The sequence below is a fragment of the Hippocampus bargibanti genome, linkage group LG16 (assembly GCF_051943395.1).
Source record: "Hippocampus bargibanti isolate YZ-2025 linkage group LG16, ASM5194339v1, whole genome shotgun sequence".
Lineage (NCBI taxonomy): Eukaryota > Metazoa > Chordata > Actinopteri > Syngnathiformes > Syngnathidae > Hippocampus > Hippocampus bargibanti.
The window spans coordinates 14,177,079-14,725,135 of record NC_142749.1 but is presented as its reverse complement, the minus strand read 5'-3'; the positions used below and the strand labels follow the sequence as shown (position 1 = coordinate 14,725,135).

Genomic DNA, 548,057 nt, shown 5'->3' with positions numbered 1-548,057 from the left:
GACAGCAAAAATAACTTTATTTATTAAATAGCGGAGGAGTCTGTGATTTTTTTTTGTTTTTGTTTGTTTGTTTGTTTGTTTGTGGGACATTCATTACGTGCGCTTCATTTACCTGTCTGGCCGCCTTATCTCCGCAACACAGCTCCAGAGCCGTAACACTGGATCTACGTCGAGGAAATGGAATTTAATGGTGTTTATTTCAGCATCTTAATCTGGCCATCTTTATTCTCCCTCATACCACTTGCACCCTCTACAACACACACACACACACACACACACACACTGAGTTTTATTTGCTCTTGTTTCGGGTTTACCGCATGTATGCACAGTGCATTAAAGGTTCAAGTGCGCGCGCTTAATTATACAGTGTTGGCAGCTGTGCCTTCTCTTAAAACAAACACACACACACATTACACGGCAGACCTTCATTAATATTCCATTGTTGTTCACTCTGTGTCCCCAAATGTATGTGTGTTTATTTGTGTATATGTGTGTGAGACAGTTGCATGATTTTTGTGTTCGCAGCTGTATTTGAGCGAGCAAATAAATCACCTGCGGCCTATAGAATTAACAGACATGACCCCCCCCCCCCCCTTTCGCAATGATGCCTCTGGCATCGCCACCCTCAGCACTATTTTGCTTTGTGTGGACATGTGGTGGCAGAGGGACGCAGGTGGCCATGCCCAGGGGGGCGCACAAGGGTCCAGTGCCCATGTGATGCCGTTCCACCTCACTGTGCTCCGGTACCCTTCCTCATCTGCTGCTGGATTTAGTCTAAAAAAAAAAAAATTCCAGCCAGCAGATGAATGAATGAATGGAGAAATAAATGAACAAATACATAAATACATCCATAAATAATGCCGTGATCAATAAATAAACTGAACAATCAATAAATAAACTGATAAATAAATACAATTTATTAATCTATTATTATAAATAAGTAGATTGATACATAAATGAATATCTAAATACAGCAATAAATAAATAAATAAATACATAAATAAATACATAAATAAATACATAAATACATAAATAAATACATACATAAATACAGTGATCAATAAATAAAATGATCAATAAAGTGATCAATAAACATTTGATAAATAAATACAATTTATTATTGTATTATTATAAATAAGTAGATTAATAGATACATGAATACATAAATACATCAATAGATCAATAATGAAATAAATAATAATAAATACATAAATCAATAAATAAATACATAAATAGGTAGAGATAAATAAATACAATGTTTTGTTATATTATTATAAATAAATAGATTGATAGATAAATTAATACATAAATACATCGATAGATACATAACTAAAAAAATAAATAAATACATAGATTCATAGATAAATAAATAGGTAAAGAGATAAATATATACAATGATAGATACATAGATGAATGAGTAAATGAACAAATAAATAAATAAATACATTGATCAATAAAAAAAATGATCAATAAATGAATAGACTGATAAATAAATAGATTGATAAATAAATGAATACATAAATTCATAGCTAGATAAAAAATACATACATACATACAGAGATAAATAAAAAATACATAAATAAATAAATACATGAATATGTGAATAAGTACATAAATAAGTGAATAAATACATATTACGTGAATAAATACATAACTAAGTGAATAAATACATAAATAAATATATAAATAAATACACAAATACATAAATAAATACATAAATACAGGAATAAATGCATAAATAAACACAGAAATACATACATAAATACATAAATAAATACATACATAAATAAGTGAATAAATATATAAATAAATGCATAAATACATAAATACATGAATAAATACATAAATATAGGAATAAATGGATAAATAAACACAGAAATACATAAATAAATACACACAAGTGAATAAATATATAAATAAATGCTATAAATAAATAAATACTCAAACACACACACACATAAACACACGAACACACACACACGAACACATAAATAAATAAATACATGAAAAAATAAATAAATATTTTTTGTCAATCATGTGTTAGCATTGACCAAATGAAATGAAGATGAGCCGTTGACCCACGCCTTGAGCATCCCATGAATCAGAATCAGAATCATCTTTATTGCCAAGTATGTAGAACACACAAGGAATTTGTCTCCGGTCGAATATGCGGCACTAGTATCATCATGGGAAAAAAATGGAGGCACTGTACAGTTCTATTTGGTTACTGTTTGAATGTGATTTATTTATTGTTATTCTTTTTTTTTTAATAAATAAACAACGTTCTACATATCTACCACATCTACGGCCATCGTCTCTCCGGAACATTCCCTCTCGTCGTTAGAATCCTAACCCGCTTCCCCTTTGCATTTTTCACTGATCTGGAATTTCTATCAGGTATCTTCACCAAAAAGAAAGCGAAAAATTAGCTGTAAACAAAGCGTTGAAGCGTCGCTGTCTGGCGTATTAGCATCCCGCTCGCTTCCCTACCAATCCGACGGCCTAATTAAAGGCGGCTGAATGCCAGCCGCATTGTTATTCCGCCGGCGTGGCGCGCGACCACCGGGCTCGTTGATGGATGGCCATCTCTTCCTCCGCCGTCGCCGCCTTCTCGGCCCCCTCGGCGTACAGCAGGAGGCGCTGATAACTTCATGCCGACAAATAAGGACTGTCACATTTATTGATCCTCAACATACAAGCCCCCCCACCCCCCTCACCTCCATCCCTCACCCTCCCGTCACATTACAGGCATTCTTTTGAACGCGTTGTCTCCCCGTGACAAAGTGCGGCGAGGCCCGAATGTGATCAGCATTTAAAGTGCGTCTTTCGTGCGCCCGTGGACGCGCAAAAAGGCGTACAATAAGGACTTAAATAAAGAAACACGGCGAGGTGCGGAGGGGGTGAAATTGTCTCTTAGCGGCTAGCATAACGAGAACTGCAATTTATTCGGCGGCACGTCATCGCTCGGACAGGCAGATAATGAAGTGGGGGTGGGGGAGGGGGGTCAGCAATGACGGCTTGAACCCGCGGCGTCGGAGCGAAAAACATTCGTAAATAGCCGCGTGACTTGACTGGAGAATGTGGTTGGAAAAGTCTACACAGCCCTGTTCAAATGCCTTGTTTTTTGTGTTATAATCATAAATTAGAGAAATCATTGCATGATATTTTTGAACATTATGATGCCTTAAGTCACAGGTGTCAAAGTCAAGGCCCGCGGGCCAAATCCGGCCCGCCACATTATTTTTTTTCGGCCCGCGAAAGCAAATCAAACTTGTTAAATTTCATGATGATTGCTAAAATCTGAACCAAAATTTCATATTTTTGGATGTCAACCACAATAAAAGTCATTATTCTTGACTTCAGATTTGAAAACGAGTTATTCATTAATTTGCTGTGTGCTCTATATGTAATATTTGAAGGGATTTAAACATTCTAATGGGTTCCCCAAATTCATAACGGCCCTCGAGAGGAAACCATAACTAACATACCCGCGGCAAAAAATGACTTTGACACCCCTGCCTTAAGAAGTACAAGTCGCAAGTATCATTTAAAAAATGGACAAAATCCGACTTCAGAAGACAGTTAGGACAGCGGGAAAAATCATTGGCACCACCCTACCGACTCTTGAGGACTTGCACACTGCAAAAATTAAGAAAAGAGCGTCCTTCTGGACCCTCTGCACCCTGCTCACCACTTTTTCCAGTGACTCCCAGGTGCTACCGATCTATGCACGCCAAATCCAGCAGATGGCTTTAACCAGTACAAGTCGCGAGTATAAGTACAAAATCCGACTTCAATGCATAGTTAAGATGGCGGAAAAACCTCATTCAATAACTCTTGAGGACTTGTACATTGCAAAAATCAAGAAAAGAGCGCGGAAAATCCAACTACACCCTCCGCACCCTGCTCACCACCTTTTCCAGCGACTCCCCTAAAGCAGGTGCTACCAATCCATGCGCACCAAATCCAGCAGACATTTAAACCGCTTTAACCAGTCGCGAGTATAAATTAAAAAAAACTGGACAAAATCTGACTTCAAAACCCTCCGCACCCTGCCCACCACCTTTTCCAGCAACTCCCCTCAAGCAGGCGATCCATGCGCACCAAATCCAACAGATATTTAAAAAGCGTCTTCCTCCTAGCCATTAACTCTTTAAACAGTAACCTATCTAAACTGTAGCTTAGCATCTATACAATTAGCCCTGAAAGCAAATCATATCATGATGCAACTCGCAATACATATTTCAATGTTCCCATTTAATAATAACAAAATCATTAACTGGAGATGGCCATTTTCCAATTAAGTGTTTTTGTTTGTCAAGTGAAACTGTTTTAGTGTGATTGTTTTTTGAATAATATTATTATGACAAGACGTGAAAGCTACCTAGCTTGAAAGCAACCCTCCGAGAAGGGACATCGTGTATTTAGCGTCCTTTTAAAAATGGTTCAAAATGTTGCCGGGCAGCACCAAATGTTCTTCCCTGCCATTGCATCACGGTTGGAATTATATTGAATAAAAAAAGTTTCTGACTGAGGAAGTAACGTGTCGAACTTTTCCGCGTTACAGCCGGGGACCACCCGTACGAGTGCGAGTTCTGCGGGAGCTGCTTCCGCGACGAGAGCACCTTGAAGGGCCACAAACGCATCCACACGGGGGAGAAGCCCTACGAATGTAACGGCTGCGGCAAGAAGTTTAGCCTCAAGCACCAACTGGAGACTCACTACCGCGTGCACACAGGTAAACATTTGCATTGTAGCCCAATTGCTAGCTTGTAATAGCAAATTTGCATAGTAGCCCGATTGCTAGCATGTAATAGCAAATCAACCATAAGTAGAGGACAAGCTAACATCCGTTGATAAGCTCATAAAATCCTTCCCCTGTATTAGGGTTTTAATTTCAAATGACATTTAATGAAATGCTAACATGCTAGCAAACGTGGTGCTAACATTTAGCAAGATAGCATCCCCGATAGCGAAAACATTCTTTACTTCATGACTTGCATTCCAATACTATTTCAAATGAAAATCGAATATTTCCGTAGTACCGGTTGGTGTGCTAACACACGGCATGTTCCAATATTGTTTCAAAATGATTAAATGCTAGCTTTTAGCATGCGAAGTAGCATGCCAATGGCTGTTTATAATACTTGTCTCACTTCATAGACAGTGATACCTTGGCTTACAAACACTTTAGCTAACGAACTTTTCGCCTTACGAACGTTAAATTCGCGAGCAAGAGCCTCAAGCACCAGCTGGAGACTCACTACCGCGTGCACACAGGTAAACATTTGCATTGTAGCCCGAATGCTAGCTTGTAATAGCTAATCAACCATAAGTAGAGGACAAGCTAACGTCCGTTGATTCAATCTTAAAATCCTTCCCTGTACAGTATTTGGGTCATAATTTCAAATGACGTTTAATGAAATGCTAACATGCTAGCAAACGTGGTGCTAACATTTAGCAAGATAGCATCCCCAATAGCGAAAACATTCTTTACTTCATGACTTGCATTCCAATACTATTTCAAATGAAAATCGAATATTTCCGTAGTACCGGTTGGTGTGCTAACACACGGCATGTTCCAATATTGTTTCAAAATGATTAAATGCTAGCTTTTAGCATGCGAAGTAGCATGCCAATGGCTGTTTATAATACTTGTCTCACTTCATAGACAGTGATACCTTGGCTTACAAACACTTTAGCTAACGAACTTTTCGCCTTACGAACGTTAAATTCGCGAGCAAGAGCCTCAAGCACCAGCTGGAGACTCACTACCGCGTGCACACAGGTAAACATTTGCATTGTAGCCCGAATGCTAGCTTGTAATAGCTAATCAACCATAAGTAGAGGACAAGCTAACGTCCGTTGATTGAATCTTAAAATCCTTCCCTGTACAGTATTTGGGTCATAATTTCAAATGACGTTTAATGAAATGCTAACATGCTAGCAAACGTGGTGCTAACATTTAGCAAGATAGCATCCCCAATAGCGAAAACATTCTTTACTTCATGACTTCCATTCCAATACTATTTCAAATGAAAATCGAATATTTCCGTAGTACCGGTTGGTGTGCTAACACACGGCATGTTCCAATATTGTTTCAAAATGATTACATGCTAGCTCTTAGCATGCGAAATAGCATGCCAATGGCTGTTTATAATACTTGTCTCACTTCATATACAGTGATAACTTGGCTTATAAACACTTTAGCTAACGAACCTTTCGCCTTTACGAATGTTAAATTTGCGAGAATATAATCTTGGCATACGAACTATTTTTCGGGAAACACACGGAGCGCCACAATGAGTGATGTGTCGTTCGCGAAGGAGCCGGTTCTTGGAGCTCCTGAAATGGCTTTTTTTCCCCTCTATTCCCAACCCCCAGTCTTCGGTTAAAGCCGCACGTGATTGGACAGCAGGACACATGCAGAAGTGAGCGTGGGGGGTCGTTACAGAAACTGAAACACGCACACACACAAATGAAAGGGAGACAAAGCTTGAAACAAAAAATAAACAAAGGTGAAAAAGAAAACAAAAGTGAAATGGTGAGAAAATGGATAGAAAACAAATTTTGACTCGTTTCAACTTTATTGATAGTTCAAAGGCAAAGTGTAGACTGCAAGGTTAATATATCCCATCAATCAGAAGAGAACATACAAGCTATTAATGAAGTTTTTAGTGTGTCTGCGTGCATCTGTTGCTGTTCCAATATCACAACTTCTAAGATGTACAACCCAGAGCTCCTTGAGACACTTTATGCAAAAAGCTATCCATTCCATCAAGCCATTGACGACCATTACATAGGTAAATAAAACAACTTTATAATACAGTTCTTTAATTACAATACCATATAACATTTATTATACGTAAAATAAGGTATATTGTGTGTAGTTTTAACGCTGATTTAGTTGAAAATTATGTTTTATGGAGACCTGGAAATGGATTATTCGCATTTTAATGGTTTCCTATGGGAAATTAATGTTTGGAATGCACACTTTTTGTCTTACACACACTTTCTGGGAACCAATTAAATTTGTGAGCCAAGATATCACTGTGTATAAATATATAAACTTATTTTCAATTTGAATTGTTTTCATTTGAATGCATTTGGATGTGATTAGACGGTGCATGTGTCCCTCGTGTTGAGTGGAAATGAACTTTTCTGGTAATGCGTGCATCCTTACACACACCGTGGCACTATACATACACACACAAACACACACACACATTTTCTCTCTCACTCTCTCACTCTCACACACACATAGCAGATGCATATCTTTGTTGGCGCGCTACAGTAAATGAATGTCTCCAAAGCCTGCTTATTGATCGCCGTATATTTAGAACCCCATAAAGATGTTGACATGGTGATAAGCTAGCAACCGCCAAGAAAAGGAACACCAGGCTAAGACGGATCGGGAAGCCCACCGGGACACTATTGCTTTCTCGTCCACATTTAGACATAATAATAATAATAATAATAATAATAATAATAATAATAATAATAATAATAATAATACATTTCATTTTTTTAAGCGCCTTTCAAAACTCTCAAGGTCACTTGGGAGCTGCTTCCGCGACGAGAGCACCTTGAAGGGCCACAAACGCATCCACACGGGGGAGAAGCCCTACGAATGTAACGGCTGCGGCAAGAAGTTTAGCCTCAAGCACCAACTGGAGACTCACTACCGCGTGCACACAGGTAAACATTTGCATTGTAGCCCGATTGCTAGCTTGTAATAGCAAATTTGCATAGTAGCCCGATTGCTAGCATGTAATAGCAAATCAACCATAAGTAGAGGACAAGCTAACATCCGTTGATAAGCTCATAAAATCCTTCCCCTGTATTAGGGTTTTAATTTCAAATGACATTTAATGAAATGCTAACATGCTAGCAAACGTGGTGCTAACATTTAGCAAGATAGCATCCCCAATAGCGAAAACATTCTTTACTTCATGACTTGCATTCCAATACTATTTCAAATGAAAATCGAATATTTCCGTAGTACCGGTTGGTGTGCTAACACACGGCATGTTCCAGTATTGTTTCAAAATGATTAAATGCTAGCTTTTAGCATGCGAAGTAGCATGCCAATGGCTGTTTATAATACGTGTCTCACTTCATATACAGTGATACCTTGGCTTACAAACACTTTAGCTAACGAACTTTTCGCCTTACGAACGTTAAATTCGCGAGTAAGAGCCTCAAGCACCAGCTGGAGACTCACTACCGCGTGCACACAGGTAAACATTTGCATTGTAGCTCGTTTGCTAGCTTGTAATAGCAAATCAACCATAAGTAGAGGACAAGCTAACGTCCGTTGATTGGATCTTTAAATCCTTCCCTGTACAGTATTTGGGTCATAATTTCAAATGACGTTTAATGAAATGCTAACATGCTAGCAAACGTGGTGCTAACATTTAGCAAGATAGCATCCCCAATAGCGAAAACATTCTTTACTTCATGACTTGCATTCCAATACTATTTCAAATGAAAATCGAATATTTCCGTAGTACCGGTTGGTGTGCTAACACACGGCATGTTCCAGTATTGTTTCAAAATGATTAAATGCTAGCTTTTAGCATGCGAAGTAGCATGCCAATGGCTGTTTATAATACTTGTCTCACTTCATATACAGTGATAACTTGGCTTATAAACACTTTAGCTAACGAACTTTTTGCCTTACGAACGTTAAATTCGCAAGCAAGAAGTTTAGCCTCAAGCACCAGCTGGAGACTCACTACCGCGTGCACACAGGTAAACATTTGCATTGTAGCTCGATTGCTAGCTTGTAATAGCAAATCAACCATAAGTAGAGGACAAGCTAACGTCCGTTGATTGGATCTTAAAATCCTTCCCTGTACAGTATTTGGGTCATAATTTCAAATGACGTTTAATGAAATGCTAACATGCTAGCAAACGTGGTGCTAACATTTAGCAAGATAGCATCCCCAATAGCGAAAACATTCTTTACTTCATGACTTGCATTCCAATACTTTTTCAAATGAAAATCGAATACTTCCGTAGTACCGGTTGGTGTGCCAACACATTTATTTGCTAAGCGCCTTTTAATAGATATCGAATAGCTAGCTAGCTAGCTTGATAGATACCTAATAGATAGCCAGCCAACCAGCCAGCTAATAGATATCGAATAGATAGCCAGCTCGCTGGATGGATAGCCAACAGATCATTTTGTGTGGCATTTGTCGCTCTGCCCCTTAGTGACCAGCGCCGGTACTGTCGACCCCGGATTGAGAACCCCCTTGCTCTATTTCATACGCGGCCATCTCCCTTTCACGAAGGCCAGCATTAAACCACGCTATCATGTCAGCCTGTCCAATAATTGCCCCCCCTCTTCCACACACACATCCGACTCCATTTTTTGTGAGGGGGCAACTAAGCGTATTGGGGGTCGACGGCAGATAACGAGAGCAAAGCGACAAGCTCACCGTCAAAGGCCACCCTCGCATAAAAGGCAACCGCTTGATGAATCATCGACAACTTCCCACCCGCAGCCTCGTTGCCCCCCACCCTCCGCACACGCCGATGGCGGATCAATACCCCCATGAGGGGAGGGCGAGTTGGGTATTTGCAATTCATTATGAGCCGCTTATGTGAGGCCACCTTGTTTACAGTGCAGTTATCGATATCGGCGTCCGTCGGGCGACGGCGATTGGCTTTCTCGCTGCGGCCAAGGTCACGTCGGGGGTTTGCGGGGGCCACGTCTGGAAGATGGCGACAACACCCTCAACCCCATCCCCGCCTCCTTCCCTTAAATGCCACGAGTTAACGATCGCCATTTAACTCATTCACTGCCAAACGTGCACAAATGTGTCCACTCCTGTGCCAGGGTTTTTGTCATTGTCACTCATATTCCAGGACCCACATATATTAAGTTTTAGGACTACATAAACAAACATTCAATGCAGCGTAAGAAACCTCAGACACTCTTCTTTCTTCAGAAAAAATGTGTTAATTCCTAAGTTATATGGGTCTGGAGTTATGTGAGTTTGAAATGGGGCAGCTATACAAAATAAAATACATTACATATTGATTGATATAGCGCTTTAACAGTTGAAGCTGTAACCAAGTGCTAACATGGACAAAAGGCAAATGCTGCTCCCTCGTGGAAGGGGAAAAATCAGGGCCAGAGGTCTGACCAGTGCTTTATCGGTTTGTGTTTTATAGCTATCTATCTCATCATGAGATGAGATGAGCTATCTATCTATTAGCTATCTGGCTAGCTAGCTATTAGCTATATGGCTAGTTAGCTAGCTATCTCTTGGCTATCTAGCTAGCTATTTAGCTAGTTATCTATTGGCTATCTAGCTAGCTAGCTATCTATTGGCTATATTGGCTATCTAGCTAGCTTTCCATCTATTTGTGTTATTCCGGGGTTGAGTGAACACTGGCTCGTGTGGCTATACCGCTGCTCACCCACAGAAAAACTTATCCTGTGACTGTAAAGTGACGTCGAGAGCTTTGAAAGGCGCTTATAAATGACATTTATTATTATTATTATTATTATTATTATTATTTGGTTGTAGAGTTATCTGCATCGGATTTACAGAGTGCTATAACAACAGCTAAACCTGAGAGTAGGGACCTATCATAGCTGTGTCCGGCGCCACCAGGTCTGGACATTAGGGATATATAAATGGGGCCGATACGACCAGTCAGACTTTAGTTCGCTGACGAAGCCTCTTGGATAGGAGGCGAAACGTCCGAAACCTTCACTTTTGTACAGATGACGGCTGAAGAAACCTTCTCATCGATGGACCACTCCTGTACGACTGAGAGCTTACACAGACCAACAACAGCTAAAGCAGAAACAAAGCGCTAACATGGAAAAAAAATGGAAGGGAAAAAAAAATTGACAGAGACCACGGTCAGCGCTTTATCGGCACCCAAACAACAAAAAACAAAACCCGAACAAATTCAGGAATGTCGCTTTCCGTGATATTTTTAAATTTCCGAATAAATTCATGAATGGCAGTGTATGAGTTCAGAAAGGTAGCACATCTCCAAAGCTAGCAAAAATAGCAAATAATACCGCCATTTTATATTAGTTATCGTTAGTTACATTGAATCATCCCCACGACGACGCTAGCATCTGCCTCGCTAACGCAATTCGCATCATTAACGCAATTAGGACAGTAATTTGCTGTGGCGACCCCTTGAAGGGAAACGGCGAAAAGAAAAGAAGAAGCACAATTAGCATCATTAGCGTAATTAGCATCATTATCCCAGTTTGCGTGCATTGTCACAAACTAACCATAGAAGCAACCTGTTAATCCCCACTAAATATGACTACTGAACTTTTTGACCCTTACCTTTCACCAAACCCCTTCAGGTGAGAAGCCATTTGAGTGTAAGCTGTGCCACCAGCGATCCAGGGACTACTCGGCCATGATCAAGCACCTGCGCACCCACAATGGCGCCTCCCCTTACCAATGCACCATCTGCCTGGAGTACTGCCCCAGTCTGTCGGCCATGCAAAAGCACATGAAGGGCCACAAGCCCGAAGACATCCCTCCGGACTGGCGCATCGAGAAGACCTACCTGTACCTCTGCTACGTCTAAGAGCCACGGGAGGTATTGTAGGGGGGGGGGGGGGGGTGCGGAGAATGTAGTTTAAAGCGTTAATGTGAGGATTATGACAGAAGGGGGATAGTATATCTTACGTTCTGTGCAAAAGAAGGGTCCTCCTGGGAAAAGACTCCTGGAAAGACTCGCAGAGACGCAGAGTCTCTACGGTTTGTTCGGAATCACCGGGTCATTCCCGCACACGTGCATTTTGTTACTGTGTTGTTGTCATCGTCGATTTTATTTTCATTTCAGGTCGCCTGGTGATGCAAATAAACAAATTGCAGGGAAAGCGTTGCTGCTACTAGCGTTGACAGATTCTCAAGGGGCTATCGGACAGTTTAAAATCACAAACGCAGTCTTTCTCGGTCTGGTTAGCGAAACTCAGAGTCTTTCTCGGTCTGGTTAGCGATTCTTAAAATCGTCGCATCACTCAAAATAAAACGCGATCATGTGATCATGTGTCAAAAATATCGTTATGAAGTTGCGTACTTGGTTCATAAACCACCTCACTGGTTCCTAAAGAACCAGAAAGAAATATTTTCCCATCCCAATAATAAATGGTTGTCCTACTGGCAGAAAAACCACCACATTTTGAAGTGCTACGTGGCTAACACTTTGAGGTGCTACGTGGCCCACATTTTGAAGTGCTACGTGGCTAACACTTTAATACCCCAGATTTATTTTGTAAATCTCTCTAAAGATTCTGTGATTTATCCACAAAGAGATTGCTAGAAATCTGTTCAATTGCGTTCTTCGTTGGCATGCTAACGAAACGTCTTCGTGGCTAACACTTCTAGGTTCTACGTGGCTAACGCTTTGATACCCCAAATTTATTTTGTAAATCTGTATAAAGATTCTGTGATTTATCCACGAAGAGATTGCTAGAAATCTGTTCACTCACGTTCTTTGTTAGCATGCTAACGAAACGTCTTCGTGGCTAAAACTTCTAGGTTCTACGTGGCTAACGCTTTGATACCCCAAATTTATTTTGTAAATCTGTATAAAGATTCTGTGATTTATCCACGAAGAGATTGCTAGAAATCTGTTCAATCACGTTCTTTGTTAGCATGCTAACGAAACGTCTTCGTGGCTAACACTTCTAGGTTCTACGTGGCTAATGCTTTGATACCCAAAATTTATATTGTAAATCTGTAGGAAGATGCTTTGATTTATCCACGAAGAGATTACTACAAATCTGTTCAATTGCGTTCTTCGTTAGCATGCTAACGAAACGTCTTCATGGCTAACACTTTGAGGTTCTACGTGGCTAACGCTTTGATACCCCAAATTAATTTTGTTAATCTGTGTAAAGATTTTTTGATTTATCCACGAAGAGATTGCCAGAAATCTGTTCAGTCATCGTTCTTTGTTAGCATGCTAACAAAACGTCTTCGTGGCTAACACTTCTACGTTCTATGTGGCTAACGCTTTGATACCCCAAATTTATATTGTAAATCTGTATTAAGATGCTTTGATTTATCCACTAAGAGATTACTACAAATCTGTTCAATTGCGTTCTTCGTTAGCATGCTAACGAAACGTCTTCATGGCTAACACTTTGAGATTCTACGTGGCTAACGCTTTGATACCCCAAATTAATTTTGTTAATCTGTGTAAAGATTTTTTGATTTATCCACGAAGAGATTGCCAGAAATCTGTTCAGTCATCATTCTTTGTTAGCATGCTAATGAAACGTCTTCATGGCTAACACGTTGAGGTACTACGTGGCAAACGCTTTGATACCCCAAATTTATTTTGTAAATCTGTATAAACAATCTTTGATTTATCCACGAAGAGATTGCTAGAAATCTGTTCAGTCATCGTTCTTTATTAGCATGCTAACGAAACGTCTTGGTGGAGCTAGCAAAAATGGCACTTATAGCAGAACATTTTCTGGATTTTGATTATGTCAGATTTTGAATGAAAATCTGAGATGTTGATGCAAATTTTACCAAAAGTGCCCGTTCAAAATCAACATCCGCTGAACCGGCGGCCATTACCGGTACAATTTGTACACTTAGCGCCATTTTATGGCTACGTCAGACATTTTGTCGTAGAGATTCATGAATTTTCATGAGAATCCTAAATTTGGACGATTCCTTTACCAAATTCCGTCCTGTGTAAAACTTGATCAAATACTTGAATATCGATATGTCATTTTTTTTTTTTTTTGCGATATTTTGTTGGATAGCCCCTGAGAATTGTCAATCGAGCCGATCGGAATATGCAGTAAATGTTAAAACAGGAGTGCGAAAAGTTGGAGGGAGGAGGGATGTATTTTTTTTAGGGGGGGGGCAGGGATATCGTGCTGCTTTTTTTTTTTTTTTTTTTGTCGTCCTCTCATTGGTCTTCCTGGTCCAGGTTTGTCCAAAGGCTGATTTCTATTTTTTTTTTTTTTTTTTTTTTTTACCGCTCCGCATGATCATCAATCTATCAATGTATCAACGCAACTACGACGACAGTCTCTGTTTGATATCAAGTCAAGCTTTATATTCACATTAATCACAGCAATACACCGCCGCAATCCGCGTATAATCTTGTTCATCTCACACAAACCACAAAAAAAAACAAGAACTAAAAAAAGAAAGAAAATGATGGACTTGGGGAAAGAAAAATGGCTGCTCTCGGAGGAAAATGGAGGACGAGAGGGGGGGGGGGGTGAGAATTGACCGACTGACCGGCGCTCTCTCTCTCTCTCAACATGTGAATGTGAAAAGACTTCCACTCCCCCCCCCCAAAAAAATGGCGACCACCCGGCAATGAACGAGCATCACTGGGAATGTGGATTGGACTGCTTGAGTGAGTGACAGATAGGCCACGACCAATCAGATCGATGGATTAATAGACTCTTACCTTGTGGTTTCATCTCCTTGTTTTCATATCATACTTGAATTACCTCATTTTGTGACCTCATGTTTCACCCCCCCCCCCCCCCCCCCCCCCCCCGACCCCGCCACGAATGTTTTGTTAGCGTCGTGAGTCGGTGAAAAAAAAAACACATTGCACAGTGTGATGAAGCGATGTGGATGTGGCCGCAGATGTGGGTGTGGACACACGCTTTGGAAATGTACCGCGGCAGCCATGATGTTTATTTTGTTCGTGCGTGGTACCAAACTTGGTATTATTGATATTAATCACGCTTTGTTAAAGAGTCCGCAGGTTGTTTTTTTTTTGTGTTGTTTGTTATCAAAAGCTACCTCGTTGAGTTCATGTTTTGGCAAAAGCACATTTTTTTTTGTTGACGTCTTGTTCATCATTGCTACTTCATCTCACGCTTGTTTTTTTTTTTCTCCTCAAATTATGATTTTGATTGACAGTATCTCCTCAAGTAGTGGCCTGTTCTCAAATGTATGTAATGTGCATTGATTTTTTTTGCCACCCCATAATGCTTTTTTTTTAACCCAGTTCTCAGATTTAATATTTTTTTTCTCTCATAACACTTTTTCAACATACTCGATCTTTGTTTATTTGTATTTTTTTTCCTGTAATCCATTTTATTCATGTTTTTTTTCATTTGATATAAACTTCTGCTTGTTGTCATTTTTCCTTCAGCAGTTTTGTTTGTTGTTCAGCCATTTTGTTTTTTGTTTGTTTAGTCACTTTTTTGTCACTTTTCAGTCATTTTTCCCCCCAATCTTCCACTTTTTTTACACGTCATTCTCAGTTTTTAATTGACGTGATTTTTAGCTCCTTTGTGTGTGTTTTTTGTTTGTTTGTTTGTTTTTCAACCCCCCTTTCAACGCCAATGGAAATTCCTAAATAAGGTAGCGACGGCCATTTTTAGGTTTTCATATTTGGACTCAATCCGTACTACATATCAGATTTCCCCAAAATATAACATTTTCAACGTACTCGATCTTTGTTTATTTTTATTTTTGTACTCTAATCCATCTTATCCATGCTTTTTTTATTTTATTTTTTTTTCATCTGATATAAACTGCTGCTTGTTGTCATTTTTCGTCCAGCCATTTTGTTTTTTTGTTCAGCAATTTTGTTTTCTGTTGGTATAGTCACACAATTGACTTGATCCATTTTCCCCCCGAATCGCCCACTTTTTTTACACGTCATTCTCAGTTTTTAATTGACGTGATTTGACGTGCTCCTTTGTGTGTTTTTTTTTGTATTTTATTTTCATACCCCCCTTCCAGTCCCAATGGAAATTCCTATATAAGGTAGCGACGGCCATTTTTAGGTTATCACAGTTGGACTCAATCTGTACTACATATCAGATTTCCCCAAAATATAACATTTTCAATGTACTCGATCTTTGTTTATTTTAATTTTTTTTCTCTAATCCATCTTATTTATGCTTTTTTAATCTTTTTTTATAAATCTGATATATACTGCTTCTTGTTCTCATTTTTTTGTTCGGCCATTTTGTTTTTTGTTCAGCCATTTTTTTTTTGTTTAGTCACTTTCTAGTCACTTTTTTAGTAATTTTTCCCCCAAATGTGCCACTTTTTTTACACGTCATTCTCGTGATTTTTAGCTCCTTTGTGTGTTTTTGTTGTTGTTGTTTTTCTACCCTCCCACCTTGCACTTCCAATGGAATTTCCTCTATAACGTAGCGACGGCCATTTGCAGGTTTTCACAGTTGGACTCAATCCGTACTACATATCAGATTTCCCCAAAATATAACCGTTTTTCAATGTACTCGATCTTTGTTTACTTTTTTATGTTTTTTTTTTCTAATCCATCGTCACCTTTTTTTTAATCTGATAAACTGCTGCTTGTTGTCATTTTTCGTTCAGCCATTTTGTTTTTTGGTCAGCCATTTTGTTTTTTGTTTGTTAAGTCACGTTTTAGTCGTTTTTTCTCCGAATCTCCCACTTTTTTTACACTTCATTCTCACTTTTTAATTGATGTGATTCTTAGATCCTTTGTGTGTTTTTTTTTTGGTTTTTGTTCATTTACCCCCCTCCCCTTTCACCCCCATGGAAATTCCGATATAAGGTCGCGGCGGCCATTTGCAGGTTTTCACAGTTGGACTCAATCCATACTACATATCAGATTTCCCCAAAATATGCTTTTTTAATCTTTTTTTATAAATCTGATATATACTGCTTCTTGTTCTCATTTTTTTGTTCGGCCATTTTGTTTTTTGTTCAGCCATTTTTTTTTTGTTTAGTCACTTTCTAGTCACTTTTTTAGTAATTTTTCCCCCAAATGTGCCACTTTTTTTACACGTCATTCTCAGTTTTTAATTGACGTGATTTTTAGCTCCTTTGTGTGTTTTTTTGTTGTTGTTGTTTTTCTACCCTCCCACCTTGCACTTCCAATGGAATTTCCTCTATAACGTAGCGACGGCCATTTGCAGGTTTTCACAGTTGGACTCAATCCGTACTACATATCAGATTTCCCCAAAATATAACCGTTTTTCAATGTACTCGATCTTTGTTTACTTTTTTATGTTTTTTTTTTTCTAATCCATCGTCACCTTTTTTTTAATCTGATAAACTGCTGCTTGTTGTCATTTTTCGTTCAGCCATTTTGTTTTTTGGTCAGCCATTTTGTTTTTTGTTTGTTTGTGCCATCTCTCACCTGCAGTTAAGTCACCAAATGCCCCCCCTCCTCCCCCCCATTTAGCCGTGGCAACTACATGAGGAAATTCAGTCATTTGAAAACAGTTTAAAAAAAACTCATCATAATAATCATGGTAACATTGCCTAAGCAGCCATTTTGGAATAAGGGGAAAAAAAGAACAGTCAAGAAAGAAATATTGAAATACAAAATTTTGAAGCCTTAATTAAGCGCAGAAGGAGGAGGAAGATAAGAAGAAAGCACTATTGCTTCCTACCTGCCCCCGGGGTTAAAAAATAAAAACAAAAATATTAACGTAGACACTTGAACATATGTGAATAGACTCGTAGTTTTGTAATGTGGATCAAAAGGTGCTGGAGGTCTTTTTGGGGGATTTTTTTTTTTTTTTTTTGCAGTGTGCGATGGACAATTGGACGATTAGTAATCATCATTTGGGAAAAAAATGTAAAAAAAATCCTGAAATGAGAACCAATGGAGGCGATTTGATATTGGGGGGAAAAAAATGTGATATTTTTGTATTGCGTGTCAGTCCTGTTCCTTTTTTTTTGTGGAGAGTTTGAGCCAGGCACCGTTTTTTAATTTTTTTATTTTTGTCTCCTCGTTGTATTTTTTTGCCTTGCTCCACTTTGATATTGTGCAAACATAGTAATAATAATAACAATAATAAGTGTTGCTTTCTGGATGTCAATTGCATTGTAAGGTGAAGGACGAAAATTCTTACCGCCATTTTTTTTTATATATATGTGAAAGGAAAAAAAATCACTCGCCATCCAATCAATCAAACTTGACCATGATCGTGTTATTTTTTTATTATTATTTCTTTTTGTACTTGAAAAGAGTAAAACAGAAGGGATGTCACGTCCCTTAACACTGTGAGCTGAGTGGTTTGAGGATTTTTTTCTTTCTTTTTTTGTTGTAACCACACCACCACCACCACCACCACCAAAAATACAGCCAAACAATCCCATAAATCTCACATTACCCACAATGCAACACTTCCCCCGCCGTCGTCATCCTCTGAATGTTTTCTACTTTTTCTGTGCGTGTGACCGAGTATGTAGCTTTGCGTGTGTGTGCGTACTATAGTGGAAAAATGCACTAAATCATATACAAAAACTTTTATTCTATGCCACTGTTTTTTTTTCTATGTTGCAAAAAGATATAACTCTATAGACACGTTGACATCGATATCGTTCTTCCCTCAGTGTTCCTCTCCCATGTTTTTCCCCTGTACTCTTGGTGTGCCTAAACAGAAATTGTTGACAAAAAAACGTGCTGTTTCTGTATTTTCGGATGATTTTTTTTTTTTTTTTTTTGCAGAAAAAAATGTTTGCCAGCAGCCACGGGATGTCATGAAATATTTGTTTCGTTTTTTGTTCACATTCAGAATTCGAGGGCTCTTAATGCTATTGATTGAATAGCTTTTCATGACTTTTTTTGTTGTCGTCAGCAACAGGTTTGCTGGCACTTGAGGAAAATTCAGCAAAAAAATGAATAAAAACGCTGCATTTATTTATGACACCATTTTTTGATGGCCCTTAATGCAGTTTTTGTCGACAGTGGTGCGTTGAGATACAAGCCGATGACATTTTTCCTTCGTCGATCTCCTTGTTTGTATTTACTGCCCCCTGGTGGCCACTGAAGCCACTGAAATGAAACAAAATGTTATTGAAAGATGACATTGCGATATATTTTAAAAGTAAACGTTATTTTCCTTTTATTTTTCCTTTTTTTGGGGGTGTATGGCTTGAATCGATTCTTGTAATGCCATTAATTTGAAAAGCAAACGCTAAATTGATCTACTTGTGTTTTGAGTAAAATTGTATCTCAAGGTATCATTTTTTTCCCCCCTTCGGGATGAGGCGTTCAAGGGCGTGTGGGTTTTTTAGAAAAAAGGCCTTCATGGCATCCCAGGAGCGGGCACTTGTACATGTGTGTGCGTGTGTTTTTGATGTGGTGTTTTTCTCGCCATTTCACACTCATGTGCCATCGAAGTTTTCAGAATAAAACATTTGATTAATGAGAAGAAAAAAAGGAAAAGAAAGTACCAAGTTATTTTTTTATATTAGCACTGAGGACCAAGAAATTTGCGCCGTTTGGACCAAGCATAACATTTTTTTTTTACATTCTGTTTTTTTTGTGCTGCTTTTCACCTCCATTTTGTTTTGGTGGCAGCACAGAAGTCGATTTCTATGATGACAAAATTTCAAGACAATAATAGTGTTTTTTTTTTTTTGCTTTTTTGTTATGTAATAATAATGATGATGATAATGGTGATGATTTGAATTGTTAGTTTTTTGTCTACCTCAGCACCTAAAACTTAGCCTAATCTTAGAAGGTGCCCAATTATTATTTTCCAATTCATTTTTGGTTCTCTTACGTTCATTGTAATTTTTTTGTTCTTATTGAAATTTGCATTAGAGCTTTGCAAAAAAAAATAATAACAATTGAAAAAGGTCCTTTGTCTTTTCCAGCGACAATGTGTGATTTTTTTTTTTTTTTTTTTTCACCACATAACTCCCCTCTATGAGAACATTTTCAGATGTCTTGGCACTGTCTGTTCATTTTTTGGGGGTTTATTTCATGTAAAATCAGACACAACTCTTTGTAACATTTCAGTGTTCTCTGATGGAGTGTGGACAAAAAAAATAATGAAATAAAAAAAGGATTTAATGCTGCAGGTCCTTCCATGTTGTCACTAAAGTCGTCAATGTTGTGCCTTTTTGATCGTGGAAAGATTTTTTTTTGTTTGTTTGTTTCGGGGTTTTACATCCTATTAACAGTATCTTGTCTTTTTGTAGTGGATTGATTCTGTTTGTTTTATTATTATTTATGGGTTTCATTATCAAAAAAAATCGATTGTACACACAGGAAATAAACAATGGACTTTATGTCAGTTGTTCTCGGACTCTCACTGGGCTCACTGTTTCCTTGATTTTACAATAACTGTTTAATGGGAATGATCTGAACGATCATTCCCATGAATCAGGATCACGGTAGTAAAATCTTTTTTTCTTATTTTTTTATGACCAACTCGGGTGTAGTTTGTTGAGAACAATTGGAGCGATATCAGATTTTTTTTTTTAATTTAAAAATAAATAAGTAGTGAATGAATGGATAAAACAATTTATGAATACATAAATACATACATTAATAAATAGATAATAATGATAATATAGATAATAATAATAATAATAATAATAATAATAATAATAATAATAATAATTACAATAGTGATAGTGGTAATGGTAATAGTAATAGTAATAGTAATAGTAATAGTAATAGTAATCAATTTCATTTCTAAGCACCTTTCAAAAAGCTCACGGTCACATAAATACATAAATATATAAATACATAGATACATAGATAAATAGATAAATAATTAGATGAATAAATAGATAAATAAATAGATAAAATAAATAGGTAAATACATAAATAAATATATAGATTGTTAGATGAATGAGTTTTGAAAGGCGCTTGGAAATTAAATGTATTATGTATTATTATTATTATTATTATTATTATTATTATTATTATTATTATTATTATTATTATTATTATTATTATTATTATTATTAATAATAATAATAATAATAATAAATTCTAAATAAATGAATTGATAAATAGTTAAATAAATAGATGAATAAATAGAAAAAGAAATGAATAAATAGGTAAACACAAATAAATAAATATAGATTGTTTGATAAATGATTTTTGATAGGCGCTTAGAAATTAAATGTATTATTATTATTAGAAATAAATAAATAGATAAATAAATGGATAAAATAAATAAAGAATTACATAAATAAATACATACATACATAAAAGGGAACAATAAATGCATACAAAATATGTAGATAAATAAATAAACAAATACATTAAACTAAATAAACAAATAAATAGATACACAAATAAACAAATAGATAAATAAATATATACATACATAAAAGAGAACATAACTAAATGCATACAAAAATATGTAGATAAATAAACAAACAAATAAATAAATACATAAAACTAAATAAACAAATACATATATACACAAATAACTAAATACATACATACATACACAAATAAATAAATAAATAAATAAATCTTAGTGTGATCAGTGTTCAAAAAGTGGCTCTAAATTTTACACAGGTTGGTGACCCCTGAGTTCGAGTCTTTAAATCTCCCTTGTCAAAAATATGGAAGTGCATGGCCCGGCTGGTCCATTCGTCTTTTGTCAAATAGTAACATCTTGATTGTGCTTTTGGAGTTGTATTACAAAGTGCCCGCTATGCGTTGTGTTTTGGGCGTTTTGAAATGTAGTAGGGCAAAAGTTGCTTGTGTAATGTGTTCACTGCTTGTACTTTGATGTTATTGTAGCTGATGAGGAAGGAAGGACCAAAGAGGCCACTGGAGTCTGCGTCATTCAACGTCTTGATGTCAGCCATCACCGCTGGCCTGGTGTCTTGACCTTTGACCCGCATTGTCAGGGTAAATGTTCCGTTTGTTTATATTACCCATTTTCCTGGTGTAATCTGTTCCAATATTTTTATTTTTAATCTGCATGCATCTTTTTTCTATTATTTTAAAACACTGCCTGTGTGTGTGTCTCTAACAAATGCGACATGCTTTTGTCAAATTACTACCAAGAATATAAAAATTATAGAGCACTTAACTTCACCTCTTGTCACGCTAAGATAGCCTGTAATAGGGGCCGGCTCCATGTTTCATGCACATGAGTGACTTTATTCACCATCTCGTACACCACTGGGTGAGGCTGACGTTTGTTACCATGACAACCAGAAGCCGGTGTCTGAGCCTTGCAGCTTGAATCACTTCCACTTGCAGGTGCATAGCCCGAAGGGTCACGGATGACAAGAAACTGCTAATCCTCCTAATGACTATAAAAGTACACTGGCGCTTTGATTTACGAGTTTAATTTATTGTATGTCCAAGCTCATAACTCAGTGTACATATGGAGGAAATATATATTTTTTTCCGTTTTAATTAATTTAATGTTTTGTTTTTATGGGTGGTGTTATGTAGAAAATTAGCGCTTTCTTGAATAAAAACAAACAATGTCCGCTTTTATGACTAGAACACGTGCCATGTTGTCCCTGGTGTAATGACTACAAAGCAAAATGAATTTAATTCATTTAAAGACATATAGACAAAATAATTTCCAGCATTTTGAAATTATTCACGGCCAGTGTCTTGTTCACTTTTGAAAGGCTTCGATGTAGTAGTGCACAGCGCCGCTCTCTGGCTTGGTGGTAAAATTGCAGCATGTTCAGAAAACGCACAAACGGTCTTTTTTGAATGGATTTACATGATAAAAGCATTTAATTCATCACGCAGTAATTTAGATGTCGATAATATATCGGTTTAGACATAATTACGATGTATGCTGGAAGATAGATTTTGTAATTATATGGTGCAAAATCACATAATCAAACACAGTATACGTTATCTATTAATATCAATACATTTAATTTATAAACACCTTTCAAAACTTTCCAGGTAACTTGTTACTGTAATATTTTGTGTTTTTAAAGTTTGAGCAGTAGCAAAACAAATACATAATTGTGATTATATACAGCACTGTGTAAGTCGCATCACATATTTGCAATGGCGTGGTTTCGTAAAGACATTTTATAAAAAAGGTAAGATGGATTTTTTTTACCCCAATGTTTCAAATTTACACCGGAAAAAAAACTAAGCAATAAGATACAGGTATTTTTTCTGTTCTTCTTTATAATCTCCTAAAGAGCAACCCATTTCAATCGATATACGTATGTATTATGAAGACTAGAATGCCTTATTTCTGTGGACCTCCCAAAGATGGCCGAAAATATGGCACATCATTAATGGGACTCGCTAAATCTGAAATAAATTTCAGCTTTATTTGGGGTAAACCCATCTGGCTATTTAAAAAAAAAATCACACTGACTCACGACCCGTTAGGTTACCAGGCAAGTGTTTTCAAACTTTAACAACCTGCTGTGAAATTCTCCGTTTCCCACAGAACTACCAAAATGGCGTCGGCCTCAGGCCACCTGCCACACAGACCACAGCGTGCCCAGCGTAATACTGTAAGCCACCACGGCGACCACGTAGACCCTGAAGAGCAACACGTCCAGAACATAGCCCACTTGGAGCCATTCCTTAGCCACTTCGTTACAGAGGTCCCGTTTCTCCAAGAAGTTCCGAATCGCTGTCACCTCTTGGAGGATGTTGCTCACGACGGGTGGTGGCGATGGGTCCCTCGCCGGGGGCAGGCCTCGTCCCAGCAGGGTGGCCTCCATTTCATGCTGCCGGCCGATCTCACAGGTGTGATGGAGCGTACATTGGACTGGGAGTGGGGAGACATATTGATCGTGTCTGAAAACATGCGTTTTGCCGTCAACAAATACAATGCAACTAGCGAAAAGCTAGTTAGCGAAACGTTTTGCTAATGCTAACCCAGGTGCTAGTGATGGGAATTCCGTCTCTTTTTAGAGAGCCGGTTTTTTTTTGGCTCGGCTCACTAAAAAAAGACCCGGCTCTCTTGGCTCCCAAATGACTCCTCATTTTTTTGTTGTTGCTTAAATTAATTAACTACTAAAATCATGTAAAATTATGTGAAAAACGAATTACTCATGTAAAAAACACGCTATATCATATATTTTTATTTATATGGCTTGATTTATACGTGCACAGAGAGCATCCACTAACTTTCACTTTCCATGGTTACTCTGGTCTGATGATCTGCTGTCTCTAATTTGCTTTTCATGTTAATGCTATCATACCAACTAGTAAAATATATAAACGTTGAATAATAATATGTGCATAATGTGATCACATTTATCCACCTGTCTACCCTACCCCCCACTTCCTCACTACTGCATGTGTCTGTAATTCTCCCCTAACTCCTCTACCACGGATATCGACCAATCACGTGTGGCTTTAACCGAAGACTGGGGGCGGGGAATAGAGGACAAAAAGTCGGCTCCCATTTCATAGAAAATTGTTTTATGGGGACCTGGGAACTTATTATTGTCATTTTAATGGTTTCCTATGGGAAATAAATGTTTGGAAGACACACTTTTAATCTTGCACACACTTTCTGGTAACCAATCAAGTTTGTAAACTGAGGAATAACTGTATATGGACAAAATCTACTGAATCTGTCTGTGATTCAGATATTTATGCTAACCAAGGTACGTACTAAACGAGGATTTTTTTTTTTCTTGTAGAGCAAAGTGAATCATCAAAACGCTCACCAGCTCCATAATTGTTATCTTCTTTGTAGTCAGCCATATCGGAGGTCTGCGAGGAGAGTCTGGAGCACAAACGGTGTTTCTTGTGGATGCAGAAGAGATCCGGCGCTCTCTCCAGAACCAGGTACCTCAACCAGTGAGGTACAGGTCGCTGCAAGTCCTGCTTGTGGACCAGACGGACGATCAACACCGTTTCCGTCAGGCTGATTACCAACAGGGCCATGCAAACTACGAAATAGACTCCTACGGCAGAAGCGAGATGAGATTGCATCAGTGAAATTGATGCCATCGAATAAAACAGGCCTTCCTTATAATCACCGATGAGCGGCGTTCCAATGGCGGTGGCGGGAAGAGTGTCGGAGACAATGATGAGGAAGACGGAGTATCCTAACAGTAATGTGATCTTGAAAGAAACTCTCTCGCCGCTATCAGGTGGAAGATAGAAGCCGACGATGTCCATCACCATGAGGAAGATACTGGGCAGCAACAGGTTGACCGTGTAGAATAATGGCCGACGACGGATAACCACCTGTCGATGTTTTTTAAAGGTATTTATTTCAATAAGCACCTTGTTTCTATTTCTACCGTTTCGTGTATATACAGACCGCGGAGGTCATCCAAAATGGCCCAGGAGCCATTTTGTAGCCGCCATTTTGGATGACTATTTTGGTTACAAAATGGCAGAGGAGCCATTTTGTAGCCGCCATTTTGGATGACTATTTTGGTTACAAAATGGCCGAGGGGCCATTTTGTAGCCACCATTTCGGATTTTTTTATCAACACCCTGTATCATAATTTAAAATTAACATTTGACACAAGACACACACCCTTATAATTTCAATACGGCAATTCTGGAGATGCTCAGAATCTATTTACAATACAATACAATACAATACATATTGATTTATATACCACTTTAACAACAGCAGAGGCTGTAACAATGCTTAACATGGACAGCATATTTACATATTTATAATAATAATAATACATTTCATTTATAAGCGCCTTTCAAAACTCTCAAGGTCGCTTTACAGTCACATGATCATGTTTTTTACTATGGGTGAGCAGCGGCAGCCACACACTCAACCCGGAATAACTCAAATAGATAGAAAGCTAGCTAGCTAATATCTAGTTAATAGATAGATAGCCAATTAAATAGCTAGCCAAATAGATAGCCAATAGCTAGCTAGCTAGATAGCCAGATAGATAGCTACACAACACACACGCACACACAGTAAAAATAATAATATACTGAAAAGGTACACCCACATGAAACTTCATCTCGGCGTAGTAGTCGTCATCGTCCACGCTAAAGATTTTGTAGTTGGACAGGATATGAAGTAGTTCCCATTCGCCTTTGTTCATGAAGACGCTCTTGTCCTCCCTCAGCTCCTCGGGACTGCGCATCAACGTGATGTTGATGTCATCAACTGCCGATCGAACACAATGTCAGGAGCAGCGTAAAACCGCCGTAGCAACGACCCCCCCCACGACCCTTTTAGCGAGGCCTCGGCTTTCTGAGCACACAACTCGGCAGGGGGTCGGACCCAAGGTCCGTTTCAGGAATGGTGAGTTACCCGGGAGTTTTCAATTGAGCTTATTTGGAGAATTGGAATTTGCGGTGGCACACACCCAAAAATGGCGCTTTGGAATTACAGCTTATTATAAGTTCACAATCGAGCATGTATGTATTGTATTGTATACAGCCGGCCCCATTTCAAGCTCAGATAACTCCAGACCCATATAATTTAGGAATTAACTCTTTTTTTCTGATTAAAGAAGAGAGTCTAAAGTTTCTAACGCTGTATTCAATGTTTATGTAGTCCTAAAACTTACTATTCTATGGGTCCTGCAATTTGTGTGAAAATGACAAAAACCCTGGCACTGGAGTGGACACATTTTTGCAGTGAATGAATTAATGGTAGAATCCCTACCCATTTTTTTTATGGCTAAAATCTTTTATCAAATGACAAAGTTGAAATTGAGTGGTCATACTTGTATGGAGCCAGCTCTGGAAGGTCAAGCTGCATTTTTGGACGTCGAATGGGAAATTGTAGATGTTGAGCGTACAGGCGGTGACCACTTGGATTGGTTTGTAATTGCGCACCAGTCCGTCGTGGGTCACGTAGACGTACGGTATGTCTGGAGACTTCCCCACGTCGACGCTGTGTTGACAACAGAAGAAGATCTTTTTGTTGTTGACATGTCCATAAAAGACGACAAATAGTTTCCATTAGCCTTACAACTCATTGATGAGGATATCCGGCACCCAAACGTTGGCAGTCGGTAGAGAAATTTGTTTCACTTCGTCAAAGTCTTCGGGATTCCACACCAAGAATTCATCCGTCCATGACTAGAAGGTTCCAGAATGAGAATAGCTTAATGGAACCACTACACAACATTCAATGACAGTTATAGCACTGACAAATAGATTGACTTAATATGTAATTAATTACCTGTCTGTACCATACATAAGTTGTCAAAACTTGGTTCTTCTCATCCTTTTGAGTTGTAAAAGAAAATGAAAAACAAATATGTATTTCAATTCTTTTTACACGAATCGGGTATTCAATTTAACCCATTAACTGCCATTCCCGGATTTCTTTGGGAATTGAAAATATGACGTGGCGCGCCATTCCCGAATTAGTTCAGTTTTTGTTTTTTGTTTTTCTTACTTGGGTGCCGGTAAAGCGCTTGGCAATGTTTTTCCCTCCCATGAGGGGGTAGCATTTGCACTTTTTTACATTTTAAGCTGTTGTTAAATCGCTATATAAATCAATATACTGTAAATGTATTATATTGTATTTTGCACATCTGCCCCCATTTCAAGCTCAGATAACCCAGACCCATATAACTTAGAAATTAACTCTTTTTTTCCTCATGATTTTTTTACATTTTAAGCTGTTGTTAAATCGCTATATAAATCAATATACTGTAAATGTATTATATTGTATTTTGCACATCTGCCCCCATTTCAAGCTCAGATAACCCAGACCCATGTAATTTAGGAATTAACTTTTTTTTTCCTCATGAAAGATGAGAATATACGGTTTTTGCGCTATATTAAAAGTTTATGTAGTCCTCAAACTCAATATTCTGTTGGTCCTGCAATTTGAGTGAAAATGACAATTAACCCTGGCACATTTTTTGCACATCGTCTGGCAGTGAATGAGTTAATAATGAAAGCATCCGGTTGTATTCCAAAGCATTTGGTGATGGATTCCATGTATCCTCACCACGTTGAGGATGGAGTAAACCATCAAGTCGATGGCCACCAGGGTGGACGTCCGCCAGTCTTTCACTGGTCGCACTCCTTTCTTGTAGCCCGTGCTTAAAAACTCGGAAAGTCGTACCAAAGTGGCGTTGGCAAATCGGCCTGTGCTGCTGCTACCTAGTTTCCTCACTGATTGTTTTTTTTTTTTTTTTTTTTTTTTTTTTGGGGGGGGGGGGCGACAGGGGATAAAAATAATTGTATGAATAATAATAATAATAATCATACATTTCATTTATTTATTTCAAAACTCTCAATGACACTTTACAGTGACTGGATATTTTCTCTGCGGGTGAGCAGCGACAGCCACACAGTTTATTCAAAAGACTACAATAGATAATTATTCAGCCAACTCAAATCATAGCAACCTTGCTGATGTTTACCATTTTTTTTTTCGTCCAATATTGATTAGTTGACCATAAACGATGTAAACAAACACATATAAGAATAATAAAAAAAGATGATATGTACCTGCGCAGGTTTTTATCGTCCCCTGAATAACAACCAAGAAGACCAACGGCGTCCAGGCTGACGTGGGTCTCATGGTGACCGTTCACCTTCTTCCAGCGTCGCCCGACGAGCAAGAGTGAAGAACGAACGTCTGGCGAGAGGACACTCCCATCCGCAACACTGGCACGGTAAGCAAAAACAAAGCTGGAAAAAAAGCGGGTAAGGTTATGCGTGCGTGTGTGTGTGTGTGTGTGTGTGACCAGATTGGGTGTCAAGACAGTTAATTGAGTTACGGCGCTTTCTCGTTTATGTGGGACCGAATCCAAAATGCTAACCAAGGAAATTGGCGACGCGCCGCCTGCGCGCTGCCTCGAAATGACCATTGTCCAGAAATGTACAGTGATACCTTGGCTTACGAACTTAATTGGTTCCCAGAAGGAGTGTGTAAGACGAAAAGTGTGTACCCCAAAAATGAATTTCCCATAGGAAACCATTAAAATGATAATAATCCGTTCCCATGGCCCCCCCCCATAAAACATAATTTTCTACTTTCTAAATTTCTAAGCCTTAAAACTTCACAAAATATACCTTATTTTATGTGTAATAAATGTGCTATGGTATTATAATTAAAGAAATAAACTGTACTATATAATAAAGTCGTTTTATTTACCTTTGTGATGGTCGTTGATGGCTTGATGGAATGGAGTGGTCGGTTTCATCAGCATTAAACACTTGATGAGGAACGTAGCCTTCTTTTTTCACCATTTTGAGGAATGATCCCTTGTAGGTGCTTTCTCTGCGATAATTGTATCTAGTTCCTCAACAATTGTTCTGTTTAGCTGGGTTGATAGCTTTTTGCATCAAGTGTACAGAAGGCTTGTGCGGATTGTTTGTGGAGCCTGATTAATGGGATATTTTAACCTTGCAGTCTACACTCTGTACTCTCAAAGTTAAAACTCTCTGACTGTCGTCTGCCTGTCTCTTTAATGTTTGCCATTAAAGGTGGTGCCATTTTCTTGTTAGAAGAACGGGCTCGTTCGCGAACGACAAATCACTCATTGAAGCAGCGCTGTGTATGAAAAAAGTTTGTATGCCAAGGTAAAGTTCATATGCCAAGGTTACATTTTCATAAATGTAAAGTTTGTACATCGAAAAGTTCATAAGCCAAGGGGTTCGTAAACCGAGGTTTCACTGTACATACATTAAGCCAGTGAGAGATTAATTAGTTTCATAAATTCATAATTTCAACCCATCTAATCTGCATTGATTTAAAATCAATGACCTCACACAGACATACTTTGAGACCGGCTCCGGAATCATCATGTAACCCGATCCACTTTCAGATGAGATGAGTGCGAAAATTGCATTAATATAGACCCTTCCACTGGTGGCTTCTTTCTACGGTGCACTTTTCATATTCGCATTCAGACTATTAGGGAAGCCACTGGGGAGTAGAGACGCAGCAGTCGCCGAGCTCCGAATGGGTTTTATTGATCTGTTTTGTGACGGCGGGGATGAAAGTAGCAAACGCGCGATCAGAGCGCCGCTCTGTTTAATCCCCACCTCTCTCCCTAGTGTCGTCTCATTATGTCGTATCACTAATTACATTTCCAACTGTTGGGAAATCATTATTTTTGCCCCTCGGTTTTCCGCGCTTTGTTGTTGAATTTCGCCGAAGAGTACAAGGAAACACAATTAGCAAATTGACAATGACAGTCATGTTTTATTTGCTAAACACAAAAATAGTCCGATACTCATGCAGGTTATAAGCTAGTTTGACGATCTTACGTGGAGAACAAAATGAAGCAAATGTTCCAGATGATTCTGTTCTTTACACTTATTGCGATAAGTAGACATTAACTCATTCACCGCCAGACGATGTGCAAAAATGTGGCCACTCCAGTGCCAGGGTTTTTGTCATTGTCACTCAAATTGCAGGACCCACAGAATATTGAGTTTTAGGAACACATAAACATTTAATACAGCATAAGACACCTTAGAGATTTTCTTTCATAAAAAAAAAATAGTTAATTCCTAAATTATATGGGTCTGGAGTTATATGAGCTTAAAATTAGGGCGGCTGTCCAAAATACAATGCAACAGTTATATGGGTCTGGAGTAATATTAGATTAGATGAGCCTTTATTTGTCTGACAGTGGATTTACATTTCACAGCAGCAAAGTTATGGAAGGAAGAGGAATGGAAAGGAAGAAGTAGAAAAACAAAATACAGGAACTGCTGTGAAGGCAGCCACTCACGCGGCGCCATCTTGAAGTAAAAAAAGACTACTGTCACACAAAGGACACAGACAGTCATTCAATCTTAAACACTTTCTGCACAATCTTTGTCACATGAAGCAGTTCTAGATGAAAGAGGAGAGGATCAAAGCCTCCTTTTCACCAGTGGATCAGGAACATCATGGTGGAATGTGCACATCTGCTACAAGCTCAGTTTTGAAAGCAAACACGAAGCTGTAGCATCCATTGACGAAAAGAATGTTTTACATCTCATGTCCCATGTAAATTCGCTTCAATTCCAAGCAGCGACAGTTCCTAAAACGCTTTAAAAACAGCTGAAGCTTGAACAAAGTGCTAAAATGGAAAAAAAGGGAAATGTTGCCCTTTTTTGGAAGGGAAAAAACATTGCCAGAGGCCAAGGCCAGCGCTTTATCGGCGCCCCTCGCAAAAAAAAAAAAAAAAAAAACAAATTCGGAAATGGCGTTCGACGTCATGCTTTTCAATTCCCGACTAGATTCGGGAATGGCAGTGAATGAGTTAAAAAAAAATCTGGATTTGGACTTTTTATTATTATTTATTATTCCAAACGCTATATCGAAGTCGGATATTTTTGTAGCATGAAGAATCTCACACAAATAGCAAACGACAAGAGTGTTACGGAACAGCAAAGGCAACCCAGTGTGTCATCAGGCGAAGCTCCAGCTGGCCCAGAACAACACCAGCGTCCCGGCATACACAACCAGAACAATCAGGTAGAGGCGGAAGAGGAAGCAGTCGAGCTTTGAGCAGAGTGCCAACCATTCAGCCTGAGCCGCAGACTCCGAATCCTCCTGGGAAAAGGCCAGACGGATGGAAACCAGCTCCCTCAGGAGCCACTCCAGGCTGGAAGGATTTTCCCGAATACCGATCAGCGATTCCGGGTCATCTTCCGGTGAAGCCTCGAACTCGAAATCTAGGAAGCGAATCAAAGTGGAGCAACCCCCAGCTTGTATTTTAAACAAGCCACAAAATTCAACCTGGAAATCTTTTCCCTCAAAATTACCTTCAGAATGGTTGAGGGTTCTTGTGGAGGTCACGGTGCTCTCCGACGGACCGTACTTGTCCAACAGGCAGGCCGAAACGGACATTTCCCGGACCTCCTTTTTGCTGTGGTGAAGCAGTTTGACCACCAAGATGGACTTGATCAGGCTGAGCATGAGTAGCGCCATACACACCACGAAGAACACACCTTTTATCATGATCAGATTTTTTTTTTAACGTTAGGTTAGTGCGATAAACAACTTAGAAAGCACAAAGTACTGTACCGTATTTTCTGGAATATAAGGCGCACCTTCAACGAATAACATTTAAAAACATTTTCCATGCATAAGGTGCACCGCATTATAAAGGCGCACCTTCAACGAATGGGATATTTGAAAACTGTTTCCATACATAAGGCATTATAGGGCGAACCTTCAATGAATGACATATTTTAAAACATTTTACATACATAAGGCGCACCGCATTATAAGGCGCACCTTCAACAAATGACAAAATTAAAAACCTTTTCCATACACGAGGCACACCGCATTATAAGGTGTACCTTCAATGAATGACATACAGTAAAGTCTCGTTATATCGATATCGGATATATCGATAGTCCCGGTTATATCGATACTATTTCTATGCACGCACGGAGAAAATTACATGCAAACAGGGTCGGATATATCGATAGTCCCGGTTATATCGGTATTTTTTCGGACTCCCTTGAATATCGATATAACGAGACTTTACTGTATTTAAAAAAAATCCATACATAAGGTGCACCGCATTATAAGGCGCACCTTCAATGAATGACATATTTTAAAACCTTTTCCATACATCAGGTGCACCGCATTATAAGCCGCGCTTTAAATGAATGACTATTATTATTATTATTATTATTATTATTATTATTATAGGTCCGCCTTATGCTGCAGAAAATACGGTAATCATTTTCCTACCTATGAGCGGGGTCGTCACGGCAGTGGCGGGCAGCTCGTCCGTCAGGTTGACTCTGAAGAGGGTGTAACCCAGCAGCGTACTGATTTTGAAGCCGATGCGGGTGCCGCTGCTTACGGGAAGGTAGAAGCTCATCACATCCACGATCATGAGGAAGATGCTAGGGATGAGAAGGCCAACCACGTACAGCAGAGGGCGCCGTCGGATCAACATCTGAAACCAAAGAAGAAGTCGTCTTATCCGGGGGATTTTTTTGACGGCGCCCGTGACACTTATTAGAGCCACGAAAAGTGACATGAAAGGTTTTTTTTGGTGCAAGTAAATGTTTTTTTTTTGTCCGCTAATGGCCGCCATAGCGGGGAAAAACATTGTGCGAGGCTGTTTGAGTGACGGCACCACGCGTTAAGATGTCAATCGCTCATTTGGAAACCGCGCTTCACTCATTCACTGCCATTCACGAATTTATTCGGGAATTGAAAATATGACGTAAAGCGCCTTTATCAAATTAGGTTTTTTTTCTTGCTTGGGTGCCAATAACGTGCTGGCCAGACCTCTGGCAACGTTTTTCCCTTCCATGAGGGGGCAGCATTTGCCTTTTGTTACAGCTTCAGCTGTTGTTAAAATGCGATATCAATCAATATGTATTATTTTGTACAGCCTCCCCCATTTCAAGCTCAGATAACTCCAGACCCATATAAATTAGGAATTTGACATTTTTTTTCTATGTTAGCGCTTTGTTCCAGCTTCAGCTGTCGTTAAAGCGCTGTATAAACCAATATGTATTTGTATTTTGGACAGCCGCCCTCATTTCAGGCTCATATAACTCCAGTCCCATCTAATTTAGGAATTAACTCTTTTTTTCCAATGAAAGAAGAGAGTCTAAGGTTTCTTATGCTGCATTGAATGTTTATGTAGTTCTAAAACTCAATATTCTGTGGGTCCTGGAATTTGAGTGACAATGACAAAAGCCCTGGCACTGGAGTGGACACATTTTTGCACGTTTCTGGCAGTGAATGAGTTAAAATGCTTCAACGTTGATTCAGCGTTTGACCAGCTTCGCTCCACCCCATTTTTAATCGACACGATGTTTCAACAAAACATATTTTAGATGCAATGATATGGAGAAAAAAAAGTCTTTTTAAAAAAAAAGCGGATTTATTGACTCAAATTTGATCTTATTTAATGAAAGATCCATCAAGCACCAATCTGTAATGTGATCCATTGGAGCTGTGCAGTGTCGCATGCTAAATGTGTTTAATGGAAAGGTCATGCAGCAATACCATCATTTTAATGATGATACTGTATCAAAATGGATGACTTGTTTTTTTGAAGTTCTGTATTAAATGCTCAGTGATCCATGAAGTCCGCCTTCATCAAACAGCCCTGGGCTCCTTTTGAGCAGCATGAATAGCAACCATCCCAGCCGTTCCACCTGCAAAAGGGCTATGGGGCCATTTGCCTCCCCGCTAACAAGACGTCCATTGATCAGTCAGCCACTGAGACAGTCTCATTATGGTCATTCGCCCTTTCCCTGTCTATCAGAGCCTCTCTTCTTCTCGCCAGCCACAAAACAACCCGAGCCTCATCATTTAGCATTTAGCGCGTTCGACCTATCGTACTTGTCCAACAGGCAGGCCGAAACGGACATTTCCCGGACCTCCTTTTTGCTGTGGTGAAGCAGTTTGACCACCAGGATGGACTTGATCAGGCTGAGCATGAGTAGCGCCATACACACCACGAAGAACACACCTTTTATTATGATCAGATTTTTTTTAAACGTTAGGTTAGTGCGATAAACAACTTAGAAAGCACAAAGTACTGTACCGCATTTTCTGGAATATAAGGCGCACCTTCAACGAATAACACTTAAAAACATTTTCCATGCATAAGGTGCACCGCATTATAAGGCGCACCTTCAACGAATGAGATATTTGAAAACTGTTTCCATACATAAGGCATTATAGGGCGAACCTTCAATGAATGACATATTTTAAAACATTTTACATACATAAGGCGCACCGCATTATAAGGCACACCTTCAACAAATGACACAATTAAAAACCTTTTCCATACACGAGGCACACCGCATTATAAGGTGTACCTTCAATGAATGACATACAGTAAAGTCTCGTTATATCGATATCGGATATATCGATAGTCCCGGTTATATCGATACTATTTCTATGCACGCACGGAGAAAATTACATGCAAACAGGGTCGGATATATCGATAGTCCCGGTTATATCGGTATTTTTTCGGACTCCCTTGAATATCGATATAACGAGACTTTACTGTATTTAAAAAAAATCCATACATAAGGTGCACCGCATTATAAGGCGCACCTTCAATGAATGACATATTTTAAAACCTTTTCCATACATCAGGTGCACCGCATTATAAGCCGCGCTTTAAATGAATGACTATTATTATTATTATTATTATTATTATTATAGGTCCGCCTTATGCTGCAGAAAATACGGTAATCATTTTCCTACCTATGAGCGGGGTCGTCACGGCAGTGGCGGGCAGCTCGTCCGTCAGGTTGACTCTGAAGAGGGTGTAACCCAGCAGCGTACTGATTTTGAAGCCGATGCGGGTGCCGCTGCTTACGGGAAGGTAGAAGCTCATCACATCCACGATCATGAGGAAGATGCTAGGGATGAGAAGGCCAACCACGTACAGCAGAGGGCGCCGTCGGATCAACATCTGAAACCAAAGAAGAAGTCGTCTTATCCGGGGGATTTTTTTGACGGCGCCCGTGACACTTATTAGAGCCACGAAAAGTGACATGAAAGGTTTTTTTTGGTGCAAGTAAATGTTTTTTTTTTTTGTCCGCTAATGGCCGCCATAGCGGGGAAAAACATTGTGCGAGGCTGTTTGAGTGACGGCACCACGCGTTAAGATGTCAATCGCTCATTTGGAAACCGCGCTTCACTCATTCACTGCCATTCACGAATTTATTCGGGAATTGAAAATATGACGTAAAGCGCCTTTATCAAATTAGGTTTTTTTTCTTGCTTGGGTGCCAATAACGTGCTGGCCAGACCTCTGGCAACGTTTTTCCCCTTCCATGAGGGGGCAGCATTTGCCTTTTGTTACAGCTTCAGCTGTTGTTAAAATGCGATATCAATCAATATGTATTATTTTGTACAGCCTCCCCCATTTCAAGCTCAGATAACTCCAGACCCATATAAATTAGGAATTTGACATTTTTTTTCTATGTTAGCGCTTTGTTCCAGCTTCAGCTGTCGTTAAAGCGCTGTATAAACCAATATGTATTTGTATTTTGGACAGCTGCCCTCATTTCAGGCTCATATAACTCCAGTCCCATCTAATTTAGGAATTAACTCTTTTTTTCCAATGAAAGAAGAGAGTCTAAGGTTTCTTATGCTGCATTGAATGTTTATGTAGTTCTAAAACTCAATATTCTGTGGGTCCTGGAATTTGAGTGAAAATGACAAAAGCCCTGGCACTGGAGTGGACACATTTTTGCACGTTTCTGGCAGTGAATGAGTTAAAATGCTTCAACGTTGATTCATCGTTTGAACAGCTTCGCTCCACCCCATTTTTAATCGACACGATGTTTCAACAAAACATATTTTAGATGCAATGATATGAAAAAAAAAGTCTTTTTAAAAAAAAGCGGATTTATTGACTCAAATTTGATCTTATTTAATAAAAGATCCATCAAGCACCAATCTGTAATGTGATCCATCGGAGCTGTGCAGTGTCGCATGCTAAATGTGTTTAATGGAAAGGTCATGCAGCAATACCATCATTTAATGATGATACTGTATCAAAATGGATGACTTTTTTTTTTTTTTTTTTTTGAAGTTCTGTATTAAAAGCTCAGTGATCCATGAAGTCCGCCTTCATCAAACAGCCCTGGGCTCCTTTTGAGCAGCATGAATAGCAACCATCCCAGCCGTTCCACCTGCAAAAGGGCTATGGGGCCATTTGCCTCCCCGCTAACAAGACGTCCATTGATCAGTCAGCCACTGAGACAGTCTCATTATGGTCATTCGCCCTTTCCCTGTCTATCAGAGCCTCTCTTCTTCTCGCCAGCCACAAAACAACCCGAGCCTCATCATTTAGCATTTAGCGCGTTCGACCTATCCATGAAGTTCGCAGCCACTCGTTTTACACTTTAACGGTTCTTCCACCATCCTGACACCTCATAAGCATTAGAAGAGATTTAAAACAATCATTTCAAACTTGACGTACGTTGAAACAGACGTGGGCGTAGTCTGCGTCATCCTGCCGGAGGCGCCAGTAGCGCGACGGAATGGATAGTAGTTCCCACTCGCCGTCATTCATGAACTCCCTCTGGTCGTTAGCGATGGCCTCTGCGCTACGCCATAGAGCCAAGTCGATTTCTTTCACTAAAGAAGAAGAAGAAGAGGCAATGGACGGTGAAGATGAAATAGTGGACAATAGACTATTATTCAAACACTGGAAAAAAATAATTGTAATAAATAATTTAAAAAATAATAATTCCCGAAGAAAGTTGGCTTTCACGCAAGTTACTTATTTCCACCAACCATTTCAACAAAATCGAAAAAAATGTGTGACTTTACATCGGTGATTGCAATATAGCAATACCGACGCCCGCATCACAAGCCTGCTCTCGACTTATTGCCATCATACTAATTCATTAACTGCCAGACGATGTGCAGAAATGTGTCCACTGCAGTGCCAGGGTTTTTGTCATTTTCACTCAAATTGCTCGACCCACAGAATACTGCGTTTTAGGACTACATAAACATTTAATACAGCGTTAAAAATCTTAGACTCTCTTCTTTCATAGAAAAAATAGAAAAAAAAACAGTTAATTCCTAAGTTATATGGATCTGGAGTTATCAAAGCTTGAAATGGGGGCGGATGTAGAAATTACAATCTATACATATTGTTTGATATAGCGCTTTAACAACAGCTAAAGCTGTAACAAAGCACTAACATGGACAAAAGTTAAATACTGCCCTCTTGTGGACCGGAAAAAACATGGCCAGAGGTCTGACCAGCGCTTTATCGGTTTATTTTGAGCTTTCAGTATTTTGTTGTAGAGTTATCTGCATTGAAAGTGGGAAAGGCTGTACAAAAGGTAAGTGCTGCTCCTTCGTGGAAGGGAAAAAACATGGCCAGAGGTCTGACCAGCGCTTTATCGGTTTATTTCGAGCTTACAGTATTTAGTTGTAGAGTTCGGAGAGACCGAGAGGAAGACCGAAGAGGAGGTTTATGGATGTGGTCAAAGAGGACATGAAGGTAGCTGGTGTGAGAGAAGAGGATGCACAAAACCGGGATAGATGGACGACATTGATTCGCTGAGGGGAAAAGCCGAAAGGAAAAGAAGAAAGGAGTATTTAGTTGTAGAGTTATCTGCATTGAAAGTGGGGGCGGCTGTACAAAAGGTAAAAGCTGCCCTCTCATGGAAGGGAAAAAATATTGCCAGAGGTCTGAGCAGCGCTTTATCAGCAACCCCGCAAGAAAAAACAAAACCCGAACAAATTTGGGAATGGCGTTCCACGTCACACTTCAGTTCCCGAATAAATTCGGGAATGGCACCGAATGAGTTAACATTTCCTCTGGATTTCGGACGACTTTAGCTCAGGTGCCTTAAAGGGAAAGAACGCCCACCTGAGTGGAGCCAACTTCGGAAGGTGAGGCTGCAGTTCTGCTTATCAAAAGGAAAGGCGTACATTTCTAGGCTGCAGGCCAAGGCCACCTGCATGGGCCGATAGTTCTTCACGCAACCCGACGAGTTGACGTAGACGTACGGGATGGCCGGCGACCTCCCCTCATCCACGCTGGATTGAAAGCCGGAAAAGAAGCTAGGTGAGAGGCTAACGCTAGGCCAAATGGTCATTTCATAATGCCGTACAGGGATTGGGATTGACGTACAATTCATTGACGATAATATCAGGTACCCAGATGGCGTCAGATGACAGTGAAATCTCATTGATGCCATCGAATTGCTCCGGGTCCCAAACCAGAAACTCGTCGGTCCATATCTAAAGAAACCACGATGAGAATTGAACTAAACACTCTCATTTATTTTACAGTACAGTGATACCTCGGTTTACGAACCCCTTGGCTTACGAACTTTTCGGTTTACGAATGTTACATGTATGAAAATTTTACCTTGGCATACAAACTATTTTTGGGATACACACGGAGCTGCCACAATGAGTGATGTGTCATTCGTGAACATGCCCGTTCTCGTAACAAGAAAATTCGGTTAAAGCCACATGATTGGTCAAGAACGCAGCAGTGAGGGGGTGGGGGGTTAAACAACTGGCAGACGACAGAGAGAGAGAGTGAGAAACACACACACACACGAAAGGGAGACGACAGAGCTTGAAACAAAAAAAACAAAAGTGAAAAAAAACAAAAGTTAAATGGTGAGAAGATAGATAGAAAACAGTGACATTTGGACTCGTTTCAACTTTGATAGTTCAAAAGCAGATTGTAGACTGGAAGGTTAAAATATCCCATCAATCACGCTCCACAAATAACCCGCACAAGCCATCTGTGCACTTGATACAAAGTTATCAACCCAGCTAAACAGAACACAATTAATGAGGAAAAAGGTCATTCCTCAAGATGGTGAAAGAAGAAGGTTACGTTCCGCATCAAGTGTTTAATGCTGATGAAACCGGCCACTCCATTCCATCAAGCCATCGACCATCACAAAGGTCAATAAAACCACTTTATTATACTGTACAGTTTATTTATTTCATTATAATACCATAGCACATTTATTATACATAAAATAAGGTATATTTTGTGTAGTTGTAAGGCTTCGAAAAGTAGAAATTTATGTTTTATGGGGACCTGGGAACGGATTATTCTCATTTTAATGGTTTCCTATGTGAAATTATTTTTTGGGATACACACTTTCCGCCTTACACACTCTGTCTGGGAACCAATTAAGTTCTTAAGCCAAGGTATCAGTGTACTTGAAGTTCTGAGCCTTACCTGTCTGTACCAAATACTTGTGGTAATACTCTGGGTTTTTGAATCCTAAAACAGAGGCATAACATTTTTTGAAGAAGACACTGGACAATTTGAAAGACAAATGCCTCTGAAATCACAACTTAGCTCGTCGTCTACATGGGATCGACCAGTGTGGACAATCACGTCTTGACATGCTTGGAAAAACTTCATATTTACCACGTCAAGGACCGACTGCAATATAAAGTCCACAAAGACGGTGGTGGCGCTGCTCCAGTTGCGAACGGGACGAACTCCGCAGTCATATTTCCTCAGTAACGTTCTTGTCAGCTGATTCAGCGCCGATCTTTTCGGCTTCTCCGGAACACTTTCAGCCAGGTGGCCTACAAGGTACATGAATGAATTACACTGTAATATTCCAGTTAAAATAATAATACATTACATTTTAAGCGCCTTTCAAAGCTCTCAAGGACACTTTACAGTCACAGACAAGCATAGGTACTATAATAAATACAATACAATCACAAATAGAATGCAATAAATAAAATACAATTTACATAGAAACAAGAGAGAGAGCTACACAGAAAATGCAATATAATAATGCAAAATAGCAGCTACTAAGTAGTGTATTTTAATAGCTAGAATCATAATAATAAATTAAAAAAAATAGAATCTTACCTGACAACAATAGAAACCAAATGACAGCCATCCAGCTGAAATTCTTCATTTTCTGTCTTTTTTTTCACCCTTTTTTAAAAAAAAAATACACCCGTATCCTCTCTTACGTCAAATAGGAGCTTCGGTGATACGGAGTGAAGAGCCACAACACAGACCGGGCTACTGTTGCCATTTTTTTTTTTTTTTTTACTTACGTTGATATTGATCTTCACTGAAGCGAGTAAGCTGATACCCTCCATTGAAAGATGGAACGCATGGAAAAGCTCCTCTGAGGTTCCATCACAGATGATCACAAACATGAAGTGAATAAAAATGTGTTTCTTGGGTTTTTTGCTTTGTTTTTTAGTGATATTATTAAAACCAGAGTATACTTGTTACATTACTCGACAAAACTAAATTAGGATGCATTGTACTATTATTATTATTGTATCTATTAGCTAGATAGCTAGCTTTCTATCTATTTGAGTTACTTCCGTTTTGAGTGAACGCTGGCGCGTGTGGCTGCCGCTGCTCACCCGCAGAAAAAATATCCTGTGACTGTAAAGTGTCCTTGAGAGTTTTTAAAGGCGCTTATAAATGAAATGTATTATTATTACTATATCTATTAGCTAGCTAGCTAGCTAGCTAGCTTTCTATCTATTTGGATTACTTCCGGCTTGAGTGAACGCTGGCGCGTGTGGCTTCCGCTGCTCACCTGCAGAAAAAATATCCTGTGACTGGAGAGTTTTGTAAGTCGCTTATAAATGAAATGTATTCTTATTCTCATTCTTCTTTTTTTTTATTATTATTATTATTGTTATTATTATTATTATTATTATTATTATTATATACGTAGTTGTATTTTTTATAAATCGTTAAAAACAGGAAAAATCTTCGTGGGCGGTGCCCAACAACAACGATCAATCACGGCGACGTCGTCTCGGGGGCGCGCACGTCGCACGCTGTCTAGCCGAGCACGCGCGCGCTGCTCTGAGCTCTCTGCGTTCGACAGATGGCCTAGCAGTGACACCGCTCTCTCGGGGAGGCCGAAATTTTGAAAACGGGAAGAAATTTATTTTTCGTTTTGCAATGCGAGCCGAAGAGAGCGAAAATGGAGAAAACTCAGCCAACTCGGTGAGCGCAAAAAAAAGACGACGGGGAGTGTAATTAACACGAGTGACATGTTAGCACGAAAGCCCCTAACAAACTAACAACATTGTTAAAAGTACGACGTGGTTTCAAGTAGACGTTCATTTCATTAAGTTACTGCATTTTCCACCTATTTTAGTGATTGAATGTAGTAAATTTAACAAGAAAGCTAATCATTTTCCAGTTAAATCCATCTAACTTGTCCAGAAATTAACCAACGAATGACACCCCCCCCCCCCCCGAAGAAAAACATTGAATGAGGTATCAAACAATATTTTTTGAAAAACATTTGTAAATTTATTTGGCTGTGTATGTGTGCGTAGACGGGGGGAAGAGTCACCGTGGCCCCCTAACAAACTAAGAACATTGTTAAAAGTACGACGTGGTTTCAAGTAGACGTTCATTTCATTAAGTTACTGCATTTTCCACCTATTTTAGTGATTGAATAGTAAATTTAACAAGAAAGCTAATCATTTTCCAGTTAAATCCATCTAACTTGTCCAGAAATTAACCAACGAATGACCGCCCCCCCCCAAAAAAAAAACAAACAAACATTGAATGAGGTCTCTAACAATATTTTTGTAAAACATTTGTACATTTATTTGGCTGTGTGTGTCTATGTGAGCGTAGACAGGGAGGCAAAAGAGTCACAGTGGCTTTGTGATGGGAGTCCGCAGGCATGCCGAGCTGAATGATAAACAGAAGCCTGTCCTGTCCATGTCAGCATCTTAAAATAGAGGCTAACCAAGTGGGTCTCAAATATACCTTGGATGCCATATAAGTCTGGGCCCCCTGCACTTTGCTTTCTGTGTGTGTGTGAGAGAGAGAGAGAGAGATACATCCACCTGCTGTTGTAGCGACAATCTTTATATAGCACATTTCACTCAACGGGCTCTCGTTCATATTTAAATGCTTTATGTATCCACAAGGTGAAAATACGCCTGACAGTTTGTTTGTACTCTTTCACATGCAAAGTAATGTCAGTATTTGGATGAAGTTCCTTTTAAACATGTCATCAGCGATAAGGAATGACTGAAGTCATGGGTCCGAATCTGTTTCCTCCACTTTATCGACGCGTCATCTGACACTTGGGACAAAGACTTGATTCAGTCACCGTCTTGGCTATGACAATGACAGGTTGGCATTTTGGGCATTTGTTGTTTGGATTTGCCTCTATTAGTCTCGCGAGTGGAGAAATTTACATTTCAAAACAGAAAATAATAACATAGTATGACAACACAAAGACACAGAGAGTCATTCATTCTTCAGCACTTTCTGCAACCTACTTGTTACATGAAGCAGTTCTGGCTGAAAGAGGAGAGGATCAAAGCATTTTTACACCAGTGGATCTGGGACATCATGGTGGAATGAAACGAAAACATGCTTTCGTCTGTTTGTGTGGGACAGCCAAAAGACACCTGGAGGAGAAATCCATTGTTATTTTGAATCATTTGCTACGTTGCCATTTTACGTGTGTTAATAAGTACATGATGGCTGTACACAAAAGTATTTTGAGGTGACTTTGTTGCACACAGTTTGGGTTGTCTCTTAACCTGCCAAGAACACCTGACAAAATATATTATGATTTGATAAAAATATGATTTTTACACTTCATACGTTCTACGTCCGACTCAAGTCCATCTATTGCTTTGTTCAATCAGCAGACTGAGATACTGATCAACCAGCTGAGGGAGATCAGCGGCATCCAGGATCCACAGATTCTCTGCAGAGCGTTAAAAGTAAGACAAAAGAACATTTTATGTAGTCTTTCGTGTTTTTTTTTAACTCATTCACTGCCGTTCCTGAATGTATTCGGGAATTGAAAAGCATGACGTGGAGCGCCATTCCCGATTTTTTTCGGGTTCTGTTTTTTTTTTCGGGGTGCGATATAGCGCTGGTCAGACCTCTGGCAATGTTTTTCCCTCCCACGAGGGGGCAGCATTTGCCTTTTGTTACAACTTCAGCTGTTGTTGAAGCGCTATATAAATCAATATGTATGTATTGTATTGATTTTGAACAGCCGCCCCATTTCAAGGTCATATAACTCCAGACCTGTATAATTTAGGAATTAACTCTTTTTTTTTCTAATTAAAGAAGACAGTCTAAGGTTTCTTACATTGCATTTAATGTTTATGTAGTCCTAAAACGCAATATTCTGTGAGTCCTGGAATTGAAGTGACAATGCCAAAAACCCTGGCACTGAAGTGGACACTTTTTTGCACAGCGAATGAGTTAATATGAATCTATGTGCCCTTTTATCTATTCCTGCTTTATATCCCTGCTCTCATGAAGGCCAGTCGAGGTGACATCGGAAATGCTGTCGGACTGCTGACAAGTCTGCATGTGGAGGCACAGAATGCTGGAGAACCACAAAAATCTGGAATTCCCGTGGAGGGTCAGAAGGGTACAAATAATGAAACTTTTACTATATTTTAGTTTGGATCTATTATTTTATTTCTCCACAAATCGATTACTTGTGACTATTGTCATATTCCATTGTGAATCCCGCGAAATGAAGACAAACTGCCAAATATTGATTCAGAAGGTTTTCTCTTTTCAGCCGCACAAGATGAGCTCCAAACGGCTATCGAACTGAGCTTGCAGGAGTCCCACAAGGTCCAGGAGGAGGAGAGAGAATTCCATCGGTATCATCTTTTTTGCTTTCCAGACACTTTTTTTTGTTTATTCACCCAAAATACTGTCTCTTAGCTACGGAAGAGCATTAGGGCCAGGTTGAAATGTATATTTTTGGGAGATGGGGTATTATTCTGAAAAAATAAAGTCACACATTTGCTGGATTCAAACTCGCAAATTTGCTAGATTTAAAGTCATAAATTTGCTAGATTCAAAGTCACAAATTTGCTAGATTTACCGGATCCGTCAGCTACGAAAGAGCATTACGCTGCTAACCCACCGCACGACTGAATGATGTATCTCAAACTCCAAAAGTTTTATTTTTTTCACGTTTAAGTCTAGCAAATTTGTGACTTTAAGTCAAGCAAATATGCGAGTTTGAATCTAGCAAATTTGTGACTTTAAATCTAACAAATTTGTGACTTCAAATCTAGCAAATTTGTTACTTTAATTCGAGCAAATTTGTGACTTTAAATCTAGCAAATTTGCGAGTTTCAATCTAGCAAATTTGTGACTTTAAATCTAGCAAATTTGTGACTTTAAATCTAGTAAATTTGTGACTTTAAATCTAGCAGGTTTGTGACTTTAAATCGGGCAAATTTGTGACTCAATCTAGCAAATTTGCGAGTTTGAATCTAGCAAATTTGTGACTTTAAATCTAGCAAATTTGTAACCTTAAATCTAGCAAATTTGTGACTTTAAATCGAGCAAATTTATGACTTTTAATCTAGCAGGTTTGTGACTTTAAATCGAGCAAATTTGTGACTTTAAATCTAGCAAATTTGCGAGTTTGAATCTAGCAAATTTCTGACTTTAAATCGAGCAAATTTGTAACCTTGAATCTAGCAAATTTGTGACTTTAAATCGAGCAAATTTGTGACTTTAAATTTAGCAAATTTGTGAGTTTGAATCTAGCAAATTTGTGACTTTAAATCGAGCAAATTTGCAAGTTTGAATCTAGCGAATTCGTGACTTTAAATCTAGCAAATTTGTGACTTTAAATGTGTATGTAAATGTGACTTCTCAGAATAATACCCCATCTCTAATAAAATATATTTCAACCTGGCCCTAATACTCTTCCGTACTTAGCCCTCTACTGTGAAGCTTAGCGATTTTATTTACAGAGGATAGGATAACAAAACACCTTTCTGTGACTAGCATGATTAAAACAGTTTGTACAACTAGCGTAACATATCGTACCAAAAACAAACTACAAATCGACAAGCTCTGGAATTGCCAAGCGCAACTCTTACGTGAAGTCGCTCCACCTGTCAATCGTAACGGCTGTGCCGATGCCTCGTCAGGGCACTGGAAGCGAGCGCCGAGGAGAACTCGGCAAGGAGCAAAAGGAAGAGATGCGAAGCGGTCCAGAGTGACATGAGCAACCCCGCCGATTGGATCCGCAAGGACGACTGGCCCGTCGGCATTCGCAACGTGGGCAACACTTGCTGGTTTAGCGCCGTCATTCAGGTGAGGCGTCGACGCTTGCTTGCGTGTTCTCAATTTATTCGGGAATTGAAAAAAATTGAAAAATGAAGTAGAGTGCCATTCCCGAATTTGTTCGGGTTTTGTTTTTTTTGCTGGAATGCCAATAAAGCGCTGGTCAGACCTCTGGTGATATTTTTCCCTTCCACCAGGGGCAGCATGTGCCTTTTTTTTCCATGTTAGCGCTTTGTTACAGCTTCAGCTGTTGTTAAATCGCTATATAAATCTATATGTATGTATTGGATCTTATTTTGGACATATAATTTAGGATTTAACTGTTTTTTTCTGAGAAAAGAAGAGAGTTTAAGGTTTTTAATGCTGTATTTAATGTTTATCTAGTCCCAAAACTCACCATTTAGTGAGTCCTGCAATTTGAGTGAAAATGACAAAAACCCTGGCACTGGAGTGGACGCATTTTTCACATTGTCTGGCAGTGAATGAGTCAAATTATTTTATCAAATTATTATGTTTTTATCAAAGTAGTAATGGTTGTATGATCTGATTATTCATATCTAAACGACAATGTTATGCTCCACTTTTTTTTTTTTATTGTCATCGGAGCAAATGTTGTATATTCAACAGCGGTAAGTAAATATAATCTTCCAAATGAAATTATGCTCTCAAATTCAAGGCAAAGTGACCACGTGAGTCACTCTTAAACTTTGGTTATTCCCCGGCGGCTACCGGTGAATGTAACGATGAGATCAGGCTCCATTGGATTTCCCACTCAAATGTTATCAGGAGACACGTTAAGTGCTCAATTATCGTGAGATATAACACTAATTGTTCCTTTGCGGGAAACGCACATGGAGAGCTCAAAGGACTTCTGATGTGGAAAGTGGAATCCTAAACGTTGTTTGTAATATGTTGTAACATTCGCTGAGTCGTTTTATCAACAGAAAATAATCAACAGGTAACGCCTTTTCAATGAGAGCTGGGTTTTTGCTTGGAAAAGGTAACAAACGCGCCAAAATTACTAATCCTCATATACGTCTTTTGTTACAGTCGCTGTTCCACCTGCCCGTCTTTAAAAGACTCGTACTCGACTACCGTTTGTCAGAGCAAATCCTGGAAAGGTGTAAAAGCCACGCCGTGAGTATTTTCAGAATCGTCGTCCGAGACAGACTTTTCATAGGGTGACATGCAAATTTGCTCTGATAGGACAAGAGGAACATCGCCTTCATGCAGGAGTTGCGCTGCCTTTTCGCCCTCATGGTGGGCTCAACACGCCGGTTCGTCGACCCCTGCGCTGCCGTGGAGCTTCTGCGAGAGGCTTTTCGTACCAGCGAAGCGCAACAGGTACAAGAAATAACACGAATGTTACTTAACATGAAAATGATGCCGTGCCAATATATTTTTTTTTTTCATCATTTTCAGGATGTGAGCGAGTTCTCCCATAAACTGCTCGACTGGTTAGAAGACGCCTTTGAATTGGCCGCCAATGACGAGTAAGTCCAATCCAGAAAAACATAAACTCTTATATGTATTCCTTTTTTTTTTTTTATTTAAATTTGAAAAACATTGCCAGATGTCCAAAAATACATGTTCCCATTTATACTTCATCTAGAACTGCTTCATGTCACAAAGAGGGTACATCAAGTGCTGAAGAATGAATGACTCTCTCTGTATGTGTCTTGTCATGTTATTTGCTACAGTATTTAGTTTTTTGTTTTTTTTTTTTACTTCAAAATGGCGCTGTGAGAGTGGCTGCCTATCCAGCAGCTCCTGTATTTTATTTTCTACTTCTTTCTTTCCTTTCCTCTTCCTTTTATAAATTTGCTGCTGTGCAAATGTATATTTCTCCACTGCCAGACGAATAAAGGTACATCAAATCCAATCTATTTTGCTTTCAGCAGCGCAACAGACAAACAAAACAACCCCATGGTTCAACTTTTCTATGGCACTTTTGTCACCGAGAGGAAGCACGAGGGTAAGCGCAAGTTTCAACCGTCATGTTGCGACCGATGTGGATAACTAATAAGTACGTTGTGTGTGTTTTAGGTAAAGTTTTATGTAACATAGAGCAGTTCGGCCAGTACCCTTTGCAAGTGAACGGTTTCAACAACCTGGACGAATGCTTAGAAGGTGCCATGGTGGAAAGGGAGATCGAGTCGCTCCATGCAGAACATAGCGCGCCATCTGGTCGAGAGGTCTGTAACCTCAAGATGTTATCATCCAAAATAAGGTCTTACTAAATAAATTGATTTTTTTTTTTTTTTTGCAGAGATGGTTCAAAAAATTGCCACCCGTACTGACCTTTGAACTGTCCAGATTTGAGTTCAACACACAGCTCGGCCGTCCCGAAAAGATACATAAGAAATTGGAGTTTCCACAAATTATCTACATGGACAGGTGACCGCTTTTAAAATGCAAAAAAATACATAGATATCGTATTTTCCGGTGTATAAGGCGCACTAAAAAGCTATAATTTTCTTCAAAAGATGACCTTGCGCTTTATACGTAGATGCTCCTTATATGTGAAGTAACTTTTATATACAGTGAGACCTCAACTTACGAACTTAATTGGTTCCCATACAGTGTGTATGGCGAAAAGTGTGTATCTCAAAAAAAGATTTCCCATAGGAAACCATTAAAATAGGAATAATCCGTTCCCGGGTTTCCATAAAATATACATTTCAACTAAATAAGCCTTAAAACTACACACAACATACCTTATTCTATGTATAATAAATGTGCTATTGTATTGTAATGAAAGAAATACACTGCATTGTATCATAAAGTCACTTTATTTACATTTGTGATGGTTATTTATGGCTTGATGAAATGGCGTTGGAGGTCGAAGGTCAAAGGCAATTGCTGTTTGGAAAAAGAGGCGCATTACAGGACGACTGTAATTAAAGAAATAAAATGTGCTGTAAAATAAAGTTTTATTGACCTTTTTGATGGTCGTTGATGGCTTATGGAAGGAGAGTCACCTTCCATAAGGACTGTTGGTAACTTAACCTCTGGTGCTGTTCGGTCATGTGCTTCCGCCGAAGATCACTCCGCCAGCCGTGGTGGGTGTGTATTATGAAAATAGTGCTTATTATAAGGTTTAATTTTCATAAATTTGACGTTTGTAAGACAAAAAGTTTGTGAGTTGAGGTGTTTGTAAGTTGAGGTCTCACTGTATTATATATTATATTTGGAGAACTTTTTTTCAGTCATTTAGGGTGAGCTTTATAGTCCGTTGCACCTTACACATGGAAAATCTTGCATCATTCATTGGGGGTGCGCCTCATACTCTAAATATGGTCGTCATATCCATCTGCACGAGACCGACGACAAAAAAAAAAGATAATGTACACTCTGGAGCTATGATTTGCTCAACATTTATGTGACAGATATCTTCACAAAAACCTGACGTGTACACACGAGAGGAGAGGAGAAGTGAAAAAACTGAGAGAGCAGCTCGCAACTCTTCAACAAAAACTGGAATGGTACAGTCGAGATCCTCATATTCAATCTTCTCTCACTCCATGTGACGAGAGCACTAATTGCCACCACTTTGCATATCTCGACAGCTATAAAAACTACGGCTCGGGACCCAACAAGTACCCTTTGGCTGACATGCTGCAGTTTGTGTTGGAGTTTAGCTCCACCAAGCACTCCGCCGTTTCCCCTGCTGAAGTTGCCCGACCGCTTTCTACTTCACATGCTTGTCCTTGCTCCCCACTCAATGACAACGCCAGCCAAGAGGACAGGTATGCATCTACTCTGCAAAAAAAAAAAAAGTTTGAAAACTGAAACGGCACTATCCATTATAATTAGTGTAAAATATTTTAATCCGTTCCAAGTTTAGAAAACTATTTTTAAGAAGCACTTTTTTGACTATTTTACAGTATAAACTGTATACACGCGCAAATGCAGAAATATTTTATGAAAAAAGACCCTAGCATTGGTCCTGAAGGGTCTGATTTTAAAACAAGCAAAGGGTGGTTTGAAAAGTCAGTGTGCCCTGCGATGTCCCCCAACTACTGCCCAAAGACAGAAAACCGAGGTATCACTGTATTAACATGGTGCTAAAAAGCAAAGTAGAAAATGAATAATTGCTTGGATTATTCATTACCCAGTCAATCAAACGATGCAGAGGAGACAGAGGGGCTAATGTCCAGCTGCCAGCGCACCCCCATATACAAGCCCTTCACCCAGCACCGACACTCTATCGACTGCTCACCCCACCCGGCCCCCCACAGCATCACCGAAGAGGAGCTGCACTTTGTTATGGGCTGCCTCCAGCGATGGAGGACGGAAGTGGAGAGCGACATCAATGGTAAAGGGGGAGGGGGGGGGGGGTTTTCGCGCTTAATATTGTAATTGGAGAGTTGGACGTAAATCCCTCCTTGCCGGTGTTGTTTTGTTGCCGCAGAATTAAAGGCCAACATTGAGAAACTCAATCAGACGCTGGAGGGGGTGTACTCGGACAACAGCCTCTGCCAGGTAACATTTCCTTGAGTCCCTCGGTCACACATCGCTGTGCAATGTGCACATGGCCCACGTGACTATCAAGTATTCATTTAGAAATGAGGAAAATTGATCTCTGGTACAATGTCCCCAGTGAGAAGAAAATTATTGAGACATTTTTCAATTTACTGTCATAAAAACAAACAAAAAAAAGTCATATTTCTCATATATTTGCAGATTTTGTTGACTGAACCGTTTACCTTCATTGTCATGCTTTTTCAACTATCTTTGGTGAGAATGACGACTAAATTGTGACTTTGTCATACGAGGTCAACTATAGTCTTGGAAATTTGCAGTTGACTTCTTCCGAAGTTCCAAATGGATTTTTGTGAACATTTGGACACTATTGCGATAGAAATTATAATATAATAAATACATTATCTGGAACTGGCTTGGAATTGAAGCGGATTCGCGTGGGACAGGAGATTTGAGACTATCTCTGTTCGTCAATAAATGCTACAGCTTTGTGTTGCTTTTCAACATTTAGCTTGTAGCAGACGTGCACATTGCACCATGACGTCCCTGATCCACTGGTGAAAAGGACGGTTTGATCCTGTCCTCTTTCATCTTGAACTGCTTCAAAAAAGAAAGAGGGTGCAGAAAATGCTTAAAATTGAACGACTGTCTTTTGTGTTGTGTCACATTATTTTAGTATTTGTTTTTACGTCAAGATGGCGTCGCGAGAGTGGCTGCCTTTACAGCAGCTCCTGTGTTTTATGTTTCTACTTCTTCCTTTTCTTTCCTCTTCCTTTCATCACTTTGCTGCTGTGAAATGTAAATGTAAATTTCACCACTGCAAGACTAATACAGGCTAGGCTAATCCAATCCATTCAAAAATTATAAAAAACAATTTAAAAAATACAATTATATATAATCTTGTTCTTATCGCGTGTTTCTTTTTTGTAAAATTACGATTTATTCTTTCATTAACTTGTAAAAATGGTAACTGTGTTCTGGATATTTTAATGTTATTTATTTTATTTGTATTTATTCATTTTAATCAATTTTTATAGTCATATTTCAACTGTTATTTTGCGATGAATCTGTATCAAACAAAGCCTCTATTTTAAAGGATGCTATCATCTAATTCCTGCTATTGACATATGTTCTTGTTATGTCCTCCTAGGCACCCTACAGACTTCACGCCGTGCTGGTCCACGAGGGCCAGGCCTCGGCGGGCCACTATTGGGCGTACATTTACGACCACGCCAAGCGACGCTGGATGAAATACAATGACATCAATATCACCGAGTCCTCCTGGGAGGAGCTGGAGCGCGACTCTTTTGGCGGAATGACCAACGCCAGCGCCTACTGTCTGATGTACATCGATGACAGGCTACCACGTCTTATTACCGGTACTGTGTGGCAACATGAGTTCTTTTTTTTCTGTTTTGAGGGACAATAGAAAATGGTCAAATGGATAAAAATTATCAAAATAAAAGCCCAAGATTACATCTCTTCCATTCAGAACACACAGATGACGAGACCGGTCAAGTTCTACACGGCATGGACTCGCTGCCACCTGTCCTGAGACGTTACGTGCACCAAGACAACCGCTGGTTCCAGCAGGAGCTCAGCGAGTGGGAGGAGCAACTTCGCCAAGCGGCGGCGGCGCCTCAGTGCGAGTCCGTGCTTTCGCCCGCCGAGCCACCCGACGCCGCCTCCGAGCACGATCCTCCTCAGCCTTCAGTTCCCGTCGAGCCTCCATCGCCGCTGCCCCAGCAGACTGAGGAGCTAACCAGAGTGGCTGCTGCTTCACTTCTACAAGCGGAAGCCCAGAATGAACCCGAGTCTGACGCTGCAGGCCCAATTGAAGGTTTTTTTTTCCTTACTCATTGGAGTTTTAAAATGGTTGTTATAGCATAAAATAAACCTCACAGTTTCAACAAAGAATATCCAGTGATACCTCGGTTTACGAACCCCTTGGCTTACGAACTTTTCGGTTTACGAACGTTAAATTTATGAACATTTTACCTTGGCATACAAACTATTTTTCGGGATACACACGGAGCGCCACAATGAGTGATGTGTCATTTGCCAACGAGCCCGTTCTCCTAACAAGAAAATAGCAGCCGATTGTTTTTGTCCTCTAATCCCCACCCCTCAGTATTCGGTCAAAGCTACGTGATTGGTCAAGAACGCAGCAGTGTGAGGGGGGGGGGATTAAACATCAAAGAGACAGGCAGACGACAAAGTGGAGAAAATGGATAGAAAACAGTGAAATTTGGACTCGTTTCAACTTTGATAGTTCAAAGGACGACTGTAGACTGCAAGGCTAAAATTCCCATCAATCAGGCTCCTCAAAGAACCCGCACAAGCCATCTGTACACTTGATGCAAAAAGCTATTAACCCAGCGGTTTCCTATGGGAAATTAATTATTGGGATACACACTTTTCGCCTTAAACGCTGTCTGGGAACCAATTAAGTTCGTAAGCCAAGGTATCACTGTAATTGTCTCTTTCTTGACCCTCCTTAAAGAATCCGATGTAGCAGCCCTGCCTCAGAATTCCGACTGCCCGACAGATGACGGCCAGCCCGACAACAGCGACACCCTGGGATCCGACCAGAGCACTGACACCGCCACGGCTGAGAAGGAACCTCAAAGTCAGGTGGGTTAAGCCCCGTGAAAGCACCTGTTTGGTCCCCTCCTACATCCTCCCTTGCTGATTTGTCAAATATGGGTCATACGTTCCTGGCCGCAGTGTCCCATTACACTACTTGACCTACTAATGCAGATCCGGTCTGTGCTACTGACGCACTTACTGGAACCACTTGATGAGTTTGACAGCTTTGTGATAAAATAGACATGACTTTCTATTTATGGCAAATGACTGACGTGCGTGTTGACAGTCAACCCATTCTACAAAGAAGTGATTACATTTTCTCGATTGACTGAATCATGGTCCTATTTGTTCGCTCTTTGCCAGACGCCTCCTCCCGACGTCGCCCTGGGCGGTAACCCATCGCCATCAGAACTCTCTTTGAAAAAAGAAGACGCAAATGTGAAGGAGGAGCAAGGCGAGGAAGTCGAAAAAACGGCTGACGGTGACACCGAGGTCTCCTCGGAGGAAGCGGATCGGGGGAGCGAGGAGCAGCGGGAGCAACAGGTTCCCATCAGACGCCGACGGGCCGAGAATGAAGTGTCTGAGGTGGAGATCCCCAATGTGGGCAGGATCATGGTGAGGGCAGATGCTGATGGATACAATGAAGAGGTAATTTCCCCTCCCCGATAATAATTTAACTAACTCATTCTCTGCCGGACGATGTGCAAAAATGTATCCACTCCAGTGCCAGGGTTTTTGTCATTGTCACTCAAATTCCAAGACCCACAGAATATTGAATTTTAGGACTGCATACATACACATTCAATGCAGCATACAGAACTTTAGACGCTCTTTCATCAAAAAAGTGTTAATTCCTAACTTACATGGGGCTGGCGTTATCTGACTTTGAAATGGGGGCGGCTGTACACAATACAATACAATACATTGATTTATATAGCGCTTTAACAACAGCTGAAGCTGGAACAAAGTGCTAACATGGACAAAAGGCAAATGCTGCCCCCCTCCTGGAAGATAAAAAAAACATTGCCAGAGGTCTGACCAGCACTTTACCCACACCCCCACCAGATGATGTTGACCCCAGCCATGCAGGGTATCATTCTCGCCATCGCAAAGGCCAGACGAGCGTTCGACGCCGAGGGCCCTGAAGCTGGACTCATCAAGGTTGGACTTTTTTGATCCTTGAAGACATATCTTTTCAAACCGGATTTCAAAATCAAAATACCTCCTCCAGGCCTTCCACGAGGAGTATTCCCGGTTATACGAGCTCTCCCAGGAGGAGACCACGCCGCGCGAGGACGCCCGCCTGCAACACGCTTTGGTTTACTTTTTCCAAAACAAAGCACCTAAACGCGTCATCGAGAGGACGCTGCTCAAGCAATTCACGGATCGCAACCTCAGCTTCGATGAGAGGTGACATGAGACTTGTTTTTGGTCTTTTCCATCCACATAGTTGGCATTTTTTGTACTTTTTAAAATTCTACTTAATTAACATCAGATGTTACTATTATTATTAAATATAACTCATGTAGGATTTATTACAGTAATCCCGTGCTACTTTGCAGTTCGATTATCAAGTCCCTTGATGCATTGCAGATTTTTTTAACCTAAAAAAAGGCCACAAAAGGCAGCAACAGTAAGTAATGTGAAGTGTCCTTGAAAGTTTTGAAAGGCACTTACAAATGAAATTTATTATTATTATTATTATTATTATTGTAAAACTACAGTGGGTTACAGAGAACAACATACAGCAGTCATTAGATTTACTGTTATATATATTTTTTTTATTCCTCCATTTTGAGGCATTACTGTCCTCTAAATGCCTTCTGCAGGACTCAACGCTTTCTGAAACTTAACTTATCCAGTAGTGTACGTGTAAATATTATACTGTATATACTGTATTTTCATAGTGGACTGTTTACGTCACAGGTGTCAAAGTCAAGGCCCGCGGGCCAAATCCGGCCCGCCACATCATTTCTTTCGGCCCACGAAAGCAAATCAAACTAGTTAAATTCAATGATGATTGCTAAAATCTGAGCCAAAATTTTATATTTTTGGATGTCAACCACAATAAAAGTCATTATTCTTGACTTCAGATTTGAAAACGAGTTATTCATTAATTTGCTGTGTGCTCTATATGTAATATTTGAAGGGATTTAAACATTCTAAAGGATCCAATCCAATTCATAACGGCCCTCGAGAGGAAACCATAACTACAATGTGGCCCACGGCAAAAAATGACGTTGACACCCCTGGTTTACGTCATTGCATTAGGATTTTTGTACTATATTACAAACATTAACTGTGCTTCTTTATGCATGTCCTGTACTGTGCTCCACTAAATTTGGCCTTATAAATAGTATTTTGTACTCATACACATGTAAATTCACCAGTACATGTTGGGTTCGCGACATCGCGATTTTTCGCCCATTGCAGGTCGTCCAGGTCTGCATTAATCACGATAAACGAGGGATTACTGTATAGCAAAAACATTCACCACCTGAACTCAATGCAAAATGTATATAAATACTGCCATCTAGTGTTCATATTTATAACTAGCCAAACTTGGCTCCTGTGTCTCTTGTACCATTTCCCCATCCCAAAGTTGTAATTTACTTTGAAGTAGTCATTAAAAAAATAAGTATTATAAAATCATTTTATCCACTGACTCCGTTTTTTCCTGCAGAGCCATCAGCATCATGCAAGAAGCCCGAGCCAAGCTGCGCCTCATCAAGCCAGAAGACATGGACATGGATGAGTACATGGTACTTTTAATGTAGCTTATCTCTGCTAGCAAATTTCTTTCATTGAATTTCAGGAAGTAACATTGTTTCGTCTATGGAATTAAGAGTGGGGGTGGGTTTCAAATTTGGACACAAATATTAATAGATGATGAATAAATAATGCTAGTGAATAGAACCCATTTTGTCCTATGTCGTTACACAGCAGTGGCACGACGACTACAGAACGTTCCAGACAGTTTTTGTCTATCTGCTGACCGGATTGGAACATTACCAGCATGGCAAGTAAGTGTTTCCACATCATTGCCACAGTACTTTTTAGAATGTGTGTCTTTTTCTTTGTTTTTTTTGGGTTGGATGTACCTTTATTCATCTCGCAGCAAAGTTATGAAAGGAAGAGGAAAGGAAAGAAAGAAGTAGAAAAAGAAAAAACAGGAGCTACTGGAAAGGCAGCCACTCTCGCAGAGCCATCTTGAAGTAAAAAAAAAGTGTCCTTGAAAGCTTTGAAAGGCGCTTAAAATAAAATGTATTATTATTTAAAAAAAAAACATTAAAAAACTAAATAACAAATAATATGACAACACAAAGACAAGTTTATTTATCGATCAATTTGTTTTTACATCCAAGGATGCGGGAGGCTCTGACCTACCTCGCTCACGCCTACGACGCCAACGCCGCCCTATTAACTAGGGGTGAAAAACGCGGCGTGGACACGTCTCTGATTGCACTTTACCGAAGAAAGTGTCTCACGGTGAGCGACGCTGCATTTGTGGTTGCTCATTCCTCTCATTTGTTTGCATTTTGGAATATGGAGACAGGAAGTTGATGACAATATCTAATAGAGGTTCTCAATCAACCCCCCCCCATCCCGCAGACCCTGAACGAAAGCGCGACGCGGCTCTTCGCCAGCGGCGAAGAGAGCAAAGTCGAGGAAGGTGTGGCCATCATGGACGAAGTGGTCATCCCTTGCCTGCATCTGATGAGCCGGGAGACGCCGCCGTCGCAGGAGGACCGCGACACCATGGAGAACATTCGCAGTCAGTGGTGCTGCTGTCTGGGACAGGACATGGACGGTAATGATGTCTTAAGCGCCATTTTTGAAAACTCCTACACTGCCAAACGATGTGCAAAAATGTGTCCACTGCAGTGCCAGGGTTTTTGTCATTTTCACTTAAATTGCAGGACCCATAGAATATTGAGTTTCAGGACGACATAAACATTCAATTCCGCTTTAGAAATTTTAGACTCTCTTCTTTCATCAGAAAAAAAGTTAATTCTTAAGTTATATGGGACTGTAGTTATCTGAGCTTGAAATGGGGGCGGCTGTAGAAAATACAATACATACATATTGATGTATATATTGCTTAAACAGCTGAAGTAGTAACAAAGCACTGAAATGGACATTAGGCAAATGCTGCCCCCTCGTGGAAGGGAAAAACATTGCTAGAGGTCTCATATACAACCATGACTACTTTGATAAAAAATAATAATAATTTGATGAATAATTAAATTAAATAATCTGACTCATTCACTGCCAGACAATGTGCAAAAATGTGTCCACTCCAGTGCCAGGGTTTTTGTCATTTTCACTTAAATTCCAGGATCCACAGAATATTGAGTTTTGGGACTATATAAACAGTCAATACAGCATAAGAAACCTTAGTCCATCAGTAAAACAAGAGTTAATTCCTAAATTATATATCTTGAGTTATCTCAGCCTGAAATGGGGGCGGCTGTCCAACATACAATGCAATACATACATATAGGTTTATATAGCGCTTTAACAACAGCTGAAGCTGGAACAAAGCGCTAACATGGACAAAAAGGAAATGCTCCCACATCGTGGAAGGGAAAAACATTGCGAGAGGTCTGACCAGCACTTTATCGGCACCGAATGAGTTAAGCATTGAACACGCACAGCAATAATCGAGAGTACAAAATGGATTCCAGACAATTGTGTAAAGTTATGTTCAGCTACACGTTCTTTTATCTGCTAACAAATCTCCTTTTTCTACGCAGATTCGCTGCAGATGAAACTGGGCGAATTCCTACCACGGGTTCTGGACTGTTCGGCCGAAACGGTGGTCCTCAAAGACCCCCCTAAAGTCCACGTGAACCAAGCCCACGACCTATGCAGCCGCTTGGCTGCCGTCATGGAGTCCATCCACAACGCCACCGTGGTCGCTGTCAAATAACGTCTCTAAAATTGACTTTGAATCCTCGCAAAATGGCCGACAGACTGCCGGGTTGAGATTTGTGTGTCATTTCCTGTGAAATGCGTCGCTAGCCGTGGATGCATGAGGCAGGTTTACTTAGCAAGCAGCCATTTTGTCATGAAAAAAAAAAAGCACACGAGCGGGGTGGAGAAAGAAAACTTGATTGATTATCTTAGAAAAATGATTTTTGATTCGCCGTGTCTTGAGGCGCTGAATCACTTGTCAATTTTCCTGATTAATCGATGAAGGAAAGGTAGTTAAGCACAAGGTGTTCCTTTTAACTCATTCACTGTCATATGATGTGCAAAAATTTGTCTACTCCAGTGCCAGGGTTTTTGTCATTGTCACTCAAATTGCAGGACCCACATAATATTGAGTTTTAGGACTACATAAACATTCAATTAGGCATAAGAAACCTTACACTCTCTTTTTCATCTGAAGAAAATAGTTAATTCCTAAGTAATATGGGTCTGTAGTTATTTGAACTTGAAATGGGGGCGTCTGTAAAAAATACAATACATACCTATTGATTTATATAGCACTTTAACAACAGCTGAAGCTGTAGCAAAGCGCTAACATGAACTAAAAGGCAAATGCTGCCCCCTCGTGGGAGATAAAAACATTGCCAGAGGTCTGACCAGCGCTTTATTGAATGGCAGTGAATGAGTTAAGAACTCCGGGAAGTGACACGTCAGCGGGATTACGTGGACGCGCGACAGCAACACATTTGTACTTGGGCAAATCTTGCTGATCTGCATTTTGTTTTTCTAAATACATATTTTGTACTTTTACTTTGAAACAGACTGGTAGGTCACATGATGTCGTTGAAATTCTGAAAGTCAACAGAGCTCCTGTGAGATGTGATTAGAGAAAAAGTGCAATCGAGTAATTGGTAAGAGACCCACTTATTTAACTTTTTGGGGCAAACAGTGAGCGAAACGATGGATGTGAAAAAGTTCAATATGTTGGGCCATGACTGTGAGATGAAAGTTTCACCATTTGGGGTACGTCACTCTTCTCAAATAAGATTTTGAAATCCATTTCATATGCCACTCATACCATCATTGCCTTTTGGCTTCTCCTCAATGTTCGAAATGGTGTGTTCTCTGCTTTGCAAATAATTTCACACAAGGCTCTTTAGATATAACTGATTGAAAAAGTCTACACACCCTTCTTCAAAAACACAAGCTATGAGGGGAAAATAAAGAAAAAGACCATGATAAATAATTTCTCAACTTTTTTTCTTCTATCATTGAGACCTATATAACAATTTGGACCCAAAAATGAAGTGAAAGAGTGTTTTTTTTTCCTTCAAAAGAATGTAAAAAAACATCTGAGGTAATGTGGTTGCACACCCTCTTGTAATTTTGGATGTGGTTCTTCAGAATCACATTTCAACCTGTTAAATTTAAAGGACAACCAACGTCTCCGGACAGGTTGTGTCCATAATTTGTAAAATGGCTTCAAAAGACTTCTACTGAGCGTATTTTACAAATATTCCACCGCATATAGCTATATTTTACATTTTAAGACTCGTGCTGAATATTCCGGAAGTCTTGTTTTTGAGTTAGTGACGGGTCCGTACGTGACGTCACTGAAGGAACGCCCCTGACCGAAAAAAAGGACACATTGTAGCAGTCCTTCCATCACGTCAATGCTTGTTTGGTCTGAAAACCTCGTGTTGCACCAGAAAGAGCCAGGAGAGGGTGTCCAAGCTCCGTGTAAGGAATTTATCAGCCTGTGGAAAGGGCTGATTCATTCCTCACAGCTCGGTGGCCATTTTCTTGCCTTTTTTTGGGTGAGACATTTCCCACCAATGTTGCCTCAAAATGGCACGGAATAAATTCTTTAATCGATTGCAAACATGTATGCTTTCCTCTTCAGAACTATTTGAATCATATTCATAACTGGATGTGTAACAAGAAAGCATATTCTCCGAATCTGAAGCCATTGTTTGGATTCTCCAGCAATGCAAGGCGGGACTTTCTGAAAATGCCCAATTCGCAACTCAATTTTTTGCAGATTTGGGACACTTTAACTCATTTTTATTGGTGTTTTGCATTTGAATAAAAATAGCATATTGCGTGTTTTGGGTATTTTGGATGTTATAAAACGTTTTTCTGATGTCAGTTAGGAAACAAAAAAGTGACGGCGGTTGTCCTTTAAGTTTATATGCAGCTGCAACCATTAACAGCATCTTTTATTAACCCCTCAAAATCTCCAGGCTGCTTTTCCGAACATTTAATGATCTCTTTATTTCTTTATTTAATCTTGCCATCCATCAGAAGCCTGAAGCTTCTCTACTCGGATTTATGATGATGTGTTATTTGTTTAAAAAAGAGGAAATGGGGGGGGGGGGGTTCAGTACAAACATGACAGTGGCAGCTGTCCAAAATACAGCCCATCATTGGAGCGACGCAGATTGGGGGATTTTGGGAGGCATCTCTCACCAAAAAAAAAAACCATCCAAAGCCATAAATAGAGATTTTTCATAAATAACAGATGACAGGAGATGCAGTGCCGTAACAGTTACGAGCTAAGCAGTGGACAGAATTCCCATATACAGGCAGTCGAGATGACACTGACGAGATTCCAACCTTTGACCGAAACCGAAGATGCTGACAGCTCGGTCTGGATTAAAGTGCAAGGATATGATCCAATATGAATGTATAATACGATCCAAGGATTAACATACATGTCAACCTTGCCTAATAGCTGGCCTTATTAATGATTATGAACCGTAGCCACACGCTAGTTTTCAACGCGATTGCGATGCTAGCTTGTCAAGTCGACTTTGATGTGTGATTTTTGGTGCTGAGAGACAGTCTATTTGCTCTCTATTAGCTAGCTATATATATATATATATTTGCTATCTGAGTGACAGACGTTCAAAACTAAATTGACTAGGTGACATTTTGAAAAGTATTCAGCTGTGTTTATTCCATTTTAAGTTTAAAATATGACAACGAATGCGCTAGAGCAACGTAACCAAACTAACCAAACGGCGCGTCACAATTACATCAGTGACACTCTGATGAAGGTGGAAGTACACGCTGAAACGTATCAACTAAGTGGCTAACTATCTAGCTATCGATCTGTTGGCTATATACTCGCTGGCTAGCTAGCTTTCTATCTACTTACTTCCGGGTTGAGTGAACGCTGGTGCGTGTGGCTGCCGCTGCTCACCCACAGAAAAGCTTATCCTGTGACTGTAAAGTCACCTTGAGAGTTTTGAAAGGCGCTTATAAATGAAATGTATTATTATTATTATTATTTATTATTATTATTATTATTTATCTTCCTTTCGGCTTTTCCCATTATTATTATTTATCAGTGACGTGCGGTGAGGTTCATGGCTGGTGAGGCACTGACATCATCAATGACGTCACCGCTCGTCTCTACTTAGTAATTGAATGGTAAATGTGAAAATTCAGCGATTTTGAAAAAAATCCTAAAACGGTGAAGTTAAATGGACAAGAACTTTAAAGTACAAATCACTAAATACTTCTAACTGTTTAATTTATTTTTTCATTTGATATTTCCATGACAGCTTTCCATGATGACAGGTGAGGCACTGCCTCACCTGCCTCCACTGACTGCACGTCACTGTTATTTATTTATTTATTATTATTATTATTATTATTATTATTATTATTAGTAGTAGTAGTAGTAGTAGTAGTAGTATCCCCGTATAAAAGTTGTAGTCCTCCGTACATTATTTGAAATAATAAAGAACGTCTAAAATATGGGGAAAACGTATATGTTCTCGAGTAGTTGGTCAAAAAAAAATACCAGAGCTCTGCTTTTACTTTGAAGGTCCGTCCATACGGAAATTTCACTTACGATGCGCTTCGATGAAAACTGAACCAAACCTGTTGTATCAATAGAGTAATTGTAGTCTTCTCGTGAGTTATTTGAAGAAAATTGACCTATATACAACATTTTCCCTGTTCGAAATCAAATAAGACTCGGGAATGATTCCACTCGAGATGCTTCGTCGTGGCGGAAGTAAAACAATTCGAAATGAAACCCGGAAGTTGTTATCGCTTCTTACGTTTACACACGGAGGAGTGTTTTGTCTCCGTCTGCGCCGTGGAAGTCAATCCCTTTTTCCTGCTGTGCCGCTCATCATAATTCCGCCTTGACGCATAGGTGAGTCTCCCAAAAAATAACACATTTTACTGTCTAATAAATTCGATCGTAAACACGCTAGCTATGTAACTTTGCTAGCTAGCCAAAAAGTCTTCGAGAATCATTCTAGTTTTGAATGGCTATGAAGCAAAACCTTGGCCAAAAAAACTGATGCAATGCATGTTTGTTTTCTTCGATACTTTTCTGAGCAGATTAACAATACATATTAGTAAAAAAAGCAGGCGTTAGCAAAAGTGTGAGCATAGCACACTTGGTCGAGTTGTAAATATCCGCCGGTTTTCTGAAAAGTGCACCGAATGGCTTAAAACTTCCACAACTACGACATTTTTGATCGTTTTAACATTAAGCAAGCACATATTTTTTCCCCACGGCCTATTAATAGTTTCAGAAAACGACCAACAAATAGTATTTAATCATCTCAATCCTACAAAACGCGGAAAATGTTCGACGTTTGCGTTCTTGGCGTGTGTTTTTTAACTCGAATATTAAATTAGTAGAGCGAGCTTACATACCTGTAGAATAGGATGTTTATTTAGTTTGATGCATTTTTATTACAAATGTTTCGTGTGTTGACAACAGTGGTTTTGATCGGATTTCAAAACAGTTTTTTTTCGCCATTTGTTTTAATTGAAATGCGGGTTTCACTTCTTCCGGCAATTGTATAACCCGAATTTCTCGCTCTCTCGGGAACTGCACTGACGTAATAGTTCAGTCGTAATTACAGTTAATATTTGTACGGAAAATACTTCTAAGTATGCGTTAAATTGTGATCAGTGTTATATTTAACTCTTAAGGTAAATGCATTTGCACATAAGCTTTGGGAACTGTTTGACTTGTATTTCCTCAAAAATCTAAATGAGTCATTATTTACCTCGTTTTCCCCACCATGTCTAAGCAGATTTTTAATATTCATGTCTGGTCTTAATCTTAATTTGGCTTACTTAAAAATAAACTAAAAAAGTTACATATAATTTTTAGGAATAAGGCCTCAGTCTTTTTTTACCGTTACTCGAAACTATGCCATTGAACTCATTGATACAGTGGAAACTCTTTCGTGGAACAAAAGTGTAAACCTCAAAAGTCTTTAGACGTTCAGGGAAACACGGCCAGAAAAGCTGAACTTTATTTAATCTTCAATTAATGTGAATCTTGTGCTGACTCGTACGAATGTGATTATATTGTGCTAAACGCAGTTCTACTCAAATGTGATTCTGTTGCTTCAACAATTTCCCAATGAAGCAGTATGAGCAGAGAGCTCAACGTGCCCACGGGCTCGCCAGCCCAGGGCATGTCAGAGCGGACCCCGGACGGCGGTAGCGGCAGCGGCATGGACTACCGGGACTGGGTACGGCGCAGCTACTTGGAACTGGTTAGTTCCAACCACCATTCGGTGCAGGCCCTCTCCTGGAGGAAGCTGTACCTGAGCAGGGCCAAGCTGAAGGCCTCCAGCAGGACTTCAGCGCTGCTATCTGGATTCGCGATGGTCAGTGTACTACAATTTTAGTTTGTGATTGGTTAGCATTGAGCTACATGAACCCTTGTCAGGAAGATCTTTCTGTGGAAACACATTATTTGTTTTGCGTTTTTGGGGGGATTTTTTTTTTCCCTAAAAAAAGTTCCACGAAACGGTTGTGAACTGAATTGAATCTGCAACAAACTGACCATACTATGGCTAGTATCTCCAAAAAAAATCATACAATCCATATTGATTTATATAGCACATTAACAACAGCTGAAGCTGTAATAAAGCACTTAACATGGACAACTATCATATGCAGGAAATAAAGCAGTATAGCTCCTGTATTTTGTTTTTCTACTTCTTTCTTTCCTTTCATAACTTTAAAATTGTGAATTGTACATTTCTCCACTGCGAGACTAATAAAGGCTAATTGAATCCAATCCAAAATATCAATTTCCCAATGTGAGACTAACAAAGGCTAATAATAATAATGCATTTAATTTATAAGCACTTTTCAAAACTCTCAAGGTCACTTTACAGTCACAGGATAGGTTTTTCTCTGGGTGAGCAGCAGCAGCCACACGAGCCAGCATTCACTCAACCCGGAAGTAACTCAAATAGAATAGTAAGACAAATACCTTTAGATAGAAAACTAGCAAGCCAATGTATAGCTAATTGCTAGCCAACTAGATAGCTAGTCAGATAGCAATTTTACGGTATTAACAATACTACTACTAATATTAATTATTATAATTATTATTATGATTATTATTATTATTAACAATAATAGTATTATTAGTAATACTACTTATATTAATAATAATAATGATAATATAATATTGTATTCTTTTTCTTAGTTTAAAAGCAATACTACTACTGTACTAACATTAACAATAATAATAATATAGTATTCTTATTAGTAGTATTGTTGTTATTATTCGTATAGGCAAAGTGTTTTAATACCTTGTTTAAAATCGATTTTGTTCAAATCTCGTCCTCTCACGGATAAAAATTCTCCCATTTCTTCCCCACGTTATTGAAAATGTGTTTTTGTGTGTTTTGCGTTGCAAGGTGGCAATGGTGGAAGTACAGCTGGAGATGCAGTACAGTTACCCACGCGTACTCCTGGTGGCGTTCAGCGTGTGCACCACGGTCCTGGTGGCCGTGCACCTGTTCGCGTTGCTCATCAGCACGTGCATCCTACCCAACGTGGAAGCGGTCAGCAACATCCACAACCTCAACTCGGTCAGCGAGTCGCCGCACGAGCGCATGCACTACTACATCGAGCTGGCGTGGGGATTCTCCACAGCGCTGGGCATCTTGCTTTTTTTAACCGAGGTGGTGCTACTCTGCTGGATCAAGTTCCTGCCCGTAGACTCTGGAGGTGCCGCCGCCGCCACGACGACAACGCCCACGGTGACGCGGGATAGCGGCTGGCTGGCGGCGTTGGCGTCCACCATCATCATGGTGCCTGTCGGCGTCATCTTTGTGGTGTTCACCGTCCATTTTTACCGCTCGCTGGTGCGCCACAAGACGGAGCGTCATCACCAGGAGATCGAGGAGCTCCATAAAATCAAGGTGCAGCTAGACGGCCACGAGAGGGCGCTGCAGGTCGTGTGACCGGACTGCTTATGAAACATCGCTCACCAAGGTTCACCTCTAGGTTCTTATTATTTATTCAAAAAGGTCAATTTACTGTTCGATTCTGCGCTTTTTTTTTTTTTTTTTTTTGCTCCAAGGCGTCCATTTTGTGCATTTATTCAATATCCTTGATATCCACCTTCGGCGATGTCCTCATAGTCTAGCGGAATCGTCGCATCTCCAAAATTGTCCTCTATTCCCCACCCCCAGTATTCGGTTAAAGCCACGTGATTGGTCAAGAACGCAGCAGTGAGGAGAGGTGGTTTAAACATTAAAGAGAAAGGCAGACGACAGAGAGAAAGAGAGTGATAAAATGGAGAGAAAACAATGAAATTTGGACCCATTTCAACTTTGATAGTTCAAAAGCAGAGTTTAGACTGGAAGGTTAAAATATCCCATCAATCAGGCTCCACAAATAACCCACACAAGTCATCTGTACACTTGATGCAAAAAGCTATTAACCCAGCCAAACAGATCACAATTGATGAACTAGATACAATTATCACAGAGAAAGCACCTACAAGGGATCATTCTTCAAGATGGTGCAAGAAGAAGGTTACGTTCCTCATCAAGTGTTTAATGCTGAGGAAACCGGACACTCCATTCCATCAAGTCATTAACGACCATCACAAAGGTAAATAAAATGACTTTGTACAGGACAGTTTATTTCTTTAATCATAATACTATAGCACATTTATTATACATTAAATAAGGTATATTTTGTCTAGTTTTAAGGCTTAAAAAATTAAAAAGTAGAAAATTATGTTTTATGGGGACCTGGGAACGGATTGTTCTCATTTTAATGGTTTCCTATGGGAAATTATTTTTTGGGATACACACTTTTCGCCTTACACACTCTGTCTGGGAACCAATTAAGTTCGTAAGCCAAGGTCCCACTGTATATGTTGTGTCATTATAAGGCTTAGAAAATTAGAAAGTAGAAAAATATGTTTTATGAGGACCTCGGAACGGATTATTCTCATTTTAATGGTTTCCTATGGGAAATTAATTTTTGGGATACACAGTTTCCGCCTTACACACTCTGTCTGGGAACCAATTAAGTTCGTAAGCCAAGGTATCACTGTATTATATATATATATGAGAAACTTTTATCATTCAATGAAAGTGCACCTTATACTCTGGTGCGCCTTATACTAGTAACATCCGACTTACGACCATCTCGACTTACGGCCACCCATACTTACGACCATGAACTCCAGACCCTGCAATCGACCGTGTGATGGCACCAGTCGGGGGGAGTTTGCGGGTCATTTAGCCTCCGATTCTCTATTCAACCTTTTGAATGGATTTCAACTTACGACCATTTTAATTTACGACCCTTTGGTCGGAACGGAACTCGGTCGTAAGTCGGACATTACTTGTATATGGAAAAAGTTTGAAAATACACCATTGAAAGTGCGCCTTATACTCCGGTGCGCCTCGTACACTGGTAAATACATTATTTATCAGGAAATGTAAAACCAAAATCCATATTGCTTTATTTCAATCGGTATTATACTTTCTAGTGCTGTGATAGTGTTGTCACCTCAAAATTCTGTTATGCCAATCAATCCACTCCAAATTTATGGTTTTTATTGCTGTTTTTGTGCTTTTTTAGTAACATAATGCGCCTTAACGGTTGAATGTTCAACAGCCTAAAAATAACAACCAAAGTGGGAGTGGGTGGGGGTGACAGACCACCGGTGTTGACATGTCCGGGGGTGTGATATGAAATTGAAATTAAATGCGCAAGTGGCGTTACATTGTCAGGTCCATGTACTTGTATACTGCAAAATCACAGCACGGATAATAATGTGTACATTTCTGCCCTCCTCCCTAGAAAATTGCTCATATTGAAAATTCACAGAATTCTGCAACCTGTCCCAGCACGGCAAGTTCTTCAACCCAAGATAATGTAAGATTTCAATGTTTGAAGCATTTATTTTTGTAACTTTCAATCAATGAGTGGAAAGCAGCTTGAGTTTCTGTTACAACTGTTCTCGTCTCCTGAGAAGCGTTTGTTACTACCAGTACATGGACCTTTAGCTCATTATCAAACAAATGAATGTTTAGACATCTTCTTTATCTGCGCAGCGAGTCATGAGGCGATTGCATTTTTTTTAATGCCGTGTTGTCGTTAAGCCTTTTTGTTGCCGTCCAATGAAAAACACGAATGTCCATTTGGTGATTTTCAACCAAGGGGGTTTAAAGGGGTTGGGAGGGGGGGGGGGGGGTCAATTCTTTGCATTCATATTCTTTTTATAAGAAAAACAAAAATGATTTTTCCTTGTGATTGAAAAATGGATCTGTGTTTTTCAGTGGACGGCATTTTTTTGTTGTTATATGCACTCGGGGGCCATGTCATTAGGAACACCGCTTTCACATAATAATAATAATAACACATTTCATTTACAAGTGCCTTTCGAAACTCTCAAGGTCACTTTACAGTCACAGGATCAGTTTTTCTGTGGGTGAGCAGTGGCAGCCACATGCACCAGCGTTCACTCAACCGGGAATAACTAAAATAGATCAAGTTACCTAGCTAGCTAATAGATAACTAGGTAGCTAGTGAGACAGCTAATCGATAGCAAATAGATAGATAGATAGCTAAGTAGCCAGCAACGGTGACCCCGTTCAACCGGGAATAACTCAAATAGATCAAGTCAGCTAGCTCGCTAATGGAAAACTAATAGATAGCTAGCTAGCTAGTTAGCTAATAGATAGCACATACGTACATCAATGGTCGCAATTAAATGGTGTTTTTTCCCCCACACATCTTGAAAACTATTGATGTACAATCACAATCTGTTACATTTTTTTCCCCGCTGTATTCAATTCCAAGCCTCAACTTCAAAATGGTTACCCAAGTACCATTTTGATTCAGTTGTGCTGGTGTTCCCAATGAAATTGCCTGCTTGTGTGAATGAAAATGTTACATTTTTTTCTCCGATGTTATTTAGATGTAAATGCTACCAAAGTCAAACAGGTTCATTGTCGCCACTCAATGTGATGTCAATATGGCCTGCGTGATGATTTAACTGTCAGTCTTAAGCCAGATTTGGTCAGCTATAATAATAATAATACATTTCATTTATAAGCACCTTTCAAAACCCTCAAGCTCACTTTATAGTCACAGGATAAGTTTTTCTGTGGGTAAGCAGCGGCAGCCACACGTGCTAGCGTTCCCTCAACCCAGAACTAACTCAAATAGATAGCTATCTAGCCAGCCAGATATCTAATATGTAGCTAGCTAGCTAGATAGCTACCGAGCCAGCTAAATAGCTAATAAATAGCAAATAAAGTGCTAGCTAGGTAGCCTTAAGCCCCACGTCCTTTTTGCACCATTGCGTTTGTCGTTGAAAATTCTAACGCATTCTAAAGCTACTTTAAATTGGCAAAAAAAAATTCCATTTGTTCCAATGTAGATTTCAAAAACAAACTGGGTGTAGAAAGGCGTGCTATCTTTCTTGCTAGCATTAAAGCCTCTTGGGCTATCTTAAAAACAGCTAAAACGTTAACCTCCTTTGGTGTGAATTGCGCACCCACTTGATTAGCGCGAATAATAGCTAATGACAAAGATCGCACAGATTACAGTCGTGCTTGGCTACAAAAAAATGGTAATGGTTGATACAGACTTCCTTCACTAAAAGAAGCAATGAAGATTACAAATTAAGACTTTATTCGCTCACTACAATGACACCAACTTTTTTTTGCATAACTTAGAATGCGGGAAACTTACTTTCCGAAGCTAAATAAGACCAATCTGAACTTCAGAATTTGTTACGAAGATTCCAGATCATGATTCTAGCTTTTTAGCTAGCTAGTTTCTTAACTTTCTTAAATGTCTTAAGTTACCCTAGAAGCACTTTTCCGTCTAATAAATCACTGATTTCCTGTTAACACTTTCCTATCTTAAAATGACACCAAATTCCTTAGCTACTGCAAAAGACGTCACCTAAGAAGTTAACTTAACCAGTAGTTAGTTAGCACTAACCAGTAGTTAGTGCGCTAAAACAGAGACAACCGTATGCTAACACAGTATGCTAAACAGTAACGGCGATGAAAATAAAACGACCCGGGTAGTTGTCGAGTGAGTTTGTCACCACCGTGAGGTAGGCAGCGGTACTACAAGTCAGCGCACTATCTTTTAAGGCCCTTGGCTGCTAGCTCGGTTGCTAAAAAGGTTCGACGAACTCGTCCCCGACCCAACCTGCTCAACTTAATTCACGTCTCTTAACCAAAATATTACCAAATAAAACGGCCTCATCCTCCATTTTGTGCTGCGCCTTTTGTTCTCGTTAAATGTAAAAAAATCGGTCGAACGCCGCAATATCTTCTATGCTAATATTGAACACAGTTAGCTTTGTTAAACTCCAATTTTCCCATTCTCTTTAACTCATTAAAAATATTTCACAAATTATAAAAAACAATGTATAGTAAGGCGTTTTAAGCCGAAAAAAGAGCCATCAACAGAAGTTGTTTCTTGCCAGAAAAAAATGACAGTATTCATTGGTCCAAACAATGAAAAGTTTTAATGTCGAGAACAACACTATAGGTCATAAGTCATTAAAATTGTAACTAAAATAGTCTCCTGCCAAGTTTAGTTGTCACGGTGAATACTTAATTTTTAGAGGGACACGATGTACTCAAAAAATAATAATCATAGACTCGTATTACAAAACAAATGCACCTCGAAACCTTTTTTGTCAGCTGTTTCTTCTTGTCGGCAGAGGGCGCTCTATCCTCAATTTCAATTGACTTGACATATCACTCACTTGGTTTCTAACTGCGTATTTACACACAATAATTTGAAAACTTAAATCCAGCAGTTTAAAATCAAAGTGGTATTTCTCCCCCAAAAAGGTTAATGAAACAATGTTGACAAATAGGAGCCGCCATATTTTGCTGCAAAAAAGTAAAAATAATCAACGTCAAATGAAAATGTGAAATGTAAATTTCTCCACTGCGAGACTAATAAAGGCATATCCAATCCAATCCAAATTGTCCACCAGCAACAGCGCACTTTAAAGTCCAGTTGCCGCTAGTCTGTCTGATGGATTGTAATGTAACAAGAAAATCATGAAAGAAGCACAATTTAAATCCAAACAAAATGACAAAAATCCAAAAATAGTTGTGCGGTTATGCTACGCTAACATAGCAAAAAGTTAAAGTACAGTACTGAAAGCGATAAAGGCAACAAAGTGAGGAACGTTGCAGTGAAAAAAAAGGCAAAAAAGTTGTCCTAACCATCTCCCAAAATTGACCGTTTTCTAACTTTCATTTATTTGGCAACTAACTTGTTCCTTCATCTTTCTTCCTGGAGTGTCTTCATTATTAGTAACTTATTTTTATTTATTTATAGCCATCATGCACAGTTTGTCCCGAAAAACAAATCCCCCAAAAAGGGTACCCGGGGTGGGGGGGGGGAGGGTGAAGTCCTCAATTTGTGAGCTAACATAGCTTATAATCCATTTTAGGCAAAAAGTACAGAAATGTGAAGCTGCCAATGTGGATTAAAAATATTTGGACTGGCAAATACTTTCAAGTGTACTCGTATATTCAAACCTACTTACAAATACGTCCATATGTATTGGAGGTTGAGTGCTACAAACGTAGCATTTCCATATTATGCTACATGGGTTGACATTTTATTTTCTTTCAAGCACAATGTGGGACAAAAGCTAAAAATACACTAGTCAATATCCTATGGCATTATGGGAAAATGCTTTGTAGCATTTAGCTTAAAAGTATGTTGTATAGTATAGTATAGTATAGTATAGTATAGTATAGTATAGTATATTATAGTATAATACAGTATAGTATAGTATATTATATTATATTATACAACACTAATGTTTTTGTGAGTTCGTTCAAATGTATTTAAATACTGACTCGCTAGTATGTCCGTGTATATTTGCCAGTCGAAATATATTTGCTCCACATTGGCAGTTCCGAACTTCTGTTAAAAAAAACAGAAATGGCAAAAAATAAAGAAAGCAAAGAATTGAGGAAGTGGTGAAAGGAGGCGGAGTCACACTCGGAAGCTTTCAGCTTTGCCGTCGATGTGGCGCAGACGCAGGTAGATGTCAGTGCCGATGCCCTGCATCGACTGGATGGAAAGGGAGCCCCCGAGGTATTCGGCGTAGGCCCGTGACGTCGGCAGCCCGAAACCGAACCTAAAGTCCAACAAAAAAGTAAGTGGTTTTTAGCTTTGAAAAAAAGACCATGTATAGTAAGGCGTTTTTGGCCGAAAAAAAAACACCATTTATAGTAAGGTGTTTTTGACCAAAAAAAAACGACCATTTATATATAGTAAGGCATTTTTGCCGAAAAAAAACCCCACCATTTATAGTAAGGCGTTTTTGGCCGAAAAAAACTACCATGTTTACTAAGGCGTTTTTGGCCGAAAAAACGACCATGTATAGTAAGGCGTTTTTTGCCCAGAAAAAGACCATGTATAGTAAGGCGTTTTTAGCCGAAAAAAGGACCATGTATAATAAGGCGTTTTCAGCTGAAAAAAAAGGACCATGTATAATAAGGCGTTCTTAGCCGAAAAAAACGACCATGTATAGTAAGGCGTTTTTAGCCGAAAAATACGACCATGTATATATAGTAAGGCGTTTTTAGCCGAAAAAAACGACCATGTATAGTAAGCCGTTTTTAGCCTAAAAAACGACAGTGTATAGTAAGGCGTTTTTAGCCCAAAAAACGACCATGTATAGTAAGGCGTTTTTAGCCGAAAAAACGGCCATGTATAGTAAGGCGTTTTTGGGCGAAAAAACGACCATGTATAGTAAGGTGTTTTTAGCCTAAAAAAACGACCATGTATAGTAAGGCGTTTTTAGCCTAAAAAACGACCATTTATAGTAAGGCGTTTTTAGCCGAAAAAAACGACCATGTATAGTCAGGCGTTTTTAGCCGAAAAAACGACCATGTATAATAAGGCGTTTTTAGTCGAAAAAACGACCATGTATAGTAAGGCGTTTTCAGCTGAAAAAAACGACCATTTATAGTAAGGCGTTTTTAGCCGAAAAAAAAAAACGACCATGTATAGTAAGGCGTTTTTAGCCGAAAAAAACGACCATGTATAGTAAGGTGTTTTTAGCCGAAAAAAACGACCATGTATAGTAAGGCGTTTTCAGCTGAAAAAACGACCATGTATAATAAGGCATTTTTGGCCGAAAAAACGACCATGTATAGTAAGGCGTTTTTGGGCGAAAAAACGACCATGTATAGTAAGGCGTTTTTGGGCAAAAAAAGGACCATGTATAGTAAGGCGTTTTTAGCCGAAAAAAACGACCATGTATAGTAAGGCGTTTTTGGGCGAAAAAAGGACCATGTATAGTAAGGCGTTTTTGGCCGAAAAAAACGCCCATGTATAGTAAGGCATTTTTTGCCGAAAGAACGACCATGTATAATAAGGCGGTTTTGGCCGAAAAAAACGACCATGTATAGTAATGCGTTTTCAGCTGAAAAAACGACCATGTATAATAAGGCATTTTTGGCCGAAAAAACGACCATGTATAGTAAGGCGTTTTTGGGCGAAAAAAGGACCATGTATAGTAAGGCGTTTTTAGCCGAAAAAAAACGACCATGTATAATAAGGCGTTTTTAGTCGAAAAAACGACCATGTATAGTAAGGCGTTTTCAGCTGAAAAAACGACCATGTATAATAAGGCATTTTTGGCCGAAAAAACGACCATGTATAGTAAGGCGTTTTTAGCCGAAAAAAAACGACCATGTATAATAAGGCGTTTTTACTCGAAAAACGACCATGTATAGTAAGGCGTTTTCAGCTGAAAAAAACGACCATGTATAGTAAGGCGTTTTTGGGCGAAAAAAGGACCATGTATAGTAAGGCGTTTTTAGCCGAAAAAAGGACCATGTATAGTAAGGCGTTTTTAGCCGAAAAAAACGACCATGTATAGTAAGGCATTTTTTGCCGAAAGAACGACCATGTATAATAAGGCGGTTTTGGCCGAAAAAAACGACCATTTATAGTAAGGCGTTTTTTTGCCGAAAGAACGACCATGTATAATAAGGCGTTTTTGTCCGAAAAAAAACGACCATTTATAGTAAGGCGTTTTTTTGCCAAAAGAACGACCATGTATAATAAGGCGTTTTTGGCCGAAAAAACGACCATGTATAGTAAGGCGTTTTTGGGCGAAAAAACGACCATGTATAGTAAGGCGTTTTTGGGCGAAAAAACGACCATGTATAGTAAGGCGTTTTGGGCCGAAAAAACGACCATTTATAGTAAGGCGTTTTTAGCCGAAAAAAACCACCATGTATAGTCAGGCGTTTTTAGCCGAAAAAACGACCATGTATAGTAAGGCGTTTTTAGCCTAAAAAACGACCATGTATAGTAAGGCGTTTTCAGCTGAAAAAAACCACCATGTATAGTAAGGCGTTTTTAGCCGAAAAAAACGACCATGTATAATAAGGCGTTTTTAGTCGAAAAAACGACCATGTATAGTAAGGCGTTTTCAGCTGAAAAAAACGACCATTTATAGTAAGGCGTTTTTAGCCGGAAAAAAAAAACGACCATGTATAGTAAGGCGTTTTTAGCCGAAAAAAACGACCATGTATAGTAAGGTGTTTTTAGCCGAAAAAAACGACCATGTATAGTAAGGCGTTTTCAGCTGAAAAAACGACCATGTATAATAAGGCATTTTTGGCCGAAAAAACGACCATGTATAGTAAGGCGTTTTTGGGCAAAAAAAGGACCATGTATAGTAAGGCGTTTTTAGCCAAAAAAAACGACCATGTATAGTAAGGCGTTTTTGGGCGAAAAAAGGACCATGTATAGTAAGGCGTTTTTAGCCGAAAAAAACGACCATGTATAGTAAGGCATTTTTTGCCGAAAGAACGACCATGTATAATAAGGCGGTTTTGGCCGAAAAAAACGACCATTTATAGTAAGGCGTTTTTTTGCCGAAAGAACGACCATGTATAATAAGGCGTTTTTGGCCGAAAAAAAACGACCATTTATAGTAAGGCGTTTTTTTGCCAAAAGAACGACCATGTATAATAAGGCGTTTTTGGGCGAAAAAACGACCATGTATAGTAAAGCGTTTTTGGGCGAAAAAACGACCATGTATAGTAAGGCGTTTTTGGGCGAAAAAAGGACCATGTATAGTAAGGCGTTTTTAGCCGAAAAAAACGACCATGTATAGTAAGGCGTTTTTGGCCGAAAAAACGACCATGTATAGTAAAGCGTTTTTAGCCGAAAAAAAAACGACCATGTATAATAAGGCGTTTTTAGTCGAAAAAACGACCATGTATAGTAAGGCGTTTTCAGCTGAAAAAACGACCATGTATAATAAGGCGTTTTTGGGCGAAAAAAGGACCATGTATAGTAAGGCGTTTTTAGCCGAAAAAAACGACCATGTATAGTAATGCGTTTTCAGCTGAAAAAACGACCATGTATAATAAGGCATTTTTGGCCGAAAAAACGACCATGTATAGTAAGGCGTTTTTGGGCGAAAAAAGGACCATGTATAGTAAGGCGTTTTTAGCCGAAAAAAAAACGACCATGTATAATAAGGCGTTTTTAGTCGAAAAAAACGACCATGTATAGTAAGGCATTTTCAGCTGAAAAAAACGACCATGTATAATAAGGCATTTTTGGCCGAAAAAACGACCATGTATAGTAAGGCGTTTTTAGCCGAAAAAAAACGACCATGTATAATAAGGCGTTTTTACTCGAAAAAACGACCATGTATAGTAAGGCGTTTTCAGCTGAAAAAAACGACCATGTATAGTAAGGCGTTTTTGGGCGAAAAAAGGACCATGTATAGTAAGGCGTTTTTAGCCGAAAAAAGGACCATGTATAGTAAGGCGTTTTTAGCCGAAAAAAACGACCATGTATAGTAAGGCGTTTTTTGCCGAAAGAACGACCATGTATAATAAGGCGGTTTTGGCCGAAAAAAACGACCATTTATAGTAAGGCGTTTTTTTGCCGAAAGAACGACCATGTATAATAAGGCGTTTTTGTCCGAAAAAAACCGACCATTTATAGTAAGGCGTTTTTTTGCCAAAAGAACGACCATGTATAATAAGGCGTTTTTGGCCGAAAAAACGACCATGTATAGTAAGCCGTTTTTGGGCGAAAAAACGACCATGTATAGTAAGGCGTTTTTGGGCGAAAAAAGGACCATGTATAGTAAGCCGTTTTTAGCCGAAAAAAAACGACCATGTATAGTAAGGCGTTTTTGGGCGAAAAAACGACCATGTATAGTAAGGCGTTTTTGGGCGAAAAAACGACCATGTATAGTAAGGCGTTTTTGGGCGAAAAAAACGACCATGTATAGTAAGGCGTTTTTAGCCGAAAAAAACGACCATGTATAGTAAGGCATTTTTTGCCGAAAGAACGACCATGTATAATAAGGCGTTTTTGGCCGAAAAAAACGACCATTTATAGTAAGGCGTTTTTTTTGCCAAAAGAACGACCATGTATAATAAGGCGTTTTTGGCCGAAAAAACGACCATGTATAACAAGGCGTTTTTGGCCGAAAAAAGGACCATGTATAATAAGGCGTTTTTGGCCGAAAAAACGACCATGTATAATAAGGCGTTTTTAGCCGAAAAAAACGACCATGTATAGTAAAGCGTTTTTGGGCGAAAAAACGACCATGTATAGTAAGGCGTTTTTGGGCGAAAAAAACGACCATGTATAGTAAGGCGTTTTTGGGCGAAAAAACGACCATGTATAATAAGGCGTTTTTGGCCGAAAAAAACGACAATGTATAGTAAGGCGTTTTTAGCCGAAAAAAACGACCATGTATAGTAAGGCGTTTTTGGGCGAAAAAACGACCATGTATAGTAAGGCGTTTTTGGCCGAAAAAAGGACCATGTATAATAAGGCGTTTTTAGCCGAAAAAAAAAACGACCATGTATAGTAAGGCGTTTTTGGCCGAAAAAACGACCATGTAGTAAGGCGTTTTTAGCCGAAAAAAACGACCATGTATATTAAGGCGTTTTTAGCCGAAAAAAACGACCATGTATAGTAAGGCGTTTTTGGCCGAAAAAACAACCATGTATAGTAAGGCGTTTTTAGCCGAAAAAAAAACCGACCATGTATAGTAAGGCGTTTTTGGGCGAAAAAACGACCATGTATAGTAAGGCGTTTTTGGGCGAAAAAAGGACCATGTATAGTAAGGCGTTTTTAGCCGAAAAAAAACGACCATGTATAGGAAGGCATTTTTTGCCGAAAGAACGACCATGTATAATAAGGCGTTTTTGGCCGAAAAAAACGACCATTTATAGTAAGGCGTTTTTTTTGCCAAAAGAACGACCATGTATAATAAGGCGTTTTTGGCCGAAAAAACGACCATGTATAACAAGGCGTTTTTGGCCGAAAAAACGACCATGTATAGTAAGGCGTTTTTGGGCGAAAAAAGGACCATGTATAGTAAGGCGTTTTTGGGCGAAAAAAGGACCATGTATAGTAAGGCGTTTTTAGCCGAAAAAAACGACCATGTATAGTAAGGCGTTTTTGGCCGAAAAAACGACCATGTATAGTAAGGCGTTTTTAGCCGAAAAAAAACGACCATGTATAATAAGGCGTTTTTAGTCGAAAAAACCACCATGTATAGTAAGGCGTTTTCAGCTGAAAAAAACGACCATGTATAGTAAGGCGTTTTTGGGCGAAAAAAGGACCATGTATAGTAAGGCGTTTTTAGCCGAAAAAAACGACCATGTATAGTAAGGCGTTTTTAGCCTAAAAAAACGACCATGTATATTAAGGCGTTTTTAGCCGAAAAAAACGACCATGTATAGTAAGGCGTTTTTGGCCGAAAAAACAACCATGTATAGTAAGGCGTTTTTAGCCGAAAAAAAAACGACCATGTATAGTAAGGCGTTTTTAGCCGAAAAAAACGACCATGTATAGTAAGGCGTTTTTAGCCGAAAAAAACGACCATGTATAGTAAGGCGTTTTCAGCTGAAAAAACGACCATGTATAATAAGGCATTTTTGGCCGAAAAAACGACCATGTATAGTAAGGCGTTTTTGGGCGAAAAAAGGACCATGTATAGTAAGGCGTTTTTAGCCGAAAAAAACGACCATGTATAGTAAGGCATTTTTTGCCGAAAGAACGACCATGTATAATAAGGCGTTTTTGGCCGAAAAAAACGACCATTTATAGTAAGCCGTTTTTTTTGCCAAAAGAACGACCATGTATAATAAGGCGTTTTTGGCCGAAAAAACGACCATGTATAACAAGGCGTTTTTGGCCGAAAAAACGACCATGTATAGTAAGGCGTTTTTGGGCGAAAAAACGACCATGTATAGTAAGGCGTTTTTGGGCGAAAAAAGGACCATGTATAGTAAGGCGTTTTTGGGCGAAAAAAGGACCATGTATAGTAAGGCGTTTTTAGCCGAAAAAAACGACCATGTATAGTAAGGCGTTTTTGACCGAAAAAAACGACCATGTATAGTAAGGCGTTTTTAGCCGAAAAAAACGACCATGTATAGTAAGGCGTTTTCAGCTGAAAAAACGACCATGTATAATAAGGCATTTTTGGCCGAAAAAACGACCATGTATAGTAAGGCGTTTTTGGGCGAAAAAAGGACCATGTATAGTAAGGCGTTTTTAGCCGAAAAAAAAACGACCATGTATAATAAGGCGTTTTTAGTCGAAAAAACGACCATGTATAGTAAGGCGTTTTCAGCTGAAAAAACGACCATGTATAATAAGGCATTTTTGGCCGAAAAAAACGACCATGTATAGTAAGGCGTTTTTTAGCCGAAAAAAAACGACCATGTATAATAAGGCGTTTTTAGTCGAAAAAACGACCATGTATAGTAAGGCGCTTTCAGCTGAAAAAAACGACCATGTATAGTAAGGCGTTTTTGGGCGAAAAAAGGACCATGTATAGTAAGGCGTTTTTAGCCGAAAAAAACGACCATGTATAGTAAGGCGTTTTTAGCCTAAAAAAACGACCATTTATAGTAAGGCGTTTTTAGCCGAAAAAAAAAACGACCATGTATAGTAAGGCGTTTTTAGCCGAAAAAAACGACCATGTATAGTAAGGCGTTTTTAGCCTAAAAAAACGACCATTTATAGTAAGGCGTTTTTGGGCGAAAAAAGGACCATGTATAGTAAGGCGTTTTTAGACGAAAAAAACGACCATGTATAGTAATGCGTTTTCAGCTGAAAAAACGACCATGTATAATAAGGCATTTTTGGCCGAAAAAACGACCATGTATAGTAAGGCGTTTTTAGCCGAAAAAAAACGACCATGTATAATAAGGCGTTTTTAGTCGAAAAAACGACCATGTATAGTAAGGCGTTTTCAGCTGAAAAAAACGACCATGTATAGTAAGGCGTTTTTGGGCGAAAAAAGGACCATGTATAGTAAGGCGTTTTTAGCCGAAAAAAACGACCATGTATAGTAAGGCGTTTTTAGCCTAAAAAAACGACCATTTATAGTAAGGCGTTTTTTTGCCGAAAAAACGACCATGTATAAACGACCATGTATAGTAAGGCGTTTTTTTGCCGAAAAAAACGACCATGTATAATAAGGCGTTTTTGGCCGAAAAATAAGGCGACCATGTATAGTAAGGCGTTTTTAGCCGAAAAAAACGACCATGTATAGTAAGGCGTTTTTAGCCGAAAAAACGACCATGTATAGTAAGGCGTTTTTAGCCTAAAAAAACGACCATTTATAGTAAGGCGTTTTTTTGCCGAAAGAACGACCATGTATAGTAAGGCGTTTTTGGGCGAAAAAAGGACCATGTATAGCAAGGCGTTTTTGGGCGAAAAAACGACCATGTATAGTAAGGCGTTTTTGGGCGAAAAAAGGACCATGTATAGTAAGGCGTTTTTACCCGAAAAAAAACGACCATGTATAGTAAGGCGTTTTTGGGCGAAAAAACGACCATGTATAGTAAGGCGTTTTTGGGCGAAAAAACAACCATGTATCGTAAGGCGTTTTTAGCAGAAAAAAACGACCATGTATAATAAGGCGTTTTTGGCCAAAAAAACAACCATGTATAGTAAGGCATTTAACCTTCTCCTTACATTGAGTTTTTCAGAAGCGTCACTTACCCATGCATTGGTCCTGACTGGTTGCCGCTATTGGTGATGTTGTTGAAGAAATTGTTCAAGCGAGGGTCCTGCGCGCTCTCCTCGGCCGTGCTGAAGTGGTAATCCATCACCTTGTCGATGATCCTGTGCGGGATGCCGCCGCCGCGGTCCGAAATCCTGCAGACAGGGAAAAAAAATTGGATTTTTTTGAAAAAGTTGAAAAAGTCGTTGTTTTTTTTTTTAAACCGCAAGTGGCAACTGACCTGATGACAAAGTCGGTGTCGTTATTGGCAATGGTGACCACCACGTCTGGGACGTTGTAAGGTGTGTCCAAGTGGCTCTCCATGGTGGCCCTGATGACCATTTTTTTTTAATAAACAGGTAACATTCGAGTTACGACCGGGTTCCGTTTCGACAGAATGGTTGTAAGTCAAACGGTCGTAAGTCGAAATCCATTCAAAATGGCTGACGGGACGTTTACAAAACAGGATAGTACATGATGTCAATCTGTTGTTTTAACATTTTCTATTGAATATTATTATATAACACACTGTTTACAGTTCATTTATAAATGTTATTACTTTTAGTGTCATTTTTATCATTTTATATTTCATATTATCGATTTTTATTACTGTATAACTGTACGTGTAAAGTATACAAAACTGTTTACTGTACAGTTCATTTATAATAATACATTTAATTTCTCAGCGCCTTTCAAAACTCTCAAGGACCCTTTACAGTCACGGTATGAGAATTTTTTTTGTGCAGGTGAGCAGCGGCAGCCATTCGCGCCAACGTTCACTCTACCCGGAAGTAACACAGCAACAAAATTATGAAAGGAAGAAGAAAGGAAAGAAAGAGGTAGAAAAACAAAATACGGGAGCTGTTCTCATAAATGTTATACTTTTAGTGTCATTTTTATCATTTTATATTTCATATTATCGATTTTTATTACTGTTGAACGCGCAGTTGAAAAATCGCTCTCCCTGCTAACGGCCAGACGAGGTGGCCCGACATACACGCTCGGACTCAGGCAGATGCCGAAAGAAAAAAAAGCAGTGTACAGTAATACAGGAGATGTTGTTGTCTGCGCTGTATAACTACTGTATTGAGTGTAGTAACGCAGTATTGTGCTGTACGAGTGTATGACATGCTGGCTGGCCAAAATTGTAATACGCGTTTCCGGCTGCAGGTGTACAATTTAAATCAAATAAATAAATAAATAAACAATGTGGTTGTAACTCGGATGTTACCTGTATATACAAGTAACATCCGACTTACGACCAGCTCAACTTACGACCACCCGTACTTACGACCATGACCCCCCCCATACCCTATTTTTACATTTTTTAACACTACGCTTGGCACCGCAACGCGCTAGCAGGCCAGCGACACGTCGGATAATTTTAGCCAGCCAGCATCTCACGCTCGCACAGCAATCGACCGCGTGATGGCACCAAAGGGGGTTTGCGCGTCATTTAGCCTCCGAGTCTCTATTCAACATTTTGAATGGATTTCGACTTACAACCATTTTGACTTACGACCGTTTGGTCGGAACGGAACTCGGTCATATAGATATTTGTTTTTTTATATGATCATATTTTTGTGCGTATACCTCATTGCGTTCTTGAGCAGCTCGGGCAGGATGTAATCGAGCGGCAGCGGGATGAAGGGGAAGCGCGCCGCCACGTGGCCGTTGATACGAACTCTGGGGGAGTTGCCGTATTGATGCTCGCAAAGACGCCTGCGTGCGCACACGCGATAAAACGATACAGGGATTAGATAACCCCTCGAAAATTTATGAACAGCTGGAGTTGACCCAAAACACACTTTGAGCTGTCAATCAAAAAGGAGCGCCATCGTCGCTCACCTGGCAAAGTCCACCCACTTCTCGATGATCTTCTTGGGGGATAAACGTCTGCAGATGATGCCCACGAAGTCGGCCTGCGAGCACAATGTCATAAAAATGAGAGCGTTTGGAGATAAACGATCGCAGTCATGGAAGAACGAAGGAAATCGTACGTTATCTTCGTGTAAGGCGAGGTGATGCGTGGCCAACATTCGGATTCCTAGACGAGAGCACAGCGTGGTGTCCAGGAAACTGCGGAGTATAGTTTCATCCTGAGAAGAAAAAAAGGTTTCAAAATAAAAGTACATTAAATGAACAATAGCGGTACTAATAATGGTGGTTTTACTTGAATGTGCTTGCGACATTCCCGGAATCCCTGAGCCAACATGGTGACGACGTCCTTGTGGTCATCCAGCAGCTGCTGCACCAGTTTGCAGAAGTGAGCTTCCACGTCTTGATCTTTGATCTGTCAACATTTTAAGATTAAAAAGTCATATTTTTTTTTTGCAGCGGGTGCTGTTGTAGGTACTGTTTCCTCTCGACGGGGGGGGGTCGTTATGAATTTGGGTGTTTAATTCATTCACTGCCATTCATGAATGTATTCGGGAATTGAAAATATAGAGCGCCATTCCTTAATTTAGTCTGGTTTTGTTGTTTCACGCTTGGGTGTCGATAAAGCGCTGGCCATAGCCTCTGGCAATGTTTATTTTTATTCCACAAGGGGGGCAGCCTTTCCCTTTTTCTTAATATTAGCATTTAGTTCCAGCTTAAATTGTTGTTAAAGCGCTCTATAAACCAATATGTATGCATTGAATAGTATTTTGGACAGCCACCCTCATTTCAAGCTCATAGAACTCCAGATCCAAATAATTTAGGAATTAACTCTTTTTTTGTTCTGATGAAGGAAGAGAGTTGAAGGTTTCTAGCGCTGCATTGAATGTTTATGTAGTCCACAGGTGTCAAAGTCAAGGCCCGGGGGCCAAATCCGGCCCGCCACATAATTTTTTTCGGCCCGCGAAGGCAAATCAAACTTGTGAAATTCCATCATACTTGCTAAAATCCGAACCAAAATGTCATATTTTCGGATGTAAACCACAATAAGTCATTTTTCTTGACTTCAGATTTGAAAACTAGTTATTAATTATTTTATTCAGCATTCTGTATGTAATATGTGGCGGGGATTAAACATTCTAATGGCTTCCCCAAATTCATAATGGCCCTCGGGAGGAAACCATATCTACAATGTGGCCCGCGGCAAAAAAACGACTTTGACACCCCTGATGTAGTCCAAAAACATAATATTCTGTGGATCCTTCAATTTGAGTGAAAATGACAATGACATGACGGGCCGAATAAAATGATGTGGGACGCCAGATTTGGCCCCTGGGCCTTCACTTTGACACCCGTGTTTTTAGATCATTTATCAGAATCTACAAAAATTACAATACAAAATCCCTCTGCGTATATTTTCTTCCTAAACATATGTGAACAATAAAATCACCCTTTTTTTTGCCACGGCTGCTGCGTTGAATATTTGGCAACTCATGGATAAAATACGTCAAAGCAGACGCGGACGTCATCCAATCACTACGAATCATTTCGACAAATGCCAATCACTTCTCGTAAGCCTGCGAGGAACTTGAACTTGAAGTGACCTCGTCGGCGTTTGCATTTACACTGTATGCGTGCGTGTGTGCGTGTGTGTGTGTGTGTGTGCACGTAACATTACTTACAGGGGGAAAATCGCTGAGCATGTGGTACGCTCTGATGTAGAGTTCATGCTGGGAAAAAAAAGAGAAAGAAAAGTATATGTGGGATTCGCACGTGACCAAACGTGACAGCAGTTCCCTCCTTTAACCAACACCACAATGTGAATCATATTTGGATCGCTGAGTCACGTGTTGGCATCACAAAGTTGCTTGGGTGGGCGTGGCTGCGGAAGGAGTGTATTGTGGGGTGGGGGCATGGGGGGAGTGGAGAATGTGGGGGAAAGTTCATCTGAGGGAAGAGAAGAAGAAAAAAAAAGAGGCCACGCCGTCGCTTACGAAAGCAAAAACATGTTGTTCCCCTGGAGGAGCCCTGCTTGAAAAGAGAAAATGATTACCGTATTTTCTGGTGTAAAAGTGTTCTTGAGAGTTTTGAAAGGCACTTATAAATGAAATGTATTATGATTATGATTATTATAATAATAATTATTATTATTTCTCGCATTTTTGTTTTTCTACTTCTTTCTTTCCTTTCCTATTCCTTTCATTTTTATTCTTCTTCTATTGTTTTTATATTTTTTATATTTATTTTTATTATTAATTACTTTTACTATTATTTTTACTATTACTATTATTTTTACTATTACTATTATTATTCCTATTATTATTATTATTGTTATTGTTATTTTCATTATTTATTATTATTTTACTATTAGTATTATTATTATGATTACCATTATTATTATTACTATTATTACTATTATTATTTTTATTATTTATTATTTTATTATTAGTATTATTATTATTAGTATTATTATTATTATTACTATTATTATTATTATTTTTTTTTTACTATTACTATTATTCCTATTATTATTGTTATTTTCATTATTTATTATTATTTTATTATTAGTATTATTATTATGATTACCATTATTATTATTATTATTATTATTATTAAGGTGCATCGGAGTATAAGGCGCACCCCACCCATAATTAATGGTGTATGTTCAAACATTTTTCCATCTATAAAAAAAGGGTTCCAAATGTAATACATAAATATACAAAAAAATTCTCCACTGTGAGACTAATAAAGGCAAATCCAATACAATCCAAACATTATACATACATAATAAAAATTATAATAATAAAAATAATTATAATAAAAATAATAAAAATCAAGGTGTTTGGGTGCGTCTTCTACACCAGAAAATACGGTACGTTTGTTTTTGTAACGGTTTGTAGTTTAAAATAGAGGGTGTAAAAATAGGCCGTGACATTTGAATTGGTGACGAAAGACTTTGGGTTTCGGGTTGGTGTTCAAGGGGGATCGGGTTTAGGGCTGGGTTCATGTTCCGAAGGATCGTGATTTTTTTTTTGTTGTTGTTGTTGTTCCCTTACCACTTGCAGGATGGTGGGATTACATCCGATGATGAAGGGAAGGCTGCGGAAACCCTTGATGCGGTGGGCGATGCGCACGGGGAGCTCCTTGTGTAGGTACTTGGCGCTGCTCTGGGGAAGAAAAATAAAATAACATTAATTCATAATTCTAAAAAAAAATAATCACTAAATAACTAGAAGACCCCCCCCCCCCCCATGATTTTTGTGTATTTACCAGGATGTGGTGTCCATCTGGCGACTTGCCGGCGTATAGCAAAGTGGCTAAGGTAAGTCGCACAGAGGCCTGGAAGGTCAAATCAGGATCAATAAATTGCTATGATGTCAATCAATCACATAGACAGATTTGTCATTGATCAAATATTTCAATGAATACTATTATTTTTACTGTTCTTTTTTTCAAAATATGATGTAACTCATTCACTGCTAATTCCTGAATTTATTCTGGAATTGAAAAGCCTGACGTGTAGCGCCATTCGCGAATTTGTTCGGGTTTTTCTTGTGGGAGGGTGCCGATAAAGCGCTGGTCAGACCTCTGTCAATGTTTTTCCCTCCCACAAGGGGATGGGATTTACCTTTTTTTTTTTTTACAGCCGCCCCTACTTTCAATGTAGATTACACTACAACCAAGAAGGCAATTGGTTGTTCTTGCAGGCGGGCGAAGGACTGATAAAGCACTGATCAGACCTCTGGTAATGTTTTTCCCTTCCACGAGGGGGCAACATTTGCCTTGTGTCCATGTTAGCACTTTGTTACGCTTGTGAAATCGCTATATCAATCAATATGGATGTATAATAATAATAATAATAATAATAATAATAATAATAATACATAAACAATTTAAAATAAATAAAATGATAAATAAAAAATTGATAACAAATAGTAAATAATAACAATAAAAATAAAATAATAATAATAATAAAAATACTTTTCATTTACAAGCGCATTTCAAAACTCTCAAGGACACACACTTTATTGTATTTTGTACATCCACCCCCATTTCAAGCTCAGATAACTCCAGACCCATATAACTCAGGAATTAACTCTTTTTTTCTGACGAAAGAAGAGAGTTTAACATTTCTTCCACTGCATTGAATGTTCATGTAATCCGAATAAATAATATTCTGTGGGTCCTGCAATTAGAGTGAAAATGACAACAACCCTGGCACTGCAGTGGACACATTTTTGCACATCGTCTGGCAGTGAATGAGTTCATAAAAGTTGCAAAAACAAAACTGGGTTGCGTGTGGGGTTGATTAAATTACTATTTAAAAAAAAAAGACACATTTAAAGGGGATGACAAGAAGGCAGTTGTTGATTTATGCACATCTGGAAATTCTGGCACCAGTGAAGAAGACATAAAAGCACCCTCTTTTTTTACAGATTTGTTTTTCTTTTTCTCGTCTCACGTGCGTCCTCGAGTCATGCAGGCAGGCGACGCTGAGACAAAACAACAGCTTGGAAAGTGTACACAATTGAAACGCACCAAAAAGTCGGACAATCAAGGCCTTTTTTTTGTATAACATTTAACATGGGGGCTTTAAAAAGTGACATATTAAGCTTTACTTGAACATTGACCTTGTGTGTTGCTAAGTAGGGCAAAAATAGTGATATTTGGCAGATAATTCCTTTTGTTCCCTTTATTTATTCAATCCTTTTATTGAAAGAGGGAGGAGGCTTTTGTCCATTATTCCTTGGAGGAAAAAAAATAAGTCTGCCATGTTGTGCACTGGCCAAAGCAATAAAAGTCTTATTTTGACACCATTCTCGTGTCATGGAAGCCATGTTGTTGCCATTTTGGAGCATCATTGAGTCAAAGAACTATGTCGCAGTTAATTAGGGACATTCCGAAATGCTGCTTTATTGTGAACCTTTTGAGTCAGGGTCAAGCACTTTACAGTTTTCACTAATCCGAAAGTTTGGAATGAGAATGCAGCTGGAAACGTGGTGAAAAAGTTGTTTTTGATTGTAACAAAATATGAGCATCAAAAACAAAGGTTGAGGAAGTACAAATACAGCCTGCTGCGTTCAGGGCCTTTGAGCAAAAATCGGTCACGCTGAGAACAACCCATGCTGTCATCGTGCTATATCATTTGACAAACATATATTTCATAAAAGAAGTACATTGGTCAACAAAAACAATTTTAAAAAAAGAAATAGACGTCAAATAAAACATATTGAACGGAAAAGTCAGCGGTTAGATGAGAAAAGCCGAGCGTGTGAACTGTTACGTTAGCATCATCGGTTGAATCAATGCCATTATTAAAAACAAAGATGACTTTAGTCGGTGATAACAAAAGTGAACGTTTAGATATGTTAATTATTTTTAAATATGTGTTAGTCGGGGATTACATGGCGGCTTGAGGTAAACTAAAGAAGGTCATTAAAAATATGGATGTCAGTGAACGCAGCTGACTACCAGCTAACAGTTAGCGTCGCTCGTAGCGTGCTTTGCGACGTAAACATCCATAACGCCACGCTCACCTTCTCCGCGGAGATGTCAATGGCCGACTGGTTGTAAAACGACGTCACCGTCTTGGAGCGTTCCCGTGCCAGTTCGGAGAAGCCCTGCAGGGAGGAGGACGTGGACCTCAGGCGGCGGCCGACCGCGTTTGACATCCACAGCGGCGCTAATTGTACGAGTGGCGCTGGTAGTAGTGATGCTATCGGGGACCCGGACGCGAGGAAGAGGCTGCCCAGCCTCGGCCTCGCCCGGCCGGCTGTACCACTCAACATTTCCGCGGCGACTCCCAGGCGGCCCTATTCCCGTTCGGAGGAGTGTACGTGATGGAAAGTTCGGCCAGACTTATTATGAGGCCATCGGGGCCACGGTGCACAAAGGCACGTACGGGTTGCGTACTGTACCGAACGTGAACTTGCGTAAGGAAGACGAGAATTGGCCTTTGAGTAAGCTTGAGGAACGCAGAAGGTGGGGAGAGATTTGCCAGGCGACAGCGGAGCCAATCAGGACATTGAAGGGCGGGGCTTGAATCCCCACGCATGCTTAAGAAAAACAAAATGGAGGTGCTTCTAAACATTTCGCAGCACAGGACTATTTTAATACACTCGCATATATTAAACAGCTATTCAGATATAGTATAAAAGGAAAAAAATAAACATTGACATTAAATATATTAGCAAAGTGTAAATAGGCAGAAGGTAGGGCGGGATTTGCCAGGCGACAGCGGAGCCAATCAGGATATTGAGGGGCGTGGCTTGAGTCCCCACGCATGCTCACGAAAAACAAAGAGATGCTCGTAAACATTTCCCAGCTAAACTATTTTAACACAGCTATGCAGATAATAACAATAATAAATTAAATTTATCAGCACATTTCAAAACTCTAGATGTTGTACAAAGGGGTAGGGGAATAATTTATTTGCAATCATGAACAAGCAAGGGCATTTTAAGAAATGGACACGCACACAGGCACAGTATTTATTAAAATCTTTAATATTCATCATTGCAATTGTCCCCGTTGTGGGACGAATAAAGGTTTTCTGATTCGGATGACTTTTCTCATCCTTGCACAGTGATGAAATTGTCATGACAGTATGATCATTTCCTGAATATACACTGCATATCCTACATGATTTAAATATTTCAAAAAGCATCTCATAGTCATATTACGAAAACAAATAAAAATATATATATAATACAAAAAAATAAAAAAATAAAATGTGTAATTACTTGCGGTGATGATATGCAAGTTTGCATAAGGTAGTACTAGCTACTAACGTTACACCACATGATGTCACCAGTGACCCAAAAAAACATGGAGTACTCTTACTGGACATTTCAAGTAGTATTAATAGCTTGTATTAAAGGACAACCGACGTCTCCGGACAAGTTGTGTCCATAATTTGTAAAATGGCTTCAAATGACTTCTACTGAGCGTATTTTACAAAGATCCCACCGCATATAGCTATAGTTTACGTTTTAAGAATCGCGCTGAATATTCAGGAAGTCTTGTTTTTGAGTTGGTGACAAGCCCGTACGTGACGTCACTAAAGGAACGCCCCTGACCGAAAAAAAAAAGACACATTGTAGCAGTCCTTCCATCACATCAATGTATTTTGCTGTATTTGTTTGGTCTGAAAACCTCGTGTTACACCAAAAAGCCGCCAGAAGAGGGCGACTAAGCTCCATGGAAGGAATTTATCAGCTTGTGGAAACGGGCTGATTAATTCCTTACACGGAGCATTGTCGCCATTTTCTGCCTCTTTTTTTGGTGATCCATTTCCCCCCCAATGTTGCCTCAAAATGGCACGGAATAAATTCTTTAATCGATTGCAAACATGTATGCTTTCCTCTTCAGAACTATTTGAATCATATTCATAACTGGATGTGGAAGCAGAAAGCATATTCTCCGAATCTGAAGCCATTGTTTGGATTCTCCAGCAATGCAAGACATCTTGGCGTGACGTCACGAACTGGGAGCGGGCGGGACTTTCTGAAAATGCCCAATTCGCAACTCAATTTTTTTTGCAGATTTTGGACATTTTAAGTCATTTTAATTGGTATTTTGCATTTGACTAAAAATATCATACTGCGTGTTTTGGGTATTTTAGATGCTATAAAACGTTTTTCTGATGTCAGTTAGGAAACAAAAAAGTGACGTCGGTTGTCCTTTAAATTGCTCATGGCGCCCTCTTCCACACCATCACCATGTTCTTGTCACTAAGAGCCACCAGGTATTGAAGACCGGGGTCCATGGCCACGCTGTTAATGGACGGGCCCTCCACTTGGCCGAGACCCTTGCGGACGATGGCGGGCCACTGGAGCACCTGGACGGAACGAACGATGCGTGAACGCGATCCCCGCGAGGGCCGTTTGATTCGTTCTTACCTCAGTGGGTTCGATGGGCTTCCCCATTTTGAAGTTGGCCTCATGGAGGTTGTTGACATGGTACGTCCATAAGTTGCCTTTGTCGTCACCGCACGCTATGTAGGATTGAGCTAATGGCAGACAGGGAAGTTATGTCGATGATGTAATACTCATGTGTATGCATTGCCTATAGTCATGTACGGTAATTGTAATAAGTCAATGTGTAAACTGACTTGGGGCGGTAACAAATACAGTGAGGTATCACTGTATTTGCTTACGAACTTAATTGGTTCCCAGAAAGTGTGTGTAAGGTGAAAAGTGTGTATTCCAAACATTAATTTCCCATAGCAAACCATTAAAATGAGAATAATCCGTTCCCAGGTTCCCATAAAACATAATTTTCTACTAAATAAGCTTTAAAACTACAAAAAAATATACCTCATTTTATGTATAATAAATGGCTATTGTATTGTAAATAAAGAAATAAACTGTACTGCATAATAAAGTCGTTTTATTTACCTTTGTGATGGTAGTTGTCAATGGATGACGAACTTCCTGGTTACCTACTGATGATATCCGAGTTGCTGTGCTTTCTCGGCGATAATACCCTCACTGACAATGTCCCCTGCTAGCTTCTTTTCGTTAATCAAAATCAATAGATGTTTTTCAACCTCTTCTTTTGCCTGACACCGTTGCTTGGACAACACAGAAACATCCTTAGCCACACGTAGCGATGGTCGACTTAGCGTACTCGTTCTGGCATGCCAAGTCACACAAACGCGCACCTCGTTCGTGTTTCACGATGATCACCTTCTTCTGCTCGACCGTAATTTTCTTTTGTGTCCTCTTCGGCTGAACACTAGCTTGTGGTGGGGTCTTTTTCGGTCCCATAATAGCAAAAGTACTCCACTCGATAGCAAACCACGTCTGCACTCAAAGGGGGTGTGGAAAACTAGTCCGCTAGCCACCATGGCACTCCGTGTGGTTGGGTTCTTTTTCCCGAAAACTAGTTCGTATGCCAAGATTATACTCTCGCAAATGTAATGTTTGTAAGGTGAAAAGTTCGTAAACTGAGATATCACTGTACTAAACAAACCAGATGATGACATAAACAGGAATCAGAAAAAAAAAAAATCAATATTTTTGATTGATTTTTATATTATTTATTATTTTTCCTATCTTACCGGGACACGTGTTGAGCGCCAGGTAAGGAATTTCCGTGCGGGTCCAACGCAGCTCGGCGAGTACGACGGCGCGCACGCAGCAGTTCTTGTTGGGCCGCTGAGCTCGCGTCCGACTCCAGCGCCACAAGTAGATGCAGTCGTGTAGGACGTTCTTGGAGGCTGACCACAAAGATGATTGACATGTAGCACGTTAGCATGACATATACGTTCATATTAACTCATTCGCTGCCATTCATGAATTTATTTGAGAATTGAAAAGCGTGACGTGGAGAGAATTTGTTCAGGTTTTGGTTTTTCTCACGAGGTGTCGAAAAAGCGCTGGTCAGACCTCTGGTAATGTTTTTCCCTTCCATGAGGGGGGAGTATTTGCCTTTTGTCCATGTTAGCGCTTTGTTCCAGCTTCAGCTGTATTTTTGGACATCTGCCCCCATTTCAAGCGCAGATAACTCCAGAACCATATAACTTAGTAATTAACTATTTTATTTCTGATGAAAGAAGCGATGCTAAGGTTTCTTATGCTGAATTGAATGTTGATGTAGTAATAATAATAATAACAATAATAATAATAATAATAATAATAATAATACATTTGATTTATCAGTGCATTTCAAAACTCTCAAGGTCACTTTACGGTCACAGGATAAGCTTTTTTCTGTGGGTGAGCAGCGGTACCCATACGCGCCAGCGTTCACTCAACCCGGAAGTAACTCAAATAGAATAATAGAAATAGAAAGCTAGCTCGCTAGCTAATAGATACAGTCAGTGATAGATAGCTACCTAGCCAGCTAGCTAAATCTACCTATCTAACTTATCCTGTGACTATAAAGTGACCTTGAGAGTTTTGAAATGCACTGATAAATGAAATGTATTATTGTTGTTATTATTAGCTATCTATTAGCTAGCTACCTTTCTATCTATTTGAGTTACTTCCGGGTTGGGTGAATGCTGGCGTGTGTGGTTGCCGCTGCTCACGCACTGAAAAACTGATCCTGTGACTGTAAAGTGACATTGGGAGTTGTGAAAGTAACTCAAATGGATAGAAAGCTTGCTAGCTAAGAGATAGCTAATGATAATAATGATAATAATAATAATAATAATAATAATAATTTCATTTACAAGCGCTCTTCAAAACTCTCAAGGTCACTTTTTAGTCACAGGATAAGTTTTTCTGTGGGTGAGCAGCGGCAGCCACATGCACCAGCGTTCACTCAACCGGGAATAACTCAAATAGATAGCTATCTAGCCAGCCAGATATCTAATATGTAGCTAGCTAGCTAGATAGCTACCGAGCCAGCTAAATAGCTAATAAATAGCAAATAAAGTGCTAGCTAAGTAGCCTTAAGCCCCACCTCCTTTTTGCACCATTGCGTTTGTCGTTGAAAATTGAAGTTTTTTTGCCATTCTAAAGCTACTTTAAATTGGCAAAAAAACTTCAATTTGTTCCAATGTAGATTTCAAAAACAAACTGGGTGTAGAAAGGCGTGCTATCTTTCTTGCTAGCATTAAAGCCTCTTGGGCTATCTTAAAAAGCCATTAGCTAGAAGCTAGCGAGCTAGATAGTTAGCGATACAGTCAATCCAAAATGTCAAATTTTAAATTGAAAAGTTAAACAATATTCTATGGGTCCTGGAATTCGAGTGACAATGACAAAAACCCTGGCACTGCAGTGGACAATTTTTTTAATGCACATTGTCTGGCAGCGAATGAGTTAATAACACCCACAATGTGGCTAACGAGTGCCCACTCACCCACGATATCATCGGCGAGGAAACCGAGGCCGTCCACCGTGTGGTAATTGAGCTCTTTGTCTTCCTTCTCGTACACGGGAAACGTTATCTCCGCTTCTTTGGACCTTCAGAAGTCAAGTAGATGCTAACGCCGTTTGGGCTGAGCACTGAGGGACTTTATAATTTTAACACTGACCTCTTGGTGGCGCTTTTGGGCGCAAGCTTGATGTTGTAGAAGTGGAGGCCATCGTCGCACGCCGCCAGGAGGTGCGCGTCGGGCTTGCTAGGCGGTAGGCAGATGTGCAGCGGCGTGGAGCTGCTCTCCAACATCAGCAACTGCCTGGAAGTGATTGAGATTGACATATTTTAACAATAATACAGGGTGACCCAAAAAGATGTGTACCCATGAACATTTATATTGTGGCTTTGATTAAAAAGCTATTGATTTCAAATTACAACCACATATTATTTAGTTTATGGTAGACAATTCACCAGAGTTTCAGCTATTTGCGTGCAACGAAATGGTGGACATTTGGAACACAACTTGGGAAAGCTGTAAATTGACTAAAAATTGACAAAAATAGCTGAAACTCTGGTGAACGGTCTTCCATAAACTGAAGAATATGTGGTTGTAATTTGAAATCAATAGCTTTTTAATCAAAGCCACAATTGATATTTTCATGGGTACGCATCTTTTTGGGTCACCCTGTAATAATAATAATCATCATAATAATCATCATCATCATAGTGGTGATCATAATAATAATAATACTAATAATAAAATAATAGTAATAATAATAATAAATAATAACAATAATGATAATAATAATAGGAATAATAATAGTAATAATAAAAATAATAGTAAAAGTAATAATTGTAATAATAATAAAAATAATCCTAATAATAATAATAGTAATAATACTTGTAATAATAGTAATAGTAATGATAGTAATGATAATAATAATAATAGTAATAATAATAAAAGTAATCATAATAATAATCATAGTAATAATACTAGTAATAACAATAGTAATAATACTAGTAATAATAATAGTAAAAATAATAATAGTAATAATAGTAATAATAATAATCATCATTGGATTGGATTTGCCTTTATTAGTCTCACAGTGGAGAAATTTACATTTCACAGCAGCAAAGTGATGAAAGGAATGAAACTATTATTATTATTATTATTATTATGACTATTATTATTATTATTAATAGTCATAATAATAATAATAATAATAATAATAATAATAGTCATTATAGTCATAATAGTAAAAGTCATAATAATCGTCATAATAATAATAATAGTAAAAGTAATAATAGTAATAATAATAAAAGTAATCATAATAATAAATAGTAATAATACTAGTAATAACAATAGTAATAATACTAGTAATAATACTAGTAATAATAGTAATAGTAAAAATAATAATAATAATAAAAATAATAATAGTAATAAAAATAATAGTAATAATAACAATAGTCATAATAATAATAATAGTCATAATAATAGTAATAATAATAGTCATAATAATAATGATAATAATAATAATAATAATTCACTAATTCAATAATCACTCACACAACTTTAAAGTTGTACTTGCTGTCGATCCCACCGATGTCCCACAGCACAATCTTGTTGTCGTAACATCCCGCTAAGAGAAAAAAAAAATCATCTTTAGATCCGCCACTTGCCAATCTTTTATTTTGTTGACATCTTACTGAAAAGGAAGTTGCCCTGTCGGTGATTGAAGCGCAGGACAGACAACGTCTTGCGGCTTGCCCGGAACTCGCCGTAGGCGACGTTGCAGCGGGGGTGGATTAGCTTGACCAAGCCTCTCTTTCCGCCCGCCGCCAGGATGCTGCAGGGTTGTGCTGAGGCTCCGCCCCCTCGGGACATCAGTACCGTGGACCAGGCCAGCGAGAAGAACTCCTGTGGGGATCAATTAGCGTGAGAAATCGGGGACAGGAAATTAACTCATTCACTGCCATTCCCAAATGTGTTCAGGTTTTAGTTTTTCTTGCGAGGGGTGCAGGTAAAGCGCTGGTCAGACCTCTGGCAATGTGTTTCCCTTCCACAAGGGGGTAGCAATTGCGTTTTTATCCATGTTAGCGCTTTGTTACAGCTTCAGCTGTTGTTAAAACGCTATATAAATCAATATGTATTGTACTGTATTTAGTACAGCCGCCCCCATTTCAAACTCAGATAACCCCAGATTTAGGAATTAACTATTTTTTTCTGATGAAAGAAGAGAGTGTAATTCTTCATTAACATTCTTAATATTTTTAGTACATGCATTTCCGAGCTGCTATATAAATCAATATTTATTTTATTTTGTACAGCCGCCCCTCTTTCAAGCTCAGATAACTCCAGACCCATACAACTTGGGAATTAACTTTTTTTTTCTGATAATAGCAGAGATTCTGGGGTTTCTTACTCTCCATTGATTGCTTATGTAGTCCTAAAAGTCAATATTCTTTGGGTCCTGCAATTAGAGTGAAAATGACAAAAACCCTGGCACCGGAGTGGAGACATTTTTGCACATCGTCTGGCAGTGAATGAGTTAATTAAAAAATATAATGAAATGAATATGTGATAAAAATCAAGTTGCATGCAACATTTTATAAACATGACATCTAATTTTACTTTTTTGTGGTAATCTTTTTCATGTAAATTATTATTATTATTATATGATATTATATTCTTATTATTATATTTTTTTTTCACATAAGATAATTTTTTAATACAGGCTTTTTTATGGACAGTGACACCCGTTCATTTATTATTTATTTTCCTTTTTTTTTTTTTCAAAATTCACCAAATTCTAAAGTAACACAGACCTACCGATAATATAAATATTATTTTTTTTAAATACATTTCCTGGAATTTGTACATAAACAAATAGGGTGACTAAAAAAAAAGCATCCTTCCTTAGCCTGAGGTATGATTCTAGTAACTAGGTAAACAATGTAAATACAAAATAAATTATAAAAAAAAAAAAAAACACATATGTGCTGAAACAAACCTCCCCAATCACTTGATACTTCTTCATCACCGTTCCAGTCTCACAATGGATCACACACAGAGAATCTCCGCCGCAGGTCGCAACCAATTGACCGCCTGTCCGAAAACACACACGTCCGTCAATCGCCGCACTACAATACAAATCGGACAAACGGGAATCGTTACCGGAGACGTTGAGCGGCGGCTGAAAAGCGCAGGCCCAAAGCTGAGTGGAGAAATCTTCCGAATTGTCCTGTTTGCTGTGACACTGCAGGACGTGAAGAGGCTGCAGGCGCACCGGCTGCACAAATGTTAACATACACCACCAGTGAGGAACTTTACAATACAATACAACACAATACAAAGAAAGGCACTTATAAATGAAATGTATTATTATTATTACAATACAATACAATACAATGAAAGGCACTTATAAATGAAATGTATTATTATTATTACAATACAATACAATGAAAGGCACTTATAAATGAAATGTATTATTATTAATACAATACAAATTGATTTATATAGTGCGTTAACAACAGATGAAGCATTAACAAACCGATAAACATGGACAACAGTAGATGCATACGTGCCAACTTTTGAAACAGGCCCTGGTCGGTCATATATATCTTAATATATTAAATATGCTACGCAAAAGCTAAAGAAAAAGTGCAATGAGCACTGTGTTTATTATATGTTCCAATTTATAGATATATAGTCGGTCAGGGGGTCAAGCTAAACTATTTTTCACATTACGGCTACTTAAAATGAGGCTAAAAACACCATCCAAATATTGATCAATGTCAAACATATTTATATACATATATAATAATAATAATAATAATAATAATAATACATTTCATTTATAAGCACCTTTCAAAACTCAAGGTCACCTTACAGTCACAAGATAAGCCAGCCAGCGTTCACTCAACCCGGAAGTAACTCAAATAGATAGAAAGCTAGCTAGCTAATGGATAGCCAGCTAGCTTGCCAGCTAGATAGCTTTATATAAGTAATAGATAGCTAGCTAAATAGCTAACCAGATAGCTAATATATAGCAATTAGGTAACCAGCTAGGTAGCTAGCTAGTAGTATTGGATTGGAGTATTTCCATTCTTTTATGCCACCATTTTGAATGCATATGTAGGTTAGATGAGCATATTTGAAGTGACTAAAAACTGAAAATGATATGAAGTTATTATTATTATTCCTATGCGTTGACGAAAATAGCTAGCAACAAACTTAAATTACAAACTAGCGTCATTTCCACCTTTTCTTGAGCGAAGCATCACTCCTGGAAATGCTTAGTAGTATTCCTAGCGATAACGACTGTAGTTTTCTTTAAGATATTGCATTTTTTGTTGCTTTTTTTCCTCAAAAAACAATGCTAAAAACAACGCTAACTGTTGACTCTCGATTCCAGGAGTGACCGAGAGCACGCGCATGCGGAATTCATCGAAAGGAAGCTAACAGCTAGCACTGTGCCGATCGCTTGTTCTAAATTTAGATGCAGATACATAGCGATCTTGGGTATTTACTACTTTGACCATTTTTGACTTTTTTTTATTGGAAATTGTAATATTCATAAATAAACCGTAATGAAAATCATACTCATTGTGGCAAAACTGGAGTAGTTGGCAGGCATGTAAACGTGACTGAAAGCAGGCTAAAAAAAATAAAAAAATAATAGTAAATAATTGAATACCTGCGTCTTGTTGATGCTCTTCAACAAATCATCACTCGCCTCCTTCCGTCCACCTTTCGCGGCTCTTCTCGACGGCGTCATTTTCTTGTCACCAGCATCTTTCTTGGCGGAGGAACGTGTGGGTGTGGAGGAATTTCGAGCTCTCGTGGCAGGTTTCACGGGAACGTCGTCGGCGGGAGGGTGATTTTTCTTCGGGCTGGGCTTCAGTTTCTCAGGGAGGTTCTCCACCTCCGCCGAGGAGGGCGTGAGCGGTTCGCAACGGGTCTTCTTACGAGGGGACAGTCGCAAGTTTGTCAACGGTTGGATTTGCTTTCTTTTCAAGGGGGTTTGGACCTGCTGGATGATAAGAACAAAGCATCAATGAGAAGTGTGGTGATTTTAAAATGCAATACAATACAATACAATACATGCTAATGTATATCGCGCTTTCACAACCGTTGCAGCTGTAAAGTGCTTCACATAATAGTCAACACAAAGCAAAATTATAAACACAACAGGAACATAAAAACATGGGACTGTTGTGCAATCTTAATGACTTTCTTCATGTACTCTATGACGTTTGAGTACAAGACAAACACTGTTATTTATTACATGAAGCATAATAATAATAAGAGTTTGGGAGCAGAGCGGCTGAAAGCTCTGCACCCCATCGTGGTGAGACGGACAGAGGGCATACACAGGTGGAGGAAGGATGAGGATCTGAGATTTGAAGAAAGAGAAGAGGATGAAAGCCTCCTCCTCCTCCAGAGACGTCATGTTTGAATGTGCACATGTGCTACAAGCTATTACAAGCTAATATGGTTTTATTTATAGTGCGTTTACAAAACAGGGAGAAAAAAAGTCATAAGAACCTCAACCGACTCACTGTACTTTTGTCATACATTGATTTTGTTGGACGTTTCCTCCTGTGGTTCCGTGAGGGAGCGTAAATACTCCCTGGCCATGATTTCAACCTAAGAGAAACACAATAAAAAAACATGAAGTCACAGTTCCTAGAAGAAGAGGAGGCCAAAAAGTATTCCTAAGAATTGCTTTCATGTCACAGCTTCATAAACAAAACACGACTTCGCCTTCTAGTGACGAACTGCAGTATAACACAGGAAACCGCTCAATACAGTGATCCCTCGCTACTTCACGGATTTTTTTTTTCAGGGAAAAAAAAACCCGTTCTGAATTTAAAAAATGCAGGATGACTTAATGGTTTGTACTTTTTTACATTTGTCATCATGACTTACCTTCCACTTTGTGAAACTACTGACCGAACTTGGTCCATATTTCACCTCCTTCTGTGCTCTGTTTACAAAGTCCACCTCCAAGTCGGCCATGTTGTCCACTGTGGCAGGATCTGGGAGGCTGTAGCTCCTTTCCCACAAGGCAATGATCTAAGAGATAGTTTGTCAGTGGACTTCTTGAATTGGACATACGCTCGGGTCGACAAGAGACCACATTTCCTTACCCTGGTCCTCAGGTTCTCCGTAAACACAAAACGGACGTAGTTGGCGGTGCTGGTGATGTCTTTGCTGTTGTAGCTCCGTAAATTGGGCAGCAATGTTATGAGCTTGTAATTATCACTCACCTGTGATAGACAACATTATTAAAGTCAAAGAAACAGTCATGAAAATGAGTAATGGGTTGAATTCAACATCTCACGCACACTAGTCTGGCATTAACAATTATTTTCTTCTCTTACGGTGATATAAAGATTGTCCTCCATCTTGACCTCTTCCAGGCTGCACAGAGACGCCATAGAAGTGAGGTCCTCCATTTGGTTATCGCTGAGGTCCAGGAAGCGCAGCTTGGGTAGCTCCAGGTTTTTAGGGAATTCTTGTAGTCTGTTTCCAGACAGATCCCAGCGTTCCAGGGATTGAAGACGGGACAGCAGTTGGACCGGCAAGTCTGAACAGTTCAGTCCGAGCTTGGAGAGCCTACAAAAGGGTTCAAATGTGTACGTTTTGGTAGGAATATGGGTGGAAACGCTGCCAATAAAATCTTACAATATGCTTACCTCAGCGTCTTGATTTCTTCGAGTTTCTTGGTTTTTGGAGAGCCTTTCTCCAATAGAGTCTTCTCTGTTATTATTACCATTATTTGTGTAGTAAAGGAGCACGGAAACCACTTAAAAGACGAGGTCAAATAAACAACAATTTCTTGGTTGGATCTGTGATGAAGGAGCCGTAATCACACCTTAATAATAATTTGACCCGGTTAAAATATTAAAAGGTAAACATATACAGTACACGGATTTTGAGGCACGTTGAGTCACGAACCCCGGAAAACAACAGAAACTTTCCCGGGGTACGATGACGTACTTCCTGTAGCCGCATGTTCAAAAGGAAGTAGTTGAATTTGAAAACTTTATTGACTTACAAGCGTAGCAATATGAACTAAACTCGATTATAAGTATCTTAAATATATAATTAAACACGTCATTTTACGGGTAAAGATGTAAATATGTTACTCAAATATACGTATTAATAATATTCAATTGGTGACGTCGAGTGTCGTAGTCTTACTGTTCGGCAACCCACCTCAACCACCCACTAGATGGCAGTAGTTATCTTCGTTTAAAACGACAGACTCATAACATCCAACAGAAGAAGATGAAGGTACAATGACGCTTCCTGCTCGCGTTGTTGAATCTTGTGCTTGCAAAGGTGTCCGGCGCTGTCTTTTCTGTGAGAAGTTTAAAGAAAATCATTTTCCAGAAGAGAAGGTAAACTGTACTGGTAGTACATTTTCATTAATTGATGTATTTTGTAGTAGCGCAGAAACAAATCATCCGTATTTTGCGAACTACGGGTGCCTTCGCCGAACAATTCGAATAAGATCGTGTTATTACTGATTTATTAAAAACGCGAATGATGTTTCTTGTAAGTCATTCGATGTGTTTAATAATGTAATAAGAATAATACGATCTTCCCAATTTTAAATTCGTAGGCAAACGTTTTGTTGAAGGTGTCTTTTGCAATTATAATACATATAGTGTACAGTATACAATTTCCAGCCTAAGAACTGTGTCCATGTCGATATAGATCATACATATTTACTCGTATAACCCTGAGACAAAGCTCGCTGTATGCAAAGATGGCAACCCCCCATCATTTCCCTTTCCCGGAGTCTTCTTGTGGGAGGACTTCTTATCAGAGGAGGAGGAAAAGGAGCTTATCAGCAGCATGGACAAAGACATCTGGAATCTGTCCCAATCAGGTCGAAAAAAACAGGTAAAGACAATGCTGTCAATCATGATCGGTATGATAGTTAAATTGTAATTGTGTTCTTACAGGATTTTGGCCCAAAAGTGAACTTCAAGAAGAAGAAAGTACGTCCAGGAAATTTCAGTGGACTTCCTGCATTGAGTGAAAAACTAGTGCTGCGAATGCAACAAGAAAAAAGTCTTGAAAGTTTCCAGCCTGTGGAGCAATGCAATCTGGACTACCACCCACAGCGCGGCTCCGCTATTGACCCTCACCTGGATGACTCCTGGCTGTGGGGGGAGCGCCTGGTTACTGTCAACATGCTGTCGGAAACGACGCTGACCATGTCGTTGGAACAGGGTTTCCAGCAGCTTGGACTTTTGGGTGAAGTAAACGTCGCTGTGCCACTCCCGCGCAGGTCTTTAGTCGTTTTGTACGGAGAGGCGCGGCATCGCTGGAAACATGGAATTCTTCGCAAGGACGTTCAGGAGCGTAGAGTTTGCAGCACCTATAGGGAGCTCTCGGCTGAGTTCCTCCCCGGTGGGGAGCATGTTGAGCTGGGAGCTCATCTACTCGAAATCGCTGCTAGTTTCAACGGTGCTCCTATTTAGATCTTCCAGATGTCGGTCCTGATTTGTTTTTTTTTCATGTCATTATTCTCTACAAACACCACCAGATAAGGGACACAAATATTATAAAGAATTCAGCACTGATGAAAATTTTGTGCAAGTACAATTACTTATACAGTGATACCTCGTTTTTCGACCATAATCCGTTTCAGAAACCTGTTCGAAAACCGATTTGTTCAAAAACCGAAACAGCACTTTCCATTAAAATCAATGTAAAAAATCTTAATCCGTTCAAAGTCTAGAAAACAACTTTTTAAGTTTCATCGCAAAAAAAACAGATAAAAACTTAATAATAGAGCAGGCCATGTGTAAAATTCTATAAAAACAAACTTATTTTCACCAATTTTCTTTCTGCCACGGGGCGTGTTGGCACCTATCTCGGCTGTCTTTGAGCAAACACAGGGCACACTAACTTTTCAAACCATCCTCTACTTGCTTTAAAATCATACAATTCAGGAGATCTTAACCAAATACAGTAAAGTCTCGTTATATCGATATCGGATATATCGATAGTCCCGGTTATATCGATACTATTTCTATGCACGCACAGAAAAAATTACATGCAAACAGGGTCGGATATATCGATAGTCCCGGTTATATCGATATTTTTTCGGACTCCCTTGAATATCGATATAACGAGATTTTACTGTATGTCTGCATTTTCGCAAAAATAAAATAACAATATTAATGCGTCGGTCACAATGAGGAAGATGTGACGTATAAGGAAGCGGAGGGTAGTCGAGTGATGCATTCAGATGCACTCAGTTTGGTTGAGAACCAAATTTCGGTTGTATACCGGGGCGTAAAAAATATGACATTTTTGTTTGAAAACCGAATGGGATGAGAACAGAGACGTTCAAAAACCGAGGTTTGACTGTATATTTTGCCGCATTGTGAACATTACATGATATTTTAACATAACAGCAGTTCTCAAAGAATAAACTTAGGGTCATGAAATGGCATTTGTTTTTTTTTTTTACCTTGACACCAAACTTCTGTTTGATATCGTGACTTCCGCATTTTGCTAGTTCTTTCAACTTTTCAACCAGCTACGCCTTTTCTATCTCTATCTGTGTATTAATGTGACTTTTCATATACTATTACAAGAAGTAGTAACAAAGCATGCTTTTTTTCTGCGATAGTATATCTTGCATTGATGCACAACCTATCCATCATTATTAAAACCAGACATTATAAGCTCCACAGTGGTAATATTTCGCCTGTTGCATTACCCCCCCCCCCCCCCCCAAGCAAATATTTTGAATAGTACTTTGGGTTTCTTTATTAACTAATTTCCCCAAATCATCTTTCATTGTCTCATATGTATCCTAATTTCCCAACTTTATGTTCAAAATATGTGTGATTTTTTTTTTTTACAAATTGATTTTTTTGTGGCATAAGAGGTTATAAGTAATGGATTAAAAATGTTCTTTCAATCCTTAACACGTTGAGTAATGACTATTTTTACACCGTTATACAAACTACTTCACTCACTATTCGGAACCTCAAACGTAAATTGAGTACCGTATTTTCCGGTGTATATGGCGCAGCCTCAATGAATAATAATCCATTTAATTTCCAAGCACCTTTCAAAACTTTCAAGGACACTTTACAGTCACAGGATATTTTTTCTGCGGGTGAGCAGCGGCACCCACATGCGCCAGCATTTACTCAACCCGGAAGTTCTTTCATTAGAATAAATAAACAAACCTATAAATATATATATAAACAAATACATACATAAATACATAACGCAATATAAACAAAAAATAAATACATAAACAAACAAATAAATATGGCGTCTTTTCAAACTTTTTTCCATATATAAGGTGCACCGGAGTACAGTATAAAGTGCACCTTCAAGGAATGAAAAAGGTTTTCCAAATATAATATGTAAATATATATATATATATATATATATATATATATATATATATATATATATATATATATATATATATATATATATATATATACCTGTCAACATTGGCTAATAGCTGTCCTTATAAATGATTACAATTTGCGTATTAAAGTTGTAGTACGCTGTACATTATTTGAAATGATAAAATCAGAATCAGAATCAGAATCATCTTTATTGCCAAGTATGTAGAGCACACAAGGAATTTGTTTCCGGTAGAACTATAAAACTATAAAACTATACTATAAATCTATAAAACTATAAAAGAACTATAAGGTGTACTGCATATTAGGCGCAGGGTCATCTTTTGAAGAAAATTAAGGCTTTTGGGTGCGCCTTATACACCGGAAAATATGATAGCAGTGTCAACTCGACACTTATTTTATTTTGAAGGTGTCAGGCGGATATCCGCGTTTGGTGTGGCTTCGCTGGCTGACTTGACATCGGCTGTAAACTGTGAAGCGACCGCTCTTGGTCTCAACCTGCTTGTTGATCGCCCCGTGCGGCCGATTAACACACCGCCGGTTTATTATTAGCTCGGCTGGCACCGCGGGGACGCTTTTGACTCGACGCGAGAAGTCGTCGTACAGCGACCGACACCGCCTCGCGGCGGCGTTTGGGTCGAGTTTGGATCGCCGAGTCTTTTTCACTAACCCCCCCTTCCTCCTCTTTCCAATGTAGCTCGGTTAGCTAGCAGCGTCGCGATCACATCGTTTCCACAGCGCCTTTTTTTCTTCCCCTTTCTTTGTGTTCTCTCGCCCTCCTCCCCCTCTTCTCCACAAGCTTGCCGGATAACCATCGCGTACCGAGTACCGTAATTGTGGGAAAAAAAAAGATTGAGGATCCATCCCGAGGCTGTCAAGCGGGCTCACCCCCCCCCCCTCCTCCACCTACCCCGGTGACCGAGCGAATTAATGGCCGGAAATCCGAGGAGGGGCGCGGGTCTCATCGGCTTGATGAAGGACGCCTTTCAGCCCCACCAGCAGCCCATGCAGCCCCACCAACCCGCCGTGGTGGACAAGAAAATGGTGGAGAAATGCTGGAAGCTCATGGATAAGGTATCGTTTTTTATCGGTTAAAATACCAGCTTCGCTTTTTTTTTTACTGTCACTACCCTCTTTGGGTGTTCTGAAATGGAACGATGGTACTGATGAAACCACACAATCCAACAATCTCACATTGACTACCACCGCCCTTGAGTTTGAATCGAGTACTTCAAAAAATAGTATGAATGAGGTTATAAACAAGGCTTATTACACTTCAATAATTTTTGGTAAAAAAAGGAGAAATACGTTTTACCCCCTCTTACCCAAAATCAGTGGGCATTTGTCTCTCGATGAAGTACAAAATGGATACAATACAATTATGCCAATATTGATTGATATAGCTCTGTAACAACAGCAGAAGCTGTAATAAAGCGCTTAACATGGACAACTATCATGAAAACAGGAAAATAAAGCAGTCACAAAGATAGTAGAAAGCACCAGGGAGTAAAACTAAAATCAAGCTGAGTCAAATGCTAAAGAGTACATAGATTGAGGTTTTATAACAAACATCTCCGGTGAATGTATAAATGAAATGTATAATAAATACTAGCTAGCTATCGATTTGCTATCTATTCGGTATCTAACTAGCTAGCTGGCTCCCTAGCTAGCTAGCTATTTGCTATCTATTCGTTGAAACGGGCAGTTTATTGGGCCATATCAGAAGGTTAAATTAATTGTAACTATTGCCCACCGGTTTTTAATAAGCAGACGACCTACTTTGAAATACCGCTGCCCATGATTCATATCAAGAAAGCATCATGATGGATTACGGAGGGTTTTACAAGAGGCCGCTGATTTAACCGAATACAATGGTGGCTCAATGCAGGACTTTAGTTTGGTTCCGTTTCTACGCTTGGAACACAAAACGCTCCCAAAAGAATCACCAAATATATTTTGTAACGTTATTTTACGTATGAAAAAATCTCATACTTGGCTAGAAAAGCATAAAACAATCACATCAAAAGTATAGAATGAATAATAGTAGTATAATAGACAAAATGTTCCTAATGCAAAAAAAGTGTCACCAAATACCTCAGTAAACTTTTGGTCATTTTTCACAGAGGATAAAGAACATATGCCTGTCTATGTTGTTATTCCATTTGTACGTGTGTTGCTTATAAGGGTGTAACGACCCTAATATTGAGGCTAGTAGAATTAGCCGATCTACGGTGTTTTGCATTATGTGTTAGCATTAAGCTAGTAAGATTTTTGTAGTTGGGAATGGATTGGATTAGCCTTTATTATTTGCCTTTATTGTAAAGTGTCCTTGAGAGCTTTGAAAGGTGATTAGAATGTAATGTATTATCATTATTATTATTATTATGGTATTATTGTTTTTTAATTAATTTATTATTATTAGTCTCGCAGTGGAGAAATTTACATTTCACAGCACAAAAGTGATGAAAGAGGAAAGGAAAGGAAGAAGTAGAAAAACAAACTACATGAGCAACTGTAAACGTATCCACGCTCGCGACGCCATCTTGAAGTACGTATAAAAAAACTACAGTAAATATGTGACACAACACAAAAGACACAGACAGCCATTCAATCTTAAACACTATCTGCACCCTCTTTGTTGTATGAAGCAGTTCTAGATGAAAGAGAGCATCAAAGTGTCCTTTTCACCAGTGGATTAAGGACATCATGGTGAAATGTGCACGTTTGCTACAAGCTAAATGTTGAAAGCAAACACTGAACGCTGTAGCATCCATTGACAAAAAGAGATTGTCTCACATCTTTTGTCCCACGTAAATCCGCTTCAATTCCAAGCAGCGGCCAGTTCCACATCCGCATCGGCGCTTTGCATCCATGTAGCCGCAGACTGTCCAAGACTGTCTCTTGTTTTCTGCTAAGCTAAAGTTGTTTGCCGTCACTTCACTGAGCGCTAGGTATTCCCCCCCCCCCCGTCGATTGCAGGTGGTGCGCTTGTGCCAGAACCCCAAAGTGGCATTGAAAAACAGTCCACCGTACATCCTGGACCTGCTGCCGGACACCTACCAGCACCTGCGCACCATCCTGTCACGCTACGAAAGCCGTATGGACATGCTGGGCGAGAACGAGTACTTCCGGGTGGTCATGGATAACCTGACCAATAAGACGAAGCAGACCATGAGCTTGTTCAAGGAGGCAAAGGAGAGGATGTACGAGGAGAACTCGCAGCCCAGGTTAGCGTCGACATCTTGTTTTATGGCAACCATAGCTCATATGACATTTCACACGTCAATCAAACACGGTTTTGGGTTACAAAAGATGTATTATGAAGATGCAAATTTCAATGAACAAAAAAGGGATATGTGCCTGAAGCATATTTTTGTCAGATATTAATTTGCATATTCCGGTTTTCAAGATGACAGTTTGGTCCAACTTTATGAATCATTGCTCTTTATCTTAGTTGATTATTTATTATAATTTTCCCCCCAAAATAAAAAATAACAGAAACAATATATGGGGAATTATTTGTGATTGATGCACGTGTATTTATAACTCATTCACTGCCAGACAACGTGCAAAAATGTGTCCATTCCAGTGACAGGGCTTTTGTCATTTTCACTCAAATTGCAGGACCCACAGAATATTGAGTTTTAGGACTACATAAACATTCAATGGAGCGTAAGAAACCTTAGAATCTCTTGCTTTTATCAGAAAAAAAAGAGTTAATTCCTCAGTTGTATGGATCTGGAGTTATCTGAGTTTGAAATGGGGGCGGCTGTACAATATACAATACGTATTGCTTTATTTAGCAGCTCGCAAATGTGTAAACTAAAAATGTTAAGAATGTTAATGAAGAATTACACTCTCTTCTTTCATCAGAAAAAAAAGAGTTAATTCCTAAGTAATATGGATCTGGAGTTATCGGAGTTTGAAATGGGGGCGGCTGTACAATGTCCAATACAATATACAGGTAACATCCGACGTCCGACCCGCTCGACTTACGACCACCTGTACTTACGACCATGACCTCCAGACCCTATTTTTTTTTTATTTTAATTCGACGCCTGGCACCGCAACGCGCTAGCAGGCCGGCAACGCATAGAACAATTTTGGCCAGGCAGCCAGCCAGCATCTCACTCTCGCACAGCAATCGACCGTGTGATGGCACCGGAGAGAGAGAGGGGGGGGGGGGGTTGCGTGTCATCTAGCCTCCGATCTTCTATTCAAAATTTTGAATGGATTTCGACTTACGACCATTTCGACATACGACCGTTTGTTCGGAACGGAACTCGGTCGTAAGTCGGATGTTACCTGTATACACATTGATTTATATAGCGCCGTAACAAAGCGCTAACATGGACAAAAGGCAAATGCTGCCCGCTCGTGGGAGGGGAAAAAACATAGCCAGATGTCTGACCACCGCTTTATTGGAACCCTCTCGCACAAAAAAAAAAAAAAATTGGGAATGGCGCTCCACATTACACTTTTTTCAATACCCGGATAAATTCAGGAATGGTGGTAAATGAGTTAATGACAACAAAAAATCATTGTGAGTTGCAATTCATCGAGTGGCAGCAAAAAGAGCATCCGTTTTCAGATAAAGATCTATAATTAGCACGTCCACTTCCCCTTTTTTTCCCCATCGAAATGATTACAGAGCGAAAGTCGGTCCTTCTTCCTCATGAGCCACCGTCGTGTTGTTTTGAGAGCACGTCACCGAGTCAATCTTTGCCCCCCCCCCCCCAAATCCACCCCCACAGGCGAAACCTCACCAAGCTGTCACTCATCTTCAGTCACATGCTCGCCGAACTCAAAGCCATCTTCCCCAACGGCTTGTTCCAAGGGGACAACTTCCGCATCACCAAAGCCGACGCCGCCGAGTTTTGGAGGCGCTCCTTCGGGGACAAGTGAGTTTGCGTTTAGAAAAAAAACCCATCATGTCGTCCATGTTGGAAGGACTCTGATCATGGCCGCCCTCGCAGGACCATCGTGCCGTGGAGGACGTTTCGTCAGGCGCTTCACGAGTTCCATCCGATCAGTTCGGGCCTGGAGGCCATGGCGCTCAAATCCACCATCGACCTCACCTGCAACGACTACATCTCCGTTTTTGAGTTTGACATCTTCACAAGGCTCTTCCAGGTTAGCATAGCCGCTTTGAAGGCCAACTAGCATTCCATCTCTCGAAAATGTTGAGGGTTCATGTGACTCACACTCATTCCTATAGCCGTGGTCATCTCTATTGCGCAACTGGAACAGCCTCGCCGTCACACACCCGGGCTACATGGCCTTCCTGACGTATGATGAGGTCAAAGCGCGCCTGCACAGGTTCATTCACAAGCCCGGCAGGTAATTTTCAAATAAGTCTTATTTTTTCTGTGTATATTAACTACTTCATTGCCAGACGATGTGCAAAAATGTGTCCACTCCAGTGCCAGGGTTGTTGTCATTGTCACTTGAATTCCAGGAACCACAGAATATTGAGTTTTAGGACTACGTAAACATTCAATACAGCATAAGAAACTTTCGACTCTCTTCTTTCATCAGAAAAAAATGAGTTCATTAGTTAATTCCTAAGTTATATGGATCTGGAGTTATCTGAGCTTGAAATGGGGGCAGCTGTACAAAATACAATACATATTGATTAATATAGCGCTTTAACAACAGCTGAACTTGTAACAAAGCACTAACATTGACAAAAGGTGAATTCTGCCCCCTCGTGGAAGGGAAAAACATTGCCAGAGTTCTGACCGGCGCTTTATCTGCACCCTCCGCAGGAAAAACCAAAACCGAACCAAAAACTGAATTTATTCTGGAATTGAACTGTGACTTATTCCCAATTGTTTTCTTACAGGGGTGCTGATAAAGCACTGGTCAGACCTCTGGCAGTGTTTTTCCCTTCCACGAGGAGGCAGCATTAGCCTTTTGTCCCTGTTAGCGCTTTGTTACCGCTTCAGCTGTTGCTAAAGCGCTATATAAACCAATATGCATGTATTGCATTGTATTTTGTACATCTGCCCCCATTTCAAGCTCAGATAACTCCTTATAACTTAGGAATTAACTCTTTTTTTCCTGGTGAAAGAAGATAATTTAAGGTTTATATAGTCCTAAAAGTCAATATTCTGTGGGTCCTGCAATTTGAGTGAAAATGACAAAAACCCTGGCACTGGAGTGGACATATTTTTGCACATCGTCTGGCGGTGAATGAGTTAATATGGAAATATCAATACATTTAGTTTTTAAATCAAGTAAAAAGTGTCAACTGCCCCTTCAGCTACATCTTCAGGCTAAGTTGCACGCGACTGGGCCAGTGGGCCATCGGCTACGTGACGGCGGACGGCAACATCCTGCAAACCATCCCTCATAACAAGCCTCTTTTCCAAGCGCTCATCGACGGCTACAGAGAGGGATTGTGAGTCGGGTTGCGCCATTTTGATTTTTGAAATACTTTAACATTTATGAATTAATTGTGAAAAGTCCAAAACAGTCACACACACACACAATGTCAACCAGGCGTGAATATGTGGCTACAAAATCCCGTTTGTGTATTTTCTAGCTACCTCTTCCCAGATGGCCGTGCGCAGAACCCGGACCTAACGGGCCTGTGTGAACCATCTCCGCAAGACCACATTAAAGTGACCCAGGTGGGTTCCTCTTGTCAGCGAAGCTCTCGCGGGTGTTCCCCAGGGGTCATTGCGCGGTCTCTGTTTTTTTTTTTTTTGTTGCAGGAGCAATACGAGTTATACTGCGAGATGGGCTCCACGTTCCAGCTGTGCAAAATCTGCGCCGAGAACGACAAGGACGTCAAGATCGAGCCGTGCCGACACCTCATGTGCACTTCCTGTCTGACCGCCTGGCAGGTGAGTGACCCAGTCCTGAAAATGACCCCTGACCCCGTTCTCAACAAACCGCATTTGTGTGACATCAGGATTCAGAGGGTCAGGGTTGCCCCTTCTGCCGCTGTGAGATTAAAGGCACCGAGCCTATCGTGGTGGACCCCTTCCACCCCAAAGCCGGCGGGGGGGCTTTCGCCGGCTTCCAGGGGGGAGCCAGCCGAGCCGAGGCGGCCGCTAACGACGAGGACGACGACGAGCGTCTGGAGGACCAGAACCTCGTCATGAGCAGGCTGGCCTGCAGCAAGGTAGGTTCGATTCCGCGGTAACGCAATATGGCCGCCATATGTGACGCTACGTTTAAAGGGGAGGTTAACATTTTTAAAAAGTAGTCCTCCTCTGACATCTTGGCACTATGATGAAGTACCGTATTTTCTGCACTATAAGGCGCACCTATTTTTTTTTTTTTTGTTGCAAAAGCTGACCATGCGCCTCATAACGCGGTGCGCCTTATGTATGGAAAACGTTTTCATATGTCATTCATTGAAGGTGACCCTTATAATGCGGTGCATTGCTTTGGAAGAAAATCAAGGCTTTTAGGTGTGCCTTATACATTGGAAAATACGGTAATTTTACACAGAAAGGAGCACTTTTCCAATAGATGGCCAATTTGAAACCTCTTTTTTTTTCTGGGTTGTATTTGTAAAAACACACACATGGGAATGAAATCCGCGGACATGTTTTTGTCTAGGTGGAACGCCCGCCATCTCCCGTGTCCCAGCTGCCTCCCGTCCCGCCCCGGCTGGACCTCCTACAGCAAAGACCCTCCAACTCACACGGCCAGCTGGTCCAAGGAGCCTGCGCTAAGGTCTTGTACAAGTCCACCCAAAGAAAAACCACTTTTGGACGACAGAAACCACTCATTTAAATTTAAAAACAGCCTCCCTTGTTTTTTTTTTTTTTTTTTGACCGCAAACAGATGGGGGCCACACACAGGGACAAGCCCCTCCCACTGCCCCCGGCACTCCGGGAACTACCGCCTCCGCCTCCCCCGGAGCGTCCTTCCCTGGTGACGGCGGATTCCAGGCTGCAGAGGAGACCCCTCCCCTCGACGCCCGACACGCCCGCTTGGGCCGCCAACTATATGGTGCCGAGGCCCGCTTGCAAGGCTAACGCAGCGCCCGTCACGTCTCAAGGAGGCGGAGCTGAGGGGGGAAAAAGCAACATGGCTACCAATGCTATCTACTGCCTGGCCGCCAGGTATGACAAATCAGAGGGGGTGTCTAAAAAGGGTCTTCAGTGAATGACTGTGACCTTTTTTTGGGGGGTCAGGTCGCTGCCAACGTCGGCCGTTTCCAGCAGGGAGACGTTGCCCACCGACTGCGAAGAAAACGAGTACATGAGCCCAACCTCCCTGCCGGCATCCGGCGCCCCGTGGATCATCACCGGCTCTCTGGTGCCTCCGCCTCCGCCCAGTCAAGCCAACCACAATGACGTCAGGTGATTTTTTTTTTAGTAGCCACAAGATGGCGCCAAAATTCTGGTTACGTTGTCATTTTGTTTGGGGGGGGTTGGTGTTACTCATTCACTGCCAGATGATGTGCAAAAATGTGTCCACTCCAGTGCCAGGGTTTTTGTCATTGTCACTTAAATTCCAGGACCCACAGAGTCAGTCAATACAGTGTTAAAAATCTTTTATCAGGAAAAAAAAGAGTTAATTCCTAAGTTATACGGGTCTAGAGTTATATGAGCTTGAAATGAATGCGGCTGTACACAATACAATACAATACATATTGGTTTATATAGCGCTTTAACAACAGCTGAAGCTAGAGCAAAGTGCGAACATGGAAAAAGGGAAATGCTGACACCCATGCATGAAAAAAACAAAAGACGAACAAATTCGGGTATGAAGCTTTAAATTCCCGAATGGCAGTGAATGAGTTAATAGTAATTGTTAAAATACAATATTTGATAATTCAGCATAAGAAACCTCAGTCTCTCTTCTTTCAAAAAAAAAAAGAGTTAATTCCTAAGTTATATGGGTCTGGAGTTATCCGAGATTGAAATGGGGACGGCTGGACAAAATACAATACATACATATTGATTTTATATAGCGCTTTCACAACAGCAAAAGCTTAACAAAGCGCTAACATGGACAAAAGGGAAATGCTGCCCTTTGTGGAAAGGAAAAACATTGCCAGAGGTCTGACCAGCGCGTTACCGGTATCCAAGCAAGACATCTTTTTGTGACTTACTTTTTTTTGTGACATACTTTTTTGTGACTTTTTTTGTGATGTACCTTTTTTTGTGACTTACTTTTTTTGTGATTCACTTTTTTGTGACATACTTTTTTTGTGACTTACTTTTTTTGTGATTCACTTTTTTGTGACATACTTTTTTATTTACTTTTTTTGTGATTCACTTTTTTTTATTTACTTTTTTGTGATTAACTTTTTTGTGATTAACTTTTTTTGTGACATTTTTTGTGATTGACTTTTTTTGTGGTTTACTTGCGCTTCCAGCGGTGAAAGCCTCGACGTGGATTCGGCAGACCCTCAAGTGTACGAGGCAATGTGTAACATCCAGGCGCAGGCCGCCGCCTCGGAGACCCTCGATCACGGTACGCCTTTCCCCCGTTCGATGCTACTTTACACCCGAATCCACATCCTGTGTTGAGGAGACATGGTTTTAAGTTCCAGTGTGGTTGACTTCATGCGTCAGTAGAGGGAAGTCGCTGGAAAAGGTGGTGGGCAGGGTGCGGAGGGTCCAAGTAGGATTTTTTTTTTTTAGTTAATGCACACGGATTTTATTATGTATCATTTTACTTATGGTTTTATTGTTATGTGCTTTGTTTTATTGTTCTTATTGTAAAGTGTCCTTGGGTGTTTTGAAAGGCGCTTGAAATAAAATGTATTATTTATTTGTATTTTGACACGCGTGTGCGTGCCTGGGTACTTTTCAGAGCGTCCTCAACACTCCTCCTCGGCGGTCTACCAAGCCAAGTCCACAGAAGGCCCCTTCGAGGACACTTACGAGTACGACTGCCCTCGGCCGATGGCCCCCCCGGCGCCTGCCCGGCGGGTTCTGGCGGACGCCAACGGGCCTTCTAAAGCCTTCAGCAATCTCAGCATCGACGGAGCCGTGGAAGCCGGTATGTGACGCTACAAGCGCGTGTCCGTTTTGTTGAATTCCCCTTTTGATTTGGTCATCTTAGCAATGAGATAGCATCAAATTCACTTTTATTTTGTATTTATAGGTTTTCCTCAGCTAGTTTGGGCGGGGTTGTGTCGTCACATTCGCTTTTACATCCTGTTTCTAGTTTTTTTTTCCTGTAAAGTGGTTGCTTAGCAACAATGAAATTAAATACGCTTGCTGTTCACGATGTGCCACGGCATAGCACGGCACTAACCATAGCATCACATTTACTTGCACTTCCTGTTTCATTTTCATGGTTCAGCATCACGCTAACCATAGCATCGCTTTCACTTTCACTTCCTGTTTCATTTTCATGGTTTAGCGTCGCGCTAACCATAGCATCACATTCACTTTCACTTCCTTGTTTCCTTTTCGCAGCCTAGCATTGCGCTAACCATAGCATCACATTCACTTTCACTTCCTTGTTTCCTTTTCGCAGCCTAGCATTGCGCTAACCATAGCATCACGTTCACTTTCACTTCCTTGTTTCCTTTTTGCAGCCTAGCATTGCGCTAACCATAGCATCACATTCACTTCCTGTTTCCTTTTCACGGTCTCGCATTGCGCTAACCAGAGCATCATATTCACTTCCCGTTTCCTTTTCACGGCCTAGCATCGCGCTAACCCTGGCATCACATTCACTTTCACTTCCTGTTTCCTCCCCTCAGGTTTGTACGCAGCCGGCGCAGAACCCGAACGCCCACCTAAACCCCTCCCACGGCGCGCCAATTCGGACCGGCGTGCTCGCCCGCTGACCCGCGAGCCCCCTTCAGCTTTACCGGAGCAGCCCCCCCGGCCCTCCTCCTCGCACACGCCGCCGCCGCCGCCCCCTTCGGCCGGCGGGGTGCTAAGCGGTGAGATTGAGTGCCTGATGTCTCAAGGCTATTCCATCCAGGACATCCAGAAGGCGCTGTTGATCGCCAGGAATAACCTGGAGACGGCCAAGAACATCCTCCGAGAGTTTGTGTCCGTCCCCTCGGCCGCGCACATCGCCACATAGTCCCGCCGCGACCTCCCCAAAGCCTGCCTCGTGCCATCGTCGCGCTGTCAGTTGCCTCCGAAACTTTCCACGCTTTTATCCCACAAGGAAAACTCCATAAAGCCTTCAAATGTTTCTTAAAGCGTACGTCGTAACTACCCAAGGGACCACACGTCGACTCAATGTGACCCCCCTCCCCGCCCTCCGCTAGCTGCTTGTGTCGTATCATTTTTAGCGTGGCCACGTGCAGTCACAATAATACTCATAATGATGTCGTATGAACAGTTTGACCATCGAGATAGGCTGTTGGGAGCTAAATCGTAGCAAATTGTATTTGTTTGAGCACTCCAGTTCGGCAGGCAAGCATCGCATGTCGTTGACTATTACCTCCTTGAATAGCTTTTTAGCTGATTCACTGCCAGACGATGTGCAAAAAATGTGTCCACTCCAGTGCCAGGGTTTTTGTCATTGTCACTCGAAATCCAGGACCCACAAAATCATTAGTTTTAGGACGACATAAAATGAAGAAAATAGTTAATTCCTAAGTAATATGGGTCTGTAGTTATTTGAACTTGAAATGGGGGCATCTGTAAAAAATACAAAACATACCTATTGATTTAAATAGCGCTTTAACAACAGCTGAAGCTAGACAAAAGCGCTAACATGGACATCTGATGTTGTATTAGCTATCCATTAGCTAGCTGTTAGATGGCTGTTAGCTATCTGGCTATCTATTAGCTATTTATTAGCTAGCTGGCTAGCTATTAGCTGGCTATCTATTAGCTATTTATTAGCTATCCATTAACTAGCTTTCTATCTATTTGAGTTACTTCCGGGTTGAGTGAACGCTGGCGCATGTTGCTGCCGCTGCTCACCCACAGGAAAGGTTTTTCCTGTGACTGTAAAGTGACCTTGAGAGTTTTGAAAGGCGCTTAGAAATGAAATGTGTTATTAAAAGGTAAATGCAAAAAACATTGCCATGGCTATCGCTTTATCGGCACCCAAGCATGAAAAAAAACAAAACCCGAACAAATTCGGAAATTGCGCTGCACATCACGTTTTTAATTGACGAAAACATTCCTCAATGGCAGTGAATGAGTTAAAAACAAAAATACCATTCGGGTTCACATTTTTTAAACCATCTAGTTTATTTCGTGTCATTTCCATTTATTCCGCAACCTTTTTAGGCATCTTTTTTTTTTTTGTTCTTGACATTGAATTCTACTTCCTGTTTTATATGTACCGCAGCTAGTTGAGGCTGTAACTTAACGGCGTCACATTCACTACCTGTTTTCTATATTTTTTTTTTTCGACAAGAAATTTGAGCATCGGAACTACTTTTACCTCCTGCTTCCGTTTATTCTTCTTCAAACAACATCTCCTTTTTCTATTTGTTTTCCGCAGCCCGTTTTAAGCACCAATAGCATCTACGGTGATACCTCGGTTTACGAACCCTTTGGCTTACGAACTTTTCGGTTTACGAACGTTAAATTTATGAACATTTTACCTCGGCATACGAACTATTTTTCGGGATACACACGGAGCTGCCACAATGAGTGATGTGTCGTTCGCAAACGAGCCCGTTCTCCTAAAAGAAAATGGCAACCGGCTTATTTTGGTCCTCTATATTCCACGCCCCCAGTCGTCGGTTAAAGCCATGTGATTGGTCAAGAACGCAGCAGTGAGGGGAGGTGGTTTAAACATTAAAGAGACAGGCAGACGAAAGTGAGAGAGTTTCAACTTTGATAGTTCAAAGGCAGAGTGTAGACTGCAAGGTTAAAATTCCCATCAATCAAGCTCCACAAATAACCCGCACAAGCCATCTGTGCCCTGGATGCAAAAAGCTATCAACCCAGCTAAACAGAACACGATTGATGAGGAACTAGGTAAAATTATCGCAGAGAAAGCACCTACAAGGGATCATTCCTCAAGATGGCTATGTTCCTTATCAAGTGTTTAATGCTGATGAAACCGGCCTCTCCATTCCATCAAACCATCAACGACCATCACAAAGATAAATAAAACGACTTTATTATAAAGTACCGTTTATTTCTTTAATTATAATACCACAGCACATTTATTACACATAAAATAAGGTATATTTTTGTGGAGTTTTAAGGCTTAGAAAATTAGAAAATTATGTTTTATGGGGACCTGGGAACGGATTATTCTCATTTTAATTGTTTCCTATGGGAAATTAATATTTGGGATACACACTTATCACCTTACACACTGTCTGGGAACCAATTAAGTTCGTAAGCCAAGGTATTACTGTACTTCCATTTTTTTGCACCATTTTTTCCCTACGACCCAGTTCAGCATCAATTTTCATTTACTTCCTGTTTCTACTCGTTCCGCAACCCTTTCAGGCAACGATGATAGCATCACAAGCACTTTTACTTCGTGTTTGCGCATCCCTAATTGCACACGTTTGTCATTTCGCCTCGTTCCGTTTCTGACTTTTAAAAAGCGCCAACAATAACCGAGACCGAAAGAAGAACAAACATATTCCAGTCTGGATGAGGAGTGTTTTAACGTCGGTTTTACTTCGAATGGCTTACGTCAGATGTCTTGTTAAGTAACGTCTGTTTTTGTGCCTTTTGGCAGGTTGGCTCGCCATTTTTGGAAGACTTTCTTCCTGGATTAGTCACAGATGGTATGAATATGAAAAAAAAGAGATTAAAACTCCATTACTTAAATGCTAATACTAAAGAATTGTTGTCATGATGTAACGTTATGTGTTAGCTAGCACGTTGACTTAAGGTTATGAAATGTCACGTTTAAAGGCCTTAAGGAGGACTTTTTAAAGTGGTACTTTTTTTTGTTTGGGTGGGGGGGAAACTCCACTCGAGGGACTTTGCATGACTGAGGATAAACTCAGCGCTTTATCTTCCGTCTTGAAATTTTTACGTGCCTGTCTCTCCCGCACACTCTCATTCGATTGGCCATCTCAAACGAGTTTCATTTCCAAGACAAAGTTGAAATATGTCTTTTCACTCGCCTTTTGTTTTTTGTCTTGACAACTCGCCTACTAAAATGTTTGTTGCTGCTTTGTCGCCGTATACATGTAAATATGATTTATTTATTGTCTTTTTAATATCCTCGGCGTTTGTTGCGTTGCCATTTTTTTCATGCCCAAGCCATTAAGATTTTTAATTAAACAGTATTTTCTTTAAAATATTGCTTGTGTGAGTATTTTATCGATAATAGTTTTTCTTTGCTTTATATCAGTACTACGGTTACAAATATTACAGCGCAAGTATATTAGAATTAGCGCATATTGCTACATGATCTGCGCCACATAGGCGCACCTTCAACGAGTGACATTTAAAAACATTTTCCATACATAAGGCGCAATGGATTATGAGGCCTTTTGAAAAAGATCTTTTAGGTGCGCCTTTTGTGCAGAAAATACGGTACTTCCCTGACACCTTTAATCTCCTAAATATATATATATATATTTAAAAAAAAAAGTTACCTGCTCCTTTGTGCCATTTTTGTCTCCATTGACTGCCTTGAGGAGCATCGTGTCCTCACTGTTGGCGTTGGCGTTGTTCTTCATTTCCACCACAATGTCATCTTTGGTGGTTTTCTCTTTGGAGCTGGTGGAGGGAAGAACGTGAGAACATTTTAGATGCGTGCTAGCGAAGGCCAAGACTTAAAAGACAACCGACACCATTTTTTTTTGTTTCCTAACTGACATCAGAAAAAACGTTTTATAGCATCTAAAATACCCAAAACACACAGTCTGATATTTTTAGTCAAATGCAAAACACCAATGAAAATGACTTAAAGTGTCCCAAAACACACACAATGAGCTCGGAACTGACATATGATGTACTTCTGTTAAAATAGTTAAATAAATACATTTACTTCAACAGCAAATGTAAAACGCTTTATTTTCCTTCAGAGGTTTTAACTTTCGTCGTCTGCCATTTTGTCTTACCGATATCGAGCTATAATCATTTGCATTTGTTTCGGGCTTTTCCGTGATACGCCGGAAACCACCGAAACAGATAATCGTACATTCATTTACCCATGGTGCATTGCAGTATTTACATTGATCGACAGAAATAAAAACGAGTCGTACTCAGTGTAAATCTCGATTATTGCCACAAGGGGGAAGCAGACACATTGTCAATCGTGAGCTAGCCCGAACGTCATGGTTGTAGTATTTATTTATTTTCATTCCGACAAAAAAATATCATTTATTATTATTATGATGATTATTATTATTAAAAGGTAAATGCAAAAAAACATTGCCAAAAGCGTGTTGGGCCAACATTTTCACCGTTCTAATCCTTGGTTGTAAAGCGGGTTTGACATGCATGAGCTGCTACAGCTGCAAAGCATAATATAAACACAAAGTCAGCCATTAAAATTAGAAGCTGGAATAATGAAGTTAAAAAAAGAACGTTGTGAGGTTCATTAGCCAAGAACTCGTTGTTTCGACTAATAATATACAACGAGGTTCCTGCTAATCATGAGCCTCACTTTTTACAATGAACACAAGCAATTGGTTGACTTTCAAGATGCTCTCGTTTCATTTTTTTAGCCTCTTTGTGAAATAATGTCAAGTGAATTTACATAATAAAATCTTCATTAATTGTGCACAGCATTGGTTATATTGGGAACTGTTTTGCTGTTAACAGTCGTGTTATTTTCTGGAGACGCTTTCTACTCTTAACAGTCCCTTGCGTTATCAGTGTGTTGCAACGTTATTTTCTCCCTTATTATATACTCTTACGCTCCCTTGCATTATTATTGTATCATCGTTATTTTTTTATATTTTGTTTTATGTACAATTGTAGGTTTTTTTTCCACACGAATTGGTCTGTCAGATGTTAGCACTAAGCTAGTCAGCATTTTTTTTTTTATCTCCCGGGAATGTACGACTATTTCTACATTAAAATACCAACACATTTGTCCTAAATTATGCATAATATGAACATGTTTGAGTTTAATTCAACTTACATGACTTGTTTTTTGAACTTTAGCTCAGCTAAACTGAGCGGCGTCCTCGTTTGGTGAGCATCCAAACACCTGCGGCGTGTACACCTCCCGAATGATGCGTTCTGGAACAACTCGGAAATGCGTCAACTAAAAATGTTATATATCGATCACTTTTCAACACCGTTTAACCTCAAGAGGATCCAGTTTCAGAGGAATAGCTAGAAAGTGTCAGTTTAAATATTTAAAGTCAAATTCTGGTATTAATTAACACATTCACTGCCAGACATTGTGCAAACACGTGTCCACTCCAGTGCCAGAGTTTTTGTCATTGTCACTCGACTTCCAGGAGCCACAGTATATTGAGTTTTAGGACTACGTAAACATTCAATGCAGCGGAAGAAACCGTACTCTCTTCTTTCATCAGAAAAAAAAACCAGTTAATTCCTAAATTATATGGGTCTGCAGTTATATGAGCTTGAAATGGGGGCAGCTGTACAAAATACAATACATATTGGTTTACATAGCGTGTTAACAGCTGAAGTTGTAACAAAGCGCCAACATGGACAAAAGGCAAATGCTGCCCTCTCGTGAAAGGGAAAAATACTGCCAGAGGTCAGACCAGCGCTGTATCGACACCCCCGCAAGAAAAACCAAAACCCGATCAAGTTCGAGAATGGCGCTCTACGTCATATTTTCAATTCCTGAATAAATTTGTGAATTCCACAAAATACAATGCAATACATACATAATGGTTCATATAGTGCTTTAACAAAAAATAACATGGAAAAAAGGGAAATGCTGCCCCGTTGTGGAAGGGAAAAACATCGCCAGAGGTCTCGCCAGCGCTTTATCGACACCCAAGCAAGAAAAGAACAAAGCCTGAACAAACCTGGGAATGGCGTCAAATTTTCAATTCCCGAATACATTCGTGAATGGCAGTGAATGAGTTAAAATGGCTGCTGAACTAAAAGAAATGTATAAACATATTGAAAAAACGTTTTTATTTGGCATTTTCTTGCAAAAACATTATTAAAAAAACACAAGCGTCTAAGAATCCCACCGTACTTAAATTACACACTTTTTTTGTAGAGGGAAATACAAAAAAACAAAATATGAACAATATTTCCCCGGTGTGTAGTTATACGGAACCCAGCAGAACATGACATCATCGCGTGTCAGTGAAAAGAAATGAATCAAAATATATATTAAAAAAAAAAAGACAATTCAAAAAAACGGGCCCAGCGGGGGGCGCCAATGTGCCTGCTTCAAACTGAAATCTCTTCAAAATCATGAAAGTAATACAATAAAAAAAAAAGCACGCTTGTGAACAATATTTTTAACACGCAAAACGGGTGGAACACAACACAAGGATCATACATACAAACATATTCAGTGTACTCCGCAGAAATCTCCAAAATAAAACAAAAACCGGGCCAAAATGGATCGCTAACCTCTTTTGAAACCCAACCGGCTAGCGTCAGTCCACTGGCATATTTACAAACGGTCCGAAAAAAAGAAGAAACGGGTTTGACAGCAGTGTGAAACGAGTGTGTGTGTGTATGTGTGTGTGTGTATTTTGTGTGTGAAGATCTTAAATAACAAAAAATATATATAATATGTACACTCAGATTGGTGAAGCGATGATGAAACATAGGACAAACGATGGATGAACTTTTAGAAAATGAAAAACATTCATTCGAACGATTTTGTGTGAGTGTTTCTGTGTGTGTGTGTGTGTGTGTGTGTGTGTTGTGTGTGTGTGTGTGTGTGCGTGTGTAAATACTGAAAAGTATGTTGTTGGGAATGTGTGATTAGAGTCCCTGCTGGTCTCAGATCAGCTCCTCCATTGCTGATTCTTGCATACCTTCACTGGATGAACACAACACAGTGACGTTAATAGCGTGTAAACATGCCAGAGATTTTGTATTTTTGTAATGTAAAAAAAAAAAAAACAATTCTTGTTGAATTAGTACCTTCTTCTCATAAATTTGACTCCGGTAACAAACAGATTTATTATTTTGGGAATATTGCTACCTTTGGCAATTTTTTTTTTTTGCAATGAGATTTTCCCCATAAATCTACAATTTGATTCCCCGCAGGTCATATTACATAACATTTCTAACTCATTCACTGTCAGATTAGGTGCAAAAATGTGTCCACTCCAGTGCCAGGGTTTTTGTCATTTTCACTCAAATTCCAGGACCCACAGAATATTAAGGTTTAAGATGACATCAACGTTCAATGTAGCGTAAGAAACCATAGATTGTCTTCTTTCATCAGAAAAAAAAGTGTTAATTCCTAAATTATATGGGTCTGGAGTTATCTGAGATTGAAATGGGGGTTGCTGTACAAAATACGATACATATTGGTTTCATCTAGCTGGCTATCTAGCTAGCTAACTTGCTATCTAGCTGGCTACCTAGCTAGCTATCTATTAGCTATCTAGCTAGCTAGCTGGCTATCTATATCAGCTATCTAGCTCGCTATCCATTAGCTATCTATTAGCTAGCTAGCTAGTTTTCTATCTATCTGAGTTATACCGGGTTGAGTTAATAATAATAATAATAATAATAATAATAATAATAATAATAATAATAATAATAATAATATTAATAATAATAATAATAATTATTATTATTATTATTATTATTATTATATAGCACTATAACAGCTGAAGCAGTAACAAAGTGCTAACATGGACAAAAGGCAAATGCCGCCCCGCCAAGGAAGGGAGAAACATTGCCAGAGGTCTGACCAGCGCGTTATCAGCACCACCGCAAGAAAAACTAAAACCCGAATAAATTTGGGAATGGCGGCAAATGAGTTCAAGTATCCGTTTTCCGAAATCTTCATAGTTGTATCTTTATCTCGTCTAAATTAGAAAAGTACTGTATTTTCTGGAATATAAGGCGCACCTTCAATGAATGACATATTTAAAAATGTTTTCCATACATAAGGTGCACCGCCTTATAAGGCGCAGGGTCAGCTTTTGAAAACATCTTTTCTTTGAGGTGAGCCTTACAGTGCAGAAAATACGGTAGTTACCTGACAACTTTCATCTCCTAAAAATATATATATATTAAAAAATAAAACGTTACCTGCTCCATTGTGCCATTTTTGTCTCCATTGACTGCCTTGAGGAGCACCGTGTCCTCACTCTTGGCGTTGGCGTTGTTCTTCATCTCCACCACAATGTCATCTTTGGTGGTTTTCTCTTTGGAGCTGGTGGAGGGAAGAACGTGAGAACATTTTAGAAGCGTGCTCGCGAAGGCCAAGACTTTAAAGGACAACCGACACCATTTTTTTTTTTTTTTTGAAAAACGTTTTATAGCATCGAAAATACCCAAAACACACAGGCTGATATATTTAGTTCAATGCAAAACACCAATAAAAATCACTTAAAGTGTGCCAAAACTGCTACAAAATTAGCTCGGAACTAGCGGGTGAGCAGCGGCAGCCACGCGCGCCAGCGTTCACTCAACCCGGAAGTAACTCAAATAGATAAAAAGCTAGTTAGCTAGCTGATAGATAGCTAATAGATAGCAAATATCTAGCTAGCTAGGTAGCTAGCTATATAGCTCGCTAGATAGCTGGATAAATAGATATATATATTTTTTTCTAGAACATTCCTCCTTCAAGTATAATATTTCCCAAACTTTATTGAGCTATTTGAGCTAATCAATGTTGTATTGATGAGATTTGAGATACACCTTTATTCATCTCGCATTGGAGAAATTGTCAATTTTATCATGAAGTATATTGGACAATGATTTTCCTTCTAATTTCGCCATCAACACGGATCAACATGAAGTTTTCAGCCCAAACAAAGTACCCAAAATGCATTGTGTGTCGCTTTCTCGGTCAGGGGCGTTCCCTCCGTGACGTCACGTCAGGAATGGTCACCAACTCAAAAACAAGACTTCCTGAATATTCAACGCGAGTCTTAAAATGTAAAATATAGCCATACGCGGTGGAATCTTTGTAAAATACGCTCAGTTGAAGTCATTTGAAGTGATATTACAAATTATGGAAGCAACTTGTCCGGAAGTGTCGGTTGTCCTTTAAGAGCTACTTACATGTCCTGCTTCCCCGAGCGACCGCACGGGATCTTGCCCTTCTTGTGGAGGAAGTAAAGCACGCTGCCCAAGATGGCCAGCAGCAGCAGACACAGAATGATGACCACAATGATCACGCCGCTGCCTTCTACTACACAAATACACACACACACACACACACACACACACACACACACACACACACACACACACACACACACACACACACACACACACACACACAAACACACACACACACAAGAAACCACATACATATAATCACTATTTTGTTTCTCAACTCAATTGTGTTTATAGAGAAACTTAAAAAAAAAAGAATAACACATTTCAATGGTAGCTTTTGTTGTCAACAAAAATATTTTAACTAAGGATGGGCATGTCACTTTATTTTGGTGATTAAAATTGTATTTTTCCCCCTTCCTAATAATAATAATAATCATTATACATTTCATTCATAATTTTATTATCTATTGTAACACATTTACTGAACAATTTTACTGATCATTGACTAATTTTCATTCCGATCCCCAGTTTGGACACAAATGCAAAATAAATAGAACAGTAAAAATAAACAGAACAGAAATAGTGACCGCCGCAATCTCCTTTCTTGCCTAGGCGGTGCTGATGAAGCGCTGGTCAGACCTCTGGCAATGTTTGTTCTCTAACACGAGGGGGCAGCATTTGCCTTTTGTGTTCATGTTAGCGCTTTGTTACAGCTTCAGCTGTTGTTAAAGCGCTATATAAATCAATGTGTATTGTATTTTGTACAGCCGCCCCCATTTCAAGCCCAGTTAACTCCAGATCCATATAACTTAGGAATTAACTTTTTTTCTGATGAAAAAAGAAAGTTTAAGTTTTTTTTTACGCTGCATCGAATTTTTATGTAGTCCTAAAACATAATACTCTGTGGGTCCTGCAATTTGAGTGAAAATGACAAAAACCCTGGCACTGGAGTGGACACATTTTGTGCACATCGTCTGGCAGTGAATGAGTTAATGAATAACTCATTTTCAAATTTGTAGTAAAAACACAATGAATTACTGTGGTTTACATGGCGCAATTTAAAATTTTAGTTCGGACTTTAGCAAGCATCGTAGTATTTTAGAAGTTTGATTTGCTTTCATGGGCCGAATAGAATGATGTGGCGGGCCGGATTTGGCCCCCAGTCCACATGTTCACATTTTTGCGCATCGTCTGGCAGTGAATGAATTGTGCTATTTGTTGTCTCAGCATTTAAAACATATATTTTGACAGAAAATCCATAATCCAATTTGGCGATTTAAATGGCAATCAAATCTCTTCTTGTATTAGAATGAAGCGATTGGAAAAAGACAAACGTGACAGAATGTTTTTTTTGGGTGCGAATCGACCACATGCTGCTTCATGAGCTCCCGTAATTACTGAGGATTTTTACTCAGTCATTCAAAAGGTGCTGTGAAGTTGCGCCTACGCAAAAAAAAGAGAATATTTAATCAGCCTGCAGGCCATCCGAAAGGCTCAGAGAGTCCCAGAGAGAGAGATCATCAATAAAGCATGGAGGAGGTTCCTCAAAGCCTTTCTTTCGCTGTCAAACGAAACGAGGAGGAAAAGGAGGAGGCGGCGGAGGAGGACCATGAAATGAGCAAGCAGAACGAGCAAGCAGTACGACCATCTTACCGGGATAGAAGGGAGCGCTGGAGGTGACCAAGGGAACTGCGAAAAAGTAGAACAACACGCTTTTTTTGGTGTGTTTTTAAACACGCTACACTTCACACCAACAATGTTACTTTCTGCTGCCTTTTTACTCAAAAGGAGTAAAAAAAATGACTTTGTTGTCAAGCAACTCGGTTGAAGTGAATTGAGGAGATTCGATTCGCCATTTCGTGGGGGCTTTGGTGGCAAGGAACTATGTGGAGGTGAGTGGAGGAGTTTTATTTCAAGACGAGAAGTGGTTTGCTTCCATCTTGTGGTATCAATAGGTAAGGATTAAATTTAAAAATAATTTAATTTAAAAAATGTTAATTTACGTTTGACTTTGGAGATTCAATTGTGTTTATTAACTCGTTCGCTGCCATTCCCGAATGTATTTGGGTTTTTGGTCTATCTTGCAGGGGGTGCCGATAAAGCGCTGGTCAGACCTCTGGGAATGTTTTTTGTCTTCCACGAAGGGGGCAGAATTTGCCTTTTGTCCATGTTGGCGCTTTGTTACAGCTTAAGCTTAACAAACTTAAAGCGCTATATAACAAAAATTAAAATATATAAACAAATAATAAAATATATTAATATATAAATCAATGTGTCTGTATTGTATTGTATTTTGTACAACTGCCCCCATTTCAAGCTCAGATAACTCCGGAGCCATACAACTTAGGAATTAACTGTTTTTTTTCCTGATGAAAGAAGAAAATCTAAGGTTTCTAACGCTGTATTGAATGTTTATGTCATCCTAAAACTCAATATTCTGTGGGTCCTGAAATTCGAGTGACAATGACAAAAACCCTGGCACTGGAGTGGACACGTGTTTGCACATCATCTGGCAGTGAATGAGTTAAAGGTTAAATTTTGCATGGATTCAAATTCAGCATGGCTAGCATTAAAATGTAAAATTAAATCGTCAAGGCTGAATATGGATACTCGGATTAGGTGTACGTGAATCAATGCAATATCGGTGACAAAAAAGTGAGACTCGCTTACTAGCTTTGATGCTAAAAGCTCGGACGTCAATTCCAAGGTCGTTGGAGGTGTTACACATGGCGCTAATGTCCGAAAGGACGGCGACGGACACCACGCTATGGGTCACGTGGTCGCCGGATTTGGTGAAGACCTCATGCCAGTTCTACGGAGAGAAACCGGACGTTGGTCAAGAGAAGTCAGTCGGGGGTGACGAAATGATAGTCATCGCACATCACTCCGTCTAGTCACCTGGCTAGCGTCAAAGATCCACGCGATGCTAGGCGCCGGGTGGCCGTGTGCCTCGCAGCTCAGGTTGACCATTTTCCCAACTGGTTCCTCCAGATGCACCTCTTGCTCTTCGCCCACCAGCTGAGGACCACCTGTGTACACACACAAATACGCAGACAGACAACCGCAATGATACACAAGTATGTAGCACGGTAGCCATTTTTTTCTCCCAGTGGTGTGTTTGAGATAACTGACCGTTGACGACGATATGGACGGAGCCGCTGGTGTGCAGGGCGGGCAGGGCGGGGACGGTCACCTCGCACACGTACTCGCCCGCCGTTTCGTAGTTGGCGTCCTGCAAGTGGAGTGTGTTTCCTACACCCACTATCTTACTGTCCTGTACACACACAGTGCAGTAGGGTTTCAGCAATGCAGGTCAAACTAGTTTATATTCTCGTAAAATTGCCCACTGGCCATTATTGGACTTCTGGGATATAGTTGAGTCTATAAAACGCCTGCGGTGACCATCTTGAAATATGCTGAAGTCCAAGATGGCGCCCGAGGAGCCCTTTTGTTGTTGTTTTTGTGTGGATAGGGATTGTTTTTCAGTATTTTTTGGCCACAACATTCATCAAGGAGGAGAGCCTACTGAGCGGTTGCGCCTTAACGGCAGCACGAATATGCCAGCACTGTTTTTGATTTGGGAGGAATGACAGTGCCATTTGACTGTCATCGCTGGACAACTCGGGGCCATTTTTGCGCAGAGTAATGGGCAGCATTTTCACAGCCCCGCTTTGTTCAGTGGAAAGGGTGGGTGGAACTGTCGCGGCTTGGAATTGAAGCGGATTTGTTATTATTATTATTAGCTATTTGGCTAGCTACATAGCTATCTAGCTCGCTGGCTAGCTATTTAGCTCGTTGGCTATTGGCTATCCATTAGCTAGCTGGCTAGCTTTCTATCTATTTGAGTTACTTCTGTGCTGAGTGAACGCTGGTGCGTTATTTACGTGGGACAGGAGATGTGAGACTGTCAATGGAGGCTACAGCTTTGTGTTTGCTGCCAGCATTTAGCTTGTAGCAGACGTACACATTTCACCGTAAATGTCCTTGATCCACTGGTGAAAAGGACGTTCTGATCCTCTCCTCTTTCATCAAGAATTGCTTCATACGACAAAGAGGGTGCAGAAAGTGCTTAAGATTGACTGTCTGTGTCTTTTGTCTTGTGTCACAGTATTTGTTATTTAGTATTTGTTGTTGGTGTTCTGACTTCAAGATGGCGCCGCGAGAGTGGCTGCCTTTACATCAGCTCCTGTATTTTGTTTTTTTTACTTCTTCCTTTCTTTTCCTCTTACTTCCATCACTGCTGTGAAATGTAAATTTCTCCATCCAATGTAGATCGACTAACCTTGTACCAGACCGTCGACGTCTTCAGGGAGGACAAAGCGTTGCACGATGCGGTCAAATCTTCCCCTTTTAACATGGCCTCAGATTCTTGGGGGACCACCACAGCGGGATCCAGGTCTGAACACAGTACACACACACCCAACAGGACAAGGTTCCCATTGAAACCCTTCTTTTGTATAATGCGCTAACAAACCGCCGCTGTATGCGGTCTGTGTGATTAATGCTAATGAGTTCTGAGTACATATTATGCTAACGTTGTCGCACGGACGGTGTCCTCACAGTGCACATTGAGCTCCATCTCTCCTTTGACATCGTCGTGCGAGGTACCGTCCCGAGGTCGACAACGGTAGAGGCCGCGGTCGCCGCGTGACACCGACTGCAGCATCAAGACGTTGCCGCGACTATCCAGGTCCTCGTCCGCGCCGGATTCCTGTCGCAAACATGTCGAAATGTTGAAAAACAAAATGGATGGAAGATATTGCATCTTCATGGTCTGTGTAGGCTCTCAGTCGTACAGGAGTGGTCTATTGATGAAAATGTTTCTTCAGTCGGCATCTGCACTTTATGGAAGGTGTCGGATGTTTCGCTCCTCATCCAAAGAGCTTCGTCAGCTAACTAAGGTTGTGCTGGTAACTCTGGCCCTATATATATACCTAATGGACAGAGGTGGCCGTGCCAGGGACCTATCAGAGCGGAGATCTGGCACAGCCACCTCTGTCCATTAGAGATATATATAGAGCCAGAGTTACCAGCACAACTGTAGTTAGCTGACGAAGCTTTTCGGATGAGGAGCGAAACATCCGACCCCTTTAAAGAAGTACAGATGACGGCTGAAGAAACCTTTTCATTGATGTGTCATTTTTTTCAGCATAGCTGACATCAAAATTGTGCTTTGAATAGGAATTAAACTACTTCCTGTTTTGTTCACACTGCAAGTCACAATGACCTAATTGGCAAAGCAAACGCAACATTTTTGTGTTTGACATGGGAACCGGCTCCTGTCAGCGTCTTACAACCCAGACTGGATGGACAGGGTCAAATCTGTCAAGGCCTCCGCGGACCTTTCCGTGTTCACGGGGGGTTGGTAGCAGCTCTGCATATGAAAAACATTCCCGGCGCGTCTTTTTGCATGTCACCCCTATCTCGGGGGGACTTTTTTTTTTTTATGGCAGATAGAAGAGCTTCTATTCTTACTCGCGCCCTGCTGAAGATGAAGGTCGGCGTGGGGTTGCCATCGCCCTGGCAACGCAGCTCCACAGTATCCCCCTCCTTGATCAAACCCTCAGGCGACTCCCTCCACAGCTCCACCATGGTGGCTGGGTCTATGCACACACACGCACGCACGCACGCACACACACACACACACACACACACACACACACACACACACACACACACACACACACACACACACACACACACACACACACACACACACACACACACACACTCTGTCAAGTTAAACAGTCTTACTCAGCGTGCTTGTAAATTGCCATTAACAAGATCATTTCCACAGGGTTGCCAGCACAGACTGTTCGATTGTCTTACTGTTCCAGAAACAATGGACAAACAAAAAAGCTAAAATGGCTTTTTAAATGCGAGGGACAGAATACTTGGCAACACCCTGATGGTAGCAGAAAAGTGTTGCAATGGCACTTTGAGTGACAGGTTGCTTTTGGCGGGGTAGTCACATTTTAGCTAGCATGATACAATTGACCAAGTTATGGCTTGTACATTGAAAAATTCATCAGCTCAGGCAATCATCGACTATATAAAAAGTGTGTTTGTTGCGCAATGTCCGCGGCAGACTTACAGTGAACGGTGACGCCGACGCTGACGGACTCGACGGTTCTGATGGCGCCCGGCACGAAGAAGCTAACCTCGCAGGAGAAGTTAGCATCCTTGTCCTCCTTGAGCACCTGGTACTCTAGCGTACTGCGTACCGAATACAAGCCGCTTGACTCCACCGTGTCGCCGAACCACACGTTCACACCTGCAAGAGCAAAGTCAACATTTCCGCCTTATGAATTAATTTTTATTTTTTTACTTAGGCTGCATAGCATGCTAACTTCAAGACCATTGCGGGCTTATTTATTTATTTAATTATTCATTCATCTATGTATGTATGTTTGTTTGTATATTTAATTTGTTTATTTGCTTTTAATTTCTTTCTTTTTTTATTTCTTTTTATTTATTTAATTTCTTTGTTTCTTTAATAATTTATTTATTCATTTTTTGCCAACTATTGTTTTTTTAAACATTTTATAAATCAAACAAATCAAATGTATTTATTAATGTGTTTGTTTGTTTATTGTTTCTATTTGCTTTTAATTTATTTTTTGTTTCTGTATAATTTGTAATTTATTTTTTTCATGTTTAAAAAACATTTTATAAATCAAACAAATCCAATGTATTTATTTATATATTTACATATTTATTCATCATCATTTTATGTTTTTGTTTATTTTGTCTGTTAATTTGGTTTTATTTTTTCATGTGTTTATTTTATATTTTTTTATTTAATTTTCCCAACTTTTGGATTGGATTGGATTTATTAGTGTTTTTTAATATTTTATAAAATCAAACAAATTAAACGTATTTATTGGCGTGCATTTATTCATTTAATTATTTAATTATTTATTGTGTTTGTTTGTTTGTTTGTTTATTTGCTTTTATTTTTTTGTTTATTTATTTCCTTTTATTCATTTTTGCCAACTATTGTTTTTGAAAAAAACATTTTATCAAACAAACAAATCAATCAGCGCTCATTGTTCAAGCCTATTTGTGCTATGTGACATCATCATTCACTGCTGGGTCAACAAGATAATAACCCAGGTCGATCAAATAATTGTCATATTAAATACTTTCAAAGATTACGTACGATACATTCCAAATCTCAGACATGGGGAATGTTCCTAACTTACGTCCCGCTGAAGACACCAGTGGCATGTTGTTCCTGTACCAGGTGATGTTGGATTTGGGAAAACCGTTCCGGGCCTCACATGTGGCCACCTTAAAAGCAGAGACACGGTGACAAGTATGTCAGGATATACGTAGCATCGAGGTGGCTAACCTCATAAAGCTGGTGATTTACCTTAGAGGGCATCTCATTGGTCACGGATATTCCTGCTTGGACACCCTTGATGACCGGAGCTTCCGGAGGAGCTGGAACAAATTCATTTAGCTATTTTACTGAGCCCCCAATAAATATCAGCTGTTTTTAACTTGTCTCTGTACTCACCAAACACGTTGAGGTGAGTCTTGCTCTCGGTGGTGCCGGCGGACAGGCCGTTCACCTGGCAGATGAACTCGCGTTGGTCAGAAAGCTGTACTTCCTGGATGGTCAGTTGAGTCCCGTGGTGGTCTGAAGTGACCCGGATGCGACCGCTGTACTCCGTATTGTCGTCCACGATGTGGTTGTCGTTATCGGCGTAGTAGATGCGAATACGTGAACTGCTCAGTTGGTCCTTCTATGGACGAAATTTTGATATGTTACAACAACATGGAAAACAGCAACAAAAATAAATAGGGGTGAATTAATTGCATTGGTTTGATCAAGGGTGTCAAACTCATTTTTTTGCCGTGGGCCCTATTGTGGTAACGGTTTCCTCTCAGGGGCCATTATGAATTTTCATCCACTCCACATATTACCATATTTTCGGTGTACAAGGTGCACCCAAAAGCATGATATGCAGGTGCGCCATATATGTGAAGTAATACTGAGCCACAACAGGTCAGCAGCCACCGACTCCATTTCCCCCTGTAGAAGTTAGCGCCTTAAAATGTGGTGTGCCTTGTTTACAAAAAAAAAATCTATATTTATATATTATATTTGGAAAACCTTTTTTCATTCATTGAAGATGTGCCTTATATATGGAATAAGTAACATTCATTGGGGGTGTGCCTTATACTTTGACGTGACTTATACACCGGATAATATGGTATAATGTGGTGTGCCTTATATTTTGACAACTTTATATATTTATATATTATATTTGGAAAACTTTTTTCATTCATTGAATGTGTGCCTTATAATCCGGTGCGCCTTATATATAATAAGTTTGAAAATACCCCATTCATTGGGGGTGTGCTTTATACACCGGAAAATATGGTATAATGTGGTGTGCCTTATATTTGTACATTTTTTGTATATTCATGTATTATATTTGGAAAACTTTTTTCATTCATTGAAGATGCGCCTTATAGTCCGCTACGCCTCATATATGGAAAAAGTTTTAAAATCCACCATTCATTGGGTGTGTGCCTTATACCCTGTAAAATATGGAATAATATGTGGTTGCCTTATATTTGGAAAACTTTTGTATATTTATGTATTATATTTGGAAAACGTTTTTCATTCATTGAAGATGCGCCTTATAGTCCGGTACGCCTCATATATGGAAAATGTTTGAAAATACACCATTCATTGGGGGTGCGCCATATACTCTAGTGCACCTTACACACCGGAAAATAAATATGGTATAATGTGGTGTACCTTATGTTTGAAAAACATTTGTACATTTATATCTTATACAGTGAAACCTCGATTTACGAACCCCTTGGCTTATGAACTTTCCGGTTTACGAATGTTACATTTATGAAAATTTTACCTTGGCATACAAACTATTTTTGGGGATACACACAGAGCTGCCACAATGAGTGATGTGTCGTTCGCGAATAGTTTATTTCTTTAATCATAATACCATAGCACATTTATTCTACATAAAATAAGGTATATTTTGTGTAGTTTTAAGTCTTAGAAAATTAGAAAGTAGAAAATTATGTTTTATGGGGACCTGGGAACGGATTATACTCATTTTAATGGTTTCCTATGGGAAATTAATTTTTGGGATACACACTTTTCGCCTGACACACTCTGTCTGGGGGGGGGGGAAGCCAAGGTCCCACTGTATTTGGATTTTTTTTTTCTTTATTGATTGAAGGTGCATCTTATAGTCCGGTGCGCCTTATATATGGAATAAATTTGAAAATACACCATTCATTGGGGGTGAGACTTATACTACAATGCGCCTTATACATTGGAAATTACGGTACATATAAAGCGCACAACAAATTAATGAAAAACTAGTTTTCAAATTTGATGTAAAAAATAATCACTGTTATTGTGGGACAATGGGACAATTTGAAATGGAATTTGATTTGCTTTCGCGGGCCGATTAAAATGATGTGATGGGCCAGATTTGGCCCCCGGGCCTTGACTTTGATACCTGTGGGTTAGATGGATACACCATTTCTAAAGAGGACTTTGTAAAACTGCAGTCAGTCCAGTCTGGTTTGGATTTGCTCATTACAGTCTTGGGTGCAAGTGAAGAGATGAGTGTAATCCTTCTCACACAGTTGAATGGTCGCACATAGACGACAACTTGTGCTGTTCCCGGCGTACGACTCACCACAAACCACTGGATCATGACAAATCCGGGAACGTTGTTGTCTTCAGTGAAATTATACTGGCAAGGGATTTCGGCCGAGTCGCCCAAATACACCTCGACGCTGTCATGCATCGTCACCTCCACTTTGGCCAACGCTGAAAAACACACAACAAAAAAGTACAATGATCAAATGTAGACGTTGAATTGCTCATTTGTACGCTAACCTGAAAACGAGATGATTTTTTTTTTGGGCATGAAACAGACAAGACAGAAGCGGACGAAAGAAAGGGCTTCTTGTCCACATGGTATTTATATTTTTTTTAACTCGTTTGCTTCCGCCTGGCTGACTGACACATCTTGGCTTCAAATGCAGTTTCCCGGACATCACGGTGGGGAATTTAGGCAAAAGAAGCAACTCGTCTGGCTGACACCTGACTGTTGAATCCCGAGCCAAGTTGTTCTCCAGTCATGTTGGATTTGGCTGCTTTTATTTCACACACAGTGAAAAAGAAAACATTTTGGCTCCATATTCTGTTGAATCTGGCTCACAGGAATGATGCGGGATATTGGAGGACACTTTGCGATCCTATTACACGTCACATCTAACTCTTTAATTTCCATTTTTCATTTCCCTCAATGTGCCTGGATTATTTTTTTTTTCCATCGCTACATTTATTTGTTTCATAGTTGGAAGCACAGATAGACGAGTAAAAATATTCACAAGAATCTGAACCGGAAATGTACCTCCATTTAACGATAATCCATCATTCCAAACACTTCCTATAAAATTAACCTAATTAAAATAAAATAAACATTTTTTTCATATTATTTTGATTTAAAAAAATGTTTGATTTAAAACCTATTTTAACGATAATCTAGAGTATAAAATGACTTCAAACACTTTCTATAAAATTAATCTAAAATTTAAATTAAAATAATATTAATTACAAATATTTTTTTTAAATATTATTGTGATTTATGATTCAAAAAAATATTTTGAACGATAATCCAGAGTATGACATCATTCCAAACACTTCCTACAAAATTAATGTAATTTAAAAAGATTTTTTTATTAAAAACATGTTTTTATTTAAAAAAAAATTGGGGGGGATATTTTTTTAATTAAAAAATATTTTTAACCATAATCCAGAGTACAACATCATTTCAATCACTTTCTACATAATTAACTTGATTAAAAAATATATACATATATTTTTTTAAATATTTTTTATGGAAAACATATGTTTTATTTAAACAAATAAATTTAGCGCTAATCCAGAGTATAACATAATTCCCTTCCTTTCCTATAACATAATTACACTTCCTACAAATTAACCTAATAACAAATATTTTTAAGTTTTTTTTATTTAAACAAAATAGTTTTTTGATTTAAAATATTTTTTTTGATTTCCAAAAATATTTTAGATAAAAAAATACTCAGAAATGCATAAAGTGTCCTTGAGAGGTTTGAAAGGCGCTTATAAATGAAATGTATTATTATTATTATTATTATTATTATTATTATTATTATTATTATTATTATTGTTATTATTATTATTATTATTATTGTGATTATTATTATTATTATTATTATTATATTATTATTATTATTATGACACAATGACGTCCACTAACAATCCAAGGTTAGCCGACCTCTTCCCCGACAAAGAAAGCTTGTCCCTTCGTCCAATTGTGTCACTCCAATATACTTCCTTGACACCGATTCCTGTTTAAAAATGTCTTTGGCAACATCTTAAAGGAATCACCGCAAATAAAACCAACTTATGAATCTCTATTATTGAGTTATATTGTCATCTTTGTATTGAGCAATTAAATTTGAGAAGTGAGATATTTCTGCAGGTCACATAATGTATACCTGGGCCTGATTACAGTTTTTTTCATTGTATGAAACTTTTAATAATTGTAAAATATTAATATTGTGCAGAGAAAATATTACAGGCAGTCCCTCTCTGTGTTTTCAGCCTTTGCTAATAAACCAGACCAAGCATGAAAGGAGCTTTAAGACGCCCGTCCGTCCCCTTTCAGCAGACTGCACCACCCTCCCCCCCATCACCAAGTCATTTTTCCCTTCCTGGCTCCACACCAATCCTTGTACACTCCCTTTTTTTCTCCCTCCTTTACTTGGTCCGGCCAGTGCTCAGCCAACCATATCTCAAGACGACGGGTGAGCCATTGTTCCTCCACCTGGGTGAACCACACCCCCCATAATGCCCCCGCCTCTCTCTCTCACACACACACACACACACACACACACTCTTGCACAAACTGCAGTTCTAAATGTGACAATCAGTTCATAGTGCGTTAAAGTTGTTGTTTTGTGAGACCAAAAAAAATAATTACAAGGTGCCTTTGAGGAACTGATTACACATTTCGCGGGGTAAACTACGTCACAGAAGTCATTATAAAAAATGTTGCTCTTTGGGGCCGTGTCGCTAAAACTTTTGGGCTAATCCGATTAGCGCCAAGGGGGTAGCCGGGGGGATTTGGCTTCCAGAGCCAACCTGGGTCTGGTTCTGGTCGATTCCTGTTGTGATTCCTTTGTGTGGCAGCACGAATATACATGAGAGATGATCTGTGGACCCTGACGACCAAAAGTCCCGCCAGTGCATGTGTGTGTGTGTGTGTGTGTTTGTCTGCATTCTTTATATGCCTTGTCTGAGGCCAAACTGACCCCCCTCCCCAAAAAAAGATTATTTGAATGCGCTGACAGGATCGGGCCTGCACTGGGACCGCTTATCACTGCAAAAGATAACCCACGCCGCCAAATGCACAATGCAGCCTCTCATGGGTGATATTTAAGGGACCCGCAGGTGAAAAGTCCAACATTAAGATCTCTTGAGCTAGATTGCTGGTTTTTGTTTGTTGCAAAATGTCTGTGTGCAAAAGTAAATTATTATTATTATTATTATTATTATTATTAATACTAATAATAATCATCATCATAATAATAATACATTTCATTTATCAGCGCCTTTTAAAATTCTCAAGGGCACTTTACAGCCACAGGATCAGTTTTTCTGTGGGTGAGCAGCGACAGCCACATGCGCTAGCGTCCACTCAACCGGGAATAATAATAATAATAATAATAATAATAATAATCATCATCATCATCAACAACATAATAATAATAATCATCAACAAAAACAACAACAACAACAACATAATAATAATAATAATAATAATAATCAACAACAACAACATAATAATAATAATAATAATAATAATCAACAACAACAACATAATAATAATAATAATAATACATTTCATTTTTAAGCGCCTTTCAAAACTCTCAAGGTCACTTCACGGTCACATATTAGATTAGATGAACCTTAATTTGTTTCACAGTGGAGAAATTTACATTGCACATCAGCAAAAACAAAATATAGGAGGTGCTGTAAAGGCAGCCACTCTCACGGCGCCATCTTGAAGTCAAATATAAATATATAAATAGAATAACAAATAATGTGACACAACATAAAAGACACAAGCAGTCTTCAATCTTAAGCACTTTCTGCACAATCGTTGCATGAAGCAGTTTTCGATGAAAGAGGAGAGGATCAAAGCCTCCGTTTCACCAGTGGATCAAGGACGTCACGGTGGAATGTGCACGTCTGTTGCTACAAGCTAAGTTGTCAAAGCAAACACAAAGCTGTAGCATCCATTTACAAAAAGAGATTGTCTCACATCTCCTGGCCCACGTGAATCCGCTTCAATTCCGAGCCGCGACAGTTTATTTTGTTTCTCTGTAATGCTTCAAAATAACTCAAAAGCAGTGACGAATGAATAAGGTCCCACATTGCCAAATAATGTGTGGCTTGTACAATCAAGCTCCAAAATAAACGGGATGGAAATAACTGGCTTTGTCAAGAGCTACTTAAAGGAAACGTCTGTACGCACACGGTGGCTCATTGATGCAGACAATTTCCTGGGATGCTAACCAAAACGGTCACCATTATTGCCTTCCCGGTTTGATTAAGGCTGGCAGCTTAGGCCTGCGGTTGATCTGCACCCCTTGCCACCGATAAGAGGACCGAAACACCTCAGACCTAAGGTCCTCCTAATCCTTCACGTGGCTGGCGAGCCATGAAATGAGCCTAGACAGTTGTGAGATAATAAACATTTCCCGTAATAACCGGTTTCCAAGCTCCCGGTATAAGCAGAGCGCCGACGCGTCACGTCTCTGTCGCGTTCTAAGTTTAGCATCTTTTTAAAACCTTCCTCTTTGTCTTTCCGGCAAGAGGGCAACTGGGTCGAAGTGGGGTCACGAGATGGAAAGGAAAGAGAATTTTGGAGGAGGAGGGTGGGGGGTGGACAAAAACTATGTAAAAAATACAAACGACGCTCTAGCGCCTGAAGTTCACTCTGTAGTAATTAACTCATTCACTGCCAGACACAGAAAAATGTGTCGACTCCAGTGCCAGGGTTGTTGTCATTTTCACTCGAATTCCAGGACCCACAGAATATTGAGTTTTGGGACTAGATAAACATTCAACACAGCGTTAAAAACCTTACACTATCTTCTTTTACAAAAAAAAAAAAAAGAGTTAATTCTTAAATTATAGGAGTCTGGAGTTATCTGAGCTTGAAATGAGGGTGGCTGTATAAAATACAATACATACATATTGATATATATAGCGCTTTAACAACAGCGAAAATTGGAACAAAGCACTAACATGGACAAAAGGCAAATGCTGACCACTCGTGGAAGGGAAAACACATTGCCAGAGGTCCAACCAGTGCTTTATCGGCACCCCCGCGAGAGAACTAACGAAAAAGTGAATTCCTAAGTTTTATGGGTCTGGAGTTATCTGAGCTTGAAATGGGGGCGGCTGAACACAATACAATACATACACATTGGTTTATATAGCGCTTTAACAACAGCTAAAGCTGGAACACAGCGCTAAAATGAAAAAAAGGGGGAATGATGCCCCCTTGTGGAATATAAAAACATTGCCAGAGGCCATGGCGAGCGCTTTATCGGCACCCAAGCATGACAAAACAAAACCCGAAAAAATTCGGGAATGGCGCCCTACGTCACATTTTCAATTCAATTCCCGAACAAATTCAAGAATGGCAGTGAATGAGTTAAAAAACACTTTGGTTGATTTCTCTTCAAACATGGCACATATTCTCGCTTTTGCTGCAATTTCTTCACACGTTCAGGACATATGAGAGCTAGCAAAAAAAAAGAAGTGCGCCTGAAAAGCAAGAGGAATTTCTTTATGCCCAGGGCCGGTGTGCTGTTGAACACCTGGTGGACAAAGTGCGCTGTGTGACATCAAAGAAAGGACACACACACACACACACACACACACACACACACACACACACACACACACACACACACACACACACACAAAGAGGAGAGAGACGAGGGGTCCTTGTTATATAGCGAAGGGGGTACGGGCTTTTGGGAATGACAATGTGGGACATATCTCTTCGCAGTCTGTTCTCGTGGCAGCCGTGAGCGAGTTCATTTTTCTTTATTCCTCCGCAGAAGAGAGAGAGAGATAAGGAAGTGTGAGAAATCTCCTCAAAGGAAGTTTTATTGTATGCAATCATCTTGATTGCAACAACCCTGGAAAATGCTGATTGAAGTTCAGGGGGGGTAAAATGTTTGATCATGGAGAATGGTTTCTTTTGAAAGATTGATTTTTAGTCTTATTTTGACAGTTTCCTTTGGTAGGTTGTAATTATCCATTTGTTGTAGGAAGTTATAATTATGTGTTGAAGGAAAATTTGTTATTCCACACCAATTCATTCCTTTTGCTGAATCAGATACCATACATTTATACCATTGTATATACCAACTATACCAAAGGTGTCAAAGTCAAGGCCCCCGGGCCAAATCCGGCCCGCCACATCATTTTTTTTTCGGCCCGCGAAAGCAAATCAAACTTGTTAAATTTCATGATGATTGCTAAAATCTGAGCCAAAATTTCATATTTTTGGATGTCAACCACAATAAAAGTCATTACTGTTGACTTCAGATTTGAAAACGAGTTATTCATTAATTTGCTGTGTGCTCTATATGTAATATTTGAAGGGATTTAAACATTCTAATGGGTTCCCCAAATTCATAACGGCCCTCGAGAGGAAACCATAACTTCAATGTGGCCCGCGGCAAAAAATGACTTTGACACCCCTGAACTATACCATACCATACATTTTGAATGATATATTTTTAAATAGTGATGCACTAAATGCATTTTTTTCTTTCTCAATCCCATGCTACAACTGACTTTTCAGCATATCAATACCCAAAACGTAAACACAGCCCGAAATTCCACCCCCCCAATTTCACGTCATACTAAAAGTTCACTGGCTTTTGAGGAATGGTAAATTATTCCCGTTCCCTGGCAAACTTCTCAGGCAACTCCATAAATTTTTGAACATGGCACCCGGTGGGCGAGACTTCATTAAAGGGGAGAAATGCGGATGTTTTATTTATGCTTGCATCTGATCTGTTGCCATCAATGGACCCGCCCGCCATCCGTCGCGCTGGGGTTCAAGCGTGAGGTTGGCTCTGTAGATGCAGGTTGGCTAATTAAAGGTCAACGGGCGAAACATAGACTAACTAGCAGGGTGGGGGTGGGTGCCAGTGCGAGGGAAAGGGGGTCCATTTGGGGTATTTTGGCAATCGATAGACTGAAAACAAATTGGAAAGCCTGCAGTCAAACTCACTCACCAGCACCCACTTTGTGGTAAAAAAAAGTAGTTAGCTAGGGGGGATTATTTATTTATTTATTTATTTGTGTATTTATTTATTTATGTATGTATATATGTATGTATATGTATATGTGTATTTATGTATTCATATCTACGTGTTTATGAATTTCTTTATTCATCCATGTATGTATATACAGTAAAGTCTCGTTATAGCGATATCGGATATATCGATAGTCCCAGTTATATCGATACTATTTCTATGCACGCACGGAGAAAATTATATGCAAACAGGGTCGGATATATCGATAGTCCCGGTTATATCGATATTTTTTTCGGACTCCCTTGAATATCGATATAACGAGACTTTACTGTATTTAAGAATTTATATCTATTTTTTTCTTTATTCGTGTCTTTGTTTATGTATTTATTCATTTATTCATCTATGTATGTATATATTTATTTATTCATATATATTTGTTTGTTTATTTATTTATTTGTTTATTTATGTGTTTATATATTGATGTGTTTTTATGTATTATTGTATGATATTTATTTATTTATCTATGTATTTATTTATTTATTTATTTATTTATGTACGTTTCTGTATGGATTTTTATGGATATTATTTCACTTTGTTTCTTTATTATCTATTAATGTATGATTTTTCATTGTATTTTGTTTATGTATTTATGTGTTTATGTATTTATTTATGTGTTTATGTATGGATTTTTTTGGGGGGGATTATTTCATTACGTTTATGTAATTATCTCTTTACGTCTGTGTAAGCTCTCAGTCGTACAGGAGTGGTCCATCGATGAGAAGGTTTCTTCAGCCGTCATCTGTACAAAGGCTGTACCAGGTCTGGACATTAGGGATATATAAATGGGGCCGATACGACCAGTCAGACTTTAGTTCGCTGACGAAGCCTCTTGGATAGGAGGCGAAACGTCCGAAACCTTCACCTTTGTACAGATGACGGCTGAAGAAACCTTCTCATCAATTATCTCTTTATTTAATCAGATTTATTCATGTGTTTATTTGTGTATTTATTAATGTTTATGTGCTGCTTTATTATTTTGTTGCATTTATTTATTATTATTTATGTATTTATTTATGTATGTATGTATGTATGTATGTATGTATGTATTTATTTATTGATTTATTTCTGTATGTATTTATTTGTGTATGTATTTATTTATTTATTTATTTATGTACTTATTTTTTATTTGAGGTGAGAGAAGAAGAAGCACAAAACAGGGTTAGATGGAAGAGACTGATTCGCTCTGGTGACTCCGGAAGGGAAAAGCCGAAAGGAAATGAATGTGTTTATTCATTGATTTTTATTTATTGATTGACGAAAAATGACGAAAGAGCCAAACAAGTGTGTCAAGCCGAAGAGATCGCGTCAGTTTCGACACTATTTGATAAAAGAAATGAAAGACGTGAAGCTATGAGGCTCCAGGCTGTTATTGTAAGCTTATCGCAGGACTCTTGTGCAATCAAAACGGTGACGACAGCACGCTGACTTTCGCCAACAAAGAACTTATTTATGCGATGGTCACCATCGCAAGATTGAATATCCTTGCAACATACGTTTCGAGTCATTCCGCTTTCACCCTCAGCCATTCGAAGGGTCGTCAATCAAAATGAATAGCATTTCAGACTATTTATCTATGCTACTCCATGTAGCATTCCGACTGGAGTTGAAAGTCTCTGTCAAGTGTGAATGAATGTCTGAAATCGGGCTGGGGCGAACCAATCTTTTTAATCGATTACTCCATCAATTACAGGCATAATTTAAAGCCGCATCTAACCTCGGGGATCGTTTTTCTTTCTTTATTTCCTCACCGTCAGATGAGTCCCCGATGGAACGTGTGAGTTTGCAACATAAAGTCTGCGACGTAAACAAACTGTGGTTAGTTATAGCTTCGAGGTGCAAATCTTTTGTCTCGATCAATTTCGGTGTCTTAGCTCACTTCGCCGACTTCAATTTTAAATTTGGGCTTTTACACCTGTTCAAACAAAGAGGGTAGAAAAAAAAACTAGAATATGATTAAAACGGCCCGCTCTGTGCGATATATAAAAACAAATCATCGCAATTTAGAAAACAAACCGAATATCTTCAATGGGGAATTAACATGTCATTTTAATTACCAAGTGTACTCATTACAGACAACCATCTGTTTCCATTGTGTCCATTTCCCGCCCGTGATGCTGCTGTGCCTGTTTGTATCCACACATTAGCATCGATACCGTTTTCCAACAATAGCCCTAGCTCATGTACTCCCATCCACCAGACGTGAGGGCCGAACGCACTACGCCTAATTCATCGGGATCAAAATGGCAAAACCCCACCGCAGTATCCCGCTGAGAACCTTAATACTCTCAAAGAGAATAGCCGAGCGATCAGGTGCACTGCTGTGATAATGAGGGTAGAGAGGCTACTCACGACGCCCAGGCCAGCGCCCCTCTTCAAGACCCCTAAGACACATACATGATTCAAAAAGGACAATTGGCACCAGAGGACCTTGACCAGGCATCAGTGGACCATTGTGATCGCGACATATCAGTCGCTATCAAGCTCTGAAAAATCTTCTGACAAGTCTACAGAATGTTCTTTTACAAGTTAAATGAAAATAATACGGGATGAGTGTGTATACGATCCCTACAAGAAACTGAAAGGGTGTATTCGATTGGCCTTTTGACTGCGCCGTTTTGTCTAGTTGGCCGCTAAATCGTTCCTTCTGTGAGATTTGAAGACAAATGCAAGATGGACAGGCAGTAGTGGGGGCAGGGACGCCCGCAGAGTAAGGCGGGGATGAAAACAAAGCACATGGTGGGCTTGTCGCGAGCGGAGGATTGCAGATGTTCTAAAACACTGCAAAGTCATTTTGAACACTTTGAGACAGAGGGGATTTTTACGACTCTGGAAACTGGTGGCAATTGTCTTGAATCATCCGACTGATTGTTTTTATTTTTATTTTTTGTTGTCATTTCTTCCCAATAAACTGACTTGTGGCTACTGTTGCAAATCATCAGGATCAGAATCATCTTGATTGGCCAAGTATGTAAAACATACAAGGAATTTGTCTCTGATAGAACATGCTAACTAGTATCATCATAAAAAAGACATGACAAATAAGTATGGATGACACTAATAAAGGCTAATCTAATCTAATCAAAATCTTTAATCTAAATGGATTGTCTCTCAGGAACAACTGTGAGACAATGTGGTAAGTATCAAGCAGACAGTGGTTCAAGTGAGTAGAGACCTGGAGCTACAATGATTATAACAGGACAAACAGTTATATTTCAGTTACTGTTTAGAGAGTTAATGGCGACGGGGGAAGAAGCCGCTTAAATGTCTGCTGGATTTGGTGCGCATCGATCGGTAGCGCCTGCCTCAGGGGAGTTGTTGGCAAAGGTGGTTCAGAGGGTCAAGTAAGATTTTCCGCGCTCTTGTCTTGATTCTTGCAGTGTGCAAGTCCTTGAGAGTGCCATGTCACTTTACTCACACCACCTGCTGATCTAAAACCGACACGTATTGACACAACAAACTGGCCATTCTGTTTTCCGTGAAACGCAGTGGCAGTGAGGTTGACCGCAAGGGGTATTTACGTTGAAGTAGTAAATGCTGCAATGTGTATTTTTTCTTTATATGACGATCTTTGTGGAGATATCGTCATACGATACTCCCCATTGTCAAGACTAGCCCGAGACAAACATCCACTGGTTGTTTAATATGCTCGCCGTGGGCTATGTGCCAAGACCTTGAGCCCGGGCTTGTGGTTATGACTGGTTTCCCAGTAGTCTGGTGGCACTGCGTCCCGCTGGGACGTAGAGGATGGGGGGCAGGGCAGGGGGGTGGTACACTTTAACGCAGGGCAGCTGGAAACAATGGGAATGTTGCCCCTAATTCCCATTGAGGGTGTTTGTGAGGAGGAGGTTGGAGGGGGAGTCGGCGGGGGCGCTCCAGCAACACCTGTGGACAGCCCATTTGTCAAGTGATTTGTGGGAAGGAGTGCAAGGAACAGTGGGAAGAGCGGAAGGAGTGCTGGTGATGCTTGCGGGAGGCAGGGTATCATGGGGGGGTGAACTTAGTAGAGCACGAGACCACCCACATGCTTATTTCTCATTCATGAACACCTGTATTGTTTTTTTATGAATAAGATAAAAGAATAATGTTACACAGAATGAGAGGGATGGTTGTCATACAAACTAATTATGCATTATCCCTGAATTCAGCTTCGCCCCCCCCCAAAATACGAAGCAATTGAGTGTCACAACACCTTTGCCCCAAAAGTGAGACATATTATTTGAGTACAGGTGACCCCGACGTGATTTGAACACGCAACCTTCTGATCTGGAGTCAGACGCGCTACCGTTGCGCCACGGAGTCACACGTGCTTGCTTCAGAGTATTGCGGGAAAACGATATCAATAGACATGCCAGAAAACAGGTGATGCCTAAAAGCAAAGCAAACTATGGAGCGGAAATCCTCCAGTCCTTTCTTAAAATCTTTAAACAGTGTCTAATGAGAGGGTCGAGAAGAGCAGAGGAGGGAGGATTTGACACGTTAGCGTCTCTTTATCTTCTCCGCCTTTTTGAAACATCAAGTTCAAAGATGCAGAGAGGGCACCTTGATCTGTCAATGAAGACGACGGCCTCGGGAATCCACTCGGTGACTCCAGAGTATCCGCGGTGGACTTGGTTTTGTGACGAGAACAGCGTTATTCAGTCGGATGGTGTTAACGGAAGTAAACATGTTTGTTCCTCATGCTCCTTTCGGGCCCGCTTAAGTCAATTACATTGACGCTCTCGATTTAATGAAAGGACGGCTGATCGCATTCAATTACGACACTTTCTCAAGCTGCCTGTCTTAATGGAACTGAGTTTCGAAGCCAAGTTCTGAGCTAAAAAAAAGGCAACAGGGATCAATTAGTGGTGTAGATTCCCAGAAACCGTCAAATAGATGAAAAGCTAGCTCATTGAGCTAGCACCTCTGTATCAGCTGGAATGCTAATTGTCGTTTAACAAAAGGTAAAAGTGTATTTAGGATTGTGCTGTATGCTATTGTTCATTTTATTTATTTTTTTGATAGCAACAAGCTAGGAACTAAAAGAGCTTCATGACGTTACTCGCATGACAAATTAGCATTTTAGCGATGATCTACTGAACAGTGAGGAAGTGAAGCTAACCGGTGAATGAGGAAAAGTTAACTCCTTGTCTATTTGGGTCAACCCTGAGTAGTTTTTTTGAGGTGAAGCTATTTGAAAGGAAACGGTGAGGACAGCATGACTATTTCGTATTAGAGAGCAATTTTACAGACGGGACGCCATTTTCTCACCATGTAGAATCCTTTTCATTTCTCAAAACCACTTTCATTTTCAGCAAGCATAGAATAGCTGAATTACATCACAGGCCTGGAAGTTGGAAACTTCGCAGAAGCCACTTTGACCAGTCAGGGAGTAAATGATCCTGATTACTGTTGTAACTGATATTTTAAATCCGGCTCTATTTTGACAACTTAACTAAGAGTATTTGCAGCCAACATTGTTTGGCCCTTTTGTCGACTGCATGTCGTACCACATAACGACAAAACTATCGACAATAATATGACGCTAATGACACTCCGGGTCTTTAAACAAGCAATTGTCTTTAAAGATTTCAATCCTGACTGTAGCAGTGTTCCGGATCTCCGCTGGGCAGCAGATGCCAACTTGGTTGGAGACCAAGGAAGCCCATGGCGTCATGAGTCCTCCAGCTCTTCAGGGGACCTTGCGGAGTCAGAGTCAGGCTTACTCCCTGTCAGCATTTTTCTTGCTATTATTTGGACGTGGGATTCTAAAAAATATTTCCATATGTTGTTTTTAAATCCAGTTGAATGTGTTTTTCCATTTCAGCAGTTAGCTGTATTGGGTTAAATCATAAGAAGAATATATTGACTCCTGACTCTGCAGCGCCTCATTACTTATTAAAAGTAGCTCTGGATGGGGTCAGTTTGCTGAATATAAATGCTTATGATGAGGACGTATGCTGCAACTTAAACACTTGGTTGCTCAAGACTAAAGAACTTTATCATGTCTGTGATGTCCGTCTTCTTTTTGAGACCATGTCACCCGACTAATCACAGACTATGGCACATTTTAGACATAGGCCAAGCTGAGTTTTAGTTTGTCCTCTTCATTCTTCAATCAAGTGGGAGGAGAGAGACACCCCCCAACACCCTGAAGGTAGATTCCGAAAGCTAAACTCGAGCCACGGAGGTGGATCACATTCCGGCTTTCATCCGTTTTCAAAAGTCATTGGCCGTGTCCGGCAGGCGCTAAATTACCCGAAAAGTCCTGTCGCCTGACGAAATCCTGATTGTGACACACCAGTGGAGTGTGGGATTCTTATCTGAGAACAAAGCCTGCTATCCTGTTCCTTCTCAAGATGGCGAGACTACTCCCAATTTGTTCGTCTTTTCCCAGTAATGGGAATCAAACCATGACCCGCTATCTACTGCCTTGGAATGGTTTTAGAAACTGTCACAGAGGTCAGGCTCAATAGACAATCCAGGACAAAGAAGGGTGGTTGCCTTAAAAAAAAAAAAAAAAAAAAATGTGAAACATTTAATTAAAACAATAAAAAAGGTCTAATTCAATCATCTGGATTCTTCATTTAGTTTTGAGATCCTCAACAGGTAGATTCTGGTGTTGATTAAGACCGAGATGGTCTTCTAGACAGATCCAGAAAAAAAATCAATGTAACCAATCCTGACATAGCAAGGACATCTTTTGCAGTACTTTTCAGTCAGACATAGTTCTTTGGCAGTTTTTTTGTGTGGTAAAAATATACTCTCATGACATCTGGTACAAATTAAGTTCCCTCACGGCAATTTAGGTTTAAACTTCAAATATGTATGACTTTAGTGGCGTTCGGATTTAGCATTTTGCCATCTGCGCCAGCTGGATCGAGTGAAATTGCATCACGTGATTTTCAAACTGCAACTTCAATACAAACACTGGATGGAATTAAAAATTTAGAATAAACCCAAATTAAAGTTTAATCCCATCAATCGGGAATATTTACTGGCTGTCATGGACCTGAGTGACGGTTGCGTTCAAGTCATAAAATTACCGTGATTTAAAACCGTGACAAGAGACAGACAGTCTGCAGATATTGTAAATCAACAGTTGCCGATGAGATTCCTCTATTTATTTTTGTGTTTTTTTTTCTTCCTCTCTTTAGGATAGTGCTCCGGAGAGACACTTAAAGAGATTAGCCCTCTAGGGAATTTGCCAAACAAATACCGTGAAACTGATAACCCAACTGACGAGAGAGACAAAAAGAAAAGGGCCTTCACAATGAATCAGCCACAGGGGGTTGAGGAAGGGGGTAGTAACACTTCAAAACTTGATAGGTGACATAAATTTGACCGCGATAGTCGTGCCTATGGGGTAAGCGAAACATTTTGAAAGCCGCTAACATATGAACTTGTCGGCGATCTTCTTCTGAGAGTTTGCTTAGCATTGAGACGGCAACAGGAGCTCATTAAGAATGTAAACCAATAGATGGCTTTGCCGTTTACAGTAATGATGGGATTAATCAGCAGGGGTGAAAACAGTCAGCCTGCGATAACGTATGTGGCGTTCGTAGTGTAGCGCAGCTCATTAGCACAATAGGAAAACACTTTGGTTAGCCTCGGGGTTGGTATGAATATTCATGCGCACATGTAGGATCATGTGCACAGCGATGTCTTTCTGACTTCAAAGTCGGCGTTCTAGCTGGCGTCATTTTTAATTTGACAACAGATGCCGAGGACGAAGCGATGACGGGCGGGCGTTTGGCGCCGTGCCAGGAAATGTAAACTTTGGGAGAAACTTTTTAGAGGAGATTATTGATTGATTATGTAAACAGAAAATGGATGACACATTCGTAATACAGTAAAGTCTCGTTATATCGATATTCTCGGGAGTCGGAAAAAATATCGATATAACCGGAATATTGATATATCCGTTCCTGCGCCATGTAAATTTTCTCCTTGCGTTCATAGAAATAGTATCGTAATAAGCAGTACTATCAATATAACCAATATCGATATAACGAGACTTTACTGTATTGAAATGTGCTACTTTTGGGATTCAGTCGTAAGACTCAACGAACCACGAGTGCCACCTTCCCGAATTTATTCGGGAATTGAAAAGCTTGATGTAGAGTGGGTTTTCGGGTTTTGTTTTTTCTTGCAGAGGGATGCCGTTAGCACTTTGGTACAACTTCAGCCGTTGTTAAAGCGCGATATAAATCCATATGTATGTATTATATTTTGGACAGTCAGTCACCCTCATTTCAAGCTCAGAAAACAGACACATATAACTTAGGAATGAACTTTTTTCAGATGAAAGAAGAGTGTCTAATGTTTCTTATGCTTAATCGAATATTTATGTAGTCCTAAAATGTAATATTCTGTGGGTCCTGCAATTTGAGTAAAAAAATTAATGGCTCCGCTGTGCGCTTTCCCCTGAACAGTCACAGTAAATGTTTGACTTCCTATTTTGTGACTTAAATCACCGGCACTCGATACATCGTGCTGCAACTCAATCCCAGTAAAGCTGAATAGTACATAAATATATATATTTTTACAAGCCGCTTCACAGTCTCCGGCCGGGTTCATACTGGTCACTTTTCACTGTTTGACACTCACGCGGGGAACAAAAGCTAGCGGACGACTCGGCATTCCTCGGAACAATGATGACGTCCGAAGGGGATGCCTTGAGCAAATAAAACGGAGACGGGTCGGTGGCATCGGCTTTGTCCCGAAAAGAAACATGCCTCATATACATTACAAGTGAGCCGACTTCAAGATATAAGTGCAACTCTGACATAATGCGACCAGGGGGTCACATTTCACACTTTTGGAGGCCCTCAGGATTTAGGAGGGAATGTGTTCTTTTCCAGCCAACTGGAGCGACGGGAGTTCATCACGGCTTGTTTTTACAGAAAGTCTCAACTCAGCAGCAACTGAGGTTGACGATTGGTTTTGTGGTGGCTGACTCCCGGTAAAAAAAATTGCTGCGGTATACAGACGCTCCCCTACTTACGAACATTCAAGTTACGAACAACTGTACATATGACATTAGGGATATATCTATAGGGACGATACTACCAGTAAGACTTTAGTTCGCTGAAGAAGCATCTTGGATAAGAAGCGAAACGTCTGACACCTTCAAAAAAGTACAGATGACGGCTGAAGAAACCTTTTCATTGATGGACCACTCCTGTACGACTGAGAGCTTACACATACGTAACTGTACATATGTACATTTTTGTAGTAACACATGTCGTACTTACTGTCTGCAGTTGTACATGTACATATCTTTATAGAGCATATATTTTATTACATTTTTATTTTTTAGTACAAACCAATACAGGTTACTTATACAAGCCTAAAACATACTTATATAAACCTTAAACATGCATTCCCTAAAAATATAGCACTGAATCAACTTACGAACGAATTCAACTTACGAATGACCATTTGGAACATATCTCGTTTGTAAGTTGGGGAGCGTCTGTATTTGTCTTTGCAAAGTCTATTGTTAAAAAAGGGGGCTCTCTGTTACTTGGATTATTTAGGTAGAAATGGCACTACCAGACCATGTGCTTTTGTCCACTCCAGCGCCAGGGTTTTTGTCATTTTCACTCAAATTGCAGGACCCACAGAATATTGACTTTTAGGAGTATATAAACATTCAATGCAGCGTAGAAAATCTTATATTCTCTTCTTTCATCTGAAATAAATAGTTAATTCCTAAATTTTAGTGGTCTGGAGTTATATGAGCTGGAAATGAGGGTGGTTGTCCAAAATACAATGCGATATATAAATATTGGTTTATATAGCGCTTTCACAACAGCTGAAGCTGGAACAAAGCGCTAACATGGAATAAAGGTAAATGCTGCCACCTTGTGGAAGGGAAAAACATTGCTAGAGATCTGGCCAGCGCTTTATCGGCACCCAAGAAAGAAATCACAAAAACGGAAGTAATGCAGAATTGGCGCCATATGTCATATTTTCAATTCCTGAATAAATTTGTGAATGGCGGTCAATGAGCTAACCAACAAGTCACCAGAACTGAATTCAGTAGAATTTGATCCATGTTTTTGAACAGTTACAATGTAAACTAGGTGATGTATTATTATTTTTTTATTTAATGTACAAAACCAATGTTCCACTCTGTGTTTTTTTGTATTCATCTACTGGCTGACTAACAACCTAACCCAATCGACAATTAAGGTACCTTAGCTATGAAAATTGGCATTTGATAGGAGTAAAAATACTGCTCAGTTAGATTCAGCATCTCGGGGTAATTAACAAACGCCTTTCACGCCAGTCCAACACCAAGGTTTTTTTTTTGGGCAGAAGGGAACAATGGCAAGGCAATGACAAAATGTATTTGATTCCAACCAACAGCTATCCTACATTCATCAAGTTTCTTCCAACTTTAAGCCACACGCTTCTCTTTCTTCCATGTTGCTTGATGTTATCATCAAGCCTTGGGAGCTAAGTAAACATTCCCAGGCTCATCGACTGCACCAGGAAAGCCAAAGAATCCCAGAAAAAAAGAGCATGGCAAAAAGGAGGGGCATGGGAGAGGTGTGCGAAGACATAGAGGATTTGGGGAGTGGTGGTAGTAGGGATGGGGGGTTAGGAGGGATCAGAAAAGGCGGGAATGTCCCACACTATTGTGGTGTCCAGTTTCTGTGCAACATGAGGAGTGTACCTCATACGACAGTGGAGGCGTCAGATGTGCGCAGCTGCCGGTTAATCTCTGTTTGCTGGCTAGGGAGGAGAGGCGGGAGAGGCCTCTTAATGAAGGAGGCATTTTTTTTTTTGGGGGGGGGGGGGGGGGTTGTCTGTCAGTCTGACATTGGAGGGACTGTATGCCAAGAATTGGATGGCAGCCCAAGAGAGTGCCATGTGTCCCACAGATGGGCCGCGTCCAAATATGAAGGGACGTCACGCGCAGATGGCCACTTTTGCCGATGACGAGTTGAGCGATAGCCTGGCGCATGCCGAAATGCATCACATGAGAGTCAGTTCGATCTTGAATTGAGCGGAGATTGCGTAAAGAGGACAAAGAAAGCCAAATTGGACTTAAAGCCACTTAAAAATGCATATTTTTTGTTTATATCATAGATTGCCATATTTTCCATTGTATAAGGTGCACCGGACTATAAGGCGCAGTCCTAATGAATGGTGTATTTCCAAACTTTTAGGCACACCGGAGTATAAGGCGCACCTTGATCAATGAATGAAAAAAAATCCAAATATAATACATAAATATATACGTTTTCCAAATATAAGGCACACCACACTATACCGTATTTCCGGTGTATAAGTAAGTGTAAGGCACGCACCCCTAATGAATGGTGTATTTCAAACGTTTTCGATAAATTAGGCGCACCGGAGTATAAGGTGCACTTTTAATGAATGAAAAGAGATATCTAAATATAATATATAAACATGTACAGTGAGACCTCAACTTACGAACTTAATTGGTTCCCAGACAGAGTGTGTAAGGCGAAAAGTGTGTATTTAAAAAAAAAATCCCATAGGAAACCATTAAAATGGGAATAATCTGTTCCCGGGTTTCCATAAAATATACTTCTCAACTAAATAAGCCTTAAAACTACACACAACATACCTTATTCTATGTATAATAAATGTGCTATTGTATTGTAATGAAAGAAATACACTGCATTGTATCATAAAGTCCCTTTATTTACATTTGTGATGGTCATTTATGGCTTGATGGAATGGCATTGGAGGTTGAAGGTCAAAGGGAATTGCTGTTTGGAAAGAAAGGCGCATTACATGAGGACTGTGATTAAAGAAATACACTGTGCTGTAAAATAGTTTTATTTACCGTTTTGATGGTCGTTGATGGCTTATGGAAGGAGAGTCACTTTCCATAAGTACTGTTGGTAACTTAACCTCTGGTGTGCTTCCGCCGAAGATCACTCCGCCACCCGTGGTGGGTGTGTATTATGAAAATAGTGCTTATTATGAGGTTTAATTTTCATAAATTTGACGTTTGTAAGACGAAAAGTTTGTAAGTTAAGGTGTTTGTAAGTTGAGGTCTCACTTTATATGTTTTCTGTATAAGGCACATCACATTATACCGTATTTTCTGGTGTATAAGGCACACCGGAGTGTAAGGTGCACCATCAATGAATGGTGTATTTTCAAACTTGTTTAATATATAAGGTGCACCGGAATATAAGGCGCACCTAGATGAATGAAAAAAAAAAGTTTCTAAATATAATATATAATACAGAAATATACATAAGTTTGCCAAATAGAATGCCCACCGCATTATAAGGCGCTACATTAGTAGACTTACGCACGACTTCTACAGGGTGAAATGGAGTCGGTGGCTGATGACGGTCGTTGTCAGACCTATTGTGGCTCAATATGACTTCACATATAAGGCGCAACTGCGTATAAGGCGCACGGTGCGCCTTATACACCGGAAAATACGGTAAATGAACGACAGTAATAATTGCTACTCTTCCTAGAAGTGTTTTGTTTCGATTTTTAATCCAACATGACAATCTGAACTTTATAATCATGTCGTTTGTATCTGGGTCACTGTGCAACGGTTCTTTGTGTCTCCAATGCTGTTTTGTTTATGTTCCTTTTTTTTGTGTTCTCTGATATATGTTGCTGCTTTTTTTTTTTTTAAAGATGAAGCGCTGCCATGTCATCTCGCCCGGACAGACTGTCTGTCATCACGACTAGTGAGTAAGAGTAAGTTGATCTTAAAACTATAAACAAGCATCATGGCGAATATTTGCCTGAGGCTCGATGCTTTGGCGAAAACTAAGGGAGCTGAGGAAAATACACACAAACCGCAATTTGCCTGACACTTCTGAGCAAACGATTCAAACCGCCAAATCCAGAAAAAGGCCCAACGGGCAAAAAAAAAAAAAAAAACATGAGTCGCCTCATCGAAGGCAGAGTTTGCTATCTCAAACTCCCAAAACAGGTCTTATCTTCTCAAGGGCAAATCGTATGGATTTTTTACCACCGTTTTTCCAAAATGCTACGTTTAGAATAAAGGACTTGCAAAGGAACAACGTTCCGGGTGCTTCCGTGGTAACGAGGAGGGAGTCGATACGGGAGCTACAGGGAGAGAATTTCCCTTCCGGAAGGCGTAGGATCAAACTACACCGGCAGTTGCTGTTGGATATGAAATCCCGCTCATCCATTGAGGAAGAGCGCACCCACCATTCCCGTTATACACACAAAAAGTCTTTGAAAAATAAGATCATTTCAAGCGAACCACTACAAGATGGTGCTGAATGAAGAAAAACACAATAAATACACCAAATTTTGGTGTACAGTGATACCTCAGCTCAAAAACTTAATTGGTTCCCAGAAAGTGTATGTAAGGCGAAAAGTTCGTCTGCCAAATATTTATTTCTCAAAAGAAACCATTGAAAATGAGAATAATCCGTTCCCAGGTCGCCATGAAACATAATTTTCTACTAAATAAGCCTTAAAACGACACAAAATCTACCTTATTTTATATATAATAAATGTGCTGTTGTATTGTAATTAAAGAAATAAACTAACTACTAAACTTACTAAAGTCATTTTATTTACCTCTGTGAAGTTAGTTGTCAATGGATGACAAACTTCCTGGTTGCCTCTTAATGATATCCGAGTTGCTGTGCTTTCTCGGAGATAATATCCTCACTCACACTGTCCCCTGCTAGCTTATTTTTGTTAATCCAAATCAGCAGAAGTTTTTCAACCTCTTCTATTGCTTGAGACCGTTGCTTAGACAACACAGAAACACCCTTAGCCACACGCTGCAATGGTCGTCTTGGCATACTGGTCTCTCTCTCTCTCTCTTGGCAGTCCATCGAAGTCGAGGATGACGTCGCTTCCATTGCTTTGTGGGGTATTGGACAGTGGTTATTGGCGCTGGCGGCGATGCCACTGTAGGTGACTATGAAGCCCGATTCTGGAGCCACAAATCCTGCCACATTCAGGACATGTGAGGCCAGGACCGGGCTGGCGAGGCGGTACTGAAGCAGCACAAAGGTGTCTTTGCTCGTGCCGCACGATCCTCCTCTGGGTGCGCTTGTCTTCAAGTTGTGTCACCCCTTCGTGGCATAAGGAGCGCCACAGTGGCCTGTTCGCTGCAGCAGACTCCAGATCGCTGGGCTTGATGTTGCAGTTCTTTAGAGTCTGTTTAAGCTGGTCTTTGTATCGCAGCTTAGGACCACCAGGGTTCCTCTTCGCTGACAAGAGTTGTCCATAAAGCACCTGTCGAGGCAAGCGGCAGCTAGGCATCCGGATGACATGTCCAACCCACCGAAGTTGCCTCTTTGCCAGTATGGCCTCGATACTGGTGGAGGCAGTGCGTTGAAGGATGTCGGTGTGTGGAACACGATCCTGCCAGGTGATGCCAAGGATTCGTTGGAGGCACCTGATGTGGAATGCATCAAGGCGTCTCACATGGCGTCGATAGACGGTCCAGGCTTCTGCGCCATATAGCAGCGTGGACACACACACTGCTTGGTAGACTGCGACTTTTGTTGGAGTTCTTAAGTGGTTGTTTTCGAACACACGAGTACGCAATCTGCCAAAAGCTTTGGAGGCTTGATGGATGCGGGCCTGGACGTCATCATCAATTAGACAGGAGGGTGTTAGAATGCTGCCGAGGTAGCTGAATTGTTGGACAACCTTGAGGGGTGTGCCACTGAGGGTGAACGCTGGGGTTGGAGAACTCTCTTTTGCCATGACCTCCGTTTTGGTTACATTGATCACGAGACCGAGTGATCGGTAGACGGAGGACATGGTATCAAGGGCATTTTGCATGGCAGCTGGGCTGTGGGCCAGCAGAGCACAATCATCTGCATACTGTAGCTCGTGGATGCCGCTGATCAGGGTCTTGGTCTTGGCCTGTAGGCGTCTGATGTTAAACAGGTTACCATCCAGGCGGAATTGGATTTGTACGCCGCCACCTTCCTGGATGGACTTATGGAAGAGGAGCGTAGCTGCCATCAGGAACAGGTTGAATATAGCAGGGGCCAGTACACAGCCCTGCTTCACCCCGACTTCCACAGGGAACGGGGAAGATTGCTGGCCACCAACAAGTACAGTTGCTTGCATGCCGCTGTGGAACTGTTTTAGGATGCCAAGAAATTTGGAGGGGACGCCAAATTTCTGCAGTATGGTCCAGAGAATGTCACGGTTAACTGTGTCAAATGCCTTTGTAAGGTCAATGAAGGTGATATAGAGGTCCTTATTTTGTTCCTTGCATTTCTCCTGAACTTGGCGCGCAGCGAAGATCATGTCCAGAGTGCTTCGATCCTTCCTGAAGCCGCATTGTGTCTCTGGGAGGATGTCTTCGGTAATGTGCGATGTAAGACGGAACAGCATTACTTTTGCAAGAATCTTGCCAGCAACAGAAAGTAGGGAGATGCCACGGCTGTTGCCACAGACTGACTTGTCCCCCTTCCTTTTGTAAATGGTGACAATGTTGCTGTCTTTCCATTCCTGAGGAAGTGTCCCGTTTTGCCAGATGTTGCAGATGAGGTGGTAAAGCTTCCGTGTCAGGAGATAACCGCCGCTCTTGAAGACCTCAGCTGGAAGTCCATCAGGGCCAGGGCTTTTGTTGTTTTTAAGGCTCCGGATTGCAGAGAGGACCTCTGTGAACTGAGGAGGTTCATCAAGGGAGGGAACTGTTGGAAGCTCTGGGAGGGAGTCAAGGACAGATGTGTCTGAAGGGTTTACTTGGTTGAGCAGGGAGTCAAAGTGCTCTGCCCAGCGCTCAAGTATTAGCTGTTTGTCCTTCAGTAGTACAGAACCATCTGCAGATTTAACTGGGACAATGTGTTGTCTTCGTGGGCCGTGCAGGGATTTTACAGCATCATAGAAGGCGTGTGTGTTGTTGTTGTCTGCATGCCTCTGGATTTCTTGGGCCTTGCTGAGCCACCACTTGTTCTCCATCATCCTCAGCTGTTTCTGTGTTTCACCACGGATGGCCTTGTAGTGAGAGAGGAGAAGTGGAGAATGAGGGTTGGAGAGAAGTGTGGTATGGGCTTTGCGCTTGGCTTCCAGAAGCTCCTGTATGGCAGCTGAGCTGTTATCGAACCAGTCTTGATGACGTTTCTGAGTGAAGCCGATGGTCTCAGAGGCAGCTTGATGAATTGTTGTCCTCAATTTTTTCCACCTGCTTTCAACATCAAGGTCACCGTTACTGGTGTCGTTGTCCAGGCTGGCAAGTCCCTCTGCCAGCTTGTGGCGGTAGCTGGCTGCACATTCTGGGGACTCCAGGGCCCTGGTGTTAAGACGCCTTTGGGGCTGCTGTTTCTTATGAGGAGGTCGAATTCTCAGCTTGAGCCTGGACTTGATCAGTCGATGATCAGTCCAGCATTCAGCCCCACGCATGGCCCGCGTGATGCAGACATCATTTTGGTCTCGTTGCCTTGTGATGATGTAGTCCAGTAAGTGCCAATGTTTGGACCTGGGGTGCATCCATGATGTGATGTATTTCTTTTTCAGCTGAAAGATGGTGTTAGTTACAATCAACTGATGCTCAGAGCACAGAGTGAGGAGTCGGAGGCCATTGCTGTTTATTTTCCCCGTCCCGTGCCTTCCGATTACTTGTTTCCAGAGCCTGGCATCAGTACCTACTCGGGCATTGAAGTCACCCATCAGAACAAGTTTATCAGAGGCAGGGATTTTGGATATGGTAGCATCCAGGGACTCGTAGAAGGCATCTTTGGTGTTATCGTCAGCATCCAAGGTGGGAGCATAGGCGCTGATTAAAGTTGCGAAGCGACCTTTTACCAGGGGAATACGCCAGGTCATAAGCCGTTCACTGATGCCTTGGGGGGACTCGGGGATGTTACTGAGTAAGCTGCTTTTCACAGCAAAGCCAACTCCATGGAGTCTTCGCTCATTCTCTGGGAGACCCTTCCAGAAGAAGGTGTAACCTTCACCAACTTCTGTGAGTGAATCCTCGCCTGAGAACCGAGTCTCACTGAGTGCGCCAATATCGATGTTGTACCTCCTTAGCTCATGTGCGATGAGGGCAGTTCGTCTTCGAGGTCTCTCCATCCCGTCTCGAGCATCGAGGAGGGTGCGAACATTCCAGGAAGCCAGGTTCATAGTCATGGGTTTGATTATATTTCGTTTTCGACCGCAGAGGGGGGATGCCTTGGTGGCTGCGGTGGGCCACCCAGGTGTGGTGGAACAAGCAATGTTTAGGTCACCTTTTCTAGACCCTTCCCCTATAAGGGGTGAGCAGTGCGGACCCTGAACAGGGCTGCTCAGACGCACAGGATGCTGCCGAAGGATAATGTTGCTCCATCCCATCTTCGCAACGACCATCAATCCTGTACCGCCGCTGTGTAGGATTCAAGCTAGAAGCTTCCAGTCACATCCATGACCTGCCCCCGTCACTTTATCCTATCGCCAGTGGACTTATATGGTGGAAGCTGAAACCTGCGCTACTAGTGGATTTAGTGTGAGGGACGGGGCGCGCAATTCCTTCCCCCACATACTTGGCCGCACTCACTGTATTCCAGTGGCAAGAGTGAAGACTCGAGACGACCTTCAGGTGAGTGCGGTTGCAAGGGGCTGCCGGTGGTCCGATCTGTTGGACTCCGCCTACGCCTACCCCTGGGTGCGGATTTGGGATCACTCTTTGTCTGGCCTCTACCCTCCGACCTGTTCGGCTTGGGTGACCCTGCCAGGAGTACAAGACTCCAGCCGACATAGCTCTCGGGGTCACGGAGACGCGCAAAGTGCCTCACCACGTTAAGGTGGTGATCCCAGTCGAGGCACGGCATACTGGTACTGGGACGCTAAGTCACAAAAACGCACACCTCGTTTGTGTTTTTCGATGATCTTCTTCTGCTTGACCATAATTTTCTTTTGTATCTTCTTCGGCTTAACACTAGCCTGTGGAGGGGTCTTTTTCGGTCCCATAAGAGCAAAAATACTCCACTGGATAACAAACCATGTCTGCACTCAAATAAAGGGGTGAAAAAACTAGTCCGCCAGCCACCGTGGCACTGTTCGACCATGCGGTTTGGTGTTCATCCGTCGAAAACTAGTCCACCAGCCACCGTGGCGCTGTGTGGCTTGGTTCGTCTACTGAAAACTAGTTCGTATGCCAAGATTATATGCTCGTGAATTTAATGTTCGTAAGGTGAAAAGTTTGTGAGCTAAAGCGTTCGTAAACTGAGGTATCACTGTATCTTGCTGTTTTCAGCATCCAATTTAGCATCGTTACATCATGACAACCATCACTTACAGTTTAGAGCAGGGGTGTCAAAGTCATTTTTTGCCGCGGGCCACATTGTAGTTATGGTTTCCTCTCGAGGGCCGTTATGAATTTGGGGAAGCCATTAGAATGTTTAAATCCCTTCAAATATTACATATAGAGCACACAGAAAATTAATGAATAACTCGTTTTCAAATCTGAAGTCAAGTATAATGACTTTTATTGTGGTTGACATCCAAAAATATGAAATTTTGGCTCAGATTTTAGCAATCATCATGGAATTTAACAAGTTTGATTTGCTTTCGCGGGCCGAAAAAAATGATGTGGCGGGCCGGATTTGGCCCGCGGGCCTTGACTTTGACACCTGTAGTTTAGAGTGTTTTAGCAGCAACGCAATTTCTACTTTGAGCGTCAACCATCAACGTAACTCATCAGAAAAAAATCCATTGAAAAGTCGAATTTATGTACACGTATTTGAGTGACATATAAGATTCAGCTGTATTACACCTTTGTCTCGGCATCGCCGCGGTGCACTCTCTTTAATGAAAACAATGCGGCGGCGCATTAAGATCGCATGGCTGTCAGTCGCGGCTATCACTCAGGCGAACGGCACTAATCCCGGCGAACAACTGCGGCTAACAGCTGCACACTTCCTGCGTCGCCTCCCACACGAGCGCGGCGGCGCTACCGAGGCATCTTCGGGCACTCAGCCCAGTATGCCAAGACGTATGTAAGTAAGGCGCAGAGGAGTGGGGGTCACGGAGAGATCAGCCAATATTTAGACCGGGATGATTTACTCAGAGGAATAAAAGAGTCAGCGATATTCTTTTTTTTTTTTGCTGCTTAAATTGATTTGATATACCGCATAAAATATAATAAAAAACGTAATTCAAGTAAGTGGCTATTTCCATCTGTACTGAAATGACTTGCAGTTAACTCATTTGCTGCCATTACCGGAATTTATTCGGGAATTGAAAAGCATGACGTGGAGCAGCATTCCCGAATTTCTTCGGGTTTTAGTTGTTCTGATAGAGAGCTGGTCAGACCTCTGGCAATGTTTTACCCTTCCAAGAGGGGGCAGCATTTGCCTTTTGTCAATGTTAGTGCTTTGTTCCAACTTTCGCTGTTGTTAAAGCGCTATATATATCAATATGTATGTATTGTATTTTATACAGCCACCCCCATTTCAAACTCAGATAACTCTAGATCTATATAACTTGGGAATTAACTCTTGTTTCTGATGAAAGAAGAGATTGTAAGGTTTCTTACACTGAATTGAATGTTGGATGGATTGGATTAGCCTTTAGTAATCTCACATTTATGTAGTTTGACAACTCAATAGTCTGTGGGTCCTACAATTTGAGTGAAAAATGACAAAAATCCTGGCACTGGAGTGGTAACATTTTTGCACATCTTCTGGCGGTGAATGAGTTAAGCACAAGATATCCATCAAGGCTGGAACAATTCTAAAATGTCATTTTTTTATGATTTAAAAATTAGAGGTTCCGCAGGCAGATGGTATATATATCATTTCAAAATTGGCGTAAAAAAAAGTCTTAAAGTGTCATATTTCACGGTTTATTGCTCCACTAGGCCCGGACGCACCTGGACAGTAACGACCAAACATAAAAAAAAAAGAATGTATTTGGATCATCACCAAAATCAGGCTTCGGTTTATGACGGTATTGATGTACGAGGTTACGGACAATATGTCTTGAACTAGCTTGTGCGGCAGTGCGAGAATACATTATTTCGTGGCACGGGAAGGTGCACACAATCAATCACTGGACCTACTGTTTTTAATGGTGACGTCACGTTTTGGAAAAAAGTCAAGGTCATCAATCAGAATGGTAAACGCTGTCGACCTCCACTATGGTCGAACAGATAACAGATAGTGAAACTTACTTAGCATGCTACTTCCTGGTTCGTGGAGGGTAACGTAGGACAATGAACTAGCTGGCGCTGTGGCAAGTCAGTTCCTACTGACAATTTTTAGTGGATTACATTTATGGCTCGCCATTTTACTTTTGTCCAAATTGGATTGGAGACTGCCTTTATGTGTCTCGCAGTGGATAAATTAACAGTACACAGCAGCAAAGTTATGAAGGGAAGAAGAAAGGAAAGGAAAGAAAGAAGTAGAAAAAACAAAATACAGGAGCTGCTGGAAAGGAAGCCACTCTAGCGGTGTCATCTTGAAGTCAAAAGAACATTAAATAACAAATACAGTACTCGGTTTAGGAACCCCTTAGTTTACGAACTTTTCGGTTTACGAACGTTACATTTATGAAAATTTTACCTTGACATACGAACTTTACCCTGGAATACAAACTTTTTTCGTACACGGAGCTGCCTCAATGAGTGATGTGTCGTTCGCGAACGAGCCCGTTCATCTAACAACAAAATGGCAGCCGACTGTTGTTGTCCTCTATTCCCCGCCCCTAGTCTTCGGGTAAAGCCAAGTGATTGGTCAAGAACGCAGCAGTGCAGGGAGGTGGTTTAAGCATTAAAGAGACAGGCAGACGACAGTGAGAGATTTTTTTAACTTTGATAGTTCAAAGGCATAGTGCAGACTGCAAGGTTAAAAGATCCCATCAATCAGGCTCCACAAACAACCCGCACAAAAAGCTGATGCAAAAAGCTATCAAGCCAGCTAAACAGAAAACAATTGATGAAGAACTAGATAAAATTATCACAGAGAAAGCACCTACAAGGGATCATTCCTCAAGATGGTAAAAGAAGAAGGCTACGTTCCTCATCAAGTGTTTAATGCTGATGAAACCGGCTACTCCATTCCGTCAAGCCATCAACGACCATCACAAAGGTAAATAAAACGACTTTATTATACAGTACAGTTTATTTCTTTAATTATGATACCATAGCACATTTATTATACTTAAATAAGGTATATCTTGTGTAGTTTTAAGGCTTAGAAAATATGAAAGTAGAAAATTATGTTTTATGGGGACCTGGGAACGGATTATTCCCATTTTAATGATTTCCTATGGGAAATTAATTTTTGGGATACACACTTTTCGCCTTACACACTCTGTCTGGAAACCAATTAAGTTCGTAAGCCAAGGTATCACTGTAATAATAAACAGACAGTATTGACAGTAATTGTAATTTGACTTTACGACTTCATTAGCATTTCTTAGCGATAAGACGATGGGCACATTCCGACTTCAATATTTGGTTTTTGTTACCAGCGACGGCCATTTTGCCTCGTACTCCTGCCACTTGCTGTCGAGTAAAAATTACATCACAGTGCCTAAATGACATCACAGTGCCTAAGGTCTGAGTGAATAAGCAAGTTGGCCATGTGACATTCAACAAGCTGCGATGTTAAAAATCAAGCCATCGCTGTAAATTCAGGAAAAAACAAACCAAACAAACCTTAAATTAGCACGGGCCCTTCCGAACTTACTTACTTAGCTTCTTATGTATGCCGCTACATGTTTCGGCTCATAAAAACACTGCACTCTCAGAGTCCATACGTCCAACAACTGCGACGGTGTGCAGCTGTCTCCCATATTTTAACTTGAAGGATGTCGCTGAGTTCAGAGGCATCCGAGGAAGCATGATTGAAGTCCGTTTTTTTGCGGCGACTGTGTTTTGTAAATGTCACCGTGAAAGCTATGCTACTGATTTAATGAACAAAATCCACGCTGGTCAGACAACATGGCTATCATGCTAATGAACGCTGGCCCGTGGAATCAATACAGGTTAGCATTAAGGTACTTTACTTGAATTGTCATACCTGCCGTGGTTTTGAAAAAAAAAAATGCTCCTGTGGGCAGAAATTGTATTTAGCTAAGTGCTCCCCAAGACCCCATTAGCGTGACGTCTCCACTTTTGACAAGAGCCTGTTTCAGGGGGCTTCTACATCAGCAACCGTGGAGGCTAATCCCAAAACAGACGGCTTTAGTCGGTCTCCGAAGGAGGTAGAAGGGAAGACGAGGATTAGGTTGTGGTAAACCTAATTAAGACAAGGCTGATAGAGTCAAAAACAGGGATTTAGGGAGAGAAATAAGGATAAGGTGAGTGTTGACCCATTGCAAGGGGACCTCCACTAGCGCGTTTATTTGTTTGTGTTCAGTAAAGACGTCTGTCTTTAACAGACATTTACTTAAAATTCTGCGACGCACGAGTCAAGGAGATAAAGTCATCACATCGCCATATGATAAGGAATCACTACTGTCCAAAACAATAAGCTCGGGAATGATACTCCATCTTTGATTTTTTTTTTTCAAATATCACATCAAATAACATGTGTTGTTGGCCGGTCTGCGGCTAAATGAATACATGGCTTGAGGAGCCGACGATGAGAAGAAAAAAGCGCAGATGCGTATGTGAAACTGCGGGTCGCAGCTTGGAATTGAAGTGGATTTACGTGGGACAGGAGATGTGAGACAATCTGTAAATATGTAATTAAGTAAATAAGTCACTAAGTAAATATTATTTTTTTTTGCAAAAAGTTTTTTTAGTAAAGTTTTTCATTGTAAAATAAGGCAGAGGATAAAGAATGTATGCACAGATGGATTATTTATTTATGTAGTTATTTATTTATTCATCCATTCATTCATTCATTTCTTTGTTTATTTATTCATTTACTTATTTATTTATTTATTTATCTATTTATTTATCTATTTATCCATTTATTAATTTATTTTATTGATTTATTTTTTATTTATTTGTTTATGTATTTATTTGTATTGCTTGAATGTTTTTATTCAAGCAAACTTAGCTTGTAGCAAACGTGTGCACATTTTCAGCATGACGTCCTTGATCCACTGGTTGAAAGGACGCTTTGATCCTCTTTCATCTATAACTACTTTATACAACAAAGAGGCTACAGAAAGTGCTTAACATTGAATAACTGTCTGTCTTTCATGTTGTCACATTATCTGTTACTTTCTTTTTGTTTTTGTTGTTTTGACTTCAAGATGGCGCCGCTAGAGTGGCTGACTTTACAGCAGCTCCTGGATTTTGTTTTTCTACTTATTCTTTTTCTTTTCTCTTCGTTTCATGGCTTTGATGCTGTGAAATAGGAATTTCTCCAATGTGAGACAAATAAAGGTTATCTCATCTGGTCATCATGAGTCAATGATCCTCAAGGTGTGGGATGTGAAAAAACTGTACACTTCTGTTATATTTAACTTTTTGCATTTAAGCTTGGAGAACGGTTCCTTATTACACTTGTCATGACCAAGGCGCTCACAAGAAATGCAAAAATTACATAAAAATCATCTTTTGCGAGGTACATTTACGGTAGGATTCCAACATTCTTGCTGTTGAATGACAGTCTGTCTGTTGTATTTGCTTCCTGACAAAAAAACAGCAGAGATTTCACCCCCCCTCCCCCAATCGGATGGATAATAGCCATTAATCGTCGTTAATAGCATTATTCAATAAATGCACTTGAACCCACATTTAATGAGATGTAACCGCTGATCGTAAGCACAAAAAAAAGCCAGACATGAGTCTTTAGTGAGTCCAAGGGAATATTTTGGCAGTTTGTTGTTCACCAAGAACCAAAATACTACACCATTGAGGCTCTAATGAGACAAGGGAATGCTACTTTAATTCAAATTACACATCACACGTGTTTAACGTCTTGCAAAGTGGATAGTTTGGATTAACTACCTGTAGTTCTACTACAACACAATAATAGGCTGCTGGATTTTTTTCGATGGGGGGGTATATGTTTACCCTGTGGGCAAGGATGTGGTCTTTTACAACATAAGAACCACGTGTGATTTTTAACGTGTTGGCAATAATTCGCAGTTTGGACATCAGGGAAAAAAATGTACGAATAAATAATGCTGTACTCAAACGACTCCATTTTAGGCTTAAACACCGTGTTTGCAATACGTTGTTTTAAGCAATAGTTAACAGTAATAAAAACACGTTATAACAAATCGAAATTATTGACATTGAGGCAATATTCACGAAGGAGGCGAAAAAGTGGCATAACTAGATTATATTAACTCAACGACAGACTTTAGCGACGTATACAAAATAATGTTAAATTCACCAGGTGATAACGTGAAGCACGAATCTCCATGCTAGTTAAACGTCTTTGCTCGTAAATTGGGATCGTAATAATATACATTATTGTGATTATTCATTAAATTATTGGTAACGTTTGAAAAAAATACGAGATGATGGTGGTCCAAGTTGCGTATTAGCAGGCTAATTGACATTGTATCAAGTGCGTAAAATTTCAACCACGCTTTGATCCCATTTGCAAAAAAAGCAAGACTTTCTGTTGTGTTAAAAGTTAATAAATATACATAGACCCGTTTTATAAAGTGCGTATATCGTGAAAATACATCGTGAATTATCTTTCAAATGAATTGTGCTATCGTGGGGCTGACGGGACGCCAACAAGTTACAATATAAAACAGCGTCCTTTGAAAATCGACTCATCAAAGTACTCATCAAAGTACACTTCAAACACACGCGTTGAACATCCAAAGAAGTCAAAAGTTGCTTTCAACTCACCATTCCAGAAGTTTAGAAAGAGAAAAAGGCAGAAAATCGCTCCTCGTTGCCGGAGAGTCATGTCGTCCGTCGATGCTCGCTGTATCCCAGCTAGTCAGAACTAAATCAAGTGCGAAGGAGAGCGAGAACAAGTTCTTAGATTGGAGCCCCAAAAGAAGATGCAAGCCGGTGAGGAGGCTAGACGAGAACTGAGAGGGAGGAGGAGCAGGAGGAGGAGACCACGAAGGTGACGAAGACACGCGTGGGGGGAAAAAAAGGAGAGAGGAAGGAGGGACACAAGAGAAAAAAAAAACAATAGGATACAAGTGAAGGAGTTAAGGACACGAGTTAAAGGACAACCGACACCTGCGGACAAGTTGTGTCCATAATTTGTAAAATCACTTCAAATGACTTCTACTGAGCGTATTTTACAAAGATTCCACGGCATAGAGCTATATTTTACATTTTAAGACTGAATATAACATAACACGATGATGAATCGTTGTGTGTTGCACAAAAAGTACTATTTGATACTAGTTGACACAAATTCCCAACAAACAAATCAGCCCATTTCTACCGGAGCTTGGGCGCCATCTTGTGCATTTTCTGGGACGCTACATTGGAGTCCTGACGGCTCAAATTGATACGGGAGGACTTCTTTAATCGATTGTAAACATTTATGCTTTCCTCTTCATAACTACAGTAAAGTCTCGTTATATCGATATCGGATATATCGATAGTCCCGGTTATATCGATACTATTTCTATGCACGCACGGAAAAAAATTACATGCAAACAGGGTCGGATATATCGATAGTCCCGGTTATATCGATATTTTTTCGGACTCCCTTGAATATCGATATAACGAGACTTTACTGTATTTGAATCATATTCATAACTGGAGGAGTAACAAGAAAGCATCTTCTCCGAATGTGAAGCCATTGTTTTGATGCTTTGATCCTCTCTTTCATCTAGAACTGCTTCATGTCATCACAAAGAGGGTACAGCACGTCCTGAAGAATGAATGACTCTCTGTGTCTTTGTGTTGGGTTGGATTGGATTGGATTTCCCTTTATTAGTCTCGCAGTGGAGAAATTTACATTTCACAGCAGCAAAGTTATGAAAGAAATGAAAGTAGAAAAGCAAAACACAGGAGCTGCTGGAAAGGCAGTGTTGTGTATGTGTCATATTATTTTATTTTATTTTCATTTTTATTGGCATTTTCATGTTTATTATGTTTGTTAAAGTCAAGTGCCTTGCATGCTGGGTCCGAGAAGACAGTAATTTAATCTGTGCTGTATGTCATGCATATTAGCATATTTGACAATAAAGCTGACAATAAAGACGTCCTGGCGTGACGTCACGAACAAGGGGGCGGGACCTTCTGAAACTCGTCAGTAGTTTTGGACACTAAATCATTTTTATTGGTGTTTTGCATTTGACTAAAAATATCAGCCGGCGTGTTTTGGGTATTTTAGATGCTATAAAACGATTTTCTGATGTCAGTTAGGAAACAAAAAAAATGGTGTCGGTTGTCCTTTAAGCACTTTCTGTACCCTCTTTGTTCCATGAAGCAGTCCTAGATTGAAAGAGGAGAGGATCAAAGAAAATATTGAAGTAAAGTAAAGAATATATATAAAGTGGATGAGAGAAGGAGGCAACATTTTTAGGGGAGACAAGTGAAATATGACATTGTGGAAGGAGACTAACGGAGTGGAGACAAGCCAAGGCCACAAAATTGAGACCAGATTGAAGTAAAGGAGGGAAATAATGAGGATCGCAGCCTCGTGGTTAGCCCTTGGGTGGGCTTTTTTGGGGTACGCGCGTGCATGTCACAACCCTCTTATCATGTCTTAATTTACCACCTCATCAAAATCCTCAAGGTCCAATTCCTTATCACAAAACCGCACCTAATCACATGCTCTTCGGAATGGTTTATTATTCCGAATTTGTATTCTGATTAATGTTTTTTTTTTTTAATCAAAATACAATTATAAATGTAAGCTGAAATGAATGAATTAAGAATATAAAATCAGGCCATAAATTGTTAAAAGCCATTCCTGTTTAACATTTGGGCGCAAAAGTGGGATTAAGTACAAACCAATTTTATTCATTGAGTAGCACTGGGTTTCAAATGTAATTAAGATATAAAAACAATTCTCCCCCCCCAAATGCAATTTACAAATATATTAAAATGTATCCATGCATTAAAAAATATAGAATTAAATATTGTAACATCATGAAAGAAATAATTGATGTTTATATAATCTCATATTATGACCTGGGCGTGTCTCATTGCTCCAGGCAAAAAAAAACAAAATGTCTCCTTTGAAGTCATGGCTTCTAAATAATGGATTGCTTCCATTTTTTTTGCATTTCAGAGCCCCCCCCCAAAAAAAAATTAAATAAGTGAATAAAATAAAAATAAAAATAAATGAGAATCTGTTGTGGCTTTCTTCAGACAAGACAAAAACTACACATCATGTTTAAATTGTAAAAACAATGTGATAATGCTGAATCTGATGCATAATAATACATTTTATTTTTAAGCGCCTTTCAAAACTCTCAAGGACACTTTACAGTCACGTGATGATAACTTTTTTAAAACTAAATAAAGAATATTACAGTGATACCTTGGCTTACGAACTTAATTGGTTCCCAGACTGTGTGTAAGGTGAAAAGTTTGTATCCCAAAAATTAATTTCCCATAGGAAACCATTAAAATGAGAATAATCCATTCCCAGGTCCCCATAAAACATAATGTTCTACTTTCTAATTTTCTAAGCCTTAAAACTACACAAAATATTCATTATTTTATGTATAATAAATAGTGCTATGGTATTATAATTAAATAAATAAACTGTACTATATAATAAAGTGGTTTTATTGACCTTTGTGATGTTTGTTGATGGCTTGATGGAATATAGTGTCCGGTTTCATCAGCATTAAACACTTGATGAGGAACGTACCCTTCTTCTTTCACCATCTTGAGGAATGATCCCTTGTAGGTGCTTTCTCTGTGATAATTGTATCTAGTTCCTCATCAATTGTGTTATATTTTGTTGATAGCTTTTTGCATCAAGTGTACAGATGGCTTGTGCGGGTTATTTGTGGAGCTTGATTGATGGGAATTTTAACCTTGCAGTCTACACTCTGCCTTTGACCTATCAAAGTTGAAACGAGTCCAAATTTCACTGTTTTCTATCCATTTTATCACTCTCTCTCTGTCGTCTGCCTGTCTGTTTAATGTTTAAACCACCCTCCCGTCACTGCTGCGTTCTTGACCAATCACGTGGCTTTAACAGAAGACTGGGGGTGGGGAATAGAGGACAAAAACAGTCGGTTGCCATTTGGTTGTTAGGAGAACGGGCTCGTTCACGAACGACACATCACTCATCGAGGCAGCTCCGTGTACGAAAAAAGTTTGTATTCCAGGGTAAAGTTCGTATGCCAAGGTAAAATGTTCATAAATGTAACGTTCGTAAAACAAAAAGTTCGTAAGCCAAGGGGTTCGTAAACTGAGGTATCACTGTATCTGGGCTCTTATTCTGCCAATAATAAAAAAAATAATAATAATTTGGCTAATAATTTAGCAGTGCCGTTGCATGTGGGATAGGAAAGCGACAGTCCTCCATGCACTTTTCAGCTAAGCAGCTAATTTTGCAAAATAATCAAAGTAGAACTATATTTGAGGTAAAAAGGAAGACAAACTAAGAAATATGTGATTGCAAAAAAAAAAAAAACAGCTGTCACAGTGAAGCATCCAGGGGGGTGGGAGGGTGTGCCCCTCCCCCCACGCCCCAAAACCACACCCAGCTGTCCTGTCGCCCTCACACAAGCCCCTTCAGCTGTTGCAACCGTGAAACATTTACGGCTTTGTGGCTCCGTTCTCTAAAAGCCATGTCATTTCCTTTTGTTGTTCGCCGGCGGGGTTTTTGATGATGCGCAGGTTGTCACGGGGAACACACAATGTCAATCAAAGAAATCAAGTTTTCAATTTGCCCGGTGGCATTTTGAGATGGAAATAAATGGTTTGAGGGCTGAGCAATCAGTAGGTTTCTCCATGGCAAAAGCCTTCTAAAATTCCAATTACAGGGCAAGTGGGCAGTGCCCCAACATAATGAATGTTTATAAAACACTGTTACAAATCCTACAATAGCGAGGAACATTCTGCATTGGAGGAGGATTATATATTAAAAAAAATATTAATTTAGCATGTGGTGTGTTATTTTGCAAGCCAGAGGTAAACTGCATTGGCTAATATTGCAGTATTATTAGTCTCGCAGTAGAGAAATTTACATTGTGTGGCTGCCGCTGCTCACTCAAAGAAAAACTTATCACGTGACTGTAAAGTGACCTTGAGAGTTTTGAAAGGCGCTCATAAATGAAATGTATTATTATTATTATTATTATTATTTTTTTTTTTTTTTTTCACATAAGCAAAGTGATGAAATGAAGATGAAAGGAATGAAAGAAGTAGAAAAACAAAATACAGAAGCTGCTGGAAAGGCAGCCACTCCCGCGGCGCCATCTTGAAGTCAAAACAATAAAAAAACTAAATAACAAATAATGTGACATAGCACAAAAGACGCAGACAGTCAATCCTAGTAAGCTATCTATTTGCTATCTGGCTGGCTGGCTAGCTATCTATTAACTAAAGTATATAGTTATCTGGCTAGCTGGCTGGCTATGAAGCTAGCTATATATTAGTTATCTATTATCTAGCTAGCTAGCTTTCAATCTATTTGAGTGACTTCCGGGTTGACTGTTTGCCGCTGCTCACCCAAAGAAAAACCTATCCCGTGACTGTAAAGTGACCTTGAGAGTTTTGAAAGGCGCTGATAAATGAAATGTATTATATATACATGTATATTGTTGGTGCATTCAAAATACCTCAACGCAGCTCTGCTTACCACGTAAATTTGACATATAGTGTGAGAACTTGATTTATGTGTGCTTTATATAGTTTGTTTCTTCTTTTTTTCCGATGTCCTAGCTATTCATTGAGCATTTATATTTGAGTTATTCCGGGTTGAGTGAACGCTGGCGCATGTGGCTGCCATTGCTCACCCACACAAAAACTGATCCTGTGACTGTAAAGTGATTTTGAGAGTTTTGAAAGGTGCTTATAAATACAATGTATTATTATTATTATTATTATTATTATTATTAAGCACTTTCTGCACCCTCTGTGTTGTATAAAGATAAAAGAGGAGAGGATCAAAGCGTCCTTTTCACTAGTGTATCAGGGACATGACATGATAAAATGTGCACGTCGTCTACAAGCTAAATGTTGAAAGCAAACATGACGCTGTAGCATCGATTTACGAGAAGAAGTACGAGAAATCTCACGTACTGTAAATCCGCTTCAATTCTAAGCCGCGACAGTTCCACATACGCAATACATTAGTTCCGGTACGTGTTCAAACAAGACCGACTGTCATGATCTGGTTGGCGACCAACGGGGGGCGCTGTCGGCCCCGCCTACACCTCACAGGTGATGGTCGTCCCGATCAGATTGGCGACCAGCGGGTAGCGACGTCAGCCCTGCCTGCAGCCTCGCAGGTGTTGGTCGTTTAATCATTGACACTTAAAAGGACACCCGGCACGACCATCCGGGGCCGGTTCATTGTTTGTTTGCTGCTTGGTTGCTGCATGCATTGTGTATTGTATGTGTTTGTTTAACCTTGGCAGACTTTTACTTTTGGTCTTCTTTTGCTACTTTGTATTTTTTCCGTTCAGATGATTTTGATGTTTTACATTTTGTTCCCGCTGACTTTAATTCAATACAATTTGTCAAAAAACCTCCTGCTCCCTCCGGCCTGCTTTTTGGGATCCACACCCGCCATCACCACCTCGCAAAAACGTGACACCGACGACATTCTGTTTTCTTGCCTTATATTAATTTTTGCCTTAGACAAACCATTTAAGATAAATTAGTTATTATTGGAATGGATTATGTAAACGGTTAGTCAAGTAGCTATGCGGGGATTAATGAGTAACTAAATAGGTGAGCAGATCACCAGTCTGCAAAATGTTTATTTTTTTGCACATGGACTTGATCATGAGTTGGTATGCGGATGCGGCATGAGCGACCGGGAAGGCTTACACAAGAGCGGGAGCTACTTAATTCCCGTGGTTTTACATTCCCTTGCCAAGTGGTCCACAAACCGGGGCCAGCAGCGTAATAGCGCATGTTGCACCTCATCATGGAGGGGACTATTTGCTTTGGACAAGAGTCAAATTCTCTCTCCCCCTCACACTGAAATCTATTTGCAGGCGGCTCATAAACGAGTTTTTCATCTACGGACACACGTGCATACTTCTTTTGTTTTGGCAACAGTAGAAACCTCCCACTCTTTGTCCTTTTTTTCCAAACAGAGGCCTAAAATATATATATATATATATATATATATATATATATATATATATATATATATATATATATATATATATATATATATATATATATATATATATATATATAGTAATACGTTGGCTTACGAACTTAATTGGGTCCTAGACAGAGTGTGTAAGGCGAAAAGTGTGTATCCCAAAAATTAATTTCCCATAGGAAACCATTAAAATGAGAATAATCCGTTCCCAGGTCCCCATAAAACATAATTTTCTAATTTGTAAGCCTTAAAACTACACAACATATACCTTATTTTATGTATAATAAATGTGATATGGTATTATAATTAAAGAAATAAACTGTACTGTATAATAAAGTCGTTTTATTGACCTTACTAAAGGTCGTTGATGGCTTGATGGAATGGAGTGGCCGGTTTCATCAGCATTAAACACTTGATGAGGAACGTAACCTTCTTCTTTCACCATCTTGAGGAATGATCCCTGGGCGGTGCTTTCCCTGCGATAATTTTATCTAGTTCTTCACCAATTGTGTTCTGTTTAGTTGGGTTGATAGTTTTTTGCATCAAGTGTACAAATGGCTTGTGCGGGTTGTTTGTGGAGCCTGATTGATGGGATATTTTAACCTTGCAGTCTACACTCTGCCTTTGAACTATCAAAGTTGAAACTCTCTCACTGTCGTCTGCCTGTCTATTTAATGTTTAAACCACCCCCTACCCTCACTGCTACGTTCTTGACCAATCATGTGGCTTTACCCGAAGGCTGGGGGCGGGAAATTGATGAAAAATTTGGTTGTTCGAAGAACGGGCTCGTTCGCGAACGACACATCACTCGTTGAGGCAGCTCCGTGGACAAAAAAAGTTTGTATGCCAAGGCAAAATTCGTCTGCCAAGGTAAATTTTTCATAAATGTAACGTTCGTAAACCAAAAAGTTCGTAAACCAAAAAGTTCGTAAACCAAAAAGTTCATAAACCAAAAAGTTCGTAAACTGAAAAGTTCGTAAGCCAAGGGGTTCGTAAACCGAGGTATCACCGTATTCTTCTTTTCCTTTCGGCTTAATGTTTGGAATACACACTTTTCGCCTTACACACACTTTCTGGGAACCAATTAAGTTCGTAAGCCAAGGTATCACTGTGACTGTGTGTACCGGATACAAATTCTACATGTGTGTTTTACATACTTGGCCAATGAAGATAATTCTGATTTAAATGGTTCGCATACTTTTTAATCTGGCGGCATTGGGACATATCATTCAAAGTGTCAGGGTGTGCTTGTTTCAGGAGTAAAAATCCAGATGCACGTCTCTCTCTTTCTCTCTGAATATCCTCTGCTAGCCCGAGTCTGTTTTTCATCAAAAAGCGAGTGAAAGGACTTTAAAAAAACATCATTGAACTTGGCAGGGGGAAGAAAAAAAAATCCTCAACCTCATGCAAAGTTCTACTCCCGTTTCCACCCTGAGGGGGGAATAAATATGAGCGCGCTCTTGCCAAATCATTCAATTTTTAAAGCAAGTCAAACTTCTTTGTTCGCTTCTGGTTTATTTTTCATTTTTTTTTTTTGTCGCTCTGTTGCCGACGGGGACTGAAGTCAGGGTGTTCAGTTTGACTATTAGATTTTTTTTAAATTGTAATAATAATAATACATTTCATTTCTAAGCGCCTTTCCAAACTCTCAAGGTCACTTTTCAGTCACAGCATCAGTTTTTCTGTGGGCGAGCAGCAGCAGCCACATGCGCCAGCGTTCAATCAACCCGGAAGTAACTCAAATAGATAGAAAACTAGCTAGAGGAAGTAACTCAAATAGATAGAAACTAGCTAGCTAATAGATAACTAATATATAGCTAGCCAGCTAATTCATAGCCAATAGATAGCCAGCCAATAGCTGTTTTGTCAACCTAAAATGGGCAGATATGTCATACAAAATAATAATATGATATATTAACTCATTCACTGCCATTCACAAATGTATTCGGGAATTCAAAATATGACGAAAAACGCGATTCTCGATTTTGTTCAGGCTTTGTTTTTTCATGCTTGGGGTGCCGATCAAGCACTGTCTATGGCCTCTGGCATTTTTTTTTCTCCTCCACAAGGGGGCAGGATTTCCCTTTTTACCATGTTAGCGCTTTGTTCCAGCTTCAGCTGGTGTTAAAGCGCTATATAAATCAACATGTATATATTGTATTTTGTACAGCCACCCCCATTTCAAGCTCACATAACTTCAGACCATTATAATTTAGGAATTAACTCTTTTTTTTCTGATGAAAGAAGATAGTCTAAGTTTTCTTACGCTACATTGAATGTTTATGTAGTCCTAAAACTCAATATTCTGTGGGTTCTGCAATTTGAGTGAAAATGACAAAAACCCTGGCACTGGAGTGGACATATTTTTGCTTATGTCTGGCAGTGAATGAGTTAATGATAATTATCGTGGTTTATCGTGCTTTCTACTATCTTTGTGACTGCTTTATTTCCTGTATATGATAGCTGTTCATGTTAATCGTTGTTCTGTTAAAGCGCTACATAAACCAATATGTATGTATTGCATTGTATTTTAGACAGCCGCCCTAATTTCAAGCTTATATAACTCCAGACCCATATAATTTAGAAATTATCTATATTTTTCTGATGAAATAAGAGAGTCTTGGGTTTCTAACCCTGTATTGAATGTTTATGTAGTCCTAAAACTCAATATTCTGGGGGTTCTGGAATTGTTGTTAAAGCGCTATATAAATCAATATGTATTGTATTGATATTTCATGGACAACAAAATTAATGTTAATCTTTGTAAACATTGTTTTTTTAAGGATGGCGGCCATGCTTGCGCAGCACACGCAGCGGTCACAGAGATCGCGGGGCCAGAGCGCTTCACTGCGGGGGTGCCAGACCAAGTCAAGGTTGTGAATTGTCAGAAGGAAATGAGAGCAAAGGAGCGGCAAACAGCCTGACAATTAAAGGAGATTTATGTCCGTAATATCCAAAAGTGAATTACGTTAAACGGCGAAAAATGCCCACTGGCTCTAAGGTAAGACGGAGGAGTGAATAGCTCAATATTATTAAGTCACTTTTATTGTTTTAGTTCTGGAACATGATCGCACAAAGACAATCATATGGAAGAGATTTACCTTCTTTATATGTGTTGTATCCATACGTGTCTCCAAATTAAATTTCCAGGTCATTTCTACATTTGGGGCAAGCGGGTCGGTGTCTCGACGGATGCAGCAGATCACACTAAGATAAAAGGGATAAAAAGAAATAATGTGAAATATTTACAGCATAAAAAGATGACAATATCTTTTTTTTGCCGTTAATGAGGACCAGGCCCATCTGCGATAGATGAAAAGTCGAGTTATATAATATTTACTTGGAAAAACATAGCAATACATAGTATTGCTATGTTTGACTGTAAGTAGTGAGAGATCACCATGGAGCACAGGTGTCAAAGTCAAGGCCCGCGAGCCAAATCCGGCCCGCCAGGTCATTTTTTTCGGCCCACGAAAGCAAATCAAACTTGTTAAATTCCATGATGATTGCTAAAATCTGAGCCAAAATTTCATATTTTTGGATGTCAACCACAATAAAAGTCATTATTCTTGACTTCAGATTTGAAAACGAGTTATTCATTAATTTGCTGTGTGCTCTATATGTAATATTTGAAGGGATTTAAACATTTTAATGGGTTCCCCAAATTCATAACGGCCCTCGATAGGAAACCATAACTACAATGTGGCCCACGGCAAAAAATGACTTTGACACCCCTGGCATAGAGCAATGGATGGCCATTTTTTTAAATAGCTTTTCTATTTATCCTAGCACAGTTACGAACTTTCACCGAATGTCTGCAAGAGACAACGTGTACCGCCACGACTGCAATTGGGCGAGAAAGAAACCCCAACGGAAGGCCAATAAACCCCTATAATTTGAGTGACTACCCCAGGTGAGGTCACCGCAGTGAGGTCACCGCAGCCTCGGCACTCAATCATCACATCACATCACATTAAGACTTGTGTTGTTCCCAGATGGTGTTCACAGTGCGCAAGTAAGACGTTTGGAAACAGGTGAAAGGCACCTTTTATTTCAGAGAAATTTCACACCGTTTATCACCAATCCCAGTTCGCGTCAAACTAAACATCAAACAAAGAGAAAAACACATCTTGTATCCAGCTAGCTAGCTATTCGCTTGCTATCTACCAAGCTGGGAATCAATTTGCTATCCATTTGCTATCTATTTGCTATCTACCTAGCTGGCTATCTATTTGCTATCCATTTCCTATCTATTTGCTATCTAGCTAGCTGCCTAGCTGGCTATCTATTTGCGATCTATTAGATAGCTAGCTAGCTGGCTATCTATTTGCTATCTAGCTAGCTACTTAGCTGGCTATCCATTTGCTATCTGCAAATTTCCCCATTGTGGGACGAATAAAGGTTTTCTGATTCTGATATCTATTCACTATATACCTAGCTGCCTATCTATTTGCTATCCATTTGCTATCTATTAGCTATATGGCTATCTAGGTAGTTAGCTAACTGTCTAGCTTGCTATCTATTAGCTAGCTACCTAGCTGGCGATCTATTGGCTGTCCATTTGCTATCAATTTACTATCTAGCTAGCTACCTAGCTGGCTATCCATTAGCTCTCTGCAAATTTCCCAATTGTGGGACGAATAAAGGTTTTCCGATTCTGATAGCTATTCGCTATCTACCTAGCTGCCTATCTACTTGCTTTCGCTATCTATTAGCTATATGACTATCAGCTATGTGACTATCTAGCTAGTATCTATGAGCTAGCTAGCTAGTTTTCTATCTATTTGAGTTACTTCCGGGTTGAGTGAACGCTGGCGCATGTGGCCGCCGCTGCTCACGCGCAGAAAAACTGATTCTGTGACTGTAAAGTGACCTTGAGTTTTGAAAGGCGCTTAGAAATGAAATGGATTATTATTATGATGGAGCCGAACATTTTCCGATGAAGTTCCACTAGCTTAAATCTAGCGCGCAATGTATAACGAATGAAAATAAAACTCGAGGAGACGTTAAAATGTTCTGATTATTTTGCAGGGTTATAAGATATGACAGCGAGGACCCCAGTTTGAGCGCTGATGGACTGAAGGCCAGACTGAGAGAGGCAGCGCGGCCATTAAAAGCCGGTCCGGTGGTAACCAGGGGAGACCGGTGCTTTGCAACAATGGCCGCAGTGAAGACGACAACAATGAGCCTTTAGGGAGTAAATGCAAAAAAAAAAAAAAAAGACGAACAGTGAAACAGAAAGAAATAAATGCGTGTGATATTTTTAAAGCTGTCACACAGCACTTTTGTGCTTCGGCATTGCATTCAGACCGCTTACTGAGAGCTTTCTGCATCCATCAGTGGAAAAAGAAGAAGTGCTTAACTCGTTCAATGCCAGACGTGCAAAAATGTGTCCACTCCAGTGCCAGGGTTTGTGTCATTTTTCACTCAAATTGCAGGACCCACAGACTATTGCGGTTTAGGATTATATTAATATTCAGTACAGTGTTAGAAACCCTAGACTCTCTTGCGTCATCAGAAATAGTTAATTCCTAAATTATATGGATGTGGAGTTATATGAGCTTGAAATGAGGGCGGCTGTCCAAAATACAATGCAATACATACATATTGGTTTCTATAGCGCTTTAACAACAGTTGAAGCTGTAACAAAGCGCTTAATATGGACAACTATCATACAGGCAATAAATTAGTCACAAAGATAGTAGAAAGCACAATACACCATAACAATTAACTCATTCACTGCCAGACATGTGCAAAAATGTGTCCGCTCCGGTGCCAGGGTTTTTGTCATTTTCATTTGAATTCCAGGACCCACATAATAATAATATAATAATAATAATAATAATAATAATAATAATAATAAACTCAAATATATAGAATATTGAATTTTAGGACTACATAAACATTCAAAGCAGCGTAAGAAACCGTAGACTATCTTCTCTCATCAGAAAAAAAGGGTTAATTCCTAAATTATATGGGTCTGGAGTTATATGAGCTTGAAATGGGGGTGGCTTTACAAAATACAATACATACATATTGGTTTATATAGCGCTTTAACAACAGCTGAAGCTGGAACAAAGCGTCTAACATGGAAAAAAATGGAAATGCTGCCCCCTTATGGAAAAGAAAAACATTGCCAAAGGCCATGGCCAGCACTTTATCGGTACCCAAGCATAACAAAAAAATGGGAATGGTGCTCTATTTGATATTTTCAATTCCCGAATAAATTTGTGAATGGCAGTGAATGAGTTCATGTGGTCCATTTTTTCAGGTTACACGCCGTTTTGTGTACATATAAGAAAAACCCTTGACAATTTGGCATTGATTTTTCCAGGTCGTGGTAAGAACACCCCTCATCTTGATGAAAGAAGCCAATCGTGAAAAGGAACCTTTATTTTTTTTATCCAGAGTAATTGAAGAATCGTACCTAAATTGGGAACCAAAAGGCTTGTGTGCTCTGAAAATAAATCCGTTCATGTTTTAGCAATCTTCAAGCCTGGATAAATGCAGATGGTCATGTGGTTTTGAATTCAATAGAGAATGATGTCAAGCAGGGCCCGGCGTGTTCAAGCCACAAAACTCAATCTCCAGTCCACGATCGACCATTGAGTGCACCTGATACACGGCTAGCTGTGCGCGACGGGGGTCTACCATGCATTTAGTCGGGTTTGTATGCGGGTGGACGTGAGGCCAAAAAATATTTTGTGATTAATTTTCTCAGGGCTCGGAGAGATCGGCCATCTGGTCTATAAGAAGTCGCTGTGTCCATGTGTGTGTGTGCATGTGTGTGGGAGTGGACTTACTCAATCAAGCACTTTGTTGTCTACTTGTTCATCCGACACCTCCTAAGGGCCCAACGCACCTGAAATGTGGGTCAAGGACTGTCGGAGACAATGGATGAATATTTGTATTTGAATGTTTATATTGAACATTTGGATTGATTGATTGATACATACATACATACATACATACATACATACATACATACATACATACACACACACACACACACACACACACACACACACACACACACACACACACACACACATACATACATACATACATACATACATACATACATACATACATACATACAGTAAAGTCTCGTTATATCGATATTCAAGGGAGTCCGAAAAAATATCGATATAACCGGGACTATCGATATATCCGACCCTGTTTGCATGTAATTTTCTCCGTGCGTGCATAGAAATAGTATCGATATAACCGGGACTATCGATATATCCGATATCGATATAACGAGACTTTACTGTACATACATACATAGATACATACATACATACATACATACATACATACATACATACATACATACATACATACATACCATACCATTCTTGTCTGAATTTGGTTGCTGCTGCTATGGCAACCAGCAGTGCGCAATCAGCATGGTGAATAGTCAGGGGGTCGCTCAGAGCTCAGTTAGGTGGTAGTTCTCAGGTAGGTACTGTCCTGCTGGGGCCTATCGCCTTTAAAATAAAGATGAATTCTCTTTTTTCCTGCACTCGGCGGGGGCCTTGAAGGTTTCAGTCTCATTAGACAAGTGGATGCAATCAAAAAACCCCATCACCACATTCTTATTAATTATGGATATTTCATTGTGTTGTCCCCACCGTTCACATGGCATGCTGCTGTGGGACTTCATTTGCTAATGAGAGAGGGGAAGTTATGGGGGGAAGTGGGGGGGCATTCATAGCATTAACACTTGTTTTCGAGAGGGACTCATTTGACTGAAGCATTTATATAAAACGGATGAATGAATTATGACACCAATCAACTTTGATTGGCATCATTTGAAGAAAATTAGGGCAAAGGTATGAGTCAAGACTCATACATATACATATATATATATATACATACATACACACACACAGTGATACCTCGGCTTACGAATGCTTTAGCTAACGAAATTACTAATATTAAATTCACAAGTATATAATATTGGCATACGAACTAGTTTTCGGGAAACACATGGAGCGCCACCATAGCTGGCGGACTAGTTATCGGCGGAAGAACATCAAACTACATGGTCGAACAGCACCACCATTATATATTAGACATATATTATAAACATATATAATACACATATTGTTTCTTTCCTTATAATTGTCATTTCAATTGTGACGTGTAAATGAAATGTATTGCTAGTATTAGTCATCTCTTGGCTAGCTAACTAGCTTTCTATCTATTTGAGTTATTTCCGGGGTTGAGTGAACGCTGGCGCGTGTGGCTGTCGCTGCTCTACCCATTGCAAAACTTATCCTGTGACTGTAAAGTGACCTTGAGAGTTTTGAAAGGCGCTTATAAATGACATGTATTATTATTATTATATACACATACACTGCACCCAAAAGTCTTGAAGGATACAACTGTGCAATACGGCTTTGATTTATTTTATGGGATGTCCCAAGACTTTTTGTGCACATCGCGCACGGCTTACGATCCTCATTCTTAATCAAAGATTCCCCTCTCAGCCCTTCTGGGCTACAATTCTTCCTACTTCTCTTTTAATCATCCCTCTGATATAAGCTTATCACCTCCCATAGGAAATGAGCACGTGTCTGACCTGCTGAAGATAACAAGCCTCCCCAGTGGACGAGCTGTCCAGGCCGCAAAGGAGTGAGTGGCTCCTTATCTGTGTCCAGCAGGGAGGCCAGTTAGCTTGAAGGTAGAGGTGTGAAAAAGGTACCAGTACCATGTTTGGGGAAAAAAATAAAATATTGTGTGGAAGGGTGCTGCTGCTTTGTCAAATGTCCCTTCAGCCCAAACACAATGACAAAGTTCATAAGGTCACAGTTGTCAAATACGTACAGTAAAGTCTCGTTATATCGATATTCAAGGGAGTCCGAAAAAATATCGATATAACCGGGACTATCGATATATCAGACCCTGTTTGCATGTAATTTTCTCCGTGCGTGCATAGAAATAGTATCGATATAACCGGGACTATCGATATATCCGATATCGATATAACGAGACTTTACTGTATTTATATGTTAGGGTATATTTGTCGTATTCACTTGCTTTGAAAACCCGCAGAAACTAATTTGCTGCAATGCGGGTGACACCCTGCGCGTCGTTTGAGGGCGTTATCGTCCCAAAAACCCCTTTCTATCCATGATTGGGTTTTTTTTTTCAGTCAAAAAGGAAACGAAGAAGATTTACCTAGCTATCCAGCTATGTAGCTAGCTTCTGGCCAGCTAGCTATTTGCTATTTAGCTCCCTGGCAGGCTATCTAGCTAGCTATGTTTTAGCTATATAGCTATCTAGCTAGCTTTCTATCTATTTGAGTTACTTCCGGGTTGAGTGAACAACCGGAAGGTGGTGCCTGTGGCTGCCGCTGCTCACGCGCAGAAAAACGTATCCTGTGACTGTAAAGTGACCTTGAGAGTTTTGAAAGGTGCTTATAAATGAAATTATTATTATTATTTTATTATTATTATTATTACTGTACTGAAGTATTTTTATGTCAAAGAACTATGCTGTAGTGAGTTGAGGTGCTTCATTTAGATTATGGTAATTATATGCACCATTTTGTGGCATATTGTGGCCAATTACCTATGATTTACGTTGCTTCACTTTAACAAAAATACTACTTACCGGTATGTTAGCATTAGTTGAGGCACTTCATTGAGACAGTACCAGTAACTATGTTGATGTTTTGTGAGGAACCCATTACACCCATCTAGTAGAAAAGAGGGTGTCAATTACTTGTGGATATTCATGATATATCACACATAAAAAACTGAAAAAGGCTTTTATAAATGACTATCTAGCTGGCTAGCTATTAGCTATCTATTGGCTTGCTAGCTAGCTTTCTATCTATTTGTCTGAGTATTCTATTTGAGTTACTTCCGGGTTGAGTGGAGCGTGTGGCTGCCGCTGCTCACCCTTAGAAACATTTATCCTGTGACTGTAAAGTGACTTTGAGAGTTTTGAAAGGCGCTTGTAAATGAAATTTATTATTATTATTATCATTATTATTATTTATACCACCACAAGAGGAAGACAGATTATTTCATACACACGAATTCTTATGCAGCAACTAAAAGTTACTTGCAACTATGACATCATTTGCCCAGTCAAATTGTGGTGTAATGTTTATTTTCCAGGGAGTAAATAATAGCTTAGCATATTGACCTACATATGGGATTGTTTACAAAATTAAGGTGAACAATTCTTGGGCTAAAAAAGCCGTTTTGGTAGCCCCCTCCTCCTCCTCATCCCTTACATAGTTTGTCCTTGGGCTTCTCGTTCCCCTTCTAGACTTTAATGAGGAACATGAAAGAGGAGCAGACTGGCACAAGAGAATCCCCCCTTCACCAACCTCACCCTCCAGCCCTCACGGATACACCCCCTCCACGCTCTCCCTCCTTCTACAGAAGTTCCGCGGCAGCAAATTGGGGGTGTAAAGCTGCTTTTCATTTTAAACTTTCAGCTGCACTTTGCCTGTGATCTTATGGCGCCCCTTTTTCTCGCCTTCTTTCATGTCTTGGCATCAAGAAAAATTTTAAATCATAAACCGGAGGACGAAGTTGCGCGGTCGTATAAGAAGATCACTAGCGTGACATTATACATATGAATGTGTGCCCGACTTGTTAAAAATAAAACTTGCCCAGGGCAAATGGTTGAGAATGAAAGAATTGCATTGGAAAGCATTCCAATTGAATTTAATAGGTGAATAAATGTTTTATTTATTTATTTTTTTAGGGGGGCTAATAATGATAACAAACAAAATTACAATTTGGATCAATTGTGATTCAATGATGCCAAATTGTGAAGCTGCGTCCCGATGCCGCCCTCTTTTGGTCAATTTAGCGAACTGCATTTTATTACACACTACGACTTGCCCCCTAAAAACCACACAACAGTATGTAATTCAGTGCAAGCTGCATTTTTACAGGAGTGCATTTAATCATCAGATACGGGACCGTGCACATGTTTTTTGTGACGTACTGTATACCGATGAATCACATGATAATTAAGTACACTTGGGTAACAATTCTCCGATAACCCACGACCTCAGAGCGTCAGTCACTGAGTGACAACGCAAGGAGAGCGGATAAGCGTAACAGTAAAATGGAGGTACAAACGCTAAAGTCCTATAAGGACTTGGGCTTGTCTTGGTTCATCATGTACTTGTGGTAGACCACCCCCAGCGTGGTGAAGAAGTTGCCGAGAAACAGAGTCATGTAAGAGCAGCAGCACATCGCCACCTCGAGCACAAAAAAAAAGCAAATATTAGTTTGGAATTGGATTTCAATCGATTGCTTTTTGAAGTTGAACATATTAGGTGACACACCTGCCACTCTTTGCACTCTGGTAGCTGGAACATCTTGAAGAGTGTGATGCCATTGTACAGCTGCCAGAACTGTGACGACGAGGAATGTTATTAGGTGTCTGATTTACGCTGCATTGTATGTTTATGTAGCCCTTAAAACGCAATATTGTGTGGGTTCTGCAATTTGAGTGAAAAAGACACAAACCTGGGCACTGGAGTGGACATACTTTTGCACATCGTCTGGCAGTGAATGAGTTAAGAAAGCTTTGGAAATTCAACTCACTTGACCAAAGAACAAAAATGGCAGCAGGAAGGTGAGTCCCCTCCACATCCATGACTGGAAACCCTCTGAAGAAATGCGAACAGAGGGAAAAGAAATATTTTTGGGTGGGCCGGACAATACAGTACAGTGATACCTTGGCTTACGAACTTAATTGGTTCCCAGACAGAGTGTGTAAGGTGAAAAGTGTGTATCCCAAAAATTAATTTCCCATAGGAAACCATTAAAATGAGAATAATCTGTTCCCAGGTCCCCATAAAACATAACTTTCTAATTTTCTAAGCCTTAAAACTACACGAAATAAACCTTATTTTATGTATAATAAATGTGCTATGGTATTATAATTAAATTAATAAACTGTACCGTATAATAAAGTCGTTTTATTTACCTTTGTGATGGTCGTTGATGGCTTGATGGAATGGAGTGGCCGGTTTCCTCAGCATTAAACACTTGATGAGGAAAGTAACCTTCTTCTTTCACCATCTTGAGGAATGATCCCTTGTAGGTGCTTTCTTTGTGATAATTCTATCTAGTTCCTCGTGACTTATGTTCTGTTTAGCTGGGTTGATAGCTTTTTGCATCAAGTGTACAGATGGCTTGTGCAGGTTATTTGTGGAGCCTGATTGATGGGATATTTTAACCTTCCAGTGTACACTCTGCTTTTGAACTAATGTTTAAACCACCTCCCCTCACTGCTGCGTTCTTGACCAATCACGTGGCTTTAACCGAAGACTGGGGGCGGGGAATAGAGGATAAAAACAGTTGGCTGCCATTTTGTTGTTAGAAGAACGGGCTCGTTAGCGAACGACACATCACTGATTGAGGGAGCTCCGTGTATGAAAAAAAACGAGTATGCCAAGGTAAATTTTTCATAAATTTAACATTCGTAAACCGAAAAGTATGTAAGCCAAAGGGTTCGTAAACAGAGGTATCACTGTACTACGAATTACAATTGGGTCCAAATATCTAAAACTAACCAACAGTGAGATCCATGTTGTGTCGTTCTCCGAGGGCTCGTAATCTGTACAGGCAGCCACTCTGGTAGTAATACTGTAAAAACTGGACAAAACCTACAGAGTGGAAAGAAAAATAATTACAGTAAAGTCTCGTTATATCGATATCGGATATATCGATAGTCCCGGTTATATCGATACTATTTCTATGCACGCACGGAGAAAATTACATGCAAACAGGGTCGGATATATCGATAGTCCCGGTTATATCGATATTTTTTCGGACTCCCTTGAATATCGATATAACGAGACTTTACTGTATATAGTAGTGTAGTGTAAAGGTTCAAATCAAGTAGTTTATGACTGGTGCTGGTTTACTTTGGTAAAAGCAGTAGGAGAGGAACTGGTTCCGAAACATTTGGTACAGAGCGCCCTCGGGCCTGTGAGCAGAAATAAAAATGTAAAAAGGTGGATAGAGGAAGGGGGGTTGACTTGAGTGGAGAGAATTGAGCAAAGCCTCTCACCAAGTGAGCATGACTCCTGACAGGAAGGTGGACACGTAGTGATGAAACACCCACCAGCCTCGTATCCTGAAAGCGGATGACAGTGAGGCTGAGAATGGCTATTTTTCGCAATAAAAAAAAAAAATGACAGCATAAGACAAATGAAGATAAAACCCGATTAGAACAAATTAATTTGATTAGAAATTAATCAGAGGCTTTTTAACAGATTTATTTAAAAATGACATTTTCTGTGTTCGTATGAGCATAGATAAATTCTTAAAAAAAAATCTAAAAAATAAAATATACAGTATCAAATAGGTTCAAAGGGAGTATATAATGAACAATAATTTAATTATACACACTTAACAAAAATGTGGCTAGAAACAACATTAAATCATTTGAACATTAATTTATTTGTGTTCATATGAACACGGTCGGTCGGTGTAAATAGGTTAACTCATTCACTGCCAGACGATGTGCAAAAATGTGTCCCCTGCAATGCCAGGGTTTTTGTCATTTTCACTCAAATTCCAGGACAGACAGAATATTAAGTTTTAGGACTACATAAACATCCAATGCAAATCAATGCAAAACCTGAGGTTTGGGTTTTTGTCTTTTGCACTCAAATTCCAGGACCCACAAAATATTGAGTTTTAAGACTACATAAACATTCAATGCAGCGTAAGTCAGAAACCTTAGAGTCTCTTCTTTAGTCAGAAAAAAAAAAAAAAGTTAATTTGTAAATTATATGGGTCTGGAGTTATATGAGCTTGAAATGGGGGGCAATCCATATACATATTGGTTTATAAAGCGCTTTAACAACAGCTGAAGCTGGAACAAAGCGCTAACTTAGAAAGAATGGAAATGATGCCCCCTTGTGGAAAAAAAAAACATTGCCAGAGGCCATGGCCAGCACTTTATCGGCACCCAAGCATGAAAAAACAAAACCTGAACAAATTTGCGAATGGCACTTTATGTCTTATGATTACATTATATGGGTCTGGAGTTATCTGAACTTAAAATGGGGGTGGCTGTACAAAAGGCAAATACTGCCCCCTTGTGGGAGGGAAAAACATTGCCAGAGGTCTGACCAGTGCTTTATTGGCTGAAATTCTGGAATGGCAGAGAATTAATTCATTTTAATACTTTTCCACCTGGAATATGACCTATAACTTGTCCCACTCAATCAAATTACAATTTATTTCAATATTTTAAGGGGGTAGGTGCCATATTTCCTGGAATATAAGGCACACCTTCAATGAATGATATTTTTAAACTGTTTTCCATACATAAGGTGCACCGTATTATGAGGTGCATGGTCATTTATTGAAAAAAAAAAAAAAAAATAGGTAAGCTTTATAGTGCAGAAAATACGGTAAATATTGAAGAACTAAAATAATGTGTTGTGAAAATAAAAAAATAAGTTACACAAGCTACTAATTCACTACATATACAAAGTACATTAGAAGTCATGTATTAGTCACTGATGTTGTGAACGTGAATCTAAATATTTTAGCCGATCATGCACCTGGAGCCGTTATTGATGAGAATGCTCTCACGAATAGTGAGCGTGCAGTAGTACCACACCAGGAGGAAGTTGAAAAGGGCATCCAATGCTCTATGAGAGGAGGAAAATTTTAAATTGGAGGTATTGCTAACCCATACACTAAATTAGTTTTACATCATTGTATGACTTACCTGTAGCTGAATAAAAAGCGACATGTGAAGGAAAAGAGGAAGAGGATGACAGTGAGAATGAGCTTAAATTTCTCATATTCGTCCTTGTAGGCAAATCTGTAAGGCAGGGAAGAGGTTGAAGACTGGTCATTTAGCTGTAAGATGATCACCGTGTCGACAGGTAAATACAATGGAAGGGACTTACTTTGACTGTTTATTGAGGAGTGTAACATTGACATTTCCTAAAACAAGAGTCAGGTATAGCCTATAAGGGGGAAACATAGTAATCACAATAAAAAAACATTGATTTGGATTTACCAAATAAAAATAATACTGACTGACAACCCAAAACACATTATAAAGGGAAACCAAACCCGTTTTTCTTTGGCAGAAAAGCTTCCATCTCAGTAAAGGCATCGGCTCGCTCGCCGATTGCCACCTGGATATCAGCGATGGAGTCCATTTGCTCCAGACTTAACTTTTGCTCTAGGTGGTTAACCTTGCATCTGAAAGTTGGAAAATTCTCTGTGAGACCCCACAACACATTGTTGACGTGTAAGTGTGTTTAGGTGCTAAAAAAATAGGTGATAAACCTACTGTTCAAGCGATGAGGATAGCTCCTTCAGCTTCTTCCGATGACGTGAAATGGCAGACGTGCAGCTATTCTGCAATTTGGTGACTTCCTCAAGCTTCACTTTGTACAGACGATGTGTATCCTGAAGCACAAGAGCAAAGGGAGCATGATTGCCTTTGTAAAGGTAGACTTTCATCCATCCATTCTCTATACCACTTGTTAGCGTGTAGAAAATTGCAATTGAGTAACAGGTCACGGTAAGATATTTTCATATAACACTTCCAACGATATATATATATATATATATATATATATATATATATATATATATATATATATATATATATATATATATATATATATATATAACCTACGTATATGTGTTTTACTTAATATATTTGTGTTTTGTTCAGTGATTTCGACACAAGTATATTCGGGTGATCTGTGTAAAACGTAGCGTGTAGCTAGCTACGTTAAAATGTGACAACTATAGGTTTGTTCAAACTTTTGAACTCTTGTTTTATGTAGTTTATTGCTACTTAACACGTAGCCTCAAGGTAAAAAACTGCTCCTAAAGAAACAGACATGTTTAAACACAAGGAACACAACACCGCCTCCAAGCTAACCCCGGGCTCCCTCTGTTGTCGCCTGACGACAGTACAAAGCGTACAACGAACGGATGGTGAAAAGAACTCACCTGAATTTGTTGATAGTGTTTCTCTAAATCTCCCCACTCGCGAAAACATTCCGATACGCCGGTCGGACTGAACATTTCGGGTCCGACTGAAGGATAGAGGGACGCGTGGACTGTGGAAACTAGTGTGGGGAACGGAAGTTGTCAAAGTGAGCAACAGTTGCTGTCTGTTGTCAAGTAACACATTCCTAAAAAGTAGTTTCCGGTATTTTTTCAAAATTATATAGACTGCATATTGATGAGAAGGTTTCTTCAGCCGTCATCTGTACAAAAGTGAAGGTTTCGGACGTTTCGCCTCCTATCCAAGAGGCTTCGTCAGCGAACTAAAGTCTGACTGGTCGTATCGGCCCCATTTATATATCCCTAATGTCCAGACCTGGTGGCGCCGGACACAGCTATGATAGGTCCCTACTCTCAGAAATGATTGACTGTCTCCAAAAGTTAGAGAAAGGAAAACATATAGACAAACAGATGTATTTTAGATTATACCCGGGACAGGCCACGCCATGTATCTATGGCCTGCCAAAAATACATAAAGAAGGGTTCCCCCTCCGACCCATTGTTTGTAGCATTGACTCCTCTACATACAATGTAGCCAAATATTTAAAAACTATTTTAGCTCCGTTGGTTGGTAACACAGAATACCACGTAGAGAACACCACAGGGTTTGTAGAGAGGATCAAAGACCTCATATTGGAACCTGAGGAAACTTTGGCATCATACGATGTGACTTCTCTCTTTACATCTGTCCCAACCCCAGCAGCAGTCTCAGTGGTGAGGACGAGGCTGCTGGCGGATGTTTCTCTGCATGAAAGAACCAAACTGAAACCGGATCACATCTGCCAATTATTAGAAATCTGCCTTAATACTACGTATTTTCAATTTCGGGAAAAATTTTATAAACAAATCCATGGTTGTGCTATGGGCTCACCAGTTTCACCCATAGTGGCTAATCTTTACATGGAAGAGATGGAGAAACAGGCCCTCACATCCTTCCCAGGGACAAAACCTAGACACTGGTTTAGATATGTGGACGATACTTTTGTCATAATTAAGAAACAAGAAATTCAATCCTTCACAGATCATCTCAACTCTGTAGACTTCAACATTAAATTTACTCGTGAGGACATTCAAGAGAACCAACTAGCCTTCTTGGATTGTAAAGTAATTATAAAAGAGGACAGAGCGCTAAAAACAGAAGTCTTTAGGAAGGCTACGCACACTGACCAATACTTACTTTTTGACTCTAACCACCCTTTACAACATAAACTAGGAGTTATCAGAACCCTCCAGCATAGGGCTAAACTAATACCAACTAGCACTGAAGGTAGAGAAAAGGAGTCAAAACATATCAGGAGAGCACTCACTAACTGTGGGTACCCTCAGTGGTCATTCAACAAATGTCAGAAAGAAAGAATAGCGAACGAAACCAATAATTCTCAAGATTCTAAAAGGAGAGGAGTAGCAGTACCGTACATTGCAGGAGTTTCTGAAAAATTACAAAGAGTCCTTTGGCAACATAAAATTCCTACTTATTTCAAACCGATAAACACGTTAAGGCAAAAATTAGTGCATCCAAAAGATAGGCTACCAAATGAAAAACAAAGTAATGTAGTTTATTCCATACATTGTAAGAATGAAAATTGTAAAGAGCAGTACATTGGGGAGACTCAACAAATTCTCAAAAAAAGACTTTATCAACATCGCAGGGATAATACTAGTGGACCCCAATCGGCAGTACATTTGCACCTAAAAGCTACTAACCACTCATTTGACGACAATGAGGTTAAAATCTTAGCGAAAGAACATAGATGGTTTGAAAGGGGGGTAAAAGAGGCGATTCTTATAAAACAACAAAATCCTTCATTAAACCGGTCTGGTGGGGTGAGGTTCAATTTGGATCGTTCATACAATAGCCTGCTCAGGCAAAACAGGTTAGGCAACTTTCGCAATGCTGATGAGGGTCGTTATGCTGATGAGGTGATACCGGGGGGAGTGGGTGTAATAGGCCAATCGTTAGTCAGGAATGTAGGAACAATCAGTGGGGCCACAGGGGGGGGTCCCGCGCCTCCCCCAACCTGAGAGTAGGGACCTATCATAGCTGTGTCCGGCGCCACCAGGTCATACGACCAGTCAGACTTTAGTTCGCTGACGAAGCCTCTTGGAAAAAAAATCTAGTTTCTCTTATATTAAAATAGTTAATATCGTAATTATTAGGCCCATCACGCTAATACATGTACGAACTAGAGTCGTACTCAACTGTCTACGATAGTCTAACTTAAAAAAATGGACGAACTTCCGTTTGTTGTAAAAATTAAAGGTCACGTGACACTGTCAAATTCGCCCTCGAGTGACGTCAGGAATTGAGTAATGCTAATGTAGCCTGCTAGCAAATGTACTCGATCAAAGTCATGTTTCATATCAAAAGTTGAATATTTACAAGTAGTAAAACTGAAAATTTGAGACATTAGTCACAATATCACGAAATTACGTTTTAAATTCCATATCAAAATCGTAGTGAAATAAATGTGATTGAAACAGACAGTATTTTGCATGATAGCAACAGTTTATTATCTACAAGTGAGCATTTGTATTATTACAAAAATAACGGTGAAAAAAATACTTTTGCGGAAAGGGTTTATTCTAAAATAAAAAGCATATATCTCTATCTAAATTATGCTATACTTTCAGTTGGTTGGAGCGGGCAGTAGCTCGCGTAAGAGAATCAACATAATTCATGTAGCTGGGAGGATGCTCTGGTTCCAAAGTAGATACAGTGCTGCTGATAGAATAGACACCTGGGGAAAGATCCTGCAAAAATAAAAGAAATAAAGAGAATGGTTTAATTGTTAGGCAAACAATCAAACAAACATTCGACATTATCTATAATTTACGTTTTGGTCCAGGACGTAAAGTGAGGTCTCGGTTTTCTTCCCATTGCACTGTGCCATATCTGAAACATTATCAACTACAGTAGGGGAACAAAATACATTTTGAAATATTCAGATTTTATTTCAAATGTGAGATAATGAAAATAAAACAAAAAAAAAGACAACTAATATTGTTGCATCCATATTTTCACATTATAACTTCATACCTGTGTCACAAGTCGATCTGCTTTGGTTATAAAACCTGGAAAAAGACTTTCTTGTTGGCCGCTTTGGTCTAAACATAAATAAATATTACTTGCATCACAACATTGATTGATATAATATCAGGGATTTTTTTTTGAAACATACTTTTTGGAAGGTGACCAACAGGCGCACACTGTTACCAAGGTGATAAGGAGGAAGATGCCACCAGTGGAGAGGATGATATAGATGGAACTTCTTTCTATTCAAGTACAGTGAGACCTTGGCTTACAAATTTAATTGGTTCCCAGAGTGTGTAAGGCGAAAAGTGTGTATCCCAAAAACATTTTTCCCATAGGAAACCATTAAAATGAGAATAATCCGTTCCCAGGTCTCCATCATATAATTTTTGTACAAGTACCTTAGAGCTGGGTGATGAACTGATTTTATCAATGAATTTGGCTATTTGTCACAATGTTATAATTATTATACAATATATAGTAGTTCTAAGTATAACAATACTCAAAGGCATGTTTTTGTCCTGTGTGAAATGTCAATAAAAACCGAATACTCACTGTACACGCTCAACCTGATGGGTAAGCTGGTTACAGCGCTGACAGGGTTTACGACCACACAGCTGTAGACGTCATCATCCGCCATGATGATGCGAGTGATGGTGAGGAGCTTGTGGTCAGATGACATCTGCAATCTGCTGTCGTTGCCTAGCGCTTCGCCACCTTTCATCCATTTGTATGTGGCCCGAGTACCTGCCTCATGGGAGCAGTTGAGGACCACGTTTTCGCTGCGCTCCAGCACTGATGATGATTCCATGTGGATGTAAGCACTGGACAGGGGCTCTGTGTACATACATGCATATAATGCATACCAATTATAATTAAATAAAAAATAAAAAATAAATTAAAAAAAAATAATAAAAAAGAATAAAAAATAAAATAAAAAAAAAAAATAAAAATAAAAAGATGAAACATGAGATTAAAATTTAAAATTTAAAAATGTAAAATTTAAAATTTAAAAATTAAAAATTTTACATTTAAAATGGGATATGGAATAAGGGATAAGGGATAAAAAATAAAAAATAATAACAAACAAATAACAAATAATAATAATAATAATAATAACAATTTATGACCATCTTTCATGACAGTGGGCCTCCTACCATCCACAGTGAGTGTGACACTCCCCTCGCCTATGAATGAATCATCCGTGATGGAGATCTCCACATAATACGTCCCCTCGTCCGAAAACCTTAAATTGTGCATGAGCAGGGATCCATTCTGGAAAATCAGAATACGGTCCCGGTACTCGGGCCTCAGGGTCCCTACGATGTCGGTTCCGATGGACTGCACGACGGTGGATAGCTTCTCCCGGTGGAGCTGCCACTTGATGACGGGAAGGTCGGTGCTGAAGCTGACATAGTCAACTGAGAGGAGGGCTTCACCTCCAAGCGTGCCTCGGATGAGAGAACTGGGAAGCGTCATGTTAACTGCTAGCACCACACCTGCAGAGACATAAATCAGGCTTTAGTGGTGACTGAACAGGCTTTGGTGGTGAAAGACTTTTTGCAGAGCAGCTCTGCGCCGCCATGGTAACGTCAAGTCAAAGTGTGTAGGATGCATTGGCCAGCATCCGTAAATAAAAGTGCCCATTGTTTCACTATTGGCAGGCACTCGGAGCTATACAGCTGCCAGGCTCCGCTATGCTATTCTAGCTTTTGGAGAAACAGAGCTGCTCAGTGACTTTGCAGCTTGGAACAATGGCAGGGCAGTGAGTGAAGGCCGGACACAAGTACACACACGCACACACACACACGCAGAAAAAAAGAACTTCCTCTCAAGAAAAACTAATGTCACACAAAATTGACAGACCAGCAAACACTCTCACATACAAATAGAAAAGTGTAAGCGATGGTCTTGTCCAAAAACAAACCCATATCACTTCCATGACGCCATTATATTTTGTAGTATTGTAACTAAAATCCTGCATAAATTATATGCATAATTATAATACATTTAACTTCAATGCTTTTATCGTATGTGTAATATTATTTTGCAATAAGACAATTAACGAAAAATAAAATGGAACCATAATCCAAAACATGCAATGACGACAAATAAAATTGTATAATCAGGTTTAGATAATTCTCATTGAGATAATATGAAAACAAAGTTGAATGAATAATTTATGTGACGCGTGGATATATCTTGCAATTCTAAATTTCATACTGCTCACTACTAATCGCCCACAGCATTTTTTTTCTTCTGATCAAGCACAACAATACAAAAATATTGGATATTACACAGCCTGTGGTAGCATTTTTTTCTCGTTTCAAGTTTAGATAAAGAACAAAAATATTACTAACGTGTGTGAAATGAATCCAGACAGGACAGAAATAGAATCCATATGTTGATTTTGAGTCTGGAGACAGGTTCTACCACGGTCATCAACTTCATGTTGACTATCCGACTCAGTTTTCCCCAGTCCACTTCCGGATATGACGTCAGGCGCTTTTTTTTCCAGCCGTAAATAAATTACATACTTCTGTAACAATGTCAATGCTCAGGCACAATACAAGAACATTCAATTTTCGTTCATATATATTATACAGCCTGTAGTTGAGACAGAACTAAAATATAACCACCCCCGGATATGACGTCACGTCGCATATTTTTTAAACTACTGTAAATAAATTAACATTTCTGTAATGATTTAAATGCGTTGATAATGAAGAAAACCGCATTTAGGTAAGTTGAGTCATTAAAACAACTCATAATTATGTAAAATATGAGGAAAAATTGAGCTCTGCATCAGACACAAATGAGGATGGCTTCGTAATTAATTTAAACGAGCCCTGGCAGCGTGTTGATGACATCACACCATAAACGTCACCTGGACTCACGTCGAACTAACGCCGCTCTTGCGAAATCGGCGTTCGAAAGGTGTACAAAACGCGACCGGAGCTCAACTCCAAAGTCCGCCATGCACACACAAAAGTCACTCAACTAAAGAATGCAAGTGTCCACGCGTGACGCCAAATGCGCATCTTCGAGAGGCATACAGGTCTGCCTGAACGGCAGGGGTGGGAGGGTGTGCAAGATCACCCCCCCAAATTACCCCCCGCGCCCCCCAGCGGCAAAAAAATAATGGTGACTGTTGTTTTTGCTTTATGCATATTAAAAAAACATGCATTTGTTTGTCTATTCATTTTTACCACGATTGGGCCCCCTCATGAGATGAATTCTGGTCACAAAAAATGCCCTTTGTTTGCAAAGCTGAGGAAGCTAATGACAAAAGGTAAGTAAATGTCAAGTACAACTTCATTCTAAGACTTATGCAACAATTTAAATGTGAAAAAATGTGCATACATACACTTTTCCGCCACCCTTTTTGAATCAAAGTACACTCTTTACAGAAAAATGTCACACCATACCTCAAAAAAATAGTTAATTAGAACTCAAAAGGAATTTGTTGTACAGTCTGAATTGCAAGTGGTGGATGGAACAGTGTATTAAAGGACAACCGACGCCTCCGGACATGCTGTGTCCATAATTTGTAAAATCACTTCAAATGACTTCTACTGAGCGTATTTTACAAAGATTCCACCGCATATAGCTATAGTTTACGTTTTAAGACTTGCGCTGAATATTCAGGAAGTCTTGTTTTCAAGTTGGTGACGATTCCTGACGTGACATCACGTCAGGAACGCAGCTGACCGAGAAAGTGACACACGCAATGCATTTTGGGTACTTTGTTTGGTCTAAAAACATCATGTTGATGACAAAATTAGAAGGAAAACATAAATAATGTGATGGTGAATCGTTGTGTGTTGCACCAAGACTACTATTTGATACTAGTGGACACAAATTCCCAGCAGACAAATGAGCCAATTTCCAACGGAACTTGGGCGCCATTTTGTGCATTTTTGGAGTCCAGACACCTCAAAATGATCTGATAGGACTTCTTTAATCGATTGCAAACATTTATGCCTTCCTCTTCAGAACTATTTGAATCATATTCATAACTGGATAAGTAACAAGAAAGCATCTTTTCCGAATCTGAAGGCATTGTTTTGATTCTCGAGCAAGGCAAGACGTCCTGGCGTGACATCACGAACAAGGGGGCGGGACCTTCTGAAACTCGGCATCTCAGGGGTCATTTTGAAGTAGTTTTGGGACACCTTAACTCATTTTTATTGGTGTTTTGCATTTGACTAAAAATATCAGCCTGCGTGTTTTGGGTATTTTGGATGCTATAAAACGTTTTCTGATGTCAGTTAGGAAACAAAAATATGGTGTCGGTTGTCCTTTAAATACATCAGAGAAATTTAAATGAAACCAGATCATTACACACAAAAAAAAATCCTGTGACTGTAAAGTGTCCTTGAGAGTTTTGAAAGGCGCTTAGAAATTAACTTTTATTATTACGCAGGTCACATCTTGTAAATAACATCGGACATTTAATTTGTTAAAATCACCATATTATTGTAAAATACATCACTTTCATCAAGTGTCATTAAGTGGCCAAAGATTGTTGTATGACTAGCCAACAAAAAATCCAATATTGTCTTCAAAGTACCGACGGATTGCAGAACGCGGCTAAGCCATCAGGCCCCAAAGGCAGACCATGGAAGCAATAGTATAAAAATGAGGTCCAGTCCCGACAGGACACGCTGCCTTAGGGCAGGCCGGGTGCTCCTTTGTGAAACCTCACACAGCCATGAGGCAGATGCTCGAGCCCCGGGAGCAAAGAGGAAAGTGGAGGAGGATGCTACGAGTCCAGCCAGGAAAAAGAGGAAAGGTGAGCTTCCAGAGGACAAGGAGCCCTCCGGCAATTCCGGAGACAATGGTGGGTGCATCTGCTCCAACCTTTAACTTCATGAAGTGCAGCTCTCAAATATTTCTTGAGAACGGGAATAATGTAGAGTATGTTATTATCTTGTAGCAGGCTTACAAAGTTCTCAAGTAGGAGACTTCCCTGCGATCGATGGAGAGGAACCAAGCGTCCACCCGAAGATGATGAAAACTAGTGATGACGACGTCTCGGGAGTTTGTTGGGGTTGGTCTAACTTTTTGAATTTCAGAAAAAAAGTTTGGTAGGTTGAAAAAAAAAAGATTAACTCATTCACTGCCATTCCCGAATTTTTGGGGGGTGTTGATAAAGCGCTGGTCAGACCTCTGGCAATGTTTTCCCCTTCCACAAGGGGGCAGGATTTGCTGTTTGTCCATTTTAGCGCGATGTTACATCTTCAGCTGTTAAAAGGCTATATAAATTATGTATGTATTGTATTTTGTACAGTGGCCCCCATTTCAAGCTCAGATAACTCCATATCCATATAATAGGGATGTGACAACATTTTTCAATAATTCATCACAGATTTTTTAATACCATATTAAAGTACATTTAAATAGATTTCAAATGATGTAAAGATTATTGCTCTATCAATCAGAAAATCAGAAAACCTTTATCCGTCCCACAATGGGGAAATTTGCAGTCCACATCAGCAATTTGAAAGGGGATGGGGTGGGAGGGTTAAAAGATAGAAAAACAAGATATTCTAAGCATAGTAAAATAAAAATGTCAACTGTATACTATGACAAATAATAAGGAAATAATGAAATTTTTAATTTTCAAAATATGAAGGGATTTTCTGCCTGTTCTTACACAGTTAAAACAATGAAAATATGTGACCAAGTTCTTTATTATTGGCTGTCACTGAAGACTAGGAAAGAAAATTGCAAGCTCTAGAAATATATATGCTAATTCTTCTTTTTGCTTGAAACTTGGCTGTTATGGAGAAAAATATATATTCTACCACTTCTATGAGTTATAAAATACAACTTACTCACCTTTATGAACTGTAGTGTTAGCAAAAAGAGCGTAAACTTCAATCCATTTTTTCCCCTGTTTCTCGTTGTCGTATTCTGAAATTTCAATAACCAGCATGGAGGGGAAACATGTAATACGTCACCATAAGCTGCATAGCTTGGAAAATTCGACGAAAAACAATTACGTACTATACAAAAATGCAATCATACGACTGCGAGTACAGAGTGTGCTCGGTTCATTGGACAGAAACAATCGCGGTGGAATATAGATCACTAGCGTACCTACATATAACTTCGGAATTAACTTTTTTTTTTTTGATGAAAGAAGACACTAAGGTTTCTTACGCTGCGTTGAATGTTGAGGTAGTCTTAAAACTTAATATTCTGTGGGTCGTGGAATTTGAGTAAAAATGACAAAAACCCTGGCACTGCAGTGGACACATCTTTGCACATCATGTGGCAGTGAATGAGTTAATGAGGACTTAGGTTGACTAATGAACATGACAAGATAAGAGGAAAACATACCATATGGCGACTGAATAGATGGAGGTATGATAAGACAGATGTTCATGGAATGGACAGATGATTGTTTAAATCAATATGTATTGTATTGTATTGTCATCATTTTCTAGTTTAGTTGTGTTCACCCATAGCCCCATGCTAACCGTGAACACAAGAAAAGTCTCTTTGCGTTGCCGTTTATAGCTCAACTGGAGCTGAAATACGCGCAAGAGAGACTGCTAGCCATAGGAGGCTGTGGATCCGTCTTTGCCGGCTATCGCAAAATAGACAATTTCCCAGTGAGTATTACACATGTGAGTATTACACAGTGGCGGGCCGTGGATTTCATCGCTAGGCCTTCAGTAGTGCTATGTCTGAATCAATACAGACAAGTCGACTAGAGGGTACAATTAGCCAGGAAATAACTGACCGACCTTAATGATGTCCATTTTTTTTCTTGAAAAGTCCGTCTTGATAATGGCTCACAGTAAATCTCCAACCAAATCCATTTCTTCTCGTTCAGCCGTTGTGGGTAGACAAAACTGCTATTAAATAAACACTCTATTAGTAGTGGCTTGTAATCAGAGCAGTTTTTGCAAACTATGATTGGCTAATCACTTTGCAAAAACTGACGACCTTCAAGAAGGCATCGGTCCCCATTTTGGGTCGCCAACTCGGACTCTGATTGGTCTGAGCAACAGTTTGAGCGACATTTGATTGGACATGGCCTGCAGAACTGATTCCAAAGGTGTCCCGGTCGATTTCTGACCCTGGTAACAAATGATGGCTGAAATGTGATTGGTTAAAAGCTTAAATACGAAAACACATCTGGATGAAGCGCAAAAGGGGGGAAAGCAATGAAACGAAGCTAATAGAAGCCAGTAGAGAAGGCTTTGCAGGCCTTGACGGTCCGCCACTGGTATTACATACGCGCAAACCACGCATATAAGCATTGAAGACATCTACAGTACGTTGAGACTGCATTGACTTCAGTTTTTACTTTTGTAGGTGGCCATCAAGCACATCCCAAAAGACAATAATATAACTCTACCGGTAAGAAAAAAACTTTGCAGAACTGTTAATGTGGATCAATACTGTACTCACCTTGTTTCAGAAGAATAAGGACAGGATCAATATGTCATCGGAGGTGGCTGTTATGAAGAAGCTTGCCAAAGATTTGCCTGAGGGACGCTCGCCTTACGTCACTCTACTGGACTGGTATGACCTGGGACAGAAGCTCATTCTGGTCATGGAGAGACCCGTTCCTGCTGAAGATCTGACTGAATACATTAGCAAGAAAGGAGGGTGTCTTGACGAGAGCGAGGCTAAGGTACACTAGAGGAGGAAGGCTATGAGAAAACCTACATCAAACTCAGGACAATGTTTTTATTTCACAGATCATCCTGAAACAGTTGCTAGATGTGGCTCAGAAACTTCAAGAGAAGCACATCTTCCATCGTGACATCAAGACCGAAAACATCCTGATCGAGAGCACCCCCGATGGACTTCACGTCCGAATCATCGACTTTGGACTGAGTTGCTTTACGAAGAAAAGATCTGTTTACAGACTCTTTTTCGGTAAGAGTGAATGACTGAATTTTGAAGTTGAAATGTTTTGGTCTTACGCTGAGGTGTGTGGTTCAGGAACTCCTTCTCTGGAACCCCCTGAGTGGCTTCGCCACCAATGGTACCGGGCGGGCCCGACCACCTCGTGGCAGATCGGGACGGTGCTTTTTGAAATCCTCCACAATGAAGTGGATTTTCAAACAGAAGGGTACCTCAAAGAGGAGATAAAAATTAGCGAGAAGTTTTCAGACGGTAAGGAACATATGTGAAATGATTCTTCATTTTTGATTTTAGTATGAGCAAAAATGACAAGAAAGGTTCTCTATTATGGCTATGATACAAGTAAAGATAACAATTATTTTAACTCATTCACTTCCATTCACAAATTCGGGAATTGAAAAGCATGACGTGGAGCGCCTTTCCCGAATATGTTCGGGATTTGGTTTTTCTTGCTGTGGGGGTGCCGATAAAGCACTGGTCATACCTCTGGCAATGTTTTCCCTTCCACGAGGGAGTGGCATTTGCCTTTTGTCCATGTTAGCGCTTTGTTACATCTTCAGCTGTTAAAGCGTTATATCAATCAATATGTATATATTGTATTTTGTATAGCCGCCCCAATTTCAAGCTCAAATAACTCCAGACACATCAAATTTAGGAATTAACTTTTTTTCTGAGTTTGGAGGATAGTTACATTTTTTTTTTCATTTCAAATAACTCCAGACCCATATAATTTAGGAATTAACACTTTTTTTCCTATGAAAGAAGAGAGTCTCAGGTTTCTCATGCTCCATTGAATGTTTGTGTAGTCCTAAAAGTAAATATTCTGTGGGTTCTGGAATTTGAGTGACAATGACAAAAACCCTGGCACTGGAGTGGACATTTCGTCTGGCAGTGAATCACATAAAAAATACCCGCCCACCCAAAAAATAAATAAATGCTGAACCGTGAATATGTGGGGGACAACTGCACTCCCAAAGGAAGAAAATTCCATGACCATTTACACCACCAATAAAAATGTGTAGCGTCGGATTTTTATTCAACTGCTTGAACACAATTGCTCTTAACTCGACATATACAAAACTAGGACAAAACAAAAAAATAGATAACTAACATTTTGAATCAAATAAGAATTTTAATGTGATGAAAATGTCTCACGTTTCTCCTCGCGTTTGTTGGACCAAGATTGTCGGGATTTCCTTCAGAAGAGCCTGACCGCGGCGCCTGAAGAACGGCCTTCCCTCAAAGAGTTGCGGCGTCACAAGTGGCTCAGATAAACATCGGAGAGGCCATTGTGGTAAGACATTTTTAATCGGTGATCCAAAATTTAAGGCATACACAAACGAACACCCAAAAAGTTTTAGTGATTTCACCCCTTTAATCTGTCTTTGTTTCAGATTGCCAAAAGGATGAAGTCACCAAATTGTCACTTTTAAAATCAAGTTTTTTTCAAGTCAATAAAAAAAGCAAAAGCCAAAAAATGAGAATTCACACCCACATCCCCCAAAAATAAAAAAAAACCAACCCTGTTTGTCTGTTGTTTTTCCCGTATTAAAAAAAATAAAATTATTGACCACAGAAAACATAATGGTGACACTTTATTGATCTCTGAAGTGGTACAGTAACAAATCACTTGCGATATGGCGAAAAAGACATGAAACAACATTGCAATTTTCTATCATCATTCATGACTGTTTAGCACGTTTATGGGAGCGTGGCTAAATATGCATAAAAATAAACCCATGATATGGGATAAAAGTGGACTTTTTTATTTATTTATTTTTAATATATAATGCCACCAACATGAATGGTACACTCACACAGCCGTTTCTATTTGACGCCGGCTTACTTGTATTAACATATAAAGGGTAATGCCATAATAGCTTGTTTATATCGACACAAATGACGTCACTAATCTACACAAGGGGCCTCTGTTGTTTCCACCTGAAGCGCCAACCTACGAGGGGTCATAAGTAAGTAGCGAGAGTCAGAAGAAAACAAAAACGTGGTCCTGTAAAAAGTTTGGCTGAATGAACCGAGGTGCAAATCGTTTGAACTGGCTCGTTGACAACGAAAAGGAAAATAAAGATTGAATGGAAAGCAATGCAACCAAACCAAAAGGCTCGTGTGAAAGGAGGTAGATGAACAATAAATAGCATTTCTTGAGCATTTTTTGTTGTTTTTGTCAATAATTTTGTCAATAAAAAAAAAAGGGTACTTACTAATTTACGGTTATAAAAGTAATTGCGTGAGCATGCTGGAAAAGGTCCGTTGCATTTAGCTTTTGAGCCAGTGCTGTGTAATAATTTGGTCACAATAAAAATAAAATAAGTATAATGGGAATGCTAACAAAGCCAAAAAAACCAGCTGAAGTGACAAATATGGAGTGGTTTTAAAATGTGCTGAATTCAGTGAGTTTAGCCCCTTGCCCCCAAGAGTAGCTAGTATCAAAAAAATGCAGATAGATGCATGTGCGCAAAAAAAAATCCCCAAAAAATCTGTTAAGTTCAATTTCTCTTTGATCAGTTGCAACGTTAAGACGTTTAAGGTTGGAATGATTGACACATTTTCACAGTCCATATCACCTCCCTAGAAATTCTCCCCAGCAAAAGAAGCGATAACATTGTAACATGGTATATCGGAACTGTGATCACAATGAAAACACATTCAGAACTAGAACATTTACCTTTTTTTTGTTATCTACATGGTGGAAATCTTTTTTCTTGGGGAGTAACACTGAGGTTGGATGGCAGGTGCAAAACAGCCCGTCAGTTCTTCAGCACAGCGTCGTATGTCTGGTACACGTATTGAGACACCTCGGGGGCCCGACACTTGAGGGAGAGCTATCAGCAGAACACATAAGGCATTTGTGATATCGTTTTGATTTAGTCATGCCGTGTACATAAACTGGCGACAAAAAGTCTACACACCCCAAAACACCTACAAAATGAGCAGGTGTGTAGACTTTTTATATGCAGTCCAGATGAAATACTGTACCGTGTAATTGGGGTTGCCTGGCTGAATACGCAGCTCGGCCAGTATCCAGATTCCATTGGTGAGTTTGAGGGACTGGTAGAGCATATCCTGACCCTCCACATTGCGTTTTGCAATTGTGTAGATGTTGTTGTTCTGCAACTTGCCTGACACGGTGTCTGCAAGCGAGGAATTTGATTCAGTTTAAAAAAATAAATAAAGGAGAAAAAAAATTGACACTACTGTACCATACTAATTTGGAACCTATGAAGGGAAAAGTTGATTTTGAGTGATTGGCTAAGTTCAGCAAGTATTGATAGTTGATCAAAATAACTGACCACACGGGCACTTGACACAAGTGCTAATAAATTCACCTTTAGGCATTTACAAACAATATGAAGACATTCTACATAATTTTAACAACAAAGTAAACCACACGGAAATAGACAGAATTCCATGAAATCACATATAGTGCAGGCGATTTCAAAATAAAAGACATACAGTAGTAAGACAACCAGTCTCGGCAATGATTGCGTTCGGCCTCACAGGTTCCGCTTTACAAGCACACGAAAACTGGGAGCTCCTCTATGGGCTATTAGCAAATGTGTTATTAGCTAAGGTAAGGTAAGATAAGGTAGCTATAAGGAAAAAGATGAGATCACTCTAATGGGATTTCTGAACTATGGTACTGGACTACGATCACGGGAAAGTAGCTATTCTGAAATATGTACATTGATGACTATCGTTGCTATTTCCTTTGCTTGGAAGAGATTGTGTTATCCTGAGAGAAGCATGTGGGTGGAGATTAAAAAAAAAACAAGTGAAGAGTGGATCAGTATGACAGAATAATGAAAATTTTGTATCATGAATAATAAATAAAGCGCGGGTCAGACCTCTGTGAATGTTTTCCCTTATACAAGGGGGCAGCATTTAATAATAATAAAAATAATAAATTTTATTGTAGGCGCCTTTCAAAGCTCTCAAGGACACTACAGTCACAGACAAGCATTGATACTATAATAAATAAAATACAATTACAAATAGAATACAATAAGGAAAATACAATTATAAATAGAAACAAGAGATAGAGCTACACAGAAAATATTAAATAGGTGGGTTTTGAGATGGAATTTGCCTTTTTTTTCCCATGTTAGCGCTTTGTTACAGCTTCAGATGGTGTTAAAGTGCGAAATAAACCAAAATGTATTGTATTTTATTTTATACAGCCGCCCCCATGTCAAGCTCAGATAACTCCAGTCCCATATAACTTAGGAATTAACTTTTGTTGGATGAAAAAAAGAGATTAGGGTTTCTTGTGCTTAATTGAATGTTGATGTATTCCTAAAACTCAATATTCTGTGGGTCCTGGAATTTGAGTGAAAATGACAAAAACCCTTGCACTGGAGTGGATGTATTTTTAGGCGCTTATAAATGAAATGTATTATTATTATTATTATTATTGCACGTCAGGCAGTGAATTAGTTAAAAAGGACTTTTTGATGGGCTTGCGTGTCACTTAAAAGCATTTGTTTACAGGGATCTACCTGCGTTTAGGTGGCACTCCTTTATCTGATACTGCAGTTCATTTTCATTGGGAATATCTTTCCAGGTGGCAAGGAACACCTGTCGCTCTAAGGAGAGAGAAAAGGCACAGTTGAAAAGTCAATTTGAGCAAAAGAATTTATCGCCGCAATGTTTTTTTCTTACCAATTTACACCGAGCGTGTTCATATGAACACAGGTAAATTCATTTTTAACAAATCAAAATACATCAAAACAGAGTATCAAATAGTAGATATAGTAGAGTATATCATTAACAATAATATATAATTAACAATAACTAATGTGGCAAGAAACAACATTAATGCATTTGAAAATAAATGTATCTTTGTTCACATGAATACGCTCGGCGTAAATGGGTTCATGGTGCCCAAGTTTTTTATTTTTTATCCATTTTTGTTTATGTTCAAAGACAACAACCAACCCATTTTTCCATCTTCAACAAAGAATATGTTGAGAGGGATGAGGACGCTATAGTAGAAGACATCAATGTTGTTCTTCACAGCCACCTGTGCGTAAAGTAGATTTTTTTTAAACAAAATCCCCTCGTGTCAATCATATTTTGTTTTGGTACCTGGAGATTGTTAAGAGGGTCCATCTTCATGACTGGCCCGATGGTATTGATGGGCAAAGAGACGTCGATACCCTGGCTGGGCATCAGTGGAGTGTGAATGGGCAAAGGGCTGGTTGGGATCATCCCAAAGCTACGGTAAACCACAAAGACGTTTTTAAATCGACAGTGGGGTGTTATCGACTAGGGTGTCACAGCTACAGCGTTTCTTGACCTGTTTTTATTAAACTGGATGGCAAAGTCGGTCATGTGCTGCAGGGCCTTGTTGGTGAAGGTCATGTCCATGTACATGTGGCCCTGGCGCCGAGAAAAGGTTCCGGAAATTTCCAGTCCCTTGGCTTTAACAGCAGGCAACCATACCTTGGAAAATACAGTAGTGCAACTGCTAAAAAAAAGTCCAAACTTTGCATCTATTAACTAATTCGCTGCCATTCTCGAATTTGTTCAGGTTTTTTTTTGCTCACAGGGGTGCTGATAAAGCACTAGCCAGACCTCTAGTAATGTTTTTTTGTTTCCACAAGAGGGAAGCATTTGCCTTTTGTCCATGTTAGCGCTTTGCTACAGCTTCCGCTGTTGTTGAAGCGCTATATAAACCAATATGTATGTATTGCATTGTATTTTGTACATCTGCCCCCATTTCAAGCTTTGATAACTCCCGACCCATATAATTTAGGAATTAACACTTTTTTTTTCTAATGGAAGAAGTGAGACTAAAGTTGGTTACACTGAATTGAATGTTTATGTAGTCCCAAAACTCAATATTCTGTGGGTCTTGCAATTTGAGTGACAATGACAAAAACCCTGGCACTGGAGTGGACACATGTTTTGCATATCGTCTGGCAGTGAATGAGTTAAGATAAGTCCACCAAATTTTGTCCCAGTTGGTGAAATTACTAATGGACCCCAATTCTTTCCCAGACTCCCCCCCTCCCCCGCTAACTTCAATTATTTTTCACCCCTAACTTCCCAAGCTGCTTTTTCAAAATAATCAGACCTCACATCAAGACATGATGTTACCTTCCAGGCCCATTTTTTTTTATCTCGATTTATCAATTTTGAATGTTTATAAACTCACAGCTTTTGGGGCCACGTAGCCTCCGGATGTGATGGCCATACCGGTGGAGAGCTCAAATAAGTCGTTGAGGCCACTGCTGCTGACGGCCGGAGGGGCAGGAGTGGGCGATGGCGCAAAAGTGCTCGGGACGGATGAAGGGATGAAATTTTGTCCCACCTGAAACAAAAAAAAAAAAAAAAAAAAACACAACAAAAGCGGAAGGGGTGAATGAAGCGAATTTTGCTTCACGGAAGCGACAAAAGTGCTGCGAAGCTGAGAAGAATTACACAAGAAGCTCATGCAAATGTTCTCCGGGTTACCGAAAACCTTATGAGAAGAAGAGGTGAGCAAACTCAAATGGAGGGCAGATGCAATTTTGTATGCTTTTGCCCATTAACTCATTCACTGCCATTCCGGAATTTATTCAGGAATTGAAAAGCATGACGTGGAGCGCCATTCCCGAATTTGTTCGGGTTTTGGTTTTTCTTATGGGGGTGTCGATAAAGTGCTGGTCAGATCTCTGGCAATATTTTTACCTTCCATGAGGGTGAAGCATTTGCCTTTTGTCCATGTTAGCGCTTTGTTACAGCTTCAGCTGTTGTTAGAGCGCTATATATATATATATATATATATATATATATATATATATATATATATATATATCAATGTTTCTATTGTATTCTGTACATCCGCCCCCATTTCAAGTCCAGATAACTACAGACCCATATAACTTAGGAATTAACACTTTTTTATGATAAAAGAAGATAGTCTAAAGTTTCATACGCTGCATTGAATGTTTATGTCATCCTAAACTCAATCTTATGTGGATCCTGCAATTTGAGTGTGACAAAAACCCTGGCACAGGAGTGGACACATTTTTGCACATTGTCTGACAGTGAATGAGTCAAGGATTTTTGCTATTGAATCTAAAAAGGAAATACTCCAAAAGCAAACTGAAGGTTTTCTAAATGTCAACATCCATGTAAATCGGAACAAACGTGTCAAGTGTTGACAGCGAGGCAGCAAGCTAAAATTATACAGAAGAAGGCGATTTCGAGACAGTCGTGGGTTAAAAAGTGCAGCAGCATGCAGAAGGCGGGCGGCCAAACAGAAGGAGCTTGAACTTACAGCTGGACTCCCCCCAACACCACCGCCCAGGTCTCCCCCCAGCTACAGGAGAGAGGGAGAGAGAAAAAAGGACCCCCCCCCCCAAACAAAAAAAGAACATAATAGACAGACACAAAGACAAGGCAGACTTTTCTTAGCAATAGCAAGCCATTAATAGAAGCCTTTACTTCATTCTGAAACAAAAATAACTTGAAATATTCACCAACAAACTGTTTTTATCCCAAAAAGAAAAAAGTAGGCCTCCTAGAGAGAGACATGTTTATTTTTCTGAGGTTTATGTTGAAGGAGGTGCTGCTGATTTGGTTAGCAGGATGAGCAGTTTGTGTCTGTGTGTGTGAATTGAGTAAAAACACATTTAAAATTACAACATTAATAAAATGATGCCCTCACTGCCCCTTACACACAACGTGTCGCACTAACATCCCTTTGCTAAAGAACAATGTTAGTTAGTTAAAGAGATTCACTTTGTGATTTTTACTGGCATTTCGTGGTATCTAGGTGCCCATGAACTAGGTTGAAATGAGTTGAGGAGTTTTATGAAGTGAAGGTGCGTGTATAGCGGATGTGTAAAGAAAGGGAATGCTATCCATTTTTTCACCTGATGGGATAAAGGAGAGATTTAGTCGATATTTATGACTTAGTTATTTGTCACTCAACTAATAGGGACACAATTAGAGGAAATACTGTAATATGTAATATCGCTTAGCTAGTGATGATATGACGATGAGGGTTATTAATAGACAAAACAAAAACTGCTTTTTACTTCATCAGAATGTTGTCAAATCTCACCAAGCTATCCAGGCCGCCTCCTAGAAGATCCACGGCGCCCATCTGCATGGAGGAGACCTGGGGCACGTTAACCGGTGGACCCAGATCCAGGTTGAGGAGGTCACCCAGCAGATCACCCTGGCTGGGAATAACGTGCGGCTGGTCCATGGCGGCAGCTGGCCCGCTGCTAACCGGGCTCTCACCTGTATCAATACTGTCCGGTGGAACAAATAACAAATAATAATAATAATAATAATAATAATAATAATAATAATAATTTACAAGTGCCTTTCAAAACACCCACAATTAAAAGAACATTAGCGACTGTATCTAATACCTAGCGAGCTCGCTTTCTATCTATTTGAGTTATTCCGGGTTGAGCGAACTCTGGCGTGTGTGGCTGCCGCTGCTCACCCACAGACAAACTTATCCTTTGACTGTAAAGTGACCTTCTGAGTTTTGAAAGGCGCTTATAAATGAAATGTATTGTTATTGTTATTATTATAAATAAAATGATAAATAATAAAATAGCGCCGATGCATACGTGGAACTGCCGCGGCTTGGAATTGAAACGGATTTACGCGGGAGAGGAGATGTGAGACCATCTCTTTTCATCAATGGATGCTACAGCTTCGTGTTTGCTTACAAAACTTAGCTTGTAGCAGACGTGCGCATTTCACCATGACGTCCCTGATCCACTGGTGAAAAGGACCTATTTCATTTTGAAGTGCTTCATACCACAAATAGTGTGCAGAAAGTGCGTATAATTAAATTACTGACTGTCTTTGAGTAGTCATATTTGTTTTGTTTTTAACTTCAAGATGGCGCCATGAGAGTGGCTGCCTGGACAGCAGCTCCAGTACTTTGTTTTTCTACTTCTTCTTTTCCTTTCCTCTTTGTTTCATCACTTTGCTGTTGTGAAATGTAAATGTATCCACTGCGAGACTAATAAAGGCTAAACTAATCGAATCTAATACCTGCTGTGCTGGACAGGAAGGTGTTTGCGATGGATTCCGTGGCTGCCCTCCACAAAAGCGCTGGGCGGTTTGTGATAAACGGACGCCAGAGAGCCGATGTGGCAGATGAGCTCGTCCAGTAAGGTGGGCTCGATCAGATCTGTCTCTTCGGAGATGAGGGGCTTCTCCGACAGCACTACCTCCTTGGCGGTCACCGGGTCCGTGGACAGCAAGCGCCAGTAGATGTAGCCCCTGTCACGCAGGTCGGGGTTGTCGGAGTCCTGAAGAAGATGGCAAAATGAACATTAATGTATTTAGAATTTATTGTGTGCCTTTTTTTAAGGTTGAAATATGTGTCGTAAACTGCAAAAGGTGAAAAATTGTACATTACGATTTCCGGGTGTTATTATTTTTTTTCACCTGAGTGGCGAGGCTAAGGACCTGCTGCACCAACTCCTGAGTCTCAGACGGCTTCTTCAAGAAGAGCTTGACGATGGCGGTCAGGAGTGTGAGCTGCACCTGCAAGTCAAAGACAGACCATTGTTCATGCCACCATTTTGCTCTTGAAACCTTTTAACTCATTCACTGCTAGACAATGTGCAAAAAGGTGTCCACTCCAGTGCCAGGGTTTTTGTCAGTGTCACTCAAATTCTAGGACCCACAGAATATTGAGTTTTAGGACTATATAAACATTCAATGTGGCGTAAGAAACCTTAAACTCTCTTTTATCATAAAAAAATAGTTAATTCGTAAGTTATATGGGTGTGGAGTTATATGAGCTTGAAATGAGGGCGGATGTACAAAATACAATACATATTGGTTTATATAGCGGTTTAACAACAGCTGAAGCTGGAACAAAGCGCTATCATGGGGAAGAAAGAGAAATGCTGCCCTCTCGTGGAAGGGAAAAGAACATTACCAGAGGTCTGGCCAGTGTTTTATCGGCACCTCAGTAAGAAATGGCAGTGAATGAGTTAACGTGGCAAATTGGTTACCAGAACTGACAAACATGACAACTCATCATTTCGAAAGTTGCTGTGATTTGTGAGCAACAGTAAATCACAAAAGTGCACCTGGGTGCTCTCATCGTGGAAGCCCTCGAGGAAGCTCTCCAGCAGCTCATCAGCATTGTCGATCCTCTCGGCGTATTCGCCCACGATCCAGATCATGGCGGCGCGAGCATCCGGCTCATCCAGAGAGTCCAGATTCTCACACAGGGTAGCAATGATGCTCTCGTACCTTGAACAAGTCACGTCATTTTGGGGAATCTGGCACTCTTACTTTGTATTTTAACCATCTTGGAGGTTAGCGGTTCATTGACGTCGAAGCTAGTTTTCGAGGAAAAGGGGACGTACTTGTTAGGGTACTTGCGGAAGATGTCCCTGATGACCACAATGGCCTCCTGCACCACATAGTTGACTTTGGTCTGGATGAGGTCCAGCAAGGTGCTAACGCAGCGCTCCGCTGATTGCTGGGATGATTCAGAACAGAGAAAGGAAGTCATCATCAAGATTGTCCGAGACGCTAGATGTTCACGTAATACAAATTTGGACAAAATAAAAATAGTAAAGTAGCAATCAGACCTCCACTTTAATGGCACAGCGACCAATAGCACGCACAGCCTTGCGCACAAAGTCAACATCCACCTCCGTGGCGTACTCCTTCAACTCAGCCAGAACCTGTCAGAGATAAATACCGTGAATACCACGCCCCAAGCACCAACAACTATAAAACAACAGAACTTAGACTTTTTAATTGGTTGTCCTTTCCATTAACTGATCGATTTGTAACCTGGCTAATGACCTCTTTCCTGTGAAGGAGTTGACCAAGTTGTAAATTAGTCCAAGGCCAGAACTCCTACATGAAGATGACAATTTAACAGGTTGTGTCTGTTCACCTCAGATTGACGCCAGATTTTCTGTGCTTCCATTGTGGGCCTTTTGTGCGGCGGCATGAAACTTTTAAATATGATAACTTATTTTCTGTCCATTCTCTATCAACCTGTGAGGCACCAAGTATTTTTTTCCTCCAAAGGTAAGAAATACCACACATTAAAAAAATAAAGGTCCTGCGAGGCCTGGTTCATATAACTTACCTGGGCAATGTTCGCCTGGGAGGCCAAACGAATCATAATGTCCAGTTTTTCCAGCTTCACATAAATCGGGTCGTTATATTTGACAAAGAACACCTTGATTTCCTGCTTCAGGATCTCCGGCCTACACTCAAAACAAAAAAAATTAAAGGTCAAAAACTGAGACTTTGGTTTCATTACCACTCATGTTACACACATACTGTAAATGCTGCTGATACGTTTGTCTATGACTGCTATCCCATAGTTGACGAGCAGATGGCTGCGCTTTATTTTTCTTGACATTACGTTGGGTTGTTGTCACTTCAGGTACAAGTTTTACTTTTCGCGCTTCTATAAGTTTCATTTTTACTGAGAAGACGGCGAGAATGGACATGCTTTAATCGCTGTACTGTTTATCAAGGAAAAGATAAAAAGGACGAAAATCAAAACTTCCATTTCGGACGGAAAGCGGGCAAAGTGGTTTGTACGATTTTATTGCATGTTTTATTTCATCGATGTAAAGTCCAAATGTTTATGTGTAAATAATAGCTATAGTTTTGTACTTGTTTGAAGTTCTACGGTGGTGTGAAATCACATTAAAGAATTAACCATCAGTACAAAGAAACCAGAGTCCTCTGTTTCGAATGGAAGCACACATACCTTTTCTGGACGATGAGGTTGATGTTCCTCAGAGCCACGTACTGGACCTCAGGCTCACCGGACAGCAAGGTAACGAGTGGTGGCGAGAGTTTCTTCAGCAAGGTGTTGTAGTAGTCGGAGTCCTTTGGTAGCAGTTCTAAGAACTTCATCAGTACCTTGACGGCGGACAGGACCACTGCTGAGTTGGCGTGGGACAGCCTCGGAGTGACGCGCTCGCAAATACTTTGGGGACAGGGAAAAATATTGAGGGGAGTCAGTCTTTAAATGTTGCGTTTATTAGAAAAATAATTCTAGAAATTGTCAGCATTGCTACCTTTGAGCTTCCCGCTCATCTTTAGGGTTGTAATTAGACAAGCAATCCAGGATGAAGATCTGCCCCCACTCTGTGCACTCGTTGAGGGCCGTCAGAAGCTTGTTGATGTTCTGGGGGTTGAGATCCAGCAGGTTGCTGTTAGGGTGAGACTCGCTGATCTCGGACAGGGCGGCAACCGCATTGGCAACAACCTAAAAAGAGATTCAAAGGGGTGAGGATTGTACTATGTTTTTTTTGTCAACAATAGATCTTCAAGGCCTGGTTACCTACCATGGGATTGGAGTCGGCGATGAGATCCCTCAGTGAGTCCAAGAAACCCTGGTCTTCCACCATCTGGGCATTGATGTCATGAAGTTTGGCCACACACACCGCCGCCGTCTTCCTCACATACGGATCCTCGTCCTTGAGGCATTTCCGTAGCGGCTCGCATAGGTACTCTGTGATCTTGTCCACCCTGATGCAACCCATGGTGCGGACAGCCAAGGCCCGGATGAGAGGGTTGGGATCCTCACAGTCCTGTTGCATTGAAAGCAAGTCAAAGTGAAACACATTGATGAGGAAAAAAAACATTGTCTTGTGTTTATTTCCAAGTCTGGAACTGAATCTAATTGGACAATGAGGGCGGCAAGAAAAGTCTGCACCCAAGCCAAGTGGAAATTGTGCGTAAGCTTGCCTTGACGAAACTGTTGACAGCCATGATGGCCATGTCGGGCTGGCTTTTGGCGTAGTTCATTAAGTAAAGGTACACCAATTTCTTTAACTCCAGGTTGTCCGTTTGCATGCAGTTGACCACATCCGGGAACAAAGAGCTGGAAAGACACTCGGTTAGAAGGTAGACCTAGCTCTAACTTCAACAAATAATGTGATACCAAATGTTTCCTGTAAACGTGTAGGTAAACAATTTCACATTATAAAATGAGCCATCAAAATGTCTTGTCAAATAATAATATTGCACCATGTGAAAAAAAAAGTTCAAACAAATCAAATCAAATTGATTGATGTCCTGGTTCAATCACCATCCCGCAGTTATCGCAATGCTGACTAGTTTGACAGAATTTTACCTGACATCCTTGCCCACCGTCATGGCAGCAATAACCTTCTTGACTGCCTCCTTTCGCTTCTCCTTCTTTTCATTGTTCAGCTCTGCCTTGAGCTCGAAAATCTCCCCTGCAACACCACAAAGGAGATACATTTTGTGATGTCTTTCCGTGAGTGTAAAAAAAAGAAAAATAAGACTGAGTATATCGAAGATTAATGGCAGTGTTTTGAGACACTTTTTTCACTTACCTTTTTTGTTTGTTGTGAAATATTTGGAGTCCGTCATGATGGTGCCTCTTGTAGTCTGGATAACAATTATAGAACATTCAAAATCACAAGCAAAAAGCCACTCTCCGGTTCCCTTGTCATAAAAATATCCTCACTTGATTTAATCTATTTGGTCAAATTACTTTATGTAGAAGTGGTGGTAAGTAATGAACAATAAATAAGTACAAATAGTCAATTTTTATATTTAATTCGATTTTTCCAAACATTTCTCGTATTTAATCTCATTCGGTGTACATCATGAAGTGCCAAAACAGAATTACAGGGCTTGTTCCGCCTATTTTCTGTCGACATATCGTAACATTTTCAAGTCTTTCACAATAACGTTTAATTTGTCGTTATTTGTTTTTAGGTATCGATTGTAATATGAGCTAAGAGTGCAAAAGTATATAGGATAAGGTTTACTTTCGCCTTTTTACTCGAGGAAACCAGATGTTGGCTAATGCTAGGTGACTCGCTAGCTAGCTCGTATGCTAATCAGCTTCTCTCGATTCGATTCTCGACAGACACGAATAATTAAATCATGACCCCAAAGAAATCGTCATTTATATAATGGATTATTTCGTAACAGTATGGGGACATTTAATATGTCATCAAATCAGCAGACACATTTGGCCCCTTTCCCATTCCGGTTCATTGCCATCATAGCTAGATCGTGACTACGTTCACGGGCGCAAAAAAAATTACATGCAATCTAGTGCGCATCGTGAGAAACGGATACAATTTACATACCAAAATGAGTTTATCGAATCCGTGAAATCTTTATGTGGGTAAAGGACGAAGCCTGGTCCCTTGGCCAGCCGGGGGAAGATGGAGAATGTGTCACGGATGATACGTTGAAGGACCACTTCCCTCTAACGCTGTCGAAAGAATGGAATGCGAGTCGGAAATAGACCTGTCATCAAATCAAAAATAACTAAAAAATCAGTTGAGGACCCTAATTAGGTCTTTATTCACATTATTGTTATCTAAATATGTTAAGATACGAAAATGAGAACAGTTCTGTAAGATTCTCCAATAATCAGTGTTCTCTGCCGGAATGACATAACATTAGTTTTTTCGCGACAATGGGCGAATGCAGCCGAATTTCGAAATCTATCTTATAAATATTGGATTTTTTCTTCATTCTAATGACATAACATTCGGAATTAAAAAAAATGTAAAATACAGTACATCTATAAACCCAAACATAGTTTTCTGAAAGTTTCCTAATTTATCACTCAATTATGAGTGATGTCTCTTCAATCTCAGAGTGATTGAAATGAAATTCAAACCAAAGTTTCGTGATTTTTTTTAATCATTATTTGTCTTATTTGACACATACAAAAGCATATATATTTAAAAATCCAACACTAAATCAAATACAGTACTATAAATGGGAAATGCTGTACAGTTATATAGATAACTTTCTTTTCCATCACAGCCTATCCACATTTAAAATGGCAAATAATATTCACTCTTCTGTAGCTCATATTTGGATTTGAGAGACGGAGGCGATGAAGTCTATGGGAAGACTTTCTCGAACTTCTTGCATTTTTCTTCTGGCTCGTTGAAATGCCTCTGGTGGAATCACAATACGGCACATCATCAAAATGTTGCATATTATAATATTAGACTGTGATAATACACTTTTCCAGTTCCATTGATAAGAGTCCTCTGCTTACCCATGGTGCTTAAGAGAGTATCATGATGATTAAATCCTTGGGACTGGTTAAAAGCATTCTGCCTCCTTTTTCTTGTGAAATCCACAAAAGCCCTAACGGAAATTTCCAACCACCATACCAAAATGATTCAGAAAAGAAGTTTCTTTTAGAACTCTGTCAAATAAGCACTTACCTAGACTGCTGGATACAGTGAAGATTAAATGTTACGCTTCCTGAGCTTTCGGTGCAAAACCCAAAGCGACTTAATCTCTCTCCCTATAGTCATAAAAGAAAACAAAATATTGTTGCAGTAACTTGATGACTGAGTCAACATTTTCAAGATTACCTTAAAATGTCCTGGTATCCGCACATAGCTGAGATCCTCCAGTTCCGGGGAACCTCCGATGAAAAAGCGCCTCAAGGCCGAGACCGTGCCAGTCTGAACGGGTCTCCATGTGTGACACGTCAGGGTGTGTTTACCTGTGGAGCGCAGGTTTTTAGATTAGCACCAATATTGCGGCTTGGAATTGAAGCGGATTTATGACTAATCCAATCCATTTGCAATATAATAGAACTTTACTTATCTCCCTACCTACCAATAAATTGATAAAAGTTTCAATTTTACATCCCAATATGTATTTACCAGGTGTGGATGGAAAGAGTAGGTATCCATAGCCTTCGGTTCGATATCGTCGCCACGAGTCCTGTGAGAGAACTTTGAAATACAACACTGGCCACTGGGGACCTGAATCTGCAGGGACAGGAAATGGTGGTGAGTTTTTTCATTGTGAAACACTACGCATGCAACCCAAAACGCATCCCGACACTCACCCTCGCTCCCTTTCTCACTCATGAAGAATACCTCAAAGGTGAAAGGGTAGCAGAAATATGCCACATTGTCCTGTTGGCAAAGTTTAAGAAAATATCAGCGTGTCTACTGTGTTGAAATGTGTCTAATTGCTTGTTAAGTACAGACCTTGCCTAACGATTTGGTCCTGGAGGTGTGTGTGACTCCAGATTGGGATTGCATTGGCAAACTGGACCAGTCTAGTTCACAAAACATAAACATTACATTTTCAGGCCATGTGACAAGACCTTAGCGTAAAAAGCGATAGCAACTTACTATTTGGAAGCTCCATTATGAAATGAACGTATAAATTGTCATATTCAAAGCCTTTGGCAGAAACTACAGAGACAAGATGGAGGAAGTTTAGAAACTCCCAATAGTTACAAATTAGCTTAGACTTCCTTACCAATCTCCCCGTGCATTAAGTAACGCAGAACACCAGGAGGAGGCTACAAAAAAATTTTGTAAATGTCAAAATAATTCATGGCTACGCAAGGCTAAAAAAAACATATTTTAAACAGTGATTTAAACACTAAATCTGCCCCATAGACATATACAAAATCACATGTAAAAAATATACAACCCACTAATGCTAATTTCTGTTCAGTGGTCAACAATTCTTTTAGTTGTGATGGTGACAACAAAACAAACATACAATATACAGCTAGCTAGCTGGCTATGTGGCTGGCTATCTATTAGCTAGCTAGCTAGCTATTGGCTATCTATTAGCTAGCTAGCTAGCTAGCTATTGGCTATCTATTAGCTAGCTAGATAGCTATTGGCTATCTATTAGCTAGCTAGCTAGCTACCTATTTGCTAGCTATTAGCTAACTAGCTAGCTTTCTATCGATTTGAGTTATTCCGGGTTGAGTGAACGATGGCGGGTGTGGCTGCCACTGTTCACCCCCAGAACAAAATGTATCATGTGACTGTAAAGTGACCTTGAGTGTTTTGAAAGGCACAAACGAATGAAATGTATTCTTATTTATTAGTATTATTACTTACATACGGTATTTCAAATGACATACCATTTCAAAGTCCTGCCCGACGAGGCTATTTGGAAACTCCCTGTGCCTCACATAGAGCTACATATCCAAACACAGAAAATTGAATGTGTTAATGAAACAAATTCTATACAATTATTTTAACTGTAAATCATTTCATGGCATAATATGGAAGAAAATGTCTACCCACATCTTTGTATAAGTGCTGCTCTCTTTCTTTTTCCTCGGATTTCATAGTTGCCGATACGTTTTCGATGGTGAGTTGCCAAATCTCTTTGTTGGTCCCAATGGTTGCTATCCTGCAAAAGCCAGAACAATGTTAAAGCGCTATTTAAATCAATATGTATTGTATTGTTAACATTGTCATTTCTCATAAGACACTTTTTATGTCCTCAGTGAACTTGCCTATAAGGTTCTTTGCCCTTGTTGAAGTCAGGTTTCACTATGATGGTCCCGTTGCCGTCTGTTTTGACAGTGAACAGCAAAGATTCGTTCTCTTTCTGACCCAACCTGAAAGAAAAAAATATATGATGAGAGGAACCTTTTTCGCCGGTTTCAGAGTCATCCCAGTATTGCAGTGACCGACCAACCCTGAGACAAAGACAACATTTAGCTATCTATTTGCTATTTATGAGCTAGCTGGCTGGTTACCTAGCTAGCTATATATTTGCTATCTATTTGCTATTTATAAGCTATCTAGCTAGCTATCTAGATGGCTAGCTATTAGTTATCTAATGGCTGGCTAGTCATCTGGTTGGCTACCTGGCTAGGTATCTAGATAGCTGACTATTAGTTATCTATTGGCTAGCTGTCTGGCTAGTTATTTGGCTGGCTACCTGGCGAACTAACTATTTGCTATCTATGAGCTAGCTGGCTGGCTACCTAGCAATATATATGCTGTCTATTTGCTATTTATAAGCTATCTGGCTAGCTAGCTATTAGCTATCTGTTAGCTAGCTTTCTATCTATTTGAGTTACTTCCGGGTTGAGTGAATGCTGGCGCATGTGGCTGCCGCTGCTCACCCACAGAAAAACTGATCCTGTGATTGTAAAGTGACCTTGAGAGTTTTGAAAGGCGCTTAGAAATCAAATGTATTATTATTATTATTATTAATATATATCACTAGGGACATACAGTACAATACAATACATATTGATTTATATAGAGTTTTAACAACAGCCGAAGCTGTAACAAAGCACCTAACATGGACAACTATCATATACAGGAAATAAAGCAGTTCAACCAAAGCTACATTTAGGTCTAGATGTATGTGATGTAAGACGGTTGTGATTCAATTAAAAAAAAAGAAAACATGGTAAATTTGAAATCCATCTTGATGTGTACTTTTACCTTCCAGGAGGCCCGAGGTCTCCCATGATATGCATTGTCTGCATGACGTTGTTCACCTCATGGGTGTTCCTCTTGAACTCATCGCTAGGTTCCCAGTTGATGATCTGGGATTTGGGGAAACTGGAGTCCCTGTGAGAAAAACAAACAAACAAACAAACATATATCCCGACAGACAGATACTGTCGAAGTGGAGGGATGAAAGGGGGAGCTTCACACTCACATGGTTCGCCTGTCCTGCCTTCGATGTCGCACGGTGGCCATCCTTTCAGCCAGGAAGGTGGGCTTGGTCTTGGCTGTGTTGAGTAAATCACTGCCTTGCTGTTTTCAATGTTTCAAACAAAGAAAAATGGGAGTTGTTTGACTACTGTAAGTGGCTCAGTATGATGCTGTAATCTTATTGGTTATCAGAGACTGTTGATGCTAACTGTCAAAATCACTTTTGCATTGTTTGTTAGCATTGAGGTAAGTGGACTTTTTAAGGCCAGTGTTTTTTTTTTACGTACACAAACATCCACGAACAGTTTGAAACCTGCTTTTTGGAACAATGTCAAATTATTTGGAAAACGTGTCAGAGTATTCGGCAACCCACCAGCTGCTGCAGTGAATGACAGTTTGTGTAGCGATCATAATCGGTGTAGGTAAAAATTCTGCGGTTTTGCCGGCCCTTGGTCTTGGTCAGGGCAGTGACCTCTTTGTGGTATTGCCGGTCCAAAGGGCTTTGACACGCTGTCTCGTTTTGGAAGAGCTCCATTTCATACTGTGGATAAACACGTTTGTCAGAAACCCCGATAATTTTGCCATTGTTTTCATTGTGAAGGGAAGTTCTGACCTGACTGAAAAGCTTCTCCTGCCAACCGATGACGATGTCCTCCTCATTATCACCTGGTGAAAAAAACAACATGTTGGGGTGTCATCTATTTAAAAAATTCTGTTGCCACCGTAGATGACACGAATTCTCTCACCAGGCTGAGCTTGTGAGGTGAGGGGTACCAGTTCAATGACTCCTCCATCCTGCCGGGACATAACTTGTTGCTGGAGTTGCTGGGAGAGAGACGCTGTGGTGGACACCCTCTTTAAGGACACTCTTTAATTGGAGATAAATACCATTTACTTTTTTTGTGCATGCTGCTGCTAATCCGGATAAAATGAGCCTCGATGGCAAAACGCACAATTCAACTTTTACACAAACACTGACCTTATCCGTAGGTTTTTGATAGCATCTAGAGACCGATAGACAGCCTCTCCAGTGTCACTGTTACACCAGTCTGACATGGCTGGTAAATATTAGCACAATGCTAACGGTATTTACTACTTCATTAACTGTTAATTTTCCTGAGTAATAACCGACACAACTGAGTTATTTCTTCTATAAGTCCTAAGTCCTCAAAATGGCTAAAATGTCCACCCAAAACGATAGAGAACGATTTAACAATTTATAAACAAAGGTAATACAAGCTAGAATGAGTAACTAGCAGTTTCCATAGTGACGAGTTGAGCGTCTTCTTCTCTTTGGGATAACCCGTTCTCGGACTCAATACTGCCATCTATTGGACGATATTATTTAGTTTTTTTTTATATTTCGTGCATGACGTTATTTCCGAATTAACACATTTTACTCTTCAATTTCAATGACAACAGTGTATTTTAGACATATATATATGGTTTGATAGACTGTAAATAACCATTTATGTGCCCATTTTGATTGTAATTTAAGGCGGAAGTTGTTCATGTTGCGATCAAATGAGAAACGACTAAGACAGGAAAAGGCGGGGCTTGTGCCTTTGCTCGTTGCGTGGCCAATCAAACGCCTGGCGCGCGTTGTGTTGTTCTGTCATCGTTTTAGTTACAATAATATCTCGGGGGAAAAATATCATAACTTTTTGCCCCGGAATGTCGTCGTTTGTCACCGAAGTCCTCGCCAGTTCTGGGAAACTGGAGAAAGAGGACCTGTCCAGTAAAATCAGCAAAATGTCGCGTAAAATAGAAGATACGAAGGTAAAGTGCCACGCTAGCCAAAAGCATTAGCTCAAATGATGCTAAGTTGCTGAAAGTTTTGGGGTAGTATTCACTGATAACCTTCGCGTTAAAATATGTGCTCCTCCTCTCGTCTCAACATAAATATTGCTACTTACTAATTATATATGTCTATATATATTCCTCAATGTGATGTGTTGAGAAGGTAATATGCTGGCAAATTCTCTGTATGCAACTCGAATTCTCTGTATGCAAGTCGAATTCGAACATGATGATGAATGCTAAATTGTCAATAATGCATTTATTTGTTTGCAAAAATATTTAAATATGTTGCATCGAAATTATGTGATTCGCATACAGCCAGCACATCTCTCTCATTCAAGATAAACAAGACTTTGATGTTGTGCATAAAATAATTTGTCTTCGTTTATCTCATTGTAACCCCCCCCCCCCCTTCATTTTACAGGAAGAAGTATGTGGCATGATGAACAAGCGATATAGTGACTTCCTGCCAAGTCTGCAAAAATCTGAGGACCTGATGATGCAGGTTGACGAGGTCTCCAAAGAGATGGATGACCTTAAAAGTCTTATTGAGACAGAGGTATACATGAAATTCGGTTAGAAGAATTATCATCGCGGTGTAACATTGTTGCTGTTTTTAAAAACAGGTTCAACTAAATATTGATTCGGCCGTGGCTGAGCATACAAATTTGAAGCAGCAGCTGGAGAGAAACACAGTCATCATCTCTATACTCGGACACCTCAAAGATGTAAGGAGGACACTGTCTAACAAAGCAAAATTTTGTAGAATACTCCCAAATATTCGTCATATAGAAATCTTAAAGTGGGTGCAAATATAAAAAAAAAATACATCCAGTTGTTCTTGACACTCTTAATGTTTCCACCTTTTAGTTTCACAGTGCAATGGAGAAATTCAACAAAGATCTTCAAGAAAAGAAGTACGTGGATGCCGCTAACCAGCTGAAAAGTGTACGTAAAATGACAAAACTAAATGTCTTAAGATGAATCCACTGAGATCCTTTACAAAATCCAAATCGCTTGTCAAGGTCATTCATTGTGATTGTAAAGTGTCCTTGTGAGCTTTGAAATATGCTTATAAATAAAATGTATTATTATTCCTATTATTTTATTTTATTTTTTATTGTTTTTCCCAGGCAAGGGTAAGCGTGGAATCTCTCAAAAGGTGGAAAACAATCCAGCTTCCAATTATTAGCACGCTCAGCTCGGAGTTGACAGTACAAAAGGAAAATCTGATGTATCATTTGGGAGATGAGTGGAAACGCCTCATCATTTGGAAATTACCTTCCTTAAAGGGTGAGAAAGAAACAACAGATTACAACAGTGTTTTAACCACTGATATAAACTATAAGGATATTTTTTGGGGCTCGGAAAGGATTAATTTCATTCTATTAATTTCAACACATTAACTTGATTTTCAGACTTTTGTGTTGAAAATGCTTTATGGAGTACTGCACGACTTTTTTTTCTCGACAAACAATACAGTATCTATTTTTAACTTGTACGAACAGATTCTGCAGGCGCAGACTCCTTCCTAAAGGTGGAATTATGCCTTTGCTCTTCACCCGAAAAGGACAGTGAACCGGAACCACCTGCCTTGCTGTGTAGCGTCCTACAAGCTTTGGCCATCCAGGGAGACCTTCAGCATAAAATCAAACTCTTCAGTGAGAAAACAAACAATCTCTTTATAATGTATACAGATGCTCCCCTACTCACGAACATTCAAGTTACGAACAATGGTACTAATGAACATTTTTGTAGTAACATGTAGTCTTGTCTCCAGTTGTACATGGACATATCTTTATAGAGCACATATTTTATTATTATTTTTTTCAGTACAAACCAATACAGGTTACTTATACATGCCTTAAACATACTTATATAAGCCTAAACATACTTATACAGTGAGACCTCAACTTACAAACACCTTATCTTACAAACTTTTCGTCTTACAAACGTCAAATTTATGAAAATTAAACCTTATAATAAGCACTATTTTCATAATACACACCCACCACGGCGGGCGGAGTGATCTTCGGCGGAAGTACACGACCGAACAGCACCAGAGGTTTAGTTACCAACAGTACATATGGAAGGTGACTCTCCTTCCATAAGTCATAAACGACCATCAAAAAGGTAAATAAAACTTTATTTTACAGCACAGTTTATTTCTTTAATTACGGTCCTCATGTAATGCGCCTCTCTTTCCAAACAGCAATTCCCTTTGACCGACCTCCAACGCCATTCCATCAAGCCATAAATGACCATCACAAATGTAAATAAAGTGACTTTATGATACAATGCAGTGTATTTCTTTCATTACAATACAATAGCACATTTATTATACATAGAATAAGGTATGTTGTGTGTAGTTTTTTAGGCTTATTTAGTTGAAAAGTATATTTTATGGAAACCCAGGAACGGATTATTCCCATTTTAATGGTTTCCTATGGGATTTTTTTTTTGAGATACACACTTTTCACCTTACACACTCTGTCTGGGAACCAATTAAGTTCGTAAGTTGAGGTCTCACTGTATAGCCCTTAAACATACTTATATAAGCCTTAAACATACCTATATAAGCCTTAGGCATACATTTCATACAAACTATAGCACTGAAGCAACTTATGAACAAAGTCAACTTATGAACAAATTCAACTTACGAACGGTCATCTGGAACGTATCTCGTTCGTAAGTTGGGGAGCGTCTGTACCTCAAAGGTTACCCACACATACATTTTCCTCCATTGGTGTTTCTAATTTGCATTTCAGTAGGAAAAAATGGCAATGCAGCTTTTCTGTGTTACAGGTCAGGTGCTGTTGAAATACATGTTGAAGCCAGTGGTGCTGCACCCGTTTTTGTCAGTATTGGTGTCCGAGCAGCCGGGAAAGGGAATCGTCCTGTCTTTCGAGCAAGTGAAGGGGTCTCATAAGGAGCGCGCTGCTCCGTCGCAGGTCTATAGCAAATTGCTGTTGGTCCTCAAGACGCTTCACTCAAACCTACTAAGTAAGTCACGTTCTATTATTTTGTGGAATATCAAACCTTGCAAAGATCTCCAGCCATAGGAATGCATCTGGGCCAAATTGTTGATATATTATAAAAATAGATGTTACTCAAATAGTGGTTATTCGTTTGCTATTTCTATTATTGAAATATCATGCTCCAATGAATGTATTTTGGTTTATTTCAATCACTTTTGTATACTTCAGCAATCTAGTTAAATCGGGCACCATCCATTTTTTAATTTGGCCCCCCTTTTTAGACATAACAGACCCCTTTTTAACTTTTCAAATGCATTCCCGCAGCCCCTTATGCCAGTTTTGTTGTTTTTTTTTTTTATTTAGATGTGAGAATTAATGATAAAAAGCTGTCCACCATTTTTGGAGAGCTGATCTGGGAGGAGCTTTCCCATTGTATCATCCACGAGTGCCTTCTCTACTCCATCCCTACCAACAGCAGCCAACTGGAAAATTACAACATCGTACGTCACGTCACTTTCCTTTTTTTTCGATCTTACTCATCTAGAAACTCATCATTCGACCTATATTTATTTCTGAAAGGTTATAATCGAGACGGGAGAGTTTGAGAAGGCTCTAAAGGAGATGGAGTTTCTGCAAAGTGAGTCTACAGACCTCCTGAAATATGCCAGAGATGTTAACTGTCACTTCGCCAGCAAGAAATGCAAAGACGTCATCGTGGCGGCTCGCAAACTCATGACGTCTGAAATGCACAACACCATCAAGGTACGACGTTTACAACACAATAATTTGTCATGCATGATTACGGTATGCCTTAAAATAGTGCATCTTATTTTTTTTCCATTAAGATCACGCCTGAGTCCAAGCTACGTCTCTCCAAGCTCCCTGTTCCCGAATCGTGTTCGCTGGTGAAGCAGGAAGCTCCGAGCGAGCAACAGGCCACCCTGGAGAACGCCAGTCAATTGTCAGCGCGGACCATGTGCCTCCCGGCGTGTCGCATTAGCGAATCGGTGCAGCTGCTAATGGAGCTAGCGCTCAACACGCTGGGCGAGGCTATCAGTAGTTCGGCACAATGGTGTGTTGTCACCGTCGTCATTGTTATTCCGTCAACAATTTTACTGTGTTTGCAGTTCAAAATGGTGCCATATAACGTACCTTTATGACAAGGTGTTCAAGTATCCATTTTGTTCCCCCCCTCCACAGTGCTTCCCAGCTTTTCTTCACCGTCCGAAATATCTTCCAACTCTTCTACGATGTTGTCCCGACGTATCACAAGTATGATTTATTTATTCCTTGGATATCTCAAATGTTGGTGTGCCAGAAATAAATCACTTTCTAGTTACCGTATTTTCCGGTGTATAAGGCGCACCGGAGTATAAGGCGCACCCCCAATGAATGGTGTATTTTCAAACTTATTCCATTTATAAGGCGCACCTTCATTTAATGAAAATGTTTTCCAAATACAGTAAAGTCTCGTTATATCGATATTCAAGGGAGTCCGAAAAAATATCGATATCGATATAACCGGGACTATCGATATATCCGATATCGATATAACGAGACTTTACTGTATAATGTATAAATATATAAAAGTTTTCCAAATATAAGGCACACCTGTGTATAAGGGGCAGAGTCATCTTTTGAAGAAAATGAAGGCTTTTGGGTGTGCCATATACACCGGAAAATACGGTATACCTTTACCTTTATTAGTCTCGCAGTTTAAAGGTAAACCGTATTTTCCGATGTATAAGGCGCACCCAAAATATGCAATATACAATATACAGTAAAGTCTCGTTATATCGATATTCTCGGGAGTCGGAAAAAATATCGATATAACCGGACTATCGATGTATCCGATCCTGCGGCATGTAAATTTTCTCCTTGCGTTCATAGAAATAGTATCGTAATAAGCAGTACTATCGATATAACCGATATCGATATAACGAGACTTTACTGTATATTATAATAATAATACATTTGATTTTAAGCACCTTTCAAAACTCTCAAGGTCACTTAACAGTCACTGTTGATGTTTTTCTGCGGGTGAGCAGCGGCAGCCACATGCGCCAGCGTTCACTCAACTTGGAAGTAACTCAAATAGATAGAAAGCTAGCTAGCTAATAGATAGCTAGCCAGACAGCTAGGTAGATAGCCAGACAGCTAATGGATAGTAGAAAATTATGTTTTACGGGGACCCGGGAACGGATTATTCTCATTTTTAATGGTTTCTTATGGGAAATTAATGTTTGGAATACACACTTTTTGTCTTACACACACTTTCTGGGAACCAATTAAGTTTGTGAGCTGATGTATCTATGATATGTTCTAAAACATATTTTATGTTTGTTGTTTGGAGTTTAGTACAATATGGATGATGTGCACATGCAGTCAATATCAAAAAGACGTGAAGAGATCTTTGCACCAGATTTAGCAGGACGATAATTTCCGTCTATACTCCATCAGTTGCATTTCCCTTGTTACAGTATCCACCCACACGTCTATATTTTTCTTTGTACTTTTCTTACACAGTCCACCCAAAATGTCATTTCATACATCACAGTCAGGACTTTAGAATCATCTTCCAATTTTGTGTTCCTAAAACTTTATTTATGAAATATCGAAAATACATATTCTATAAATGAAGAAAAATTGTCATAGACTTCATGTGATTTCAAGAAAAAATACTCTATCAAGATGTCCGTCTTTTTCCTCCATTGCACATCTCTGTTTTCATCATTCTCCCCAGAGAGAACCTTCTCAAGTTTCCTCACTTGGCCGCCATCCAGCACAACAACTGCATGTATCTTGCACACCATCTCCTCACCCTGGGCCACCATTTTAGACCACACCTGCCGCAGCCACTCAACCAGGGCGTGGTCACCTTTGTCGACATGGTACCAGCATTCAGGAAATTAGGTAAAGACGGCATTACATAATTTGAAGGAGACACCGAGGTCCACTGAACTCATTCACTGCCATTCCGGAATTTATTCGGGAATTGAAAATATGACGTAGAACGCTATTCCCGAATGAATTCAGGTTTTGTTTTTTCTTGCTTGGGTTCCGATAAAGCGCTGGCCAGACCTCTGGCAATGTGTTTTCCCTTCCACAGGGGAACAGCATTTCCCTGTTTTCAATGTTAGCGCTTTGTTCCAGCTTCAGCAGTTGTTAAAGCGCTGTATAAACCAATATGTATGTATTGCATTGTATTTTGGATAGCCGCCATCATTTCAAGATCATATAACTCCAGACCCATATAACTTAGGAATTACCTCTGATGAAAGAAAATAGTCTAAGGATTCTTACGCTGCATTGAATGGTTATGTAGTCCTAAAAGTCAATATTCTGTGGGTCCTGGAATTCGAGTGTCAATGACAAAAAACCTTGTACTGGAGTGGACACATTTTATATATTATATCGATCAAATGTCTGGCAGTGAATGAGTTAAAAGGTGTCTCGCTTTGACTGCCACTACTGCTTGTATTTTTTCTACATATCTTGCAACAAAGATAATGAGGGTTCTGTTGAAAAACCATGGTACCTAAAACACTACCTTGAGGTACCCCACTCAAAATTTGGCCACCTCTGCTCTAAATGCCACATTATTATTATTATTATTTTTTCATCCAGGCGCTCAGTGCTTTTTTACACAGCTGAACATCCAGAGGGCAGAGCTGTTGGAACGACTCTCCACCGCTCAAAATTTCTGCAACCTGGACGACCCCAGCAACTACACAGCAGCCAGCAAAGCCGTGAGGCAGGTGTGTGGGGGAAGGGGGGAATGGGGTTTTGACTTTTTAAAGTCTCTCCCGCTTATTAATCCATGGGGTTGATTGCAGGTGATCCATCAGTTAAAGCAACTGGGAACGGTTTGGCAGGATGTCTTACCGGTCAGCATTTACTGCAAAGCCATGGGGAACCTCCTGAACACGGCCATCATGGAAATCATTGCCAAGATCATGATGCTCGAGGTTCGTTGTTCCGTCCGTCCTTTTTCTAACATCTGGAATTTATTCGCAGTTGACAAGTTCAATTCATATTTTTTTTTTTCTTCTGCAACTCCAGGATATTTCTTCAGAGGACGGTGAGCACTTGCACACGCTCTGCCAGACGGTCATGGAGGAGGGCCCGCTGGTCTTCGTACCGCTGACCGACGAGCACAAAAACAAGAAGTATCAGGAGGAAGTACCACTTTATGTCAAAAAGTGGAGCACCTTCAAAGAGCTGGTCATCCTCCTGCGTGCCAACCTCCAGGAGATTGTTGACAGGTATCCATCCGATTGAACCTAGAAACATGAGAACACCCTGCCCTTTTGCGGATTACCACAATACGTAAAATGTCACTCCTCAGGTGGGCAGACAGTAAAGGTCCTCTGGCGCTGGAGTTCACAAGCACAGAGGTGAAGAGTTTAATCCGAGCCTTGTTCCAGAACACGGAGAGAAGAGCCCTGGCTATGACCAAAATCAAATAAAGGTTTGGAGGAGGAGACGACCACATTGAAAGACTGTCCAATTTTTACAAACTAAGCCGCAATATTGTGTACATCTGAATCCAAAGTCTGAAACGTGATCTTTGCGGGGGTGGGGGGGGGGTCCGAAGGTCCCATTTTGTGGCTCTAATTTCATATATTTAACTCATTCACTGCCAGACATGTGCAATGTGTCCACTGCAGTGCCAGGGTTTTTATCATTGTCGCTTCAATTCCAGGACTCAAAGAATATTGAGTTTTAGGACTACATAAACATTAAATACAGCGTTAGAAATCTTAGGCTCTCTTTTTTCATCAGAAAACAAGTTATTACCTAAATGGTATGGGTCTGGAGTTATACGGGCTTGAAATGAGGGCGGCTGTCCAAAATATAATGCAATACATATACAATATATTGATTTATATAGCGCTTTTTCCCCGCTTTTCCGCTTTTTCTGCAAATTTCTCCATTGTGGGACGAATAAAGGTTTTCTGATTCTGATTCTTTAACAGCAGCAGAAGCTGGAACAAAGCGCTAACATGGAAGAAAGGGGAATGCTGCCCCCTTGCGGAAAAAAAAAAAAAACATTGCCAGGGGCCATGGCCAGCACTCCATCGGCACCCAAGCATGAAAAAACTAAACCCAAACAAATTCGGCAATAGCGCTATACGTCATATTTTCAACTCCCGAATAAATTCATGAATGGCAGTGAATGTCTTACTTTTTCTGGAATATAAGGCGCACCTTCAACGAATGACATATTGAAAAACCTTTTGCATAGGGTGCACCGCATTATACGTTACGATGGGAATGTCCGGACACGCTCGCATGCGTTTTGCTTTACAACACCGGTGTCAAAGTCAAGGCCCGCGGGCCAAATCCGGCCCGTCGCATCATTTTTTTCGGCCCGCGAAAGCAAATCATACTTGTTAAATTCCATGATGATTGCTACAATCTGAGCCAAAATTTCATATTTTAGGATGTCAACCACAATAAAAGTAATTATTCTTGACTTCAGATTTGAAAACGAGTTATTCATTAATTTGCTGTGTGCTCTGTATGTAATATTTGAAGGGATTTAAACATTCTAATGGGTTCCCCAAATTCATAACGGCACTCGAGAGGAAACCATAACTACAATGTGGCCCGCGGTAAAAAATGACTTTGACACCCCTGCTTTACAATAACTTGTATGCGTTACAAACATTTGGATTTAAATCCAATGCATTTCACAGCGATGTTTAAAAAAAAAATGTGTCACTAAAATTGTATTTCACAATTTCGGGGCTCATGGTGTAAACTGGTTATCATTGTGTGGATTGTTTCGTACTCATGCACATTTAACGCAATTATTCCAGAAGAGATTACACAAAGACATGTGACTTCATGTTTAAAAAAAAAAAGTTAGATCACCAGTGTACTGTTTGTTGACTTACTCTGTGAGTAATCTGAATGCATTGACAGCGGCCACATCTGGACAAAGCGTACTACTTTAAGCAACCCGGCAAACTGTTGTGTAATCTTTTCCAATCGAACGTTTTTCTTCAGAGCTTCTCCATCCAATGCTGAAGATTAAGGATAATCCCCAAATTGTGAAAAGTGGTGGGACACTGAATGGGACCACTTCCCACAGATGACGCCTTGATGTATACTGAGACATATAGCACCAAAAGATCAGGCTGGTGAACCATCTGGCATTTGTTCTTTAAAGCCAGCAAGAGATACTTTTAATTTCCTTGTCCAAAGCAATCTGGTCAGAGCGTTTCCAAGTTCCCTCTGAGATGATCTCCACTGTGATGTGCGGGAAGGAAATTGTGGTCGACAGTGTTGACGGAACGCCTATCAGGATCGGGAGTACTCCAGCAAAACATCAGGCTACGCTGCAGTTTCAATCAATCCCCGATCAGGTATGCCTTTGTCTCATATGGTATTCTCATGTTTGCTTTTTATATTGAACAATGATTTCAATATATGGAAAGTTAAAGAACCTTCTGTCAGAGATGTTTGTTCGTCGGACACTGTGAACAAAGGCTTGAACACAGGAACATTGTATTTTACGGCCAGCAGGGGGCGCAGTTTTTTTTTATTTAGCTATTCATTGAGAGTACAGTGATACCTTGGTTTTCGACCATAATCCGTTTCAGAAACCTGTTCGAAAACCGATTTGTTCAAAAACCGAAACAGCACTTTCCATTAAAATCAATGTAAAAAATCTTAATCCGTTCAAAGTCTAGAAAACAACTTTTTAACTATTTCATCACATAAACCGGATAAAAACTTAATAATAGAGCAGGTCATGTTTAAAATTCTATAAAAACAAACTTTTATTTTCACCAATTTTCTTTCTGCCACAGGCGTGTTGGCACCTATCCTAGCTGTCTAGGGCACACTAACACAGGGCACACTAACTTTTCAAACCAAATTCTTGAACCAAATATGTCTGCATTTTTGCAAAAATAAAACAACAACAATATTAATTCGTCGGTCACAATGAGGAAGACGTGACATATAAGGAAGTGACGTATAATGAAGCGGAGAGTAGTCGAGTGATGCATTCAGATGCACTCAGTTTGGTTGAGAACCAAATATCAGTTGTATACCGGGGCATAAAAAATATATCATTTTTGGTTGAAAACTGAATGGGATGAGAACCGAGACGTTCGAAAACCGAGGTTTGACTGTATATCCACATTTAAGTGATACATTTGTAAAACACAGTCTTCTTGATTTGAATACCACACCCCTGGATGTCCCATGGTACAAGCACCAACATCCATAAACCAACAGAACATGGACATTTTAATGGGTTGTCTTTAAATGAACTGATAGATTTGTAACCTGGCTAATGAGCTCTTCCTGTGAAGGAGTTTATTAAGTCCTAAATTAGTCCAAGGCCAGATCTCCTATCTGAGGTTGACAGTTTAACAGGCCATGTCTGTTCACCTCAGGTTGGCCCCAGATTCTCTGTGCTTCCATTGTGGGGCTTGTGTTCGGCCAACTAAGCTTGAAACTTTTAAATATAATTAATTTCTATTCTGTCTATTCTCCATCACCTTCCTAACCCTCAACCTGATTAACTTCTCATCCCTTTGAATCTCCTCTCAGGAGGTCCACCAACCCCAAACTTTTAGCAGTCAGACTGCAATGTCCTCCCAGCAGAAGACAGTCAAAATGGCTCCACTAGAAACCATGGAGAAGGCCACCAAGCCTCAGCGTTTGCTCCAAAACAGCAATCTTAAAAGTTTTAGCTCCAGGTGGCAATCGCGAGGCTCCACAAGAAGGAGCACCTTTTCCATTCAAACCACCGAGATGGTCAACGGGTCAAAGACGGAGAGGAAACGGCGTAAACTCTTGGGCGATGCGCATTCTGCGCACTTGAGCGCTGGCAGCCAGCGTCAACGCTACGTCACCAAAGACGGCAAGTGCAGGGTCAACTTGGGGCCTATTGAGGACAAAAGTCGGTTCCTTTCGGACATTTTCACCACGCTGGTGGATCTGAAGTACCGCTGGTTCCTACTCGTCTTCACCTTGTGCTACATCCTCACATGGTTAGCCTTTGGCGGAATCTACTTCCTGGGTGCTTGGTTGCGAGGCGATATTGCACATGTGGACAACCAAGAGTGGCAAGCGTGCTACGCAAATGTAGACAGCTTCTTGTCCGCCCTGTTGCTCTCACTGGAGAGTCAAAGGACCATCGGCTACGGCTCCAGAATGGTGACGGCCAACTGCCCGGAAGGAGTGGTGCTCCTGATGGTGCAGTCCATCGTGGGCTCCATGATCGATGCGCTAATGGTGGGCTGCATGTTTGTCAAAATCTCCCGACCCCAACAGAGGGCCCAGACGCTGATCTTTAGCAAACACTGTGTCATATGTGAGCGAGACGGAAAACTATGCATGCTGTTCCGCATCGGGGATCTCAGAGAGAGCCACATGGTGGACGCCAAGATCAGGGCGAAGCTTATCAAATCCAGGCAGACCAAAGAGGGGGAGTTTATCCCGCTTGAACAATCCGAGCTCAACTTGGGTTACGACACTGGTGGAGACCGACTGTTGCTGGTGGAGCCGCAAACCATCACCCATGTCATCAACCAAAGCAGCCCCTTCTGGGACGTAGGAGCCGAGCGTTTGAAGAGGGAGAGCTTTGAGATCATCGTGATCCTGGAGGGTATTGTGGAAGCCTCAGGTTAGTACTTCATCCCAACGTTCTATCTTCAAATTTTAAGCAATAAATATTTTAAAATAAACAGCAACGCAACATGACTAACGAGATAACATATTCTTTATCCTCTGTCAAGAGCGTAACCATTTTCTTCTCTGTCGTCAGGTGGCATCCCAGAAGGAATGCACAATATCTGGCTATTCAGCTGTCTATCTAGCTAGCTAGCTATCTGGTAGATATTTGCTATCGAGCTCGCTACCTAGCTAGCTATCTATTTGATACCTATTAGCTGTCTCGCTGGCTATATATTAGCTAGCTATTAGCTAACTAGTTGGCTGGCTATTAGCTATGTATTAGCTAGCTTTCTATCTGAGTTACTTCCGAATTGAGTGAACGCTGGCGCGTGTGGCTGCCGCTGCTCACCCACAAAAAAACTTATCCTGTGACTGTAATGTGACCTTGAGAGTTTTGAAAGGCGCTTATAAATGAAATATATTATTATTATTATTATTTTATTATAAATTGAAGGGGAAAAAACAGAAATGAATGTTTCATGTCTTTACATTCTACCGAATTGTCACGACTGTGTATTTTATAAAGTACAGCATTATAAAATGCTAATTTTAGCTTGCCATGCGCCTGATTAAAACATCACTTTTGCGTAACATGTCCTCATTCACAATGCTTCTCAGGCATGACGTGCCAGGCCAGAACGTCGTACACAGAGGACGAACTCCTGTGGGGCCATCGCTTTGAATCGTGCATATCCTTGGAGAAAGGCGCCTTCCGCGTAGACTACAGCGCGTTTGACAAGACTTTCGAAGTGCAAATGTCAACACTAAGCGAAAAAGACAGGAGATATGCAACTGAACGAGAACTGTAATTTTACTTGGTGCAACCCAGACAAAAGCCAGAACAGTTTTTAATCAAAATGAACCGAGGATCATACAGGTAAACAAAATGTGATACAGATGCATTTATTTACATCTGTTATAGACTCAAAGGCCCTGTCTGCCTCTCTGGTTTTATCTGTTTTGGGGGTTACCAAACATATTGAGACACTCGTCGTGTTGTGTGTGGTTATTACAGTTCTTGAAAAGCTAAAATTGATCAAATAGCAAAAAAACGAAACTACATTTTGTTTTAATACTCACTAAAATAAATGATACCTTTTGCAAAAATATCTTTTTTTTTTGTCAGTCAGTGGATATCTTTCATGCGCTTTTGGAGTTAGGTTAAGATGTATTTATATTGGTATAACTATATTTTTTATTATTATTTATTCTTATTTCTGTATATAAAATAGGATATATAATTGTCAAAACTATTAATTATATTACTTTATACAAAATGTATTTCAAAATGAATGGTATAAAATGGTGAGGGAACGCAGTACTGTTGTCGCTGTAATACCACCATCTTGCAATGGTTGGCGGTGGCGTACCAAACGCCAAAGTCAAACGCCGAGTTTCCGATGCAGAAGAAGAAATAGTGGAGAGCAGCATGATGGGCGCGTTGCCGCCATGTTACCAAGAGAGAAAAAAATAGTGCTTCTTTCTGCTGTAGGCATAGTTAGTCTATCCCTTTATTTAATCCCCTATTTTCTATACATTGTTTTAATTCTCGCCCTTTGTGGCGGTGCGTCCCTTCTCCGCCGCAGAACCCCGCTTCCCGCCAGATTAGGCCTCAATCCTCGGACTGGATTTCATGCTAGGGCCGGCTACCTGCGCCGCTTTTGGGGCTGGTGGGTGAGCGACGTGTCGGTGGTATCGCGGTGGTGGACCAAAAACGACGTCGGCAGACGTGAGGCACGCGGGTCGTCACTGGAGGCTTTCAGACAAAGACGGCCCGACGCTGCGATCTATCGCGGGGGGCACTTAGCTAGCGACACGTTTCTTTTTAGCCCCGGGGACTTTCTCATGGGGAGTTACATTGGCAAACCGGAAAGTCCGAGTGGCGACCTTCGGAGGTCCAGAGTGGTCCGCAACCCCTGCGAGCAACTGAGGGAAAAGTTATCCAGACCCAACCATGCTGTCTACACACCGAACCGGAGGCTGTCATTTGCCGGGTAAGTCTGTTTCAATGAACTACAGTGCCCTCGCCGGACACTATTCAGTACAACTCGTATACAATCCAAAATCTGCCCCCAAATTGTCGCTTATTGTTAATGTACAACGGCAGTATTAAGTACCAGGAGCTAATAATCAGTTCTTATATTTTTTGAGATACCTTTATTAGGCTCCCTGTAAAAAATAGATTGTGTGGATCAGTGTTAACAGGCATTGATCAACATGCAATGTCTGACCACTTATGAATGGATTGTTTTGTGGATCTGGTGTTCTTAAAAATCTTCCCAAAAACGCACAGTCGTAGCTCTCCGCCAAAAATGGAGATCGATGAGCTCCAATCCACATATATTTTGCTCTTAGTCAAAAAATAAATACAATTGGATCAATGAAGTGAACTTGCATGGCATAATCTCAACTAATAACCAGTAAAGAGCAATTAATTATTTTTTTAAGGGAGCAGACAAGCCCAATGGGACACTTCACGATCACCCCACAACGGCACTATCCCCTTCATCAGCCGGGCGCCTCCTCATTGGGCTTCCTGCCTCCCGTCAGGTGGGACGGCTTCAGGAAGAAGAGCATCCTCACGCCTCGAAATTCACCAGCTGCTCAGAGTCCCGTCACTGTCAAGATTGCTCGGCCCGATCACAACAGTAGCAGGTATAATTCACCTGTTTTTTTACCGTTACCGTAATGGACAGGAACTGGGAAAACATTACTGTGTAAATCATAATTGACTTGGGTTTATTTTCCCTCCTGTCTTTAGTTTGGAGCATCTAAGTTGCGCTGCAGTGCCCAAGCCCCCCGTGGACCCCTGCTCCAGAGAAAGCGTCCTCAAAGTGTTGAAGGATAGCCGCAAGAGAGAGGTTGATGATGCGGACAGAAGCTTCAATGCCGAGCAGAGAAGCAAGAGAAGGTAAACAGACCTTTACCCTAAGAGGTTATGCTACACTTACGATTCAAGGTGGTACCAATTCGTTGCTATGGCAATTTTACCACTCGTCAATAGCTCGCCAATCATATGTCCTGGCATGTACGTCTTGTAGAAAGAAACAGTTATATTATCTGCCATAATTACCTTGAAGAAAAATATGTAATTGCTATCTATTAGCTATCTGGCTAACTATCTGTTAGCTGGCTGCCTATTTGCATATCTATCTATTAGCTATGTATTAGCTAGATGGCTGGCTTTCTATCTATTTGTAAGGTGCTTGTAAATTAAATGTATTATACTTTTTATTATTATTATTATTATTATTATTATTATTATTATTATTATTATTGGAATATAGTGTCAAGATACTATATGAGTTTTGGGGTGGAACTGGAATATAAATTCAGCAACCACATTGTATGCTAAATTAATATCACAAAGAAAGTATCATTTTTGAGGGACATGTACAAGCTCTGGAATCTGTTCCACAGGCGAAACGACAGTGGAGGAAGCTCACATTCCGCTTTTGAGCCGCTCTTGCCCAATGGAGCGCCATCACAACTGGTCCCAAAGTGAGTCGACAGCACTTTTTTTCCCGATTTTTGTCTCATGGCGATTTTAGACCCTTTATTTATGTATTTATTTATCCAGACCCGGAAGCCTAAAGCGAGGGATGATCTCAGTAACAGAGGAGTCCAACTTAAAGAGGTCCCGCACCTCCTCCATCAGCTCTGCCAGTGGACTTCATGCACCGAGAGGGACGCTGGGTTCTAAGAGAAACCCCATCCAAAGCTCATACAGCTCTACTGCGGGCCTCCTGCAAGTAAGGACCAAACATCTTTATTTTTTTTTCAGAGCTACAGCTTTCAAATATTAGAATCAATGTAGATTTGAATTCAGGCACTAACTGTCATTGTTTGCCTGCTGCTTTTTTAATAACTCATTCACTGCCAGACGATGTACAAAAATGTGTCCACTCCAGTTTTTGTCATTTTCACTCAAATTGCAGGACCCACAGAATATTGAGTATTAGGATTACATAAACATTCAATGCAGCATAAGAAACCTTCGACCTTCTTTTATCAGAAAAAAATAGTTAATTCCTAAATTCTATGGCTCTGGAGTTATTTGATCTTGAAATGAGGGCAGCTGTACAAAATACAATACATACATATTGATTCATATAGCAGTAATATTTCAGCTGTAACAAAGCGCTAACATATGGACAAAAGGCAAATGCTGTCCCCCTTGTGGGAGGGAAAAAAACATTGCCAGAGGTCTGACCAGCGCTTTATCGGCATCCCTGCAAAAAAAAAAAACCCAAAACTCGAACACATTCAAGAATGGCGCTCCACGTCATGCTTTTCAATTACCAAATTAATTCGGGAATGGCAGTGAATGAATTAATCAAACAATAATTATTTCTTTTCATTCATTTTTTTAACCATTATTTCGTTACTTCTGTTAAGAACTGTAGATTTTCTTTCCATTTTAAATCTACAAAATTGTTTTGACTCAAAGTGGATTATGAAACGCTTTATTTTGAAAGTTTAAGAAGCCATCTGCGCCCAGCTCACCGATTTCCAGCCCAGGTTCATCTCGGTCCCAGACACCCGATGGAGCCGCCAAGAAACAGAGGTGTGTATCCACATTTCAGCCTCTTGTCTTTTGAATGAATGTAAAAAAATATACAGTCAAGTCTCGTTATATCGATATTCAAGGGAGTCCGAAAAAATATCGATATAACCGGGACTATCGATATATCCGACCCTGTTTGCATGTAATTTTCTCCGTACGTGCATAGAAATAGTATCGATATAACCGGGACTATCGATATATCCGATATCGATATAACGAGACTTTACTGTATATAACTAGCCCTTTTCTTTTTCCCAGAGAGGATGACGGCCTTTCCCCCAGCTCGGCGTCCTCGGTGCGATCAGAAAGGGCCGCATCGGATAAAACACCTGATACATGTAAGTGTTCACCATCTCTGTTCTGGATTCATGTTTGCTCAAAGCATATTTTGTACTCAATGTTTTATTTACTCATAGCTAAAAAAACTCCAGTCCCCAAGGTCCCAATCATAACCTCAACAAACTTCACCGGCAGCGGTGGAAATCGAAAACGGAAGATCCAGCTGGTTTCCAGCAACCGGGATGACCAAATATCACTGGTATGCAAATGACTGACAGTTTTATGATCTGAAGAAAGAAATAAACTGCATATATTAGCCCCCGCCCCGCATATAACTCTCTGTGTTTATCAATCTGAAGCCACCGCCACCTGAGCTGGGCTACACTATCACTGTGAAGGATCTGGATGAAGAGAAGAAAGCTGCCATCAGCAAGATTCAGAAGGTCCTGGAGACACCTGGTGAGTTGATAGCGATTTTTAATCCAAGTTGGATTAGCAAAGCTTGTTTTAACATCAGATCAGTTTCACTCATTCGCTGCCATTTCCAAATTTGTTTGGGTTTCTTTTTTTTTTTTTTTTTCATGCTTGGGTGCTGATAAAGCGCTGGCCACGGCCACTGACAATGTTTTTTTTTTTTCCACAAGAGGCAACATTTCCATTTTTTCCATGTTAGCGCTTTGTTCCAGCTGTTGGTAAAGTGACCAATATGTATGTATTGCATTGTATTTTGGATAGCCGCCCTCATTTCAAGATCATATAACTACAGACCCATATAATTTTGAAATTAACGATATTTTTCTGATGAAATAAGAGAGTCTTGGGTTTCTAACCCTGTATGGAATGTTTATGTAGTCATAAAACTCAATATTCTGTGGGTCCTGGAATTAGTGTTAAAGCGCTATATAAATCAATATGTATTGTATTGTCTTGTATTTTGTACAGCCGCCCCGATTTCAAGGTCATATAACTCCGGACTCATATAATTTAGGAATTAACTTTTTTTCCCTGATGAAATAAGAGTGTCTCATGTTTCTTACGCTGCATTGAAAGTTTATGTAGTCCTAAAACTCAGTATTCTGTGAGTCCTGGAATTCAAGTGATAATGACAAAAACCCTGGCACTGGAGTGGGCACATTTTTGCATGTCTGGCAGTGAATGAGTTAATGTCTTTCCACTGTTTTTGTAATTTTCCTTCGTTTATTTATTTTTATTCGGGGGGGGCAACATTCTGTGTATATTTCAATCTTTAAATCCCATTATAGAACCTAAGCATGTTGTCTTGTCCCCGTCTAGTTTCCGAAGCCGAGAAGTCCTCCCCTTCGTTGACCGCCACCGTGCCCGCCTCGTCCACCACCACCAGCACGGTCTCCAGCACCATCACTCTAAGTAGCCTGTTGGCAGCCCCGCTGCCCAAAACCTCCAGCCCTGCCTCCACAGTCATCAACCTAGATCCTAGTCCTGCCCCAGTGGTTTCCAACCCACTCCTGGCGCCTCTGAAGATGAAGAGTCCTCTGAGCTCTTCTCCCAGCACCACCAAAGGTAGGACCCGACGTAATCAATAGAGAGATAGATAGCGAGATAGCGACCGCTGAAGGGAAAAGCCGAAAGGAAAAGTAGATAGCGAGCTTGATAGATAGCGGGATGGATGGATAGATAGGTAGGTAGCGATCTAGATTGGTAGGTAGGTAGCGATCTAGATAGGTAGGTAGGTAGCGATCTAGGTAGGTAGGGATCGATCTAGATAGGTAGGTAGGTAGCGATCTAGGTATGTAGGTAGGTAGCGAGGTAGGTAGGTAGCGATCTAGATTGGTAGGTAGGTAGCGATCTAGGTAGGTAGGGATCGATCTAGATAGGTAGGTAGATAGCGATCTAGGTAGGTAGGTAGCGATCTAGGTCGGTAGGTAGCGATGTAGATCGGTGTGTAGCGATCTAGATCGGTGGGTAGTAATCTAGATCGGTGGGTAGCGATCTAGATAGATACATCAGAGATTTATTGGTGGAACACGTTTTGGGTTCTTTTATTTGGACTGCATGCCATTTCTGAAGTATGTCTCACTTATAATGTCAACAGTTCCTGCATTGACCTTATTGGAACGGCCCAGCATCTCAAGCCTCAAGACGCCGACCGTAACGGACACCCCGAAGCAATCGCACCCCACCCAGTCGCAGCCCCCTTCTGCCAGCGCGGGCCAGCCCTCCGCCTTCACTCAGGTCATGGCCCAGATTTCCAAACCCATCAGTAGCACTCCGTCACTACCCGCAGTGAGCTTATTCGGAGCATCGAGCCAGAATCCCATTCCTGCCGCATCCTCTGCTTCTATCACCACCGCGGCACCCGTTCCTTCTAACCCTCTGTTGGCCTCGGGGTTCAAACCCATTTTTGCCGTCGCCACCTCCGCATCGACCCTGTCAACTTTAACAACCCCAGAGAGCAAACCCCCACTCCAAAGCTTCAAGGCAATTTTTGGAAGTAGCCCCGCGACAACTGCCTTCACCGTCCCGCCTCAGACAACCTCCACCGCAACGACGGGGAGCGTCATGTCGCCGCCGCCACCTTACACCGCCTCTCCCGCAACATCCGCGACGGTTTCTTTAACTTCTACCATATTTGGTGCCTCAACAAGCAGCGCTGTTACCTCGCCTCTTTTCTCTGGATTGACCTCCACCGCGGCAGCGACCGCCGGCTCTAACACCAGCACGACCACCGCAGCCCAGCCGGCTTTAAAATCCATCTTCGGAACCTGGTCTGCGCCACCTACAACTAGTACCACATCAGCGCCGGCGCCTACGACGGGATTTCAGTTTGGATCCACGGGCGCCGTAACTACGACATCTGTTGTTACGACCTCCACGAACGCCTTTGCGTTTGGAGCCTCACAGCCAGGCTCTCAAGTCGCCAGTCAGAAGGTGTTCGCCTTTGGTCAGACCGGAGTGGGTCAGAACACAACCACGGCTTCCTTTGGAGGTTTTGCCATCGCCGCCGCTACGCCCGCATCCACGGTCACCGCTGCTAATGCCGCCACGACGCAGTCAACATTCACTTTTGGAAAGCCATCATTTCAAGCCCCGGCACCCCAATCGACCTTCAACACCACGGTCACTGCACCTAAACCTTTTACTTTCGGGGCTAGCGCCGCATCAACCGCACCTGCGACCAACTCTCCGGCGACGCCGTTCAACTTTGGAGCGGCTGCTACCACGACGCCATCCAGTTTTGTGACGCCAACCAAACCGTCGTTTGGGGGCGGTTCCACCCCCTTCACTTTCGGCGCCACCGCCACGCCCTCCGTGGCGCCAAGCTTCGGCCAGGCCGCCCAGAGTCAGACCGCGCCGTCGTTCGCGTTTGGCAGCGCCGCTCCTCAGCCGACCCCCTCGGGTCCAGCGCCACCGGCATCTGGCGGGTTTAACTTTGGCGCCGCCATTTCGCAAACGCCGTTCGGAACGGCCGTCGCCAATCATGCTGCGCCGCAGATGGGAGGCTTCAATTTTGGGGCTGCAGGTGAGATATTACTCTCCAGATTTCATTTTGATGTTTGAAATGGGACTACGGTTGAAGGGGCAGATGGACATTTATGAAACAGGATAAATAAACAATACAAAATGACAACACCTGCAATGAACCGTTTTACAAATTATATTATAAATTCGCTAACGGTAGTGAATGACTTCCTTTTCTGGAATATACGGCGCATCTTCAACGAATGACATATTTAAAACATTTTCCATACTTAAGGTGCACCGCATTATACGGGGCATGTTCAATGAATGACATTTTAAAACGTATTCCATACATAAGGCGCACCGCATTATAAGAGGCGCCTTCAATGAATGACATATTTTAAAACGATTTCCACACAGAGGGCGCACCGCATTATAAGGGGCACCTTCAATGAATGACATATTTTAAAATGTTTTCCATACATAAGGCGCACCGCATTATAAGGGGCAACTTCAATGAATTACATATTTTGAAACGTTTTCCATACATATGGCGCACCGCATTATAAAAGGCACTTTAAATGAATGACATTTTAAAACGTTTTCCATACATAGGGCCCAACGCATGGTCAGCTTTTGAAAAAAATACGGTAATTCGATTCGATGCCTTCTGTCTTCATTTTTACGTCATTGACACGGATTTGGCATTTTAGACTGAGTTCAATATGTTACATCAAATCCAGATTGTTTTCTGACATTTGGTTTGTGACTTTTGCAGGCGCATCCACGCCATCTTTCGGTCAGACCCCGAACGCAGCTGCCGGTCCAATTCCATTTGGAAGTCCCAGTACACCAATCCAGGCTTTCAACGCTGTTCCTTTTGGTAAGTTTGTGAACGCAGTGTATTTATTATATTATTAATATATAAATTCTATTTCTTAAGCTCTCATCTCCTAAAGCCAGGTCCACACAGACTGCCCACACGGAATGGGAAAAAAACATTAACTTTTATGATTTTCTTCTCTGACCGTTCTTAGAGCGTATTGATGAGGAAAAATCACGTACGCACCCCACACAACAGGATCATTGCTCAGAATAATCCTGAAGGGTCATCTGAAAATGTTTGAATTCTACGCCTCTTGCAGATATTCCATTTTTTATTATAAGTGTCTATGCTCATTTATTTTGGAAGGGAGAGGAAAACAAGTACCGTATTTTCTGGAATATAAGGCGCACCTTCAACTAATTACATATTGAAAAACATTTTCCATACATAAGGTGCACCGCATTATAAGAGGCACCTTCAATGAATGACATATTTTAAAATGTTTTCCATAATGATAATAATAATAATACATTTCATATTTAAGCGCCTTTCAAAACTCTCAAGATCACTTTACAGTCACAGGACAAGTTTTTCTGTGGGTGAGCAGTGGCAGCCACACGCGCCGGCGTTCACTCAACCTGGAAGTAATTCGGATAGAATAGTAAGACAAATAGATAGAAAGCTAGCTAGCTAGCCAACTAGATAGCTATTGTACGGTATTACAGACAAAAACAGAATTGATACATAAGGTGCACTGCATAATGAGGGGCACCTTCAACGAATGACATATTTTGATAGAAAGCTAGCTATCAAGCCAATAGATAGCTAATAGCTAGCCAGCTAGATAGCTAAGCAGTCAGCCACATAACTATTGTACGGTATTACAGAAAAAAACTAAGAGAAGTGATACATAAGGTGCACTGTATAAGGAGCACCTTCAACAAATGACATTTTAAAACATTTTACATACATAAGGTGCACCGCATTATACGGGGCATCTTCAATGAATGACATTTTAAAACGTTTTCCATACATAGGATGCATCGCCATCATAAGGGGCACCTTCAATGAATGACGTATTTTAAAACGTTTTCCATGCATTTGGCGCACCGCATGATGAGGCGCATGGTCAGCTTTTGAAAAAAAATCTTTTACATGCGCCTTATAGTGCAGAAAATACGCTACTTAAATGCATTTGGATGAATCGTATCTGAATGTACAATGTTTTGTTTTCTCAATCAGGTTCCCCTCCTTCCTTCTCCATCGGGGCGGGCTCAAAGCCAAGCGGGGCGCGGCAAAGATTGCAAGCGCGAAGGCAGCACAACAGAAAGAAGTAACCTCACACCGGTTGAACTTTTTTTGCTGCCACCGAAAGCCCTCGGCTTGCCTCTTTGGAACAGGATGTCAAAAGGTCGCCTGGATGAGACTTGCCGCTTTTGTGCTCCGAAGACTGAATCCGCATGCGGTTGAGGGGGAAAGAACACATTGAATGAAATCATATCCTACTTGTTGTTTTTGGACTCTATTGTTAGGATGTGAATGGAGAACAAAACTTATTTTTTTACGCAGACTGATCCGTATATTTGTTCACCTTGCAAAGTTTGGACGGATGACGGCAGGGTTACGTGCAAACACAGAAAGGGGGATGGATACACAAAGGGGGGTTGACTGGTTTTCAGTTTTTTAAATTATTTTTTTAACTGCCGCCTCCCCAGCCGTGTGCAAAATGACTATTTAGTTGATGGCTGTGATTGCTTTGCTATATAGTTTGTGCTTGTTTTTTGTAAACATTCCCAAAAGTCCTCTCAAGAGTGTGATTCCTAAACAACAACCACATTATAGTTTTCACCTCGACATACAATGCTGGATAATAAATACATCAACATTTCGTCAATTGTTGCTAGACCTAAAACAAAGTGCTGCTCAGAGGATTTAATAAAAACCCGATTCAGACAATAACAAAAAATGTTTTTGTTATTGCAATTTTGTCCACAATTCTGAATAATGCATTTAGATAGCCACTAATCTGTCAATCAGATGATAATTATTTTGGGGGGGTGTAGTTAAGTGTCATGTCACATGTGCTGCTCCCGGAGGTTAATGTTGATTTAATTAAAAAAAAAAGAATGGGTGGATGGATGTTCAGTGCCCAAAACATTCCCGTTGTGAATATTTTTATTTTCTTCACTTTTATTACATCATATTAAATTTCAAAACAGTATCCTAAGTATAATTTAATGTTTCAAAATGACCCAAAGTACACCCCCCAAATAAGCCGCATTTTTGTGTCTACTCCAGTGCCAGGGTTTTTGTCATTGTCACTCAAATTCCAGGACCCATAGAACATTGAGTTTTAGGACTACAGAAACATTAAATACAGCGTTACAAACCTTAAAGGACAACCGACACCATTTTTTTGTTTCCTAACTGACATCAGAAAAAACGTTTTATCACATCTAAAATACCCAAAACACATAGGCTGATATTTTTAGTCGAATGCAAAACACAAATAAAAATAACTTAAAGTGTCCCAAAACTACTTCAAAATGACCTCTGAGATGCCGAGTTTCAGAAGGTCCCGCCCCCTTATTCGTGACGTCACGCCCGGACGTCTTGCCTTGCTCTAGAATCAAAACAATGGCTTCAGATTCGGAGAGGATGCTTTCTTGTTACACATCCAGTTATGAATATGATTCAAATAGTTCTGAAGAGGAAAGCATACATGTTTGCAATTGATTAAAGAAGTCCTGTATCAATTCGAGCTGTCAGGACTCCAATGTAGTGTCCCAGAAAATGCACAAGATGGCGCCCAAGCTCCGTTGGAAATGGGCTGATTTGTCTGCTGGGAATTTGTGTCAACTAGTAGTCTTTGAGCAACACACAATGATTCACCATCGTGTTATTTGTTTTCCTTCTAATTTCGCCATTAACATGAGGTTTTCAGACCAAACAAAGTACCCAAAATGCATTGTGTGTCGCTTTCTCGATCAAGGGCGTTCCAGACGTCACGTCAGGCATCGTCATCAACTCGAAAACAAGACTTCCTGAATATTCACCGCGAGTCTTAAAACGTAAAATATAGCTATATGCCGTTCAATCTTTGTAAAATACACTCAATAGAAGTTATTTGAAGTGATTTTACAAATTACGCACATAACTTGTACAGAGGGGTCGGTTGTCCTTTAAGATATCTTTCATCAGAAAAAAATAATTCCTAAATTATATCTGTGGAGTTATATGAGCTTGAAATGAGGGCAGCTGTCCAAAATACAATCCAATACCGTGCAGTGTACTGTATTTATATATTACTATATTCTTTTTTTTTTGCAGTTCCGCACCAGGCCGACAGTGGGCGACAAATCGTCAATAATAAAACTCCCATAGTCACTGTTAGCGGCGTGAATCAAATTACGTGGCATCTCGGAAGAAAAGCAACTACACGAGACCAAAGATGGAGCTTGTTGCTTTGGTTGCGTTGTCCTCGCTGTTGGGCGCTTTGGTGATTTTGGTCGCTTTCGCCGTGGGGAAACGGAAAGAAGAGCAACAAAAAGACGCCGGGCAAGTGAATAATTGTGCCGGTACGAGTTGGCTAGCGGTTGATGCTAACGTTAGCGTAGTTTTCTCAACCTGACTGTGTACATGTACCAACTTGATTGTCAAGGGTCTTTCGTGCTTATATTCCTTTTTTTATTACGACCACCGTAGCTGCATAGTAGTTAGGTCCCCATGCAAAACATTCAAGAGCTAGTTACTAAAAAGGAAAGTAATGAGTGAACCCTGACCTGTTGTCATGTAACTCTTTGCGTTGGAATCCAACCAAGGCGTTGAAATAGTGTGTCAATCTTTCACTGTCTTTACGGACGAAAAACACCCTGTTGATAATTGGGGAAATGTGACCGTACCGCCACAAAAACTGCATACACTGAAACAATTTCATCTCAGGACACACATTTTTTTTTCCCTCGATGTTTAATTTGGACGTTTAAAGTGTCAATTGTCAACTTACTGTAACAGCCATTTATTACAGCGTCATTGGTTAAGGCGATAGTAGACGTTACCAGCTGTGCACGTCATAGCCGAGTGGGATGTGACAAAATGTTTCAATAATAATTCATCACACATTTTCTAATACCATATTAAAGTGCATTTAAATAGCTTTTTAATGATGGATAGATTATTGTTCTATGACAAATAATAAGGAAATAATGGAATTTTTAATTTTCGAAATCAGGGGATTTTCTTCCTGTAATTAAACAGTTAAATCAATGGAAATCTGTGACCGAGTTCTTTATTACAGGCTAACCTATCATAACTTATTTTTTGGCAGATCTTAACGAGTAAGGTACCATTGGAAAGCTTTTGAAATTCTAAACAAGAGCAGAAAATACAAGAAAAGATTCAAAATATAAATTAGCAAATATCAACAATCGAATGCAGGCAGATTTTCATCAGAAATCAAAAATGGCTGTGACTGAATACTAGGAAAGAAAATTGCGAGCTGTAGAAATATATATGCTAATGCTTCTTTTTGCTTTAAACATGGCAGTTATGGAGAAAAATATATTTCACCACTTCTACGAGTTATAAAAATACAATTTAGGCACCTTTATAAACTGTAGTGTTAGCAAAAAGAGCGTAAACTTCAATCCATTTTTTTCTCGTTGTCGTCTTCGGAAATTTAAAGAACCAGCATGGAGTGAAACGTGTAATACGTCATGATAAGCTGCTTATCTTAGAAAATCCCACAAAAAACGATCACGTACTTCCCAAAAATGCAATGATATACGACTGCGAGTACAGAGTGCGCTCGGTTCACTGGACAGAAACAATCGCGGTGGAATATAGGTCACTGTAGCGTACCTACGTATGGAGAAGTGGTAATAGAAGGTTGTCACAAACCTCAGACCTGCTCGTTGTGCTTCCAGGTGAAAGCATCGTAATGAAGGCACCAGCAGCACAGAAACCTAAGCAGGTGAAGCAGCGAGGTCGTAAAGACAAATCTCAACACAACTTCAACCATCCTCTGTTGGCCTCCTCGCTCAAGGTAACCTCAAAAGCTCTCACATCTTTACAACATCTAGCATAGATAACGTTGATGAGGAGTGGAGATGGCTGAAGGATGATACGTCCAGACGAGCTCAACAAAATGGCCACATTTTTTTTTAACCTCAACTGTGTTTCTTTACATCGCTCAGGGCCACCTTGGAAATGTAACGTGCTTAGATTTCAGCAGCAACGGAAAGTACTTGGCATCGTGTGCTGACGATCGCACCGTGAGAATATGGAGTACCAAAGACTTCCTCGAACGAGAGCACAAGTGTTTGAGGGCCAACGTGGAGCTGGACCATGCCACGTTGGTGCGCTTCAGCCCAGATTCCAGGTTAGTTGGAGCGCTGATGCGTATGTGGAACTGTCGCGGCTTGGAATTGAAGCGGATTTACGCGGGGGCAGGAGATATGAGACTCTTTTTTTGTCAATGGATGCTACAGCTTCGTGTTTGCTTTTAACATTTAGTTTGGAGCAGATTACACTATGATGTCCCTGATCCACTGGTGAAAATGATGCTGTGATTTTCTCCTCTTTCATCTGGGACTGCTTCATGCAACAAAGAGGGTGCAACAAGTGCATAATATTGAAGGCTGTCTGTGTCTTTTGTTTTTGTAGTTGCTGCCTTTACAGCAGCTCCTGTATTTTATTTTTCTACTTCTTCCTTTTCTTTCCTCTTCCTTTCATAACTTTGCTGCTGTGAAATGTAGATTTCTCCACTGCAAAACTAATAAAGGCTAATCCTATCCAATCCAAATGTGACCAGCACCCAGTCACAAGAAGGAGTCATGTCATACAATCAAGACAATCAATGACAAAATGCAGAATATTAACTATAAAATCTTCCGCATATACTTCAAACAAAACATTATGGTTATGTTGTGTGACATTATTTGTTATTTAGTTTTTTTTAATGCCAAAATGGCGTCGCGACAGTGGCTGCCCTTACAGCAGCTCCTGTATTTTTCGGTACTTCTTCCTTTCCTTTCCACTTACTTTCATAACTTTACTGCTGTGAAATGTACATTTCTCCACTATGAAACAAATAAGACAATAACTCAAGGCATACAAGCATTTTTTTTTGTCTCACATAAATGTTACGGACATCATTTTCATCAAGCTCTACAATGACACTCATTGTTTCCGCCGTAGGGCATTTATCACCTGGCTCGCTAACGGTGACACGATTCGAATCTTCAAAATGAGCAAGAAGCAAGAAAGTAGTACGAACATCAATGCGATCTCTGATGACTTCCCCATCAAACACAAGGGCATCATCCTCAACATCGGTATTGCGGAGACTGGTAAGCGGCATAAAGAATATTCAGTTGACTTTTAAAGGACAACCGACATCATTTTTTTGTTTCCTAACTGACATCAGAAAAAAAACGTTTTATAGCATCTAAAATACACAAAACATGATGGCTGATATTTTTAGTCAAATGCAGAACACCAATAAAAATGACTTAAAGTGTCCCAAAACTACTTCAAAATGACCTCAGAAAGTTTCAGAAGGTCCCGCCCCCTAATTCGTGACATCACACCAGGACGTCTTGCCTTGCTCGAGAATCAAAACAATGGCTTCAGATTCGGAGAAGATGCTTTCTTGTTACTCATCAAGTTATGAATATGATTCAAATAGTTCTGAAGAGGAAAGCATACATGTTTGCAATCGATTAAAGAAGTCCTTAAGTGTCATTTTGAGGCATCTGGACTCCAATGTAGCGCCCGGAAAATGCACAAGATGGCGCCCAAGCTCCATTGGAAATGGGCTGATTTGTCTGCTGGGAATTTGTGTCAACTAGTATCAAATAGTAGTCTTGGTGCAACACACACACACGTTATTTATGTTTTTCCTTCTAATTTCGGCATCAACACGTATCAACACAAAGTTTTGAGACCAAACAAAGTACCCAAAATGCATTGTGTGTCGCTTTCTCGGTCAGGGGCGTTCCCTCCGTGACGTCACTTAGGGGATCGTCATCAACTCGAAAACAAGACTTCCTGAATATTCAGCGAGAGTCTTAAAATGTAAAATATAGGTGGAATCTTTGTAAAATACACTCAGTAGAAGTCATTTGAAGTGATTTTACAAATAATGGACACAACTTGTCCGGAGGTGTCGGTTGTCCTTAAAAAAAAAAAGTCACACCAATGCCAAATGTGCTATTTTCTGCAGGCAAGTTCATCATGAGCGCCTCGGTTGATACCAACATCACCATTTGGAATCTGAAAGGCGACATACTGGCCACCATTAACACCAACCAGATGACCAATTCTTATGCTGCCATCTCGCCATGTGGCAGGTCGTAATTCACTTCCGTCTCTTTTTACTGCGCAAGAAAACGTGGAAAGTAAATGAAGGTTCCGCTCTCAGGTTTGTGGCATCCTGCGGCTTCACGCCTGATGTCAAGGTGTGGGAGGTGTGCTTTGCAAAGTCGGGCGAGTTTAAGGAGGTGACGCGAGCCTTTGAGTTGAAAGGCCACTCCGCCGGCGTCCACGCATTTGCCTTCTCCAATGACTCTCATAGGTAAAAAAAGAAAATGTCCTTTGTACAAATCCCATCAATTTTTCAAGGTAAGGAAAAGGAATCAAAACATGTCAGGAGTGTAGTTTATTCTATATGGGGAACCATATCACATTTATTATACATAAAATAAGGTGTATTTTGTGTCATTTTCATGTTTAGAAAATTAGAAAGTAGAAAGTTATGTTTTATGGGAACGGATTATTCTCATTTTAATGGTTTCCTATGGGAAATTAATTTTTGGGATACACACGTTTCGCCTTACACACGTTTCGCCTTACACACTGTGTCGTAAGTTCGTAAGCCAAGGTATCACTGTATATGTGGTGGAATCTTTGTAAAATACGCTCAGTAGAAGTCATTTGAAGTGATTTTACAAATTATGGACGCAACTTGTCCGGAGGTGTCGGTTGTCCTTTAATGTGCTTTTCTTCATGATTTTTAGAATGGTGACAGTGTCCAAAGACGGCACGTGGAAATTATGGAACACCGACGTGGAATATAAAAAGCAGCAAGACCCGTATCTGCTCAAGACCGTCCGCTGCATGTCGTCCGACGGAAGCCTGGCGGCACTGTCGCCCGACGGTCGGGTGGTTGCAATCAGCGACGGCTGCGACGTGGCTATGTACGACGCTATCAGCGGCGAGCAGGAGGAGCTACTACTCGGCGTGCACAGCTTCAATATCACGGACCTTCGCTTCGATGTCACCGGGCGATTTTTGGCGTGCAGCGGCGACAAGGCCATCAGAGTATTTCACAACGCGCCCGGCTACCGGGCGGCCATCAGGGACATGCAGGATATGCTGAAGAAGGCGCAGAATCAAGGCATGAAGCAGAGGCTGCAGCAGCAGATCAGTGAGGCGCAAAGTGCCCTTGATGCCGCCCTGGCCACTCCCGTCCGATAATGTGCCCAAATTAAGTATGGTTGCCTTTCTATGGAGTTTTAATTAAAAAAAATATTTTTAAAGGACAACCCACACAATTTTTTTTGTTTCTTAACTGACATCAGAAAAACGTTTTATAGCATCTAAAATAGCCAAAACACGTAGGCTGATATTTTCAGTCAAATGCAAAACACCAATAAAAATGAGTTAGTGTCCCAAAACTACTTCAAAATGTCCCCGGAAATGCAGTTTCAGAAGGTCCCGCCCCCTTGTTCGTGACGTCACAACAGGACATCTTGCCTTGCTCTAGAATCAAAACAATGGCTTCAGATTCGGAGAAGATGCTTTCTTGTTACTCATCCAGTTATGAATATGATTCAAATTGTTCTGAAGTGGAAAGCATAAATGTTTGCAATCGATTAAAGAAGTCCTGTCTCATTTTGAGGCGTCTGGACTCCCAGAAAATGCACAATATGGTGCCCAAGCTCCGTTGGAAATGGGCTGATTTGTCTGCTGGAAATTTGTGTCAACTACTATCAAATAGCAGTATAATAGTCTAATATAATAGTCTTAGTGCAACACACAACAATTCACCATCGCGTTATTTGTTTTTTTTTCGTCTAATTTCGGCATCAACACAAAGTTTTCAGACCAAACAAAGTACCCAAAATGCATTGTGTGAAGCTTTCTTGGTCAGGGGCGTTCCCTCCGTGACGTCACGTCAGGCATCGTCATCAACTTGAAAACAAGACTTCCTGAATATTCAGTCTTAAACCGTAAAATATAGCTATATGCGATGGAATCTTTGGAAAATACGCTCAGTAGAAGTCATTTGAAGTGATGTTACAAATTATGGACACAACTTGTCCGCAGGCGTCGGTTGTCCTTTAATTAAAAACATATTTTTAAGCCGAACTGTACATTTGGTGTGCAGTTTTCCTTCTGATTTGACGAAAATACTGTAATTCAAGTTGGAAAGTTCTTAGAACTTTTTGTATTCAGTCTCACTAATCTTGGATCATCATCAGATACTTCAAACTGGCTTATAAGAGAAAATGAGGTGAAAAATAAAAAAATTAAGAAGAAAAAAAACATTGGGACATTAAAAAAAAGAAAACAAAACATCCATACTGAATTACAGTTAACATGGTGAGCATAGACCCTTATCAAACTTGATTCCTAATCTTTAAATTGGTCAGTTAATGGACTTAAAAGTAACTGGCACGATAAACAACTTTGTGATGCAGTATTCAGTCAAAAATAAGCATGAAACTCTGCCCCAAATCGCACAAATTGGTGAGTAAAATTCACTAATGCCACAAAAGGTGGTTGTCCAAACCGTACTTCGCGGAATTTTGTCAATCGCGAGTGTTCCTGGGCTCCATTTACCGCGAAAAACGAGGGATTACTCTACTGTATACTGTATTCAAATTATTGTTTTCCTTGCTGGAAAAATAAAAGAAAAATACATTATGTCACTGTTTATATTCATAAATAGGACTAAGATACTTTCTTAAATGAAGCAAATGCAGCCACCTGTAAAAAATATATACGTACAGTATATCGTGAAATTGCTCGTGTTTCTCAAGACTATTTAGGAAGAATTTTCTCAGCACTAAAAGTCCAGTTGATTTAACTAATATATATTATATTATTTAAAAAAAATAGATGAATAGCCAAGAAAATAGTGAGATATATATATTCCGTGCGTTATTTACGATTGCTAATTGTTAATTGAAAGCGTCTCTTACTGTGCTCTTTGTTAATAAAGTTGTACCATTCAAATGTGACCCGGAAGTAGTTGCTTCACAGGAAAAAAAAGACGTAACCACGTTTTTTTCCTCACTGTGTTTTCTGCACGTTACTGTGAGATATCCGTGGACATGGTGGTACTCCAGGAGAAAACGGCCGAACAGGTCCGGCCAACCAGCGTCCTCCAACAGAACCGAGTCTTCCTTGACTTTTTCTGGGACTTGGCTAACAAAGACGCGGAAATTCGGCTTACCGCCTTGGAAAATCTTCTGAAATATCTGAAAGACAATAACCAGGTAACAACACGTGCCCTCCTAGACTTTAAAATCACACATATTTCAGTATACAACATTATATTATCTCATTAATTGTTATGAGTAACGCTTCATTTTTACAACAGCATCTAAATTCCTGATTTTTTTTTTTTTTTTATTCGCACGAAATATTCTGAACACCGCGGAACGACCCTCGAACTCAAACCGTAGCATCACTGATATACTGTCGTTCACGGGTTATTGATATACTATATGTATATTTTTCCCCTTGTGTATAATAACATCTAGATCATTTACACGCGTTTTTTAATACATTTCGTTTAGAAGCGCCTTTCAAAACTCTCAAGGACACTTTACTGGGTCACATGTTACGTTTTTTAAGTAAATTTTATCTGAAAGAATTATCGTTATTTTTATACATAATCATTTAATAATAATAATAATACAATTTCCTGTATATGATAGCTGTCCATGTTAAGCACTTTGTTACAGCTTCAACTGTTAAAGCTCTATCAAGAATCAAGATGTATTGTATTGTAATCAAAACGAGGCTTCAGTACTGTTACTCTATTTTGCAACAAATATTACTCAAAACTAAATTGTAACCAAGACCCTGCCTGATAAATTACAAATGAAAAAGAACGTTTAACCAAAGTGATAAAATTAATATTATTTTATATGAGTTTAAAATCTTAAATTGAAACGTAATTTGATGAAAATGTAAAGAATAATTTATGTCATGCATCATGTGATCTACAGGCGGATGAGATGACGTACACAGTCAAGAGGTTGGTGGACGGACTTGCTCACACGCGGCCGGCGGCGAGGCCCGGGTTCAGCCTGGCTCTGGGTCAAGTGGGTGAACATTCTAATGCACCCCATTTTTGGGTGTACCTAAAGTTTTGAAAAGTGAATATTTATATGTACCTTAACAATCTTTATGTATTTTTGTTTTTGTTTTTTTACAGCTCCTGACCACGTTTGAGAACCTCACTCTGCAGAGTGTCTTCGAGAAAATCAAGGAGAAGCACGACATACTAAAAGCCAATAAGGTGCATGTTTATTTATTTTTTTGGTGGGGGGATGAGATAATTGTGGAAGATAAAATAATAATAATAATAATAATAAACATTTTTTTTATCCTTGTCCCACAGAAAAGTATCAGAAATGCTGCATTTGGCTGCTTGTTTGGAATCCTTGCTCTCCATCAGTCAGGCCGCCTGTTCAAAGTAAGTAATAATTCTGAATACTCAATATACGCTGCGTTCACGCTGAGCTCTTTTTTTTTTTATATATTTTGCGACCACACAGGAACCACAGGTGATGCTGGGTTGTGTGCAGCTTCTTCAAAACCTCACAGAGCAGCGACAACACCTGAATGGCCTACCCAACAAGGCCATGATGGACATCCTCGCTGAGGTAACAACAACATTCACAAGAAAGCATTTTTTTTCCCTTCGGATTGTTATTTTTAGCATAAAGCTAAAAATGACATGACATTCCATTGAGCTTTTACAGCCAAAACGGACACTCCAATTTTTTTTAACAGAAAAATCGATTTTGTTTATACTCCACGGCATTATTTATCAACCCCCCTGTATTGCTGTCTCGGCAGGTTCCCGAGAACGTCTTTGAGGAGGTTCTGTTCAGTGCCTTGAAAGCTGACATGGCCTCAGCTTTCCAGACTCCTGAGCAGCTACAATTGCTCTTGGTAGCGCTGGAGCGCTTCCCGCAGACTCTCCGACCCAAGAAATTAAAGAAGCTAGTGGGCTCTTCCAAGATCATTAACGATGACAACATCGGAAAGTAAGAAGTGCAAAATATTCAACTTTTAATGTGGCGATATAGTACCAAGGAACTGCATTGGAATGAATTGAGGAGCTTCGTTTAAGCCAAAGCAATAATTTGCTACCGTCTCTTGTTCCTTGAATCCCTGTAAGTCCTGACCCGTCAAAGAATAGCCAGAAAATTCTGATTTTTGGGATCTGAGATGTTAATTAACTTTGATATCGAAAGCCACAAAAACATTTTGCGCCATCATATTGTTTATGAAATATTTTTTTTATCATATTTGATACAATGGGCGCTTTGTGCAACTTTTTTTGAATGTGACATTTCAGTGATTCATTCGATGAATTAAGTCATCAAAATAGTGTGTTTGTATTTTAGTCAGCATGATGTAGATTACAGACAGTTCCCTACTTAGGAACGTTCAATTTACGAACAACGGTACATAAGAACATTTTTGTCATAACATATGTAGTATTCTCTTCAGTTGTACATGTAGATATCTTTATTGATCATATATTTGATTAAATCTTTATTTTTCAGGCCAAACCAATACAAGTTACTTCCACAAGCCGTAAGCATTATATAAATCTTAAACATACTTATTTAACCCATTGCACATACATTCCATACAAAATATAGCACTGAAGCAACCTATGAACAAATTCACCTTACGAACGACCATTCAAAACGTTTTTTGTTCGTAAGTTGGGGAGCGTCTGTACATACGAAATGACAGTTTAGGGGGGAATCTTATTTTAAACCCGGAGTATCAAGTTTGATACAGACATTTTCAGCTCATGTATTTTGTTTTTCTACTGTCATTCCTTTCATCACTTTGCTGCTGTGAAATGTAAATTTCTCCACTGTGAGACTAATAAAGGCAAATCCAATCCAATCCATTTTAACACGATATAATTACAATATAAAGAATGAGTTACTTAATAAATATACTTTCTTTCAATGAAGAAAACACTTATCTTTAAAAATGACTTAGTATTTTGACCGTATCTTCCCAAAAATTAGCAATTATTTCACCATAAAAAATCCAGAACCTGATACACTCAGGGCAACCATCTTGGAAGTCACCAAAACAAATCATTTCTTGTAGAGCACAGGTGTCAAAGTCAAGGCCCGCGGGCTAAATCCGGCCTGCCACATCATTTTTTTCGGCCCGCGAAAGCAAATCAAACTTGTTAAATTCCATGATGATTGCTAAAATCTGAGCCAAAATTTCATATTTTTGGATGTCAACCACAATAAAAGTCATTATTCTTGACTTCAGATTTGAAAACGAGTTATTTATTAATTTGCTGTGTGCTCTATATATAATATTTGAAGGGATTTAAACATTCTAATGTGTTCCCCAAATTCATAACGGCCCTCGAGAGGAAACCATAACTACAATGTGGCCCGCGGCAAAAATGACTTTGACACTCCTGTTGTAGAGTCATGATCATGCACTAGAGAGCGGAATAAATGTATCAGATGACATACAAAGGTTTTTTTTAATGAAAAAAAAATCATTTTATTGGTGAGGTAGCGGTCTCAGAAACCCACGTATCAAATATGATACAAATGGCATTATAGGGTTAAGTGTGTTGAGGAATTTCATTCAGACGAGTGCCCTTGATCTCTCTCATAGGCTGACGCAGCTACTCAAGAAGGCGGCCCATTCGGTGAAAAAGGATTGTGTGCTACCGACGTTAGCTTTTGACCTCCTGAAGCTTTCGCTGAGGGAAGACAGCTTCCAGCTCTTCTGGAACAAAGCCATTGTGGAAGGAATGTTAAAGGAGCAATGGGGACCAACACAGTGCGTTACTCCAACTCAAGCATTTAGGGATATTTCATTGTAATTCATATTGAAATTACCTACTTATGCGTTTGTTTGTGTAGCTTCGTGAGTTTCCGAATGTTGGGCAGCGCTTTGCCGCTTTTGTCCTTGTCCCAACTAAAAGAGGTTCTATCCGGGGAGGTGATGAAGTACTACGGAAGTCATGTGGTTTCTGCTCAGGTTAGTCTGCGTTCCCTATTCGCGTGACGACTGCAACATGGCCTTCACGTTGGCCGTTTTCTGTGATGAGATGCATTGAAAACACAAATCCTCCATGTTTCATGACGAAAAAGTGGAATGATCTTGCATAGACAACAATGTTTGGATTTTTTATTTTGTTATGTTATTTAAAGGACAACCGACGTCACTTTTTTGTTTCTTAACTGACTTCAAAAAAACATTTTATAGCATCTAAAATACACAAAACACACAGTATGATATTTTTATTCAAATGCAAAGTGTCCAAAATCTGCAAAAAAAAATTGAGCTGCAAATTGGGCATTTTCACAAAGTCCCGCCCCCAGTTCGTGACGTCACGCCAAGACGTCTTGCATTGCTGGAGAATAAAAACAATGGTTTCAGATTCGGAGAAGATGCTTTCTTGTTACACCTCCAGTTATGAAATGATTCAAATAGTTCTGAAGAGCAAAGCATACATGTTTGCAATCGATTAAAGAATTTATTTGTGCCATTTTGAGGCAACATTGGGGAGAAACGAATCACCAGAAAAGAGGCACAAAATGGCCACCTCCGTTTCCACAGGCTGATAAATTCCTTATATGGACCTTGACACCCTCTTCTGGTGGCTTTTGGGTGCAACACAAGGTCCCCAGACCAAACAAGTACAGCAAAATACATTGACGTGATGGAAGGAACGCTACAATGGGTCTTTTTTTCGGTCAGGGGCGTTCCTTGCGTGACATCACGTATGGACTCGTCACCAACTCAAAAACAAGACTTCCTGAATATTCAGCGCAAGTCTTAAAACGTAAAATATAGCTATATGCGGTGGAATCTTTTTAAAATACGCTCAGTAGAAGTCATTTGAAGCCATTTTACAAATTATGGACACAACTTGGAGACGTCGGTTATCCTTTAAAGGACAATTATTATTATTAGTAGTATTATTATTATTATTATTATAAGCGACTGTATTCAGTGATGTTTTAACACAAACGCGCTACATTTACACACTATTCACTATCTTTTTCCAGAAACAAGAACGTTTCAAAATGGCACCCGAGATGGAAAACTACGTATCGAACTTCATGGAGGGCTGCGAGGATGCGGAAAAACAGTTGGCGGTGATGGTGGGCTTCTCTTCGCTTGTCCATCAAGGCTATCCAGTAGTGCCGTCCGTGTCGCGCACGGTGCAGCACATGCAGCCGGAGGCTTTGCGGAATTACGTGGCGTGGCTCAGGAGCACCTTCCGTCAACCCCGCGTGGATCAATTACTCAACTTTACCTCGCGCAAGCAGACGGAGCAACCGGAGAACTCTGAACAGTGAGTCCTCGGGAACCCTCGCGAAACCCGGAAATCAGAGTGACACTCGCTTTTTATCCTCTTTAGGGGTGCTGTGTTTCGTTTGAGGAAGTGGATCGTGGCCAGACTGGCCTCCATCGTGGACAACAACCAGGTGAAGAAAGATGAGGAGCTCATTTTGGAGATTGCCAAGTAAGTTTCGATTGGAGGAGCAAAAGTACTCGCATATTAAAGTACAAGTACAGTGATACCTTGGCTTACGAACTGAATTGGTTCCAAGACAGAGTGTGTAAGGCGAAAAGTGTGTATCCCAAAAAATAATTTCCCATGGGAAACCATTAAAATCAGAATAAGCTGTTCCCAGGTCCCCATACTACTTTCTAATTTTCTAAGCCTTAAAACTACACAAAATATACCTTATTTTATTTAAAATAAATGTGCTACAGTATTATAATTAAAGAAATAAACTACTATATAATAAAGTCGTTTTATTTACCTTTGTGATGGTCGTTGATGGCTTGATGGAATGGAGTGTCCGGTTTCATCAGCATTAAACACTTGATGAGGAACGTAGCCTTCTTTTTCACCATCTTGAGGAATGATCCCTTGTAGGTGCTTTCTCTGCGATCATTTTACCTTGTTCCTCATCAATTGTGTTCTGTTTAGTTGGGATGATAGCTTTTTGCATCAAGTGTACAGATGGCTTGTGCGGGTTATTTGTGGAGCCTGATTGATGGGATATTTTAACCTTGCAGTCTACACTTTGCTTTTGAACTATCAAAGTTGAAACGAGTCCAAATTTCACTGTTGTCTATCCATTTTGTCACCCTCTCTCTTTCGTCTGCCTGTCTCTTTAATGTTTAAACCACCTCCCCTCACTGCTGCGTTCTTGACCAATCACGTGGCAATCGCGAACGACAACACATCACTCATTGTGGCGCTCCGTGTGTATCCTGAAAAATCGTTCGTATGCCAAGGTTTCATAAATGTAACGTTCGTAAACCGAAAAGTTCGTAAGCCAAGGGGTTCGTAAACAGAGGTATCACTGTATATACACATTTCCACCAGTGATAATGTAATTTACGATTCTTCCAGATTTGTCTTTTTCCACACCTTCTTCAAAACCAAGACGGCCTGCATCGATATTCCGGAAACTGAAGAGAAGCTCCTCGTCCCGCTGGATGCGAATACCAAATCAGTGATGGTCACTTCCTTTTTTGGGTTCGTGCTCATCTTTGGTTCTTTTACACTATGGCATTATTTGGGTAAACATTCTTCCAATACACCTATTTTACGTTTGATGGCAGTACACATGGTGACGATGTGATAAAATACATATGCCGTGCACAGTAGATGAACTCATTCACTGCCAGATGATGTGCGAAAAATGTGTCCACTCCAGTGCCAGGGTTTTTGTCATTTTTTTTTACACTCAAATTGCGGACCCACAGAATATTGAGTTTTAGGACGGCATAATAATTATAATACATTTTTTTATTTCTAAGCGCCTTTCAAAACTCACTTTACAGTTCATTCAGCGTAAGAAACTTTCTTTCATCAGAAAAAAAGAGTTAATTCCTAAGTTATATGGGTCTGGAGTTATTGAAATGAGGGCGACTGTATAAAACACAATACAATACATAAATATTGATTTTTATAGCACTTTAACAACAGCTGAAGCTGAAACAATGGACAAAAGGCAAATGCTGCCCCATTATGGAAGGGAAAAAACATTGCTAGAGGTCTGACCAGTGCTTTATCAGCCTTATCAGAATAAATTTGGCAATGGCAGCAAATGAATGAATGTGTTACAACAACAAGAGATGTCACAATAATTGCGAAGACAACAAAAAAAGTTTTATCATCGAAAAGAGATGCTCCAGATAAAAAAAAAAAATACTTTTGGCGAAATTAAATTCCTCAACTCACTTCAACATAGTTCACGGGTACTACTTATTGCATTTGTCTGAATGGCTCTCCTCAGTTGACTTCAACACAGTGGCTGAATTAAATGACTCAACTCACTTTGGCATAGTTCACGAGTACTACTTAACACTTATGTCTGAATGGCTCTCCTCTTCACCACATAATTTCCATACCTTCACTACAATTTGTCCTTCAACCAGACTCCTGCTCTCCATGTATAACTTGCCCCTTGCCGATGAGGCGCCAAGAGTGACCCAGAAGCGCACCGTCACCACCATGTCTGACCGCTCCTTGAGGCTCTACCGCCTGGTCCAGTACGCCCAAGAACTGCTCAACCAACCCACGTTTGTGCATCCCGTCCGTCCCTTCAGTAAAGAACAGAGACAAGCATGGGACAGGTCAGACCACATGTTTTGTTTTTTGTTTTTTTTAATATCCAATAATAACACTTAAATTTAAAGGACAACCGACACCATTTTTTTTTTTGTTTCGTAACTGACATCAGAAAAACGTTTTATAGCATCTAAAATACCCAAAACACGCAGGCTGATATTTTTAGTCAAATGCAAAACACCATTAAAAATGAGTTAGTGTCCCAAAGCTACTTCAAAATGACCCCGGAAATTGCAAGTTTCAGAAGGTCCCGCCCCCTTGTTCGTGACGTCACGCCAGGACGTCTTCGCCTTGGTCTAGAATCAAAACAATGGCTTCAGATTCAAAGAAGATGCTTTCTTGTTACTCATCCAGTTTGCAATCGATTAAAGGAGTCCTCCCATATCAATTCGAGCATGTACATGACAGCATGTAGTGTCCCAAAAAATGCACAAGATGGCGCACAAGCTCCGTTGGCTGATTTGTCTGCTGGGAATTTGTGTCAACTAATATCAAATAGTAGTCTTGGTGCAACACACACTGATTCACTGTCGCGTTATTTATGTTTTCCTTCTAATTTCGCGATCAACACATTGTTTTCAGATGAAAAAAGTACCCAAAATGCAATGTTTGTCGCTTTCTCGGTCAGCGGAGTTCCCTCCGTGACGTCACATCAGGCATCGTCACCAACTCGAAAACAAGACTTCCTGAATATTCAGCGTGAGTCTTAAAACATAAAATATAGCTATATGCGGTGGGATCTTTGTAAAATGCGCTCAGTAGAAGTCATTTGAAGTGATTTTACAAATTATGGACGCAACTTGTTCGGGGGTGTCGGTTGTCCTTTAACACTTGAGTCATTGTCAGAATTAGAATTGTGTTTTTTGGCCAAATGTGTAGAACACACAAGGAATTTGTCTCCGGTATAACATGCACTGGTATCATCCTAAAAAAAAGACATGACAAATAAATATGGAGGATACTAATAAAGTAGCTGGAAAAGGTGGTGGGCAGGGTGCGAAGGGTCTAGTCCGAATGTGAGTTGATCGTGATCTTTTTATGTCTGTTTTCTCTCAGCATGTTAGAATCGGTGGCAAAGCTGAGGAAAAAAGCCAAGAAAGGTCACTCGGCGGAGAACAGCTCCTACCAGCAGCTCTTTCTTTTGGTCGGCATGCACCTCTTCAAGGTAACAGTTGACCAAGGCAACTGTGCAACCACGTTTGACTTTTTATTTTTATTTTTTATTCTTTTTGCTTTCATTTTTAAGTGTGTTTACCCACCTCTATTATCAAGTTGCCACATTACATTGGTTCGGAAGCACTGTTCACTCATTCGCTGCCATTCCCGAATTTATTCTGGTCAAACCTCTGGCAATGTTGTTCCCTTCCACGAGGGGGCACCTTTTATCTACATTAGCGCTTTGTTCCAGCGTCAGTTGTTAAAGCGCTATATAAATCAATATGTATTCTATTGTATTTTGTACAGCCGCCCATTTCAAGATTAGATAATTGAATGTTTATGTCGTCCTAAAACTCAATATTCTGTGGGTCCTGCAATTTGAGTGAAAAACCCTGCACATCATCTGGCAGTGAATAAGTTAAAAATGACAAATTTATTATATTTGGTAAAGGATCCAGAGGAGCTTCTGGACGTCATGAATGACCTGCAGAGATGCGTTGACAAAGCGCAGGAGAAGAAAGCCATGAAGAAGGAAAAGAAAGGTAAGCAAATTCACAAAATAACTCAATTACAACTACAGACGCTTCCCTACTTACGAACATTCGAGTTACGAACAATGGTACATACGTACATTTTTGTAGTAACATATGTAGTTTTCTCTCCAGTTGTATATGTACATGTCTTTATAGAGCAATGAAATTATGAAATGTTTATTTGTCAATACAAACCAATACAGGCTACTTATACAAGCCTTAAACATACTTATATAAACCTTAAACATACTTATATAAGCCTTAAACATGTGTTCCATACAAAATATAGCACTGAAGCAACTTACAAACGAATTCACCTTCCGAACGACCGTTTGTAACATACCTCTTTCGTAAGTAGAGGAGCGTCTACAATCTCTTACAGGGAATTCAAAACCAACTGTAAGTGAAAGATACAAGTTTTGCTGTGAAATTAATTTGTCAAGCGTCAAAACTAATTACAATATACAATACTGAACAATAAAAACGACTGCATTCTGAAAATTACATTGATTTGAAACACAAAAAAAGATTACAGTAAAAACATCCAAGTAAAAATGAACACGCTATTAGCTAGCTACAGTAAAAGCACTGTCTGAATTTCCGCTTTTTTATTCATATTTTATTTATATAAAATATATTTTATTTATATAAAATATAATATTTTGTTTATATAAAATATAATATTTTGTTTATATATATATATATATTTCATTTCGTACGTTTGTAGGCTGGCTGGCTTGCTATCTAGCTGGCTCGCTATCAGCTATATATTGGCTTGCTAGCTAGCTTTCTATCTGTCTTACTATTCTATGCTATAGTATACCATAATATACTAATAAAGGCAAATCCAATCCAATATAGTATACTATTCTACTATGCTAGCTAGCTAGCTATGTAACTTGTCCTGTGACCTTGAGGGTTTTGAAATACGCTTATAAATAATCGTTAAGTGGCCTCACCGCAAATCCGCTAGCTATCTTGCTAGCTTTCTATCTATTTGAGTTACTTCCGGATTGAGTGAACGCTGGCACGCGTGGCTGCCGCTGCTCACCCACAGAAAAACTGATCCTGTGACTGTAAAGTGACCTTGAGAGTTTTGAAAGGCACTTAAAAATGAAATGTATTATTATTGTAAAAAAAATCCAAGTAAAAAAGCTATTAGTACACAGTAAAAACATCCAAGTAAACACTAACACGCTATTAGCTAGCTAGCTAGCTAGCTTTCTATCTGTTTAAGTTACTTCTCTAAAGTGAAGTTTTGATAGGCGTTATAAATGAAATGTATTATTATTATGACAAAGTAATATCAAATTCACTACAGTAAAAACATACTTTCAACAAAAGAAAATAGTATGTATGAATAATTGGCCATAATATCACACCAAAATATATTTTTATATTTTTTTTCTGGTGATTTTGACACAGCTAGCAAACAGGAGGAGACCGAACCCATTTGGGTGGAGGTCATGGTGGACATCTTGTTGTCCCTCCTGACTCAGCAAAGCCGACATATCAGGCATGTGTGCAAGACCGTCTTCGCCTCCATCTGCCCCCACGTCAACGCCGCCGCCCTCGGCGCCATTATGGATGTAAGCCACAGCCCGCTTGTACTCGATTGTGTGTCGGGGGCGACTTCACTCAAGATGTTTATTTTGCAGGTACTCGATCCGGATAATGACGGCGACGAGGACGGCCGCCTGCTCGTTGTTGACGACGCCAAGAAAAAGAAACCGCTGAAGGATAAGGAGGAGGATGATGATGTTGAGATGGTATGTCATCATTTCTCTACCTTTCTGTCTTTTTCCCTTTTTCCTTATTTTCATTATTTTTCTCGTTTTTGTTCCTAAACAGGAAGATGACTCAGACGAGTCTGACAATGACTCTGACGATGATGACTCTGACGATGATGACAATGACGAAACCATGGAGGATGCGGAGGTGGACCAAAATTTCAAACTGGAGCTGATGAAGGTCCTCCAGCAGAAGAACACTCCGGTGAGGCTTTGTGAAAATAACTCGACGCGGACAAAATGTCAAACGACCGTATTTTCCGGTGTATAAGGCGCACCCAAAAGCCTTCGTTTTCTTGAAAAGGAGACCCTGCGCCTTATACGCAGGTGCGCCTTGTATCTGAAATACCTTATTTTCAAGTGTATAAGGCGCACCGGAGGAGAAGGCGCGCCGACAACGAATGGTGTATTTTCAAATGTTTTGTCATATATAAGGCACACAGGACTATAAGATGCAGGGTCATCTTATGAAGAAAATCACGGCTTCTTGGGTGCACCTTATACCCTGGAAAATACGGTAATATTGAGCCACAACAGGTCCCGCAACTACTGTCAACAGCCACCGACTCCCCGCCTGTTGAAGACTTAGTGCGTAACCCCCACCTCATTCATTGAAGGTGCGCCTTATAGTCCAGTGCGCCTTATATATAAAAAAAGTTAGAAGATACACCATTCATTTGGGGTGTGCCTTATAGTCCGGTGCGCCTTGTGTATGGAAAACATAAGGAAATACACCATTTATCGGGGTGCGCCTTGTTGTCCGGTGCGCCTTATATATTAAAAAGGGTTAGAAAATACACCATTCATTGGGGGTGCTCCCTATAGTCTGGTGCGCCTTATATATGGACACAGTTTGAAAATACACCATTCATTTGGGGTGCTCCCTATAGTCTGGTGCGCATTATAGTCCGGTGTGCCTTATATATGGACACAGTTTGAAAATACACCATTCATTTGGGGTGTGCCTTATAGTCTGGTGCGCCTTTGTATATGGAAAAGGTTAGAAAATACACCATTCATTTGGGGTGCGCTTTATAGTTTGGTGCGCCTTATCTAAAAAAATAAGTTAGAAAATACACCATTCATTGGGGGTGCGCCTTATACACCTAAGCGCCTTATTGTCTGGTGCGCCTTATATATAAAAAAAAGTTAGAAAATACACCATTCATTTTGGGTGTGCCTTATAGTCCGGTGCGCCTTGTATATGGAAAACGTAAGGAAATACACCATTTATCGGGGTGCGCCTTGTTGTCCGGTGCGCCTTATATATTAAAAAGGGTTCGAAAATACGCCATTCATTGGGGGTGCTCCCTATAGTCTGGTGCGCCTTATATATGGACACAGTTTGAAAATACACCATTCATTTGGGGTGTGCCTTATAGTCTGGTGTGCCTTATATATGGAAAAGGTTAGAAAATACACCATTCATTTGGGGTGCGCTTTATAGTCCGGTGCGCCTTATCTAAAAAAATAAGTTAGAAAATACACCATTCATTGGGGGTGCGCCTTATACACCTAAGCGCCTTATTGTCTGGTGCGCCTTATATATAAAAACAAGTTAGAAAATACACCATTCATTGGGGGTACGCCTTATAGTACGGTGCGCCTTGTATATAAAAAAAACTAGAAAATACACCATTCATTGGGGGTGCGCCTGATACACCTATGCGCCTTATACACCGGAAAATACGGTATTTAAAAAAATATGTTCTTTTAAAGTGAAACCTGTGATCCTAACATCATCGTGCTTTACCAGGCCACAGAGGAGGATAGCAGCGATGACGACCTGGATGATGAGGCCATGATGGAGCTGGACAAGAGCCTTTCGGTGCTCTTCCATGAACAGAAGAAGAAGATCCAAGCCAAGAAGGACAGCAAGGCAGAAATTCAGAAAAAGAAGACATTGATGTGCGATTACAAAATCAAGGTAGGTTTAAGCATAGCTTCCATCTTTGTCAGAATTGACTTTTGTTTTGTTTTAATTGTCTTTTTTTTCTTATTAATTTTGTAGGTTTTAGACCTGGTGGAGGTTTTTGTGGCCCGTCAGGCTGGCAGTCCTCTTGTCCTGGGCCTTTTGGAGCCTCTCCTGTACGTGATCGAGCAAGTGATGAGGTCAGGAAATGAGCACCAGGTGCAGGACTTCCTACGCAAGGCGGCGGACATTTTCAAGTAATTCACGTCGTCTGCCCTCGGAGTTAGCGATGATGACAAAACCCACTCTTAATTTGTTTTGTTTTCCGTCTGTGTTCTTTCTGTTTTGTAGGAACCAGCTATGCAGATCCAAAGTCTACTGCAAGGCTACGGAAGACCGACAGGAGGAGCTTCACAACCTCCTTGACAAGCTGATGACAAAAGCGCAGAAGTTGCCCGATTCCTCTTTGTGCCTCTACTATTTTAGGTAATCATAATAATGATGAAAATAATTATCAAATTCAATGACTTTACAGTTGAGTGACACCCATGACTTGGTGAATTGGTGATTGAGGTCCAACCTTCTTCAAAATGGCTGCTTCAAATCAAAATGGCCGACTTCTTAATTTTCTATATTATATATATATTTATATATATATATATATATATATTATAAGCGCCTTTCAAAGCTCTCAGGGACACTTTGCAATCAAAAGGATATAAATAAAATCACAGATATAATTAAGAACAAGAGATAAAACTATATAGTAATACCGTACAATAGCTATCTGACTGGTTGGCTAGCTAGCTATCTAGCTGGCTAGCTATTAGCTCTATTGGCTTGCTAGCTAGCTTTCTATCTATTTGTGTTCTTTATTTTTGTGTAAATCATTGTCTCTGTCTCTCTGTAAATCATTCTCTGTCTCTCTATCGCTAGCCAGCTAGCTAACCATATAATAAGCTGGCTTTCTCACTAGCTAGCACAACACTATGGCTCAAAAGCTAAAAGCTAGCTGGGTCATGCTTCTCTGTCTCTCTCTAAATTATTCTCTCTGTCTCTTTCTCGCCAGCCAGCTCGCTAACCATACAATAATCTGGCTTGCTAACTGGCTAGCACAGTGCTATGGATCAAAAACTAAAAGCGGGCTAGATCACATTTCTGTCTCACACTTTGTCTCTATCTAGCCAGCTCGCTAGCCATATACAAATCTGGCTTTCTCATCAGCTAGCACACCACTCTTTCTATCTAACTTTCTATCTATTTGAGTTACTTCCGGTTTGAGTGAACGCTGCCACGTGTGGCTGCCGCTGCTCACCCACAGAAAAAAACTTTTCCTGTGACTGTGAAGTGACCTTGAAAGTTTTGAAAGGCGCTTATAAATGAAATGTATGATTATTAATAATAAGTAAGTACGGTAATTGATAACTGGTGTTTCTGTTTTTTTTTTTTTTCCTAACCTCAGTGCTGCCCTGTACATTGTCAAAGTGTTGCGAGGACCCCCGGCTGCCGAAAGCACAGACGGGGTGAGCGAGTCCAAAGCTGTTGCAGACGTACGTAATTTTTTCTTTCTAAAATTGAAGCCACCCTTTCGAATCTTTATGCCTTAACTCATTCACTACCATTCACGAATGTATTCGGGAATTGAAAATATGACGTAGAGCGCCATTCCCGAATTTGTTCTGGTTTTGTTTTTTCATACTTGGGTGCTGATAAAGCGCTGGTCATGGCCTCTGGATTTTTTTTTTCTTTTCCACAAGGGGGCAGCGTTTCCCCTTTTCCATGTTAGCGCTTAGTTACAATTTCAGCGGTTGTTAAAGCGCTATATAAAGCAATATGTATGTATCGCATTGTATTTTCGATAGCCGACTTCATTTCAAACTCATATAACTCCAGACCCATATAATTTAGTCTGTGTGTGTGTGTGTGTGTGTGTGTGTGTGTGTGTGTGTGTGTGTGTGTGTGTGTGTGTGTGTGTGTGTGTGTGTGTGTGTGTGTGTATGCAGTTGCGGTTCATGGGCAACGTGGACGTCAAGCGAGTAGCCGGCATCTTTCGGGAAGCGCTCTGCTTCTTCATGAGTCACAGGAAGAGCCCGCTGACCACCCAGATGTTCACCGACATGTTCACCAGATATCCAGTGAGTGATTGCGGAGCAACAGATGGTTTGTCAGATGGCTGCGCTAATTAATACAACCCGTATGTGTGCGTGTGTGTGTGTGTGTGTGTGTGTGTGTGTGTGTGTGTGTGTGTGTGTGTGTGTGTGTGTGTGTGTGTGTGTGTGTGTGTGTGTGTGTGTGTGTGTGTGTGTGTGTGTGTGCGCGCACAGGTTTTGTGTGTTAAATTACTTGACAGTGCAGTGGAGTACATCACATCGGGCGTCAGAGAGCACCAAAAGGTAATTTTGCTTGCTCAATAGATTTGTCATTTTGCTGAAATTTTATATAATGTCAGCATATTTTTAAATTTTTGTTTATGGAATGTGAGAGGAAACTGGGTTACCCGGAGAAAACCCACATTGGCTCAGGGAGAACATGTAAACCTCACACAGATAGTCCAAAGGCCAGAATCGAACCTTGCAACTTTGCACTGTGAGGCGGACATGCTAACCGATCATCCACTACGCCTATAGTTTTTCCATGAAATCGGAATTGAGAGCAGAGGTTTTCAAAACAGTACATACATGCATAATAAACATGACATACGTGTTCATGCACGTATGAAAGGAAAATATACATTAACTCATTCACTGCCAGACGATGTGCAACAAAATGTGTCCTCTCCAGTGCCAGGGTGTTTATCATTTTCACTCAAATTGCAGGACCCACAGAATATTGAGTTTTAGGATTACATAAAAATTCAATTCAGCTTAAGAAACCCAAGATTCTCTTCTTTCATCAGGAAAAAAATTCATTCCTAAGTGATACGGGTCTGGAGTTATCTGAGCTTGAAACGGGGGCTGCTTGGTTTTATATAGCGCTTTAACAACAACTGAAGCTCGAACAAAGCGCTAACATGAAAAAAAGGGGGAAATGATGCCCCCTTGTGGAAGGGAAAAATCATTGCCAGAGGCCATGATCAGTGCTTTATCGGCACCCAAGCAAGAAAAACAACCCAAAACCCAAACAAATTTCGGGTATGCCGTTCTACGTCATATTTTCAATTCCCGATTAAATTTGTGAATGGCAGTGAATGAGTTAATAAATAAATGTGATACACGTGCATATATGTTAAAATGCGACATCTTACTGAATAGTTTGCTTATAAAATGGCAGAAATAAACACGGAATATCAAGTGCGAATAGTCTGGAGATTAACAACATTGACATTGTGTGTCTTTTCGGCGCGCAGGGCCAAGCGTGTGTGTTGGTGCTGCGCGGCATGCAAAACAGGGATGTGCAGAAACTCATGAACGGTGCACGGTGGTTGAAGTTGTATAAAAAGGTGAAGGACCAGCTAGTTGAGGTGAGTCGACGTTTTTCCCCCTTCGAGTGATTTCACCCATTATTTGTCTTGTCAGTTTTACCTACGAGGCTATTTAACAGTAAAAAAAATAAGCATCTTTCCCCATCCGCATTCATAATTTACTCACTGCTCTGTGTTAAATGTGTAATGCAAATAGAAAGGTTCCCTAATGGTCTATGCCACTGATGCAGAGTGGATTAAAGGACAACCGACATCTCCAGACAAGTTGTGTCCATAATTTGTAAAATGGCTTCAAATGGCTTCTACTGAGCGTATTTTACAAAGATTCCACCGCATATAGCTATAGTTTACGTTTTAAGACTCGCGCTGAATATTCAGGAAGTCTTGTTTTTGAGTTGGTGACGAGTCCGTACGTGACGTCACTAAAGGAACGCCCCACACCGTATAAAAGACACATTGTAGCAGTCCTTCCATCACGTCAATTTATTTTGCTGTATTGTTTGGTCTGAAAACCTTGTGTTGCACCCAAAAGCCGGGGAGCCAGAAGAGGGTGTCCAAGCTCCATATAAGGAATTTATCAGCCTGTGGAAACAGAGGTGACACAGGAGGTCGCCATTTTGTGCCTCTTTTTTGGGTGATGTTGCCTCAAAATGGCACAAATAAATTCTTTAATCGATTGCAAACATGTATGCTTTCCTCTTCAGAACTATTTGAATCATATGCATAACTGGAGGTGTGACAAGAAAGTATATTCTCTGAATCAATTTTTTGCAGATTTTGGACACTAAGTCATTCTTATTGGTGTTTTTGCAAGAATAAAAATATACTGCGTGTTTTGAGTATTTTAGATGCTATAAAACGTTTTTCTGATGTCAGTTAATAAACAAAAAAGTGACGTCGGTTGTCCATTAAATCAGCGACTTTCTCTCATCAGGCTTTCAAACTAGAAGGTCAAACGTATTGCAAGGCTCTGCGGGAGAAGATAGTGAAGGCTTTGGAATTATGTTGCGCCTTGCTCAAACACATCCGCCGGCAGGTATGTCAAACCAATGTAAGATTAAAAAAAAAATGGAGGGTTAAAGGTCACAAATCCAGCATTCATGTTTGTGGTAGGAGATGCCCGTGGACCTGGAGCCACTGAAAAGCAGCCTGCAGTCCATGCCTGAATTCTTTGTCTTCAAGAAGACAGGCCAACTGGAGGACACCTACTGGGCTATCATGAGACACTTTGGAGTCATGTGAGTGCCGTGGGTGGAAAATGGTGGACATACTGTGGTATCGTTCGTAACCCCCAGATGCATTTAACTCATTCGCTGCCATTCCTGAGTTTATTCGGAAATTGAAAAGTGTCAACCAAATTTACTAAGGTTTTGGGTTTTCTTTCGGAGGGGTGCCGATTAGGCGCTGGTCAGCCCCCTGACAATGTTTTTCTGTTCCACAAGAGTGCAGCATTTCCCCTTTTTTCATGTTAGCACATTGTTCTGTATATATCAATATGTATGTATTGTATTTTCTACAGACGCCCCCATTTCAAGCTCAGATAACTCCAGGCCCATATAACTTAGGAATTTACTATTTTTTTTTCCTGATGAAAGGTTTCTTACGCTGATTTGAATGTTTATGTACGCCTAAAACTCAATATTCTGTGGGTCCTGGAATTCAATGGGAAATGACAAAAACCCTGGCACAGGAGTGGACACATTGAGTTTTGAAAGTCACTTAGAAATTAAAGGTATTATTATTATTATTATTATTTGTTATTATTATTATTATTATTATTTGCACATCGTTGGCAGTGATTGAAAATGATTCTTGATGCTTCCCCAATTAAAAAAACAAAAGCTAATAGTCTCCAAATGTCACAAGATGGCGGCCAAGCACTACTTTTCTCTAAATAGAGCTCATCAACTCAATTCAACATGGATCACCACATGATGGTGCCAAAGTGCAAACATTGAATTGATCAAAATGGAGGATTGGTGCACCGCCCCTCCATCCCATCCATTCTTCATTAACTGATCAGCTTCTCCTATCAGGTCTCGACAGACCTTCAGGTGTTGGAAAGCGTATTCCAATTCATCTTGTTTGTCTCCAACGTCCTCAGGAAGCCAAAAACGGAGAAAATAAACCCCGCCAAGGATGGTGGCCAGCTACCAGCACCGCAGCAGCCTGCCAAGAAACCAAAGGGCTTCCTGCCAGAAAGCAAAAAGAAGAAAAAACGCCCACAGCCCATCTTGGAACCCGCTGCTGCCGCCGCCGCCGCTGATGCTGCAGCCAACTTGGCCCAGAAGACGGACAAAGCCAGAGTAGGACAAGGCAAGAAGAGTAACAAAAAAACGACAAAGCGGGCATCGGACGGGGCGCTAGCGACACAAGCTACCCCGGCTAAAAAGAGCAAATTGCAAAATGATAGCAAGTTGGATAAAAAGAAGAAAAACAAACAGAAGAAAGGTAAAGAAGGGCAAGGATGAAGTTGGACTCTTAAATATAGATATTTTTTGTGCATCAAGCATCAAAATATTTTTTTTTTTTATCATGAGTGTACGGATAAGTGTGCTTATTTTTCCAATATCATCATTACATTGATACCTCGGTTTACGAACCCCTTGGCTTACGAACGTTTTGGTTTCCGAACGTTACATTTATGAAAATTTTACCCGCCTCAATGAGTGATGTGTCGTTTACAAACGAGCCCGTTTAAACATTAAAGAGACAGGCAGACGACAGTGAGAGAGTTTCAAGTTTGATAGTTCAAAGGCAGAGTGTAGACTGCAAGGTTAAAATATCCCATCAATCAGGCTCCACAAACAACCCGCACTAGCCATCTGTACACTTGATGCAAAAAGCTATCAACCCAGCTAAACAGAATTGTCATGTGCTTTGTTTTATTGTTTTTATTGTAAAGTGTCCTTGGGTGTTTTGAAAGGCGCTTGAAATAAAATGTATTATTATTATTAAAATTATCGCAGTGAAAGCACCTACACGGGATCATTCCTCAAGATGGTGAAAGAAGGTTACGTTCCTCATCAAGTGTTTAATGCTGATGAAACCGGACACTATATTCCATCAAGCCATCGACCATCACAGAGGTAAATAAAATGACTTTATTATACAGTACAGTTTATAGCTTTGATTATAATACCATAGCACATTTATTATACATAAAATAAGGTATATTTTGTGTAGTTTAAAGGCTTAGAAATTAGAAAGTAGAAAATTATGTTTTATGAGGATACTTGGCAATAAAGATGATTCTGATTCTGATCTGGAACGGATTATTCTCATTTTAATGGTTTCCTATGGGAAATTAATTTTTGGGATACACACTTTTCGCCTTACACACTCTGTCTGGGAACCAATTAAGTTTGTAAGCCAAGGTATCACTGTACTTTTATTTTCGAAACTAAACAAACACAGAACAATAAACCCTTTTTTTCCTCCTCCCGGAGATTCATCATCACGTTGCACCCACTCTTCAAACCTTTTATGTGTTATGCAACATTAATTAGATGTGTGAGATTGAGAAAACAACAACTACAAGCAGCAGTGGAAGCTGTCACAACACTATTCCTTTTATATTCGGAGCCGTTTGATGGTGGTAATCATGGACACTTCTGCATCATATAATAATCATAAAATCATACGCTTTCCTTTGAAAGACAGCAACAAAGAGAAATAGGCATTAATGTGAAGATACGTTGTCATACAGACAGAATTCAAAGAACAAATAGATCATGTCTGGAATGTTTATTTGTTTTTGACAGGGTTCGTTCCATGTTACAAAAATTAGCAAACAGCAGACACTTTTACATAATACATTTAATAATAATAATACATTTAATTTATAAGCACCTTTCAAAACTCTCAAGGTCACTTTACAGTCACAGAATAAGCTTTTCTGTGGGTGAGTAGCGGCAGCCACACGCGCTAGCGTTCACTTAACCTGGAAGTAACTCAAATAGATAGAAAGCTAGCTAAGACATACAGTAATAATACATTTCATTTATAAGCACCTTTCAAAACTCTCAAGTACACTTTTCAGTCACAGGATAAGCTTTTCTGTGGGTGAGTAGCGGATGCCAGACGCGCCAGCGTTCACTCGACCCGGAAGTAACTCAAATAGATAGAAAGCTAGCTAGCTAATAGATACAGTAATAATAATACATTTATCAGCACCTTTCAAAACTCAAGGTCACTTTACAGTCACAGGATAAGCTTTACTGTGGGTGAGTAGCAGCAGCCACATGCGTACTCAAACCGGAAGTAACTGAAATAGATAGAAAGCTATAGCTAATAGATAACAGTAATAATAATGGTTACAAACTTTTTCCTGTTGCCATGAAATTTCAAAGATGTCCTACAATATATATTAAAGCCACTATCCGAAATCTATCGGATTGTCGCCCAACACGAAAAAGTAGTCGATCCGGAAAACATCTGATGTCTTCTTATCTAAATGAAAAAATGTTACATCGCACGAAGTCGACCCAAAGTGGTGAAACGGGACTCATGGAACCTTGTGAAAAATGAACTCCGCGCGGGGTTTGACGTTGCGCCGCTTGATTCCAACAAACAAACAAACAAAAAAGGGGATGCAATCACGCCAAAGCCTAATTTGTCTGTCACGAGGCTGATGTAGTACTCCAAACAATGGATGAGCGCACACCGAGTGAGGCTTTACTGCCATAAATCCACCATACTTGTCACGCAAGTCGCTGCCTCATCCATCACCGAGCTCATTTGGGGCCGCGGAAACGGGAACGTGTTCTGATCCCGGCCACTCGTGTTCTACCTCTTGTTTGGACCCCTGCGTGAAGTGGCCCGAGTGGGAAGTCGCATCTTGATGGACGTTTAAGAAGAAAACCTGCTTAACTGTGTGATACAGTACTTCCTGTAATTGCACATAATGCAATACGTATTGATTTATACAGTGCTAAATGATGGGTTATTTTCCTAACCCACTTGCTGGGTTAGGAAGATTGGGTTACTTTTAGTGAATAGGCGGCTAATAATAATAATAATAATAATAATAATAATAATAATACCGTAAATATGATTTGGATGCGTTGTGTCAGTAATGGAATCTTGTGTAACAAGAGCCAAACTTATCACATTAGCATTCGAAAATGCAAAAAAAAGATATATGGTTAGTTTTAATCCATATCTTCATAGACCTAGAACACAATTTACGCTCGGTTATCATTCATTCTTTCCGTAATTAATTATTTCGATTTATACGTTTAAAATGGCATCTTGGGTTGCAGTTTGTTTTTGCAGTACCGACATTTGCCACGAGAGGGCGGTGTGATATTTGACATACATAAAATACAGGCCGTAGTTTTGTAATTGAAACACGAATAAGTCAGGTGACGAACCTACTGTACCGTCGAACACGACTAGTCCGCATACGAAGGGCGAAAATCTACGTAGAAATTAATATTGACGCCCATTAAAAATGCGTTAAAGGTGGGCAAAACCAGCGTTGTTTGTTCGTTTCAATCCCCACCCCAAATCTAAAAAAAAACACCAAAATATAGTGTACGTTTTCCATGAAAATGGATGGTTGGGACAAATTAGCATGCTAACCCTCGAGTGTTAGTAGATTTTCTGTCTGTGTGTCACTAATTTTTTGTCAAGTATAAGTTAAATCATTTAATTTCGAACTACCGTGATATGATGCTAGCTTTGTTTTTATTATGTGACAGAATTCAGACAGCAAACTTTTATAATACAATACAAATCATATTGATTTATACGGCACTTTAACAACAGCTGAAGCTTTAACAAAGTGCTTAACATAGTCAAATATCATGTACAGGAAATAAAGCAGTCATACAGAAGTACAACTAAGATCACGTCGGAATCATGCTGAGTTAAATGCCACAGAGTACAAGTGAGTTTTGAGGCAGGTTTTAAAAATGGGAAGTGATTGGGCTTGCAGAATGTTCAGTGGCAGGTCATTCCAAACAGTGGGACCAGCAACGGAAAAGGTAAGATAGCGAAAATCATTTTGTTAAATACACAAAGTCTAATTTACCATTATTTACCAAGCAAACATCACCTTGTATCAGAATTATTAAAAATACATTTTCACTGACTAATAAACTACTACTTATGCTCACTGCCACTATAGCTAGCACATGTAACTCACATTTTTGCTTGCAATTCAAGACAAAATATCGCCCGCACAATCAGAGAAGCGATCTTAAAGGACAACCGACACCATTTTTTTGTTTCCTAACTGACATTAGAAAAACGTTTTATAGCATGTAAAATACCCAAAACACGCAGGCTGATATTTTTATTCAAATGCAATGCAATGTAGCGTGCCAGAAAATGCACAAGATGGCGCCCAAGCTCTGCTGGAAATGATCTTATTTGTCTGCTGGGAATTTGTGTCAACTAGTATCAAATAGTAGTCTTGATGCAACACACAACGATTCACCATCGCGTTATTTATGGTTTTTCCTTCTAATTTCGCCATCAACACGAAGTTTTCAGACCAAAACAAAGTACCCAAAATGCTTTGTGTGTCGCTTTCTCGGTCAGGGGTGTTCCCTCCGTGACGTCACGTCAGGCATCGTCATCAACTCAAAAACAAGACTTCCTGAATATTCAGCGCGAGTCTTAAAACGTAATATATAGCTATATGCCATGGAATCTTTGTAAAATATGCTCAGTAGAAGTCATTTGAAGTGATTTGACAAATTATGGACACAACTTGTCCGGAGGCGTCGGTTGTCCTTTAAGGATGGTTTCTCATTGGGTGAGCTACCAGCGCAATCTATTGAGCTTTGCTTATCCAGTTATTGAAGGCTTTTAGCAAGGCCCACTTGTTATTCCCCCCATGTGTTGTGTTTCCTTCAGATGACGCCTGGCTGAAAAAGGGCCTGTTGGAACGAGTTGGCGACAAATCATCTGACGAACCCCCGACAGCAGCCAGAGGATGAAAGAAGGAGGAGGCGGCCCAACGGCGTCCTCCGTGTCCCCCCCCCGCGTCCCCCTAAGCAACATTCGCGAAGCAATCTGCTAATGTGCCTTGAAGAACAATGGTGACAAAGTTAAATGGTGGTAAGATCAAAATTCATGCCTATGCCTTATGAAGTGTTCCCGCTTGGATGCTCCAGTGTTTTACAAGGACATCTGATACGTGTTTATGATCCAATTTGTTTTCCAGCGTGTCCTCTCAACAGTATTGTTCGTCTTACACTTGAAATAGTTTGGCCTCCGACACTGCAGGTGGCGCTATCTGCCTTTTGCATCTTGTTTGACTAGACGGACTACTGTGCAAAATAGTTAATCATAATAATAGGTTGATATTCATTAACTGCTAGATGATGTACAAAACTGTGTCCACTCCTGTGCCAGGGTTTTTGTCATTGTCACTCAAATTGCAGGACCCACAGAATATTGAGTTTTAGGACTACATAAATATTCGATACAGCGTAAGACACCTTAGACCCCCCCCCTCCCCCCAAAAAAAAAAAAAAAAAATAAATAAAAACTAAACACAATAAAATGCAACATAATAAAATAAAGCAACAAAAACAAAGTGGAAATATATTAACTCATTCACTGCCAATGTGCAAAAATGTGTCCGCTCCAATGCCAGGGTTTTTGTCATTATCACTTGAATTCATTCAATGCAGCGTTTCATCAGAAAAAAAGTTAATTCCTAAATTATAAAAGTCTAGTTATCTGAGCTTGAAATGAGGGCGGCAATACAATACATATTGATTTATATAGCACTTTAACAAAGCAAAAAGAGTTAATTCCGAAGTAATGTGGGTCTGGAGTTATCTGAGCTTAAAAGGGGGGCGGTTCTACAAAATACAATACATACATATTGGTTTATATACGCTTTAAGAATAGCTGAACATCGACAAAAGGCAAATACTGCCCACTCGTGGAAGGGGGAAAAAAAAAAACATAGCCAGAGGCCTGACCAGTGCTTTATCGGCACCCAAGCATGAAAAAAAAAAAAAAAAAAAGAAAAAGAAAGAAATTCAGGAATGGCGCTCCACCTCACGCATTTCTATTCCCGAATATATTCGGGGATGGCAGTGAATGAGTTAATTAATTAGATATTTGTTTAAATAAATAAATGTAGAATGTACATGTCAAATTTTTTTATCTAATATATAATAGAAGCCACACAAATACGTGATTGTAAAACTGTACAATGCTCAATCTTCATAACATTTTTTTTTTTTTTGCTAGAAGTAGTGATAGAAGTTTCAAATAAGAAAATAAATCTGTGCTTTATTGCAAGCGAGCTCTGCTTTTCATAAAACACTTAAACCCACATAACTTTCACTCTATATTAAAAATAAACCTAAAGCCTCACAGGAGTCGACCGACTGCCTGGCCAATCAGCTCCTGTAGCCAAATCTATCTCGTGTCTCTTGGGAATCCAAAACTCTTGAAACGATGAAATGAGGCTAACATGCGAAATCTCAGCTTTTCCGACATACGTTTTTCACTGCTTATCAGGTTACATCTTTTAACCCATTCCTGGTATTTATTTAGCCGGTTTTCCCACTTGATCCTGATGGCTCATCTTTGTCTTAATCGTTGCTTTCATCTATTTTTAGTAGCGAAACACTTTCCTGTTTCCTTTTTTTCACTGTCTTGTTAGCTTACTTAAAGGACAACCGACGCCATGTTTTTGTTGCCTAACTGACATCAGAAAAACGTTTTATAGCATCTAAAATACCCAAAACACGCAGTATAATATTTTTAGTCAAACGCAAAACACCAATAAAAATGACTTAAAGTGGCCCGAAACTGCCACTAATGACCTCAAAACTGATGAGACGTCTCGTCAGGATACTTCTTCACAAACTGCCTTGGTCCAGAATCAAAACAATGGCTTCAGAGAATTCAGATTCGGAAAAAGATCCTTTCTAGTTACTCATCCTGTTATGAGTATGATTCAAATAGTTCCGAAGAGGAAAGCATAAATGTTTGCAATTGATTAAAGAAGTCCTATCAATTCGAGCCGTCTGGACTCCAATGTAGCAGCCCGGAAAATGCACAAGATGGCGCACAAGCTCCATTGGAAATGGACTGATATGTATGCTGGGAATTTGTGTAAACGTACAAATTTTTTATGCGTGTTACCACAATTGGCTGCCACACAACGATTCACCATCGCGTTATTTATGTATTTTTCCTTCTAATTTCGCGATCAACACAGTGTTTTCACATGAAAAAAAACTACCCAAAATACATTGTGTGTTGCTTTCTCGGTCAGGGGCGTTCCTTTAGTGACGTCACGTACGGCCATCGTCATCAACTCAAAAACAAGACTTCATGAATATTCAGTGCGAGTTTTAAAACGTAAACTATCGCTATATGCAGTGGAATCTTTGTAAAATGCGCTCAGTAGAAGTCATTTGAAGCGATTTTACAAATTATGGACGCAACTTGTCCGGAGGTGTCGGTTGTCCTTTAACCGTATCCATTCCTTGTCAATGACCACTTGTATAACCGTCCTTGAATCGTGGATTCCAACCATTTTGTTCCTTCGTCCTTGAACAGTTGAAGACTGTGACTACACCCGTTTTCATTAGCGTCATATCACCCGCCATGTTCATACCTCCTTCCATTCCTCCGCCGATGACCTCCATTCATCCTACCATCCAATCTTAATCACTCATTTTCATTTCCATAATATATTCTATGATCGCTGAACTCCATCCGTTCCTGATCACCGACCAAGATGACCGCCAAATATATTTCAACATGTTCACGTTGGATTTTTATTGTATAGTGAGACCTCAATTTACGAACTTAATTGGTTCCCAGACAGAGTGTGTAAGGCGAAAAGTGTGTATCTCAAAAAAAAAATTCCCATAGGAAACCATTAAAATGGGACGAATCCGTTCCCGGGTTTCCATAAAATATACTTTTCAACTAAATAAGCCTTAAAACTACACACAACATACCTTATTCTATGTATAATAAATGTGCTATTGTATTGTAATGAAAGAAATACATTGCATTGTATCATAAAGTCACTTTATTTACATTTGTGATGGTCATTTATGAAAGACTTATCGTGTGACTGTAAAGTGACCTTGAGAGTTTGGAAAGGCGCTTAGAAATTAAATTTATTATTATTGATGGAATGGCATTGGAGGTCCAAGGTCAAAGGGAATTGCTGTTTGGAAAGAGAGGCACATTACATAAGGACTGTAATTAAAGAAATAAACTGTGCTGTAAAATAAAGTTATATTGACCTTTTTGATGGTCGTTGATGGCTTATGGAAGGAGAGTCACCTTCCATAAGGACTGTTGCTAACTTAACCTCTGGTGCTGTTCGGTCGTGTGCTTCCGCCGGAGATCACTCCGCCAGCCGTGGTGGGTGTGTATTATGAAAATAGTGCTTGTTATAAGGTTTAATTTTCAGAAATTTGACGTTTGTAAGACGAAAAGTGTGTAAGATAAGGTGTTTGTAAGTTGAGGTCTCACTGTATTTTTTTTTCATCGTTCGATGCTAGCTAGCCCCTCCTTATTCCTGGCGATCGACCTTCATTTATTCTCATTTTATTCTCTCCATTCTCCCATCAAGACAAACTTCTTCCTGCTATCTTTTCTTTCTATTCCTGGCTCGCTTGACCTCCACATCCATATTCCCTGGTCACCCCCCTCCTGACCACATCCATTACTAGTCACTTAAGCCGTAGCTAATATCGCTATATTATTTTCCCGCTGACAATGTCGGCTTCATCCCATCCAAGCGTTACTTAGTGTAAATTGCGCCGAGGGGGGGATGTGTGTTCATAAATCTTGCTTGTAAATAAACATGCAGATCAAGGAGACTCGTGTTTAGTTTTCACCTCTCGTCCAGGTTTGTTATTATTCCATCAGAGTGATCAATTTTTACTGCGTCGGTGGAGGGCACGTGTACAGTATGTGAAGGACATGCGTTTGGATATTTATCGTCCCCCCCCCCCCTGATGTATTCCCAAATTGACAACCGAAACGGAGACTTTCATTCCCTGGCACTCATGGCAATGAGGTTATTGTAATAATACTAATAATAATAATAATAATAACAGTCTTAATAATAATAATAATAGTCATAATAATAATAATAATAATAATAATAATAATAATAATAATAATAATAATAATAGTAATAATAATAATAATAGTAGTAATAATAGTAGTAATACTACTACTACTACTACTAATACTACTACTACTACTACTACTACTACTACTAATAATAATAATAATAATAATAATAGTGGTAATAATAGTAATAATAATAATAATAACAGTCTTTATAATAATAATAATAATAATAGTCATAATAATAATAGTAATAACAATAATAGTAATAGTAGTAATAATAGTAGTAATAGTAGTAATAATAGTAGTAATACTACTACTACTACTACTACTACTAATAATAATAATAATAATAATCAAAGTAATAATAGTAGTAATATTAGTAATAATAGTCATAATAGTAGTTATAATAGTAGTGATAATAGTAGTAATACTACTACTACTACTACTACTACTACTACTAATAATAATAATAATGATAATAATAAATTTCATTTATCAGCACCTTTCCAAACTCTCAAGGTCACTTTACAGTCACGGGTTAAGTTTTTCTATGGGTGAGCAGCGGCAGCCACATGCGCCAGCGTTCACTCAACCCGGAAGTAACTCAAATAGGTAGAAAGCTAGCTAGCTAATAGATACAGTAATAATAATAATAGATTTCATTTAGAAGCACCTTTCAAAACTCATGGTCACCTTACAGTCACAGGATAAGCTTTTCTGTGGGTGAGTAGCGGCAGCCACACGCACCAGCGTTCACTCAACCCGGAAGTAACTCAGATAGAAAGCTAGCTAGCTAATAGATAACAGTAATAATATTAATGGTTACAAACTGTCTTTCCTGTTGCCATGAAATTGCAAAGATGTTGGCTAATAGATAGCTACCGAGATAGCTAGTTGTGTTAAGTTCATTCTGTCTCCTTATCTGTTACAAATTAGCTAGATAGCTATTTAGCTAATAGATAGATAGCTAGAAAAGCTATATGTCTTTTGTGTCGTGTCACATTAGTAATAATAATACATTTCATTTCTAAGCGCCTTTCAAAACTCTCAAGGTCACTTTACAGTCGCAGGTTCCCTGTGGGTGAGCAGCGGGAGCCACATGCGCCAGCGTTCACACAACCTTGAAGTAACTCAAATAGATAGAAAGCTAGCTGGCTAATAGATAGAATTTGTTTCCTCTGACCTCCATCAAGTCATACCGTGCCGCCATTTAAAAAAGGGGGGAGGGTGTAACCTTCAAGTTAATAAATCAGAAGGAGAGATAAATGAGAATGTCACAGTGGACAGACGCTGTTCTAATCTGCTTTGTGTTTGATGGGGAGGTTTGGTTGGTTGGTTGGTTAGGGGGCTTTTTGTGCGTAGCGGCATGTGCTCCCTTGAGAAGGTCATTTGTCAAATTGCATCCTAGTGGTTGCGTCACAAAGGAAATGCTGCAAGGAAATTGAACAAAACGTCGCTGCCCTTTGGGATGGCAAAATTCCTCGATGATTCAAAGTTGGAAATTTTGCCTACCAAAACTCAAATTTTCACCAAAACCGACTTAACTCATTCACTGCCAGACAACGTGCAAAAATGTGTCCGCTCCAGTGCCAGGGTTTTTGTCATTTTTACTCATATTGCACAGAATATTGAGTTTTTAGGACTACATAAACATTCAATGAAGCGTAAGAAACCTAAGACTCTCTTCTTTCCTCATAAAAAGAGTTAATTCCTAAGTGATACGGGTCTGGAGTTATCTGAGCTTGAAATGGTTACGGCTGTACAAACTACAATATATACATATTGGTTTATATAGTGCTTTAGCAACAGCTGAAGCTGGAACAAAGCGCTAAGATGGAAAAAGGGAAATGCTGGCCCCTTGTGGAAAAGGAAAAAAAAACATTGCTAGAGGCCATGCGCATGACAGCGCTTTATCAGCACCCAAGCATGAAAAAATAAAACCTGAAAAATATGGGAATGGCATTGAATGAGTTAATATGAAAACTGAGCCCGGAGAGTGAATCTGAAATGTTTAAAAAGAGCTAATTTCCAATATTGGAATATTATGACTAAATAAATAAATAAATTACAAATTACCTATTAATAATAATAATAATAATTAATTATTATTATTATTATTATTATACATTTTATTTGAAGCACCTTTCAAAGCTCTCAAGGACACTTTACAGTCACAGACAAGTATAGATCAATAATTAATAAAATACAATTATGAATAGAATAGAATAAATAAAATACCCATAAATTATCCATAACTTGTAGATTTTTTTTCATTTACTTATAAGAAAAAAGTGACTGGTCATTGACTGTTCACCTCATTGCAGAGAAGTAACTTGCATACTATCTTTGTGAATGCTTTATTTTTCCTGTATAGGATAGTTGTCCATGTTAAGCGCTTTGTTACAGCTTCATCTGTAGTTGAAGCGCTATATAAATCAATATGAATTGTATTGTATTGTACGTTGCAGAATTTTTCCCCCCCTCATTGCTCACGAGGTGAGCAGTCTATTATGATGCATAACCATTTTTTCCCATCCGAGTGGGAGTAATGTCGCGAATTGAAGCCACACAAACAAAATGCCACTTTTTCACCCTAATATTTATTTATAAACTCTTAATACTACATACAATATATTCCTCGTATAAGGCAGATTACAGAAAACATTCCTCATAATGTCATAACATGTACAGTGAACTGATAGAATCCACCACTTTCTATGTATAGGCCCACTATAATACCTTACTTTAGAAGAAAAAAAACGTACAAAGAAAAACGCTTATATGAATGTTCCAAATATCAGCACTCAAACGCAATGTCACTATTTTCAGAAGAAGGAAAACAAAGAGATTTTATGTGCATTAATACAGCTCAAAAAAATCATAATAATCTTGCATAACTAGAGCTAAGATGTCTAAAACAGACATTGGAGCACTTCAAGTCACTTAATCGAAGATAAGAAGGAAGAAATACTACAATGCCCAAAAACAAAGAAGCCTATATGTGTATATGTGCAGTTTACACACTGCAAAACAGCACCACGACATCCATTAAGAGTCTAACTACATACTGCTAGTGTGTCAGAGGACATGCCAAGGAAGATCAGCGAAGCCATTACGACGTGTCTGTGTGGGTTTTTTTTGTGTGTGTGTGTGTATATGCGTGGGTTGTACGAGTGTGTGTTGTGTCACCACGTTTGAATAATTCAACACAATCATGTGTCACATTCCCGGAGAGGAGTTAAAATTTAAACGTCTCCAGAGTTTAAAGAAGCTTCTTGGATGAGAGGAAGTAGTTTGAACGGAGGCCGTGTGAGCGAAAGAGTGGCTTTTTTTGTGGTGAAAAAAAGGGGTGTCGCATACATGAATCTGAAAGATGTTTCATTTTCGGGTTAAGATTAGCGGTTAAATTAGCCGACCGATACCCCAGCTTGTCGTCTAGGTGACGGAGCAAATCGTTTTCTCCCCCTTGTTTCTCCAGCTTTGTCATGTTCTGCTTAATATTTCATATTTTCAGTTCATTTAGGCTTCTTGTATGTATAAAAATAACCAGTCAAACATCTTATCCACTACGGTGAACCCCTACGATATCCGAAATCTGCGTGAGTAATTGACGCTCACCCAAAACGGTTCGATCAATGCCACAAAATGATGTCAAGGCACTGATTTTGTCTGACTGAAGCTCCTCAGCTACTCTCAACTTAGTTCCTTGGTGAGTTTTGATAGGCGGTGTCATATGTGGTCATAAGGCATAAGAAAACACTCATTTTAATAATAATAATAATACAATTCACTTATAAGCGCCTTTCAAAATTTTATATCTATAGTTTGTAGCATATTTATATTTTACACTATCGGTCATTTAGAAGTCTGTGTAGGCTATCAGTCGTGCAGGAGTGGTCCTTCGATGAAAAGGTTTCTTTAGCAGTCATCTGTACTTCTTTGATGATCTTCGAATGTTTCGCTCATCATCCGAAGAGCTTCGTCAGCGAACTAAAGTTGTGCTGGTAACTCTGGCTCTTTATATATCGCGAATGGAAAGAGGTGGCGGTGCCAGGGATCTATCAGAGTAGAGGTGTGGCACCATTAGGGTTATATATAGGTTATATAAAACATTGCCAGAGGTCTGACCAGCGCTTTATCGCAAGAAAAACCAAAACCTGAACAAATGCTCCACGTCGCACTTTTCAATTCCAGACTAAATTCATGAATGACAGCGTTTGGGTTTTTCGGGGGGGGGGGGGGGGGGGGGGGGGGGGGGGGGGTTTTGCCATGTTGAATTACATTCCAATCATTGCAGAGTGGTAAGCTAATGTGGGATAAAAGCGTTTTTGGTATATACCTGTACTGTATATGAGTGGTGCGGGACAGTGGCGTGCAAACCCCCCCTTTTTCCCCCATCAAAACGATGCCCCCACCCCATTGGCCATCCACTGTGCTTTGCACGCCACTGGTCTGATCACATTTTAAACTAGACGAGAGTCATGTGATCATGTACCAAATTATAGTTGTTTTTCAAGGCACCAGCTGTATGTGGTGGTGTGTGTGTGTGTGTGTGTGTGTTTGCATGACTAGTCTTGTGAGGACCACTAACATTTTATACCATACGTAGTGAGGACATTTTTGACAAGTGAGGACTTTTTTGGCCGGTCCTCGCAAGTTTTTTCATTCTCAAGGCTACTAGAGGGTCTATATATGCATCTGTTAAACTTTCAGAGAGGTCCTCACAAATTCACCCAAAATGATTTTTTGTTGTGTATTTTCATCCCACTTGGATATGCACACTTTTTACTCACTGTGTGTGTTCATGTGTGTGTGCGCGTGTGGTTAATGAGAGGAAAAAGTTCATACCATAAAAAGTAAAACGATATTTTAACCAAATTCAATACAGGGGTGAGGACTTTGAATGTAGCCATTCAGAAACCTCACTCCTGCTGTTATTTCAGTTTCAAGTTCGTTTTTTATTTCTTTGTTTTTAAAGAAGTGGGAAATGAGGCGACATTTAGTGTTGAAATGTAACTAGTTCTTCTCTAAATTTATCAGCAACTGTGGTCCTCACACCTTTTTCTGGAGTTATCCGGACCTCACAAAACCATTGAAACAGGAATGTGTGTATGTGTGTGTGTGTGTGTGTGTGTGTGTGTGTGTGTGTGTGTGTGTGTGTGTGTGTGTGTGTGTGTGTGTGTGTGTACTATCCTACAGGCCTGCTATGCTCAGTATTCTGCATGAGAGTCAAGCAGCAGCGGCGATGGATGAGAGTTCTTTGTGCCTTATTGCTTTTTCCTGTTTATTCCACAGTCTCGTTCCCTGAGTTTAGCAGTCCGCCGAGGCTCCGCCGCGCTCCACCGGATCTTTTCCGTGCTCCTCCACCTTCAGCGGCTCCTCACACCGCACCTGCCGCGCAATGACGCACGGCCGCGCCGCTCCCCCTGCAGCCGCCGCCGCCGCCCTGCGACTGTCACGCTCGTACTCCTCCTGCTCTCTTTGGATCTTCCGATTCCTCAGCCTCCTCTTATGGAAGTGGAACGTTACCACGGAGACGAGCACGACGCCCGCCAGCGCCGCCACCAGCACCAGTAGGGCCAGCGTGGACGACAGCGCCGGGAAGACGACGTTCAGGTGCTCTGCGCATGTGCCGTTCACGCCCAGGTTTAGGCACCGGGGAGCCGGGAAGGACGCGGGGGTTGGGGGTGGCATCCGGCCGGTTGGCGGGAGCCTTTCGTGCTGCGAGTGCTTGACGCTCAAGGCGGGGAAGACGAACGGCGCACGCGCTCACCTATTGGAAGACAAGCGGAAAACACACCCGCTCAAAAAGAAGGCAACCGTTTCACAGTCAAATCTCACTGCTTGTAATTTAATCTCCAATCCCCTCCCCCTCTCTACCCAATTTTCAGAATCATTTCCTCCACAAAATTGCTTACCTGCTGTCAAAGTCAATGCAGGGACCAGTCCGTGCTTTTGTGTGTGAGCGCAGTGGCGCATTTCAGGACGACGATGATGATGATGACGATGATGATGATGATGATGATGGTGGTGGTGGTGATTATGATGGAACTCACACCATCCAGCCAGGAAGTCTCTCTCTTTTGTGCTAATTGCCGCAATTTGCTCAATGTGCACCGCTCGCACAGCGTTAGGAGTTTCTGTCAGCACGCATCGGGAGCTATCCAACAATGAGCAAAGCTGGAGCGAGATGAGGCGGAGGAGGTGGAGGAAGAAAAAAAAAACCTCCACCCTCCCCTACTTCCTCCCTTTCTGCTGCTCCACTCAGCATGTGAATGAGGAGCTGCAGCTGCATAAAAGCTCCAACGCCAGTTTATCCTACCTTGGCTTACGAACTTAATTGGTTACCAGACAGAGTGTGTAAGGCGAAATGTGTGTATCCCAAAAAATAATTTCACATAGGAAACCATTAAAATGAGAATAATCCGTTCCCAGGTGCCCATAAAACAGTTTTCTTTACTTTCTAATTTTCTAAACCTTAAAACTACACAAAATATAGTATTTATATATTATATTATATTATAAATATATATTTATTTGTTTTATGTATAATAAATGTGCTCTGGTATTATAATCAAAGAAATAAACCGTACTGTATAATAAAGTCATTTTATTTATCTTTGTGATGGTCGTTGATGGCTTGATGGAATGGAGTGGCCAGTTTCCTCAGCATTAAACACTTGATGAGGAACCTTCTTTCACCATCTTGAGGAATGATCCCTTGTAGGTGCTTTCTATGTGATAATTGTATCTAGTTCCTCATCATTCTGTTTAGCTGGGTTGATAGCTTTTTGCATCAAGTGTACAGATGGCTTGTGCGGGTTGTTTGTGGAGCCTGATTGATGGGATATTTTAACCTTGCAGTCTACACTCGGCCTTTGAACTATCAAAGTTGAAACTCTCTCACTGTTGTCTGCCTGTCTCTTTAATGTTTAAACCACCCCAACTCACTGCTGCGTTCTTGACCAATCACTTGGCTTTAACCGAAGACTGGGGGCGGGGAATAGAGGACAAAAAACAGTCGGCTGCCATTTTGTTGTTAGAACAACGGGCTCGTTCGCGAACGACACATCACTCATTGAAGCAGCTACGTATACAAAAAAGTTCGGATGCCAGAGTAACATTTTCATAAAAGTAACGTTCGTAAACCGAAAAGTTCGTAAGCCTAGGGGTTCGTAAACCGAGGTATCACTGTAATGATTAATTCTGCTTCCAAGCGTCCCAAAAATGACTCTTCCCACAATACAGTCGGTTCACCTTGTAGTCAAATGATAAGTGAAGTGAGTGTGAGGTAAATTAGCTTCTCATAAAGGAGCACAATCAACCGGCGTACCCGATGGGCTTTCCCCCAAGGGTGCGGTTGGTCAGCTTCAAGCACTTGAGTGGAAAATAATTCATTTTGGGGATGCTGGTTGACCCCTGAGGAAATAACGTACGAAGAATAAATCCGTAATCTGTCACCTGGTGTCCCAAAAAAAAAAAACCTTTAACAGTGGAACCGGGCTATTCACAGGGGATAGTGACCGAGATTGAATTAATCACATTTTGAAGGAAGGAAAAAGGCATTGAAGGATTGGGAGATTAAAAGAAAAAAATGCTGGCATTTTATTGGGAATGCATCGCTATTTCATGTTTTCCTTGAAAAAATGGGTTGGCTTCTTCTAAAAGTCAACACAAATATTTTTGAAAAATATTGTATTGTATTAAAAAATCCAACTCTAAATATGCTGAACAGACACCTAAAATTATGTATTTCTTTATTTAATATAATAATAATAATAATAATAATAATACATTTATAAAGGCCTTCAAGGACACTTTACAGTCACATGATACGTTTTTCTGCGGGTAATTTGTTTAATAATTCCTGCCTCCTGTGTGTCTTTGCTTTAATAATTTAAAATAATTTTGAAAAAATATAGATGAGATTATATTTAGATTAGATGAGCCTTTATTTGTCTCACAGTGGGGAAATTTACATTTTACAGCAGCAAAAACAAAATACAGGAGCTGCTGTAAAGGCAGCCACTCTCGCGGCGCCATCTTGACATCAAAACAACAACAAATAAATAACATATTTATTCATGGTTGGATTAGTCTTTATTAGTCTCACAGTAGAGAAATGTAGATTTCACATCAGCAAAGTGATGAAAGGAAAGAAAGAAGTAGAAGAACAAAAGACCGGAGCTGCTGTAAAGGCAGCCACTGTCGCGGCGCCATCTTGAAATTAAAATACAAATAGATAATGTGTAAATAAGAAATAATCCTGCTTGCTTTTTTGGGGTCCATCACTTTCTGCACCCGCTTTGTTGCATGAAGCAGTTCTAGATGAAAGAGGAGAGGATCCAAGCATCCTTTTCACCAGTGGATTAGGGACATCATGGTGGAATGTGTACATCTGCTACAAGCTATGTTTTAAAAGCAAACAAGAAGCTATAGCATCCATTGACATCCTGCCCCACGTAAATCCACTTCAATTCCAAGCTGCGACCTTTCTGAAGAACAAAGAAGAAAATGCTGCCCTGTAATACTAGCCTGAGCAGTCCTTATTTTTTTCTGTATGTATTTTATGACATTTCATCTCATTTGTTTTCAGAATTGCTGAGAGATTTGCCTCAAATACCCTGACCGGCCTTCAATGACCTCAGTGCCATAGATTTCGTATCACCCTGCTCCAGCAAAAGGTACACCTACTCCACATGAATCCTACCTGGTCGTTAAATCATGATATTAGTCTAGAAAGCCACCCTGCTTGTTGTATTCTCACAGTGATTTCCCAGTCGTTTCTGCGGCCGTTGCCAGCAGGTCTCCATGAAAAATGGATGCACCTCGGGAGTGTGTGAAGGTCCCTAGATGATGAACTCACTGTAGATAAGTGCATGCTGAAACATTCATGCGACCATTCAGGCCCAGTTTAAAGTCGGGCATATGTTGGCAGGGCGGCTAATCTACGTGAACATGGCACTCATTAAATATTCATAGAGCGCCAAAGTGGGCCGATTTGTCATTTGTAAAAAAAAAATTAAAAAATCGGCATTTCTAACAATTTGCTCGCTTCCATTGGAAGAGGCGTCCATCGTTTAAAGGTATTAAATTAACTGACTTTTGAAGTGCTTGTATACAAATAGTTAGGCCAATCAAGGTGTCCATCGTTTAAAGCACAGGTGTCAAAGTCAAGGCCCGCGGGCCAAATCCGGCCCGCCACATCATTTTTTTCGGCCCGCGAAAGCAAATCAAACTTGTTAAATTCCATGATGATTGCTAAAATCTGAACCAAAATTTCATATTTTTGGATGTCAACCACAATAAAAGTCATTATTCTTGACTTCAGATTTGAAAACGAGTTATTCATTAATTTGCTGTGTGCTCTATATGTAATATTTGAAGGGATTTAAACATTCTAATGGGTTCCCCAAATTCATAACGGCCCTCAAGAGGAAACCATAACTACAATGTGGCCCGCGGCAAAAAATGACTTTGACACCCCTGGTTTAAAGGTAGTAAATAACTGACTTTTGAAGTGCTTGTATACAAAAAGTAGGGCCAATCGAACGAATCCGTCGTGACTTTTGCAGATTTCTCAAAGGTGTGTGTGTGATCAGCTCGGCAGGAGGAAGCTCCAGAGCCACTTTCAAGCGACATTTTCTGGAAAACACTGTCGGACGCACTATCATATGGAGTCACTAAAACCAGCATCCAACCTACTGCGATGCCCCTGCAGCTAACAATACCAAAGCCAAAAGGTAAGCAGAGCTGCATTTCGTTTTATTCCACGAATTTGCGTTAGTTTCGAATAAGTTGGAAGTTGTTGATGCGGGTTTTGTGGTGGGTGACCTGAATGTATATAAAACCAGGGACCGTAGCCTTGAAGTACTGCCACCCTGAGTAGAAAATAATCTACGGTATAAATATTTATAGTGTTAATATTTAAAGTTGCCGTCTCCCCTTCCCCCCCGTGGCCTTTTAGTCACCTTGATACGATTAATCACGCCGACAGTGGACACTTGGAAGTCAACGACTCCGTCCAGATGGATTGATAGCGCGGCACGGCAGGGATGCAAAGATAACCCGACACGCTTCCCCTCTCTGGCAAATTTATACTCATCGTAACATGTGATGGTAAAAAAAAAAGACGTAAATGAGGCCCTCAAGCTCGTTAGGAGTTTACGACGCGTAGGCTCAGATTTACCGTACAAATGTTTGAGGTCAGCAAAACCTTTGCAATGGAAGTCAGCGTATTTAGTGAAATGAATGAAATGAGCGAGATTGCTTGGTTTTATAGCAAGGCACATTTGAGAGCGATAATCATGAGGCAATTCTAGACTAAATAATGGCGGCTTTTTTTTTTTAATGAATATACAGTGATACCTCAGTTTACGAACTTAATTGGTTCCCAGAAAGTGTGTGTAAGGCGAAAAGTTAGTCTTCCAAACATTTATTTCCCATAAGAAATCATTAAAATGGGAATAATCCGTTCCCAGGTTCCCATAAAACATACTTTTCTACTAAATTAAAACTACACAAAATATACCTCATTCTATTTATAATAAATGTGCTATTGTATTGTAATTAAAGAAATAAACTGTACTGTATAATAATGTTGTTTTATTTACCTTTGTGATGTTAGTTGTCAATGAATGACAAACTTCCAGGTTGCCTCTTGATGTCCGAGTGAAGTTGCCGTGCTTTTTCGCCGATAATACCATCACTCACACTGTCCTCTGCTAGCTGCTTTTCATTAATACAAATCAACCGAGGTTTTTCAACCTCTTCTATTGCCTGAGACAGTTACTTAGACAATACAGAAACACCCTTAGCCACACGTAGCAATGGTCGACTTAGCGTACTGGTACTGGGACGCTAAGTCACGACAAACGCACACCTCATTCTTCTGCTTGACCGTAATTTTCTTTTGTGTCGTCTTCGGCTTAACACGAGCCTGTGGTGGGGTACTTTTCGGTCCCATAATAGCAAAAGTATCCTCGATAACAAACCACGCCTGCACTCAAAGCTTCAGTTTGACCGTGCACAATATTCCCATTTAACACACGCACGCACATACTTAAACCTTCACACATACTTCAAACTTCAACGACATAGTCATTAAGAAATACAAGAAATCCATTTGTGCAATTTTTTCCCCCCTTTCAGCACGCCCCATTCATTGCTTCCAAAAAGCTATTTGTGTCGTAATGAATGTAAAATGCTCAGGTGTGTGCGTGTGCATGTGTGTGCGTGTGTGTGTGTGTGTGTGTGTGTGTGCGTGTGTGTGTGTGTGTGTGTGTGTGTGTGTATAAGTACTAGTGTGGTAAACGGGTTTTTCTGCAATTAATTTGAAATTGTGCTGACAGAGACTCCCTGGGAAATAAGCCATGCATATTTGTGTGTATGTGTGTGTTTATGTGTGAGAGCGAGAGAGAGAGAGAGAGAGAGAGAGAGAGAGAGACGAATATCAGGATTATGGCCTGCAGCTTCACAGAATCTCTTTTATATGGTATATCTCGCATACACACACACGCACGTATTGAACAAAAATGTGCGTGTATGTCGATGCTTCTTTTTCCCCAATCATCAGAGCCACAAATGCTGCAGTCAGGAAAGCGGAAGACGAGCAAGAGTGCGTGTGGTTCATTGTTCTCGAAAAGGAGAAAAATGGACTTTCACTCTCTTAATGAGACTTTTTATAAGCAGAAAGTGGGAGATACTAAAACCAATCAATCAAATATGTCATCAAATCGAACGTTAATTTAAATGAGTCACTTGGGTAGCTGATTCTCATTTACATACAGAGAGAGTGTGAGCGTGTGTGGATGCCATCTGTATCAAGGGATGGTCATAACTTGTTTTAAATGATACTTTTCAGGTGATTTTTTTTGGTTTTACATGTCGTGAAAAATCGTCAAAGTATATCAAACTTAACCAGGGGATCCCACAGGGGTCCATACTTGAACCATTACTATTTCATCTTTACCGTTATTTTCTGGCGTATAAGGCACACCCAAAAGCCTTTTAAGTAAGATTTATTTACATAGCGCTTTTCACAGGTAAAACCACAGTGTTTTACAAAATTTAAATTTTTCATAATAAAAACAATACACAAAGATTTTCTTCAAAAGATGACCTTGCGCCTTATACGCCGGTGCGCCTTATATGTGAAGTCATATTGAGCCACAACAGGTCTCGCAACTACTGTCTGCAGCCACCGACCCCAGCCCCTACTGGAGCGCCTTATAATGTGCTTATATTTGGGAAAAAAATGTATTTATATATTACTGTATATTTGGAAAATGCTTTTAATTCATTTAGGGTGTGCCTTATTGTCCGGTACGCCTTATCTGGAAAAACATTTGAAAATACACCATTCATTAGTGTGCCTTATACTCCGTCTCTCTCTCTAAATCATTGTCTCTGTCCCTCTGTATATTATTCTCTGTCTCTCTATCGCTAGCCAGCTAGCTAACCATATAATCATCTGGGTTTCTCACTAGCTAGCACAACGCTATGGCTCAAAAGCTAAAAGCTAGCTCGGTCATGCTTCTCTGTCTCTCTCTAAATCATTATCTCTGTCTCTCTCTCTCTCTCTCTCTCTCTCTCTCTCTCTCTCTCTCTCTCTCTCTCTCTCTCTCTCTCTCTCTCTCTCTCTCTCTAGCCAGCTAGCTAACCATATAATAATCTGGCTTTATAACTTGCTAGCACAGCGCTATGCATCAAAAACTAAAAGCTAGCTAGGTCACGCTTCTCTCTCACACTCTGTCTCTATCTAGCCAGCTAGCTAACCATATAAAAATCTGGATTTCTCACCAGCTAGCACAACACTAACTTTCTATCTATTTGAGTTATTCCGGGTTGAGTGAACGCTGGCGCGTGTGGCTGCCGCTGCTCACCCACAGAAAAACGTATCCTGTGACTGTAAAGTGACCTCGAGAGTTTTGAAAGGCGGTTATAAATTAAATGTATTACTATTACTATTACTATTACTATCATTATTATCATTATTATCATTATTAATCATTATTACCATCACTACCATCACTACTATGACTACAATTACTACAATTAATACTATTACTACAATTACTACTATTACTATTACTACTACTACTACTACTACTACTACTACTACTACTACTACTACTACTACTACTACTCCGGTGCACCTTATACACCGGAGCATACATTATTTGTTTCCTTTGGGTGGTATTATTATACAACACTCAGTGAGATTTGCTTTTTATTTTATTTCCTATTTTGCTTTTTTTGGGGCCTTGCAGCATTTTCCTGGCGCCAAACCACTTTAAACCCATTTGCACACCTGAGAGGACATTCCAATAATGCGACGCGGCAGGAATGTTAATGGCAGGATGGCTACTTATCAACTAGATAGTTGGCCACGTTCCCAGGAAAGGACGTTAGTCATTTGAATATTTACAATCCGTAAAAGTAATGTTATCTCTGAGTTTAATCCATGTCTAACTACATCATGTTATTTCAATATTTTTCACTGTAAGACGGATGCAAAGTCTTCTCACTATCAGGGCAGCTGTTGCATTATAATTTGTAGTCACGGGCAACAAAGAAGAAATAAATCAGCTTGCGGTACACCTGCCAGAATCTAATAATTTCATCTGGCATATGATGTGCTAATCACACTTGATGCCACAATGATACTCTGATGAATGAGGCGAGTTTCATCATTTTGCTGCCGTGTGTTCGAGTCAATCGGAGCAAAAACACATAAATAAATAAATAAATTAAATGAAAGGATTGATTTAAAAGTGGTGCAGACAAAGAGATGATTAAATCCACAAGTGCGGCTGATGGCGTGCGTGGTGAGCAGAAGTGAAACATAGTGGATATAATACTATGGCACACTGAAAACAATACAAAGCGAATCACTCATAAAAGCACACATATGAAAAACAATTAGCATATTTTTAAACTGGGGGAAAAAATGCCACATTTCTACATACAGATAACATCCGATTTACGACCGACTCGACTTACGACCACCCATACTTACGACCACGACCTCCAGACCCTATTTTTAACATTTTAATTCTACGCCTGGCCCCGCAACGCACTCGCAGGCCAGCAACGTGTACGACAATTTTGTCCAGCCAGCATCTCATTCTCACACAGCAATCGACCGTGTGATGGCACCAGAAGGGGGACATTTGCGAGTCATTTAGCCTCTGAGTCGCTATTCAACATTTTGAATGGATTTCGTCTTACGACCATTTGACTTACGACCGTTTGGTCGGAACGGAACTCGTAAGTCGGATCTTACCTGTATTTTTCTACATGGTGTAAAACAAATAGCACAAAGTTATGTAAAGCACTGAAATCTTTTGCCTGTAATTCATTTTTAATGTTGGAAACTTTAATAGGACCAAAAACATCATTTTCTTTTGAACTCATTCATTGCCAGATATGTGCAAAAAATGTGTCCGCTCCAGTGCCAGGGTTTTTGTCATTGTCAATCAAATTACAGGGCCCATAGAATATTGAGTTTTAGGACTACATAAACATTCAATGCAACATCAGAAACCTTAGACTCTTCTTTCATCAGAAAAAAACAGTTAATTCCAAAATTATAAGGGTCTTGAGTTATATGAGCTTGAAATGAGGACGGATATCCAAAATACAATGCAATACATACATATTGGTTTATATAGCACTTTAACAACAGCTGCAGCTAGAACAAAGCGCTAATGTGGAAAACATGGGAAATGATGCCCCCTTGTAGAAGGGTAAAAACACCGCTAGAGGTCTGAACAGTGCTTTATTGGCACCCAAGCAAGAACAAACAAACCGGGAATGGCGCTCTGCGTCATATTTTCAATTCCCGAATAAATTTGTGAATGGCAGTGAATGAGTTAAAAATAAACTCAGCGAAAAAGCAGATTGATTCTGGTACAAGGCCGACGCAGAAAAGGAACACAAATGATGCAAGGGTATGTGTATGTATTATTTATCCTCTGCGGAGAATACAAACTTATTATGGTGACTTCCCAAGTCACTATACTATATTAATAGACCTTCGCTTGATGGATGCAATGTATTGTTTTCACACAAGTGCTCTCGTTAGCGGCAAGTCTACCATCGCCATCTGTGCAAAGAATCAGTGCAACATGATATTGCTTTTCTTCACAATGTCAAGTGCATCAGATAAGCGTGTGAAGAGTGGACGGCGGTGAAAAATTCTCGAAAGAAAACTGCAAGGCACATAAATATGCTTTGGCAGAGCGGCGGGTGCAAACACAACATGGCGAGCTGACTCACTCCCGGTATTATAAACACAGCCGCGCTTTGACTGGTACTCATTAAACATCTTCACTTGGCATAACAAATGGGACCATCATTTTAGGTTTTGGAGTGTGATGTGGACTAACTTCTGAAATGATGAGATTGGGATAAATGAGAGATGTTCTATTTTCTTGAAAACATTCCAGAGTTTTTCAGTCGTTTGATACGGAAGATTTAAAAGAACATTGACCAAGTACCGCGTGAACTTTAGCAATGATATATTTGATAAAATTGCGGGTGTGTGCGTGGTATGCATGCAAGCAGAGATTAGGGTGTGTGTGTATATATATACAGTAAAGTCTCGTTATATCGATATCAGATATATCGATAGTCCCGGTTATATCGATACCATTTCTATGCACGCACGGAGAAAATTACATGCAAACAGGGTCGGATATATCGATAGTCCCGGTTATATCGATATTTTTTCGGACTCCCTTGAATATCGATATAACGAGACTTTACTGTATATATATATATATATATATATATATATATATATATATATATATATATATATATATATATATATATATATATATATATATGTAGCTAGCTATTGGCTATCTATTAGCTACCGAGCTAGCTTTCTATCTATTTGAATTACTTTCACGTTGAGTGAAGGCTGGCGCGTGTGGCTGCCGCTGCTCACCCACAAAGAAAAACTAAGCCTGTGACTGTAAAGTGACCTTGAGAGTTTTGAAAGGCACTTATAAATAAAATGTATTATTATTATTATTATTATTATTATTATTATTATTATTATTATTATTATTATTATTATTATTATTATTCAGCTAGCTGTCTATTAGATATCTGTTAGCTAGATAGCTAGCGTTCTATCTTTTTGTATTACTTCTGGGTTGAGTGAACGCTGGCGCAGGTGGCTGCCGCTGCTCACCCGCAGAAAAACTGATCCTGTGATTGTAAAGTGACCTTGAGAGTTTTGAAAGGCACTTATGAATAAAATGTATTTTATATATATATATATATATTTTTTTATTTTTTTATTTATTTATTTTTTCGTAAAACACCACGCAGACCTTCATTCGTTTCTCTTGTTCAAACCTCTAATTTACGTAATTGTAACTCTCGGAATTGATCCTGTTGTCCGCGGGTGGTGTATATACTGTATAGCCTCGGGCACGTCATCAACACGCACATTCACACGCTAACACGCAAAGTTCACATGGCACATAAGTTGACATGAACAAAAGGCCACAAGTCATCACACCCACACGGGATGAACGATGCTGTTCCTAAGCAACTGATCCTGGCTGTGTGTGGGATTTTTTTTTTTTTTTTTTTTTTTTTTTTTTTTCATGAAGAGGAACTGTGGAACGCCGCAGGGATCGCACTCACGAAGCCGTGGGAGCAAAAAAAAAAAATAATAATGTAAAAGCGCCACTGTGTGAACTGTGATCAAGGCTTGGGTAGGAGAGGTGGGATGGAACCCACAGGAAGTCATTATTGTTTTTTTGCACAAGGCACTCGTGGTGGAGGTGGCGGGATCTTTTTTTCGCCTAGTTTGGGTGAAAAATGCCTTCAAGTGAAGGATTTTTTTGTTCAGTTTTGGCCTTGGATACTTGCCGCTTTTTCATACTTGTTAAATCATTCCCGAATTTATTCAGGAATTGAAAAGCGTGACGTGAATCGCCATTCCTGAATTTGTTCGGGTATTCTTTTTTTTCTTACGAGAGGGGGAGGGGGTTCTGATAAAGCTCTGGTCAGACCTCTGGCAATGTTTTTCCCTTCCACGAGGGGGCAGCATTTGCCTTTTGTCCATGTTCGCGCTTTGTTCCAGCTTCAGCTGTTGTTAAAGTGGAATATAAATCAATTTGTATGTATTGAATTGCATTTTATACAGCTGCCCCCATTTCAAGCTCTGATAACTCCAGACCCATATAACTTAGGAATTAATGTTTTTTTCTGATAAAAGAAGAAAGTTTAAGATTTCTTACACCGAATTGAATATTTATAAAGTCTTAAAACTCAATATTCTGTGGGCCCTGCAATTTGAGTGAAAACGACAAAAGCCCTTGCACTGGAGTAATAATAATACATTTTATTTCAAGCGCCTTTCAAAGCTCTCAAGTACACTTTACAGTCACAGACAAGCATGGATACAATAATAAATAAAATACAATTATAAATAGAATACAATAAATAGAATACGATTATGAATAGAATACAATAAATAAAATACAATTCTAAATAGAAACAAGAGAGAGCTACACAGAAAATGCAATCGTAGACACATTTCTGGCACCAGGCAGTCAGGAGACTCAACTCCCTCCCAGCCCCGTCCCCCCTGCCCCTTCCCACTGCCACACTCACTGAACTCCGAGTACACAATACACACTGTACTATCATCCTGAACTCTATTTTTTTCTCTTTCTGTCTGCGAGACCTCACTTCAACCCCTTCTTTGTTTGTTTGTTTTTGCATTACTAAATTACGTCACTTTACATACGTCACTACCTCACTTTACATTCAGAAATTACGTGTATTGTCTGTTGTCAATTGTCTGTCTTTTTTTAGCCACATTATAAGTGCCTTGCACGCTGGGTCCGAGAGGACATTAATTTCATCTGTGCTCTATGTCATGCATATTAGCATATTGGACAATAACGCTGACTTTAACTGACTTTGATTTTTTTTCACATCGCCTGGCAGTGAATGAGTTAAGATAGAAATCTCCATCAAATTTCATCCATTCAGTTCGTGAAATGACTAATGGACCTGTTTTTTTCCCCCTTTCTTTCTCAGCCTATTTTTCATGCAATTTCCCCCTCCCCAACTTTCATGCTACTTTTTCATAACAATCAGATCACACATCAAGACATGATGTTACTTTCCAGGTCCCCCTTTTCATTGATTTTTCACCCCAAATTGGAATGGGTTCATTCGTGTTCAATAATCAGTTATGGATGACTGAGACTTTTTCATGGCTCTTCCTGCAGATGAACACTTTGATGTTGATCAGCGAAAATCTCTTTCGAATGCGGCAGGCGTCTTTTTCATAGATTCCACATCTCTTTTCCCCTTAAAGTGTTTGTTATTGATTTTTTTTTGTGACATCACATAATGAACTATCCAAGATGGCCTGCTTTTAGGGTTTATTTTCAGCCCAGCCACTGGATGCAATTTAACTCTTGGCTGACCTTCGCAGCTCTCACGCTAACAATATTATAGACTGCTAGAGTGGCTGGCCTCAAGGTACCTCACTGCCACCTGGAGGAAAAATCCAAGCACACAATCTCATTCTCATCTGTCATTTTTCTGTGCTGCTTGTGCTTTTTTGCAACTTTTCTTCCTTATGTTGGCTGACACGGTTTTGCTCCAGAAATGTACCATATTTTCCGGTGTATAAGGCGCACCCCAAATGAATGGTATATTTTCAAACTTTTTCCATATGCTGTATAAGGCCCACCAGAGTATAAGACACACCCCAAATGAATGGTGTATTTTCAAACTTTCCATATATACGGTGCACAATAGTATAAGGCGCACCCTAAATAAATTATATATATATTATTTTTTTATTATTATTATTATTTTTTTTTTTTTTCATAAAACACCACACAGACCGTCATTCGTTTCTCTTGTTCAAACCTCTAATTTACATAATCGTAACTCTCGGAATTGATCCTGTTGTCCACGGGTGGCGTATATACTGTATAGCCTCGGGCACCGTGACGCAATCGTCATCAACACGCACATTCACACGCTAACACGCAAAGTTCACATGGCACATAAGTTGACATGAACAAAAGGCCACAAGTCATCACACCCACACGGGATGAACGATGCTGTTCCTAAGCAACTGATCCTGGCTGTGTGTGGGATTTTTTTTTTTTTTTTTTTTTTTTTTTTTTTTTTTTCTCATGAAGAGGAACTGTGGAACGCCGCAGGGATCGCACTCACGAAGCCGTGGGAGCAAAAAAATAATAATGTAAAAGCGGCACTGTGTGAACTGTGATCAAGGCTTGGGTAGGAGAGGTGGGATGGAACCCACAGGAAGTCATTATTGTTTTTTTTGCACAAGGCACTCGTGGTGGAGGTGGCGGGATCTTTTTTTCGCCTAGTTTGGGTGAAAAATGCCTTCAAGGGAAGGATTTTTTTGTTCAGTTTTGGCCTTGGATACTTGCCGCTTTTTCATACTCATTCCCGAATTTATTCAGGAATTGAAAAGCGTGACGTGAATCGCCATTCCTGAATTTGTTCGGGTATTCTTTTTTTTTCTTACGGGAGGGGGGGTTCCGATAAAGCTCTGGTCAGACCTCTGGCAATGTTTTTCCCTTCCACGAGGGGGCAGCATTTGCCTTTTGTCCATGTTCGCGCTTTGTTCCAGCTTCAGCTGTTGTTAAAGTGGAATATAAATCAATTTGTATGTATTGAATTGCATTTTATACAGCTGCCCCCATTTCAAGCTCAGATAACTCCAGACCCATATAACTTAGGAATTAATGTTTTTTTCTGATAAAAGAAGAAAGTTTAAAATTTCTTACACCGAATTGAATATTTATAAAGTCTTAAAACTCAATATTCTGTGGGCCCTGCAATTTGAGTGAAAATGACAAAAGCCCTTGCACTGGAGTAATAATAATACATTTTATTTCAAGCGCCTTTCAAAGCTCTCAAGTACACTTTACAGTCACAGACAAGCATGGATAATAAATAACATACAATTATAAATAGAATACAATAAATAGAATACGATTATGAATAGAATACAATAAATAAAATACAATTCTAAATAGAAACAAGAGAGAGCTACACAGAAAATGCAATCGTAGACACATTTCTGCCACCAGACAGTCAGGAGACTCAACTCCCTCCCAGTCCCGTCCCCCCTGCCCCTTCCCACTGCCACACTCACTGAACTCCGAGTACACAATACACACTGTACTATCATCCTGAACTCTATTTTTTTCTCTTTCTGTCTGCGAGACCTCACTTCAACCCCTTCTTTGTTTGTTTGTTTTTGCATTACTAAATTACGTCACTTTACATACGTCACTACCTCATTTTACATACGGCACTACCTCACTTTACATTCAGAAATTACATGTATTGTCTGTTGTCAATTGTCTGTCTTTTTTAGCCACATTATAAGTGCCTTGCACGCTGGGTCCGAGAGGACATTAATTTCATCTGTGCTCTATGTCATGCATATTAGCATATTGGACAATAACGCTGACTTTAACTGACTTTGATTTTTTTTCACATCGCCTGGCAGTGAATGAGTTAAGATAGAAATATCCATCAAATTTCATCCCAGTTCGTGAAATGACTAATAGACCTGTTTTTTCCCCTTTCTTTCTCAGCCTATTTTTCATGCAATTTCCCCCTCCCCAACTTTCACGCTACTTTTTCATAACAATCAGATCACACATCAAGACATGATGTTACTTTCCAGGTCCCCCTTTTCATTGATTTTTAACCCCAAATTGGAATGGGTTCATTCGTGTTCAATAATCAGTTATGGATGACTGAGACTTTTTCATGGCTCTTCCTGCAGATGAACACTTTGATGTTGATCAGCGAAAATCTCTTTCGAATGCGGCAGGCGTCTTTTTAATAGATTCCACATCTCTTTTCCCTTTAAAGTGTTTGTTATTGATTTTTTTTTGTGACATCACATAATGAACTATCCAAGATGGCCTGCTTTTAGGGTTTATTTTCAGCCCAGCCACTGGATGCAATTTAACTCTTGGCTGACCTTCGCAGCTCTCACGCTAACAATATTATAGACTGCTAGAGTGGCTGGCCTCAAGGTACCTCACTGCCACCTGGAGGAAAAATCCAAGCACACAATCTCATTCTCATCTGTCATTTTTCTGTGCTGCTTGTGCTTTTTTGCAACTTTTCTTCCTTATGTTGGCTGACACGGTTTTGCTCCAGAAATTTACCATATTTTCCGGTGTATAAGGCGCACCCCAAATGAATGGTATATTTTCAAACTTTTTCCATATGCTGTATAAGGCCCACCAGAGTATAAGACACACCCCAAATGAATGGTGTATTTTCAAACTTTCCATATATAAGGTGCACCGTAGTATAAGGTGCACCCTAAATAAATTGTGTATTTTCAAACGTTTTCCATATATAAGGTGCACCGGAGTATAAGGTGCACCCCAAATGGATGGTGTATTTTCAAACTTCCATATATACAGTGCACAGGAGTATGAGTGGTTTATTTTCAAACTTTTTCCATATACTGTACACGGCCCACCGGAGTATAAGGCACACCGCAAATGAATGGTGTATTTTCTAACTTTTTCCATATATAAGGTGCACCGGAGTATAAGACGCACCACAAATCAATGGTGTATTTTCAAACTTTTTCCATATATAAGGTGCACTGGAGTATAAGGCGCACCGCAAATCAATGGTGTATTTTCAAACTTTTTCCATATATAAGGTGCACCGGGGTATAAGACGCACCACAAATCAATGGTGTATTTTCAAATGTTTTCCATATATAAGGTGCACTGGAGTATAAGGTGCACCCCAAATAAATGGGGAATTTTCTAACTTTTTCCATATATAAGGCGCACCCGAGTATAAAGCGCACCCCAACTGAATGGTGTATTTTCAAACTTTTTCCATATACATATAAGGTGCATCTTTAATGAATGAAAACAAATTTCCAAATATAATACATGTATATAAATATAGAAATGTTTTCCAAATATTAGGCACACCACATTATAAGGCGCCACAGCAGAGGCTAGGGTTACGCACTACTTCTTCTCGGGGATGGACTCAGTGGCTTCTGACAGTTATTGCGAGACCTGTTACGGCTCAATATGAATTCACATATAAGGCGCACCTGCGTATAAGGCGCAGGGTCAACTTTTGAAGAAAATCAAGGCTTTTGGTTGCGCCTTATTCACCGGAAAATACAGTAATTGTGCAACAATCAACAGACATGCTCCAAATTGAAGGAAATAGTTTGTTAGGAATAACTGAATACAATTGCATGACACAAAAAGTAGAATTTAGTTTTTTTTTTTAAAGCTGCATCACTTCATAGTCATCATAATACTTTCCCACAATGTCACTGTGACCGTAGTCATCTCTCCCTTTGGACTGTTTTCCAGGTGATTTCTTTTGTGGGGTGCGGATAGTGAGCAGGTGTCTTATCTGAGTGGAAAACTACAGGTTGACGAGACGATTGGAGACGCCTGGTGCGGGATGGGAAAGGGAGGAGGGGGTGGGAGAGGGGGGTCTCTTCGGTTAGTGGTTGGGTTGGATGAAGTTTCACGTTCAGTGGCAACATGAGGGTCGCCGCTCTCCAAGCTGTCACCGTACCAGCATGACGAAATGACATCCCCCAACAACAGTAACGCTCACACTGTTAGGTTTCCATCATTTAACTTCCAATGTGACCTCTAAGGGAGACATACTATATGACGGGTGTCAAAGACAAGGCCCGGGGGCCAAATCTGGACCGCCATGTCATTTTATTCGGCCCGTGAAAGCAAATGTAACTGGTGAAATTCCATGATACTTGTTAAAGTATGAACAAAAATTTCTAATTGTCATATGTAGACCATAATAACAGTTATTATTCTTGACTTCAGATTTAAAAACTCACTCATTCAATGCCATTCCTGATTTTTTTGGGGGAATTGAAAATACGACGTGGCGCGCCATTCTTGAATTTGTTCCGGGTTTGGTTTTTGTTGCGGTCGGGGTGCCGATAAAGCGCTGGTCAGACCTCTGGCAATGTTTATTCCCTTCCAGAAGGGGGCAGCATTGTTTGTTTTTTTCATGCTTGGGTGCCGATAAAGAGCTGGCCGTGGCCTCTTGCAATATTTTTTTCTTTTTTTTCCTTTCCACAAGGAGGCAACATTTCCATTTTTCCATGTTAGCGCTTTGTTCCAGCTTCAGATGTTAAAGCCCTATATAAACCAATATGGATCTATTTTATTGTATTTTGTACAGCTGCCCCCATTTCAAGATCAGATAACTTCAGACCCATATACCTTAGGAATTAACTCTTTTTCTGATTTAAAAAAAAAAAACAGAGTCTAAGGTTTCTTACGCTGCATTGAATGTTTATGTCGTCCTAAAACTCAATATTCAACGGGTCCTGTAATTCTAGTGAAAATGACAAAAAAACCCTGGCACTGAATTGGACACATTACTTGCACGTCTGGCAGTGAATAAGTTTATTTGTTGTGCTTTCTATATGTAATATGTGGAGGAGATGAAACATCTAATGGTTTCCCCAAATGTATAACCACCCTCGAGAGGAAACCGGAACTACAATGTGGCCCACGGAAGAAACATGAATTTGACACCTCTGTACTCCACCATGACAAGTCTGTGAAATGATTTCTTAAAAAATACTACCGGAAACGTCTTATCAAGACCCCAAGTATTTTTTTCCCCAAAGCCACCATTTAAAGGGAACTTGGTGGTTGATACCGAAGGAAAATAAAACATCGGAGTCACTAAGAAAAATATTGTGATTAACCCGTTAATGGTGGTTTCTGTATATGAGGATTCTACCAGTCTCATGTAACATAGTGACTCGTAACGTGGACCTCAGGGGTTCCTTCAAGGCGCTTGGAGCACATGCGGGCCCTAAACAGAAGGCACACTCTCCCCTATTGTGTTGTAAACACTCGACGTCTCTTGGCCGTATTGATCGGCTGATCGTATCAGCTTGTCTGCGTGTGCCGCCTATTTACACACACAACCACATCAATGGGTGGACGTGATGCCTAAACACATGGCGCGGAGACACTCGCACACACGTCGGGGTCCCGCCACGACACACCGAAAGTGCGACGCGGATTCACCGGGGCACTATCGGAACCTCGTTGGCTAATCTCTTATCACAATCACGATCGTGACATGGCCCCGTCGTTGTGTGAGGGCTGACACACTCCGAGCATTTGCATTCGTTTGGTGTCACATTAATGTGCTTTGATTACAGAAAATGGGGCTCCAAGCCAGCTCACAGGTGACTCATTCGGGCTACTTTTTGGCTCTTTTTTAAAAATTGGTTTTACAAATTAACTTATTTAGCTTTTTTCCATGATTGGAGGGGAAAAAAAGTTCTTATTCCGTGACTGTAAAGTGTCCTTGAGAGTTTTGAAAGGCGCTGAGTATTAATTATTAATTATTATTAATTATAATAATAATAATAATAATAATAATAATGCATTTCATTTTTAAGCTCCTTTCAAAACTCTCAAGGTCACTTTACAGTCACAGGATACATTTTTCTGTGAGTGAGCAGCGGCAGCCACACGCACCAGCGTTCACTCCACCCGGAATTTACTGAAATAGACAGAAAGCTAGTTATTTTGCTGATAGCTAGCTAGCTAGATAGCCAGCTACACAACTAGATAGCTAATAGATAGCGAGCTCGCCAGCCAGCCACCCTGCAAGATAGCTAGTAGATAGCGAGCTACCCAGCTAGATAGCTAGATAGCTAATAGATAGTTAGCTAGATAGCTAGCAAGCCAGTTAGATAGCTAATTAAAAGCTATGTAGCTCATTAGCCAAGTAGCATAATGTTTTTTCATGAGGTCTAATCAAACGATACAATGCATTTTCTAAGAATTTACATATTTTCTTGTTTCCACCCTTTAAAATAATTCAAATTAAACGTTATTTGTCTCATGGTATTGGATGGGATAAAAGACATTCTGTCACATCTCCGGTCCCACGTAAATCCGCTTAAATTCCAAGCCGCGACATTTCCACATGCGCATGTTGTTTCGCAATGACAATTTTGACAAATAGTGAGAACCACAATTTATCAGACAACATTTTACAGCCTAAAAGTTTAGGGCATTACACCAAAAACTTTTCCTCGTGATACTAAGAACTCTGCGATCCTAAGAACAAGTAAGAAATATTATAAAGTAGCAAGGATGAATGATGGAAAAACTCATGATTCCATTTATGTATTTATTTTTTATTCAAACCACCCCCCCAAAAAAAATGAAATTCTTCACACAAATCAATAATAAATAAAGCCATTCACACGGCAACGGACATTTCAAAGACGTCAGAGTCTCTTAACCAGCAAGTTAGGGGCAGCTCCTCCATCAGGCTCCCCAAGAGTTGTGCCTGGATGGAGTCCAACTCCGCTTGCTGCCCTTCCTGGAACTCCAGGAGAGGAGCGTACGTGGTCTCTAGATCGGTATATAGCGACGGGGGGAAGAAGTGCGGAGGGTTTGACTGACAAGCAGGGGAAAACACAGCAGGGGCATGAAGAGGAAGAGGAGGAGAAGGGCTGCAGACGTCCCACTGAGGCACCACCGCTCCCGGTGAGCACACAAAACCCTGAGGAGGTTGAGGAGGAAGGGCCGGCGGAAGCACAGAGGACTCATCCGGGACCTGCGTATACATGGAGGACCCACACGGGGCAGAAAAGTCTGCGCCGCAATCCACGTTGGGAAAATTGGGACTGGAGTCGGACGAGGAGTTGGACAAAGAGTTGTGACGTTTCTTAGCGGGTGTCCCGCTATCATTTTTCCTCTTCCTCTTGCGGCAGAAGTTGCCATTATCGAACATCTTGTCGCAGTTTGGGTCCAGAGTCCAGAAGTTTCCTTTACCTGGCGGATAGAACATCAAGATTAACCCGGGGTGTCATCATGGCACCACAAGGAAACCCCCTAGAAAACCTCATACAGTGTCTTCGTTTCCCAACTATCAAAATCTCTTCGTTCTGGATCATGATATCTCTCTCAGGATCAAACTCGCAACCTTTGTGCTAGAAGACGATGATGCACTCCAATACGTTTGCTACTACAGCTTTTGCTACTGCAGCCCATTGTCCTCATCCATCAATGCTACTCTCCTGTATTCTCAATTTCTCCATCCCAACCATATCGGACCAGATCAAGACTGTCGCTTGCCTCACATGAATGAAATGGACTTTGAAATTTAGAAAATCTGGCCCTTCAAAAACTAAAGTGAAATCTCCCTGTTAGCGTAAACCTCGTTCAGAGAGACACAACATCCTATCGCCTCTTACCTGGATTGTTCTCCTCTCGCGGAACCTTCCGGAAGCAGTCGTTGAGCGACAGGTTGTGCCGGATGGAGTTCTGCCAGCCGGCCTTATTGCGGCTGTAGAAGGGAAAGTGCTCGGAGACGTACTGGTAGATCTGACTCAGTGTCAGCCGTTGCGAAGGCGCACTCTGGATGGCCATGGCGATGAGCGCCGAGTACGAGTAAGGCGGACGGGCCAGGCGTAGGATACCCTCCGGTGAGTACCAAGGCCCACCGGGGAGGAACGGACCCTGGAGGTTGGAGAAGGCAGTCCCGCTGAAGTGGTTTTCTCCTCTGGACCCGGAGACGAGGCCGAAGTCTGGTTGTAGGCAGGCCGGTGAAGGGTAGCTGGACTCGGGTGGGGTTGGCGGACTGTAGAGGCTGAAGTCGCAAGGATCCACGCCCGCAGACGGAAACTGGGGGAGCTCGCAGAGAGGCACAAAGGACGCCATGATGCCGCTGGAGAAATCCGCAACACCTGTCTACAAGCTCGCTACACCTGGACTTATACTCAGTGCTCCGCCCACATGCAAGCTGATTGGTTGCCGCGACACGCACGCAGACGCACACACTTAGTGGTGGTTAGCGACTTGAATTCCTGCCCTAGGGCAGATTAAAAAGACTGATTGAATCTGTTTTCACGGTTGCAGTCGTTATTCATCTGATCAATATCTGATTTATTTATTTTCAACACTTCACACCCACATCATTAATAGATCATTCAATGAACATTTCAGATTTTGAACCTTTTCCATGAATGTGGGTCAAGACTACTAAGTAAATCGTTTTCTTACTTAAACTCTCGGAATGTGGCCAAAGAACCTCAAGTTTAATTTATGCTGACCACCGTACATGTAAAATTTTAAATAATAATTCTGAAGCAGATCACACCGAACCGATGAGTATTTGTAATAAAACCGAACATTACACAAACCGACATTGGTACGAGAACACCTTTATGGTCGATGATCTCGCAGCCGAAATTGACGCTTGGCCTTCTTATCAGTTGATATTCGCACCTGCGACACCGGTGGGACCGTCTCGCACTCTTTTTTTTCGGAGCATCCTGAAGAACCAATGACGTGCGTCAGTTGGCGACGGCGTCGTATCGACACCCGGCGCAGACAAAACAAGACAGGTTGAGCTGTAACTGATAACTGGGATTATACGGGTCACTACTGTGTATGTGTGTGCTTGTGTGTGTGTATGAGAGAAAGTGAATTTTCTTTGTCACCACTAGACCGTAAAAAAACACTACATGAATATCCACTATCGCCTCTATACTACAAATACAGAATTGTTTAAAAACTGGATCCGCCATCCCTTTTTTATATAGAAGTGCCTTGAAGTACAAATTTATTCTGTTTATATCTCAAATCTTCTTTACACAGTTAAATGAATGCAAGTAACAAAAATGTAAGTACTGTACTACTAATTTGCCCTCCCCCCCCAAGAAAAACTAATTGCAGTCCCCACAGAATATTGATTTTAGGACGACATAAACAAGCAATACAGTGTCAAAAACCTTAGACTCTCTTTCATCCAAAAAAAAGAGTTCATTCCTAAATTATATGAGTCTGGAGTTATATGACCTTGAAATTGTGGCGGCTGTACAAAATACAATACATATATATTGATTTAAGTAGCACTTTAACAACATCTGAGCTGGACCAAAGCGCTAACATGGACAAGAGGGAAAATGCTGCCCCCTGGTGGAAGGGAAAAACAGTGCCAGAGGTCTGGCCAGTGCCTTATTGGCACCCCCGCAATAAAAAAACAAAACCTGAACAAATTTGAAAATGGCGCTTCACATCATGATTTTCAATTCCCAAATAAATTTGTGAATGGCAGTGAATGAGTTAATGAGGAATAATAGCGCTACATAATATTGTAGGCTACTAAAGCAAGAAAAAAAAACATACAGTAGAACCGTCATCAAATAGAATTTAAGAACCCTTTTTATCATTAAAATTAATGTGTTTTGCCACCAATTTCCCCCCATGTTTATCCATACGATACACAGTTCCACCTCCTTGCGTAGGATAAAGAATATACAAACATGGGTACTGTTATGTTGAATGTCTGAATGTCTTGCTTCGCCATTTGTGTTCAGGTAACACACAATTGAACCTGATTGGGTCTTAAATGTTTGATTCCATGATTGTAAAGATCATTGCGGTCCAGTCATGTAAATCCCTGCTGGCTCCGATAGCAGACACTGGTTCTGCTGGCCCGAGGTACGCTTTTTGGCATCGATGAGAAGGAGATGACACTGGGAGTGATATTTGATGATGTCGCAAACCGAGGAGAAGGACTATAAACAACATAGACAATCACTGAAATTCATTGTATCGTAAATTTTAAATGTTTTCTAGTGTGACATTCGGTTTACCTCCTGGGCCTTGAGTCCAGTTCCCAGTTGGAACTGTTTGTTCTCGTGGCGAATCTGGATATTGAACACTTTGTTGTTGTAGAGGACCATCAGTGTGTATGGCTGGTTGGATTTCTGGTGGGAGCTATCCCGCACTAAATATGCCCCGTCCTATTCAAACACACACGAGTCAAGCATGAAGAATAAATCAAATTTTACTTTCAAATTTTGTATTGGGAATACAGTGATACCTCGGTTTAAAATGGAGAGCAGTGTGTGCTAATTACCTTGCTGACTTGTTTCAAATATCCTTCAGCTTGACCCCGGGTCACTTTACCAACATACCAGCGTGGGTCCATTCCCTGTACAATACGCAAATACAGTTTCCTTGTTCGTCGTGATTGAGTGATGAAATAATAATTTGAATATATTTGTTCAATTTTTGTGTAATATACAGGAGAAATAAGGTATCAAGACAAGCAGACCTGTTTGAGTGAAGGTTTTTGTGGCAGTGGATGAAAGCGATCTGAACCGGCAAAGTTGGTTCTGTTGTCTGCACGGGCTGCACACACACAAATGTACACACACATAATGTACATATTGATACGAAAATTATATTTTTTCATACTGTCAAATGTTAGAATTGCAATAATTATTTGTATGGAAATAATGGCGTGTTCTACCGGAAACAAATTCCTTGTGTGTTCTACATACTTGGCAATAAAGATGATTCTGATTCTGATAATAATAATAATAATAATAATAATACATTTAATTTGAAAGTGGTTTTCATTGCACTCAGAGACGCCTTACAAGAGCTTAAAATGAAAGACATGTGACCCATAATTACATTAAGGGGTCCATTTTACCCGTTTCCATTTTTTTGTTGACTAAAGCAATGGATATTCTTTCCTTTTTCCTTCTTCAAAATAGTTCTTAAATATCCCAATGGGATAGAAAATATGTCGTCTCTCAGTTGTTGATGTCACTTATTATTTGACTGTTTTGCGTGGAATTTTATATACGGCTAAAAATGACCAAGTCAACATGATTTTTTTACATAATATGAGGGTTAAAGGTGAACAGTAAAGCAGTAACTCATGATTCTTTGAGCAAACTAATGAATCGTGGGTAACCTCGAACCCAAGTGGATAAGAAAATTTGTAAACTGGGTAACCCCCCCCCCCCCTTACATTGAAATTACAGTACAAATGTCATTCTTGGAGAAGGATTCCCTCTTGTGGCCGTATCAGGGAATGATCATTAGAAGTGAAACATTCTATAATAATAATAATAATACATTTAATTTATAAGTGGCTTTCAAAACTCTTAAGGACAGTATCGGACTTCTTACCAGATTGGACATTAAGAGAGAGTGAGCCAACGGGTGGTAAACTGTTTGACGACAAAAAAATAAAAAGAAAACACACTTTGTTTCAGACCAAATGGAGATATTTGTGAGTGGAGGGAGAAGTCTACACACCCCTGTTCATATGCTAGCTTTTTGCATTATGGATTTTAGTAGTCCAAGATAGACCAAAAGTCACCATAACTCAGTTGAATCTCTTTCTTTTTGATAGAGGAAGTGAAAAGAACTAACTGACATTATATAAATGTGATTACATTTTTATGGCCAGTGTTCAGAATTGATCACTTGTGATCCCATTAAAAATTAGTATTAAATAAAAGTGAGGACACACTCAAAAATACATTAGAAATTTTAACATTTATTTGGGTCTCAATCATAGGAACAGTCAAATACAGTAAAGTCTCGTTATATCGATATTCAAGGGAGTCCGAAAAAATATCGATATAACCGGGACTATCGATATATCCGACCCTGTTTGCATGTAATTTTCTCCGTGCGTGCATAGAAATAGTATCGATATAACCGGGACTATCGATATATCCGATATCGATATAACGAGACTTTACTGTAACAAGAATTTGAATGTGATTGGTTCCTCTGGCCTCATCCCAGTTTTTAAGAGGGTGTGCACACTTGTGCAATCACATTATTTCAGCACAGTTTTTGTTTCCGCTCTTGAAAATATATATTTTTAAATTAAATCAATGTAGGTTTGTTTAAGTTGCTCTTTTTTTTTTTTTTATTTTTTTTTTTTTGGGGGGGGGGGGGTTACAGGGGTGTGGAGACCTTTGATTTGCACTGTATGTAACTTCCTACCTGTCTCCATGACGACCAGGCGGCATTGAGAACGTTGTCAGGTTCTTACTGGGAGAAAATGTATTGTGCTTGGATGCTAGAAAGAATTAATAATCTTTATTCTTTAGATAAATAGGTGGATGGCTAGCTAGCTACATTAGACAAATGGCTAGCTAGATAGATACAGTAGATGCTAGCTAGATAGATAGATGGCTACCCACATAGATAGATGCTAGCTAGCTACAGTAGATACAGTAGATGTCTTTCTAGATAGATACAGTCAATGCTAGACATCTAGATAGATGGTAGATGGATGGCTAGCTAGATGGTTCGATGGATGGCTAGCTAGATGGCTAGATGGATGGCTAGCTAGATGGCTAGATAGGTGGATAGCTATATGGCTAGCTAGGTAGATAGAGGGCTAGCTAGATAGATGTTTAGCTAGCTGGCTAGCTAGATAGATGGTTAGCTAGCCGGCTAGCTAGATAGATGGTTAGCTAGCCGGCTAGCTAGATGGATGTTTAGCTGGCTGACTAGCTAGATAGATGTTTAGCGAGCTGGCTAGCTAGATAGATGTATAGCTAGCTGGCTAGCGAGATGGATAGCATCAACCTTGTTTGGATGAAATGAAAATCAAAGGTTCCTCACCATCGCTGTGCGTTTGCTGGAAGGTGGGTGTCAGATAAAATATTTTAGTCCACAGATCATATGTATATTTGTAAAAAAAATAACATCTTACCTCTCTCATTCCGTCAAACCTGTAATATAATAAATCATAAAATGATACTTCAACAACAAATTAATTATCGAAAGGAGGGCCAAGGGCCAACCTGCTGGGAGGAGGAGGTCTAATAGAGGAGTTGCTCCTGCCGATGGAGGCTGAGGAACAAGGAGGAAGCCCGGGGGGTTTGGGCCTAGCGGGTGGGTCACGAACATCCGGCTGAGACCTATAGACAAGCTCGCTCGTCAACATAATACAACAGCTGATAATTATGGCTTATGATACTCGTTTTATCATTCGAACTACGGGAATTCCACTCAGGTAGAACCCTTGTCACATGAGCCATTTTGACTTCCTGTTTTGCACATTTTTTTTTTAATGGACGTGTTACCTTCTGGATTGTGCAGGCGGCTGTAACAGAGAGAAATAGAGTTAAAAAAAACACAGGAAGTAATATAAATTTGGGAGGCTTCAAACTAAATTCTTGAAATTTCATAACTCCAAGCCTTCATTTTAAGAAAACAAAATAAACACCTACCCTCTCTTCCGTGTTGGGCCCTTTAGACACACAAAAAAGAAGAAAAGAAATGAAGTTCAAAACAACCTAAGCGACAATTACACTATCCAACTCCAAAATACCTCGAATGGGAGATGTGTTCCGACCCGGTTTATTCCCACGGAAAATCTGAGGTGGCCCTGGAAGCACTAAACATTAAAGGACAACCGACGTCACTTTTTTGTTTCCTCAGAAAAATGTTTTATAGCATCTAAAATACCCAAAACACGCAGTATGATATTTTTAGTCAAATGCAAAACACCAATAAAAATGACTTAAAGTGTCCAAAATCTGCAAAAAATTGAGCTGCGAATTGGGCATTTTCATAAAGTTCGCCCCCAGTTTGTGACATCACGCCAAGACGTCTTGCATTGCTGGAGAATCAAAACAATGGCTTCAGATTCTGAGAATATGCTTTCTTGTTCCACATCCAGTTATGCATATGATTCAAATAGTTCTGAAGAGGAAAGCATACATGTTTGCAATCGATTAAAGAATTTATTCCGTGCCATTTTGAGGCAACATTGGGGGGAAATGTCTCACCCAAAAAGAGGCAGAAAATGGCGACCTCCTGTGAGGAATTAATCAGCCCATTTCCACAGGCTGATAAATTCCTTCCATGGAGCTTGGACGCGCTCTTCTGGCTCTTTCCGGTGCAACACGAGGTTTTCAGACCAAACAAGCATTGACGTGATGGAAGGACTGCTACAATGTGTCTTTTTTTTCAGTCAGGAGCGTTCCTTCAGTGACATCACGTACGGACTCGTCACCAACTCAAAAACAAGACTTCCGGAATATTCAGCACGAGACTTAAACGTAAAATATAGCTATATGTGGTGGAATATTTGTAAAATACGCTCAGTTGAAGTAATTTGGAGCCATTTCACAAATTATGGACACATCTTGTCCGGAGACGTTGGTTGTCCTTTATCATGAATTAACGTACGAATCGTCATACCGACCAATAGTAACGTGTCGCGGCAATTGTTACTCACGCTTCCCCAGTGGTGGCAGTTGTCTTCCATTATGCGGTGAGTGATCCCGATTGGATAGCGACTCACCCAGCTGTAAAATATGCAATGGATATTCCTCATAATCTTTAATATACAGACAGAATGAACACGATCGTCGACGTTTTGAGTAGGGACGTTTATTTGCATGTTTGGGGACAATTCTCACCGATCGGGGGGACGGTGGTGAAATTGAAGACACCGGTGGGCGAAGACTAATTGCTGGGGGCGGGCCTCTGGTGGACACATGTTTGTCTATATTATCTGTGGGGGGGGGGGGGGGGGGGAAACGGGGAGGGTTACAACAAAAAATCACATATACAGTACATGTCAGAATTATGCTTTGAGGACATGTTGAAAATAATAACTCATTCACTGCTAGACGTGCAAAAAATGTGTCCACTTCAATACCAGGGTTTTCGGCATTTCCACTCAAATTGCAGGACCCACAGAATATTGAGTTTTAAGACTACATGAACATTCTATGCAGCGTAAGAAATCTTTTGTCATTAGGAAAAAAAACTAGTTAATTCCTAAGTTATATGGGTCTGGAGTTATCTGAGCGTGAAATGGGGGTGTCTGTACACAATACGATGCAATACATATTGGTTTATATAGTGCTTTAACAACAGCTGAAGCTGGAACAAAGTTCTAACATGGAAAAAATGTGAAATTCTGCCCCTTTGTGGAAGGGAAAAACATTGCCAGAGGTCTGACCAGGGCTTTATCGGCACCCAAGCAAAAACAAAAACAAATTCAGGAATGGCCCTCTATGTCATATTTCCAATTCCCGGATAAATTTGTGAATGGCAGTGAATGAGTTAATTTGCAATTGAATAATGAAGGAATAATGTTTTACATTATTTGTGATTTTGTTTTTTGTTGTTGTTGTTGTTGTTGACTTCAAGATGGCGTCGCGAGAATTGCTGCCTTTACAGGGGCTCCTGTATTTTGTTTTTCTACTTCTTCTTTTCCTTTCCTCACTCTGCTGCTGTGAAAAAAAACACACAGGAAGTAATATAAATTTGGGAGGCTTCAAAATAAATTCTTGAAATTTCATAACTCCAAGCCTTCATTTTAAGAAAACAAAATAAACACCTACCCTCTCTTCCGTGTTGGGCCCTTTAGACACACAAAAAAGAAGAAAAAAAAATGAAGTTCAAAACAACCTAAGCGACAATTACACTATCCAACTCCAAAATACCTCGAATGGGAGATGTGTTCCGACCCGGTTTATTCCCACGGAAAATCTGAGGTGGCCCTGGAAGCACTAAACATTAAAGGACAACCGACGTCACTTTTTTGTTTCCTAACTGACATCAGAAAAATGTTTTATAGCATCTAAAATACCCAAAACACGCAGTATGATATTTTTATTCAAATGCAAAACACCAATAAAAATGACTTAAAGTGTCCAAAATCTGCAAAAAATTGAGCTGCGAATTGGGCATTTTCAAAAAGTTCGCCCCCAGTTTGTGACGTCACGCCAAGACGATATATCCGATATTGATATAACGAGACTTTACTGTAGTTCTGAAGAGGAAAGCATACATGTTTGCAATCGATTAAAGAATTTATTCCGTGCCATTTTGAGGCAACATTGGGGGGAAATGTCTCACCCAAAAAGAGGCAGAAAATGGCGACCTCCTGTGAGGAATTAATCAGCCCGTTTCCACAGGCTGATAAATTCCTTCCATGGAGCTTGGATGCGCTCTTCTGGCTCTTTCTGGTGCAACACGAGGTTTTCAGACCAAACAAGCATTGACATGATGGAAGGACTGCTACAATGTGTCTTTTTTTTCGGTCAGGGGCGTTCCTTCAGTGACGTCACGTACGGACTCGTCACCAACTCAAAAACAAGACTTCCTGAATATTCAGCACGAGACTTAAAACGTAAAATATAGCTATATGCGGTGGAATCTTTGTAAAATACGCTCAGTTGAAGTCATTTGGAGCCATTTCACAAATTATGGACACATCTTGTCCGGAGACGTCGGTTGTCCTTTATCATGAATTAACGTACGAATCGTCATACCGACCAATAGTAACGTGTCGCGGCAATTGTTACTCACGCTTCCCCAGTGGTGGCATTTGTCTTCCATTATGCGGTGAGTGATCCCGATTGGATAGCGACTCACCCAGCTGTAAAATATGCAATGGATATTCCTCATAATCTTTAATATACAGACAGAATGAACACGATCGTCGACGTTTTGAGTAGGGACGTTTATTTGCATGTTTGGGGACAATTCTCACCGATCGGTGGGACGGTGGTGAAATTGAAGACACCGGTGGGCGAAGACTAATTGCTGGGGGCGGGCCTCTGGTGGACACATGTTTGTCTATATTATCTGTGTGTGGGGGGGAGGAGGGGAACGGGGAGGGTTACAAAAAAAAAATCACACATACAGTACATGTCAGAATTATGATTTGAGGACTTGTTGAAAATAATAACTCATTCACTGCCAGACGTGCAAAAAATTTGTCCACTTCAATGCCAGGGTTTTTGTCATTTCCACTCAAATTGCAGGACCCACAGAATATTGAGTTTTAAGACTACATGAACATTCTATGCAGCGTAAGAAATCTTTTGTCATTAGGAAAAAAAACTAGTTAATTCCTAAGTTATATGGGTCTGGAGTTATCTGAGCGTGAAATGGGGGTGTCTGTACACAATACGATGCAATACATATTGGTTTATATAGTGCTTTAACGACAGCTGAAGCTGGAACAAAGTTCTAACATGGAAAAAATGTGAAATTCTGCCCCTTTGTGGAAGGGAAAAACATTGCCAGAGGTCTGACCAGGGCTTTATCGGCACCCAAGCAAAAACAAAAACAAATTCAGGAATGGCCCTCTATGTCATATTTCCAATTCCCGGATAAATTTGTGAATGGCAGTGAATGAGTTAATTTGCAATTGAATAATGAAGGAATAATGTTTTACATTATTTGTGATTTTGTTTTTTGTTGTTGTTGTTGTTGTTGACTTCAAGATGGCGTCGCGAGAATTGCTGCCTTTACAGGGGCTCCTGTATTTTGTTTTTCTACTTCTTCTTTTCCTTTCCTCACTCTGCTGCTGTGAAATGTAAATTTCTCCACTGCGAGACTAATAACGGCTCATCCAATTCAATCCTACCAATATAATCGCCTTCTCCGCAGGTCACGACGGGCAACAGTTTATGAGTTAGCTCTTCAGAAGGCTCCGTGGGAGGCGGCTCGTAATTGTCGGACCAATCCGTGTCGTCATTCACTGCGTCGTCATCGGCGCTGTTGCCGCTCTCATCGCCGCCGCTGTTTGGATTCTCATAATCAGCATCTTCATCATCCTGAAGACACATTTGGCCACAGGTATGTTTACGATCCACAAGTCCAGATTCTTAGTTTAGTGTCGGAAATATCGATTTTTCAGGTGTTTTTTTTTCCGAGTGTTTATTGAACTCACAAACTCATCATCATCCCAGCCCTGAACATCAGGAGCTGTTGGGAAAATAACATGTATTCAAGTGAAATTCAAAGTCATAGTAAACATAATATCCAATTACAGTGATACCTTGGCTTACGAACTTAATTGGATCCCAGACAGAGTGTGTAAGACGAAAAGTGTGTATCCCAAAAATTAATTTCCCATAGGAAACCATTAAAATGAAAATAATCCGTTTCCAGGTCCCCATAAAACATAATTTTCTACTTTCTAATTTTCTAAGCCTTAAAACTATATATACTACACACTATACTATACTATATAATAAATGTGCTATGGTATTATAATTAAAGAAATAAACTGTACTGTAAAATAAAGTGGTTTTATTTACCTTTGTGATGGTCGTTGATGGCTTGATTGAATGGAGTGGCCGGTTTCCTCAGCATTAAACACTTGATGAGGAACGTAACCGTCTTCTTTCACCATCTTGAGGAATGATCCCTTGGAGGTGCTTTTTCAGCGATCATTTTACCTAGTTCCTCATCAATTGTGTTCTGTTGATCTGGGTTGATAGCTGGTTGATAGATGGGATATTTTAACCTTGCAGTCTACACTCTGCCTTTGAACTATCAAAGTTCAAAAGCAGAAAAACTCGCTGTCATCTGCCTGTCTCTTTAATGTTTAAACCACCTCCCCTAACTGCTGCGTTCTTGACCAATCATGTTGCTTTAACCAAAGACTGGGGGCGGGGAATAGAGGACAAAAACAGTCGGCTGCCATTTTGTTGTCAAAAGAACGAGTTCGCGTGCGACACATCACTCATTGAGTCAGCTCCGTGTATGAAAAAAGTTCATATGCCAAGGTAAATTTTTCATAAATTTAACGTTCGTCAACCGAAAAGTTCGTAAGTTAAGGGGTTCATAAACCGAGGTATCACTGTATTTTCGATATTCCATAACTTTTTAAAAATATTAATTATTACCAGAGGTGACACTGAGAGGCAGTGACCCAACAGAAGTGGCGCCAGGAGGCAAACTGTCAAATAACATAAAGAATAAAGTGTATTTTATTTTTTATTATTATATTATTATTATTTATAGTATTTTATTTGTGATATTCTAAACCTTTGGCGGCATATGGTCACTCTACCTGTCTCCATGGTGACCTGCAGGTATCGGCCGGTGGGGCGGAATCTTAGGGAATATGGGGAATGTGTTGAATTTGGATGCTGGAAGAAAATATCAACTATTTAGTATTTCAAAATTCATCAGGCTTATTTGACCTGAAAAAAATTAAAATCTCACCATCATTATGTGTTTGCTAGAAAGTGAAAATAAGCTCATTAGATGCTCATCAAGCATAGACATTTTTCAAAAAGTGTCAAAATTGAATTTACCTCCCTAATACAATCAGTCCTGGAAGAGCAAAGCACACACAATGATTAGATCAGACGCTAAATGGCGGATGATGAGTGACAGGCCTACCTGGGGGGAGGTGGTTTGACGGATGAGTTGCTCCTGCCGATGGAAACCGCGGAGGGAAAGGGTGGGACAAAAGGCGCCGAACTGCTGAGGACAAATCCGACACAATGTTCCAAAAATGTTCCAACGCGTCTCAAGGACCTTAGTAACATACAGTACTGTTTATGAGTTTACTTACCGTCGTGAGGGTAACCCTGGCTGCAACGCACATTGGAAAATACAAGAAGGATTTTGAACTTTTGATTTTAGATCTGGACGTATTAGTGAATAGGGGGAAAAAAAGTGCAATGAGTTCATTCAAAAATAGAAACACTCACCCTTTCTGTTACATTAGAACCTGGTGAAATAAATACATACATACATACATACATACATACATACATACATACATACATCCATACATACATACATACATACATACATACATACATACATACATACATACATATATATATGAATAAATAAGGATGTATTGTATAAATAAATACCTGTTAATGGGTTAATAAATAAATAAATAGATAAATAAATAAATAAATGGATGAATAAATACATACCAGAATGAATAAATAAATGTAGAAATTAGGATGTATTGTATTGTATAAATAAATAGATAAATGGATAGATAAAAAAAATAACAGAAGTAAATAAGTCAGTAAATAAGTAAATAAATAAATAAATATGTGAATACGTGAATCAATGAATAAATGAATACATAAATTAGGATGTATTGTATTGTATAAATAAATATATGATAAATGGGTAATTAAATAAATGAATGAATGAATAAATAAATATAGGAATTAGGATGCATTGTTTTGTACAAATAAATATCCAATAAATGACTAAATAAATAAATAAATACATAAATAAATAAATACGCAAATAAGTGTATAAATGAATACAAAAATATATACATTAGGATGTATTGTATTGTATGAATAAATATCCCATAAATGAGTAAATTAGTTAAATAAATAAATAAATAAATGAATGAATAAATGAATATAGAAATTAAGATGCATTGTATTATATAAATAAATATCCAATAAATGGGTAAATAAATAAATGAATAAATATATAAATTAAGATGTATTGTATAAATAAATATCAGGTAAACGGGTAAATAAATAAATGAATGAATAAATAAATATAGAAATTAGGATGTTTTGTATTGTATAAATAAATATCAGATAAATGGGTAAATGAATGAATGAATGAATAAATAAACATATTAGATTCCATTTAGTTTTATTTTTGTCTTCAAATTAGTTAAATTGGCGTATACCTTGAATCGGAGAGGAAGTACGACCCGGCTTGTTGCCACGAAAGATCTGCGGCGGTCCCGGGAATGCTAAAAATCACAACATGAGATGACAATCGTATATAAAAGCAATAACTAATCGTATGACTTTAATGTTTTTTTTAACTTACTTTTCTTAGATGGCCGTCTTGCAGAGTGGGGAGAGTGATCTTGATTGTTCTCAATTGGCTGCACAAATAGACACCCCCAAAAATAAACAAAAAAAAACACACAAATCAATATACATATATGCCATTATATGTATTATATATCGCCCTTTAACTCATTCACTGCCATTCCCGAATTTATTCGGGAATTGATAATATGACATGGAGCGCCATTGCCAAATTTGTTCGGGTTGTGTTTTTTTTACAGGGGTGTTGATAAAGTGCTGGTCAGATCTCTGGTAATGTTTTTTCCCTTCCACGAGGGGGCAGCATTTCCATTTTTGTCCATGTTAGCGCTTTGTTACAGCTTCACCTGTTGTTAAAGCGCTGTATAAACCAATATATATGTATTGCATTGGATTTTGGACAGCAGACCCCATTTCAAGCTCAGATAACTCCAGACCCATATAACTTAGGAATTAACTCTTTTTCGTTCTGATGTAAGAAGAAAGTCTAAGGTTTCTCATGCTGAATTGAATGTTTATGTAGTCCTACAACTCAATATTCTGTGGGTCCTGCAATTTAAGTGAAAATGACAAAAACCCTGGCACTGGAGTTGACACATTTTTGGACATCGTCTGGCAGTGAGTGAGTTAAAATTGTCCTAATAATAATAATAATAATAATAATAATAATAATAATATAACATTCTATTTGTGATTGTATTTTATTTATTATAGTACCTATGTTTGTCTATGACTATAAAGTGTCCTTGAGAGCTTTGAAACGTGCTTAAAATATAATGTATTATTATTATTATCATCATCATCATCATTATTATTATTATTATTATTATTATTATTATTATTATTATTATTATTATGAATGGATCAGTCATTCCACCGGTAACCATACACCATCTTATGTTATCAGTTTACCAGTTTTCATTGTTGGTGAACTAAACGTTTAACAAGATGAATCTGAATTCAACGAAAACATCTGTCTCAAAGACACCTTCTAATGAGATTGTAGTCAAAATATTAAAAACTCACCACCCGAGACGATATCACGGGGCGCGATGCCACTGGTGGGCGGGGACGGACAGCGGGCGGTGCGTCTCCAGATGACGCGCAATTGTCCCTGGTGTCTGCAGGGCCGCAAAAGACACAGAATCAACTCATTCCTGGTTGTTGCCATGGTAACAGATGAAACCATATAGATTATGCGGCTACGATCAAAACGTATCACCCCGAATTTGACAAACGTCAAATATTACCGATGTAGTCGGTGTCTCCCACGCGCACGGCGCTGCGCAGCTGCTGCGCCAAGTCGTCCGCGGGCTCCGATGGGGGAAGTTCGTAATGCTCGGCATCGTCCGAGTCCTCGTCGTCATTTGGTTTCTCGTAGTCACTTTGGTTGCTTTCTTCGCCGCCGCTGTTGGGGCTCTCGTAATCGTTGCCGTCGCTGTCCTAAAATAAATAAATAAATATACACATTAATTAATCAGTTGATTAACTCATTCACTGCCACAGACGATGTGCAAAAATGTGCCCACTCCAGTGCCAGGGTTTTTGTCATTGTCACTCAAATTGCAGGACCCACAGAATATTGAGTTTTAGGACTACATAAACATTCAATGCAGCGTAAGAAACCATAGTATTTCTTCTTTCATCAGAAAGAAAATAGTTAATTCCTAAGTTATATTGGTCTTGAGTTATTTGAGCTTGAAATGGGGGCAGCTGTACAAAATACAATACAATATATACATACAGTATTAATTTATATAGCGTTTTAACAACAGCTGAAGCTGCAACAAAGCGCTAACATGGTCAAAAGGCGAATGTTGCCCCCTTGAGGAAGGGAAATAAAACATTGGCACAGGTCTGACCAGCGCTTTATCGGCAACCCACAACAAAAACAAAAACCCGGACAAATTTGGGAATGGCGCTCCACGTCATATTTTCAATTCCCAAATCAATTCAGAAATGGCAGTGAATTAAGTTAATCGGTTAATTTGTTGATTAATTCCTGAATTAAACAAGTAATTCATCAGTTACTTGGTTTGTTGTTTAACAAATTAATTAATTAATGGGGAAATTGATACATGAAATAGATACAATAAAAAAAAAACATGGCGGGTTAATATGAGTTAATTCGTGAAAAAAAAAAAAAACTTACAGAATAATTGGCACCCAAACCTTGAACATCAGGAACTGTCAAAGATGAGAGATATCAAGTTATAATAATAATAATAATAATAATAATAATAATAATAATAATACATTTCATTTCTAAGAGCCTTTCAAAACTCTCAAGGTCACTTTACAGTCACAGGATAAGTTTTTCTGTGGGTGAGCACCGCCAGCCACAAGCGCCAGCGTTCACTCAACCCGGAAGTAACTCAAAAAGATAGAAAGCTCGCTAATAGTTGGCTAGATATAAAGCTATATAACTAATAGCTAGCCACTAGCTATCGAAGTATATAATTAATAGTTAGCGAGCTAGATAGCCATGTAATTAACAGCTAGCTAGCTAGACAGCCATACAATCAATCGCTAACTAGCGAGTCAGCTAGCTAGCCGGCGAGATAGCTAATAGATAGCTAATAGATAACAAATAGGTAGCAAATGATAATGATAACGATGATAATAATAATAATAATAATACAATTTAAGTCGCCAGCATCTAAAATAGTGTAACGTCAAACATTTGATAGCTTCAGTTTTTACCTGGTTCACAAAATTTTGGGGTCATGGTTCTGTGATGGAGAGAAGGTGCATTCATTTAGTCCATTAGCATTATTTGAATTGACCAACAGGGGGCAGTAAAATAAATACGAAGCATAGCTGAAACAACAAGTCATTTTTCACAGAGAATAAAAAATATATAGGCCTGTAAGTATTTTTGGATGCTCCGCCTGCCTGTTCAAATATCAATTGTCAAAATGTGTCATGATGTAAAATCAATGCTAGCTGCCATTTTGCATTGGACGTTAGCTTCAAACAAGCAGGCATTCAAATGGGGGAAAAAAGTTAAAGATGCACCAAATTGTGTCAAGAACCCACTTTTTACCAAACAGACATCGTTTTTCCTCTTTCTTGCTAATGTCGGCACTCAGTTTGGAAATAATCCTGTGAAGACACACAAATGCAAAAGTAGCCCTTTTTCATGTTTATTGTGTCTTTTCTTGTTGTTGTTGGTTTTTTTTTAGGTGTACCAACGGATCTTACGGTGTATGAAGTTTAGGGAATTTTTGCAGGTCGTTCTCACTTAGGTTCTGCAAACGCAAAACAACATAATATCATGACGACAGCAGTGAAAACAATTAAATTCCAGATGAACGTGTAGTTACGGATTTTTCACCGCTGCCCTTGAATGCATCATGAACAGTCAAGATAAAAAAAATGGCCGCCGGGATAAAAAAAAAAAATGGATGCCGGATACAATATAATTTGCATGTGTTTTTCCCAAACGAATAATAAAAAAACATTTTTTATTATGTAGCCCTTTTAGGAGACATTAACAAGTGACGTAAACATTACCCGGGTCAAATTGGTGTGTATCTTCTTGTTTATGTGAAAACTTACCACAAATCGCATTCCGTTGATGCCGTTCTTCAACACGGTTCTATCACAGTCGGCCAGATTCATCTGTAACACACATTTGGGGCCGTTTCACAAAATCAGATCTCCTAAAAATTTATATTACTGTATTTTCCGGTGTGTAAGGATATTATTATTTTTTTTCATTTTTTTATTATATTTTCCAAAAGATGACCCCTATATGCAGGTGCGCCTTATATGTGAAGTAATATTTAGCCACAACAGGTCTCAAAACTTCTGTTAGCAGCCACCGACTCCATTTTTCATTCATTGAAGGTGCACCTTATACTCCGCTCCACCTTATATCAGTGTTTGAAATAACATCTGCCCAGAGGCCCGGGGTGTACAACTTTTACGCCGGGCAGGCAACTTTTCAGAGTTGTCTGCCCTGGTGTCCGCTAACTTTTTGTCATGAGTTTCGGACACTGCTTACATATTGAAAAAAAAAAACACCATTCAATGTGGTTGCGCCTTATACTCCGGTGCGCCTTATACACCGGAAAATACGGTACCTCTTGTTCATTTTGGGGGGGGATACATTATCAGGTCAAAGAGGAAGCAAAATGTACTTCTTTTCAAACACAGGAAAAGACAGAACTTTATACTTCCTAACTTGCGTCGAGTATTACTCTCCTAAATCTCAAGCATGAAGCCTTACCAAAAGATGACAAAAAATATGGATAAAATCAAAATATTTTATTTTAGCAGCATTATGGAGCAACTGGAAATTTTGCATGGGACAATTGGTTGATTTTAAAATTATGAATGATCAGTTCTTCTGTGGGTGAGCAGTGGCAGCCACATGCCCCAGCGTTCACTCAACTCAGAAGTAACTCAAATAGATAGAAAACTAGCTAGCTAGCTACCAGATAGCTAATAGATACCCAGCCAGCTAGCATGCTAATAGATAAGTGTCCTTGAGAGTTTTGAAAGGCGCTTATAAATGAAATGTATTATGATTATATGTACCAATATGTATGTATTACACAGTATTTTGGACATCTGCCCTCATTTCAAGCTTAGATAACTCCAGACTCATAAAATTTAGGAAATAACTTTATTTTCTAAGCGGTCTAAGGTTTCTTACGCTTGCATTGAATGTGTATGTAGTCCTAAAACTCAGTATTCTGTGGGTCCTGAAATTAGAGTGACAATGACAAAAACCCTGGCACTGGAATGGACATACATTTTTGCACACCGCCTGGCAATGAATGAGTTAATGATAAAAATTGAACCTGACCTTCCTCAGGTATTCGGCCAGCTCCTGAGGGCTCCACTCCATCACCTCCGACCGACTCGGCACTCTGGCGCAGTTCATCCTTCGTTCTCCTCCTCACCACCGAGAACTTCCCTGTAAATTTAACGAGGCCTCAGAATTGAGTTCTGGTGGTTTTTAGGTTGTGCTAACAACCGAGACTTGAATCACGTCCACTTCCTAAATGAAGAATCGCAGAAGTGTTCACATGGTCGCCTTATCCGACGTGTCAAAGTGGAAGCAATATGGCGACCTTCGTTGTTCTTCGTTCCTTCAATTCAATATTTGTCAATGTCTCTCTCTCGCTTGTTCTCAGAGGAAGTGACAGTGCAGAAGGGGGGCGGCGCTGAAAGACGGTACTAACTACTTCCTCCCCCACCCCGAGTGTCTTCACCACAAAGCGGAAGAACGGGTGAGTGACTTTGACAACTGAGTCAGCAGATAAGGTATATTTTGACCTCAATTCCACTGAACTTTACAAGAACTTTTAGTTCTTTGTGACATTTTATCTAGAGTAAATCTCTTCACATTTGTCATTAGAGTTTCATTTTTTTGGAGGGAGGGGGGATAATTTTGTTATTCCATTGAAAATCTGTCAGATATGTTCTTTCGGACACTGTGGACGAAGACTCGAACCCAGAATGATTGTCTTTTACTGCCGGCAGGAGACGCAGCCATTCATGACAGACGTCTGAATTTTGCAGCCCTCTGCCAAGCTATTTATTGAGAGTATATGCAAATTTAAGTGATACATTAGTAAAACATAGTTTTCTTGATTAGAATACCACGCCGCCGGAACATTCTGAGCACCAACAGCTGTAAGCAATAAAATGTTGTCTTTTCCATGAGCTGATACATTTGGAACCTGGCTAATGAGCTCTTCCTGTGCAGGATGTTCAAGTCGTAAATAGCTTTTTGTGATAAAGGAGTATCCCAAGTTCTAAATTCTGTCCAAAGCCAGATCTCTGAGATGAAGCTGACAGTTTAACTTGCTGTGTCCTTTGACCTCAGATTGACCCCAGGTTGTCTGTGCTTCAATTGTGTATTCAGTCACACGTGTTGACTAAGCATATAACAGCATGAAACTTTTAAATCTAATAATTTCTTATTCTGTCTAATCTCTATTAAAATCTCATCTCGTTGCTACTCAGGCTAAAGCAATACAGACGCTCCCCTACTTACGAACATTTGAGTTATTAACAACGGTTCATACAATCATTTTTGTAGTCACATATGTAGTATTCTCTCCAGTTGTACATGTACATATATTTATAGAGCATATATATTTATTTTTCAGTACAAACTAATACAGGTTACTTATACAAGCCTTAAACATACTTATATAAATCTTAAACATACTAATATAAGCCTTAAACATACATTCCATACAAAATATAACACTGAAGCAACTTACAAACGAATTCACCTTACGAACAACCGCTCGGAATGTGTCATTCTAAGTTGGGGAGTGACTTGCTTTGGCGACCTCTGGTGGACTGTTTGTTGTTCCGGTGAATTCAGCAATCGAGATACAGTAATATCCTCTTTTCTTGGCTGTTCTTGAATGCACCATGAGCACATCAAAAGTAAAACTTTTAATAATAATAATAATAAGCAGCATTTTCCTTTTTTTGCCATGTTAGCACTTTATTCCAGCTTCAGTTGTTGTTAAAGCGCTATATAATAATAATACATTCCATTTACAAGCGCCTTTCAAAACACTCAAGGTCACTTTACAGTCACAAGATCAGTTTTTTTCTGTGGGTGAGCAGGGGCAGCCACATGCTTTTGTATTATTCTTATTTATTATTATTTATTCTAATGTGAAAAATACCAAAATAGGATTGTGAGTATTTTACCATATATCATTGATGGGCCACTTTTTTAGATACCACAATACAATAAAAATAATGCCAAAAATAAAACTGTTGCATTCATATTTCTGAATGTTTAGTCAACAACTCATTTAAAAAAAATCTCGTTTATTCAAATCAAAAACATGACAATATACAATTCTTGACGCAAAATTAATTTTACAGCCATCGACATCCATGTTTGGATGAGAAATGTATAAAAAAAATGTTAAAACATCCCAATAACGGATGGAATGTTTGTCTTATTTCTGTTGAACTGGGATGCTTTACCTGCAAATGAACAGCCTGTTTGAGTTTTCAAAAGAGCAATAAAATAAAATAATAATAATAATGGATCTGAGTCTGAACATCTTGATGAATACTAACTCCGCACTACAGGACTCTAATTATCCTGCATTTCACATGTGCCTCCGTTTAGGCTCTTCTCCCATAATGGCATCACCGGACTTGCTTACTCGACGGCAGTTGATGATCTTGAAAATGTCAGTGACTTTTTTTAGAAGACCCAAATCCTGAGAAACCCATCACGGCTGCCATTTCTTCATCATCCTCAAAGTCCCCGTCATCCTCGGCCCGACGCTTCCTCTCTTTCAGTTTCTCCTTCTTGTAGGCCTTTGCTTTCTCCTCCTGAACATAAACGCACACAGATACGTTTTGAGCCGCAATACATATTTTCCTCCGTTTTTTTTTTTACTTGTGGCTCTAATAACCTCTTCTCGCAGCTCCTTCATGCGTTCCTCAAAGTCGTACTCTTTTTGCTTCTCTTCCAACTTCTTCTTGTTCACCTCGAAGCGCTTCTTCACTTGGTCCAGGGATGAACGCTCAACTCTCATAGACATGCCGAGGTTCCTCTGATCTGCACAGACAAAACATTTCATGTTCACATATTAAAGTACCTACCAAAAATGTTTTCTAAATTTGACACAGCAAAAAAAAAGCCAATTTCACTACTGTAATACATCGATAAATACATAGATATAGATATCTAGCTAGCTAGCGCTACAAAAGCTAGCTAAAAAGATCTTTAGCTATCTATATTGTCTAGCTGGCTGGCTATCTATTAGCTATCTAACTATTTGGCTAGCTATATAGCTATCTAGCACGCTGGCTATTGGCTATCTATTAGCTAGCTGGCTAGCTTTCTATCTATTTGAGTTACTTCCGTGTTGAGTGAACGCCGGCGCGAATGGCTGCCGCTGCTCACCCACAGAAAAAAAAAATATCCTGTGACTGTAAAGTGACCTTGAGAGTTTTGAAAGGCGCCTATAAATGATATGTATTGTTATTATTATTATTAAATCATACACCCAATGTACCCAAACGCTTCACAAAAACAGGCTTGAATAGATTTTCACAATAAGATCACTCACAGAAGTGGGAACTGACATTTTGTTACTGTACTTGAGTATTTTATTTTCAGGTATCTTCTTAAACTACTCTTTTTTTATATAATTACTTTAAGTTCAGAGTGGGTGGTTTTACCACCTATCCTGACTTTAGTGGAAAAAGGTACTTTACTCACGTTTTTTGCCATTGATGTGATCCAGGAAATTGATGGAATCTTTCACCACGCAGTCACAAACGTTGCAGTAGTAGCTAAAAAGAAGACAGAACAGATGTGTGATATATCTTTTTTAATACAATACAAAAATTCATTCAATTTTCCATACCCGCCCATCTCAGCCTGAGGGGTCGTCTTGGTGATAACGATGGTCTTCCCCAGTTTAGACTCCAAGTCCACTTTGTAGTCTCGATGACGGAGATTCTCCCGCTTGATTGGCGGCACGATTTTCCCTAAGGGGGGGTGATGAGTTTATACAGGTTTGTTGATTTAACACCACTGTCTGACGCCTAACATGTTAGGATTATTTTCAATTATGTTCCTTTTTTCTAATGACAACTCACCATCCTTGCTTTCTTTTTCTCGCTCCTCGGCGATACGCTTCTGAGCAAGATTCTCATATTCGTCTTTGTCCCACTTCCGACGGAAGTCATTCTTACTCGACTGGAAGAGAACCAGGAGCATCAGTTACATACATATCAGGTACAGACAGAACAGTGCAAAAATAAAGTGACATGTTTAAAGGTTATGCCTATTGCACAATTAATTATTATACTGTAGTAGATGGTAAAATAATACCTGGTACAACTTTGAAAACAGTGAAACCGATGAACCAATGTTACTGTTCGTGCTGTTGAGACTCATTGATCACAAACAATAATAATTTATTGATCTTCAGTTTTATCGAAAACAAAACAATCGTCCAATCAAGTACTGTATACAGAACTTGTGTTACCGATTCTCCTATATTTCTTGGCATAACAACTAACCCAATATATAAGCGGAAAGAAAACATTTTATTTAATTCGATCTTGAGTACAAATGTTTCTGGTATGTCCGAAGGGCTAACACTGTCGAGTTGCCGACAGAACGCGTATCGAGGATCAAATCGAGAGAAAAACTCATCGTCCATTTAAAAAAAAGCATATCGCTGTATATTTATAAAAAAAATCACAAGTCAGACTGCAAACAATACAAATAAGGCAGTATAAAAATACAAACCCCGCTGCCAGACGCCATGTTTGCGACTATTTCCTTTGCGAAGAAGTCGCGTGTTTACATTGGTAGACGCTACCGCCACCTGGTGGAGTGGAGAATAGGTGAATTTTGTTTCAAGAAAAACAAGTTACATTAATTTGCAACCACACTTGATAACAAACAAGAAGAACATAGAATAGTTTTTGCTGTGTCTTAATATCACTGTTTTGCGTGCCATCTCACTTTAGTTTTATATACGTTTTCTATTTTTAGATTTTTGAGAACTGCGGCGGGCCACGCCCTTTACAGGTGCATCTCATTAAAGACGCTTGGAAAACTGAGCATGGCGCCTGTTCGTGTCGATGTGACGGTGCCAAGTTCCAAACTGCCAATATGTCACGCAGTGGAGTGGAAACTGCGGCCCAGAGCCCACTGCTGTCATCCAGGTTGGTACACTGTCTTATTTATATATCTTTTATGTATCTACACAGATACGAGAACCCGGAACCGTTCGCAAAGTTAGCGCTCATGTCGCCACCCGAAAATCGCGCATGACTGTTGTCTCAACTTGAAACGCAAACTGTCCATTAGAGAGAGAAAAAAAACTCTTAATGTTATAAATAATACTGTGTACTTATTACTATACGACTGTGGCGACGACGCGTAACTTAGAAAAGCATTTTAACAAGATGACTACTTGTATTTCTGTTTTAGTGATCAAGGTTTTTAATGTGAAAGGCTCCCGGAAGTCTTGTGTGGAGACTTTATACGAAGCTTTGTTGCTTTAACGTGAGCTTCTTGTTTGACGCTCACTGTAATTCAAAATTTTATAATGCACCCGAAGAAGTAATAATTCATCCCGTTTGAGGTAAATGACGCAACTGTGATTCTGGTTCGTCTTGGCAAACGGAAGTATGATCAAAGTCAACTGTGAATGTTTTTTCTGTTTTGGGGGGGGAAATTGTACTTTTTTCTTTAATTTTAGGAGCGGATAATCCATGTTGAATTCTGCTCCCAGTTTCTGTTTTAGCCCGCAGTCATGCATTTGTGCAAAAGGCTGGTCGACCGCCGTGTGGAACGGCCTCCACGAACCACTCATGGCTGCTGGTTGCTCTTCTGCCCCCGAGCCTTGGCTTCTCCCTGGCTGCAGTTCAGTTTTTGACAGCCTTGTCAGGTGAATATGTAAATTTATATCCTCTCGAATTACTAACTTCACTTATGTAAATGTCGAAAGCAATTTTCCTGATTGCAGCAACGTCTCTCCGATACCGCCATCGCCAGCGACTGTTAGCCCGCGAGGAGGCGAGAGATCTTCCAGCAGCAAGCCACACAGGTTTTATTGAATTATAATCTTACATGATTGGAGCTGGAGAATTTACCAATGTGTACCTTGCACTTTTTTGGGCGCGGGTACAGGGCATCCATCTTGGAGCGTTGCATACTCAAAGTGGCCACCAACAGCGTCTCTGTGGGAACGGAAGATCTGGACAAGCGGTGTGGTTGACATCACGGATTCCGCCTATCAAAGTGTTGAATTTAAACTTTTTTTTCTTTTATTTTTATTTCTCTGCATCTCAGCGGGGCTTCGCTCGGTCGCTGCTATCCTCGCATCCCGGACCAAAACAACACGGAGACTAACGCTGCGGTTCTCAAGCGCCGACAGAAGCAAATTCTGTACGGCAAGAACACCAGTGGCTATCAAAACTACTTGCAGCAAGTCCCCACGTAAGGCCTGCGTTAAAAAAAGGTTGACGTCTAATATAGGAAATGTATTATTATTAATAATATTTTTCTTTAACTGGAGCCAATTTAGGTAACAGAGTACTGTAACTTGCAAAAATCAAAGAAAAATGGTTTGGAATTGAGTCTATATGCCACATGATAAGGGACATAAATTACTAGAATGTGCAGTCGCGCCTTCTTAACGCTGTAAGACCAGACCCATCAAAAAATAGCCAGAAATTTCTCAATTTGGGGATCTGAGATGTTAATTAACTCTATCAAAATCCATAAAAAATATGGCTCTATCATGTTTATGAAATATTTTTTGTATCACATTTGATACAACAGGCGCCACTTGACAGACATCAGTCAAAAGCCACTTTGTCCAGCACGTCCCCAGGAGTCAGCAATTTCTTAAATCTATCTCGACAGCCCTGGGATTGATTGGCAACCGGTTCAGGGTGCCCCCCCGCCTACTGCCCAGAGATGGCTGGGATAGGCTCCAGCAACCCATGCGACCCTAGTGAGGATAAAGCGGTTTAGAAAGATCTTGGTATTATTGTGGAAAAACTCACAATGTGTGTTGAAGGTAACATTTCAGTGATTGATTAGATGAATTAAGTCATCAAAATCGTGCGTGTTTGTAGTTTAGAAAGCATTTAGTAGATTACATGTGAAAATGACAATTTGGGAGAAATCTTATTTTAAACCTGGAGTGTCAAATTTGATAGACATTTTCTATCTGAGTCATTTCCGGGTTGAGTGAAGGCCTAGCTAGCTATCCATTAGCTAGCTTTCTATCTATTTGAGTTACTTCCGGTCGAGTGAACACTGGCGCGTGTGGCTGCCGCTGCTCACCCACAGAAAAACTTATCCTGTGACTGGAAAGTGACCTTGAGACTTTTGAAAGGCGCTTATACATTAAATGGAATATGGATTATTATTAACATGACGTAATTGTAATATAAACGAGTTACTTAATAAATATACATTATTTCTGAAAACATATCTTTAAAAATGACTTAGTATTTTGATATTATTTTTAACGCAACTTCCCAAAAATTAGCAATGATTTTCCTGGGAAACCGCGTGATGAGAAAATGGATAGAAAACAGTGAAATTTGGACTCGTTTCAACTTTAGCGATAGTTCAAAGTCAGAGTATAGAGTAGACTGCAAGGTTAAAATATCCCATCAATCAGGCTCTACAATTTGAACAGAAAAGACAAGCAAGGGAACCAGCTATGAATGAAGTTTCTAGTGTGCTTTCGCAATATCACAACTTCCAAGATGTACAACCCAGAGCTCCTTGAGACACTTCGTGCAAAAAGCTATCCATTCCATCAAGCCATTAACAACCATCACAATTGTAAATAAAACTACAGCTATCTAGCTAGCTACCTAGCTGGCTATCCACTTGTTATCTATTTGCTAGCTAGCTAGGTGGCTATCATGTTGCTATTTATTTGCTTTCTATTAGCTCTCTGTCTAGCTACCTAGCTAGCTATCTATTTGCTAGCTACCTAGCTGGCAATATATTTGCCGTCTATTAGCTAGCTACCTAGCTGGCTATCTATTTGCTATCTTAAGAGTTTTGAAAGGCGCTTAGGTAATAATAATAACAACACATTTCATTTCTATCTGGATAGCTAGCAATGTAGCTGGCTATTTATTAGCTATATGGCTATCTATTATAGACATATGAGAGACCCGAAGCTCCACCCGTCCACCCCGAACAAGTACAGGAAGTACAGCAGACGCTCCTGGGACATGCAAGTTCGTCTTTGGCGACGAGCGCTCCACCAATGGGACCCGCTGAGCGACCCCCCGTCGGACACTTGCGACCTACCTCTTGACCCCGTGGACCAACTGTAGGTCGAGCTCACGTGAGATTTGAGCGCCACGCTAACTTGGATCAAGTGTCTTTTTTTTTTTTTTTTAACTTTTGGCTAAGAAATGGAATTCTGGCAGGCAGAACCAGCTGGCGAAGATGACTTCTGATTTGTGTGACGATGGAGGAGAGAAGCAGAGAGAGAAGGAGACCCTGGCGGCCTCGAAGGCCTCCTCTGTGTCTCCCCTGTCAGCCTACATGTCGCCGGAGCTGACTGGATCCTGGAATGTTCCACTGTCTCCGGTAAGATCATGTGATCCGATTATTACGATGTGAGTGGGGTGGGGGCAGGATGAACTTAAAATGAATTAAAATCCACTCAAATTGACCTTTTGAAAGTTCGGCTTAATTTATGACGTGGAGCGCCATTTCCGAATGTTTTTTTTCTTGCGGGTTTTGCCGATACAGCGCTGGTCGGACCTCTGTCAATGTTTTTCCCTTCCGCGAGGGAGCGGCATTTGCCTTTTATCCATGTTAGCGCTTTGTTACAGCTTAAGCTGTTAAAAATGCAATATCAATCAATATGTATTTTATTTTGTACAGCTGCCCCCATTTCAAGCTCAGATAACTCCAGACCCATATAACTTGGGGATTAACTTTTTTTCTGTTGTAAGATGTCTCAGGTTTCAGTCTGTCTATTAATTCTTGTCTGACTGTTCGTCTATGCAAGCTAGCTCGCTTTCTATCTATTTGAGTTACTTCCGGGTTGAGTGAACGCTGGCGCGTGTGGCTGCCGCTGCTCACCAACAGAAAAAAAACTTATTCTGTGACTAGCTATCTAGCTATTAAGCTAGCTACCTATCTATTTGCTGTCTAGTTGGCTAGCTTTCTATCAATTTGAGTTATTCCGGGTTGAGTGAACGCTGGTGCGTGTGGCTGCCGCTGCTCACCCACAGAAAAACTTGAGAGTTTTGAAAGGCGCTTATAAATGAAATGTGTTATTGTTAGATTATTCTAACGCTGTATTGAATGTTTATTTAGTCCTAAAACTCAACATTCTGTAGGTCCTGCAATTTCAGTGAAAATGACAAAAACCCTGGCACTGGAGTGGACACATTTTTGCACATCTGGCAGTGAATGAGTTAATTAGCATATTATAATATTACAAATGTATTCAGATAATTTTTAATGTTGGAAACATGCGTTCATGATTCCGAAAATAGTATACATTTTTTTTTCTTTGTGGTGAATTTTCGATTAATCCAGAAATGTTCCCCATACGAATAATCCTCCTAATTTTTCAGAATGATGTATATACCCACATCGATCCAACCTACTTCTCCAAATTTCCCCAACGCTTGCTCCAGGAGCCCGACAGGAGCCATCTACGTCCTCGCTCTCCCCCTGGCCTCAGCTGCTCTTTCAGGATCCAGCTGACCAAAAACATGGCCGACTGGCTTCAGCTCGAGGATGAGCACGCAGGAGGTGAGAACGCTGATTTTGTCACGATTGTGAGACTTGAGCAATAAGAGAAATGAGTATACACTGATACCTTGGCTTACGAACTTAATTGGTTCCCAGACAGTGTGTAAGGCGAAAGGTGTGTATCCCAAAACTTAATTTCCTATAGAAAGCCATTAAAATGAGAATAATCCGTTCCCAGGTCCCCATAAAACATAATTTTCTAATTTTCTAAGCCTTGAAACTACACAAAAGATACCTTATTTCATGTATAATAAATGTGCTATGGTATTATAATTAAAGCTATAAACTGTACTGTAGAATAAAGTTGTTTTATTTACCTTCGTGATAGTTGTTGATGGCTTGACGGAATGGAGTGGCCGGTTTCATCAGCATTAAACACTTGATGAGGAACGTAGCCTTCTTTTTTCACCATCTTGAGGAATGATCCCTGGGCGGTGCTTTCCCTGCGATAATTTTATCTAGTTCTTCACCAATTGTGTTCTGTTTAGTTGGGTTGATAGTTTTTTTGCATCAAGTGTACAAATGGCTTGTGCGGGTTTTTTGTGGAGCCTGATTGATGGGAATTTTAACCTTGCAGTCTACACTCTGCTTTTGAACTATCAAAGTTGAAACTAGTCAAAATGTCACTGTTTTCTATCCATTTTATCACTATCTGCCTTCTCTTTAATGTCCCCCTCACTGCTGCGTTCTTGACCAATCACGTGACTTTAACCGAAGACTGGCTAGCAGGGAATAGAGGACAAAAACAGTCGGCTGCCATTTTCTTGTTAGGAGAACGGGCTCGTTCGCGAACGACACATCACTCATTGTGGCGCTCCGTGTGTATCCCAAAAAATAGTTTGTATGCCAAGGTTAAAATTTTCATAAATGTAACGTTCGTAAACCGAAAAGTTTGTAAACCGAGGTATCACTGTATTTTGTTTTCTCGTAGATTTCAACGCTGACGATCAACGGGTGCCGACGGTTTCAGACCAGTTCTTATGGAATCACTACTGATGGCCCTCTTGCTGCAACGAGCCTGGTTAGGTCATTGCGCTAGTTCAAGATGCTGAAATTGCATCACGTGGACTTGAATCTTGTCCGTGTTGTTTCCGATATTTGACTTTTTAAGAACACTGAGGATTTGAAATAAGAGAAAGGTGTGGGGTGGGGGGTTTCTTTTCTCTTTTCCAGCCCGGGAGAGAATAGATGAGTCATGTATTGTGATATTTGACAGAGGTTGACTTGGCACTTGGACCTGAGCAGTTTTGTCATTTGCACTTTTGTGTTAAATTGCACTTTGTCACCTGTTCTCAGTGTACACAAAAAAGCTGCTAAACTTTGTATTTAAAAAAATCACTGTTTTCTTTTTGCTCCACTTTCTGGCCTCTGTAGAGGCTGTTTTTTTTTGTCCACATTCACCTCTGTTGTGATAAGGCTCCTTTCACCGTCTTTCTTTTTCCTTTTTATTTGTTATGTCATGTATGCTGCTTTGAATACCGAAAGTGAAGCTGAAACTAATAAAGATGTAAATAAAGTGTGACATTAAATGCTTTTTTTTTTCCTTCTATCTAAACATGTTCCGCTCACGCTAGCTGGAAGTCATTCAAGCTAGATTTCAAAAGAGGAAAATAGCGATTCTGTGTGCTACGTGCAAGAATCACTGAATTAAATGCAAATACAATTTGCATTTAAAACATGATGGATACAAGCCATCAGAACGTCTTTTGTTTTTGTTTCAAATCCAAACTAGCTAAGTATATATTTCAAATGCACTTTTTACATAACGATGTCAATGGCATCTATGTGAATATTTATTATACTGTAACATTGACATTTATTTTACTGCTATATATTAAATAGTGATCAACACTTAAACATTGAAATTACATATAGTGATACTTTGGCTTATGAACGCTTGAGCAAACAAGCTTTTCGCCTTTGCTAGAATATAATCTTGGCATACGAACTAGTTTTCGGGAAACACACGGAGCATCACAATGGCTGGCGGACTAGTTTTCGGCGGAAGAACACCAAATCACACGGCCGAACAGTGCCACCGTAACTGCCAGACTAGTTTTCCAAACCCACTTTCTTTGAGTGCAGACGTGGTTTGTTATTGAGTAGAGTACTTTTGCTTCTTTGGGACCAAAAAAGACCCCACCACAGGCTAGTGTTCAGCTGAAGAGGACACAAAACCAATACCAGTATGCTAAATCGACCATTGCTACGTGTGGCTAAGGGTGTTTCTGTGTTAGGCAATATAAGAGGTTGAAAAACTTTTGTTGATTTGGGTTAACGAAAAGCAGCTAGCAGGGGACATTGTGAGTGAGGGTATTATCGCCGAGAAAGCACGGCAACTTCACTCGGATATCATCAAGAGGCAACTACATCAACGACCATCACAAAGGTAAATAAAATGACTATTATACAGTACCATACCTGTCAACCTTGGCTAGTAGTTGCCCTTATTAATGATTACAATTCCCATATAAACGTTGTATGCCGTACATTTGAAATGATTAAAAAAATGGTAACACAACCAAAAATACAGACATTGTACCACACATGTGCACGTTATGCTTTTATCAATCTGACTGCAGGCAGCAATTAAAAATATTTACAGTACAATTGATGATTACTTTTGCTGCTTTGCCGTGACAATAGTACTGATTATTAGTAGCAGCATTATTGTTTGCTACCAGCAGTTGAGGCCAACTGGATTTGAGCCAAAATGGTCTTTGTAAAATCGGTTCACCATTGTATTGTTTTCCCCATATAAAAGTTGTATTACGCTGTACATTATTTGAAATGATAAAAAAATGTATACAATACATATAAATTGACAAGTATGCAGTACAGTTTATTTCTTTAATTACAATACAATCACACATTTATTATACATAGAATCAGAAAACCTTTATTCGTCCCACAATGGGGAAATTTGCAGCAGCAATTTGAAATGGGATGGAGTGGGGTGGGAAAGGATAGAAAACAAGATATTCTAAGCATAGCAAAATAAAAATATCAACTGTATAATGTAAATGTGCAAAACCGTTTCATAAAAAAAAACTGTACATAGTGCAAGTATCAGGAAAGAAGGTATTTTTTGTGGAGTTTTGAGGTTTATTTAGGAGAAAAATATGTTTATAGGGACCTGGAAACGGATCATTCTAATTTTTAATGGTTTCCTATAGGAAATAAATATTTGGAAGACACACTTTTAGCCTGAAACGCACTGAAACCAATTAAGATCGGAAAATGAGTTATCACTGCGTAATTGTAATGTAATTGTGATGTTTAAATGTTTAGCATTATTATATTATAACAGTCTAAAAATAAATGTCAATAAATGGCATGTGATGCTCGTGAAGAAGGGGCGGGGGGTGATGTGTAATCCCGCCCCTCCGCCCCTCATTGCCTCCGTAAATGTTATTTATGAATGCCTCGCCGCTCGTGTGCACGTAGAAATCTGTATCATTATGTTTTAAATAATCGGACGACAACAGGAATCGATCGTACACCGGACGACGCTTTTCACTGTGCCACTCGTGCATAGAAGAGAATTCATTTGCCGTGGCTGCTTTTTGGATGCTGAGCTCGGTGTCGGCGGTGGCAGCGGCGGGTTGTAGCAGTGCGTTCGCCTTCTTAATCACGTTGGGTCAATACGACGAGTAACCGGGGGGGTGACCGATGCACCCGGAGAGGGGACTTTCCGACGAGGTAAGTCTGCCATCCATCCGTCGAACCGGCCATGAGTGTACAACGTGCCCGCTTGTTTTGCGGTTCCGTCTGGGGTGAGAGGAGGGTGGTGGTGGTGGTGGTGATGGAGGGGAGGGGGAGCTAACAAGCCCGGACATATCCATCCCGCAGCATCCCGTCATGTTTGTCCTCCTCTTTCCAGTTCCAATTTTAAACTTAAATAGCGTGAAATGACACCAGGGGGGGTTGTTAATGATGACTATTTGTTTTTTATTTACACGGAAAAAGGAAGCGCTCCCCGACGGTGGATGGGAATGTCCCCGTCGGATATTTACAGTCGCGGCTAACGGCTGCTAGTTTGGTGCGGGGCTCGCTTTGCTTAGCGGCCGGTTGGGCTGCCTTGCTAGTCCCGCAGTGCAGCGGGCGGCTTGGGCGTGTGTGGCAGGCAGCAAATAGCAGCTAGTCGGGATGTTTTCTAGCAGTTTAGCGGGTGAATGTAATCCAGCGTCGACCTTGAAAGTTCGAACGAGATGACATGTTATTTATAGCTAGCGGGCTGCTCAGGTGTGCGTTTGTTTGCGCGTGTGTGTGTGTACATAAATGTGTGTTTTCCTCTGGACGACAATTGGCAAGAGGTAGCATCCTCCGTTGAAAACAATGGCAAGCGTTAGCATCGAGCTAGCTGCGGCGGCCTCATTTCTTTCTCTGTTCTCAATTAAATCTCAGGAAACAAACATAGAAATATTTTGGGCAACACGTGGGTTGTTGTCAATATCCTACATTGATTTTATCTCCTTATGTGTGAAAATAGGGTGTGGGATATTCAAATCTGTTTTGGACATGCTCCTGGTGCTTTTTTCTTGTCTCATTCTAAACAATGATGTCGATGTCTCGAATCGTATAATTTTATGACACTATACTTGTCTTGCAGCTATCAAATATTTTTTCGAAATAGTATTGTGTACTCTAGCTGTTCTGAGGAATGTGCACACAGAAAACAAAAAAGGTCATTTAAGGAGATATTATTTGTACTGGTGCAACCTCATCGTTCTACTCACCAGCACAAATGTCATATTGTTGTTAAAAAATGCGAATATTGTACAGTTATAATAGTGTGGCATCGTTGTTTTAGTGTGTATATTTGTTACACTGTTGTGGGGGGAGGAAAAATGAGGCCGGGCAGATTAAATCGACCGATTTGGATTAAAAATCAGACAAATGGTTGATATTGGCAGATTATTTTTTTACCTTTTTGTACTCTAAATATTTGCAGTTATACACAACTTATTTCACAATAGCATTTTCTTGATAAATATCTTGTTCCAGGTTCAGCTGTTGTTAAAGCGCTATATCGATCAATATATATTGTATATACTGTATTCAATTGCGTGAATAATATTTGTTGGTACAGTCATTTTATGGACCTGTCAAATACAAAGTTAATTTTAACTCTTTGCAAATGATGCTTAGGTGAGTAATGCAAATTATGCAAGGAATTAATGTTGGATGTCACTATTTTAGACATAAACTAAAGTACTAATAATACATTTCATTTGTAAGCACCTTTCAAAACTCTCAAGGTCACTTTACAGTCACAGGATCAGTTTTTCTGTGGATGAGCAGCGACAGCCACATGCCCAGCGTTCACTCTACCCAGAAGTAACTCAAATAGATAGAAACCTAGCTAGCTAGTTACCAGTTAGCTAATAGATAGCCAGCTAGCATGCCAATAGATAGCTAATAGATAGCCAGATAACTAGCTAGCGAGCTAATAGCTAGATAGCCAGCTAATAGATAGCCAGCTAGCTAATAGCTAGCCAGCCAGCTAGAAAGTCACCATTAAAAAATTGAATCTGAAACACATTGAAAGACTGGTAACTAACTTTCATCCTTGCAGGCCGCCAGTGGACAAGACTGGACCATGCTGTCTTTTTGAAAGTGGGCGGGGCTACCTGGCCCATAGGTGCGAGGAGGAGGAGTCTGTAGCTATTAACCCCTCCCCTCACATTGGCGTTACTCCCGCCTCGCTCCCCTTTCTCCCATTCCTCCTCCTCCTCCCGGTCCTCCGCCACCATGATGTGGTCGCCTTGTTGGTGGAGAACGTGAAGAAGTCTGGAAGGCGACCCTGCTCAGCCGGGGGACTCGGACCTGGTGAGTGGCGATGGGTTGGTTTCACTGAAAGGCTAAACGGAATCATTGTGTCTGGTTTTTCAAAAGAAATCCGCAAGTCTGAAACGGTGAAAACTTTAGCCTCTTTGTTGGCTTCATTGGTCTTTTAGCCGTCAACATTAAATTCCATAAAGAGTACCGTATTTTCCGGTGTATAAGGCGCACCGGAGTACAAGGCGCATCTTTAATGAATAGTGTACAGTGAGACCTCAACTTACGAACTTAATTGGTTCCCAGACAGAGTGTGTAAGGCGAAAAGTGTGTATCTAAAAAAAAAATTCCTATAGGAAACCATTAAAATGGGAATAATCCGTTCCCGGGTTTCCATAAAATATACTTTTCAACTAAAAAACTACACACAACATACCTTATTCTATGTATAATAAATGTGCTATTGTATTGTAATGAAAGAAATCAGAATCAGAATCACAATACCTTTATTGGTCCCGCAATGGGGAAACACACTGTATTGTATCATAAAGTCACTTTATTTACATTTGTGATGGTCATTTATGGCTTGATGGAATGGCGTTGGAGGTCAAAGGGAATTGCTGTTTGGAAAGAGAGGCGCATTACATGAGGACTGTAATTAAAGAAATAAACTGTGCTGTAAAATAAAGTTTTATTTACCTTTTTGATGGTCGTTGATGGCTTATGGAAGGAGAGTCACCTTCCATAAGGACTGTTGCTAACTTAACCTCTGGTGCTGTTCGGTCGTGCGCTTCCGCCGAAGATCACTCCGCCAGCCGTGGTGGGTGTGTATTATGAAAATAGTGCTTATTATAAGGTTTAATTTTCAGAAATTTGACGTTTGTAAGACGAAAAGTTTGTAAGTTGAGGTGTTTGTAAGTTGAGGTCTCACTGTATTTGCAAACTTTTTCCATATGTATAGTAAAGCGCATCGGACTATAAGGCTAAAGTGTTCTCCAATGCAAAACTGTATTATTAGCTATATTATTTCATATTATTTTGTATTTTTTTTATAGTCCCTGCTGGACCCGAAAACCCTCGCGGAGTGCTGGCCCCCAGATGGCTTGATGCCTGGTGAGTGTCCTTAATTCCTTCATTTAAGATGTAATTGATATCAAGTGAAATACTGAAAACAAAAAAATGACTTCATACCAAAAAAAATACAGTAAAAATTAATACTATACGATTAAAAAAGTGATAGTCAATTTTTTTCATGCGTGTTTTATTTTTAACACATTCACTGCCTGATGTGCAAAAATGTGTCCACTCCAGTGCCAGGGTTTTTGTCATTTTCACTCAAATTCCAGAACTCACATAATATTGAGTTTTAGGACTACATAAACATTCAATACAGCATTAGAAACCCTTTAAACTCTTATTTCATCATAACAAAAGTGTTAATTCCTACATTCTGTGGGTCTGGAGTTATATGAGTTTGAAATGAGGGCAGATGTCCAAAATACAATGCAATGTAAACAGATTGGTTTATATAGTGCTTTGTTACAGTTGAAGCTATAACAAAGCGCTAACAAGGAACAAATGGAAATGCCAATTGTAGTATCACTAGCCGCTAGTGGATAAAAGCATACTAGCCAGAGCTAGCAATGTTTTAGAACTACATTAAGCGTTTGTTTGTTTTTTTCTTCAGGAAAAATAGTTATTTCCTAAATTATATGGATCTGGAGTTATCTGAGCTTGAAATGGGGGCGGCTGTACAAAATACAATACAATATTGATTTTTTTTATTTAGCGCTTTAACAATAGCTGAAGTTGTAACAAAGCGCTAACGTGGAATAAAAGGCAAATACTGCCCCCTGGTGGGAGAGGAAAACATTGCCAGAGGCTAAGGCCAGCACTTTATCGGCACCCAAGCATGAAAAACCCAAAAGCCAAATTATTATTATGATGATTATGATGATGATTATTATTATTATGATGATGATGATTATGATGATGATGATGATGATAATTATGATGATGATATGTGTCCCCCTCCAGAGAGCAGCTACTGGCAGCTCTGCCCTCCCTCCAAGTCCAGCCTGCAGGGGGGGTTGCTGAGCTCTAGTTTCCCCCCCGGCCCCGTCCCCCTGGTGCCACCCGATGCCCACCTGCAGGAGGGGGGCGACCCCCCCTGTCAGAATCGCCCTCTGGCGCCCAGCACTTCGGCGTCCGAGCTGGGGGAGGCGGCCCCCCCGGGTCCGGCCCCGCCTCCCCCTCCTCCCCCGCCGTCCAAACGCCACTGCCGCTCTCTGTCGGTCCCGGAGGACCTGTCGCGGTGCCGCTACACGTGGCGGCCCAGCGCCTCGCGGGTCTGGACCCCCGTTAGTCGCCACGGGGGGGTGGGCGGGGCCGGCGCGGCGGCGGGGGCGGGCGCCGCCTGCCCGCTGCGAGCCCCGAGCTCCTCCCTGAACTCATCTCTGCACTCGTCATCCAGCCCCACCTTCTTCAGCCTGGCGCTTTCTCCCGATTCGCCGTTGCCCTGGAACTTCCCCTGGGACCCCAGCGAGGCGGCGGCGGGGGGCGGAGCCTGTTGTTGTTTCTTCCCCTCGCCATCCTCTTGCTCCTCGTCACCTTCGCCTCTTCACCCGCCGCCGCCCCCCCAGCGGCGTTTCTCCCTCTCGCCCGTGCTCATCAGAGACTCGGCGGCCGCCGCTTTCCTCCCGCCGCGTCCCGTTCCTAGCATAGCGGCGGCGGCGCCTCCGGCCGGCGGGGGAGCGGCGACGGCGGCAGGGGCCCCCGTGCCCGCCTCGCCGTCTTCGGCGTGCAGTACGCCGTCGTCCTTGCGTCGCAGTCTGCCGCCGCAGCTGCCGCGGTGCCACTCGCAACCCTGCGACCTTCTCCTGCTCAAGCCCGGCTTGAAAAGGCGCCGCGACCCCGAACGACCCTGCGCCCGCCCCGTCCTCGACTTCACCAAGATGACTCAGGTACGAGGGTTAACTCATTCACTGCCATTCCTGAATTTATTAGATAATATTATTTAACTTTTTTTTTCATGATAGACGAAGAATTTATTTGGAATTGAAAATATGACCTGAAGTGCCCGTTTTTGATTGCGAGTCGTGCCGATAAAGTGCTGGTCAGACCTCTGGCAAAGTTTTCCCTTCCACAAGGGGGCAGCATTTGCCTTTTATCCATGTTAGCGCTTTGTTACAGCTTCAGACGCAATATCAATCAATATGTAAGTATTGTATTTTATTTTGTACAGCTGCCCCCATTTCAAGCTCAGATAACTCCTAAGGTCATATAATTTAGGAATTAACTCTTTTTTGTTCTGATGTAAGAAGAAAGTCTGAGGTTTCTAACGCTGCAGTGAATGTTTATGTAATCCTAAAACTCAATATTCTGTGCGTCCTACAATTTGAGTGAAAATGACAAAAACCCTGGCACTGGAGTGGATACATTTTAGCGCATTGTCTGGCAGTGAATGTGTAAAATGACAACAAAATTTGCAGGATCTCTGCGTCAAACTGTCATGTGGTCTCAACTCCCCCCCTCCCCCGCAGACCCGCAGCATCGACCCGCAGTATTTGGAGCGCGGCGGCAGGCTGGCCTGCGGCGGCGACCTTTTCATCGGCATGGAGTCGTACCTGGGCGACTTCCGCGGTTCCTGCTCGCCGGCCGAGCGTCTGGGCAGGTCTAGCATCGGCCCGTTAAGCGAAAGCGACGAGGAGTGCCGCGAGGAAGACGAGGAAGACGACGAACGCGAGGCGGCGCAGCAACAGCAGCAGGCCGTCTTCGAAAGGGATTGTACAGAACTGGATTTGAATTTAATCGAAGAAAACTGACGCCCATCGTGTTTATTTATTATTCTTTTTTTAGATTAAATTGCTTTTATTTTCATTGACAATAGTCCCGCCCACCTCCCACCGTGCCACCAATCGCAGAGGCTTTCAGGACCGCCTCTCATTGGACGGGCTGCGGTAAATCAAAGCTGATTGACGTCAACGGTGATGAAGTGGCTACTTGCTGGAATGACCAAACGGAGACAAGGGGGGAGGGGGGGGGGCGGTCATTGGTGTTCCGATGCCAGATTTTGACCATTGCGTTCCCTGGTCCTCCGCAGCTACCGAGTCCCGACACGCCTGACACGCCGCCGCGTCCACCTGAAACATCGTTGGGACGCCATCTTGCTTACTCCATAACAGAGGAGCTGACGATCATTGTTCCTAAAGGCTCAGGTCAGACAAATTACAATTTACATTAAAGTCTTGTTATATCAATATTGGTTATATCGATAGTACTGCTTATTACGATACTATTTCTATGAACGCAAGGAGAAAATTTACATGCCGCAGGATCGGATATATCGATAGTCCGGTTATATCGATATTTTTTCCGACTCCCAAGAATATCGATATAACGAGACTTTACTGTGTTTATTTTTTGCTTTCATGCCACATTCCAGATCTTTTGAGCACTTAAAGGACAACCGACACCATGTTTTTGTTTCCTAACTAACATCAGAAAAATGTTTTATAGCATCTAAAATACCCAAAACACACAGGCTGATATTTTTAGTCAAATGCAAAAACACCAATAAAAATGACTTAAAATGTCCCAAAACTACTTAAAAATGACCCTGGAAATGCTGAGTTTCAGAAGGTCCCGCCCCCTTGTTCGTGACGTCACTATTGGTCACACACTGCCTTGCTCCAGAATCAAAACAATGGCTTCAGAGAGTTCAGATTCGGAGAAGATGCTTTCTTGTTACGCATCCAGTTATGAATATGATTCAAATAGTTCTGAAGAGGAAAGCATACATGCAATCGATTAAAGAAGTCATTCCGGATCATTTTGAGGTGTCTGGACTCCAATGTAACACCCAGAAAATGCACAATATGGCGCACAAGCTCCGTTGGAAATGGGCTGATTTGTCCGCTTGGTATTGATGTCAACTAGTATCAAATAGTAGTCTTGGTGCAACACACAACGATTCACATCGTATTATTTACGTTTTCCTTCTAATTTCGCCATCAACACGATGTTTTCAGGCCAAACAAAGTGCCCAAAATGCATTGTGTGTCACTTTCTCGGTCATGGGCGTTCCCTCTATGATGTCACTTAGGGGATCGTCATCAACTCGAAAACAAGACTTCATAAATATTCAGTGTGAGTCTTAAAACGTAAAATATAGCTATATGCGGTGGAATCTTTGTAAAATGCGCTCAGTAGAAGTCATTTGAAGTGATTTTACAAATTATGGACACAAATTGTCTGGAGGTGTCAGTTGTCCTTTAAGAGAAAACAAAACATTGAAATTGCATATTGCGTTGCACTGTATATTGGCCAAAATTCCGAATTTCCATGAACGCATCATCTCAAAATATGATTTGAGCTCTCAAGTCAATGACACTCCATCATCATAACGCCACGTTTGAACTAATTTATCTGAACTGAGCCTTCAAATAGTTAATTTATGGAAGATTAACACATTTTCCGCAAATAAATGTGGATGGGGAGGACGCGGTGGGCGATCATCTACACGCGGCGATGTGTTCAAGTGCGCCCGGAATTTATATCATCCTATTTCTCCCAAGTAGCCACTGATGCTGTGTTCCCGAGTGTTCACACTTCCCTGTCACGTCACTGCGTGTGTGTGTGTGTGTGTGTGTGTGTGTGTGTGTGTGTGTGTGTGTGTGTGTGTGTGTGTGTGTGTGTGTGTGTGTGTGTGTGTGTGTGTGTGTGTGTGTGTGTGTGTGTGTGTGTGTGTGTGTGTGTGTGTGTGTGTGTTAAAAATGAGCAATGGCACTTAAGAAAAGCTTCATCAACTATTATTAGACAGCCCAAAGGACAATCACAAAGATTAATTTTTCAAATGATCCATTTGTGTGACCATATTGGAGAGATTGAAGAATAGAATACATTATTGTTAAGGTGTGTGTGGCTTTTGATTCTAAATTTCCACATTTCGGAAAGTAGCAGTATTTTATACACACTGCGTTTTCCATTAGACACACACATACACACACGTTACATCATCGCTGTCACTTCTCAGTTACTTGCTCCACATTCCCCAACATGAGCCTTAAAAAATATCCTGTAAAATCAAAATGTGATTTTGGATGAAAAAAAAACCAACATGGCTGCGAAAAAAATGTTTGTGTAGCTGTCCAAATTTTAAATCCATCATTTCATTTTAGAATATTTGTTTTGTTTTATTCATATTTTTGATCTGGCCATCTGAGCAGGTCATCAACGCCAAAACGGGACTCTTGAGCACGATGGACAATGAGCGCTTATGAACAAGTTAGTAGAGAGAAAGACGTCTTTTAATATTATTATTATTATGATTATTATTATTATTACTGTATGTGTTTTCAAAAACGAAATGACAACATGGCAATTTGAAATGAAGTTTGTGAATAAATTATTGAGAATTATTTTACAATGAACCATTGATGTCATGTTTGTCATTAGTAACCGGGGCTTTTTGTGTTTGCTCATGCCCACATATACATGTAAGTGTGTGTGTGCGCGCGTGCGTGTGCGTGTGTGTGTGTGTGTGTGTGGTTAGCGAGCCAGGGGATATAGCGAGCGAGGTAGCTACGGGATATAGCGTGCGAGCTAGCTACGGGATATATCGTGCGAGCTAGCTAGGGGATATAGCGAGCTAGCTAGGGGATATAGTGAGCGATCTAGCTTGGGGATATAGCGAGCGAGCTAGGTAGGGGATATAGCGAGCTAGCTAGGGGATATAATAATATGAATACATTTCATTTATAAGCGCCTTATATAGCGAGCAAACTAGGGGATATAGCGAGCGAGCTTGGGGATATAGCAAGCTAGCTAGGGGATATAGTGAGTGAGCTAGGGGATATAGCGAGCTAGGGTATATAGCGTGCGAGCTAGTGGATATAGCGAGCGAGCTAGGGGATATAGCGAGCGAGCTAGGGGATATAGCGAGCGAGCTAGGGGATATAGCGAGGGAACTAGGGAATATAGCGAGCGAGCTAGGGGAAATAGCGTACGAACTTGGGGATATAGCGAACAAGCTAGGGGATATAGCAAGCAAGCTAGGGGATATAGCGTACGAACTTGGGGATATAGCGAACGAGCTAGGGGATATAGCAAGCGAGCTAGCTAAGGGATATAGCGAGCGAGCTAGGGGATATAGTGAGCGAGCGAGGGGGATATAGCGAACTACTAAGGATATCGCGAGCTAGACAGGATCTAGTGAGCTATTCAGGATATAGCGAACTACTCAGGATATAGCGAGCTAGCGAGATAGATAGCTAGATAGAATTGCAGTGTTAGTTCATGACACGCAAACTTTATTTATTTTCTATTGTATTAAATTATGAATGTGGGTTTCAGAAAACACAACAACTTATATTCTACCGTAAAAATGACCAAAAACACTTTGTTTGTTGCCCCATTGAGGCCATGTTTATAAATAACTTTACAGCATGCCTGACAAGAATTTCCTCGACAAGATCATCCATCATTATTGGAAATAGAAGATGACTCCATTTTTTTGTGAGTTGATGTGATTCATAATTACTGTCTAAAATATCCGAAATAGAAAGCATGTCTTGTCCATCGGAACTGTCAGTTCTCAACAGTTGAGGAGTCCTTGACGTCCGAGGACGGCGTCGCGGCCGCCGCGATAGCCGGCGCAGGGGCGACGTTGATGGGCACCACTCGCTCCTTCCCGTCGCCGATCGCTTTCTCCCGCGGCGCCTGGATCTGCAGCCGCCCGCCCACCAGCGAACAGGTGACCGTATCGGGGTCCACGCCATCCGGTAGATCCAGCTCCTGCCTGAACTCTTGACATCTGTACGAGTAAGAGCCTTTGCCATCCTCCTGCTTCTTCTCCGTCTTCCCGCTCACCCTTAGCTTCCGGCCCACCTGCTTCACGGAAAGCTCCTCGGGGGAGAACTCTTGGGTGTCCAAGCTGAGCGCAAAGTTTCCTCCATCTGGCCTCAGTTCCTGGAAGGCGATGGGCCTGAAGGTTGCGGTCGCCGGCGTGTGGTCGATCTCCTCAAAGATCTTTTGGTGCAACCTCTCCATGTACTCCATGTTCTGCCTCATTTCCTGCATGTGACGTAGCATCTCCTGCTCGATGTGGTAGAAGAGCGGCCTGGTCTCGGGCCAGAGGCTACGGATGGGCCAGTGGGGGTCCGTGAAGGGTCTCAGAGCGGTCGACGGCGGGAAGACGCTGGGGCACAACATACTGCTTGGGTCTTCGTTCTTGATCCTCACAACTTGGGGTTTGGAGTGTGTGGCGTTGGGGCATCCCTGCCGCTTAAATACACGCAGCGGAAAGTTCCAGCAACATTCCTGTTTGTGTGAGTGTGTGTCAGTGTCTAAATGCAGCATATGCGCATGGCACATACCAACGTGTCGCTGCTTTGTCCTATTTCCGGCGCTGAACTCCGTCATTGGCTTTAAAGAGTAATATGTGCAATATGTAGCTAGCTATCAGTTTTCTATTGGGTAGCTAGCTAACTTGAGCTATTTGAGTTATTCCCGGTTGAACGGGGTCACCGTTGCTGGCTACCTAGCTAGCTATCTATTTGCTATCGATTAGCTGTCTAACTACCTAGCTATCTATTAGTTATCTATTAGCTAGTTAGCTAACTTGATCTATTTGAGTTATTCCCGGTTGAACGGGGTCACCGTTGCTGGCTACCTAGCTAGCTATGTATTTGCTATTGATTAGCTGTCTAACTAGCAAGCTAGCTATCTATTAGTTATCTATTCGCTAGCTAGCTAACTTGATCTATTTGAGTTATTCCCGGTTGAACGGGGTGACTGTTGCTGGCTACCTAGCTATCTATTCGCTATTGATTAGCTGTCTAACTAGCTAGTTAGCTATCGTTTTTGGGTACCATTTTAGTATCAGCTATCTAACTAACTAGCTGGCTATCTATTTGCTGTCTATTAGCTATCTATTTTCTGTCTATTAGCTCTCTGACTGATTGGCTGTTATCTAGCTAGCTATCTATTCGCTATCTGTCTAGATGGCTAGCTATTAACTAGCCATTAGCTAGCTAGCACTGCTCACCCCCCCAAAAAAAATTGCCCTGTGACTGTAAAGTGACCTTGAGTTTTGAAAATGTGCTTGTAAATGAAATGTATTATATTTATTATGTGGGAGTCATGGAGTATTTTACTACTGTACTGTATTTTTTCAGGTACAACGGTGATACCTTGGAGATACCGGCTGTAATTTGGTCCGTGATAATCTTCTGGGGAAACAGGTAAATATTTATTATCTATCCATACATCTTTGTAAGAATCCACCTAATGTTGAATCGGTTATGTCAAATTTTTTTCATATTGAACTTTGGCCATATTGTGCAGTGTTGTGACACTCAAACGACATTTAAATTAATTTTTAAATCAGTTTCATCCTTAGAAACGAGGCAAATTTCAATGGTTTGAAACAGCGTGATTCGGTTTGATCGAACTGGCCAACGTTTAAATTTGTGACGTTGCTCGGAATTGTCAATAACCGGAAGTTGACAATAACAAAGTCCCGGTCACCATTAGATCCTGATTTACTTCATAGGTCTATATCAAACCAGTGCCACTGAGTTGAATTCTGTCGGACCTTATTGTCGTGGTGTGGGTAAACAAGATGTAGTCGGTTTCGAGCAAGCAACAGTTAATTCAATACATAGTTCTTCGCATTCGTCTCATACTCTTCGTAAAATCACCCGATCCGGCCAGACGCTTTCAGGATAAAAGCATTACAGCTATTACCACTCGTTTCGTGACTGCGTCAGCTGGAAAAGTCGCCAGATCCGATCAGACGCTTTCAATATAAAAGCATTACCTCCAACGGTTTGTGTTTAAACGCGATTTACGTTTTCTAAGAATTTTAATTGCACTTTACATTTTCGCCTGGAGGGGGCACTGTAACCGAATCAGTTTGTCCGATTGGTTTGGTGCGTCTTTATTTGGCTATCACTTTCTTGAAGCTAAGCATTATTTCCCTCATAATTGTCTCTCTGCCTTTCCAGCAGCTCATGTATTTTGTTTTTCTACTTTCATTCCTTTCATCACTTTGCTGCTGTGAAATGTAAATTTCTCCACTGTGAGACTAATAAAGGCATATCCAGTCCAATCCAAAATGCATTGTAGAGGAACAAAAAACGTTTCAGAAACCGGGTTTATAACTTTCAATATAATAAAGGCTTTGCATAGTGGTGACCATTTTAATAATTTTAGCGACAAATGGCGTCCAAATTGAGCAAAATATTAGCTTTGTTTCAGAAATCGAAAACAGCCATCTTGCCGGTGCACGTGACAATATAGACTTCTCTACGACGTATTAAAACGGACACAAATAGATATGTGCCGCGATGTTAATTTTAAATTAAGACGTCGAGAACATAAAATATTTAAAACTGCCGAATGGGTTAGCTAATTACGTGTGAGCTCAGTCGGAAATGCTAAGCTACAATGGGAACCAGTACCTCTCAGTCAGCCGATAATGGCAGAACACATATTCGCTCAACGTTAACAAAAACATTTATTGAGGTAAAAAAGTGACTCGGACACACCAAGGCCATGTGCTCTTTTGATGTAGCTTGGGTGGCCCTTAAAAGGGCCGTTGGGATGAAAGTTACTAGCCACGTGGCTAATACTCTTGCGACTGCGATGAAGCCTTCTTCCCTCCCTTGCCGGAGCTCGGAGCAGACTGTCCGGTCTTCTTAGGCAGTAGAACGGCCTGGATGTTGGGCAAAACACCGCCCTGGGCGATGGTGACGCCGCCAAGAAGTTTATTCAGCTCTTCGTCATTGCGTACCGCCAACTGAAGATGACGGGGAATGATACGAGTCTTCTTGTTGTCCCGGGCGGCGTTACCGGCGAGCTCGAGGATCTCGGCGGTGAGATATTCCAGCACGGCGGCCAGGTAAACTGGAGCTCCGGCACCAACACGCTCTGCGTAGTTACCTCTGCGGAGAAGACGGTGGACTCGACCGACCGGGAACTGGAGACCTGCTCGGCTGCTACGGGTCCTCGCTTTCGCGCGGGTCTTGCCGGCTCCTTTGCCTCTTCCAGACATATTTACGGCAAGTTTTATTTACAAGCAAAATCTTCCGTAATTTCAGCGAGTGTACTAGAAAGTGCCAAGCCCGAGTCGAATATATAAAAGGATGGTGTTGTCACGCCCTTTTACGCGATTGGCTTCTATGACGGCAAATAATCACGTGATTGACATGACGGTATCAAGAAAAGAAAAAGGAAACCAGTAACGATTGGAGGAATCGATTAAAGGGTTGCACCAATTGCAATAAGAAGGAAAGCGATTGGTTCAAAAGTAACACGTGGAATTCATAGCCAATGGGAGTTATTCCCTCTTGTTTCAAAATTTGGGCGCTCATGAAGAACCAATCAAACGGTCGCTGGAAGCGGAACTAGAAAGCTTGAAGGAAAATGGAGGAACGATTGTAAGTTTTAATGAAATGTAGCTAAACACAGTTGTTTTGGAGGAGTGTTAATATAGTAGTGATGGGAATTCCGGCTCTTTTGCGTGAGCTCGGCTCACTAAAAATATCACCAAAAAATATCACCAAAATGAGGAGCCACAAATGGCTCCTCATTTTGTTTTTTGTTGTTTAAGTTAACTACCAAAAATCATGTAAACGTATGTGAAAAACGAATTACTCGTGTAAAAAATACACGATATCAAATATTTTTATTTATATGGCTTGATTGATATGTGCTCACAGAGCATCCACTAATTTTCACTTTCCCTGTGGTTACTCTGGTCTTATGATCAGCTGTCACTAATTTGCTTTTAATATTAATAATGCTATCATACCAACTAGTAAAAAATATAATAATAATAATAATAATAATAATAATAATAACATTGTGATAGCATTTGTCCATATTAATGCTAGCATCCCTCCTCTACCACAGATATTGACCAATCACGTGCGGCTTTAACCGAAGACTGGGGGCGGGGAATAGATGACAAAAAAAAGTCAGCTCCCGTTTCCGGCTCCTTGTTAAGAACCGGCTCTCTTCGTTCATTTCAGAGAAGAACCGGCTCGTTCGCGAACGATACATCATTGATATTCATAGCCCCATGAATGTCGGATACATGAACTATATGAGACGACATTTGCCACCTGCTTGTTTGTTGGAAGTAACATGGAGAACGATGTATGAAGCTTTTAAATAATTTATTTGAAATAAATTAAAACATATCAAAATCAAATCAGAAATCACACAGGCCACACGTTACTGCCTCTACTCCAAGTTTCACATTCCAGCCAGGCAATTTTTTTTGCGGCTTTATCTAAACAGCATTTCGTAAAGCACATTTTACATATCATATCACTGTCCTTCCGACTGCAGCGTATCAATTCGAGCCATAAGGACTCCAATAGTCAAATAGTCGTCTTGGTGCAACACACAACAATTCACCATTGCGTTATTTATGTGTTTTCCTTCTAATTTCGCCATCAACACAAAGTTTTCAGACCAAACAAAGTACCCAAAATGCATTGTGTGTCGCTTTTTCGACGTCACGTCAGGAATCGTCACCAACTCAAAAACAAGACTTCCTGAATATTCGGCGCGAGTCTTAAAACGTAAAATATAGCTATATGCTGTGGAATCTTTGTAAAATACGCTCAGTAGAAGTCATTTGAAGTGATTTTACAAATTATGGACACAACTTGTCCGGAGGCGTCGGTTGTCCTTTAAAAGCAACAACGTTGTCAAAAAAGTACAATCTACAACAATTCCCTGCTTATTTTAAAACCTACTTTGAAGGATTTCTTGATTTAATGTAGAAGCAAATACGGCTAAAATTCCATGAACATGGAATTAACTAGATTTAAAAAATAACATTTGCATTGAAAAATCACAGCAATTTCTCTATTTGACAGTGTAACTCAACTAAGACAACCCGTGATGAGGATAAAATAAATAGCACTTCACATAATCATAAATTACCATGATATTGTACATGTTATATGTAGAATGTAAAAAAAAATCAATTCCAAAGTGCGCCAATGCAATTCTTCTGGCATTCTTAAATCATTTCACCAGTCAATCAAAAGTGAACCCCAAATTCATTGCAACTGTTCCGTGGTCCCATCCTGTAAAATCTTACAGTCAAAACAAAATATGGCATCCTATTTGAGCTAACGCCATTTGATACAGAACCAGTTTTGTCCAAAGCACTTTGTAAGGGTGTCATCCATCAAATGGAATCATCTTGTGCTCAGACAGCTTCCTGGGATTGCAAACAGAACTGGATCAGTTATTGCCTGAGCCCGCCCCTCCGTTAGTACTTGTGCTTTTCCCTTTCCATTTCCCCGACGATCGGAAAGAGAATCGTTTGATGAGACGTCGCGAGAAGCTAGCGGACTTCTTTCGGCCGCCGGTTGCTGCCGCGGTGAAGTTGTTATCCATTTTGGAGACGTCCTCGTGGGACTGGCTGAGGCAGGGTTGTTTTTCACGATGTCTTTTGCGGAATAACAGCTTTGATCCGCTCTGGAGAAACCCCACTGTGGGATGGAGAGAATACCGTATTAGACCCATGCCTTTTTTAACGAGCTAAGATTTGAACCGCTAACGTCAAATTAGTACATCGCTGTACAGTGATACCTTGGCTTACGTACTTAATTGGTTCCCAGAGAGAGTGTGTAAGGTGAAAAGTGTGTATCCCAAAATTTTACTTCCCATCGGAAACCATTAAAATAAGAATAATCCGTTCCCAGGTCCCCAAAAACCATAATTTTCTACTTTCTAATTTTAATTTTTTCTTAAGACTACACAAAATATACCTTATTTTATGTATAATAAATGTGCTATGGTATTATAATTAAATAAATAAACTGTACTGTATAATAAAGTCGTTTTATTTACCTTTGTGATGGTCATTGATGGCTTGATGGAATGGAGTGGCCGGTTTCCTCAGCATTAAACACTTGATGAGGAACTTAACCTTCTTCTTTCACCATCTTGAGGAATGATCCCTTGTAGGTGCTTTCTCTGTGATAATTTTATCTAGTTCCTCATCAATTGTGTTCTGTTTAGCTGGGTTGATAGCTTTTTGCATCAAGTGTACAGATGGCTTGTGCAGGTTATTTGTGGAGCCTGATTGATGGGATATTTTAACCTTGCAGTGTACACTGCCTTTGAACTATCAAAGTTGAAACGATCTCACTGTCGTCTGCCTGTCTCATGTTTCAACCACCTCCCCTGACTGCTGTGTTCTTGACCAATCACGTGGCTTGAACTGAAGACTGGGGGCGGGGAATAGAGGACAAAAACAGTCGGCAGCCATTTTCTTCTTAGAAGAACGGGGTCGTTCACGAACTACACATCACTCATTGAGGCAGCTCCGTGTGTATCCCGAAAAAAGTTCGTATGCCAAGGTAAAATCTTCATAAACTTAACATTCATAAACCAAAAAGTTCGTAAGACACGGGGTTCGTAAACCGAGGTATCACTGTATTTTATTATTATTACTATTACCTGTAAAGTGTCCTTGAGAGTTTTGAAATGCGCTTAGAAATAAAATGTATTATTATTATTATTTGATGGTTATTATATTTTTTCCATATTAGCCAACAGGTGGCAGCAAGATCAAATTTTGTACCAATGACAGTGCTACTAAGACCAGAAACTAACAATAAAGAAAGGATATTACATTTCCCAAAAACATTCCCATGATAGTGATTTGACATGCCAATGTTATGATGTCACCACCTTTATGATCCTTCAGGCTACGTGTTTCGAAAGCACCGGTGGAGCCAGTGTCTGATTCCACGTCATCCACCGAGGGACGCTCCGAGACATCAGACGGTGTCGTTTCATCCGGTTCTTGGTGGTGTCTCGTCGCAAAATGGTTGCTTTGCATGGCAGCGTCCATTGCTGCGGCGTAACCACTCGACAGCGTGCAGTCGTCTTGACACAGTGGAACCTGACAGGTAAAATGAGTGCAGTATAAGTTTTAATAATAATACATTTCATTTATAAGCGCCTTTCAAAACTCTCAAGGACACTTTACAGTCACATGATATTTTTTTCTGCAGGTGAGCAGTGGCAAGCCATACGCGCCAGCTCAACCCGGAAATAACAAAGTAAAAAGAACAAAAAAAAAACAAACAACTAATATGACATGTTTTCCTATTGCGGAGCCACCGGTGAATTCATGGTATGCTTTTATTGTGATAGCGCATTTTTGACCTCACGTGCTTCACATTGTTAAAAATATAAACAATTTAGGGCATTCAGTGTTATCTGCGCCTGTCTTCAAATGTGTCAGGTTACCGCTGCAGCTTCTTGAAGTGAAAATGTTTCTCCTTCACTCAGAAATCAGGTCAGAAGCTTGCTGTAATGTGATCTGAATGTGCTCAGAGGGGGGTCTGCGGTAGGGGAGCTGAGACTAGAACTTAAAGGACAACCGACACCATTTTTTTGTTTCCTAACTGACATCAGAAAAATGTTTTATAGCATCTAAAATAGCCAAAACACCCAGGCTGATATTTTTAGTCAAATGCAAAACAGCAATAAAAATGACTTAAAGAATCCCAAAACTGCCACAAAATGAGCTCGAAAACTGGGCAGATTCAGAAAGTCCCGCCCCCTTGTTCGTGACGTCACTATTGGTCACACACTGCCTTGCTCTAGAATTAAAACAATGGCTTCAGATTCGGAGAAGATGCTTTCTTGTTACTCATCAAGTTCTGAATATGATTCAAATAGTTCTGAAAAGGAAAGCATAAATGTTTGCAATCGATTAAAGAAGTCGTTCCGTATCATTTTGAGGCGTCTGGACTCCAATGTAGCGCCCGGAAAATGCACAAGATGGCGCCAAAGCTCCTTTGGAAATGGGCTGATTTGTCTGCGTGAAATTTGTGTCAACTATTATCAAATAGTAGTCTTGGTGCAACACACAACAATTCACCATCGTGTTATTTATGTAGTTTTCCTTCTAATTTCGCCATCAACACGAAGTTTTCAGACCAAACAAAGTACCCAAAATGCATTGTGTGACGCTTTCTCGGTCAGGGGCGTTCCTTCCGTGACGTCACGTCAGGCATCGTCATAACTGGAAAACAAGACTTCCTGAGTATTCAGCGCGAGTCTTAAAACATAAAATGTAGCTATATGCGGTGGAATCTTTGTAAAATACGCTCAGTAGAAGTCATTTCAAGTGATTTTACAAATTATGGACACAACTTATCCGGAGGCGTCGCTTGTCCTTTAAATGTAGGTACTGTCGATCTTCTAAAATGGTGGTCAGCGTTGTATTTTGACAAAACAAAATGGTGGTCAGCTTCATATTTTGACAAGACATCTTGACTTGAAATATCTCGTCAAGATTGATGACTAATGCTAAAAATCAACAGTGTCCTTTGTTAAACCGCTCATTTGATTCTAACCAGGAAATAAAGATATAACAAAATATAAATCTAGATTTTGTTTGTTTTGTTTTTTTACTACTTTTTATCAATCTTTACAACTCTTAAATTCTCTGACCTTTGACACGCCCGAGATGATCAATGTGCTTCTCTTTGTCGGAGTCTTTCTTGCCGTTTTGAAATCGGTCAGCTGGCGAATGGCCGTTTCTGCAACAGGATCCAAACCATTAGACAAGCAATATGTATGTATTGCATTGTATTTTAGACAGTCACCCTCATTTCAAGCTCATATAACTCCAGACCCATATAATTTAGGAATTACCGTATTTATTCGAGTATAACGTGCAATTTTCTACCTAAAAAAAGAACTCAAAGTTCGGGTGCCACACTGAAACGTGAGTTAAGCATTGCTGTTTTGCACAATTAACAATATCCAGCGTTTCAATTCATATCTTCATATTTTAATTGATATAATGTCACCGAGTCGAGAAAAAGTGAAATAACATTTTAGCCCGATTTTTGATTGAGAATTAGGGGTGCGCATTATACACGTGTGCGCGTTATACTTGAATAAATACAGTAACTTTTTTTCTGATGAAAGAAGAGAGTTTAAGATTTATTACGCCGCATTGAATGTTTATGTTGTCCTAAAACTCAATATTCTGTGGCTCCTGGAATTCGAATAACAATGACAATAACCCTGGCACTGAAGTCCAATTTTTGCACATGTCTAGCAGTGAATGAGTTAATAAAATACAATACAACATTTCATTTATAAGCGCCTTTCAAAACTCTCAAGGATACTTTACAGTCACAGGATATTTTTTTCTGCGGGTGAGCAGCGGCAGCCACACGCGCCAGCGTTCACTCGACCCGTTAAGAGGTTCAACCCGATACTTTTTATCCAGGTGCTGTTTGGCCCTCTTGGTTTTAAACTCACTGCTGGGATCCGGACTCGGGGTGCCTCTTCCGTCAGAGAGAATGGTGGGCTTGTTCTCCGTCACCTCCACTTTGGCCGGCGAACGCAAGGGAGAATCACCTACACATTACGAACTCAGGTAAAGGTGTTGCGAAGCAATACATTAATTCCTGCTTCAAATGTACCTGGACTGCGCCCCGTTTTCAGTCTGGATTGGACCGCCGTTACAGTGGTGACGATGGTTCCATCCGGCATGATGGTTCGGTCCACGTCGACTTTTTTGGAGCGAAGTGGTGGCCGGACCTCCTCGGTTTCCACGTAGAGCAGCTGAGTAGATTAATTCATAACAACAACAAAATTGATTGAAGCAAATCCACATTTTTTATGTCTCATTTAGCAGTTATCTGCACATCAATATTTTCACAAGTCGCCTGATCAAAATGTTTGAACGGGTGCTAATGCTACATGCTAACTCATTCCGTATCTTTTTTTTAATAGCTGGCATGCGTCCTAACTTGTCACTCACTTCTGCTGTAATGATGGCGATAGGCTCCAAGGAGTGGCTTGGGTTTATTGTGAGTAGGACAGAGGTAGGAACTTTGGACTGGAGGTCCAAGACAAAGGAGCCATGCCCTGGAAGGAATTCTAGCAAACAAAAGAGAGAGAGAGAAGATAAACAAAGAGTCAGGTACAAATGGCACTGCTTTTGTTTTTTAACTCATTCACTCATTCAATTTGAGTGAAAATGACAAAAACCCTGTCACTGGATTGGACACATTTTTGCACATAGTCTGGTAGTGAACACACTGCTTCTTAAACACTTAAGAATACTTCATACCACCATTATAATTGACATTTATATTATTATAGTCGGATTATTGTCCCATGTGTTCTTATAATGTGCCGTTTGAAAATTACCTCTATGCGTAACATTAACTCATTCACTGCCAGACGATGTGCAAAAATGTGTCCACTCCAGTGCCAGTGTCTACGACTGGCCTGATTGCTTCATTTGCACTGGTATCACCTCATCAGCATAACTAAGCCTACCTTGCCTAAGAAGTCTTTTGTGAGAAGGATCCAAATTGAACCTCACCCCACCATGGAAAAAAACATTGCCAGAGGCCATGGCCAGCGCTTTATCGACACCCCAGTAAGAAAAAAAAACAAACTCCGAACATAAATACGTATTGGTTTATAGAGTGCTTTAACAACAGCTGAAATTGTAACTAAGCGCTAACATGGAAAAGGGGAAATGCTTCCCCCTTGTGGAAGCAAAAAAAAACATTGCTAGAGGCCACGGCCAGCGCTTTATCGGCACCCAAGCAAGAGAAAACAAAACCTGAACTAATTCTGGAATGGCGCTCTATATCATATCATATATATATATGATATATATCTCATATTTTCAATTCCCGAATAATTTCGGGAATGGCAGTGAATGAGTTAAAAACAATTCTGATATATAAATCATAAATGAATTGTTTAAAAAAAAAGTACTTCAATAAGCATCCGAAAACAAATATTTTGAAAGGATGAATGTACTTTAGGGCTTTAATAAAATTGAGCTAAAACTCATGTGCGATAATATAATAATAATGTTTCAAAAAACATACAAACAGAATTCTGCCGCAAACGTTTTAGCATATGGATCTCGCCGACCATTACAGCCAAATAAATATCTGGACGGGATCCCAGACTTACGCTCGCTTCTGCCATTCCGCTCCAGAAGTCTCGCTCTCAGTTCTTTGGTTTCTGGGCTCAGCTCCCTAAATATACAGTCACACAAAGGACACAGCTGTGTTAGTCATCCCGGAAACAACAACAAACCCCCTTAAAAATGGCTTCTTTTTTAAAGCACAACCGACGCCTGCAGACAAGTTGTGTCCATAATTTGTAAAATCACTTCAAATGACTTCTACTGAGCGCATTTTACAAAGATTCCACGGCATATGGCCACATTTTACGTTTTAAGACTTGCGCTGAATATTCAGGAAGTCTTGTTTTCGAGTTCATGGCGATTCCTGACGTGACGTCACGGAGGGAACGCCCGTGACTGAGAAAGCGACACACAATGCATTTTGGGTACTTTGTTTGGTCTGGAAACTTCGTGTTGATGGCGAAATTAGAAGGAAAACTACATAAATAACGCGATGGTGAATCGTTGTGTGTTTCCAAGACAACTATTTGATATTCGCTGACACAAATTCCCAGCAGACAAATCAGCCCATTTCCAACGGAGCTTGGGCGCCATCATGTGCATTTTCCGGGACGCTACATTGGAGTCCAGACGCCTCAAAATGATCCGGAAGGACTTCCTTAATCGATTACAAACATGTATGCTTTCCTCTTCAGAACTATTTGAATCATATTCATGACTGGATGAGTAACAAGAAAGCATCTTCTCCGAATCTGAAGCCATTGTTTTGATTCTAGATCAAGGCAAGACGTCCTGGCGTGATGTCACAAACAAGGGGGCGGGACCTTCTGAATCCCGCCAGTTCCGAGCTCATTTTGTGGCAGTTTCGGGACACTTTAAGTCATTTTTATTGGTGTTTTGCATTTGACTAAAACTATCCCCCTGTGTTTTTTGAGTATTTTAGATGCTATAAAACGTTTTTCTGATGTCAGTTAGGAAACAAAAAAAAAAATGGTGTCGGTTGTCCTTTAAATGTTGCCCATAATATGAAATGCTATTTCACAGGCTAATTTCTTCTCGCCATTCCACCGGGGTCTTTGGATTGTGGGGCACAGGCAGAAAAGAGGTTGTCCTTTCCGAGGAGGGATGGTTCAAGCTGAGGACGCAGCACAGCGCCACCGAGCTACACCACTGGCCTGTAAGCATGCATCACGGTAAGCTCCGTGAGGGATCCTACAGACAGAAAACTGAAGCCACATAGGGGGTAGGGGGTGAATCTGACCTTTACTTAAGGTCACCCTGAGCTGCCGTAGATGGAGTCGCTGTACAAAGACACTCTGGGGTACAGGCTTTAATCCTAGCGAGAGCTGCTCCGCGGGGACCTGTGAGAAGAAAAGCAGAGTGGCGAAAATTTAGGCGAATTACATTCCAATTGGAAATGGAGTGAAGAAGAAAAACTCCTTACTGGAGATGTGGTGCAAGCCCCGAGATTGAGGATCATTGCCGGATGACAGCTGAAGAGAGTGTCCTCAATCAGGGTCTTGATCACATCCAGGTCTCCCTTGTCATCTGGACCCTAAAAAAAACCACGATTGATGAGGCAACGGATAATCGGCGAGAAGCAAGACACCGCTAAAAACAATATTTGCATTCGTTTATTACTCACTAAACTCATTCACCGCCATTCCCGAATTGAAACTATGACGTGGAGCGCCATTCCCGAATTTGGTTAGGTCTTGGTTTTTCTGACCTTTCTGACCTTTACAATCATTGAGTCAAATATATTTAAGACCCATTTTAGTTTTAACAGGTTCAATTGTTTGTTACGTGAACACAAATGGTGCAGCAAGACATTTAGACATTCGATATAACAGTACCCACGTTTGTATATTCTTTATCCTCCACAAGGAGGTAGATATGTGTAATGTATGGATAAATATGATGGAAAAATTGGTAGCAACACAATAATTGTAATGATAAAAAGTTTTTTTTTATTATTATATCTGATTACGGATCTACTGTATGTTTTTAGCTTTAGTAGCATACAATATTTTTCCTCATTAGCTCATTCACTGCCATTCTCGAATTTACTCAGGGAATTGAAAAATATGACGTAGAGCGGCATTCCCGAATTTGTTCAGGCTTTGCTTTTTTCTTGTGGGGGCGCTGATAAAGCGCTGGTCAGACCTCTGGCAATGTTTTTCACCTTCCACGAGGGGGCAGCATTTGCCTTTTGTCCATGTTAGCGCTTTGTTCCAGCTTCTGATGTCGTAAAGCGCTATATAAAATAATATGTATTTTATTGTATTTTGTACTGCCGCCCTCATTTCAAGATCAGATAACTCCAGACCCATATAATTTAGGAATTAACTGTTTTCCTGATGGAAGAAAGGACTCTAAGGTTTCTGACAATGAGTTGAAAATACAGACTCTTACTAGCACAAATGCTAATGATCAAATCTTCTCACATATCTCGGCAGCTTGCACGGTGACGCGGTCAATTTCAATGATGGCTGCTTGGAAAGAGCCCACGACACCAAGAGTCCGTCTTCCTCCGCATCCTCCAGACTTACGACCACCTGAATCGGAATTGGGACAGCCAGGACGCAAGGTGGGACAACAGATCGTAAAACCTTTCCACCAATCCTGTTCAAAGTCAAAGCAACCAGGTGTTGCGCCTCTCGGTACCTTTGCCACTGTCGGCGCGATGGTAATCTGATAGGTGTCCATGGCAACGGCAGCGGGGGACTGCCGAGTAACCGTAACAGGAAATGCCACCGTGTCCACCCGACATTTACAATGTAAAACCTGTCGGGGGAAAGAAAAAATAAACAAAAAAAAGATTCGTACGAGTCAATCCGGGGATCTTCTTTTTTTGCGTCATCGGAATTCACGATGCTTCGCGTCACTTTTACGTGTCAACAAAATACAAAATGAATTCCACATTTGGTGCGTTTTAAACATTTTGGTTGTCTCTGAAGAAGTATTAAAGCACCATTAACACAACAGCCTTTCAGAGAGGATTACAAAAATCGGATTGCTTATGAGAAACCAAAATTCCAATTTTAAAAAATTGTCTATCTGTCTATCTGTATCTATCTCTCTGTATATATGTCTGTCTATCTGCTTGTCTGTCTGTCTGCCTGTCTATCTGCTTGTCTGTCTTTGTATCTGCTTGCCTATCTGTCTGGCTATCTGTATCTATCTCTCTATATATCTGCCTGTCAATCTGTATTTATCTCTCTGTATATCTGCCTGTCTATCTGCTAAGTCTGCCTGTTTATCTGCCTGTCTATCTGTATCTATCTCTCTGTATATCTGCCTGCCTATCTGTCTGTCTGTCAATCTGCTTGTCTGTCTGTGTAGCTTCCTGTCTATCTGTATCTATCTCTCTCGATATCTGCCTGTCTGTCTGTCTGTATGTCTATGTCTGTCTCTCTGTATCTATCTTTATCTCTCTGTCTGTCTTTGTATCTCTGTCTCTCGTGTCAATCTTTATCTCCCTGTGTGTATGTCTGTCTTTGTATCTCTTTCTCTGTATCTATCTTTATCTCTCCTTCTATCTGTCTGTGTCTTTGTATCTCTGTATCTCTTTGTCTGTCTGTCTGTATCTCTGCCTCTATCTGTCTATCTGCTTGTCTGCCTGTCTGTCTATCTCTCAATCTGTATCTCTGTCTGTCTATCTGCCTCTGTCTATCTGTCTGTTTGCCCGTCTGTCTATCTGTGTCTCTAACTGTCTGTCTATCTATCTCTGTCTATCTGTATCACTGTATCTATCACTGTCTATCTATCTGCCTGTCTGTCTATCTGTCTGCCCGTCTGTCTATCTGTATGTATTTCTGTACCTCTCTCTCTATCTCAAATATATAAATGATTCATTAATAACCAAAAATAACATGATTGATTTGACAACTGATTAAATGCGGATTGATCGTTGCGCCTTTCCTACATATCAAACACAGGAACGCAAATCGGAAAGAGCGGCCGGGCGATTACGCACCGTTTTGCGTGCAGACTGGTCGCCGCAGGTCACGCTCTCAATGGCGGGGACGGTCACAAACCGGACTCGGCTGTCAAAAGTGATTTGGATGGAGCTCTGCGAGAGACAGAGAAGAAACGTACGAAATATTACGCGAACGGATGTGACCGCGATGAGGCAACGCACGAGATCATGAACCGCGGCGACGGCGGTGCAGACTTGTATGCAACTTGCCAGCAATTAGTCAGATCCCTTAGGGAGTTTTTTTCTCTCTCTCTCCCAGTCGGCTAATGAAACACGCTCAATATCACGAGGACACCAACTAACTAGGCCGCCTTATGAATTTTAAGCGTGGTTGTTGTCTGGCGTGGAAAAATCTTTTTTTTTGGGGGGGGGGGCGCTGCCAAATGTTCATTGTTTTCCAAACCCAATGAGAATACAATACAATACAATGCAATACATATTACTTCATATAACATTTTACTTCCACCATCTGGTATTGTAACGCAGGTTGGCAGGAAAAACCAAGGGGTTATTTTACGGTCGTGACACGACAACGCCGCGACGGCGAGCAGCGAGTTGCATCCGTTCAGTCAGAATGAGGACGCTGGCATGCAATTGGCAACATATGTTTGACCGAAGGCTGGTAGGGAGCATGTTGGAGTTCATCCCTTGTAGATTCCAAATTCAGCGATGTCATACGTGACTCGGAAACATTCTAATTCGATACCCAAAATAAATAATAATAATACATTAGATGTAATACAGTGATACCTTGGCTTACGAACTTAATTGGTTCCCAGAATGTGCAAGGCAAAAATTGTGTATCCCAAAAAATAATTTCCCATTGGAAACCATTAAAATGAGAATAATCCGTTCCCAGGTCCCCATAAAACATATACAATACATACAAACAAACACATATACATATGCAAACAAACACAATATTCTACTTTCTAATTTTCTAAGCCTTAAAACGACACAGAATATACCTTATTTTATGTATAATAAATGTGAGATTGTATTATAATTAAATAAATAAACTGTACTGTATAATAAAGTCGTTTGATTTACCTTTGTTATGGTCGTTAATGGCTTGATGGAATGGAGTGGCCGGTTTCCTCAGCATTAAACACATGATGAGGAACGTAACGTTCTTCTTTCACCATCTTGAGGAATGATCCCTTGTAGGTGCTTTCTCTGTGATAATTTTATGTAGTTCCTCATCAATTGTGTTCTGTTTAGCTGGGTTGATAGCTTTTTGCATCAAGTGTACAGATGGCTTGTGCAGGTTATTTGTGGAGCCTGATTGATGGGATATTTTAACCTTGCAGTGTACACTCTGCCTTTGAACTATCAAAGTTGAAACGATCTCACTGTCGTCTGCCTGTCTCATGTTTCAACCACCTCCCCTCACTGCTGTGTTCTTGACCAATCACGTGGCTTGAACTGAAGACTGGGGGCGGGGAATAGAGGACAAAAACAGTCGGCAGCCATTTTCTTCTTAGAAGAACGGGGTCGTTCGCGAACGACACATCACTCATTGAGGCAGCTCCGTGTGTATCTCGAAAAAAGTTCGTATGCCAAGGTAAAATCTTCATAAACTTAACATTCATAAACCGAAACGTTTGTAAGCCAAGGGGTTCGTAAACCGAGGTATCACTGTACATTTAATTTACAAGCGTCTTTCAGAACACCCAAGGACAAGGCAGGTCACACTCTCAATTGCAGGGACAGTAACATGTATACATGTAATACAAATGTGTCTGAATATCGTCATGTTTGTGCAGAAATTATCGTTGTCTGGTTCGTGAGATGCACGTGTGAGAAAACAAAATCCCCCCATTGTCAGAACATATGTCTCTCGAGATGCAATTCCAAGCTGAAAAGCGGAGGCGGGCTGGAAGGGGGAGGGTGATTTAACTTCATTTTGACGCAAGAGAGGAGGGATGCAAAGTGCAGCGCTGCTTCACGATAACGTACATCCGGATATATGATGGGGACATGACGACACACTATAAACAGCGATGTTTACTTTACTTGGCCCAAGCCGCGGGAGCCGTTAGCCGGTCATTCGTTACATCCAAAGAGCGCAACAAATTCAGACTGATGTATCACGGATTGCATAGCGTCCACAAACGGGTTCTTATTGACTGCGTCAAGGTGCATTGCCAAAAGTTTGCCGCGCTGGCGTCTCCGTCAGGCTAATTAAGATCAAATTCCCCTGAACGTCGCTGCTAATCATGCTAAGATGAGACAAAGAGAGCCCATGACATATTAGCAAATTAAGACACAAGGAGGGTAGTCGTGGGGGGTCCGAATTAGTCAATGCCTGTTAGCAGAATGACCTTAGATTAGTCTAGTTGCTCATGGGAGGTAGAAAGGGGGGTTTCTCATCTTTATCGTATTTTCCACACTATAAGGTGCGCCTTCCATTAATGACATACCATACGTTCAAATATATTTTGTCTTTACCCTAATACTGGCTGGCTACCGAGCTAGCTATCTATTTGCTATCTATTTACTATCTAACTAGCTAGCTGACTACCTAGCTAGATATCTATTTACTATCTAACTAGCTAGCTGACTACCTAGATAGCTATCTATTTGCTACCTATTCGCTATCTAACTAGCTAGCTGGCTACATAGCTATCTATTTGCTATCTATTCGCTATCTAACAAGCGAGCTAGTTATCTATTGCCACTGTTTTTTTATGTTTCAGATTTGTTCAAGTGAAGGTGTCACTCAACTGAAATTGTACGCCTCAAGGCCACAAATAGGAGTTTTCCTTCCTCACATGATTGACAGAGTTGTACATATAGCTATCTAGCTGGCTAGCTATCTAGCTAGCTATGTAACATGTCCTGTGACTGTCAAGTGACCCTTGAGAGTTTTGAAGAGCGCTTCTAAATCAAATGTATTATTATTAGTATTAATTATTATTATTATTATTATTATTATTATTATTATTATTATTAGCTATCTCTTAGCTAGCTAGCTAGCTATCTATCCATTTGAGTTACTTCCAGGTTGAGTGATCGCTGCCGCATGTGGCTGCCGCCGCTCACGTGCAGAAAAACTGATCCCGTGACTGTAAAGTGACCTTGAGAGTTTTGAAAGGCGCTCAGTTTTATTATTTGTATTATACTTTTGGAAACCCCTTTTCATTCAATGAATGTGCCCCTAATATCTGGGAAAAGTTTGAAAATACACCCTTCATTGGGGGTGCGCCTTATACTCTGGTGCGCCTTATACACCAGAAAATACGATCTTTTAAAATGGATTCCGCCATTTTTTTGATGTCAAAAACAAAAATAGAAATTGCAAAATAGTATAATGTGGTATTTTGTGCAGCTCAAAAATATTCCACAGTTTTATCAGTTTTATCACAATACAAAAAAATCTATAGAATTTTCAGCGATTAACTCATTCACTGCCAGAGAAACTGAAAGACAATCCAGAACAGACGACTGAGGGTCAGCCGCAGCCGCGGGCTGAGTGCATTCCTGGTTGCCGCTTGTTTGTATTTATTTTTTTATTTTTTATTACAGAAGTCGCCAGCCCTCGGGTGCCAACCAGACTGATTCTGACAAACCTAAAGTGACACCGTCGTAGTCCTCGGGATATCCCCCAAATAACCCACACGTGCGTGTGAATAGAGGTCGTAAGGACAAATCCGGTGGGTGCGCCGCCGGCTTTCTCGCCCGGTGACGACAAAATAAGGTCCGGCAAAAAAAAATGGCGGTCTTTGCTATTTGAGTACAGTACACGACATGGCGGTAGGGAAAGAAAACAAGCATTTGAATTATTTGTGAAAAAATACCTGAGATGGTTTTACGTTAATCTGTCCTTTTATTGTGTGTGTGTGGGGGGGATATTACTCCTTAGGGGCCATGGAACTACCGTATTTTCCGCACTATAGGGTGCACCCAAAAGCCTTGATTTTCTTCAACAGATGACCCCGCGCCTTATAATTTGGTGCACCTTATATGTGATGTAATATTGAGCCAAAAAACTGGTGTCAACATCCACCCCCCCGGAAGAAGTAGTGCATATATAAAACGCCGTTTCATTTCAATAATCTATTAAAATTACTTTGCAGGGTGAATTTATTTTCTCAATTTCACCATTTTTGCCACAATAATTAAAATTTCTGTTTTTGTATTCGGTGTCTCAAATTAATCGTTTATTGCTGAAAAATTGAAGGCCAAAATATTCCATGAAAACCCCAAAGGAACATAAAAGTTTTAAAGAAGGAAGATTGTTAACTCATTCACTGCCATTCACAAATGTATTCGGGAATTGAAAATATGACGTAGAGCGCCATTCACAAATTAGTTTGGTTTTGTGTTTTCCGGTTTAGGTGCCGATACACAGTACAGTTTATTTCTTTAATTATAATACCATAACGCATTTATTATACATAAAATTGTGTATTTTGTGTAGTTTTAAGGCTAGGAAAGTAGAAAATTATGTTTTATGGGGACCTGGGAACAGATTATTCTCATTTTAATGGTTTCCTATGGGAAATGATTTTTTGGGATATACACTTTTCACCTGACGCACTCTGTCTGGGAACCAATTAAGTTCGTAAGTCAAGGTATCACTGTATATGAATAATTTTAGTCACTGGGTTGCAGTTTCTAAGTCCATAACGGGAGTAAAAATTCACGTAAAAAAATGTGAAGCCCACAAGGGAGTGTGGGGGGGCTTTTGTTTGGCTCCCACGGAGCCACGTTTGCCAAAATGCAAAGCGGAAGAGAAAGTACACCACATTTAGCGCGGCGGGCTAAGAGTGGGGTGTGACTCGTCTGTACCAGTCGCGTCCCACAGCAGGTTTTTCAAGTTCAAGAACGAGCTCCCAATGCAGCCGCCAGTGTATCAAATTGGAATCTCATTTTATCATCTCACAACAGCGTCACAGTCCTTTATCTTCTGCAGTCAAGTGATTAGCATACGCAAACTAGGATCACAGGACGCTTATGCACCCAAACGCATGAACAGAAAATATTATTCTTTTTTTTTTTTTTACCTAAATAAGCGAATAAAGTCTCAGTTCAGAAATTGCTATCACATGAAAGCACTGAAGGGAGCAGCTTGTCTCCGCACTTAATGACTTAATGACCCATGGAAAATGATCTGTTTTAATTCATTTGATCGCCAAATCATTACATTACATTCATGAGATTAACTCATTCACTGCCAGACCATGTGCAAAAAAATGTGTCCACTCCAGTGCCAGGATTTTTGTCATTGTCACTTGAATTCCAAGACCTACGGACTATTGAGTTTTAGGACTACATAAACACTCAATACAAGCGTTAGAAACCCTAGACGACTATCTTATTTAATCAGAAAGAAGAGTCAATTCCTAAATTACATGGGTCTGGAGTTATATGAGCTTGAAATGAGGGCGGTTGTTCAAAATACAATGCAATACATACAGATTGGTTTATATAACGCTTTTAACAATAGCTGAAGCTGTAACAAAGCGCTAACATGGAAAAAACAGAAATGCTGCCCGCTTGTGGAAAAGAAATAACATTGCCAGAGGCCATGGCCAGCACTTCATCAGCACCCAAGCATGAAAACAAACGAACACATTCGGGAATGGCGTTCTACGTCAGAGTTTTCGCAAACTATGATTGGCTAGTTATATATATATGATTGGCAAATACTAGCAATCAATCATAGTATCACTAGCCGCTAGTGACAAGAACATACTGGCCAGAGCTAGCACACTGTATCTGTAGCAAGCTGCCTAAGCAAATAAAAATTTGTGTGGATTTAATAGCAGTTTGGAAATGGATTTGATTGCAGATTTACTTTTAAAGCCATTTTCAAGGCGGACTTTTCAAGAATAGATGGACATCATTAAGAAAGGTTGGACAGCTCTGTAGCTAGCAAAAAATAGCAAATATTATCGCAATTTCATGAGGTTATCGTGAATCCACACTTTCGTAGTAACAATTCGAACAATTTAATGACAGTATTTCTTCAGTTTCTTCAAGTCACACGTTATTTCCTGGCCAACGGCACCCTCTTGTGGACATGTAGTAAATCACACCACACTCGCAGCTGCTGATTGATTCAGACATAGCACTACTGAAGGCCTAGGGTGATCATTCATGGCCTGCTACGGAATTTTAATATAAAGTTACAGAATCAAACAATTATGAGACTTGCGTGGGAAGTGCGTGGTCAGACTTTGCGATGGCGTTGACGGGTCAATGCGGATGCGAATTACGACTACGCTATTACAATTTATGTAAAATGATGCCATGCTGAAAGCAGAACTCTGTATAATCCCAAAGTGAAGAGACCACTATTTCAAATCTGTAACCAAGGCTATTTTTACAAAGTGTAGGCGTTCATACTGCGATTTATACCGACTGGTCTCGTCTCCCTACTCTTCTGTTTCAGAGCTCTTACGTAAGGACATGGCCCCACATCCGCTTAACCTCGACACTCTCCGCGGAGACCATCAAAATACACACCTGCGCCGCTTCGCAACGCACTACCAGCACACTCCCTTCGTCCTCGTTTGCCTTGTCGCGTGACGATGACAATTGTGACTTACCCCATTCCTGCAAGCTTGCTCATTCAGAGCTTTGACCCAGCTCCTCCGACACTGCTCGCCGAACGACTTGAAGGACAAGAGCGAGGTCAACAAGGCTCGAACCCCAACTTGGGATTCATCTCCCGCATCTGGAGTGGGTCGCAGCTTGAGCAGGAAGTCCCACACACCTGCGGCCAAGCCGCGATGACGATGCAGCCCGAGGGAGGGACGCAGCTGTTGATGCTCGCCCACTTTCCTGGTTGTCCACTGCCGCAGGAGGCTGAGCGAGAACTGGAAGAGCCAGACCAGTACGATGACTAAGGAGGCCAGGAAAAGCACCACCAGAACCAGCCAGCTCAACTTTTGGAGCTCCATCACCATCTCCTGAAGCCTCTCATGTCTATGTCGAAATGTCAGAAGAGGGCAGGCAGGCACCCTTCAAACTGAAAGGCACCAAAAAGAGCGATAAGGACCATTATAATATGCGAAACTAAGAATTAAGTACAGGGAAATATGGTGGTGCGTTTGAATCATCCTAATAAGCTTCTTGAGGACATCATTAAATACGGCGTGACCATGCGCAAGAGAGGAACATCCAAAATTGATATTATTGAATTGAAATTTGATTAGGATGAGATTGAAATAAACCCACCGTTTGACTTGGACGGTCCTGGCCGCACCGTGCGAATCGAAAGCAAGTCGCGGTAACATGAAGCTGCTGCTTTCATGGCGATATAGAGAGGCGCCAACAGCACATGACTTTGTCCCATTGCACAATCTCCATTTTTCACGCAAGCGTCTCTGTCTTTTAAAAAATATATATCTTCTTTTTCCCCCCACCTAATGCTCAAAGATCTCGTACTGCCCTGATCCACTCGGTTCCAAATCTTCCCTGATCTCCCAGCGAGACGGACCTCCACAACACGGCAACTGGATCGGGAGAATGACGTCAACCTGCAGGTGGCGCTGCAGCGGAGGAGCGGATATAAGGTAAAACGGAAGAAAAAGCACCGCTTTCAAAATAATAGCGAGCAGGAATTGACGATGAGTTCAGTGAGTAAATTGTTGTACAAGTGTATATATAACTCACTTTTTATTCCCTTTTTTAAAAAAATAAGTAATAAGACAAGCGTTTAAATACTGTTTAATGTTATATGTATATTTTATTTTACTTTACAAAAAAATAGAACGGTCAACAATTAATTCTGAACCGAGTTTATTGTGTCCCGAAACGGGTTTTTTTGTAATGTTAATTTTATATTTTATTTGCCTCCATAACAAGTTAATCAGCGTAAAATATTTTTCCACATTTGTGCAAGTGTGAGTCTCCCCTAAAAATATATATTTTAAATATTTTTCAGTATTATGCATGGTAATGTCCAGTATGTTGTCTTTGAAACCCTTGCAACCGAGAGGATTGTGTGCAGCACTAATTGAGCGCTTTTAAAATAATGCTTTATTTTGAAAACGACCGCCGGAAGTATATTGTCCACATGACACCAGGAACAGACGCGTGTAATCTGACAGTCGTGAGAGTATTTTTCCCTCAGAAATCTATCTCAGTTTATTGTAAAATATCTTAAAGGCAACTGGTATGATTTATGGAGCTATTCGTTATTTATTGCAATTATGAGTCGCCGTGTAATGTTTTAAAATGGCAGCGTGATGTATGCCTGAGACTGGGCGAAGACTGCCATAGTTTGTCCATTGAGTGAGAGCCTGGGCAGCGTCACGTTAATTGCACAGTTCGTTGACCTGTTCAAACTAAAAAAAAGAAGCACAAAGTCGCCTGTGAAATGTCTTCGTCGCCATTCTTACCTCTGGTCATCAATGGCCTCATGTCAGCTCTCGGCTGCTTGGCCACGTTGAAGCTAATTCCCACTTTCAAGGACCATTTCATCTCAGCCAGATTGTACGGGATGGACCTCAACAAATTAACAAAAAAACAAGTGTAAGTAGCCTTTTATTGTATTCAGGACGAATGAGGAAAACGTTTAATATCTTTGGCTTTTTTTAGGCCAGAATCCCAAGGTGTCATCAGTGGGACAGTTTTCCTCATCATCCTCTTCTGCTTCATCCCAGTGCCTTTCCTCACTTGCTTTGTTGGAGACCAGTGCAATGGCTTCCCACACAATGAGGTCATTTACGAGCACACGACGTTCAGCAGTGCAAAGTAACCAAGTACAATTCCTGTATTTTTTTTTTTACTTCAGTTTGTACAGCTGATTGGCGCGCTGCTCGCCATCTGTTGCATGATCTTCCTGGGTTTCGCCGATGACGTGCTCAATCTACGATGGAGGCACAAACTCCTGCTTCCTACTATGGCTTCCCTGCCACTTCTAATGGTCTATTTCACTAATTTTGGCAACACTGTCATCCTGGTGCCTAAACCATTCAGGGCACTGCTTGGGGTGCATCTGGATCTTGGTGAGTCGAGTCATCAGTCACATTATTTGGTAGATCACACACATTGAGAGATATAGTAGTGCATTTGTTAAAAAAGAGACAAAAATCTAAAGCCTACATTTTAACTCAGAAAGACAATAATACTCAGAAAGGCTTATCGCAGTTGATTGATTAATAACACATTGATTTTATGTATCTTTTTTTGATAGGTATCCTTTACTACGTCTACATGGGCATGCTGGCGGTCTTCTGCACAAATGCCATCAACATCCTAGCTGGTATTAACGGCATTGAATCCGGTCAAGCTCTCTTCATCTCCGCCTCCATCATCATCTTCAACCTGCTGGAGCTCGGAGGTTTGTTGCTGTTCATCCATTTCCCCCTGCAAAAGTCGATTTGATTCTGTGTATCTTTCCTATGGATGCCATGTAATCAATATTTGTTCATTTCAAGGGGATTACCACGACGACCATGTTTTTTCTCTCTACTTCATGATGCCATTTTTCTTCACTACATTAGCTCTTTTTTACCACAACTGGTATGTGAAACCTCATATCCGACATAGTTGGTTTGATTTAAGAATACAATTTACAATATTACAATATATAATCTTTTTTTTTTTTTTTACAGGTACCCCTCATCCGTGTTTGTGGGCGACACTTTTTGCTACTTTGCCGGGATGACTTTTGCTGTTGTGGGCATCCTGGGACACTTCAGTAAAACAATGCTGTTATTCTTCATTCCTCAAGTGGTCAATTTTCTCTATTCCCTGCCACAACTTTTCCGTATCATCCCATGTCCAAGACACAGACTTCCTAGGTTACTGTCTTTTAATCATACCAAAATGTACATACAGTAAAGTCTCGTTATATCGATATCGGATATATCGATAGTCCCGGTTATATCGATACTATTTCTATGCACGCACGGAGAAAATTACATGCAAACAGGGTCGGATATATCGATAGTCCCGGTTATATCGATATTTTTTCGGACTCCCTTGAATATCGATATAACGAGACTTTACTGTATTTTATATAATGTCTATTTCATTTTATACCCCTGATCCATTTCTTTCTTTTCATAAAATGCTCATGTTAGGTTGAATCCCGACACGGGCAAACTGGGGATGAGTTACTCTAAATTCAAAAGCAAGGACCTTTCCAAACTAGGACATCTCATTCTGCAGGTTAGTTCGATATTAAAGCTCATATGTAAGAGCTTTATTGTGTTGACTTTATTTGTTGTGGTTGCAAGTATTGCAGTACAGTGATACCTCGGTTTACGAACCCCTTGGCTTACGAACTTTTTGGTTTACGAACGTTAAATTTATGACAATTTTACCTTGGCATACAAACTATTTTTCAGGATACACACGGAGCTGCCACAATGAGTGATGTGTCGTTCGCGAACGAGCCCGTTCTCCTAAAAGAAAATGGCAGCCGGCTTGTTTTGGTCCTCTATTCCCCGCCCCCAGTCATCGGTTAAAGACACGTGATTGGTCAAGAAAGCAGCAGTGAGGGAAGGTGGTTTAAACATTAAAGAGACAGGTAGACGACAGAGAGAGAGTGAGCAAATGGATAGAAAACTGTGACATTTGGACTTGTTTCTACTTTGATAGTTCAAAGGCAGTGTAGACAGTAAGGTTAAAATTCCCATCAATCAGGCTCCACAAATAACCCGCACTAGCCATCAGTTCAATTTGAAATGAAAAGACAAGCAAGGGAACCAGCTATGAATGATGTTTCTTGTGTGTCTGCTTGCATCTATTGCTGTTGCAATATCACAACTTCCAAGATCCGACCCAGAGCTCCTTGACACACTTTATGCAAAAAGCTATCCATTCCATCAAGCCATCAATGACCATCACAAAGCTAAATAAAACAACGTTATTATATAGTACAGTTTATTTCTTTAACTATAATACCATAGCACATTTATTATACATTAAATAAGGTATATATTGTGTAGTTTTAAGGCTTAGAAAATTAGAAAGTAGAAAATTATGTTTTATGGGGACCTGGGAACGGATTATTCTCATTTTAATGGTTTCCTATGGGAAATTAATTTTTGGGATACACACTTTTTGACTTACACACTGTGGGAACCAATTAAGTTTGTAAGCCAAGTTATCACTGTACTAGATTGTGTTGTTTTTTTGGGGGGGGGGGGGGGCTTGTACTTAAACATCAAAGACTATATGGAGTAAGTCGTTAAGATTTCACAACTGTCCATGTTGTGATGTTACTGTTGTGTTTATTATTTTGCTTTATGTGAAGCGCTTTGTGACAGCGCCATCAACGGGTTTGTAGTGTCAAAGCATATACCGTTAAATGAAATGACAGGCTTTCACCTGCTATTTTTGTGTTTGTCAATTTTTGTATTCAATATAAAATTAAAAAAAAATGCTTCATTGGCAGGTTGCTGAGTTATTGAAGCTCCTGGAAGTGCGCAGAGGCAAAGAAGATGATGATGAATTTATTGAGTGTAACAACATGACCATAATTAACCTTGTGTTAAAATTCCTTGGTCCCACCCACGAGAGGAATCTCACCACCATTATGCTCTTATTGCAGGTAAAAAAAAAATAAAAATCACCGAAATGTCCTCTCAAAATAATGTAATGTTTTCACTTTTTCGGTGCAGGTGATAGGAAGCGCATTGGCTTTTGGGATCCGTTACCATCTAGTGCGCCTCTTCTATGACGTCTAGAGGATGACAGAACAACTCACATTTATGGAACAATTTTTTTACAGGCTCATTTTTGTGCCTTTTCAAATATTCTATTACCTCATTTGTTTGATATTGATCCTCGGCCTCAATGCGTGGCGAAGACCAGCTGGCAAGGTGACTTTAATCGGCTTGAATATGTTGCCGTCATACAAATACATAGCATAATTTATTCATTGCGTAATCCTTATTACCACTTGAAATGTGCAGCCATGTTTGATCCATTTTGATCATTCTTTCCACCCAAAACAGTATATTTTTATACTGGGTTTATAAAGCCTGCATTGAGAGTGATTTAATCCCCTGAAGAAACCAACATCATGCATTATGAACTTTGAATGAAATTCAGTTTTAACATATTTATCATGCAGTAGTACATATTCACTTTAATCACATTGTGGGGATGTAAATAAACAGGATTTTAAATCGATAATCCATTTTAAGGAAAATTCAAATGCCACGACAGCTAATTTAACGCATGATTTTCGGGCAAGGAAATATGTGACCACTGGTGTATTATAAGAAAATACCCTCATACACTTGGGAAAACTCAACATTATTAAGTTACTGTTGAAAGCTAATGATCATCTCTTGTCTAATTATGTAATTTTTTTTGTCAAAAAGCACTGGACTGCTGTTATTTACATACAGAATGTACTGGTAACTGCAAATGTGACGCAGGCAATTGTAAATATAGTTGGCACAAATTGTAAAATAAAGGCCGGGATACACAATAAGTGTCTGTAGCATTTCTTCCTTTCTTTTCAACATTTTAAAATAATAATAGTGAAATTAAGAACTACTACTTTTACTACTTCTACTACTACTACTAATAATAATAGTAATAATGAATATTCGCAATTTTTTTCCTCCACTGTTTTATTTGGCCACAAGGGCACCAAACCTTGTTCGATCTAGCGCCAACCAACAATCCAATAAATGATTTTGACATACGGATTGAGCCTTTAAAGTATTGTGGTAGTGTTTAATGTCAGAAAAAGAGGTAATAAATCGAAAATTATTTTTCCGCGTGGTTGATTTTCACGCATTAACAGTAAACTGGCAAAAAATACCGATAGTGTTTTGTTACAGCGGAACTTTAAAATACTGTCATGTTCGCGCAGGACTATTCAAATCGCTGCACGCCTCGTTATAAACACCCGGTCCTGGATGTTTAGAGCATTTTTGTGCTATTCACGCAGCTAGAAGCTACACAGGTATTTTTATGTCGCCATTAGTTTCAATAAATGTTCTTTGTTTCCGTTTCTTCTCTGTGTTTCAGAATGGACCGAGTGTTCTAACGAAAATGTGACAATATTACAAGAATTACAACGCATTCAAGCTTGGGAATTATTATTATTTGTATTCAAACGAACTATTCAAGAAAATGCCTCCAAATAAACGACTACAGAAAAAAACGCTGGAATTACAATGCGAGTGGGGTTCGTGTCAGGAGTCGTTTAGTCAAATGGAAAAATTTTGCCAGCATGTGGACGTTCACTTGACTGCTATGAACATGGCGGTGGAGGATGAAGATGAACCAGATGGTGAGTTGAAAGCTGGTTTTGTGTTTTTACTCTATTCACTGACTCGTTGACTGCTTGGGTATGGAAAATTACAGTTAATCTTGTGTATCATCATTTTGACAGAGAGAGGAAATTAACCACACATAACTAAAATGGTATTTTCTTAACAGGGGAGAGAAACTGTCTTTGGAGACAATGCGGTTTCTACTCTGTGGAGAGCCCTGAAGAGTTCCGGCGACATGTTTTCTTTCACTGTAACCATACCAAACTGAAACAGTTGGGTCAGCAGGTTCTTAGTGGCCAGCCAGAAATCGGCACGTGCGCCATCGGCTCCCAGAACCGCAACATTGTACCTGAAATCCCGGACAATTTTACCTGCTTGTGGGAGGACTGTGAGGTATGCTTAGAGAAACCTTTTCAAAATGTCCTTTATCATCCAATATGTGGAAAATCTCACAAAAACATACATACAATTTTAAAATGTCACAGCTTGTCTTGTGTATATGTGTTAAAGCAACCACCTTATGAGAATCCAGAATGGTTCTACAGACACGTCGAGCTTCACAGCTTGTCGATAGACATTCCAGCAGGGGACTGCGATTTCCCTGTACGCTGCGGATGGAAGGGTAATTCATCTCATCTCATTATGATAGCTCAGAAATGGTCGTTGTTTCTGTTTAGGACAAATAGCATTGCAAGTTCCTTTTCTTTTTTTAATTGCATAGATTGCGAAGCTACCGTCAAAGGCCGTCCTAAATTGCGGGAGCATTTGCGAAGACACACCCAGGAGAAAGTGGTAGCCTGTCCGGATTGCGGAGGGATGTACGCCAATAACACCAAGTTTTTTGATCACATCATTCGACAGAGTGCGATGGAAGGTGAAAATAAAGAGACACAGGACAGGCAAAGCTGTTCATGGGGTTTTTACTTTTGTATGCTTTGATTTCTGTTTGCGCTAGGCCAACGATTCCAATGTTCCCATTGTTCCAAACGCTTTGCAACAGAGAGATTGCTCAGAGATCATATGAGAACACACGGTGAGTTACAGTATGTCGCCGGTAGTTCATCGGTTTGATATCCTTTTCATCATTATGTCATTGTCATTTCAAAACAAAATTAATATTCCCTGCAATGCGAGTCATGTTCATCTTTGCTTTGTTGTAGTGAGCCACTACAAGTGCCCGTTGTGTGACATGACGTGTCCTTCGCCTTCGGCGATGCGCAACCATATTAAGTTCCGCCATAGCAACGAGAGGCCGTATGTCTGTGAATTTTGTGAATACAGGTACTGCAAAGTTGCACTTGCCCCCCTACCACCACCCAAAAAAAAACATAAAATATTATAATGGTTCTTTGTTTGTAGTTGCAAGAATCTGGTGGACTTGCGTAAACATTTGGACAGTCACAGGATAGAACCCGGTTACCGCTGTGATGTTTCTGACTGCACTTTCACCTCACGCACTTTTAGTACCATGAAGAATCACCACAAAAAAGAACATGAAGTAAGTAAGCATCCGTCCGATGAATTTTTCCTATTACCATACAATGAAATGTTCCTATTGCTATCCAATGAAATTTACCAATTGCCATCCAATGATTTTTTTTCCTATTGCCCTCTGATGAATTTTTACTTTTGACATCCGCTGATTTTTTTCTTATTGCCATCCGATGAAATTTTCCTATTTGCCGTCCGATGAAATTTTCCTATTTGCCGTCCAATGGAATTTTCCTATTTGCCGTCCAATGGAATTATCCTATTTCCCATCCATTGGAATTTTCCTATTTGCCATCCAGTGGAATTTTCCTATTTCCCATCCAATGGAATTATCCTATTTCCCATCCAATGGAATTATCCTACTTCCCATACATTGGAATTTTCCCATTTGCCATCCAATGGAATTTTCCTATTTGCCATCCAATGGAATTTTCATACTTGCCATCCAATGGAATTTTCCCATTGCCATCCAATGAAATTTTCGTATTTGCCACCCAATGAAAATTTCCTATTTGCCACCCAATAAAAATTTCCTATTTGCCACCCAATAAAAAATTCCTATTAACCACCCAATTAATATTTCCTATTTGACGTCCAATAAAAAAAATATTTTGCCATCCAATTAAATTTCCCATTTGCCATCCAATGAATTTTTCCTATTGCATGTTGATTTAAATTTGAATTCATTTTTCCCCTTTTTAACAAAACCATTTTCAAAATTGAAATGCCATACAGATGTCTCCGATTTTTTTTTTCTTTCATACGGAGTGTATTTTATTCATAGTCATTTAGCGTTCTAAAATATGAATTTTTAAAATTATGTTCTCTCACTATTGAGGCCCTTTCACCGATGACGGATGAACCTTGATGAACTGTCACTGCAAATCACTTTTGACGCGATTGCCGATGATATTCACTCTGAAATTGTCTTTGCTCAGGGAAATTTTATAGCTCGCTACAAGTGCCACGTGTGCGATCAGTGCTTCACCAGAGGCAATAACCTCACCGTCCACCTGCACAAGAAACACCATTTCAAATGGCCATCCGGACACCCGCGTTTCAGGTACACGACAGCCAAACTAAAAAGCCGCAATTTCCTATTGACCAGCCCACTCACCGTTTCCAGATACAAGGAACACGAAGATGGTTTCTTACGTCTGCAACTGATCCGTTACGAGAGTGTAGAGCTAACCGAGCAGCTGATGCGAGAGCGGCAACGCGGGCGCGACGGCGAGGGCGACCGATCCCCCGCGGCCGGTCCTTCGGAGACGCAGTTCGAGCTGAGGGGGCTGCTGCTGGAGGAGCAGAAGACGGTAGCGCCGGCCGTCACTTGCGAGGAGGGTGGTCAGGAAGAGAGCATCTTGTTCTGCATCCTCACCGGAGGTTTGACGCAGGGCGCGGACAACACAGTCATACTGCAGTATCAGGATGCTGCTCAAGAACAAGACACGCAAACGGTTTGACCTCTTGGACCACTCGGGTAATCCGGATGTGAGTACTGTGTTGCCTTGAGATACAAGTCTGCTGGGTAATGTTCTTGCTTTGATTTGCGAGTGTAAATTTGAGATACAGGATAACGAGTTTTGGTGACCAATTGTTGGAATGCTTCCTTTAGCATCATGCTAACAATGAATTAAAAAAACCTCCATAAATGGGCTAATTATTAGCATCGATGTTGGCATTTTTGCAATGGATTTTCAAACACAAATGTGCTCGCGGAACGAATTGTATCTCAAGGCGCCATGTTTGTATCTCAAGGTCTGTTGATGCTGTCACAAGGTCAGCATCTTGACACTGTTTTGTTTTTAGCGCAGTAGATAGATTCAATGAACAATAAAATGTGAGCATATAGTTTAATTATTTTTTCGTCAAACTAATAGGCCTATATTAGGCAATTGACCCCCCTGCCCACTTTCCCAAACACCTATCTTGCTTGCCAGCATCATGGACAACCATTTCTTTGGTAATTATGTATGTACAATTATACCTTGAATTCGTCCAAGGCGTCCTACCTCCTAGATTGTAGCCTCACAAGAGTTGCGTGATCATTTTTTCCCGGAAATGAAGGCGGCATTGATGACGGATAAAGACCAATGTGGTATGTGATGACCCCCCCCCCGCCCAAACCCCTCCTCACCATTGTCATGAGCATGTACTGTATCCAGAACCTAAATTAAAATGCAGTTTCAACTATTTTGTTGTCAAATATTTGCTTCATCCATTCATATTCGTTACCGGTTATCCAGTTAAGGGTATGGCGGGGAGCTGGAGCTCATCCCTGCTGGCTTCAAGCCGCTTCCACTGAATTCAGGCAAGTATACCGCAACATCCGTGCCGTTTTTTTGTTTTATTTTTTATTTTTTTACTCATCAAATTACATTCAAAAATAACTCAAATAACTAGCTAGCTAGCTAACCAGCTATTAGCGATGTAGTTAATAGATAGCTAGCTAGACATGTAGCTAGCGAGCCAGATAGCAAATAGATAGCGACCTCGCTAGCTAATATTTTTAATTTACAAATGCATTTCAGAGCACCCAAGGACACTTTTCAATTAAAATAACGATAAACACCCAAACAATAAAAATAAGATATATAAATATATATGCAGCACAGTGTCTTCCAACTATTTGGGCAGCAATGACGTTGTACCATTATTGGTGCTTATACGTATTTGGAAAACTTTTCTATATTTCTAAATTATATTTATAAAACTTTTTTCATTCATTGAATGTGCGCCTTATAGTCCGGTACGCTTTATATATGGAAAACGTTTGACAATACACCATTCATTACTAGTGTGCTTTATACTCCGGTGCGCCTTCTACACTGGAAAATATGGTACTACTTAAATCTATTTTTTGGTGGATCTTCATACATTGTGTTACAGTGTATTTACTTTATTTAATTTTACTATGCCCAATGTTGACCCCCCGCCTTGTAGTCAAAATTGAGCATTATTGTGTAATACGTGACAGAGTGGGTTAGATCACATTTCATTAGATTATTATTGACATTCTATTTAGCACAAAAATGTGCTAAATAATGATTGATTGTGCAGATCAGCGTTTAACTGCGCCCTCTGTTGTCACTTTTCCATACTACAGCTCAAAGATTAATCCCATCTGTCAATGCTGGTTGAGGAAAACCAACATTTGGGATTTTTCTGCATCCAGGCAAGGTCTTTTTTTATCCACAAAAATGTCTTTTTCTTGTCTGTGTGTAAATAAAACTTGTATAAAAGACTACATTACCCACAGTTCCCTCCAGTTACGCGACCGTTAGCGATATTGACTGGGTCGTAGAAGATTAGGCCACACGCGAAGCTTAATGTGTTTCTTCTCATCGTCTTTGCTCTGCTCTCCCCGTGCCAGGACAAGAAGTTATTGACTCCTTCCTGGATGTCATGACTTGACCGACTTCCCCCTCGATCTACCAGAAACGTTGCGAAGGAACATCAAAGCCATGAGGTTGAATCCACTGCAGTGGCTGCTGTTTTTGACTTCCTTTCAGAAGGCGACTTCTCAGGTGTCTGAATGGATCGAAGAGGTCGACTTTAGTGGTAAGATGCCGCCTTGTTTCATTGTTGACGAAGCTCGTTTTTAGATTAGATTAGATGAGCCTTTATTTGTGTCACAGTGGATACATTTACATTTCACAGCAGCAAAAACAAAATACGGGAGCTGCTATTGAGGCAGCTACTCTTGCGGCGCCATCTTGAAGTAAAAAATGAACAAAAAAAAACAAAATAATAAACACAAAAGACACATAGTCGTCAATCTTGAGCACTTTCTGCGCGCTCTTTGTTGCATGAAGCAATTCTAGATGAAGGAGGAGAGGATCAAAGCGTCCTTTTCACCAGTGGATCAGAAACGTCATGGCGGAAATGTGCAGGTCTTCTACATGCTAAATGTTAAAAGCAAACACGAAGCTGTAGCATCCATTGACGAAAGCAGATTGTCTCGCATCTCCCGCCCTCACGTAAATCCGCTTCAATTCCAAGCCGCGGCAGTTCTACATACCCATCGCCGCTTGAACTCAAAAGTTGTGTTTTTTTTTCAAAACCATCAACTCTACAATCATTTTACTTATACTGAAGTCCATAGGTGCAGTAGCTTTGCACAGAACAAAAAAAAGTAATGAAAGTATTTCCAGCAGGGGACACAGAATGGATTGGGCCAGCAGATTTCCTGAGAGATATTTACTGGTCAGGGACAGCACCGCTTTGTCTTTCCGGTTGCAAGGCGCTCCACCAGGAGCTCAAACGAGACCCCTGCGGTGACTCCACCTGCTGCTGGTTAGGTTACAAGTCCCTGTGCAGAGGTAATGTAACAATAAGGGGGGGTTTATAGAACAGTCCAAATCTTCTGTATATGTGACCTTTACATTTTACTGTTGTTAAAGCGCTATATAAGCTGTCTCTCTAGCTAGCTATCTCTGTAGCATTCTAACTAGCTAGCTATCTCCCTAGCTAGCTAGCATGCTAGCCCTCTAGCTAGTAGTTTCTCTCTAGCTAGCTACAGCTAGTGTTTATTCTACAAAAGGAACTAGCCAAAAATAGTCATATTCATATTCTCCATATAAATACCCAGCGGATAAATGTCAATATACCATAATCACGACTAGCTTTCGCTAGCTAGCCATTAGCTCTCTATTAGCTCTAGCTATCTATGAGCTATCTATTAGCTCAAGCTATTTATCTATTAGCTATCTAGCTAGCTTTCTGTCGATTTGAGTTACTTCCGGGTTGAGTGAACGCTGGCGCGTATGGCTGCCGCTGCTTACCCACAGAAAAACTTATCCTGTGAAACTCTCAAGTGACCTTGAGAGTTTCGAAAGGCACTTATAAATGAAATGCATTATTATTATTATTATAAATCAAGATGTGTTGTATTTTTTGGCAGTGAACTGTGGGAAGCCAGATGTGGATTTTAATGGAATAGTTTCTGGAAATGCATGGTGGGTGGGAGCTGAAGTGAAGTACTCTTGTCGTCCTGGTTTCCTTCTGGTGGGCAACGCCACCAGGACATGCCAAGCTAATGGCCTATGGACTCAAAAACCTTCTTGCCTCAGTATGTAAACACAACTTTTAACGTCTTAAAATGGCCTCCGCCGCCTTTCTCAAAATCTTTTATTTTGTAGGAATGTGTAAAAAGGGCTCCATTGAAATCAGCGAGAGGGAACTCAGCGGGACTTGTAACACCACCTGCGCTTATAAAAGCTACTCTGGTCCTCCAATACGAGGTTGCACTCAGATCCAAAATTGTAAGAAGAAAGAAACCGGCTGGAAGCGTTTTTTTGCTCAATGCGTCCCTTGCATCTGCGACTGCGCTTTATCGTGCCGTAAGTCACTTTGGAACTTCGACATGCTTACAGAACTACAAAATACTTCCCTCGTACAGTTACTTTACAATTTGTCTTTTGTCTAGAAAGTATAAAAAGTGAGCCTTGTGTTTAACTTATTTACTGCCAGACAATGTGCAAAAATGTGTTCACTCCAGTGCCAGGGTTTTTGTCATTGTCACTCAAATTTCACAGAATATTGAGTTTTCGGACGACATCAACATTGAATGCAGCATAAGAAACCTTAGACTATATTCTTTCATCAGAAAAAAAGAGTTAATTCCTAAATGATACGGGTCTGGAGTTATCTGAGCTTGAAATGAGGGTGGCTGTCAGAAATGCAATGCAATACATATTGATTTACATAACACTTTAACGGCTGTAGCTGTAACAAAGCACGGACATGGACAAAAGGCAAATGCTGCCCCCTTGTGGAAGTGAAAAAACATTGCCAGAGGTCTGACCAGCGCTTTATCGGCACCCAAGCATTAAAAAAAAAAAAAAAACAACAACAAATTCGGGAATGGCGCTCTGTCATATTTTCAATTCCCAAATAAATGTGTGAATGGCAGCGAATGAGTTAATGTGTCTGCCACGAAGTCGAGATGTTCCGGGTTTGAATCTTAGGTTCGGACCTCCTGTGTGGCCTTTGCAAAGGTGGCTTTCTTCAAGGTACTCCACTTTCATCCTAAATTCCAATAAAAGGCATTTTGGTTTATTAATTGAAGGCTTTAAATAACCGTTGTTAAAGTGAAGGCCCGTGGGCCAAATCTGGCCTGCCACGTCATTCTATTCGGCCCGCGAAAGCAAATCAAACTTGTGAAATTTCATGAAGTCCCAACTAAATATTCAAATTGTCTTATGTAAACTACAATAAGGCATTATTTTTTACTTCAAATTTGAAAAATAGATATTCATAATTTTTTGTGCGCTCTTTTTTTTTGTGCTAAACATTCTAATGGCTTCAACCAAATTCATAACAGCCCCCCGAGAGGAAACCGGAACTACAATGTGGCCCGCGTAAAAAAATGACCTTGACACCCTTGCTTTAAATTGTACCTTCAAATAAACAATTGCTTTTTAAATAACAATTGTTAATATTGAGCGAATCCGGGTGCAGTTGTCGTAATCGTAAATCATTTTTCAGAATCGTTCAGGCCTAAATGGATATGTGTTTGACCACCCCCAACCCCATCTCTTTTCTATGTTTTCAGTCTCTACAGGATAAAAATAATGACAGGAGACATCACCCACGGAATAGAAAAGCAGAAGATTGGTCGCCTAGGATGTCACCAATCTGCGGATGTCGACACAAGTAACGGTTGATATGAATTGAATCACTTCCTTCCTTTCTGTTTTGAGCTCTCATGACGGGCCAGGAGAATATTTGATTTCCTCGACATGTTATGAGAGTCAATTTTTTAAAAAGTGGTTATGATTTCAGTCTCCATGAGTATGTACAATTTAAACCTCCACGCATGAGAAAAACGTGTAGATTAGTGACACCGTCGCTTCGTCCATCTGTCCCAGAGGGACCTGAAACTTTAATCTCATTGCGAAAGGGAGGAGCATCGATACTAAAGCTCACGAGAAGGAGTTGGGGGAGCATATTTAACACAAAAAAATGCAGTTCCAGGCTTTCATTGAAGACGTCAATTGTTTGATTTAGTTCATCTTTATTTATCACGACATGTGAATCATTTAAGAAGTCAGTTTACGGTACGTTAGTTTGTGCATTACCAATGTTCACCAATAGGAGGTGCTGTTTTTTGTTTTTGTTTTTTTTTGTCCTGCATCATCTATGAAATCTAAAAGATTTTCACTTTCACTCATTCATTTCGGAAGATTTCAAGGTCTTTGAAGACGACTTTTTGGCCCATGTGCTGAACCTCAGCACAATGTGTTCGTATTCGGTGGGCATGTAGCAACCAATTCCTGCAACAACAAAAAAAGGACAAGTAATATTAGTATTATTCTGAAGGGAAAAAATACTGTACCACTCATTTCAACTTAACTCATCCATTGCCAGGTGATATGTAAAAATAAGAATAAAAATACATACAATACACTTTTATAAGCGCCTTTCAAAACTTAAGGACACAAATGTGTCCACTCCAGTGCCAGGGTTTTTGTCATTTTCACTCAAGTTGCAGCACCCACAGAATATATTTAGTTTTAGGACTACATATGCATTCAATACAGCATAAGAAACCTTATACACTCTCTTCTTTCATTATGAAAAAAGTTATATGGGTCTGGAGTTATCTGAGCTTGAAATGGGGGCAGATGTACAAAATAGAATACATTCATAAAATAATTCCCAAGTTATATGGGTGTGGAGTTATCTGAGCTTGAAATGGGGGGCAGATGTACAAAATAGAATACATTCATATTGATCTATATAGCGCTTTAACAACAGCTGAATCTGGAACAAAGTGCTAACATGGACAAACGCTGCCCCCTCGTGGGAGGGAAAAACGTTGCCAGAGGTCTAACCAGCGCTTCATCAGCACCCTCGCAAAATAAATAACCAAAACCCGAACAACATCAGGAATGGCGTTCAACGTCATATTTTCAATTCCTGAATAATATTCCGAAATAAAGGATTAACACACTAAATCTTGGAGTACCTGAAAATAGGCAATGAATGAGTTAATTCAACTCCCCCAATGCGGAAACTCACCCACGTCCAATTGCGTATATTCCCCCGAGTTCTCCGACAGAATCTCCCAAAAAGTTTGATCCTGCTCCGATCCGGCTACCCCATTCACGCTTTCCAAAAACAAGCCGTAGTTTGGGTCTTCTATCACGGTGAACCTGGGTTGGAGTTGCGACGTGTTAGCGATACAATTCGGAAGACGGAGACTCATACACAAGTGAGGTCTTACTCAAAACCAGGGTGCGTTTGCTGGATTCTCCTCATAGCACCCAGTAGCACCCCTCCGTCCAGGACGGACGTGAAATACGTCTCGGGGGTCATGTTGGAGAGGTCGTTTATCACAGACAGTTGGATGGCAACGGAGGCTTTTCCTCCGTGGCCAGTTTCGTGAAGGAAAATGAATCGTTAGACACGTAAAGATAATATAGTACATGTATGAACATTTTCATTGGCTCATCCTCGTCGAGTTTGCACTGATTGTAAACCAAACAGTTGTTCATATTTTTATGACGTTTCATTCTTGTTTGTTTTTGTCAGATTTTAGTGTGCATTTATTTTTTTAATGCTTCCTTTTAGATTTTAACTCATTCGCTGCCATTCCCGAATTTGTTCGAAAATTGAAAAATGTGACGTGGAGCGGCATTCCCGAATTTGTTCAGGTTTTGTTTTTTCTTACAGGGGGTGCCGATATAGCGGTGGTTAGACCTCTGGAAATGTTTTTCCCCTTTCAGCTGTTTTTAAAAGCGCTATATAAACCAATATGTATGTATTACATTGTATTTTGTACAGCCGCCCCCATTTCAAGCTCAGATAACTCCAGACCCATATGACTTAAGACTTAACCCCTTTTTTTCTGATTAAAGAAGAGATATACATATAAACAAATATGTATGTATTGCATTGTATTTTGGACACCCATGCACATTTCAAGCTTATATAACTCCAGACCCCTATAACTTAGGAATTAACCATTTTTTTCTGATGAAAGAAGACAGTCTAAGGTTTCTAACGCTGTATTGAATGTTTATGTAGTCCTAAAATTCAATATTCTGTGGGTCCTGCAATATATAATACAAATATGTATGTATTGCATCGTATTTTGGAGAACTGCCCCCATTTCAAGCTTAGATAACTCAAAACCCATATAATTTAGGAATTACATCTTTTTTTCTAATGAAAGAAGAGATGTATATAAACCAATATGTATGTATTGCATTGTATTTTGTATATGCACCCCCATTTCACGCTCATATAACTCCAGACCCATATAAGTTAGCAATTAACCCTTTTTTGTCTGATGAAAGAAGACAGTCTTATGTTTCTAACGCTGTATTGAATGTTTATGTAGTCCTAAAACTTAATATTCTGTAGGTCGTGCAATTTGAGTGACAATGACAAAAACCCTGGCACTGGAGTGGGCACATCTTTGCACATCGTCTGGCAGTGAATGAGTTAATCTGTTAGTTTTAGTATTAGTTTTAGTTCTTCCACAAAAAAAAGCTTATCGCTGGAGTATTGTGTTGAGTTCATTATTAAAACAAAGTGGATTGAAATCGCGGAATAACTGTTTAAATTTTCTTCCTTTAGGATCGCTTAGTGCCGCTTATCGTCCCTTTTATATCCGCAAAACTTTCATTTATAGTTTGCTTAAAAACCCTTTTGTTGTTTGTTTTATCTCATGAATTATTATTTTTTTTTCCACTTGCCAGTTTTCTCTAACAATAATATCCATGTTACAAACAGCTCTTAGTATGATCAAATGCAATTCACAGCCACTATAGCAAACATCGTGAAAACAGTACCCAAGCATAAACACCGTCCCCTTCCAAGTAAAGTTTTTAAAAATGCAATATAATCACCTCTTATCATAAGCGACCCCCGAATACAAACCAGCAGAAGGACCACAAAGGGAAGCACAGTTCTCGTCGATGCCATCTTGCCTGATCGTCCCCTTCCCTGTCGCGCTGACTGTATTTATACATCAGGTTACGTGGCCCTCACGTGTACAGCAAACACGCGCCCTTACAAGTACATGGGATGGGTAAGTACATCCTTTGTTGAGTTTTTTTTTTCCACCACCCAGTATCTTAAAAGTCCTGACTTTCAATCTTTATGGCGGAGTGACTTATTCCTTGTCGTCCTAATGATGGATCACCCCGCTTTAGTCGGTGAAAAGGTTGCAAAGGCCAACCCCTTTATTTCCACAGGGCAAATATGTCATTATGCAATCGGGATTAAGATGATAAGAGTGGAGCAAATGGTTGTATGTACTTAGTTCATTAAAAAAATGCTATGATTATATTCTGCTATTGGTTATATTCTGTCACTGGGAGCTGTTTTATTTTTTTTTTTTATAGCCTTAGCTAAATGAAATAATGTGTTCCCTCATAATAATAATAATAATCAGAATCAGAATCATCTTTATTGCCAAGTATGTAGGACACACAAGGAATTTGTTTCCGGTAGAACACGCTGCACTAGTATCGTTGTCAAAAAAACTGCTAAGTGGCACTATACAGTTCCATTTTGGCTACTGTTGAAAGAGTTTAAAGAGTTAATGGCTTGGGGGAAGAAGCTGTTTAAATGTCTGCTGGATTTGGTGCGCATGGATCGGTAGCGCCTGCCTGAGGGGAGTAGCTGGAAAAGGTGGTGGGCAGGGTGCGGAGGGTCCAGTAGGATTTTCCGCGCCCTAGTTTGGATTCTTGCAGTGTGCAAGTCCTCGAGAGTGGGTAGGGCGGTGCCAATGATTTTTTCCGCCGTCCTAACTGTCCGTTGAAGTCGGATTTTGTCCATTTTTGTGGCGGCCCCGAACCAAACGGTGATGGAAGAACACAGGATGGATTCGATGACAGCCGTGTAGAAATGTTGCAGCACCTCCTGTGGCAGGCCATGCTTCTTTAGCAGCCTCAGGAAGTACATTCTCTGTTGGGCCTTTTTCAGGATAGTGTTGGTGTTGACCTCCCACTTCATGTCCTGGGAGACTGTGATTCCCAGGAACTTGAAGGTCTCAACGGTTGACACCAGGCAGTAATAATAATCATCATAATAATGATCATTGTGTTAGATTGAATTAATAATAATTATTAATAAATAACAACATAGCTAATAATAACTATTCGTAAGAATTCTAAATAATAATAAATTAATACTGATACTTTAAATAAAGTAAATTAAGTAAAATAATAAATGACTACTAATAATAACGATAATAATAAATTACTCTTAAAATAATTCTAAATAGTAGTTAATACTGCTACTAATAATAAACAATACTACTAATAATTTAAAATAATAAAACATTGCTATTAATAATAATAATGCTAAATCATAATACATTAATACTGCTACTTCTGATAATAATAAATTACTATTTATAATAATAATAATTCTAAATAATGATAAATACTGCTACTAATAATAAATATGACACTACTAATAATAATTCTAAATAATAATACATTACTGTTATTAATAACTCTAAAATTTCATAAAGTAATACTGCTAATAATAATAAATTACTATTAATAATTCTAAAAATAATAAATAAATACTGCTACTAATACTAAATATGACTATTACTAATAATTTGAAATAATACATTACTATTATAATAATAATAACTTAAAAATTTAATAAAATAATAATAAATTACTATTAGTAATAATTCAATAAAATGAATTAATAATGCTACTAATAATAAATTATACTACCAATAATAATAATTTTAAATACTAATTAATTAATAATATTACTACTAATAATAATAATTAAGCATGGTTATCACAGGGAAGGTGAAAGGACAACCTTGTCTAAAAATGTCACGCCTGAGGAGGATGTCGAAGAGGAGATGAAGACAAGACTCAAATGTGAGTATATTAAAGCGCCGGAAATTGCAAACCAAATTCAATGATGATTAATATTCATATCACGGCTCTATAGGTGAACTTAAACATCACGGACCCATTCACACACCCTGTAACCGGACCCTGTGACCGCTGTCCTTGAAATGATTAATACACCAAAACTGTGTTTGCCCTAAAATGGACAAATATGGACCTAGTCTAAAAAGACCATCCCCAAAATAATTAATTCATGTTATGCTCAGCGTATTCTTAATAAGAGTGTTTGGTCACTAACAAAGCTGATAATATCTTGACATTACAATTTGCTTTACGGGGTCACACCAAATGATGCGGTGACCAGATTTGACCCCGGGGCCTTGAGTTTGACACCCGTAAAATGACTCTGATGAGATGACTCTCAAGGGCTCCCGTTAACCGGCGGTGAACAGGAGACAGATGTGATTGGCTAAAAAAATAATAATAATAAGATATTGATGCCCCCCCCGCACCCCCTTTGGGATGATGTCAGACATGTTGAACGCTAGTAACCCTCCCCCTGGTTTGATTTATCGAAAATAAAACTGCCACTGCAGCATCAGCAACGGGCCGCTGCGCAGGTGCGGGCCGTTCAAGAGACAGTGGAGAAACGCAAATCTCCTCGTGTGTTACATACGTACCTCATGGTTTTAAAATAGCCAAACGCTGAGCGAGGGTTTTGATTCGGCGGAGGGATAAAATTCATCGTTCGAAGTGAGTGACAAAAAAAAGAAGAATCGACTTGGTTGTTAATCAATTATGTTGTAATAGTTCGTCAGTATAATTGAATATTATTAATTGAAAAAGCAAGGAAGTGCTCGATATTATTATTTTTATCGACGTTATTATCGCTAGTATTATCGATATTATCCTCAACATTATTAATATTGATATTATTTATTTTCTACTACTTATTTTTCTTCTCTGCGCAGTCGCAAAGCAAACCGGCGTGCGCACCCCTCACAACCTGACCGACCTGAACGTCGGACGTCCGCACGTCGAGTTCCAGTTGCAGCATTTGAGTTCCATTCCCGTACCCCCCCCCCCCCTCCTTAGCCGGAAGCTAATCAACGAATCATCTCGTCCTCATCCTCCATCTCAAAATATCGAATGAAAATTTGGGGACGCGAGCTCGAAGCGGATGGATACATCTAAAGATAAAACGGCGGTTATCTGATGGCGAACTGCAGTCACGGTTCGACACCGGACATGATTTTAATCTCAGGAGTCGCCTGCGAAGAGGATGCGGGATGATGATGACACCACGAGCGGCTGCCGCACCCCTGGAGGTCTTTTGACGAGAAACAGCCGTTTTCGTTATACCCACGCAAAGCAACTGGATTGTTTTTGACCTGGATTCGACATCAACGCACCGGGTGGGACTATTTCTTGGTGTTTCTGATGTACGTACTGGGATTTTTGTGGTGATTTTTTTTTTTGTTTTCCTGAAAAGATCAAGATCTCCTGTGGACTGTTGCTATCCCACCCGGGGAGGGAACACGGGCGTCACGCTTGGTGTTTACGGCCCACAACAACAAGTAAGTGCAACCGTGTGTGTGTGTGTGGGATGCAGCAATGTGAAGGAATGTCTAAATGTTCGAAATGAGCTTTTTCTCCTTGTTAGATTTTTAAGAGCATTTTGATTCTTGTCAATTTGTAGCTCATGCTTGCTAATTTTTCTTTACGCAGAACAGCTTATTAAAAATAATAATTCACCAAGGGGTAATATGGTAGATGGTGATTATAAGCAAGTATCTGCATCAGTTTTTAAAACTGAGGTTATAATCCCAGTTTAGGCCTTCCTGTCTGGAGTTTGCATGTTCTTCCTGTGCTATTGTGATACTCTCCCACATCCCCATAACACATTTCCTTATTGATTGAAATTGTCCATAACTGTAATTGCCTACTAGAATGATTTGTCAAGTGACTGGCAACCAGTCCATGGTGTACTCCGCCTCTTGTCAAGTCAGCTGGGATTGGCTCCAACTCGCATGCTAAAATCAACACTATCAAAAAAATGATGCATTGATATTGAGTCATAAGCCAAAAGCACCCATATAGTGAACTTTTACTCGCTAACATGTGCTCACATGTCCCGGTTGTGGATGCCACACATGACATAAGAGGCAGGGGCGCCTTCATCTGAGTAAGAAGCCATTAAAGTCAGTTTTACAGGGCCTATATGCAGCCTGGTAATGGAAATTCACTAATGGCATGGTGATCAATAAAAAAAAAAAAAAAGCCACGGTCAAGGTTCTTCATGTGAGCGTGTTTTACTCCGTCTCGCGCGAGACGGGATTGGCTGCAGTGTACGTTTGTGCACGCCGGTCGTCGGAATGAGCAGGTTCGGTCAATGGCGTGGTCTTTCGGGAAGTATGAAAAGCACCACACTTTTCTTCTCGTACTGTTTGACGCCGGGTACCTGTTCAAATAAATTAATTAATTAATAAATATATAAATACGGTGTGAAATACATAAACCGCTTATTTATAAATAAATATTATATATGATAAAGCAATAATTTATAAAATACATAATTTTACAATAATTTATAAAATACATAATTTATATAATTTAATAATTAATAATCAAATAATTTAATAATTTATAATAAATAGTTTATTTACTTAATAAAATAGTTTATTTACTGAATAAAAAATAATAAATATGTGTGTATATATATATATATATATATATATATATATATATATATATATATATATATATATATATATATATATATATATATATATATATATATATCAAATAATACAAACGTATTTATAAATAAATAATGTACTTATATATGATAAATAAGTTATAAAATAAATAAATGATTTATTTATAAATACATAATTTAGTAATTTATAATGAATAGTTTGTTTAAAATAAATATTTTTTTATAAATGAAGAAATAATTTACTTATATATGACAAATGAATACTTTTTAAAATACATAAATAAAAAACTTATTTATAAATAAAAAATATTCATTAATAATAAATATATATTTTTATTTATCATAAATAATTACTTTACAAATAAATGAATAGTGTACTTATATATGATAAGTACTTTATTTATTTATTTATAAATAATAATAAAGTTTTTTTATTCATGATAAATAAATACATCATTTATTTATTTTTAATAAATAAATAAATACTGTGTTTCTTTATAATAAATAAATACATAAATAATGCGTTATTACAAGCGGTGGGAAGGGCCTTTTTTCATTCAAATTTTCGGCTCAATGTGATTTGTAAATTTTCATTTTGACTGAATTGCAGCCGACACGGCGACGGGCGAGCTAAATAGTCTGTGCACCATTTTTTCCCCCGTTTCAGTATGGCTGAAAAGACGGACGGGGTCTCCGTCAGCATCCCCATGGAGGAGACCAAACTTCACAGCGGGGCACCCCCGGAAGCGCCCCTGCTCACCCACCTAAAGAAAGTGGAAAATCATATCACCGAGGCCCAGCGATTCACCCACCTCCCACGTCGCTCCGCTGTGGATTTGGAGTTTAATGAGTTGTCTTACACCATTCGCGAAGGTCCCTGGTGGAGACGGAGAGGTAGGTTGCATCTATCTGGAAACCAACATGACTGATGTTAACTCATTCACTGCCATTCACAAATTTATTCGGGAATAGAGAATATGACGTAGAGCGCCATTCCCGAATTTGTTCGGGTTTTGTTTTTTCATGCTTGGGTGCAGATAAAGTGCTGGCCAGACCTCTGGTGAGGTTTTTTTTTTCCCTTCCACAAGGGGCAGCATTTCCCCTTTTTCCCCACTTTACAGTCACAGACAAGCATAGGTACTATAATAAATAAAATACAATCACACATAGAATACAATTATAAATAGAAACAAGAGAGAGAGCTACACAGAAAATGCAATTTTATATAGGTTCTCGTTAAATGTTATGTTATCAACGTTAAATTGCGATATGTATGCATTGCATCGTATTTTAGTATTCAAGCTCAGATAACTCCATATAACTTAGGAATTAACTATTATTTTTATGATGAAATAAGAGAGTTTAAGGTTTCTAACAGTGAATTGAATATTTATATAGTCTTAAACTCAATATTCTGCCGCTCCTGGAATTCAAGTGACAATGACAAAAACCCTGGCACGGTAGTGGACACATTACAGAAAGTGCTGAAGAATGAATGATTCTCTGTGTCTTTGTGTTATATTATTTGTTATTATTATTATTATTATTATTATTATTATTATTATTTTACTTTATGTTACGTCCGGGTTGAGTGAACGCTGGCGCGTGTGGCTATCGCCGCTCACCCTCAGAAAAAATATCCTGTGACTGAAATGTATTATTATTATTATTATAGTTATGATTATTATGATTATGCTTATTATGATTATGATGATGATGATGATTATTATTATCTGGCAGTGAATGAGTTAATTGGAAGAAAAATATCTTTTTTATTAATTCTCTCCTTGGCGTCCGCACTTTCTTTTGTCTTTCAGCCGTAGTAAATAATTGACGCGCCGCGTCGCTGTTTACATCGTTCTTTCCTTGTGTTGCCGATGAGTCACACATGATTGATCGAAGCATTGAATCGTGCCGCCCTTCATCATGATGAAATGATGTCCAATCCAAAGCAAGGTCATCGTGACTTACCCACAAATCTACCCGCTCTGATCTTGATGTTTACATTTTATGTAGTTTTGATAAGGCGGGTGTGTTCGATGACATTGTATTACAATCAAGACTCTTAAGTCTAAGTGCAATATTGAGTATTTATTAGGCGGTGCTGATTAGACAGAAAGGTCCGAGCAGAAGTCAATGTTGTTTTTTCTTCCCTTGGCTCATCAAATCTGTCTTGCTGTCCTAAAAAATGTGCTTATGTTGTCTCTATGAGCTCATCAACTCACAAAAAAGTGCTTTGTTTTGTTCCAACCACAAGCAACATTTTTCAAAATAAGCCATCAAATCCTGTCCGTAAATATGGCCACTGAATCAGAGACCGGAGGTTGCTACGCGGGAGCACAAAAGAGATGTCTCGAGCTCGTCGCGTGGCCAATGGGCCGTACGCGGGAAGGGCAATGGATGATCATCATCCTGCTCGGGGGATTAATGCAGCGTTTTCTCTCCTTTAACGGCCTGGCGGTAAAATAGTTCAAATTTATGCGCTAGCTGGCGGCCAGCCATTAGCGACACATTTTCTGACTTGTAGTCATTTAGTACTTTTTTTTTTAGCTCAAAACGTTGATACAACCTGATTTCATATTAAAAATGACCTTTGACCTTGGGGGGGGGGTAACACCAGTGGCGGGCCGTGCATGTCACTCATAAGCCTTCAGTAGTGCTACGTCTGAATCAATCCACAGCTGCAAATGTGGTGCGATTTACTACACGTCCACTAGAGGGTAACATTAGCCAGGAAATAACATGTGACTTGAAGAAACTCGGTAGAAAAACTGTCATTAACTCATTCACTGCCATTTATTCGGGAATTGAAAATATGTCATAGAGCGCTATTCCCAAATTTGTTCGGGTTTGTTTTTTTTTCATGCTTGGGTGCCGATAATGCGCTGACCATGGCCTCTGGCAAGAGGGCAGCGTTTCCCTTTTTTCCATGTTAGCGCTTTGTTCTAGCTGCAGCTGTTGTTAAAGCGCTATATGAAGCAATATGTATGTTATTGCATTGTATTTTGTACAGACACCATCATTTCACAGCGGCCCCCATTTCACGCTCATATAACTCCAGACCCATATAATTTAGGAATTAACTCTTTTTTTTCTGATGAAATAAGAGATATATAAACCAATATGTATGTTATTGCATTGTATTTTGTACAAACACCCTCATTTCAAGCTCATATAACTCCAGACCCATATAATTTAGGAATTAACTTTTTTTTGGATGAAAAAAGAGATACATAAACCAAAATTTATATATTGCATTGTATTTTGGACAGACGTCCTCATTTCGAGCTCATATAACTCCAGACCCATATAATTTAAGAATTAACTCTTTCTTTTCTGATGAAAGACGCGATATATAAACCAAAATGTATGTATTGCATTGTATTTTGAACACCCCCCCCCATTTCAAGCTCAGATAACATTAGTCAGTGATTCAGATATTTTAGGCCAGCAGAGAAGGCCTGGCAGGCCCTGATGACCCACCACTGGGTGGCTTGTGGAAGAATTGGGAGAGTATGAAAATTATTAGTTTTAATGTTATTTTATTTTTGCTGCTACCTTGATTAACGCCGCAAAATGTTCTGACCTGTCAATCAATTTGCTGAGAAATTATTGAATAATCTGAAATTCCTCTTCTTCAGGCTACAAAGCTCTCCTCAAGTGTCTATCCGGAAGTTTTAACAGCAGGGAGCTGATTGGAATCATGGGACCCTCCGGAGCTGGGAAGTCCACCTTGATGAATATCTTGGCGGGATACAGGTGAGGAAATATGTTAACAAGAGTGACGTCGGCACTGTTGCTCATCGATGAAAAGGATTTTTTAGCTGTCATCTGTACTTCTTTGAAGGTGTCGAACGTTTCGCTCCTCATATGAAAAGCTCTGTCAGCGAACTAAAATTGTGCTGGTAGCTCTGGCCTTATATATAGGGGTATATATATATCACCCGAAAAGCTTCGTCAGCGAACTAAAATTGTGCTGGTAGCTCTGTCCATATATATATATATATATATATATATATATATATATATATATATATATATATATATATATATATATATACCCCTATATACTACTCTGTACTTCTTTGAAGGTGTCGGGGATTTCGCTCCTCATCCAAAAAGCTTAGTCAGCGAACTAAAATTGTGCTGGTAGCCCTGGCCCTATATATAGGGGTATAAATATCATCCGAAAAGCTTCATCAGCGAACTAAAATTGTGTTGGTAGCTCTGTCCCTATATATATATATATATATATATATATATATATATATATATATATATATATATATATATATATATATATATATATATATATATATATATATATATATACATACCCCTATATATATATATATAGGGCCAGAGCTACCAGCACAATTTTAGTTCGCTGACGAAGCTTTTCGGGTGATATATATATATATATATATATATATATATATATATATATTTTTTTTTTTTTTTTTTTCGGATGAGGAGCGAAACATCCAACACCTTCAAAGTACAGATGACGGCTGAAGAATCCTTTTCATCGATGGACCACTCTTGGACAACTAAGAGCTTCCACAACTGTTGCTCATCGTTTGTGTTTGGGGGTGCAGGGAGACGGGCATGAAGGGTCAAATCTTGGTGAACGGTCGCCCGAGGGATTTGCGGACCTTCCGGAAGATGTCTTGCTACATCATGCAGGACGACATGCTGCTGCCGCATTTGACCACTCGGGAGGCCATGATGGTGAGTCCATTTTGGGGACATTTTTTGGACATTGTTGTTGTTTGTTGTCTCAATGTTGTTGTTTTCTCTATGGTTTAGGTGTCGGCCAATCTGAAACTCAACGAGAGCATGCAAGTCAAAAAGGAACTGGTGAGTCCAAGCGAAAGGATTCCGCTTTTGACGGCGAATCGGGTGTCCGCGTGACGGTTAGCATGTCGTTTTTGTTTCAGGTGCATGAGATTCTGACCGCTTTGGGACTTTTGGACTGCGCTCCCACGCGGACCAACTCTCTTTCGGGGGGTCAGTGCAAAAGACTCGCCATCGCCCTCGAGCTCGTCAACAACCCTCCCGTCATGTTCTTCGACGAGCCCACCAGGTTACGGCGTCGCCTTGTTGTTTTTGCGTCATCTCCGCGCGATTGCTAATTTTTTTTACGTGTCCCATCTAGCGGCCTGGATAGCGCGTCGTGCTTCCAGGTGGTCTCCCTCATGAAGTCGTTGGCTCTGGGGGGGCGGACGATCATCTGTACCATTCATCAGCCGAGTGCCAAGCTCTTTGAGATGTTTGATAAGGTAAGCCCAGTTGCCTGCGCTGCTTTCTTTCTATTAGCCGGTGCGGAGATAAAGTTGGAGCGGGGAGGTGTTGTCGCTCGGGGATCTTGTTTTATAAAATAGATAAAAAATTTTAATCATGCTAATAATGATAACATTAATCATAATAATAATAACATTGATGATAATAATAATAATAAGAAGAAAACAAATAATAATAATAAATAATAAAACCAATAATAATAATAATAATAAAACTAATACAAATAATACAATAAATAATAATAGCAGTCGTCAAAATAATAGAACTATTAATAATAACAATAATTAAATTAATAAAACTAGTAATACTAATCAAAATAAAAGTACGAAGAAGCAGAACAAGCAAATAATAGTACGAATAAAACTGTTAAAAACGAATTTAATAATTACACTAACACACTAACAATAACACTAATAAAATGACTACTATTAATAATATAATAATAATAGTAATAATAAAAATCATACAATTATTAATAACACCAATAATAACAAATATAGCAATAATAATAATAATAATAATAATAATAATGATAATAATAATAATAATAATAATATGAAGAGGAAAAATCAGTGCAAAACAAATAGTAATAATAAAACAAATAATACCAATATACAAAATAATAAACTGATAATTGGATTGGATTGGATTGGATTGGATATGCCTGTATTCGTCTCACATTGGAGAAATTATAATATATAATTATTATTATTATTAATAATAATAATAATAATAATAATAATAATACATTTCATTTATGAACACATTTCAAAACTCTCAAGGTCATAATAATGATAATAATAATAATAATACATTATTATTATTATTATTATTATTATTAATATAAAGGGGATCACTCCAATGTAATATTAAAAAATGAGAGATAGAATTACCGCCGGTAAGATTATAACTAGACGTAAATAATTATGTATTATTATTATTATTATTATTATTATTACTGTTATTATGAGTGTTATTATTATTATGATTATTATTACTAGTTATTTTATTATTTTTTTATTATTAGTTTTATTAGTGTTATTATCATTTGGTATTATTACTAGTGTTATTATTTGTATTACTACTGTAATACTACTACTACTACTAATAATAATGATAATAATAATAAAAATAATAATAATAATGTATTATTATTATATAATAATAATTTATTAATATTATAATAATAATAATGTATTATTATTATTATTATTATTAATATATATTAGTGTTATTATCATTTGGTATTATTACTAGTGTTATTATTTGTATTACTACTGTAATACTACTACTACTACTAATAATAATGATAATAATAATAATAATAATAATAATAATAATAATAATAATAATAATGTATTATTATTATATAATAATAATTTATTAATATAATAATAATAATAATGTATTATTATTATTATTATTATTATTATTATTATGTATTATTATTATATAATAATAATTTATTAATATAATAATAATAATAATAATGTATTATTATTATTATTATTATTATTATTATTATCATTATTATTAGTAGTAGTAGTAGTATTACAGTAGTAATACAAATAATAACACTAGTAATAATACCAAATGATAATAACACTAATAAAACTAATAATAAAAAAATAATAAAATAACTAGTAATAATAATCATAATAATAACACTCATAATAACAGTAATAATAATAATAATAATACATAATTATTTACGTCTACTTATAATCTTACCTGCGGTAATTCTATCTCTCATTTTTTAATATTACATTGGAGTGATCCCCTTTGAGTGTGGATCCGCTCCCCCAAGTCTAAAATCCCTTGTTTTTTATCTTCTAGTTGTACATCCTCAGTCAAGGTCAATGCATCTACAAGGGCACGGTCCCTTACCTCATCCCTTATCTAAAGAACCTTGGCCTCCACTGCCCGACATATCACAATCCTGCCGATTTCAGTGAGTGCCGGCCGAGTCTCTCCCCCGTCGTCTTTCGAGGCTTTTCAATCAACGCGCTTATTCATCCCCGCCTCCCTTCTAGTCATCGAGGTGGCGTCAGGAGAGTACGGTGACTTGAACCCGGTGCTCTTTGAGGCGGTCCAGGGTGGACTCTGCTCCGAGGAGGGCAAGAAGAATTCCAGAGACAAGAGCGACTCGTCTTGTCCGTCTCAGTGCCACAGTGTGAGCCATTTGGACCAGTCGAGTGCATGATGATAGAAATTCAATATGGTGGAAATTACATTTTGACAAATTTGACATAAAATATCTTTCACATTCTTTTTAACCCTCCTACCAAGTTATCAGGTTACATAAAAGAGTAGTAGTAGTAGTATGCTTATTTGCAAACCATCTGGGAAATGGATTGTTTTTGATACGTTGCTTCCTTCCCAGGACACGGGAACCCTTGAGAAACACAGTTTTGCCACCAGTACCTTCACCCAGTTCTGCATCCTCTTCAAAAGAACCTTCATCACAATCTGCAGGGACACGGTAAAATTTCACGAATGTATTCGGGAATTGAAAATTGTGATGTGGAGCGCCATTCCCGAATTTGTTCAGGTTTTTTTTTTTTTCATGCTTGGGTGCTGATAAAGTGCTGGTCAGACCTTTGGCAATGTTTTTCCCCTTCCAAGAGGAGGCAGCATTTACCTTTTATACAGCCGCCCCCACTTTCAATGCAGATAACTCTATAACCATGTAAGCAATTGGTCAATTGTTTTTGTTTTCTTGTGGGAGTGCCAATAAAGCACTGGTCAGACCTCTGGAAATATTTTTACCTTCCACGAGTGGGCATCATTTGCCTTTTGTCCATGTTAGCGCTTTGTTCCAGCTTTAGCTGTTGTTAAAGCGCGATGTATTGCATTGTATTTTGGACAGCCACCCCCATTTCAAGCTCAGATAACTCCAGACCCAGATAACTTAGGAATTAACTATTTTTTTGAATGAAAGAAGAGATATTTTAAACCAATATATATGTATTGCATTGTAATTTGTACAGCCACCCCCATTTCAAGCTCAGATAACTCCAGACCTAGATAACTTAGGAATAAACTATTTTTTTAATGAAAGAAGATATATCTTTAAACCAATATGTATGTATTGTATTTTGTACAGCTGCCCCCATTTCAAGCTCCGATAACTCCAGACCCAGATAACTTAGGAATTAACTATTTTTTTCTGATGAAAGACGAGTGTATAACGTTTCTTACGCTGCATTGAATGTGTATGTAGTCAATATTCTGTGGGTCCTGCAATTTGAGTGACAATGACAAATATATATATATATATATATATAAACCAATATGTGTGCATTGTATTTTGTACAGCTGCCCCCATTTCGAGCTCAGATAACTCCAGACCCAGATAACTTAGGAATTAACTATGTTTTCCTGATGAAAGAAGATATATATATATATAATTAATTAAAAAAATAAAATAATTAAATTCCTCAGGTTTCTTACGCTTCATTGAATGTTTATGGATTCCTAAAACTCAATATTCTGTGGGTCCTGCAATTTGGGTGAGAATGACAAAAACCCTGGCACTGGAGTCGGCACATTTTTGCACGTCATCTGGCAGTGAATGAGTTAAAAACTATTACAATCGATGAAATGATTAAAAACGATTTCAAAAAAGCACTGTGATGTTTGGTAGGTGCTGACCCACCTCCGAGTGATGTCCCACCTGTGTATCGGAGTGCTGATTGGTCTGCTCTATCTGAAAATCGGAAACGACGCCAGTAAAGTCTTCAACAACACGGGTTTTCTCTTCTTCTCCATGCTCTTCCTCATGTTTGCCGCCCTCATGCCCACCGTTCTAACCTGTAAGATATTTCGCCCCGGTGGCCTGCGAAAAGCGACTCACAAGGTCAGGAACGGAAAATCACTGGGTGATGTTTTACTCCCCCAGTTCCTTTGGAGATGTCGGTCTTTGTAAGAGAACACCTGAACTATTGGTACAGCCTAAAGGCCTACTATTTGGCGAAAACAATGGCCGACGTACCATTTCAGGTAATGTTGCATCGATTTCATACTCGATAGTAACTTTCCCATGTCAGGTTGAAAGTAATGTAATGTAATATATATATATATACACAATAAAGTCTCGTTATATCGATATTCAAGGGAGTCCGAAAAAATATCGATATAACCGGGACTATCGATATATCCGACCCTGTTTGCATGTAATTTTCTCCGTGCGTGCATAGAAATAGTATCGATATAACCGGGACTATCGATATATCCGATATCGATATAACGAGACTTTACTGTGTATATATATGTGTATATATATATATATATGCATGTATGTATGTATATATATATATATATATATATATATATATATATATATATATATATATATACAGTAAAGTCTCGTTATATCGATATCGGATATATCGATAGTCCCGGTTATATCGATATTTTTTCGGACTCCCTTGAATATCGATATAACGAGACTTTACTGTATATATATATATATATATATATATATATATATATATATATATATATATATATATAGCATTGACACGCACGTGGTGATATGACCACAACAATAACAATGTGCTCCCCCAAACACCTCCCCCCCCTCAGGTGATTTGTCCAATCATGTACTGCAGTATCGTATACTGGATGACGGAACAGCCTCCGGAGGCTGGACGCTATGTTCTCTTCATGGCCTTGTCCACGTCCACGGCCCTGGTAGCCCAATCGCTGGGGCTGCTGATTGGCGCCGCGTCCACGTCCCTGCAGGTAAAGACAAGACAAACCCCATCCGCCCCCCCCCCCCAAAAAAAAAAAAAAAACACCAAAAACTTTTGTGTTAACTTAGTCACTGCCATTCATCAATTTATTCAGGAATTAAAAATATGACATAGAGCGCCATTCCCAAATTTGTTCGGGTTTTGGTTTTTCATGCTAGGGTGCCGATGAAGCGCTGGCCATGGCCGCTGGCATTGTTTTCTTTCTTTTCCACAAGGGGGCAGCATTTCCCTTTTTTTACATGTTAGGGCTTTGTTCCAGCTTCAGCTATTGTTAAAGCGCTATATAAACCAATATACATGTATTGCATTGTATTTTGAACAAACACCCTCATTTCAAGATCATATAACTCCAAACCCATATAATTTAGGAATTAACTTTTTTTCTCTTTTTTTCCCCATTTTTTTCTATTTTAGCGCTTTGTTCCAGCTTCAGCTATTGTTAAAGCGCTATATAAACCAATATGTATTGCATTGTATTTTGGACGGCCACCCTTATTTCAAGCTTATATAACTCCAGACCCATATCATTTAGGAATTAACTCTTTTTTTCCCCATTTTTTTCCCATTTTTTTCTATTTTAGCGCTTTGTTCCAGCTTCAGCTATTGATAAAGCACTATATAAACCAATATGTATTGTATTGCATTGTATTTTGGACAGCCACCCTTATTTCAAGCTTATATAACTCCAGGCCCATATCATTTAGGAATTAACTCTTTTTTCCCCCATTTTTTTCTATTTTAGCGCTTTGTTCCAGCTTCAGCTATTGTTAAAGCGCTATATAAACCAATATGTATTGTATTGCATTGTATTTTGGACAGCCACCCTTATTTCAAGCTTATATAACTCCAGACCCATATCATTTAGGAATTAACTCTTTTTTCCACATTTTTTTCCCCATTTTTTTCCATTTTAGCGCTTTGTTCCAGCTTCAGCTATTGATAAAGCACTATATAAACCAATATGTATTGTATTGCATTGTATTTTGGACAGCCACCCTTATTTCAAGCTTATATAACTCCAGACCCATATCATTTAGGAATTAACTCTTTTTTTTTCCCATTTTTTTCCCATTTTTTTCTATTTTAGCGCTTTGTTCCAGTTTCAGCTATTGTTAAAGCGCTATATAAACCAATATACATGTATTGCATTGTATTTTGGACAACCACCCTTATTTCAAGCTCATATAACTCCAGGCCCATATCATTTAGGAATTAACACTTTTTTCCCCATTTTTCCCCATTTCTTTCCATTTTAGCGCTTTGCTCCAGCTTCAGCTATTGTTAAAGCGCTATATAAACCAATATACATGTATTGCATTGCATTTTGGACAACTGCCCTTATTTCAAGCTCATATAACTCCAGACCCATATCATTTAGGAATTAACTTTTTTTTTGTGATGGAAAAAAAAAATCTTTGTTTTTTTTATGCTGCATTGAACGCCTATATAGTTCTAAAACGCAATATTATGTGAGTCTTTGAATTCGAGTGACAATGACAAAAACCCTGGCACCGGAATGGATACATTTTTGCACAGTTAATGAGTTAAGAGTACCTAAATATTTTCAAAAATGTCAAATATTTTAAAAATGAAAGATTTGTTATTTATTTTTTAAAGTCACAGAGAGCCACATCATTTTTTTTTCTTGTTTGTAACAGGTAGCAACATTCGTCGGTCCAGTCACTGCCATCCCTGTTCTCCTGTTCTCTGGCTTCTTTGTCAATTTTGACACCATTCCCAAATACCTGCAATGGAGCTCCTACGTATCCTACGTCCGGTATGCTCTTATATCTTCACCATTGCTGATGTTCCAATTATTGAACATCCAAGACACACTGTATACTCATTCCGTTTTCCCACTTCCAGGTATGGCTTCGAAGGAGTCATCCTCTCCATCTACGGGATGAACCGCACTGAACTCGAATGCCCGGGCCTGGTGTGTAAATTCCAAAAACCGGAAGAGGTCCTGCAACTTCTCGACGTGGAAGATGCGAAGCTCTACGTAGACTTTATGGTATTGGGGGTTTTCTTCTTCATTCTCAGACTGGCCACTTACTTCGTTTTACGCTACAAAGTCAAATCGGAGCGTTGAGGGCGATCAACTAACTCCCTTTGATAATCACCAACCTTTTCCTGGGTCCACTTCCTGCTATAAATTGCCCCGCCCCCTTCCGGCTCCGCCCCCTCCCCTTCCGGGCTGCTTAGATTCCTTCTATGGTTATCATCACAGCCTGAAAAAAACTGATCATCTTTCAATATGATCCACGAGGAAAGCTACAGAAAGCATGCTTAATTCAACTAAGGATCTGGAATGCACTTGAATGCTTGTTTTCAAGGGGGGCGGGCCCATTTCGTACTTTTCCCCGCCCACTTCTCAGAAATCTGGTGATCGGTGTCTGAATGTGAAACGCTGGCCCGTATTTCCAGTTCCAGGGAAAAAGTAGACCCTTTTGAGTGACTGTTGTTTGCCTTTGTGTGCTCTGCGATTGGCTGGCAACCAATTCAGGGTGTCCCCCACCTCGTGCCCGAAGACAGCTGGGATAGGCTCCTGCACCGCCCCGCGACCTTAGTGAGGAATAAGCGCTATGGAAAATGGATGGATGGATAATTATATAAACATAAGTTCTCTATTTGCTATCTAGCTGGCTAGCTATGTAGCTAGCTAGCTCAATCTCTATTGGCTATCTAGCTGCTAGCTAGCTCTCTATTTGCTATCTAGCTGGCTAGCTAGCTAGCTATTAGCCCTTTAATAATAATAATAATAATACATTTCATTTATAAGCGCCTTTCAAAACTCTGAAGGACACTTTACAGTCACAGGATATCTTTTCTGTGGGTGAGCAGCGGCAGCCACACGCGCCAGTGTTCACTCAACTCGGAAGTAAAAAAAAACAAAAAAACTAAATAAATAATATGACAACACAAAGACAAAGAGAGTCATTCATTCTTCAGCACTATTTATTTTCTATTTGAGTTACTTTCGGGTAGAGTGAACGCCGGCGCATGTGGCTGCCACTGCTCACCCACAGAAAACCTTTTTCTGTGACTGTAAAGTGACCTTTAGAATTTTGAAAGGCGCTTATAAATGAAACGTATTATTATTATTATTATTATTATTATTATTATTATTATTATTATTATTATTATTGGATTTGCCTTTATTAGTCTCGCATTGGAGAAATTTACATTTCACAGTAGCAAAGTGATGAAAGGAATGAAATTAATTATTATTGTTATTATTATTATTATTATTATTATTATTATATATTTCATTTATAAGCCCCTTTCAAAACTCTCAAGGACGCTTGACAGTCACAGGATATTGTTTCTGCGGGTGAGCAGCGTACTTTAGTTCGCTGACGAAGCTTCTCGGATAAGAACCTCCGACATCTTCAAAGAAGTACAGATGACGGCTGAATAAACCTTTTTTATTATTATTATCATTATTATTATTATTATTATTTTTAATCGGCTTTCCTTGAATTTTGTTCACACTAAACTGCCTCAGAATGACTTTCCTTCCCCGGCGCGATGGATCCTACTGGCGCACCGTCAACACAAATGATCAAATGAAATAATGGGGGGGACACAATAACTCTTTGTTTGTATCTCGAGGAGGCAACCTTGGAGGAAAAAAAAACAGAGTGGAAGGCTATCCGAAATGAACTGACTGCACTTAAGAAAAGTGCAGTAAGAGGGTGGGGGGTTGAGGGGTGTTGTTACTCTTCCGAAGCAATTCATCCAAGTACTTGGATGATTCTTCGCTCCTCCCCCGAGCTGCGATGGAATTCTCTTTTCTCGGCATTGCCAATGTCTGAGTGAGGCGCGTTTTTCCAAAACAATGCTCGATACTTGAAATGGCGGCTTGGGATAATCGTGTGCCTCCGAAGGAGAAACAAAACAAACTTTTGTCTGCTTCCGTCTTGGATGTTTGTCTCCTTTTCAACATATATACACACACACACACACATTCATACACACACACACACACACACACACACACACACACACACACACACACACACATGCACGCACGCAACCTTGTTTCAGGGCAATGCAAAGATTTTCCTGTAGACTTGCTAATGAAATATTTCTTATTCAATCGATGCTACTTAGTAATCCTAATTATCATGTATAAAAAAAAAATATAATGTAAGCATATAATCAATGATTGTACAGTGGATATGTTATGCTGTAAAAGCAAAAAAAAAAAACTACGATGCACTTTTCGGTTTATGTTTTAGAACCTTATTTATTTGTATGATATTTATCTTTTTTTTTTTAACTCATTCACTGCCATTCACGAATGTATTCGGGAATTGAAACTATGAGCGCCATTCCCGAATTTGTTCGGGTTTTGTTTTTTCATGCTTGGGTGGTGACAACGCGCTGGCTAGACCTCTGGCAATGTTTTTTTTTCCTTTCCACAAGGGGGCATCGTTTCCTGTTTTTCCATGTTAGCGCTTAGTTCCAGCTTCAGCTGTTGTTAAATCGCTATATAAACCAATATGTATGTATTGCATTGTATTTTGGACGACTGCCCTCATTTCAAACACATATAACTGTAGACCCATATCATTTAGGAATTAATTTCTTTTTTTCAGATGAAAGAAGAGATATATAAACCAATATGTAGTATTGCATTTCTGATGAAAGAAGAGAGTCTATGGTTGCTTACTCTGCATTGAATGTTGCACTGCCTTTTTTTTACAGCCGCCCCATTTCAAGCTCATATAACTCCAGACCCATATAATTTAGGAATTAACTCTTTTTTGCCTTTTTTCCCCCTTTTTTTCTATTTAGGCGCTTTGTTCCAGCGTCAGCTGTTGTTAAATCACTATATAAACCAATATGTATGTATTGCATTGTAATTTGGACAGCTGTCCTCATTTCAAACTCATATAACTCCAGACCCATATAATTTAGGAATTAACTCTTTTTTTTCTGATGAAAGAATACAGTCTAAGATTTCTTACGCTGCAGTGAATGTTTATGTAGTCCTAAAACTCGATATTCTGTGGGTCTTGGAATTCGAGTGACTGGAGTAGACACATTTTTTGCACATATCTGGCAGTGAATGAGTTAATAGCTAAGCGCAAAGGACAGCAGAATGTTTTCTGTAAACCGAGGACCTGAACTGACCCCCCCCCCCCCCCCCCTGTCTACTGTATATGTATGCATCTTAACATGTTCATGCAGCTTGTACAACCTAAGAAAAAGCCAACAGGTATTGCTACTTTGAATTGTTTTAGATTTACGTGAAATGCAATCAAACAAACGAAAGGGAAGGGATATGTTGAAAATAACAATTTCAGTATTATTTATCATACCATCAGAATTGTAATGACGAGAACGCATTTTGACTTTCAGGTATTGGAATAGAGCCGTAATTCGCTTTCTGTAACTTCAGTTCAAAAGAACATCGTAGCAGGGGGCCTAGTTGTGTTATTAATAGCAATAGAAAACATGGTGACGTTTCATTGTCCAACGTCCATACCAATCACGTGTATGTTTTGTAACGCAAACCTTGATTGAAGCACTTTAATTTGTTTGCCGATAGCCTTCCGTGCAATTATAACTCCGATGTCACTCAAGATGACACATTTCATCAATGCATTTTGTTTAAAGGACAACCGACACCTCCGGACAAGTTGTGTCCATAATTTGTAAAATCACTTCAAATGACTTCTACTGAGTGTATTTTACAAAGATTCCACCGCATATAGCGATATTTTACGTTTTAAGACTCACGCTTGATGACGACCTGACATGACATCACGGAAGGAACGCCCCTGACCGAGAAAGCGACACGCAATGGATTTTGGGTACTTTGTTTGGTCTGAAAACTTCGTGTTGATGGCGAAATTAGAAGGAAAAAACAAATAACGCGATGGTGAATCGTTGTGTGTTGCACCAAGACTACTATTTGATTCTAGTTGACACAAATTCCCAGCAGACAAATCAGCCCATTTCCAACGGAGCTTGGGCGCCATCTTGTTTATTTTCTGGGCGCGACAGTGGAGTCCAGATGCCTCAAAATGAGACGGAAGGACTTCTTTAATCGATTGCAAACATGTATGCTTTCCTCTTCAGAACTATTTGAATCATATTCAGAACTTGATGAGTAACAAGACAGCATCTTCTCCAAATCTGAAGCCATTGTTTTGATTCTCAAGCAAGGCAAGATGTCCTGGCGTGACATCACGAATTAGGGGGCGGGACCTTCTGAAACTGAAACTTTCTGAGGTCATTTTGAAGTAGTTTTGGGACACTTTAACTCATTTTTATTGGTGTTTTGCATTTGACTAAAAATATCAGCCTGCGTGTTTTGGGTATTTTAGATGCTATAAAACGTTTTTCTGATGTCAGTTAGGAAACAAAAAATAGTGTCGGTTGTCCATTAAGTTGCCTCAGTCAGGAAAAGGTATTTTAATGTTAGCATGTTAGCAGATGCTTCAGAGGGATAAAAGTAAAAACAATGCAACTCATATATAACACGATGCTACTTTAAATGCAGGGACGCTACTGGCTTTGATTGCTAAATTGCGGCAAGATAATTGCCTCTCAAGTGCAGGAAATGGTGGTATTTTACTGCCAACACAACACATACAGTAAGCATTTTCGCCATTCTTAAATTAGATCAAAATACAAAGCTGGTTGCTGACACTGCGGGATGTAGAAAAACAGTTTCCAGAGCAAGAGGATGACGGTGGGGAGGAGGGGAAATCAACAAAGTAGCAAGGCATTAAAGTTATGAAGACGTTAACTTGGCCTGTGCTGGTCTGAACGGTCTTTAAAAATCCAAACTGCCTCCTAAAAATCATTGGCCTATCAAAACATTTAAAATTTGTTATTCTGAAGATTAATATCCGTAGTGACTATGAAAGATGAAGGAATGCAGCGTACAAATGCATGTTCAAGTCAGACAATTTGTCTCTTGACACACTTTGTTATTATGTTGCTATTAGCTTGGACAGATTTGAAAAATCACCATTCATGTGTGATGTATTTGTCTACAGGTTACCATTTTTTGCTAAGATATTGTGTCTCATTCAATATTTGTTTTTTTTTTCATTTGAAAACTAATATGGAACTGTATCCTAAAAGTTCTTGTAATGCTAATAAACTTGATTTATAACCTTTGCCATTGCTTGTAAATTGTGAGTTGTTTTCAACTTTTTAGCCGAGAGCACATGTAAAGAGGCTGTACATTTTGTCAGATAACTGATATTAAATTACAAAAAAATAACAGACCAAAACGTCATATTGTAAAAAAAATACATTTTCGGATGATAAATTAATGTTTTTTTTTAATTACGTGAACAAAATAGTTTCTGTAAATGACATTACCCAAGATTATAAAATATTCGGTTCATAAAGAAATCCCCAACATCACTTCCTCTTTCGTTTTTAACTTCCGCCCAATGCATTCCATGCTTAATTGGTTTGTTGACCTTTGACGTTAACGTCATTTTCCCACAACACCCCGCGTCAGCTCGCAAGGATGACGAAAATGGCCGACAGCGGATCATCGGTGAGTCTCCGAGAGATGCACTCATCTTTTTTCACTCGTTTATTACTCTCCAGGTGTCAAATGAACCCATTTCCCCCGACAGGTTGAAATTGTCGAGGGCTGTCGCCTTCCCGTTCTGCGTAAAAACCAGGAACACGAAGACGAGTGGCGTAAGCATTGTTCGCTTGTTTTTTGAAATGCTAAACCGGCTAATGCTAACGATCGAACCTCGGTTGTTTTTATGACACACCGGCCTGTCGTTACAAATCCGTAATAACCCGCAAGTCATCGGGACATCCTAGATGCGCCGATATTTCAATTAGTAAGGCGGTAAGCCACATTCTATTTTCAAAAATAGTCCTGATAAAGTTTTATTGCTATTGCGTGTAAGTATCATAATTTTCAGTCATATACATTGGATGAGGTTTGGGCTGTGTCATTTGGAGGATTTTCATATGTATTATTTTTCTGGTTAGAGGATCGTACTTGAGTCCTTGGCACCGGTTTGATGTCTGCTCCAGTGTCAGCATCACTTTCCTCATCATCAAGTCATTTTTAGTGGATTTATTTACGTTCTGTTGTATGTTATTTAGTTTAAAGTCGTGGTTACTCCCACACACCGTGTCAACAGCTTAAATGCTGTAGTTATGATACCTCAATGTAAGTGATTAGATCAAAAATTGCCCATTATTATGTTTGACTGAAATGTCTTTGCTGTTGTCTAGCATTGGCCGAGATTTTAAGTGTGAAAGAAGTCTCCGGGAGAAAACTCTACTATGTTCACTACATCGACTGTGAGTATATTTTGGCTTGGTGTTGTTGTTGTTGTTGTTGTTGTTGCAAACCTCTGACATAACTGTATTGGTCGTTGACAGTCAACAAACGTCTGGATGAGTGGGTCACAGCAGACAGGCTGGACATGAAGAAACTCCAGTTCCCAAAAAAGGAAGCCAAAACGCCCACCAAGAATGGTCTTCCAGGTTCGCGCCCCAGTTCACCTGAACGAGAAGTGGTGAGTGGATATACTTTTCAACAATACTTCACTAAATATTACTTAAAATAATCGAACATATTTCCCAATGATATGTTTATTATTATATTCCCAATGTGGTATGAGGACTACCATTAGTGGCATTCAATTGATTCATTAGCCATGTGCAGTTCAGTTGTATTTCATGTTCAAGTTCACCACGTTTGCATTTTATCTGTTGGATTATTGCAACCTTTTTATTTCCATCCAATTTGACTTCATTTTTATGTGTAGGCCATCTGAATGGAATCGTGATTTACATATTCATATATTCTTTAGTTTGTTCTTATTGTTACCATGTTAAAATAATAACCCTCTATCATTTGTTTGCTTGACTCATCTATTATTGATGCTTAAATTCCCTACATCTTCGGTTGATTCAAGATGGAAAATTATTCATAGTATTAATTGTGAAGGAATATAATTAGTAATTACCATAGTCCAGGTTATCGTTTTTTGAGGGTGTGCATGTAAAAAAAATACATGAGCATTTATTTTCAATATGTAAATTTATAACATTTGAATGTCCTGTTGTTGTTATATTTTGAATTGGTTTTCGTTAATAAATTATTTTTTCATTTTTTTCTTAAACTGCTTTCTTTTGATTTTTTTTTCTTTAATTTTTTTTTTTTAGTCTTGTAATTTTTTATTTTAATTTGTATTTTTTTTAAATACTAATATTTTGAATGTATTTTTGTTATTTTTACTATGACTCCTGTCAACCTTGGCATCTGGTGTTTTGTACATAAATTGTCGTGAATTTTCTACTTAAAATTTAAACTCTTTTATGCACTGATTTTTAATGAGTTAATTACAGTAGCAGTTGGAGAGCCACTTGTTTTTTTTGCGGTGGTTCTTTTTACTATTAAAAATTATATATACATATACAGTATCCACCGTCCATCTGAGCAATGACCCCGAGGCCCGTGCGAATGTCAGTTAACCCCACCTGCTTCTCTTCCTTTCTGTTCAATTCAGAGGAAGAGTCTAGATCTCAACCTACAATCTGCCACAGCTCCTTCCAGAGGCAAAACTCTCCCCACTCCGGTACAACTTGAATTTACCCATTACCAAAAAAAAAAAAAAAAAGCACAAGCCCTTGTTTACTCCTGGTGTTAACATGCGTCCTGTTATCGTGACGGTTGTAAGGAAACAGTCATGTATCTGATTTTAGGTGTAAGTAGGCGCTAGCACAATTTTGCCTGAAATTATATTGATCTTTCTGCTAAGAGAAACCCGTTTTTGGCCGGTTGTGGGTTCTGTGTGATAACGTTTGGAAATACAGACGCTCCAGAGATCCGTTCCGAACGGTCGTTCGTAAGGTGAATTAGTTCGTAAGTTGCTTCAGTGCTATATTTTGTCTGATATGTATGTTTAAGGCTTATATAAGTATGTTTGAAGGACCACCGACACCGTTTTGATGTTTCCTAACTGACACAGAAAAACGTTTTATAGCATCTAAAATACCCCAAACACGCAAGCTGATATTTTTAGTCAAATGCAAAACACCAATAAAAATGAATTAAAGTGTCCCAAAACTACTTCAAAATGACCTTGAAGATGGCGAGTTTCAGAAGGTCCCGCCCCCTTGTTCGTGACGTCACCCCAGGACGTCTTCGCCTTGCTCGAGAATCAAAACAACGGCTTCAGATTCGGAGGAGATGCTTTCTTGTTACTCATCTAGTTATGAATATGATTCAAATAGTTCTGAAGGGGAAAGCATAAATGTTTGCAATCGATTAAAGAAATCCTTCCGTCTCATTTCGAGACGTCTGGACTCCAATGTAGCGTCCCAGAAAATGCACAAGATGGTGCCCAAGCTCTGTTGGAAATGGGCTGATTTGTCTGTTGGGAATTTGTGTCAACTCGTATCAAATAGTAATCTTGGTGCAAGACACAACGATTCACCATCACGTTTTTTCCTTCTAATTTCGCCATCAACACGAAGTTTTCAGACCAAACAAAGTACCCAGAATGCATTGTGTTTCGCTGTCTCGGTCAGGGCCGTTCCTTTCGTGACGTCACGTCAGGAATCGTCATCAACTCGAAAACAAGACATCGTGAATATTCAGCGCGAGTCTTAAAATGTAAAATATAGCTATATGCCGTGGAATCTTTGTATAATACACTCAGTAGAAGTCATTTGAAGTGATTTTACAAATTATGGACACAACTTGTGCGGAGGCGTCGGTTGTATTTTAATCCAAAATGTATCGAATTAGAATCAGAAAGCCTTTAATAGTCCCACAATGGGGACATTTGCAATTATTTAGAGCTGCTCGTCGACATCACACTCAAAATGAAAAGTATTTTATTTCTTATCACAAGTGAAAAAGTATGTTGGGCGACTGTATATGATACTTAACCAGCATTTTCATACACAAGGTAATTTTTTTTGCGAAGCCTTTTACGATGTGCCTTGCTCCCCCCGTACTTAATGTATCTTAACACCAGATTTAAATACGGTGCACCCAAAAACAACCAAAAACCAATTCAGCTACTTGACTGAATAAGCTGTGGCCATGAATCTGACTCATTCTCAGCCCACATAAGTTGCAGGTTGTACTTTTTCATGCCAAAAAAAAAAACAAAGGCGGGCTGGGGTCTCATTGAGTTTTGCCAAAACACACATCGCGGCCGATTTTGATTAAAGCACCATGTAACGATTTTTGTTCACCGCAGAAAAGAAAGGTGGAGCCGGTCCCCCTGGTGCCGCAGGTGCCGCCGGCCCCTCCGGTGCCTTCCCTGCCAACTTCAACCGAAGCTTCCCCGGCGGCTGTTTACCCCGCCGCGAGGGAGACCAACGCCTTCAAAAGCCGAGAAGACCACGACCAGATTTCTTCCCTCGCGACAGTAATGCCTGAATCTGCTTCGTGTGCGCAGTCGTATTGTGTTTGAGTCGCCGTTTGCATAGCGTATTTTTTTGGATTGTTTTGTAGAACGGAACGGCTCGACGGCTTCTCCCCTCTCAGCCCGGTAGGAAGAGGAAAGCCAATTGCGGACCGACTGATGAGGTGTGAAATTTGAGTGTGATGACATTTTCACCGTTTATTGCTCGAGACCAGGGGTGTCAAAGTCATTTTTTGCCGCGGGCCACATTGTAGTTATGGTTTCCTCTCGTGGGCCGTTATGAATTTGGGGAACCCATTAGAATGTTTAAATCCCTTCAAATATTACATATAGAGCACACAGCAAATTAATGAATAACTCGTTTTCAAATCTGAAGTCAAGAATAATGACTTTTATTGTGGTTGACATCCAAAAATAGGAAATTTTGGTTCAGATTTTAGCAATCATCATGGAATTTAACAAGTTTGATTTGCTTTCGCGGGCCGAAAAAAAATGATGTGGCGGGCCGGATTTGGCCCGCGGGCCTTGACTTTGACACCTGTGCTCTAGACGGATGTCGGTTGTCTTGAACTTTTTTGAAGACAGATTTTAAGGACAACCGACGTCACTTTTTTGTTTTTTAACTTGACATCAGAAAAAAACGTTTTACAGCATCGAAAGTACCCAAAACACGCAGTATGATATTTTTATTCAAATGCAAAACACCAATAAAAATGGCTGAAAGTGTCCAAAATCTGCAAAAAATCGAGCTGCGAATTGGGCATTTTCAGAAAGTCCCGCCCTCAGTTTGTGACGTCACGCCAAGACGTCTTGCATTGCTTGTGAATCAAAACAATGGCTTCAGATTCGGAGAATATGCTTTCTTGTTACACATCCATTTATGAACATGATTCAAATAATTCTGAAGAGGAAAGCATACATGTTTGCAATCGATTAAATTTTGAGGCAACATTGGGGGAAAATCTCTCACAAAAAAAAAAAAGAGAGGGACAAAATGGCGACCTCCAGTGGCCACCTCCGCTTCCACAGGCTGATAAATTCCTTGCATGGAGCTCGGATCCCGTCTTCTGGCAGCTTTTGGGTGCAACACGGTTCTCAGACCAAACATGTACAGCAAAATACATTGACGTGATGGAAGGACTGCTACAATGTGTCTTTTTTCTGTCAGGGGGCGGTCCTTTCGTGACGTCACGTACGGACTCGTCACCAACTCAAAAACAAGACTTCATGAATAGCCCGTGTGTTTTGTGCGTTTCTCTCTTCTAGATGATAAAGGTTTTGCAGTATAACAAACCACAAAGCGCCAGTGTCTTTCTACCACCACCAGAGGTGTGTTTCATTTCCTGTTATTGAAAGTTGTGTGTTGCTTTCAAATCATACTTTGTAGTAGCAAGGGATTACCGTATATATTTATTTTCCTACGTTTCTAGGATTCACAGGACAGTTCGGACGGCATCCCATCAGCGCCCCGCATGACAGGCAGTCTGGTATCGGACCGTAGCCACGACGACATCGTCACCCGGATGAAAAACATCGAGTGTATCGAACTGGGTCGTCACAGGTTGAAGCCGTGGTATTTTTCCCCCTACCCGCAAGAACTTACGTCGCTGCCCATCCTCTACCTGTGTGAATTCTGCCTCAAGTACCTGAAAAGTCTCAAGTGTCTACAGAGACATTTGGTAAACCGTGACGTGTTGACAAAAGTGGCCGTCGTCCCCGATCACTAGATAGATCATCTGATTTTGTTTTGTTTGTGTTTGTGTAGACAAAATGTAACCTCAGACATCCTCCGGGTAACGAGATCTACCGCAAAGGGACCATCTCCTTCTTTGAGATTGATGGCAGAAAAAACAAAGTAGGTTTGGGGATGTTGCGTTTGCTGTCCTTCAGAATTGTGGGTGGAATTGCTGCTGATTCAATTATTCTCTGTCTCTCTCTCTCTCTGCCTCTTTCACTCACTGTCTGTCTCACTTCTCTCTTGCCCTCTTGGTCTCTCTCTGTCTCTCTCTCGCTCTTTCTCTGTCTCTCTCTGTCTCTCTTTCTGTCTGTCTCTCTCTCTCTCTGTTTCTCTGTCTCTCTATCTGTCTCTGTCTGTATCTCTGCCTCTGTCACTCTTACTCTCTCGCTCTGTCTCTTTTGCTATCTCTCTGTCTCACTTCTCTCTCTCTGTCTCTCTCGCTCTCTCTCCGCATCTGTCTCTCTGTCTGTCTCTCTGTCTCTCGCCCTCTTGGTCTCTGTCGCTCTTGCTCTCTCTCTCTCTATCTCTGTCTCTCTCTCACTCTCCCTGTCTGTCTCTCTGCATCTGGCTCTGCCTGTTTCTCTCTATCTCTGTCTCTCTCTCACTCTCCCTGTCTGTCTCTGCATCTGTCTCTCTGTCTGTCTCTCTCTTTCTCTGTCTCTCTTTCGCTGTCTCTCACTCTCTATCTCGCTTCTCTCTCTCTTTCTTTCTCTGTCTCTCTTTCGCTGTCTCTCTCTCTGTCTCACTTCTCTCTCTCTCTGTCTCTCTCTTACTCTTTGTCTCTCTCTCACTCTGTCTTGCTTCTCTCTCGCCCTCTTGGTCTCTCTCTGTCTCTCTTGCTCTCTCTGTTTCTCTCTGTGTCTCTCTCTCTCTGTCTCCCTCTCATTCTCTCGCTGTCTCACTCTTGCTCTCTCTCTCTCTGTCTCTCTTTCTCTGTCTGTCTTGCTCTCTCTCTGACTCTCTTTCTCTCTCAATCTCACTCTCTTGCCCTGTCTCTCTCTCATTCTCTCTCCGTCTCTCTCACTCTGTCTTGCTCTCTCTCTGACTCTTTCTTTCTCTCTCAATATCTCTCTCGCCCTGTCTCTCTATCTTGCTCTCTCTCTCGGACTCTTTTTCTCTCAAAGAATTATTCCCAGAACCTGTGTTTACTTGCAAAATGTTTCCTGGACCACAAAACCCTCTACTACGACACGGACCCTTTCCTGTTCTACGTGATGACGGAGTACGACTCCAAAGGCTTCCACATAGTGGGATACTTCTCCAAGGTACACGTCTGTTCGCGTGTCGCCCCGCTTTGCAACCACGTGGATGAAGTCACAATAATATTTCCTGTTTTTTTTGTTTGTTTGTTTTTTTTTCAGGAAAAAGAGTCAACCGAGGATTATAACGTTGCCTGTATCCTCACATTGCCTCCTTATCAACGGAGAGGTTACGGCAAGCTACTCATCGAGTTTAGTAAGTTGACGTCCAGTCGGTCGACGGTCCCCCATGATGCGATCCAATCATTCATCTCGTCATCTATACTTCAGGTTATGAGCTTTCCAAAGTGGAAGGAAAGACGGGTACACCGGAGAAGCCCCTCTCGGACCTCGGCTTGTTGTCTTATCGCTCATATTGGTCACAGACCATCCTGGAGATTCTCATGGACCTGAAACCGGACAATGGCGAGAGGCCTCAGATCACCATCAAGTAAATGAGCGATGGAATATTGTTCACGTTGGCGAGGATAGATTCACAAGTGACTCGTTTTTTTTTTTTTTGTCTTCCCCTCAGTGAGATCAGCGAGATCACAAGTGTCAAGAAAGAAGATGTCATTTCAACTCTGCAGTACCTCAACCTGATCAACTATTATAAGGTGAGTGCGGTGTCAAAACTTTAAAGTAGTCACGCTAAAGTTAAACTCATTCGCTGCCATTCCCAAATTTATTTGGGAATTGAAAAATGTGACGTAGAGCGCCGTTCCCGAATTTCTTCTGGTTTTGTTTTTTCTTGCGCGGGCTGCTGATAAAGCGCTGGTCAGACCTCCGGCAATGTTTTTCCCTTCCACAAGGGGGCAGCATTTACCTTTTGTCCATTGTTAGCGCTTTGTTACAGCTTCAGCTGTTGTTAAAGCGTTTTATAAGTCAATAAGTATGTATTGTATTGTATTGTATTTTGGACAGTCACCCACATTTCAAGCTCAGATAACTTCAGACCCATGTAACTTAGGAATTAACTTTTTTTATGATGAAAGAAGAGAGTCTAAGGTTTCTTATGCTTCATTGAATGTTTATGTCGTCCTAAAACTCAATATTCTTTGGGTCCTGCAACTTGAGTGAAAATGACAAAAACCCTGGCACTGGAGTGGATATATTTTTGCACACCATCTGGCAGTGAATATTAAAAATCCTATGGCATTGCAAATGGTCATAATATCATTCAAAATTCCTAAATCGCATTTTCTTTTCACTGATTTAGATTGGATTGGGTGTACCTTTATTTGTCTTGCGGTGGCGGAAATTTACATTTCATAGCAGCAAAGTTAGGAAAGGAAAGAAAGAAGTAGAAAAACAAAATACATTAGCTGCTGGAAAGGCAGCCACTCTCGCGGCGCCATCTTGAAGTAAAAAAAAAAACTAAGAAAAACTAAATAACAAATAATATGACAACACAAAGACACATCGTCATTCATTCTTCAGCACTTGCTGAACCCTCTTTGTGACATGAAGCAGTTTTTCAACCGCAAATGCATTCCTATCATGACTTATCGACAACTTCCAATCTTTAAGCTCTTGTGCTTACCCTCTCTGTGTTGGAATTTCGCAGTGCGTCCATTTTTGTCTCTATTTTTTTTTTTTTCTCTTGGGGCGATTAACTACTGACTCTTTGTTGTATTTTTGCTCCTTCTAATGAAGGGCCAGTACATCTTGACGCTGTCTGAAGACATCGTGGATGGACATGAAAGAGCCATGCAGAAAAGACACACGCGTATTGATTCAAAATGTCTTCATTTCACGCCCAAGGACTGGAGCAAGCGGGGCAAATGGTGAAAGCCTCCTTGGACCATTTGGACAGCAAACATGAAGCTGGGATCGGAAGTTTTTTTTCCTCTCCAAAACTTTGGGAAAAAAAACCTGCATCAACTTTTATTGTGAATATCTGTTCAATATTGTATATTGGGACTCGAAATGAGCCGATTTGAACAATGACATCAGCAAAACTTAACAGCACTCCCTCTGTTGGGTTCATGATCAACTTCACCAAAATATCTGCACATTTTTGAAAGGTAGAAAATAGTGTTTATCAAATAGCAAACATGCGCAACGCTAATGGTTGTTTCAGGATAATGATATAAACCCATAGAGTTGATTTCCGCTTCCAAACTGAAAAGTTTTCATCAATTGAATACTCCTCCCCATGATGCTCATTTGTTCAAAGTACAACAGTTACATTCTTGTAATTGTTTCTCCTGCCTTCATCGTCAACAAAACCAGAGTTCATAGCAAGAATCCCGAGACATTTTTAGATCGTTGTTCAGGGTCTTAATCATCTCTACACTTTGGGTTGTGTAATAAGTTTCCACCCCTGGCATTATGTTTCTTTTAAATGACATTCATGTATTTTAGTGCTAATTCTGATGCCGCTCAACGGTCCCTCATGTTGGTATTTAAATCTGGTACACTGGCTTGATAATCTGAGTTACCAAACTTCAAATGGGTCGAAAATGCGACGAAACAGAATAATTCGTTTTCAGAATTTTAACGCACCACATCAAAATAGTACCTTTCAAGAACAGTAAAACAATCTGGTGATTTCCACCATTTCCTGTGTTCAATATACAATGAAATAAGTCATTTCCATGATTTTTGGGACTTCATACCGGATTTGATTGTTTACCTAACATACAAGCAATGTTGAACTGTTTAAAGATTTGTGTACATTGAATGTACAGTTGTCTATTTTGTTTTGTTTTACATACTGCACACTAGGAGAAGAGACTTGAGATATTAGTGCGTGCTTGATGCGTGTCAGAAACGATGTGGCGTTCGTTTACTCTGGAAATATTGTCAATCATGTTTAGCCATGTTCGTTGAAAAATGGAAACGAACGTTTGCTTGAAAGTCACGTATTTTACATCGAATTTTCCTATTTTTGACAGCTGTTTTCAGTCCGATATCTGTGAAAGAAATAATGAAAGAAGTCGTCATTTAAATGGTTGAGTTTGCGTGATATTTATGACAGAATAAATGAAAAACGGTCACGTTGTTTGGAATCGCAATGTGACATGTGACCACCAGGTGGCAGTACCGCTATTGGAGCGTTGACATTACCGTCGTGTCTCAGTTATTAGCTCCCAGGTGGCAGTATTGTACTGTTTAAATAATCTCCCAAAATATTAACAATTATACAAAATATGGTTTCCGTGACTATTAAGTGAAACATTGAATACACATTCGACAGCAACGAACAGGTAAAGTCACCAGACTTGTGTATTTTGGTGTCACTTTCCTCGAGTGAACTCGTGGTTAGCAAAGACCCGTTGTTTGAAATCAAATTAACGTTTCCTTCGCCGTTCGTGGTTATCTTTATTCACTTAAAAATCACCATATCGCTTTGGAAAGTAAGGTTTTAAATGTTCCTTTAATAAGTAGGCATCTGGAGGGCTTGGGAGTCGTGTCAAGTTTTTTGGGGCCCTCGGCATAACATATTGATCATTTCAAAATGGCGGTACTAATCATGTCCGATAAATTAATTCTGCCTTTCATTTCAGACATCTTCTTGATTCTATTGTGGTTCTTTTGGGATCCATCCAGGATACGTAAGTAATCAACCGTTTAAATTTAAACGATTGGACGGGAGCTCAGGAAAAAAACACCCAGTTGAATTCCTATAATCTAATCAACTCCCAATACAAAATCGAATGGAAACGCAGACAGTGATCAATTGTGATTGACGCCACATATGTGTTCAAATGTCAGTTTTGGTTATACATGAGACCAAAATCAAAATTTCCATCATATTTCCTGCATTATTATTACCTGTACGACTCACTCGAGGGAACCGAGAGAAGTTACAAAAGGATACTTACTTGCCTTATTGTAAAGATGTAACTCTTCAGAATGACACAATGACACGTTAAACTGTTAACAGCAATCACCTGCCATCTCGTAACCGAGAAAAGTTCAGATGTTCAAGTAGGCTGTGACTTTTCCTCACTGACAGCTATTTGGAAATGTTTATAATTGCCTTCACCTGAACTCCAGTAAAACTGGGGAAAACAGTCTTGAAATGACTCACCCATCATAGCCTCATTTCTCAATGTCACAAAAATCTGGCATTTGAACAAGCGGTGTGTAGACTTTGTGGATCCACTCTCCGTGTCTACTATATTGTAGTCTTAAGTTAAACCAACAATACTGAAGATACATTATGTTCAGGGGTACCATGCATGCTTTTGAAAAAAAAAATATTTTAGGTGCGCCTTATACTCCCGAAAATATGAAAGCACGTGACTATGTTTCTTTTTTTTTAAATATCTTATCTGTTCATGACACTCACGGCACCTACAACGCAACCTCCCACATACTCCCCTCCCTGCCCCCAACCTCCTTTAAATCCAACACACACACACACTGCACAGAGCTTGACCATCGTTGCTGACACACAACAGCCATATGGTCTGTCCAGCGTGGGACTGCGTACAGTAATTAAAGGAGGAGAGGGGGTTGTTCTTGGACACTGATTTCCCCCAAATGGAATATCATGAAATGTGATAATTTAAAAATACTATTTTTTTTTGTGAATGGAAGATGCAGCTACATATTTGAATGCCAAGAAAAACATGTCATCCAGAACCTGTGCTCTCATTGACCTCAAGCAGGTTGATTGTTTGTAATGATGTCAGCCCTTTCGTTTGGGGAGTACACAGAGGTAGCACCAAACAAACAGTCTCATTCTCACACACACACGTAGCACACGATTTTCAACTCGGCCCCTTTTTTCAAGCCTTTATCTACTCTGTCCAGAAATGTCAGGGAAAACTAAAATGGGGTCTTGTACGCGTGGATTAGCTCATTCGTAACTACCCACCTAATGCTGATGTCACTATTTTGTTATTTAATTATCATAATAGCGAAGAAATTTTATCTTTTATTTTAAGTTTGAATCCACATCTTTATTTTAACCTCGCATGGTTCCGAAAAGAGTAAAATGCTACTTCTAAAATTGAATTGGATTGGATTATCTTTATTAGTCTCGCAGTGGAGAAAAAAAATACAGTGATAACTTGGTTTTTGACCATAATCCATTTCAGAAACCTGTTCGAAAACCGATTCGTTCAAAAACCGAAACAGCACTTTCCATTAAAATCAATGTAAAAAAATCTTAATCTGTTCAAAGTCTAGAAAATAACTTTTTAACCATTTCATTGCATAAACCGGATAAAAACTTCGTTACGGTAAAATTCCATAAAAACAAACTTTTATTTTCACCAAATCTCTCATTCTTTCTCCCACGGGGCGTGTTAGCGCCTATCCCAGCTGTCTTTGGGGAAACACAGGGCACACTAACTTTTCAAACCATCCTCTGCTTGCTTTAAAACCATACTATTCAGGAGATCTTAACCAAATAGTCGCAAAAATAAAACAACAACAATATTAATGCGTCGGTCACAATGAGACAATGAGAAAGACTTGACATCTAAGGAAGTGACGTATAAGGAAGCACAGGGTAGTCGAGTGATGCATTCAGATGCACTCAGTTTGGTTGAGAACCACATTTCGGTTGTATACCGGGGCATAAAAAATGACATTTCTGGTTGAAAACTGAATGGGATGAGAACCAAGACATTCGAAAACCGAGGTTTTACTGTATTTGTCCTTTGTTAGCGCTTTGTTACAGTTTCAGCTGTTGTTAAAGCGTTATATAAATCAATTTATATGTATTGTATTGTATTTTGGACAGTCACCCACATTTCAAGCTCAGATAACTCCAGACCCATATAACTTAGGAATTATCTTTTTTATGATGAAAGAAGATAGTGTAGGGTTTCTTACGCTGCATTGAATGTTTATGTAGTCCTAAAACTCAATATTCTGTGGGTCCTGCAACTTGAGTGAAAATGACAAAAACCCTGGCACTGGAGTGAATCCATTTTTGCACACCGTCTGGCAGTGAATGCGTTAAAAATCCTATCGCATTGCAAATGGTCATAATATCATTCAAAATTCCTAAATCACATTTTCTTTTCACTGTTTTGGATTGGATTGGATGTACCTTTATTTGTCTCGTGGTGGAGAAATTTACATTTCACAGCAGCCAAGTTATGAAAGGAAGAGGAAATGAAAGAAAGAAGTAGAAAAACAAAATACAGGAGCTGCTTGTAAGGCAGCCATTCTTGCGGTGCCATCTTAAAGTCAAAAGAACAAAAAAAAAACTAAATAACAAATAATATGACAAAACAAAGACACACCGAGTCATTCATTCTTAAGCATTGTTCTGTACCCTCTTTGTTACATGAAGCAAAGGCTAACATCTTTGAAAAAGGGAAATAATCCTACTCGCAAATCCACACGCATGTATCCAAAACAATTTCAGGGTAGCCAGTCAAGATTTAAGTGATGTGTTAATAACGTGTCCGAATGAATCGCATAAATAAACAGCTCTGTTGACCGCGGGATGTGCCAAGATTACATCACCGTGTCGCCTCTGTCTGCACGCTATATCTATCACTTTAAAGTGACATTTCCTTTCATGTCAAGATATACACGTCACAAAATCGCATATTTCCGTTTAAGAGCTCTTTTTTTTGAGGTGGTCGGGGGGGGGGGGGGGTCCAGCTGACCGCTGCTGTCTCTCTGTCAAGGAGACCAGGAAAGGGGGAGGAGACTGAGGCTAAGCTGTGTGTTTGTGCATGTGTATGTGTGTGTGTATAAGTGAGAGAGGAGGAGGAGGAGAAAGAGGGGGTTGGCTTTAGTGTGATGTGAATGGAATCGAATCAGCCCGAGAGGGAGGGAGGACAGCACAGCACACATCAACCTGCCTCTTGACTTAGCGAACAGAAAAAGAGGCAGACAAATTGGGAAGTGTGTGTTATTGTTTGCTGTTTTTTTTCTTCTTCTTCTTCTTCTCCTCCGACTCTCTTCTTTATTTTTGAGACAGAGGAAGAGAGCAGCAGACAGGAGGAACTAAAGCAAAGTGGAAGGAGGTGCAGGGAGGTGAGTCAAACCCCAGCGTGGAGATAGATAGCAGAAAAATGCTGCCACGGGGAGACAAGGGGAGGGAGTCGGCCGAGAGGAAGAGGATGAAACGCGAACGGGTAGAGCGGAGCTGAAATGTTGGAGGTAAGAGCCTTTTTTTTTTCTTTCTTTACTCAACGTCCGTAACGGGGGTGAGGAGGAGGGGGGGGGGGTCGTTTGGAGTGTGTGGAGGCATGCACGCCATCGAGTCAAGAGGGGAAGAAATAATGCTTGGTGTCATCACATCTTTTGTTGTTGTGTTGTCAGTGTTAAAGCATGAGTTAGCTACGACACCCCCTTGCTAACCCCCCCGAGCTCCCTTTCAACCACCTTGTGTGTCATCGCCGCACAACATTGAAGGATTCAACCCAGTTTTGCCACCTTTGTCGCATTTTATTTCATTACTGCCCCCGCCCCCTACCTCCCCTCCATCTCTTCTGTCTCGCTATGGTGAGGCCCAATTGTCTTTAAAAAAAAAATCACTATGACACAGTCAAGGAGTCAGTGCAAAAAAAAAAAACCTTGTGCTCATGCGGCAGACAAAAAGAACAGTGGGGATTTGGGTCTGAATCAGTATTTTGAAAGACTAATATAACTAAATCGCCACCGTTGTTTTTTTTTTAGCTTTTTTTGTGGGCTCATCAGTGGTGATATCATCGCATGTGACGTACAAAGACAATGACGATGAAATGAATCGGGGTGTTGTTTTCAAGGTGGCACAGGGAATGAGGGATACTGGAGTCACGCCCCCCACCACCACCCCCAACCACACCATGCTAAATTAAAGAGTGCAGGAGGATGGTGGGACCTGGGACTTTTAGATAGATGCTGTAAAGGGGGGTGTAGGAGCTAGCATGCAGTGATAGAGACACAACAACAGCAGTAGCAGTAGCAGCAGTCACTTACATAAACCGGGCCACTCAAAGGACGGGGCATTTAATTTACATTGAGCGGCACTCTCCCCGACTCCCCCCCACCTCCCCCGCCGTGCTATTCATTGCGGTGGACATGAACGTTTTAAGCCGCAAAATGCCGTTTTGACCCGTGATGATGGAAGCGCTCGCGTAAGGTGAAAAAGACACGATTGCAACACTCGCTCTAGTATGGCGTTGACGTGGAGGTGAAACGTTGCAGCTGTCGTTATTTGAATTTAAAATGTAACGAGTGCATTTTTTTCTTCTTCCTGAGTTATGTTGGTTTTTAATTGATGGGACTGTGCATTCTTTCATGCTGACTCAGAAACTTACATGACTATTCAAAGCTTCATTTTGGTGGTTAACTCATTCACTGCCGGACGATGTGCAAAAATGTGTCCACTCCAGTGCCGGGGTTTTTGTCATTGTCACTCGAATTCCAGGATCCACAGAATAGTGAGTTTTAGGACTACATAAACATTCAATGAAGCGTAAGAAACCTGAGACTCTCTTCTTTCATCAGGAAAACAGAGTTAATTCCTAAATTATATCGGTCTGGAGTTATATGAGCTTGAAATGAGAGCGGATGTCCAAAATACAAAGCATATTGGTTTATGCAGCGCTTTAACAATAGCTGAAGCAGGAACAAAGCGCTAACATGTAAAAAAGGGAAACAACAAAAAACATTGCCAGAGGCCACGGCCAGCGCTTTATCGGCACCCAAGCATGAAAAAACAAATTTGGGAATGGCGCTCTACGTCATATTTTCAATTCTTGAATAAATTTGTGAATGAGTTAATGTGTCTGCCACGCAGTTGAAATGTTCTGGGTTTGAATCTCAGGTTCGGCTTTCCTGTGTGGACTTTGAAAAGGTAGGTCCTTTCAAGGTACTCCACCTTCATCCTAACTTCCAATGAAAGGCATTTTAATATTTGAAGGCTCTAAATCATAGTGGTCAAAGTGAAGGCCCGGTGGCCAAATCTGGACCCCCACATCATTTTATTCAGCCCACAAGAGCAAATCAAACCTGAAATTTTACGATGCTTCTTGCTAGAGTTTGAACCCAAATTTCTAATTGTCCCATGTAAACCACAATAAGTCATTATTTTTTACTTCAAATTTGAAAAAAAAAAAACAGATATTCATTGTTTTTTTTTGCGCTCTATATGTACCGTATTATCTGGCAGTGAATGAGTTAAGATGGGACGAGTGCATTTTTTTTGTCTTCCTAAGTTCTGTTGCATTTTAACTGATTGCAGTCTGCATTCTTTCATGTCGACTCCGAAAGTTACTTGACTATTCGAAGCTTCATTTCAGTGCTTGAACTCCCCTAAAGGCATCTGTCAAGGGTAATTTGAAGTTGCGCCGACAATCATTAGCATCCATTATCTTTTCCAAATATTGGCCCGCTGCTTGATGAGCATCGACGATTCCTCGCAGCCTGCAAATGTGCAGTTAAAAACCAGCCACACTCGGGGGAAATAAACCAGCTCGAATGCTTTGTCCTAGTATCACCGCAACTACTAAAACGGCGGCAGTAGTTTGCTGTTATTAATGGCAACGGTGCATTCTCATGCGATAGATTAGGTAGTTTTTTTTCTAGCTGTGTTAAATAAACCTGATACAGTGATACCTCGGTTTGCAAACGCTTTAGCTAACGAACCTTTCACCTTACGAACAATAAATTCGCGAGAATATAATCTTGGCATACAAACTAGTTTTCGGGAAATACACGGCGCGCCACAATGGCTGGTGGACTATTTTTCGGCGGAAGAACACCAAACCACACGGCCGAACAGCGCCACCGTGGCTGCCGGACTACTTTTCCACACACCCTTTCGCTGAGTGCATCCGTGGTTTGTTATCAAGGATACATTTGATATTATGGGACCGAAAAAGTCCCCACTGTAGACAGGCTAGTGTTCAGCCGAAGAGGACACAAAACAAAATTACCGTCGAGCAGAACAAGGAGATCATCGAGAAACACGAACGAGGTGTGTGTTTGTGTGACGTAGCATCCTAGTACCAGTATGCTAAGTCCCACCATTGCTACTTGTGGCTAAGGGTGTTTCTGTGTTGTCTACGCAATGGTCTCAGGCAATGGAAGAGGTTGAAAATTTTCTGGTGAACGAAAAGCAGCTGGCAGGGAACAGTGTGTGAAGGTATTATCGCCGAGAAAGCACAGCAACTTCACTTGGATATCATCAAGACGCAACTACATCAATGACCATCACAAAGATAAATTAAACGACTATTATACAGTACAGTTTATTTCTTTAATTACAATACAATAGCACATTTATTATACATAAAATAAGGTATATTTTGTGCAGTTTTAAGGCTTATTTAGTAGAAAATTACATTTTATGGAGACCTGGAAATGGATTATTCTATTTTTCAATGGTTTCCTATGGGAAATTAATGTTTGGAAGACACACTTTTCGCCTTACACACACTTTCTGGTAGCCAATTAAGTTCGTAAGCTGAGGTATCACTGTATTTGTAAACAGCTGTCAGTAGGATGCAGCGCAGGGCAAACTACAAAGCAACCTTTCTCAAAATTCCACCTTTCGCATGACCAGGTATTAAATTCCTGCCACTTTCTCTGTTAAAGGATTCAAAATGGAAGAAACTTCCGCTTCCTCCACAATCATTGATATTTAACTTGCAAATCACAGGTAACACACTGAAGCCGTATGTTTACCTGTGATGTAAATACCAGTTCACCTCAGTATATTTTTAAAATAATAAATACATAAAGGACTCAGAGTAGCCCATTGTCTCTAGTCACAAAGTCCTTCTGGATATTGTCCCGCCCGCATACATACGTTAGGCCATTAGGCCGTGCAGTGGCGGTCCTTCTCATTGTTCAAGTTGCCATTACACAGGGAATAGTGCACTCAAGGCCATTCAGTCATTGAAAGAGAGCACATCACCACCTGCAAATAGCTGCAAATCTAAAGGGCACAAAACATCCTGCCCGGAGACCGGTGTAAAAAAATATATATTTTTTTGGTAAGAATAATAGATTGTCAGCTTAATGCGCAAAGGGGTGTGGGGGGCTCGATTGGGCAGCTGCTTTCCTTTTCCAAGTACGGACTTCTTTGCATTTTGCGCTGAAAGTTACTTGAAACCTAAAACTGATGAACTTGGGTATTTACGGTCGCGTCTTCGTGGAATATTTTTATAGATGAGCTGATTTTTGCGCAGCGCTGTTGTTAGCGTGCCAGCTCATGCTATATCTAGGTCAGAAGCTGTACAGCTGCTGAATAATTTTAAGCCACTGGGAAGATTCTTAATTGTCTGCGTTTGAACAAAAGGACACAGTGCACCGAAGTCATTATTTGAATAACGGAGGCAAATTAGGACGTCTTGGTTCGGAAACCAAGAGATTTATATTCTTAATGTTTTCTACTGGACAGAATATTTATATTACATGAGCCTTTATTTGTCTCACAGTGGAGAAATTTACATTTCACAGCAGCAAAATCAAAATACAGGAGCTGCTCTAAAGGCAGCCACTCTCGCGCCGCCATCTTGAAGTCAAAAAAACAAAAACAAAATAATAAATAACCTTTTTTTTGCGTGAAGCCTTTCCAGATGAAAGAGTATAGGATCAAAGCGTCCTTTTCACCAGTTCACCTGAATTTCATGGTGGAATATGCACGTCTGCTACAAACTAAGTTTTGAAAGCAAAACACGAAGCTGTAGCATCCATTGACGAATGGAAATTGTCTCACATCTCCTGTCCCATGTAAATCTGCTTCAATTCCAAGCCGCGTCAGTTCCACATATGCATCGGCGCTCTGCACTGACACTTTTCTTCTCATTGCGGGCTCCTCAAGCCATGCATCCATCCACCCGTCCGCATCCTGTTATAGACCTCAGTTGATTTCTTCACAACATTCACATTTAGTTTCAAAATAAATGTAGTTTAAATGCAATTTTTTTATGTTATATATAGCCAATTTGAGTTCGAAAAAGGGGGGATAGTGTTTCCATCGCCACACTATTGTCAACATTTCTCAGCCGAAAGCAAGGGGGGCCTATTACCCGTCAAAGTCAACAAAGAGTCACAGAGGCAAATAATTCGGTTTCTTCAAATAATGTCATTTCAGTCCTTCACTTTTATAATGGCCAAAAAGTCCTGAATTTCCCCTTTGTGGGAGGAATTAAAAAAAAACTATTTGCAACAAAAACAAAGCAGTGACTCAGTCCCCACGCACATTGACGGTAAACAAATTGATTTCCTGACACAAATGAACACTTTAAGCTATTGTCTTTTTATGAGTGTAAACAAGGAGGAAGCAAAGTCGGCCAGTGTGTCTTCCTCCGAGAAGTGGATGCGGCAGTAGAACGACGTTAAAGCCAGAGAGTGCTTTTCCCGTGCATGATGAGTTAAAAGAAGTGTTCCAAATCAGCATAATAGGTCTCAACGTCAAGGCTTCGTTCCTTTCCATCCTTTTTTTTTTTTGCCCGTGGGCCAAGCCCCAGACATGCAGAGCGACATCTGCTCTTCCTGTCACCACGATGGACAGTGTACCACATCCACAGACACTATTTCATACCATACTACATCCACAGACACTATTTCACACCATACTACATCCACGGACACTATTTCACACAAGGCTCCGAATAATGCAGTTTATCACAAGATGATACACAGGAAGTGGTGACGTTTTTGCCAGTGCGACATGTTGATGTCATGTCTAATACATATCAAACAATAGAGGTGCGTTCTTTTCCCCGCAGCACAAAGGCCACGTTGGAAACAATAGCTATGCTTCTACTCAGCAACGGTTTCAGCTTGAGCTTTTTTTTCTGTCTTTTTAAAGAGGAACTTGGTTATTAATATCCACAGTACCATACAAAGAGTTTATTTTACCCTGCTTCCTTCTCTCTGCTAACTGATGCAAGAGGTTGGCTGGTCATGTAGCTGCTCTAGTTCCCGAGGTGGATAGCTAGCTATCTAGCTGGCTAGCTAGCTTGCTATCTATCAAACTATCTCGCTATCCAGTTAGACATCTATCCAGCTAGCTTGGTATCTATCGATCTATCCAGCTAGCTTGGTATCTATCTAGCTATCGTGCTAGCTACCTATCCAGCTATCTTGGTATCTATCTAGCTATCAAGCATGTAGCTATCTTGCTAGCCATCTTTCCAGTGGGCTTGGTATCTATCTTGCTATCCATCTATCGAGTGTTCAAGCTATCTTGGTATCTTTTGAGCTATCTAGCTACCCAGCTAGCTTAGTATCTATCTAGGTATCGAGTTATCTTGCTCTCCAGCTATCTTAGTATCTATCTAACTGTCAGGCTATCTAGCTACCCATCTACTCAGCGCGCTTGGTATCTATCTAGCTATCAAGCTATCTAGCTATCCAGCTAGCTTGGTATCTGTCGAGCTATCCAGCTAGCCATCTATCCAGCTAGCTTGGTATCTATCTAGCTATCGAGCTATCTAATTATCCAGCAAGCCATTTATCCAGCGAGCTAGCTTTCTTGCTCACTATCTAACTATAAATAAAATGCTGAATCTATCTTAATTTTTATCCAGATCCACTGCAATGTAATGATGTTTCAATCACCACACGTGACACATATCTAAAAAACAAAAATGCATTGATTTTTGTAACGCCAAATGATCCAAAAATGAGCGCCCACTATAACAAGATTTGGGTTAGCTTATTAAAGCTCTGCGGTACAGTACTTTAAAATTTACCACCCTCACCTGTGATGGGACTTAGTTGTTTAAGTCTGACATTTTCTTAAAAAAAACGTTGATTCAAAACAATAGACAAGAGACAGTAGTGCAGGGCAATCGATTTAACAGCATTTGGAAGGGGTCCAGTTGACTGTCCGCAGTGTAACTCGAATCGGGAGGGGTTTTGTGAAGGGAGGGAGGCGGACTGGATTTGACCATTAGACTGTCACATTCATCACACATTATTTTACCCAAAAGCATCAAGCAGCACATCAGGTCAGTGTCAAAAGGTTATGCAGAAATTTGAACAGCTTTGTGCTAGTTGTTAGGACGTACCCTAGCTTTGACGACACTGACCCGATCAGCCTTAAAGCTGATCTTCACGTCTTCGCCTCGGGAGAAACCCGATTAGATCGCCATGACCGCCCTGCTCAAATCGTCACAGCGTTCAGTCCAAATGGTGACGACGACACTCATCCTCTGTGGGTTCAAATGACAGTCATCTCTTCCTGTTTCACAGGACGCACGCTTGCGGCGTGCACCATATGTCAAATGACAACGACTTCCCCAAAATGGTTTCCATGTCTGCCCTTTTTCACAGGGTTTTTTTATTTATGTATTTTGGCCTTGCTCTGAGCGACATGTAAGCAAAATCGTTGAAATGGTGCATGCGTATTTGTGTTGGCGTCAGAAAGGTTTGAGGTGAAACCAAACAGCACGCTATTACGCATCTATTATTGAGATTCAAGGACTGAGACTGTTCATCTTAGAGCACTTTACTTTGCTGTTATCATCTTAAATGAAATATTCTTAGGAGATGTTGTGCGTGGCGTTCATAATTGCTATGGATTCAGTAAGATAACGATGTTCCTTTTCGCTTGAGGGGTTTGATTTTATTAGTTAGCAACAATATTTGAATGCTGTTTTCACCGGCTTGCTCAGAAGTTTTGTCGGTGGGTCACATTGTGGTGACCTTACTGTTAAAAAAAAAACAGTGATGCGTTTTTGTTGGGTGGCATTAGCGTGTGCTGCTTACGCCGTAACCTAGATAGTGAAAACGCAAAATATTTGCGTCATAAAAACATTGACCAAACAACGATCCCATCAGTGGTAATGGTAGCTGTCGCCGCATTGCATACATCGCTCGAAAACGCAGACGGAGGAAGGCACCACTTGTAGCTTGTTGGTATTGAGAGCCTTTCAAAATGCATTTACTGTTTATTCCCATAATGTCCTGAAGTTATTTTTTTTTTATTGCCACTCAGCCGTTGCTGCTATCATTCATTGATCCGTTTGTACTAGGGCATGCTTGAAGCCAGACTAATGCAGCACTGCTCATTGGCACGTATCTTGGGAAACATTATGCTGCTAATAATTTTTAGCGAGATATATATATATGTGGGGGGGAATAAGATTACCGTTCATATACATTTTAAAAAAGAATAACAATAATTATGGAAGGAAAATAAACAACCAAAAAACCCTTAAGGTTTAGCTCCCAGCATATTCTACTGCCACCCCCTCAAAAACATGGAAGTTTCATCTATTTCGGTCATTTGAATAGACAGAGGGTTCGTTTCAACCAGGGACAGCGGGGTGGCGTCATCACCAAGGCCTCTCGGACAGCATACCACATTTAGACTTGGCATGGGACATGTTGTCATGGAAACAAGGGCTGATTTATGGGATGAGTTGGGTTGAGGTAGGGGGGGTCTTAAGAAATGTGGGCATATGTTCTGTGTCAAAGGCGCTTTCAAGGTAGCTTTGTGGTGGTGGACGGCCGCTTCATTTCTGCTTGGTGGAGCAACATGACAAACCTGACATTTTTATCTATCTTTTTGGACCAATTTATGGTTGGAACTGTGTTCTACACACTTTAGCTCAAATAGATTTAGTACCACTGCCCTCACTTGTTGGTTTAGATGTTCTGAACTCCCAAAGGACAGACACCCGCATTTTTCCTTGTTCCACCGCACCAAAATTAGGTATTTACCCCATCGTTTTTTTCGCGTCAGCCATGCTCTGCCAGAACTTCCAGATCATAAAGCCTAACCTAATCAAACATCTTTTCGTCCATCATCCTTCCATTTTCACTTTCCTTTTATCCTGATTAGCCTGCGCCAAACCCTACCACAGCTGACTGTGCCCACATGACAATAAGCAAGCATCCCACACCCGTGGTTACTCATCATCAGAGTCTCAGAACACAAAGCTCCTCGAAATGCTGAGTCAGACGATAGGAATCAACAGTCCACATGGACCGGACACACAACGTGCAGTTAGCAGGCACGTCCCGCCTAACTCCGTCTTCTCGTGAGGAGCATGCATGGGAACACCTCGCCGTATAGTTTGTCGCACGATTGAAACCGCAGATTGTGACACATTAGCCAACTTCTGTATTTTGTCGTTTGGTAACTGCGTCTTTGCAAAATGTTTGCAGCGTTTATAACTAGGCCAGGAAGCATACGACAATTGCAGCGTGTCTTTGTTGAACACTGTCATGAGTGTGTGTGCGTGCGCGCATTGGCATACTGCTGCACCTGCTTTTGAAAGATGCAAGCGTGCAAGCCTGCCTAGCATGTGAAAAAGCCTTGACAGGAAGAAGCCTCTGGTTACAATAAACGTTGACAGGTTTCGGTTTTTGTTTTTTTGACGTCAACGTGGTCAAACGCAGACAGACGTGAGAGACCAGATTAGCAAAATATGCTTTGTGTCATCTTTTTTTTCAGCATTTCAAATTAAATCGTATATTATGCCTGTAGATGCATGTCGTAGTTTTTATCCTCATGCATGAATCAGACCTGTGCATCTATGTGGGAACAGTGTCCTTCTATTGTATGTTGCGAGGCTTCTAGTGAGTCAGGAAGACCCCCACCCCGCCCCATCCACTCCCACTCACTCCCAGTCCTCAGTGCTGCCTATTGTGAACACGATCTAACAGGCTGGTTGTATTGAGGCGAACGGAGCTCTTTCCAGATTCTTTGTGACAGTTTTGAAATGTACAAAAACAACCACCTTCAGATCAAATTTGACACAATTCTATTGCATATAACGTATTTTCCGGTGTATAAGGCACACTAGAGTATAAGGCGCAGCCCCAATGAATGGTGTATTTTCAAACATTTTACATATATAAGGCACACCGGACTATAAGGCACACCTTTAATGAATGAAAAAAGTTAGCAATAAATAAATAAATAGTAATCATAATACATTTAATTTCTAAGCGCCTTTCAAGACTCAAGGACACTACAGCCACAGGATTTTTTGTGCAAATATAGTATATAAATATATAAAAGTTTTCCAAATATAAGGCACACCCACATTATGAGGTGCAACAGTAGAGGCTGGGGTTACACACTACATTTTCTGGGAGGGGGGGTAGAATTGGTGGCTGCTGACATTAGTTGAGAGACCTGTTGTGGCTAAATATATTCACATATAAGGCACAGGGTTATCTTTTGAAGAAAATCAAGGCTTTTGGTTGTGCCTTATACCCCGGAAAATACGATAATAGCATTAAAAAATATATTTTGTCGAACAAAATTAACAAGAAAACATGTAAATGCAGTCATAGTAGCACAAAAACCTGCAAGTTTTCTTTTTAAATTTAGAAGACTCAATTTGCAATAATAAGAAAAATTGTAATCTGGAGACAATGTCGAATACAAATAAAGTGAAATATTACTGTATTTTCCGGCATATAAGGGGCACCATAATATAAGTGCACCCCCAATGAATGGTGTATTTTCAAACTTTTTCCATCTATGAGGTGCACCTTCAATAAATGAAAAAAGTGTTCCAAATATAATACAGTGATACCTCAGTTTACGAACTTAATTGGTTCCTAAAAAGTGTGTAAGGCAAAAAGTGTGTCTTCCAAACATTAATTACCCATAGGAAACCATTAAAAATGAGAATTATCCGTTTCCAGGTCCCCATAAAACATACTTTTCTACTAAATAAGCCTTAAAACTACACAAAATATAGCTTATTTTATGTATAATAAATGTGCTATTGTATTGTAATTAAAGAAATAAACTGTACGGTATAATAAAGTCGTTTTATTTTTTATATTATAAAACGTGACAATGGAGGCTTGGGTTACAAATATACAAAATATTCACCAGTTTTGATGTTGTGCTTTCTTAAAAGTGACTGCGTCACTGTGACCTTCATCTTGTCTCATCCGAAGTACGGAAGTAAATAGTAAATTATTTAGTAAATATTAAAGCGTCTTTCCTTCTTTGTAGGCACTAAAGAATCAGTGGATGCCATGTCGGGGGTGCGGACTGGCCCACGTCTAAAAGGAAGACGAACCAGGCCACAGTGATGGTCCACCTCAGTTTGCAGGAAGCAATTCCCCGATCGCTGCCAAAACTCGCTGCCGCGCACCCGGCTGAGCCTTTGCCGCATTCTCAGCGCTCCGGGCTTCATCGTTCATCGACACGTCAGAGCGACCGTGTGTGCGCTCTTTCAAGTGTTTTGAAGCGGGGCTCGAGGTGTCGCTTTTACTGAGTAGAGGTGTTGTCTCACATCTGGATCATCCTGGGGATTATATAATCGGATCGGAGGTCATCGCCCCGACATCATGCAGTCCGACGACCTGTTCGTACGCAAGTTTCGGCGCCAGAACGTACGTCCGCCCGTTGCCGCCGTCAACTTTGATCCCAAACGGGAGGCGGGCGTGGTGGAATGGCCACCAAGGAGGGACGGGGACGGGTCCGACGGAGACAACCTGACCCCGAGCCGGGCGGGCTTGACTCTGCGAGCGGTGGGCCGGGGTCACATCATGCAGAGGAGCAACAGCGATGTGACTTTGGGGGATTTGGACTCTGGCGGTAAGGTCGGGGGGAAAGCTAAGCGGGCGGTTGGCGAGAAGACGGGCGTGGGGGTCCAGGGCGACTCTGGTTTGCTGCTCCACAGGGAATATGGAAGTCTATCATCCCTGGAGAGACAAACTCAAGTCCAGGATGCAGCGACTGCAAACCGAGGGCCCCTGAGTCCAAATGCGCTCCGCTTTAAAGACCCCTTCCTGCTCTTAGGACTCCAAGGGAACCTACCGGAACCCGATGGCTTCTTCAGAAACTTGTCTTCTGCCACAGGCGACTCCCCAAAGCCAGCAAAGCCCCCCAAGCCAGAAGGTCTCAGTAAGAAGTCCAAAGCCACGCCCCCTCAGATCCCCCAACCCGGTCCTTATGATAACATCGGCGGCGGTGCTTGGGTGAGGAACTTTGCCCATTATGACGTTCAGAGCATCCTGTTTGACCTCACCGAGGCGGCCACCAACCGCGACAGCATTGGACGCAAAAAGAATATTACGTCGGGGGCCTCCGCCGCCTCCCAGATGCGGCCCCTCGCCCAGAGCACGCCATCCTCACCCGCACCCGGCGTGGGCAACGGCGCCGCCGATGACCCCGAACAATCGCTGCTGCTGGATGAGGGCGACGGCAACGACAACGACCTCCTGCTCAGCTGCCCTCACTTCCGAAATGAGACGGGCGGAGAGGAGCAGGTTGGCCTGGGTCGATCCCAGGCTAGGCGGGGGGTGTGGCTGAGCCCGCGAACCCCCAACGATGCAGCCTCAGTCCTGGAGGAGCCCCGAGAAAGTCATATCCAGCAGCAGGGCAAAAGCAACTATTTTATAGAACATGCCGATCTGGGGGCGCATTACTATCGCAAATATTTCTACATGAAAGGTAAGAAGTAGGACCATCATGTTTAATACATCAACAAATTGACACGTATAGGCCCGCTCGGACAATTACGAGTTCTTCTCTCAGACGATATTACCACCACGATATTACTCAGTGGCAGGTCGTGGATTTCATCGCTAGGCCTTTAGTAGTGCTATGTCTGAAACAATCCAGACTGAAAAAAAGCGTAGTGTGATTTACTGTAAATCTACTAGCCAGGAAATAACTGACTGACCTTTCTTGTTGATGTCCATTTTTTCTTGAAAAGTTAGTCGTAAAAATGGATTTAACAGTAAATCTCCAACCAGATCGGTTTCTTCTTCTCCTTCAGCCATTGTGGGTTGACAAAATCGCTATTAAATCAACACAATATATGTGCTTATGCAGCTTGCTAAAGTGTGCTAGCTCTGGCCAGTATGCTCTTGTCACGAGCAGCTTATGTTTTCGCAAACTATGATTGGCTAGTGACTAGCCAATCATAGTTTGCGACAACTCTGACGTTAACCAGCGCCTTCAAGAAGGCCTTGGTACCCCTTTTGGGTTGCCAACTCGAAATCTGATTAGTTAGAACAACAGTTTGATTGACACATGTTATGCTCCAGGGCCTGCAGAACTTATTGTGAAGGCGTCCAGGTAGATTTCATACCTTGATTTAAAAAAAAAGAGGGCTGAAATGTGATTAGTTAAAAGCTTAAAGACGAAAACACACGTCTGGAAGCTGCGCAACAGGGGAAAATTAAGGAAAGGAAGCTGAAAGACAATTTGGAATTATTTCATAAGAATTCATGGACAAAATGTAATTCACATCAGTCCGTGATTCCACTATTTTGAAGCCAGCTGAAAAGGTCCGCCACTGCTATAACCACAATAATGGACTTTTGATTATTGTGCAGGTGTACCTAATGAAACGGTCAATCATTGCGCATACGTGTGCTTATGTTCTTTTCCAGAACATCAGAATTTCTTTGGCATGGATGATCGCCTCGGGCCAGTGGCCATCAGTTTCCGCAGGGAGGAAAAGGAAGGCACCAGTGGTGCTCAGTACAATTACCGAATCATCTTTCGTACCACAGAGGTAAACAAAACCTTTGTTGCGATGGTCTGAAGAGATCATGACGGAACTTTCGTCCTTAGATGAAGACTCTACGAGGGTCCATCTTAGAAGAATCTGTTCCCTCGGCCGCCCGCCATACAACCCCTCGAGGTTTGTCTCCCAAGCGACTTCTGGAGTTCATCATCCCCGAACTCAACCTGCACTGCCTGCGATTGGCTTCAAACTCCCCCAAGGTCCGCGATACTTTGCTGAAGTTGGACGAACAGGGGGTAAGATACCCACAACAAAGAAGTATTTCGAATTATGGGTGATTTTTAGTTTTATAACCCCAATTTTTACATTGATGTTAGATAAATCATATACTCAGTATTGTCATGGCTTTTTTTCTCCATGTTGGGGTTAAGTTGTATGCAAATTCAGTAATCCCTCGTTTTTCAATGTTGACTCATTCACTGCCATTCACAAATTTATTCTGGAATTGAAAATATGACGTAGAGCGCCATTCCCAAATTTATTCGGGTTTTGCTTTTTCTTGCTGGGGTGTGCCGATAAAGCGCTGGCCAGACCTCTGGCATTTTTTTTTCTTTTCCACAAGGGGGGCCGGATTTCCCTGTTTTACATGTTAGCGCTGTGTTCCAGCTTCAGCTGTTGTTAAAGCGCTATTATACAGTAAACCAATATGGATGTATTGCATTGTATTTTGGTCAGCCACCATCATTTCAAACTCTTACAACTCCAGACCCATATAATTTAGGAATTAAGTATTTTTTTTCTGATGAAAGAAGAAAGTCTCAGGTTTCTTATGCTGCATTGAATGTTTGCGTAGTCCTAAAACTCAATATTCTCTGGGTCCCGGAATTCGAGTGACAATGACAAAAACCCTGGCACTGGACTGGACACATTTTTTTGCCCATATCTGGCAGTGAATGTGTTAAAATATTTATCCTTTGTATGATATATTTCATATATATTTTATTTATTACCATCAAGAAGTTATCGCAAGTTCCCTCTACTTTTCCAAATCATACTTTTCTCAATTATTCCCTCCCAATCCGGCAAAATTCAAACTGGCTCCATCCAAGTCAAATTTCTGCAACTCTCTCTCTCTTTTGCATCTCGTCCTTTTTGCTAGCTGAATTTCCAGCGCAAGGTTGGCGTCATGTACTGCCGAGCCGGACAAAGTACCGAGGAGGACATGTACAACAACGAAAGCTCCGGCCCGGCATTTGAGGAGTTTTTGGATCTGCTTGGGGATCGTGTGCGACTGAAAGGCTGGGAGAAATACCGAGCTCAGCTGGACAACAAGAGTGAGCAAAAAAAAACACTCGCTACACCTCTTATATCGAAAACTCACATTTTATTACAAAGCTGCTATCAGGATTACTACTTCTTCGCATGACATGCTTTATTTATTTATTTATGTACAGCTGACTCCACGGGGACCCATTCCCTCTACACCCGCTACCAGGACTATGAGATTATGTTCCACGTGTCCACCATGTTGCCCTACACAGCCAACAATACCCAACAGGTAACGTTAAAGCACAAAAAGTATCATGACGCGAATAAAGCATGGCGATAAAGCGCTGGTCAGACCTCTGGCAATGTTTTTCCCCTTCCACTCGGGGTCAGCATATTAGCGCTTTGTTACAGCTTCAGGTGTTGTTAAAACACTATATAAATCAATATGTATGTATTGTATTGTATTTTGGACCTCCACCCCCATTTCAAGCTCAGATAACTCCAGACTCATAACTTAGGAATTAACTCTTTTTTCCAATGAAAGAAGATTTTCTACGTTTTCTTACACTGCATTGAATCTTTATGTAGTTCTAAAAGTCGATATTCTGCAATTGGAGTTAAAATGACAAAATCCCTTGCACTGGAGTGGACACATATTTGCACATCGTCCGGCAGTGAATGAGTTAAGATGTTAATGCACAAAATGTGTCTTTTTTTTTAATTTTTTTGTAGTTGCTGAGGAAACGCCACATCGGCAACGACATTGTCACGATCGTGTTCCAGGAACCCGGCGCGTTGCCTTTCACGCCAAAATCCATCCGCTCCCACTTCCAACACGTCTTCATCATTGTACAGGTTCACGAGCCCTGCACAGACAACACCTATTACAGGTCTGATGAGATGCCTCACATTCTGCACTGTATTTATCGACATTAGCAAGTAGACGTCAACTTGAATTGCTTACCGGAAATTGTGGTTTACGTGGATCAATTTGAAATTTGGGTTCAGACTTTAGAAAGCATCATGGAATTTCACAAGTTTGATTTGCTTTCGTGGGCCGAATAAAATAATGTGGCGGGTCAGATTTGGCCCCTGAGCCTTAGCTTTGATACCTGTGCCTTAAAATGTGGGTGTAAACCCAACCAGTTGCACAAAAACCTCTCAAAGGCAAACAGGACAAAGAGTAAAGAGTCTCTCGCTTCACTGTCGCTCCCTTTTTCTTTTTCCTTCGCAGGGTGGCTGTGACACGCTCGAAAGACATGCCATTATTCGGCCCGCTCTTCCCTAAGGGCGCTCTCTTCCCTCGCTCGTCGGCTTTCAGAGACTTCCTCTTGGCCAAAGCGGTCAATGCCGAGAACGCTGCCGAAAAGTCTGAAAAATTCCGCTCCATGGCCACGCGCACACGACAGGAATACCTAAAAGACTTGGCTGAAAACTACGTGACCACCACGCCCATCGACTCCTCCACCAAGTTCCCGCTTCTCTCCCTGGGTGGCAAACGAAAAGACAAGCTGAAGGGCGCCAAAGGGGCGGAGCTTCACAGCGCCGGCGCACTGGTGTGGGCCGTGATGGTGGATGGCGGGGAGGAAGGCGAGGCGGGGGAACACAAACTGCCGTGTCTGCTGGGCATCTCGGCCGAGTCGGTGGTGCTCATCGAGAGGTGCACGCGCAAGGTGGTGTTCAACTGCTCGTGCAGGGACGTCATCGGATGGAAGGCGGTGGGCCAAACCAAAGAAGGCGGACCCTGCTTGGACATCTTCTATGAACGCGGCGAGTCTGTGTTTATTAGCGTGATGGAGAGCCAGGCTGAAGATTTGAGAGAGGTGGTGCAGAGGCTAGAGGTGGGTGATTCTCGAGAACTTCCATTTTGGCTTTTAACTCTTTTGCTGCCATTCTCGAATTTATTCAGAAGTTGAAAAGTGTGACGTGCAGCGCCATTCCCGAATTTGTTCGGGTTTTGGTTTTTCTTGCGGGGGTGCCAATAATGCGCGGCTCAGACCTCTGGCAATGTTTTTCCCTTCCACGGCGGGGCAGCATTTGCCTTTTTTCCATGTTTACGCTTTGCTACAGCTTCAGCTGTGGTTAAAGCTCTATATACATCAATATATATGTATTATATTTTGTACAGACGCCCCCCTTTCAAGCTCAGATAACTAATACCCATATAACTTGGGAAGTAATTATTTTTTTCTAATGAAAGAAGAGAGCCTCAGGTTTCCCACGCTGAATTGAATGTTTAGCATATTTTTCGGGGTGTAATAGTGATGGCAATTACGGCTCTTTTAGGGTTCTTTTAGCTCGGCTCACTAAAAAGATCTGGCTCTTTCAGCTCCTAAATGGCTCCTTAGTTTTTTTTTTTTGCTGAAATTAATTTACTACCAAAAATAATGTAAAATGAATTACAAATGCTAAAAATATACACCATATCATTTTTACATTACAATACAATACATCCTAATTTATATTTATAATAATAACAATCATACATTTAATTTCTAAGCGCCTTTCAAAACACTCATAATATTACAAAAAACGTATGTGGCTTTATTTATATTCCTGTATGTGTGAGTGTGTCTTCGCCTTCGGATTTTGACCAATCACGTGCGGCTTTAACCAAAGGGGCGGGCGTCGGCTCCTATTAGCGGCTCCCTATTAAGAGCCGCTCCAGTCGTTCACTTCAGAGCGCCAGCTCTAAGAGCCGATTTGTTTGCAAAAGACACATCACTAGTGTATAAGCTGTACCGGAGTATAAGTCTCACTCCCAATGAATGGTGTTTTTTCCATGTATGAGGCGCACCGGACTATAACGCGCACCTTCAATGAATTAAAAAGGTTTTGCAAATATAATATGTAAATAAATCAGTTTTCCTCCCTTATTGATCCATCCGACTCCGCATCCTTCGCTCCTCCGCAGTTGGTCACTCGTGGCTGCGAGGCCCTGGAGGTCACGCCGCTACGAGACGGCGTGGGACAACCTGGCTTTCTAATGAATGAGGAAGGCTTCGTGACGGATCTACAGCGCTTCTGCTACGCCGAGAGCGGCGGCCTACAGCTTTGGGCTCGCGTGGTGCGACTGTGCGGCCACTCCCTTGTCCACCTCAGCGCGGAGGAAAGGGCCAGGCTGCTCCGCACGGCGCATAAAATCCACATCACCGTCATCCCACCGGATGAAAACGGGAAACCTCGCAGGTGGGAGAAGATGCAGGGTGGAATGACAGCATCTATGATAGAACCATTTCTTAGTCCAGGATGTCAACTTTGTGGTTTGATTCCGCCACGTTCTTTAGGAGCTTCTCCGAGCTGTACCAAAAAGCCATCAAGGACGCGGAGTGTAAACCTGGGGAGGACCAGTCTAGCGAGGCCTGGGTGCTGGATGAACGGGAAGAAGAAGAAGTGGAAGAACCCGACAAGCAGCCAAAGGAAAATCTTACAGAGGCGGACGCGGACCAGGCGGAAGAGCTTCAAGGTCCAATTGAGGAAGATGTTGCGGATTCGCTGCTGCTCCCATCAAGCCTCCCCTTATTACGGGCCACTTCGCTTCAGGACCAAACGTCCAACCGGGACCAAGAGGGCTCGCAGCTAACGCGGAGTTTCTCGTTAGAGAAGCATTCGTCCTACAGCGACATGTTTGAGGGGTGAGTCTTGTCAAAATAATTGCTTTGGGTTGGAAATAGAACTTTATGTCAATCATAGACAAGCTTTTTTTAAAAATATTTTGTGGAAGCGCACATTCGGAAATAAGCCTCCCTGTTTCTTTTCGCTCATGAATCACAACCGTGATTGCATTGAAATGGTTTCGAAAGCGTGAAAAGAAACAAAAAACAGAAGTAGGCCGCACATCAAAGTTAAATCAACATCGCTTGATCCAGATTTTCTTGATGCCTTTTGGATTTATGCAAATGAGAACTCTCAACTATCTAACTTGTGCGCTCTCTCGAATCACTTTTAACGTCCCGTTCCACAAAACAACTGCACTGCGATCTGTTTTTTTTAACTCATTCACTGCCAGACGATGTGCAAAAAATGTGTCCACTCCGGTGCCAGGGTTTTAGTCATTGTCACTCAAATTCCAGAGCCCACAGAATATCGACTTTTAGGACTACATAAACATCCAATGCAGCATAAGAAACCTTAAATTATCTTTTTTCATATGAAAAACGTGTTATTTACTAAGTTATATGGGTCTGGAGTTATATGAGCTTGAAATGAGGGCAGCTGTCCAAAATACAATGAAACTCTGCGTCCTTGATGGCTTTCATATTGGTTCATATAGCGTTTTAACAACAGCAGAAGCTGGAACAAAGCACTGACATGGTAAAAAAGGAAATCCTGGCTCCTTGTGGAAAAGAAAAAACATTACCAGAGGCCATGACCAGCGCTTTATCAGCACCCAAGCGTGAAAAAACAAAACCTGAACAAATTCCAGAATGCCGCTCTACGTCATATTTTCAATTTCTGGATATGGCAATGAATGAGTTAAAGAGCAGCAGTCATACAAGACCACCTCCCAGAATGCAATTCTGCGGATTATGTCTTTTGAGTGCTTCAAATTGTGACGACCTCTGACGTCTGCAAATGTCACCGAGCTTTAACAGCCGGATTTGTTTTTGTGACCCACCGCTCCCTACGTCACATCCATCTCGCATAACAGGCACATTTACGACAACGTGGCCTTGAAAGAAGACCGCCACGTCTATGAGAATGTTGGCGAGCTAAGAGATGCCACGCCTGATCTAATACTAGCCGTCAAGCCCAAATTTTCCCTGGAGGACGAACAGGTGACCGAGTGAGATATAAAGACACATTACAGATTTTATTTCTTTGTTTTAATATATTTTATTTATTTTTTTTGCATCAAAAGTTCATCGCGGACTTCGGTGATGACAAAGCTTCAGCCAGCGAATCGTCAATCTCCTCCGCCAGGTTGTCATGCGTGGACCGAGCTGAGAGGAAGTCACGAGCCTTAAGTCTTCACAACTCCATCACTAAGAGTAAGAGTGCTGACAAATGGAACACACTCACACACATACCCACATAAAAAATCGACATGTACACAAACTACATATTTTCAAAATAAGAGCTGAATTGTAACGTTTAAATGCTTCTCAGAGCTCATAATGTATTTTTTAACGTGGTATGATGACCCCCAATGGAAGCGCAAACAAAGCCCCCGAATGAAAAAAAAGCCCCCAATTACAAGCCATCTCTTCTCCATTTGTGGCTCCTACCCCCCCCCCCCCCCCCCTCATGTCCTTTCTATGTTAAACTGCTCTTTTCATCATCATCCCGCTGCTCCCCACCGCATCCCCCCTTTGTCCTTCCTCCTACCCTTCCGTCCATCCTGCCCCCCCCCCCCCTCCTTTTTTTTTGTTAATCTAATATCACCGTTCGCTCTGCTGCCACCCCCTGCCAGGGCCGGGATAAAAAAGAAGGACAGATGGGTGGTGGGGAGGGGTGGAGTTTTAGTTCAAGACACACTCCTAATGCCATCTGCTATGCCTCCGCTGAGACTATCAACCTCACCGTTTAACAGCCGTGAGTGGACACACACTGCAGATTTATGATCATATGATTAGGGGGGTGGGTCATCGATTAAAAACTTTGCTTTTTTTTATCTTTAGTAGAATCGGAAATGTGGCAGTTGTGGCAAGATATTGTTTTTGTCCAGCTATGATAGCTTTACTGTTTAATAATAATGAATCCTAATATTTTAATACATTATAGAATCTAATTTATAATAATGATAATGATAATCTAAAAATAATAATGATAATCTAATAAAAAATAATAAAGTATATCATCTAATATAATAATACTAATAATAATTCTCAGCAGTGCACTTTATTATTAGCATCTAAATTTTGCATTAGCATGACTAATAAATGCCCTACTTTTAGTCTAGACTGCTCAAACATCTGCAGAAATAGAGCATTTCAGCTGAATCTGGTCTTCACTGACACTGCAACGCCACCTGGTGGCCACCCTTCCAACCAACACCCCAAAAACCTTTTTAATTCAAAATGAGAGCATCTCTGAAAAGTGCCGTCACAGTCCTCCTATCCCAGATGCATTTTATTAAGACGTGTTTCATCGTTCACAGTTCTCTCGGAGACCACCGATTCGACCGAAGAAGAGTGGCAGTCCATCGCCGACCTGGCCACGGCCTGCCGAAGCATCCTGGAGGCTCTGTCACGCGAGGGTGAGCAACTGTTTAACCGTGCAATGATGTGAATGTCAAATAATCAGCATTGAGTGAGGGGAGGGGGGATAAGGACATTACCATGATCACTCATCGTGGGGGAAAAAAAAGAAATGCCAAATGTGGTCAAGCGGTAAATTTGTGCCTTTAAAAACACATTTGGCAGCCAAAATATGAACTACCCAAATAATAAATTTATATTTTATTTTGTTGAGAACGTCTGGTAGTCTATCGGTGAAAAGGTTTCTTCAACCGTCGTCTGTGCTTCTTTGAAGGTGTCGGACATTTCGCTCCTCATCCGAAGAGCATCGTTAGCAAACTAAAGTTTACCAGCACAACTTTAGCTCGCTGACTAAGCTCTTCAGATGAGGAGCGAAACATCCGACACCTTCAAAGAAGTATGATGATGGCTGAAGCGATTTTGTTGAGAAACGTTTAGCTGGTTTATCATCAATTCCTCCCAAGTGAACTGCGTCAGTACAAATTCAGTTCCGCTGCTTTGTTTTTTCAATGTCGACGACAAGCATTTTCTAACACGAATGATCAAGGAAGAGCAGTTGGCAAAATGCTTAATTCTTTTATTTTGAAAATTGCCATTTATACAATACATATCGATTTACTGTATATAGCGCTTTAGCAATAGCTGAAGCTGTAACAAAGCGCTTAACATGGACATGTATCATATGCAGGAAATAAAGCAATCACAAAGATAGTAGAAAGCACCAGGGAGTGAAACCAAAATCGAGTCGGAATCATGCGAAGTCGAATGCCAAAGTGAGTGTACAAGTGACTTTTGAGACAGGTTTTAAATACGGGCAGCAGGTCATCCCAGAGAATGGAACCAGCAAGGGAAAAGCCTCCATCCCCTCTGAGCCTCCGTTTAGTTCTTGGCTCATCTAATTATGTCTGGTCAGCAGACCTGTGGCGTCGGGAAAGTGTGTAGGGGTGGATTTGAAGATTTGAAGACAAATAATGAAAAGAACTGAATTGAAGAATTGAAAAGAACTCTAAAATGTATATGGAGCCAGTGAAAGGATGGCATATTAGGAGTTACAGTATATGCTCCCTCTTACGAGTACCAGTCAAGAGACGAACAGCATCATTTATTGTCGGCAGAACGCTAATAGCGTTCCTGTCATTTTAGTATAATATTACTTTGATGCAATCATGGATGTCTCTCGCCACAGATCGGAAAGCTGGAGACCAATCGGGAGGTGAGACGGATGGCAAGATGAACACAAGGGACAGGTGGGTCGCGAGCAACAAATGCCGTCAGAGGTTGGAAGTAGCCGTAAAGCCGTGCAGCTAGCATGTCCGCAACCGACATTCCATAATTATATTCTACAGTTAAATAATACCACACAACTCTTCGTCAAAATAACATGCTAGCAAAAAAACATCACGGAATTACATGAGAGCGATTAAATATGCACACACTGATTTTTTTTTTTCTCGTAAATATATTCGGATGATCGGCGCACTGCACTGACGCACGGACGTGGCTTGTTATGTGCTGCAGTGACTCTCCGGGCCACCTGGAGGAAAAAGTGTCACAGCTGGAGGCCATGCTGAAGAAGCTGCAGGACGACCTGCAAAAGGTGCTCTGATTTTTCGTGTCGGCTCTTTCGTTTTGACGCTCAATTGCACAAGCAGAGTCGGCGGGTGGGAAGAAACCTTTTGAAGTTGTTGGGGCGGGTGCTTCTGTCTCTTGTTTACACGGTTCAAAGCCTCACAGGCAGTGTTCTCTTTTTTTTTTTGCACTTGTACTGTACAATGTTAAATATTTTGCTTTTACACTCTGTTGACACCGACTCCATCTTTGTGTTCATGTTGAAAATTGTGTGGAAAAAATGTGTATGTGACGGGCAAGAATATTTACAACGGACTTATTTTTTTTTCTTTCTTTCTTTATTGACAAAAATATTTTGAACACAAAGTTGCCTTGCGTTGAGAATTGTCAATTACTGTACAGAATGTGTGTCTTGTGTATGTGTGTACACAACCTTTTTTCTTTTTAATCCCTCCCCATAATTTATATGAAAAGTTATTTATAAAATTTGTTGACTGGGACAGCAACTGTGACTCTTTTTTAATTGTAACGAATTTTCTGGGTGACATTCAAACACATTGGTCAACTTTTAACTCATTCACTGCCATTTCCGAATGTATTCCGGAATTGAAAACCATGACGTGGAGCGCCATCCCCTGAATTTGTTCGGATTATTTTTTTTTTCTTGCTTGGGTGCTGATAAAGCGCTGGTCAGACCTCTAGTAATGTATCACACAAGGGGGCAGCTCTTACCTTTTTTTCCCATGTTAGCACTTTGTTACAGCTTCAGCTGTTGTTAAAGCTCGATATAAATCAATATGTATTATATTCTGTACAGACACCCCCATTTCAAGATCAGATAACTCCAGACCCATATAACTTAGGAATTAACTATTTTTTTCTAATGAAAGAAGAGAATCTGAGGTTTCTTAAGCTGCATTTAATGTTTATGTAGTCATAAAACTCAATGTTCTGTGGGTCTTGCAATTTGAGAGACGATGACAAAAACCCTGGCACTAAAGTGGACGCATTTTTTCACATAGTCTGGCAGTGAATGAGTTAAGTCTTATTTGTCTATCGAGGTTTTTGTCAAGGTTGACCTGTCTTTAACCTTCTTGAAGCTAAGTAGCGGTGTAGATAGATGTAGTAGCACTGACTGTGTATGTTTTTGTTTGTTTTTTTATTTGTTTTATTATTTTTTTTTGCCTGTGTGTTTTCGCACCATTCAGGCTTGTCGAGTGATGTCATTTACTGCTTCGCCACGTGCGTCCGTCCCTCCTCCCATCCCTCCTCCCCTCCCTTTTTTTCCGTTCCTGCCACACGCAGCGATCTGAGAGACGGCCTTTTGTTTTTGTTTGTGTACCCATGTCTTCCAGGAGAAGGAGGACAAGGCGGTTCTACAGGCCGAGGTGCAGAGCCTGCGGCAGAACAACCAGCGCTTGCAGGAAGAATCACAGAGCACGGTGGCGCGCCTCATCAAAGTCACCGAGCTTCTGTGTAACGTCAACAAACCGTGTTAGGCCGCCGTCGCCGCCGCCTCTCGCTGCTCCTTCGGCAAAACAACAATCACCGGAACGATGTCATACGCGTCCTCCATTGACTACTACAACCCTCCCTCCTGTTGGTGAAGTGCAAATACAGTAATCCCTCGTTTTTCACTGTTAACTCGTTCACTGCCATACACAAATTTATTCGGGAATTGAAAATATGACGTAGAGCGCCATTACCGAATTTGTCCGGGTTTTGTTTTTTCATGCTTTGGTGCTCATAAAGCGCTGGTCATGGCCTCTGGCAATGTTTTTTCTTTTCCGCAAGGTGGCAGCATTTCCCTTTTTTCTATGTTAGCGCTTTATTGTTAAAGCGCTATCTAAGCCAATATGTATTGCATTGTATTTTGGACAGCTGCCCTCATTTCAAGCTCATATAACTCGGATTTAGGAATTAACTTTTTTTTTTGCTGATGAAAGATTTCTAACGCTGCATTGAATGTCGATGAAAAGGTTTCTTCAGCCGTCATCTGTACTTTGAAGGTGCTGGACGTTTCGATCCTCATCCAAAAAGCTTCGTCAGCTAACTAAAATTTTGCTGGTAGCTCTGGCCCTACATATATATCCTCAATATCCAGAGGTGACAGTGCCAGACCTCCGTTTTGATGTATTTCTGCATTGAATGTTTATGTAGTCCTAAAACTTAGTATTCTTATGGGTCCTGCAATTTGATTGAAAATGACACCGGCACTGCAGTTGACACATTTTTGCACATTGGCAGTGAATGAGTTAACGGGGACTGTGATAGACAAAAAAAGTACAAAGACATTCCCTTAAAAGTGTGTACTTTTTGGTTGCTGTTAGTTTTACTCTGAGTGTGTGTGTGTGTGTGTGTGTGTGTGTGTGTGTGTGTGTGTGTGTGTGTGTGTGTGTGTGTGTGTGTGTGTGTGTGTGTGTGTGTGTGTGTGTGTTAGTCGCATGCGTGCTCATGTCTTACTGTACTTCAAATACTTGACAAGCTGCAATTATCAGCACTTCCATTTTTTTGGGGGGGGTGACAAGCAGCATGTTGATGTGAAAATTGACCAAAAGTCTATACATTCAATTTAGGGAATCGTGCGTATGTGTGTGTATGTATGTGTACAGTTTAAATGTGAAGAGTATTACACCCTAGTGCGGAAGACTGTGTTAAAAAAAAAAAAAAAAAAACAAGAAAAAGGTTGCATAATGCCAACCTCTTCTTCACTGTACTCATATTTTAGGAAGGGACAGTCCTTATAGTCCCTTGATTAATGCACATTAGGGGGGTGGGTAAGAAAATGAGCTAAACGGTATACGTGCACTGTAAAAAAAAGGGGTTTCTGGCTACCCCTGAAGACTCACAATGGCAGGAAAAGAAGCGTTTCCTTCCACCGTTTGTTTTCCTGTAACCTGGCTCTTATGTTGTAGCGGCCATACTGTACAAGTTCTCCTCCTTAGCGGCCTCGCCAAGCCAAAACGGCAGCTTGTATAGCTTCAGGAAAACTACGAACAAACCATTCCAAGCAACCGAATTTTGCTTTGAACATCCTTGTGGCGTCACAGGCTTATGACCGGTAGAAGTGAGAGGAAATCTTCCAATTTATGACTCTTATTTATTTTTGATTCGTCCTTGCACTTTTCCCCCCTCAAGTCAAATCAGCACTGGACAGAGGAACACATTGGGTGTGAGTTATCCTGCTAGTGCTCTTCCCTCTACTTTACCTCACTTTTTTTACTTTTATCTTTATTTTTGGCGCCCTCCGCGAACAAGTTGTGTTTCAAAACAGTCTGACTGCTGCTCGTCAGTGCCAACAAACACCCCGGCAGCTCTTCGAATCGAGATCCATCCCATCCGTTGCTTTTCAAACACCTTCTCACACTCTCCAATGCGGTGGCGGGCCGTTGATTTCATCGCTAGGCCTTCAATAGTGCTATGTCTAATGGCTATTTGTTTGCTAGCTAATAGCTATATATTCGCTGGCTAATAGCTATCTATTTGCTAGCTATTAGCTATCTGTTTGCCAGTTAATAGTTATATATTCGCTAGCTAATAGCTATCTATTTGTGAGCTAATGCCTATCTATTCGCTAGCTATTAGCTATCAAAAAATGTATCCTGTGACTGTAAAGTGACCTTGACAGTTTTGAAAGGCGCTTAGAAATGAAATGTATTCTTATTATTATGTCAATCATACTGGAAAAAAACTGTGGTGTGATTTACAACAAATTCACTAGAGGGTAGCATTAGCCAGGAAATAACTGAGTGACCTTTCCTAATGATGTCGTTTTTTCTTGAAGAGTCAGTCTTTAAAATGGATTTAACAGTAAATCTGTAACTAAATCCATTTCTTCTCCCCTTTCAACCACTGTGGGTTGAAAAAGAGGCTATTAAATCAACACAATATATTTGCTTATGCAGCTAGCTACCGATACAATGTGCTAGCTCTGGCCAGTATGCACTTATCACTCTGATGGCTACATGATTCGCTCGTGACTCCCCAATCATAGTTTGCGAAAACTCTGACCAGCAACTTGAAAAAGGCGTTGGTACCCCTTTTGGGTTGCAAACTCGAAATCTGATTGGTTAGAGCAAAAGTTTGATCGACGCGTTTGATTCTCCAGGGCCTGCAGAACTGATTGTGAAGGCGTCTAGGTCTATATGACCCTGGTAACAAATGATGTCGGAAATGTGATTGCTTAAATGCATTAGTCCATGATTCAGATAGTTTTAAGCCAGCAGAGAAGGCTTTGCAGGCCTTCACGGTCCACCACTGCTCAAATGCACTTGTTTCAGTGTACAAACTTTCTCTTGTATTGTTATTTTAGAGTCACTGTGAATACCCGGTACCAGCATATAAAGATACAGTATATACAGATGAAATGATGAATCTAATGTTTATTATCCGTATGTGGAGGATGCTTTGTACCTCATCTCGTGGACATGCTGAAGACTCCGGATTGAACCGTCGGTGTGTGAGAAGACCCGTTTTAAACTGTGTCTCGTCGTGTTGTTTCGATCGATAGGGGTCGGTCAAGCATGAGAATGTGCCAAGCAACGTCCAAACTCTTGTTTGTGGATGTATGTGTGCGCTTGCGTCGAGGTGTAACTTATTAACCATGTCAATATGTGAATTTTATTGTTGCTGTTTGGGAGGAAGGGGGAGTGAAAATGTGAATAAGCAGATAAGACAAGACGAGCTAAAATCATATCTGTGAAAACTTTTGCGTTGTAGCTTTCAAGAGGTCTGTTTTTTAAACACCATCGGGTACGCCTTAAAGAGCGAGATCTTGACGGGACGGTGACTTTGTGCCTAACTGCAAATGTAATGTATGTTGAGCCAGCTCACTTTCTCCTTTTTCGCCGCCCTGATGGTTGCACCAACTTGCCCTTTCGTTTACAGGCGATCATTTAAACAGATTTCAGATGACGGATGATATTGGTGTTGTTATTGGGCTGAACAACTGGTTGGAAGTTGAAACGATCGACTTTGAAAATTGAGTATGAAAAGGGTGCTTCACGTGACTTGATGATGCATTGCAATCAAGTTGACACAAATGTCTTGAATGTCCTTTAGTTTCTCAACACTCAATGACGGGCATTGCGTTTGAAAATAAATCATATCTTGAAAGTCCATTCAATTTTGAAGGACGTAAACCATGTGATGTTTCCTTATGAACGAAAGGAAGGAAAACGTTGCTGTCATGTTCACAGTACTGTGTGACACCATAACACAAACATTGTACTTCCACACACATTCCAACACGTTAATCTTCTTAAGCATTAGGCAAGGAAACATGCTTTCTCCTCCCTGCGCTGACATCGGGAGGATTTATGATGACAACACTACTGGCCGATGTCTTTATTTGGGGCTGAAGCGGAGGATCAGGTCTTCACTTCGCTATAAATACAGACGCGTTCAAATTAACATTTCACTCTTCCGTGTAGAGCAACTTCACTTTCTTTCTTGGTGTTTTCTACCAGAAGAGACCTCGCAATGATGCTTTCAAGCCCAAAATAATTTTCCATGACTTCACCGATAGTGACGTCACAATTGTTCAGGGGTGAATCGCACCAGTGACCACAAGAGGGCACTACGGTGGGACATTGAATAATAATAATAATAATACATTTCATTTATAAGCGCCTTTCAAATCTCTCAAGGCCACTACAGTCACTGGATAAGAGCAGCACACGTGCCAGCGTTCACTCAACCCGGAAGTAACTGAAACACAGCTAAATAGTATATATATTTTTTTTCAGAACTCTTGACGACATTGATATTGATAACGGTTGTGTCCATCTTAATGTTATTGTTATATTTAATCAGTTGCAGGGACCGATTTTTACATTTTTTTTAATTATCGTTTGTTTACAACCTGTTTCAATTAGCCTTCCTATTTTAATATTCTATCGAGAAGGGAGGGGATATCCGCCTTGAAACGTTCCTGTTGATTGACAGCTCTGACAGCCAATTGGATTCTAAGGTAGCCACCGCTAGCAAACACACCTGTAGCAAAAGCAAGTTTTAATTACCATTAGAATTGCAACGTGTAGCACTCAATTGTTAGCTCCCTGGTGATAAATGACGTTTTAGAAGTGAAATGTAATGGGTAACACTCAAAAATTGGGAGATTTTCCTGGAATACAGTCAGCAGTTTTTGTAAGTTAAATGCCTTTTGTCTGTCAAGTTTTATATGATTCAAAAATGTAAATCTTGTTGACCGTAGGCTGCTGTACTTTGGAGCTTTTGTGCCTGTATGCAAAAATGACGTCGGCTTTTGGAATGGTGTCCTCGCGTTGTTTAGTTTAGTTACATCGTTTACGCTGTGGAATTACATTTTTAATGTGCATTTTAGCGAGCGTCAATACACCGCGTTCCTTATCCAAGAGTTCTGTCGCTCTCCTGTGGTCGTTGAACGGAAGTGCAGTTAAGAAGAGGAGGGGAAGCGAAGGGGGTTCTCCCAGCATGTCGCCGCCTGTTGCCGCCCCTCACTGTGGGGGCTGCCGGCGACCTTTCAGTCTGTTCACGTGAACGCAGACAACCGCCCGCTACGCCGTGACTCGCTACGAGCTGGCCGCGGCTTTGTGGTGCAGTCGCGGCCTGTCCTGTTCACCGACTGCGGAGGTCTTGAAAACTCAAGTGGAACCGTTTCCTGACTAATATTTTTTTTCCACGCTCTCTGTGGGAGGTACTTTGCAGTACACTGATAATTGGAGTTGTAGCGGTAGCAGCAGTGTTGTTTAGTCATGTTTTGTTCCGGGATCGTTGTTTGAAAACAGGGCGCAACAAATGTTTATGGACATGCGAGCAACGGAGGAATGAGATCGGCGAGGCACCGGCGGCCCTTCCAGCGGTTCTGCTGCTGCGGAGTTGGGCTGCTCGCCGTCTTGTGGCTCGCTCAGGTCATCCACGCACCAGGTGAGTTGAAAGAAATGCTTGCAAACACTTTCACTGCATTACGTATGCGTAATTACAACCGTGTTAAAATTTTATACAAAAGAAAAACAAATCGTAAAAACACTGAGAACCTGTGGCAATGGATGAGGATTAAAAAAAATATTCATATGGTCGTATTTTATTCTTTTGATATTACCCTTGGAAACTGTTATTCGTTACATACTGTATATTAAATTCATCCATTATCACTAAAAACAAAAAACAAACAAAAAATGTCAAAGAATAATATTTACTGATATAATAACAGTGATACACTGGCTTATGAACTTAATTGGTTCCCAGAGAGAGTGTGTAAGGTGAAAAGTGTGTATCCCAAAAATTAATTTCCCATAGGAAACCATTAAAATGAGAATAATCCGTTCCCAGGTCCCCATAAAACATAATTTTCTACTTTCTAATTTTCTAATCTTTAAAACTACACAAACCATACCTTATTTTATGTATAATAAAACAGTATTATAATTAAAAAAACAAACTGTACTGTGTAAAAAAGTCATTTTATTCACTTTTGTGATGGTCGTTGATGGCTTGATGGAATAGAGTGGCCGGTTTCATCAGCATTAAACACTTGATTTGGAACGTAATCTTCTTTCATCATCTTGAGGAATGATCCCTTAAAGGTGCTTTCTCTGTGATAATTGTATCTAGTTCCTCATCAATTGTGGTCTGTTTAGCTGGGTTGATAGCTTTTTGCATCAAATGTACAGATGGCTTGTGCGAGCCTGATTGCTGGGATATTTTAACCTTGCAGTCTACACTCTGCCTTTGAACTATCAAAGTTGAAACTCACTGTCGTCTGCCTGTCTCTTTAATGTTTAAACCACCCCCCACTCACTGCTGCATTCTTGACCAATCACGTGGCTTTAATCGAATACTGGGGGCGGGGAATAGAGGACAAAAACAGTCGGCTGCCATTTTGTTAGAAGAACGGGCTCGTTCGCAAGCGACATTGAGGCAGTTCAGTGTTTGAAAAAAGTTTGTATGCCAAGGTAAAATTTTCATAAATGTAACGTTCGTAAGCCAAGAGGTTCGTAAACCAAGGTACCACTACACTTCAAATGACTTACAAATTTCAGAATCAGAATCAGAATCAGAATCAGAATACCTTTATTCGTCCCGCAATGGGGAAATTTGCAAATTTGCATATTCTGTTGGCCATAAAGCTATTCCAGTTTGTTAATGTGAACCGGTAGCTACACAGGTTTACCGTACCTTATGTCATGGAGTGGAAGTGCATGTAATTGCTTCAGCTGTCACTCTATGTCGCTGGCATGGACAGATGAACAAATACGTTGATGATTTGTGATGCAGAAAATTGTAGATGTCACACCTGATAAACTCTCAGGGTTAAAAATATGGCAGGAAAATAGAGTCTTATTTTATTTGTTAATGCAGATTTCGTATTTAGTCTTCTGGGTTACATGGAATAATAATAATAATAATATATTACATTTTAAGTGCCTTTCAAAGCTCTCAAGGACACTTTACAGTCACAGAAAAGCATAGGTACTATAATAAATAAAATATAATCACAAATAGAATCCAATAAATAAAATACAATTATAAATAGAAACAAGAGAGAGAGAGAGAGCTACACAGAAAATGCAATTTTAAATAGGTGGGTTTTGAGATGGAATGTTTAGTTATCACAAAAAGAGCAGACCCGTGTGTACAGTTAGTTTCCTTCTAATGTGCTGTTTCAAAAAGTATTTTATATAGTCATTTTTAATACAATAACATACAATATATATTTTTTAAAGGACAACCGACGTCTCCGGACAAGTTGTGTCCATAATTTGTAAAATGATTAAAAAAAATTAAGACTCACGCTGAATATTCCGGAAGTCTTGTTTTTGAGTTGGTGACGAGTCCTCACCCTACGTCACTGAAGGAACGCCCCTGACCAAAAAAAGGACACATTGTAGCAGTCCTTCCATCAAGTCAATGCATTTTGCTGTACTTGTTTGGTCTGAAAACGTCGTGTTGCACCAAAAAGAGGCAGAAGAGGGCGACAAGGCTCCGTGTAAGGAATTAATCAGCCTGTGGAAACGGACTGATTAATTAAACTCCGAATCTGAAGCCATTGTTTTGATTCTCCAGCAAGGCAGGGCGTCTTGGGGTCACACCACGAAAGAGGGGGCGGGACCTTCTGAAACTGGCCACTTCCGGGTCATTTTTTTTGCTGATTTTGGACACTTTAAGTCATTTTTATTGGTGTTTTGCATTTGACTAAAAATATAATACTGCGTGTTCTGGGTATTTTAGATGCTACAAACGTTTTTCTGATGTCAGTTAGGAAAGAAAAAAAGTGATGTCGGTTGTCCTTTAATGTATAATAGTTGATAGAGGCTCTCTTTTGCAATTGAAATTGTAGTGCATAGGAAGATTAAGTACAGTAAAACGCATTTGGCATGTTGAAATCCAATCATTGAGGATCACGTCTATCCAATAATTCATTTCGGTTGGCGATTAATCTTTGCAGCGTCACTTCCTTTTGACTTCCTGTCAAAGGAAGTGCAGACTTTCCGACTTCAGTTTGTACATTTAGGTCGTGTTAGGTTCACCAACAATTGTGTGAATAGGATTTTGAAGAAGCTAAATGACCCCCACAACCCTACCCCTACACGCCTCTTCTAAAAATACTCCGGTCTGGCTCATTATGCTTTCAACACCTTACATACGGTCAACATCAGCACCTGTGCGTGCGCTTGTGTGTATGTGAGAGAGAAAAAAATGGTGTCATGTACACAAGTGATTTTTATTTCTCTTCCATCAAATGCATTTTGATTCCATCCTGATCCTCAGCATCAGCCCCCCCCCAAAAAAAAATAACCTTGTCATGAATATTTACACTCCAGCTCAGAATTACGAGCGCCTTAGCGACCCAGGGAGAATTTTTGCTTAAGGAACAAACGCAACTCAGCTTCAAAGCGCTGGAACAAAACATGCAATCTGTTGTACGTTAAAAGGGTGACAGCCAAGCTACTTTGGCCGTACCTGGACAATGTTAGACGTGTAGCACGGAGAGTAGCTAGCTAGCTCTTCTTGTCACACCATTTATGGATGTGTTCCTTCAACTGTGAGACTCCTAAATGTAGTCACATAACTTGGATTAAAATAAATAAACAAACACCTAAAACAAACATACAAATAAAAAAATAAGTACATCAAATAAAAGCCACTGAACTGTCAACCACTATTTTGAAAACTTAAGCAATGCTAACACTTTAGTTTCGCTAATGCTAATACTAATGCTTCATAATTGCAGAACACGAGTGAATTGTTAGCTTGAAATGATATTTTAGATGAACGTTTAAGGTTTGGTAATACATTTCAACTACTTTTATGCGAGTGTATTAAGCTCATTTCAGTTAGCTAGTAGGCTAGTTTTGCCACATTATAATAATAATTATACATTTTATTTATAAGTGGTTTTCATACTCTCAGGGACACTTTACAGTCACAGACTAAATTCTGCTAATTTCAGTTAGGTTAGCCATTAGCTAGTAGGCTACAGTAGTCTTCCCACATTCTAGTAATAATAATAATACATTTCATTTATAAGTGGCTTTCAAAACTGTAACGGACACTTTAGTCACATAATGAATTCAGCTAATTTCAGTTACATTAGCTAGTAGGCTACTGTAGTTTTGCCCCATAATAATAATAATAATAATAATAATAATAATAAATAATAAATAAAAATATATATATATATTTCATTTCCAAGTGTCTTTCAAAATTCTCAAGGACACTTTATAGTTACAGGCTACGTTATTCTGCTAATTTCAATTAGCTAGTAGGCTACTGTAGTTTTGCCACATAATAATAATAATAATTAATACATTTCATTTATAAGCGGCTTTCAAAATTCTCAAGGACACTTTATAGTCTATGTTGTTCTGCTAATTTCAGTTAGATTAGCTAGTAGGCTACTATAGTTTTGCCACATTCTACGTTTATAATATCATACAAGGCATCAGAGTATCCATCATAAAAATATAACCTTTCTATATGTTATGTTGGCCTATTATGTAGCGATGCCACCCAGTCTGCTCAGATGATTGACAGCATCAGATGTTGTCTTTCTACTCTTGAGACAAGCAGCAGTTGTTTGGAGGAATAGCGAGGAGGTGTTGGAATGTTACTTTTAAAATACTCTGTTGAGTTATTTTGGTGAAATACACTCGATTAGTTTCGTCTCTTTCTCTCCATCTTGTGATACAATTGTCCTAAAAAACAAAGAAGCCAAATGTCCACTCCTCTAGTTCCTTGCTGTTTTTGTTTCATTTTGAGGTCTTAACCTTCAGTCTTGGAAACAAAAACCACTTTTATTATCGTCGTAAAATAATTACCAGTAACGCCTCTTCTCTATTATGTAATGGTTTCTTTAAAGGACAAGCGACGCCTCCTGACAAGTGTTGACCATAATTTGTAAAATCACTTGAAATGACTTGTACTGAGCGTATTTTACAAAGATTCCACCGCATATAGCTATATTTTTTTATATTTTTTGTTATTGAGTTTTTTTTTGTTCTTTTGACTTCACGAGAGTGGCTGCCTTTCCAGCAGCTCATGTATTTCGTTTTTCTACTTTCATTCCTTTCATCACTTTGCTGCTGTGAAATGTAAATTTCTCCACTGTGAGACTAATAAAGGCATATCCAATCCAATCCAATCCAATTTTACGTTTTAAGACTCGCGCTTGATGACGACCTGACGTGACGTCACGGAAGGAACGCCCCTGACCGAGAAAGCGACACACAATGCATTTTGGGTACTTTGTTTGGTCTGAAAACTTTGTGTTGATGGCGAAATTAGAAGGAAAACACATACATAACGCAATGGTGAATCGTTGTGTGTTGCACCAAGACTACTATTTGATACTAGTTGACACAAATTCCCAGCAGACAAATCAGCCCATTTCCAACGGAGCTTGGGCGCCATCTTGTGCATTTTCCGGGACGCTACATTGGAGTCCTGACAGCTCGAATTGATACAGGACTTCTTTAATCGATTGCAAACATTTATGCTTTCCTCTTCAGAACTATTTGAATCATATTCATAACTGGATGAGTAAAGAGAAAGCATCTTCTCCTAATCTGAAGTCAGTGTTTTGAGTCTAGAGCAAGGCGAAGACGTCCTGGCGTGACATCATGAACAAGGGGGCGGGACCTTCTGAATCTCGCAATTTCCGGGGTCATTTTGAAGTAGTTTTGGGACACTTTAACTCATTTTTATTGGTGTTTTGCATTTGACTAAAAATGTCAGCCTGCGTGTTTTGGGTATTTTAGATGCTATAAAACGTTTTTCTGATGTTAGTTAGGAAACAAAAAAAATGGTGTCGGTTGTCCTTTAAACTACTATTATCTAATCTTTGTTACCATTCATACTACAACCATTACTGCCATGTTACAGTAGCTTGCAGTGTGGTCATCCAAAGTTGTGCTTGTTTTTTTTTTTCTTTCAGTAAAATGACACTCGTGTTCGCGGCCTTCACGATGTTTACTTCTTGAGGCGTCTTGATTTGATGACAAATTCTTCGAGCGGCGCGTAGGTGGTCGTTTTCAAGCGTTCTATAAATAAAGCCGAGTTGTTAGGCTGGCTGAGGCTCTTGGTGCGAAAAAACGGTGGCGGAAGCCCAATTTCCTCTCGTCGAAAAAAAAGCCTCATTGAACTCTATGACACAAAGAAAAGCAGCACCTCGTAAAAAAAATATCTGTTGCATGTGGATGTTCCCGTACTGTCGCCCCGGCAACGCCACTATAACTGCACCCGCTCCAGAGATAAGCTGTCGAGGAATGGAACGGGGAGTTCAAATACACGCTATAAAGATCTCACGACAGATGACGGCCGAGGACAGCTGACCCCTGTTGCGCTCGCTGCTGCCTCGCATGGTGTCTGATCACAACAAATGTTTTTTTTTTTTAAATATGATAATAATTTTGACCCTTTCATTCTCCCCATTATGGAAAAAACAATTTTTTAAAAAATATTTATTTATGTATTTATTTTTAGGATGGTGATAAATTGCTCTCACTGTTGATGTTTTGACCCCCTCCCCCCAAAAAAAGCATTATAATTAAGAAATGCATTATTATTTAAAAAAATGTGTTATGCTTATACATACACGGGTAGAATTGTCGGTACCGTTCTGTCATCGGGGAAGTGATGAATTGCAGGATATTTGGGCCAAAATATGCATTATGCTTCTACATAGACGGGCATATTTGTAGGCACTGTTTCATTATAGGGGGACAAAAAAAAACAATGGTCATGGCAATAACTTGAACCAGATATGAAAAAAGATTAATAAACACATTGCTCAGATGGCCTTTGCATTTTATATTTTCCTTTTTCTTGACAGCAGAAACTTCTGAATCTCATCCCGGTACGGATGACGTCGCGTTGCGATGGACACGTCAACTCAAGCAGATGCCCCACAACCACAGTGTGAGCGACCACGACGCAGGTTAGTCACAAAATTTGAGGAAGTTGACTTTTAGGGGGTTGATTTTTGCCGGCGTAACAAAAGATGTAAAAAAATAAATGAATAAATAATGTGATTTGAGTGAAAAGTCGATTAGGAGTGTTAAGCAATTAATTAGCACATTTCAAGGCTGTTGCCGGGGAGAAAATCAGTTTAAAATGGTGACGCAAATTGTCTTATTTTTTGGATTTAGACATTTATGTTCATGATGACGATGATGACACGCCTTAATAATAATAATAATAATAATAATAATAATAATAATAATAATAATAATAATAATAGTAATAATAATAATATAAATAATCATCATCATTAATAATAATAATAATACGTTTCATTTATAAGCGCCTTTCAAAACTCTCAAGGTAGCTTTACAGTCACAGGATAAGCTTTTCTGTGGGTGAGTAGCGGCAGCCACACGTGCCCGCCTTCACTCAACCCGGAAGTAACTCAAATAGATAGAAAGCTAGCTAGCTAATGAATACAGTAATAATAATAATAATAATAATAATAATACATTTCATTGATAAGCACGTTTCAAAACTCTCAAGGTCACTTGACAGTCACAGGATACAGTCGCTAATAGATAGCTACCTCGATAGCTAGATAGCTAAACGATAGCTAGCCAGCCAGCTAATAGATAGCAAATAGATAGCGAGGTAGCTAGCTTGCTTGCTAGCGAGCTATCATAAGTCAGTTCGCGAACGACACATCACTCATTGTGGCGCTCCGTGTGTATCCCGAACAATAGTTTGTATGCCAAGGTAAAATTTTCATAAATGTAACGTTCATAAACTGAAAAGTTCGTAAGCCAAAGGGGTTCGTAAACCGAGGTATCACTGTATTACAATCAATATCATATTCATCCAGCCATTCTCAATGGAGACACTGATATTGCTGCATTTGGCCGATATCGATCCAAAACGATACCAGCGGGGATGATACGCGCTACGTAAGCCAATTCCTGCTGTTTTAGTAGATGACACATCGGACCGATTAGTCAATCGCAGCGTGATTTTCTGTCCCGTCTGCCGGGAATCGAGCCGTCAACTTGATTTGTGCCGACACGTCCAAGCCGACCTAATTGCGTCCCGTGAGGACTTGTTAAATGAGCCAGCGTGAGCCTTCAACGATTCCTTTCGACTCAGCGGGTCCAGGAAGCCGCTATCCAGAATGCCTTTGGCGGCCATGACGTAATACGTAATGTGCTCGTGATTATAAAAAAACCAGCGGACGTCGCCGGAGGAGGAAATCATCTCGGGGATTTCATGTGGATGTCCGCGCGCTCATCTTTTCATCTGGCCTCTGCTTAACAAGATGGCAGACGGCGTGATCCGACTTCAGCTGAGTGATCGATCGGCCGCTGAGGTTGTTGCTAGGCAACTAAATGCTAAGTTCGGAAGCCCAGAGCGTTGCACTGGACAAAAATAGGCCGTTAGTAAGGGGCGGGGGGAGGCCTGTCAATTCAAATTATGGAAATGAAGCAATGGTCTCATAACGAGGCCGCTATCAGACCACAGTGATGACAAGCGTCATGAAATGGAGATTAAAATGAAATTACAAAAAAAAAATTGGACTTCAATCCAAAACTGATGAAAATGACAAGATAAAATTCAGTCAGGGGTGGGGGGGGGTGCACTGTGTCCAAAAGACAGACCCTTTTCATCTTTGTATTCAAGCCACCTCAAAGGACGGCAAAATCAAAGACCAAGTGCATCATTGAATTTTCATCACACTCTCGGGATCAAATACTTTTTTTTAGGTTCCAAATTAAAAAAAAAACACATCAACAGATGTATTATACTGTATTTTGGTGGCATACATTAACTCATTCACTGCCAGACCGTGTGCAAAAATGTGTCCACTCTAGTGCCAGGGTTTTTGTCATTTTAATTCAAATTGCAGGACCCACAGAATGTTGAGTTTTAGGACTACATAAACATTCAATGCAATGTGAGAAACCTTAGACTTTTCATCAGAAAAAAAGAGTAAATTCCTAAATTATATGTCGGGAGGTATCTGAGCCTAAAATGGGGGCATCTGTACAAAATACAATAAAATAAATACATATTGATTTATATAGCATAAGATACCTTAGACCCTCTTCTTTCTTAAAAAAAGTTAATTCCTAAATTATATGGATCTGGAGTTATATGAGCTTGAAATAAGGGCAGCTGTACAAAATAGAATACAATAAATACATATTGATTTATATAACATAAGAAACCTGCGACTATCTTCTTTCATCAGAAAAAAAAAGAGTTAATTCCTAAATTATGTGTCTGGAGTTATCTGAGCTTAAAATGGGGAAATCTGTCCAAAATACAATGCAATACATACATATTGATTTATAGAGCATAAGAAACCGTAGACTCTCTTCTTTCATCAGAAAGAAAGAGTTAATTCCTAAATTATATGGATCTGGAGTTATATGAGCTTGTAATGGGGGCTGCTGTACAAAATGCTATACAATAAATACATATTTAATTATATAGCTTAAAAAACCTTAGACTATCTTTAATCATCAGAAAAAAAGAGTTAATTCCTAAATTATATGGATCTGGAGTTATATGAGCTTGAAATAGGGTCGGCTGTACAAAATACAATACAATACATATTTATTTATACAGCGCTATAATAACAGCTGAAGCTGTAACAAAGCCCTAACATGTAAAAAAAGGGAAATGCTGCCCCCTTGTGGGAGGGAAAAAACATTGTCAAAGGTCTGACCAGTGCTTTATCAGCACCCCCCCCCCCCAAAACCTGAACAAATTCACTCCACGTCACAATTTTTCAATTCCCGAATAAGTTCGACAACGGCAGCGAATGAGTTAAAGCAAAAGCAAATGAACCGTGACTTAATATGACAAATGGTTTACATAGCATAGACTTCAATTCCATTTGTTACATAACTGAACAAACAGTTTTAGTTGCACTCCATTAAGCGATTCACGGCAATGGCACAATTTGCGCAGGTCGGAAAGTCGTTCTAAAGAGAATGAATGAAAACCAAAATGCGTAATTTATAAAATTGCATTCAATATTGTCATGCTGATTTGAATTTGATTCATTGTTTAGCATTGGGAGAGTTTTGAGGCGAGGCCAAAGTGTTTACATCTGCATTCGCCGTCTGTTCAGGGGACGGCCAGGAAAAAGACATGAAGCGAAAAGAGACTCTCGGTCGGATTCGCGCGTTGTCAGAGTGACATGATATGATATGACATGCGTCACGCTAACCAGTGCAAGTAAAACGGTACTCGGTGTGAGGTTGGCTTGGAACACGGCGTCATGAAAAGGCTCTCATTCGTGTCTGCTTTTTATCTTTTTTTTTTCCAAGCTCATTCTCACTCGGCGCTCTCCTGAGAGTTCGGAAAGGAAAAATAAATATTTTTAGACATCGTGATCCCAAGCTGCTGTCACTTTTTTTTTTGCCCCATTTGTCATAAACGCGAAGCATGGGAAAGACATACAGACACCCCCCAACCCCTCCCCTCTTTACCATTGGCTTCCAACTGCCACCCAAAAAAAAAACACCTCCCCCCTCTGGAGAATGTTGCCGTGGCAACAGCCTTCATCAGAGCAACTCCGCAAAAAGCCCGTGAGAGCTCCACGTTATTAGGGCCCAGCGTTTTAACACCTGAGGGCCCGTCGTGCGGCTTCAAGCAGCCCGAACGACTTCCGGCGCACTTCTTGAGAGAGCGCAAATGTCAAGCGCGGCGCCGTGTAGCGCCGCCTTGCATCAGCTTCCCCTTCAAAAACGGCTTACTATACATGGTCGTTTTATTCGGCTAAAAATGCCTTACTTTAACATGGTCGTTTTTAGCGAAAAAAAAACACCATGTAAAGTAAGGCGTTTTTAACCCCCCAAAAATACAACCATTTTTAGTATGCCGTTTTGAGCCCAAAAAAATAAATATGTATAGTACATGGTCGTGGAACGACCGTTCTTTGGGCTCAAAAGGCCTTACTTATATCCATGGTCGTTTTTTTTTTTTTGGCTAAAAAGGCCTTACATTACATGGTTATTTTTTTGGGCTAAAAACGCCTTACTATACATATTTATATTTTTTTTGGCTCAAAACGGCATACTAAAAATGGTTGGTTTTTTTTGGGGAGGGTTAAAAACGCCTTACTTTACAAGGCGTTACAAGGCGTTTTTAGCCAAAAAAACGACCACGTATAGTAAGGTGTTTTTAGCTGAAAAAACGACCATGTATATAAGTAAGGCGTTTTTAGCCCAAAAAAACAACCATGTATAGTAAGGCATTTTGAGTCCAAAAAATGACCATGTATAGGAAGGCATTTTTAGCTGAAAAAAACGACCATGTATAGGAAGGCATTTTAGCCTAAAAAAAACTACCATGAATAGTAAGGCGTTTTTAGGCCCAAAAAAACAACCACGTATAGTAAGGCGTTTTAGCCGAAAAAACAACCATGTAAAGTAAGGCTTTTTTGACCGAAAACAACGACCAAGTAGAGTAAGGCGTTTTTAGCCGACAAAAATGTCCATGTATAGTAAGGCGCATTTAGCCCAAAAATACGCCCATGTTTTTAGCCCTATCCAGGTCTCAGCCTTCTTCTGTGAAGCTTTTATGTCGAGCTTTCCTGAATGACCTTGTATTGAAGCCCTTTCTGGGTGTTGACTTCTGAGATGATAGACGCAGCGCTGCTGTGGTTGAGTGGTTAGTGCAGACATGGGCAAACTACGGCCCGCGGGCCACATACGGCCCGTTAGGCTTTTTAATCCGGCCCGCCGAATTTGCCCAAATTATAGTACAAACAGTTTCTAAAACTCACGACAAATAGTTAGGCCCGAAAAAACGACCATGTATAGTAAGGCGTTTTGAGCCCAAAAAATGACCATGTATAGTAAGGCGTTTTTAGCCCGAAAAAACGAGCATGTATATAAGTAAGGCGTTTTTAGCCCGAAAAAACGACCATGTATATAAGTAAGGCGTTTTTTGCCTAAAAAAAAGACCATGTATAGTAAGGCGTTTTGTGCCCAAAAAACGACCATGTATAGTAAGGCGTTTTTAGCCCAAAAAACGACCATGTATACAAGTAAGGTGTTTTTTGCCGAAAAAAAAGACCATGTATAGTAAGGCGTTTTGAGCCCAAAAAATGACCATGTATAGTAAGCCGTTTTTTGCCGAAAAAACGACCATGTATAGTAAGGCGTTTTGAGCCCAAAAAATGACCATGTATAGTAAGGCGTTTTGAGCCCAAAAAATGACCATGTATAGTAAGGCGTTTTTTGCCGAAAAAAACGACCATGTATAGTAAGGCGTTTTGTGCCCAAAAAACGACCACGAACAACAGGGCAATAACTGAAAAGTTGCCTGCCCCATTTTTCACAACTGGAAGCACACCGAGACAATTAATCACATTAAAAAAAGTTTTTTAATCAAGAATGCACCTACTACAAATGCTACCTTGCTTAATTTACGGTCATGTGCATGGCTGTAGATTTTGCTGCAGTAGTCGATTGTCATTGTGGTGCACAATGCAACGTTTGCATTGCTTCCTACGAGCCACTAAGCCCCTTTCATAAATCTCACGTAGACGTTACAGTCACGGTTTAATGTAAATTTACGTTTTGTAGCGTCACATATGTTGTTAGCTTCTTTTGAATCTTTCTTTCCTGGCTGAGGTTCTGTGCATCTATTTTGGAAAATGACATGCAATTGCACGACTTTATAACGCTTGCGAAAGTCCGGAAGAAAGAAGCCGGCTTCTGATTGGCTGCCGTGCCGAGTATGCAAATTTCAACTGCAGGTCGTCGATGTTTGTGTGCTCGGCGACGGTACACGTGTTTTGTTTGTGCGTGAAGGCGAGGGCGTCAGTGAGGAGTTTGTTGAGCGCGCGGTCAGGACAAACCATCTATCATTTGGCGGAATTTAACACAAGTAGGTATTATTGAGCTTGAATGTTTCGTTGTGTAATAATGTTTTGAATGTTTTAAGTGATTCCATTTTTCAATAAATGTTGATTTCTTAACTTTGCCCCTTCGATGGAAACTTATTAAAAACAGACGCAATCTTGATAAATCACAGTGCATATGTTATTTTCATCTATTTCCATTTCCTCCTCCAAGTATCTGCGAAATAGTATGTAAACGCCATATTCCTTGAGACAAATTTATTAACTGATCAGGGCTATTTTTCACATTTGAAAGACAGTTAATAAATTGGGTTGTAGTGTTCTTACTGTGCTATGAGGTTTGTACATACTACATTTAAAGGACAACCGGCACCATTTTTTGTTTTCGTTTCCCACTGACATCAGAAAAACGTTTTATAGCATCTAAAATACCCAAATCAGGCAGGCTGATATTTTTAGTTAAATGAAAAACACCAATAAAAATGACTTCAAAATGAATCCGGAAATGGTCAGTTTCAGAAGGTCCCACCCCCCTGTTCGTGACGTCACGCCAAGACGTCTTGCCTTGCTCAAGAATCAAAACAATGGCTTCAGATTCGGAGAAGATGTTTTCTTGTTACTCATCCAGTTATGACCCAAAATGCATTGTGTGTCGCTTTCTCGGTCACCATGTATGGGGATCGTCATCAACTCGAAAACAAGACTTCATGAATATTCAGCGCAAGTCTTAAAACGTAAACTATGGCTATATGCTGTGGAATCTTTGTAAAATACGCCCAGTCGAAATCATTTGAAGTGATTTTATAAATTATGGACATAACTTGTTCCGAGTATCTCCGGCCCAAACACTCCCTCCAAATGCTCCTGGCGTTTTTTTAGCCCAATGCGGCCCGCGAGTCAAAAAGTTTGCCCACCCCTGACCATGCAGAGGTGCAGGGTTCAAATCCATGTCTCAGCCATCATCTTCAACATGTGCGTTTCAAGCATTTTTTTGAACGACCAGGTATGCAAAGTACTTGTGGTTTGGTACTTTTGAGAGCAGTATGGCAACGCCACCGTGGTCCACTGGTTACAGTGTCTGCTTAACAATCTGATGATGCTGGGTTCAAATCCGTAAAGTCAGGCCTGTTGACCCCCTAAAAAACGACCATGTATAGTAAGGCGTTTTGAGCCCAAAAAACGACCATGTATAGTAAGGCGTTTTGAGCCCAAAAAACGACCATGTATAGTAAGGCGTTTTGAGCCCATGTAAAAAGGCGTTTTGAGCCCACCATGTATAGTAAGGCGTTTTTAGCCCGAAAAAACGACCATGTATAGTAAGGCGTTTTTAGCCCGAAAAAATGACCATGTATAGTAAGCCGTTTTTTGCCGAAAAAACGACCATGTATATAAGTAAGGCCCCGAAAAAACGACCATGTATATAAGTAAGGCGTTTTTTGCCTAAAAAAACGACCATGTATAGTAAGGCGTTTTTAGCCCAAAAAACGACCATGTATACAAGTAAGGCGTTTTTTGCCGAAAAAAAAGACCATGTATAGTAAGGCGTTTTTAGCCCAAAAAACGACCATGTATAGTAAGGCGTTTTGAGCCCAAAAAACGACCATGTATAGTAAGGCGTTTTGAGCCCGAAAAAACGACCATGTATAGTAAGGCGTTTTGAGCCCAAAAAAATGACCATGTATAGTAAGGCGTTTTTAGCCCGAAAAAACGACCATGTATATAAGTAAGGCGTTTTTAGCCCGAAAAAACGACCATGTATATAAGTAAGGCGTTTTTTGCCTAAAAAACGACCATGAATATAAGTAAGGCGTTTTTTGCCTAAAAAAACGACCATGTATAGTAAGGCGTTTTGTGCCCAAAAAACGACCATGTATAGTAAGGCGTTTTTAGCCCAAAAAACGACCATGTATACAAGTAAGGCGTTTTTTGCCGAAAAAAAAAGACCATGTATAGTAAGGCGTTTTTAGCTGAAAAAAAGACCATGTTATAGTAAGGCGGTTTGAGCCCAAAAAACGACCATGTATAGTAAGGCGTTTTGAGCCGAAAAAACCACCATGTATAGTAAGGCGTTTTGAGCCCAAAAAATGACCATGTATAGTAAGGCGTTTTTAGCCCGAAAAAACGACCATGTATAGTAAGGCGTTTTGAGCCCAAAAAACGACCATGTATACAAGTAAGGCGTTTTTTGCCGAAAAAAAAGACCATGTATAGTAAGGCGTTTTGAGCCCAAAAAAAAACGACCATGTATAGTAAGGCGTTTTGAGCCCAAAAAATGACCATGTATAGTAAGGCGTTTTGAGCCCGAAAAAACGACCATGTATACAAGGCGTTTTTTGCCGAAAAAAAAGACCATGTATAGTAAGGCGTATTTAGCTGAAAAAAAAACCATGTATAGTAAGGCGTTTTGAGCCCAAAAAATGACCATGTATAGTAAGGCGTTTTTTTGCCCGAAAAAACGACCATGTATAGTAAGGCGTTTTGAGCCCGAAAAAACGACCATGTATAGTAAGGCGTTTTTAGCCCGAAAAAAAGACCATGTATAGTAAGGCGTTTTTAGCCCAAAAAATGACCAATAGTAAGGCGTTTTTTGCCGAAAAAAACGACCATGTATAGTAAGGCGTTTTGAGCCCAAAAAACGACCATGTATAGTAAGGCGTTTTGAGGCCAAAAAATGACCATGTATAGTAAGGCGTTTTGAGCCCAAAAAACGACCATGTATAGTAAGGCGTTTTTAGCCCAAAAAACGACCATGTATAGTAAGGCGTTTTTAGCCCGAAAAAACGACCATGTATAGTAAGGCGTTTTGAGCCCAAAAAAATGACCATGTATAGTAAGGCGTTTTTTGCCGAAAAAACGACCATGTATAGTAAGGCGTTTTGAGCCCAAAAAATGACCATGTATAGTAAGGCGTTTTGAACCCAAAAAATGACCATGTATAGTAAGGCGTTTTTAGCCCGAAAAAACGACCATGTATAGTAAGGCGTTTTTAGCCCAAAAAAACGACCATGTATAGTAAGGCGTTTTTAGCCCGAAAAAACGACCATGTATAGTAAGGCGTTTTGAGCCCAAAAAATGACCATGTATAGTAAGGCGTTTTGAGCCCAAAAAATGACCATGTATAGTAAGGCGTTTTTAGCCCAAAAAAACGACCATGTATAGTAAGGCGTTTTGAGCCCAAAAAAATGACCATGTATAGTAAGGCGTTTTTTGCCGAAAAAAAACGACCATGTATAGTAAGGCGTTTTTTGCCGAAAAAACGACCATGTATAGTAAGGCGTTTTGAGCCCAAAAAATGACCATGTATAGTAAGGCGTTTTGAGCCCAAAAAATGACCATGTATAGTAAGGCGTTTTTTGCCGAAAAAAACGACCATGTATAGTAAGGCGTTTTGAGCCCAAAAAATGACCATGTATAGTAAGCCGTTTTTTGCCGAAAAAACGACCATGTATAGTAAGGCGTTTTGAGCCCAAAAAATGACCATGTATAGTAAGGCGTTTTGAGCCCAAAAAATGACCATGTATAGTAAGGCGTTTTTAGCCCGAAAAAACGACCATGTATAGTAAGGCGTTTTTAGCCCAAAAAACGACCATGTATAGTAAGGCGTTTTTTGCCGAAAAAAAACGACCATGTATAGTAAGGCGTTTTTAGCCCGAAAAAAGACCATGTATAGTAAGGCGTTTTGAGCCCAAAAAATGACCATGTATAGTAAGGCGTTTTGAGCCCAAAAAAATGACCATGTATAGTAAGGCGTTTTTAGCCCGAAAAAACGACCATGCATAGTAAGGCGTTTTGAGCCCAAAAAACGACCATGTATAGTAAGGCGTTTTGAGCCCAAAAAATGACCATGTATAGTAAGGCGTTTTGTGCCCAAAAAACGACCATGTATAGTAAGGCGTTTTGAGCCCAAAAAATGACCATGTATAGTAAGGCGTTTGAGCCCAAAAAATGTTTTAAGGCGTTTTAGCCCGAAAAAACGACCATGTATAGTAAGGCGTTTTGAGCCCAAAAAACGACCATGTATAGTAAGGCGTTTTTAGCCCGAAAAAACGACCATGTATACAAGTAAGGCGTTTTTTGCCGAAAAAAAAAGACCATGTATAGTAAGGCGTTTTTAGCTGAAAAAAACGACCATGTATAGTAAGGCGTTTTGTGCCCAAAAAACGACCATGTATAGTAAGGCGTTTTGAGCCCAAAAAATGACCATGTATAGTAAGGCGTTTTTAGCCCGAAAAAACGACCATGTATAGTAAGGCGTTTTTAGCCCGAAAAAACGACCATGTATAGTAAGGCGTTTTGAGCCCAAAAAATGACCATGTATAGTAAGCCGTTTTTTGCCGAAAAAACGACCATGTATAGTAAGGCGTTTTGAGCCCAAAAAAATGACCATGTATAGTAAGGCGTTTTGAACCCAAAAAATGACCATGTATAGTAAGGCGTTTTTAGCCCGAAAAAACGACCATGTATAGTAAGGCGTTTTTTGCCGAAAAAAACGACCATGTATAGTAAGGCGTTTTTAGCCCGAAAAAACGACCATGTATAGTAAGGCGTTTTGAGCCCAAAAAATGACCATGTATAGTAAGGCGTTTTGAGCCCAAAAAATGACCATGTATAGTAAGGCGTTTTGAGCCCAAAAAATGACCATGTATAGTAAGGCGTTTTGAGCCCAAAAAAATGACCATGTATAGTAAGCCGTTTTTTGCCGAAAAAACGACCATGTATAGTAAGGCGTTTTTTGCCGAAAAAACGACCATGTATAGTAAGGCGTTTTGAGCCCAAAAAATGACCATGTATAGTAAGGCGTTTTGAGCCCAAAAAATGACCATGTATAGTAAGGCGTTTTTTGCCGAAAAAAACGACCATGTATAGTAAGGCGTTTTGAGCCCAAAAAATGACCATGTATAGTAAGGCGTTTTTTGCCGAAAAAACGACCATGTATAGTAAGGCGTTTTGAGCCCAAAAAACGACCATGTATAGTAAGGCGTTTTGAGCCCAAAAAATGACCATGTATAGTAAGGCGTTTTTAGCCCGAAAAAACGACCATGTATAGTAAGGCGTTTTTAGCCCAAAAAACGACCATGTATAGTAAGGCGTTTTTTGCCGAAAAAAACGACCATGTATAGTAAGGCGTTTTTAGCCCGAAAAAACGACCATGTATAGTAAGGCGTTTTGAGCCCAAAAAATGACCATGTATAGTAAGGCGTTTTGAGCCCAAAAAAATGACCATGTATAGTAAGGCGTTTTTAGCCCGAAAAAACGACCATGTATAGTAAGGCGTTTTGAGCCCAAAAAACGACCATGTATAGTAAGGCGTTTTGAGCCCAAAAAATGACCATGTATAGTAAGGCGTTTTGTGCCCAAAAAACGACCATGTATAGTAAGGCGTTTTGAGCCCAAAAAATGACCATGTATAGTAAGGCGTTTTGAGCCCAAAAAATGACCATGTATAGTAAGGCGTTTTTAGCCCGAAAAAACGACCATGTATAGTAAGGCGTTTTGAGCCCAAAAAACGACCATGTATAGTAAGGCGTTTTTAGCCCGAAAAAACGACCATGTATAGTAAGGCGTTTTTTGCCGAAAAAAAAAGACCATGTATAGTAAGGCGTTTTTAGCCCAAAAAATGACCATGTATAGTAAGGCGTTTTTTGCCCAAAAAAACGACCATGTATAGTAAGGCGTTTTGAGCCCAAAAAATGACCATGTATAGTAAGGCGTTTTGAGCCCAAAAAACGACCATGTATAGTAAGGCGTTTTTAGCCCAAAAAATGACCATGTATAGTAAGGCGTTTTTAGCCCGAAAAAACGACCATGTATAGTAAGGCGTTTTGAGCCCAAAAAAACGACCATGTATAGTAAGGCGTTTTGAGCCCAAAAAATGACCATGTATAGTAAGGCGTTTTGAGCCCAAAAAACGACCATGTATAGTAAGGCGTTTTGAGCCCAAAAAACGACCATGTATAGTAAGGCGTTTTGAGCCCGAAAAAATGACCATGTATAGTAAGGCGTTTTGAGCCCAAAAAACGACCATGTATAGTAAGGCGTTTTGAGCCCAAAAAATGACCATGTATAGTAAGGCGTTTTTAGCCCGAAAAAACGACCATGTATACAAGTAAGGCGTTTTTTGCCGAAAAAAAAAGACCATGTATAGTAAGGCGTTTTTAGCTGAAAAAAACGACCATGTATAGTAAGGCGTTTTGTGCCCAAAAAAACGACCATTTATAGTAAGGCGTTTTGAGCCCAAAAAATGACCATGTATAGTAAGGCGTTTTGAGCCCAAAAAATGACCATGTATAGTAAGGCGTTTTGAGCCCAAAAAATGACCATGTATAGTAAGGCGTTTTTAGCCCGAAAAAACGACCATGTATAGTAAGGCGTTTTGAGCCCAAAAAACGACCATGTATAGTAAGCCGTTTTTTGCCCAAAAAACGACCATGTATAGTCAGGCGTTTTTCGCCCAAAAAACGACCATGTATAGTAAGGCGTTTTGAGCCCAAAAAATGACCATGTATAGTAAGGCGTTTTTAGCCCGAAAAAACGACCATGTATACAAGTAAGGCGTTTTTAGCCCGAAAAAACGACCATGTATAGTAAGGCGTTTTTAGCCCAAAAAACGACCATGTATAGTAAGGCGTTTTTTGCCAAAAAAAACGACCATGTATAGTAAGGCGTTTTTAGCCCGAAAAACGACCATGTATAGTAAGGCGTTTTGAGCCCAAAAAATGACCATGTATAGTAAGGCGTTTTGAGCCCAAAAAACGACCATGTATAGTAAGGCGTTTTGAGCCCAAAAAATGACCATGTATAGTAAGGCGTTTTTTGCCGAAAAAAACGACCATGTATAGTAAGGCGTTTTGTGCCCAAAAAACGACCATGTATAGTAAGGCGTTCTTAGCTGAAAAAAACGACCATGTATAGTAAGGCGTTTTGAGCCCAAAAAATGACCATGTATAGTAAGGCGTTTTGAGCCCAAAAAATGACCATGTATAGTAAGGCGTTTTTAGCCCGAAAAAACGACCATGTATAGTAAGGCGTTTTGAGCCCAAAAAACGACCATGTATAGTAAGGCGTTTTGAGCCCAAAAAAATGACCATGGTTAGTAAGGCGTTTTTTGCCGAAAAAAAACGACCATGTATAGTAAGGCGTTTTGTGCCCAAAAAACGACCATGTATAGTAAGGCGTTTTGAGCCCAAAAAATGACCATGTATAGTAAGGCGTTTTAGCCCGAAAAAAACGACCATGCATAGTAAGGCGTTTTGAGCCCAAAAAATGACCATGTATAGTAAGGCGTTTTTAGCCCGAAAAAACGACCATGTATACAAGTAAGGCGTTTTTTGCCGAAAAAAAAAGACCATGTATAGTAAGGCGTTTTTAGCTGAAAAAAATGACCATGTATAGTAAGGCGTTTTGTGCCCAAAAAACGACCATGTATAGTAAGGCGTTTTGAGCCCAAAAAATGACCATGTATAGTAAGGCGTTTTGAGCCCAAAAAATGACCATGTATAGTAAGGCGTTTTGAGCCCAAAAAATGACCATGTATAGTAAGGCGTTTTTAGCCCGAAAAAACGACCATGTATAGTAAGGCGTTTTGAGCCCAAAAAATGACCATGTATAGTAAGCCGTTTTTTGCCAAAAAAACGACCATGTATAGTAAGGCGTTTTGAACCCAAAAAATGACCATGTATAGTAAGGCGTTTTTTGCCGAAAAAACGACCATGTATAGTAAGGCGTTTTGAGCCCAAAAAATGACCATGTATAGTAAGGCGTTTTGAGCCCAAAAAATGACCATGTATAGTAAGGCGTTTTTAGCCCGAAAAAACGACCATGTATAGTAAGGCATTTTGAGCCCAAAAAACGACCATGTATAGTAAGGCGTTTTGAGCCCAAAACGACCATGTATAGTAAGGCGTTTTGAGCCCAAAAAATGACCATGTATAGTAAGGCGTTTTTTGCCCGAAAAAACGACCATGTATAGTAAGGCGTTTTTAGCCCGAAAAAAAAGACCATGTATAGTAAGGCGTTTTGAGCCCAAAAAATGACCATGTATAGTAAGGCGTTTTTAGCCCGAAAAAACGACCATGTATAGTAAGGCGTTTTGAGCCCAAAAAACGACCATGTATAGTAAGGCGTTTTGAGCCCAAAAAACGACCATGTATAGTAAGGCGTTTTGAGCCCAAAAAATGACCATGTATAGTAAGGCGTTTTTAGCCCGAAAAAACGACCATGTATACAAGTAAGGCGTTTTTTGCCGAAAAAAAAGACCATGTATAGTAAGGCGTATTTAGCTGAAAAAAACGACCATGTATAGTAAGGCGTTTTGAGCCCAAAAAACGACCATGTATAGTAAGGCGTTTTGAGCCCAAAAAACGACCATGTATAGTAAGGCGTTTTGAGCCCAAAAAATGACCATGTATAGTAAGGCGTTTTGAGCCCAAAAAAACGACCATGTTTCGTAAGGCGTTTTGAGCCCAAAAAATGACCATGTATAGTAAGGCGTTTTTAGCCCGAAAAAACGACCATGTATAGTAAGGCGTTTTGAGCCCGAAAAACGACCATGTATAGTAAGGCGTTTTTAGCCCAAAAAAACGACCATGTATACAAGTAAGGCGTTTTTTGCCGAAAAGAAAAGACCATGTATAGTAAGGCATTTTTAGCTGAAAAAAACGACCAAAAACATGGGTGTTTTTTTGGGCTAAATGCGCCTTACTATACATGGACATTTTTGTCGGCTAAAAACGCCTTACTCTACTTGGTCGTTGTATAGTAAGGCGTTTTTAGCCCGAAAAAACGACCATGTATACAAGTAAGGCGTTTTTTGCCGCCCAAAAAACGACCATGTATAGTAAGGCGTTCTTAGCTGAAAAAACGTTAGTCAGGAATGTAGGAACAATCAGTGGGGCCACAGGGAGTGGTCCTCTGCTCCCCCCAACCTGACAGTAGGGACCTATCATAGCGGTGTCCGGCGCCGCCATGTCTGGACAATAGAGATATATAAATAGGGCCAATACGACCTGTCAGACTTTAGTTCACTGACGAAGCCTCTTGGATAGGAGGCGAAACGTCCAACACCTTCAAAAAAGTACAGATGACGGCTGAAGAAACATTCTCATCGATGGACCTCTCCTGTATGACTGAGAGCTTACACAGACGAGAAAGGGCTTCAATACAAGGTCATTCAGGAAAGCTCGACATACAAGCTTCACAGAAGAAGGCTGAGACCTGGATAGGGCTAAAAACATGGGTGTTTTTTTGGGCTAAATGCGCCTTACTATACATGGACATTTTTGTCGGCTAAAAACGCCTTACTCTACTTGGTCGTTGTTTTCGGTCAAAAAAGCCTTACTTTCCATGGTCGTTTTTTGGGCTAAGAACGCCTTACTATACATGGTCGTTTTTTGGGTTCAAAACGCCTTACTATACATGGTCGTTTTTTTTCAGCTTAAAACGCCTTACTATACATGGTCGTTTTTTCCGGCTAAAAACGCCTTACTATACATGGTCGTTTTTTGGGCTAAAAACGCCTTACTATACATGGTCCTTTTTTGGGCTTAAAACGCCTTACTATACATGGTCGTTTTTTGGGCTCAAAACGCCTTACTATACATGGTCGTTTTTTTCAGCTAAGAACGCCTTACTATACATGGTCATTTTTTGGTCGCCTTACTATACATGGTCGTTTTTTGGGCTAAGAACGCCTTACTATACATGGTCATTTTTTGGGCTAAGAACACCTTACTATACATGGTCATTTTTTGGGCTCAAAACGCCTTACTATACATGGTCGTTTTTTTCAGCTAAGAACGCCTTACTATACATGGTCGTTTTTTTCAGCTAAGAACGCCTTACTATACATGGTCGTTTTTTTAAGAACGCCTTACTATACATGGTCGTTTTTTTCAGCTAAGAACGCCTTACTATACATGGTCGTTTTTTGGGCTAAGAACGCCTTACTATACATGGTCGTTTTTTGGGTTCAAAACGGCTTACTATACATGGTCGTTTTTTGGGCTTAAAACCCCTTCCTATACATGGTCGCTTTTTCGGCTAAAAACGCCTTACTATACATGGTCGTTTTTTTTTCGGCAAAAAACGCCTTACTATACATGGTCCTTTTTTGGGCTTAAAACGCCTTACTATACATGGTCGTTTTTTGGGCACAAAACGCCTTACTATACGTGGTCGTTTTTGGGCTAAAAATGCCTTACTACATGGTCTTTTTTTCGGCTAAAAACGGCTTACTTTATACATGGTCTTTTTTTTGTTGCATGGTGGTTTTTTTGGCTGAAAACGCCTTATGGCCAATGGTCAATTTCTTCGGTCTAGCATTTTGGTTAAGTCTTCCCATCATGCCTTGTAGCCATCCATGAGTTCCCAGAGGATATCTTCAATAAGGAGCAGCGGAAGAATGGAGCCGTCTTCCTGCATGTTCTCTGTGTGAGTATTCCAAAATCTCACAAGGCATCTGCGTGTCTTGGTTCTTTCCGATCAAAGCGCGTGGATGTCTTTTCAGGCCATCTACATGTTTTATGCTCTGGCCATTGTCTGCGATGACTACTTTGTTCCTTCGCTTGAAAAAATATCTGAGGTAAGCAAGCCTGCAATGCCTTTTCATCATGATGCTTTACAAATGTTCCAACTGGTTTGCTTTTTTTTTTCACCACTTGCTCAGAATCTTCAGCTGAGCGAAGATGTTGCCGGGGCAACGTTCATGGCAGCAGGAAGCTCCGCTCCGGAGCTCTTCACCTCGCTCATTGGTGACATGTTTGTTTTCAAATCTTCAGTTGTTTGTTTGTTTTGCGATACAAAAGCCCCTACTGGGTTGTTGCTCCATATTCCAAGTGCCATTTTTGTCATACATCCAGTTCGGCCTCCCAGTTGCATTGTTCGCTAAGTAGAGTATTTTGTCCTTTCCAGGCGTCTTCATCACTAAAGGCGACGTTGGCGTGGGCACCATCGTGGGCTCGGCCGTCTTCAACATCCTAGTCATCATCGGCCTGTGCGGCATATTTGCGGGACAGGTCCAAAAAGGAATTACGGTGAAATAGTCGTCAGGTCGCTGTACTATCGTGACATTGTTGCGCCTTTCTACACAGACGGTGAAACTGACATGGTGGTCTTTGTTTCGAGATTCCTCCTACTATATCCTGTCTGTGCTGGCGCTCATTGGGGTGAGTTGGAAGCATCCTTTATTTCTCAGTGTTTTTACTTCCTGGAAATGGAAAAAGCAAAAGGATATTTTAATCAGAACAAGCTTTGCAAAGCCATTATTGTAAAAAAAATAAAATAAAAAAACATGGGTGTGACTCTGAATCTGTTGACGTTTTTGCCTTTCTGATTGTAATCACCGCGTGTCCTCTCTTCAAGGTCATTTATGATGCTGTGGTTGTCTGGTGAGTCAAGTTTCATATGGATTTATTTCTGTAGCTATTTTTGAGCTGCAATGCTAGATTAAAATAATCATCATTGAATAAATAAATCATAAAAATCAAGCCAATATATTTAGCGATGGAAAAAAATCATTTCAATCCCGTTACTCCAAAACTGGACATTATTTAAATTGGACTGTGATATCGTCAAATTATACACATTTTATTTGCCACTACAAAAGCCAATTTTTGCAAACGTATTATTTTGATTGACCTCAAAAAAACATCAGTACACGCTCAAACTTTATTGCAGCTATTATGTTTGTTTGCAGGTGGGAGTCTTTGATCCTGATGACCATGTACGTCATCTACATCATCATCATGAAGTAAGAGGCCACACCCCCTCACCCCTTCCATCCAACCAAATTTGAGACGGCATTCTTGTCGTTAGCTCATTCACTGCCATTCACAAATTTATTCGGGAATTGGAAATATGACGTAGAACGCCATTACCGAATTTGTTCTGGTTTTGTTTTTTTCATGGATGGGTGCCGATAAAGCGCTGGCCATGGCTTCTAGCAATGTTTTTCCCTTCCACAAGGGGGCAGCATTTCCCTTTTTTCCATGTTAGCGCTTTGTTCCAGCTTCAGCTGTTGTTCAAGCGCTATATAAACCAATTTGTATGGATTGCATTGTATTTTAGACAGCCGCCCCCATTTCATGCTCAGATAACTCCAGACCAATTTAATTTAGGAATTAACTCTTTTTTATTCTGATGAAAGAAGAGAGTCAAAGGTTTCTAACGCTGCAGTGAATGTTTATGTAATCCTAAAACTCAATATTCTGTGCGTCCTACAATTTGAGTGAAAATGACAAAAACCCTGGCACTGGAGTGGACACTTTTTTTTGCACATCGCTTGGCAGTGAACGTCATATTAGTTCTTTATCTGCAGATTCAACGCGCACCTTCTGACGTTTGTCACGCACCAGTTACGCCAAGCCGGGCCGCCATGTTGCGTGGCATCATCGGACGATCGGCGAGAGGACAAAACAGGAGACGAGGCCTCGTCCCGCCACACCGCCATCGCGCTCCTGAATAAAGGTTTTGGAAAACAGATACGTTTCAAATGCGATTGTTGCAAAAATACTTTGTTGAAGGGAAAGTACCTGGAGGGAAAAAACTGCTTTCCGTCCATGTGCCTTTTAGCTCAAGTACATCATCAGGAGGGCAGCCCGGTCGTCATGGTGGACGAGCTTCTCATCCTCAGTCCTCACAAATTGTCCTTCCCCGACGCCGGCCTGCGCATCATGATCACGCCGCACTTCTCGCCTCGCACCAGACTCTCCATGGCGGGCCGCGTGCTCATCAGCGAGGTCAGCCGTGTTTTTCTACCACTTTTCACTTTTAGAAGAGCAAAGTTGAAATCTTCTCCTCCCAGAGGCAAAGACTCATCCGGACTTGCAAAAGCCCGCGAGGGAGCGCGGAAGAGTTGAAGAGAACGGGCTCCAGCGGTTTGGAAAACGGGGGCGGCGCGGGACACGGAGACAAGCCGGAGGCGGTGGCGCCGAACGACGACGAAGATGACGTTTTCCATCCGTTGCGCATCCCAGGTGAAGAAACATAAGCGTCTTAGCGTGAGCGCGGAGTAACGCGCCGTCGTCCGTCCTTCAGCCGGCCGCTGGGCCAAGGTCAAATGGGTCATCACGTGGCCTCTGGGCCTGCTGCTTTACTGCACGGTGCCCAACTGCGTCATCCCGCGTTGGCATCGCTGGTTCATGGTCACCTTTGTAGCCTCCACGCTGTGGATCGCCGTCTTCTCCTACCTCATGGTGTGGATGGTAAGAACCTCGGAAACCGCGCGTTGTGATTCCTCCACTGTAACAGACAGCGTTTGTGCTCACCCGTCTCATCAGGTCACCATTGTGAGCTTCACCTTAGACATCCCGGATTACATCATGGGCATCACCTTCTTGGCAGCTGGGACCAGCGTGCCCGACTGCATGGCCAGTCTCATCGTCGCCCGGCAAGGTACACACCGGATGGATTATAATCACCTCAGAATGCAAAATGTCCATTTTTGTTTTGGACTCACGTGCGTCGTCTTTGTCCAGGAATGGGCGACATGGCCGTGTCCAACTCCATCGGCAGCAATATTTTTGACATCTTGCTGGGTTTGGGCTTCCCGTGGGCTCTCCGTACGCTGGTGGTGGACCACGGCTCATTTGTAAGCCGGCGTTTCGTCTTTAGTCGCCGCGTACGCTTGATGCTTCGTTTTTGTTTCTCCGTAGGTGTCCATTAATAACAAAGGCCTGGTGTATTCCGTCGTCCTGCTGCTGGCGTCCGTGTTTCTCACTGTGAGTCAAAGAGCTTCATTTTCCACCCACCTCGCACACCTTTTGGATTCCGCATGACAAAAGCGGGTGGTGTTGGTTTCACAGGTGACGAGCGTTCATCTGAACCGCTGGCGGCTGGATCGACGCCTCGGCTTGGGCCTTTTGTTCCTTTATGCCATTTTCCTGCTTTGCTCCATCCTCTTTGGGCACATGTGAAGTTAAGAGAGACAGCGACGGCACCCACCTCATTCTCCATTTTTTTTTGTCTAAAGCCAAAATTAGAGTTGCTTTCCTGAAACAAAAAGTATTTTGAACAGCAGCACTTTTTCATCAATTGATTTTCTAGAGTTTAACTCATTCACTGCCAGATGATGTGCAAAAACGCATCCACTTTAGTGCCGGGGTTTTTGTCATTGTCACCAAAATTCCTGGACCCACAGAATATTGGGTTTTAGGACTACATAAACATTCAATGCTGTCTTCTTTCATCAGAAAAAAAATCCTAAATGATACAGGTCTGGAGTTATCTGAGCTTGAAATGAGGGCACCTGTCCAAAATACTATACATACAAATTGGTTTATATAGCGCTTTAACAACAGCTGAAGCTGGAACAACATGGAAAAAAGGGAAATGCTGCCCCCTTGTGGAAGGGAGAAACATTGCTAGAGGCCATGGCCAGCGCTTTATCGGCACCTAAGCATGAAAAAAAAAAAAAAAAAAAAATTCGGGAATGGTGCTCTACGTCATATTTTCGATTCCCAAATAAATTTGTGAATGGCAGTGAATGAGTTAACATCACCTGCGCCATTTTTTTCCTTACCATGCGAAAAAGGAAACAGTATTTATTGTCTATGTTTGAGTGTAATATTGACATCATGTAGCGGCCATCTACGAGGCTTGAATATCCCACTTAGAGGGACAACTTGAACGTGTCAGAAGTTGGAATGCACATTTTCAGCCTTGGTGACTAGTATTGGTACGGTCAAAATTCATGTCCAGAGATTGTTTTAGAAGTGTTAGGATGAAATGTTCAATTTCTATTTAATGTCATCAACTTTGATGATGTTAGTTTAGTTAGATTTGTCACACTGGGGGTATGAAGTTTCGAATAGCAATGAATTCACTTTGGTGGAATATTTGAATTGCTCAGCATAAAACCTTCTGTGGTACTTTGCGCATAAAATGAAATGCAATCTAAATTGATGCTTGTGATTGGTGCTTTTTTTTAATCATAAAATAAAACAAATCTGTTATTTTTCTATGAGATAAAGAACCAGCCACGCTTCGGTACAAACAGCAATGAAGTCTTAAATGTTCCACTAAAGTGATTTGATTTCCTTGTTTTTATGGCGTTGTTGATATTTAAACTAAACCGTCCGACTAATTAACGCGTTTGTTTCGGTGTGTAGAATATATTTTAGGTTTACGGAAAGAAAGGGAAGCGCACCGAGACGGAAATGAAATGGAAACCGAAGAGTGAATGTTTTATCTAATGGCTGTTTTGTGACAGTGTTAATTTTATCCAAATGTGATGGGGTAGTTTTTATTTTATTTGTTTGTTTTTTTACTAGGCATTGAAATAGACTGTTAAATCCTGAGTGCAATAAAATAGTACGACAATATTTCTGTTTGTACCTGATTCGTTGCGATTGTCTCAAAAGGGACATCATAACGCTTAATTTTGGTTTATTTTATTAGATTTTTTTTCCTACAGTGAAAAGTACAACGGGACATTCCATCAGCCAGCCTCCGGGAAGTCGCCTACAGTGATTTTTACCATGAAACGCGCTCCCGTGTTGTCTACCAATAGTGCTTTTTTCATGCACGGTGGCCTGTTTCACACTTTAAAAGGGAAATGGCGCTTGATGCTTTCAAAGCCCGTGTGAGTGTCCTTGTCGCGCACAAACACAAGAAAAAGCGTTCGTGGCTGCCACACGAGCAAGGAAAACAGTCCGATAGCAGAAAACGATGACCACATTAAAAAAACATCTGGGCGGGTTGTAAGGGGAAACTAAACGCACAACCGCTACAATAGAGCGAGGAAGATCTTCACATTGGCATGGAAGCAATGATTGTGCCTCTGTGGGAGTAAAAAGGCCCCAAAGAGCTGTTGGGAAGGACAAAAGGAGGGTGGGCGGAGGGGTTCTATTTTTGCATTCTACCCTCAAAAATGGATGAGAAACTGATATATACATGACCCAGCGGAGAAAATAGAACCCCAGAGGAACTGTCATTTGAAACAAGGTCGAAAAAGATGACACGTAGGAATTATTCATTTGCTGCCAAATCTTTGTGAAAAATGTGAATGACATTTTATACTGATAATTCTTTTGATTAGGACAGTAATCTTAAATATAAATCAAACGGGGTTGTTCTTGTCTATCGGTAACCCTATTTTTTTGTCCAATATATTATTTTCTTTCAAAAAGGGTTTCAGCGAGTGGTGTATTTGCTTCTGAGCAATACATAACTTGAGACGTAACCCCCCCCCCCCCCCCACCTGCCACTTTCAAGCCTTTGGAGCCCTTTGAACAACTTGTCAGGAAATCTTCATTGTAGGTGAGAAAGCTCTCCAAAATCTAAAAGAACCTGAATTAGCATCCACTAAATTATACTGAGATCAAATATAGAAAGATAGAAATTGTGTCCAAAAAAAAAAAAGAGCTTTGCATGGCCTGCTGCATAATTCCGCCGATCTCCGAGGGGGTATAAAAAAGAAAAATGGCATGTGTATGTAACAGTCACGTATGAAGAAATGAGGCCAAGCATGGTAGCACGTACTTCCCTTTGGACTAATCACGGCCTCCCTCTGGACACACTTGCGTTGGACGCCGGCGTGGCCCAAGTATGTGCAGAAGGAGCGGCCATCACGAGGGCGGGGCGTCCTGTTGCTGGTAGATGGACGCTTTGTCTTTCAGGAGGTCCACGCACAGGTGACAACTCCAACTCCCTGACCACACGCACACGCCAGATATTTGGACAACTACACTTGTCTAAATGTACCGTATTTTCCAGTGTATAAGGAAAATATGGCCCTTGCACCTTATACGCAGGTGCGCCTTATATGTGATATAATATTGAGCCACAATAAGTCTTGCAACTACTGTCAGCATCCAACGACGGACCTCTACTGTCGCACCTTATAATGTGGCGTGCCTTATAGTTGGAAAACTTTTATCTATAATATTTGGAAATCTTGTATATATTTATATATTATATTTGGAAACTTTTTTCATTCATTGAAGGGGCTCCTTGTAGTCCGCCTTATACATGTAAAAAGTATATGGAAAAAACATACGGTATATTCTGCTAAAATATCATATTTTCCTTCCTCCAGTCAGATAATAAATGTTTTGATATTGTGCTTATTTTGAAAATTTTTGCTATTCATCAAGGGTGTGCCTTATATATGGAAAAGGTTTGAAAATACACCATTCATTGGGGTGCACTTTATACTCCGGTGTGCCTTATACACCGAAAAATACGATATATTCTACTAAAATGTTGTACTTGCCTTCCTCCAGGCATAAAATAAATGTTTTGATATTGTGCTTTTTTAGAAGATAGAAATATTATGTAATTTCAGTGCTAACATGTAAAGTATTTTCTGCACTATAAGGCGCACGTATTATTATTATTATTTTTTTTTAAGCTGACCATGCGCCTCATAATCCAGTGTGCCTTATGTCGTTTTTAAATATATCATTCATTGAATGTGCCTCTAATAATGCCCCTTATGTATGGAAAACGTTATAAGATATGTCATTCATTGAAGGTCCCTCTTGTAATGCGGTGCACCTAATGTATGGAAAAGGTTTTTAAATATTTAATTTGTTAAAAGTGCTCCTTATATTCCAGAAAAGACGGTATTTTTAACGTAAACCGTTGAACAATGAACTTAGCGGCAATTGGCGCCAATTACCAGCATTTTCAAATACACCATCCAAAACAAAATGGGAGCCATTTTCCAAGCTGGATGGCACTTTTCAACCATTTCGAGCATAAAAATCGACATGCTTACCTTCGGGGGGTTCGGCCATGGGCGGCTTGAGACAGTACATGTGGTAACCTCGATCGCAGTCGTCACAGAAGAGCAGCTGGTCCTTGACGAGACAAAACGAAAGAATGAAAATGCAGCCAAAGCTTTTTTTTTTTAAATTCAGTGCAATCACAGCGATTAACATAGCGTTAATAATAGTAATAGTAATAATAGTAATAATAGTAATAATAACAGTAATGATAGTAATAATACTAATAATAATGCTGCTGTGAAATGTAAATTTCTCCACTGTGAGACTAATAAAGGCATATCCAATATCCAATCCAATAATAGTAATAATAATAATAACAACAACAACAATACTAATAATACTAATAATAATAAATAATAATAATAATAACAACAACAACCACAATACTAATAATAATAATAATAATAATAATAATAACAACATCAAACACAACAATTATAATAACAACAAAAATAACAATAATAATAACAACAACAATAACAATAATAATAGTAATAACAACAACAACAACAACAACAATAATAATAATAATAACAACAACAACAACAACAATAATAATAATAATAACAATAATAACAACAATAATAACCACAACCACAACAATAACCACAAAAATAATAATAATAATACATTTCATTTCTAAGCACCTTTCAAAACTCTCAAGGTCACTTGACAGTCACAGTATAAGTTAACTCACGTCATTCTCGGAGGTGCCGCACATGTTACAGCACTTGCATTCGATGCACTGCCAGCGATACGTCTTGACGGCAGCCATCATGATGGGGGTGAACTGAAGGCAGGACGGGTGGCCTAAAAACACACACACACACACACACACACACGTCTGTTCACGCGTTTGCCCGAGTGGACCGAGAAGGCGGCGTGCGTGCGGCGACCCACCCGAGCGGCCGCAGTCAGAGCAGGAAACCAGCTCTTCCGACTGGCCTGTCTTGTGGTTGGTTTTGGAGTCTCCCAAGCAGAAGTCGCAGTACTTGTTGGGCAAGGCTAGCCCATCCGGGCCTCTCTTGGGGGCTGGTGGACACAAAAGGAGACGTTCGAGCGGTGCGCCGCCGCCCGAGATGCCGAAATGAGCGCGGGTCGCTTACTTTTGGGCGTTTCCGGAAGCGGTGTTGGAGGCTCGCTGACCTCCATCTCCTCCTTTTCTTCCCCTTCTTCGTCGGCCAAATGCGAGTGGGTGTAGTGGTAGCTCAAGCCGGGACGGTTCTTGTAGCGTTTGCCGCAAACTGCCGTCGACACCGGAAATGAGAGTAAAATGTGTGAGCCACCATCGACATTTTTTTTTTTGCCTGTGGCGTAAAGTGTGAGCAGAGCAACCACAGTCGATAAAGTGTCCTTGAGAGTTTTGAAAGGCGCTTGGAAATAAAATGTATTCTTTATCTTATTCTTATTATTCAATATTGTTCACGTTCACTTTCATGCATGTTCAAGCAATGGAGAGTTTTACCTCAACAATAAGGCCTTATCTTTTCTTCACATTTTGAATTCCATCAAATGAAATTCATGTTTGACTTTGGAGTTTCCGCTGTTTTTTTTTTTATTAACTCATTCACTGCCAGACGATGTGCAAAAATGTCCACAGGGTTTTTGTCATTTTCACTTAAATTCCAGGAAACACAAATTATTGAGTTTTAGGATTACATAAATATTCAAGAAACGTAGCTACGTAGCTAGATAGCTAGCTAGAAAGCTAGCTAGCTACCTAGCTATTATTGTGAAATAATGGGGCTAGCTAGCTAACTAAATAGCTAGATAGAGAGATTGATAGGTTAATAAAAAAAAATCATTCCGTCAGTAAGACTCAACAGTGACATGCAGGCGTTCGTAGAGAAAGAAAGCGGATGTACCTTTTTCAGAAAGTTTGGAAATATGCTTTTGTTTGATAGCGTCTGAAAGAGAGGGGAGGAGAAAAGAAAGCACAGAGAGAGAAAGAGAGAGAGACACTCAGAAGAACGCCACCGATCCTCTGAGCGAAAACATTCAGGCGGAGAGGGCGTCTACAGCGGCTCGGCTAGCTAACGGGATTATATAAAGGAGCGGAAACAAGATGGCGTCACTCACTGTCGCAAACGTACGGCTTGTCGCGCTCTTCCAACGCTGCCGAGTCCAGTTTCTTCCTGCTGCTGCTGCCCACCCCGCGACCCTAAAAACACAATTTTCAAACTATGACTTATGCCGAAAAGCGTTTGTTTGAATGTGTTTTTTTTGTCTTGTGCGTTTGTTTACCTTCCCCTTGCCTTTTCCTCTTCTTTTGGGCGTTTCTTCCTCGTAGTCGTCGTCGTCCAGGTCGTCCAGAAAGTCGTCGGGGTCCAACATTTTCTGTCATGACACGCACAGGATTGGACTGTGAGTACTTCAATTTTGATTGACTGATATCATTTGGTTGCATAAATTTAGACACCCTTTTGCGTTTGTATTATTTGGACACGACAGGAAAAAAGTACTTTTTAAAAAAAATGACACTTTCTGTACACACTTAATTTATTTCAACTACAGCGAAAGATGAACTATGTCATTTGGTGACTGTCTGATAGAGAATAGACAGAATAGAAGTTATATTTAAATGTTTCATGCTGTTGTATGCTTAGTTAACCGAACACAAGGCCCGCAATGGAAGCACAGAAAATCTGGGGTCAATCTGAGGTGAACAGACACAGCCTGTTACACGGTCATCTTCAGGTAGGAGATCCGGCCTTGGGCAAAATTTAGGACTCCTTGACAGGAAGAGCACATTAGCCAGGTTATTAATCTATCAGTTCATGGAAAGACAACCCATTAAAATGTCTATGTTCTGTTGGTTTATGGACGCAGTGTCCAAACAAATGTCTCTGACACTGTCCGTGAGGACACTCTTAGATTTGTGTGGAAGAACCTTTCTAATGCGTGCGGCGGGGTTCACGCCGACGGCATAGTCGCTGGCGTTGGAGTCTTCCTCGGACGCTCTGGGATCTGCGGGTGTACGTTTCTCCAGGGAGTCGCCTTTTAGCAAGGCCTCCAGGCTGCTCCCATCGGATGACAAAAGACCATCCTTCTTCAATCCCAAATCCAGCTCTGTGCGGACAAACGCCAAAGCGCCTCTTTATCAGTTGAGTGTCCAAGAGAGCCCCCGCCGCTAATTCAAGATCATCCCACTCCAAAATACCTGACTTTGCTGAGGGGAAAACTAGTCGCGGGTCCTCGGGAGGGTGAGATCTTCGCTTTTTGCGCCACCTCCTGGAAGGGTAAGTGTAGAGTTGGCCCGGAGCCTTTCCTGAGGAACAGATGAGACGCCATCTGGTATGCTTCTCGACATTTGCTTAGAACGGAATGAAGAATGCCACTGTGGTGATTAACGCGACATAACAGCTGACGTCCTCGCTAGCAAAACGTCTTTCGAATTTGATCTATTAAGAGGCAGAGCAATGTTAATTCCCACCAGGCCCTCTGTGCCTTTTCTCCATCCAAATGTAGCAGTTGCTCTGAGCCACGCCCGTCTGGGAATCCAAGAAGGGCATGCGCACGCTCCTCTCCGCGCACAGACGAGCATTGTAGTTATGGCATTGTTCCATGGCATCTCTGTAGTACTGCTCGCCCAACCTGCTGACGCACCAAAAAATTTTTAAAATGTATTATTGAGATGGCACTCTTGTCATTGATTTATTCCCCATTATCTACTGGCGGTGGGTTGGCCTGACTTCCTGCTTTCAAGAGAGTTGAGTGCACTTACGACTAGTTGTAATAAATACTCAAAGACAAGTTCAGTGCATTGGAATTTTTTTAGGATACAACATGACCGAAAAGATTTCCATACATTTTCCAGATCGCAGTCACCAGCTATTGAGTTGTTAGCTTCCATCAAATAGCAATGTGGCCTTTTCTCCATTTCTACTTGTTTATAATCACCAGACTGTCATCTCTTATCTGCTGTGTGTAGTCCTTTCACATCGAGTCTGGTGTTCAGGCTAACACATGAGGGAACACTTAAAGGAAATCCTTCAGGTTAACGTTAAAATGACACGTTAGGCAATATAAGTGTTATCACTGAGTGACATTTTAATGAAACGTTTCCGTCAGAATTTGGAGACAGAATGTAGTATCAAATATGATGGGTGAGTAGTGGCAAAAACTTACCATGGAACTTATTGTGTATCAATTTCAACAAATTACACAAATTCCCAGCTCCAAATGTATCGTTCAGAAAGATTATAATACATACAATATTTTTCAGCAAATAGCTAAAATTGGACGACGTGTATAAGTACTTACGCTACAGTGACCTATATTCCAACGCGATTGTTTCTGTCCAGTGAACCGAGCGCACTCTGTACTCGCAGTCGTATATCATTGCATTTTTGTGATGTACGTAATGGTTTTTCGTGGGATTTTCCAAGCTATGCAGTTTATAATGATGTATTACACGTTGCCCTCCATGCTGGTTCTTAAAATTTCCGAATACGACAACGAGAAAAAATTGGATAGAAGTTTACGTTCTTTTTGCTAACACTAGTTTATAAAGGTGAGTAAGTTGTATTTTTATAACTCGTAGAAGTGGTAGAATATATATTTTTCTCCATAACTGCCAAGTTTCAAGCAAAAAGAAGCATTAGCATATATATTTCTAGAGCTCGCAATTTTCTTACCTAGTGTTCAGTGACAGCCATTTTTAATTTCGGATGAAAATCTGCCTGCATTCGATCGTTATTTGATCATGTATATTTTGAATCTTTTTTTTTTCTTTTCTGTTCTTGTTTAGAATTTCAAAAGCTTTCCAATGGTACCTTACTTGTTCAGATCTGTCAAGAATTAAGAAAGTTATGATAGTTTAAACTGTAATAAAGAACTCTGTCACAGATTTTCATTTTTTAACTGTGTATAGGTGAATTTATCAATAGGGAATTGTGAAGAGAGATCGCTTTGTTGGAAGTTGATCACTATTTTTAGTTTTTACATTGGGAGGAAAGTTTATGTGACGTTTTGGGATTTCAGAGTCAAAAAGACAGCTCAGAATCTGAAGTCCCCGAAGCACCTGCCGTAAAACTTCAACTCCGAGCAGAACTGACAGACACGCGAAAAATGCAGCCGTCTGCAATTCTGAACGAAAAACTCGAACAGTACGTAGTCACTTTGAAGGGATGTGATAATGAGGCGTGTCAAATTCAATTTAAAATTTGACGTCAAACAGTCGCCCCTCCCAAACGCCAACTTTGGATAAATTGAGCCTACAAGCGTGACAGACACCTGGCTTGTATATTACCAACCGACGCGAGCTAGCTTTCAATATAGCATAGCAAGATTCAAATGAACCACACATAAACCGTTGTGATCACGCGCACATATATTTGCCTTATCGTACATTCAAGACGTTAAATTCAAGCTTGCTAACTTTAATGGTAGGACATGTTCGATGTTCGACTCGACGACGCTCCGATTACGTTTAGTAACTTTCAACCGTTCAGTGGGAATGTCGTTTGAGCAACCAAGCGACGCGACTGGTAGCCTCATAATGAAATGGTCGTCGTGGGTTCGCCGAGACTTTTGTCGTTTAAAAGCGAAAAAAGGTGGAGAGAAGTGTAACACTTACAGTTTGACAACATTCTCGACAACAGCTGCCATCTTGCTTGTGGATGGATGCGGCCAAGGGGCTGCTGGGAAATCCAAAGGCTTACCACTTAGCACCGCCTTGTGGTCATCTTTGGTCATTGCAATCAGTATTTCCTCAAAATAACGAAGTGATTCCTTCGTTTCTCACGGTGACTCGTTCCGAACACGGCCGTAATAATAATAATAATAATAATAATAATAATTTAGAGCCTCTAAAAATATTTACATTTCACAGTTCCTACATGATTTGAAAAAAAAAAAAGTCTTAAAACAGTTCAATACGGCAATGTGAGACTGCGGCACATCACACCACTCAACAAAAATATTAATACTAAAATCATGCACTTGTTAGTTTACTCATAAGTCTCTTATGCTGATCACAAAGCTTTATTCAGGTGTGTGGTCACATATGAATATACATTAATAAATTACATTAAACTTTTCATTGAAGATTGTTCTTCCCGTCATATGTCATTGGCACAGAAAGATAAACAAATATACATACGAGTGTCCTTGTGTTTTGAAAGGCGCTTATAAATGAAATGTATTCTTAATGTATTATTATATCAACATGTATTGTATTATTTGTAGAACCTGTACTGATAAGCTTAGCCGTAGAGCAATTATTAGCAAAAATACACAAGCTCATAATTTACTTCCCCAAAAAGCAGAACATTTTCGATTAAACCAGATTTTATTATTCCTAATATTGTAGCTGTAGATACAGAAGTCAACAAACATTTCTGGAATTGGAATGGAAATGTTCCACGGCACACTGTGACACCATGAGGAAGAGTCTGCGATTACAGACATGTACCTGAAAAATGGACAGCATTTATACTTTTTTTTTTCTTCAAACGCATTAGTAACAGGAGTAGTAATAGTAACAACAGTAGCAAGAATGATCATAATAGCAATTAATAAGAGTAGTGTTATTAACAACTACAGAGGAAGAAAACAGACATTGTCAAAAGCAAAGTGAAACTGGAAAGTTTGATCCAATACCGCAAGACAAAACATTGGATGAAAAATAAATGACCAGTTTCCAACTAGACTGCAAATATCCTGCCTCTTTCTACAAAAAAAAATAAAGAAATCAACCCTTTTCAGTGCATTTCACTCCCTTTTTTCTATAAAATAGTTCACACATCAAATCATTCAGAACTTTTATTTTCCAGCCAACTTTTCGTTCTTGACAAAAGGTCCTCTGAGGAGAATTACACACGCTTCAAGCATGCGATGCAGTTTTATGTGAGAGAGCACTTGTTTTTTTTTTTTTTTTTACTTTTTTGCTTACGTGACCAATTTGGCCCAACTAAAACGGATTCCTTTACATTCAAAATGAGATGAAGTAATACAATACTCTGCCTGACCTTTCCTCTTAGGTCATATTTGGAATCATTGTGCTCAACGTAACAGTGCCAATGGTCACTTATTTATGCATTGTTAACCTTTGTAACTTGGCTTTCTTCAGTCTGCGGACCAAAGTGAATATTTGGTCACCCTGTACTCGGATTGGAGCCATTGTCGGACTTGGTTCCACATTTGGAACTACAAAATAAGGCCAAGCGTGACAGTTGAAAACCAGTGCAACTATAATGTAGGTTTACATCTCCATCTGTCATTATGATCAGCAATTCAACGGATGACTACAAAGTATCCGGATTACCTGTAACAAAATCCAAACCTCACAGGTTAGTATTGTTTATCATGTTACCTTTGAGTGAATTTTGGCAGTCAGAAAAGGCAAATTGACACGTGGATGAAAAGTGACAACTATCACTAAATTGCTCTAATTATACCGTTGAACACGTACAGTAGTCGGAAGATTCTACGAGAATATTTTTTTTTTCTTTAATAGACATGGCTACCTTATTTCTAGTGATTAGAGATGCCAATTACGCATGACGTTGTTCTCCCACCCCCGAAAAATGAAGCAATCACATTCTCGTCATGAATCCACATAGATGGTGGTACACAAAGATAAACCTACAGTATAATCATGCCACATAGCACAAATATCATTTGAGAGCGTTCAAAATGTGTCGGTATTTGACAAGACCTTGATGGTTGAGTGCACCATTGGGCCTATTGTACCTACATAGAGTCAATATAGCCCAGTTTGATCATATTACAACTTTTTTTTTCCATCTCCGTACTGTGAAAGCTTATTTCGGGAAAATATTTGAATGGGGGGTGGGAATATTTGCGTACGGAGGTCAGGGGTATTTTTTTTTCAAGTAAGGCGGCATTCTGACAGCATGTCTGCTTTCCCATATTAAAGCCACACCAGCTGTGATGGGACATATGCTGCCATCCATCCACGTTTGCCACACCAAATGTGCTTCGGCCCCCAAATGAGAGAGTGATGATTGAAACAAAAACAAAACAAAAAAATTCATGTCATGTCATTTTAAGAAAAAAAAGCGCGGTGATATAAAGAAAAAAAAAAGCATTTATCAGCAGAAAATATTTCCAGTGATATTTTGTATCCGTTTTTCATTTTGATCTCCATGTGAGTACCAAAAAGTAGCATCCGTCAGGCCGTGATTTGATGAGGAGTAATATGACGTGCAAAATCCACATCACCACAGCTCACGCACACACACACACACACACACACACACACACACACACACGCACACACTAGAAAAACTAATTTTCTCTGCTTTGTACAGACCAAAAAAAAAAAAAAAAAAAAACAAAATGCACCAATGAAGCAGAAAGGATCACTGCAAAGATAAATTCTGGCAAATGAAGCAATACAAAAAAAAACTTATTTCAGATATAAATTTCCCAATTTAATTTTGTGTTCACTTAATGTAGACTGCTAAAATTAAATGACCTTTATTAATAATACCGTACCGTCATTCCTAAAACAAATATTATCATAACACATACAAAGATAAACCCAACATTCTCCACTAGTTTTTACTTTGTTTCTCTCCACGACATGAATAATCAAATCAATAGTTGTTTTTTTTTTCAAACAAGCAATAACAAATGATAAATAATCATCAGAACAGCATTAATATTGGTCAGGTTAATAATAAGATCAAGCTCAAAAAGCAGAACAGATGATCTGAGGTGACTGCGCCAAATGAGCTTTCAGTCATTGAGGCGTGACAACGGCAACGCAGGTCAACCTAATTTGCGAACAAAAGATGAACGGGGTCACCGTCTTTGCGCTCCTCGATTGTTAGTTCTGTTAATGACTGCGCGCAGTGAGGGATTCCGTGTTTGAGATGCACGTAGTCGGCGAACCCAAAAAAATAAAGCGACAGATAAAACCAGAGGTGGTGGGTGGTTGGGTGGGGTACATTTTCTGTAGCTGTCGAAATACAGCGCGCCTCTGAGCTGCGCCAAGACCAAGTGTTTCGTTCAGTTTTTGGGTCGCTTCCATCGGTGATTTTGGCAAAAAAAAAAAAAAAGTCTTATTTCTTCTTGCCAAAGAAGCTGAATCTCTTCTCCCGATCTTTATCTTTACCGTCTTTGTTGCGCATGGTCACGGCTGCGGTGTCGACTGAACCGGGCGAGACTGGTGAGATGGGGGGCATGGTCATGGCGCGGCTGAGAACTCGCGGACCTCCTGGTGAGTCTCCAGACCCTGTTGGAATGGAACTGAGGATGGAGCGGATCCAGGAGCTCATTTCCGCCTTGAAGTGGAGAAAGGATGTTTTTAATCATCCAATTCACGTCACAAATGCAGCACATTTATAAAGACTGTTTTTTTTACCTCATCCTTGGCTTGGAACAAGTACTCTTTGCCATCTCCTAGCCTGAAAGCCAATAATTCACATGGTCAGTATTTTTTATTTTTTTTTGAGTAATCAATTTTAACTCATTCACTGCCAGGCGTTCAAAAAATGTTTCCACTTCAGTGCCAGGGTTTTTGTCATTTTCACTCAAATTGCAGGAACCACAGAATATTGAGTTTTAGGACAACATCAGGGGTGTCAGTCATTTTTTTTGCCACGGGGCACATTGCAGTTATGGTTTCCTCTCGAGAGCCGTTATGAATTTGGGGAAGTCATTAGAATGTTTAATCCCCTCCACATATTATACTTAGAGCGGACAACAAATTAATGAATAACTCGTTTTCAAATCTGAAGTAAATAATAATGACTTATTGTGGCTTACATCCAAAAATATAACATTTTGGTTAGGATATTAGCAAGTATCATGGAATTTCACACGTTTGATTTGCTTTCGCGGGCCGAAAAAAAATGGTGTGGCGGGCCGGATTTGGCCCCCGGGCCTTGACTTTGACACCCGTGGACTACATAAACATTCAATGCAGCGTAAGAAACTTTAGACTCTCTTTTTTCATCAGAAAAAAATGGTTAATTCCTAAATTACATGGGTCTGGAGTTATCTCAGCTTGAAATGGGGGCGGTTGTACAAAATACAAAACAATACATACATATTTAACAACAGCTGAAGCTGTAACATGAAAAAAAAGGGAAATGCTGCCACCTCGTAGAAGGGGAAAAACATTTCCAGAGGTCTGACCAGCGCTTTATCGGCACCCAAGCATGAAAAACCAAAACCCTAACAAATTCAAGAATGGCGTTCTATGTCATATTTTCAAATCCCAAATAAATTCGGGAATGGCAGTGAATGAGTTAAAAGGCTCCAATTTGAGTCAACACGGTAATACGGTAAAACCGAATTATCCACCCACCGGAGCTTGAAAACATGTTTTCTCTTCTTATAGCCATGCGCAATCTCGCAAACGGCCTCGCCGAGGCTGATGGGAACCTCTCCGTGGTATGGAATCCCATTAGCGGCACTCTTGCCGTCTTTGTAGAAACCCAGACTTCCTTTTCTTAGGACGCAGTAGACGTTCTGCCATGATCTGTGTGATTATATGAACGCAATTAAAAGCATGTTGATGAACACATACAAAAATATATACATCGATCCCTTGCTACTTTGTGGTTCGCATAGTGATTCCAGGGCATTGCGGATTTATTTTTTTTTTCAGGGATAAAAATGTGCATGCCACTCCTTGGCCTTCGGTAGTGCTATGTCTGAATCACTCCACAGATGCGAATGTGGTGTGATTTGCTACATGTCCACTAGAGGGTGATGTTAACCAGGATATAACTTATGACTTGAAGAAACTTAAGAAATACGGTCATTAAACTGTTTAAATTTTTACGATGAGCGTGTGGATTCATGATAACCTCATAAAATTGCGATATTATCTGCTATTTTTGCTAGCTTCTGAGCTATTCAACCTTTCTTGATGAATCCGTCTTGAATATGGCTAAACAGCATAACTGCAAAGAAATCAATTTCCTCTAATCCTTCAGCTATTGTGGCTTGACAAAACTGCTATTAAATCAACACAAAACTGCTCGCTATTGAGTGTGCTAGCTCTAGCCAGTATGCGTTTATCGCAAGCGGCTAGTAATACTATGATTGGCTATGACAAGTCATTCATGTGACTAGCCAATCTAATTTGCGAAAACTGAGTTGAGCAGACCTTGGGTTCTCAACTCAAAGTCTTCTGACCCTGGTAACAAATGGCTGAAATGTGATTGGTTAAATGCTTAAATACGAAAACACACATCTGGAAGCAGCGCAACAGGGGAAAAGCAATGAAAGGAAGCTGAAAGACATCTTGGAATTATTGAATACGAATTCATCGACAAAATCTAATTCACATTAGTCTGTGATTTAGATATTTTTAGGCCAGCAGAGAATGCCTTGCAGGCCCTGAAGGTCACTGTACATTGTATATATACTGTACTTTATTATTACCTGGTTGCTGCCTTCTTACTGTGCGACTCCATCTCTTGTTTCCGACAAAGTATCCCCTCCATGGTGTCTGGGTCGGCGTCGGCTCCACCTCGGCCCGGTAACGTGGCCGACGGATCGAGTCGCGAGGAGGCTAAGCCGCTGTCTCGACCCGGTCCGTTTTCCGATTCCGAGCCCTGTGGTTCAGACGGGAATATGAGTGGGGGTGGAGGTGGAGAAAGGGGAAGGGTGATGGAGGATGTGAGGAGCTAAGCAGCCGACATGGGAAAGCTCAGATGACATTCACTTCAAATCCTGTATATAATTTTGTCAGTTCAGCGGGTTCGTACTGTATAATGATTTATTATCGCAGAGACGCACAATTACACTACAGTCACACTTCCTGGAAGCTTTTGCGCCACACCTGTCATAAATACCGCAGACGGTCTTGATAGAGAATAGACAGAATAGAAGTTATCATATTTAATAGTTTCATGCTGTTGTATGCTAAGTTGGCCAAACACAAGACCTATAATGGAAACACAGAAAATCGGGGGTCAATCTGAGGTGAACAGACACAGCCTGTTAAACTGTCATCCTCAGGTAGGAGATCTGGTCTTGGTCGGAATTTAGGACTTGGTAAACTCCTTCACAGGAGGAGCTCATTAGCCAGGTTACAAATCTATCAGTTCATGGAAAGACAAACCATTAAAATGTCTTCTTTCTGTTGATTTATGGATGTTGGTTTTGTTACATGGAATGTTGGTATTCAAATCAAGAAGACTGTGTTTGACTAATGTATCACTTAAATTTGCGTATACTCTCAATAAAGAGTTTGGCAGAGGACTGAAGAGGTTGGTCGTCGGTCATGAATGGCTGGGTCCCCTGCCGGCAGTTAAAAGACAATCTTCCTGTTTTCGAGCCTTTGTTCGCAGTGTCCAAACGACAGTTATACAGATTAAAAATATGAATACAGCACCTCCAGAATCTAGTTATATTTTATTCAGTGTATACTAATAAGACAATCTATCAGGGACTAGCACAACTGTCACGTACGGGGAAGGATGAGAACAAACTACACATACATTGAACAAATGCAATTTGACATTCACTCGTGTCCTGGTCAAGATGAGCACATGTACGGATGAGCGTACTTGAGGCATGAACAGCATGTACGCATGAATCTACGTGATGCCTTAGAGTGCCAAACAGAGGCCATGACAATATGATAATGCAATGGTGATGAACAGAGCGCAAAGGTGCTGCAATTGACCAGGGGCCGAGCAGAAAGCTACAAAGCTGACCACATTTTGGTACTCACACGCTGAGGCTGCTTTGGTTTACACACACGCTTAGCCTCTGATTTCGATCCCACTGACAATGATAGCGATAGCGACGGCTGGTAAAAACGCAACAGGATATTGTTAAGTCATGTCAACTATAAAAGCCTTTTTTCACTCATAAAAAAATAAATAAATGCTCGCAGACAGTTTGGATTACAGTAATCCCTTGCTACTTCGCGGTTCGATTATCACGGCCCTTGATGCATCGCAGATTTTTTTTTTACTGAAAAAAGGGCTGCAAATGACAGCAAAAGTCACTACAGTACAGTAAAACAACAGCAGGTCACAGAGAGCAGCATACAGCATTCATTATTACTATTATTTTTTTTAATTTATTCATCCATTTTGTGGCATTACTGTGCTGTAAATGCACAAAATCGAACATTAGTTCAGTAATCAAAAACATCGTTTTTTTTTTTTTTTTTTTTATATGCCCACCCAACAATGGCTCCCAAACGCCCCTCAAAATCGCCTTCAAAATCATCCAGCGAACCCAAAAAGAAGAGAAAAATGGTGACAATGAGTGAAAAAATAAGATTACTTAAACTGAGGGAAAGCAAAAGTTATGCCGCTGTTGCACGCCATTAAAACGTCAATAAATCTACGGTGCGTTACATCAAGAAAGACGAGTAGTGTACCTGTAAATATTATAGTGTATATAATAAATGTTGATAGTGGACTGTTAATTTATTGCATTCGAGTTTTTGTACTGCACTACCAACATATACTGTGCTGCTTTAAGCATGGTCCTGTACTGTGTTCCACTAAATTTGGCCTTATAAATATGTTTTTGTACTCATACACATGTAAATTGACCAAAACATGTAAGATTTGCTACATCGCTGTTTTTCGTTTATCGCGGGTAGTCCCGGTCTGCATTCACCGCGATAAATGAGGGATTACTGTAAACAATGATGTGCCCTAGAGCTAAACATAGATCATGATGATGATGATGATGTCAGTGACCCCCCCATGCATAAAACAATGTTGTGATGTGACAAGGGACAATGTTGAGACAAAGTCAACACATCCATAACAAATGTTTGAATGGCACACTATGAAATCTCTACGTAAAGTTTCGATTGAAAAGGTCCTATTTGTGGTTGCTTGCTAGTTATAAAGCACATGAATGGTGTCATCATTTCGTTGAAAAACCAAATTTGAATAAGCATTAGGCGCGATCCACGATTGTGATTTAGTGGAGGAAAAAAACAAATTATTACCTGTGATGTGTCATTGTCACTATGTACTCCGTTCACGGACACGGATTGATTCAGTGTCGTCTGGTCTAGACTGGTTCTGTGTTTGATGAAGAGATAAGGCACAGGATCAAAAGCAAAGTTGACAGCATGAACCCGCAGCTTGATGTTGGATAAAAATCAACCTTTTGTTTACCTGGCAGCAGAGTCGTGGATTTGACTTTCTACCTCCGATTGCACCACTTCCTCTACAGGGGCTGGCGTGGGGGGCCGACGTTTCCTCTCTTCTTCCGCTCGCCTCCTCTGAATTTCCTGCTCCTCCAGCTGAAGAAAAATAGACACTCAGTTGTCATTTTTAAACTGGAGCCGTTGACGATTTCATTTGAAGTCAGTGGACTGACTCACCGTCGTCAGTTTCTCCAACTGGACGAAACGTTCTTCCCAGGAAGCGGCGAGTTTTTCAAAAGCCTCGTGACGCTTGATTAAACTTTCCACCTCGTCGACGTTGGAGCCGAGGTCTGCTGTCCTCACGAGAGGCTCTTGCCCGGCCAACCAAGACTCTGCGACGTAAGCGTCGCGTCCAAACTGCAAAACTTCCAGCACTGCAAGACAACGAAAAGAAATATCCAGTGTTACGTTTCTGCGATGCTATATTACTGTATTTTCCGGTGTACAGTGATACCTCGGTTTACGAACCCCTTGGCTTACGAACCTTTCGGTTTCCGAACGTTAAATTTATGAAAATTTTACCTTGGCATACAACTTTTTTTGGGATACACACGGAGCTGCCTCAATGACTGATGTGTCGTTCACTAACGAGCCCGTTCTTCTCACAACAAAATGGCACTTGTCCTCTATTCCCCGCCCCCAGTCTTCGGTTCAAGCCACGTAATTGGTCAAGAGGTGATTTAAACATTAAAGACACAGCCAGGATCATTCCTCAAGATGGTGAAAGAAGAAGGTTACGTTCCTCATCAAGTGTTTAATGCTGAGGAAACCGGCCACTCCATTCCATCATGCCATCAACGACCATCACAAAGGTAAATAAAATGACTATTACACAGTACAGTTTACTTCTTTAATTATAATACAATAGAACATTTATTAGACATAAAATAAGGTATAGTTTGTGTAGTTTTAAGGCTTAGAAAAATTGAAAGTAGAAAATTATGTACGGATTATTCTCATTTTAATGGTTTCCTATGGGAAATTAACTTTTGGGATACACACTTTTCGCCTTACACACTGGCTGGGAACCGATTAAGTTTGTAAGCAAAGGTATCACTGTATAAGGTGCACCGGTGTATTCGACAGTTTACGTTAAAAATACATCTTTGCACTGAAAGTACATAATATTTCTATTAAAAAAAGTACAATATAACATTTATTATTTGACTAGAGGATTATACTGGATTTTATGTTGTATAAAGCGCACCGGACTATAAGGCGCAACCCAAATTAAGGTTGTATTTTCAGTTTTTATCCCATATATAAGGCGCACCGGACTATAAGGTGCACCTCCAATGAATGACAAAAGTTTTCTAAATATAATACAGTAAAGTCTCGTTATATCGATATACTCGGGAGTCGGAAAAATATCGATATAACCGGACTATCGATATATCCGATCCTGCGGCATGTAAATTTTCTCCTTGCGTTCATAGAAATAGTATCGTAATAAGCAGTACTATCGATATAACTGATATCGATATAACGAGACTTTACTGTATATAAATATCTAAAAAAATCCCAAATACAGTAAAGTCTCGTTATATCGATATCGGCTATATTGATAGTCCCGGTTATATCGATACTATTTCTATGCACGCACGGAGAAAATTACATGCAAACAGGGTCGGATATATCGATAGTCCCGGTTATATCGATACTTTTTCGGACTCCCTTGAATATCGATATAACGAGACTTTACTGTATAAGGCACACCATATTATAAGGCGAGTTGGTGGCTACTGACAGTTGTTGCGAGACCTGTTGTGGCTCAATATTACCTCAAATATAAGGCGCACCTGTGTATAAGGCGCAAGGTCATCTTTTGTAGAAAATGAAGGCTTTTGGGTGTTCCTTATACACCGGAAAATACGGTATCCTCTAACAAAAAAAAGGCACCTAAAATGTGCTCTCTCGTAAAACAAGAAGACAAGCTGATGATACGTACTAATTTGTAAATAGTCCATCTTGTCCTGCCACTTTTTGTGGATCTTATCTCGCTGTTCTTGCAACTGAGAGAGCTTTTCCCGGATCTGAAAACAAAGCCGTGTTGAGCAACGTCATGGTCAGAACTGTTATTGTCACGGCGAGAGAATAACGACCTCATCGGTGGCATAGTGGTTATTGTTGATGAGCGCGTTGCCCATGTCAATACAGGCTGTGAAGCTGTCAGCTCGGGTTTCGATTTCCGCTTTGATGTCTTGATGGTTGGCGATGACCAGGCCTGCTGAGGAGACATCCCTGCAACAACGAAATAAGAAAGTAAGGAATAGTCAAACTTCGGTTTTTGAACGTCTCAGGTCTCATCCAATTCGGTTTACAACCAAAATTCGGTTATCAACCAAACTGAATGCGCCAATTGACTACCCTACGCTTCCTTATACACTTTCTTTCTTTGTCTTTGTGTTCTTTCCACATTGTGATGAACACACTAATATTGTTGAATAAAGTTTTTTTTAAACGAATAATCAGATGAATTTGGCTGAGATCTCCGCAAATCGGGCATTAACCACGTGTAGCATTCCATTATGTGCAGGCATGTTTGTATTTTTAATCAAGATTAAAAAAAGATTTGGAAAAAAGATCCTAGCATTAGTCCCACCCCTTGGCAGACAGAGAGTGTTTTTATGTCCCAATGTTGATGTTAAAATTGGTTAAAATAAAACATATTGCAGTTTGTTTTTATAGTATTTTAAAAAAAATGACCTGCTCCATTACATGTTTCGCCAGTTTATGTTGTAAAATAGTTAATAGTTGGAACGGATTCAAAAAATGTACATTGATTATAATGGAAAGTGATGTTTCGTTTTTCGAACAAATCGGTTTTCAAACAGGTTTCTGGAACGGATTATGTTCGAAAACAAAGGTATCACTATATTGATTTCTGTACATTTTTCCCCCCCAATGATCCTAGAAGATGGACGTTATTTCAAAAGAGATTTTGTGACCGCGACTGTAATCCCACAATCGCTTTTTTTGTTTTCTAGACTTGTAACAGATGAGAAAAATGTACATTGATTGTAATGGAAAGTGATGTTTTGGTTTTTGAACAGGTTTCTGGAACGGATGATGGTCAAAAACCAAGGTATCACTGTAAATGCCGCTGCAACAATAAAAGTGTTTTTCCGAGCATGGGGCTCACCTGGGGCTATCGTGAGCATCAATCTGCAGGTTGACCCCATCCATCCACAGCATGAGGTCGCGCACCATGTTGAAGAAGCGGAACTTTTCTACCGTGTCGAGCAGCATCACCCTGCGGGACTCGCCAGCTTTGAGAAGACCCTCCCAGGCGGAGCTCACTGCATGTTCGCTGCGGTTGATATCATCCGCTTTTTCTCCGGCGTAGGCCTTTTGAAGTCGTGCGGCATCATCTTGCACCTGGTTGACCTTTTTTGGGTGCATGATTAAGAGATTAATTGTTCCGTATGAATCTACATTGGGGGTATTTTATCAGCGGATTACCTGTCCGCTGAGGGCCTGAATGTCGTTTTCAAAAGTATTGTGCTGTCTGTGTAGATGCTGGACAGTGTTTAGATCTCGGCCAAGGTCAGACGGTAGCGCCTCCCGCTTCTCCTTCACGCGACCAAGAACCTCCATGGCATCCTGATGGAATCGATGAAGCTCATAGGACGCCGCTAACATCTGCGTGCGTGTGTCAATCAGTTCCAGCAGGTCGGCCCAAGCCTCGTTGAGGCCGTCCTTCCACTCGGCCACACTGGCGTTCTCCGGGTGACCGGATTCGATGAGGTCGTCGGCTAGCGCGTTGACGCCGTCGACGCGCTCTTGGCCAATCGTGCTGGTGTCGCGAGCAAACTCGCGGAATTTGTCCCTCAGCATCTGTGCAAAGACAAAGATTTCACTTCATTTCCGTAGCGTCAAAAACATTACAGTACGGCGAGGGCGTAATTACGACTTACAGTGACGTGCTCGTAGTCCTGTCCTAGTTCATGCGAACCGGCAACCACTTCCCTTTCTGCGATCCACTGCTCCAAATCATCCACCTCCCGTTTTAACTGAGTCAGACGAAGTCGCTCTTGAAGCCTCCCGCGACGCTCCTCCGCCAGATCTTTCAAACCGGCGTACAACTTGTCAACTTGTGCTTGTCGTAAAGTGATTCGGTCACTGTCAAATTTGAACAGAACGTTCCGCGTCAGTTATCAGGGAACGTACTCGACGGCTCATACGCAAGTTGTTGTATTCGCCAACCTTTCTGGATGTTCACTGTTGACCATCAATCGGCTGCTGTTGGCTAGCTGGTGAATGGTCTGAGCGTAGTTTTCAAGTGCCTGTTCCAGAGTCTGGTGCTTTTTAACCATCACAAGTGCACTCTGCTCATCCTGAGAGGCAAACGGTCACTTTACAAAAGGAGGTCTTGGAGGGAAGTGGCTATTAAATAGCAATCCGATTCATCTTGGTTTACCTTCGCCTTTTCTTCCGACATCATGTGCAACTCCTGCTCTCCCATCCAGGCTTCCGCCTCTGCCGCGTCGACGTAGAATTGCTGAGCTCGGTTGGCCTCCACCAGACGAGCGTGGCGTTTGTCGGTTTCCCCAATCAGCTGGTCCCAGAGCTCTTTCAGTTCGACCAGTCGTTCCTCCAGGAGAGATTGTCGCTCCCCATCCACCTGGCTTTGCGTCTTGCCTCGTTTGTGGATGTCATCGATGCGAGGTTGGTGTCCCTGGATCTCCTTTTGCAGAGTCTGATTCAGAAAGAAAAAAAAAGTGATTGTGGGCATTTCTTGGATTACAGTTGCGGTCAGAAAATGTCCATCTTCCTTGTAAAAAAAAAAAACATGTAGAAATCAAACTACAGTGATACCTTGGTTTTCATTTCAATAAGCTTGTTTGAAAACATTTTTTTTTCTAAAACCGAAACAGCACTTTCCATTATAATCAATGTAAAAAAAAAAATCCGTTCAAAGTCTACAAAACAACTGTTTTAACTATTTTACAGCATAAACTGGATAAACACATAATAATAGAGCAGGTTATTTGTAAAATACTACCAAATGATACAGAATATGACGAGAACTGAGACGTTAGAAAACCCACGATTTGACTGTACCTGGTTCTTCTTGATAAGTAGCTGCACCGTGGGAAGATCCTTTCCATGGTCCGTGGAGGTCGCCAACGGCATCCGTTCTTTCACCCACAACTATCGGAACATGATTTAAAACAATTATGAATGACTAAATGAAAACATGAATACACTTATGAAGAAGGAGTGTCAAAAAATAAACTCACTATTTCATCTTCCAGGTCTCTGTTGAACTGGTGTGCCTCTTTGGAGGCAAGTAGCCGCTGCCTCCTCAGTCTAAGCGGATCTTGAAGGCTAGAAAAGCTATCGGTGACGCGCCTTTGCTGACCGTCCACCTCAGCCAGTCCAGCGTCTTCCTGGGACAAAGCCAAAGCTTGAGACTGCAGTGACTGCACCTCTTTTTCCCTAACTTCCATCTGGTGTTCCAGCATCTGTACAGGCCAGAAAAGAGACCGTGAGACATCAACGTGATTTGACCGTAGCGGGAAGACGTTGCAGCGACGTCCGACCTGATGTTTCTTGAGCAGGATGTTGACACTAGTCAAATCCTTGCCGTAATCGTCACTGTGCAGCTGACCTTCGAGGTTCTTCACCCAACCATCCAGAGCGCAGCAGCTTTGTGTAAACAACTCTGCCCGATTGGCATCAAATAAGCATTGAGCTTTGGTGCGGGTGGTGCCCTCCAACTCCTCCCATTGACGCTGCAAGTCCTCCAGGGTTTGCTGAACGACAGCTTTCAGCTCTGGCTTCTCCGCTACGAGAGCCTGGCCCTCCTGTTAAGACACCGAAAAGTAGCGTGATAGTTATTCATTTCATTTCCGTGTGTGGTTTTTCGATGACAGGAAAAAATAAAATAAATTGTCGCACCTTATCGATTTTGTCTAACCAGTCTTTGTTGGAGGCCAGCTCTGCCATGAAGGCCTGGTGTTTTTGCCATTTACTGTGAAGATTTCGAGCCTCGTCATATGACATGTCCTGAGCCGTCAGCATCTTCTCATTAATCCATAATGTGAGCTACAAGAAAAAAAAAATCATGTACAGTACGTAACAAAACAGCTTATTATATTTACACCAGGGTTGTCAAACTTATTTTTTGCCGCGGATAACATTGGTACCGTTTCCTCTCCAGGGCTGTTATGGATTTGGAGACACCATTATAATGTTTCATCCTCTCCACATATTACCATATTTTCCGGTGTATAAGGCGCACCCAAAAGCATTGATTTTCTTAAAAAGTTGACCTTGCGCCTTATACGAAGGTGCGCCTTATATGTAAAGTCATAACGAGCCATGACAGGTATCGCAACTACTGTCAGCAGCCAGCGACCCCCCAACCCCCAGTAGAAGAAGTAGTGCATGCTGGGATATATAATACACAGTTTCATTACAATCATCTCTTAAAATTAATTTTCAAGGTGGAAAATTTTCTCGATTTTGCCGTCATTTTCTGTTTTGGGCATCATGATTAGAAATGGATACAAACATACATGTTTGCAATCGATTAAAGAATTTATTCCGTGCCATTTTGAGGCAACATTGGGGGGAAATGTATCACCCCAAAAGAGGCGGAAAATGGCGTCCAAGCTCCTGTGATGAATTAATCAGCCAGTTTCCACAGGCTGATAAATTCCTTCCATGGAGCTTGGTCGCCTTCTTCTGGCGCCTTTTTGGTGCAACATGAGGTTTTCAGACCAAACAAGTACAGCAAAATACATTGACATGATGGAAGGACTGCTACAATAATTTTTTTCGGTCAGGGGCGTTCCTTTAGTGATGTCACGTACGGACTCGTCACCAACTCAAAAACAAGACTTCCTGAATATTCAGCGCGAGTCTTAAGCTATAGCTATAGGTATATGCGGTGGAATCTTTGTAAAATACGCTCAGTAGAAGTCATTTGAAGCCATTTTACAAATTATGGACACAACTTGTCCGGAGACGTCGGTTGTCCTTTAAAGTGCCATTCATACCTCCTGTCCATCTTGGAGGAAGTGCTGCAGTTCCCTGTTGTCTTTAAGTTTTGCCAGCAACTCGTTGGCGGCGCTCTTATTTTTGAGATGCCTGATCGAAATGAACAGATAAAAGTTAAAACGTGAACGTAAAATATGGTGTCTCTTTTCAATATGCTCCGACCTTTCTTGAATCGAATCCACTTTCTCTTGGATCTTATCGGAGTTTGCGTTGCCATCGTTAATGAGGCGCCGTCCCGCCTCCACCACACCGGTTATCTTCTCCTCGCTGGCCTCGGTGGTGGTGAGAAAATCTTCATATTTTTTAATGGCCTCTTCCGCTCCCTGAAGACTTGTCGGCATCTCCGTGTGGGATAATACGTATTCCTAAGAAAGAGAGGAAAGGAATGTTCTGTGAGCTCGATTCTCAACTATGGCGTAATTTTGATGCTTGGCGAAGCATTTCGTACAAAATAAATAAAACGCGGAGTGATGCTATAGATTTTTTTTAATAGTGTTTCTAAGCAATTTCTAAGCAACACTGGCATCTTTTCCTCAGCACGCCAGCTGGCGGCCTTGCTTGTGTTTGCTCATAGCAAAGCTCAGACAGTAGTCGAGCTATTTTTAGAATCGCGGTGGCCGTCGCTCTCCGGAAAAAGCAGTTCTAAATTTCATTTTCCTAACCTGGCTGTTGAGGAAGGCCTCCGCTTGCTTTGCTTCCCTTAAGAACGTCTGGAAGTCAAACGCTTGGGCCAAGAGACTGTGGCGGTTCTCCCACATTTGACGAAGCTCATGCCAGCCGGTATCCAAGGCCTGGAGTCTTTGAGCCAAGAACATGTGCTGCGCATCTGTTTGACCTTGCGTCACTTCTTCACCCACCACTCGCATCTTCTCATAGTCGTTTTTGTAGTTATCCACCTCATTTTTTATATTCTCGTGCTGGGCTAGCAAACTTTCAGCCTCAGGCAGAGAGGTGGGAATGTCCTCTGAGGCAACAGCTGTCTGGGTCCGGGAGAGCCACGACTGGAAGTCATCAAGATCCCTGAGGAAGCCTTGCAGCTTGCTGGCTTCACCCAGCGACTCTTCACGCCGCTTCATGGTGGAGTTCAACTCCTCCCACACTTCGTGTATTCCCGCCAGGCGATCTTGAATTTCCCCAGCTTGATCTGGATGCTCCTGAGCCAGTTTTTCTGCTTCCTCTTTTAGGTCATCTAACTTACCCTGTAGGGATAAAAAAAAAAACATGTAAAACAGGCTCATCTCAGCGAAGAGGTGACCACGTACCTGAATAGCTTCGAGGTCTCTCTCCATCCCAGTGAGTTTTCGCTGTAGAGCCATCACTCCGGTTAAATCATTTCCCAAACTCTGAGTCGATTCGATCACTTTGGTCTTTTCTTTCATCCACGTTTGAATCTCATTACATTCCAGGTGGTAGTTTTGGATATTGAGGGCTGACTCCAGACCTTGTTTCTTTTGACCAGCCAGTTTTTGGAATTCTTTCCACCTAGGGACGATACCAACGGTCACTATTTAAATTCTGTCATGTGGTTTTTAGGTTATTATCATCCTTGTGTGATATTTCGAACCTGTTATTCAGATGGTCGCGAGTCTGGTGGATTTGGTCTTTGTTACAGTTGTCTGAAGACAGCAGGTGCTCAGCCACCTGGTTCACATCGGTGACACTGGTCCCTATGTTGTTCATTTCCGGTTCCAATGTCTCAAACCTGCAGTTGAAAAAGTATATAGGATCAATCGCACTGCCTGATGTAACTTTCAACTTATTGTATTTTCGGGTGTATAAGGCGCACCGGAGTATAAGGCGCACCTCCAATGAATGAAATATAATATATAAATATATAAAAGCCTGAAAGCCGAGAATTCACATGGTCAGTCATTTTTTTCATTATTGTTACTGTATTTTACGGTGTATAAGGCGCACCGGGGTATAAGGCGCACACCCAATGAATGGTGTCCCCATTTTAGATGACGTATTTGAAACTGCTGGTAATGGCGCCGAGCTATCTGACAAGTTCATTGTTCAACATGTTACATTAATTAAAAAAGTATTTATTGTATTCTATTTATAATTGTATTTTATTTATTATTGTATCTATGCTTGTCTGTGACTGTAAAGTGTCCTTGAGAGCTTTGAAAGGCGCTTGAAATAAAATGTATTATTATTATTATTATTAAAATACGTGTTTGCACTTAAATTACATATTTATATTAAAAAAAAAAGCACAATGTCAAAACATGTATTATCTGACTAGAGGAAGGAAAATACAATATTTTAGCACACAGGTGTCAAAGTCAAGGCCCGCGGGCCAAATCCGGCCCGCCACATCATTTTTTTCGGCCCGCGAAAGCAAATCAAACTTGTTAAATTCCACGATGATTGCTAAAATCTGAGCCAAAATTTCATTTTTTTGGATGTGAACCACAATAAAAGTCACTATTCTTGATTTCAGATTTGAAAACGAGTTATTCCTTAATTTGCTGTGTGCACTATATGTAATATTTGAAGGGATTTAAACATTCTAATGGGTTCCCCAAATTCATAACGGCCCTCGAGAGGAAACCATAACTACAATGTGGCCCGCGGCAAAAAATGACTTTGACACCCCTGTTTTAGCAGAATATATCGGATTTTCCGGTGTATAAGGCGGACCGGTGTATAAGGCGCAGCCCCAATGAATGGTGTATTTTCAAACTTTTTCCATATATAAGGTGTACCTTTAATGAATAAAAAACGTTTTTCAAATATAAATATATAAACATTTCACAAATATAAGGGACACCACATTATAAGGCGCTCTAATAGAGGCTGTTACACACTACTTCTACAGGGGAGGGGGAATGGAGTCGTGACTGCTGACAGTAGTCGCGAGACCTGTTGCGGTCCAATATTACTTCACATATAAGGCGCACCTGCGTATAAGGCGCAGGGTCATCTTTCGAAGAAAATCAAGGCTTTTGAATGCGCCTTATACACCGAAAAACACGGTACTTTTTGGGCAATATGAGCAAACACATTTCAAATTCGCCTAATAGAAATTCTGCATTCTGAGATAAAAAAAAAAAAACAATGTTGATTGTTTTTTTGTTGCCCCTAACTCATTACTTTGACACTGACCTCTGCTGCACCACCTCCAAGTCTTCAAGTTTTGTCGGGATCTCCATGCCGTCTAACCACTTCTCTTTTTCCTCCACCCAGAGTTGGCAGGCACCCGCCTCGCTGAACATACGATAAAGTGCTAGAGCACCTTCCAGGGCCAGACGACGAGACACTGACAGGGACTGTAGCTCTTTATAGCGCTGCTCGATAGCAGGCAGCCGGCCCTCCACCTACAGTGGCAATAAAAAGGAATTAAATAGTACAAGACGGCGTGAGATGATTTGAAATGCATGAAACACAGACGTACCTCCGGGAAATTAGCATAGGTTTGTGGCAATGCTTGGTTCTGTTCATGCAAAGATTCGATGAGGGGTTCGTGGCTTTTGATCTCCTCCTCTATTTCCCTCTGCTTGCGAGCGAGAGTTTGGGTGGAGAACTCATCGTGGCCCACGTCCTGACTGGACACTTGTCTTAAAGTTTCCATTAGCCAAACATCCATGTCATTCGCATCCGTGAGGAACTGATGCAGGGCCACCGAGTCTTTGAGCTTCTGTTCTCTCAGTTTTGTCGTCTGGGAAAGACAAACGGCAGAAAAATCCAAACAGAGTCGTTTAATTTTATTGATTTAGTTAATTATATAGTTAATGATTTGGTTATCAATCTATATCTTTATATCTCTGTCTATAATCAATTCTCCATCTGTCTGTCTGTCAATCAATGTCCGTCTGTCTGTCTGTCAATCAATATCTGTCTGTCAATCAATGTCCGTCTGTCTGTCAATCAATATCTGTCTGTCAATCAATGTCCGTCTGTCTGTCAATCAATATCCGTCCGTCTGTCTGTCAATCAATATCTGTCTGTCTGTCAATCAATGTCCGACTGTCTGTCTGTCAATCAATATCCGTCTGTCTGTCAATCAATGTCTGTCTGTCTGTCAATCAATACCCATCTGTCTGTCAATCAATATCCGTCCGTATGTCTGACAATCAATATCTGTCAATCAATGTCCGTCTGTCTGTCAATCAATATCCGTCTGTCAATCAATATCCGTCCGTCTGTCTGTCAATCAATATCTGTCTGTCAATCAATGTCCGTCTGTCAATCAATAAACATCTGTCTGTCAATCAATATCCATCTGTCAATCAATATCCGTCCGTCTGTCGTATATGTATCTCTCTATATCTATCTATCTATATGTACAGCATCTCTCTCTCTCTCTCTCTCTATCAATAAACTAGGGGCAGACGCATCAAGCACTTTTCGGGAAAGTTGATCACCACAAACCTCCTCCAGATGTGCCCACTGTGCCCGAATGTCTCGAATATTCTCTGTGACCTCCGGGGCTCCAAAGTGTCCCTCGTTCACCAAATCCTCCCCCGCGGCAACGCTGTTACTCAGCGGGCCGTAGCGTGCTGCCATCTCATCCCTGAAAGCCTCGTGTTTACTGAGCAGGTGAAGGGCAGACGTAAGGTCTCGGCCGCATTCTCCGCTGGTCAGGATCTGCTCTTGCTCTCTGATCCAGGCTGCCTCCTCTCCCATGTCCCAGAGGAATTGCCAAAGGCGACGCGAGTCCTCCAGGCGTTCCCTGCGTTGTCCAGCAAGCAGCCCCAGCTCTTCGTAGGCTTGGCCCAACAGGGCGACCTTTTCACTCACTAGCCCTGGCTCGCATGGCGTATAGGCTGGAAATGGCAAAATATAGATTAGCGGTCTCACTCAATAGAAAACAAACGGAATTTGGAAACAATGTTCTTATCCTCACCTTGGTCATGCGAAGTGAAGCGTTTGGCAGCTCCCTGGACTGCTTTGATTCTCTCAGCCTGTGCTGAAATGTCAGCTTCTACTAGGTTATGTTTCTGAAGTAGGTCCAAAACGTCATGCAAATGTTTGCCACTGTCTTGGGACTGAAGACGACTCTACATAGAAATATGGACACAAATTAGTCAAGGGGATAAACATTACAATGCATTTTGATTTATATAGCGCTTTACCAACAGCTGAAGCTGTAACAAAGCGCTTAACATGGACAGCTATGATATACAGGGAATAAAGCAGTCACAAAGATAGTAAAAAGCACCAGAGGGAGTAAAACCATGATCAAGTCTTGCACATTTCACCACGACGTGCCTAATCCTGTATTTTGTATTTCTATTTCTTTCTTTCCTTTCCTCTTCCTTTTATGACTTTGCTGCTGTGAAACGTAAATTTCTCCACTGTGACACTAATAAAGGTACATTCAATCCAAACCAATCCACAGGTGAAAAGGATGCTTTGATCCTCTCCTCTTTCATCTAGAACTGCTTCAGAAAGTGCTAAAGATTGAAGACTGTCTTTTTTTGTTTGTTGTGTCACATTATTTGTTTTGTTTTTGACTTCAAGATGGCGCCGCGAGAGTGGCTGCCTTTACAGCAGCTCCTGTATTTTGTTTTTGCTGCTGTTAAATGTTAGTTTCTGCACTGTGAGACCAATAAAGGCTAATTTAATCTAATCTAAGTTGGAATCATAGTCACAGTCGAATGCCAAACAGTACAAAATTGACAAATCATAGTCACTCTCTGGGACATCAAGGTTCAATGGCATTTTAAACAATCATGTTTAAAATGCCGTGGTGCTACCTTCATGTCCGCCATCCAGTCCATGATGTAGCGCATCTCTTCAAACAGCCTCTGTAAATCTCGATGGGCATTCAGTCGCTCTCTGCGCGCAGCGAGGAGCTCCTTGAGGTATTCCCACAGACGAAGCACATTGTCCCTTCTCGCAAGCACACGTCGCACATCGTGGTAACCTTCGGCCTCCAGCTCTTTGGCAACGGCCTCGACGGCGGCCACACGCTCCCAATAGGCACCGATGTCGGTCTCAATCGCTTCATGTTTACGGGTGGCGGCTTCTACTGCGCCCAGATCAGTTCCGAAATTATCCTTGATGACAAAATGGATCAAATTAGAGCTGGCGTCAAAACGTACGCAGTGTTTATTGATTCCGAAGAATTACCTGAGACACCAAGCGCTGGTTCTCACTCAGCCATGTTTCCCGCATAGCAGCTTTGCGGTCAAAACGTGCCGCAAGCATCTCCAGCTTTTCTTGGCGAATGAGTTCGTTTCTGAGTGCCAGCTCACGTTCATGCTCTGCCTTTTCAAGCCGCTCCCATGCCTGCACATACAGGAAATACAGGAAGTAAGCGCTATGCACAAGTGCTAACACTAAAATTGTCCCATGGATCTCTCTCTGGATACACCAATACCTTATTAATGTCAGATATTAGTTTTCCCTCTCTTGGCGTGTAAACTTTCTGGTTATTTGCTCTCATTTTGCTCTGGATAGTAAAGAGCAAGACCTCCAAATTTCCTTTCTCCGTGAATCTGCGGCGACAAACGAGCATTGTTCAATGAAAGATAAAAACCTATAGATCCTAACGAAACAGAACATGGTCATTGTTTTGAAATACACATTTTCTGTCCCTCACTTGGGTGGTTTCTCCACAGTGCGGTAAGAATTAAAAGCCTGGAGTTGATTCTGTACAGCGCTGAGCGAGTTCGCTAGCTGCCGATCGTTGAGTGTCACGATCGTCTGCTCAATCCACTCCAGCAACTCTGAGGCCAAGGTCTCGTATTTGTCGATGAGCTGATCGGCCTCGATGGCATAGTCGAGAACCTGCAAGAGAGATAGAAGGCGTTAGAGCAACCGGCCTGACAAATAACAAGCGCATTTTATTCACGTTGCCGCTAACCTTGCCGATACGTTTTCCCTCCACCGCTAGCGCTTTCATCTTTGAGAAGTAATGGTAGTAGGTCGCCACATAGGTAATGATGGACTTCTCATCCGGCTGATCAACGTTAACATCTGGAGAAGGATGAATAGAGAGTGTTTAAAGAGAAGTTCAGATTTTGGAAGCGCAATTGGTGGGATGCAGTGTCATCGTCACTATAATCGGTCGCGGCTTTCATCGCTCACCTTCCGGGTCCAGCAGCTTAGTCAGGCCCATTTCCTTCTCGGCCACGTTGAAAGCATTTTGAAGGTTATAGTGAGCGTTGGACCTTTTCAGGGTGTCGAACTCAATCAGGTCGGGCCTGCAGAGGACAGGGAACAATTATTTTAATAGGAACAAACTCTGGGAGTGGCAGCGTTGAATTGAAATGCGTCGTTATCTTTTTATGCCGCAGAAAATAAGACCAGAGAATATATTTTACAATCTATTTTTAAAAAATGGATTAGTCTCTGATGACAAGTGGAAATTGGAAATAATCAATTGAAGCAGGGAACTATTCGGACAATTCAATTCTCGTCTATTACGTGGACAGTTCTGCTAATGGTTGTTAACCTTCAATAACATTTCACCCCCGACTATATCACTGCAGAGTCTCGGCTAGCTTGAGATAGCCTTTCACGTACACACATCCTCATAGCAAGCTATTCTCACGGCACTATTATCGACTGTAAGTGATTTCCCTAGAATGGCTCCACATAAAAATTAAGTAGGTTATTATTTCTGTGATCTAGGTCATCTCATTCCCACTTTTATTTTTATCTCTTGCCATAATAGAGACTGAGAAGACCTGAATAAAAAAAAACACCCCTGAGAAGTGCGACATCACTGCAACAATTAATACTAGTTAAAAATAATATGGAATTGGTGTAAAGCAAAACACAGCAGAGGAACTAAAACCTCACTTTTGAAATGAGCTGCATTCAAAGGGCCAACAATGGCTCGTTTTTTTTTGCACATACCAATGTAGTCAGCAGTATCAAGTACAAGGAGAAGTCAATGACCTGTGTTTGTGCACGATGGCATTGAACGCGAGGCCATCCCGCCAGCTGGTGGTGAAGTTGTGGATGTTGACATTGGGGTAGCTGTGGAGGCCAGGACAAAAGGTGATGAATCATTAACGTCAGACACAGATCCAGCGGGAACTTGTTTTTAGGATTACGGTAGTATAAATGGACTAATATCTTAGCCATAAAGGGAATGCTCCCTCCGGGAGATTTCTTACCCGGCGGTTTTCATTTGACACCAAAGGAGGAGGGCATCTTTTGCGGATTTCTTCTCTTTGTTGTCCTCCGTCTCAACACTGATGTCCTGAATCTGCAGCAGCAATGTTTAGTAATTAAGCATGGTGCCCATGTAGCCCAATCTTGGGATGAGATAGATTGTTTAAATTACTTGGAAGCGAAGAATTATGGTCCAGATGAGCCCCAAGGTGAGACGGTGGTTCCCATCCACAATATCGTGTGATCCCATGTTTTCGAGATGGACCTTTTGTTCTTTGAGGAACTGCAGAGCTTTGTCCACATTTTCTAAGCAGTGGATACGCATGCGGCCTTTTGTGGGTTTTGGCTGAGAAACGAAAGAGAATAATAAAATAAATAATTAAATGGTTAATTGGATAGATGGATAGATAGAAGCTATCGATCCAGCTAGCTAGTTATCTATCTCGCGAGCTATCTATCTATCTACCTACCTATCTATTGATAGCTAGATAGATAGGTAACTAGACAGCTAACTAGATAGCTAGATAGATAGGTAACCAGATATCTAGCTAGATAGGTAACTAGATAGCTAACTAGATGTCTAACTATGTAGCTAATTAGGTAGGTAGCTAGCGAGCTAGCTAGATAGATGATGCAGGTTGTAAATGCTAGTAGAGAAATAAAGTCACGATATAAATGATAAAATGAGGCTCAGAAAGTGTCATTCCTCCTCACTTTCGGTGCCAGAAGGGCGACAGCGATTGAATGTATTTATTTTTATGTATTTATTTTTTCTTCTGTATCTTAGAAACTGACCAGCTGTTCTCCTGAGAGCACTTCCAGCAGGCGGATAAGCATGCGGCCGTCACGCAGGTCCGTGTACAGGTCACCGATGCGACAAGTGACGCGGCCTAAGTGAGAGTTCACCCATTTGGTAAAGGTCTTCTTCTGTACAGCTTCGCGCTCATCTGGAAAGAAATTACAAAAAGAGAAAAGGGTTTTCATCAAAAGGCAACTGCATTGCATCAACCCCCCCCCCCCCCCCCAAAAAAAAAAAAAAAAAAAATATGTTGAATAGCAAACTGTAAAGCTCAGCGAGCAGACAGTAAACCATGAGGTGTGGTCCATTTTCCATAAGCTACGGCATTAAGTCACTGGGATCACCGTATTGACGGCTTAGAAAGAGATTTCAATTTACTGGTGTTTTGTGACATTTCCGCTCATGAAGTTAAGCCGATCGCACAAACCGGTAGAAATAAAGTAGCATTGCAAATGTTTGTCATCGCGATATGGCAATGAGAGAAAAAGAGTGAATTATTTTAACTCAATAGCAGCTCAGACATATGGACAAGGGGAATAAGAGGCTAATCCTTTACTACCAGCGAACAAGGTGGCATCATTTCTAGGACATAAGATGTTCTTTCCTTTTGAATATGCTTATCCAGTATGGCACTTTTGTGCTATTGATATAACAACAACACACATGATAATTATATGTACGTATGAATGCTAATTTCAAGTGAACAGCTAAAGTACTGCGAGGTAACACGAAATCTGCCACATTGCGAGTTTATTAATGAAGTCCGTCCAAAAGGGTGAAGTTCAGTCAACTAATAGAGGATAGTGGTTGTGTAATCAACCACTCAAGCAACCATCTATAGAGGCCAAAAAAACAGATAACATTTCACGCATGCTAGCTATGGTGAAGCAATACCACAGTGTGTTACACTTGAACTGTTGCAGGCGCTGAATGAAGATACTTCCGCTTTGAACGCCTTAAAAGGGGGAAAGTTGCAAACTGGTCTTTCAAAATGTATGAAGAAAGACCAATGTTTTTACATTAATTACATCGACACACCACCTTACTAGCACTTTATCGTCTGACTGCAGAGGGTTATTATTATATAGGGCTATCCCTTAAAAGCCCAATTCATCAGTCAATGGCCATTTATAATTCTCTGTTTATCACCACTAAACTAATAAGACTTTCACTGCACTGTTGTAGAAAAAGCAAAGCAACAAAGAACAATGTTTGCAAACGGCTCATTATGGGCTAATAATGGCAAAAGCATATGGATGTTTAAAGAATTTACGGCATTTGCTTTGATACGGCCTGTTTAGGGTGGGATTAATCAGCCATTCCAAAGCCTCAACTCAGATAAAATGACCGGAGAGAAAGAAGACGGTGGAATTTCCCACAGCTAAGATAGCATTAGAAGCTGTTTGCGAAATCAAATGAAAGCATTTTAAAAAGGCCAGTTCTGTTATGTTCTGCGGCACACCCCTATTGTTATGTGGCACACCTCTATTTATCAAACTGAGCCTGCTTTTAGGCATCAACTTGCTGGGCACTCAACTGACATTTTGTGGTTCAGTGTGAGAATTGTCAGGTCACGTCAGACTCATTTTTATATGACGCGCCAAGGCAGAAATTAAGCTTTGTCACTGCGAACAAAGATCAATCACTCACTGCGGGAGTAAAGACGGAGGAGGCTGCATTCCTCCACATTCAAGCCGAGGTGGACGGCAGTGTGGCGTATGACATGCTACCACAATGGCACTGGTGACAAGGAAATTGAACAAGAAGGTGGCTGACAAAGAGCCACATCAATCTATGACGGCTTTGTTCGTTCTAGATCAGAAGCATACAGAAAATATGTCGTCGGTTGCCGCTGCGGTCGATGAGAAGAAACCTAGCTGTGCTGTGTGTTGTTTGAATATAAGAAGCATGGTTTCAGAAGTTGAACTGTTTCTTTTAGAAAGCGAACATGATAAACATGGAGATCATACATTGGGGTATGCAGTCTTAGTCTACTTTTATACAGTGTTGATGAATCGTCCAGGTCAGTGACGGGTCGTGGATTTCATCGCTAGGCCTTCAGTAGTGCTACGTCTGAATAAATCCACACTGAAAAAAGTGTGGTGTGATTTACAAGAGGGTACCATTAGCCAGGAAAAAAATAAATAAAGCGACCTTTCTAAATTATGTCCATTTTTTTCTGTGATTCAATGATTGCCTGTTGACGAGCCAATCGTAGTGTGCGAAAACTCTGACGTTGTCCAACGCCTTCAAGAAGGCGTTGGTACCCCTTTTGGGTTGTCAACTTGAAATGTGATTGCTTAGAGCAAACATTTGATCGACACATTTCATGCTCCAGGGCCCGCAGAACTTATTGTGAAGGAGTCTATGTAGATTTCTAACCCTGGTAACAAATGGCTGAATGGCTGAAATGTGATTGGTTAAATGCTTAAATGCGAAAACACACATCTGGAAGCAGTGAAGTAATGAAAGCTGAAAGACAGTTTGGAATTATTCAACAAGAATTCATGGACACAATATAATTAACAATAGTCCGCGATTCAGATATTTTTGGCCAGCAGAGAAGGCTTTGCAGGCCGTGACGGTCCATCACTGGTCCAGGTAATGCGTCATGTCCAGGTAATATTAGCAAAAGTGATGACAGATTGAAATCATATCTTTAGGTGTTTTGTATTGAATTGGCTTGGAATTTTGTTTTTGTTAAACACTGTAGATCTCTTTCCTTCAGGACCAAAAATGCAATAGCTACAGCCCACCGAATATCCAAAATCTTAAACATTGCATTTGAAAGGAGACAAAACCAAACAGTGACGCTGATTTACTACACGTGACAGCAAACGGGGATTTATCGCTTCAATCCTCAGTAGTTGTTGTGTTCAAATTCTGCCAAAATTATGTCTGCGTCGCAGCCAAACACAAGCAAGGAATCTGTGGTTGTATTCTTCATTCAGTGATAAAATTCGTGTCTGTTTTTTCCAAGAAGAGATAAAGAGTAGGATAGGCTGGGGGGGGGGGGGGGGGAGAAGCATTTTTGGAATTCTCAGTCTTGACGATGAATTCAATACATCGATCAGGGCATGGTCAACCAATCTTTTGATGCATGACACGGCATTTTGGCGTCTGGGTCAACACTTGGGGGGTCAGAAGAGACCCTGTCTGAAAATAATGCCACAATGAGCATTTTACATGGCGTGAAAGTAGAGTCTAGCTTACTAGACTCACTACTTAAGAGTCTAGATATGGTTGAACCGTTGGTGGCTCTTTCAGAAATAGGATGAAATTCCCTCGATCCGACAAACTTCTGATTTAGCACCTGACCTTGAGCTATACATAACTTTTGGTTTTGCTTTTGGTCACGGTGTCCTTGGAAAGAACGGGAAAACAAATGTCTGCTTTAATCTGTTTCAATGACCTTCTCGATGTGGTTCCCTCTGAAGTTTACAACGGAAGAACAAGCAAATCCGTGGGAGCGTTTTCCGCTCGGATATTTGAGGAAGACCAGATATGTGTTATTTTAATGAACCGTAGGATAAGCACAAGTCTAAATCTTAACACTTGTTATTTTATGGCCCATATAAAAGAAAAATCATAAATGACACATCAGGATGTGCTTTTCCAACTGGCGATCACAAGGAGCTGTTAGTCATCCTGCACCCGTTGTGACAAACACGATATGGGAGTGATGAACATGTGAATGTGAAAAATAGCTTCCTGTGTCTTTATCTGGTTTCTGACTCACATTTAATGGGCTCTTTGACGGATGTTCTTACCCCGTTTTGTGCCAATACTGTACAACAGTGAGTTTTTTTTTATCTCGCTCACTCTATGCTGTATGTCAAAAGAGAGAAAAAAAACAACAAAGCCACTGATGGCTTTTGGCAATTTTTCGCAAAGCACTGTATGTTTTCCCGAGGCATAAATTGGCACCAATTGGTGTTTAACTCATTCACAAATTTATTCGGGAATTGAAAATATGACGTAGAGCGCTATTCATGAATTTGTTCAGGTTTTGTTTTTTCATGCTTAGGGGACGATAAAGCACTGGCCATGGCCTCTGGCAATGTTTTTGTCTTTTACATATTAGCGCTTTATTCTAGCTTAGCTGTTGTTAAAGCGCGGTATAAACCAATATGTATGTATTGCATTATATTTTGGACAGCTGTCCTCATTTCAAACTCATATAACTCCAGACCCATATGATTTAGGAATTAACTATTTATTTCCGATGAAAGAAGAGAATGTAAGGTTTCTAACGCCGTATTGAAAGTTTATGTAGACCCAAAATTCAATATTCTGTGGGTCCTGGAATTCAAGTGACAATGACAAAAATCCGCGAATGCGTGCTGCAAACTGCACTCGCTACGAAAGTGTCTTGGTTCTACTCTCCTAAAAGTAGGCCTGTGGTAAAACTGCCACCTTGCAACATGAGGTATGTACTTTTTCCCTTTCCTTGTATAACCGTTTGAGGTCACATGCACATGAGTGCAAAACCGGCACGTTCCGCTCTCAGGAACTGAGAAGAAGTTGACAGACCAAAAACAACAGTGTGAGAAGCATCCATTTTGCCCCCATTGTGACGACGGCTAAGGTATCAATTCGGGTCGCGCTTCTCTGCTATGTGCAGCTGCGGTTGATAAGTGAGAGGAGGCCAAGGACAATCCCATGGGAGAGTAGAGCGAAACAGGGACCCCGAAATCCCCCCCCCCCAACATCTGGACAGAAAGATGTGAAATGTCAACAAGACAGTCATTGTCCCTCAGACTCCAAAATGGACACCATCTTGTGAGATGATTCTAAGAGCAAACTGTTAATGTTGGTCTGACTGTCCAAACACACACAAAAAAAGGAATTTGTGTTTGGATTGTGCACTACTGGTGTGTGTTTTTGCGGATGCTGAACTCTCACAAAGGTAACGTGACTCGGCGATACAGCTGCGGGCCGCTTGAGTAAGAGCTTTCGATAGATCGAGTTGCAACACCCAGTTAGCAGCCACTCATTTGAAGTTTATAGTTTGCCGCAAACGTCTCGCACGGTGGACAAATGAGTATCCAAGTGAAAGCGGCACGGTTTCATTCCATTCATAGAGAGATTGCGCAATGATCGATTTATTTTGTTGCGGTTTATGAGCTGCCGTTAAATTATTAAAAAAAAAAAAAACAATCACGCTGAGAAGGAATTTGGGCCACATTGGAGTCAAGTTCAAAAGTCCACAGAAGGCGAACTTGGTGGGTAAATGGAGGAAGAGAGAAAAAATACCACATTGCGCAATTGATTTTACACTGAGTAGGCGCACAATCAATGAATTAAAAAAATTAAAAAGTGATTTCTTTTTACATCCATGATGAGTTCAACCACCTGATATAAAACTAAAGATTGTGATTTGTGATGAATAAGAATACATTTGCATTAAAATAAGTTGACACAACATCCCAAAGTCGTTCGACTGGGGAAAATGAAGCGCCACTGTGCATAAGCAAATATTTGTCTTCAGACATAAATTTTAACTTAGGTGGCTCACGCTCGCATTACAGTTATTGACTTTAACTGCGGTTAATGAGTGACTCTCCTTATCCTGCAGATATTCGGCGGTATGGGGTCGAAAGCTCTCCATGTGCTTTTGATTTAAAGGACAACTGACGTCTCCGGACAAGTTGTGTCCATAATTTGTAAAATGGCTTCAAATGACTTCCACTGAGCGTATTTTAATAAGATTCCACCGCATATAGCTATATTTTACGTTTTAAGACTCGCACTGAATAGTCTTGTTTTTGAGTTGGTGACGAGTCCTCACCCTACGTCACTGAAGGAACGCCTCTGACCGAAAAAAGGACACATTGTAGCAGTCCTTCCATCACGTCAATGAATTTTGCTGTACTTGCTTGGTCTGAAAACGTAGTGTTGCACTAAAAAGAGGCAGAAGAGGGCGACAAAGCTCCATGTAATGAATTTATCAGCCTGCGGAAACGGGCTGATTAATTCCTCACACGGAGCTTGGTCGCCATTTTCTGCCTCTTTTTTTGGTGATACATTTCTCCCCAATGTTGCCTCAAAATGGCACGGAATAAATTCTTTAATCGATTGCAAACATGTATGCTTTCCTCTTCAGAACTATTTGAATCGTATTCATAACTGGATGAGTAACAAAAAAGCATATTCTCCGAATCTGAAGCCATTGTTTTGATTTTCCAGTAAGTCAGATTTTGGACACTAACTCATTTTTATTGGTGTTTTGCATTTGACTAAAAATATCATACTGTGTGTTTTGGGTATTTTAGATGCTATAAAACGTTTTTCTGATGTCAGGAAACAAAAAAGTGACGTTGGTTGTCCTCTAAGGCTGCTTGTGAATTTACATTTGCATTATTTTTAAATAGGTAAAAACAAGTCCAACGATACTCTTTTTATGACCGTCTTATGTAAGACCTAATATGAGTTCAAGACTTATTGAGCATTTGCGAGTGCAATCGCGTGTCAACCCCAAAAATGGCGGACACACGATTCATCTCCAAATACATTTTAAGACTTTAAACGTATATGTGACCGCAACAATAGGAATGCATTTGATTTTTTTGTCAGATGTGTGAAGGCCCAGACACAAAAGTATGTAACAGTTGGTCGGTGACTTAACGCAGGGCTGAAGGGGTGACGCCAAGAATGAGCCTCAAGTGCAGTCAAACAGGAAATGCAACTATGAGTTATTCATCAGACGTGTGACTATGGAGTACATATTTACAATTGTGTCTCAGACGCATCCAACCTGGAACAAAACTTATTTTACTTTTCCGGGGGATGTTGACACTATCCCAAAACAAATCTTAGGCTCTCATGACAGTACATGACTACCGTATTTTTCAGTGTATAAAGCGCACCGGGGTACAAGGCGCACCCCCAATGAATGGTGAATTTTCAAACTTTTTCCATATATAAGGCACACCGGACAATAAGGCGCACCTTCGATGAATGTCAAAAGTTTTCCCAAGTAGGCACAATATCAAAACATTTACTTTCTGATGGGAGGAAGGAAAACAAAACTATATTTTAGCAGAATATACCGTATTTTCCGGTGTATAAGGCGCACCCCAATGAACGCTGTATTTTCAAACGTTTTCCATATATGAGGCACTATATCGGACTATAAGGCGCACCTTTAATGAATGAGAGAAGTGTTCTAAATATGATATAAAATATATAAAAGTTTTTCAACATTATATATAAAGGTTTTCCAAATACAGTATAAAGGCAAACCACATTATAATGTAGATATACACAGTAGAGCCTGGGGTTACGCACAACTTTTCCCACAGGGGGAAATGGAGTCAGTGGCTGGTTACAGTAGTTATGATACCTGAAAACTAGTTACCATATATTCCGGAGTATAAGGCGCACCCCCAGTGAATGGTGTATTTTCAAACATTTTTCCCATATATAAGGCCCAGCGGACAATAAGACGAACCTTCAATGAATCAGAAAAGTTTTCCATATAGAGTATTCTATATAAATATATGAAAGTTTTCCAAATATAAGGCATACCATATTATAGGGCGCTACAGTAGAGGTAGGGGTTACACACTACTTCTTCTACAGGGAGAAATGTAGACGGTGGCTGCTGACAGTCGTTACGAGACCTGTCGTGGCTCAATATTACTTCACATATAAGGCGCACCAGCGTATAAGGTGCAGTGTCATCTTTTGAAGAAAATCAAGGCTTTTGGGTGCGCCTTAAATACAGTATTTTTTTTTTTTAACGATACAGTTAAGATTTTCTGTTCTATCGCAATGTTGTCTGTGAGAGTGTTACATTTTTTAAATTGATCCCTGATGCCACCCACCCTCCAAAAAGAAAAAAAAAATCTGACAACGCTCTTTTGTGGAGCCCCGCCGCCGAAGGCCCAGGAAGCTTGTAAACACGAAACCCCTTTTTTCTGCATACCATACTGTAACGTGAACACAGACAATGCCTGCAAATTTCCCCCGTGGCTTAAAGGCAACCTGGAACACTACAACGCCGAGACTCTGTTTGAATGATTCCCTTTCTGCTTTTAATCAATGAATTAAAAAATACAATAAAATACAGCAAGCACGGTTCAACGTGTGCAAACGGCACGGACAGAGACGTACATTGTAATAAGCGGAGGCCAGGTGGCCTACTAGGAATCAGGTACCACACAGGCGCCCCGCTTTAGAACCTGACGTCAAATGGGCAAGCTGAAAGAAGTCTTCTTACCTTGTAGCTGTTTAAATCTTCCTTCCAGGATATTGGAGTATTGCACCTGATTTACAAAGGCGGCAGGAGACAAGCATGGCTCCTTGTCCCTGTGATCCCATTCCATGGCCTTTTTCCGCGGCTTTTCTTCCAAAAGATTTTTCTCAGATAGAGTCGGAATGTAGGCGCTTCGGCATATCACGGGCAAATGGACAAAAAAAAAAAAACCTTCCCGGTCTAAGACTGTATTAAATCCTTTCAAGGGCTTTACGGAAGATCAACCTTTTGGATATCCAGAATGTCTTGGGTTAGAATTTCCTCTCAATGTGTTGAGTGAGTAAAGGCAAAAGAAGAAGAAGCTAGCAAAAAAAAAAAAGTTGGAATCCTGTCCAATGAAAACGCACAGGGGGGACTTCTTTTCTTCAAAAAATAATAATAAAATACAAAACTGAAGAACAATAAACTGTCTGTTTTACCTCCTCGGGTGAATCATTTCATCGCATTTGTGAAAGAAGGGAGGGGAAAAAAAACAGTTCCAGCAAAGAAACTATTCCGCTCTTCTTCTTCTTCACATTTGCCGGAGCAGTGCATTGTCGAAAAGGCTAACAGGCTGTGGTCGGATTGCTGTGTAAACAAAGCCTGCTGTGCCCTCCTTGTCTCATTTGCATAAGGTGTGCTTCAAAGGGAGGAGCTTCCAAAGAATGGTGGACACACCAGAAGGCACATGGGGGGGGTTGGAGGTGGACTAAACCATGACGAGCGCTTTGCACGGTGTAACCCGCAGTGAGATTACTCATGGCCACCTTAATTCCATGGAGCACAAAAAAAGGGGAGTGGGGTGTGGGGCGTGGACTGCTGAGAAGACACTCAAGCTGCATGCTTCCTTTCCTGTATCATTTTTTTAAGATGTTTCTTCTTCTTTTTAGTCTTTGTGTGTGTTCCTCGGGAAAGGGGTTGTTGTGATATATGATAAAACAAGAAGGAAGTTGTTAAGGGCAACACGGCGAGCTAATATTAAACCTATAAAACCTCATTTTCTAAGCCTTAAAACTACACAAAATATACCTTATTTCATGTATAATAAATGCTATGCTCGTGCTATGGTATAATTAAAGAAATAAACTGTACTGTATAATAAAGTCGTTTTATTTACCTTTGTGAAGGTCGTTGATGGCTTGATTGAATGGAGTGGCCGGTTTCATCAGCATTTTCTCGGCCTCACTCTCTCTCTCTGTCTGTAACCCCCCCCCCCCCCCCCCCCCGCCCCTTATGGTTATGAATTCACCAAATGAACAACACCAGGCTTACAATTATGGGAATGGAGGCTAGATTCATGAATAAAAGCAAATCTTTTAAAATAAAGAACTTCCTGTCGAAGCCCGGCGAAACCACGTGGCGGCCATGTTGGAGAGGTCAACGGTCATTCAAATTCAAACCATGCACATTAAAATTATGAAGTCGTATGGTGCCTATTTCTGAACCGAATTTGCATTGTCATCAAATGGTGAGTAGTTTTACTCTATTTGAATGTTGCCGATGACTATGATCCTTACTGTCATTGCCTTTTTAATCGAGCATCTTCGTCTTTTTTATTAAATTCATAGTAATTCATAATTCATTCCAGTGTCCCCTTTGTGGCCTCTGAAGATGGAGGACACTGATTCGCGGTGGCGACCCCTTGAATGGAAAAGCCCAAAGGAAAAGAGGAAGATTTTGTTTTCATCCATCCTAAGGAGCAAGTAGCATCTGGTTTTTGTCTCATTAGGAAATGAACTGCCCTGGGTGTGTGTTTACGGCAGGGAGGTTGGCGCTGTTGGCAGTGGCGGTGGTGGGGAGAGGGGGTTACTAATGAGATCCAACGAGAAAATGCTTCTTCCTGATAGACGTGACAAGCAGAGGAAAAAAAAAGAGAGCGATGTGCTCAAGCACTAGCCGGCGCTGACAGTTGGGAAAAATAGAACTAATAATTCATGATAGCAACGGTCTGGTGAATGGACCACCGCTGGAGGGGACAAGGCGCTGCACAAGCAATAAGTGGTCCATGAAATGTCCGGTTTCAGACCCGCTTCCTTCAAGATCTCCCACGCAAGATATTTTTCACAACCTTCAAATTCAAACACATTTCACAGGAAAATCGAGCGACTTCCATACAGTGTGTGGAACAACATGAAAGCTTTGAATGAGAGGCTGGAGCATGTCTGAGCAGCAACAGCAGCAGGACACAGGATGAAAGTCTTGTAAATTGCAAAAAGTAGGCGAGACCCTTGCCCGCAGGGGGTTGGAATATTTACCGCGGCATGTCAAAGAATGTGTACATCAAGCCAGTACTTGTCTAGGCGCGATGGTAATCGTTGGAGTGCACACCTTTTGGCGTGTCATTCGGGCCGCTGACAAAATAAATAGATAGATACGGTAAATAGATAAAATGAATAAATACATAAACATGTAAAAATAATAATAAATAAATACATTGATAAATAAATAAATATATACATAAATAAACAAATAAATAAATAAATAATAGCTAGCGAGATAGATAGCTAGATAGCTAAATACATTGATACCTCGGTTTACGACCCCCTTGACTTACGAACTTTTCAACTTTAACTAATGTTAAATTTATGAAAAATTTTAACCTTGGCATACAAACTATTTTTCGGGATACACACGGAGCACCACAATGAGTGATGTGTCGTTTGCTAACGAGCCCGTTCTCCTAACAAGAAAATGGCAGCCGACTCATTTTTGTCCTCTATTCCCTGCCCCCAGTCATCGGTTAAAGCCACGTGATTGGTCAAGAACGCAGCAGTGAGGGGGGGGTTACAGACAGAGAGAGAGAGAGTGAGGCCGAGAATGAAAACGGCCACTCCATTCGATCAAGCCAGCAACGACCTTCACAAAGGTAAATAAAACGACTTTATTATACAGTACAGTTTATTTCTTTAATTATACCATAGCACGAGCATAGCATTTATTATACATGAAATAAGGTAGTAATTTGTGTAGTTTTAAGGCTTAGAAAATAGAAAGTAGAAAATTAGGTTTTACGGGGACCTGGGAATGGATTATTCTCATTTTAATGGTTCCCTATGGGAAATAAATTTTTGGAATACAGACATTTCACCTTACACACTGTATGGGAACCAATTAAGTTCATAAGCCAAGGTATCACTGTAGTTAGATAGCAAGATGGTTATCTTGCTAAATAGTTAGCTAGCTAGATAGGTAGATAGCTAGATAAATAGATGGAATAGCCCTCCTCTCATAATATGCCAGTGATTATATAATAAATAAAGCCCTGGCGTCAGGACAGACGGCTATGTCATGTGATGGATGTGTTTTTTTGTTTTGTTTTTTATGGTGGGTGTGAGGATTTTTTTTTTCTATTAGCCCATAAATATACATATATATATAAAGTCTTATTTTACACAACTTTTGTGAGCTTTGGAAGCAAGGGTGTCATTGCAGGCTAGGTGGGGGGGGGGGGTTCCTGCCCCTTGCTCTCCCTCTGCTGGGTTTTCCCTAAAACTGCAAGTTGATAGCAACTCAAAGGCAAACAGCTGCGAGAACATCTGCATGGATTGAAGCGTTTAAACCGTTGGATTAGCGAGGACTGAAACGCAATAGCGCTCATTGGAAGCGTGGGCCTCGCTGTGACACGGCCCTATTTTGCATCTATTTCTGTCTTGGTCTATAATGACAAAATTGCATCTCTCGGACCAGTAGGAATCGTGTTAGTACCTGACCCAAGAGCTTAATTAGATTTGTTCTGATTACTATTCGTCTTTGAGCTTTCTTCCAAACAAGACAGCGCGAGGATCAATTTGTGAGCCAACGAATGAGAATAAATGAGGTTTTGCATACCAGCGAGAATGTTGTTGGAAAAAAAAACAATGCTGCAAAACGCTTCACGACACTGCACTGTAACTTTGGTCTTAATTAACTCATTCACTGCTAGATGTGCAAAAATGTGTCCAATCCAGTGCCAGGGTTTTTGTCATTCTCACTCGAATTCCAGGACCCACAGAATATTGAGTTTTAGGACGACATAGACATTCAATACGGCGTTAGAAACCTTAGACTCTTTTCTTTCATCATAAAAAAACGTTAATTCTTAAATGATATAGGTCTGGAGTTATATGAGCTTGAAATGAGGGTGGCTGTCCAAAATACAATGCAATACATACATATTTGTTTATATGGTGCTTTCACAACAGCTGAAGCTGGAAAAAAAAGCGCTAACATGGGGGAAAAAAGGAAATGCTGTCCCTTGTGGAAGGGGAAAAAACGTTGCTAGAGGCCTGGCCAGCGCTTTATCAGCACCCAAGCATGAACAATCAAAACCCAAACAAATTCGGGAATGGCGCTCTGTCATATTTTCAATTCATGAACAAATTCGTGAATGGCAGTGAATGAGTTAAATAAACCACCCAAGTGTCCCCCCCCCAATTTACTTTCTGTTAAAAATTACCTTAAGTCAACCCCCCCCCACACACCCACCCTCCCACATCTCGCATCAAAGCTGTTTGTCCTTCAAATGACGGCGAAGCGAATCATGAAGAAGAGCGTTTCAAGCCGTTCCGGGAGCCACGTTTCGCATACACCCCGAGTGACGTAATCACAAGTGGACAGCGCGAACCCAAGGTCCGCTCAGGATCACATAATTGTTCGTCAGAGCGAAAGTAAGCGAGGAGGATAAATAAAAGGTCATCGAATCAGCAAGCCGATCAGAGGCCATTAGTCAAAGATGGATTGCAGATCCTATCGCCACACTCTGGGGCCAAGGTCACTTGTTGACAGGATGTGTTTGAAAACAGCTTTCCCCCGCTATCAAATGACTAACGGATACATTCAGATTGATGAATGAAAATCGGCGAGGCCGCCCATACCTGCGAGGGCTTTGATGCGCGAGCGCTCAAAGAGGCGCGCAGAACTATTTTCATTGTCCCATTCGGCCTCGGCCGCCAGGTCCCAGCGGTTGTTGATGTCATTGTACTGCTGCTGGATCTCCAAGCTGTCAAAGTCTGTGGGCGAAATGGTGCTCATGGTGTCCGGGCGTCCGGAAAATTCATCCAACCTCAAGGTAGAAAAGACAGATAAAGTCAGTATATGGTAGGGAGGAGGGGCTAAAGGGGCAGAAGTTGATATTCCACATCAGATCAGCGCTTTCACTTTACAACTAGCTGCCAGGGTTTACATAATGAGATTTAAGGAATTTGATTTATTTAGGGAGTCGGAAATTGTTTTAAAACTACTCTCTTTTCATACCATCCGATATTCTTCCGACAGGCAACAGACACAAAACAAATATGATCGCACAAACGTCACCCTTGGGGTTTAAATACCCAAAGGATTAACCCACTATTTAGGAGCGTTGCTCAGATTAACGTCCATGATGCGTCGATTGACTCAAAACGATTTGTGGGGATATACGAAGGAAAACAAAAGTTATCTGGAACAAAGCAAGACCTCAAAAATGAAAAATGATGCTTCGTCACAATTTGGTTTGTTGTTGAACAGCAACGGATGAGGCATTGAAGCAGCAGCAGCTCACGACGACCATTAATTCATTCACTGCCATTCACGAATTTATTCGGGAATTGAAAATATGACTTAGAGCGCCATTCCTGAATTTTTTCAGGTTTTGTTTTTTCATGTTTGGGTGCCGATAAAGCGCTGGCCATGGCCTCTGGCAATGTTTTTTTTTTTCTTTTGCACAAGAGGACAGCAATTCCCTTTTCCCATGTTAGCGCTTTGTTCCAGCTTCAGCTGTTGTTAAAGCGCTATATAAACCAATATGTACACTAAGTGTTGCATTGTATTTTGGACAGCCACCCTCATTTCAAGCTCATATAACTCCAGACCCATATAATTTAGGAATTAACTCTTATTTTCTGGTGAAAGAAGATAGTCTAAAGTTTCTAACGCTATATTGAATGTTTATGTAGTCCTGAACAATATTCCTTAGGGTCCTGGAATTCAAGTGAAAATGACAAAAACCCTGGCGCTGGAGTAGACACATTTTTGCACATTTCTGGCAGTGAATGAGTTAATTATATCACATGCACTTTATTTTTATCACCTGCCTGTGTTCTTGGCCCCAGTTACAGAAAAACAAGAAAACACACCCCCCCTGTCCCAATTTTGGAAGCATTGCATTATTAAGCCTGTGAGAAATAAAGGTGTTGCATTCGACACTGAAAGTCAACCTTGGTGCTATTAAGTGAAGTAAAAAAATCAGAAACACACATTTAAGCGATATAGCCACCCCAAAAAAAAATCAAACAAAAGCTTGGAAATCTTATTAGCAGGAGATTAAGGAGTGTCTGGGAATAGGAACTAAAGGCAGGGATTAGGGAAGACAGAACACCACCTCCACATTACACACACACACCCACATTTTAACATTTCACATCTGACCATACGACTGACATAAAAAGTGCTGGGAAGGCACTGGGTCACAAATACATCATATAATACGTACACTTGGATGGAATAGATTCAAGCCTATATATGTGACAAATACCCCTCCACCCCCAGGAGAAATTCCCCAGATTTCACAAGCTGACTACCCCAGACAGGATTAGAGTGGCCAAATCGATATAAATGTGTCGGTGGGTGTAGTTAAGGGTGGGTTGGGTTGAAAAGGGCATTGAGGTGAAGGGACTCTGGCTGAGAGGCAGGACAATTGTATTCTGACAACCGAGTATGAAGGGTCAATGTTGGTAATCTCTCCTCAAATGGATCAGACAAACAATCCCCCCTGACCTACTATATCATACAAGCTTTTTCTCATCCCCACCCACACACACACACACACACACACACACACACACACACAAATACGCATCGGGGAATGAAACCACGATGACCTATTCGACTTCCCCTCCCCACCGCCACAATCGCGGCTACCCACACACTGCCTGGAAAAGTCAAAGTCAATCCGCCCACTCGGCATGACACCGTCCACGGCACAATGCAGCCCAGCTCAGCACTTTGGAATCACAAACGGCTTCTGGAGTGTACACAAGAATAAGAAGATAGTAACAAGTACTCCGCAGTACATCTGTTGTTATGGGTAACTTGGCAGGATCCTCTCAGGGGCAAGATTGCTAAAATAACCCTGGGGGGGTATCAGATGCACTGCCTGGGGCTGGTTCACGATTGTTCACAGACAGATGTTGAATAAAAAAAATAAATAAAAGCCAAAAAAAAGAAATAAACAAATACAGTAAAGTCTCGTTATATCAATATTGGTTATATCGATAGTACTGCTTATTACGATACTATTTCTATGAACGCAAGGAGAAAATTTACATGCCGCAGGATCGGATATATCGATAGTCCGGTAATATCGATATTTTTTCCGACTCCCGAGAATATCGATATAACGAGACTTTACTGTACATAAATGAATAGCTAAATAAATATCTGTGTGTGAATAAGTGAAGTGAATAAAAAAATAGATAGATAAATCAATAGATAAATAGATAAATGAATAGACAAATAATGAAATGAATAGCTAAATAAATATCTATATAAATAAATAAATATGTGAATGAGCAAATAAATACACATATTTAAATAAATAAAAAGGTATCTAGATAAATAAATAAATACATAAATAAATGCATACATATCTAAATAAAGGGGTATATAAATAAATACACAAATAAATAGATAGATAGATAGATAGATAGATAGATAGATAGATAGATAGATAGATAGATAGATAGATAGATAGATAGATAGATAGATAGATAGATAGATAGATAGATAGATAGATAGATAGATAGATAGATAGATAGTAGGTAGATAGGTAGATAGATAGATAGATAGATAGATAGATAGATAGATAGATAGATAGATAGGAAAATAATTAGATTGATAAATAAATATAGAAACAAGTAAAGAAATAAATAAGCGGATGACTGTATGAATAATAAAATAAACAAATAAATATTTAAATAAACAAACAGATAAATCTCTAGGTACAATAAATAAACTAAATAAGCAAATGAGTAAATACATAAACAAACAAATGGGTAAATATCTAAATAAATGGTATCTAGATTAATTCATAAATAAATAAATAAATAAATGAATAAATAAATAAAGGGCTGTATAAATAAATAAGCAAATAAATAGAATGTTGGATACATAGAAACATGGATAAATAATTAAATAAATTGATAAATAAATATCTCGACAAATAAATCAGTGAATAAATAAATGTGTAAATAAATAAATAAATGAATAAATAAATATATTTTGGTGGGATTCCATAAAAACAAATTCTCTTTGAGGAATAATCCAAAAATTGAAAATAACGTGAATATAATCATGATATCAATCAAAGTGTATTCATAATTTACAGGGAAAAAAATGTGTGCTGTTCTGAACAATCCAATTTAGTATCAACACATTTTTATTTTATTTGGAACTCATCCGACGCCCCTCCTCCAGTTCCTACAAAAGGGAAGTGGGCCATCCGGCTGTCCCTGAGGGCTAAATCTCAGCCTCTGACCTGACAGACGCGTATCAGCCTATTGCGCGACGGGCGCATGTTGAACGCCGTCGAGCAGAGCCCCGGCGGCGGCGTGACGGGCAGCGTCGCTGTTCTTTCCATCACCCCTTTGGTCACCCCTGCCCCACCCCCACTCTCGGTGAGGCCAGTTGGACTGTTTGTCAATGCGACCGCGTTAATCAGGAGCAGAGTAAATGAGAAATAGAGCCTAGATTGAGTCGCCTGCGGGGAATGACGTGGTCTGTGTACATTGGACGGCAACACAGCTTTTTTTTTCGTTAACGGTGGAGTACACAACTGTCGCATTGACAAAAACGCAAAAAACACGCCAATAAAACTTGTCAGGTTCTTAACTCATTCACTATCAGACGTGCAAATTTGTGTCCACTTCAATGCCAGGGTTTTTGTCATTTTCAGTCAAATTGCAGGACCCACACAACATTGAGTTTAAGGACGACATAAACATTCATTTCAGGGTAAAAAAACCATAGACTCTCTAATTCATCAGAAAGATAGAGCTAATTCCTAAATTATATGGCTCTGGAGTTATCTGAGCTTGAAATGGGGGCAGATGTACAAAATAAAATACATTAATTTCTATAGCGCTTTAACAACAGCTGAAGCTGGAGCAAAGCGCTAACATGGACAAAAGGCAAATTCTGCCCCCTCGTGGAAGTGAAAAAACATTGCCAAAGGTCTGACCAGCGCTTTATCGGCGGGAAAGGCGCTCCACGTCACACTTTTCAATTCCTGAATAAATTTGGGAATGGCAGCAAATGAGTTAAGTGAAAAAAACAATAACAATATGATATACAGTGATACCTTGGCTTACGAATTTAATTGGTTCCCAGACAGAGTGTGTAAGGCGAAAAGTGTGTATCCCAAAAAATAATTTCCCATGGGAAACCATTAAAATCAGAATAAGCCGTTCCCAGGTCCCCATAAAACATACTTTTCTACTTTCTAATTTTCTAAGCCTTAAAACTACACAAAACATACCTTAGTTTATGTATAATAAATGTGCTATGGTATTACAGTAAAGTCTCGTTATATCGATATTCAAGGGAGTCCGAAAAAATATCGATATAACCGGGACTATCGATATATCCGACCCTGTTTGCATGTAATTTTCTCCGTGCGTGCATAGAAATAGTATCGATATAACCGGGACTATCGATATATCCAATATCGATATAACGAGACTTTACTGTATAATTAAAGAAATAAACTGTACAGTATAATAAAGTCATTTTATTTCCTTTGTGATGGTTGTTGATGGCTTGATGGAATGGAGTGGCCGGTTTCCTCAGCATTAAACAATTGATGAGGAATGTAACCTTCTTCTTTCACCATCTTGAGGAATGATCCATTGCAGGTGGTTTCTCTGTGATAATTGTATCTAGTTCCTCATCAATTCTGTTCTGTCTAGCTGGGTTGATAGCTTTTTGCATCAAGTGTACAGATGGCTTGTGCAGGTTATTTGTGGAGCCCGATTGATGGGATATTTTAACCTTGCAGTCTACACTCTGCCATTGAACTCTCTCACTGTTGTCTGCCTGTCTCTTTAATGTTTAAACCACCTCCCCTCACTGCTGCGTTCTTGACCAATCACGTGGCTTTAATCAAAGACTGGGGGCGGGGAATATAGGACAAAAAAATTCGGCAGCCATTTTGTTGTTAGAAGAACAGGCTCGTTCGCGAACGACACATCACTCATTGAGGCATCTCCGTGTATATCCCGAAAAAAGTTCGGATGCCAAGGTAAAATTTTCATAAATTTAACGTTCATAAACCAAAAAGTTCGTAAGCCAAGGGGTTCATAAACCGAGGTATCACTGTACTGCATATGTATATAATTTATAGTCTGTGTTAATGTTTTTTATTTTGAAATCCAATAGCACTTTCAGAAAATCAGCTAATCGTAGACCTTGCGTGTCAACAGCGCGTATTGACATTTGAAGGTAACCGCTTACTCAATCCGCCTGCCAATCGTGTATAATGAACGCTTGAATAATCGCAAAGTAACTAAGGCAAAGGGGAACGCGTGGGGCTCCGTTTGATTGATTCCACCTTAAATCGTTTGTGGTCTTTGAAAACAACAACGTTACATTTACGATAAGACTACTTCCGTCCTGCTTGCTACAACGAAACAGAACTTGGACACTCATGTTCCATATAATATTAGTTTTTGGGGTCTTATTTTGAAAGGTTCGTGTTTGTTTAATCAACAGCGCAGCTACCCTACAATGAATGGAACCCAACTTACATCTTTGATTAAAACATACAAAGGCAAATGAAACGCACAATTCTACTCTACCCGCACGAACAATAAAAATACGACTCAAACTCAAACATGTGTCCAATGAAAGAGTCAGCAAAGTTTGGGCTTTTCCTGTTTGGAACGACGAAGCATCCACGGGCTTGTACGCATCACAGGCCTCCCCGCAGGCTGCTGATCCCAGTCTAAATGCGTTTCTGAATAGGACAGCAGACTCTTTTGTCAACCTGTATCATCACATTCATCAAACAGTCAAGCAAGCGTGCACTCCGCACGCAGACACGCACATGTCACTTTGATTCAGCGAGCCCGGCTTTGTATACGGAATAATAGAAAACATCATTCGTTTCGTCGGATTAAAGCATGCAGCGCAAACAAAAAAAAAAGGAAATGTGACAAAAGTGTCACTGCGGAGGCACCAATCACTGTTTCCACCCTAAACCTATTCAGCTCAAAATTCAAATTTGAATGGACTTTGTCAAAATGTCAAAAAAATGGAAATCTTCACTTATTATAAAACGTCTCCACTTCAAATGTATTCTAGGAACCAGAATTGGGCAGCTCAACCTGACAGAAAGTTACTGATTAGCAAATTTTCTACTTTCTACTGGGTGCAGCTCATTCAGGGCATAAAAGGCCTTCTCTGCTGGCCTAAAAATATCTGAATCACAGACGAATGAGAATTATAGCTAGCTGGCTACCTAGCTGGCTATCTATTTGCTATGTATTAGTTATCTGGCTGACCAGCTAGCTATTTAGCTAGCTGTTCAGCTATCTAGTTAGCTATTTAGCTATCTATCTAGCTATTTAGCTAGCTATCCAGCTATCTAGCTAGCTATTTAGCAAGCTATACAGCCATCTAGCTAGCTATTTTGCTAGCTATACAGCCACATAGCTAGCTATTTAGCTATCTAGCTGTCTATCATATCAACTATCTATTGGCTATTTATTAGCTAGCTAGTTTTCTATCTATTTGACTTACTTCTGGGTTGAGTGAACGCTGGTGCGTATGGCTGCTTATCCTGTGACTGAAAAGTGACCTTGAGAGTTTTGAAAGGTGCTTATAAATGAAATGTATATGTGTGTAATTATCATTATTATCATTATCATTATATTATCAGTATTATTAGTATTATTATTATTATTAGTAGTAGTAGTAGTAGTAGTAGGATGATACTAGTGATGATAGTAGTGATGATGATACTAGTGCAGCGTGTTCGACCGGAAACAAATTCCTTGTGCGTTCTACATACTTGGCAATAAAGATGATTCTGATTCTGAATGATTCTGATCTGATTCTGATTAGTATTATTATATTTTGTTCATGAATTCTTATAAAATAATTCCAAATTGTCTCTCAGCTTCCTTTCATTGTTTTTCCCCTTGATGGACTTTTCAAGAATAGATGGGCATTATTAAGGTTGGACAGCTGAGAAGCTAGCAAAAATTAGCAAATAATGCAATTTTATGAGGTTATCATGTATGCACACGTTCATAGTCAAAATTCAAACAGTTTAATGACTGACATGAATATGATTCAAATAGTTCTGAAGAGGAAAGCATACATGTTTGCAATCGATTAAAGAATTTATTCCGGTCATTTTGATGCATCTGGAGAGAAATGTCGTGACAAACTCATTAGTATTCACAGTACCCAAAAAAGGCACAAGAGGGCGACAAATCTCCGTGGAAATTGTCTCCTGGGACGTTTTGTAAGCGAACATCAAATACAGTGTAGAAGTCTTGGCGCAACACACAACGATTCACCATCGTGTTATTTATGTGTTTTCCTTCTAATTTCGCCATCAACACGGATCAACACGTAGTTTTCAGACCAAACAAAGTACCGCAAAATGCATTGAGGTGATGCAAGGTATGTTCTTTCTCGGTTAGGGGCGTTCCTTCAGTGACATAGGGTGAGGACTCGTCACCAACTCAAAAACAAGACTTCCGGAATATTCCGCGCGAATCTTAAAACGTAAAATATAGCTATATGCGGTGGAATCTTTATAAATACGCTCAGTAAAAGTCATCTGAAGCAATTTTACAAATTATGGACACAACTTGTCCGGAGACGTCGGTTGTCCTTTAACACTGACGTCATGGGAATCTATTAGAAAATGATTAGACACCCCTGTTTTGGGGAGACCTTAAGAAATGCCCATTAATTATTCAAAACAACAATATTTAATTGTATACAACATTCCAGCCATATATCCAGTGGGCCACTGTCAATTATTGATCGGCAACCAACATACAAACCAATCCTGCCTGGAGCCATTTCCCTCAGTTGCATTGATTTACTGTTGCTTAGTGGAAAAGAGGACACGTGGCCCTCTAGTGGCACTGTTCGATTTTTACCATTTCCAAATATAAATACACAAGTGTTAACAACTCAAAATGCAAATAGAACTTAAAAAGGAATTACATTTTAACCATAGTTTTCCTTTCACGCCACAATTGGCTCTTGTACATGTTATCAGCTTGCATCAAATGACAGATATGTTGGAATATATGCTTGAAGAGCCATCCTAAAAACTGTGATCATACATTATTTTTAACAACTCCACAACGGTATGGAAAACTTAAAAGTAATCAATAAGCCCACACATATTGAGCAACCATGTCCAATTGCCAATCAATCTTACAATGCCAATGTTAAACAGCTGTGATGACGTTTCTCATCGTCTAAGGCACTTAAATGACCTGAAAATTACTCTCACTTAATATTGTATATTTGTTCTGCTGTCTATGCTAACAACCTAGTGTGACCACTTAATTGCCCTTCCATATGATGGTAGACGGTCTGTTAAGAATCACAATTAGAATCATCTTTATTGTCCAAGTATGGAATTTGTCTGTGGTAAAACACGCTACACTAGTATCATCCTAAAAAAGACATGACAAAGGAGTATGGATGACCCTAATAAAAGCTACTTTAATTGGATACCTTAATGTAAGTGGTACCTCTCATGAACAACTGTGAGACAATGTGCAAAGTATCAAGTAGAGCTAAAGTGATCAAAGTACGCAAAATTGCAAAGAGGTACTATACAGTTTGGGTTACTCTTGAGAGAGTTCTAAATCTGCTGAATTTGTTGCACACGGATCAGTACTGCCTGCCTGAGTGGAGTCGCTGTAATAGGTGGTGGGCAGGGTGCGGAGGGTCCAGTAGGGTTTTCCGTGACCTTGTTGGACTTGTTATCTACTTTTGTGTAATTTTTAGTTTCTCTCTAAAGTAAAATATATTGAATAAAGATTTGGAGGGGAAGTAGTTTAATGTACAATTAGGTAGCCAATGCAATTTACTCCTGATATGTCCCTGTCGTTTAGGCCATGCAGCATACATCTGTCTTAATCCATCCCAATATAACAACAAACAAAATCGAAAACAAGGTAGAAAATGTCCGACAAAAGAATAAGATCCCTAACAGGTCTACATTGCTTTAGTTGCCCGTACTACAGCCAAAGTGTGGAAATGACGGCTGCATGGCAGGTCCGAATGTGGCAAGCTGTGACATGGATTCAAACAAAGGCAAAAAGAGAGACACGTCCTGATTGATGGATTCTACTTACTTACAAAACAGACCAACTCCTCGGTCAAGCATCTTGCGTTTGAGCCACACACGAGCCTCGTTTTGTTCAATCTGACTTTTGTCATCATGTTAAATAAACGTACATCGGCGAAGATAAGCTATCTGTTGGTATGAGATGCTAATAGCAGCTGGGGGCTAACAGCAGTCACCTGAATGATATCACTCTCTTCGCTCATTAGCTTGGTTATTAGTGGGTTAGCCATAAATCAGGTAGAAGGTGGAATAAATATAAGGGAATATGCTTACCTTTTGTTTGGTCTTCTGTCTTTTTGTGTATGTTTCAATTTCTATTCTATCGCATTAACATGGAATTTAAGACATCAAAACGTGCTTCCCTGTCGTTCAAACGGCCGGCGCGTGTAACTCCGCTTATTCGAGTATTTACGGTGAAAAAAACAACTATGGGTGAAAAATAAAATCTCTCCAAAAAACCGTATTAATGTACCTCCGTTATATCTGCATCATCGAAAAAAATATATACTCTCCTCCGCGCTCGCTATCGATTCACCGTGTTCGAAAGGCAACCTTCGCAAAAAGGGCCTTTTCAGTCACTAGTTGAAATACATGAAAACGGTCCACCTTGGGGAATATGACTGATGAGACGCCGGTGCGAGGCGGATATCCGCAGCAGCTCGTCGCCGAGCATCCGATGCTCCGCCCGGGTTGAACCTTACTGGTGCTCCCACTGCCTGCGCTCCAGTAGAGCGGCTCAAAGAAAGAAAAAAAAAACGGTGCAGCTGCTGGTGGTGGTGGTCGTTCGGCGTGTGCGCGGGGGTGTGTGTGGGTGGGTGCTTGCTGAGCCTTTCCTGGTCACATGCGAAGCAGCGTGCACATATTCGGTGCTTTTTCTGTACTGCGATTGAACGAAAAAGGAAGGGAAAAAAAACACAATATGGTGCTGTCCCTGGTGCTAAATGCAAAAGCATCATTACATATTGTTTTGGATTGAGGTGATGCATTTCATGAGGTTAACTGCACGTTCAACATTGTTGGTACCACTCAGCAAAATCGCACGTTGGATTCCAAACCCCTAAAAATGTTGGATTTTGGATTGGATTTGCCTTTATTAGTCTCGCAGTGGAGAAATTCAATTCAAAGCGTTCTTCTATTCTGTCTATTAGCTATTGCAATCCACTCTATTTTCGTCTTTTTTTCTTCATTCTGGAATAACCTCGATCTCATAAGTGACACGAATGATGTGAACATATATGCGCCCTGCGATTGATTAGCTGTTTCAGACAAGTGCAGGTGTCCTAACTAATAAAAAGAGAAGAAGAATATAAAACAAACCCCCTAGATGCTTTTCCCCCCAAAATAATGTGAATGCATGAGTGAGTGTAAAAAAATGACACCAAATTGTGGCTCCAAAGGGGACCATCATATGTTGGTCGTTGTTCAAGTCAACTTTATTGTCAAATGTGTTTTATGTACCGGTCACTTTCGAGAAAATATAGCACAAACGCTAACAACAAGAACTGGATGTCCCTTGTAAATTGTGCAGTGACATAAAGAAGGCACAGAAAACACTTGAGAGTATTTAATCAACTTATTGTGTGTATTTTCTGGGGGAGTAAAAGACACTGAGAAAAGCCTTGCAAGCATTAAAATGACTCCACACAAAAATGGAGCCGAGATTGGAACCTTCGGCTTTGCCAATGCATCAAAAGTCAATCCTGGAATACTCTAAAATCCCAAGATGCCATTATCGGTGGCTTTCAAACATAGAAGCAGTTGGAACATCTATTTTTGGGGTCAACGTGCTTCATCTGCACTGCGGAGGGTGGGGACATGTGCGTATGTGGGTGTAGCTAAACCAACAAAGTGGTAAGTGGGTATGACTTTATTGGATGTTGGGTCTCCTTAGGAGGGCCGAGCAGTTGGGAAAATAGCATCCCATTCATTATGAGCAATTTGTGGCCATGAAAAAGTCCAGGCGAGTTTTGTTGGGGACGTTTTATCGTTGATGAAGGTTTCCAATGGGTCTTGACACTTGGTTATTCATTTGAAATAGTTGATCTTGCACTGAACATGCACCGAGCATGTTTAAATTGACTGAGACTGTCTTACTGAAATATAAGCAGGAAGTTAGGTAGCTAGGTAGATAGTTACGTATGTATCTAGGTAGGTAGATATGTAGGTACGTAGGTAGCTAGCTAGCTATGTAGCTAGATATATAGTGAGGTCGGTAGCTAGGTAGAAAGGTAGGTAGGTATGTAGCTAGGTAGGTAGGTATCTTGGTAGGAAGGTAGGTATGTAGGCAACCAGGTAGATCAATGGCTAGCTAGCTAGGTAGGAAGTGAGGTAGGTAGTTCGGTAGGTTGCTAGGTAGGTATCTAGGTAGATAGTTAGGTAGGTAGCTAGCTATGTAGCTAGGTAGATAGGTAGGTAGAAAGGTAGTTATCTAGCTAGCTAGATAGGTATCTAGGTAGGTAGGTAGCTAGTGGGGTAGGTCGCTAGCTAAGTAGGTAGGTAGTTAGGCAAGTAGCTAGGTAGATAGGTAGGTAGCTAGTTAGGTAAGTCGGTAGCTAGCTAGGTAGCTAGCTAGGTAGAGAGCTAGGTAGAGAGCTAGGTAGTTAGGTAGATACGTAGCTAGGAAGGTAGGTAGGTAGACAGATAGGTAGGCAGCTAGTTAGGTAATTAGGTAGCTAGCTAAGTAGCTAGCTCGGTAGCTAGCTAGGTAGATAGTTAGGTAGGTAGATAGGTAGCTAGATGGTTAGATAGCTAGCTAGGTAGGTAGGTAGGTAGGTAGGTAGGTAGGTAGCAAGCTAGATAGGAAGATAGATAGCTATTTAGCTAGGTAGCTAGGGAGACAGTCAACATTTTTCGCACCCAACCCAGTATGTTTACACCCCGGGACCCAGTCCCCACCCGCCTCGCCCGGATCCACACCCCACGCAGGGAGCTCATCCCCAATCCACTGTGACAAAGGGAAAGAGCTGAGTGCGGAATATAAGTCCGCCACTGGCTGCCAGAGCGGGTCCAGCACAGTGCTTTCTGCAGATTGCAGCGGTTTGAGCTAAACCCTCCTCTGTCTGCTCTCTATAGATGAGACCCGGACGGTTGGGGTCATCTTTGGTACGTGCGTTGACAAAGGAAGGGCCCGTGGCAGGCAGGCATGCGTTTGGCAAAGTTGGCGTGACGAGGCTTGCATACAGTTGGATCCGTGTTCTTATTTCCTCCCAGTGAGATGCGGGAATGATATTCGCAGCCTTAAAGCTGAATCATATGACTCCAGTCAAGGAGAAGTAAAGGAGGAGGGGCTTTGTGCTGCCATTGAAGAATGACAGGAGGTCCCAGAGAAGCTCATCAACTTAACTGAAGCAGACAACACAACTTGGTCCACCATTTTATAAAGATTCAGCACCCTAACAGAAGACAACAACGCCTTATGTTTGAGGCACTTGTTGAAAGTATAACGACGTAGCGTCATGTTAGCTCTCATACGGAGGGGCAATATTTAGAGAACACACTTTACTCCGATTCCGCCTGTGGTTTTCGCTGTAGAAAGATATTGAGGATGAAGCAGTCTTCTGTGCTTCTTTGAAGGTGTCGGACGTTTCGCTTCTTATCCAAGAGGCTTCGTCAGCGAACATTTTCTTTGCTGGTAGTTTTGGCCCTAAAAATATCCCTACTGTCCAGACGTAGCGGTGCCAGTAGGGATATATATATATATAGCGCCAAAACTACCAGCAAAAAAACTTTAGTTCGCTGATGAAGCCTCTTGGATAACAAGCGAAACATCCGACACCTTCAACGAAGTACAGATGACGGCTGAAGAAACCTTCTCATCGATGGACCACTCCTGTACGACTGAGAGCTTACACAGACGGATAAAGCAGTCTGGAAAATGGATGGATGTATAGCCTTTGTTAGTCTCGCAATGGAGACATTTTACATTTCACAGCAGCAAAGTTATGGAAGGAAGAAGAAAGGAATGGAAGTAGAAAAAAAATACAGGAGCTGCTGTAAAGGCAGCCGCTTTCGTGGCGCCATCTTGAAGTCAAAACAACAAAAAACTAAATAATAAATAATACACAGATAATCCAATCTTAAACACCTTTTGCACCCTATTTGTTGTATGAAGCAGTTCTAGATGAAAGTGTAGAGGATCAAAGCATCTTTTTCACCAGTGGATCAGGGACGTCATGGTGAAATGTGCACGTCTGCTACAAGCTAAATGTTGAAAGGAAACACAAAGCGGTAGCATCCATTGACCAAGAGATTGTCTCACATCTCCTGTCCCACGGATTGTAAATCCGCGTCAATTCCAAGCCGCGACAGTTCCACATATATTGGCCAAAATGAGTTTGTCTGCATAATCATTTCAAAACTATATTAACTAGATGCACGCTCACTTCTTTTGACATCCAAACACTTTTTCCAAAGCAGGAAAGACAATGAAATGATATTTGCACTTGTTGGAGGGGGGCGGGAGTAGCTTGTGGTGAACCACGGAAGCAGTAGAACCTACTTAAATTCAGCAGATGCAGTGGAGAGCAATCAATGGTTTACTCTCCGGGCAGCTCGACCCACTAAAATATATTAATAGCTTTCTCGCCACCTTTCCAGTCACCTCAAAATGGCATCGGCGCTATTTCAGTTGTACTTGTTGCTCAGGCTCCATTTCTTTACACCATGACCTCGTTCTTCTACCCCTAAACCGGTTGCGGAAGGTCACCCTGCTGTTCCAGATCCAACTGACATCACGCTGTGACAGAATGAAACCAGGACAGCGATGGAGGTTGGTGGCGCCATCGCGACGTGAACACCCCCCCCCCCCCCTGAGCTCATAAAATGAGCCGCGTCATTTTTGCATCTGGACCTAATCTTTTTCCAATCTGAAACAGAGCTGCAAATCGGTTGAGTGGAGTTTGGATTGGGATTGGAGAGCCTTTTTATTGATCGAGTGTTGATCACTAATGATAGGACTATTTTGTATATGCATATTCTTAAGCATACAATGTTTATTATTCTCCAATCATTTATGTGTCTAAGTTGTAGGTAGGTAGATAGGTAGGTATATAGATAGATAGGTAGGTATATAGATAGATAGATAGATAGATAGATAGATAGATAGATAGATAGATAGATAGATAGATAGATAGATAGATAGATAGATAGATAGATAGATAGATAGATAGATAGATAGATAGATAGATAGATATATTTAATTTAGTACAACTAGATAGATAGATAGATAGATAGATAGATAGATAGATAGATAGATAGATAGATAGATAGATAGATAGATAGATAGATAGATAGATAGATAGATAGATAGATGGATAGATAGATAGATAGATATAATTTAATTTAGTACAACTAGATAGATAGATAGATAGATAGATAGATAGATAGATAGATAGATAGATAGATGGATAGATAGATAGATAGATATAATTTAATTTAGTACAACTAGATAGATAGATAGATAGATAGATAGATAGATAGATAGATAGATAGATAGATAGATAGATAGATAATTTAGTACAACTAGATAGATAGATAGAGATAGATAGATAGATAGATATAGATAGATAGATAGATAGATAGATAGATAGATAGATAGATAGATAGATAGATAGATAGATAGATAGATAGATAGATAGATAGATAGATAGATAGATAGATAGATAGATAGATATAATTTAAGTTAGTACAACTAGATAGATAGATAGATAGATAGATAGATAGATAGATAGATAGATAGATAGATAGATAGATAGATAGATAGATAGATAATTTAGTACAACTAGATAGATAGATGGATGGATAGATAGATAGATAGATAGATAGATAGATAGATAGATAGATAGATAGATAGATAGATAGATAGATAGATAGATAGATAGATAGATAGATAGAGCAATTTTAACATCATATGCAAATGCACACAATTGGTTGTAATATGTGTATATATATATTTTTTTTATTATTAAACCCTCAACACATTTTCAAAATGGTTCAATGCAGCAAAAACATTCTCGTCTATTCCAAAATCATTCTCGCCATTCATCGCTAAGTGCATGTTTTGTTTGTTATTTCTAGCTTAACGTGTACTTAGGTGCACATGTCAAATTATACACACACAAAAAAAAAACTTCAGTTCTGTCATATTTTACAGCAACAAAACAAGTTTTACAGCAACTTTCAAGCCACAAACTGTACAATAACAACAACACAATTCCAAGTCGGGCAATTCAGAATTAAATAGACGAGGGAGAGCGCGACGTGTAGCCTTCAATGTACAAAATGGGGTTGGAGTAGAAAAACAATCAAAATGATAAAAAAAAAGCAAAATCATTAATTACAGAAACATTGACTTATACATTTATCGTCCATTTTTAAAAAAATTCTTTTTAATCACGTGTGTCGACACGGGTCCTTTGTTTAAATGCAAGTATGCGCAGCATGTGCACAACGCATCTGTGTGCATTGCATGTTACTGCGTGTGGATAAATAAGAGCGACATGTCGAAGGGGTTGACGGGGGGGGTGTTTTATTGGGTTCTCCGGCGGACGCATTTGTTTGGCCTGCGTGTGGCCACAAAGCCGTGTTTGCAGTAGCACTTGTACGAACCCACAGTGTTCACGCAGCGAGCGTTCTCGCACGGGCTACTGCGAGCTCCTGGTTCTGCACACTCGTCAATATCTGGTGGGGGGGGGGAGGTGGGTTAAAAAAAAAGCAGAAATAAACACTACTGCATACAATATTGTGTGGTGGAAGTGAAATTCTATATAACTCATTCACTGCCAGATGATGTGCAAAAAAATGTGTCCACTCCAGTGCCAGGGTTTTAGTCATTTTCACTCAAATTGCAGGATATTGAGTTTAAGGACTACATAAAGTGTAAGAAACCTTAGACTCTCTTATTTTATCAGAAAAAAAATACTTAATTCCTAAGTTATATGGGTCTGGAGCTATGTGAGCTTGAAATGGGGGTGGCTGTACAAAATACAATACATACACATTTATTTATACAGACACTCCCCTACTTATGAACATACAAGTTACGAACAACGAACATTTTTTGTAGTAACATATGTAGTATTGTTTCCAGTTGCATATGTACATATCTTTATAGAGCATATATTTTATTAAATGCTTGTTTTTCATTACAAACCAATACTTATACAAGCCTTAAACGAACTCATATAAACTTTAAACATACTTATATAAGTCTTAAACATACATTCAGTACAAAATATAGCACTGAATCGACTTCCGAATGAATTCAACTTAAGAACGACCATTCGGAGCGCATCTTGTTCGTAAGGTGGGGAGCGTCTGTAAAGTGCTTTAACAACAGCTGAAGCCGGAACAGAGCGCTAACATGGACAAAAGGCAAATGCTTCCACCTTGTGGGGGTGGGGGGGGGCAGTGCGAGAGGTCTGATCACCGCTTTATCGGCACCCCCCACAAGAAAAAAAAACAAACACATTCTGGAATGGCGCTCCACGTCGCACTTTTCAATTCATCAATATATTCCGAGAATGGCAGTGAATGAGTTAAAAAAAACTACAAAGTGCTTGTTGTCCAAATAATGGCGCTATATGTACATAAAGTGCTCACTGCAACGCACAATATAATCAAAGTACAAACCTAAACAGCGGGTGTGGGAGTGGTCCAATCTAAATCCTTGGTTACATTCACACATTGTGCCCAAATAGGAGCGCACACAGTGGCCATTTGCGCAGCTGCATTCGTCTGAATCCTCCTCTGAACTGTCACCTGGCAGAAAATATTTTCATATTAATAAAAAAATAATAATAGAAGTAATATGGCACATGTGTCAAAGTCGAGGCTCAGGGGCCAAATCTGGCCCGCCATGTCATTTTATTCTAAATTTCAAATTGGCCCATAATAACCACAACAGTTATTCAAATAAAGTAAAACGACTCACCATTTGATAACAATGCTCTGATCTTACCTTGAAATGGGCCTCCCTTGTTTCTTCATTTATAATAATACAGGTAACATCTGACTTACGACCAGCTCGACTTACGACCACCCGTACTTACGACCATGACCTCCAGACGCTATTTCTTTTATTTTAATTCTACGCCGGCTTTCTATTCGACATCTTGAATGGATTTCGACTTACGACCATTTCGACTTACAACCCTTTGGTTGGAACGGAGCTCGGTCGTAAGTCGGATGTTACCTGTAATAATAATAATGCATTTAATTTATAAGCGCCTTTCAAAACTCTCAAGGACACTTTACAGTCACATGATATTTTGTCTGCGGGTGAGCAGCGGCAGCCACACGCACCAGAGTTCACTCAACCGGAAGTAACAAAGTAAAAAAAAATACAAAAATACAGTGAGACCTCAACTTACAAACACCTTATCTTACGAACTTTTCGTCTTACAAACGTCAAATTTCTGAAAATTAAACCTTATAATAAGCACTATTTTCATAATACACACGCACCTCGGCTGGCGGAGTGATCTTCGGCGGAAACACACGACCGAACAGCACCAGAGGTTAAGTTAGCAACAGTCCTTATGGAAGGTGACTCTCCTTCCATAAGCCATCAACGACCATCAAAAAGGTAAATAAAACTTTATTTTACAGCACAGTTTATTTCTTTAATTACAGTCCTCATGTAATGTGCCTCTCTTTCCAAACAGCAATTCCCTTTGCCCTTCGACCTCCAACACCATTCCATCGAGCCATCAATGACCATCACAAATGTAAATAAAGTGACTTTATGATACAATGCAGTGTATTTCTTTCATTACAATAGCACATTTATTACACACAGAATAAGGTATGTCGTGTGTAGTTTTAAGGCTTATTTAGTTGAAAAGTATATTTTATGGAAACCTGGGAACGGATTATTCCCATTATAATGGTTTCCTATGGGAATTTTTTTTTTGAGATACACACTTTTCGCCTTACACACTCTGTCTGGGAACTAATTAAGTTCGTAAGTTGAGGTCTCACTGTAATTTCTAAGCGCTAGCTAGCTAGCTGTGTCTTAGCTTTAGTTGTACAAAATGGAGGATGACTGACATGATTTTAGTGTTGTGATTCCCGCTTTTAATGTGGGAGAAAGACCCAAAGGATTTGACCCCCCCCCCCCCCCCACACACGCTTATAAGATTTAAATGAATTGCCTATCGATGCCACTAGGTGGTGACAAAGATGCAGTTGCTCAATTTACTTCAACTTAGTTTGACCAAAGCAATAGTGTAATATAAGGTGGTGGATAACTAATAGACCCCGCCCCCACCCAAAAAAAAAGATGTTAGTAGTGACGTATCACCTGGGTTATAGTTAGCGAAAGCAGTCAAGATATCCTGCTCCCCATCCGACTCTGTCTCCAGGTGCATTTCGCACAAATGATTGAACATCTCTGCATGAGGAAAGGAAGAAGACAAGACCTTCAGTGGACGACAACGCGATAGCGTAGCGTTGACCTTTTACGAACCCGAATGCCTGGGCGGGCACGTGTTGCACTCGGGCCCCCAGCCGCGGCCATAGTGGCAGCAGCACTCCGAGTAGGTGACCAGCATGACGCTTCGCGGATCGCTGCAGATCAAACCTTCGTCCACCTGCAGGAAGCAGACGTCTTTGTGGGCTGCCGTGCGATCTGGAAAAAAAGAAAATAACATCAAAGAGGAATGAGTGCAGGAAGCCTTTTTTTTTTGTCACAGTCATAAAATCCGCAAAATATGACTTTCATACACTGTTGAGGAATTTGAAATAAGGCTAGCAGTTTTGCGTGCTAGGAAAATCGCCCACTCAGCGGGTCCGCTTGTGAACACGTACGTGTAAGTCATGCTTTAAGCCTTCATTTTGTAAACGTTCTCACCTCTTGAGGCACACCTGCACACTCTAAAAAGACCAAGTAATGGTATCACAAAGGATGCCTTGATAAAGATCTGAGTCGCTGTTGTAGTTTAACAGCACGAATTGATCACTGTATTTATTTAGTTAGTTAGTTATTTGCCACGTTAGGATACATACAATGTAAAAGTAGATGTATTTATTTGCATATTTATTTATTAGAATTTTTTTTGCATATTTATTTATTCATTCATTTGTTTGTCGCATTTGGATACACATGAAGTAAAAACATATTTATTTATTCTTGTATTCATGTATTTATTTGTTTTTGCATGTATTTATTTATGTATTTATTTATTTGCCACCCTTGGATACATATGATGCCAAAGCATATTTATTCATTCATTTATTTTTTGTATTCATGTATTTATTTATTGGTTTGTTTTTGTATTTATTTCTATGTGTATTTATGTATGTATTTATTTGCCAACTTTGGATGCACATGATGCCAAAGCATATTTATTTATTTATTTACTTATTTAGTTAGTTATTTGCCACGTTAGGATACATATGAGGTAAAAGCATATGTATTTATTTATTTATTTAGTTATTTGCCACGTTAGGATACATATGAGGTAAAAGCATATGTATTTATTTGCATATTTATTTATTTATGTATTTATTTATTTGCATATTTATTTATTTATTCATTCATTTGTTTGTTTGTCGCATTTGAATACACATGAATTAAAAGCATATTTATTTATTTTTGTATTCATGTATTTATATATTTTTTTTGCACTTATTTATTTATATATTTATTTCTGTGTTTATTTATGTATTTATTTATTTGCCACCCTTGGATACACATGATACCAATGCATATTTATTTATTCATTTTTGTATTCATGTATTTATTTATTGGTTTGTTTTCGTATTTATTTATTTATGTATTTATGTATGTGTTTATTTCTGTATTTCTGCATTTAGTTATTTATTTATTTATTTATTTATATGTGTATTTATGTATTTATTTATTTGCCAACTTTGGATGCACATGATGCCGAAAGCATATTTATTTCTTTGTTTATTTATTTCTTTGTTCATTTGTTTGTCACATTTGAATACACATGATCTAAAAGCACATTTATGTATTTATTTATTTTGTCATTTATTTTTGTATTCATGTATTTATTTATTTTTGTATTTATTGGCCGCCTTTGGATACAAATTATCTCAAAGCATATTTATTTATTTATTTGTTCAATTATACATTTATTTATCTATGCATGTATTCACTTATTTAGTAATGTGTTTAATTGGGTATGTATTTATTTAGTTCTTTCGTTAGTTATTCAGTTGTTTGTTGATTGATTTAAATATCAATTTTTTACCCACCGTCATAGACGCACTGTTTGAGCGCCGCACTGAAGGTGCGAGGAGGGTCACAAAAACAGTGAAAGGAGCCGGGCGTGTTCTCACACCTCCCATTCCTACAGTACGAGGGATCCTGGCACTCATTCACATCTGCAAAAAGGGCACCACAGACACTGATTACAGTATGAACATCTGTATGGAGCCATGAATGGCCACAATTGGCAAAGTGGCGTACACAGAAACGCCGCGATTTTAGCAATACGACGTCACGGTCTTGTGATAAATACAAATTGTGCCGTCTGATCAAGAGACGCCGTTTCAGTTACATCGACAGCAGGGAATACAGTCTTGTATAACGCTCTAACAGCACAGTGGACATACGAGAACTTGAAGTGCATTTGCTGTCAATCGGAATCATTCCATGCATCAAAAGTGAGCGCCATCTTTAGAAAGGCAGATTTGTTTGATACACCTCTTGGGTTGGTTCTAATTCGACTGTGCAGGTGTACCTAACGAACAGCATCTGAAGTTAACAGTGTCCACAATATGTTGTGACACCAGAAAGACAATACAGTAATTCCCCGCTACTTCGTGGTTCGCTTATCGCGGTTTCAGTGCATCACAGATTTTTTTTTTTCAGGGGAAAAAAAAAAACGTTCAGGAAATAAATGCTGAATGTTTATGACATGGCTGTAGCTTGATTGGTTCCCAGCGCCGATGTTTGATCAGTCTAATCAAGTCCAAAACAGGGCATTTGGTGTGTGTGTGTATGTGTGGCTGAGGGAAGTACACTTGTCTCAGCGCCTCCTTAATTGTCTAAACATAAACACATTGGGCGCGTTCCCACTTTACGTATTTTCCCATATCGCGGGTGGTTCTGGTCCCCATTAAGCATGAAAAATGGGGGATTACTGTACAGGTAACATCCGACTTACGACCGGCTCGACTTACGACCACAACCTCCAGACCCTACTTTTACAATTTTAATTCTACACCTGCCACCACAACGCGCTAGCAGGCGGGCAACGCGTATGACAATTTTGGCGAGCCAGCCAGCATCTTACTCTGACACAGCAACCGACCGTGTGATGGCACCAGAGGGGTGAGTTTGCAAGTCATTTAGCCTATGAGTGTCTCTTCAACATTTTGAATGTATTTCAACTTACGACCATTTTGACTTACGACCGTTTGGTCAGAACGGAACTCGGTCGTAAGTCAGATGTTACCTGTATTTCTTTTTTTTTTGCTGCAACCAAATACATTTTTAAGGCCAAAAATGAATTGAACGGGGTTGGAAGCGGGAGGTCTCAACTTACCAGCCTGCTCCTCAGGAGTCACGCAACGGTTGCGGTCGATAGCGAGTGTCCAAGGCGGGGTGCAGATGCAGTAGTAAGATCCCGGTGTGTCCACGCAGAGACCGTTCTTGCAGTTGGCTTGGTCGTCGCACTCGTTCACATCTGCGCAATTAATAACACTTATCATCTCGTTTATGTCCACATAAACATTTTCCGGCAGAGTGATTGTAACGTACTCACCGGCCACTGCAGCTATTACACATTTCTTTTTGTTAGCGTCTGGGGTCCAGGGTTGCTTACAGTTGCAGTAAAAGGACCCCTCGGTGTTGACGCAGTGGCCATTTCTGCACAGGGACTCATCGTGGCACTCATTCACGTCTGAGGGAGAATATAAAAGCAGCATTTTTCATGGATTTAATAATAAATGATATTTTAAGGCAGGATCATGGGGAAAAGTGGCTCGTATCGCGCCGTCGCGTTTGACATCTAATTTTCAGAACCGAATTGTACCTTTCACCTTATAACCTACCAATGCACTCAAGCAGGTTGCCGTCATAGTAGAAACCCTGTTGACAGTAGCACTCGTATCCCGGCTGGGTGTTCTGACAGCGACCCTTCTTGCAGATTTCATCGGCGAAAAGAGAACACTCGTCAATATCTGCAAAGAAATCGCATATAAGTCTTACAAGATCTGCGTCACGGACGAATGAGAAAAGTGCAGCGACGACAGCAAATTTACCCTGGTAGGCGGGACGGCTATACATGATTCCTTCGTCAAAATAGAGACCCTGCCCGTGAGGACACAGGAAGTGGAATTCAGCTGTAAAAAAAGTGGAATGTACATATTTATGAGTCATTTTACTGCGTATGTCAAAGTATTGAGAAAATGGCTGATGCATGGTACATGCAGTTGGGCTTTTATAGCAGACTTAGCTAAATTCAGTTGACGTTAGAGCTGCGTGACTATGAAATAAAAATACTGATCTTGATTATTTTTGTCATAATTGATAACAGAGAGAGAAAGACAAAGAGAGGTAGATCCTATTTTAATAATAATACATTTCATTTATAAGCGCCTTTCAAAACTCTCAAGGACACTTTACAGTAACGGGATATTTTTTCTGCAGGTGAGCAGCGGCAGCCACACGCGCCAGCGTTCACTCAACCCGGAAGTAACGTGGTCATCACAAGAAAACCTTTATTTGTCTTACCCAATGACATAGTTTACAGCAGCGAAATAATCCACATTCAAAATTTTGAAAATTACAAAAATACTAGAAAAATTATTTGCCAAAATTTTGGAAATTAGAAAAATCCCTGAAAAATGATTTACCAAAAATGTTGACAATGAGAAAAATATCAGAAGAATTATTTCCCAAAATTTTGGAAATTAGAAAAATCTCTGAAAAATGATTTACCAAAAATGTTGACAATGAGAAAAATATCAGAAGAATTATTTGCCAAAATGTTTAAAATTAGAAAAATCCCTGAAAGATTATTAGCCAAAATTTTGAAAATTAGAAAAATGCCTGGAAAAATATTTGACAAAATTTTGGAAATTAGAAAAATCCCTAAAAAACTATTAACCAAAATGTTGAAAATTAGAAAAATCCCTGAAAAATGATTTGCCAAAATTTTGAAAATTAGAAAAATGCCTGAAAAAATATTTGCCAAAATTTAGAAAATTAGAAAAATCCCTGAAAAAAATATTTGCCAAAATTTTGAAGATTAGAAAAATGCCTGAAAAATTATTTTGTAGTTCCTGTCATGCTGTCAGCATGTTAGGGTTACCTGAGTGAGAAACAGGACACGGGTAGATCTCACAGTGGTCTCCCCATCCGACCCCGATGGAGCAGCAGCACTCCTGCTTGGTGACGTTGGTGGCCAGGACGCTGTCGCAGAACACCGTGTCATCCAGGTTCAGGTAGCATTCCTTTTTCTCATCTGCGACCATTTGAGGTGCTACGAGGGGGGGATAGAGTGAGAGCTCACCATCTGCCGTAGAAGCAAATGACCTTGGAAGCATAATGCTGAGTCATTATCCGGCAACATCGAAAATACCATGGAAAGAAAATCAATGGCGACATAACGTCGTAATAATATTAGAGCACTTTTTTTAACAGTCAACCACAAATACATTTCTCGTTTCAGCCTGGCAATAACATCTCTTCACACACACACACGACAGTGGGAATTTCCACTTTTTAGTCCTTAAAAGGAAAGATTTCTCTGTAATTGGTCTAATGTGAGCAGATCCCGAATGTGCGACTGGGAGGGAATCAAACGTGGCGGATGGTTCAAGCTCATCATGAAGAAGTGTAAGAGGAATGAGAAGTAGTTTACCCTCGCAGCTGTGTTTGTCCTCGGAAAGAATATAGCCGTGATGGCAAACGCACACATAAGAGCCAGGCCTATTTTCGCATGAGCCGTACGGCTGGCAAAGACCCCAGTCGGATGCGCATTCGTCAATGTCTGCAAAGAAAACAAACACGTGAGCTCAGTTTTTGAGTCGAATTTAAACATCAGATGAAAGAATGTTTTGGTAGATTAAAGTTTGAAAACAATGGGTTTGGGGGTGTATATTTGCTCAGATCTTTTAAAAATAGCAAGACTCACGACTTGGGTAATGATATCAAACAATGACAAATCTGCTTGGTTTAGCGAGAGATACAATCCCGAATTGCGCAACGAAAGCAGGCAGCGTCATTGCAGTGGACTGACCTTGGCATCGCCGCCCTCCCACCAGCGTGTAACCCTTCTGGCACTCGCAGGTGTACGAGCCCATACTGTTGATGCAGCGGCCCCTTTGACAGTTTGATGGCCTCTCGCATTCGTTGATATCTGGAGGGACAATGGAAGCGTGAAAATCACGTCTCGGGAAACTGAGCTGGGCAAAGTGAATGATGAACTTTGATGGGGACTATAAACCATGCGTGTCCATAAATCATGCCTTCGCAGTGGCTGCCTTCCTGTGTACGCTGGTAGCCTGGGTAGCACTGACACTGGAAGGATCCTTCGGTATTGATGCAGCGGCCGTACGCGCACAGCCTGACGTCCTCGCACTCGTCGATGTCTGCGTATTCAGGAGAGGAGCGTAAAACTCATTTGTCATGACACCTCCACTACCACATGGCGAATAAAAGGACATCCCGATACATAACAGTACATTAAAAAAAAATATATATACAAAATAGATATTTAAAAAAAATATATATATATATATATATATATATATATATATATATATATATATATATATATATATATATATATATATATATATATATTATGACTGTAATTATCATGTCCAAATTTCATTTTTTGGAATTGTACTACTGAAATAATCATAAATAAATAAACTCAAAAACAGTAACAAATATAATCTATATATATATATATCTATCTATATATCTATCTATCTATATATATATATATATATATATATATATATATATATATATATATATGTGGCTGGAATTAACATGTCTAAATGTAATTTTTTAAATTGTACTACCCAAATAATCATAATAGAAAAAAATAAAAATATATACACAGTATATAAAATGTTATTTTTTAATTTATTGTTAAGACTTTTTCTAAAAAAAATATATACAATATTTTAGACATATTTTTTTTCGTCTTAAAAAAAAAAAAAATATATATATATATATATATATATACAGTAAAGTCTCGTTATATCGATACTCAAGGGAGTCCGAAAAAATATCGATATAACCGGAACTATCGATATATCCGACCCTGTTTGCATGTAATTTTCTCCGTGCGTGCATAGAAATAGTATCGATATAACCGGGACTATCGATATATCCGATATCGATATAACGAGACTTTACTGTATATATATATATATATATATATATATATATATATATATATATATATATATATATATATATATATATATATATATATATATAGTTTTTCTTCTTTAAAAAAAATATTTTCTTTTTTTCAGCCTTTTTGCAAAAATATAAGTGCCATATATAGAGACAGAGACAGATATATAGATAGATATATATATATAGGTATATATATATATCTATATATAAATCTATATATTTTTTAACTATAATGAATATTTCAGGAGTAGAATTTCAAAAAATAAAACTTAGACATGATAATTACACCGAGTCATTAAAAAGACAAAAAGATTTTTTTCCCCACGGCCAATTTCTCACCACTGCAGCCTTTGCTGTCCACGGAGGGGAGGAAGCCCTCATTGCAAAGACACCGGTAAGTTCCAGGAAGGTTTTCACATCTCCCGTTTGGACACATTCCAGGCTTCTGACATTCATTTATATCTGGTGAACACACATCCATTTTATTTTTTGTTTTATTCTTACAAATACAAATATCACTGACATCCTGATGACAGATTTTTTTTTTTTGTTATTATGTCTATGTGGATTTGTTCATATTGTGCTCACCATAACATACGCCGGAGCGGGCCTCGTGACCCGGCAAGCAAGGAACGCACTCATAGGAGCCGGGCGTGTTGTCACATTGCTCATTCGGGCACGTGTCAGGACTCAAGCACTCATTTATATCTAAAAAAAAAAGCCACAATTAGCTCACACACACTCACGTACGATGAATACTTTTTTTTCCCCACGACTTTTTACCTTCACAAACAGGATGGCGGTGTGACCTGCTCCTGAAGCCGCTGTGACATTCGCATTTATAAGAACCGGGCAAGTTAACACATTGGCCTCCGGTGCCACAGATGTCACGCTTGGAGCATTCGTTCACATCTGTCAACACAGTGAAGCAAAATTCATGACCCGATATTGAAGAAGGAACAAAAAAAAAATGACGTGGTCGTAAGTCAGCCTGATTTACCGACACACTTGAGCCTCCCGTGTTGCACCATGTGTTTGTATCCTTGGCGACAGTGGCATTTGTAGCCGCCGTCTGTGTTGATGCAAAATCCTCTGCCCTGACCGCACGGCTCTGAGTCACATTCATTATCATCTGGACAGGAGTGAGGAATGGCCGCATTTTACTTTGGACTCAGATTCAACACATTGAGTGCATCCAGACAAAAAAATTCTTGTACAAAAAAAACAAACAAAAGCAATTTGAGAGCATATCACTCCGCCGATATAATTAATATTTGACATCTGGGGAATTAATTCGCAACAATTTAGAATCACAGTCATTTAATGAGTTGGAGTTTCACAAAGGAAGAAACAGGACGGGTGATCCTCTAAAAGTGCGGAGAAAAAAAAATGTTGTGATGAGATTAGGCCAGATTTGATGCTGGCATGGATTTCCCATATGACATTTTTAATCTGGTTTGGTATACTGATTAATTTAGATTTTTCACCTACTGACCTTGCACACATAGCACATTTTAATGGGATTGAACAAAAATATGAAATAGATTATACAGTAAAGTCTCGTTATATCGATATTCTCGGGAGTCGGAAAAAATATCGATATAACC

At 40.2% G+C, this 548,057-nt stretch overlaps 41 protein-coding genes, 6 long non-coding RNA genes and 1 other non-coding gene across 83 annotated transcripts in view; 24 read left to right on the top strand and 24 right to left on the bottom strand.

The window, feature by feature from the left end:
- zbtb16a (zinc finger and BTB domain containing 16a) overlaps nucleotides 1-23,265 on the top strand; it is a 136,369-nt gene extending 113,104 nt beyond the window's left edge. The window contains exons 6-9 of the mRNA XM_089017182.1: nucleotides 4,568-4,738; nucleotides 11,351-11,592; nucleotides 21,496-21,606; nucleotides 23,141-23,265. Of these exons, the coding sequence (XP_088873308.1) occupies nucleotides 4,568-4,738; nucleotides 11,351-11,580 (401 nt within the window). The 3' untranslated portion in view covers nucleotides 11,581-11,592; nucleotides 21,496-21,606; nucleotides 23,141-23,265. The remainder of the gene's footprint in view (nucleotides 1-4,567; nucleotides 4,739-11,350; nucleotides 11,593-21,495; nucleotides 21,607-23,140) is intronic.
- On the bottom strand, nucleotides 22,372-28,272 carry htr3a (5-hydroxytryptamine (serotonin) receptor 3A). Its single transcript, XM_089017183.1, has 8 exons — nucleotides 28,117-28,272; nucleotides 27,611-27,777; nucleotides 26,831-26,875; nucleotides 26,618-26,727; nucleotides 26,370-26,539; nucleotides 25,644-25,804; nucleotides 24,378-24,903; nucleotides 22,372-23,467 (listed from the first exon to the last, which is right to left on the bottom strand). Exons 1-8 carry the CDS (start codon nucleotides 28,187-28,189, stop codon nucleotides 23,163-23,165), a joined length of 1,557 nt encoding a protein of 518 aa, XP_088873309.1. The 5' UTR covers nucleotides 28,190-28,272; the 3' UTR covers nucleotides 22,372-23,162.
- Nucleotides 23,317-25,931, top strand: LOC148886635 (uncharacterized). Its single transcript, XR_016117880.1, has 4 exons — nucleotides 23,317-23,445; nucleotides 24,407-24,498; nucleotides 24,807-24,922; nucleotides 25,764-25,931. It is a non-coding gene; the product is annotated as an uncharacterized LOC148886635 (long non-coding RNA).
- Nucleotides 28,273-30,888: 2,616 nt separating the features above from the next.
- LOC148886633 (5-hydroxytryptamine receptor 3A-like) lies at nucleotides 30,889-31,540 on the bottom strand. The gene is made up of 2 exons (XM_089017100.1): nucleotides 31,375-31,540; nucleotides 30,889-31,284 (listed from the first exon to the last, which is right to left on the bottom strand). Exons 1-2 carry the CDS (start codon nucleotides 31,538-31,540, stop codon nucleotides 31,019-31,021), a joined length of 432 nt encoding a protein of 143 aa, XP_088873226.1. The 3' UTR covers nucleotides 30,889-31,018.
- Nucleotides 31,541-31,728: 188 nt separating this feature from the next.
- On the bottom strand, nucleotides 31,729-39,659 carry htr3b (5-hydroxytryptamine (serotonin) receptor 3B). The gene is made up of 9 exons (XM_089017690.1): nucleotides 39,483-39,659; nucleotides 39,288-39,332; nucleotides 38,211-38,320; nucleotides 37,947-38,116; nucleotides 36,537-36,694; nucleotides 34,808-35,018; nucleotides 33,932-34,061; nucleotides 32,315-32,472; nucleotides 31,729-31,784 (listed from the first exon to the last, which is right to left on the bottom strand). Exons 1-9 carry the CDS (start codon nucleotides 39,657-39,659, stop codon nucleotides 31,729-31,731), a joined length of 1,215 nt encoding a protein of 404 aa, XP_088873816.1.
- Nucleotides 39,660-40,890: 1,231 nt separating this feature from the next.
- usp28 (ubiquitin specific peptidase 28) lies at nucleotides 40,891-59,100 on the top strand. Of its 3 annotated transcripts, none has more exons than XM_089017359.1 (26): nucleotides 40,891-41,054; nucleotides 42,731-42,808; nucleotides 43,362-43,473; nucleotides 43,630-43,714; nucleotides 45,008-45,173; nucleotides 46,194-46,280; nucleotides 46,350-46,487; nucleotides 46,566-46,636; nucleotides 47,045-47,118; nucleotides 47,190-47,338; nucleotides 47,413-47,540; nucleotides 48,533-48,628; nucleotides 48,713-48,892; nucleotides 49,262-49,461; nucleotides 49,558-49,628; nucleotides 50,779-51,007; nucleotides 51,121-51,468; nucleotides 52,132-52,262; nucleotides 52,581-52,865; nucleotides 53,283-53,378; nucleotides 53,449-53,627; nucleotides 54,901-54,979; nucleotides 55,161-55,240; nucleotides 55,583-55,706; nucleotides 55,830-56,028; nucleotides 56,975-59,100. In XM_089017359.1, exons 1-26 carry the CDS (start codon nucleotides 41,010-41,012, stop codon nucleotides 57,148-57,150), a joined length of 3,606 nt encoding a protein of 1,201 aa, XP_088873485.1. In that variant the 5' UTR covers nucleotides 40,891-41,009; the 3' UTR covers nucleotides 57,151-59,100. The 3 variants fall into 3 exon arrangements, with proteins under 3 accessions (XP_088873485.1, XP_088873484.1, XP_088873482.1); XM_089017358.1 differs by having other exon boundaries at nucleotides 42,734-42,808; nucleotides 47,042-47,118; nucleotides 56,975-59,099; XM_089017356.1 differs by having other exon boundaries at nucleotides 47,042-47,118; nucleotides 56,975-59,099.
- Nucleotides 59,101-61,163: 2,063 nt separating this feature from the next.
- On the top strand, nucleotides 61,164-70,617 carry orai2 (ORAI calcium release-activated calcium modulator 2). 6 transcript variants are annotated; one of them, XR_016117770.1, is made up of 5 exons: nucleotides 61,164-61,323; nucleotides 62,563-62,806; nucleotides 63,854-64,433; nucleotides 66,264-66,338; nucleotides 70,497-70,617. XR_016117770.1 is itself a non-coding variant. In XM_089016413.1 (4 exons), the coding sequence occupies exons 2-4, from the start codon at nucleotides 62,567-62,569 to the stop codon at nucleotides 64,400-64,402; spliced, it is 672 nt and encodes a 223-aa protein (XP_088872539.1). In that variant the 5' UTR covers nucleotides 61,164-61,323; nucleotides 62,563-62,566; the 3' UTR covers nucleotides 64,403-68,696. The 6 variants fall into 6 exon arrangements, 4 of the variants coding, with proteins under 4 accessions (XP_088872539.1, XP_088872538.1, XP_088872536.1 ...); XR_016117771.1 differs by having other exon boundaries at nucleotides 63,854-64,445; XM_089016413.1 differs by lacking the exon at nucleotides 70,497-70,617 and having other exon boundaries at nucleotides 63,854-64,027; nucleotides 64,145-68,696.
- bckdk (branched chain keto acid dehydrogenase kinase) lies at nucleotides 68,937-86,526 on the bottom strand. 2 transcript variants are annotated; one of them, XM_089016406.1, is made up of 11 exons: nucleotides 85,893-86,509; nucleotides 83,626-83,694; nucleotides 83,412-83,522; nucleotides 82,038-82,085; nucleotides 80,651-80,770; nucleotides 80,478-80,576; nucleotides 80,326-80,399; nucleotides 80,071-80,199; nucleotides 78,719-78,808; nucleotides 78,477-78,632; nucleotides 68,937-70,599 (listed from the first exon to the last, which is right to left on the bottom strand). In XM_089016406.1, exons 1-11 carry the CDS (start codon nucleotides 86,142-86,144, stop codon nucleotides 70,455-70,457), a joined length of 1,293 nt encoding a protein of 430 aa, XP_088872532.1. In that variant the 5' UTR covers nucleotides 86,145-86,509; the 3' UTR covers nucleotides 68,937-70,454. The 2 variants fall into 2 exon arrangements, with proteins under 2 accessions (XP_088872532.1, XP_088872533.1); XM_089016407.1 differs by lacking the exon at nucleotides 83,626-83,694 and having other exon boundaries at nucleotides 85,893-86,526.
- A 314-nt stretch (nucleotides 86,527-86,840) lies between these two features.
- Nucleotides 86,841-98,295, bottom strand: lrwd1 (leucine-rich repeats and WD repeat domain containing 1). Of its 2 annotated transcripts, none has more exons than XM_089016404.1 (15): nucleotides 97,870-98,295; nucleotides 97,555-97,789; nucleotides 97,321-97,440; nucleotides 97,100-97,246; nucleotides 96,746-96,817; nucleotides 95,865-96,200; nucleotides 94,343-94,457; nucleotides 94,179-94,273; nucleotides 92,875-93,085; nucleotides 92,735-92,807; nucleotides 91,343-91,486; nucleotides 91,168-91,271; nucleotides 89,420-89,578; nucleotides 88,257-88,366; nucleotides 86,841-88,195 (listed from the first exon to the last, which is right to left on the bottom strand). In XM_089016404.1, exons 1-15 carry the CDS (start codon nucleotides 97,947-97,949, stop codon nucleotides 88,049-88,051), a joined length of 2,148 nt encoding a protein of 715 aa, XP_088872530.1. In that variant the 5' UTR covers nucleotides 97,950-98,295; the 3' UTR covers nucleotides 86,841-88,048. The 2 variants fall into 2 exon arrangements, with proteins under 2 accessions (XP_088872530.1, XP_088872531.1); XM_089016405.1 differs by having other exon boundaries at nucleotides 95,865-96,197.
- A 144-nt stretch (nucleotides 98,296-98,439) lies between these two features.
- Nucleotides 98,440-100,219, top strand: alkbh4 (alkB homolog 4, lysine demethylase). Its single transcript, XM_089016408.1, has 3 exons — nucleotides 98,440-98,577; nucleotides 98,897-99,085; nucleotides 99,148-100,219. Exons 1-3 carry the CDS (start codon nucleotides 98,476-98,478, stop codon nucleotides 99,667-99,669), a joined length of 813 nt encoding a protein of 270 aa, XP_088872534.1. The 5' UTR covers nucleotides 98,440-98,475; the 3' UTR covers nucleotides 99,670-100,219.
- Nucleotides 100,220-101,990: 1,771 nt separating this feature from the next.
- LOC148886626 (E3 ubiquitin-protein ligase CBL-like) lies at nucleotides 101,991-115,765 on the top strand. The gene is made up of 15 exons (XM_089016471.1): nucleotides 101,991-102,663; nucleotides 104,569-104,816; nucleotides 106,344-106,490; nucleotides 106,566-106,722; nucleotides 106,808-106,929; nucleotides 107,855-107,992; nucleotides 108,137-108,224; nucleotides 108,309-108,440; nucleotides 108,509-108,721; nucleotides 109,165-109,281; nucleotides 109,393-109,673; nucleotides 109,746-109,913; nucleotides 110,936-111,033; nucleotides 111,376-111,564; nucleotides 112,277-115,765. Exons 1-15 carry the CDS (start codon nucleotides 102,520-102,522, stop codon nucleotides 112,606-112,608), a joined length of 2,574 nt encoding a protein of 857 aa, XP_088872597.1. The 5' UTR covers nucleotides 101,991-102,519; the 3' UTR covers nucleotides 112,609-115,765.
- On the bottom strand, nucleotides 110,944-116,603 carry LOC148886625 (uncharacterized). Its single transcript, XR_016117778.1, has 3 exons — nucleotides 116,534-116,603; nucleotides 116,066-116,189; nucleotides 110,944-111,080 (listed from the first exon to the last, which is right to left on the bottom strand). It is a non-coding gene; the product is annotated as an uncharacterized LOC148886625 (long non-coding RNA).
- Nucleotides 116,604-118,526: 1,923 nt separating this feature from the next.
- On the bottom strand, nucleotides 118,527-176,837 carry mcama (melanoma cell adhesion molecule a). Of its 3 annotated transcripts, XM_089016472.1 has the most exons (19): nucleotides 176,501-176,837; nucleotides 175,951-176,028; nucleotides 172,249-172,354; nucleotides 162,775-162,874; nucleotides 131,309-131,442; nucleotides 129,139-129,367; nucleotides 128,992-129,062; nucleotides 128,822-128,909; nucleotides 127,711-127,890; nucleotides 127,092-127,219; nucleotides 126,177-126,327; nucleotides 125,899-126,014; nucleotides 124,749-124,890; nucleotides 124,515-124,645; nucleotides 124,287-124,428; nucleotides 123,270-123,305; nucleotides 121,617-121,746; nucleotides 120,639-120,762; nucleotides 118,527-119,409 (listed from the first exon to the last, which is right to left on the bottom strand). In XM_089016472.1, the coding sequence occupies exons 4-19, from the start codon at nucleotides 162,833-162,835 to the stop codon at nucleotides 119,407-119,409; spliced, it is 1,866 nt and encodes a 621-aa protein (XP_088872598.1). In that variant the 5' UTR covers nucleotides 162,836-162,874; nucleotides 172,249-172,354; nucleotides 175,951-176,028; nucleotides 176,501-176,837; the 3' UTR covers nucleotides 118,527-119,406. The 3 variants fall into 3 exon arrangements, with proteins under 3 accessions (XP_088872598.1, XP_088872599.1, XP_088872600.1); XM_089016473.1 differs by lacking the exons at nucleotides 172,249-172,354; nucleotides 175,951-176,028; nucleotides 176,501-176,837 and having other exon boundaries at nucleotides 121,617-121,743; nucleotides 162,775-162,944; XM_089016474.1 differs by lacking the exons at nucleotides 123,270-123,305; nucleotides 172,249-172,354; nucleotides 175,951-176,028; nucleotides 176,501-176,837 and having other exon boundaries at nucleotides 162,775-162,944.
- Nucleotides 142,305-142,376, bottom strand: trnaw-cca (transfer RNA tryptophan (anticodon CCA)). The gene has a single exon. It is a non-coding gene; the product is annotated as a tRNA-Trp (tRNA).
- A 3,221-nt stretch (nucleotides 176,838-180,058) lies between the features above and the next one.
- Nucleotides 180,059-185,288, bottom strand: LOC148886622 (transmembrane protein 120A-A-like). The gene is made up of 12 exons (XM_089016476.1): nucleotides 185,134-185,288; nucleotides 184,460-184,578; nucleotides 184,237-184,368; nucleotides 184,068-184,127; nucleotides 183,884-183,979; nucleotides 183,714-183,803; nucleotides 182,207-182,272; nucleotides 182,061-182,122; nucleotides 181,707-181,799; nucleotides 180,733-180,797; nucleotides 180,471-180,539; nucleotides 180,059-180,384 (listed from the first exon to the last, which is right to left on the bottom strand). The coding sequence occupies exons 1-12, from the start codon at nucleotides 185,206-185,208 to the stop codon at nucleotides 180,271-180,273; spliced, it is 1,041 nt and encodes a 346-aa protein (XP_088872602.1). The 5' UTR covers nucleotides 185,209-185,288; the 3' UTR covers nucleotides 180,059-180,270.
- A 2,402-nt stretch (nucleotides 185,289-187,690) lies between these two features.
- On the bottom strand, nucleotides 187,691-195,590 carry LOC148886621 (hepatic and glial cell adhesion molecule-like). 4 transcript variants are annotated; one of them, XM_089016268.1, is made up of 7 exons: nucleotides 194,980-195,590; nucleotides 189,352-189,720; nucleotides 188,777-189,058; nucleotides 188,370-188,463; nucleotides 188,228-188,295; nucleotides 188,025-188,098; nucleotides 187,691-187,941 (listed from the first exon to the last, which is right to left on the bottom strand). In XM_089016268.1, the coding sequence occupies exons 2-7, from the start codon at nucleotides 189,698-189,700 to the stop codon at nucleotides 187,810-187,812; spliced, it is 999 nt and encodes a 332-aa protein (XP_088872394.1). In that variant the 5' UTR covers nucleotides 189,701-189,720; nucleotides 194,980-195,590; the 3' UTR covers nucleotides 187,691-187,809. The 4 variants fall into 4 exon arrangements, with proteins under 4 accessions (XP_088872394.1, XP_088872392.1, XP_088872393.1 ...); XM_089016266.1 differs by lacking the exon at nucleotides 194,980-195,590 and adding an exon at nucleotides 190,582-190,830; XM_089016267.1 differs by lacking the exon at nucleotides 194,980-195,590 and adding an exon at nucleotides 190,582-190,825 and having other exon boundaries at nucleotides 189,379-189,720.
- LOC148886620 (serine/threonine-protein kinase pim-2-like) lies at nucleotides 191,255-198,301 on the top strand. Its single transcript, XM_089016270.1, has 9 exons — nucleotides 191,255-191,513; nucleotides 192,792-193,064; nucleotides 193,161-193,274; nucleotides 194,750-194,859; nucleotides 195,554-195,598; nucleotides 195,660-195,875; nucleotides 195,943-196,123; nucleotides 196,190-196,363; nucleotides 197,294-198,301. Exons 1-9 carry the CDS (start codon nucleotides 191,255-191,257, stop codon nucleotides 197,383-197,385), a joined length of 1,464 nt encoding a protein of 487 aa, XP_088872396.1. The 3' UTR covers nucleotides 197,386-198,301.
- ap2b1 (adaptor related protein complex 2 subunit beta 1) lies at nucleotides 197,694-210,358 on the bottom strand. Of its 2 annotated transcripts, XM_089016262.1 has the most exons (22): nucleotides 210,217-210,357; nucleotides 209,449-209,503; nucleotides 209,223-209,328; nucleotides 208,835-208,970; nucleotides 208,432-208,677; nucleotides 208,162-208,352; nucleotides 207,849-208,070; nucleotides 207,213-207,333; nucleotides 206,701-206,796; nucleotides 206,473-206,588; nucleotides 206,191-206,356; nucleotides 205,538-205,636; nucleotides 205,139-205,398; nucleotides 204,183-204,375; nucleotides 203,394-203,435; nucleotides 202,287-202,442; nucleotides 201,426-201,571; nucleotides 201,215-201,344; nucleotides 201,065-201,149; nucleotides 200,626-200,712; nucleotides 199,106-199,260; nucleotides 197,694-198,951 (listed from the first exon to the last, which is right to left on the bottom strand). In XM_089016262.1, the coding sequence occupies exons 2-22, from the start codon at nucleotides 209,483-209,485 to the stop codon at nucleotides 198,877-198,879; spliced, it is 2,865 nt and encodes a 954-aa protein (XP_088872388.1). In that variant the 5' UTR covers nucleotides 209,486-209,503; nucleotides 210,217-210,357; the 3' UTR covers nucleotides 197,694-198,876. The 2 variants fall into 2 exon arrangements, with proteins under 2 accessions (XP_088872388.1, XP_088872389.1); XM_089016263.1 differs by lacking the exon at nucleotides 203,394-203,435 and having other exon boundaries at nucleotides 210,217-210,358.
- Nucleotides 210,359-210,778: 420 nt separating this feature from the next.
- mks1 (MKS transition zone complex subunit 1) lies at nucleotides 210,779-215,812 on the bottom strand. Its single transcript, XM_089017076.1, has 18 exons — nucleotides 215,525-215,812; nucleotides 215,292-215,413; nucleotides 215,159-215,211; nucleotides 214,919-215,086; nucleotides 214,550-214,647; nucleotides 214,330-214,458; nucleotides 213,384-213,488; nucleotides 213,169-213,277; nucleotides 213,003-213,059; nucleotides 212,381-212,423; nucleotides 212,251-212,313; nucleotides 212,104-212,174; nucleotides 211,959-212,028; nucleotides 211,771-211,878; nucleotides 211,474-211,607; nucleotides 211,321-211,403; nucleotides 211,149-211,240; nucleotides 210,779-211,044 (listed from the first exon to the last, which is right to left on the bottom strand). Exons 1-18 carry the CDS (start codon nucleotides 215,599-215,601, stop codon nucleotides 210,953-210,955), a joined length of 1,674 nt encoding a protein of 557 aa, XP_088873202.1. The 5' UTR covers nucleotides 215,602-215,812; the 3' UTR covers nucleotides 210,779-210,952.
- A 317-nt stretch (nucleotides 215,813-216,129) lies between these two features.
- Nucleotides 216,130-225,143, top strand: zw10 (zw10 kinetochore protein). The gene is made up of 16 exons (XM_089016264.1): nucleotides 216,130-216,324; nucleotides 216,770-216,904; nucleotides 216,972-217,073; nucleotides 217,216-217,293; nucleotides 217,479-217,638; nucleotides 217,854-218,006; nucleotides 219,151-219,348; nucleotides 219,687-219,823; nucleotides 219,903-220,085; nucleotides 220,169-220,395; nucleotides 220,524-220,595; nucleotides 222,067-222,236; nucleotides 222,951-223,081; nucleotides 223,160-223,291; nucleotides 223,386-223,588; nucleotides 223,672-225,143. Exons 1-16 carry the CDS (start codon nucleotides 216,220-216,222, stop codon nucleotides 223,790-223,792), a joined length of 2,307 nt encoding a protein of 768 aa, XP_088872390.1. The 5' UTR covers nucleotides 216,130-216,219; the 3' UTR covers nucleotides 223,793-225,143.
- Nucleotides 225,144-225,355: 212 nt separating this feature from the next.
- On the top strand, nucleotides 225,356-229,066 carry LOC148886616 (G protein-activated inward rectifier potassium channel 3-like). The gene is made up of 3 exons (XM_089016265.1): nucleotides 225,356-225,697; nucleotides 226,896-227,973; nucleotides 228,642-229,066. The coding sequence occupies exons 1-3, from the start codon at nucleotides 225,572-225,574 to the stop codon at nucleotides 228,830-228,832; spliced, it is 1,395 nt and encodes a 464-aa protein (XP_088872391.1). The 5' UTR covers nucleotides 225,356-225,571; the 3' UTR covers nucleotides 228,833-229,066.
- A 375-nt stretch (nucleotides 229,067-229,441) lies between these two features.
- pom121 (POM121 transmembrane nucleoporin) lies at nucleotides 229,442-239,021 on the top strand. Of its 2 annotated transcripts, none has more exons than XM_089017554.1 (13): nucleotides 229,442-230,017; nucleotides 230,472-230,678; nucleotides 230,785-230,934; nucleotides 231,444-231,524; nucleotides 231,604-231,775; nucleotides 232,502-232,590; nucleotides 232,849-232,928; nucleotides 233,022-233,128; nucleotides 233,229-233,328; nucleotides 234,163-234,408; nucleotides 234,941-236,368; nucleotides 237,086-237,190; nucleotides 238,376-239,021. In XM_089017554.1, exons 1-13 carry the CDS (start codon nucleotides 229,473-229,475, stop codon nucleotides 238,468-238,470), a joined length of 3,405 nt encoding a protein of 1,134 aa, XP_088873680.1. In that variant the 5' UTR covers nucleotides 229,442-229,472; the 3' UTR covers nucleotides 238,471-239,021. The 2 variants fall into 2 exon arrangements, with proteins under 2 accessions (XP_088873680.1, XP_088873679.1); XM_089017553.1 differs by having other exon boundaries at nucleotides 233,007-233,128.
- Nucleotides 239,022-240,528: 1,507 nt separating this feature from the next.
- On the top strand, nucleotides 240,529-246,049 carry tbl2 (transducin beta like 2). The gene is made up of 7 exons (XM_089017170.1): nucleotides 240,529-240,711; nucleotides 242,059-242,177; nucleotides 242,329-242,513; nucleotides 243,332-243,483; nucleotides 244,359-244,485; nucleotides 244,557-244,709; nucleotides 245,152-246,049. Exons 1-7 carry the CDS (start codon nucleotides 240,585-240,587, stop codon nucleotides 245,609-245,611), a joined length of 1,323 nt encoding a protein of 440 aa, XP_088873296.1. The 5' UTR covers nucleotides 240,529-240,584; the 3' UTR covers nucleotides 245,612-246,049.
- Nucleotides 246,050-247,394: 1,345 nt separating this feature from the next.
- On the top strand, nucleotides 247,395-267,295 carry mybbp1a (MYB binding protein (P160) 1a). The gene is made up of 27 exons (XM_089017169.1): nucleotides 247,395-247,638; nucleotides 248,377-248,472; nucleotides 248,586-248,669; nucleotides 248,772-248,846; nucleotides 248,929-249,036; nucleotides 249,233-249,423; nucleotides 251,051-251,218; nucleotides 251,302-251,419; nucleotides 252,454-252,743; nucleotides 252,810-252,914; nucleotides 253,818-253,943; nucleotides 254,849-255,046; nucleotides 256,098-256,206; nucleotides 256,651-256,741; nucleotides 258,158-258,321; nucleotides 258,391-258,501; nucleotides 258,584-258,727; nucleotides 260,279-260,449; nucleotides 260,534-260,691; nucleotides 260,786-260,920; nucleotides 261,897-261,984; nucleotides 262,438-262,569; nucleotides 262,759-262,827; nucleotides 263,781-263,894; nucleotides 264,790-264,891; nucleotides 264,969-265,093; nucleotides 265,960-267,295. The coding sequence occupies exons 1-27, from the start codon at nucleotides 247,474-247,476 to the stop codon at nucleotides 266,324-266,326; spliced, it is 3,804 nt and encodes a 1,267-aa protein (XP_088873295.1). The 5' UTR covers nucleotides 247,395-247,473; the 3' UTR covers nucleotides 266,327-267,295.
- A 1,951-nt stretch (nucleotides 267,296-269,246) lies between these two features.
- On the top strand, nucleotides 269,247-280,374 carry LOC148886612 (uncharacterized). Its single transcript, XR_016117788.1, has 3 exons — nucleotides 269,247-269,845; nucleotides 270,723-270,926; nucleotides 280,236-280,374. It is a non-coding gene; the product is annotated as an uncharacterized LOC148886612 (long non-coding RNA).
- Nucleotides 279,186-281,113, bottom strand: LOC148886611 (uncharacterized protein C11orf87 homolog). Its single transcript, XM_089016519.1, has 2 exons — nucleotides 280,859-281,113; nucleotides 279,186-280,713 (listed from the first exon to the last, which is right to left on the bottom strand). The coding sequence occupies exon 2, from the start codon at nucleotides 280,632-280,634 to the stop codon at nucleotides 280,251-280,253; it is 384 nt and encodes a 127-aa protein (XP_088872645.1). The 5' UTR covers nucleotides 280,635-280,713; nucleotides 280,859-281,113; the 3' UTR covers nucleotides 279,186-280,250.
- Nucleotides 280,416-321,090, top strand: LOC148886608 (uncharacterized). The gene is made up of 5 exons (XR_016117787.1): nucleotides 280,416-280,556; nucleotides 283,537-283,624; nucleotides 284,543-284,683; nucleotides 311,255-311,443; nucleotides 319,578-321,090. It is a non-coding gene; the product is annotated as an uncharacterized LOC148886608 (long non-coding RNA).
- Nucleotides 300,212-301,750, bottom strand: LOC148886610 (forkhead box protein I3-A-like). The gene is made up of 2 exons (XM_089016518.1): nucleotides 301,258-301,750; nucleotides 300,212-300,835 (listed from the first exon to the last, which is right to left on the bottom strand). Exons 1-2 carry the CDS (start codon nucleotides 301,721-301,723, stop codon nucleotides 300,258-300,260), a joined length of 1,044 nt encoding a protein of 347 aa, XP_088872644.1. The 5' UTR covers nucleotides 301,724-301,750; the 3' UTR covers nucleotides 300,212-300,257.
- On the bottom strand, nucleotides 302,732-319,570 carry lcp2a (lymphocyte cytosolic protein 2a). The gene is made up of 32 exons (XM_089016521.1): nucleotides 319,247-319,570; nucleotides 317,992-318,054; nucleotides 317,635-317,681; nucleotides 317,470-317,535; nucleotides 317,134-317,162; nucleotides 316,583-316,617; nucleotides 315,681-315,873; nucleotides 315,457-315,551; nucleotides 314,429-314,486; nucleotides 314,283-314,348; nucleotides 313,176-313,248; nucleotides 313,001-313,084; nucleotides 312,913-312,931; nucleotides 312,821-312,836; nucleotides 312,666-312,744; nucleotides 312,499-312,551; nucleotides 311,538-311,572; nucleotides 311,232-311,421; nucleotides 308,263-308,357; nucleotides 308,079-308,148; nucleotides 307,167-307,232; nucleotides 307,066-307,085; nucleotides 306,919-306,938; nucleotides 306,637-306,753; nucleotides 306,546-306,564; nucleotides 306,455-306,470; nucleotides 305,828-305,903; nucleotides 304,997-305,037; nucleotides 304,128-304,204; nucleotides 303,930-304,004; nucleotides 303,664-303,813; nucleotides 302,732-303,585 (listed from the first exon to the last, which is right to left on the bottom strand). The coding sequence occupies exons 1-32, from the start codon at nucleotides 319,322-319,324 to the stop codon at nucleotides 303,442-303,444; spliced, it is 2,265 nt and encodes a 754-aa protein (XP_088872647.1). The 5' UTR covers nucleotides 319,325-319,570; the 3' UTR covers nucleotides 302,732-303,441.
- Nucleotides 321,091-321,226: 136 nt separating the features above from the next.
- Nucleotides 321,227-323,754, bottom strand: zmat2 (zinc finger, matrin-type 2). Its single transcript, XM_089016520.1, has 6 exons — nucleotides 323,699-323,754; nucleotides 323,041-323,140; nucleotides 322,806-322,929; nucleotides 322,658-322,731; nucleotides 321,846-321,991; nucleotides 321,227-321,762 (listed from the first exon to the last, which is right to left on the bottom strand). The coding sequence occupies exons 1-6, from the start codon at nucleotides 323,714-323,716 to the stop codon at nucleotides 321,619-321,621; spliced, it is 606 nt and encodes a 201-aa protein (XP_088872646.1). The 5' UTR covers nucleotides 323,717-323,754; the 3' UTR covers nucleotides 321,227-321,618.
- Nucleotides 323,051-330,221, top strand: slbp2 (stem-loop binding protein 2). Of its 2 annotated transcripts, none has more exons than XM_089016516.1 (10): nucleotides 323,051-323,179; nucleotides 323,948-324,120; nucleotides 324,693-324,848; nucleotides 324,927-325,007; nucleotides 325,091-325,168; nucleotides 325,253-325,399; nucleotides 327,093-327,266; nucleotides 327,367-327,529; nucleotides 328,594-328,711; nucleotides 329,643-330,221. In XM_089016516.1, exons 2-10 carry the CDS (start codon nucleotides 324,068-324,070, stop codon nucleotides 329,705-329,707), a joined length of 1,035 nt encoding a protein of 344 aa, XP_088872642.1. In that variant the 5' UTR covers nucleotides 323,051-323,179; nucleotides 323,948-324,067; the 3' UTR covers nucleotides 329,708-330,221. The 2 variants fall into 2 exon arrangements, with proteins under 2 accessions (XP_088872642.1, XP_088872641.1); XM_089016515.1 differs by having other exon boundaries at nucleotides 328,531-328,711.
- Nucleotides 330,222-332,127: 1,906 nt separating this feature from the next.
- On the top strand, nucleotides 332,128-340,236 carry fam53c (family with sequence similarity 53 member C). Of its 5 annotated transcripts, none has more exons than XM_089017481.1 (5): nucleotides 332,128-332,413; nucleotides 334,290-334,543; nucleotides 335,548-335,605; nucleotides 336,530-337,455; nucleotides 338,035-340,236. In XM_089017481.1, exons 3-5 carry the CDS (start codon nucleotides 335,599-335,601, stop codon nucleotides 338,314-338,316), a joined length of 1,215 nt encoding a protein of 404 aa, XP_088873607.1. In that variant the 5' UTR covers nucleotides 332,128-332,413; nucleotides 334,290-334,543; nucleotides 335,548-335,598; the 3' UTR covers nucleotides 338,317-340,236. The 5 variants fall into 5 exon arrangements, with proteins under 5 accessions (XP_088873607.1, XP_088873609.1, XP_088873608.1 ...); XM_089017483.1 differs by lacking the exon at nucleotides 332,128-332,413 and adding an exon at nucleotides 332,527-332,574; XM_089017482.1 differs by lacking the exon at nucleotides 332,128-332,413 and adding an exon at nucleotides 332,533-332,753.
- Nucleotides 340,237-341,785: 1,549 nt separating this feature from the next.
- Nucleotides 341,786-342,766, bottom strand: hspb9l (heat shock protein, alpha-crystallin-related, b9-like). The gene has a single exon (XM_089017087.1). The coding sequence runs from the start codon at nucleotides 342,701-342,703 to the stop codon at nucleotides 342,080-342,082; it is 624 nt and encodes a 207-aa protein (XP_088873213.1). The 5' UTR covers nucleotides 342,704-342,766; the 3' UTR covers nucleotides 341,786-342,079.
- Nucleotides 342,767-344,992: 2,226 nt separating this feature from the next.
- On the bottom strand, nucleotides 344,993-345,646 carry h2ax (H2A.X variant histone). Its single transcript, XM_089017088.1, has one exon. It carries the CDS (start codon nucleotides 345,546-345,548, stop codon nucleotides 345,120-345,122), a length of 429 nt encoding a protein of 142 aa, XP_088873214.1. The 5' UTR covers nucleotides 345,549-345,646; the 3' UTR covers nucleotides 344,993-345,119.
- A 243-nt stretch (nucleotides 345,647-345,889) lies between these two features.
- LOC148886602 (uncharacterized) lies at nucleotides 345,890-350,544 on the top strand. Its single transcript, XR_016117881.1, has 3 exons — nucleotides 345,890-345,933; nucleotides 349,233-349,437; nucleotides 349,543-350,544. It is a non-coding gene; the product is annotated as an uncharacterized LOC148886602 (long non-coding RNA).
- c2cd2l (c2cd2 like) lies at nucleotides 346,658-365,104 on the bottom strand. Its single transcript, XM_089017191.1, has 15 exons — nucleotides 364,624-365,104; nucleotides 363,993-364,414; nucleotides 357,433-357,528; nucleotides 356,121-356,240; nucleotides 355,901-356,011; nucleotides 354,898-355,008; nucleotides 354,715-354,814; nucleotides 354,496-354,628; nucleotides 353,498-353,562; nucleotides 352,320-352,438; nucleotides 351,979-352,120; nucleotides 351,815-351,913; nucleotides 350,993-351,081; nucleotides 349,217-349,430; nucleotides 346,658-348,009 (listed from the first exon to the last, which is right to left on the bottom strand). Exons 2-15 carry the CDS (start codon nucleotides 364,350-364,352, stop codon nucleotides 347,759-347,761), a joined length of 2,010 nt encoding a protein of 669 aa, XP_088873317.1. The 5' UTR covers nucleotides 364,353-364,414; nucleotides 364,624-365,104; the 3' UTR covers nucleotides 346,658-347,758.
- Nucleotides 365,105-365,376: 272 nt separating this feature from the next.
- Nucleotides 365,377-369,844, top strand: dpagt1 (dolichyl-phosphate N-acetylglucosaminephosphotransferase 1). The gene is made up of 9 exons (XM_089017192.1): nucleotides 365,377-365,922; nucleotides 365,989-366,109; nucleotides 366,185-366,398; nucleotides 366,587-366,733; nucleotides 366,831-366,915; nucleotides 367,008-367,196; nucleotides 367,479-367,566; nucleotides 368,798-368,953; nucleotides 369,024-369,844. Exons 1-9 carry the CDS (start codon nucleotides 365,768-365,770, stop codon nucleotides 369,087-369,089), a joined length of 1,221 nt encoding a protein of 406 aa, XP_088873318.1. The 5' UTR covers nucleotides 365,377-365,767; the 3' UTR covers nucleotides 369,090-369,844.
- A 412-nt stretch (nucleotides 369,845-370,256) lies between these two features.
- hinfp (histone H4 transcription factor) lies at nucleotides 370,257-374,264 on the top strand. Of its 2 annotated transcripts, XM_089017213.1 has the most exons (10): nucleotides 370,257-370,654; nucleotides 370,804-371,030; nucleotides 371,148-371,259; nucleotides 371,359-371,511; nucleotides 371,593-371,670; nucleotides 371,798-371,918; nucleotides 371,997-372,135; nucleotides 373,067-373,191; nucleotides 373,255-373,441; nucleotides 373,523-374,264. In XM_089017213.1, exons 1-10 carry the CDS (start codon nucleotides 370,495-370,497, stop codon nucleotides 373,589-373,591), a joined length of 1,371 nt encoding a protein of 456 aa, XP_088873339.1. In that variant the 5' UTR covers nucleotides 370,257-370,494; the 3' UTR covers nucleotides 373,592-374,264. The 2 variants fall into 2 exon arrangements, with proteins under 2 accessions (XP_088873339.1, XP_088873338.1); XM_089017212.1 differs by having other exon boundaries at nucleotides 373,255-374,264.
- A 1,178-nt stretch (nucleotides 374,265-375,442) lies between these two features.
- Nucleotides 375,443-379,269, top strand: LOC148886598 (C4b-binding protein). Of its 3 annotated transcripts, none has more exons than XM_089017216.1 (5): nucleotides 375,443-375,689; nucleotides 376,283-376,450; nucleotides 377,032-377,199; nucleotides 377,270-377,392; nucleotides 378,685-379,269. In XM_089017216.1, the coding sequence occupies exons 1-5, from the start codon at nucleotides 375,593-375,595 to the stop codon at nucleotides 378,696-378,698; spliced, it is 570 nt and encodes a 189-aa protein (XP_088873342.1). In that variant the 5' UTR covers nucleotides 375,443-375,592; the 3' UTR covers nucleotides 378,699-379,269. The 3 variants fall into 3 exon arrangements, with proteins under 3 accessions (XP_088873342.1, XP_088873341.1, XP_088873340.1); XM_089017215.1 differs by having other exon boundaries at nucleotides 375,447-375,689; nucleotides 376,286-376,450; nucleotides 377,270-377,470; XM_089017214.1 differs by having other exon boundaries at nucleotides 375,449-375,689; nucleotides 377,270-377,470.
- Nucleotides 379,127-382,145, bottom strand: LOC148886597 (cobalamin binding intrinsic factor-like). Of its 2 annotated transcripts, none has more exons than XM_089017217.1 (4): nucleotides 381,990-382,145; nucleotides 380,359-380,510; nucleotides 380,154-380,287; nucleotides 379,127-379,405 (listed from the first exon to the last, which is right to left on the bottom strand). In XM_089017217.1, the coding sequence occupies exons 1-4, from the start codon at nucleotides 382,062-382,064 to the stop codon at nucleotides 379,296-379,298; spliced, it is 471 nt and encodes a 156-aa protein (XP_088873343.1). In that variant the 5' UTR covers nucleotides 382,065-382,145; the 3' UTR covers nucleotides 379,127-379,295. The 2 variants fall into 2 exon arrangements, with proteins under 2 accessions (XP_088873343.1, XP_088873344.1); XM_089017218.1 differs by having other exon boundaries at nucleotides 380,359-380,500; nucleotides 381,989-382,101.
- Nucleotides 382,146-383,897: 1,752 nt separating this feature from the next.
- On the top strand, nucleotides 383,898-399,782 carry abcg4a (ATP binding cassette subfamily G member 4a). 2 transcript variants are annotated; one of them, XM_089016729.1, is made up of 17 exons: nucleotides 383,898-383,995; nucleotides 384,940-385,383; nucleotides 385,461-385,545; nucleotides 387,355-387,581; nucleotides 390,329-390,446; nucleotides 391,286-391,418; nucleotides 391,497-391,547; nucleotides 391,628-391,773; nucleotides 391,846-391,969; nucleotides 393,828-393,942; nucleotides 394,025-394,164; nucleotides 394,375-394,473; nucleotides 395,638-395,806; nucleotides 395,893-395,993; nucleotides 396,579-396,737; nucleotides 398,407-398,525; nucleotides 398,615-399,782. In XM_089016729.1, the coding sequence occupies exons 4-17, from the start codon at nucleotides 387,356-387,358 to the stop codon at nucleotides 398,838-398,840; spliced, it is 1,926 nt and encodes a 641-aa protein (XP_088872855.1). In that variant the 5' UTR covers nucleotides 383,898-383,995; nucleotides 384,940-385,383; nucleotides 385,461-385,545; nucleotide 387,355; the 3' UTR covers nucleotides 398,841-399,782. The 2 variants fall into 2 exon arrangements, with proteins under 2 accessions (XP_088872855.1, XP_088872856.1); XM_089016730.1 differs by lacking the exon at nucleotides 383,898-383,995 and adding an exon at nucleotides 384,564-384,721.
- Nucleotides 399,783-404,240: 4,458 nt separating this feature from the next.
- LOC148886595 (histone acetyltransferase KAT5-like) lies at nucleotides 404,241-413,803 on the top strand. Its single transcript, XM_089017507.1, has 15 exons — nucleotides 404,241-404,282; nucleotides 404,365-404,431; nucleotides 404,987-405,055; nucleotides 405,137-405,273; nucleotides 406,270-406,338; nucleotides 407,974-408,144; nucleotides 408,231-408,305; nucleotides 409,408-409,470; nucleotides 409,572-409,820; nucleotides 409,907-409,996; nucleotides 411,004-411,144; nucleotides 411,241-411,334; nucleotides 411,409-411,568; nucleotides 411,653-411,734; nucleotides 412,774-413,803. Exons 1-15 carry the CDS (start codon nucleotides 404,253-404,255, stop codon nucleotides 412,906-412,908), a joined length of 1,632 nt encoding a protein of 543 aa, XP_088873633.1. The 5' UTR covers nucleotides 404,241-404,252; the 3' UTR covers nucleotides 412,909-413,803.
- A 4,033-nt stretch (nucleotides 413,804-417,836) lies between these two features.
- On the top strand, nucleotides 417,837-445,596 carry sipa1 (signal-induced proliferation-associated 1). The gene is made up of 16 exons (XM_089017535.1): nucleotides 417,837-418,200; nucleotides 428,969-430,414; nucleotides 431,362-431,486; nucleotides 431,546-431,734; nucleotides 432,598-432,772; nucleotides 432,893-432,996; nucleotides 433,440-433,597; nucleotides 433,942-434,548; nucleotides 435,622-435,896; nucleotides 435,995-436,342; nucleotides 437,359-437,485; nucleotides 437,569-437,698; nucleotides 438,808-438,906; nucleotides 440,094-440,154; nucleotides 440,426-440,504; nucleotides 441,832-445,596. The coding sequence occupies exons 2-16, from the start codon at nucleotides 429,307-429,309 to the stop codon at nucleotides 441,973-441,975; spliced, it is 3,729 nt and encodes a 1,242-aa protein (XP_088873661.1). The 5' UTR covers nucleotides 417,837-418,200; nucleotides 428,969-429,306; the 3' UTR covers nucleotides 441,976-445,596.
- A 476-nt stretch (nucleotides 445,597-446,072) lies between these two features.
- On the top strand, nucleotides 446,073-474,614 carry LOC148886592 (sodium/potassium/calcium exchanger 3-like). 2 transcript variants are annotated; one of them, XM_089017538.1, is made up of 18 exons: nucleotides 446,073-447,152; nucleotides 447,244-447,382; nucleotides 453,792-453,893; nucleotides 470,146-470,222; nucleotides 470,299-470,373; nucleotides 470,458-470,542; nucleotides 470,703-470,806; nucleotides 470,882-470,956; nucleotides 471,153-471,178; nucleotides 471,487-471,540; nucleotides 472,108-472,256; nucleotides 472,362-472,528; nucleotides 472,594-472,765; nucleotides 472,827-472,993; nucleotides 473,069-473,183; nucleotides 473,267-473,379; nucleotides 473,444-473,509; nucleotides 473,594-474,614. In XM_089017538.1, the coding sequence occupies exons 2-18, from the start codon at nucleotides 447,283-447,285 to the stop codon at nucleotides 473,702-473,704; spliced, it is 1,758 nt and encodes a 585-aa protein (XP_088873664.1). In that variant the 5' UTR covers nucleotides 446,073-447,152; nucleotides 447,244-447,282; the 3' UTR covers nucleotides 473,705-474,614. The 2 variants fall into 2 exon arrangements, with proteins under 2 accessions (XP_088873664.1, XP_088873663.1); XM_089017537.1 differs by having other exon boundaries at nucleotides 446,077-447,152; nucleotides 453,789-453,893.
- LOC148886593 (uncharacterized) lies at nucleotides 470,857-472,458 on the bottom strand. Of its 2 annotated transcripts, none has more exons than XR_016117915.1 (3): nucleotides 472,322-472,458; nucleotides 472,142-472,246; nucleotides 470,857-470,997 (listed from the first exon to the last, which is right to left on the bottom strand). It is a non-coding gene; the product is annotated as an uncharacterized LOC148886593 (long non-coding RNA). The 2 variants fall into 2 exon arrangements; XR_016117914.1 differs by having other exon boundaries at nucleotides 470,860-470,997; nucleotides 472,121-472,246.
- A 546-nt stretch (nucleotides 474,615-475,160) lies between the features above and the next one.
- On the bottom strand, nucleotides 475,161-483,150 carry dpf2 (double PHD fingers 2). 4 transcript variants are annotated; one of them, XM_089017540.1, is made up of 12 exons: nucleotides 483,099-483,150; nucleotides 480,954-481,114; nucleotides 480,681-480,788; nucleotides 480,411-480,589; nucleotides 479,765-479,857; nucleotides 479,600-479,681; nucleotides 479,386-479,427; nucleotides 478,627-478,764; nucleotides 478,421-478,552; nucleotides 478,218-478,330; nucleotides 477,511-477,592; nucleotides 475,161-476,439 (listed from the first exon to the last, which is right to left on the bottom strand). In XM_089017540.1, exons 1-12 carry the CDS (start codon nucleotides 483,128-483,130, stop codon nucleotides 476,357-476,359), a joined length of 1,245 nt encoding a protein of 414 aa, XP_088873666.1. In that variant the 5' UTR covers nucleotides 483,131-483,150; the 3' UTR covers nucleotides 475,161-476,356. The 4 variants fall into 4 exon arrangements, with proteins under 4 accessions (XP_088873666.1, XP_088873665.1, XP_088873668.1 ...); XM_089017539.1 differs by having other exon boundaries at nucleotides 480,954-481,117; nucleotides 483,099-483,146; XM_089017542.1 differs by lacking the exon at nucleotides 479,386-479,427.
- A 1,122-nt stretch (nucleotides 483,151-484,272) lies between these two features.
- Nucleotides 484,273-530,800, bottom strand: sptbn2 (spectrin, beta, non-erythrocytic 2). 4 transcript variants are annotated; one of them, XM_089016357.1, is made up of 40 exons: nucleotides 530,367-530,800; nucleotides 520,609-520,796; nucleotides 507,513-507,664; nucleotides 506,890-507,063; nucleotides 506,720-506,811; nucleotides 506,499-506,579; nucleotides 505,683-505,798; nucleotides 505,459-505,571; nucleotides 505,195-505,382; nucleotides 504,973-505,090; nucleotides 504,723-504,881; nucleotides 504,347-504,649; nucleotides 503,494-503,647; nucleotides 503,019-503,413; nucleotides 502,042-502,305; nucleotides 501,753-501,964; nucleotides 500,206-500,343; nucleotides 499,904-500,123; nucleotides 499,304-499,840; nucleotides 498,804-499,006; nucleotides 498,641-498,731; nucleotides 497,538-497,684; nucleotides 497,180-497,443; nucleotides 496,877-497,101; nucleotides 496,698-496,787; nucleotides 496,054-496,332; nucleotides 495,840-495,970; nucleotides 495,551-495,755; nucleotides 495,096-495,470; nucleotides 494,776-495,020; nucleotides 493,736-493,874; nucleotides 493,582-493,666; nucleotides 491,811-492,007; nucleotides 491,602-491,729; nucleotides 491,430-491,505; nucleotides 490,185-490,262; nucleotides 488,888-489,060; nucleotides 487,803-487,976; nucleotides 486,855-486,897; nucleotides 484,273-486,774 (listed from the first exon to the last, which is right to left on the bottom strand). In XM_089016357.1, exons 2-40 carry the CDS (start codon nucleotides 520,763-520,765, stop codon nucleotides 486,553-486,555), a joined length of 7,143 nt encoding a protein of 2,380 aa, XP_088872483.1. In that variant the 5' UTR covers nucleotides 520,766-520,796; nucleotides 530,367-530,800; the 3' UTR covers nucleotides 484,273-486,552. The 4 variants fall into 4 exon arrangements, with proteins under 4 accessions (XP_088872483.1, XP_088872486.1, XP_088872485.1 ...); XM_089016360.1 differs by lacking the exon at nucleotides 490,185-490,262 and adding an exon at nucleotides 515,741-515,866 and having other exon boundaries at nucleotides 530,367-530,798; XM_089016359.1 differs by lacking the exon at nucleotides 490,185-490,262 and having other exon boundaries at nucleotides 530,367-530,798.
- Nucleotides 530,801-536,029: 5,229 nt separating this feature from the next.
- Nucleotides 536,030-548,057, bottom strand: part of ltbp3 (latent transforming growth factor beta binding protein 3) — a 38,302-nt gene continuing 26,274 nt past the window's right edge. For both annotated transcript variants that reach the window (XM_089016639.1, XM_089016640.1), the window contains exons 12-28: nucleotides 547,451-547,582; nucleotides 547,234-547,362; nucleotides 547,039-547,158; nucleotides 546,790-546,912; nucleotides 545,541-545,663; nucleotides 545,312-545,431; nucleotides 544,934-545,062; nucleotides 544,382-544,552; nucleotides 543,330-543,410; nucleotides 543,120-543,248; nucleotides 542,831-542,968; nucleotides 542,612-542,752; nucleotides 541,317-541,445; nucleotides 539,560-539,721; nucleotides 539,395-539,484; nucleotides 537,723-537,851; nucleotides 536,030-536,771 (exon numbers count right to left, since the gene is read on the bottom strand). In XM_089016639.1, coding sequence (XP_088872765.1) covers nucleotides 536,620-536,771; nucleotides 537,723-537,851; nucleotides 539,395-539,484; nucleotides 539,560-539,721; nucleotides 541,317-541,445; nucleotides 542,612-542,752; nucleotides 542,831-542,968; nucleotides 543,120-543,248; nucleotides 543,330-543,410; nucleotides 544,382-544,552; nucleotides 544,934-545,062; nucleotides 545,312-545,431; nucleotides 545,541-545,663; nucleotides 546,790-546,912; nucleotides 547,039-547,158; nucleotides 547,234-547,362; nucleotides 547,451-547,582 — 2,198 coding nt within the window. In that variant the 3' untranslated portion in view covers nucleotides 536,030-536,619. The remainder of the gene's footprint in view (nucleotides 536,772-537,722; nucleotides 537,852-539,394; nucleotides 539,485-539,559; nucleotides 539,722-541,316; nucleotides 541,446-542,611; nucleotides 542,753-542,830; nucleotides 542,969-543,119; nucleotides 543,249-543,329; nucleotides 543,411-544,381; nucleotides 544,553-544,933; nucleotides 545,063-545,311; nucleotides 545,432-545,540; nucleotides 545,664-546,789; nucleotides 546,913-547,038; nucleotides 547,159-547,233; nucleotides 547,363-547,450; nucleotides 547,583-548,057) is intronic.

What these genes read in the sequence shown, in the direction of transcription:
- bckdk (XM_089016406.1), bottom strand. Translation starts at nt 86,144, where the DNA reads ATGTTGAGTGGTACAGCCGGCCGGGCGAGGCCGAGGCTGGGCAGCCTC. An exon ending in ATCCCACCATCCTGCAAGTG is followed by an intron (nt 82,086 to 83,411) that starts GTAAGGGAACAA and finishes TTTTTTTCCCAG; the next exon opens with CATGAACTCTACATCAGAGC. An exon ending in CAGTCAGGACCAATGCATGG is followed by an intron (nt 70,600 to 78,476) that starts GTAAGTGACGCT and finishes GTTGGACTTTAG; the next exon opens with GTTCGGTTTCGGGCTGCCGA.
- h2ax (XM_089017088.1), bottom strand. Translation starts at nt 345,548, where the DNA reads ATGTCTGGAAGAGGCAAAGGAGCCGGCAAGACCCGCGCGAAAGCGAGG.
- usp28 (XM_089017356.1), top strand. Translation starts at nt 41,010, where the DNA reads ATGCGAGCCGAAGAGAGCGAAAATGGAGAAAACTCAGCCAACTCG. An exon ending in GAGAAAACTCAGCCAACTCG is followed by an intron (nt 41,055 to 42,730) that starts GTGAGCGCAAAA and finishes TTGTTCAATCAG; the next exon opens with CAGACTGAGATACTGATCAA. An exon ending in AACGCCAGCCAAGAGGACAG is followed by an intron (nt 48,893 to 49,261) that starts GTATGCATCTAC and finishes TTCATTACCCAG; the next exon opens with TCAATCAAACGATGCAGAGG.
- LOC148886611 (XM_089016519.1), bottom strand. Translation starts at nt 280,634, where the DNA reads ATGCCACCCCCAACCCCCGCGTCCTTCCCGGCTCCCCGGTGCCTAAAC.
- zmat2 (XM_089016520.1), bottom strand. An exon ending in CCTCAGGCTGAGATGGGCGG is followed by an intron (nt 322,732 to 322,805) that starts GTATGGAAAATT and finishes TCTTCTTTTTAG; the next exon opens with CTACTACTGCAACGTTTGTG. An exon ending in TCACATCAATGGCAAAAAAC is followed by an intron (nt 321,992 to 322,657) that starts GTGAGTAAAGTA and finishes TTGTCTGTGCAG; the next exon opens with ATCAGAGGAACCTCGGCATG.
- htr3b (XM_089017690.1), bottom strand. Translation starts at nt 39,659, where the DNA reads ATGTACCTTGTAGGCCACCTGGCTGAAAGTGTTCCGGAGAAGCCGAAA. An exon ending in TGCAGTCGGTCCTTGACGTG is followed by an intron (nt 39,333 to 39,482) that starts GTAAATATGAAG and finishes CCTCTGTTTTAG; the next exon opens with GATTCAAAAACCCAGAGTAT. An exon ending in ACGCCCACGTCTGTTTCAAC is followed by an intron (nt 35,019 to 36,536) that starts GTACGTCAAGTT and finishes CTTTGGTTTCAG; the next exon opens with ATGTTGATCCGACGGCGCCC.
- alkbh4 (XM_089016408.1), top strand. Translation starts at nt 98,476, where the DNA reads ATGACGCTTCCTGCTCGCGTTGTTGAATCTTGTGCTTGCAAAGGTGTC. An exon ending in ATCATTTTCCAGAAGAGAAG is followed by an intron (nt 98,578 to 98,896) that starts GTAAACTGTACT and finishes ATGTCGATATAG; the next exon opens with ATCATACATATTTACTCGTA. An exon ending in AATCAGGTCGAAAAAAACAG is followed by an intron (nt 99,086 to 99,147) that starts GTAAAGACAATG and finishes GTGTTCTTACAG; the next exon opens with GATTTTGGCCCAAAAGTGAA.
- ap2b1 (XM_089016262.1), bottom strand. Translation starts at nt 209,485, where the DNA reads ATGACGGACTCCAAATATTTCACAACAAACAAAAAAG. An exon ending in GATGAGCGGGAAGCTCAAAG is followed by an intron (nt 208,071 to 208,161) that starts GTAGCAATGCTG and finishes CTGTCCCCAAAG; the next exon opens with TATTTGCGAGCGCGTCACTC. An exon ending in AACCTCATCGTCCAGAAAAG is followed by an intron (nt 207,334 to 207,848) that starts GTATGTGTGCTT and finishes TTTTGAGTGTAG; the next exon opens with GCCGGAGATCCTGAAGCAGG.
- dpf2 (XM_089017539.1), bottom strand. Translation starts at nt 483,130, where the DNA reads ATGGCAGCTGTTGTCGAGAATGTTGTCAAACT. An exon ending in GAAAAGGCACAGAGGGCCTG is followed by an intron (nt 480,789 to 480,953) that starts GTGGGAATTAAC and finishes TCTGTTCCTCAG; the next exon opens with GAAAGGCTCCGGGCCAACTC. An exon ending in TTTCCCCTCAGCAAAGTCAG is followed by an intron (nt 480,590 to 480,680) that starts GTATTTTGGAGT and finishes TTGTCCGCACAG; the next exon opens with AGCTGGATTTGGGATTGAAG.
- LOC148886616 (XM_089016265.1), top strand. Translation starts at nt 225,572, where the DNA reads ATGATCTCCACTGTGATGTGCGGGAAGGAAATTGTGGTCGACAGTGTT. An exon ending in TTCAATCAATCCCCGATCAG is followed by an intron (nt 225,698 to 226,895) that starts GTATGCCTTTGT and finishes ATCTCCTCTCAG; the next exon opens with GAGGTCCACCAACCCCAAAC. An exon ending in GGGTATTGTGGAAGCCTCAG is followed by an intron (nt 227,974 to 228,641) that starts GTTAGTACTTCA and finishes AATGCTTCTCAG; the next exon opens with GCATGACGTGCCAGGCCAGA.
- sptbn2 (XM_089016360.1), bottom strand. Translation starts at nt 520,765, where the DNA reads ATGAGCACCATTTCGCCCACAGACTTTGACAGCTTGGAGATCCAGCAG. An exon ending in GCCATCGTGCACAAACACAG is followed by an intron (nt 505,799 to 506,498) that starts GTCATTGACTTC and finishes TGTCCTCTGCAG; the next exon opens with GCCCGACCTGATTGAGTTCG. An exon ending in TGTCGGAAGAAAAGGCGAAG is followed by an intron (nt 495,971 to 496,053) that starts GTAAACCAAGAT and finishes TTTGCCTCTCAG; the next exon opens with GATGAGCAGAGTGCACTTGT.
- LOC148886598 (XM_089017214.1), top strand. Translation starts at nt 375,593, where the DNA reads ATGAGGTTGAATCCACTGCAGTGGCTGCTGTTTTTGACTTCCTTTCAG. An exon ending in CGAAGAGGTCGACTTTAGTG is followed by an intron (nt 375,690 to 376,282) that starts GTAAGATGCCGC and finishes AAGTATTTCCAG; the next exon opens with CAGGGGACACAGAATGGATT. An exon ending in TCAAAAACCTTCTTGCCTCA is followed by an intron (nt 377,200 to 377,269) that starts GTATGTAAACAC and finishes TTTATTTTGTAG; the next exon opens with GAATGTGTAAAAAGGGCTCC.
- orai2 (XM_089016412.1), top strand. Translation starts at nt 62,567, where the DNA reads ATGAGCAGAGAGCTCAACGTGCCCACGGGCTCGCCAGCCCAGGGCATG. An exon ending in TGCTATCTGGATTCGCGATG is followed by an intron (nt 62,807 to 63,853) that starts GTCAGTGTACTA and finishes TTGCGTTGCAAG; the next exon opens with GTGGCAATGGTGGAAGTACA.
- LOC148886621 (XM_089016266.1), bottom strand. Translation starts at nt 190,672, where the DNA reads ATGAAGTTGATGACCGTGGTAGAACCTGTCTCCAGACTCAAAATCAAC. An exon ending in CAGATCGACTTGTGACACAG is followed by an intron (nt 188,099 to 188,227) that starts GTATGAAGTTAT and finishes CCCCTACTGTAG; the next exon opens with TTGATAATGTTTCAGATATG. An exon ending in TTTACGTCCTGGACCAAAAC is followed by an intron (nt 187,942 to 188,024) that starts GTAAATTATAGA and finishes TTATTTTTGCAG; the next exon opens with GATCTTTCCCCAGGTGTCTA.
- abcg4a (XM_089016729.1), top strand. Translation starts at nt 387,356, where the DNA reads ATGGCTGAAAAGACGGACGGGGTCTCCGTCAGCATCCCCATGGAGGAG. An exon ending in TTCTTCGACGAGCCCACCAG is followed by an intron (nt 391,774 to 391,845) that starts GTTACGGCGTCG and finishes TGTCCCATCTAG; the next exon opens with CGGCCTGGATAGCGCGTCGT. An exon ending in CATGCCCACCGTTCTAACCT is followed by an intron (nt 395,807 to 395,892) that starts GTAAGATATTTC and finishes TTACTCCCCCAG; the next exon opens with TTCCTTTGGAGATGTCGGTC.
- c2cd2l (XM_089017191.1), bottom strand. Translation starts at nt 364,352, where the DNA reads ATGGTGATGGAGCTCCAAAAGTTGAGCTGGCTGGTTCTGGTGGTGCTT. An exon ending in CAGGGTGACCTTAAGTAAAG is followed by an intron (nt 354,629 to 354,714) that starts GTCAGATTCACC and finishes GCATGCTTACAG; the next exon opens with GCCAGTGGTGTAGCTCGGTG. An exon ending in GAAAACGGGGCGCAGTCCAG is followed by an intron (nt 351,914 to 351,978) that starts GTACATTTGAAG and finishes CGTAATGTGTAG; the next exon opens with GTGATTCTCCCTTGCGTTCG.
- LOC148886622 (XM_089016476.1), bottom strand. Translation starts at nt 185,208, where the DNA reads ATGTTCAGTCCGACCGGCGTATCGGAATGTTTTCGCGAGTGGGGAGAT. An exon ending in TTTCTGCCAAAGAAAAACGG is followed by an intron (nt 184,128 to 184,236) that starts GTTTGGTTTCCC and finishes TCCCCCTTATAG; the next exon opens with GCTATACCTGACTCTTGTTT. An exon ending in CAGAGTGCAAAGAGTGGCAG is followed by an intron (nt 180,385 to 180,470) that starts GTGTGTCACCTA and finishes TTTGTGCTCGAG; the next exon opens with GTGGCGATGTGCTGCTGCTC.
- htr3a (XM_089017183.1), bottom strand. Translation starts at nt 28,189, where the DNA reads ATGAGACCCACGTCAGCCTGGACGCCGTTGGTCTTCTTGGTTGTTATT. An exon ending in GATATCCTCATCAATGAGTT is followed by an intron (nt 26,540 to 26,617) that starts GTAAGGCTAATG and finishes TTGTCAACACAG; the next exon opens with CGTCGACGTGGGGAAGTCTC. An exon ending in AGATAACAATTATGGAGCTG is followed by an intron (nt 23,468 to 24,377) that starts GTGAGCGTTTTG and finishes CCCCACTCCCAG; the next exon opens with TCCAATGTACGCTCCATCAC.
- dpagt1 (XM_089017192.1), top strand. Translation starts at nt 365,768, where the DNA reads ATGTCTTCGTCGCCATTCTTACCTCTGGTCATCAATGGCCTCATGTCA. An exon ending in CAACCTGCTGGAGCTCGGAG is followed by an intron (nt 366,734 to 366,830) that starts GTTTGTTGCTGT and finishes GTTCATTTCAAG; the next exon opens with GGGATTACCACGACGACCAT. An exon ending in CCATTATGCTCTTATTGCAG is followed by an intron (nt 368,954 to 369,023) that starts GTAAAAAAAAAA and finishes TTTTCGGTGCAG; the next exon opens with GTGATAGGAAGCGCATTGGC.
- hspb9l (XM_089017087.1), bottom strand. Translation starts at nt 342,703, where the DNA reads ATGTTGTGCCCCAGCGTCTTCCCGCCGTCGACCGCTCTGAGACCCTTC.
- pom121 (XM_089017553.1), top strand. Translation starts at nt 229,473, where the DNA reads ATGTTACCAAGAGAGAAAAAAATAGTGCTTCTTTCTGCTGTAGGCATA. An exon ending in GGGATGACCAAATATCACTG is followed by an intron (nt 233,129 to 233,228) that starts GTATGCAAATGA and finishes ATCAATCTGAAG; the next exon opens with CCACCGCCACCTGAGCTGGG. An exon ending in TTCTCCCAGCACCACCAAAG is followed by an intron (nt 234,409 to 234,940) that starts GTAGGACCCGAC and finishes TAATGTCAACAG; the next exon opens with TTCCTGCATTGACCTTATTG.
- hinfp (XM_089017212.1), top strand. Translation starts at nt 370,495, where the DNA reads ATGCCTCCAAATAAACGACTACAGAAAAAAACGCTGGAATTACAATGC. An exon ending in GGATGAAGATGAACCAGATG is followed by an intron (nt 370,655 to 370,803) that starts GTGAGTTGAAAG and finishes TTTTCTTAACAG; the next exon opens with GGGAGAGAAACTGTCTTTGG. An exon ending in ACCACAAAAAAGAACATGAA is followed by an intron (nt 372,136 to 373,066) that starts GTAAGTAAGCAT and finishes GTCTTTGCTCAG; the next exon opens with GGAAATTTTATAGCTCGCTA.
- slbp2 (XM_089016515.1), top strand. Translation starts at nt 324,068, where the DNA reads ATGTCACGCAGTGGAGTGGAAACTGCGGCCCAGAGCCCACTGCTGTCA. An exon ending in TCCAGCAGCAAGCCACACAG is followed by an intron (nt 325,008 to 325,090) that starts GTTTTATTGAAT and finishes GCGCGGGTACAG; the next exon opens with GGCATCCATCTTGGAGCGTT. An exon ending in GGAATGTTCCACTGTCTCCG is followed by an intron (nt 327,530 to 328,530) that starts GTAAGATCATGT and finishes CTAATTTTTCAG; the next exon opens with AATGATGTATATACCCACAT.
- LOC148886597 (XM_089017217.1), bottom strand. Translation starts at nt 382,064, where the DNA reads ATGGCATCGACGAGAACTGTGCTTCCCTTTGTGGTCCTTCTGCTGGTT. An exon ending in GGGGGTCGCTTATGATAAGA is followed by an intron (nt 380,511 to 381,989) that starts GGTGATTATATT and finishes CTTCACGAAACT; the next exon opens with GGCCACGGAGGAAAAGCCTC. An exon ending in CAAACGCACCCTGGTTTTGA is followed by an intron (nt 380,288 to 380,358) that starts GTAAGACCTCAC and finishes ACTCCAACCCAG; the next exon opens with GTTCACCGTGATAGAAGACC.
- mcama (XM_089016472.1), bottom strand. Translation starts at nt 162,835, where the DNA reads ATGACTCTCCGGCAACGAGGAGCGATTTTCTGCCTTTTTCTCTTTCTA. An exon ending in CGTCGACGGTCTGGTACAAG is followed by an intron (nt 124,891 to 125,898) that starts GTTAGTCGATCT and finishes GTGTGTGTACAG; the next exon opens with GACAGTAAGATAGTGGGTGT. An exon ending in AGCTTTTAGCATCAAAGCTA is followed by an intron (nt 123,306 to 124,286) that starts GTAAGCGAGTCT and finishes ACTTTTTCGCAG; the next exon opens with TTCCCTTGGTCACCTCCAGC.
- LOC148886610 (XM_089016518.1), bottom strand. Translation starts at nt 301,723, where the DNA reads ATGGCGTCCTTTGTGCCTCTCTGCGAGCTCCCCCAGTTTCCGTCTGCG. An exon ending in GCGAGAGGAGAACAATCCAG is followed by an intron (nt 300,836 to 301,257) that starts GTAAGAGGCGAT and finishes TCTATCCGCCAG; the next exon opens with GTAAAGGAAACTTCTGGACT.
- mybbp1a (XM_089017169.1), top strand. Translation starts at nt 247,474, where the DNA reads ATGGTGGTACTCCAGGAGAAAACGGCCGAACAGGTCCGGCCAACCAGC. An exon ending in CATGAAGAAGGAAAAGAAAG is followed by an intron (nt 256,742 to 258,157) that starts GTAAGCAAATTC and finishes ATTTTGACACAG; the next exon opens with CTAGCAAACAGGAGGAGACC. An exon ending in TCCAGCAGAAGAACACTCCG is followed by an intron (nt 258,728 to 260,278) that starts GTGAGGCTTTGT and finishes GTGCTTTACCAG; the next exon opens with GCCACAGAGGAGGATAGCAG.
- lcp2a (XM_089016521.1), bottom strand. Translation starts at nt 319,324, where the DNA reads ATGAACTGCGCCAGAGTGCCGAGTCGGTCGGAGGTGATGGAGTGGAGC. An exon ending in GCCTCTCAGTGTCACCTCTG is followed by an intron (nt 311,573 to 312,498) that starts GTAATAATTAAT and finishes TTTTCCCAACAG; the next exon opens with CTCCTGATGTTCAGGGCTGG. An exon ending in CTGGACTCAAGGCCCAGGAG is followed by an intron (nt 303,586 to 303,663) that starts GTAAACCGAATG and finishes TGTTGTTTATAG; the next exon opens with TCCTTCTCCTCGGTTTGCGA.
- sipa1 (XM_089017535.1), top strand. Translation starts at nt 429,307, where the DNA reads ATGCAGTCCGACGACCTGTTCGTACGCAAGTTTCGGCGCCAGAACGTA. An exon ending in AGCTCAGCTGGACAACAAGA is followed by an intron (nt 432,773 to 432,892) that starts GTGAGCAAAAAA and finishes ATTTATGTACAG; the next exon opens with CTGACTCCACGGGGACCCAT. An exon ending in AAGATGAACACAAGGGACAG is followed by an intron (nt 440,155 to 440,425) that starts GTGGGTCGCGAG and finishes TATGTGCTGCAG; the next exon opens with TGACTCTCCGGGCCACCTGG.
- mks1 (XM_089017076.1), bottom strand. Translation starts at nt 215,601, where the DNA reads ATGTCAGACTGGTGTAACAGTGACACTGGAGAGGCTGTCTATCGGTCT. An exon ending in AGGAGAAGCTTTTCAGTCAG is followed by an intron (nt 215,087 to 215,158) that starts GTCAGAACTTCC and finishes GTTTATCCACAG; the next exon opens with TATGAAATGGAGCTCTTCCA. An exon ending in AAGGGCAAAGAACCTTATAG is followed by an intron (nt 213,278 to 213,383) that starts GCAAGTTCACTG and finishes TGGCTTTTGCAG; the next exon opens with GATAGCAACCATTGGGACCA.
- lrwd1 (XM_089016404.1), bottom strand. Translation starts at nt 97,949, where the DNA reads ATGGTAATAATAACAGAGAAGACTCTATTGGAGAAAGGCTCTCCAAAA. An exon ending in GCCGCCGCTCAACGTCTCCG is followed by an intron (nt 94,274 to 94,342) that starts GTAACGATTCCC and finishes GTTTTCGGACAG; the next exon opens with GCGGTCAATTGGTTGCGACC. An exon ending in AGCCCATCGAACCCACTGAG is followed by an intron (nt 88,196 to 88,256) that starts GTAAGAACGAAT and finishes CGTTCCGTCCAG; the next exon opens with GTGCTCCAGTGGCCCGCCAT.
- LOC148886633 (XM_089017100.1), bottom strand. Translation starts at nt 31,540, where the DNA reads ATGGCGCTACTCATGCTCAGCCTGATCAAGTCCATCTTGGTGGTCAAA. An exon ending in AACCCTCAACCATTCTGAAG is followed by an intron (nt 31,285 to 31,374) that starts GTAATTTTGAGG and finishes TTCGCTTCCTAG; the next exon opens with ATTTCGAGTTCGAGGCTTCA.
- fam53c (XM_089017481.1), top strand. An exon ending in ACTTCACCAAGATGACTCAG is followed by an intron (nt 337,456 to 338,034) that starts GTACGAGGGTTA and finishes CCTCCCCCGCAG; the next exon opens with ACCCGCAGCATCGACCCGCA.
- LOC148886626 (XM_089016471.1), top strand. Translation starts at nt 102,520, where the DNA reads ATGGCCGGAAATCCGAGGAGGGGCGCGGGTCTCATCGGCTTGATGAAG. An exon ending in TCCAAGGAGCCTGCGCTAAG is followed by an intron (nt 109,282 to 109,392) that starts GTCTTGTACAAG and finishes GACCGCAAACAG; the next exon opens with ATGGGGGCCACACACAGGGA. An exon ending in GCCAACCACAATGACGTCAG is followed by an intron (nt 109,914 to 110,935) that starts GTGATTTTTTTT and finishes TTGCGCTTCCAG; the next exon opens with CGGTGAAAGCCTCGACGTGG.
- LOC148886595 (XM_089017507.1), top strand. Translation starts at nt 404,253, where the DNA reads ATGACGAAAATGGCCGACAGCGGATCATCG. An exon ending in TCTTTCTACCACCACCAGAG is followed by an intron (nt 409,471 to 409,571) that starts GTGTGTTTCATT and finishes CTACGTTTCTAG; the next exon opens with GATTCACAGGACAGTTCGGA. An exon ending in AGGCCTCAGATCACCATCAA is followed by an intron (nt 411,569 to 411,652) that starts GTAAATGAGCGA and finishes TCTTCCCCTCAG; the next exon opens with TGAGATCAGCGAGATCACAA.
- LOC148886620 (XM_089016270.1), top strand. Translation starts at nt 191,255, where the DNA reads ATGCGCATCTTCGAGAGGCATACAGGTCTGCCTGAACGGCAGGGGTGG. An exon ending in CGTCTCGGGAGTTTGTTGGG is followed by an intron (nt 193,275 to 194,749) that starts GTTGGTCTAACT and finishes TGCCGTTTATAG; the next exon opens with CTCAACTGGAGCTGAAATAC. An exon ending in TAGCGAGAAGTTTTCAGACG is followed by an intron (nt 196,364 to 197,293) that starts GTAAGGAACATA and finishes TGTTGGACCAAG; the next exon opens with ATTGTCGGGATTTCCTTCAG.
- LOC148886592 (XM_089017537.1), top strand. Translation starts at nt 447,283, where the DNA reads ATGAGATCGGCGAGGCACCGGCGGCCCTTCCAGCGGTTCTGCTGCTGC. An exon ending in TCAGGTCATCCACGCACCAG is followed by an intron (nt 447,383 to 453,788) that starts GTGAGTTGAAAG and finishes TTTTCTTGACAG; the next exon opens with CAGAAACTTCTGAATCTCAT. An exon ending in TGGTGGACCACGGCTCATTT is followed by an intron (nt 473,380 to 473,443) that starts GTAAGCCGGCGT and finishes GTTTCTCCGTAG; the next exon opens with GTGTCCATTAATAACAAAGG.
- tbl2 (XM_089017170.1), top strand. Translation starts at nt 240,585, where the DNA reads ATGGAGCTTGTTGCTTTGGTTGCGTTGTCCTCGCTGTTGGGCGCTTTG. An exon ending in CGCTTCAGCCCAGATTCCAG is followed by an intron (nt 242,514 to 243,331) that starts GTTAGTTGGAGC and finishes TTTCCGCCGTAG; the next exon opens with GGCATTTATCACCTGGCTCG. An exon ending in CATCGGTATTGCGGAGACTG is followed by an intron (nt 243,484 to 244,358) that starts GTAAGCGGCATA and finishes TATTTTCTGCAG; the next exon opens with GCAAGTTCATCATGAGCGCC.
- zw10 (XM_089016264.1), top strand. Translation starts at nt 216,220, where the DNA reads ATGTCGTCGTTTGTCACCGAAGTCCTCGCCAGTTCTGGGAAACTGGAG. An exon ending in GTTGTCCCGACGTATCACAA is followed by an intron (nt 220,596 to 222,066) that starts GTATGATTTATT and finishes CATTCTCCCCAG; the next exon opens with AGAGAACCTTCTCAAGTTTC. An exon ending in CCAAGATCATGATGCTCGAG is followed by an intron (nt 223,292 to 223,385) that starts GTTCGTTGTTCC and finishes CTGCAACTCCAG; the next exon opens with GATATTTCTTCAGAGGACGG.